General features: G+C 40.5%; 23 protein-coding genes, 1 long non-coding RNA gene and 1 other non-coding gene across 42 annotated transcripts; 16 read left to right on the top strand and 9 right to left on the bottom strand.

The window, feature by feature from the left end:
• Positions 1-13,498: 13,498 nt before the first annotated feature.
• Positions 13,499-24,699, top strand: LOC112574438 (sodium- and chloride-dependent glycine transporter 1-like). Of its 2 annotated transcripts, XM_025255526.1 has the most exons (16): positions 13,499-13,813; positions 15,854-15,980; positions 16,329-16,460; positions 16,733-16,930; positions 17,194-17,239; positions 17,506-17,638; positions 18,202-18,336; positions 19,584-19,687; positions 20,003-20,127; positions 20,876-20,988; positions 21,731-21,868; positions 22,202-22,301; positions 22,707-22,804; positions 23,182-23,337; positions 23,542-23,746; positions 23,792-24,699. In XM_025255526.1, the coding sequence occupies exons 1-16, from the start codon at positions 13,802-13,804 to the stop codon at positions 23,866-23,868; spliced, it is 1,899 nt and encodes a 632-aa protein (XP_025111311.1). In that variant the 5' UTR covers positions 13,499-13,801; the 3' UTR covers positions 23,869-24,699. The 2 variants fall into 2 exon arrangements, with proteins under 2 accessions (XP_025111311.1, XP_025111303.1); XM_025255518.1 differs by having other exon boundaries at positions 13,502-13,813; positions 23,542-24,699.
• Positions 24,700-25,692: 993 nt separating this feature from the next.
• LOC112556234 (leucine-rich repeat and death domain-containing protein 1-like) lies at positions 25,693-38,385 on the bottom strand. Of its 3 annotated transcripts, XM_025225069.1 has the most exons (10): positions 38,229-38,385; positions 37,327-37,571; positions 36,779-37,054; positions 35,349-35,567; positions 34,912-35,080; positions 33,078-33,346; positions 31,967-32,413; positions 30,635-30,814; positions 30,063-30,240; positions 25,693-29,687 (listed from the first exon to the last, which is right to left on the bottom strand). In XM_025225069.1, the coding sequence occupies exons 2-10, from the start codon at positions 37,564-37,566 to the stop codon at positions 29,389-29,391; spliced, it is 2,277 nt and encodes a 758-aa protein (XP_025080854.1). In that variant the 5' UTR covers positions 37,567-37,571; positions 38,229-38,385; the 3' UTR covers positions 25,693-29,388. The 3 variants fall into 3 exon arrangements, with proteins under 3 accessions (XP_025080854.1, XP_025080862.1, XP_025080861.1); XM_025225076.1 differs by lacking the exon at positions 25,693-29,687 and having other exon boundaries at positions 30,142-30,278; XM_025225077.1 differs by lacking the exons at positions 36,779-37,054; positions 37,327-37,571; positions 38,229-38,385 and adding an exon at positions 36,045-36,666.
• A 16-nt stretch (positions 38,386-38,401) lies between these two features.
• LOC112556204 (dnaJ homolog subfamily C member 13-like) lies at positions 38,402-79,490 on the top strand. Of its 2 annotated transcripts, none has more exons than XM_025224996.1 (55): positions 38,402-38,588; positions 40,037-40,110; positions 41,311-41,386; positions 41,889-42,038; positions 42,483-42,671; positions 42,844-42,897; positions 45,961-46,103; positions 46,369-46,528; positions 46,868-46,959; positions 48,189-48,286; positions 48,555-48,623; positions 48,748-48,830; positions 49,630-49,802; positions 50,191-50,290; positions 50,844-50,951; positions 51,810-51,965; positions 52,144-52,200; positions 52,946-53,067; positions 53,338-53,413; positions 54,061-54,156; positions 54,288-54,398; positions 55,173-55,298; positions 55,540-55,684; positions 56,036-56,105; positions 57,141-57,300; positions 57,518-57,682; positions 57,916-58,020; positions 58,119-58,321; positions 58,605-58,689; positions 59,012-59,212; positions 59,973-60,127; positions 60,318-60,519; positions 60,917-61,032; positions 61,223-61,301; positions 61,631-61,763; positions 62,023-62,207; positions 62,515-62,589; positions 62,894-63,010; positions 64,119-64,298; positions 64,640-64,810; positions 65,136-65,249; positions 66,081-66,197; positions 67,034-67,087; positions 67,310-67,436; positions 67,799-67,890; positions 68,363-68,462; positions 68,709-68,783; positions 69,203-69,403; positions 69,644-69,725; positions 70,671-70,887; positions 71,556-71,735; positions 71,923-72,063; positions 72,243-72,383; positions 72,643-72,742; positions 74,499-79,490. In XM_025224996.1, the coding sequence occupies exons 2-55, from the start codon at positions 40,043-40,045 to the stop codon at positions 74,594-74,596; spliced, it is 6,693 nt and encodes a 2,230-aa protein (XP_025080781.1). In that variant the 5' UTR covers positions 38,402-38,588; positions 40,037-40,042; the 3' UTR covers positions 74,597-79,490. The 2 variants fall into 2 exon arrangements, with proteins under 2 accessions (XP_025080781.1, XP_025080789.1); XM_025225004.1 differs by lacking the exon at positions 74,499-79,490 and adding an exon at positions 73,316-74,486.
• Positions 79,491-79,990: 500 nt separating this feature from the next.
• On the bottom strand, positions 79,991-109,815 carry LOC112556267 (islet cell autoantigen 1-like). Its single transcript, XM_025225109.1, is given in 15 exon segments — positions 79,991-84,672; positions 86,487-86,617; positions 86,965-87,222; positions 101,532-101,696; positions 101,985-102,067; positions 104,206-104,322; positions 104,983-105,065; positions 105,224-105,448; positions 106,521-106,719; positions 107,175-107,214; positions 107,217-107,297; positions 108,115-108,187; positions 108,502-108,679; positions 108,829-108,894; positions 109,728-109,815. Coding segments are annotated over 14 exon segments (1,707 nt in total). The 5' UTR covers positions 108,834-108,894; positions 109,728-109,815; the 3' UTR covers positions 79,991-84,603.
• LOC112556257 (tripartite motif-containing protein 3-like) lies at positions 87,255-101,508 on the top strand. 2 transcript variants are annotated; one of them, XM_025225088.1, is made up of 3 exons: positions 87,255-90,211; positions 96,372-98,375; positions 99,082-101,508. In XM_025225088.1, the coding sequence occupies exons 2-3, from the start codon at positions 96,667-96,669 to the stop codon at positions 99,272-99,274; spliced, it is 1,902 nt and encodes a 633-aa protein (XP_025080873.1). In that variant the 5' UTR covers positions 87,255-90,211; positions 96,372-96,666; the 3' UTR covers positions 99,275-101,508. The 2 variants fall into 2 exon arrangements, with proteins under 2 accessions (XP_025080873.1, XP_025080883.1); XM_025225098.1 differs by lacking the exon at positions 87,255-90,211 and having other exon boundaries at positions 95,828-98,375.
• Positions 109,816-110,980: 1,165 nt separating the features above from the next.
• On the top strand, positions 110,981-159,249 carry LOC112556216 (oxysterol-binding protein-related protein 6-like). Of its 6 annotated transcripts, none has more exons than XM_025225027.1 (24): positions 110,981-111,089; positions 117,546-117,849; positions 130,025-130,288; positions 130,640-130,693; positions 138,452-138,565; positions 142,680-142,833; positions 143,228-143,365; positions 143,948-144,042; positions 145,961-146,071; positions 147,401-147,602; positions 147,923-148,053; positions 148,176-148,313; positions 148,876-148,980; positions 150,461-150,521; positions 150,974-151,149; positions 151,370-151,444; positions 151,814-151,951; positions 152,949-153,012; positions 153,315-153,393; positions 154,392-154,527; positions 154,995-155,142; positions 155,481-155,607; positions 157,603-157,725; positions 158,088-159,249. In XM_025225027.1, exons 2-24 carry the CDS (start codon positions 117,799-117,801, stop codon positions 158,191-158,193), a joined length of 2,790 nt encoding a protein of 929 aa, XP_025080812.1. In that variant the 5' UTR covers positions 110,981-111,089; positions 117,546-117,798; the 3' UTR covers positions 158,194-159,249. The 6 variants fall into 6 exon arrangements, with proteins under 6 accessions (XP_025080812.1, XP_025080830.1, XP_025080801.1 ...); XM_025225045.1 differs by having other exon boundaries at positions 111,037-111,175; positions 148,194-148,313; XM_025225016.1 differs by having other exon boundaries at positions 111,037-111,175.
• Positions 159,250-162,025: 2,776 nt separating this feature from the next.
• On the bottom strand, positions 162,026-180,907 carry LOC112556241 (WW domain-containing adapter protein with coiled-coil-like). 2 transcript variants are annotated; one of them, XM_025225078.1, is made up of 14 exons: positions 180,750-180,907; positions 180,562-180,595; positions 179,315-179,471; positions 178,385-178,596; positions 176,546-176,673; positions 175,600-175,670; positions 173,641-174,054; positions 170,995-171,252; positions 170,657-170,722; positions 169,622-169,657; positions 168,321-168,597; positions 167,735-167,918; positions 167,316-167,443; positions 162,026-166,842 (listed from the first exon to the last, which is right to left on the bottom strand). In XM_025225078.1, the coding sequence occupies exons 1-14, from the start codon at positions 180,788-180,790 to the stop codon at positions 166,770-166,772; spliced, it is 2,079 nt and encodes a 692-aa protein (XP_025080863.1). In that variant the 5' UTR covers positions 180,791-180,907; the 3' UTR covers positions 162,026-166,769. The 2 variants fall into 2 exon arrangements, with proteins under 2 accessions (XP_025080863.1, XP_025080865.1); XM_025225080.1 differs by lacking the exon at positions 169,622-169,657.
• A 2,415-nt stretch (positions 180,908-183,322) lies between these two features.
• Positions 183,323-208,591, top strand: LOC112570483 (MAGUK p55 subfamily member 7-like). Its single transcript, XM_025248919.1, is given in 19 exon segments — positions 183,323-184,056; positions 196,293-196,447; positions 196,793-196,911; positions 197,486-197,560; positions 197,834-197,914; positions 198,580-198,711; positions 199,367-199,448; positions 200,479-200,564; positions 200,993-201,064; positions 201,330-201,526; positions 202,389-202,438; positions 202,823-202,909; positions 203,252-203,347; positions 203,698-203,739; positions 203,742-203,777; positions 203,868-203,961; positions 204,412-204,520; positions 204,946-205,083; positions 205,423-208,591. Coding segments are annotated over 18 exon segments (1,719 nt in total). The 5' UTR covers positions 183,323-184,056; positions 196,293-196,401; the 3' UTR covers positions 205,600-208,591.
• A 2,157-nt stretch (positions 208,592-210,748) lies between these two features.
• LOC112560736 (mucin-2-like) lies at positions 210,749-221,571 on the bottom strand. Its single transcript, XM_025232765.1, has 11 exons — positions 221,551-221,571; positions 221,306-221,453; positions 216,899-217,120; positions 216,450-216,638; positions 215,317-215,894; positions 214,086-214,582; positions 213,232-213,997; positions 212,642-213,041; positions 211,788-211,999; positions 211,291-211,361; positions 210,749-210,905 (listed from the first exon to the last, which is right to left on the bottom strand). Exons 1-11 carry the CDS (start codon positions 221,569-221,571, stop codon positions 210,890-210,892), a joined length of 3,120 nt encoding a protein of 1,039 aa, XP_025088550.1. The 3' UTR covers positions 210,749-210,889.
• On the top strand, positions 221,135-224,740 carry LOC112572611. The gene is made up of 6 exons (XM_025252373.1): positions 221,135-221,442; positions 222,224-222,430; positions 222,646-222,710; positions 223,245-223,405; positions 224,061-224,224; positions 224,498-224,740. Exons 2-5 carry the CDS (start codon positions 222,297-222,299, stop codon positions 224,079-224,081), a joined length of 381 nt encoding a protein of 126 aa, XP_025108158.1. The 5' UTR covers positions 221,135-221,442; positions 222,224-222,296; the 3' UTR covers positions 224,082-224,224; positions 224,498-224,740.
• A 1,504-nt stretch (positions 224,741-226,244) lies between these two features.
• LOC112572606 (chitin synthase chs-2-like) lies at positions 226,245-256,738 on the bottom strand. Its single transcript, XM_025252359.1, is given in 28 exon segments — positions 226,245-228,184; positions 229,080-229,350; positions 230,008-230,304; positions 230,503-230,799; positions 230,801-230,862; positions 230,865-230,978; positions 231,396-231,472; positions 231,595-231,923; positions 232,108-232,389; positions 232,636-232,866; positions 233,262-233,428; positions 233,636-233,836; positions 234,342-234,555; positions 234,813-234,966; positions 235,384-235,492; positions 235,817-235,896; positions 236,105-236,111; positions 236,249-236,407; positions 236,594-236,720; positions 236,722-236,734; positions 236,961-237,250; positions 237,753-238,427; positions 238,572-238,694; positions 239,123-239,329; positions 239,763-239,892; positions 240,448-240,749; positions 255,925-256,003; positions 256,660-256,738. Coding segments are annotated over 28 exon segments (5,205 nt in total). The 5' UTR covers positions 256,719-256,738; the 3' UTR covers positions 226,245-228,035.
• A 14,627-nt stretch (positions 256,739-271,365) lies between these two features.
• On the bottom strand, positions 271,366-276,243 carry LOC112560726. Its single transcript, XM_025232753.1, has 4 exons — positions 276,035-276,243; positions 273,144-273,363; positions 272,759-272,919; positions 271,366-272,421 (listed from the first exon to the last, which is right to left on the bottom strand). The coding sequence occupies exons 1-4, from the start codon at positions 276,241-276,243 to the stop codon at positions 271,953-271,955; spliced, it is 1,059 nt and encodes a 352-aa protein (XP_025088538.1). The 3' UTR covers positions 271,366-271,952.
• Positions 276,244-279,936: 3,693 nt separating this feature from the next.
• LOC112571778 (ubiquitin carboxyl-terminal hydrolase isozyme L5-like) lies at positions 279,937-290,280 on the top strand. Of its 2 annotated transcripts, XM_025251062.1 has the most exons (11): positions 279,940-280,259; positions 284,405-284,468; positions 285,273-285,378; positions 285,867-285,992; positions 286,456-286,517; positions 286,935-287,065; positions 287,357-287,423; positions 288,178-288,277; positions 288,820-288,912; positions 289,245-289,343; positions 289,529-290,280. In XM_025251062.1, exons 1-11 carry the CDS (start codon positions 280,184-280,186, stop codon positions 289,598-289,600), a joined length of 996 nt encoding a protein of 331 aa, XP_025106847.1. In that variant the 5' UTR covers positions 279,940-280,183; the 3' UTR covers positions 289,601-290,280. The 2 variants fall into 2 exon arrangements, with proteins under 2 accessions (XP_025106854.1, XP_025106847.1); XM_025251069.1 differs by lacking the exon at positions 285,867-285,992 and having other exon boundaries at positions 279,937-280,259.
• A 1,742-nt stretch (positions 290,281-292,022) lies between these two features.
• Positions 292,023-292,094, bottom strand: Trnah-gug. The gene has a single exon. It is a non-coding gene; the product is annotated as a tRNA-His (tRNA).
• A 234-nt stretch (positions 292,095-292,328) lies between these two features.
• On the top strand, positions 292,329-313,710 carry LOC112567583 (intraflagellar transport protein 140 homolog). Its single transcript, XM_025244282.1, is given in 31 exon segments — positions 292,329-292,449; positions 293,043-293,222; positions 293,596-293,755; positions 293,758-293,816; positions 294,484-294,611; positions 294,899-295,047; positions 295,737-295,912; positions 296,127-296,215; positions 296,623-296,729; positions 297,173-297,315; positions 297,513-297,716; positions 298,007-298,073; positions 298,307-298,398; positions 298,659-298,904; positions 299,352-299,509; positions 299,907-300,084; positions 301,902-302,042; positions 302,345-302,565; positions 304,127-304,304; positions 304,677-304,760; positions 305,159-305,265; positions 305,758-305,853; positions 306,051-306,183; positions 306,736-306,879; positions 307,282-307,410; positions 307,783-307,965; positions 308,305-308,517; positions 308,826-309,038; positions 309,534-309,697; positions 309,838-309,979; positions 310,283-313,710. Coding segments are annotated over 30 exon segments (4,488 nt in total). The 5' UTR covers positions 292,329-292,449; positions 293,043-293,072; the 3' UTR covers positions 310,517-313,710.
• Positions 313,711-316,310: 2,600 nt separating this feature from the next.
• LOC112572867 lies at positions 316,311-319,421 on the top strand. Its single transcript, XR_003101091.1, has 4 exons — positions 316,311-316,551; positions 317,088-317,396; positions 317,777-318,056; positions 319,242-319,421. It is a non-coding gene; the product is annotated as an uncharacterized LOC112572867 (long non-coding RNA).
• Positions 319,422-325,715: 6,294 nt separating this feature from the next.
• Positions 325,716-335,023, top strand: LOC112573703. The gene is made up of 3 exons (XM_025254285.1): positions 325,716-326,762; positions 328,213-328,963; positions 332,824-335,023. The coding sequence occupies exons 2-3, from the start codon at positions 328,468-328,470 to the stop codon at positions 332,850-332,852; spliced, it is 525 nt and encodes a 174-aa protein (XP_025110070.1). The 5' UTR covers positions 325,716-326,762; positions 328,213-328,467; the 3' UTR covers positions 332,853-335,023.
• Positions 335,024-339,319: 4,296 nt separating this feature from the next.
• Positions 339,320-342,351, top strand: LOC112573692. Its single transcript, XM_025254274.1, has 3 exons — positions 339,320-339,636; positions 339,975-340,030; positions 340,239-342,351. The coding sequence occupies exons 1-3, from the start codon at positions 339,561-339,563 to the stop codon at positions 341,550-341,552; spliced, it is 1,446 nt and encodes a 481-aa protein (XP_025110059.1). The 5' UTR covers positions 339,320-339,560; the 3' UTR covers positions 341,553-342,351.
• A 5,174-nt stretch (positions 342,352-347,525) lies between these two features.
• LOC112568991 (metabotropic glutamate receptor-like) lies at positions 347,526-354,451 on the top strand. Its single transcript, XM_025246620.1, has 7 exons — positions 347,526-347,825; positions 348,568-348,715; positions 348,946-349,153; positions 350,915-351,095; positions 351,869-352,135; positions 352,393-353,493; positions 353,787-354,451. The coding sequence occupies exons 1-7, from the start codon at positions 347,598-347,600 to the stop codon at positions 354,297-354,299; spliced, it is 2,646 nt and encodes an 881-aa protein (XP_025102405.1). The 5' UTR covers positions 347,526-347,597; the 3' UTR covers positions 354,300-354,451.
• A 3,708-nt stretch (positions 354,452-358,159) lies between these two features.
• LOC112560718 (metabotropic glutamate receptor 3-like) lies at positions 358,160-362,829 on the bottom strand. The gene is made up of 7 exons (XM_025232742.1): positions 362,664-362,829; positions 362,055-362,256; positions 361,862-361,869; positions 361,439-361,611; positions 360,857-361,123; positions 359,092-360,168; positions 358,160-358,802 (listed from the first exon to the last, which is right to left on the bottom strand). Exons 1-7 carry the CDS (start codon positions 362,827-362,829, stop codon positions 358,221-358,223), a joined length of 2,475 nt encoding a protein of 824 aa, XP_025088527.1. The 3' UTR covers positions 358,160-358,220.
• Positions 362,830-372,995: 10,166 nt separating this feature from the next.
• Positions 372,996-407,884, top strand: LOC112559481. 4 transcript variants are annotated; one of them, XM_025230796.1, is made up of 7 exons: positions 372,996-373,167; positions 373,252-373,297; positions 382,111-382,344; positions 389,120-389,329; positions 389,615-389,725; positions 391,738-395,364; positions 398,406-398,542. In XM_025230796.1, the coding sequence occupies exons 1-6, from the start codon at positions 373,111-373,113 to the stop codon at positions 395,343-395,345; spliced, it is 4,266 nt and encodes a 1,421-aa protein (XP_025086581.1). In that variant the 5' UTR covers positions 372,996-373,110; the 3' UTR covers positions 395,346-395,364; positions 398,406-398,542. The 4 variants fall into 4 exon arrangements, with proteins under 4 accessions (XP_025086581.1, XP_025086572.1, XP_025086590.1 ...); XM_025230787.1 differs by having other exon boundaries at positions 391,738-395,372; XM_025230805.1 differs by having other exon boundaries at positions 391,738-395,368; positions 398,406-398,520.
• LOC112559506 (maternal embryonic leucine zipper kinase-like) lies at positions 405,563-425,857 on the bottom strand. Its single transcript, XM_025230817.1, has 17 exons — positions 425,758-425,857; positions 424,577-424,683; positions 423,936-424,021; positions 420,390-420,506; positions 419,864-420,007; positions 419,380-419,448; positions 418,932-419,024; positions 417,401-417,499; positions 416,394-416,561; positions 415,841-415,924; positions 414,672-414,788; positions 414,139-414,511; positions 413,679-413,802; positions 412,931-413,111; positions 411,997-412,100; positions 411,586-411,771; positions 405,563-410,714 (listed from the first exon to the last, which is right to left on the bottom strand). The coding sequence occupies exons 2-16, from the start codon at positions 424,638-424,640 to the stop codon at positions 411,591-411,593; spliced, it is 2,004 nt and encodes a 667-aa protein (XP_025086602.1). The 5' UTR covers positions 424,641-424,683; positions 425,758-425,857; the 3' UTR covers positions 405,563-410,714; positions 411,586-411,590.
• A 173-nt stretch (positions 425,858-426,030) lies between these two features.
• Positions 426,031-439,835, top strand: LOC112563893 (transcriptional regulator ATRX-like). 2 transcript variants are annotated; one of them, XM_025238353.1, is made up of 7 exons: positions 426,031-426,068; positions 427,139-427,189; positions 427,527-427,637; positions 428,101-428,184; positions 429,518-429,971; positions 430,792-432,660; positions 433,271-439,835. In XM_025238353.1, exons 1-7 carry the CDS (start codon positions 426,051-426,053, stop codon positions 433,384-433,386), a joined length of 2,703 nt encoding a protein of 900 aa, XP_025094138.1. In that variant the 5' UTR covers positions 426,031-426,050; the 3' UTR covers positions 433,387-439,835. The 2 variants fall into 2 exon arrangements, with proteins under 2 accessions (XP_025094138.1, XP_025094145.1); XM_025238360.1 differs by having other exon boundaries at positions 433,095-439,835.
• Positions 439,836-442,369: 2,534 nt separating this feature from the next.
• LOC112571028 lies at positions 442,370-450,949 on the top strand. 2 transcript variants are annotated; one of them, XM_025249814.1, is made up of 6 exons: positions 442,370-443,451; positions 444,390-444,622; positions 446,339-446,469; positions 447,136-447,180; positions 449,889-450,087; positions 450,308-450,949. In XM_025249814.1, the coding sequence occupies exons 1-6, from the start codon at positions 442,801-442,803 to the stop codon at positions 450,807-450,809; spliced, it is 1,761 nt and encodes a 586-aa protein (XP_025105599.1). In that variant the 5' UTR covers positions 442,370-442,800; the 3' UTR covers positions 450,810-450,949. The 2 variants fall into 2 exon arrangements, with proteins under 2 accessions (XP_025105599.1, XP_025105606.1); XM_025249821.1 differs by lacking the exon at positions 447,136-447,180.
• LOC112560710 (G-protein coupled receptor Mth-like) lies at positions 450,875-452,516 on the top strand. The gene is made up of 3 exons (XM_025232729.1): positions 450,875-451,018; positions 451,751-452,038; positions 452,259-452,516. The coding sequence occupies exons 1-3, from the start codon at positions 450,875-450,877 to the stop codon at positions 452,514-452,516; spliced, it is 690 nt and encodes a 229-aa protein (XP_025088514.1).
• The last annotated feature ends 8,307 nt before the right edge of the window (positions 452,517-460,823 follow it).

The following is a 460,823-nucleotide window of genomic DNA, read 5'->3' as shown; positions in this document are numbered from 1 at the left end:
AATGGAACTCAACTATGTCATTCAATAAAGTGGACAATCTAATACACAAACACTAAATTAATTGGGCAAAAGCAGTTACATGAAATCAATGTGTCTACATTATTATAATCCTGAAAAGGTGACATTGCAAGTGAAATTACTAAAATACATGTGTCAAGGGTAGTTGAAGAGATGTGTTGTGGAGTGCGGGAACAGTCTTATTTCAAGAAATTTAAATATGTCATTGAATGAAAGAATCCTCAAATTTTCATCAAATGTCTAATATTAAGTTTGGTGCCACTTACCTTATGGGCCTGACCTGGACCTGGTTTTAAAAAGCTGTTTACAAACACTGTTATCGGTAAATGATGTGAAGAGCACACATTAATAAAAGCAATGGTATTTTGAGGTAACTGTAAACCCATATACAATAACATTTGAACCAATTCCTTCAATTCTAGACCACGTGTAATAGTTTTAGAGCCAACCTAGATTGATAGTATTCTGTATAGCACCAAAGAATGAAAAGAGTCAATTATTATCATGAATAGAAGGTCAGAGTTCATGAGTAACATTAAAGTAAAAGCACATGACAACCTTAGGAACTTAAGGGGAGTTAAGAGTTTACTTAGCTGTAGACTGTACGCATTACTCATTAAAGTGTGCAAATACGGTATCGACTGATCAACAATTTCTCATATTCTTTGTCTAAACCAGGCATGTAAATTCCTCCATTAATCTGGTCCAAACTGTGTGTGAGTCTCAGTGTTGTATATGCGCCGGTGTTGTGTGCCTGTGAATGTATGTGGTGGAAAGTGAATCCTTGGAGTGCAGGTAATAATTGTTCATTGCAGAAATTAAATATTCATATAATAAAGAAATACATGGTAGTTTAATCTATTTATAATTGTAAAGAACCAAAACACTGTTTCCTGACATGAAGATAATGGATAAATGTACACACACAAACACATACACCGAGGACTAGAAACCAATACAACACAAATGCATGCACCAAAGCAGGTATGTTCACTGTGCTCCGAGGACTAACACAGAGTAACAAAGTGTTAGAAGTGTGAGTGCCTATGTATTTGTTGTGTGATGCTTGCATGCTGCGCTTTGAAGTGAATGCAACAAATGCAGAAACAATTGTCATTCAACTGGAACTCAACTATGTCATTCAATAAAGTGACAATCTAAAATACACAACACTAAATCTAATTGCAAAAGCAGTTACATGAAATCAATGTGTTCTACATTATATAATCCTTGAAAGGTGACATTGCAATGTGAATTACTAAAATACATGTGTCAAGAGTTGAAGAGATGTTGTTTGTGGAGTGCGGTAACAGTTCTTATTCAAGGAAATTTTAAATATTGTCATTGAGAAAGGAACCTCAATTTTAATCAAAAGATGTCTATATAAGTTGGTGGCCACTTACCTTATGGGCTGACCTGACCTGGTTTAAGCTGTTACAAACTGTTATCTGTAAATGATGGAAGAGCACACTTAATAATAGCAAATGGGATTTTGACGGTAACTGTAAACCCATTATACAATAACATTCTGACCCAAAATTCCTTCATTCTAGACACGTTGTTAATGTTTAAGAGCAACCTAGATTGATAGTATCTGTATAGCACCAAGGAATGGAAAAGAGTTCAATTATTATCATGAAGTAGAATGGTCAGAGTTCGATGAGTAACATTAAGAAAGCACATGACAACCTAGGAATAAGGGGAGTTAAGAGTTTACTTAGCTGTAAGACTGTACGCATTACTCATTAAATGTGCAAATACGTAACTCGAAGACTGATCAACATTTATTTCTCATTATTCGTTTGTCTAAACAGGCATGTAAATGTCCCTTCCATTAAATCTTGGTTCCAAACTGATGTGTTGAGTCTCCAAGTGTTTGTATATCGCCTGTGATGGTGTGCCTGTGATCCTAGGTGTGGCAGGTAATAATTGTCATTGCAGAAAATTAAATATTTCATTAATAAAGAAATAGTTATTAAATTCTATTTATTAATTGTAAAGACAAACACTGTTTCTCCGGACATGAAGTCTTAATGGATAAATGTACCACACACAAACACATAAACCCCGAGGACAGAAAACCCAAACACACAAGCATGAACAAAGCAGGTATTGTTCACTGTCCTCCGAGGACTACACCAGAGTAACAAAGTGGTTATTCCTTGACCTATAACAATGGAATGACTAAATTCTAGCATCGTACCTTGGCTAGAAAGTTGTAGGTTTGATGTTTACAGTCGTGCGCTCTGCAACAGAAATTGACCTGGCGAAGAAGTCTTTTTCGTAGCTGCACACAGGTGAGCACGAGCTTCCTGGTCGATGGTGGATCTCGCAACCTGCGGGACTGCACGTGATTCGTTGATCATCTGGGCTAGAGCACCGTGAACCGCTGTTGTGTTGTCCATCTGTTGTTTATATGGACATCCTGGAAAAATGGCACCATTACCCTACGGGAAGATATACAAAGGGAGACCAAGAGTAGGAGAAGAAAAGAGAGAGCAGCTTTGAGAGAAGGGCGCGACGAGGCATCGCCAACCGGTTACTAAGGACAACAGTCTGGTGCTCGGAAGCTACGATTCTGTCTACGGCTGTCTCACGTTGTTGATCTCAGCTTGTTCGCTGCTAGCACTGTGTTGCCCAGCACAAGTCTGGGGGGATGTGTCAGTCAGCCTGCCAGACATGTTAGGTATTGAGTGAGTCTGACAGGCAACAGCATAAGTTGAATCTGAACAGTTGAAGACATAATATTTGCGGTGATATTTTACCTCTCTCGCAAGTCGTATATCTAGAGAAGATGAGAAAGAAAGTGAAGTCTAAATCATCTTTGACAACGGCCACTTCTATGGCGTATTGCCCCGTAGGTCTTACCATTACAGTTTCCCTCGCTACTTCGGCGGTCATTATATTCGCGGATTCACTACTTCGCGGGTTTTTTTTTGTTTTTTTTTTGAGGAAGTATCGAATATACTATCGCGCTCTACAAATGACCAGAGACTATTCAACAGGAAAAGACGAAAAGAAGCTTATTGTATTCTGCTTTGGAGGGATTAAGACTTCAACAAAAAAAACGGGAAATTTGATATGGAAGACATAATCTGTTATTGCACTGGAGAGTCCTAGACAACACAGTGCGCTTTGGAAGAAATATTTGGTTGCCTCACTCAAGTAAAATTGAAGAAATCTTTTGTTCAGCCTGATGTCAAGGGCTCCGCACTTACAGCATCTTCCCTTGATGTTTCTTCGACTTTAAAATTTGCGCAATCGTACAGAATGGACAGAAATCTGCGGACTGGAAAGCTGCCAGCTGGGAAAGAGGTTCACCCTTGTGTGCACTGAAAATATATCCAGCTGTTAGTTCACAGACTAAGTGACCTGGTCTACATTAACTTTAAGGTACCCGACCCATCCCGAGAAAAAGTCACGTGCTGAGATGTACACGAATCTGGTTGAGATGTTTAGAAAAGGATAAGTAAAAGACTGTCGCCTTTCCCCACAAAAACTTAATTCTTTGAAAACTTAGATGAAAATGGCAAAGTTAAGTGAGTCCAAGTGTGGGCATGTGTTTTGTCTATGTCAGTGTAGTTGGGGTTTGTTTGTTACAAACGGTTAGGGTGGGGTGCAGAGTGACGGCATGTTTGCATGTCTCCAATGAGATCCACGTCTATTGTAGATGGAATGAACATGTACCAGTAGTGAGCGTGTAAACATGTAGAGAATATCAAGCAACCATCATTGCTTGTTATGTATCATCCAATCAGAGTTAGATAAGAACCTACATTTTTTTGTATGACAAATTTCGATTTGACATGACCGATCTAGAAACACATATTTAGAGATACCGGAATCACTCGATGGAAAATATTCTCTGCTCGTTGTGGGGAAATGTTATTGAAGATGAAATCTACTGTGTGCTTGATCTGCCCATTCCGATAGCCTGAGGATAAAATTTATTGATCTTAAAATAATTAGAAACCCAAATGTCTTCGAGCTCATATTACTTCTGTCTAATTATTGAAGCTATTTGCAGAAAATTATGTATATTTCTTTTTTCTTTCTTATGCAGCTAAGCCTTGAAAGCGATTTCATAAACAGGAAGATTTAAAATTGTATTCAGCTTTACACAGTTTTTGTTTGTTCGCCTTGTCGCAATAAATAAATATGTCATTGTTATCTTAAACACTCCTTCAAAGGGACTCAAGACCTAGTTAAAGGAACCATCATCAGTAACCTAAACCAACGCAGGATGAAAAAAGTCCAGATGGAGTTAATGCTTTTGGACTGAACCAAGCCTACTCTCTAAATCTGTTAATTTCCCTGGGACAAGTTTCATCGCAAATATGCTTTTTTAAGAACCAAAATAGAATTGTGCACAGTACAATATATAAAAGTAAAATGTCTCACTTAATACTTTAATTCGAACATCTTATCATAACACAGCCATCATGTGGCACCAACCTTTCTATCCTCCACGTGTTTTTGCTTTCTGCCGTTGGAGCGTCGTCGCTTGTGCCAGATGCATGAGGGACAGTTGATCTCCGGGTCGGCTAACGGCGCTCTTTCTGGTGACAACGACAAAGGCAAGAAAAGCATCGAGGTAGGAATTATCTTCTCCTAATTGTGGAGCGCACGTGCATCATGCCTTCACGCCTGCCATCCGGCCGGCCAGCATGGTTTGGAGCTGACTGAGTGCCGACAGGTCTGGCACATCGATGTTGCTTGCCGCTGGACCCCTTTATCTGTTACAGTCACCGAGGATTCACTCATTCAAGGGGTCGACACTCTCTGGCCCAGCAATAGGAGACAACAACAAAATAGAAGAGAGAAGAAAAAGGAAAATCTTAACTTCCAAAGAGGTTTTCCGTAGGGATCAATCAACTTTTTTATTTTGGAGTGTTCTTAGGTGGAAATCATCAAGACTAGATAACATATGATGTTAAGCGGAGGACTTACACGTTTGTTTCCATCTATAAAAGTGATAATGACGGTTAGTAGTTGATAATCTTTGCTCTATTGATAAACCATTAATTGAGGAGTTTATAGTCCTTACTGAACCGTAATGACAATAAACCCTCATACAGATGTGGGTGCTAAACTACGCCCTTCCACAGCACACACTTCTTAGATTAAAAAAGCTGAAGAAGGATCCTGAAATGTTGAGATGCTAGTAAGAAAAGCCAAAGGGATGAAAACAAAAATTTCTAGTAAACATTATTCCTCCCACCAACACCCGCGTAGCTAAACGGACATGAGCAGTGGATGTCAGGCCTGACCGAAGAAGGTGGACGCACATGCGGGCGGTGGTGGCGAGAAGGTACGACACTTCCATTATCGTTGTGCGCCTCCAGCTCAGCAGTCGATGATGCTGTCCATCACCCAAAAGCTAACAAGCAGCAGCAACCTGCAATCGGGCATCCCTGGAGCAGCAGAGCACCTTTCGGGGTGTGGTCTGGAGGGGAAGCAGGGACGTAATATTCGGAAATATTGATGGAGTGTCCTGTCTAGACGGCGAGGATCTCGCGGCTGTCGCACACTGCAGATGAGGCAGTGAGTGCGCACTTACAAGCAGGCTAGTCACGTGACCAAATAGTAAACGTACAACCTGTCACCCTAGCGCCTAAATAAGTCTCTTGTTGTAGAAAAAGTCGTATAAGTTGCTTCACCTTCCTAATACTTTTGAGTCTTTTTTTCCACTTAATTTTTCCTCTCTCTCTCTCCCAACATGCGTGCTGGGGGGCACACACACACAAAGACATATTTTCTCTATTTCACAGTTTATATATTGCCTTCCTTTTGAGGTATGACTTTACAATCCCTCAATAACAATATTTCTCAAAAACCTTAGGACAGAAACACAGCTACTCGCAAAGCACTGATCTCTCTCCAAAGTTTTCCTTTCGAATCGAGTTATGTGTATTAACAGTTTTATTGGGAACCTCAAGTTCATAATCAATCCATTGTCAAAATACAGCTGTGCGTACTCCTGTCACCACACTACCATTTACTGGCTAAAAAAATATAATTCTTTCAAATTTCAGGAGGAAGGTTGATCTTTAAAAACTTTATGAAATATGTTTGAATCATGGAGTATTTGGCTCGTGCGTACTGCTTGATTTTTGGCGGGATGTTTGACAAATAGAAAAATACTAATTGAAGGAAATCTTTTTCCATAAATATCTTTATCTCTTTCATACTCTTTGACTTCACATGATAGATATATTTATAATTATAAGTGACCAACCAGTTCAGTAACTGAGATCTCTTGTCGGGTCTTGTGGGTATGTATATGCCAGCGCATGTCTCGGGGAAATTTTCTCACTTATCCGACTTCATTCAGTACTGAGTACACGCGCAGTCGGGAATCTGTGACGTCAGTCTCTGATGTCCCGTTCTGCTTTATGTGACCCCGGGTCAGGAAACTGTCGAGCCGTGTCTGCGGTGTGAGTCCACGTCCGGCCGGAGCCACTTGAAGGGACTTTGCGGGCGGAAACGATAAACTCTGTTTCACCTGTTGGAAACTTTCCACAAAATGTCAGAGTGCGTGGCTTTACCGCGCTACACGCGGCAAATTCCCCTCTACACTGGAACCTCATTAGAACGTCTGGCGAGTGTCCGAGAGTGAAACTTGTTTACGAGGGTGTAAAACTCGCGTTTTGGACAATCAGTAAGTGTAAAATCTTTCTGACAAGTCTACACAGTTGGACGTTATAGATGTCGACGATAGAAATGCTGCACATGTAAATTTAGAGTCTTAGAGACAGCGCATGTCCTGGCGGTATAGGTATTGTAAGTGGCACACTGTGTCAAGAGCACGCGGCAAGCTGTCGAGGGACAGAATGAGTTTTTTAGTCACTGGTCCGAGCGAGCTTTTAGTCGTACTAATCAGACTTTCAAAGGTCTGTGCAAGTTTAAGCAACAAAGAAGATAATCATGTTAAGTTAAAAGAAATGAAAACGAGAGATTAAAAAGTCTTACTAGATGTTACAGAGTGCTTCTTATTCATTTTCGGAATATTTTTAGCACAAGCAGTCGGCCATCAAATGCGCAATTGGATCTACTGAGTTCATTTCTTGGTCTCGTAAGCCTTGTAGTTTCCATGGAGAATCGTGGCATTTAGAGGAGGTTCTTGTCTACATCCCTAGCAGGCTTGAAGAGAGGGAAAACAGGTCACAACAACTGTGTCACAATCAGTAAAGCACTACGAGTGTAGATTGACCAGATGAGTTGGGAGGACCAAGAACTCCTAAAAGTCACAACTCATGGAGCCAGTCGCACACCTCAACTGGAAATACTTTTTGGTCTTAAATCAGTTGTAATTACTTTTGTAGAAACACAGTGAGAACACAATTTTAGAGCTTTCTAAACTAAAATTGTTTTTTAATAAGATAAAACATTTCAAGTCAGAAGTTTGTTCACTTTCAGCACCCAATTTTTAGTACGCGCTTTTTCAACGCATCTCGATGGCATGAATGAATTTTTATAAAAACGCTTCTAAATATTTTCTTAAGGACAATTTAAACTTTAAGAAACATGTTGTGCATCTGGACTACAAGTCAGATTAAACTGTCATTGTTGCAGGGAAAAAACATCATACAACAGACCAGTCCGTCTCGCCAGATGTCCTGTGATATGAAGGAGGACCTCTTGTGCTCAGTCTGTCCAGAATCACTGACGTGGATTCCCCATGTCCCGCTCCATCCTCTGCTACCTCCACTCAATGTTGAATGTGAAGGAGGTCCACTGTATGTGATCAGCCTCACCCTGAGAATGTAAGACGCTGTTTCCAAAATAAACCTTGTCGGTAAAAGGTTTCTGCATTTCGTGATTCACATCAAGTTAGCATCCATCCTACTAAACATCATCCAAACAGCAAACGTTCAAAATAAAATTCCAATCAATATCAAGAGTACCAGTCTGCTTTTTTCAATGAACTTTATCAGCACAGATAGTATAGTTGTTGTTGAGCGAAAAAGATCGGTAGCAGCTGCGCTTGGAAGCGACCTAGTCCCTGACGAATCCTCTTTGGATGTCTGGAATCCGTCTTACTCCACCCTTCTGCAGATCCCTTTAAATCTCTGAACCGGAAGCACCGGCGCCTGACCGAGTTCTGCTCCGTCGGGGCAAGGACTCGAGGGTCATCGTGTTGAAGACCCTGGCTGACAAAGTGTCGGCTCAATTCTCCTACTTTCACATTAGACATACAAGACCTTTGTATCCCAAGTCCATATGTAACACTCTGGGTTGTCTGTCCCGTGTGACTGTGTACAGTGGGGTGCACTGCGATCTGACTGCAGGAAGTTTTAATACTCACTGTAACAACAATCCAGCAGCACTGTAGTGTGGTTAGGCTCAGAACTGTAATTAAAAAAGAAGTTAGACCACATGCAAGATCACCTCGGTAAAGCATGGGTGGACAAGAGACAGGTCCCTCACAGAAAATCAACAATCGTTCTTTGACAATCTGCATGTTGGACACTGTTTCTAGGATTTTTACGGATTGTAAAATTAAGTCTGCTACTCATAGAATGAAGTGGATGAAAAATACCGTTTACTTTTCTTCTTATGGCAGGATGGATGAGGTGAGTGCTTGCAGTGTAGAGAAGTAACCAGGGTAGTTTGAGTTCTAGATCTCATCAGCAGGTGGGCGTCGATACTACCCAATCAGCCAATGTGTGAAACGGTGTTTCCTAATTAGACAAAGTGTTAGACTGTGCCTCCTAATTAAACAAAAAAGCGAGACGGTTCTTCAATATAGACAAAGTGTCAGACGGTGTTTTAATATAAGACAAAAGTATAAGACGATGCTTTCTAATTAGTGCACAGACACTACTCCTAGTATCAGGTTGGGTGTGGCGGCTTTTTGTGTGCACATGGTGTATCTTGCAAGTCCATGATATTCTAATCTCGTGATACCTCCATTCCTTGACGTCCAGTTATTTTCCACCAAGAAAAACTTTGTTCCAGTTATTGTCGGACGGAGTAGTCACAAAGAACATGGCGCTGAAAACGTTTTTGTCTTGGCCGACATCTTATCGCTCGACACGAGGAACCGGGGTCTGTAATCGACTAGACATTCGTCTCTGTTATCACCACGATTTTATCGTCGCTAGGAGCAGAAGTCGACACAGCTCACAGGTCAGCACGACATCAAAGACTGGAGTTTTCTCCCTTCTCACTGTCGAGGTTTTCGTGTGTGACGTCAGCAGGTTCTGCTCATTATCTAGCAGGGAGGTAACTACCTCGTGAAACAACAAACCACATCCAGTGGACTCACTGAATCAGGTAATCGCCCTTTTATTTGAATAAGAAATCATGTGTGCTTTCATTTCGACAGGTCTGGGACTGCGGTGGGTCGCCAACCTATGAAACTGGAGGCTCTGACATCAATGTCCTCAGTAAGTATAGCACTTACACTGGCTTCACTTCACTACCTTACCCAGTCTCTTACTTCGAGATCAGCCCGGCTTGAAATTGTTTGGAATGTTGTGACAGTTCTGAAATAAAACGAGAAGACTTCCCATGGATGAGAAAGCTTCCATCCAGCCTTGATGAAGGCTGAAGAAAAATAAAATCAGGTGTAATACATCATTAGAAAGTGAATGGGGATGTAAAGAGCTAGATCCCATTTTAAATGAAAGCAGCACGATGTCTTTGTGCCAGACGATGGATCATCCTGTCAGACGACATTCGCGGGCATATCGGGATCAATGAGCCACGTGCGGCGATGGCCGGTCGTCTGATGAACGTGAGGTGAGTGGTTGTGACGGGACACGAACGCCCACCGTGAGATACAGATGCTTTAAAGGTGCATGAACACCGTTTACAAAGTACCTTACATACAGTAGTACTGTGTCTTACTCTGGAGACAGTAAATGTTCTCATTATTTTTTATTCAAATTTTCATCTGCTTCCAAGCAAATATGATTGCAAACTGTTTACAAAAATGTTTCGTCTGCTGTTTTGCCTCTCGGAGAGTCTCTCATGCATGCAAATGGATGATAATAAAAGCATCAAGAAAAAAAATCTCAGACTAATTGAGTCAGTAGTCGATCTCTTGCATCCGAGCCTTGTGTCAGAGAAATTCGAAACTTTGCCTGCAGACAACCGAGAGACGGGAAAACCGCTAATACCTAGTGACCACCATGGTTTAAAATGTTTCACAATGTTTTGTGATACGCTATATTGTATTTGCGTGGAAATGGTGCATTGTATTTCGTGGGATATTAAGCATTGACTGGACTCACTGGATGGACATCTTATGTTCCATTCTGATATCTTACTGTTGTATCCCTGGTTCACAATGCCAGTATTAAACGTTTAGTTTGAATGATTTATTCCATTCATTGCTTAGCATGCCTAGATTAGACTTACTCTTACAGCTTTGTGAACTTGAATTTCTAGGTGACAATGTTGTAAGCTTGCCTGTTAAACAAAGTCTGAAGGTACCTCTGAGCTATTCTCAATATACTTTAGAGCAGCTGTATACAACATTATTCAAGTTCCTTTTGTCCTTCACGGGTAAACGGTTGTAAAACCAGATGAGCGAGGACAGCAGCTTACGTGTGGAATCTATAAATCGCTGAAGTAATCGCTGGGATGACAGAAGAAAGACCAGCTTTCAGAGAAGAAAGAGGCGTTGTTGAGCGTTTTACACAATAGCCCATCCCAGCAAAATGACCTGTCGAAGCTGGTGCCAGGTATTTCAATGTATTGACAATTCCACGTCCTGGTCATGGGCGACAATTACGGGACTTAGTGGAGAGTTTCGATGGAAATTAAAGGCAATTTCGTTATCTTACCCACATTAAGTCCTCAGAATTGTCATAGCACCAGGCAATAAATTCATCCAAGGCTACATTATTGTATCTATTCGCTCGCTATGAAGAGAGACCTCAGTGTAGTGTCATCGGAGAATATGACAAGATGTTGACCCTCATAGTTACTGCGACAGCTGTTTGTATACAGAATAAACAAGCTCAGGGATAAAATACAGCCTTGGGGTGATCTAGGGAACATCGTGAGTAAGAAAAAAGTGCCATTGTTAACCAGACAGTAAATGATCCATGACACTACTAAATCGAATATCTCAAAGCGAGTACACAAAGTGTTAAAGTAGTATCAGACAGGACCATACTGTCAACACCTGAGATGTAAATTTTATCTTCCGATTCCCTTGAGCCGATCTTTATCAGGCTTTGTAGAAAATAACAAAACTTATCTAGCTGTGACACGATAAATAAAAAAACAATTGAAGGTGAAAATAAACGAACCATAACTCCCTTAGTCACGCAACTGCAACAGGAAAGGGAGAGCATCGGCGTGGCCGGAAATTTCATCTCTCGCTGGAATGATGCGCTGCATCTTTCTGTCCCCGTCAGGGTTATGACAGGCCCTAACCCTATTACATGTCTCCAATGTCTGTGATGTTTTATTTCTGACCAGCAAAATTTTGCTTCAACGCCGACTAGATCATCACAACACGCGAGCTGAAAGCAGACAAAAATGGAAATGGATAGACGCAGATGCAGAGAGTAAACACTGGTATCAGGAAGACAGAAGAAAACAATGACGACAGACAAGAACAGAGTGAAGACAAACAAAAACATACTGAAGACAAATTTTAAAAATACCTATTCAAGTCCCCGCATGGGCAATGGGCAATGTCAAAACACTCTCCATTCACACTAAGAACACTTGTAGGGTGAAATCCATTCAGGTCTTGGCCTGTAGCCTCGCCGACATGATATTCCTGTCCTTCAGGAAGGATGGCCTGCCAATAATTCAACAACAATGTAAAAGCTAGCAATAAGCATTTTGAAATTTTGAATGCTAAGTATAAACCAAAAACAGCCTGTCAAATATTAAAAAAATGTATTGTTAAAATAGCAAAGTTCAGTTAATTTTATATTGCAATGAAAATTATGTTTTGTTAATAAAACAGCAATGTTTAGGAGAAGGAGAAGCAAAAAATAGCATGCAGCTGTATTTAGCATTACCCTGATTTTAACAAGTAAATGCTGTTGTTGCATAAGAATTAGAACAGCAGAGAACAGTCATGCTAAGTGCATAATGGTAATACATTATTTTATGAATGATTCTGCTGTTTTTCTAAACTGTTAGAAATTCAAGAGCCTGGTTTTTTGCTCTTCATTTTCAAACATTATTAATAGCAATTACCATTTCCTCATATTTTTAATTTAATAATTGTTGTTCATGAGTAAAGAAATGTTTTTATGCAATAATGAGGCAACACAATTAAGCATTAGTATCTCATTCTGAAACCATTGGGAAAATGATTTCTTTGAAAAAAAATTGATAAATCTTCATTTGGGAACCTTATATATAGGCCTATATATAATGGGCAAATGTATATATTTTTGCAGGCCGAAAATAATAGAGGAAGACAGTTATGCTGCTTTCTGTGAAGAACAAAAGTATAAGGCAAAACTACTGTCTAAACTTCCCCGATCAAAAGTACGTCTTTCTCAGGGATTAACACGTACTTTTATCGTAAGAAATGTATGTACACGTGCACATGAAGTCTGAAAATTGACAAATATATACATACCAGCAAGTCAGGATATTCCTTGATTGGTACACCTGATTCACAGGGTTTAGTTGTGTGTGTCATCTGAATCGACATGATGACTAAAATACTGGCGTTGTCGATATTGTGCCAAATGCTCGCTTAAATGATAAGCTGTACAGTAAACTGCTGCAGATAAGCGCGCGTACTTTTTAATATTTATTAAAACTGCTTATTCCTGCCACAAACTGCCGTATGTGGAGTCTTGACATCGAGCAGACGACAACCCAAAACAGTGTGATATGTGTATGTGCAAAGTTGTATGGGTTAGAGAGTAAGTCACGTGAGCTAGCGGCCAATCCGAAGGCTCGGATGAGGTCGCTATACAACAATTCTTCGGGAAAAGCAAATTCGCACCCGGGCCCCGGGACAGACCTCTCCGGGCCCCTTGTACTTGTAATCGTAAATTATTTTCCCAGTATATAATGTATGTTTACAATTCGAATCTCAATATCTACACTCAAACTCAACTTCTGCATGTGTAATGCTTGGGTGTTCTGTCCTTAGACTTTTCTTTAAAAGAAAAAGAAAAGGAGAAGAAGAAGAAAAAAAAAAAATCCAGTGACCAAGGCCGGGCCCCCTTGACAGCCGCGGGCCCGGGTACACCAGCCCCCCTGTCCCCCCTCTCGTCAGGCCTGCTGACAACAAAGTCAACTGGCGTGTTTCTTGCTGTACCTATGTCTGACTGACAGATTCCTTTCTTCTTGGTCTAAAAACCTTTCGTCAGAGAAACTGTATTCACACAACGAAGTGTAACATGGTGCAGCACACACACACACGTACGTGCAGTCAGTCGACAGCTAAAAGCTGCAAGTAAACCCAGAGAGAGGGCGGGGCGGTGCCGGCATGAGGAAGGGAAGGAGGTCTGATAGCTATCTCCCCTCACACTACAACCACTGCTTGGTATGCCAGACGCCGGCAGCGTCCTCCATCATCGGCAGCCACAACGTTCACACATGCTCTTGCGTCGATGCTGCCTTTGCCAACAACAAAATGAGGTCATCAAGGACCTCCTTGCGATACAATAATCACACAGACAATGTCAGGGACCATCTGAAAGTCGGCAGCCAATGTGCTGCACACCACCATCGTGAACAACAAATGTAGGGGTTAGACCTGATGTCAGTAACCATCTGAATGACGGCAACCACTCTGCTGCACACCACCATTGTGAACAGTAGGTGTCGGCAGTGAGGTACCATGCCCGGGAAGGTAAGTCTCATTCCCTCCTTCTCCTGTTCTCTCTCTCTCTCGGCATCAATTTAACTCAGTTATCTTATACTCTCTTCCAGTGACAAAAGCAAAAAATACTTCGATGACCAAATTATCAGGGGAAGGAAGATACATTACAAAAGAGAAAAAGTTCAGAAATTGTCCTACCTGTTTTAATTTCTATCTGTAAATTCACACAATGTAAGTAATGTGCATGAAGACAAGTCGGGCCACGAAGTGTTTTTCTCTAATAAACAGTTAAAACTGTTTTTTGTGACTTATTAAAGCAAATCCAATACAATAGGGACTTGTAGCAGTTGTATTGTGCCTCATGGACAGACTTTAATAATGAGTTAAACAGCATTTTTCTGGACCACTGAATGTTTTTAAAAGTAAACACTGACAAGGAAAAAAATTATTTTATTCTGTGTGCGGCAGCAATCCTCATGAAGTAAAGTACACAGTCATAGTAGTGTATAACTTATTATCTCTGATGTAGAATAATTTGAGTAGTACAGATTAACCTTACTGTGGAGAGTAAGGTTTAGGCTACTTGTTTCATCTCGTATTTTTTTTTTCAATTTTGCTTATTGAAATTTTGTAACTAATCAGTGGTTGGTTTACTGTGCTGTGCTTTCGTATATGTATAAATACATTCTTATCTTCCATAAAATGCACCTGTGTTCTGTATTTTTTCTTCTGCTTGTAGTACTCTATATTTTCAGTCGGAATAGTTTCAACAAATGCTTCCCATGTTGCAGGCATTGTGTGTGTAATTGCGCCATCATCTGTCAGACGAAATCTCAGTCTCCTATCACAACAAAGCACGTGTCGCACACATGAATATTTTGTACAGTTTGCCTCTCAATGCTGTGTGTGTGTGGCAACCGCATAGCCATATATCATTGCCTTGCTTTGTGCTTTTTTTAATTTAAATTCGAAATTGTGTCCGTCCATCTGCCTGCCTGCGCATGCCTTCTTAGTGTTGTACGTTTTGCTTTGAACATTGATGTTTTGCTTCGTGTTGTGGTTGGTGTGGTGGTTGTTATGTCAGCTTTGTATAGCGCATTGAGTCTGCAGAACGGTGAGGAATAGGCACTGTACTCATCTCACTCTAACTGTTGAAGGAGAAACTGATAATCGTGCACAAACTGACAGCCACGCGCACGTATTTGACATGAGGTCACACGTGTGCACACATTTCAAAACACGCATTCGTGCCAATGTAAGCATCTCACACAGCAAGGTCAACAGAATCTATTGCCAATTACTAACTGTCTGTAACGGTTTTCATCCAGCTTTGCCCTGGTTATGAATGAATGTTTTGGTGCGAAAGTAGGTTAGTGACTAAGTTCTAGAAAGTATTTTTTACCATTAGGTAGCTCAGCCCTAACCTTCTGAGTCGATTGCATATATATATATACTTAGTATATTAATTATACTTAGCAAGTGAAGTTTGAGGCTACCATGGGCTGGTCCGTGACAGTGTACATTGTCAAGGCTACAGGTAATTGGGAGAGAGGGGACCATGTCTCAGGCGCATCTGTGTACAAACGTGACGTCACCATCTAGACCTCGATGTTTCGAGTCGTGAATCTCGTAGTATGACTGGAGGAGGGGGTTAGTAGTTTACTCAGATTTGGGGAAATATCATCGTCACTGAGCTGTACCCAGCTATTAGAAATAAAAGTTCAAGCTCCAACAGTTTAAAAGTTAACCAAAGTCAAACGTCCAATTAAGTGTAACGTTGCAGACAATTAAGTTGACACACGCTGGCACCATACCTTGTCACAACATCCACATTTTGGGAGGACTGAAAAATAAGTTTTTCGCCTGTTTGCAATTCGCAGATTAGCACTCCCAGTCGTGTGATTGTCAGTTTGCACGCAGGTTAGTCTTTAATTACCGCGAAGAAGAAATATATCCCAATAGAGAATAATACTGATCTTGAGTTACATTCACGGTATCTTAAATAATTATTCTAAAACAAAGTGAGGAAAGATGTGCTCATTTACGATTTATTTCTTATATATTTTTTAGCATTTATCTACACATAAACGAGGTCAGTGGGGTCGCCAGATCGAATTTGTGCTCACACTGATTGGCTACGCTGTTGGTCTCGGCAATGTGTGGCGGTTCCCGTATCTTTGTTTCAAAAATGGCGGCGGTAAGACACTTCTCTCTATCCCGTCCTCTCGTCTTCCATCTCAGGCTCCTCTTCCGTCTTCTCCCTTTCCCTCCCCTTCTCTCTCTCCCTCTCTCTCTCTCTCTGCCACCTTTATATCTATTTTCATTCGTTTAACTCATCTGAATCTTCCTTTGTTTACTCCTGTCATTCTGTGATATTTTTCACCAATTAATATCTAAGGTCAAGATTATTTTCCTTACTTTTCCTCCTTACACTGTACATTACCTTTGTACGACATCGTTGATGAAAATCTTGCTTCAGAGTTAGTCAAATCATCCGGACACAGAGGCTATTATGTAATTTTTCAACGGCGCCATATGTCTGCAGGAGCGTTTTTAATACCATATACTTTGAGCCTGATCTTCCTCGGAATTCCGCTGTTTGCCTTGGAGGTGGCCTTTGGGCAGTTCGGAGGACGGGGTCCGCTAACCATCTGGTTCGTCAGCCCAGCCTTTAGAGGTGAGTGGTGCCACATTTTCTTGTGCCACGTGTGCTTTCTGCTTTATATTCGCTGCTCACACAGATGCCATACCACCTCTAGCATCCCTACCGCTGACAGGTGATAACAGACCAGTCACTCAGCCAATCTAAAAACAACTGTCGTCTGTCTCACATGGTCAGCAGCGGTAGGGTAAAGTATGCCAAATATTATCCTGCTGACATTTGACAACAACTGGACCATCATCTGTGTAGTGTCAGCTTTTGAGTGAAGGTCTGTGGTGTTGGTGCAGGTGTGGGTATTGCCGCTCTGCTCGTGTCCACCGTCATACAGCTGTACTATGCTGTCGTCATCGCCTGGGGCGTCTTCTACCTCTTTGCCTCCATGGACTCGGTTCTCCCCTGGACTCGCTGTGATGACTGTTCGTGCCTACTCTTCCGAAACAACGACAGCATGGAGGTCGTCCTCAACAGATCCTCCGTCAATTGCTGTAAGCGGCCTTCTCGAAATATCCACACACACACACGCATATTCACACACACGCAGGCACCCACGCACGCTCATCTCTGTCAAATAGGTTGAAACATTTCTCTTAGAGACTGTCTTCACCGTGCTGCTATGCTTTTTAATAGTTACCCTTTTCAAGAAAAAAAGGTCCGAATATTCAGAAAATTCAGCTTGTTCTAAAGTAATTAATGGTTACTCATCAATGTTTCTATGACTGTTTCAATCATTGACTTGTTCTCATAACAGCCGGATATGACGGTCCAGTACGTCCCTCCAGTGAGATCTATTTCAGGTGAGCTATTTGCCTGTCCCTGACAGGAGGTGAAAGGTGAAAGTACCTGTATGTGTGCATACGTACTAGAGGCGGTGTCCTCACTGAGGTTCTTGATTTGGTCATGTGACTCCAACCAGCAAGTTCTCTTTGACATGTCTTGCACTAGTCTGGTACCAGCGTTGGAACTCTGTGTGTGTGTCTAAGTAATACTCATTGTTAATGTTGATATCTATTACAGACTTACTGCTAGTTGCTGTCTCTAACACACTGTCACCGTGTTGCAGAGAATACGCCCTCGATAGTTCCGGAAATATAGACCGCCCTGGAAATCTCAACTGGAAAATGATGTTATGTAATCTCTTCGGATGGGTCATTGTCTTTCTAGTCCTCTGTCGTGGTATTAAATCATTAGGAAAGGTAATTATCTACAAAATAATATCAATATCAGAGCCCCATCCTCTAATAAAGAACGTAAAATGTTGAAAATACAGACTAGTGTACCATTTGCTACTGTCTGGATTTTGCAATGCGTTCTTCATTATTTGTTCGATAGTTTTTACTATCAATATAGAATCAAATGTTATTGTAACAGCAGATTTACGACGCAGTTGAACTGCTTTTGAAGAAGTAAAGTTCCCTCGGAAGTAGTCACCAGCAGAGGGGGCAAAACTACTCTTAGCAATTCTTGTAGAGTTACTTTTGCAAACTCTCTTTATTCTGATTTCTGTCTTCTCTCTCTCTCACACACACACGTGTAGCAATGCCCAGCTTGCTTCATCTAGTTTACCCAGCTACCTTATGGGTTGGGGAAGTAAATACAAAGAGGGAAAGCTCTCACTTGCCCCAAGAAAATGGCAGTTTCTAACCCCTCATTCCCTACCCACCGAAAGGCTAGACTACATTCTTTTTCTCACTCACAGCAACACGAGAAGATTACAATGAGTATTTTCTTTTTACTCCAAAATAATCTTTTGTTTCAGGTAGTCTACTTCACCACCACTGTCCCCTATATCATCATGACAATCCTGCTTATCAGGGGAGTAACGCTTGACGGGGCCTTAACCGGAATACTGTTCTACCTCACTCCAGACTTCTCGAGACTTAGTGATGCGTCTGTAGGTGATGGCTCCAACAGTACACGCACACACGTACTCACACACACACACAATACTTCCGATGCTTTTGATTGGCTGTGGTCTTGTGTTTTCTGTGTGTTGTTGGACATGTTATATACATTCAAATCATGATGTCTTCATTGTGTTTCTAGACAGGCGTGCATGTGATGTGTGTGCAGGTCATATATATTATTTTGTCTTCGCACCTTCATTCGATTTTCTATGTATTGTGTGTTTTCAGTAAATTCTGTTTCTACAATATCTGTATAATATTCTGCATAATATTACTGAACTATTGCTTTTTAGAATAAGGAGAATCATATGATGAAGCATTTTATAAAGTGTTTGGTTATAATGGATGTTGCTAGAAAAAGATGGTAGTTGGTTGTAGGTATTAGAGTGAGCGACGAAGCATAAGTCCCAGGCGTCTATGTCGTCAATGACTTGTTTCGGGTCCTTAACCTACGGTATCAGTCTCTCCAACAAACTTAGTATTTGAAGTCGGAAACATTAAAAAAACTATTTACAGTTTATACAACAGTGCCCACTTATATAGTTTAGTCCTTGTTACTCCTGGAGGAGCTTAGGGCTGCAACAACACCTCGCCAGCGGACCCGGTTTTTGAGCAACCACCTTCAGTTGGGCCCATGTGGTTCCCACGTTCTTTGCCTCGCTCTCTTCTGTTCTTTCCCAAGTCTGCTTAATTATTTCAAGAAGCTTTTAATTAAACGTTATTAAAACATTATTTTAATGGGCATAATTTACGTTTTACGAACATTTTTTGCAAACATTATTAAAACATAATGCATAAACTTTTTTAACACGTTTATAAAATGTTTCAATGCTATCTGGGTTTGGTCTCCCAACTCTCCTCCTCCCCTGAGGGTTCCAGTCAACTGCCTGCCTGGCAATGGTGTCCCCTGGTTTGCGCAGGGTGTGTCCTATCCAGCCCCATTTGCACTTTTTGATGTCTTGGCTCGTGGCATTCTGGTTGGTTCTTTTCCACAGGCTGCTTTTGGAGATCTTTTCAGGCCATCTTATTCCCAGAATTTGGCATAGGTATCGGTTGGTAAAGGTCTCCACTAGCACTCACTCTCAGCGCTTATATGTCCATAGTCATTAAGAGAAGCTGAGAAGCCTGGACTCACCTGTCTTCTTTAAAAACTTATCGCGTCATCATAGTCATAGGACTTCGTGGGGCGTGCCTTTGTCGTTGTAACATCCATGTTTTCTCTGTTTCACTGCAGGTGTGGAGTGACGCGGCTGTACAGATTTTCTTTTCTCTCAGCGCTTGTCAAGGTGGGCTCATCGCCATGTCCAGCTATAACAGATTTGACAACAACATACTCAGGTAAGCAGCATATCTCTTGCCTCAATGAAATTCACGTGCTCAGGTGAGTACAGTACACCTGTCCTAGTATAGCTCTAGCCGACGTTCACACCTGTCCTCTATACGGAATAAATATGCGCCACGTACGTACTAGCAGCATCTATTTTTCTCTTGACAACAATGCCAGCTGACCCATTTATCTCACGTGACTAATATGCATCATTACACTGAATAGTAACTTCTGTCAACTCGACTGAGGTGAGTGGTCGAAAGAACTTGGTCTAGTCGGTAGATGGTCGAATCGACCTGTGGCCAGTTTATGTCGCTCTGTTGCAGAGAAGCGTTCCTTGTGCCGATTATCAACTGTCTTACCAGCTTTTTCGCGGGTTTCATCGTCTTCTCCGTCCTCGGCCACATTGCTGTGCAAGAACGCACAACAGTGGCTAACGTTACACAAGGCGGTAAGCAAATCGTTCTGTTGTTAAATATTGTTTATTTTTATTTGTATTTATTAGTTTTAATCAAGCTTACAAACCTTAGTAACCGGCTGGAACTTACCACCACCAACAGATGACAAGAGAGGGACAACTGCTCCCCTCACCCACCTCCACTCTCTCAGACTCTGTCGAGGTCCTGTTTCACGCGAGGTCAAGGCACAGTTGCACTGGCAAATGTCCCCCGAACTATGTTTTATGTTATAGAAAACGATTTCTGTTTCTAAGAAAGTTGCAACTAAAAATGAATCAACTTTGGAAAGAGCCCCTCCACTTGAATGTAACATCGCTCTAATGATGTGATCACGTGACCAGAGCCAGAACGCTTTACTTGCTGATTCAGAAACAAACGCAATTAATATGCTTAGCACTCACTTCAGATAATACATACGTATATCTATTATGTATAATTTGAATATTTCCTACACTGGCCAGACCTACAATAACCTTTGTAACACGCGTCAAAGCAACATGGCCGTATTTATTATATCTTTAAACAAGGTTTGTAGACAGGTTCGTCAAATGTTTTCACATGTTCATTGTTTCTTGTGGTACTTGGGTAGTCTAAGTTTTTTTCTCTGTTGAAATGTATATGGCTGTAAAATACTGTGATATCCTCGTAACACTGTGGTTGTAACTTGATGTTTGCCATGTAACTAGATGTTATTCACATTGATGACTGTTGTCTTTCTCTTGTACCGTCTGTCGTGCTCAGGTCCTGGGCTGGCGTTCGTGGTGTACCCAGATGCACTGGCCACTATGCCAGCCGCCCCTCTGTGGGCCATTCTCTTCTTCTTTCTTTTCTGCATCCTTGGCTTCAGCTCTCAGGTAAGTTGCTGCTTTCTATTGTTGGCTTATCGTACGTGTTCTCGCGATATTCTGGCTTCTAGAAAAAAAGTAGAATCTCGTCCACGAAGGGTGACCTGACTTGCAGGTCCCATAGCTCCCAATACACTCCGGTACCTTTCAGTTCTGACACACGATCCTTTAAAGTTATCATATGGTAGAATGAAGTATTTTTTCTGAGCTCATTGTCCTGATATGCAGTGTTTATGGTTTGCAGCTTTAAATGATTTCTTTACATCAAAAGATCTTCAAGCTGTAATTGTTTGGCCTCGCAATTTTTAACTATGGCCTCGAGCTGCAATTGCTGTCCTGAAATATTCTCTATTTACTTTCTCCAAACCAGTGGCGTAGGAACCAGGGGGGCAGCGGGGGCAGCCGCCCCCCCAAGGAAAATACAGGGGGGGCAGGAATATCCTTTTGCCCCCCCAATATTTGAGACGTAATTCCTCACAAAGAGCAAAGAACTGAAGAAAGGTAGGGGAACGTAGAGAGGAGACGGTCATCACCGTCACAAAAGCGGGCCCTGAGGCAAGTGGAGGCTCTAACACCTCAGACGATCAGATCGTGCGTGCGTGCAGTACCCCCCCCCCCATCCTTTTTTACGAAATGTGCGAGTGCGAACGCCGTTCACTGTCAGCAGGGAGTTTGCCCCCCCAACGTCGAACATCTTCCTACGCCACTGCAAACGGATGTTCATATAATTATTATCTGTGGTTTTTTTCAGTTTTCACTGGTGGAAACTGTTATTACCTCTGTGTTTGATGAGTTTCCACATCTGTTCCAAAAACGGTGGCCCAAGTATGCGTTTCGCGCCCTGTGGTGCTTTGTGGGCTTTCTGCTGGGATTTCCCTTCTTGACACAAGTAAGTGATGTTCCTCTGAGTGTGAGGTCGTGAGACTGCTTGTCGCCTGGTTTTAAAGGAATAGTAGGGTGCAATTTGTTTCTCCAATTATTTGGGAAAGTTCACTGCCATGTATTATCTTCCCAAATATACACCTTTCCATTTTCGAGATGCACATGTACAAACATATCCAAGCATAAAAAGAATTCAAAATCAAGACTTAAAAACAGGAAAATTCATATTAGGACAACTCTCAGAAATATTAATGTAAAATGCTGTGGGACTCAACTGTGTTTCTGTGACAATGCGGTGAGTGCATTTGAAGGGCACGCTCACAATTGTTTGCTTTTTCAGGGTGGTGCCTACCTCCTTGACCTGATAGACAACTCTATACTAGGGTATCCGTCGCTCGTGGTGGGTCTGTGCGAGCTGCTGATACTGGGCTATATATACGGTGAGGTTATGAAGGTTAAGCATGAACAATAGAACAGTGTAGAGATACCACTCATTGTCATTCGTACGCGCACTGAATCATTCATTCAACTGACGGTTCTACTACTACACGTGTCCGACAGATGTCCGACTATTGTTAATAACTATATATTCAAAAATAACACGATAGTCAATCAGGTGTTCAACTTTCCTTGACGAAGTTATGTTTGCTAAAACTATCAACTCGTCTATTTTTAACGAGAAGGATATTTTCTCAAGTATCATGATAACAAATGATTGATGAAATATTATGTCGTAACAGACATACTGGTTCTACTTCAGACAACAACTTGCAACTTAGAAAAAACTTGGTTCTTAAAGGAGCCGAAAAAAAATGTCCTCATGATATGTTCTATATTTATTGCAGGTTACAAGCAAATTTCTGTTGACATTTATTCCATGACCGATATTCGACCCATCATCTTCAGTCCTTGCTGGCTAGTCATCTCGCCTGTGCTGCTGCTGGTAACTCAAATCTTTATTTCTGTGCACTTGATTATGAAAAATCCGATTTTTTACTGACTCTGATATATATAGATAGATAGAGAGACATAGATGAGCAAATATGATTCATTAAATCCAGACACTCTTTGTATGCAAACATTTATAATTAATAATTTTAAAATAAACAAACACATTACAGCACACTTCTCTGGATGTCAGTGCGTTTCACATAAAGACTTTCTGACAATCCAAAAATACTAAAGTCAAACATTAAGACGGAGAGAGGCAAGCTCTGAAGCCACAATCACTGTGCGGGGATATTCTGGACAAACAGCCAGTTGTTTAATTGTGTAGACGTGTCAGGCCGTTGTGAAGTGGACGTCCTGCTTGTGTCGCAGCTCATCATCATCGCCACGGCCGCCCAACACCAGTCGCGCCTGAGTCTCGGTGACCCCGTGTGGGCAGAAGTGCTGCACCTCCTGGTCTCTCTCGTCCCCATCTGCTGCATCCCGGCCTGGTTTTTCTACTATACGTGTCCAAGAGGTCTCTGGGCGGTAAGGAAACACTTTGTTTCATTTCATAGTTTGAATATCAGCACCTTTGAATTTTATAAAACCTTACATTCGGAAGTATTGATGTTTATTCAAAGAGCTTGATTTATAGTTGAGGTAATGAAGTAACAAATGAATGTCCGTCATAGCCCCGCATCATGTTTCGTGCTAAACAGAAGTGCGACTCGTGCTTTTGTTCTTCACCAGACCCTGCGTCATCTGACGGCCCCGAAGCCCGAGTGGATCCAGAGGCGCTTCAGCATCCGCAAGAAGGCGGCCAGAAAGCACGCTATGGCATGGCATGCCACCCCGCACTTGCAGGATCCGGAGAAATACCCTGGACAGGACGGTGTGGGACACGTGCAGGATCCGGAGAAATACCCTGGACAGGACGGTGTGGGACACGTGCAGGATCCGGAGAAATACCCTGGACAGGACGGTGTGGGACACGTGCAAGATCCGGAACTCGACGGCATGCAGCACGAGCTTAGCCCCCAGTCAGCCTCGCATCAGAACAACTCGTCAGTCAAATAGGCGCTTTACAAGTCAGGTCTTCCACACGAGCCGACAGTTGTGCCTTCTATTAAGTGCTTTGCCTGTACAACAACAACAAGAACAAAAACCCTGTTGACCTTTGCCCTATTTAGGTGCTTTTCACTTCTCGTGCATTAACTAAGATTCTCCTCTCCTTCGGCAGCTCTTTCTCTTGAGCAGCTAGCACTGCAGTCAAGGCATGCATTCCAGTCAGGTTTGTTTGTCAGCCACACGCTGTCTTAACCTGAGATCCTGATCATTCTCTGGCACCATCATGTTGTGTGTTCTGTTCCATTCAACAGTCGCTGCACTAGTCATCAAACAACTACCTGCCGCTGTAGGATCTGACAGTTCTCTCCAGGTGTGGAGAGTTCAGCTGTGCGATGAGTTTCGGTATCAAAACGGCTGCTACGGTCCATTACATCAGACCTGGTCATTGCATGGCCACCCCTCCCTGCTCCACATTTATTGTCGGACCAGTCATACAGTACAGTATTCATACTGTACAGACATCCCCCAAGCGTCTATTTCCAGCTTCGTCGTGGTGATGCCGACAAAAATGTCTGCTGATGAACAGGAAGCTGGGGGATTGCCGTATTCTGCTTATGAAGCTTTAAAATAAATTGTATTTTTGCTCATACGGAAATAACTTCTCCTAACCGCTTGTGTAAAACTTTGTAGTGTCCAGTAATCTACGACAGCTGCAACATTTGCTTGGCAAGTGTGATTTTGAACATATGCTACATCATAAGGATTTCTTCACGATATTGTCATCAAAGTTTTTTGAATTCTGTTAAATGGCTTAAATAAAATGTGTATAATACTAGCAAATTCATAGTTTTCCTGCTTTGCTGAATCATCAAGTTTGCTGACTGGTTTGCTGGTTTTTTGTTTTATTTATCTGTTGATTTATCTGTTTACCTGTTTGTCAGCTTCTCTATTAATCAGTCTCTCTTTTTATTTAGTTCGTTTTGTCTTTTTACCTTTGGTTGGCTCTGTCAGTCGGCCGAGGAAAGTCGTCCTTCTGTCTGCAAAACGAAGTTGAACATCAACCGTGTGTGACGGCATATCCTCATATCTCGGGAAGAATGAAAGTGCTTGTACATACTCCAGAGTCAGGTGTATGTGGGGTCTGTCTCCAAGTTGTGACAGCGTGTAAGCTGTACAAACATAAACATGACCGTACATACACATTATTAGTCGTTATTACTGACAATCGTCTCGCTTTGAATAGTGATATGTGAGGTTTCAGAATTAAGTTGAATTATATTGCTCATAAAAATTGAAAGTATCAAATATATGCTCGTCATGCTAAGAATTTTGTTTTATTTATTTTTGTTTGTGTCACCCGTGGCACATTTTGCTGAGCTTCCTCGCAGCTGATGCACAGCGCGCCATGGCATGAATGATAACATACTATAAGCTAACATCTGTCTATGTTGCTAACAAATTGAGGTTACACAGGTGTGGAAATTCGGTGGACAGGCTCGCCTGCACGTGTTATTCAGCTGCGTTGATCCCAGAGAAGGAATGCATGTTAAACATGAGATCATCATACCAAACAGTATCAAAACATAACTGTTTGTACTTGAGTGGTCTTTACATAACCGTCATGAGTAAACTCGCCAAATTTTATCATTCGTGTTTGTCCGGTCCGTGCAGGAATCCAAACAAGCTGATATAAAATGTTTCGAATCATCAACGTACAGAAGCAATCACACTTTTAGAAATTAAAGGTAAACGTACATACGCATATTTATACATATTTTCTAATAGGAGAAAATGCGGTCTAATAAAAACAATGGCAAAGCTCAAACGTTCTAACAGAGTTAATTTATTTTAAGTATGTCTGGATTCTTGTAAAAACTCTGCCAATTTTTAAAATCTTGTTTAGTTTATTTGCTACAGTTAATATAATTAATTGGTGAAAACGGGGTGTTTCTGTACTTCTGCAACGCAGTATATCTACATATACACACCCTCACAAGACGTTGGACAGGCGACGCTAGACACCCGTGGATCCTTTATTCATCTTTGGTATCTTGAAACCCCTAATAACTTCAAAAACAAGAGGCTTGTCCTCAAGTTTCCCATGTTGCCCAGGGGCAACGACTTGCTATTGCATAATGACTATGGCACCAGATGTCTACATCGCAGCAGACTTTGTAAGGACCTCTGGAGTTCCTGTCCAAGCGGTCGAAGAAAGAGATGAGAAAGAAAAAGAACAACGGTATCAGGTCTCCTACTGCCTATAGCCCTAGAGACATAAACCTATCCGCGTGCATTCATGATATCACGAACTAATATCCTATACACATCCGTGATGATATCACGAGTCTTTCTGGTAGCATTTGTAGAAATGTATCTTAAGAAGGGAAGGGGGTTGCTTGGGAAATTATAAATCTAATCATATCATTAGAAAAAGTGCACCTTTAAATGGTTTGGTAGACCTTTAAATGACTGACAGGAATCAGTTTGGAAGACTTTATAAATTATTATCACTCTGCTGACGCACAAGGGGTGTTTGTGTTCTATTTGTGGAGGAGGGGACAAGAGTAAAAGTGATGAGAAAAAAGGAGAAAAAGAAGATGATATAATCATTGTCTGTTATGCACATTTCAAATCCTGTCACTCACACATTTTGACATTTTACAGACTAGTCATCATGTCACAGTCCAGAAAGCAACTTTCCCATCATAATACAGATCTGAGAGTAACCTGCTATCATTTTACAAACTTAATAGTAATTTCCCAGTTTCATCTAACTGTATAGCTGTTAAAGCTGAGTCTTCAGCAACAATATGTCATGTATTATGCACATAATTACGTTTAAAGTAAGCCACAAACAACTGCATTATATAAATGTTTGTAGACATATATTTTGTATATAAAAATAAGATTTTTCTACACATAAATGTATGGCTAGTAGAAAAATAACTTTTGTAACAGTGAAAGGCCACTTAAGAAACAACATATGCATATATGTATATATAAAACTGCAAAAGAAATATGCAGTACAGTAGTGGATAAAAATATGCAGATCACATTCCTTGTACTGTACAAATACTTTCCCCAAAGGTGATGCCCTCACCTCCCATTTCCCTAGTTGGTATTGTTTATGCTGTTTCAATACATGAGAGTATGCTTTCGTTGGTTGATTGGTTGGACATTAAGGCATTTGGTGTACTATTTGTGCACGCGTCCATGTGTGTGTAAACACTTTATAAGCTCCATGAGCTCCTCCATTAGGAGCAGATATAATTGTACTAAATATTAATTATTACTACTACTATTAGCAATGGTCTTGCAACAGCTCGACATTATCACAGATAGGATGATAATATCTACAGTAAAAAAATAATAATAATGTGCTACTCGACCATGGTTAGGGAAATGACTTGACCCCTAATGTTGCAAGTTGCTCCTCAAGTCTACTATACTGTGGATCTGATCATTTTAGAAACATTAGCTACATGCTTAATATTATCAGTAAGTCCAATAGCCCAGCAAGACCTGCAAGTCCAGCAAGTCCTGCAAGACCAGCCAGTGCCATTCATCACATTCTCTCGAAGCACGCTACCAACACTATTGTTCATTTTTTCTTTCTCGGCTTGATTACTGCAACTCCTTGCTTTACCGGCAAGTACAGAACTCGGCTGTATGCATTATGCTTAGAGCTAGGAAACGGGACCATATCACTCCTCTCCTTTGTTTTCTGCACTAGCTAACCATCTGTTCTTGCATCCAGTACAAACTGTCTGTGCTGATTTAATTTCTTTGCTGCCTCCTGCCTATAACTATTTCTATGAATTTCTCTTTCCTTGCATCCCAGTCAGACAACTATGCTCTTTGTCTGACGTCTGTCTCCCGACTATTCCTGTCACCAGAAAAAAATATGGTCACAGGATTTTTAGTTACTGTGCAGTAAAACAATGGAACTCTCTCCCTTTCCATATCAGCCTCTTACCCACTATTGAATTCTTTAAATGTGTATTGAAGACACACCTCTTACTTAATCCTTACTTGTAACACCAGTTTCCACAATGCTAGTCTTTTTCACCCTTCCCACCATTTCCGCTTATTGCTATTTTACTGCTCATCTTCCCTTTGCAAAATCACGATACTCTCAGTCCTTGTTACTTGGTTCCTCTTTGCGTCTTCTGTATTTGGCTTTTATTCATCATCAGTACTATTGTCTATTCTTCCATAGTTTATATATTGTTTGCTTGTTCTTCTGTTCCTGGTATGTAGCCTATGTCTTGTTCTTGTTCCTAAGCATAAAAGCGCATACTCCTTAGAAGTGTATGTGCTTTACAAATTTTACATTTTATTATTATTGTTCTTTTTAAGACCTGCAAGCCCAGCAAGACCTACAAGCTGTCAATTAAGGAAATTATCACACAGTTGACACTGCAAGACACTGAAATGTACACCTTGTTAAGTTCAGTTAATGCTTGTGGCCAGGTGACATGTCAGGTCAGGTGCTTACTGCAAGGTCTGTTGCACAGCTCACATCATACAATGCAACTGAAAACTCAAAATCATCAGCTTCCCCTACCATCTACAGCAAACCTTACATTCCACCAGTTATTCATTAGCCTCACCTGTGGGGAGGCTGTTAAAAAAAGGTTCAACTTTTGACTGAAATAAAAGATTGCTACATGTGCACAGCATGTGTGTGTGTCACGCTCACACACATGCATGCACAAATCTGAATAGAGCACATATCTTGATATCACGTATAAGCAATTACTAACAACTATTTACATGGACTAGATTTACCTATGTCATAGTACAGACAAAATTTCATGTCCTTTCTTAATTCTGATCCTTTTTCTTTTTAATAAAGGTATACCGCTTGCCTGCAAGAATCTGCAAGAGAGCACTTTGGCTGCAAAACTCAAATTCTAAATTAAGATCTGTAAGATACATGTTAAATCCATATTAAAATCTGTCTTACTCAATCCCTGATGTACAGAAGACTGTCCTCATTGAAAGTTTTTTTTTTCAAAACATATAATTAGTTAATTGAAAATGACATGATCCAATCAACTAGAAGTAAAATTTGGAAGTGTGAGGGGGTGGGGATTGGTACTGTACACCAAGCCAACTAAGGCTATATCACAGCAAGGCAGCCAGCCTTGTAAACATATGCCAGCATGCCCAAGATGAGAGCTGAGCCCAGGGCAGCCAGCCTTCACTTATTGGTGACAGGCACTAATCATTGCACCACCAGACCGCCCTAAGAAGAAATATGGAAAACTGAGACAGTCTAATTAATGAATATAGATATAGGTTAGGCTTTTTCAGACAGTTGTAACAGAAGCTTTTGCAAGTCTTGCAAACCTTTTGTGAACTTTGATCACATGATTTGTATTACACAAGGAATATTATTCTGGTGGTATCTAGTTGCCATATACTTGTGTATAAAGAAAGGCCCCAACACATGTGGAATGAAATAAAATATTCCAGTGTTCCTCATTAAATTGCTTTGATGTAGGGAGGATGGAGCAGTGATTGCTATAGCCTTAGCCTCTGTGACATGATCTTCATGTTCCATAATTGTTTAGACAGCTGTTCATAGCCAACAATATGCAGCACTCTAATCAGTTCATCGGAAGTTGCTTTTTCACTGTAAGATTCTTTCCAAAACAACATTGCTGCCATCACACGATCAGGGAGTCGATCTTTACCATGGTACATTTGTTCTAATTCCACGATTTTTTCATTTGGAAATTTTAACTTCTTCATTAGATATCTCAATTCATTTTTGCTTAGAGCTGGTTTCATTGCCTCAAACATCCTTGTTATCAGCAGATCTGGAATACAAACCAACAGACTTTGAAGTGCAACTATCACAACATTCACTAATACATAAATCTTTGTTTTAAAAAGAATCTTTGCATAATGTATTAATTTCTAAAAAAAAGCTATTGCTGATATTATTGATACTAATTTCAATAAACTATTCATGAACAAGCAGAAGTTCTTCAGGCAAGCTGGTTCTTGAGTGCTGTAGAAAATGATCATTTATTTTCCTGACAGAAAATGTGGCTTAGCATATAATACATAAGTAATAAACAGACTTTCAAAATGATTTGTAAAAGGTTTGATAACTATGGGTGGGTGTGGGGATGTGTGTGAGATTATATGCACACACACAAGTATGCACACACCCATTTGTTTAAGTGTACCTTCTCTCTCCAAGGCTCTACGAATGAAACATCCAATGGGCTGGAGAACACCTGACACACACACATCCATTGGCGGAGTTCGCAAAGGGTTGTTGTGGAGACGTAAGTCACGAAGACCCTTCAACTGATCGAAGTCTACCGGTAAAGTTGTGAGATGATTGTTATCCAAGTGCAGGACCTCCAGTAGAAAATGTGAGACTTTTGATAACACTAATGCTGAATGAGTCAAAGACACAAAATTTTAACTAATCTATACAAATAAAGAATACATGAATCAATAAACTGACTCTGAAAACTGTACTTCTTCAAAAGTTTGTAGTTAATTTTTTTCCTTTAAAATTTAACGCTGTTTTTCCATAAGTGTATCAAATATTTACCTTTACTAAAAAAAAGTGTTAACTAGTTGTTGATAAGCCAAAACGTTAAAATAATATCATAAACTGTTAAATAATGAAGCACGATGCACATTCACAATCCTATATTAACTCACTGTTCAAGCTGTGCACAATGTAGCAATTTTAAAGATTAATCTGGTATAATTACAATCAATAATTGAATATAAGCTTATTTACCTGTAACCTTTTCATATAGCACAATGTATCTGGAAGTGATGATATCTCATTGTGAGAAGCAATCAAATCTGTCAGGCATCTCATAGCATTAAGAGTGCGAGGCAGTGTACGTAGAGTGTTGTGTGACACATTCAGATACCATACAGATGAAAACTCTATTTCATCTGGTAATGAAGGCACCTGGATGATGACAAACAGCATTTTAAAGAATGAAAAACATTCTATATCTTCTCAGACACAAATCTTTTTTCTAAAACTGCTCCTCTACACTCTTAGAAATTCTACTTGTCTGAAGTTTACACACTTGTGTACTCATGGAATGCTGCTTAAATATAACCAAATTATTTACATTATGAACACATTCTGAAGTCCATTCATCTACTAATGATACAAATATTTTTCTGAACTCATAAGGTCTAATTTTCCATTGATACTTCATGAAAGATCTTGTTTATAAAAGTCATATGATGTTTACTTGGTCCAAACTGAAATGCATGCAAATTGAGTGAAGGTTTGTAGACTCTAGTATTGTACTTTGTCTTTCTTTGTAGAGGGTAGGGATCGAACAGCTCCGAGGACTGTCCCTTGTGTACTGAGTTATGTCTTTGTTTGTAGATGATAGGGGTTGGACTGTCCCTTTCTCACCCCGTCTGTGTGCACAATAGCCAGCCTTGAACTGCCCACCCGCGGCTACTGGCGACTGGACCTATTGTTACGAAGTTGTCTCAGCCACTTTCCATAAGCTTGGGAGACCATGACCAGACAGGAGGGATGGGGGTGACACGGGGGCTGGGAAAGGTCATGACGAGACCATGGGAAAAGGGGTGGATGGTTCTGGAACGTTCGAAGAAGATAGAATAAGTAGTGTAGCTTTACAGCTGAGAGACTTTTTGATTTTGGAAGTGAGAGTGGAGAAATGGCAGGCCAGCCACCGAGTGAGACTCTGAATAAAATTTAAGGTTATGTGGCAATTTTGATCTTTAATTGTTGTGTTCTTGTACGATTAGCCCACCCCTATGTAGCCATCAGGGACTAACGTGCTGGTTATAGGTTAATAAAAAAAAAAAAAGAGAGATGTTTTCCACTAGCACATAAATACTCACGCTAAATTATTCTCCAACAAATAGAAGTAAATGCTACATTTAAATAAATGAAGGTGAAAATAGATGAAAAGCACAGCTATATCCTGATAATTTATGTCATGATAAATTCCACAAATTTGTGTCAGAAATATTCCATAAGAAACAAAATTGATCAAGATCTTTTATTGAAAGCGCAAAGCTGCTTTCAGGATCTTGTTACTGCATGTCATTAAAAACAAACAACACTTACCTTGGTTCCTCTCTGTTGGCTGAAATCCAGCTTTTGCAGACTAGGAATAGAACATACTATTTTGGGAAATTCAAAGAAATGATTATTTGACAGGTTCAGATCTTCAAGGCATGCCATCAATCCTACTTCTTCTGGTAGGTCTTTGAGCATATTGTCAGAAATGTCCAGCATCTGCAGCTTAATCAATGAACATAGTTCAACAGGAAACACTCCAACTTCATTCTTCTTCATGTTGAAAAACAATAAGTTAGTCAGCTGAGAAATCTCTCCTGGGATAGATATAATTACATTGTTGCTCAGATCCAATGTAACCAAAGAGACCATATTACAAACTGCTTGTGGAAAGTCTCTGAATCGATTATTATTCAGAGTAAGATGTTGCATCTTCTTCAAAGCACCAAGTTCTTCAGGAATACTGATGAGAGAGTTTCCATCTAAATGCAATATCTGAAGAATAAACAATCTCTTGAAAGTCTAATACTGTTTTGTTAAAAACGTATGTACATAAAAAATAAACATGTTCTGCTTCTGATCTCATTGTAAAGACTAGTATTTCCCAAAGAAATGTAAAAACTACTTTCTTTTGGTGTCCACTTGTATTGATATTTTTACTTTCACTTTTAAAAATAAATTATTATATACTAATCATAATAAATCACATCATCACCAAAAAATCTCCTATTTACTACCAGTATTCCCCTCCCTTCTAAAAAGGCAAAAAGAAACATGGTGAGGTTAAGACTTTGACCATTTCATAACCACTTTGGAAAGAATTAATATAGTCAGACCATGCAAATATTATATCAGCTAAAACCTTTTCAAACAAAAACTGACTAATAAAAAATTTCTGTTTAATAAAACATCCCTTAAAAAGTACAATTACTCTATGATAGCAAAACGTTTGCAGAGTTCAAATGAGTTCAAATGCTAACTTATGCAATGTGTTCTGTGTGATTGCTTTAAAAGCCAAATCCATGAATATGTGCTACAAGCCTGGGACATAAAACAGATGGGAGTTCTAACAAAGGGATTCAAGAATTTGCAATCTTATCTTTTCAAACATTAGCAGTTATTTCTTACTAAATGTTTATTTCAGCATAATCTACTTTACCTCCAACTCTTCAAGAGCACAAAAGGCAGCAGGAACATACAGAAATTCATTTTCTGACAGAATAAGCATAGTCAGCTTCTTTAAGTTTTCAAATTCAACAGGTAACCTCTCCAGAGAATTCTTGGGCAGGCTCAAAATCTGCAAGTTAGAGCACCAGCAAAGCCCTTCTGGAATCTCACTCAACTTGTTGGAACCAGCATAAACCTCTTGCAATTCAAATAGCTCTGCAATGTCAGCAGGCATGGCTTCCAACAGGTTATTCTGAAGACCTGAAATCAGTTACACAGAAGTCAATTCTTTGATAATGTAAACAGAAAAGCCCTCAAAAAGTAAGGAGATTTAAGAAAAGGTACTCATCTAGCCTTTCAGTCATGGGGAGTGAGGTGCTAGAGATGGTACTTTTCTGGTGGCCAACATCTTATTACCATTACCTCTTCACTGCATTTTCTTCCACAACACTCTACAGCAGTGGTTCTTAACCTGGGTTCGATCGAACCCTAGGGGTTTGGTGAGTCGGTCTCAGGGGTTCGGCGGAGCTCTCCGCCACGGAGGTCAAGACACACCTGCAATTCGTGATGACATTAAAGAAGGGTTCGGTGAATGTGCATATGAAACTTGTGGGTTTGGTACCTCAAAAATGGTTAAGAACCACTGCTCTACAGGTACCAATTCAACAGCTAGATCAAATGGGGAAAAAATGTGCTGTGCTTTATATTACAGAGCCAGCTAGTGTGTGTGTGTGTGTTTTAGGTCTCAGGTGACAGTGCTCTAACTACTCAGCTACCACCTCTCACAAGGAAGGCAGGAAAGGTGTGTGGTGAAGGGGGAGATAATGAGAAGGAATAAAGATGCCCAGAGTTCATAAATTTATAAAATACATTCAATAATGAAATGTGTTTAAAATCTTAATTTCATTCTTGTGATGTTGATGAAGTACTAAAGGAATGGAGCCAGGAATTTCAAAGTTGTTACAATTCGGCAGAGAGGATCAACAAAAGCAGTGAGAAGAAACTCTGTTGGTATGAAAGAACTCAACAGTTACGACAGATAAGCCAAAGCATGGCTGTGAAGCTAGCAGTGACAGAATAACACTTTCTGGTTAATATGAGTTCAAAGTGATGTGCAGTTCCTGGAAAAGTGATGTAACCTGATTAGTCGTAAGTGGTGACAACATACATTAGAAACAATAAACCTGATGCAAAACACATGACAAGAATTGAAAATATTGCATGAGGTGTTATTCAGAGACCAACTTTGCTTCACTAATAATATGTGACATGATGTCTAAGGGTTAAGAGGGGGTTCTCTGACAGTCATGAAAAACTGCTTTGGTTTTAAGACCACTAGTAGTTTTGTTTTTTTCTTTAGCAAGTAACTGGTAATATTTTGTAATCTAAGATATTGTCTGTCAAATGCAAAACTGGAAAAGGCTTCAGATAGTCTGGGAAGGTTTTAAAGTATGCAACAACATTACTCAGATAAATTATTTGAGGGATGTCCAAAGACCCCTGGTCCATGATAGTCCAGTAAAAAAAAACAAAGGGATACATCCAGGCCAGCATCAACCTCAAGATCACTGCATAATTCTAATAGCATTAATGTCAGCTTTTTGCAAGAAACAAAACTTGGGGAAAAACACAATTGCAAAATTGTATGGACACAACTATGAAATAATTCCACATATTTTAAATGTGGTAGCCTTGATCACACTAACTTACTTATAAAGTAAGGCACATCATTACTGTATAACACCCACTCCTGACCCCACTTCCCCCAAACACTCTCTTGCATTATCATTTCTAAAGAAACCTTCATAAAAGAAAAACAAAATTACCAAGAATTTTGAGATGCTTTAGCTGAGAGATCTCTGGTGGTAGAACTGTCAATCTGTTATTGTTCAGACCGAGGATCCGTAATTCTTTGAGCAGTCCTATTTCTGCCTGAATGGCTGTCAGATGATTGCCGGACATGGCAAGTTCTCGTAAGTTTATCAGCCAAAACACCTGCATGAATCAATAAAGTTTAAAGATATTCTTTGCTCTTTAAAAAGTAGTGATTATATGCTATTTGATGAAAAACAAACATTTTTCATCTGAGGTTGTGGGGAATAAGCTATATCACTCATAATTGATAATCTCCTCATGTATCTCTCTATGGACCTTAAACTAATTTAAATGTGAGCAAGATAATAGGTTTGAGTACATTTGCTCAGCAAGCACATGGGTGCTTGCACTACCCCTCTATGAACATGTGAAAGATTTGCAAACACACCTGGATAGGCACAAATTCAAACTCATTGTCATCTAGCAGCAGCTGTTCTAAAGAGATCAGGTTCTCCACTTCCCGAGGCAGGCTAGTTATCTGATTGCCTGACAGACCCAGGCGCTTTAGCCCTTCAATTGTGCAAAGTGCAGGATTAAAAAACTCAAGACAATTCCTCTCAAGTCCAAGAATTTCAAGGTTTTCCAGCTGACCAAGAGTATCTGGTATCTGTCATTACAATGATGCAACAAAACAAAATAATATTTTAAAAGCATGCAATATAAGAACTAATATATTTTAAGTACGTCCATTCTCAATGCACTATACCATCTATAAAAGTGCATCCATTTTCAGTGCATTGTCTTGCCACCACTTGTATGACACACAAACTTTTGGCAAGAAAAAAGAATGGTAAACTTTTGCTGCAGTTAGTGCAAGTAAAAATGTACTACACGTGCAATAAAAGCTCTCTGCACTTTAGAACTCTTGACATTTAAGATGAAATCAGGCATATTTCTCTCGTTCATTTCAACAAAGAAATCAAAAACATAAACTGAACATAAAGTTTGTTTAAAAACTGATACTAATTGTCTGCTTTCGACAGTATGCTGTTCTTAAAGAACTATGTCAGTGTGTCAGTAGCTGCAAGTGTTTCACAGAGTGTCAGCCAATACAACTGTTGTTGCCAAAGATGTCCCTCCTCACCATCTTTATTGCTGCTACCATCAGCTATTGATTTGCATCTGTTAGCAGGAGCAGTCATCATCTGCCATAAGGTTGTGGACAAGAAGTCCATTATCAGGCATTCGTACATTCAGGTCATTTGCAATTCTGATGGTTTGCTATTGTTTACCCAAGGTTCATGCATCATATAGTCAAAACTGTAACCTTCAGCTGCAACTGTAAGGGTATGTAAAACTATACAGGGAATGTCAGATTTTAAATGTGCCAAGGGTGAAAGCTGAGTCTTTTCATGGAAAATAATATTGGAGGAAATCTATTCAGACACCTGTGGAGAGAGGCAAAGCTGGCAAAATATTATATTATGTTTTCTTTTTAACTAACCACAGCGTAAAGAAAGCTTTCCTAAAGTAGTCATGTCTTGCGTTCATCCCACATACAATACAATACAGAAACATGTCATTAGTACCTGTACATCTGGGTGCAACAATTACTGACACAGAAACATGTCACTATAGTACATGTTAAATATATGTCTGGGTGCAACATTTATCAAATGTGTCTTCCTTGACAACTACCACAACCTTAAAAATGCTCCATTATGATAAACTATATAAGATTAAAAAGAAAATAAACCTGTTGCATTCTCCTGTGTCCAAGTATAATTAATATTTACCTATTAATAATATAAGCTTGCTTCTTTCTTGCATTTTTCAATATTCTATGTCACCATTTGTTACTCCCCAATGTCTATATACCTCATGAAGCCTATTTTCATTCAAGCCAAGAATCCTCAGTTCTTTCATGAATCCAATAGAAGCAGGAATCTCTCTGAGCTTGTTCCCATTAATGACAAGCTGTTTCAGTTTGTGGAGCCCAGATACCTCTGATGACAGGCTCTCTATGTCATTGTTTGACAGGTCCAGAATTTGTAGGTTTGGAAGACGAAAGACTGATCTGTTGACCGTTGTCAGACTGTTTTCTGACAGAATCAACATCTCCAAATTTTCTAGATGACTGATTTCATCTGGTATCTAATTGGGGAAAAGACACATACATAAATGTTTTTATATAAAGAAGTATTTTGTAGAAGCAGTGCTAATCGTCATCACCATCGATAAACTTTTAAAGGAATAACTTGTATATTTCTGAGAGGTTGCAAATAGAATACATGTTGCACATTCACCATGTTACTAACCATGTTACTATTGTTACATTTAACTATAAAACATATTGCCCTCAATTTGTGCTGTATATATTTCTTAATTAATGAAACTTATCTTACTGTACTTAAATATAAACCAACCTCATTGATTTTATTGTTGCCAAGAAACAGACAACTCAGACATTGTGTATCAAATATGCCCTCTGGTATTTGAGTGAACTGCAATCCAGAGAGATCTGAGCACACCTTGCTACCTTTTGCATAAAGGGTCAACTTCACATCAAAGTTTCCATTTACAATATTATCTTCAGGATCTACAAAGACACTTGTATCTGGGACTTCATGGTCATCTGTCTCAACTGATGTTTTTCCATCCTCCATGACTACTGTATATGGGACAGAAATCAAATATTTTAGTGTACCAGTCTGCATACTAGGAAAAAATCTGACAGCTTGTACAAATAAGAATAAGCTTGTAACAAAAGATGGGATGAGCAACAGCAGGGCACCAGGAACATATGCCTGCTTTTACTCAATCTTTGTTGATGCATTATAGTCCATCTGTTTGCCGAGGATGACTACTGTATGTGAAATTCCTAATACCTTAATTGGTACATTTCTGATCTCCATAATGAAAAACGTGATCTTCTTTGAGTTTCTGGTTACTTAGAACTCTTTTGCAACACAATGAAAGTTTCAAGCATGTACTTTGCAAAGACAATTCCAGCAATGATAGATATTATAACGATGCAAACAATGATAGAGATAAACCTAAAAGAACACATGAGCACAAAACGTATATATGCTGATCCAAAATAATGATAAACAAGGCTGACTGTATATATGCACCCAACACTGACACCAATTTCTCTCTCTCTCTCTCTGTTTTAATGCTGCATAGCAATCTTAACCAGCTAAGGGTGCATTTAATGAGCTCGATAGCTCTAAATTTACAATTGTTGATTCCTGTAATCCATCAAAATTTCCCGCGTGAAGTCATAAAATATAGCAAAAACGCACGACTTGTAGGAATAACTGCTTACTGGTGTGTTAGCACTCCTGATCCTGTTGCTGCTGACTGGGAACAACGTCTAATCCGAAGATGTTGGCAAAGACATCCCCAAGCAGCTGCTGACCACAAGCGTTTCACCTGTTGCCAGGAGAAGAAGTCTCGACCAAGGTAGACAACCAGCGTGACGACACGAGAAGTGGGAGGGAGCATCATTAGACGGAAGTGATACAACATGGCGGCCTCCAGACGATAGGAGGCAGTTGAGTTTGCACTTTTTAGATTTTATTTTTTAATCTCCCGACGAATGTTTCTCCATGACCCTTGACATGCTGAAGGAAACAAAATAACGTTACTATTTCACGTGATCATACAGTTGGACCACAAGTTACAGGTAAGAACCATACTAATGGGGGCGGTTTTGTGTGTTAAAACCAAAAGTTCGTCTTGCAACAGTAAACGTCACATGACTCTAGTGACACTGTGACAGACCTAAATGACAGGAGCATCTATCATGTACGTAATAAGGGGAGAGCTTACGATAGTGTAGTTTCCGTTTTTATTGGAGTTTTTCAATCTGTGTCGTGTTGTTATTTTCTATATAATAGCGTTATTGTTTATGTTACTCGTTTCCTCAATTAAGAGTAAGTTACAAAAAGGTAAAACTGTATGTAATAACAATGATTGAATTAAGAAATCAGCTTCACTTCACCCAGAAATGCCGTAACATACAGTATTAAAGACAGAGTGTTCTTGACTTGGATACTTCTTTGGGCTTTTAGTTTGCTTTCAGGCCAATGTTACTCACCCATTTATTTTTGCCTGACAGTATGTTCTGTCTGCCCATATCTATAAGGAAATTTACTGTTTTCAAGCCTCCGAACTTTTTTATTTTAATCATTCAAAATTGTTATTGTAGCCATGTAGATCAGACCAGAGATTTTTCCTTACAAATAGTATGGGCATATTTTGACTAGTACAACTTTTTAAAATTAAGTTCAAAGTTGCAGGCAAATCAACAAAAGAGAATTGACATTAGTTTGTCACAAGAAAGTGTTTTGCTTATTATACACCTGCTCAAGGTAAAATTGATCGAGCATGGATTTAGCTAAATTTTTTAATGTTTCTATAATAGTAGCTTACTTTCTTGATGCTATGAGAAATTATATTTGGCACAAAAGCAGTATATAGGATATAAGATGGTGTGACATGACAGGAGCTGTCCAGTTAGAGAGACTTCAATATTGAAAGAATTAATTATTTAGGTTTGCGATTGGGATAGGTTTTAGGTTTAGTATTTAGTTTTAGGGGGAGGATTAAGGTATCAACTGGATAAAGCAGATGGTGTGACATTATGCCTTCAGCTCTATGTAATGGCTGTGACAACACATTTGTGCTTTATGTTTTGCAGCTGCACGTGAAGCACTTTACATACATAGAGCTGTGTGAGCACACTGTTTTAGGACGGGCATCAAATCCGCCTGCATAAACATGCAGAAAATGCACAGTAAAATATAAATAAAATTAACTAAGGGAGCACTTTACCCTCCATCAAAGGTAGGCTCAAAGAGCCCCACAAAAAAGACATAAAAATCATAAACACTGGTCTCAAAACAAAGAGACCACTTCGTGCACCTGTAGTGCGGCCACTCATTATGGTGCTGTCCATATAAAACATATTTACAATCAGTTAAATACCAAGTGAAATTCATTATTAGATCATAGATAACAAAAAAGATATCACTTAAAAAAAATCAAAATGACTTGAGACTAATAAATGAGAACACACTGACAGATATGTGTCATTGTGTGCACATGAATGCATATGTACTTGTGTTTCAGACAAAAATGGGATCCTTAAAAGAAAATATGGATGTGGCTTGCTACTTCATTACCAAGCATTCATGGAAAGGAAAGTACGTAGAAAAAGTGTTACTCATTCCTGACTGCATATATTTATGTGCTTGGCAGTGATATCAATTTGTTATCAGTTCTAATCATTATTTTAATTTATATCATTTTGAGGGAAAAAGACATAGCTGTATAGTAATTCCTGCACACATCAAGATAAGTGCATGGTGCCAAACATGCAAACCACACCATTTAATAGAAAGCAAAATCTGTCCTAAGAAATAAGGGGATAATATGAACAAGTGATAGCAATGTACAATATTTTAATATATAGAACTGCCATGGCTATCAGTCAACTTTATCACGAGTGCATTGTATAAACTATCATAAATTAACAGGATGGTAAAGTTTTATTTTTGGAAATACCTCGGTTCTCGAACGCCTTGACTTTCGACCAAATCGGTATTCGACCAGGAAATTCGAGAAAATTTGTCTTGGATTATTGGACAATCAATTCGCAAATAATAACATCAGTGGTAGCAAATAGGCAGTTAACATTTTAATGATGTTATGTCCATTTCGCAAAGGAGAAAAAAACAGCACAATTAAAGAAATCAGACAAGCAACTGCGAGCGAATTCTGATTCTCTCAGCAAAGATACAGAGAACGAACACCCGAAGAGCAGTTACCCTCTGTTTTTATTGAAGAGGATCCCCTTAACGCATAAAGTTTGGTACATACAGTAAATGAAACACAATTTACTGTATTGTAAAGTACATTTATTTCTATTTCTTTATTTTTGTTGAGACTCATGTTTTTCTAATATTATATAAAATTAGGCAGTAAATAGGCTTTTCTGGGGCTTATGGGTTTCATGCTTCGGTTCTCGAGGTTCTCTTATCACTGTACTTATTGAAATTATAAATAGGTTCCAAGGTTACGAGTTTATGAAGACCTCTCAGCTCTTGGTTATGGGTCGAGTTTTTCCAAGGTATAATACAAATAGAAGACAGAATTGTACCTTTAGCAAAGCTTCTTTAAGTTGTAAAATATTTGAATTGTACATTTTCAGACAAAAGTGATTCAGTACTTGAGATTTTGCTATTTCCTGTCTTTTTATATAAAAGTAAGTTCTTTTGCTTTCTACTCCAGCCACTCCACCCTCGTGTTGTTCTTTATTTATGCGTTTGTCTGTAAGAGTTTTTATTCATGTGTGTATGCACGAATATATTGTTCTGATATTCAGCTCTTTTTTTATTATACAGATATAAAAGAATATTTTCTGTTGGGACACATGGTATTACAACATACAATCCTAACAACATGGAAATCACCAACCAGGTTTGTGATTACATGAATAAAAATTTGTTCTTGCTCCCAGTTTTACATAAGTGGCAATTTATCTTTTGGTACCAAAACAGCAGATTTCACTTAAAAGAAGATAAAAATTCTTAACATATCTAGATAGCTCTGTATTATCCGTTTACTCCATGTACGTAGAAACTGACCCCCCATCTCCTACCTTCAGTCTGTTCTAATTCTGTGAGTGACCATTAGATTTAAATTATACAAAGATGTGATTAAAAATATATATCATCATGATGACTAAGATTATTCTTATTATTAGGATTTCATTTGTATTTATCCTGTCCTTAAAAATTTTGGGGAGTCCACTGTGCCAAACTTTAAACTTTTTTGTCTTATCTTTTCCCTTTCATATTTAAAGTCATTGCAGCTTTATCATGATGGCTTCAGCATTGCTGTTGCTTGATCCATTACAATTGCTGCTTTTCTATTGTAGTGCTTTACAGCAGATGACATGATGCCATGGTTATATTTACAGTGGCCCTACAGTGAGTTTGTCAGCATAGTTCCCAATGTGAAGGCCCCAGCTAATAATGAGTTCATCATCACCATGAAAAAGGGTATTAAAAAAACAGACTCCATGAAATTTTCCACAGATCATCGTGCTGACCTTCTCACAGAAGCTCTAGTATGTTTTGAATTAGATGTTCTTGATAATTTTTTGTTTATTTTGCTTTTAAAGAAGGAAGACATAGTTGAAAAACAAACTGCCCATGGAAATGCATGCACACATTAACATTTATATCTGCACAGACAAAATGTTATTGATACTTGTGAAAATCACACACTACCAAAGCTTATCAATAATAAAAGACACATATATCACAATCACAAATCAAATGCTAACAAACCTGTTACCCAACCATATCAGCCAGTTATTTTTCCACCTAGCAGACAACAACTAATATCAACCAGTTACTCGTCCATTCATCAGACAACAAGTAATACAGGCGTAGAATATAAAGGTAATATGCTTCATGGCTTAACAGCTGCTTTGTAGACCACAAATGCATAATTAAAGCACCACGTTTTTAAAGAGCAGCCATGCCATTTATTGATTCATACCTTCCAGAAATTTCGCAACTACTTTGCGGAAGCCAACCGTTCAGTGCGACGGTTCAACGCTTACAAGTATCACTGGTCTGAGAAGCGTGTGCCAGTGATACTGGAGGTCAGTCAGGGGTCTCTAGACCAGATTGATGCCACCACAAGTCGGGTCTTGTGTTCTTATGACTACAAGGACATAGAAGGGATGAGACAGGTAAATTAAAAAAAAAACACATATACAAAAATGATGGTGTAAGTGGATAGTTGCAGATTATTCTTATGAAACAATACACCACTCTGATTAAATGCTTGAACTTTTAGAACGTTTTGTAAAATTGTGTTTAAACTAAACAAACCACATTGCAGTTGTGTTCCTTTCATGCCAGGTGTCAGATGTGCCAGGTGGTATTGCCATTATTCATGGTGGCTTCGGCAGACTGGTGAGTCTTGATACCATTTAGCAAAGTATTTACAGAGTTAAGATTGGAAGCTATATTGGGAAAATAAATGGTCATGCTAGCATAAAACATGGGCTCTCTGTGGGGAAATGGTAAAAAGTGTGTAAGCAGATTCATACTCACATTAACATTTAATTAAAAATTGCTATCATTCTGCATAGCAACATTTATAATTAAAATACCTAAATCTTGAAAGATCATGCTTCTCTCATAAATGCAAAGGATTCTTTAGTGGAAAACATTATTCTCTTCTTATGGACGCAGTGAAAGAGTGTGTGTGTGTGTGCATGCATGCATTTGCCTCTGTTTAAAGGCCAACAGAATTGAATGGTATCGCTTATGTGAGGGAAGTTATAATACACGCGATGCTGACTACTAGTGTCCAGTAGTCTCCAATTACTACCCGGACAATAGGCAGGGTACAGATCACAGGCACTGCTGACTAGCCTGATAATAAAAAGTCTTGCTCACCCGACCAGTCCTTGCTGTAGGGTAAGAGAGCTGAGGTGAAACGACTTCTATCTGAACATACTGTCATGGTTGGGACTGAATATTCTCCACAAACAAACAAAAATAGAATATATAAAAGAAAGAAGGATTGAACATAAAGACAACTGAATTTTCAAACTTTATTTTTATTGCTTTTTTATCTTTCTCTATATGTCTTATCTCTCTTTCCTCATAAGCGAGGATATCAATATTCGGCTTGTAGTCTGTGCCTATATCTACGGTCTATGTGTGTATCCCACCTAAGTTTTGAGTTCGACTTGCATGCACGCTAGTGTATGCTAGTGTCCAAGCTATAATAGTAGTATTTTATTTTCTAGTTGTTATGTATGCTTTGTTTCTTGCACCCTGAATCTGGGAAGTGATAATCTGTATCCACCTAATGAATTTGGTGCCCTTTCTACTAGACCATTTTCTTACCACTATCTGCACTTCCATGACAGCTACTAATCATACAGTTCTGGGAAATAATCTGTAAAAGCACAATAAAATTCAAGGCTGGAAGCAAGAGGGCAAAGCTTACATATACACCGCTGTTAGTTTGGCTCTGTTGTGGTTTGTTTCGCTTGGACAACTGAATGAAAAAAGAGAAAGGGAGGGAAAAAAGAGCAACAGCAAAATATAGTTTGCAACTGAAATTGGTTTTATTTCTTTTTACAGTTTCAAAAATACCTTCCCCCTTCATCTCATGATTTAGCTTACATTACAAGGAATTCAACGTTTCTTATTGGCAGGTGAAGTACAGGTATGCAAACAAAATCAGTGGCTGGAGGCACTGTCATACACATTGATATATAACAAAGCAAAATCACCAGTATAACAATGGAAGCACAAAATTAACACTACTACTGATCCTACAATTGATATCACTTGTTTTATTATAATTTGAAGTAGAATCTCTATCAACATGTTCATTCCAGTCTAAAACAGCACGACCCATGCGCATCTCATAGTGTCTCGTGTGTTTTTGATATGGACACGGTAAGGCAGAAAGATCAGGCACACTGTTACAAATTTCAGCATAAAATGTGTCCCTGGACAGCACGTAGTTGGATGTTTATACAGGACATGGCCATGAGAAAGTCGCTCAGAAGCTTGACAGCAGCAGGATCAGTTAGCACTATTAGAGTTGGTAAATATAGCTATTGCCTTCATGGTGAGGCTTGGTTACACTTGTCATGGATGTTTTGGAAGTGTGTAATGCATCCATCCAATAAGTGTCTTAGTCTCACAGGGTTGCCATCGCAATGTTCAATACACCAGTAAATATGATCCCTGATCACCACTGTCTTGTCACTGAGCTGAGGGTGCCACGTCTTGCCGAGGTCCGCTTTACTACCTTGCACCAGTTTTTTCCTCCCAACTTTTATACTTTTAACAACGTGCCACCCCTCATTAATGTTTCTAATATCTTTATTTCTCGCTAACTTATTAATTGCCATGTTACGGTCATGAACATTCTCTTCAGTGATGACATCTGAGGCATTCATACTTTCATACATCCTCTCGCACTCACTGCCTCGTGCCGCTGGGTGCACCCGTCATCCTCTTTGAACCTTTTGAGTCGATCCTGCCAAAGCAACATCATCAGTATGATATGAAGTTTTTTCGACATGGGTACCTTGCATCTGACATCTTGCTAATCCCGTCGGTTCAAGGAGACTGTTCTGCATGAAGTGAAAATGTGACAGACTGGTGCTTTAAGAAGTCAACAACTGTAGATCCATGGCAGCCATTTTCTCAAAAATGTATCATTTACATATCCCAAATTGGCACACTTAGCAAATTTGTTATATTTGAATGGGGATCACCCCAGATGTACTGCAAGGTACATTCTTTCACTTACATAATAACTGTCACCTAATGGAGACTAGTTCCAGACAATATTATGTTTATTAGGACAACCAAAGATGATCAGCACATGCCCATCCATTTTTGATATCTTCACTTCGAGTGAAAAGGTGCATGAGACTGAATGTGTATGAATGTGATCTACAATGTTCTTCAACTTGTGCTCACCAACAGACAAACATGGACCATGAGGCTGGTTTTGTAGATAGTGAATGAGGCACTGTATTAAAGGTGGGAATTGTTGCCCATTTGTAAAGGTACGAACAATGCACCCAAACGCTGATGTACTTTATGTCAGTCACCAGGGGAATAAACTGAAAATGTTGAATATTATTATCCCTTATGAGTAAAGAATAAAGTTTTAAAATCCAATTGTTTCTGTATTTGTGTCATTTCCACTGTTTGTCTTTTTCTCCTACACCACCTTAGCTTTCTGAACGCCAACAGCAAGTACTTAGATAAGAAAGAGGTTTTATTGCTAGGGTAGTTGACACCACCTGTGATTTCCACCCTACTTAAGGGTCGGGGTAGCAATTAGGGAAAACTGACCTCTTGTAAAAGTCAGCACTGTGTACTCCTACCTTCCTTCACACGGGTGAAACCATTTTAAAAAATGCCCACAAGAAGCTCTGCCTTTAAGTAATGTTTTTTTTTATTTTTTTTTTTTTTTACTTTTTCTGAATGCAGCACCTGTTTGCATTGGAACAGCGAGATGATCTTGTGAAGAGTATAATGGAAGCAGGAGCAGAGTATGTCGGAGTTGCCATTAGACTAAGAAAAGAACCAATTACATATGAGCAATTTCAAGCAAACCGCATGGGCAAGTACAGGTAGGAATAAATATTTTAAGCCAAATAACTTTAAAATCCTGATTTGTTTATGAAACATTTTTAACTGAAAATGTTCAGTCCTTATTTTGAAATGTTCAGGTCCAGAAATTAGGATTTCATTTCAAGTGGATTTAATTTTCAGCTGTGTTAATTTCAATAATGATCTCAGGAGGGGTGCAAAGCAAGCTTTACTGCTCTGAAATTTATCATAGGGTGTATTATTACACTACATTACACTACATTATTACTTTCTTTTTCTTCCTAGCACGGATGAAGCATTAACATCCTATGCAGAGTTCACTGTGCAAAAAATTTCTGTGAGGCATCCAGACACCATGCGTCGCACACTTTGCCTCACTGAAACATGCCTGGTGGAACGAGATCCGGCCACTTATAACACAGTCACAGCAAGACCTCTATCTGATGTGAGTGATGGCCACTAATTTATTTACCATTCCTAATAGGGTGGGCCTTTCGTGGGTTATGGCGACCTTGTGTCATGGAAAGAAAATGTGGTGGATGTGGCTTAAAATGGCTAAATTCAAATCAAGACTTGTCAGAATGATTTGATTAATTTGGAAACTTTAAATAAAAATTTATTGTTTAATTTTGGATTTGTAGGAAACATACATGAAGTGATCATGAGAGTAAAATCAGACTTGAAAACTCAAGTTTGGTCACTTAGATTCTTTGTTTTTCAGCATGTTGAAATTGTCTTCTATTGAGCATTTTTCAGTGTCTTGCATTCTGATATAATCTTTCAGGTATTTGCAATTAACAGAGATCCTGAGAATCCTCAGAAGTTCACAGTGGAATATGTTAAAGGTGCCATTCGCACCTACTTGTCTACAGACAGGTAAAGATACTAGCAAACATCTAGTGAGAGAGAGTGCTATAACATTTTTGAAAGAATGAGATGGAAAAACTTCAGTGCTCATAGCCAAAATATGCTTAATATGAATAATTCCAAATACAGTGAAACCTTCCTATTAAGATTCATTAAAATCCACCAAAATCATTATGTTAAGCTCTTAAAACCATATCATAATGTCATTTTCATTTCCACTTGGTCATGATTATTGTCATTGTTGACCCTGACTGAAGATTTATAGGAAAACTAACTTTCCAGGTATGAGCAGTCAATCAATACACCTATGTTAAGGTAGACATATAAAATACACTTTTTAGATTTTGCCTGGCTATATCAATCTCCCGCCTGAGTCAAATCCACCCTGCCATGACCATGCTGTCCCACATAATACCACATCATCCGAACACCAAAAATTAAATTGACAAGGCCCATTGACAAACAAGCAGTAACACCTGTCTCATATTAACAAGATGTCTATATATATATGTGTGTGTGTGTGTAAAGAACCTCCAAACTAAAGAATAATGACAACAAAGGCTTGTAAAAAATTTATTCGAGAAAATCACATTTTATGTGCCAATGTGAAATTTTGTGTCACTTCACAATTTGTTCTCTGAATGTGTATTGCCAAGCAGCAACTTTTGTTTAGTAAAATGGTGGCTGAACTTGTTTAAACAACCCATTGCTTTATTGGTAATGTTTGACGCTAATAGTTACTCCTGTCATTGGAGATCTTTTCTTCTTTTGTGTCTGGATTGATTTGACTTTCAATGTTGGGATGATTAATCATTATTATTCAAATTATATGGGTGGTAGATATGACTGAAAGGATATGTGGTTTTGGTTAGTGGTAAAAATAGTAAAATTAAAGACATTTAATGATCACATGACTCCCCACTTGACCCCCGCCTCCCCTGCAGAGCTAAGACTGAAAAGTTGAGCCATCAAGTGTGCATGCAGTAGATGCATGGAGCTCTTTGTTTGGTTAGCGCTCATTTCAGTAGGTGGCATTGGAAAGTGGGCAGCTGGAATGAAAGTGGCAATTAGGAGGATCTCCATATATTTCAGGTTGCCTGGCATCTAAAAGAAAGGAATATTACTACCAAAAAAATGGTATGATAATGAACTTTGACAATTGTCTTTTACCGTATCTGAAATTAATTTCCATAAATCAATTGTCAGATTGTTAGTTCCATGGGTTTGCATTTCACTAGGGATTCCTTAATTGCATCAATCCTGGATGGTGTGAGGGCCTCAGGCAATAGGGATGTTTGTGTCAAGATGAGTTCGACATACAGAGGGTATCGACTTGGTGAGTAGAATGTTATCAACTTACCATTTTGTTTTTAAGGTGCAAGAAGGAAGTCACTACATATTTGTTATTTGCCACTTAATCAGTATAATGAGGCAGGAACATTTTAAGTTTCTGCCTTGACAAAGAAGCAGTTCCTGTTTTCAGCTTTGGGTGTTTTTTTGCACCCCTTAAGTAATGTTGTTTTACCTAAATGTTCTGTGGCTCTAAACTCCTAATTTGGGAAGTAGAGGAATAATTATTCATATGCATATTGATCATGTCACAGGTCCATTCACAGTGCCTGTAGATGAGGAGGTGGAGACACAGCACATGAAATTCATCCAGGCACCACCACGTAAGTGTCATTCACAGACACCACCATGTCATTCATAGGGAGGGTCAAAAAGTGGCATGAATTAGAGTGCATTGACTGTTGAGTATGTCAGAGAGTAATTTCAAATTTTGTTATACTTTTACAGCTGGAATGAGTTTTGAGGAAGCTGTAAACAGATTCAATGCCAACATTTCATATAGTGGTCTGCTTCATGCTGTTACTGCTGATGTGAGTATTCGGGTTTTTTTTTTTTTTTTTTTTTTTTGATTATGCCTAAAGCTGAGTTTTGTACTTTCTAATGATTGGGAAAGAGGTGTGCAAGGCATCCAGAGAACAAGTAATTACAGTAATCAATCGTTAAGAGGCTGAATCCATAGGATAGAGAGTCAGCAGATTGTCATGACAGGTGGCACTAGTCTTACGGAGCTTATAGTAAGCAGATAGATAAATAGCTGCAACTTGCTCATCAGGGGTTGTGTCAGCAGTGACAATGAAACAAAATTTCATCCAACAATACAAAGGCCTCACCAGCACTGATGATTTTACGCCAAGGCAGCAACTAAGGCTATGTCATGGCAAAGAAGCCAGCCCTTTAAACAGATGTCACATGCAGAGAAAGAACAGCAAGCCCAAATAAGATCTGAACCCAGTGCAGTCAACCTTCACCGTTTTGATGACATGCACTTACCATTGTGCCACCAGACCGCCAGGATGTGACAGATGACCATCAACAAACATACAGTCCTGTCAGTCTGATGGGAAATCAAACCGAACCACTGTGATGCCGACAGAAACACTGTTGAGGGCAGACAGAATGTCAGGGGTTACTTTGATGAGTGCAGTCTCATTACTTTGAAAAAGATGATACATTGACTCATTAGCAAGGTTGAGATACCACATCACCTGATAAATGTTAAAAAAATATTTTATTACAAGAATACTTTGCCTTTGGAGTGATTTAAAGACTTTTCTTTAAGGTTTTGGTGGTTTAGGTCTCATTCTCTAAACATGTACTTTGATTTTTCAGGGACTCTTTGCACAGAATAAAGAAAAACTGATTAACTCTACCTTGGCAGCACTCATTGAACAAGAAGGAGACCAGATTTCCATTTCCAACATAGCACTAGAGTCACAGTTTCATGCATTGCGCAGACTTGTTGCATCCAAAGCAGGCTTTCAGGCATTCACCGACTTGTCCAAGTGAGCTTCAGCAGCTGCATGCAGATTAAGCCATTTGTTCAGTTTTCTTCACTAACTTTGCCAGATGGCCTCTGAGATAGTTGCTAGTGCAACCCTTGATCAAAAAAACAAAAGAAACTGCTTGTGGTGTCATAATGACACAAAGGCTTGCAGAATGATGACAGCACTGCAGTGCCTTTTGAATTTCACTTAAAATTTCTGAATTCTATGTTTTGACTTTAGGTTAGTGCAAAAACTATTTTCAGACAAGAAGTGATGATTGTCATTTATAATTTATGAAGTTTGTAACAAAATTGTATGTTTTTTATCTCTTAATTTACAGATTTCTTTTTTTTATTTTATTTATTTATTTATTTTTGGTGCCTTTATCTTTCTTTTGTATGTGAAGAATGCGAGAAAAAGTGGGAATTAAGGTTGTGAAAGCACTCAAACGGAATGACGTAGGTGTATCGCATGCTGCCATCGACATGCTGTGTGCACTCATGCAGGTCAGTTGCCATGTTGGTCTACAGTAGTTAGGTCATTACTTTGTTGATTTACAGTAGTTAGTTCATTGCCTTGCTGATCTACAATAGTAAGGTCGTTGCCATGCTAATCTACAAGACTGCTTTAACTGTGACCACTTTATGTGTAGAAGTATCCAGTTAATCATCAGGCTATAATTATTGCAATACATGATTTAAATTATAACGGTAATTTTGACAAGTATAATCTCAGATGTAGGATTATAGATATTTATTTTGCTGATAGAACTAATTTCTTTTAAGCAATAAGTCAACAACTAAAAGCTTATTTTTAACTTTAAGTTGTTAAATGATTTTTCATGGATCAAAAAATTGTTGTTGGGCATTTGCTACCTGTTGTGTGTCTGCTTCTATTGATGTCAAATTAGTTGAGAGTTTTGGGGTTAGTTGAGAGTTTTGGGGGTATTTTTTATTATTACCAAATAAACACTCCCTAGAGAGCAGACTGTGTGCCCGAAAACTTTTATAACCAGGGGAGGCAGCACTAGTTGTTGATATCTTCCATTTTCAATTCCAGCCAATGCATGATAACTACGACTTACGTCAAGAGCAGTTAAACAAGACATCACTGTTGTCTTCCCGAAAGTTTCTGGAGACACTCCTGGAAATGTTCAACCACCATGTGGTGAGGTTTTCTGTTAGTCATATTTGTTAATAAGGTCAAGTAATAAGCTGGTACATGCTTGACTATTTGTGTCTGTGTGTGAGGGAGAGCAAACACATCTTAATGCAAAATAAGTTTGTATAAGACATGAGCAATGCTTTTGCTTAAGAAGATGTGCACTAATCATGCATAGGCAGTTCTTCAGATTAAGGTGACCCTATAATTGTGAGATATCTCTAGAGGCATAGCAAATAACCAGGGTATTACAACTAACAGAAAATTTTGTTAATATACCACAAAACTTTAAGCTTTGTGCATTTGCTAATAAGATATTGCACAATCAACAAGCCTCTATTTTGTCATTTCACAGGAAATGAAGCTTTTACCTCTTTTCCTTTTGAAAAATGCAATTAAACCTAACTACAAAACTATTTTTAATTTATTAAAATCAGTCAGAACAACACAGCTCTTTTCATGAGGTTCATGATGTCATGACCTCATTTTCTTTAACATTACTAAAGAAGGATGGCTGATTGATTGGGAGTGCTTTATTACTATATGCTCAAGGTTTTGCATTGACTACAGCATTCATTGATGTCAGTACTTAAAATTTTTTCAATCTATATTTGCTTCTGTATAAAAAATTACAAAGTAACTGCAATTTATTAACAAACTAGTGATAGCACCATGCTCTGCTAACTTTCCAGCAACTCTGAGCTTTAATTTCATGTTTCCTTCATGTTTGACATGGGTTAGCCTTCAAGACCGGGTTTACAGACGAAACAGTTACATTCCTGTTACGATATACATTTGAAAAAGGAAAAAAAGAAAAGGTGTGAAGGAAAACATAAAGTAGAAAAGTGATATTATCTGCCTCAGGTTCATGAGTCTGGGGCGCTAGTCATTTCTGCCATGCTGGATTTCCTGACCTTTGCCCTGTGTGCACCATACAGTGAGACAACGGATGGCACTCAGTTTGATATGCTGCTGGAGATGGCAGCAGCCAACGGACGCATTATTTTCAAACTTTTTCAGGTGTGCCATTATTCATTGCTGACTTTTGTTGTGGAGAAATTGTTTAATTTTAAACTATACTGAAAACTGTTTTATATAGTGCATATTTATCGTTTAATTATTCTGGATATTCATGGTTATGAAATTTTGCTAGATGTTCCCAGTATTATTGTAATTGAAAAAATTTTGTTGGTCATAGCATCCATCTATGGCAATCATCAAAGGAGCAGGCATGGTGATGAAAGCAATCATTGAGGTGAGATTATTTTTTCTTTGAAATTACGAAATGACAATCAGAGGTTAGGGGTTGTGATTACTCTTTAACCCTCAAAAATTGACTCCCTGACAGTGAGCTAGCAAATGCCTGGTCAATTGAGCAACTGCCCTTAGACAGTTATAAAAGCAACAGCAAACCCAATACAACAGTATTTTCAAACAACACTCCACATAAAAGTTGGGAGGGCATCAGTGTCATGTGGTAAGTCTTGAAGAAAGAGAATTTACAATGAAAATTTTGTTTCTTTCATGTCGGGGAGACAACTTTCACTTGTTAAGAAACAATTGAAACCCTTTATATCCTATTGTAATGTCATCTTAGAAGTCTAAAAAAAAGAGAATTTACAAAAAAAAGTTTCTCCTTTGTTTTTTTTCTCAGCCTGGCTACCCATGGTCTTAAGTTATGTGGTTATCCTCTGGTGCTTGCTTACAATCTAATATTTTTGCAAAGGACTTGCCAGTAGTTGTTGGGCAGTCCAGTGGCAGAGTAGTTATCACCTGTCATCAATACAGTGAAGATTGGCTGTCCTGAGTTCAGCTCTCATGTTGAACATGCTGTTCTTTCTCTGCATCTGGCATCTGTTCAGATGGCTGACTGCCTTGTTGTGATATAGCCTTAGTTGCTGGCTTGGCATCAAACACCAATTTCAGTTACCTAAAATGAAATTAGCTTTGCTGTACATGTGTGTGTGTGTATCCATAAGTTTATTTATGCTGCCAACCAGGAAGGAGATGCTGAAATTGCAGCCAAGATGCAGGATCTGGCTCTTGCAGAAGGAGCACTGCCACGGCACCTGCACACTGCCATGTTCACACAAAGCACTGACAGTCGCATGCTGACCAACAGGTCTGGATGACTGCATTCTTCTGTTCCATGTAAACCAAATGGACTCTTCTTAAATTCTAACAAGAAGGGACAACAAAAGTCTCATTTTCTAGCTTCTAAGCTCAATAGTCATCTCTGAAAAGTCACAGAACCATCACTAGCTAACTGAACTGGGAATCATGAAGAGAGCCAAATAAATATTGATCTCAGTAGCTGGTTTCCAATTCTCCTTAGCCAGCACCATTGAAGTGTTGAAGGGTATGTGTGACAAAAATTATTCTGATTTTACAGACAGCTGAGTCGTCATCTTGTGGGTCTGTGGGTTACAGGACATCCCACAGCCATGGGTCTTCTCAAACGAATCTTGGTATGTCTCTTTTTCAGTTTTAGGCTATGCTACTTACCTAAATTTAGTTAAATATCACCATTTTCATTTGAAAATGCTATCACTGCAATACTGTGTGAGTGTGGTTATAATGTGTGTGAGAGAGAGAAAAAAAGAGTTGATGAATGAAGGATGAGAACTATGATGGTGAATGAATTTGTAAGACACATTTGATGCCTACTGATAGTGTGTGCTCCTGTGACTTTATGTATGCAACACACTTTGAACCAGCTTTCAATAGCTGTAAGGTGCTGTATAAATATTATTGTTCTATAATTCAGGCATCACATATTCCTTCTTATCATATAATATAAGATGTACAGTGTACTGGTCAGGTTTACTTAACTTAGTTGTACTGGTATGAAGTTGTCTTCTGATAGTCTTTGCATAACTGACATGCACTTTCTCCATTATATTAGGCATTATAAGCCAGAAGGAGATTGATAGAGACATGTAGAAGAATTCTAACATAATTATGTCACCCTAATTACCTCAATGATGATTATGGAGTCCATTCTTACTTGAGTAAATTCCTAAATTCATGTAAAAAGGCACTGAATATGCACTATGATAAAAATTCCACAACTTGCTGGCATGAGTTCTGAATGACCGATGGCTGTTTGTTTTAGCCAAGTGGCCTGTTGGCATATCTGGACTCTACAGACCAGGTTCCATTGCACGAGTCAGACAGGCTGCATGTGCGAGACAATGTACAGATTGCTCAGGTGAGGCCTGCTTTCCAGCCTTTGAAATACAAATGCTTTTATTTATTATTTTGTATTACTGTTTTACCATTATTTATTTTAAGAATCTTAAGATTAAAAAATAATTTTTTCAAAACATTGATACTTTTCAGGAACACTTTAAGAAAAACAAAAAGAATCTGCAGCTGGTGATAATTGAGAAAAAGATTGATGATATTCTGCAGCACTGGAGAGCACGCATTGGTTTAGAGAAGAAACAGACGGTGAGTATGTTCTGTTTAAGATGGGTTCATCTAGATGTTGGCTTGCTTGTATGGTTCATTGTGAGCTATCTTCTCCCAGTTTATCAGTCACTGCATCTGATAACTTTCCATTGTTACAGACAGAAATAAGTTGGTAGATTTTTCTGTAAAAATCATATGCAAGTCCTCAGATAGGAAGCTAATCATGGGCCAAGCATTCACCTTAGGAGCAGAAATCATCTGGTTCTGAGTTTGCTCAGTCTTTGGACTCACCCTGCTCACCCAACAGAAATGGGTACATGATGGATCAGAAGAGTGTTGAGCATCTCTTTCTACATGTTGTATCTGATTTATCAGAATAGGGTTAGCCATATCTCTCTACATCTTGTCGCTGATTAATTATAAGAGGATCAAGCATTTCTTTCTAAATGTTGTGTCTAAGACATGGTGAGCTGCTTAGATCATAGCTGTCATCGTCATTAGGATTTTTATTAATGGATAAGGGTATGAGGACATGTTGTCTTCTTGTACATGAAGGGAAAAGAAAAAAACTTGGATCATATAATCAACCCTCTTAAGCAATTTCTAAGCCTTTAAAACTAACAATAGTAGTTTCCTAGTCAGCTAGTTGGATGGGTCTCAATCTTTTGTGTTAAAAAATGGGTCATATTCAGAAAGCCTTGGAGTTTTGTGGCATTACTTTAACTACAAAGAATGGAGATAATCTCAGGAGCCTTTGCCTACTTTGTTTGGTTGATACTGTTAATATTATTCTGATGTTTGCATGTTTTGCAGCAAAATGACAAACCTGTAGTGCTACGCAAACGGCGGCAGCGAATCAAAAGTGAAGCTAACTGGCCTTTGTTCTACTACCATTTCAACCATGACCATGCAAAACCCAATCTTTTGTGGAATTACAAAGTGAGTGAATTGGAGATTTTGTTGTTTGAAACTTTTTTTTTTAAAGTAACTTGCTAGATGATAACTTTTCTGATATATCTGATTATTTCAGACTGACAGTATTTCGCTTTTGTTGCACCTCAAAGCTGATTTTAGTCATCTTCTCAGGTAGTCATGAAGTTCTTTTAGCTGTATAAAATCTTTATTTATCAGATAAAATCCCTTAATTAACCTCTTCAGTTGGTTGGATTCTTTTTCTAAGACACGCGAAGAACTGAGAGAGGCATTTGAAAATGAAATGCGTGCCTTCAGTGTTGATCGAGAACTTGGATCCAACTGTATTATTGCATGGAATCACCAAGAGTTTGAAGTGCCCTACCATTGTCTTTCTGAAGAAATTAAGATTGGTGAGCCAGTTTCTTCTCAGTCTTCTTTCCCCATTACAATTCTTTCTTTTTTTCTTGGACTCTTGAACATTTGTTTGAAAAATTTGTTTTCACTACAGTACCTATGCTGAATGCCCAAAGTCTTGAGCGTGATATTCAAAGATTTAATTTGGGCACAAAGACACAAATCATTCACAGGATCGAGCAGCTCTTTTTGACACCAATAGCCTAGATGCTGATACATTCAGTATATGTAGTTTCTTGTAAGGCATCATCTATCTTAGAAATACTTTACTGTAATATCTTTGATCATGGCTCCTTTAATGATAACATGATGGATGATAACATTCCTCATCACTAACTTATCTCAAGGTGATTACTACTTGCGCCTTTTGCTGGAAGAAGATGAAGAATCAGAGGAAACCAGTGCCATCAAGAAGTCGTGAGTGAACTTTATATTCTGGTGCTCTTCTCTTAAATCATGTCTGACATGGATTTATCTCTTTGTTACAATCATGTAAATGAGCAGAAGTGTTCTTAACCAATGCATTTTATGAGCAAGTTATAGCTTCCTATTCAATCACTGATATGTGAAGAATATTGACAAATGAAATATGCTTAACCAAAAATAATATTTTGCAGGTCTGTACATTATGCTTATATTGCCTAAATGATTTCAGTTTATGAATATGAATACAAAGACAAATAGTTTATTTGTTAGGCCTTTGGGCCCATTCATAAAGATTAGAATACAACATACTACAGGGAAAATATATATTACTCATTAGATGAAGAATATGACGCATAGGCATGTCTTTCTTATATTATGGTCAGAATATCTTAAGGTGTGTGACATAATGCCTAAAATTCCAAATCAAAGCTGCACCAAGGCATTTCTAGTGAATCTGTTAACATCTAAACTGAAAAACATTTCCCTGTGTGGTACAGACCAAGTTCTAAATCTGTCACTGCTGTTGGTAATATAATTCCATTCTTGGCAGTGACAATCAATAATCCTTTGCTTAAAACATTTAATACAACTGCTAACTGCTTTCACACCTTGATTTAGCCAGACATGTCCAAAAACTGATTTCTGTAGGAAAACAGAGACTGAATTTCCACATTTTTTGTTTTAATTTTCACACTTTTATAAACATGGGTGCTTAATTATTTATCATGGGTGCTTATTTAATTCTTAAATGATACAAAGTTAAATCCAAACTCTGTCCTTATATTAAATCATTATTTATAAAAATCAAAAAGTTTTTTGTGGTATGTGTATTAATATGGCTAATTTATGATTTTAAAAGCAATTTTGAATACCTAACAAGAATAAGTAAAAGGCATGGATTTTAAAGTCTGGAGTTTTTTTTGCACAGCATGTTGCTAGCAATATAGCCAACATTAGCAGTCAGACAAAATAATTTTATTAGTCATCTAGTTAGCACCCATCAGATATCTCCGGCATGTGTTACAGGTATGAATTTTTCAATGATCTGTACCATCGATTCCTGCTGACACCTAAGGTGCCTATGAAATGCATGTGTCTTCAAGCTATGACTGTGGTGTATGGGCGTTGTCATGAAGAGATCGGAGCCTTCAATGACACTCGCTACATTGTTGGTATGCTGGAAAGGGTATGTATTTTTCTTGGCACTTAGTAGCAGCATTCTTTTCTATGCCAATTGTTTTAAAATACAAATTTCCTAAAAACAGTGAAATGTTGAATATTTTAACAAGCTTTCTCTCATAGTAGGAGCAGTACTTAATCATGGATTGGATTTTTGTTGTTGTTGTTACCAGAGAATTACAATAAATATAAAATTTTTTTTAAATCTTACATTGTTTTTCCAGTGCACAGACAGATTAGAGCGTGATCGACTAGTTGGCTTTCTCAACAAGTTAATTCTTCATCAACGAAATGTTAAAGAAATGATGGACTCCTATGGAATTAAAGTACTAGTTGACCTCCTGACCCTAGCTCATTTACATACATCAAGAGCCACAGTCCCATTACAGGTTTGTGATAAACCATAGTCATGTAGCTTAAACTCAGTTTTTCACTGTCTTGCTCCAACTTTCAGTAGGAATAATGTATTCATTTCTACCTATTGTGGCAGAAAAGATGCACAAAATAACTTCAAAATATATTCTTTAAAAGATGATCACCATATGGTCTCAACACAAACTATGTGAGATCTAGATAATTTGAAGATTTCATTCTTTGAAGGGTTTTTTTTTTTTTAATTCAGAGCAATGTTATTGAGGCATCTCCAGACATGCGTCGTGAAAGTGAGAAGGAGTGGTACTTTGGAAATGCAGAGAAGGAACGTCTAGGACCATACAACTTTGATGAGGTTTGTTCTTGCATGGAAACTGATAATCTATATCATATATAGTAATGAGTCTTCAACTAATACAAAGATGGCGAATCTCCGTATTTATTATTTTATAGATGCGCGAGTTCTGGGACCAAGGTGTTATCAATGGAAAGACACGCTGCTGGGCTCAAGGGATGGATGGTTGGCGTCCCTTGCATACGGTACCTCAGCTGAAGTGGACACTGATGGCCACAGGGCAAGCAGCAATGAATGAAAGCGACCTTGCCACACTCATCCTGAATATGTTGATAAAGATGGCTGAGTACTACCCCAGCAGGTCAGCAATACTTTCAGTGTTTGTCCTCGACATTTGCAATTTATGTCGGCATTTATATACTTTGTGCAGCTATTAAAAGGATTCTTATGATGTCATTGTTGTGTATTTATATATATGTTGTATCTGTTACCATCACTGTTTTTGGTAGTAAATATAGCATGCTAACTTAAAAAAGAATGTTTACGATGTTCTCCTAGTTCAGGTCTCTGAAGGTCTTGCTATATAGCTTAGGAATTTCTCAGACAGCATCTTGATCATGTCACTTTTACTCCGTCTTTGGCAGAGATACTGATGGTGCCATTGTCCGTCCACTGCCACGCATAAAGCGTGTCTTATCAGATGCCACTTGTTTACCACACATTGTACAGGTGAGAACAGCATTTGATTAATGGATGTATATAAAGCCTATCTTATCAGATGCCACTTATTTAGCACACATTATTTAGATGAGAACAGCATTTGATGAATGGATGCAAGTTTGTTACTAGCCTTTTCAATGTTTCTCAATAATCTGAAAATTATTCTGTATTCCATTATTCTAGGTTTTTTCCCAGAGGAATATAAACCAACTATTTTATTGTTATCTTTATCTTTCAAAGGGTCACATGCTGTTTAGTAGGTTTTTTTTTTTTTAGTGTGAGATTCCCTGTTAGCAGAAAGCTTCATAAAAAACCCTGGTGTCATTTTCAGTTGTTGTTAACCTTTGACCCTGTTCTGGTGGAGAAGGTTGCAACCTTGCTGTATTTGATCATGCAAGACAACCCAGGCATATCAAAGCTCTACCTTTCTGGAGCCTTCTTCTTCATCATGATGTATACTGGCTCCAATGTCCTGCCTGTTGCTCGCTTCCTGAAGTATACACATCTCAAGCAAGCCTTCCGCTCTGATGAGGTAGGGGGAGGTATAGGGTGTTAGTGGTTAGACAAGAGAGTGTCATCACAATCGTTTCTCAGTACTTTATCTACCTTGTTCCTTCTTGTCTATTTTCCAGCCCACCCTTCTTCATGTCCCACACTTTTACTGTCTATACATTTTTCTGTACTTTTTTTTTTCACTTCTCTTCCCCTCCGTGTTCTCCTAAAACCATTTATTTTCTGCTCCTTCACCTGGATTTTAACAATAGTTTCACTTCTGTGTGTGATTTTTTTCATGGTTTTCACAACCCACATTTCCTTTGAATTCATGAAATATTTAGAACCATGACCACAAGATTTGTCATGCATAATCTGGTGTTTGGAGTTAGTACAAACAGAGAAGCTGATACAGAGAGATTGGAGCACAAACATCCAGGGTCAGAGGTGCACAGGCTAGAAGTTTGATAATGTGTAGTGCAGCAGAGTTGCTATAGTGGACCCGGCTGTTTTGACCCCATAAAAAGTTGGAGAGGGAAAGGAAATGGGTACTACTCTCTTTGAAATGTTGGCCTCAAAATAAATGCACCTCACTCCCAAAGATTAAAAGTTAATAGAAATACTTATCTTTTTCAACTTTAGTAGATGACATGACCATAGAAATTACACTACCTTTTTAACACTGTCACCCATAGACCTTCTTGCTGTAATGGTTAAACCAGAAGGCAATGTAAACCATCTGTGGACTTTTCAGGTAACTAAAGGGTTTATTCAATGTAATTCTTAAAATTCTGTGACAGAACAAGTCTTCAGACATCATGATCCGTAGTGTGTTGGGTCATATTCTTCCTGAAGCTATGGTGTGTTATCTGGAGAATTACTCAGCAGAGAAATTTGCAGAAATATTCCTGGGAGAGTTTGATACACCAGAGGCCATCTGGAACTCTGAAATGAGGTGAGAGTGTTGAAATAATGTGGCTGTTTCAAAGGCTAGAAAGAACACAAGACATGCCTCTTAAAACAGACATTATCATAAAACTGCAAGATTAACACATCACCTTGATGTAAGAAAGAAGAGATTGTTTTATAAACTGTTCTGATAGTTTCATGTTCTTTTTAACATGACAATGTTACGTCTGATGCAGGCGCATGATGATTGAGAAGATTGCTTCACATCTTGCGGACTTCTCACCCAGATTACAAAGCAACACACGGGCCCTCTACCAGTACTGTCCCATCCCCATCGTCAACTATCCACAGCTGGAGAATGAGCTGTTCTGTAATATATACTACCTCAAACACCTATGTGATACCACCCGGTTTCCAGACTGGCCAGTCAGGGATCCTGTGAGTTGTCCCTGTACACACTCTGTTAGAAGACTGTGCAGCTTATTATAATCATGGGTCTAATGGGGCAAGGGAAAGTTGAAGGAGCTTTATCCTTCATGGTACTGTACATCTGCCTGATATTTTACCTGCAAAGGCTTAAAGCATACATAACTACAAATATAGTGCAAAGCACATAAAAGACATACACTTGTGGCAGTACTCTGGTAAAGCAAACTTTAGGTAAAAGCCTTGCTGAAATGGTGTCTGAAGCTGCTGGTTGAAGATTGAGTGGAGAGGGGGAGGTGGGCTGAAAAAAGAATGAAGGTATTAACGTTCTCTGGCAACATCCAGTGTCAGCAGTTTTTACAAGAAGTTTGATTTAAGTATAGGATGTCTTAAACTTTGATCTTTGCAGGTGCGTTTACTAAAGGATATTCTCGAAGCATGGAAGAAGGAAGTGGAGAAAAAACCACCCACCATGTCAGTTGAAGAAGCCTATGCAGTTCTAAACATGTCTATAAGTGCTGGCGGGTATGTTTTATTTTAGAAGTTCCTGAAAGCAAAATGAGTGCCATAAGCTTTAAGTGTATTTTGTAATGCAAGCAAGAACTAGCAGACAAAATGCCAAAAGTAAGATGTTCTCCTTCATTAAAACAAGAGTTTGAAGATGTTTATGACAGAGATACGTGCAGTTTATTAACCCCATATATTTAATATGCAGGTATGATGAGTCCAAGATTCGAAAAGCCTACTTTAAGCTTGCTCAGAAATACCATCCTGACAAAAATCCTGAAGGACGGGTAAGTTTCTGCTTTCCAGAATTATCTACAGTTTGAAAATCTTTCCAAAACTGTTTGTTGTCTAAGAAATCTTGTCCATTGTCTTGTGTGAATATCACCGAGAGATAAAGTTATTGATGCAGACCTAAGAAAAAGATTTAAAAACAAGAGGTTAATCTGTTCATAAATAAGATAAAAGTTTTAGCTGTTAAAACATTCGCATAGATTTGAATAACATGACAACACCTTGGATTGATAGTGAAAAGAATGTTTGAGTAACCTGATGTCAGGCAGTAAAATGTTGAATGATAGGCTGCGTGCTTGACTGTCTTGTCTCTTGCTTTTGTCAGGAAATGTTTGAGCAAGTCAACAAGGCATACGAGTTCCTCTGCAGCAAATCAAAGGTCAAAGATGGTCCAGATCCTCACAACATTGTGTTGATCCTTCGTGCTCAGTCTATTCTTTTCTCCAGATATCAGACAGGTAAGTGTGATGGCAAGACCAGCAAGGGTTCTTGCCACAGGAGTAGGTTACTGGCTATTTTGAAATTAGTCCAAGTAAGCAAGGGATGCAGATAGTTATTTGGGAGGATGGGGTAATAATTTATCCCCCTGGGTTCACAGTGTCAGAATGCACAAAAGAGTATTAGATATTTGGCAAGTTGAAAGAGCACTAATAAGAAACCACAAAATCATTGCTGAAAGCCTTGAACAGCAAATATAGTGTGGATGCTTGTTTGCAGAGCTAGAGCCTTATAAGTATGCTGGATATCCAATGCTGATAAAGACAATCCGCATGGAAACTAATGATGAGCAGCTCTTTTCCAAGTCTGCACCACTGCTGTCAGCAGCTGCCGAGCTGGCCTACCATACAGTCAGGTGCTCCGCTCTTAATGCAGAAGAGCTCCGTCGAGAAAATGGCATTCAGGTCTGTTGCCTTTATGGCTTGATAGTGGCTGTAGTTTTGTTTCATTTGCTGTTCCAGAAAGAGTTTTGCTATCATACAAAAGCAGACCTCATTAATTACTGTGCTTTTGTGCAAAGCATATTGTAAATGTGCCAGAAACTGCTTTAAATATACCAATGTTCTTAATGAAGTTTTGCAGCAGCCATGACTGTTGCATTCAAAGCAGTCTGTGCTAATCTTAATGAAATATTTTCAAACAATCTTTTACTTGATTAATAATGTGTGTATGCATGCTGTACATGCATACTTATTCTTTCATATTTGATAGGTACTCCATGATGCCTTTACCAGATGTGTCAGTGTACTCAGTCAGTCCAGCAAACCAGATGATCTGGCTGTACAGGTGAGGAGCCTTTACTCCATTTGTAATATGGGATCAAATGAGCATCTTTGTCATAAAGCTTTGTCGTAAGTGCTAGACAAAGGTCAAGAGTTTGTTAAAAAAAAAAACCTTTTAAGTTTACTAAATAAAGAATGAAATCAAATACAGAAAACACAAAGAGGAACCAAAGAACAAGAGCTGAGAGTAACATATTGCAAAAGGAAGGTTGTTGTGAAAAAGGACTAGCATTATGGGAAAGGTGAACTTTATTATTATTATTATTGTTGTTGTGATAATTGATCATTTACTTTTGACTTTTGCACAGGTGTGCATAAATGTAGCACAGTGCTACACAGTGGCTGCACAGTTTGAGGGTTGTCGGGAGAAGATCCAAGAGTGCTCAGCCATCATTCGTGATCTTTGTCGAATTCTCTATTTCAAGGTAAACTGTTTGAAACTTGCTTTATTTTGTGGAGTTTGCACTTATAACAAAACAAACATAATGTATTATTATTATTATGTGCAGTTTATATTGTGCAGAATAACATTCATGTAAGAGCATGCACTTGATGTTTGACACAAAATCTAGATTATTATGCAGTAAATGAAGGAACAGAAAGATGGGCAATGATAAAAAAAAGTACCTAAGACAGAGAAGGAACATGTAACAGACAGTAATGACGAAGAGTTAGCTAAAAAGAACAGATAGTAGCAGTAAGAGGACTTTATTTAGGAGTGGTGCTTATGGAGAAGCTGTGTTTTCAATGCACATTTAAAAGACTCCATGATGGGTAAGTGGCAGATATATTAAAAAAAGGGAAGGGAGTGCCAGTGTTTTGTTGCACTTTAGCTAACGAGCAAATGAATGTACATCATTGTTTTGATGACAGGAGTAGACAGTGTACACATTTTAAGACCAACGCCTTCTGGTTGGAATGTAGGGAAAGACAAGTTACATGTGGAAAGAGAATGAAGGAGTGACATGATCCATTTCCTTGCTAGACATGCAGCAAAGTTCTGTACTTTGTGAAGTGTGCAAGTAAGGTACACAGGGCAACCAGAGAAAAAAGAATGACAGTGGTCAAGCACACAAACAAGAACATTAGCAGTTTGTCCAGAGAGAACATGTCCGACAGCATTAATCATACAGAGCTTAATAAGCAGAGTGACAGCTGTTTGTCAAGGGTCATATCAGCAGTGACAGCAAACATTCTGACAGATGACACAAAGGGAATCGTTGATAATTTTGGGTAATCAAATAGTTTGGGGTCAATTTTGTCATGCAGAAGAGCTTCTGTTTTTTCATCATTTGGGTTCAACTTTTTTATATCACTTATGCAATCATCTACAGTGTTGATGGCAGAGTAAGTCGCATACAGTGGTCTGAGACAGTAGACTTGCATGTTGTCAGCATAGGACCGATGACAGAATAATGCATCGTGCAGGATGACAGCAGTTTTGTGCATATGCATATGCAATAGAGGTGTATATATATGTGTGTATGTAGATCAAAACTGATCTCTGTATTCTGTTGCTGTTTCTGTCTGCAGCATCTAGCCCAGTTATGTACTGTGGTGACAGACTGTGTCAGTGCCTTCTGTATAGACTTCTGGCTGCAAACCAATCTCTTCCAGTCAGGAGTGTTGTGGCACCTGCTGCCCAATCTCTTCCAGTATGACTTCACATTGGATGAAGGTGGTGTGGAGAGGAGTCATGAAACAAACCAGCAGGTATGTTCAGTATTGCTTCTGTCCCAGTGTCAGGCTTTTATTCTTTTCATCTCACATCTCTATCCTAGTCCCAGGCTTTTTCTCACTTCATCTCACGTCTCTGTTCAACTGCACCTCTTATCTCTTTCGTACAAAAATGTATAGGTCAATAACATCCCTTGGACCAAGCAGAGTTTAGGACAGGGCATCCTGATAATATCATTTTGTGCTGATTCAGTTTTTTAAAATATGAAATGACATTAAATGAGTATTTTTTACATTTCACAAGTGTTTTTATATCCTTACTGCTGAGAAATGATGTTAATAGTGCTGTTTTTGACTTTACACTTGTTTGCATTCAGGAGAAAGCCAATCTGCTGGCTAAACAAAGTGTAATAGCCTGTGCTCGACTTGGTGGTTATCATGACAACCAGGAAAATGCTCCACCAGACAACCCCACAATTAAGAAATCACTGATGTCTTTATTGACACCTTACCTTGCTCGTAAGCTGGCCAATCCCAACACTTCTGAGGTAAGCTGCCTTTTTTTCTTAACCACCGTCTCATGATTTGATCTCATCTGAGGTCACGTATTTCTGTTCCAAGTTTTCATGGTGGTATGGCTTTCTCAAGTGGTTTTTAGGAACTTTTTCAAGAAGGTCCAAAGTGCAAAGCCACCACTTAAGCTTTCTTCACAGCTTTTATAGCATTGTCCTCAGCTGTTACTTTTACTTGCTTAAGAGCCCAGTGAGATGTGCTTTTATCAACACACCAAACTTTGTTGAAATTCTTTAATTTTTCTGTATCTATGTGCATGTCTTTGTGGATTGTGATTTGAAACCTTTAGGGTATTTGCAGCTATTGAAGATTCTCAACAGTAACACTGAAAATCCCTACCTGATCTGGGACAATGCCACACGAGCACAACTAGTTGAGTATCTGGAAGACAACCAAACACGCATGATCCGAAATGTAAGCAGTACTGGGGCTTTATTATTATTATTATTTATAGCCATAAGATGCTTCTGATAATCTCCCACAAATGAGATTTTGCATGTTTCATTAGTAAGTCTGTTAGAGACTACCATGCACAGCTGCATCTACTCTGAGGAAAGTCTTGTAGAACTAATCTGACATATGGCAACAAAATCTGAGTGACATAAATGATTAACTTTAGTCCTAAGTGACCTTGTTTCAAGAGCTATTCATGGCCATGTGCTAAGTGCTTAAAAGCTATCACTTCTCATTGAAGAATGTTTGACAGTTAAGAAAGAGTGACCAGACTGTTATCATCAGGACTTTAGTCAAGCTTTTAATTTTTTTTAATTCATTAACTTAAAAAATATTTTTTTTTATAACTTTAAATTACTTTAAATGTAAAATTGTGTAGTTTGAGCATGCATAAATCTTTATTCAACTGTATCAGTTTTTATTCATGCTTTATACAGCAGAAACTGACTTAACTCTAAACAATTGGAATTTAAAATGGGCAAGGTTTGAGCAAGAACTTTTTTATGATTATTATAAATAATCTAAACAGCAAATAAACTATTAATGTGTCAAGTTCTGTTTGCAGAGATAGTTAAAAAATGTATTCATCTTTAAAAGACCTTCATTTAAAAAAATAAGTTTTTTTGGTGGTGTTCATATTCAAAGACAAAAGAAAATTGATAGTTCGGGTACCAAAACATTCTGCCAGGTAATCATCGAGAGAGAGAAGAGAGCAATGGGAAAAAAAAATGCTAAAGCCTATGCAGTATATAAAATATATGCAGGATACAACAAGCTGATTGTATTTTGCAGGGTGAATGTGACCAGACCTTTGGGGCAACTTTTGAATTTGAGGCTCATGCCAAAGAATTGATTGTGGGTGAGATCTTTGTACGTGTCTACAATGAGCAGCCTACGTTTCCTCTGGAGGTAACACCCTTATACATTGACAAGTATTTTCTCGATCAGTGGTTCTCAAGGTGTGGTCTGTGGACGACTTGTAGGCCGCACGCATAAGTCAGGGAGTCTGCGGCTGGCAGTCATCATATGTCAGCAAAAGGATGTTTGAATCACCAGATACACTAATTAGTCGAGTATTGATTTCCCAAGCGTTTTAATTTTATCAATGCCCAACTGCTTGTTCAGATAAAACGGTCGCTTACCAACTAAGTCTTTATGTTACAGCGCAAGCATTAACTTCATCATCCGTTACCCTTAGTAACGCAGTGTACTTTCTTATTTTTAATTTTTATGTGTACTTTGTGAAGTATGTAATTTTATGTAAGCTTATTTCTATATTACTGTCACAAAATACATTTAGTTTTCAATTGTAATGAGATGAATGTGGCAATTTAAATTTGAAATTCACGGTACATGGGATTTTAAGCCTTGGTGGTCCACTATATTTTTTTACTTTAGTAACATGGTCCGCAGTCCAAAATACTTTGAGAACCACTAACCTGAATGAGGTTTACTGACATTATTGTTGATAGTTTATTCCATATTTTGACACTCTTTCTAAATTAAATTTTTGCTGTTGTCTGTCATCAAGTTTTACAAGTTAAATCTAACATTTTCTTTCTGCCAACATTAGCTGTTTTACATTCTTTTTATTCCCCAAGTTTGTTAGACACATTTTTAATAGTTCTTACAAGCCCAAATAATTTCTTGATTGCATTGTATATGTTATTTAGTGTTCATGTATATCATAAATATTTGTAGCATTTTAAAAATCCAATATGCAATTTTTTTCCTGTATTTTACAGAATGCCAAAGGCTTTACTATTGATCTTCTAGACTTTCTTGGTTCCCAAGCCCAGGTAACTCTGCATTAGCATACTTAATAACAGTCATCCTATACCCCATTTAGAAAAACTTTATATGTTAAGTTCAGATATTTTCTTTTTTTGAATGGTATGTCCCTCTTAGGAAAGCATCTTTTTCATATTACATTTCCCATCCCTATTGTGCATGATTAAACTGCAACCATGTCTATATTTTTGTCAGTTAATCTGTCAGCCATACTGTGCTTCTCTCTCCAGTACCTTCATTCCCTGATGATGCTGCAGCAGCAGTCCCAGCCCACAGCCAATATGGATCAGTCACAGCGACTTGCAAGGATTGAAATGGCCTTGGAAGGGCTGCGCAATGTCATCAGAAACAATCCAGGTAAGGTTTAAGAAAAAAATTCTGGGTCAGTCTTGATATCAATGGATGGTTGTGCTGTAAAGAGAATCGGTAGAATAACTATTGTGTATTTTTACAATTTCTTTTAGCACACGCCACAAACAGTCTTTGGTGGTTGAAGTCATTTTGTTCATAACAGCTACCTTGTTTACCTTTTTTCATCATCTTTGGTATCAGTATTATTATGCTTTATGTTGCTATTTGTTAATTTTTTTGGTGTGTTTGTGCTTGTATAAATATTTATTTTATTTGTTTAATATTTTTGAAAGTATATTTTGAATGAGTAATGTAGTCTGTTTATTTTATAGTCTGAGTTGTACAGTGTGCGCTGTCATGTGTGACAGGTGTAGAGATTCAGTGTATCGGCCATTTTAAACTGCTGTTTTCTCTGCTGAGACTTGAGAACTGTGCAAACATGCAGCAGTTCACTTTAGAGGTGAGGCTACTCTGTTTATGTTGGCTCAGAAATACTGCTAGTATATTTGCAGTACAGATACATCTAGGCAAAAACACGGCTGTACAAAATCTCTGAGTTTGTTTGAATTGTGTTTGTTCATCATTGTGAAAACTCATTGACATCCACAAGTATTCCCTTGCCATCTCTCTGCCTTTCATTCATGAATGCACACATGTATACACACACTCTCTCTGTGTCACTGACACCCTCACATGGCCACACATTTATTCAAGCTACAGCTTAGTGTACCTTCTGAACAAAGGTACATGGCACACTATGCCTTCAAAAACTGAGCATCTGTACAGAGAAAATTTAGATCTTATTAGATTTTGCAGACTGCATTATTCACTTTAGTCTGATCATGGCTTAACGTGTCTGTGATCATGGCTTAACATGTCTCATTATGGTTTGACATGTCTGTGATCTGTCGGTAATGACGTGTATTTGTCAGGTCCTGAACTGTGTCACAACCAACCAGGAATGTGTGAAGGACATAGGTGCCGCAGAGGTTCTGGGGTACCTCCTGTTTGCTCTTCAGAGCTTACAACAGTGTAAGTTTCTGCTTCATGCTTTTTTTTCCTCAAACTGGGAAAGGAGGGTGTTTTCTGTGAGGGTTGTGTGTGTTTGTTGGTGCCTGCATGTTCACTGTAGCTATTTCCATGTGTACGGGCACATGTTTGCTGTATTTCCATGCAGCCGTGTGTTTACTGTAGGCATTTCTGTGTGCATTTCCATGTGTGTGTTTTCATTGTAGGTATTACCATGTAGACACATGTTCATTATATTTCCATTTGCAGGTCAGCTGCTGGCACTAGAAACACTCTTTGCACTCATGTCCAACACCAAGATTGTTAAAGAGTCCTTGGTCAAAGGTGAGGTCAATAAGCAACATGGCAGTGCTAGACAAGACAAACATGAGCTTAGCTAAGTGTTTCCAGAACAGTTACAATGTCAGGAAGCAACCTTGCAATGATGTGGGAGAGACACTTTGAGCTTCCTGTCTTTGCTATAGTCGCTCACTTAGGTGAAGAAAGACTATTGTAGATTAACAGCTGTGGTCATTCATTGTGGGGAAGAAACACAATGGTAGAGTAACAGCAATAAATCTCTCTCTTCCTCACCTCCATTTGTTTCTTTTTTTTTCTGAGATTGTCTCCCCTTCTATCATTTCTTCCCTCTACCTTTGCATCTCACACTTTTCTGTCTCCCTGCCTCTTATTCCGTGTTAGTTAAAAGCATTCTTACCAAATCACTCAAACAGAATAAAAACATGTAAAATGTTTACCTGCAGGAGGCCTAATATACTTGTTAGACTTGTTCTGCAATTCTTCCAACCCTAATGTGCGTGAGAAAACTGCTGAGCTGCTGGGAAAGATGCAGTCTGATAAACTGGTTGGTCCCAAGGTGCGAATCCTGCTGACAAAGTTTCTTCCAGGCATCTTCATGGATGCTATGCGGGACTCGCCTGAAGCCAGCGTGCACATGTTTGAAGGTGGGTCCATATTCTTAAAATCAGGATGGAAGAGATGTGCCATCTGACACACACACACACAAAAAGGAAAATGAAACCAAGGATTAAGGATGGAGAGAAATATCTGATGTGGCAAATAAAGATTTCAAAACTTAGAAAGGGTGGCTTTTGAGATGATAGCTTGCACCTTTTAATGCTGACTGTTGAGTTGGACTTTTGTTGTGATAACTCACATTTCTCAGAGCTGGCTTTTATTTATAGGCACTCATGAGAACCCAGAGCTGATCTGGAATGATGATGCCAGAGAAAAAGTCTGTGGTACTGTTAAAAAGCACATGAAAAGGTGAGTTACAAGCGCTGTAAAATACTGTAAATTCTGTTCTTGATTATCAGTGGACCAAACAGTTTGGTTTCTGAAGCCTTCGGCTTGTGTTTCCATTAACTTCATGATTGGCCATTGAAACATGACAGGTGCCTTAAATATGTTTGTGGTACTGAACATAAAGATCTAAAATTATGAAAGAACAAATGAAAAATACTTTAATTCAGTTATGACATTGTATAGGAAATAAATTTAAAGTAATGTAACTCTATAGAGAATTTATTTCACTTTTGAATGGAGCAGTTCCTTTCCTAGAAAAGCAGAAAGTTCTTGAGGAAACAATTTTCAGAATAACTGTTGGTCAGCAGCAAAAGCTCAGGCCTTACTGAAATTGAAATTTCAGTGCATCAGGATTAATTAGAGTATTGAAGATTGCACAGAGCTATTAGGGTCATGAACTTTCACTGCTCAATATGACGCAGACATTCTCAAAAGTGAAATGTGTGATGATAGGGAGAGTTTGGTCAGCTCCCACTGATTCTGTGTCTGCATACATGACCACCTATTGAGACTGTCCTTTGTTGTTTCGGCTGTGCAACTTCTGTATGCTGCATTATGTGAATAAATGGTGATTATATGCAGGTCTGAACTGTGTTTGGGGATCTGGTGGGCAGATATGAATGTGTTGTTATTGTTGATTGTTGTTGTGGTTCTAACCTTTGCTGCTACTAATTGCCCTCTGAGACAAATTTTTATCTTATGTGATCTAACTTTCGTGCTAAACTTTTAAATACATTTCAAGCCTCTTTGTCACACATCATGCATATGCTTGCAAACAAAAAACAGATTGACAGATGAAGACAGGCCTGCAATTATAGAGTTGCACAAATGTCAAATACCATTGATCATGCTAGATGCTACTGCGCATGTCAGCCAGACATCTGGAGCTCATTGTTCTTTTTACAGCCACCTCCACAAGCAGAGAGAGAACACGGATGCCAAGTGGTCGATACCAGAAGATTTTGAGGTGATTTACTCTGACGCACAAGGAGAGCTGGTGGTTGGGGGTGTGTTTCTACGCCTGTTTGTCAAAAACCCAGCATGGGTACTACGGCGTCCTAGGGAATTCTTAACAGAACTTCTGGAGAAGTGGTCGCAGCTGGTCAGCATGACAAATCCAGATGTAAGTATATTTGAGGAATGAGAGATGTGCAAAACTAAGCATATGTTTTTATCAGCTACATGTATCTGGAGATATGATGTTGATACATGTGGATGTTCTGCATTTTTGTAGGCCACTTAAGGTAAACTGAACATTGTTTATAGTGATTAAGTAAGCATCTTAAACATTGAAAAATCCCACAACAAGACATCTTACCACCAAAAAAGGTCATCATCACTGCCTTTTGCTTTGTCAAATCTTTGCACTGCCTCTCCTTTTATGTGTATCTCTTTCTGTTTTTTCATACGTTCTCATTCTCTGCTTTAAGTGCGTGCGTGCATGCATGCACACTAGACCATATATTTTTAAGTACATTTATCTTACAAAGAAAAGCACGCATATTCTAGAGAATAATGTGTCATCATCATATCTCATCGAGCAGGGAGTTGTTTGTTTTTTTAACATGTTACACCAGACTAAATATTGTCAGGTCGATATTTTAAGGTGCCATGTACCTTTTCATTCCATCTGTATATGGTTTTGTGTACAATTTATCTGCACAATGAATATTCATGCAGTCTAAGTTATGGTAGCTTTTCAAATACCACAAGAAGACTGGGAAGTGGAGTGAGAAGGTGGACATTCTCACTGCATGCCTGCATCTGATGAAGTAGCCTTGCTGTCTACAGGGGGAGACACTGGAGACAGTAACAACTGCTGTCATCTGCCTGTGTGTTTCTCAGCCATCACTGCTGGATCACTTACCTCAGCTAGGCTACATCAACAAAATCTTTAGCGTCATGAGTGTCGACAACAATGCCATCCCCAAAGCTGCCATACAGATAGCTCACCAGCTGTCATCTAATGAGGTACAGTGCTGCATTGGAGTGTTGCTGTCAAGTATTTGTAAAGCAATTGTCTGTATATGGGTTGTGAAGTAAAATGGAGATATTAGCATACTTATAGTCCTCAACCAAGTTCCACTGTTTTCATGAACATTAAAAAGTTACAGACGTTGCATCTTTATAAATTTTTGTTTTTTGTTTTTTTGGCAAGCTATGTGTGCGGAGTATGGGGACATTTGACTGCATTGGACCCCTCAAATCAGGAATGAAGTCTCGGAGGGATATGATATCCCTAGTTGCTGAAACTCTTGCAAGGATGTTTGAGAAGGGGGAAGAGGACCTTGTTGGTCAGGTTAGTCTTTCTGTGAATGTTAAAAGAAAGCTCCAGTGTTTTAAAAGAAATTAAGAAGCATTCTCCCAAGAATCTTCTTGCTAATAAACACTCCAAGCATTTTGAAAGTATTGCAAAAATTTGAGATCATCTCAACTTTAATCACCTGATCAGTAAATGGTCTGAGTTGTCTATAACAGGCCTTGAAGTCAGATTTGCTGCCTTTCCTTCTTCGTCTCTTGGAAGGGGGTTTGGAGGCTGTGGAAAATCCTGCCTCCACCAAAGCTCAGATAGTGAAAGCCCTGAAGGCTATGCAGCGCAGTTTACAGTACGGTGAACAGGTAATTGAAAATTGGAAATCCTTTACAGTAGACAAGTCATTGAAAACTACATGTAATAATCTCATTGGTTGGCTAATTCTGTATATCTGACCATCATTATTTTTTTATGGCAAGACAAAAATAATTTGTTACTGCTGCACTCAAAACTATTTTAATATTAGTATGTATATTTTATATTCTGATAAAAAGGGGCTCTGCTATTCATTTTATTGATTTTTGTGACAGCTGTCTGAGGCAAATGCTGTGCGTGTGTTTACAGATAACTCAAATCTTGGACAAGTCGCCTGTGTGGAAGGAGTTCCGTGACCAACGTCATGACCTGTTCATCACAGACTCCACCATTGCTGGCTACCTGACAGGTATGTACAAATGGAGGATGCCTTGTACAGGGCCTCCCATGATTTCTTATTTATTGTGTGTGTGCTAGGGAAGAGATGTTGTCTTAATGACAGTGTATTCAGCTGCAAGCAAGGTGCCAAGGTAAACAGTTTTTATGCTTGTCGTCTGACTTGTAAATTGTAATTAATTTCTTCACAAATTAACACCATAAATGGCGGATGTTTATTGACTTCAGTAATAGATAAAATATGTTCTGATAGTTTTTCCATAATCTTGGTGGACCTTTTGACTTATGGTCTGATGTTTTTAACGTCACAAATTATGCCTTTAGTCTGATAATAATGATTTCCCATTTGTGTCAAACATGAGGTATTGATTTTGGTGTCCATGGGCAGACACAAGAAGAGTTTTGGACTTGACTATCAATCAAAAAAATATTTAGGTGTCAAATTTTGCCTACTGTCCTGTCAACTCTAAGGACATGCAGACAGAAACTTTTTAACATGGCTAGATATGATATTTTATTTATGTTGCATCCTTTTTGTATGCCTGCAAGAAACTGACAGGTCTTGGCTACTATTTTGTTTCTGTAGATTTCTCTTCAGAAGCAGGTAATGCAGCATGGTCCCTGCTGTGTCTTCCATGTTGCAACTTAACCAACATACTAATATTTTATTGACAATCTAACTTATCTAACAATCTGCTAGTGTTGTACATACGTGAGAAAGAGTAAGAAAGTGCGTATACATGTGTGTATATATTTTTGTGAGCTAAAGCAATAATAGTGAGAGGATTTTGCTTTATTATCAGGCTTCATGACATGGCATTAGAAAAGAAGCAGTTGTATACCTTGTGGTCCTATAATTAGCTCTGTCCTAGTACCAGTGCACAGACAGTAAAGTTTGTTTTCTGTCTTGGGGTGTATAAAGTTCATTTGTTGGTAAGATAACTAAAATTAATGTTCTGAGCAGCCCTGGAAATGATTAGGAATAGTTTCCAATAAATAAAATTTGTGATCTTAGCCTTTAGGGTCATGAGGAGGCTTGAGGCAAAACTTAGGTCTTGAATGTGCCATTTTCAGGTTTTCACAAACCCTAATATATTTGCCTGGCTTGTATTGGTAATAAGTTGAAGTTTGTATAGAATGCCTTTTATTAACTCAGTTGATATTAAAAGGACCTTTTTTGCTTCCTAGTCAAGTTCTTGTGCAGCAGTGGGCAAGAGTGTTGGAGGCATGTGCTTGTATACATGTACAGGAATGTACATGGGGAAAATATTTAAATATTAAAAGTCTTTCCTATGACTTTTATCTTTTTAAATCCAGCCTTTTGGATGTCATTACCGATGCACACAGTTAAACAATATTTTAATCTCATTTTTAAGAAGCAGAATATTTTTTTTATATGACATTAGTATTGTGATTGACGTTTGGTTTTGTTGTAGAGCAGATAAAGGATTTGCACATTAAGGCCAGGCCTTTCATATACCATCCTTGTTTTTTCAAATGAGAAATAAAAAGTGCTTTTAGAAAGGCGACACTTTTGGTGGTCTTATTGGACTTTCAATTGTGTCAAGGATCTTTTGTAAGGCAAGGTAGAAACTTTTTGTTATCAGAGTTGATTAGAGGATTTTCTTTGATGGCGTTTTGGATATTAAATATATTCTAGGTCTCAATACAAAACATGTAAATTTATGTTTCTCTCAGTTACTAGGAATTTATCAACATTATGCACTGTCATCGATGGCTGTCATTATGTCTGGTGTTATTCCATGCAGGAGGCCCGAACATCGCTGGCTATCTCACCTCAGGAAACATGCGTCCTAACCTGCCTGATGCCCCGCCCCCGCTGGAAGCTGATGCACATCATGAGTGAGGCATCTGTCAGTCAATGCACTGGAGAGATTCTGAGGCAAGGCTGTGCCTATGAAAACCAAGTAAATGACTGGTTAACATTCACCAGAGCCAGAAACCCGTAGCTGCTACAGTGTTGGTTGCCATGGCATCAGTGGCAGGCAAATATCAAAGGTGGCATTCTGTGGAGCAGATGTCGAACATTTTTGGTGAGAGAGGACGAAACACCAAAGGCTTGGCCTGCTGTGTAACTCTGTAACAAGACGCATTGTGATCTTGTTCCTGTGAGTACACTCGGACACTCCAAATGCTGTTTACTGTTGGTCTTTGCTGAAAGTTGATATGCCAAAAGACTTTTGAGAGGAGGGTGATTGACAGATACAGAATGCTGTATTCCCAAGTGCTGTGTTAATTTTTCCATTTGTAGATATAACTTGTTGTGGATGGTTATGACTGTTTCATCATCTTGTTATCAAAAAATAAAATGAATTCAGCGAAAGGAGAGCCTCCAGCACAATTGTCATTTGAATACTGGAGACTACACTGCAGAGGATCCCATCTGCATGAGTAGCTGTGTGCTGTGCTGACCTTATGTACAAAAAGTACAGCCAAGTTGAGATTCCTGTCACTAAGAATTGGGGTATCTTCAAATGCTTTAAAAACTGAACATTATTTCACGTCTTGCTTGGAGACAATAGAACTGATGACTTGTGACTCATGCAACAGGTCAAAATCTGTTATTAGCTCAACAATTCACCATAACAGGTCAAGGTCTGCCATTAGTTATTCCTAAAATCGTTGTGGTTTAAGTCTACTACTAGGTATTACATGTGAAAGTGCTATGTATATTATTACCTACATAGAAGTTTCAAGTACACAGGATGCAAGTGACTGCTTCTGAACCACTTTTAATAATAATAATAGGATTTATACAGCGCATTTCTCCACATGGAGATAAGCTCAATATACTTTACAAGATGATTTTTCATCAGCCTTCACCTCTTTAACTAGTAATGGTGACTTCCAGGTTCAGTCACCATGTGTGGTGCATGGAAATTTATGTGATTATAATAAATAATCAAATGCATTTTCATGCACCATGAAATATACACTTTCTGGGTACAACTAGCTGTCACCTTGCCTATTTGTGTTTGAATGTATGAAATTTTTTTTTTATTTTTCGTCAGGTTTGCACTAATCTGATAAATAATGTTGGAACAGAATGTTTTATTACAGCATATGAATAGTCCTGTAAATTTAAAATTGCAGCACAAAGGCTATCAAAGCAGAATCCTCCCAGTGTCGATTTCCTACAGGCCATAGCAGCACAGTAACAGCGAATTCATCTTAATTTAATTTGTTGAATACTTTGCTTATGTTTACTAAGTGTGTGTCCTTTTATTTTCCGTTTTGCTCAGTTCATACAGACAGTTCTCTTAAATGATATGTAGGTGTTGAAACAAGATTTGACTTGGTTGAGAAGAATGGCTTGGGTTGGAGTTGCAGAGGAATCACCAGCTACAGAACATTAAGTGAATATTATCCATTCACCAGAGCTGTTATATAACACCTGGGACACAAGTTTCCTATTCTGCTAGATTTTTATTACAGCTGTGATTGCGGCAACAATGCCTTTCAGTTCACAAGAAATCAGTTTGATATCTGTTCATATATATTGAATAAGTTTGTTTACATGTGCATCTGTGCAAAAGCAGTAGCTGTGTTAGAACAGAATTTTTTGGGGCAGCAGTCTAGCTATTTCATTGCACAATGTGATGGACAGTACTGAAGCTGGAGGAGCATGCTAGAACTACTCAGTTGGAAGCATAGGGAAACTGCTATCTGTCTCTTAATAGCAGATGTCTTCAGGTATCAATGTCTCAATCCTTTGATTGTGTGACTAACAGTTTTGCAAATCATTTGTGTTTTTGAGTGGCTGCAAGTAGGTGTGTGCCATTCCACTTTGTACAGCAAAAACAGTTTAGCATATCTGAAAATGCAACCAACATACAACTTATTTTGGGTAGCAAAATTCTTTATCATGTCCCATTCATCTTGACCAAAAAGCAACCATCATGAAAATTGCATCAGTATAAAACATATTATTAGAGAAGATCTCAAAACATTTGTTTTTCTCATAGGGATCTTTAGTTATAAATGTCAAAGTGCTGTTTTGGTTCCATTTAGTAATACAAGTTTTGAAAAGGGGCTTTAAGAATGAAGAGTTAGGGGGATGCATCTGTGAACAGAACCTTGTCTTGCTCAGCCCTTTAGTCAAAGCTGTTATGTGTCTAGAGGCTTAGTACAGTGCATTATTTCAGGTGTGCACAGCTCCTATGCTTAGCCTCCTTCCCCTACATCTGCCAGTTTCTTGTGAGTGAGCTCCACTTCTGTTATTGCCATCCTTTGTATATACAGTATCTTGCTATTACAATGATATTTTTGGGTGTAATAATTTGGTCCACCATACAGTGCAAATATGTAACACGCAATTATTGTAGCAACACGCAATAAGTTTTCTTCAAAGTTATCAAGTTTTTTTTTATTGGTTTCTTTGAAGGTGACATACCTATTAAAGATGATTTGTTTTTAAAGGATCATGGATTGAGTGAATGTATGTATTCACATGTGAAGCACATATCCTTTTTTTATGCATGATTATATAGCACGACTTTTTGTTACAAATGTACTTAAAATAGTTATGATTACAAGGTTTTCTGAAAAGTAGTACAAGTTAATCAGTGGGTATGTTAACTCAATTTGTTTACTATTCACCTCTTTATGAAGAGCTTATTTCTAGGAATATTCCAGATTATGCTTGTTATGTGCATGGACATCCCTGAACTTTGATCCTAGTCAGTTTTTGTTTTGCCTTGTATTTTAATTGATTGCTGAAATCCATTGTTCCATGGAAAGGAACGAGGCATCATTTTAATGAATGAATGTGACCGAGTACAATGGCTGGATTGTGCAAATATTGGTGTCATCTTTCCTAGTGCAAAAATGCCAAATGTTAGTAAAATGGTCCTTTGGCAAGATTTATATACAGAAAAAAGCAATTATGAATGGTAGTTTTTATGTATTGGAACAGCAATTATGAAAGATTGTGCACTCCACTCCTCCAGGAGCAAATTTAAAGTTCAGCTGAAGTCTGAAAATATTATGGTGGGTCTTGAAGGTAAAGAGTGATGGCCACCATCAGAAATATGCCACAGGAGTTTGTAGCATCATCAAAGACCACTAGCAGGATCTATTATTCTTAACTTGAGACTACTGTTTGGACTGCTGGGTAATAGACAAGTGGACTTTTACACACTTTAATGCAGTACCACACTCTAAAGCATATTAATCCACAAATACAGCATGCATTGCATTGTCCACTAACACTATTTTTTTTAAAGTGTTGTTAGTATCCAAATTGTGTGAAATAAGTCAGAAGATGGCATGGTAAGGTCCCCATGTGCTCATTCTGCATGTGATTAATTCTTCAGGAAACTGTCATCTGTTGTTTTCCAGTTCTTACATCTGATATATAGAATTAACCTTTTAAGATGCTTCTTTATTTTCTGTTTTACTGAGATTGGGAGGTTGCATATTTGTAGGTCTACATGTGTAAGTGTATAATTTGTACCTGGTCCTTCTTGAGGTACCATTTACTCTCTGTATGCAATTTTTAAAAGAACAAAGGACCATAATTTTGTGGTATGTTGAAACAAGAAACCATGAAATGTGTGTGTGAAGAATAGAAGGCAAGCATGAAAAAAAGGCCTCGGAGAAACAAAGCACATGGCAGTGCTACCCAGCTACATGGGAAACTTTTTTTTTTTTTTTTAAGTTGAACCACAGTTTTGAAATAGCTCTACTTGATCTGGCTTCATGCCCTTTTCATTGGCAGTCTTCATGTTTCTGTACGTTCATTTTGTCATCAGTCTGTATAAGCTCTCTAATATCATTGTTATTGATTGGTGAACAGAAGCCTGCATTGTAACTCTCTAAATAAATGGTACTCAGCATTTCATTTGCGCACAAACTGAAACACATTATTTGGCTACAGTTCGCCCTTCTGACCACACCCTGTGGCTGAATATTGTTACTGTCTGCTTACAGGATAATTAAAACAAAGTTTTCACACAACAATAAAGCAATGTAGAGTGGCAATATTTTAACTTCTTACAAAGTTTATTTTTACTTGCATGACTAAATACACATTAATCCAGTAACGGGAAGGTTTGATACAGTTCTGTTCTGTAGTGACAGCAACAGCACATTAATATTCAGCTGTACATTAAGCTAAGACCCCTGGAAACTACACCAGTCATTAACCCATTTATGCCAGAGGTTGACATTTTTGAATTTATGCATGAAATTCATGTATGTGGCCTACAGAGATATTCAATGAACAAGAATTTGAAGTTTAAAAAAAAATCTGTTCCAATAACAGAACATGAGACATAATGGATTAATGAGATGCACTGAAAAATCACTAGCACTTTACTAACGATGCCTTTAATATATTATCAGTTAAGTGTGACTAAAACTTACACTTGTTTCCTTTCTTTAAAAATAAGTGTTTACTGAAACTAAACACCGACTGCTCAGTGTTCATTTCCATAGGCCGTCGGATGTACACCACAGTATTTCATCCTCCATCTGTTTCATGTTCTTATGTACTATGTATTCATTTACTTCTGCAACTACTGTTTTTTTTTAAATATAAATTATATTTTTGCACACTGATGCCCAAAGGATGCCAGTTTCAGAAAAGACTGACCAGTTGAGATGTTTTGTTTTTTAAATTACAGAAAATCCCAATACCAGGAAAATGTCTTTGTTGAAGAATTAAGCTGTCTGAAAATGTTTACAATAAAATTCTGTGCCAAGTTAAAATCACTGATTAAATACTTGCATCATTGAAACGTTTTGTGTTTAAAGAGACGCTATGATGATGAGAGACATTTGCTCATTACAATGTCTGTTTATCTGTCAGCCTTTGCCAAACAAAACAAAAACGGTGCAGATGTATGCCCTTAACTAGGCTCTATTGCCTGTATAATGACCTAAAACTGGTGAAAATAATCATGATTCATGTCTACCAGTAAACTGACAAATAATTGTATTAACATACAGCACCTCAGCATGGTGGTTTATTAAAGGACTTCAATCTTTTTCAATAGCAAGCATTTCATGCTGTCATCACCAGCATTATCCTTTCTTACTTTCATGGAGACATGCGATAAGGTCCAAAATTGACTCCAATGAAGCACAAACATGCTTCCTCCTTTCTTGTCAGTTTTTTTGGGTCAGTCCATGAAAACTCAGTGAATTAGCTAGCTCTCAGGCTCAAGTGCTCAAAAGTAGCTCTTGCACACATATGCATTCATATTTCGCTTGTAATTTTTATCAACAAACACAAAAAGAATGAACAGTATTCTTTATGCATCATCCCATTTGACCTTAGTGGATAGGGCAAAAAGTTGTATATTGCAAATAATATATGCTCATATAACCAAAGTCATATACACATAACTTTATATCCCCATGCAGCTCTCCAGGTAAAAAATAAACATTAGTACATAAAAAGTGGCAGTTGGGTTTAGATGCTGAACGCACTGAATGGCAAAGTTATTGAAAAAAATGTATGTGAGACTTAGAGGAAAGGATGCAAATGTGTATACTTGAAAAATAAATTGAGAGACTATCCACATGTAACATTCATTTTCTCCATAACCTGCCTCTCCTAAATAGAAAGTCACAACAGTTTACGGCAGTTGCTGATAAAATTCAATTAACACTTGACTCTCCATTGTTTCTCATGTTCACAGGGCTGTCTGCTTTGCCATGATGTAGCAAGCTGCTGGTTCAGCGTACAACACCAATTTCTCTCATCCCCCTCCATTATTCTCATTATGAGCTTTGTGAAGTGTTCTTACAGCACAGCCAATAGCACTGGCATTACTGATTTTACACTCCACCACACTCTGCAGTATTTATAATGAACAATCCTGCAAATAAAATGGTATGAGCAAAAAGGTGGCCAGATTATTCCTAGTGGCACGAACGGTGGATAGGCTACATCTTGGGATATACAACCTAAATGACATACAGTACTGCCCAGATAACTCAGAAGGAAGCAGCCAATAACTGAGATGGATTTTAAACAAACATTAGCATGAGAAGTATGCTAAAGTTAAAGATTGGGGGAAGACATGTGAGGGCCAAATGCACTGAATGATATATTGTCTTCATAATACCACTCAGGATCTGAAGATACTTGTTGCAAGATCAAATGCAGGGAGAAAAAAGAACAGTGTGTAAAATATGCAACAGTACTGTTGCCACGTGGCACATAAAAATTCAACAATCAACAGAATGCATGACAGAAATTAATACAGCTGTCAAGAGATCATAAAGCAAGGAAAAAGTGAGCAGGGTGAGTCAAAGTTTCCAAAATAAAAATTGTATCATAGTATATAACAAAAAACATTACTGGTTTCACCAACAACTGGAATGAGTGTATTTTAAAAACACCAAAAAAATTCCAAGTAGTCATAAAATGGAGGGAGCAGATCTACCTTTTTTGTATAACTTAAAACATTTCTAAAAACAAAGGTACTGACGGGGCTGTAAAAGGAAACGCATATGGCTGTTCAAATGAGCATTCTTTCAAAGACAACAACTCATGTAGAACAATTCTTGTGCTTTGCACATGAAAGGACGTACAATGAAACAACAAAAGATATCCTAGTAACAATAATGCCAAACAAGGAAATAATAGACACAATTCTGTGACTGTGACTAAGTATCAAATTAAGCTACAACTTTCATTTGCGATGGCACAGGACACCATGACACTTTGTACAAAGGAGTAAAGGGGACAGAAATCAGGGTCATGATGTTTTTACTACCTTTAGGATGTACACCATAGCATCTATCAACACCTGTCATGGCGTTGAAAGCCCTCGTTAACAAAAGCTGTTCCCAGATTAACAACATATATTTAACCTTGTGAACAAAATCAGCATAAGGAAATAAACTGATTTTCATTTATTAAGAAATTATTAATTTAAATTAAAGAAACTACATAAACAGGACACATAATCTTTTGTGAACCAGCAAAATGTTGATAGTATGTATTACTTGAACAAAGCATGCAGTTTCATGGACCAATTATGTAGATGGTGTGTAAGTTTAAGGCTGGGCAGGTTATTCGAACAAGTCATAAATAATCAGATAGTAATTTTTCACTTGTGATACAAGATTATTATTTGTATCTGAGCAAATAAAACTGGCTCTCCATGTATTCAAGATGCTCTACAATAATCTTGGGATGGGACAGGGGCAAAGTGTATGTTCAGGAGATTGAACACACAAAACAATGGAGACTCACTTTGACAGCAAAGCAGTAAAATAAAAGTTGATGTTATTACAGTTAGCACGTCCATTCATAGCATGTCCACCAAAACCACCAAGCATGCTGCATCCCTATTATTGGTGACTGAACATTCCAGCCAGTGTTCAAGCCACTCCTGATTAAGCTTCTAGAATTTACTAATAATGAACACAAATTTGATGCACTTAAGATGAAACTGGTTGCAAGGTGAATGGAAGGTTTATTAATAACTAGAGTTTTAAACTACTAATTTTCAAATCATACAATTTATATTCTGCAAACAATAACCAAATCCTATTCCCTTTTTTTCTCTCTGAATTAAGTACAGCCCAGTCACAAACAGCACTACATCTATTAAGCAGTAGTTTAAACTAAGTAATCAAACTTGTTTAGTGACAGTTTCATTCATGTACCTGAACACAAACTGTAGGTGCATGCCTGCTGCAGCCACAGATGCATGTATGTGCACACACACATATATGCACAACAAGTTTGAGTCTGTGATTGTTTCATTGCACTTGATAAACAGAACTGGTTGCTGTCTCAGCTGCTGAGTCACCATTTATACAGTATGCACCTTCAAAATACTGTTTAGTACCATTTTCTTTGTGAAAAATATACTTAAAGGAATGCAAATAAAAGCACACTAAATTCATCACGCAGATTTTACTGGTGATCTGATCTAAGCCTGCTTGACTGGAACAACATGCTCACAAGGAATTTTTCATTGTCAGAGATATTCAGATTTTCAAGTTATTGGTCAGTAGTTTTTGCACAGCATAAAAATGGAAAAGGTTTTATAATCATGTGCAGAAAAAAGAAAACTGTTTGATTATAAAGAAATGCACATTTGTCCCTGAAATATTTAAAGGTTTTGCTATGACAGCTGGTAATGATTAAAAACGGTGTCACATTAGTGTATTAGTTTTGGTGGTTTTATGATGCCCTCAAGATTAATACATGACTAATAGGTTTTTGTAATTTGTCATCAGATAACCAACACTATGCAGTGACGCACAAGGGAAGAGTTTCAGCATTAGCTTAAAGGCAGTGTCTGATGAAGACTTGCAGTCACATGATGTGCTAATAGCCATTCAGTGCTGAGGTTGCCACAGTCAGGTCATCCATACTCATGCAATTCCTTGAAGATAAACATTTAGTAAGGGCAGTACAGTTACATTCAGGACAAAATTAAATTAAATCAATTTAAATTTAAATCAATCAATTAAAACTGTTCTTTTCATGGAGTAGTTAAAAACTAACAGGTCAAAGACATGACAGCAAGCAAATATACACATCCTAAAGCCAAAGTTACCATAGTGATTTTTATTTAGAAAAAAGGGGAAAGAGTATGAATTTTAAAGCTGCAACCTAAGAAAAAATTCCATCTAATCCATGAGTGACAACTTTCACAAAGCCACTAACACCACTCAACTTGTAACTGCATGTAACAGCATCTCAAAGTAAATTCAACTTCAGTCATTCATATACACATAACAATTTTTATGCAACACAGAGAGGAAATTTTCCTCTTTCAAATTTTTTTTCTCTTGTTACCATTTAAAACTGGACCCACAACTTTGTGCCTTCTTACAAATAGACTAAGAATGAAAAACAAACATTATCAATCATAAAGCTATCTTCCCAGATGGAATGTAAACAGATCTGTAAAAAAATGGATTAAATGCAGAAAAAAAATGAAGAAAAAAAAAGGTCCTTCACAGATCACAGATGTACATGAAACTAAACTTGAGACTGCAATGTCAGACACGACTGCCTCTTAGTCAAGGCATACAGTAAAAATAACAGAACAACATCCAGTAAAAAGTTAGACCTTGGATAAGCATACTTTGGATAGACAGTTTCTGATGCTAGCTTCAAACCACCATCAGTGATCCATTCCATAGCTTATCTCTTACTGCTGAAATACTAGAAATGTACTTGAGTTCCTCTCAAGGCCATGGGGTGTCCCAGCAGTCATGTTCTCCCAATATCTTCTTGTGTTCCCTTACTCTATGAACTTGAGCTTCACTCCTCATGTGATATCTCAAGAAAGGCAGCAAAGACTGTAACAGCACAACCTCAGGTCTTGGGTTTTTTTCTTTTACGAGAACAGTTACTGTTGCTGGCCTACTGTTTGCTAAACCTAATTCATCAACGACACCTACAATCTATGTTTCCTCTATGTGTTTTAATACTTAAATGATACCTTGCCATTCTACATACAAACTTGTTGAGATCCCAAAATTACAACTCACTGATTCATATGTACATTCATCTGTATTTTAGAGAAAGATACATGTATTGTGCTTTAATGGCAGGTCTATGTTGAATTACAAGAAATATTACTTCTATACTTGATGTGTTTAAGAAATGTACCTAGGAAAAACAAAAGACAAAGTTAACCTATCTGAAGAATCTTGAGACCATATCAGCTGAACATATTGCCACTTCGTATGTATTACCATATAGGACAGTTGATGCTATGGCTTAAATTTTGTTTAACTAAATCCAACACCAAGTATTGTACATAAAACAAAAACTTGATGAAAACTAATCAAATTAAACATGCTCAAGTCTTGAGTAGTCAGGTCAAGCATTATGCATCGGAAATGTCTTCTGTTTTCCGACCAATGGCATCAGGATTTGACAAAGGGTCGAAGGTCAGCAAAGAGATTGAACCAAGCAGACATGTCACCTTTTTGACCCTGTAACAATCACAACAGGATAACATTCAGTCTTTAAAATCGGAAACCAAGAAAATAAAACTAAATACAAAATGAACATCCAATAAACATTTTAGTAAGGACCCCATGACTCACAGTAAATCAGTTTGCTATTTGTTGGGAATAAGATTTTCTGTAAACTGCATGCTTTATTACATGAACAAAGTCATCTTACAATACACTACAACTTTATTAATTCACAAGGGCAATTACAGGTAAGATTTATAGATACTCATGTGCTAGCAATATACAGATGAATTCATGTACATCTTGACTACAGTGAATAAAGTGTATACTCTCTCTATACATATGTACACTTAGGCTAACACAACACCCCATCAAGTAGAATTTATAAAGCATATGGCATGTGGAGAAAATGAGTTGATATAATGATTCGTTCTGCTTACAGACATTATCTGTGGCCAGCACACGAGAATGAGAATTCACATGCCAACACATGATCAAGAATAGTGAGGATACAGGATTTGCTGATTGCTTACGACTGCTAAGTCCCTCTGCTTTATCTTGGAACAGATATTAACAAGGAAGACAAGACTGTTCCTGTTCCCTAGAGAGAAGTTGTGGAACCGAGAGATGAAAGAAAAAGTGATGGGACTTCAATGAAGAACTGATAGAACAATGGAAATGACAGAACTGACAGAAAAAGACCTGAGTTTCTGTAGAAGGTACAGATGCTGCTGGCCCTTATTGAAGATCATGTCATTGTTGATGTCCCATTTAAGGTGATCATCGAAGATAGTACCTAAATATTTATAAGAGTTGACTTTCGACAAATAATATCCCACTTTTCATTCATCTTTAATTGAAACATTACTAAGAGCTGATCATTTCTGTTGCCCATTTCTAAAGAGTTGCCAAGTAGGTCCTTTCATTGCATGTGTTTAGATCTCTGTATGTTGTACAAGACTTCATATTAAAGCATACAATATTCCTTTTCTTGCATCTCAGCATTTAAAATTCCTTGCCATGGTTCTTTTGATATATGTGTCTCAGTATGGTTGGTATTCATACAAATTCTTCCCTAAATATCTTACAAAACTGACAGCCTCTCGCCACTTTCCCTCTATCAGCGTAGAGGGGACAAGCAGTTATTTAAGTGTTCACCCCGATAGTTTAGTTTATTCCTTATTTTAGTTTAAGGATAAGTGATCTGTTCACAAGGGGTCTGAAAATTTGTGTTGGGTTATCCAGTCTGGCCATGCTGCAGATGACATTCTAAACAATGCATGTCTTCATCTTCATTCTTTCCCCATTGTTCGCATGCAGTTATCTCCAGTTTGAATGAATGGCTGAAATCATCAAATCGTGTTATGTTTTTTTTAGAACACATAGTGTGAGAAATGGATGATAAGGACAACAGGCAAGCCCCAGCCTTGTTTAGGTAGTGCTCAGGTAGTGAACCTGCATATGTTATTTCTACCAAGTCTGAGCCTGCTATGTTGACAATATTTTATGTTCATCACTCACATCATGGCATGATCAGTGTGATTAGTGTTTAGGTTGGATTTACTGTAATTTCTTATTTGATGCTGACAAAATATGTGATCCTCAAAAGAAACTTCACATCCCTGTCTGACATATTTTACACCTACAGCTGACTATTCTTTGTCTGACAATATATTTTCCTGACCTGCTGCAGTGGACAAAAAGCTGCAACAGATGATGTTGGCACTGGACTGTCATAATTACAATTTTGCATGTCAAAGGATAAATTAACTGGCTGAAGATGCAGCAGCACTGCATTAGGGCTTCAAGAGCCTCAGACTGTCTTTTACCTTTTTTGGTTGCTGTTGTTGTTTGGATTTGGCAACTGCTGCTTGCTGTCTTGGCCCTTGTTCTTGCTGAGGACCTGAAGGAACTGGCATCATCCCCATGGCTCCAAGTGGTGGTGGAAGGATGCCTCCTCCTGCAGCAGTGAGATCACACTGTTTCACTTAAAAGACTTTCTCCAAACTCACAGCTAAAAAAATCTTTAAAAACTCTTAACAAAAAACATAAAAGATATCACCTGAAGTATGTGTCAATTACTTTCAAAATTTTTGCTTACAAAATTGTTGGTAGACAATACAAACAACTGAGAGGGAAATATACTGGTGATGGCTTATCTTTTCAACCTGTTATACCACAGAAGACTTTTTACTTTCAACTTTGGTTCTTTTCTCTATTTAGTGTAAAACAGATGTGTGAGTAATGTGAGCCACTCATATGTCCAAGATTGAGTAAAGTCAGAGGTAAGTGTAGTGGACCACTGACCTGGCCCAAGACTAAGGCCGGCCAGCTGTGAGTCCAGGAGACTGGAGGGCATGAACTCTGCCTGCTGTCTTGAGGAGTCTCGCTCAGCTGGAACGGTGTCAGGTGTGATGTTTAAGGAACCACCAAATACAGCTTGCCATTCTTGAGTGAATTCATCTTCTCCAGTAGATGGGGCATTGAGTATTTCATTCAAAAGGGAAAGATCATCTTTTTCAATATCTTCTGGCTCTAAAGGGCCAGTCAGAAGATCTTTGTTACCTGCAAACATTTAAGACAATTATTTCACAGGTGGAATAATGATTTTGTACTGGTTAGCATCATTTTATCCCATAAAATACATACACTCATGAACACACAACCTCCTAAAACACACAGAGATGTACTGGAACTGTTGGTGCTAAGCTGACTAAGCCCAATTCCACGATTAATGGACAGGACTGCCTCAGAAAACAAGCTGGAGGGAACCTCATTGTGCCCTGTGATATTTTATTGACAGCAGAGGCTGAAAGAGGTCAGCTGGGTGAAAAGGTTCATGATGATTCCAGGAGCCTTCTGTTTGACTGAGAACAGAGAAGCAACAGACTGAAAATCACAGCCAGTAGTCCTGGATAATATATTTGAGCTACTACTTTTTCTGAGCAGTTGTACCAGACAATGAAAGAGAAACAAAGGATGCTGTCAATCCCAGAATGATAGAAACAAGCCATGCCCTTGGCCTTGCTAAAGTTTCACAGAATTCTTATCAAGTGCAGTCACTGCTGTCACTTCTCTATGAAATGATGTGGTCACATTCCAACTCAGGTCATTAGAGACACTTATTCCAGGAAATTTGAAGAATGTGATCTGATTGACACTCACCAGAAGAGGAACTTTCCTTTGCCTAAAATCAATCATTCACTTCCTTTGATGTTTGTTGTTGTTGCTACACATTTAGATTGAAGTTACTACTAACACACTTGTCTACACTCTGGACTTCACTCCTTTAAGTCAATTCATCAGTTACAGAAATGATGTCTCTAATAGTTGTGTCATCAGAGAATTTGTCAACCTGAACAGAACAGACAGATTCACCAATGTGCCCTCATTAGTAAACAAAGTAAAGAGAAGACAGAATAGAACAAACCTGAGCACCAGCATTCAGTACTCTGGAGGCAGACACCTTACCACTGGGCATGACAATCTGAGGACAGTCTAACAGAAACTCAAGTACCTAATGACAGATGGGCTGATCCATCTTTTAAGACTAGTTTCTCATATAGCTTGTGCGGGATAAGGGTATTGAAAGCACTAAAAAATCTATACACAGCACTCAAGCATATGTATGTGGAGTGTCCAGATGCTGCAGCATGAAGTCCAAGGGTGGCTGCATCCTCCACTGACCTGTTGGCATGGTATGCAAACTGGAGTGGGTCAGACAACCAAATGGCACGTAACTGCCTTCAAGCGGTGCAAAACCAACCGATCGAAGAACCAACCGATCAAAACCTTCATAATACAGTACCAATGTGTGACCAATGGTTACTTGTGGGCGAATGAGAATGGCATACAGACCAGGGCAGAAGTGACTACAGTAACTGTTAATTATCCAGGATTAACATCAACATCATATTCATCTGACACCCATTTCCCTTACGCCCTCTAGCCAAGTTTAAGGCTGTCGGGTCCAGTCGCTGTCAGTTCTCCTATAATCAGAAAAGGTACCGCTGGAGGGAGGGGGATTAAACAAGACGCCTCCCTCCTCGCGCACACCCCTATAACAGTGGGAATTCGATACTAAATGACCGGGTACTCAAGCAACTACACCCGCTATCAGCTGGCCGCTCGCAACAGGACAGGCAATATCCGCCCCCTTCCCCAATCCCTCCCATTGCTGCAACGCGCTGAATACTCAAGTATGGCCATGTGCGCAGTCGGCCAAAAGTCAAATTCTGACACAATACTGACTTGCTAAGAACCCTTTGTGACAAAAGTCTGGCGCTGCTGCCGACCCCGATAGTGTCACGTGACCAGAATGCTGCACGGCAAGGTATGACCTCTCACCTGCTGCCGTCTATTAGTCCTACATACTGTCATGTCCACGCTCTTAATTCCGTTATTTCATGATAACTGGGGATTGGTGACAAATTACAGTGGGCGTATCACATGCATCGTCTCAATCATTACAACCGTGTAATACTGGATATAACATCGCCGCCTGCAACAGGTAGCCTTGGACTGGCTGAAATGGCCGGTGCTGCGGTTTATAGGGGAAAGGTCTGTATATAACAATAGTTTAGTTGCTCAGTACAAATCGAAGCTTGTGGGTTTATATCACTAATGGCATTCAATGGTGCTTCAGTATTTTCACTAAGAAAGGTGCACTTTTAAAACATTAGGCCTGAAGTGCATCAAGAACAGGCACTCACGCAGTGACAGACAGAACTGTCTTTGTGTGTACACCTGAGTAAAGACATTTTCACCGCAGTTTCATAATCTCTTGCCAAACATTACCCAATCTAGCAGCTGTGTTAGTGAATGTTCTCTGAACTCTTTCATATTACTGTATGAAAGCCGTACACATGTACCCACGCAAACCTCTCTCCTACCTGAGCAATAATTTCAATGGCCATTGCTACACAGGAATCGACCTATACAATAGTGATCACACACACTACTGAAAATATGTATATCCTCAGCTGGCTGATCTCAATGTTCTCGCGGTGACCGATGGAGGAAGGATGACAAGGCCGAGAAAACTGCAGTACGCGGAGGACGGACTGACAAACAGCTCAGGGAAGCAGGTGTCACACACAGTTCCACACACACTGTCAAGCTAGGCATAGGATCCTCAAGTGTCTGGGTGACGAACGCTTGACCACTACACTAGCTGACGAGTGAGTGCAGTTAGCAACAGGCACCAAGTCAGGTGGTTGATGATTGTTCTCCTCTCTGTGCCTGGCGACCAGCCAACCAACGCCAGGCTGCCGACGACAGCAGCAACGGTCTGACGACAAGCTCCTCCTGCTACGGTTCCACGCCCCCTCACCGACACGACCAGTGGCACTACAACCTGAGGTCTGCCACCCAGACATTAGAGGTTCGGATCTGAGCACGTCTCTCTCTCTCGGTGACACCTTTTATAGGGCTATACTACTAGTTCGTGGAGCTAGAGCCGAGTAGCCAAGAGCCAAGCTAAACAACCAACCCACCCGACGGGGCCTCTGGAGTCTGCCTTATACACTTCTTTTTTGTGCAACCAGACAAGCGCGTAAGTTGTGTTCTTACAACTCATTTCTCATATTGTGCCTATGGTGAAATGTCAGATGTACTTATTTTCTGTCGCATTTTTATTATATGACGACATGTCGAAAATACGATGGACTCTGCTCCCAGCAAAGAATGAAAATGTAAACGTGATACTACAGGTGACGGTGCGCGGTCCTGTAGTGCAAGTCCAACTGGGGCCCAGACGCCCTCCACATCAAAAATTGTTTTACCTGTCTCACACCTGTCTGTGGCAAGCCCTCATGGATGTCTTTATTACTGTACTTATAGCTTTGTATGAGTCCCATGTTTAAAACAAAGTCATCGTCAAACCACTAAACCTTCGTGTCGTTTTTCCTCCGAGCAGCACGCGACAAGCTGTTTGTAGCACTGTTGTTTCTGTCACTCACTTGTTGTTATACACACGACATCAAACGAATGAGCTGAGCTCACGACCTTCTCTTACCTAAAGCTTGCGACCACTAAATAACCATTTCGGTACCATTCCATGGTCACATGACGTAGCAATGACACCGACATCGTTACAAAACTGGTAAATCAGAAATGCCAAATCTTGATAGGAATGTCAGCTAAAAACCCTGAGAAATTTGTTAAAGACACAATCATCAGGCTAGACGATAACATGGTGACGCCAAAACGTCCTCACCACTGCGTGAAAGAGTTTCACACCACATTTCTAAACATCCAGATAGCTTTGAAAAAGCTAACTCCTCTATCCACGTCGGGTAAAATGTTTCTTTGAAAAAGGTTTTACCAACTATAGCATAGTAGAGCGCTTTCTGATGTTAAAATATACAACTAGTCCCCTACTTACGAACGTTCGAGTTACGAACTTTGGTACATACGAACAAAAGTTGTCTTCGAGCTCAAAAGTAGTTCGTAAGGATTGTCTTCACGTTTAATTATTGGACAGACAGTTCTGTGGCGGCAGCAGGAGGGAGCGTATGTATTATTTATATCGGTACGTCCGAGAGTAAAGCTGGCTGTACATGTTATCACAACGTCTGTCCCAGTACCGACTTACGAACAAACGTACATACAAACAGCCTCCTGGAACGGAACCTGTTCGTTAAGTTGTGGACTCACTGTACACGAGGATCGTTAATAGCAGACTGTCAGCCTGACAGGAGCAGACCGCCCCCACTTGCCGGCCCCAATGGTGTGTACACTCATGTCAAGAGTCGCAACACTGTAGCTGGGCGGCGACACACCCAAACACCTGCTTCAAAGGAAAGGTGAAGAGGGCCGTTGAGGTTGTCGCTGGCAGCACAGGCACGTGGACCCATTCTTATCAGGACTCGTGGATTCTCCACAACAGCCGGGGTTCGCGACTGTCGGCTCTTGTACTGCAAACGACGTGAGTTGCGGAGAAATCCACAGCTCAGCGTCTCTGTCAGTTACTATGCTTCGGCATTAACATCGAAAGCCAGACAAATAAAGTGCATGGGAAATATCAATGAATGAAATGGAGGCAAGGGCTTGAAGTGAACAGGTAGATATTAGTATTTGATCGTCTTCCGTTCACGCTTTCCTGCTACGTGGGACTCACTATCGCATATACCTTTCAAAAGAAATGGTTATAGACTCTTCTCTAGGTATGTTTGGTAGAAAGACATTTTTATGACGAAGATGCCTCCATACCACTGCAAAATGCTTTCTCTCTAGCTCTTACATCCAATCCATTCTCTCACTCGCACGTCCCCAACCAACCAGGCATTGCTCCCTGGTGAATTAATATCCCTCAAATGACGCCAGCAATACAAAGACTCGGGGTAGAATGCACCGTGAAAAAAAAAAATCCTCTTTTCATTGCCTCCGTGCTTCCCACTCATTTATCAGTCGCTGAATTCAACCTGCCACCCGAAAGAGCCTGGTCGAAGCGTGCTGCACACAGCAGATTTCCCCTACTCCCACCCGCTACCCTCCGCCACACGTGGACGCGCGGAAAGGAAACTTTCCAGCAGCCAGAAATGTCAAGAATCAAGAACGTGTCGGCCGTTTGAAAAGTGCCGCTACTTTCGATTAAGCGAACACTTCAACTTTTCAGTCGCCGCTCTCCATTGAGCACTGGAGCTCACATCGAGTCCTCACGTGCACGTGCTGCTTGTCACCACCTTGCCCTTGGCAGCTTATCTATACCCGGGTTACCCTCCCCTTCACAGCCTCTACAGCAACGTGCAGGCGCTGATATCGGCCGGCACTCGAGAGGGTGTTAAGCCTCCGGCCGTACCCAGACCGCCGCCTGAGCCCTACCCGTCCATCACGCTGTCAGCCAAGTCCCAGGGCACACCCACAGTCAACGCCAAGTAATCATAGCTAGTGCTGGAACGATGCAAGGCGACTCCTAAAATTACAATGGCCTTCTCTGGACATCACGCAAACGATGATTTGCTTTCCATCCATTGCTGTGGACTGTGATGAGTGCTATAAACTAAAATAATGTCACAATTGTAACACCCACATCCAGGCCCGGTTCTACCTATTAGGCGAACTAGGCAGTCGCCTAGGGCGCAGCGACCGAGGGGGGCGGAAAAAATGGCTGCTTTTTTTTTTTTTTTTTTAATGAATAATTTTAGGGAAAAATGTCATTTTCACAAAATGATATTAGCAGGATACCTTTCCTCTGCTTGTAGACTGACCACCACGCTAGTTTCTCAGTACATGTATGACAGGAAAACCCCATTATCGCATTATCCCAGGGCGCACCTGCAGTGACCACAGCTAACCGGCAGGCAAGTAGAGGGCGGGAGAGGGGCGGGGAAGGGCGGCGTTGGTGGAAGGCACCTTTTCCTCAGCTTGTAGGTTGACTTCACCACCGAGTTTCTCAGTTCATGTAGTGATGTAGTACAGGAAAACCCATTATTACAGGGCGCACTTGAAGTGACCAGCTAACCAGCGGGGAAGGAGAGGGCGGAGAATAGACAGCGGAGGGGCGGGTTGGTGGATGGAGCTTGGTCAGTGCGGACCCCTAGGATGGAGTGGACCGCATTCCACTAATACCAAGCTCACCTTTCTTTCCTCTATGTTACTATTGAAGAGGTTCCACACTTATGCATTGAAAACACTGCAGCTGATATCAGGGACAACAACACTGACTGGAGTTTGCTACGCGAGTTTCTCTGTGGTTATGACAACTGTTTTATGCTCAGTATTGTTTACACTTACGAACTTTCAACCCGAAGGAACTTACCTAATGTCACCAACGCGTTCTTAGTTAATAAGAGTATTAAAGTCTTTCGCAGACGAACATCAAGGCAGAGCCATTTGAAGTTTATAGCATATCTATTTACTGACACTGATGACCTATAGTCTTGTACTTACTGTTGTGACTCATGGTCGTGAATATTTAACTTTCTTATTAATTATGAAATTTCTGTTCGATTGGTGCATTACGCTTTAGTTGTCAAATTGTAATGTTTATTTTTATTATCTAAGAGTGCATCTGTTTGTCTACAGTTTGAATGGCTAGCTTGTTGTTATGCTCCATTGACAGAATATTTGAAATTGGTTATTAAGAGATAATGCGTACTAAGACCTACAGTCTATATACTTCTCTTGTTTTCAACAAACCCTATGCTGGACACCACGCAGTGTTGATCACTGGACTGTGTTTGGGGAGCTGCCCTGACACCATGATTTACAACTTTGTATTGTTAGTGTCCAGAAAACTCTCTCTTGACAGACTCTCTCATTGCCCGCCCACCTGTGAGGTGTGACTTTGGATGGGAACAAAGTAGCTGCTATCAGGGTGGTCTAGATGCTGGAAGCTGTGATCAGCTTGAGTTTTACACCACACAGCAAAATAAGACCAGAGCAAGGTGCTACACATTTCTTGTCTCCATCAGTGTGCACTCCATAAAACCTTTTACACGAGTGTTTGAAATCCCCTACTCATAAGTGTAGGTCTGATTTGGGAGGCATGCAAGCATCCATGTGTGTATGATGCACGCCTGCAATTGAAAAACAGACGTACTTTTTCTTGACAAAAAGTAGTTCTTACTTATAAGTTATTAATCAAATCTGCAGCAAATTCTCGAAAAAGATTTAATTTTAGTAAGCCATTCTTTGACACTTCTGGGTTCTAATGCCTCTGGTCGTAATGAGTTCTTGTAGAAAACCACTTTTCTACTATTTTTAAGCAGCAAACATGTAGACAGTTCGGTTTTACTTGTTAGTTCATCTGTAAGATGAGAAAGAAGAGAACCATTGAAAGGACTTGCCGATGGAGGTGCTATAGGTGGACAGGCCCACAGGTAGCGATAAATCTGTCACAGTTAATGACCAGTCGGATCAGATTAGAAGACTGGACAAAGAAGGTGGTGCGATGTTACTTGATAGTTGTCCGTGAGATGAGAAAGAGAGATGAGAGAAAGATTGAAAGGACCTCAGTGGGGTGGCTTAGTGGAGAAGGGTAGAGATAAATCTCTACCACTTTAAAGAAAGTCAGATCACATTACCAGGGCTGGACAGCCAGAAACTGGGGAAGAGGTAGTTGTAACTTTGACCCACAGGACGATGTAAAAACCTCACTTTTCTGAGCGGCTGCAGACATCTCCTGCTGCTGTTTGAATTTACTTTGTAATCGTCTGTTCGGGTGCTTGGAGCGATCATCCTTCCACAGCTGAGTCAGTAAAGGTTGTGAACTGCATTTAGCCGTGCCAGACTGAACAGTGCTACTGTCTACAGCCACTTCATGAGAGTTTGTACAGATAAGTTCGCATGAATTTTATACACTGTGACATAGCTGTTTATAGTTTATTAACACGATTTATGTCTTTCTTTACATTAATTTCATTTCCTTATTTCTTATAGTGCTTATTTTGATTGTGTGGATGCAACGGGTTGCGATGGCGGTGGTGTAACTTTTTGCAAAACTGTTCATTGCACAAACGGGTCCGTGACAGTCTGGTGGTCTTTATCACATCACAATCGCCTTGAGTTCTGAGACAGACCGCCGCAAGCATTACTGGTGATATTTCAGCCTAGCTTTCAATTGTTTGAACTGCGTCCATTGAAGACAGATTTAAACAGATTCAGGAGCACAGTGCATTATTTGGATTTCTTTATGATATCCAAAGCATTTCTGAAAAACCAACGAAGGACATTCTACTATCATGCGAGGTCTTGGCAAAGGCACTAATGCACAGAGACAGCAAAGACATTGACGCGGAGGAACTCTGTTCTGAATTTCAGGTTGTGGCTAGAAGACTTCCCAAGCCTAAAATGAAACCCAAAGAAGTCTTAACATTCATAATCCAACATAAGCTATTTGATATTGTGCCGAATGTTGTAGTGTCTCTCAGAATTTTATTGATCCTTCCAATTTCTGTTGCCAGTGCAGAACGGAGTTTCTCAAAGTTAAAATTAATTAAAAACTATATGAGATCCACAATGTTGCAAGAGAGACTGACTGGGCTGGCCACCATATCTATTGAGCATGACTTGGCAAATGCACTCAATCTGAAGGAACTGATAACTCGCTTTGCACAGCAAAAAGCAAGAAAAGTGAGGTTTTAAGCATCAATTTCATGAATAGGACTAAATAAATTGCAAAATAAATGATATAACATAGTTCACTTTTTGTGAGGTGGGGGGGGGGGAAGGGGGCGCAGAAATTTTCTTTCGCCTAGGGCGCAACACAGCCTAGCGCCGGCCCTGCCCACATCCATAAAATCCCAGCAGCCTTCTGAAACAATTGTTAGTATAGCGCAGGAGACATCATCTCGATGGTCTGTCTGCAATGTTTGTCAGTCCTTTGACAACCGGCTCTCCTCCTGTCGACACTCACACTTTACGACTTCACATAAGACCCCACAGAAAATTTCCACAACTGGAGTACGGGTCGATGAAGTAAACAGTTTAGTACTTAGAAGCCACCCTCTCCAAAGACGGCTGCTCCATGACAGCTACATCAGGATTGTCACAGCAAGAACGGCAATGGCTGGACAGAATAGGGTGTGCTCAGTCCTCATCCATCCCCCCAACAACTCATACCAGTTAAGGAACAAATTACTGACTTCATTTTCTCAACATTGTTTGTTAAAGTACTTTTTGAATTTTTCTGAAAAGATAAAAAAAACTTTATTTTTCATATATTTGTGTACATTAGCCAATGTGCTCACATGAATACTACTCTTTTTCAGATCATTTTGCCTGCAGAATGCTAACTACTCAAAGACTCAAAACAAAGACTTTAAATTTTGTGGGTAACAGATTTCCAAGGATGTTGAAAACATGGGCACATGTCTCATTGTAATCAACAAATAAAAAAAGGCATTTTTAAACTAAAGGAGCTTAGGAACAATCTGTCAGAGAGGCACCATAAAAAAAAATAAAAATGACAGAAAAGAAACAATTAACTGCAGCTGAACTTATTGAAACCAGCTTCCTGAGCTGCACTCACTGCCACCAGCAGTTCATTGCCCCCACACTGCTGCCATGCCTGCATGTTTTTTGCTCAAAGTGCATTCAGCAGTTGCTGCAGGCAGACACCAACAATGGCCAGCTAAAGTCATCAAGAAGCTTTCAGTGCCCTCTGTGCCAAGAAATTGTGACGATGACGAGTGCCAGCCCCTACACTTCATGGTGACCTTATGTCAACTGCAGACTTACAAGCACCAGGCAGAGCGCACCTGCAGCTACTGTGAATTTGAAGGGCGGACAAAGAAGGCCACCTTTCTGTGCCTGCAGTGTACTGACGATCTGTGTGAGCAGTGTGCAATGGCCCACCGCAAGACGCGCCTCACACGCACCCACGTGCTGGCCCCTTATGAACAAATCAAGCAAGGGCTTTACGACCATGACATTCGCGAGGCCCAGAATTTCCTCTGCTCTCTGCATTCACTTCCGCTGGCTGACTTCTGTGAAGATTGCATGCAACTCGTATGCAAAAGCTGCCGGTCTGGAGAACACAATGACCACCGCTGTGAGTCATCTGAAGCAGCTGTATCAAAGTTTAAGCTACAAGCCAGCAGCTTTGTGCAGGGACTGCAGCGACAGAGCTTGGCCCTTGGTGAACATCAGGCCTTCCTGCACTCTCAGCTGCAGATGGTGAAGGAAAGAGAGGTAACCCTGCGAGATACAGTCCTGCAGCAAGCAGAAGCCATACATGCTCTTGTCACAGCACACTGCAGCACCATGCTGGAACTAATTGAAGCGACCTTCAGGAAGGAGCAAGATGCCATCCAACGTCATAGTGATGACCTGCAGGTGGCCACGCAGTCCCTGAACAACAACGCAGACTTTCTTCAGCACCTGCTGGCACTAGGCTCACCTTGTGAGGTGCTGCAGCTGTCCAATGCCATCATGATCCGTCTCAAGCATCTCTTGCGTATGGAGCCCATGACCAGGACTCAGAACTTTACAGCACACTTCCACCCAGGGCCCACTACACAACAGAACATGCAGATTATGTTCGGAGACCTGAATTTCTACCATGTGCCTCTGAATCAAGAAGAGGTGGAGTCCAGTGGCCATCTGACAATAGCAACGCTGCTGCCAGAGCCACTGAATCCTGCTCAGCTGGTAGACTGTATAGAGGCCAAGCTGGATGATGATGCCAAGGAAGTGTGGCCATCTGGGCTGTGTGTTTACAGAGATCTTATGGTGCTAGTTGACAGAGACAACAAGAAAATAAAGATCTTTGACCACAACTCCAAGGTCCCTAAGCTTAAGTTCCAGTTCTCAGGCATGGCTGAACATAAGCTGGTCAATCCATTTGATGCAGTTTTGTTAAAAAATGGTGTAGTGGTAGTGACAGACTATGGTGCTGAGAAAGTTAAGGTATTTGATGTGACAGGCCGCTGGATTGGGGACATCTGCGGTGATTTCCGGCACCCTAGAGGTATTGCTGTGACTGGCAAAGGCCAGCTTGTAGTGGTTGACAGTTTGCTTCTCCAAGTGACACTGCATGATATGGACAGTGGTCAGCTATTGAGGACCATCCCTGCCACTGACCAGAGTGGCAACAAGTTGCTGGTTGATCCATTTTATGTTACTGTTATGGATGATGACAAGATTATTGTTACAGACCATGCTGCACCAAACATAAAGGTGTTCAGCGTGGAGGGTAAGCATCTGGCCACATATGGGCATTATGGCACCAGTGCAAGCCAAGTCCTAAAACCATTTGGAATTTGTGTTGACAGGTAAGATATGGTGTCTCCAGTACCTGCTTCTACAGGCACTATAAGTACAACCCACCGACAGATTTTAGGTCTTGCTGAAAGAGAGAGATAATTCAGCAAGCTATATTAAATCTATGAAAATCTACTCAAATTAAAAACCCTGAGTGCAGAGCAAGAATACTTCCACAACTTCATAATATTCTGCATACTGCATTGTACTGAAACTACATTAACCTACAAGATTAGATGCAAAACTATAACTGCCCGAAAGACCATTTCCTGTGCAAACTGCAAACAAAAATAACATTCTGGGGACATCTTGAAAGTGTCATAACATCAAGCAAATTAGTCTGAATCTACACAACAGCAAAAGCGATTTCTTCCCATTTCAATAACGCTTTACTCCAGTGGTCTCATACAGTCAAACTTCTGTAAGTCGAAATTCTCCCGAACTTGAATTTTAAACATCAATTGGTTGGTTTCCCAGTAAAGCAATGCATTTTTGCTGGGAACAATGATGCGTGAGCACATGCAGAAATAAAGATAAGTCCACAAAGTGGAAAAATGTTCTTTTTTTCAACGAACTTCCTTAACTTAAACATTCCATAACTCAATTTCGTTTTCAATGGTCCCTTGAAGCTTTGACTGACAGAAGTTCGACTGTACTATAAATCCCCTTTACAAATTGTGGACAAGCAAGGAAAGTTTACCACCACTCCTGTTTCAGGTATGGACAACTACTACTAGCTGACAGTGATAACCATCGAGTTCATCTGCTACTCCCCAATGGCAAGTTCTCCCGTTTTCTTCTGACCCATCGAGACAAAGTGGCCCACCCAGTGACACTAGCAATTGACAGTAATGGGTACCTGGTGGTTGGTGAGGCACTTGGCAAAATAAAAATCTTCAAGTATCTCTAGTAAGATGTCTTTGCTTAGCTTGAAAGTGAAATTTGACAGTTCAAACAGAGAAAACAATATCAATGAAATCTAGGCCAAATTACATGTGAGGTGAATTCTCATTTCAATGCAGTTAAGCAATATTTTTTTTTAAATGTGAACCAGTTCAGACAGTTTAGCATAGGGACTATTCATATTCTTTTAGCTGTTCGGTGTCCATACAATTGTTTCTTCTAAAGTTTCTTTTTATCTTCCATAATACTTCATTTGTGTAACAGAATGGGGACAAGGTAAAGTGCTAAGTTGAGATGTTTATACAGTAAAAACCTCACTATTAAGACTTGCTGACATTCACCAACATTGGGATGTAACTGAGCAGGATCAGCAGGAAAATCTACCAGCCTGCTTTTGTTTCATAAACCATGACTATAAATTCATATTCATTTATTTAAATGTTGAAAATAATCCTCTTAAAACCATATCATTTTGGGATTTTTTTACTACTGTTGTTTCGCTTTTGCTCAGTCACACTTTCTTATTCACCCATTGAGGCATCTGATTGAAGATTTATAGGGGAACTAAGCCAGGTAAAAGCAGTCAATTCATGTACCATGGCAGACAAAGATGCTACTCTCTTAAAATACACTATAGATATTTTTTTTTTAAAATGATTTCAGCGCTCCCAACACCAAATGTTGAATCAACCTGAGGCCAGGCTAAGTGAATGCCCAATCAGCAATAATTGTTCAATGTTAACTGAACGTCTGTATATATATATTTAACACAAACCTCCAAACTAAATAATAAATAATGGTGCAGGCTTCTCTTCTTTCAAATTTGATTGTAAGAGCAAATTACGTTTAAATGCCATTGTGAGATTTGTTCTCTGAATATGCATTACCAAAGCAGTATTTTATGTTTAGTAAAATGGTGGCTAAACTTGCTTAAACAATGGCTTTGTTGTTAACATTTGACATTAATAGCTACTACAGAAGATCAGTGATCGATTCATCTTTTAGGCCTTGACCAATTTTTAATTTTTGGTGTTGGGATGATATAGTCTTATGTGGGATGATACAGTCATGGTGGGGTGGATTCAAGAGATTTAGATGGTTGATATTGTTGGCACAAAATGAGATCAGACAAACAAGCAGACTCTTTCACAATGTATTTATTTTTTTATATTATTTCTGCAGAAATTCATAGTAGGGGTTAACCTTTTGGCCAGAAGCAGTCTATTTTAAAATGTACTGGTTTTTTTTCAACACACGACTTCTGCAAAAAAGTTGTAATGGAGCACAATCTCATGCTTGTAAGTTGCACTGGGAGGTAACTGTAATAGAGATGTTTATGTAACAAAATATGTCCATAAAAAATTGTGGTTATATCCAAGAGAGGTTTGCAATGTGGAAGGAATTCATGAGGTTTCACTGTACTGCAAAAATTACAAATTCCTCCTGGCTTCCAAATAAAAAAACAAAACCTATGCAATTCCTATAATGAGATCTAGTTACTTATCTTTTTTCTGTGAGTGAAAATGTGTGCACATGTGTATAAGTGTTGGTGTGTATGTGTTGTGTATATGTGTAGAGAAGACCTGGGCAAGGGGCGGCCCCTCATGCTGCCCCTTGGGAAAATTAATTGCCCACCCCTGGTGTAGAGGAAGGATTTATTTCTACAGATACACTGTCAGAATCAGACAGAGGAGAGAGAGAACTGTGTATATACATGTTGTATGTGTGTGGAGATAGGATTTATTTCTTGAGATATACTATGCCAGTGAGTCACCAAGAAATAGTATTGTGTATGATGTGTGTGGAGGAAAGATGTATTTCTTGATTTACTATATCAGAGAAGTTGATGTCTCATGACAATGTAAGTAAAGCTAATTATATTTACAATCAAGTTTTAAGCCTCATATACTTTTTATTAGTTAGCATAAGAAGACTACAAGCTCTTTCTTTGAACCTGGCAGGTACATGCCAAAAAGAAAAGTGTGTACCAAAGAGCAAAACAACTCACAATTATAGAAGTACTCAGTTCACTTCACAAGCCACCAAAGATAATACACATGTAGTATGAACTTAACAAAGAAGCTATGATTTAACAAATATTTTTTTTACCTTTAAAACTGTAAATGAATGGGCTTTTATATATATACAGAACATCTGAATCGAACGATGAAGAAATTTCTGAAATGTAGATTATCTGCTAATGCGTTTGATCAACAGCAAATAACAACACCATAATCTGCATTTCCAACAATTCTTCAACATACCTGAAGCAGTTTTCTGTTGCTCTGTTGCTGTGGTTTTCACACTGCCCATCAGTTTCTCTGCTTTCTCCAGCTCCTCCTCCAGCTCTTTCATGGCTGCCTCATCATCATGGAAATCCATGAAAGGTTCAGCTTCTTCTTTACCACCTTCATCTACACTTTTCTCAACTGTTCCAAACAAACAACACCCAGTGATATGGGGGCTTGTTACTGACACAGGAGAACCAACTGGTGAGTTGTCATAGGCAATTAAATGTGACTTGCTGTTTACACAGGAAAACTAACTGTTGAGTTTAGAGAGTTTTTTAATTAGGACCAAGGTATGTGCTCCCCTGTCACAATAAAGAATCCCATAGATGATGCAAAATGTGCAGATCGCAACATTTACTTAAAGACATGACTGAAGAACTTCAGACAGACCAACCACCAATACCTTTAGTCTGCAATGATACTGACCCAGTGTGTCATTAGTGGTAGTCTGTTTTGGAGAAGAGTCTTCTAACTTAGTTGCCTTCTCTTCTCCATCCAGAGACAACAGCCTATGCACAGATGAACACCTTTTCATAAAACATGCCAACTTATTCACTCTCTGGTTGATTGTAAACAGCTATTGATTTTAAACTAAACAATCTAAGGATGACATGCTAATATCTCACACACACATACACAGTGCTGAAGTGCATAGACATTTTCATAGGTACAGGTTCAGTTGTGTTTTTTTTTCCACTATCCGTGAGATTTTCATAACTACAAACCATTCCATTTGTAAAATATCACAATTTCTATGGTTTAAAAATGCAATCCCCACTCTTCCTCTTATTTCAATAACTCTGGAATTTACACAAATTCTAATAACACCTTTCTTTCTCTCAATCGCATACCCCAATCCACACACCCCTCATACATCCCCCTCCCCCCAACACACACATGCACAGAGGTACATGCTTACCTATACAAATTTTAAAGCAAGACTTAGACAAAAGCAACCCATACTTGCTTTCATCATGCTGGTGGTATGAGAGCAGCATATACACACTTTAAGAATGCAAGATTTAAAACAGTACAAGGTGTCCTTCCTCCCAATACTTTCAAATAATTTCTATAATGGCAAGGCAGTAGTGCTCCATCATGCATAAGTGCTCCATTTTAGCTTACTCTCATGCTTACATCACCTTTACCTTTGCCATGCAAATCATTAAAAGGAAATGGAAATAGGTTTATGAAGCATAATCTGTGAATATTGGCATGCATATTATTGTTAGCATTCTCTACCAGATGGCCATCAGCTAATCAATGTTCAATCCTTTTTATCAAGCAGACCTTTTCCTGCCTATTATTTGACCACTTAATAAGAATAAAGAGCCTATTCTGGTGTTAGGCTGAACAATCCTTTCTCCCTTCAAATCTGTGCCTAGCCAACAGTTCTTTCACACTATGCAAATTTAAAATGATTTAACTCATATGTATTACAAACAAAATGTGCAAAAGTGGTAAGATACCAAAGTTGTTAAATTTGGACTTGGTATCAGTTGCTGCCACACTGCCTACAGCTGTTTTCACTTTATCCTCCAACAGAACACCTCATTTTTCCCTACAGACTTGAAATATTTGGCCTGGTCATCTGTTAAGATGAAATACTCGCAAGTACAATATGTCAGTGGTCCACAAATAGAGTGCCATTAAAACAGGACCAGGGATGGACTCAAACTTGTAGGGAAATTTTATTATCTGCATTACCTCTTGAAAATACTCTAATAATTGTATCCTTGTAATAGGAAAGTAACATGTCATGAATAGTGCTAAACATTTGTGCACATTATTTATTCACTATGAATAACACCGTCGTCTAAAAGATGCCGCAAGCAAAATTAAGAGAATTGCTAGAAGACAAAAATAAAAGAAGGATGTGATCTCCAAGGAAAAAATGCTTCAGTGACAAAAACAAATCTGTGACTGAATGAACATATGAAGTCTAGCAAAAACTTTGATCTCCACAAAGAACTGAAAGCTTAGGAGGCTAAGATCAACACTGCTTAAAGACACATGGTGGCAGAAAGAATGGTGTATTGACTGTATTCAGTCAAAATGTGCAGTGTATCTAGTAGGTCTCCCAGTCCTTCCCTGGTAAAAGCAATGCTTTTCAACAGCATTCCAAACATTGATTCAGTGTTGCATTGGTAAGGTGCAGCTATGAAGACAATGACAATTTTTTATTAACGAGAAGTAAAATGCTTTTTTTCCATTTAGCCCTTGCCCATTACGGAGAAAAAAATAAACGAAGTAAACGAAGTAATTAAGTACTATGAGAATAATTTCCATGACTGATGGAGAGCTCTGGTGTATGGTAAAGAATTGAAAACCCTACACATTATCAATCAACTTTCAGCATTGTCTTTATTACCTTTATAAAATAAAATTAAACAAATACCTATCTACACAGTGAATACATTATTTGCCATCAAAACAAAGGTAATTTGGAAATGAAACATTTATGAGAGCAAAGGCAAAGGCCACCCACATTCAATATAAATAGGTGCTTGTGTGAAAGAAAATAAAGCAGATACTCCATTCTGTGCATAAAAAAAGATATTCATATTCTACAGTAACGACCCACAGAAAAGTAAGAAAATCTTGAGAGAGGTTATTAGGGATATAAGGACAGGCAGGGTTATAATACCTATCCAGTTCTGACAGGTGAGAATTGCTATTGTGGTGTTTCCTGTCCTGACAACCCCTGCTGCATTCATCTGCCTCTTCATCACTTCCAATCAGTTCATCATCGCTCATCTCTCCCCTTTGTTTGTTGTCCAGGGCACAATAATGATGACAATGTTTACTACAGTTTACATAACAGTTTTAAGCAGACTGCTCTCATTTAAACTTGAGTGCTCCTCCTAAAACACGTTTTATATTTTGAAATCTATCACAAAACCAGGAGGGAAAAAAGGCTCAACAGCAGTGTATACTAGACTACAAAATGGAAGAATGAGATGGTCTTGGTAAGCTCTAGAGAAGTGCTACCTACTCTAGTAAGGATCTTCATAGGTTTTCGTCAAAATCTGATGACACAAAATTCTTGCCACTGCCTTGGAAAATTAGATACAAGTTTGTAATAAGTGAAGACTACATAACACCAGGCTCAAATGCTTTATATCTACATGTCATTGAATTTACCTGTATTACTGATTATTTTGATTTGACATCATTAACAGAATATCCTCACACATTAGCATACACACTGATATGCTTATTGTCAAGGTGCAAAACCCAAAATAGATTAAGAAAAGGTGAAGTGAAAGTTTTCATATTATTCAAAACCAAGATAGCACAACTAGCTGACTTGAAATATAATGTCAGTATTCTGTGGGACTCGTGGTCAAGGAGAACTTTCAAATACCATATCTGAAAACTACACTATAGATGCATGCAAATGACAATCTTAGTACAAACTTACGTTTCTGAATCCCCTGACTCCTTTTCTGCAGGAGTTTTACTACCCGTCTCCTCTGCTAGCTTCCTGCTTGTGTCTGACAGTTCCTACAACAAGAACAAATACTATTACACTGGCAGAATACCTCCTTTTTCCTACTTTCTATGTATAGATTTTTACCATAATTATACACACAAGATAAAAATAATATAAGCAGATGGGGAGATAAATATTTGTTACTTTTGCGCAGGCAATCTGCAATCACCTTCAGCATGTTGAACTCATAGTACTGATAGCCCTTGAAGCTCTCTGCTACAGCAGCCATTGTGCGAGAAGTTTTCTCCCAGAAATGTAGAAGAGTTGATTGGTAATTAGCAAGTACATGGGAGAACATGTTGCAGCGGCTGGCAGCAAGCAAGTCAACCTTCTGCATGACATCAAGCTTCAGTTTGTCAAACCGCTGCTTTGTCTTTCGAACTTGTGCCTGCACCTGCACAAGAAAGGAGCGTTCTAGATCAGCTCCTAATAAAATTCAAACCAAAAAAGTAATGCTACATGCTGTGTATCATCACAGATTTGGAATTATATAAAGGAGTCAGTTCATACTTCTAAATGATTCCACAAAATACAACATATGATTTTATAAAGATGTTGATACATTGCATAATGAGGGACAAGCCAACATTTATTCTGTACAGCAGACTGTGACTGCAAGCAGGATAAGAAGTGGTTTTCCACAAACATTAAAACAAATCAAATCCAGCTTATTATATGTTGGGTTGCAATATCTGGGGATGCATAATAAAAAAATTATGGGGAACTGCCAGTAAATATTTGCTGTGTTATATAATCTTCAGCAGCATGATAATAAAGTTCCCTTAAAGATAGTGTCTGATAGATCCCTTTATCTAAAGTTCACTGCATTTTACACTTCACAGAATCCACACCCAAGAGGAGTCCTTAATATGGATCAATCAAAGTAATAAAATAAATACAAACATGAAGATTCATTACTGACATCATAAATAAAAATACAGTAACATCACACAAATAGGACAGCTTGCAATCCTTAGCCTGTCTGGCAAAGGGACATAGTTCTCATCTACAGACAATGAGGACAAAATTGGGTAAATGGAAGATATTTTGACAAGAGTTCATTTGCTATTTGTTTCTTCTATTTAACAATTATAAACAACAGAAAATCAGGTTCTTGGCTACTATTTTTATCCAAGATATAATAGACACTTAGGAAACACCTTCAAGACCAAGAGTGTGTTTCAGTCTGCTTGTCATGTGAAGTATACTTCTATATGTCCCCTTTTGTAACATGGTGCATATCTACTGATACTCTTTTTTGACATGGTACACACATACTGTTACAATAACTTTTGTGACATGTGCACTTGTACTGTTAATAAACTTTGCAAAACAAATATAATAAATGAAATTTTGTCATCATGCTTAGTAGAGCCTTGTTGTGTGGCAAGGGAAGAGAACTCTATACTCATTTACTCTCCATCAGCATAACTATCCATATGTTCCGCTTAAAAAGACAAATTTACCTTCCGAAATTTTTCCAGCTGTTTGTAAGTATCAGGATCCAGCTCATCAGAAACATTCTTCATCCACAAGAGAGCACCTCTGTATTCTGTTCGTGCACCTTCCATCCGATTGACTGTCACAAGTGTGTCTGAGATTGCACGGTATCTGAATGTCTCTACTTCTTGGTACAAACGAACAAGAGGAACTCGAAGAGCTAACCTAGAAACACAATGAACAAACATAAATATATAAAATCAAAGCACTAGCATTCTCCTTGTCAACATCTTTATAACTGTCCATTAAAAATGCCTCAGCAAGAAAAACCAGAAAATAACATATTCTTGTGATTTCTCAGCAAAAGAAACTCATGTTTTTTACCATAAATTTTAATTAGATTAAGTAGGCTTGTAAATTATGTCAGAAATAAATCAGTAATGACAAAAATCCGTAAAATAAACAAACGTATATAAATATATATCCATGCAAACTGTGTGAAAGGATAAAGCCTGTAAGATACCAATAATAAAAATATTGTCACCAAGACATTTTGACAATATGTGACTAGATAAGACAGCTTATCAAGATATCTCCATCCCGAGTGTTTTATCAAATACAGTCTTCTTAATTATAAGTTGAAGAAAACTTCAATGTTAGCAATAAGTAAATCAGCTGACCTTTGCTGGGCTGAAAAACTCTGAGACTTTCCACTGCCACCATCATTTTGCCAGCACGAGTCTTATCATGACTACTATGTGTCTTGAGAAAGCGTCCCATTGCATTTTCTTCTTGTGCAACAACTATAACAATAGATCGATCACATCTGAGACACTTGAAAATGACAAAAGACAAAAGCACTTTTTTTTTCTCACAAATATATATGCAAATGAGTGCAAACACGCATGGTGGCTAAAAAAGCCAGTCACTATGACATTGAGAATAGGCTCTGACTGACACAAATTCACCTCTCTCTCTTGATGTTATACCTATGATGGTTTTCTCAGGTACTTGATTTCAACTTTCTGTGTATACAGGTGTGTGTGACTGAGACAGAGAAAGATTTTGTAAGGCACATTGATTAAATAAGTGTGCTCTTACACATACTCTCTGTATGTTTGCATGTTAATGTCAAGCACTTCAAGTCTCCTATTTTGGTAAAGAATAAACAACACTGACATATTTGTAGCCACACGTGTGAAGACATACTTTCATAGCTACACAAATAAATGACAACACCTTTGTAAGTGTGTGAAAACATGTGCATATAACTCTTATTCTACTCCGTATATCTTCAGCCTACAGAGGCAGTATTTTCTACCATACACTGGCTCTTTTACTAAGCCATTTTATAAGTTACACAACTATTTCAGAGAGTAAAAGCACTCATTTCTATAACATCAATTACAGACTAATTTGAATTACTTCAGTTACAGGGTCTTTTGTGTAGCCTCAATTACAGACATTTGTGTAACCTCAGGAGCAGGCCCATTTGAATTCTGCTATATTTCTTTGTGTCTAATGTCTTGTTTGTCTCGTCTTAACAAATATACTTACAAATAAATACAATCTACTTATGAATTTAGCATTTATTACCTTGCAAAAGAAAAATTTTCTTACCACATAACCTGTCTTGATATTTTTCAATGACTCTAAGAAGCTCCATGCTAGATCTTTGAATTGCCTTAAAAACCTGTGAAATATAAAATCATATTAAAACAAGGCATAGTCAAAGAATAGATTTCATTAAAACGCGTGCCCGTGATAACAATTAATTAACCATCATACCAGCATTAATACAAAAATAGTAATATTTGTGAGAAAAGAATGAGTAATTAAATAATAATTATATAAACATTGAGAAGGGCAAAACAAATCAGACTGATTATATTTTCAAGATATTGTGCTGTCTTCCTTAGCAACTGGCATTTTTCTTGATGATGATAAAAAAATGATTGCTTTGTTAACTACAGTGCCAATCAGTAAGTAAATTTTCTGCACAATGACCTCTAATTTTGCATCTAGTTCAGCATCAGAAGCAACCACATGCTCGTCTTCCTTCTTTCCAAGTTTCTGCATGACAACTTGTTTTGTAGTCCAGTATGTCTCTTTCATTTTGTGCAAAGTTGATGTGTTTGTGTTTTCCACAAAACGGTCATAACTTGATCCATAGTAGCCTTGAGCACTGAAATAATTATTTCAGTATACCAGTACTTTTTAATTAATACAATAACGATGCAGATATTTACTGGGTTATCAAATTACAACAAATTTCTTGAAAATATGTTTTGCATAGAAACTAGAAACAATAAAAATGAAAATAAAAGAACTTACGACATTTTAATGTTTTTAAAGAGACCCCAGACTCCAAGTGACAAACAGGTCAGCTGCTTCAATGTGCTGAAATATAAAACACAGTTCTTGTTCTTCTTATACAAACTATTAGAATTTTATGCTGAATAAAGTAGGAGATCAACAGAAATCAACTACCCATTATGACCTTGAGACTTGAGACTACTACTGTCTTCCCACTACATAAACCTTCACTCTGTGACATCTTCCATTAATGTTATGTGTATTATACACACAAAAATTCAAAATCATTATGTCCCAAGAAAAGCAAAAGCATTTACAGAGAACTCAGAATGTTGAGTGTGAGATATCTCACATTGTGTAACGGACATCTTTAAGCCACTGTTTATTTCAGTGTATGTTACTTAAATGACATTTGTTTTTAATTTCCCATTCCATCGTGTGCCTCTTGATTTTTTTAATTATTTGTGGAATCATTAATACAAATAGAGCTAATAGAGTGTTTTCAGTTTAAGATCGATAAATTCAAGTTTGTCGTATTATATTTGTTTTGAGCTTTACATAAAACTAAAAACAAAATTTTATCGATGTTACTAGTAAGCCTTTAAGTAATGACAATTTTTTTAACGGCACTTGTCTCTAAATTTTACATGTGGACAGATACAGGAAGATCTCTGATTCATGTCCTGCGAGACAGTCCATTCATCGGTAATGCACAACTGCTTTTTATCAGTTTGAAGGTGCACATTTATCAAGACAGCAAGTGTCTGCGACACTGCATTGTTTGCGTATATTTGATGAAGGATAATTACAAGCCTAAACAGAGCTTTCGTAACGTATTTCAGTGACTATAATGGCATTTAAGATGCTAATTAAATAATGAACATTTTATCTAAAATATACTAGAACGTGCATAATACCTCTTCAACACCTGTTTAGTTGTCACTCGTCATCCATTTTGACGTCGGAAGCAGCCGATTTGCATCGGTAATGACCGGAAGTAAGCAAGGGACGGTACTCATTGGCAACAATGAGAAATAAAGGCTACACAATCTTTCATGACGTCATGTATGATCGTTTGTATATTATTCATCCTTTGTTTAGAGATTTGTAATTTGTTTTGTATTATTTTAGTATTTTTCAATTATGTTTCTCTAATATCAAAGGCCTGTTCTATCGCAGAGAATTCATGACCATGAACTTCATTGTATTATCTGGTTTAAAAATGAAAAAAAAAAAAAAGAAAATCAGGTAAAGCTAGTCGTCTGGCCTGTAACCAATTTTCATTTCGTTTGGGGTTTTCTCGAGGCCAGCCTTACGTGAGGGGGCACATCCCCTCTCCCTCGCTGCTTCATATATAGTTCAACCTGCAGACTTTGACAGAGAGACGTCAAAACTGTGTTTAAAAAAACCTCTAATCGTCTATATACCCGCCTTTTCAATCAGAGACTATAATATATTAATATACACGCGGCCCACCCACGTGTCGAATCCTACAGATATAATTAGCAAGATCGAGTCCCAGCTTATGCAGTTTTTTTACAGATGTATGAGACCACTTGCTTTAGACACGTGAGTGTTGGTGTGAACGAATGTGTACGCATTATACCAATAAATCCTTTCGAGGCGCAAATTTAAATATATATATTTCACGTTTTGTGATCAACGGTAAATACGCTGGGAAGCATTATAATTATATATACAGATATAAATGTTCGATCTCATATATGGTTTTATACATAACTGTTATATAATTTCCTCATCTGGGAAAACGCTTATAATTAATTACCATGCAGTCATTCGGTTATTTTCACCTTTTTTTATTGTCTAGTTAACGGATGAGTTTTGAAAGATGAAATTTACAGGTTAGTTTTATTTTGCCTATATTTACGGATATCTGTTTTTTTTTTAAAAAAAACGCAAACCACTCAGGTTGGTCTTTAAGATCATTTTACAAAACATTTTCTAAATCATTAAAAGTTTTGTTCGAATCGATGAGGTAATCTACGCTCAGCTCGGTGCTTGTTCTTAGCTTTTGGATGCAGCGTTTAAGGCTACAGTTCATAAGTGCAAAAACTAGCATTTAGTGCCCTTTGAAAAACGATTAAGTTACATTTAAGCATTACAGATTCTTTTCAATGCTCGAGGATATGAAGCTTTGGGCATGGCTCGCGAGGCTTTGGAGACACGTCACCTATTTAAGTGTACCTCACTGCGGCGAGAGGGGACAGGCTTCCGTCACTTCCGGTAGTCTGGATGGCGGCTGCTCATTGAGAACAAGGGTGTGTCATTATTGTTTTATCAACCGAAACCCGTCACTGCGCTAAATATATTTGATTTAAATTAAAACTTTCTGGTGAAAGCCCAAGTAAGTGTTGCAACTTAATTTAATTATATATTTTGCTTTCGACTTGATATGTCAATCTGGAATGGGGCATCTTGATTTTGAACCATTCACTAGTATAAATCAAGTATATGATGCCATGAACAGGTGTAACAATATTCTAGTAAAGGTTGCACGTTCAGCGTCTTAACGGCTTACAAGTAATATATCATTATTATTTGCTACACTATGTAAATTATTTCCACGCAGTTGCTTGATGGGGTGGGAATGGGGGTCTGACGAAATCACTTCGGTATCAAATTATCTGATAACGGAGTACGTTGTTCTAGAATGTGGGCGTGGCTCATAAATCCCGATAAATGCACATATGCAACCAACAGTGAACTACGGAATTGTTGATTGTTAAAGTACAATTTTAACTTGCACACACGAAACTAACACGAAGAGGAAAAGCCATTTGAAAGTTGACCAAAAGTGATTACAAAGTGGAAGACCTTATGTTTCACGTATACACTGTGCATAATTTCAAATTTCCCTCATCCGATAGGGTGCATAAAAACATTTGATCAAAGGATATATTTGAAAAAAAATATTTTCCTTTGATGTTAGTGCCTGACATAAATTAACAAATGTCATTTACTGGTTATGTTTCATTATTTGTTGCATGCATATGCTTTAATAGCTACATTTGATTATTAGTGTATGTTTTAGTTTAAAATGTTGTACAGAGGGTTTTTTAGTTCATTGATTTTGACATTACTAATATATAAATATTCTGCAGATGGTGAGATAATTTTGAAACTTTCTTTTTTTAGCAATGCAAAATCAAAATGAATAAAAATGACTATTGGTGGACTAAATTCGATACATTTGTAGAGAAATTATGCATTTGTTTCATATCAAAGTTTGATTGGGCAGCTGGTCAACTTATTCATTTGTCACTTTTTTCACCACCCTGGAGAGTCATTCACATCACTATAAATCAGTAAATCATAATAGATTCCTGAACATACCTGTAGTATTGTGGATTAAGACTAGATGGATAGCCTATGTTTGCTATAATTTAGCATCTGAACAAGAATTCATTTACTAATGCTGATACAATGCTACTAACTGCAGGTTGTGAATATTAAAAAATTGGCAGTGGTCTTAAAAGATGTGTCTCAATTTATACATGATGTATCTGTTCATGACTATGCAGTCTACTTCGTAGCTATTGATTTTATGCAGCTTCTGATCTTCTGTTAGATCTGTTAAAATAAGACATTTTGGCTGTTGCACAAAATAACTTCTTAACGATGAAGCTTATTTACCATTTTGATTATTGATACAACATTTTTGCTAAGGGGATTTCATTTTACTGACATATTCTGTTTAGAATAATGACATGTCAGATAGTGCCTGTGCACTCTGTTGTAGGGCTATTGCATAAAATATTAGGCTTTCTGGTTATTTAAGTACCACTTTCATAATCGTATGATACTCGCTTCCTAAAATGCAAGAATTAGTCTTGCAAATAGGAGAACAGTGTCATTTCTGATGATGCTGCAGAAAATCAACCTAAAAACTTTTTTTCCCAGCACTCCAGTTATCATTTTTTTGACTAATGACAAATAATTTTGAAAAGTGTTATCTTTGATCATTCTTAGTATAGAAATGGGGAGAGGGGGTATGAAAATACCAGCACATACTGGTTTTAAGCTGGAATCGCTTTACTAGTCAGTCTGCCAGCAAAACTTGATTGCTGAAACAATTACCTTTTAGATCCCTTTATTGATCTCATGGCTATAACCAGGGAGACTGACACAACCCTTGGGCAGGGTCTAATTTCCTTGGAAAGGGGAGACTGCATGTAGATGGCACCATTGAGGAATCTTTACAGTCTCACTGGTATTTGCACTGTACTTCAGCAAGCAGAAAAGTTAACTTTTCAGCATGCAACCTTTATTCAAAATGTTGCTTTATTTCCATGTGTCCTACTGTTTGTAGAGCCAGTACTCTACTGATCCTGTATGGTTCATTATATGTAGAAGGCAGAGTACAACTCACTTCTTCCACTGGTTTTACCTTTCTTGACAAATCAGTAACTATCTCAGTAAGTAGTAATATTCTTGTATTCAAGAGAGATTGCATTCGCAATAGAGCCAGTGTTTCTATAAGGGTGCTTATTTCTGATAAAGGTAACTAATGCTTTACAATAAATCTGGATTTTAAGAAAGGAGTAAATTTTATACACTGCAGGTGCTACTTTCAGAGGTGTAAATTTATAAATTAGAAAAAATTGCATGCTTTTCATATCTTTTCTTTTCTGTTTTATTCCTTGAAACATATTCCACAATGAAAAATGCAGTTGAACACATTTCACCATCCATTATCTTGCCAATCCCTCATGTGGCTGCACTTTGTGGCTGAACTGATTCCCCCCACAGTGGCCCCTAATTGTGGATCATGTACCTTCCTTATACTGCACTCCACTGCACTGTCACTCAACATTTGCTGGATAGATAGGATTACAAGTTAAGACTGCAGTCAGAGTTTTGTTTATATTAGAATAGACAGCCTATTCACCTTGTGGACTGAACATCCAAAGTATGGTGTCAGTGTTCTTTTGTATGGTTTGGACATCAGATAATTATTCTGAAAAGTGGTTCATATAAGTAGCTTCCTGGATTTCTGTTTGAGGACATATATGTTTGCAATTATATCTCGTGTTCATGATCTAACTGATCAAAGTTATGCATAAAAAAAATAAACATTTCTATTTTCTTGCAAATACTTTCATTTAGTTTCAGGAGCAAGTAGATAGTGTGCTCTCAGAAAACAGGAATTGCCATGTCATATGCAGAAACATCAAAGATAATGACTAGCATCCTGCCCTATGAACAAATAGGTGTAAGAGAACGTGTTGCATTGTAGGTAATTCATAATCTATCCAGTAAGTAGTTCAACTATGCTATTACAGGGACCATTATTATCATCATCCTTCTTGTCTCTGATCACAGCATTCAACAAATGATTGTGTCAACATTTAGTGCAACTATTTCTGCACATTATGAGTTTTATGATTCAGGTTTTAGGTTTGCTTTCTCCAATCTGACCATAGTAATCTGGCAATCACAAAAGTTTAAGTGGTCTGTCTTATTGTCTTTTTGTCCCTAGTTGCCATTTCAAAGAGAACCAGACACTGGATCTTTCAAGCAGCTTTTTTTTTTTTTTAAATCTTAGAATACCAGATAGTACTACTGATATATTTGGGCAAAATGTTACCATGATGACTGTAGCTTGTATCATTACAATTGTATTGATCATTCTGTTTGTATTCTTTATGCAATTTTCATTCAGCATAAAAATCTACTGCAAGATAGCTTTCCTGATGTGTATAATACCATTGGATAGTTACAGATTGTTTGAGTGGAAAATTTTCCAGGAAATTTATACCGATTGCCATAAAGTCTCATTTCCTGGTGGCAGATGCCCTCTGACCCTGCCTACAAAATAATGAAAGTACTTACACAAGCAAATGCAAGAATGGATAGCAGAGATTAGGACATGTTATAATCTCTTGAATTTCACTCATCTCTTTTTTCCTTTAGTGTAAGGACGATGCTATTTTCATTTGTTTGGACATTCACATCAGCCTGTTGTGAACACCTAATACAGCAACGTATTTCACAGTTTGGTCTATCAGATTTGTACAGCGCTTACTTGTATGGAACATTAGCAAATATAAAATAAGGGAAATACAAAGCCTGTAACAATAATCTGCAGAATTTCCATGTATCCATATGGGATGGCAGAAACATAATGGCATCAGAACTATTGGTTTGCTTGGATTTTGTATGCAGCAGATAGTATTCAAATGATGCAGCCAGTCAGACACTGCTACAGCGCCAGACCAAACTATGGCAACATTGACACTTCGAGCTAGGATCCACATTAGGGCTGATGCAAGCTGATAAAATGAGTACCCTGCATAATTTCAATAATGCATATCTCTCACTAGTTTTTATGGACAAAGTGTGCAGATTAGTTGGGGCCAGTGTTTTGTGATTGTTTGTTTTGAGATTTTGATGAGTTTCTGCATTTCACAAGCCTGAGGTCATGCTGTTCACTGGCATATAAACAGAGGTACTATGGGTGTCAGCTTTTACCTTGCATGTAAATTGCATAGTCATAGATTTGATATGCTCCCAAAGTAGCCGTAAGTGTTAGTAATGCTGTATGCATGTTCATCCAGGTCCTCACTTTAAAGGTGTTCACCGGGTCTTGTTGAATGACACCTGTAGATGTGTCACAAGACAGAGCGTTTAGCTCTATGGGGTGATGGTGGTAAAATGTGAACTAATATCTTTCCTGGATCGTGATCTGCACATCAAATGGATAACTATGACCAGAGAATATCAATGCAATCATGTAGAATATTGCATAACTTTCAACTCTTTCTTTCTTGCCCAAGCACCAAGCTGGTCCGCACGGAGAGACGACAGTACAGCACGGAGACTATAGGGACATGATAGGAGCAGGATATGACAGGGACATGATAGGAACGATGACAGGGGCAGCAAGTGGATGATGTCAGGTGGTCTGGCGTCATCGGGAACGTCGTGTAATGGTCTATAACAAGGGGCTGTCACCGCCATGATCTGTTGCTTTCAGGGATCGATGTATCGAAAATCAATGTAAATATGTGCAAAGAACGTTACGCCTGCTACTTTGACCTTGCGGCGAGTGTCTACAGTAGAATATACAGTTACCTTAACATTTGTCGCCATGAATGTACAGGTGGGCAACGCTTAACGACAAAGATAAATATGCTTCGATCGCTTAGCTTATATTATCATAAGTATTATGTATTCTACATAACTGTATGTGGTATACTTTTTGGAAAGCGACACAGTTTCCACCGCCGCAACAGGTAGCGTCACCAAAGATATCTATATTCTAGAAAGTCTTGGCAGCACTTGCAAAGCTCGGGTACAGGCATTTACCAGCAGCACGCTATAGCCCGTAATTTTTATATCCCACGGCGCACTCGGACGCCGTTTTCGCACGCCCCTGCCACTCCCTTCATTTTTTTCATCGCCGCTGGCTGTCCGCCTACGCAACCTCATTTTCCTCGTCGACTCCCCCTCCCCCCTTTCCGTATAATTGTATAGCACATACACTCCTAAGAAGCATGCTTTTAGGGCTTAAGAGCAAGAACGAGACATGGGCAATATAAGGGACAGAAGAACAAACAACATATGAACTTCGGAAGGATAAACAACAGTACCGATGATGAATAAAAAAACAAATACAGAAAACGCAAAGAGGAATCAAGTAACAAGGACTGAGAGTATCGTTATTTTGCAAAAGAAAGACGAGCAGGGAAGTACATGTAGCAATACGCGGAAAAGGAGAGAAGGGTGTGACAAAGGACTAGCATTGTGTGGACTGTTGTTGAGGGTAATAGTCTAGCACGCACATAGTGCGCACAATCATTGAAGCTACAGATTTTGGGGGCGAGGGGAAGGTACCGGAAAGTAGAAAATCCTAGTTAAATTGTGTGTGTCTTTTAACTGGAATTGAAAATATGATTCATTACAAATGGGTTTATAGACGTCAAGTGAAAGGGGCTGGCTCTGAAGATCGCTGGGGCGTGGATTTGGTCTTGAACGTCGTCAGTGATACGGAAAAAGGCTTGATTAACTTTAACAAGGTCTTGATGTAATCTGTAAGAATTATTTACACTGCCTCTTTACTGTATATTAATGCTACTTTTGTCTACTTGGGCACAATTAACTTTCACTGAAATTGTTCTGTTAAAATTTCACAAAGGTATCGTGCTGTTGGTGCTCATTGGTGGCCAGCTGTACACCTTGCACATTCTTGCTTGACATATATGCCAAACTAGAGAAAAAACGTGTTTTTTTACGGCTGCCAAAGTACGTAAATATTCATTTTAAAAGTTTTATTCTCTGGGATCAGTTTCTCTGGCATATGAGCATAGCGCAGCGTGGGAAAAAGATTTTTTTTTCCAATGATATTGAGAATGAACATAATCACACGGTTGGGATGGTGAGATCTACAAACGTCTCGTATTGATTACATTGCTTGCTGTTACTGACATTTCCTCACATGCGGCTGAAAGTACAGCTTGCTTATGAATTTAGGAAGTCTTTGGTGTCGAGATGTTCATGCGTTTCTCCTTGCTGGTTGCTTCTGCCTGCATGGGTACAGCACTGAAAACGTTTGGGTATGACATCTTGGGCAGTAAGCCAAGTGTGCTGAAAAGTGTTGTAAAGTAGTAACGTCTAGGCATTGGTTGTAAACCTAGAAGCAGATAATTCAGGTGGTGATGTATGGGCGGTCAAACACGCAGGCCAACTCACGTGCGGTGTTCGCTTGATTTCAGAAGTGCCCGGTGCTGCGCAGTGCCTATGGATCGGAGCGTCCCAGTCAGGCAGCCTGCACCCAGGGCCCCTACCATCTTCTCGAGCCTGTGATCGCCAGCATCGCCCTGCCTCCACTTACTGCACACACGCGCCGCTGCTTCACTCCGCGTCCTACAGCCGCCGCCGCCGCTGCCGCTGCTGCTGGTGTTGCGGCAGCGTCGTCGCGTCGCGGCACAGCCGTGACTTGGCGTGGTGTCGGGATAAGCTGCAGGCATGGCTGACGAGCGCCATCAGTTTCGACACAGTGACACGGCGTCAGACTCGGTGAGTGTGCTGCCTGGTGCGGGCGATGTTACAAGGTGTGTGGGTGGGTGAGTGGGATGGGGTGTGGGTGTGATCATGTTCTTATGTGTTATGACTGTTCATCTTTACTCTCTTACCTTTCCAACGTTTTCGCGCGCACACACACACCTATCTACCACGATGTTATGTCTAAATAACAAATTAATGTCATCTTTTGCAAGTAGTGGGATCATTATATTTGTCCAAAAGGATGTTCATTGGGAAAAAAAACCCCTAAGATTTAATTCCAAAGGAAAACATTTTGACTTCTTCGGAAATAGCGTTTACCATTCAATCAGTTCATCTGTAAGTTCTGTACTCATCTTGCAACATGAAAGAAGTGTGAGAATCTAGTAATAACAATAGTCGAAACGCATTCACATCAGTGGCTGCAGGAGCTGACTAGTGACGACAGAGGGCGCATTGTATTGTATTGAGCCTCTCGGATCATTTACTCAGCTGCTTCGGCTCCTTGAAGTGACGACCGGCGCGGTGGGCGTGGCGCTGGACCGGTGCTGCTACCTGGCAGGGCCCCGGATGTGGCGGCCACTCGTGTGTCAGCCTCCTTTACGTCAGGGTCACGCTGCGGACACTTGACGCTAATTAGGTTTCAGCTCTGGCGGGTCCCTTTGCAAGGACGGTCGATAGGTGTAAGGTCAGCAAGGCGCATCGGAGCCATCGCCCAAGGTTTATCCGAAACGTTGGTTATTGCATCGACCGCTGTCCTTGCCGCCGTCTTTGTTGTGTGATTGGAGAGTGCTTGTATGGTAATGATTTATGAGCAAGACCGCCGCTCACTACATGAACACGACAGACATAAATCACACAGATCACGGATGTATACGAAAACCGAGTTACAGACGTGTAAATCCGCACTACCAACCTTTCTGTTCAAATGTCAGGTCACGTGGCACAAGCGTGCCAGTTAGTGGGCGTTGGCCCAGCTGAGCACAAGGTCATTATCACGCCCGAATGTCACAGAATGAAGGTGCTCCTGTCAATACCTACTACATTCGCTTCCTTGCGTTTCACCAGATGTGGGAGATGGCTTGCAGGTGAGTGCAGACACCCATCTATGTGCAGCTTGGCTGCAGACGTCCGCGCACTTTACTGATACTTCCTGGGTTTCAGCGGGATGCTGATGGAGGTGTCCGAGCAAAAGAGGAATGAACTGAGGGGAAAATTAAATGAGCTTCACGAAGTAATCGGACACCGATAGAGAGTCGCCAATAATAGTACAGTGGAACCTCGGTTAGCGAAAATATTCGGTTAACGAACAAAAATTTCGTTAAAGTTTGTCTCGGATAGCGAACAAAATTTCGGATAACGAACAGCCACGGAACCCCGTGACCAGCATGCAATTCATTCGCGCCCGAGACACAGTTACGATCAGTCGTCTATCTGTGCTCATTCTTCTTATTTAGTGATTTTTGTGCTTTATTTTTATAAGAGCTCCAAAGAAGATCAGTGAATTGAAAAAATAAAATATGAAGGTGGCATGCGTCTGTCGGATATGTGATGTCGTATTACTTTACAAAAAAGCAGAAGGAACAGACACTGGACAAGTTTTTTCCTTTAACCTCAAAGCTACAGAAAAAGGAAGTCACCCCCGATTTTTATAATGTCACGTGTTCATGGAGGAATCAAGAGTAATTCCACCTATTCCTTCCCTCACTTTCTTCCAACCACGCCGTCAAAACGGCAAGTTTTCTGTTTAAATGCCTTCGTTAATGTTTTTATGTTTATGTAACTCCATTTATATTGCATTATAACTCTTCTCATTAAAATACTATATATATATGCCTGTAACTTTCAAATATTAGCGAGTCAACAGGGGTGGAACCAATTAAATCTATTCCTTATTTCTTATGGAAAAAATTGTTTCGGATAACGAACAGCTTTCCAGAACGGATTAAGTTCGTTAACCGAGGTTCCACTGTACGTTAAAAGAGTGCAGAGCGACTTGGGGCGTGGTACTCCCGGTTGGGAGTCAGTCAGGTACTTCATCAACTGCCATATATTTCAGGATGGGTATTGTGGTGTACCTTTCAGGGACTGTTGCACTAATTACCAGAAAGAAGAAAGACGGAAGATTTTGCAGACAGTCGTTAACCGCTGTATTCGAGCTAAGAAATTCTGTGTCTGCCATTTCATACAATCTCTAGATAAACGTGATGTTGAGAAAGCCAGCACCAGACCAGGATTTAACACTGATGCTGTGAAGACCATGACGTGGACCGGCTTTGGTTCTGGGTGGCGGGTGGTCGCTCTCGGGCTCCCCACAATTCACACTCCAAAACATGGTCACAGCCAACACATTTATAACAGCAATCACTCATCCACCTGAGGCGAGCGACAATGTCAATCGATTCCCAGTGAACAAGAGCACATACGTCTCAACAAAATAAAATTGTTTAAAAAGAAGACAGAGTGGAAACAATTGCTCACATTTAAGCAACACACCACACAGACCCGATACACAGACGCCAAATACAATTAACTGCATTAAACCAAATCGTTTCCACTGCCCAACCCTGCACCCCTTCCCCCTCACTCTTAGTCCCTATGGTCTGGCTGACACTTCACTGCTCGGGATGCCCGCCAAGAGGCAATCTTTCGAACATAAACATCAGGGGAAATAAACAAACTTAAGACTCAGCTTGACTCCTCCGACGACTTGTCCTGTCGCACACGATACACAGTCTTACACGAACAATGTCAGTCCTGCACTGTCCAGCGTCACCCCCCGCCACCCCTACACACAAACCCCGAGCGATGACAGACGTTGCGCTAAGGCGACTCGCACTCCAATGGACGAATTCCTGTTAACGCGTAGAGCAGAGCGTAAGGTATGTGGAAGATGGGGAAGAGGAAGGAGAAGGAAATCTGAATACCCAGAGCCCCCCCGACCCTTCCGACGCCCAGCCCTGCGAACAGGTGTCACATACAGAGAGTGTTCCATGACGAGATCTGAACCTAGAGCCCCTCACTGCCAGGCTGGTAGGGCAAGAGACAAGCTGCTTCGATAATTGGTGTGAAGCCATGAGCAACACGATAACAAAGTATAACCTTAAAAAGTATAAGCAATTCAAATTCTTAGTGGTGACCACAGCGCGTCGTCGAAGGTCTCGCAATCTACATAATTTCATGACAAAAACTTCCCCGCACCTCAACCATCGGAGTGGACAACGTGATAATCACGAAACCGCCCTTTACAATTTGTTGCTTTAACCTGTCCCCTACGTCTATCCCCTAATTTTGACCCGTTGTTACAGCACTATCGCCCTATCTACGTATCAAAGCCTGCGAGACTGGGTACGAAATGCTTCCCCTCCCCCCAACACTCCTCTAAACCTTAAACAGATTGTCAACACGCGAAACTGGGAGTGATGCGGCGTGTTTGAGTTGCAACCAGACGACGACATTAAAGAACAATTACCATTGGTGTTAATGGAGTGTTTCACAAAAGTTGATGGCCCTCAGAGACACTGGCGTGTACATGTCAGGGATGAGGGAGACAGAGTGACGACCTGTGACGACGTGATAGCGATATCTACAGTGAAGCTTGCGCGATCAGTAAAGGTGTCTGCCCATAATACCTATAATACTCTCCTTTAGACGCCGATGGTGTGAGGATGGGGTGAGGTGGATCAAGATGATCGCTGCACTATGGAGAATGATAAAGTTCTGTCAAGTCTGCAACATTTGCCCGGCCCGTAATGATTTTCTCAGTGGAAATTGTTTGCCCTTGTACGAATAAAGGAGCATGTTAGCCAATCGAAAAGCGTTTAAAGATTAGGGGAAAAATAGAGAATGAAATGGTATAGTGTTTTGATGAGCTTCGGTGAAGTTGCTATAGTGCAGTGGTCAGAGAGGTGATCATCATCAAGAGAAGTTGTTTGTTCAATTCTTGTAAGGTCCCCCCTCCCCGCCAATTTTTATACGTGATTTTTAAGCTTTCTACCTGTTGCTTGAGTTAGCGTTGGGTTTGGGCTTAGGTCCAAGTAAGGTCTATGATTAGGTTTTGCGTTCACAGAAAAACGGGTATAAATAAATCTTTTATAATATGTAAAGACACACAAGCTCATGTACTTTCTTCTTATCTAAGCTAGCACGGTGGTGCTATGAGCTGAGCGTTTTCTTGTCATGATGTACTCCCCGCATCTTTTAAGATTTATTGTGATAAAAAAAAGTCTGCCTCTCACTGGGGTTGGGTTGAGAGAACCTTGCATGACAGAGCACATTTACCATGCAATCTGATTGGCTGAAACTTGTCCCTATTCAAAGGTGGGGAAAATATTTCTGCTTCCCCGTGGTCAGGCCCGGTTCTACCTATTAGGCGAACTAGGCAGTCGCCTAGGGCGCAGCGACCGAGGGGCGGAAAAAATGGCCTGCTTTTTTTTTTTTTTTTAATGAATAATTTTAGGGAAAAATGTCATTTTCACAAAATGATATTAGCAGGATACCTTTCCTCTGCTTGTAGACTGACCACCACGCTAGTTTCTCAGTACATGATGACAGGAAACCCCATTATCGCATTATCCCAGGGCGCACCTGCAGTGACCACAGCTAAACGGCAGCAAGTAGAGGGCGGGAGGGCGGGAAGGGCGCGTTGGTGGAAGGCACCTTTTCCTCAGCTTGTAGGTTGACTTCACCACCGGTTTCTCAGTTCATGTAGTGATGTAGTACAGGAAAACCCATTATTACAGGGCGCACTTGAGTGACCAGCTAACCAGCGGGGAAGGAGAGGCGGAGAATATTGGTGGATGAGCTCGGTCAGTGCACCCCTAGGATGGAGTGGACCGCATTCCACTAATACCAAGCTCACCTTCTTTCCTCTATGTTACTATTGAAGTTCCACACTTATGCATTGAAAACACTGCAGCTGATATCAGACAACAACACTGACTGGAGTTTGCTACGCGAGTTCTCTGTGGTTATGACAACTGTTTTAGCTCAGTATTGTTACACTTACGAACTTTCAACCCGAAGAACTTACCTAATGTCACCAACGCGTTCTTAGTTAATAAGAGTATTTAAAGTCTTTCGCAGACCATCATCATATCTATTTACTGACACTGATACCTATAGTCTTGTACTTACTGTTGTGACTATGGCGTAAATTTAACTTTCTTATTAATTATGAAATTCTGTTCGATTGGCGCTTTCACCGTTTGTCTACAGTTTGAATGGCTTTTGTTGTTATGCTCCATGACTACTCACCGAAATTTTGTTATTAAGTATTACTAAGATAAGCGTAAGTATATAACCTCAGTCTATATACTTCTCTTGTTTTCAACAAACCTTTGCCACCACGCAGTGGATCACTGGACTGTGTTTGGAGCTGCACCTGACACCATGCAGACAGCACTTGTATTTTAGTGTCAGAAACCACTCTCTCTTGACAGACTCTCATTGCCACCTTGAGTGACTTGATGAACAAGTAGCTGCTATCACTAGATGCTGGAAGCTGTGATCAGCTGAGTTTACACCACACAGCAAAATAAGACCCAGGCAAGGTGCTACCATTTCTTGTCCATCAGTGTGCACTCCATAAAACCTTACACGAGTGTTTGAAATCCTACTCATAAGGTAGGTCTGATTTGGGAGGCATGCAAGCATCCATGTGTTATGATGCACGCCTGCAATTGAAAAAGACGTCTTTTTCTTGACAAAAAGTATTTCTTACTTATAATTAAATCAAATCTGCAGCAAATTCTCGAAAAGATTTAATTTTAGTAGCTTCTTTGACACTTCTGGGTTCTAATGCCTCTGGTCGTAATGAGTTCTTGTAGAAACCACTTCTACTATTTAAGCAGCAAACATGTAGACAGTCGGTTTTACTTGTTAGTTCATCTGTAAGATGAGAAAGAAGAAACCATTGAAAGACTTGCGATGGAGGTGCTATAGGTGGACAGGCCACATAGCGATAAATCTGTCACAGTTAAGACCAGTCGATCAGATTAGAGAACTGGACAAAGAAGGTGGTGCATGTAGATAGTGTCCGTGAGATGAAAAGAGAGATGAGAGAAAGATTGAAAGGACCTCAGTGGGCTAGTGGAGAAGGGTAGAGATAATCTTTAAAGAAAGTCAGACTCACATTACCAGGCTGGACAGCCTGGAAGAGTCTTTGACCACAGGACGAAGTAAAAAGTTGACCTCACTTTTCTGAGCGGATGAGTGCTGCAGACAGATCTGCTGCTAATTTACTTTGTAATCGAGAGACAGCTGATCAGTAAGGTTGTGAACTGATTTTAGCAGACTAGAACAGTGCTACTGACTACAGCCACTTCATGAGAGTTTGTACAGATAAGTTCGCATGATTTTATACACTGTGACATAGCTGTTATAGTTATTAACACGATTTATGTCTTTCTTTACATTAATTTCATTCCTTATTTCTTATAGTCTTATTTTGATTGTGTGGATGCAACGGGTTGCGATGGCGGTGGTGTACTTTTTGCAAAACTGTTCATTGCACAAACGGGTCCGTGACAGTCCCTTTATCACATCACAATGCTTGAGTTCTGAGACAGACCGCCGAAGCATTACTGGTGATATTTCAGCCTAGCTTTCAATTGTTTGAACTGCGTCATTGAAGGACAGATTTAAACAAGATTCAGACACAGTGCATTATTTGGATTTCTTTATGATATCAAAGCATTTCTGAAAAACCAACTTCTACTATCATGCGAGGTCTTTGGCAAAGCACTAATGACAGACAGCAAAGACATGACGCGGAGGAACTCTGTTCTGATTCAGGTGTGGCTAGAAGACTGCCTAAAATGAAACCCAAAGCTTAACATTCATAATCAACATAAGCTATTTGATATTGTGCGAATGTGTAGTGTCTTCAGAATTTTATTGATCCTTCCAATTTCTGTGCCGTGCAGGAACGGACGTTTCTCAAAGTTAAAATTAATTAAAACTATATGAGATCACAATGTTGCAAGAGAAGACTGACTTACTATTGAGCATGACTTGCAACTGCACTCAATCTGAAGGAACTGATAACTCGCTTGCACAGCAAAAAGCAAGAAAGTGAGGTTTTTAGCATCAATTTCATTGAATAGGACTAAATAAATTGCAAAATAAATGAATAACATAGTTCACTTTTTGTGAGTGGGAGGGGAGGGGGGAGGGGGGCGCAGAAATTTTCTTCGCCTAGGCGCAACACAGCCTAGAACAAATTCTAGCTGCAGATGGTCGTTTCGTTCCCGAGGCGCAGCTATGTAGCTATCTTGCCTGCTGTTTTAATAAGCTGGTCTCGCACAGCCCTGATACAAACGCTGAACTTTACAAAACAAGCCCCGAGCTTTTACCAGACGACAGTAACTGAAAAGTTGAGCTTAAAGAGTAATATGTACGCAAGATTGATTCATATCAGCCGACAAAATGAAGTCCGATAATCGTCTGTGGTCAGGTTGAGCATATTCCGCGCACGCACATCGCATATAGTGATTTATTGCACATTATTGCTTATTCACATGTAATAACAGTGTCGTCTGCACGCAGTAAACTAGGCCTTGACATAAGCTTGTCGCGGTTACTGAAACACTGATGGTAGTGACGATGAATAACAGTTCCACGGCTGTCATAAACTAGTTGTCATGACATGATTGTCATTATAACGACAACGCAAGCATTGCCTAAGGTCTTCTGAAGAAGTCGATTAAGGCATGGAGAAAGAAGAGACGCAGAAGTAAGAGGGATGGCCACTGCATTCTATGATGGCGTGAGGCCGCACTTTAATCTCGTTGGTCTCACTGTCGATTCATTCTGGGCGCCCAATTATTTTGCCATCCATGTTTCTCATCTTTGTGTCGGGCCTCCCCCCACTTTCCCCCATTCCTCACCGAAGGCCGTTGCCTTATAGAAGACTAATTAGTTTACCTCAACAGGCGCTGCTGGCATCCAGTGGATGGCGATGTAAGCTGAAGCCAGGTGAGCTGGGCAAGTTTTTGTTTAAAATGATGTCTTAAATACACGATCAGTTGCAGTGGTGTATAAAATTTATTTCCCGTATCCTGTGGTTAGCAGTATCGCCCAGTGGGTGTGGCGAATGGGAAGCTAAAATGTGTTTATGGCCATCTGGCTTGCTCGTGCACTGACACGTGAGAAGGTGGTGCACAGCTGTTATGACAGCGGAGACCTGCAATGAAGGAGGACGAAGCCGCTGTCGCGTCCCACGCACGGTCTGGTAGCAAAGTGGCAGGCAAGAAGAGAAATCCCGTAATCTTCTCGCCCAGTGCAGGGCCCTTAAGGCTAGTTTATGTTGATGTCACATATTTTAGTTTGCGTGCAGGCTTGCATCTCTCACTCTCTCCCCCTCTCACTCCCAGGCGGTCCGGTGGCGCAACAGTTAACGCCTGTCACCAGTATAGAGAGGATTGGATTTTGGGGTTCAGCTCTCGTCTCGGGCACGCTGTTCTTTCTCTGCACGTGGCATCTGTTTATAGGGCTGGGCTGCCTTTGCCATGATATAGCCTTAGTGGTTGGCTTGGTGTTAAACACCAGTTCCCCACCCCACCCCCCTCTCTCACTCTTTCTTACCCTTTAAGCCAGTGATGCCCAACTTTTTTCGGCCTGCGGGCCATATCCATTTCTGACAGCCGTGTCGCGGGCCACTTCACCGCAAAAATACACAAAGGAAAAAAAATAGAGCAGATACCATTTTTTTAATTAGAAACAAGTTGTACTTACCATTAATTATGTAGTAATTAGTGGGATATTTGAAGTTGTTTTCCCGAAACCAACTTCTGAATGTCCGGCCTCATCGTAGAGACACCAAGTCGGAGCACTGAATCGAAATGTTTGTCCATCGAAAAAAAGATTGGGAAACGCCCCTACGTGGTGATAAATACTTCTTCTTCCTTTTTTTCGTTTTTTAAGATCTTTTTTTATTACTAACATGCCGATTTCTTGCACTGTGGGCAGAAGTTTCGCGGGCCGGATATGGCCCGCGGGCCGTAGGTTGTGCATCCCTGCTTTAAGCATTATTCGTAGAAAACAACAGAAGTGGGCTTGCTAACCGTTGGCTTTATGTATATATTACCATATCTGTGACATTATATTTGGTGTTTACTTTTTATTGACGTATATGTAAATACACACACCAGTAACACAAGGCAAATACAGATCTCAGATGTTCATACATCAAAATATCTCCCAAACGCTAGTCTTTCCATTTACAGTACCTTTGTAAATGAATAAGGCAGCAAAATCCAGCAGGACCTACCACGTGTCCAGGAACTATTTAAACTCGATGTGTCGAGCGGAAGGAGCTAGAGGAGTTAATTCGCGATGACGTGTTTGAACTCTGTCATAAGTCTCGCATTTTGCCGACAGCCTGGGGCCAGATTCACAGCATGTCGCTAGGCAGCGGCAGCTGGATGGCTAACCGGTAGCAGACTGCTGCTATTTCATGTATCTGGCCCACAGTACATCTAGCAGAAGCAGCGGGACGTTGGTTGCATGCTCCGGAGGCTGAGCAGATCCCCATGCACTGTGTGGTGGTGTTGGTGGTGTTGAACTCGTCACACACTCCGTCGCAGTGTCGGCAGGTCGCAAGGCCGCGCGTTGCTGGTGCATGTGTGCGTGACCTTGTCCGTCAGGCTGTGCGTCAGCTCTCGTCAGGCGCACCGCGCTGTTGACAGGATATTTGGAGAAAGGCTGCGGCGTCAACCTCATCGCCACGCAAGTAATGAATAGCTGGGGGACCCGAGACAAGCGCGACTTGGTGAGTTTAGGACAAAACAAGAACACTTGTAGACTCCTCCGCCAACTTGACTTGCCTGCTTCTCTTGTTCACCGCCGTCACATGCTGGCTCGCGTGGACAGGGTCTTCCTCTTATTTCTACCGTTATTTGTGACGCTTACTTGCAGTCTGTTCACCTAACGACTTTTTAAACACCCAAGTACACAGGTAAACAGTTATTTTAAACCAAATAGAAACGTGCATATCACAGCATATGGCACACACACACAAAACTGAAGAAACTCTTCTGTAGTCTGTACGTCCATATGCCTGCCCGTATGTTGTACGGCGCGTGATCCCAGCCCGTTGTACGAGATTAAGAAGAAGTTCAAATGCAAAATGCGGATGTGAGCAAACTTCCCTCAGTCACGGAAGGAAGAGAACTCGGATGATCTGCTTATATAGCAATCTATTGCAGTTTCCTCGCACATCTTACTTTACTCGTCGTGTGTATGTATTCGCGCGCGCTCGCGTGTTGCATGTGCATGTCACATGGAGCTTACAGGTGGTTATACTCGCATGTACCTTTTAGTTGTTATCGCGCATTCAGAAGTCTTGAAAAGTTTTCAGAAAACTTAACATATGTTAATATATATTTCTTTATATAATTCTTTATGTATTTAATGTTTGTTTTTATTAATAGATAATTAGTTGTGTGGACAGTACAGAGTTTCCACTTGTTAAAGTAAATTTGACAAAATGCTGATTTAGGTGTTTTTAGTACAAAGCTGTATACGTGTCGTACAATATAGGATTCATCCTAGCGCTCTGTCACAATCATAAGCCTCCTAAATGCCGAAAGGGTAGCTGATTAAGAAGCACGAAAGAGACAGTTAATTTATATAGCATCCCTCCACACACGCACACTATCGTAAACCTGCTTTCAAGTGACGCGTTCTCATCATCACATATTATTACTCTGACAGTATGTGTCGGTAGTATATAGGGAATATTTTTTATCAACATTAAATCATACAGTGCACTGATTTAAAAAAAAAAAAAAATTGCTTGATGTTGCTGTTCGTTCTCCAGTTTTGTCGTTGGGGACGAGAAATGCTCGTTGGCATCTTCCTCCCGGTAACCTAGCCTTTAGGCCTTATTACTTCTCTGATCTATCCTTGTAAAATTAATACTTTGTGAAGAATGGATGTTGGTTTTGGCAAATTACAGCGTGGACTTGCATGTAACTGTCTCCGTGTCAAGGTCGTTCAGGAAGTAAATGTGAATTGTCATCACAAAACTTTTAAAGACCAACCAGAATGGTTTGCGTTTTTTTGCAGCTGTATCAGTAGATATAGGCGATATAAAACTAAACCAAAATTTAAAACTACATTTCAGCTTCCAAAAACCATCCGTTAATTAATTATCCACTAGCAAAGTACGCGATTCACACATGCGATCAACGAGCGCCGTCAACACCAATCACAGCGACAGTTCGGGTTATTCGGACGTTGAGTCTGCATTTCTCGTGCTGAAGTAGCAGTTTTCAGAACCACGAGAAATGCAGACTGTCAGCGTCCGAATAACCCGAACTGTCCGCTCATTCTCTCTCTCTGACTGGCGTTGACTGCAGGCAATGTGGTGAATGGTGCACTAAGATGACGTATTACCCTGTTATCAGCGCTCGTTGATCGCAGGTTCAAATCGCGTACCTAGCTAGCCGGCAATTAATTAACGGATGGTTTTTGGAGGTTGAAATTTACAGGTTGTATATCGCCCATGTCTACTGATAACTGAAGAAAACGCAAACCATTCAGGTTGGTCTTTAAGTGAAACAGCGAACATTTCTTTTTTTAAAAGATTATGTTTAAAATCTATAGGTGTTGACCTTTCTTTGATACTAAGTTTGCTTTTCTAGTCCCAGAACTGACTGGGTTATACAGGTTTGAACATACAGAGATGGAAGAAAAGTGTTACTGCATTCTAATCAGCATGCACACTCACAGAAACAACAAATATCTACAAGTGTTTATTTTCATCATCGTCGAAAAATAAACAGAAAATAACAAAATCCTCCTTCCAAAAGATGAACTTAAGCGAGTTTGTTGTCAGAATCTTTGTCAGTGAGATCACTACTCTCTGAACAATGTTCATCATATTCAGACTCATTGAGGTCGTTCGCTAACTCATCTGCAGAGGTTTTTTTCCGAAATATTCTGTAGTTAGGGGACGACCTTTAGTTTTAAGCTTTTTTTTAAAGCTTAATGACCATGTAATCACTTTTGAAAGGAAAGTGAAACCGCACAAAGTTGACCTTAATCATCACATTGGACGCATTTTGTGGTGGCAGAACACAAATACACAGGTCGAGACAATGCAATCAAATTAAGTAGATTGTTGTTATTTTCTGTGATTGTGACGAGACTTGACAAGTGATCACATGGACCTGCATGCTTTCAGGAGGGCAGTGACGACAGCTTGTCGCAATCAAGCTCGCACGTGGAGGGTCACAACAGCACGTTGGTCAGCACCCCGGCCCCGGCCCCGTCCACTACTACCACCGCCAGCAAGTCACCCAAGGGCCGGCGCAAGTTGCGCAAGTCTCGCCGCGAGTGGGAGATTCTCGAGGGACTGCGTGATGGTCAGAAGTGCGAGGACAAGCCCGACAAGTACCAAGGCTACCTGATGAAGCGCCGCAAGTGGCCCATGAAGGGCTGGCACAAGGTGAGGCTAGTCCATCGCTAAGCGCTAGCAGGCATTTTAGAGGACTGCTTCTCTCGGGTCATCCGGCTAGACCCATTGATTGGGTATTAAGACTATGACTGATAGATTATGTCATTATACAGACTATGGCTAGTAGATTACAATAAAAAACTGACAGATCATAGACTGCGATAGCACAGACGTATATCTCCGTTGGACTGTTTGCCGACGAATTTTCCGCGCTAACCTAGAATGAGGCCAAAGCACATATTCGCTTTAACTTCATAACAAGTAAATTCTTGGAATACCAGACTGTAAACGGATCAGCAATGGAAGGACATATATATGAAATGGTTTTTAATTTTCTTGCAGCGGTTCTTCGTTTTGGAGAAAGGGATACTGACCTATGCGAAGTCCCCGAGTGATGTAAGTCGGTTGTTAATTTTTTCCTTCTTCTTTTAGCAGGCCTCTTAGTTTGGTTTTCTGTCCAGCAGCTGATCAGTGAAAAGGAAAAGGCACTGGGTGTCATGTGTTACAACGTCATTCATGTTCTAAAGCTCATTACTGTCCCGCTGCTGTTTTTCTCAAATTATACCTCTGACTTCTTCACCCAAAGAACAATTAGATAGCGGAAACTAGGTCGCCTTATATATGTATATGTACTGTGTAAGTTCTTTCTTATCACACACACACACATGCTTTTGCTTCCTCTCATACGCGCCCACAACTCACACTGAGGATCGGTTCATTTGGCAAATGTGTATTGTGTGAGCTCCCCTGACGAATTCCATTACTTCCACAGACAGCATGTTTCCTACACTCCAGGCTGGGCTTTCACAATCAGAATCGATTGCTGGCATCTCACACGAGAAGAGGTGAAATAGGGAAGGAAATTCCCAGGGCGTCTGAGTTTATAAGCTTGTAATGGAGTGGAAATAATTCTAATTCTGTGTGTCCGGCAATGCCATTTATCGATGATCGTTATTGTGATATCGTCGGCATATCTGCAAGTCGACAAGATGTCTCTCCGTTTGTCACTGGCACACGTCAGGGCGCTCGTTGGCGTGACGTCACTAGGTAAACATCAAGGCGTTTGTTGATGTGACGTCACTGGCACCTATTAGGGCGCTCGTTGGCGTGACATCGCCGAACACATCGGGGCGCTGACGTTTCGTCGAGGGCGCAGTCGCACGTCGACGCTCCGTCACTGGCGCAGACCAGGGTACGATACTCGCCATTGCATTTCAGGAAGTTGAGTCTGGTAAGTCCAGACGTGTCCGAAGTGCCAACAGAAAATGCCGTGTTGAAGAAGTTGGGTTACACTTGCTGTTCCTTAGTTTTGAAATATCACACTGCTGTGAAAATCCTTTTTGTTAGTTTGCACTACAGATGCGGTTTACTCGAACGCAGCAGAGAGGCGGTTTATACATGTGGATACAAAGTTTAAGATGTCGGATAATGTCCTAGTCTGTTGATCATTTCTTGCAAAGACTGAAGAATTACAGACGAATCATCGTCTTTATTCACCTGGCCAGAGTATTTTTTCTACATCGCTGATCATGAGTGCCGCAATAACGATTTGTAGAACCGCAAGCTTACACGCTAATGAATAGGGGTCCGGAGTATGCGCGTTTTGTTTGCGTTACGTTTTGCTTCACACGCTTGGTCCTAATGGAAAAACACAGGAGCACAGAGAGCAACACAAGATCGATACTCGGTTGCACCTCAGTACCTTTGGTGGTGAGCACCGCTCAACAGTCTCAGTCAGGTTACCGTTTTTGTCCAGTTCCAAGTTTAAAACGCTTTCAAAACAAAATCATTTAGGTACACACCAGTGTCTCTTAGCGGTACAGTTTTTGTAAACATTTGTAAAATTTGTAAACTTTGTAAACATTTGGAAATTCCTAAGCCAAGAGAGATAATTATTTTATGACAGTTTAAAAAGTTTCCTTCAGCAGGCCGGCTCGTTCTTTGAGCACAGCCTTGGTTGTGACAGTAGAAGCATGTTGGTGAAGCACCTGCCTATAGCACCTGTGTGAAGGGCTGGTGTCCATCGATCAGAAACACGCAGCACCTGCAGGGCGCCGTCCAGTGCACACAACAAAAGCTAACCGAACAGTGACCACGTGAATGGTTGCAATCTTTGGTGGTACTCTAATACCAAAGAAGAAGAACAGTCACAAGTGTGACAACTATCGAACGATTTCTCTGATCTGTCATGCGAGCAAAGTAATGCTGAAGGTGCTCCAGCGCCGCCTCTCGGCAGCAGCTGAGGAGATCTTGGCTGAAGAACAGGTCGGATTTCGGGCCGGCCTGCCATAGCACGATCGAACACACCATCAGCACAAGGTTGATGATCGAAAAGCACCTTCTGCGTGGTAAAGCTCTTTACCACCACTTTGTGGATTTCAAGAAAGCGTTTGATAGGTTGTGGCACGAAGGACTGTGGAACGTTTTGCGATCATTCATGGTGGAGGAAGGCCTGATCCTAACCATCAAAGCTCTATATGATGGTTCCAGGAGCTCTGTCGTGTTCAACAACCGAGTGGGGGAGTCGTTCCCCACCACGGTCAGTGTCCGCCTTGGCTGTCTGCTCTTCCCTGTACTATTCAATATCCTTCTCGAGAAAATCATGCGTAACACGTTAGCCGACCAGCAAACCTCCGTCTCGGTCGGAGGGAGACCGATAAGTAACCTCTGCTTTGCTGACGACATAGCTCTCATGGCCGGCAGCAACAGCGAGTTACAGTCGCTAACGGAGGCTCGACGCATGCTCGAAGGCGTATGGGATGGAGATAAGTACGGAGAAGAGCAAGGTCATGGTGAACACCATCGGCTCGTTGAGCAGAGAGAAACTGGAAGAGGTTCAGTCCTTCACATACCTCAGGTCGATGCTAACCATCAATGGGCTGAGACCGACAGGTACGTTCGGTCGCGCATCGCAGCCGCAACAGCAGCAATGATGAGACTCGACACAACTTGGAACAGCAAACTGATCTCGTTTGCGACCAAATTCACGCTGTTGAAGTCTCTTGTTGTATCTGTCTTGCTGTACGGCAGTGAAGCTTGGGCACTGCACGGCACTTATGATCAGTACCTGGCTGCGCTGAAGATGCGGTGCTATAGGAAAATGCTTCAGATCTTCTACAGGCAGGAGAAGACCAATGGATTCGTGCGAAACCTGATTCGCAGTCTGCTAGGTCCCTAGGTGCCCCTCTTGACGGTTATAAAGCGGTGGGAAATGAAGTGGTTTTGGTCGAGCGCGGGAGAAACGGTGACGCCCGGAGGACTCAGGCTATTCCACGCAGGAAAATATGCCAAGCAAAACCGGTGCGTCGGATTCCTGGTGATCGAAAGAATAGCTCGGGCGGTAATAAGCTGGACACCGATCTGACCGTCTCGCGACCATCCATGTAGCTGCTAAGCCATAGAACCTTGCAATGGTTCAAGTTCATGCATCGAAACCTAGGGCAACGAGGTGAAAGCGTTTTATGAAGAGGTGGCGAACACGGTTTAGGACATCTCCATGAATGATTTGGTCACCATAGTAGGTGATTTTAAAGCAAAAGTCGGCCCAGACGCATTCGAGCAATGGGCCGGCACCGCGGGGCACTTTGGCCTAGGAGAGACGTGTCTGCTTGTTGGAGCTGGCCAACAACTTCGGCTTTGTAATCGCGAACACCTTATTCCCGCATAAAGTTTATCGCCTGGTGGCCTGGACCTCGCCCAACTGCAAGATCCAGAACCAGGTCGATTTTGTTCTGATACCTCACCGCTTCAGATGAAGCATTCTCCAGGCGGGAACATGAGTGTTCCCCGGTGCGGATATCGGGAGCGATCACAAGCTCGTGTTCCTAGCACTGCGCTTGAGGCTTTCAACGAAGCGAGCTAGGATGCAGAACGCCCGACCTAGGTAAACTTGGAAAGTCTCAACCACCCTGGAGTCGCGGCTGCCTTTCGCGTCGAAGTAGGCGGCAGGTTCTCTGCCGTAAACTTACTCGACAGCGACTTCTACGTGGACACCCTCTCGGGTCACGTCAAAGAGGTACTTACATCCTCAGCAGACGAAGTGCTGGGGAGAAAGAAGCCCTCAAAAGTACCGTGGATCACAAAGAAAGCTCTCGATCTTTGTGAGCTCCGCAGGAAACTGAGGCTTCAAAGGCAAGTGACTGCTAAGGCAGACAAGACTTACAGGAAGGGGTTCACGTGTTCATGTTGTCGTAGTGTTTACTGTTCACATTTTAAATCATTGCCGCATACAATTGAAGCATTCTGATCAGTGAAGCACACACCATCATCATACCCAAACAGCTAACCAAACAGTGACCACCACTACTTTGTGGATTTCAAGAAAGCGTTTGATAGGTTGTGGCACGAAGGACTGTGGAACGTTTTGCGATCATTCATGGTGGAGGAAGGTCTGATCCTAACCATCAAAGCTGTATATGATGGTTCCAGGAGCTCTGTCGTGTTCAGCAACCGAGTGGGGGAGTCGTTCCCCACCACGGTCAGTGTCCGCCGTGGCTGTCTGCTCTTGTCTGTACTATTCGAATATCCTTCTCGAGAAAATCATGCGTAACACGTTAGCCGACCAGCAAACCTCCGTCTCGATCGGGGGAGACCGATAAGTAACCTCCGCTTTGCTGACGACATAGCTCTCATGGCCGGCAGCAACAGGAGTTACAGTCGCTGACGGAGGCTCGACGCATGCTCGAAGGCGTATGGGATGGAGATGAGTACGGAGAAGAGCAAGGTCATGGTGAACACCATCGGCCCGGGAAAGGCCGATGTCCAGTTGAGCGGAGAGAAACTGGAAGAGGTTCAGTCCTTCACATACCTCAGGTCGATGCTAACCATCAAAGGGCTGAGACCGACAGGTACGTTCTGTCGCGCATCGCAGCCGCAACAGCAGCAATGATGAGACTCGACACAACTTGGAACAGCAAACTGATCTCGTTTGCGACCAAATTCACGCTGTTGAAGTCTCTTGTTGTATCTGTCTTGCTGTACGGCAGTGAAAGCTTGGGCACTGCACAGGCACTTATGATCAGTACCTGGCTGCACTGAAGATGCGGTGGTATAGGAAAATGCTTCAGATCTTCTACAGGCAGGAGAAGACCAATGGATTCGTGCGAAACCTGATGACGCTTCTTTGGGTCACTGTTGCAAGGACTTTACGGAAGCCCAGGAGGCACATGAACTATACTCTTCTATCTGCACTCGAACATTTTACCAGCGAGCATGGTAGAAAACAGACTTATCGCCTACTTCTAATTGGCTGTGCTTACTCCAACCATAAAATTAGATTTTTCTCTTCTTGTCAAGTGGGCTACGAGAGGGTAGCTGCTCTTGTGGAGACAATGTATTACTTTGATCCCTCACGCTGAGGCATTTAGACATTTTGACAGGTTACGTCGTCTTCATAGTTCTTCTGTTGTGGACCACTTGTTACTGTTATAGAAGTTGTGTCATAACTCATGATGACACTTGAGCAATGTAGTTCCCTTTGCGCCACATCTCCGTGCTTCACAGTTTCGAAATTTATATAGCTTTTGCTGTGTTGACCTTCCGTAAGTCGACATTCTCACTAACTCGAATTGTAAAAATCAGTTGGTTTGCTTCCCATTAAAGCAATGCATATTCAACTTCCATAGCTCAAATTGGCCTAGCCAAAAACTTCCACAACTTGAATAATTTTAAGCTGGTCAGCATGTTGAAACCATTTTAAAATACTTAGGAAAGTGTAAAAATTATGCGCTCCTTCCAACCCTGAAGGAGGCAAGAACCATGCTGAATGACATTCATTCGTTGATCAAGTTATGTGAAGATGTACCCATGAACATTTGTTACTGTCATCGACTCATTGATTTTAAAAGAAATGAAGAGAAGTTGTCATCAGACTTCCATAACAGACTTTTTTCTGGGAACAATGATACGTGAGCACATGCAGGAATAAAGGTAAGTCCACAGTAAAATAATGGGGTTTTGTCTGTGAACTTCCTTAACTCGAACCATATGTAACTTGATTTTTGTTCGGCTTATAGAAGTTTGACGGTATTTTGAGATAAGGCTTTGTTAAGATTTCACTGCTGAAGTGCCTCTGTCAGCTTTGAGGACTTAAAACACACAATTAAGCACAGTGTTTAACATTTGACACATGATCTGTTGTGCTCTGGAAGTACAAATATTGTTTCCACTCAAAATGTGTGTCTCCAGCATTATGCTAATTTGCTATCAAATGCTGACAGTGGGGCCACATTTTTGCAAGCCTTACCCAGATGGAAAAAGATTTGCATCAGTTTCCTTGATCCGCAAATAAATATAATACATTCCTACTTAGTAAACAACAATAAAAGTAATAAGTGGTATACTTATAATACGCTTCATAGCAGAACTATTGATTCAAATCAGTGAACATCATTTAATGTTATCTTAATGTTGATAAAGTATTTGTCTCCAAACAAATTATAAAACGCACCACCAACTTTTTGATTGGAAACAATAAAGGTACTGTTAATATGGTTTCTTGTGGCTGCTACCTTCCACAAAATGTGCAAAACAAAGAACTGTTGTGTTTAAACAAACTTCTTTAACACCAATCTTATCTGCACCTTCCAAACATTTCACACAGTCTAACCTGCTGGACATTGAGAGGAAGAAATCTTCCATCTACAATCATGCCACCACTGGTCTGACAGGAGTTGTGAACTCAGTGGGGTTTTCTTTTTTACCAGTTTTGCTCATCTTTTCAGTGTCAACATGCTGTTTGGCGTATAAGTTGCAAACAAATCTCCATACACAAACAGAGCCTCTGTGTCAAACTAGCTTCAGCAAACCCCAGAATAGTTAGATGATTTCAGAAAAATAATGGTTTCAAATTCTTTATTTACCATGACTTCATCCCCATGGATCCATCTGCATTAAGAACTTGCCAATGTGACAGTACCACACGGGCTATTTGGCTTTTGTATGTGGTGGCACTTCTGGAGTCCAAATAAGCCATGCTGCCAAAAAAGTTTGAACTAGGTGGTTTCACTTTGATCTTAAATGTAATAATAAATGATGAAACAAATGTTTCTCAAGGCAGTTTTCAGGAGGAAACATGAAACCGGGCAGTTACAACTTTTAGATTTGCTGTTTACTCTCTGAAAGCTTACAATAATGTGTAAATAAATGTTAACATTACCATATGTCCCTTAAATAGTATGCATTTATTAAATACTTGTTATTCTTAAATAATTGTTAATACTCCATATATTGTCATCCTAGGTATTTTAATATCACTTAACAAACAGGCCTGCCACACACTCAAACAGAGCAGTCCGGTGGCGCAACGGTTAGCGCAACGGTTAGCGCCTTCACCAAATAAAGGCCTGAAGGCACGCTGTTCTTTCTCGCACATCTGTTTACAGGGCTCAAACCCATACAAACCATGTTTTTGTCTTCCCAAATTCATCAAGTTCAATGCCTTTAACATTTTTTAAAAGAAATGAGAGCCAGCCTGGACACCATATTATATCTGTTATCAGTTTGTACAGAATGGCATACCGCATTCACTGTACAATTTGACTTTTTTGTGAAGCTGTCAGGTATTCTTCCTTGTAACCATGAGGTGGATGAGGCCCCAATATGGAAAGCTGGAAGAGCTGTACGTGAATAAAGTATTTCAGTCAGGTCCAGGAGACTTTTATGAACACGCATTCCTCATCGTATACCCACTGATACAAGGATTTGGCTTATAAAATAATAGCACTGACAAAAAGAATCTGACCATCCAACATTGCTTTGATCAAATCGTTTATGCTGTGCTAGGGAAATTTATAGCCTGTTAAGGCTGCTTTCACAAATCTGCTCAGCATCTTTAGCTGCATGTAATTGATATATGTCTACCTATTTGATGCTTTTGCACCTTATTCAACTAGGTAATGTCAGCCTGAAAAGATCTTATTTGATTTCCTTTCTCTGTGATCATGTATTATCCTGAAATCAAACTGAATTTAAATATTTAATGGTTCCCAATAGGGATAACTGTTAAAAAATGTTAACCGTTGTTTTGTCATTCACTGTCAACATTGAGTCCCCTCCCCCTCCCCCAAAGCCTAGCATCTTCCTATGCTACTATGGTGTGTAAAGATTTTGTGGAAGTAGGCTAGTATGAAGGTTGCTATGGTTGCACTGCTTCAGATCCAAAAGGGAAAGTATCATGGAATGATAGACATTGGGCTGGCAGTCATCACCTACAAGTCAGGTGGCTTCCACATGGATATTGATGCAGAGGAACAGGTCTATCATGTCAAGGTATTTACTACATTTAAAAGGATAGATGACACTCATTAAGCTGATTTTACATTTTACTGGTTACAATAATAGTAATCAAGTTTCAAACATTAGACAATATCTTAATTTTTTGGTAAGGAAAACTAAATAGTGAAACTGTTTCTTAACAAATTAAAGGCAAGTTACTTAAAGCTGAGCTGTGTCAACAAAATGTGTTCAACTCTAGTCTTTGTTGCCAGCTCTGTATATCAAAGATCCCTGAGTCTTAATGGTGGCCAGAACAGCCTGGTTATCTAGTTCCCTAGACCATAAAAACTTGGGGCATAAAGTGGGCCTGGTGTTTTTAATGAATGTCTTACAACATGCTGTACATAGATAGATCTGCAGTGGAAGATAGATATTTACACCCACCCACAGTCACATTTGTAATCCTGCTTAAAAAATTTAAATTGGTGGTGGTTTGTACAACATGTTCTCAAGGAGAAGAAAATTGGTGGTGGTTTATACAACATTTCATCATGGAGAAGAATTACAAGCAATGATCAGGATACCTTCTGCCTGACCTTCAGTCTAGCTACAAGGCAGGAGAGATGGTATTCTTGGTATCTCTGATCTTGAAAAAAATCAGAGGGACTGATTGCAGTAGTAAATAGGTCATAGGATTTCAAACTTCAGTCCCAGTCAGATATATATTTTTTGCTCAAGGTAAAAAGCATGTGAGACGTATGAGATCAAATGTTGCTAGTGTTTATTATTTGCATGTGAAAAGGATGGGTTGTGTCTTGCTTTCACAAATTATGTCTGAGAGATTTTGTGTGTGTCTGTGCCTCCGAGTCTTCAAAGTTTTTGTTATATGTACTTTGAACAAGTTCAAGTTCATCTGTGTTCATGTGTATTTTAGCTGTTAGTTTTGTAAAGTACATTGAGCCTCATGCACAGGAAGTAAATAAGCTCAATGAGAATTCTTTACTCTCTACTTCAATGTAGATGCACCATTCAAGCATGATATCCATATGTATAAATGTATGAAATGTTTGAATTTATAAGAAGTGCTATTTTGGTGAGGTAAATAGTGTTTCAAAGATAGCAAAGTATTATTAAAGTGTTAGTGTAGCCTTTACTCTTGCTTGGGCAGCTTAGATTATACGTGTGAGTACATAGAAGACTGCACACATTCAAACACGGACATAAAGCAAACAACACATTATCGTAATTGACTCTTTAGACTGCTCCCAAAAAACATACCTGGAAAAAGGTTTTCAATGCCCTATCCCTTCTCCTGCTATGTTAACTCAAACTTGCTATAAGTTCATCCTATATTTTTATGTTTAAAAGTAGGACTCAGTAGTTGCTGGCTACTCGTAACTCATTTTGACCGAACTTTTATGTCATTATTATTTCCTGTTGCTTGTTGACCAATAATTATGTAACAATTATTTTATACTTGTGGGTGATGTTTCACCCAGAGCATTCCTTCTCGCAGAACACCAGAGATATACAAGGTAATTTCACCTTTATTTCTTGACACATTGTTTTCTCACACACAGACATGTTTTATACAAGTAAAATAAAGGATCATTCAATGTTCTGGTGTTTTAGCTTAAGCAAATCAAAGAAATATTAGCAGTTTAATATATTGTAGTCTTGAGAATATTTCATGAAGTTCTGAAGGATTTTTTTTTTTTTTGAAGGCTTTGTAATTAATAGAGTCAGTCCGGTGGCGCAATGGTTAGCGCCTGTCACCAATACAGTGAAGGTTGGCTGTCCTGGGTTCAACTCTCGTCTCAGGCACGCTGTTCTTTCTCTGCAAGTGACATGTTTACAGGGCTGGCTGGCTTGCCGTGATATAGCCTTAGTTGCTGGCATGGCATAAAAGACTAATCCCAATCTGTAATTAATAAAACACTGTCATTTTTTACACAGACTTTTTTTCTTGGTGCCCAGTCATGTATTTCAATTGTTGTCTAGATTTTCATGATCTGAAAATAAAATAGGTGAAAAATATTTTGCTATTTTTAATCACTAAGTTCTCCTTAGAAGTAAAGATTTAGAAACAACTGAAAATAAGTGTTGTTCAGTGTTACCAAGAGTCCCTGGCTTCGGATGTTTTGTTGGTGGTTCCAGCACTCGTCAGCCTTGTTCACTTTTCACAGATGAAGCATCAGCACAAAGCAGAGCTCTTGTGTATAATTCTTGCTTTGAGCAGCCAGTTGATCAGCTCTTAGTTTGGTGATAAACACACACTTTTTGTTGAGTTTGTGACATTTAGATATTAATCCAGGGGGCAGTTATAGTTGGACCATGATGAACACGATATGTGTTAGAAGTGTGATGTCATGAGCATCATGTATCCTAGTGTTCCCTATCTTTTCACTCTCATCCCTCTTTTTTGTACTTTACGGTATACCTCCCTTTTTAGTACACTTCTCTGTTTCTCTCTCACACTTGTATGTGTGTGAAATACTGTATTGTTAATTTACTGATTTTTCTGAGGAAGGGTATCTTCAGTCGCTGAACTTGTGACATTGTAATAAGTGAATTTTTTATGACAATTGTAATGAAACAAAATATTATCAAAAGATAACATGAAATTCATAGACAATTATATATTTATAATAATACTAAATGAGTGGTTTATATACTGCATAATAACACTTATGAGCAGCATGCTCTCAGCACTTGAGACAAGTAGGAGACACACAATACAAACGACCAAGCAGACAAGTAACATAAGATGTACATAGAAGATGTTGGCTTTGATTTGTATTTTACTGTATGTGCACTTACACATAACCATTCTGTGCATGCATGTATGTGTTTATATATGAGTACATGTTTTGCACAACTCCATCTAAATAGCTTAGTATAGCTGCAGCATGGCCTTTGGAAAAGACAAATCAGTGCCCACAAGTTTCAGAGGTCTTCAATTCAGCTTGTTTTTTAGGCATCATGTAAACAGTTTTCATATTCTTGTAAAAATTATTAAGCGGACTCATAGTGATGATGGCACTCAGAAAAATGTTATCTTTCTTGGCTCCTTCCTAAATTACATTTATCTAGTTGTTAAAGTTGTTGTGTGGAACCCGAGGCATTCAATAATTAAGAGATCAGAATTTTGTTTATCATACCACATTTTCTGGTCTTCTGGATATTTTGTGAAAAATTATTTTACCTGCAGCTCATTGTGTCATATTAGCATGCTGTGGCCACACACATCAGTGACAAATTTTGAAGTCAGTGAAGCATGCTGAACACAGCTCATAAAATGCACTTGTTCTGCTAAAGAAGACATTTTGTTGCTGTCCCTTAATGTGCATGTACATTGGTGTCAAAATGTGCTATATCTTAGCAGGACAGTATATGCCAGTCTAAATGTTTTTTATCTACTGGTTTGTTTACGCATATTTTTTTCATCCATGTAATGAGATCGTTTTTTGTGTAAACTGTAATGTTATTTTTAAAAGGCATTGTTCTGACCCCACTCATAAAAGAAATAATGTCAGATGTGCTACTTCTTTCCATCTTCTGAGTGTCATTACCCTCTCAGCTCCAATCTTCCAAAACAACAGTGAGAATCATCGACCATTATGTAACTGAATGGTGCCATTCTTAGAGCATTTTGCACTGAAAAAGTATGTCATACCGTGAACAGTTGTTGCATTTGTACTATTCTAAAGGTATTAGAATGTTCATCTGGATACACATGAAGTAAAGACAGTTTTAGCTTGGAGCATTGATGAGTAGCATGGCTGTGACTGACCATTAATTTTGCAAATATATGCCTGATATAAATAGGTCTGTATTAACAGGCAATCACACAGTCATGTTGTGCTATATGAGAGAACAAGCATTATTTATTTTCTATATTGACTGTGTACTTTTTTTGGTGACATGATGGCTACAACTTTAGGGGTTTTTTTTAAACTAAAATACTACAATCTTTCATTTCTTCAAACCATCTTTTTGTTCTGTTGAAGGTAGCACATCTTGAAAAAAAAAAGCAGGAATAATGAAGGAGATTGTATTGGTTTCATACAATTTGTCTTTTATTGTTTATTTGTTTGGGTTTTTTTAAAGAGTACAGTTTACTGAGTTATTGTATTCCCTGAATAGTCCTACCCCGATTGTTTTACAGGTAAAAGGGAAGAATGCATTTGAGGAGTGGTTGACTCGTCTTCGACATCACCGATTGTATCGTCAGCATGAGATTGCCTATGGCACAAAGGAAACACCTCGGCTCACTGAAGTCACTTCACCTGCAGAAGATGCACCACTCCCTCCTCTTGCATGTAATTTTATGAAATGAAAGAATTTGGTGACTATGTCAGTACAGAAGTATGAAGATAATGTTTGCATGCACAAATTAAGAAAGAGGTAAAATTTAAGATAATGGTAATGGCAGTGTTTGATCTTGACGGAGCTGCCCTGACAGTCAGTTAATGGCCTTATACAGCAACCAGAATTCTATAAGCAGGACTCTTTGAAAACTTCAGCCTGACTAACAAACTAACATACTCATTTCCATTTCTGTTGATCAGTAAACTAAGATGTAAATGCTAGTGAAAGAAGTTGGAGAAAGTAATTGCTTGCCATGTAGGAGCTGAGTGTATGGGAGTAAAGTGTAAAGTGAAGTGCCTGGTTTCATTAGTGTAATCTACAGCTGCTAACTTGTATAATCTACAGCTGCTAACTTGCCAGAGCTGGCCCTTAAAGAGCATCTCAAGCGGGACATCATACGGCAATCCAGCATCAAAACCAGCAGTCAGGGTAGAGTGGCTGCCTGGGTGTTGGATACTGCTGGCTTTGAACATTGCAATAAAAGTGAGTTCTTTTTAGTTGCAAGATGTTTAGGAGTCATCAGCTGATTTTTATGCACCTTTTTTGTGCTGTTGACTCTTTCTGGAAGGTCTTTTTTTATATATTTTTAAAGTGCATGATATTCTAACCAATTTTTATATATTTGCTAAGTGTTCTAGAAAAAACATATAAAACCATTCAAGAAGTGAACAACAATCTTTGTAGTCACCCAAAGATAGGACCAGTTATCTCTAAGCTTAAAGTTTTGTATGTCTACGATGTTTGTCATCCTTGGCGTAACATAAAAATAACTTCTGAAAATACCACAAACTTGAGTAAACTCTCTCCCCCACCCACTCCCTCAAAACAACCTCCTTTTTCACTTTTCTTGTGAGGATAATTATGATGATTAGGAGGCAAAGACAATGCTTACATGATGAGATGAGGGAAAAATATATATATTTATAATTTACTTTTTACTGTATTTTTTTTTCCAAACCATAACCTTGTAAAACAGCGTGTGGTAATCTAATCCAACAGTTAAGAGGAAAACATTGTGCATGTCTGGATAAAGACAGAATTATGTATAAATTGTTGTGTCTGCAGGTCTTGGAGAGGCACAGAACCAGATCTGTCAACTGCATGAAATCCTGGAGCAAATACGCAACCTGCCAATAGTCACAGATCCCACCATCATTGAGGTAGGTCTTCTAGTTTGGGTTTGGTATATATATATATGTAACTTAAGCACATTCATCATGCATGTTTCCTTGGTAACTGAAAACTGTTAAGGGCATAAATCACTATTTGAGAGTGGTGTGCCATTGCGCGTTTGCTCTCTATAGTTTGTAAAGAGCGAAAGGGACTTGATCTATTCATCTAAAGAAAAGAATTAAAGTTAAATGATCGTGCCCAGTGACCTGTTGCCCAGTACAGAACTACTGTGTTTTCTGTTACATTCTGTTCTTCCATACAGTTACAGTTTACATTAAATTATACACTGCTAGAAATAATATTTACCAATATTTTAAATTTCAAACATTTGTCACTTCCTAGTAATAAATACTCGCTGTAAAGAGTGTTATACATTTGTGAGTATATTTTATGTATTGTACTTAAGTTGAAGATTGTATTTACATGCAGTTAGATGTTTCATTCTTTTACAATTCTTTTATACTTGATTTCTGTGCTTTATTGTCTACAATTGTTAGGCCAGATAAAAGTCTGGTTATAATTATGCTTAGCAAGGTTTCTCTGCTTACAGCATACTAATTTCATCAGAAATTTATTTAATTTTGCTTACCTCTGTTCTCTTCCCATAGATTAATAAGTTTATTGCAACTGCCTTTTTTTTAATTACTTTCAAGCTTCATGCTGTAAGCAGTGTCATATTAATTCCTTGTGAGTTTATCTCAAGATGATTTGCATTGAACACACAATCACTTAGCTCTTAGTTGCTGATGAGGCAGTTACATGCTAAAAGTTCCAGTGTGCACTACTTTTTATCTTGAGTGTAAATTCTGTAAAGCCCTCTACCTTTGAGACATTACAATGTTACTGTAATTATGTCTTATCAATTTTTATCCCAGCTTATATTATAAAAAAACTGTAAGCTATCTATTACAGCTGTTTCTATTTTTTTTTTAAAAGAAAGGAGAAACAAAATGAATTTCTCAAAATTAAATAAATATACTTTTATGCCTTCTTAACAACAGGATTGTAATGATGGTTTGGAACTTGAGGCATATTGTTTTCCCAGTCATTTACAGTGAGCTTTGTTGTTCTTTAAGAAGACTTATTGTTACAGTCATAAGATTTTTTATACTAATGACATACCACAGAATGACAAAAGTTGCCACCTATTAATCCTATACAAAATGTGTAAGTATATGTAAAAACTGGTTCTAAAAAAGGCCTGTGGCAAAAGGAATGTGTGCGCATGTATTCACATTCATATGTCTATGCATGCACTTGATTCATGTCTGTGTTTGAAAAGCAACATAAAGCTATTTCTGGTGAAACAAAGAATCTATCAGAAGATGAAAGACTGCCATCATTCTATCCCGGCTGCTGCATATTTTTTTTTTATTGTACTGCAGGATACCTTTGATCTGTTTTCATTGTGTTGCATTGCCATGGTCGCTTGAGAGTTGAGTCTGTATTCCTGTTTTTGCATTTAAGACTAATACTAACCTTCTTTTCTAGTTGCTGGTCTTGCAGAGAAATACAGAGGCAGCATAAATAAGAAAGAAAAAAATTAACATCTATAATCTTCTCTTTTTAAAATAGACTCTCTTAATAGTTTTAACATTTTTAAAATAAAATATTTCGCAAACATTAGGTCATAGACATATTGAAACACTGAGTAAGAAAACATTTGACACTTTTGAGAGTCCACCTCATAAAGTAGTCAATAGTTTTATAAACCATGCTCTTCTAGCTGAAGAATTCCTTGACACATAAGCCATCCATGCAGAGATATTAAAAGAATAGGTTAGGGCCATTGCAGTTTCAGACTTTTGAAAATGGACCTGTATTTCTTTGGAACCAGGCTTTTATTATGACATTCTTGCCTGTCTGCAGTGCAACAGTTTTCTTCCTCTTTCTCTGTGTGTGTAGCGCCCTGCCAGCCACTGTGTAGAGAGTAGCGAGCGAAAGAAACGCGGGCTTGGTCTCCGCTCCAGTAAACACAAAGATAGGAAAAATAGCTCATCTAGTATCAGGGACAGTGTAAGTTGTCATTTTTTCAGGTTTGTTTGATCTGTAAATAATTTGCACTTAAGCGTATAGATTACCTGAAACATGCAGAAATTGTTAATTTTTGTTTCAGGTAAGGAGCTCTTTGAGTTATTATCTTGTTTAATGTTCTGTTCTTCTAAGAAACAATTTAGAAATAATGATTATTTTGGGGGTTTATAGTTGTACTCCCATTGCATGAATATTGGTCCTGAAGGCCCTGTACTCACCCCTATGTAATGTTAGTACAGCACCCATTCTACATCTTAAAACATTCATTTTTTTTTTTTTTATTTATATTTGAAAGTTGTATCCAGCAGTTCTTTACTAACAGTGTAAGTTTTTTTTTTTTTTGTTAAACCATATGCATCTTCATACTAAAGCTTGCAAATTTGTGAATTTGCTTTTACAGCTTGTGTATACTTTCAGAAATGCTCATTGTTTTCAGCTTTATTTCCTTTTACAACTTTGATTCTCACATTTACGTTTTTCTTAGTTTCTTCCACACTGTTTGAATTTGTTTTGATTTTTAGATTAATAGGGATTAGTGAACATAGCTCTTTACCTAAGAGTTTATAAGCCCTTTACAAAATTCAATTAATGAATTAAATAATTAATAAAATTACATTTACTCTCAAAATACAGAAGTGATTAGAGCATCATAGTTGAAAATAGCACATATTCTTTGAAAAGAAATTGTGTAAGTATGGAGGAGGTCTGTGTATGCTGGAGGAGGGAGGAGGATAGATGCATGGATGTATGAATACATAACTGCATAAAAGAGATAAAAAGTTCTGGGTGACTACAAGTGTGTCTGAGAAGTCATTCTGTTAAGGTACAGCTTTAGAAGTAAACTAAATTACCTAACAGTTTAGTACTTACTATGTAACCTCTAGACCACAGTAATCATTTCTTTCATGCATATACCCTGTAAAGCAGAAATAAGACTTTTGAACTCTGCTATGGGTAAAGCAGTCTTTAATGAACCTGAAAAACAGAAAAATTATAATTAAAAAAAACAAATCTAGGTGTTTTGCAGGCTTTGGATAAACTAGTCATGGTAGACAAAATGTTTTACAGGACTTTCTCAGTCTCCATAAGCCAATTTTGTCTGGTAATCTCCCACTGTGTACTGTTAATTCTGGTGCTCTTTTATAAATTATTCGTATTCATGCCATGATGAAAACTAATCTTATGAATAACAAAGATAATGCTGATAATTTATTCTGTATTTTTTTCTTTTATTTACATTTTTGGGGCTATCAGAATTTTTATTTGTTACAAAGTAGTAATTCCTAGTAATCTTGGGTCTACTGTCTTAAGGACAACAACAACAGCAGCAGCAGCAATTCCTTAGGGCTGCCTATGGATCGAATCCATGCAAGTGCATCAAATCCAAACCTTGTCCATTCAACTACTACTGACAGCAGTGCCTCCAAGTCAGACTGTCCTTCAACAGCAGCTCATGAGATACGGATACAGGAAATTCGGCTAAGGGAAAACTTTATTGGCACTGCTGAGAATGGTTGGTACAATGCACAACAGAAGTGGCATCTTTACCGAGACCTTGATCTTCATGCTATTATATGAAGAGATTTAAGATATGGGTGAATGGATAGGGTACATGCAAGTGTCATTAGAAATAATAACAACAATTTTTTTGCTATGAATTATGTTGATTGTTAGCTAAATTTTCAGAGCTTACTCAAATGCTGGTATTAAGTGCATGTTAAGATTTTCTTAAAATTTCCATTAGTACCTTTTGATCCACAAAAAGAATTGTGAGAAGTTTTCTTTAGACCAAAATGTAACTGCAGCAAACTTATGTTTTCCACTCTTGTACAGTCCACAAGCAGCTGAAAGGGCTCCAGCGAATGATGTTCACAGAGCGAGAACGCCTTAAGAGGTCACTGGAACTTGATTCGAGCATTACTTCAAGTCATGCTGCAAATGCTCTTCGACAAGCATTAACAGAAGTCAGTAGCTTTGCCTCCTCCTTTTAAAAATTCTGGTATTAATTAAGTAATGCATTGGGCACACACCATTGAATTTCTTATGACTTCAAACACTTGAGGACAGCTTTTAATGCTTTTTGCAGAGTGACATTTCTTTTCAGGCCCAGCGTCAGAACCAAGACTTTCGTTCAAGGTTGGCAAAAATACATGCAGACTCTGCTATGCCTGACCTACCACCTGTGACTATCACATCACCAGTTACTTCCCCACAGATTGACAGAGTGAGGACTGGGAACTTATTTGAAAATATCATTTAAAAAATAATTTTTTTCCTTTATATGCCAGTTTCTGAGCATATCTGATAATGATTTATTTTAATCTGCCATATAACATCAAAATGGAACACAATGGCAATGAACGAATAAATAAAGGGGATTTTATATATACTGAAAGGAATTAGCCAAATGGATGTTTGCATTAGAGATGTCAACAGTAGCCAACAGTGCCAATGATGAAAGAATACAGGATGTACAGAAAACTGTACGGTTAATGCAGATTAATGTCAATCCAGATTGTATAATTGTGAAAATTTATGACATGCTTAGGAATATAATTTGCGAGGGAAAAAATATATCAATTTAACGTCATTGCAGCCAAATGTACCAGTCATGCCAGCAGAATACTGAACATGTTCAATGACCAGCTAATAATCTAGGATGTCTTGCTATATCACTTCCTTATTATGGTACAGCAGCAGAATTTTCTGCTTGCTTTTTATGTTTTTGTTTCAGAAAGTTCAATTTTATGTGAACAGAGATTTTGAAAAATGTGCTTTTCTTACAGGAGCGGGTAACTCTAGCTCAGTCAATTTCAGGAGAGAGCTTCTCTTTGTCAGAGTACTACGATGCTGAGGAAAACATAGAAACCATCAGTGATTCCTCTTCAGAGGTCAGTCTTCCCCTATTCCCATATCCCTGTTTCACTTCTATCTATTCACATATTAAGTAGCCATGTGACTGTGAGCATGTGAGGTTTTCTTCTTGATATGCTACATATACTTGTTAAAGTTGAGGTGGTTTCCTGTGTTTCCTGTGTTTCCTGTGTTATGACTTTTGCCATATTCTTACGCATGGATAGAAGATGCAGAGCTTAAGAGGGTACAGATTTTGCATTTTTTTTCTTTCTCTGTAGCACCTGTTTTTTTCTGGGCTGAAAAATCTTTGCTGTGGACTTGTCCTTAGATTTCAAATGTCCTAAAGGCTTGAAACTGGAACAGTTTCAGAATATGCTAGTTACTTGAAAATGAGGCTTGAGAGTGTATCACTTTTCACGACTTTCACCAAAACTTAAGTGAGTGATGGTAATTTTTTAGAACAGCAAATGTCTTGTGTCCACCAAGCAGTTGATAGTGAAAAAAAAAAAACGAAATCTTTAGCTTACAAATTAAAATTTTTAGCTTGGAAATGAAGAGGTTGTAATGAACTTTTATCTTCAATGGTATCCCTTATTTATTCAATCTTTGACATAGTCATGAGACTTCATATTATCGAGATCATGGTAATTTGCTCATTTAGGATTACATTGCCCTAAGTTGCACAACAGCACATCTTCAGGGCAGATAAAAAGAATATGCTCTGTCACCAGCATCAGGCAGTTTTGCTGCTGCATGCTACTGCTGTATGGAGGAACTTATTACACACCAGAAACCAGCATCACAACAGCATGACATTGACTCCCTTATAGGATGGCTTTTATGTCCTACATTTTTATGGTCAATATTTCCACCTGCCCTTTAGTGTAGGCACCTAGCAGTGTGCATAGAAGTGTCAAGAGCTGTGTGTCATAAGTGTCATAAGCTCACTTTCCTGCCATACTGCTGACCTTTTGGCCAGTAATCATGACATGAACTAGTACTTACCTGCCTGGTTGATGTTTACTAGAACTTACCTGCCTGGTTGTTTACTGGGAAAATCTGCAGAAAATCGTTACTTTTATGGAGATACCCACTAAGAGACATGATAAATCTCAGCTGAACAAGCCTTTCATCAATTCATGACTTTCCAGTATTCTAGGCAGAAGTAAAAGAAATTGCTAAAATTACCAGTCATTGAGGGCCATGTTAGGTGTAGGTTCTTGTGGACTTTTTGTGTGTCTGAGAGAGAGTGAGATGTCAAGCTGTTTATGGCAAACCGCATTGAGCTCGCTGCCAGCAGGAAAATGTACTATGAGATGTATTTATTGTTATTATTATTAAAATATATAGCTTTGCTCACATTACCTAATCATTGAGAACCAGGTAGTTGGACATCATTAATATATGGGACTGAAAGCAAATTGAGATAAACTGTGATTGAATTTGCACATGTGACTTACAAACTGTGAGAGAAATTATTGACATCCATTGACCATCTTCCATATCTTTTTACAGCCCTCTGATGATGAGATCTCTAGTGAAATCTCAGACGAAGCCAACGATGTGGCTGTCAGTGGTAAGTGTTTGCTGTTCTTCAGCTATCACAGTCACCTGCATATTTTCAGCTTAGTTTCATAGTCTCATAACTGCCTTCATTCATTCATTTTGGTTCTTCTGAATTTCTTTGCTTTTAAAAACCTAGGTAGAACTCATGCACAGCAAGAGATTTAATGCTGGTTGTGAAAATTCTTCCTTTATTCTCTGTGGTGTCCTTTCATTGTCATTTATGAAGTCATTATAAGGCACTGTGGAAGTGGTAAAAATGTATCAGTCCGTGACTGCCTAAACTTCATTCTCTTGCTTTGTGTGTGGTTTTGGGAAACCATTTTTGTAGCAAATCCTTTATTTACTTTTCAGTCAACAACTTTCTAACAGCTGGTCTTGCTGCTTTATTCCATGCTTTAGTGATATTGCCTACTTAATCATATTTGTACTGCAGGATGTAGATAGTATGACTGTTTCATATAGTGACTGATGAGCCAGGCCATGTTATGTGCGCCACTGGACGACGCTCTAAACTACCAGTGCCACGCCCACAAATGCCAGACATCAGTCTCTGGAACTTGCTGTATCGAAACATTGGCAAAGACCTGACCAAAATCTCCATGCCTGTCACACTAAATGAGCCACTGAGCATGCTGCAGGTATGTACTGTGGTGTAATCAATACCTTTACTTTGCACAGTTTTCGACAGCTGCTATATATTAATTAAAGCCAATGGTTCTTTATAATGCAATGCTAGATGACATGACTTTGGAGATTACCGTATGTCTAATGGGATAACTTTGACCAGTGACCAGTGACCAGGAAGTTTATCCTTTGTTTAGTATTGATGGTTGCAGTGATTGGTGTTGTCTGTGACAGCGGTTGTGTGAGGAGCTGGAGTATAGCGAGCTGCTGGACAAAGCTGCAGACTACGACGACCCCTATGAACGCATGGTGAGCTGGTGGCATCTTTGCTGGCAGGTTTTTAAGAGAACACTTGTGTTAGTGACAGCATCAAGTTGGCACACATTATCCTGAGATTTCTTTTTCTTTATTGAAATTTTCAAGATGTACACATGGACCATGATTCAATACTGAGACTACAGTTGGTCATCACAACTTCCATAATGAGTTAGCATTTACAAATTTCTTTTTAAAGGTAAATTCATTGATGTATATAAAGACAGTGTGTATGCACAGACACATTTAAATGTCAAAAACATTTAATTAAAAACAAAACTTTGCTAAGAATAACTGTATAATTAGGTCACCTTCCATGACTACAGTTTGATCTTTAGTGCACTCCATGAATCACATTTGCAGATCTATATTGCTGCATTTGCTGTCAGTAGCTATGCCAGCTCTTACTATCGTGAAGGACACAAACCATTCAACCCTATCCTGGGAGAAACGTTCGAGTGCATTCGTGAAGACAAGGGCTGGAGGTTCATGGCTGAGCAGGTTGGTGTATGGTCTGACCACCAGATTTGATCCAGTCATACTGCTTGTACAGCCTGTAGCTCATAGCTACTCGCACAGCCTACATCTAGGTACTCATACGGTCTATAGCTGGGTACTCATATGGCCTATAGTTAGGTACTCCTATAACCCATACTAGTGTGGTGGAGGTTGGCCTAGATACCAGCTGAGGGGTGATTGGTCAGCCGTGCTGTTTGGCATGCATATTTGTTTGGGTCCAGAATGGATGAAGGTGGCCATGGTGACCACACTAAATCTGCTAGGGGGACAAGAGCAGGTACAAACAGTACTGTCTTCTGATGCAACCAACCACCCATTTCACAAGACTTCATGCAGGTATGAAAGGAGGGGTGAAAGGTCAGTGGGAGGAAGATGGCAGTTGGAGAGAGGAGTGTGGAGAAGATGTCAGCTCTGTAGTCACAAGTCACAGCACAGTCTGGGTTTTCCAGCCACAAGTCTCAACACAGTCAGCATAATGTCAGCTCTCAAGTCACAACACAGCCAGCACACAAACCCTTGCCACCTTCACCAGCACCCTGTCTGCAGACAAAGAAAACCAGTGAATGGTACTCAGCATCCAGATTACCAAGTCAGTTTTGCTAGGGGCTGTTGTTTCAGAAAGTAGCCACCATATTAAAATTTTGACAACCAGTGTTTTGAGCATTGTCTTGACTGTGTGCAAGCATCTGCTGTTTGGTAGGTTACCTGGTGACACTTGATAGCTCTTAGCATGGTACTCAAACAGCCTCTAACTTGGTGGTAAACTTGCTACAATGTTACTAGCTGCATACAAATTATCCACAAAATAACACTTTCCTGCTGCTTTCTACTTGGTTTTTATATATCAGTTGACAGTTAATTAGAAGCTGTTAAGTGCCGTACACTGGTATGTGACTGTAGTTATACTTTTAAATGCTGCTGTTCACTGATAGTAGAATGTCCGTCTTACTGAATATCCTACTAAGATTTTTGTCTACAGGTTAGCCATCATCCACCCATCTCAGCCTGCTACTGTGACTCCCGCAATTTCCGCTTCTGGCAAGGTGGGTGTGTGGAGCTGAAGACTGAAGGGTTGCCTTGACCCCCACTCTCATGGCGTCTTTAGTGGCTTCCATTATTCATTACTGTGGTAACTTGGTATTTTCTTGTGATGCATATGTTTTATCGCATCATGTCTATTTGATGAGTTGCATGTAAAATCAAAATGATAGACAGATGTTATAAAAGATCTCAGATCAAAGCTAACACGTGAAAAGAAAACAGTGCAAGTCCTATAGTCTGATATTATCTTATGCAAGTCAAGTTATTGGGAGCCCATGTAGCATGTGTATGTCTGTGTGCACAGATGTCCGGATTAAGACCAAGTTTTGGGGAAAGTCTATGGAAATCCAACCTCTGGGCCATGTTCATGTTGTTTTGCCGAAGTAAGTGATCTCTTTACCTTTTCAAACAAATAATAACAACGTTAATTTATAAAGAGCTTTACCCTATTGCCAATTGCTAGCTTAAAGTGTTTGACAAAAAATTTACACATACAATACAGACATAATATAATATTGGTTTGAAACAGAGTTCCTTATGTTCATGGTTAGTGTAGCTACACATATTGAGAAGAAGATGAAAGATGCAGTCATTTGAGCTCAGTGCCACTATCAAAATATCCCTTTCTAACCTCTTTTTCTCTGACAGTCTTTTATCTTGTCTGTGATTTGTAGTTGTAGTAGTATCAGTGGTAATAGTAGTGGTGGTGGCGGTGATGTCAGCAGTAACAGCAATATATAATTGTTCATTTTTGACACGCACATGGAGTCATGGAGTGGTAGTGAAGAAAGAGGCAGGACTGTAGACAGTAGATCAGACTGTCAAGTCCATGCTCACTGACTCACATAGATCCAGAAACTAAATGTTGCAAGAAAAAATGGAGTGTTGAGCAGAAAGTGTAGGCAAGTGGAGAATTCAGCAAATGAAAAAACAGAGTCAAGATGGTACAAATATGGCATTTAAGACAACAATGGGACACAGTCTAGCACCATGGCAGGCAAATGGAACTAAAAGCACAAATCAACAGTATTCAGCAGACACTAAACAAGATGAAAACAAGGGCACTACAAGAAAAAAGAACAGGAAGAGCTAGTCCCGTCAAGCGGGTAAGGTGAAGGGACATCACTCTCATGTAGTTCCACGTCCAACTTGTGAAATAAGTACTGATGCTCTGTATTTATTGGTTGCATTAGACATCATAAAGTTCAAAAAATTAAATCATTGACATAGATATTAGGGGCTAGGTGACGAGTCTCCACAGGATAATCAGTATTCTTGTTTCTGAAAGATTGTACTGTTTACATTTAGAATTCTGTAAGACTGATGAAGAACAAACATTTTAGCATCATAACACACTGCCTGAATGTGTTGTTATGGCTAGGTATCGGGACCACTACAAGTGGAACAAAGTGACAACATGCATTCACAATCTGCTGGGTGGCCAGCGGTGGGTTGACCAGTATGGGGAAATGACCATCACTAATGGCAACATCGTCTGCAAACTCACTTTCACTAAGGTATCAGTCGCAAACACAACCATCTTTCTGGAGTTGTGCATGTTATTTAAGAATAGGTTGAAACATGTATTTTTTTCATTTTCATTACTCACTTGATTATTTCATAATTTCTGTTTTCTTGTGCCTACAATTTTGAGTGTATATGAGGTGTTTGATATGTATATGAGATGTTTGATGAAAACCAAGAGCAGTATGGAATACATATTGCCTATTATTTTGTTTCAGAGAATATGACCTTATTAACATAGTTGATCGGCAGCTATGGACTGTAAAGGCATGTGCAGAATAAAACGGAATATCAACCAGTACAAAATTTGAACATTTAAGTAAAACTCGGGGAGGTAGAGAAGTGTCCATTTGTGCCCATGTATTCATGATATCATTATTTTTTTATTCATGTATCCATCTTTGAATTTGATTTTATTCATGTATGTATGCTTTTATCATTGTGCTTGTGTTTCTGTCAGGGTGCCAACAGCTACTCATCAAAACGCTACGAAGTTTATGGTAGTATAATGTCATCAGACGGAAAGATTGTCCACAATTTGTTTGGCAAATGGAATGAAGCCCTATTCTGTGGACATGCAACCTCAGCCAGGTGCATCTGGCGGCCTGGTTAGTAGAAACAATAAGATAAAGCATTTATATTTGTGCTATCTGTTAACTGCACTTCACATTGGCATAATTTAAGTGAGCTTTGATATGCAGGAATAACTTCGTATGTATGAAGTTTATCTCAAAAGATTCCTTAGAGCGTTGTAGTTCATCCTAACGTAAAAGAACTGGAGAAAAATTCCAGCCTATACAAGCCTATTTAGTGTATGTCTGAATGCAAGTTCAATGTTTTCATTTAGTTTATGAACATACAGAGGGTGAGGGAGGAGAGTGTTTGTGTCTGCACCCTTAGAACTGTTAATTAACACAACATTGGTTAATGAATAACTGGTTTACAGGTGCCATGCCTGCAGATCATGAGTTGTACTATGGGTTTACCAGATTTGCAATTGAATTAAATGAGCTTGACATGGAACAAGCTCGATTTCTTCCACCAACAGACTCTCGTTTTAGGCCAGACCAGAGGTGAGTGAGCATTTTTATAGGCTGAGATTGATCAAATATTTACCTCTAAATCATGCATGATTGCATTTGTGGATGTGTTTCAAATGTGAAAGTAATACTTATTTTGTTTTATTATGTGGGTTTGAATATGTGTCTGTGTTTGTAGATATATACATTATGCATGAAATGTTTGGAGGCTTGTGGAAATGTCAGTACATGATGAGAGTCCACGATTCATACTTACCAAGTACTTTCACATCTGTATAAGTTATTGACTTTATCTTCGTGGTCCCTTCTATCTATACTATTTTAAATTAACAAAAGCTTACCAGAAACATTGTAAATCCAGTAAATTAAATACTTGACTGCTACTGAGATGCTATTTTTGAACTGTTTTGTCCTTGTCAGAACCACCTCACGAGAGTCCACACACAGACTAAACACAGGTACTGACACTCAACAAAACACAAAGATCTGCCGGTGGGCGTCCCATTAGTCTATTGAAAGGTTGCCCTAAGAATTTTCTTGCTGGCTTAACTTCACTTTTTCTCTTTTAAATCTGCTTTGCTTATTCTTGTGTTGTGATATAACCTAGTTGCTGGCACAGCATTAAACACAAACAAACAATTGCTTATTCTTGTATATTATCATTTCTTCTTTCAAACCAGGATCTTAACAATAGCAAACATATCCACACACTTTATCTAACAGATTAATATAAGTATATAGGCAGTATTCAAAATACACAACACCTCTATACAAACGTAACAGGGTAGATCGGGTTGCTTCCCCAATCTCACCACAAGAACCAAGCACAACACTTTCATGGGTTCCAAGTCCTTTTATTTAACGCCAGTCGATGGTTCTGGCTAAGGCGAAACCTCCACAATGAACACTCATGCTCTCAATCAGTCATAGCTCTTACCTCTGTGCTGTCCCCTCACGTTCTGACCCCTGCCCTCTTCACCCGACTTTCACGCCTGACTCCCCTCCAAAACATCCCTGCGCCTCCATCCTTATGCGTGCCATATACTACTATACATGTATGTACACTTTTAAATTCAATTTTCTCTCTCTTTCTCTCTCTCTCTCTCTGCCATTACACATTTCTCATGCAAGTACACTTCCCTGGGTTCACAATATAAAGTTTAGTTTCTTCATAAACCAAGTAATCAAATGTCTTTCAAATATCCCTAACGACTAACAAGGTAATGCGGGTGAACAACAAGCAAGAAGCCCCACTCCAACTACATTATAGAGACTCAGCGTTTCACTTACCTTGGCAGTATTGGCAGCATTGTCAGTAAAGATAGAGGTGCAGATGAAGATGTAAGAAGCCGAATAAATAAAGCCAGGCTTGCATTTCACACCATGCGACCTATCTGAAACTTCAAGGCTTTACCTCTACACACCAAGATCCGCATCTTTAACACAAATGTAAAGTCAGTCCTTCTGTATGGATCTGAGACATGGCGTGTGACAAACACTATCACCAACAAGATTCAGACATTTGTCAACAAATGCCTGCACCACATCCTCAACATCAGATGGCCTGAGAAGATCTCCAATACTGACCTGTGGGAGAGAACCAACCAAAAACCTGCCAGCCATGACATCAAGAAGCGGAAGTGGGGCTGGATCGGTCACACCTTGGGAAAGCCGGCTGATAATTTAACAAGACAAGCTCTAGGCTGGAACCCACAGGGGAGGCGCAGGGTTGGGAGACCCAGACAAGGAGGAGATCGGTCCACAGAGAGGTGGAGAAAAGCTGGCATGACATGGACCCAACTGGAAAGGGACGCCCAGAACCGGTTCCAATGGAGTGGTGTAGTTGCAGCTCTTTGCTCCACTGGGGGAGATAAAGAACAAGAAGAACAATATTTTTTGTGCTGGTTCATGTTATATTTTATGTATGAATGTACGATATAATGGTGTGATTTAATAGTTTACTAGTGACCATTCTGCAAGAGCTTGTTGAGAAAGAAGGGCCTTTTTCTCAACATTTGACTGATGCAGGTTAATGGAGGAGGGCAAGATCCAAGAAGCAGAAATTGAGAAAAATCGACTTGAGAATCTCCAACGGGAGCGCCGGAAAAAGGCTGAAGAAATGGGGCATGACCAGCAGTCTCGATGGTTCAAGTAAGGCATATAAAGTTTTCACATAGTAACGTAACAGTATATAAAAGCTGTGTGAAACAGGTTAAAGAGTTGCGACTCCATTTTTCTTGCTGTTCTGGTATATATTTTTAAAAAAGTTTTTGATTGGTTAAAGGATACATCACCTCTCTTCCTTACCCCTTTCAGCTGTTCTCCCTTGCGTACCATGTCTTCGACAACCCTCTTCCTTACCCACCAGAGTGCAAAACACCTATAGATTGCTTAACCCTGCAAATGAAGCAATAAGATCCATTCAGCTCATTTACCCAGGTCTCTATCATATATAATTTTTTTTTCTTTCATTGTGATTTTGATTAACCTTGTGTTGGCATTTGTGACTACAGGAAGACAATGCAAGATGGAAAGGAGATGTACGAGTTCACAGGAAAATACTGGGAAGCTCGAAAGGATCCTGGCTTCACTAAAATGTCTTTTGTCAAGATCTTTTGATAAGGTGTCCAAGTTGGAAAAAGTTGCTGTGTGTTTACAAGAAAGCACTCACCTCCTTTGCTAGGTAATGCCATCTGTAGCACTAGTGAAGACTAATACATTTACCATGACATTAAGCCTTGGGCATGAAAATTGCTTGATGCCCCAGACAAGATGCAAGTATTATTGAATAGCGTCGTGATGAAATGTCTTCCGCATACAAGTAGGGCTTGTGAGATGCACCATCATTCAGAGGAGGTAATGCTGACCAGCCAGTTCCCATGTGTATGTCTGGGTAGATATTTACCCATCCTCTACAGAAAAATTTCACTGAAACATGCAGCAAAAAGCAACAGCAGTATCCTTCAGCTTGAGCAGCCTTGTGGGACTGATGCTAATAATACAGTTTTGGGGGACGGGTGACATGCATTATGCATGCTGGTTTGTTTTGTTATTTTAAACCACGAACTATGGAATAGTAGTACCATTTAAATGCTTTATAGAGTGGGCTTTTAGAAATGTTACAGAAACTGGTATTTTAGATGGGGATTGTTTAGGATTGTGCGTGTGCACATGCATGCATCCCATGTCTCTGCATTAGCATATTTGCTGTTGACAGTCCTGTTTCCAGATTTTCTCATGTCTACTTTTATCTCCCCTGGCATATCTCTAGTTCCCCCCCCCCAAAAAAAAAAGAGAGGATCCACACAATTTATTCACTTTTTTTGGTTTATCTTTCAGGCAAAATCTAATGGGATTGCTTTTCAGATTTGGTCAAAGATACTGTTTAATAAATGTTTTTAGTACTTAGCTAGCTTAGTTTGACACAAAGATTCAGCGAGAAAAGTAAAAACATTATCTGCAGTTTTTGACATGTCCAGCAGAAATGGTTTGCTCCAAGGCAGTTGTGTGAGATGTGCTTTGCTGTTTACTCTTCTGGTTTATTAAATGAGACTAAGAAGGCTGATGAAAAGTTGCTCATCTTGAGCACTTTATAGATTGTACGATCAGTACAAGTCTTGTCCAGTCTCAGAAACTGTGCCATGAAAGTGGCTTGGCCACTTTAGACAGCACAGAGATGGATATAAGTAGAAATTTAAGTCCCAATAAGAAACAACACTAAGGAATATATCTTTTTTCTTTCTCATTAATCAGCCCTATTTGATCCCCGTTTTGTTTTTTGTTTCTTTGTTTTTTTTTTTAAACAGATACCAGAACATCTTCAAGCTCTGTGATAATGTCAGGAAGATCGAGACTGTGGGCACATGCTCACATTGTGGCCACAGTTTGTTACTGTGATACTTTCCACACACAGTTTGTTACTGTGATACTTTCCACAAAATTTTCTGAACTTTTTGCATTTTTTATAGCTTTTGCTTGCATGACTTTTTTTGACATATTCTCTGGTACCAGCTTTTCTAGCCCATTTGTAGTTTTCATCTTGCAGTATGGGCTGGTTCGGTTGATGCAAGTGAATAACCGGCATATTGATTTTCTCCATTTGAACCCTTCCTCAGCAGCATATGATGTAAACTTGAATCTGTTATAGAACACAAACAATTATATCACACAAAACATGTGCCAAAGATTGCTACACAGCATTTTTTTTTGTCATTGGGTAAGACAATGTGAATAAAGTTGTCATTATTTGAAAGGTGAGTGTTAGAATGCAATGACATAGGCAGTTTTAATTTTGTACCAAGCAGTACTAAATGTATTCATGGATGCTAATGCTTCTGGCATAATGTGCTGTTATTTCTCATTGCATTATAGAGTGCTGGCAGCAAATAATTGCCGTTTCCTCACAAATTTGTGCAGCCTGCATTTTGATAAGCATTTCCTCTCTTGAAACAGTTGTCTTCATGATTCTTACCAGGACATGTGCACGTGTATCATGCACATTTTCTCCTTCAAAAATCTGAATGAAATAACAAAACTTGAAGGGAAATAATCTACATATCAAGTCCCATTCTTTGGTACAGTTCTTGATGTGGAGGATATCCACATTATGTACAGCATCAGTGTGTAGAGATAATGTTTGCAACATAAAAGGAAATCTGCTCTGCTTGACTTTTTCTACATCTGTACTTTGGTATACATCTTAATCTTGACAAGGCCTTTAGCAGTGGATTGTGCCAGATGCTGGGAGACCTTGGCAGTCTAGAATGTTAGGAGCAAGCAGCAAAGCCTGTCTTCCCAGCCTTCTGAGGATTGAGTTCACCATGCTCGCTACATTACACGAGTCAGTCTTGATTCTGTGGGTCCTACCACAAAAAATTGACATGCATGGGCATTGTGTGCAGCCATTAATAGAGGGGTCTGTTGTTTGTGTTTGTATATCAGTGAAGGTAGTAAGTTGCTGCCACAAAAAATGTTTGTTGCAGCAAGACATTTTCTCTATACAAATTCAAATTTTCTACACCATCATTTTGGGACAGCATAAGAAATTGATGAAACTAATCCACCTTGTGGAGAAAATATATATTTCAGCTAGTGATCATAGTTCACAATGTAACAGGATTTTTTTTTCAGAGGTTGCTGCTTTTATTATTAATTTCCCATGGAATATATTGTACAGTACTCAGCAAAAAGAGGCTGCAACTGGATTTCTTACCTTGCCAGTAGAAGCACTAAACACTGCCCGTTTCATGAGCATTTATTTTTAAAGGGGGATGGGGTAGGTGTGAACATCATGCATTGAGATTTACTGAATTTTTTCTTAAGATATAGCTTTTTCCGAACAGATTTTTAACGTTTTGCCATATCACAATGTTTTATATCTCAGCATATTTCTTTTTGCTAGATTTTAAAAAATAATAATGATAAATGTTTATTTGTATGTAGAACACTTTATCCCACCAACAGAGATAAACTCAAGGTTCTTACATGAAGTTACACAAGCACATGTATTTCAGTAGGCATTAAATGCATCTTACAAATTCACTATCATTCAAATCAGAACTATTCTGGCGCACATGTACAGGATGGGAGAAACTGATGGTCAATCCTGTAAACAGGTTTTAAATTCTGACACAGGATCCAAGATAGGAACTCAGAATGCCTTATTCTGTGGTGGCAACAGGTACTTTAGTCGCTGCACCACCTATAGCCCCAGTGAGCCTGGAACAAGATTATAAGGTGTTCTAGGTATCTGCTTGTGAACCCATTTCAGAAAATATTAGTAACTTGAAAGTTACACTTTCTTGCTGACTTTACTAGTTGGCTTAGGATAAAGCTATTCATCCTCCATACCAAAGTCCCATCTATTTCTATTTCAGATGGTAAAGGGTTTTATTATGTGAAGTCTTTACTAATGTTGATTGTAGATTTGAAGATTTCTTGCAAGCCTTAGTACCTTGGAGAAAATCTCTGATGAGAGGAACATAAAAAGCACTGCACAATTCTAGTCTTGTTTTTGCAACATATCACGTGATTTCATTATGTATAGAAAGTTCTAACAAAAGCAGATGCCTGAAATGGAGGGATGCCTGGCTTATTTTTAGGCATCCCTAGTTTGTTGGGGAGGGTGGGGTTGTACACCTATGCCGAGTTCTTGTCTCCACAACCACAAGTAGGATATTGTTGCATGCTATTAAAGTTTGAAATTTAGAGTATGCAACATAAAAAGACTTGCAACTTCTCTCGAATGGTGTTACTGGCAGTTTTTACACATTGCTAGTAGTATTCCCCCTTCCCAAGCTCTGAACTGGCTTTATTTTGTTTTGTTTTTTTTGGCAAGTATACAGCTTGTTCGAATAAATCTTATTTCTAGATGTATTTGGTCATGGACTGCATGTGTGAAGTGTTGAATCTGTGTTCACCATGCAAACATCCACAAATGACACAAATGAAATTACACCTGAAAACAGTCTTTAATTCATAGCTAACATGTACATGGAGCCTTAAGCCAAAAAAGGGCTTCCCCCAAACAACAGAACAAGTTCCTATAGTTTACATACATCTCAAGCAGACCAGCAAACAAGTGGCCAAGACCTTCATACAGCAGTGATTACCAGATGCACACAAATTCCAACACTGCCCCTACACTGCTGTTAGAGGCTTGCTTCTCAGAGGTGAGGCCAGGGATGAAAAGCAGTCATTCCAGGAAGAACATGCTTGAAAGAAACGTTAAAATTGTAGAGTCAATTTAATGGGAATTCCCCCACCCACATACACTTGACACTGGGGATTATCTAAACTTCTGGGAATCTTCATGAAAAGGTCGTTATGAAAAGGTAATTTCTTCAGTAATGCTAGTCTATCACTAATGCATTTCTTTCCCAAATCAATGCAACATAAATAAGTGGAAAGTGTTTTCCGACGTAGCTCACCTAAGGGATTTTTTTTTCTTCCCTAAGTAGAAATGCAAAGTGAATAAAGTTTGCAACTACCCCGTTTCTGATGCACCTTGAGGTTACACTGTTCTGTAGATCAGTTGAAGCTTTCAACTATGCAGATTGACATGCTTTCCTTGTACTAGCCCCAACGACTGCAATGACTACTTGAAGTACTGTAATTTCCAAAAGTATGTGATAAAGTAAAAAATAGTTTTACATTCTGTGGCAGGCACAAGAATGGTGGTACATGACTGCCACATTTTTATAGCAAAAAATATGTTATAGAAAGGGAGGGGGGTAAAAAGAGGGGAGAGAAGAGAGAGAAAAAAATGCTATTCTGTTAGATCCTACACATACACAGCTCTGTTCCTCCAAGTGAATGTCCCTGCAATAGCTAAAGAATCCCTGAAGTCTTGACTAAAATAACCCAAGTGTAGCAGTTAAAAGAAAAAATTGATGGGGGAGGGGGGATGTTAGAGACTTCACTTTTAGAGTGGTGCCCATCTCGTCTTCGCTGCCTTACCTTCCACAACCCTCTAAGGCAGACCTGGGCAAAGGCCGGCCTGCCTCCTGTCTCTGACCGGCCCGCCCGCTATCCCGCCCGCCAGTATATATACTATATATACAGTATTGGGTAAAACTGAGTTAACTATATTAGTCCGGCCCTCTAAAACCATCCCAATTTCTCATGTGGCCCCTTGGGAAAATTAATTGCCCAACACCAACCTGCAGACTGGGCTCACAGGCACATACACTTTACGATTATAGGAAATAAGCCCTTTACGCTGCACAGACTATCTAGAGACATTAAAACCATTCCCAAAATTTACTTTAACATCTCTAATACAAATAGGACTGTAGCATGACCCTGTTATTTCAAAATAACATTTGGAAGAGACCCGGAGGAGCTATGACATCTGACATCCATAGCTAAAGTGAAGTCAAACTTGAATCTACACCACCCCCCACTCCCAAAAGTAAAAGAAACAAAAACATTTTTGGGGTTTTAGAAGATTAAAAGAGTAGCAAGGTAAAAGCAACTATAAAATGTTACACAAGTTTCAGCTACCCACTCCTCATACATAAGAAATATTTGAACTCCAAGAAATTTATTCCTGCTTTAAAGGAAACTAGAAAATAAAAGAAATTAACATATGTAATGAAACCAGCTGGACAACAAACACCTACAACAAGCCATTGTAAGAGAACAATATTGAATTACCCTCACAAGTATTCCTTCTTGGATCTATAAGTATCATTTACATTGTACTTCATTACTGTTTCTTTTCACAAATAACTCTCTAGAGGAGAGATTTTTTTCTTTTTAATGGAACCCACTGAAACTCTTGTTCTGTATCACCACAGATCCAAGTCTGACAAAAAGTGGACTACCACCATTCATTATCTGTCAATTTTCTTATTGCAGGATGGGTTCTTATTAAAGGATGGACAAAAGCTGTTCTTTATCTGTCAGATGGCTAACTCTGATATAGTGCACAAGGTTTAAAAACCATGACACATCACTTATCTCAAGCACATAAGAGCAGAAACAGTAGTTACATAAATCTATATCTAATTCGTGAACATTAACATCTGATCTTTGGCATACACTGATGCAAAGTTAGCTTTGTTTACTACATAAGACAGAAATATTCAACTTCGAAATGAGATGACTGAACTAAGAAAAATTTAACAAAAAAGACAGCAATATGAACTTGGTCTGGAGTACCTTGCCGTGTTTTAATAAAGCCTGAAATGTCAGCTGCAAAGGAACAATGGAAATGTTCAGCATCTGGCAAGTCCGCTATAAAACTATTAGCCAAGAGAACAGAAATTGGGGTGTGCACATAAACTCCATGGTAGATCCCAACTTCCAGAAGGAAGTCTACTTTTCCCCTTCCAAATATAATTCAATCCCACATTTTTCTGACATAGTTCAAAGGTATAGGATAAAACTGAGGGAGGGGAGGCATTGGTATTTTATGATGAGCCAACAACTAAGGCTGTATCACGGCAAGGCAACCAGCCCTGTAAACAGATGCCACACACAAACAGCAAGCCCATGATGACAGCTGAACCCAGGACAGCCAACCTTTTCTGTACTGGTGACAGGCACTAATTATTGTGCCACCAGACTGCCTTGAGAGGGAGTGAAAGCTCCAATCTTGAATGAGAAAACAATATTCAACTGAGTCTGCTTCTGCCACATAAAAGATCTAATTATGCCATATCAATGTGAAAACAAAGGTACTGAAGTATAACAGTGACAAAATCCAAAGAATGTACTGTTAACCATCTTAACTATACAGAATCTACAAAGACAGCTAGGGGCAAATGTTGACATCACACATGCAAACACCAAAGCCCTGGTTTTGCAAAGGGCTTGTGTATACATATATTTAAAAAAAAACAAAAAAGCCTGTACAATTTCCTCAAAGTTTATGCAAAATGCACCGTTTATCTGCTGCATTCCATTCATGAAAACAGGCTCTCCAACACTTAAATAGGAAAAAAAGCTCAACTGAGGCCATGCTACAGCCCCAAGACCTGACAAACATTGTGTATAATCCACTGGAGGTAGCAGGCTCTTTGCCTGTTTGAAATTTGTGCCCATCCTCACTGACCCTCCTCTCCTTTGGAGAGAAAATGAAGCAAGCTTGTTTACTAGTCACCTGACACTCTCTCAAACCTTACAATGCCACCATCAACATGTCTCCCAGCCAGTGACTGTTCACGGTTCTACAGAGATACCTAATATGTTTTGCTAATCATGCACACAGTATGAAGGAATGGCATCAACTGTGAAGATCAGATCTGGCCAACATTACTGAAATGTAAAATAATTGTGGTCTCCATTACAAGCACAGTTAATGCAAACTTAAAGCCACAAGAGTCCCAACTGCCTCAACAACTTAATACATAGCATATTATATAATTTTGCCTTCTTCAATGTGATCTATTATTTTGCAAAATCTTGTGTGGCGGATGGCATTCACGTTTCCATTTCAAAAAAGATAAATTTAGAGAATCAGGAAAAACCAGAATATGGCTCTGACACAGCACATGGTGATACCATCATAATGACCAATTCCTCTATACAGCAACGTGGGTGTGTTTCCGCTTTATGAGAAACTGTGCTCATCAGACAACATTAACTTCACAGGAGTGCAGCACTGCCATGACACCAGCATACTCTAGTAAGCCACTATAAGCATCTTGTGGTGGTGGTGACACGTAGGGGCCAAAATGTCACCAAGTTCCTCCTCAGTTAGACATATGCCACAAGAAGTGTGTGTCTTTTTTTATGTACCCAGAGATTATTTTCCACTGTTTACATCTCCATCCAAGATTCTGTGAAATACTCCTAAATCCCGCAACTTCTGCACAATAAGGGTTTAGGAGGAATTATACTCTTAACATATTTTTCTCAATAATGTGAATAAGGAGCAACACAAGCTGAATACTGGATAAATCATCAAACTTGTTCATATTATTAAAAATAGGATTATTTCTTTTTTTTTTTTTGCACAAGTATGCTATACCACAATCACTTGAAGGGTGTCTGGCAGTAAAATGGATAAATAAAAATTCAATCGATGTACAATCATGATGGCAGTTAAAACAGTCGACATACAATAAAAGGTTGTACTGTTCAGAAAGACTGAAATAGTGTCAGTGAAATAGGTGGAAATCTATTTTATTATGGTAAGAAAGGAGTGAATGATATGGAACGGATAGACATTTGTGGAGTGGAACCATCGACTGGAAAACCAACTACCACAAATACATATCTGCCCAGGGCCACAGCTTGCATGTGACAAGGCTTCAACATTCAAGAAAAAACCACCACAGCTGACAAACTTTTTGGGAGGTTTTTTTTTGGCAGCTGAAAACAGAAAGTGATTTATCCAGACTTGTATGCTGAGCAGGTCACACAGTCCTCCAGACGTCTCCTCCCTTGGTGTGCACCTGTCTAAACAGGGTTTAAGGACTGCTGACATCTAGCACGAGTTAAGTGCATGATGCCCAACACACTAGCATAAGCACTTGTTTGGGCTTTGGTCGGGCACTGATTGCTGGTCCGGTCCCGTTGTTCCTGTGGCTCTCCCAGATGAAGTCATGCAGTGCTTTGGTCAATACCCTGGCTGCTGACTAACAAAGGCATTCTGGGCAGCTCATCACCATGGAAGATTCAGGCAGCCTGTGTGAAGTATGTCTGGGGAACATTTGACATCCATCACTGCAGTGAAGTCACAGCTGTCAGGATGGCAGTAACGAAGTATGTGGTTTTAGATTTTCAATTTCAGCTCTTTGTTGTTGCAACACCATGATTCTGCCCAAAGAACATGTCAACTTAATGTTACTACAGATCCTGTCTATTCACAGCAAACAGAGGTCAATGTCAATTAGTCAAGCTCAAGTATGAATTCAGATCGCATTAATGTTTTGAAGAAATATACTGACAAACACTTTGTGTATGGACACTGCAGAACTTTGTGAGGTGAAAAGTTAGTGCACCCTGAATGCTAGAAACTTTGTAGCGTGAACAGAATTCCCGTCAAACGTGATGCAACCTCGACTGGCTTTTTTTTTTTTCATCAGCAAACTACACAGTTTACACATTCAAAAAAAAAAAAAAAAAAAAAACACACAGAAGGCCAGTATTATATGTATCTCCTGAAACCTTCATTCATGCAGTTTCAGGTTCAACCAAGAAAAAATAAAGATGTAAGCAATCTAAATCCGGCTGCAAGTCAGAGGCGAACTTTTGTCGTAAGCTCATATCTCAATGTCATTTGTTTATACCTTTGTTCGTATATAGTTGACTGTATCTCTGCAATGCGCACAAGGGATCGAGCTCGTTTCAACTCCACAGACACACGGCTACAATGCAGACTGCCTAATGCCAATGCCTCTTGTCGAAGACGTTCAGCCTGTCATAGATGACACCATTTTTATGACAAACCACCTGACCCTACCTCGGGTATTACAAATATGGTGAGATGCAGTTATTTAATCCCATGCAAAATATCAGAAAAAGTAATTCAACCTTGTGAACATTATGGGTTTTCTGAAGAATGCTTTAGGTACGTTATTAATGGGAAAATAATTGCAGTCTTCAGAAAATTTTTTGGGTTATTCTACTTGTTCATGAAATCTTAAATTTTAAGAACTCTTATGGACATTTTATGAAAAAACAAAATGACTAAGAGCAAATGTACTACCTGTCTCTCAAGCTGATCTGCCTGCCAGCCCAGCACATGTCCAATAAGCTTCTCATTATAGTAGTTACTAAGGGAAGGTGTGAGATTGACTGACTGCTGTGATTTCAGAGCTGCAGCTGACAAAGCACTTGTACCAAGAGTTGGTGCACTTTGTGAGCTCCCTGTGCTTGGTGTTGGACTGCGGCTGAAATACAGCAAACATGTTGAAGCACAAGTTTAGTCGGCAAAAATATGTCAAGGCAGTCTTTCATTAGTAGCACCAAAAACTCATCTATTGGTAACAGAACCAAGTCCAACACATTTTTCACAAAAAGGGAAGTGCAGGAAAAGAAAGGGCTGTGTTCTCACACTTCAGTCAGCAAGACTGAAATAACCTTTTGGGAAATTTTGTCTTAAACCCTAACCTTGCAGTCTTGTCTGGTGATGCTCATTCTTAGATTAATTTTAAGAAAAAATTACTTTGTAAACTAGCATATTCTTGGTAAATTTAGAACCAGGCAGCATTTCCACAAAAAGTAATTAAAATATTATCGTACTGACACATGCATGTACACAACTATATTAAGTGTGAAGCAGGAAGACTCACCATGATGATCTTGGGCTCATGTCGGACAATGGACTCTCATTGCCATCTCTTTCCCTTTCATGTCCCAATCCAACATCTGGCAAGTGAGATAATGCAGCCACAGCTGTGTGCGAAGAATGATGAGGGGGTGTTTGCTGTTGGGGAGGCCCATGGTGCTGCAAATGTTGATGCTGTTGTTGCTGCAGCTGTGAGGTGAGGTTGTGCTGAAGGTGAGTAAGCTGGGACTGCAACTGAGCCGATGTTGTGCCAGAACTTGTTGCAGATGACTGTGCATTACCTGGAACACCTAATGCTGTCAACCTCAAGGTAGATATCATGCAACTTGAATGACTAAGATCTCAAGATTAAAAGCTCAAGTTAAACATGAAATTAAGCTGGCACAATATAGCACTGTCATTAACTACCAAAATTAACAAATGAACCCTTCTATGAAAAAGCACAGATGGAGACATAAATTTGTACTTCTGAAATCACTAAAGGTCGCAGCTTATGTGCATATCTTATGTGTATATATTAATGAGATGTTGTCCAATCAGTGGAGTGTTTGTGATTGTGCAGGAAATGAGGTTTTGGTCTCTTTCCAAATCCTGGGTGAGAACTACAATGTTCAAATAGGAATCTCTCATAAATGGAACTGAATTTTTTTTTCACTTGGATTTTGGGAATACATACAGTAAAACCTTGCTAAAAGTCCTCCACCTTAATCCGTTTCCCTTCCATGTACCATAATTTTAAATACCTATAAATTCAAGTTCATTTATTTAAATGTTGAAAATAAAGCTCTTAAAACCATATAAGACATTTGTTGTTTTTTTGCTTTCACTTGGTCATGTTTACTTGGTTTTGCCTCTCTTGCTCTAGGTTGAAGATTTAGAGAACTAACTCTCCAGTAAGAGAAATCAGTCTATGTATTGAAGCAAAAAAAAAGATGCTCTTTTAACTCTCCCCTTCTCAACCAGTGCCTGTTTTGTGCACTGTAATATGAACCATATAGTGTCACAAAACACACCACACTGTAAATAAATTTGGGAAGAAACTGTTGGTACCTTTAGGAATTATCCTATGAATTACTTCCCTTAGGGAGTTAAAAATGTCAGCTAATCACATATATTGAAAGTAGGCAATAAGTCAGTTGATCAATAGCCATGTTCGAGACGAATGCAGGTTTCTTAATTTTAAATGTGTACTCCAACAACTAAAAATGATAACAGTAGTATTTGAAGTCTAAATATATACCTTAATATTTTATTGTTTGGCAAACTATGTTTGTACATGTAAATAACTTCTCTCTCGTGACTCACTTTCATGATGAGCTCTTCTTTCCACACAGTTACTATCTAGCACAAGAAAACAAAAACTATATTTCTTTACAAATCACATCATATAAATATTTGCTCTTTAAAACAATCTGTCACTGATGGTTATTTTATTGTAGGTTAATAGGCATAAATCTCGGAACACATTGTGCTTCGCGTTACCTCTCCTATTTTAATTGATGAATCGTTTTGCTTTTTGACAGTAAGGGGAGAGTTAAAATGAATGTGCATATTTTTATAGAGCACGAACTGTTGGTCACAAGACTCTTTTCATTAATAAATCAGCTAATGTTCTGGTAAGCAAAGTTTTATGTTTCTTCCTTGTTAATCCTCGAGAATAGTGCAGCAACACCTGGTTTTGAGCAGCTCCCCTCAGTCGGGCCCATGTAGTTCTGACATCCTTTGCCTTGCTCTCTATTTTTTTCCAAGCTAGCAAAGAGATTCCTTCCCCTAACCCTTGATTTCTTCAACTGTTATTGATAAAAAAGTGGAGGCACAAATGGAAACAAATAGCTATGCCAGGCAGTAACTGACAAACACTGTCATGGAATATTAATATTATTTGTCCCTCAGGTTCAAACAATCTTTTATGAAAATCAGTTTTAGGTTTCACAGTGTTGACTTTCTGATTTTTAATTTAAGAGAACAAAAGTTAAAAAAATAAGGTACACCTATGTTACATTCTAAACTGCATCTGTATTTTGTTATTGGAATTACAGCTTTTGTACAATGCCTAAAAAAAATGGCATCAACTAGCAGCTGACTACCATTCAAATCTGGCATCTTGACTATGTGAATGAACTGAACCCATTCATATGAAAATAATTTTATTCTCAGGTCTGACTTACATTTAAGCTAAACTTACTAAAATTTATTAATGAACACTGTGCTTTCTTTATGATACAGACACTAATTATTTACACAAAAATGACAAAATGATTTTAATGTCTTTATGGAGAATTCAGCTCCAGTTTTAAAATGTAAGCTCACACATAAGTTATTTCAAGGATTTTTAATTACCCCTGCTCTGCTGTGCTTTGATGTGCAAGGTGAGTGCCTTTTGGAGTTCTTGTAGGGTCTGAATTGCTGAAAGGAAAAGGATATGCCACATTTATTCTGTAAATATTGTTTTTATCATGACTTCACAAAAATATACACATTCTAATGACACAGGGTATAAACAGTAGAAAATATTTCCTTGAATCACACATGCTTTTAATATAAGGTCCATTGTAACTAGCTCAGTCACTTCCTCTACATTCCTGTGCTCAGCTACCAAAGATGGTGCACATACACCCAACACCAGGTGCCCGCAAATAACTAATTGAATCCTTAGATTAGATTTAAACTCAACTTACCTCTGCGATTGAGATCCAAATCAGAGGTATGTTGTGTATTACTGATGTTGGATATAACCGAGGCTCCTGTGGTAGGCAAGTTCTGAACTGTATGGATTGCTGATGATGGAGAAGTGTGAGGATAGGAGTTGCCACTAGTAGTGGTGGCACCACTTAAAGTGGCAATAGCAGCAGCTTGAGGAGTTCCTGCACAAGAGGAGAGGCGGGAGCTTGTGGGTGTACTACCTGGTGAGATTTCCATGTCATCTGGATGACCTTCTGCACACAATAAATATTGGCAAAATAAAATGCACACCAATACCTGCACAACTTGCAACAGGACATGACTAGTGCTATTAATTGTAACCTGGATTATGTAGCATTATGGCTCTTTACACTAAAATCATCATTATACCGAGTTATTATATACAATGCCCACTTCCTTATTAATATCAACATGAGCTAGTGCCATTGGTTAAGATGTTGCTTAAAAATTTGCAACATATGTACTGTGACAAAAGGAAGCAGCCTTTCAATGGGCTTTCTACAGTATTTTTCATGCGATCATGCATCTTCCTCAACTATAGTAAAGTATGCAATACCTCATTAACATAAATGAGGCACCCACCTCCCAAAACCTAGCAGAATCAAAGGATCAAAATGGCAAGTTCTGTGTTGGCTTTGCTAGGAGACTGGAATTTGATGTGAACTGATGCTTTAATTTTTTTAAAGCAGATACACTTAAGAATGAAAAAAATCAACAAATGCCAGAGACCATGTTATCACTGTGTGTTCCTGATACCAGCTTCATCACTGCACATAATGGTGAAAAGCTTTTAAGCTGAAAACTGTGATGCCCCCCATTTTTTGACAGTGGTAATTAAGACTTCAGAAAACCACCACAATGTCATATTTTCCATTTTGTGTAATGAGTGTTTCTTCTTCAAACTGAAGCACCCTCAGTTTTCAAAACTTTATTGCAGTGCTTTATCTGCATTTTTATGTGCATGCATAGTAGATTCATAATCATGTTTGGGTGGAGTAGGGGCTACTATAAACTTAGTGTGCAAAAGGATCAAATATTAAATACATTTTAACTTATGCAGACACACTGAAGAGTATTTTAAAAAATTCACAAGTGTGTTGGTGCTCAAGATGCTAGATGGGGCATAATAAACACTGGATATTAAGCTGATGAGTTTTCATTGAAAAAGTGTGAGCGCAGTATCCAGATCAGTCATGAATAATGGATACAAAACTTGTGAAGCTTTTCTACTGTTATCCTATTGTTAAATACCACTACAATAACTGCTCATATCATGGTCTACAGAGAGTTAAAGGTTAGTAAAATACAAACTGTATGGTATGTCATATAATTTATCTATATAGACTAAAAAGTGGTGATGCTTTAAAATCTCATTATCCTATGGCACATCAACATACAGAGCTAGGAGTTTTACAGAAGAATATCTAACACAGCAAAATCTCATCAAATCAAGAGGTGATTTTTTTTTACCCCACCATGTGTGCTTACATTAGAGTTTTATGCCACATAGGCAATCCTTCCTCCTTTGAACTTGGTTCAGCCAGCTAAAAACTACAAACTGGTTTTCAAGATGATCAGCGATCATTAACACTGATCTAGGTTGCCCTAGTTCATGCATCCGAAATAGCTAATCCTACACATGAAATGTTGAAAACAGCTTTGGCACGAGCCTTATTTCATATTCAAGTAGTAAACCTACATATCTTTTAATGGTAGATCTTAAGAGCCCCACCAATTTTAACTGAAATTTTCTGAAATCTCACTGTATTGGACAAGAAACATTCAACACAATTACGGGAATTTTGGCAAAGCAAATATGTGAAGAATAATCGTTCAGCCTTCACACTGGACTGTAGCAGGTTTTTTATTTTTACTACTGTCTGTCATATTATCAGAGTTTCCCATTGCATTGAAATGTGTGTAAAAATCTATACAAAAGCTCCAAATCACATAAATAAAATGTGCCAAAGAGGGTAAAAAAAAAAAAGAAAGGAAAAAAGTGTGAATTCGACATCAAGAGTCTGAAAAAAATAAAAGAGTTTCAGGAAAAGGTCTCATCACATAAGCCATTTTTGTATGAAACCAGACATGACACTTGCTATTTTGTCACTAATTTTAGCAGTGATAGTTCTGTGTTCATTCTACATCCAATAACAAAATTAATTAGTTTTTTGCCAAAAGAGATCATCATCATGATAACAGGTATATTAATAGTAACTATAGGTGAAGTCTTAACAAGTCTTAAACTCCAGTCTCAAGTTCAAGTCCACTTTGCAAGGTATGGTTTGAATAGCTGGTTTGCCACTTGAGACCAGTCATGTAGGACTCATTTCCAAGACCACATGCACACCAGCCAATGGCAATTTTGGGAAGTTAAGCCAAAAAAATCTGACAAGACCTCGGATGCACCCCAGCCCCTTGCACAGAAAGAGGTCAAAATAGTGATGCCACAATCTGGATAATTAACATAAATTCAAGTCTTTCTCACTGAGGCTTCCACAATATGAATGTATCCATGCACTATCATTATGTCTGTGTTGCTTGTCTCTTTATACATAAAATGCACGTTTTCAGCATGTTCTCTCAAGAATGAAAGGAAAGGGAGAAGATTCACTTCTTACCTTCAGTGCGATGAGATAAATGACCTGCTAATGACCGACTGCTTTCACTTTCATGTCTGTTTCGTTTTTTGGCTTGGTCACTTGTGACTGATCCATAACCATACACATTGTTCCGTTTGAGTTCTGGATGGCTAGTTGATCCAATGTGGCTTGAATGTCCTGTATGATTGTGCGCATGGGCAGTGTCTGTTGTAGAGTTACTCCGCTGTATGGCACTACTACGAACAGAGTTTGATCCAGGTGTACTAACGTGGACTGTGGAAGAACTGCCAGCATCCAAGGACTGAGATTTTGGTCGTTCTGACAGTTTTTGAGGATGCTTTTCTGCCCCAGCAGACTCAGTGTGACAGGGTCGACAACGTCCATCATGTCTCTCACCCGAGTTGGAATGTCTTGGTCGCTCTTCTCCACCTGCTGAATTATAGAAAATACTCCAGCCAGTCATAATGTTTTATCCTGAAAGCTTAGATAGTACAAGAAAAACTACATTTACTTTAAAACAAGTCTGATAAATATCATTCTAATCAAATATGAAACGAAAACATTAAATTTCAAGGTCAGGAATATTCTCCAAAAATTAAATGTTTTGAATAATTTGAAGGATCTTTTTAAACATAGAATGTTAAAACACCACAAAAATAGCATAAACATTTTAAAGTACCTATTATTGTGAGTTTTTCTAATGGTTTTATTCAAAAAATGTACAAGTATTTAAGCACAGGTACACAATATTATCAGTCATATATCCAAACTCTGGGTCTTTATGTAAACATGAGACAATGATCTAAAGGACTGAGCAATAACTTTTGATATCTCAAGAGGACTAGGAGATTTAAGTAATCAAACATGGTGTTCACCCATTAATTTGGCAAATGGAACCTTTCTTTTCCTTTAAGTATCCATCTCAGCCAAATATGATGTTCATACCAGAATATATTTGTGTTTATGCATTTCTAAATAAAACTGTTGCACAAGCCTATTTTGACATTTTAGTTTTTGCATTTAAGCCCTGGCAATCAAGAGTTAATTGAAGAAATTCAAGTTTAGAAATTCAAGATGCATATAACTTGTGGCAGATCACTTAAAAAAAAATATGTATGGTAATTTTTTTATGTGGACCTATGCTCCTCGAGAGGGGAGGCAGCTGGCATGGCATGGTCCCAACTGGAGAGGGACGCCCAGAACCGGATCCAATGGATTGGTGTAGTTGCAGCCCTATGCTCCACTGGGGGTGAACAGGAAGAAAAATGCTCCTCGAGGAGTAACAATAACCTAAACTAATATTTTTAAGCTCATGGTGCAAACCAACTGGATCATATCGTTGAAAATCTTTAACCAGAAACTAACAAAGCCAATTACTACGAATGATTCACACAAAGGTGACATGGACAATGTAAAAATAGCTTCAAAACTATTATTAATATAGCTTAGGCTTTTTCACTCATATAGCAAGGTCAGGCACAGTATACTAATTCCAACATGTGCTTCACATGGTCATCATGTGCACAACCAAGGCCATTTACAGTATCAGAGTGAGATTTTGAAAAGAAAATTGGTGAGTGGAGGTGTGAAAAATGAAGTTAGCATCAAAACACATGCTTATCTTATGTATTTTTGAATATATTATATTTGATGTTATCTCAAATTTGACCAGGTCACCCCTCAACAACTATTTCTGGAGTCGCTCCTTACTTTAAAGCAGCAACTATGACTGCATAACTACAGTCTGAGACCACAACAAGACGATTACATATAAATATTTTGCTTTCTAGTCAAATCCCAAAGCAATTTTGTTTTTGATGTCTACTGACTTCTGTAGGAGGTGGAAAAAATAAAGCTGACTTTAAGATGAGATCAGCATGTGAACTAATAAAACTTATTTTGTGCTCCAAAATCCCGAGTCAATTGTTCTATAGTAAAGAAAACCTGCAACAGAATCTATTCAAACATGAAACATACTTCTTGGATGAGTAGATGATGGGACTGGTCTTGGTCCACGCCCATCTTTGGATTTGTCAGGTGTCTTGCCTCTGTCAAATAACATCAAAAGTGCTTTTTATTTATCAAGCAGCCATACTTTTTATATTATTTTTTTTTATAAAGCACACATTTCTGCTACAGCAATTCATGGTACACACTTGAAAGAATACATACACAAGCATGAAAACACCCCACCCACCCACTTATGAGAGAACAAAAAGGTAAGACATTTCTTGATGAATACTTTCCATTTTTTCAACATATTATTACACTGACAAAGACATAAACAAGATTTGAGAATAATATAACTCCTGCGCACAATAAACAGATTAAGCCAAAGCTTTCACTGAAGCAAAGTTTCTAGCAGCTTTTAAAAAATTCTACATTTAAGACAATTTAAATAATCCTAATATACACATTACTCTTTTTACTAAATAAAAGAATTGTTTTTCCCTCAAGTTTATTTGTCCTTTCCAGTTCAGCCATGCAACCTTTATCCATAAGGTTTATATGCTTCTTTCTCAAAACAGAAAATTCTATACTTTGCCAAATGCATTAACACTAAGTCCATTAAGGACGTCAAAAAGTTTGCTTTTAAATTTTGAAATAATTATGTAAATATGGAGTAGTCCATATATTTATAAATTACATATACTAGGAATTGGTTTCTATAATTTTCTGTGTTTTTATACAATATTGATTATATTGTTCTTGTAATTTGTAACCCCTTCTGGACTGTGGATCTTGAATAAACACCATCATTTCGGTTTGGGCTCTATAAAAATTGTAAAGCATAAATAGTAGCACTTCAATTTGCAGTTACAAAGCACCAGAAACATTAAAAATATTCTTAAGTTAATAAAAAAAAAAACAACTAAGGAACCACAATTTTTCTAATACAGCAATCATCAACAAACACACTCACCCATCATGCCATTCTTTGGGCTTTTCCCACTGCGATACTTCAGTCTTGCAGTTATAATAGTAACGTTTGCCTGAGCTGCTGATGTGTTCAGACCAGTCTCCACACACCCGTACAGCTGATTTCTGCACCTGCGTATATGCTGCATGCTGTCAGTTCTCTTCAGATGGATCTTCCTAATGCATGTGGGGCATTACAAAATTCTGCATTCATAAGCTAGGACAAAGTGGAGTTACCACTCTAATATTTTTAAATCTCCTGTCCTTCTGCAATGATGATAAAGAGCACTTGATAAAGCATATTTTTCCCACTGAACAAGTAGTTCATATAACTATCAGAGAAACAAATTCCTGACTTTTCCAGAGATAAACTTCCTTCTTCCAGTCTGCCCTTGTCCATGACCTCAGTGAAATAACAAGTCTTTTGCGCTTCTTTAGTGATTGGTGAATTTGAAAATGTAACAATTTTTGTCAATTACAATTTGTATTCAATATACAGCAGAATACAGTGTAAAAACTTAAAGCATTTAAAGCTCCTGCCTCACCACATTCCCTTCCTGTTCCCCCCCCCCTCTTTCTTTTTAAATCTTTAAGGATGGTGATAAGTCACAGTAGCAAATGCAAGTACTTCCTCCCCAAAACTTATAACTGCTTGGCGGAGAACAGCTGATCGATTCAATAGCCACTCAACTGTAATCATTTAAGATGGTCTTTTGAATGTTAGTTTGAAGGCTATAAACCATTAGTTTTTAAGTTTCACACTATCTAAATGCATGCTCCTGAACTTTGCACCCTCCCTTGAGAAATTTTGTAATTCCATCAGATCTTAGAATATTCTCTGCTTTTTAATTTTCAGCATGCCTGAACATTGAATCAATACCTATATTTGATTCCCTCCTTGCTGTAAAGGGTATTTCAAATTTATCATTCTGCACATCAGCAATTGGTGGAAGACTGATTTGCAGCATATGCTTTGCAGAAGACATTGATCTATTAGCAGGCACCAACAGAGAAATGCAAGACCTTACCAATGGACTGAAAGAAATTTCAAACACATATGGAATGGAGACCAGCACTGACAAGAGCAAAATCACAGTCATTGTCATTGACAAAGTAGATATCTACGTGAACAGAATATGTCTTGAAGTCAACCGCTTAAAGTACTTGGGAGCCACTCTCTCTAAAGACAGCAGGTTCCCAATATATCCACATCAAGATTGCAACAGCAGCAATGGATTGTTTGGACACGATCTGGTCATTGGGTTTACTATAAAGCACAATCTGTCAAAGTCCCTCATAGTACAGATCCTGCTTTACAGATGTGAAATGTGGAGCTGGTTGCCGATACAGAGAGAAGAATCTGGGCACTGGAGGATAAGTACCTGAGAAGGTTGCTCCGGATCTCCTACAGAGAATATAAAGCCAATGACTGTATGAAGCATGGTTACCACACCTGCAGAACACCAGGAACCCCTTCCTGCAACAGTCAAGCGATGTGAACTACTATAATTTGGCCATGTGACCCAGCACAACACTTTGTTGAAGTCTGTCCTTCAAAATACCTTGGAGGTATAAAGACATCGCTGCGGCCACAGGAAGAACTGGCTTATGATAAAAGAGTGCAATGGTCCTCCCATGAAAGAACTACTTACTATTGTTCAAGACAGTAATGAATGGCAAACCATGGTAGCTGCCACATCTCCCAAGTGCTGCCCCCAGTAAAATGGAAAAATGAGGGTGGAACTATTTTGTGGAATCTAAGAAAGAACCAAGGCTGAATGATTTACTCTTGCCTTGTATTTTGATATAATAAATTAATCATTTGACAGGAACACAAGCTAACCTCTGCTCTATGGTCTCTCTCTTTCCCATCTTTGTGGTCTTTCTTTGATCCTTTCTCGTGGCTGTGGTGACTGTTGTCATTGTTCCCCTCCTGGCGATGTTGTTTTTCTCTATCTCTGTGATCTCTGCTTGCATGGGCATCAGGTGCATTTTGTCCAATACTGCCTGTTGCCAAGTACTGATTGACTTTCGTCTCTGCCAGACTGAGTGATCCTAAACAAACATTACTTAGGTTACAACTATGGTAATAAGAGAAAAGACATCTGTAGCATGCATGAATATTAAGAAATATTTGTGAAATTAGGTCTTAGTAGATCCTATTTACAGATGATAAGTTGATAAGCTAAGACAACTAATTTTTGAAATGTTTAATTATATCTAAAGAAAAACAATCAATTGAAAAAAAAAGAAGAAAACTGAAGGTTAATAAAATAACTTATTACTTTCAAAAAGTCATTTCTGCACAACACTTTCAAATCTTAAATGCTTTCAGTGAACAAAATCTCATCATGCATTGTAAAGGCACATGTCTATAAAATAAGGTTCAAATACACTATCAAGGTTTGAAAAACAATCAAATATTTTTCTTCATAATAAGTGCTTATAATAATTAACTATAGTTTATTAAGTGTACATGAAAATTGTTTAATCCAGATAAGCAATGCCTATAGAAATGAAAGAGGACTTATATCATTCAATTACAAGTTCAAATTACAGTGAAAAATGTTTTTTCATATAACACAGTTGTAATAACACTTAAAATTGTTTACTGAATGTATATATTCTCTACAGATTTACTATTTCATGCTACAAATGTGTGCCAATTATTAAAACTTTAACTTTTGATGCTCCAAAAAGGCAGGAAATGAAAATGGATAATCCTTGAATAATTTGATTACAGATCCCATGATAATGAGCTATTATTAATTACCTCGCTTCTCTTTAGGTCTTTCAAGATAAGGAGGCTTGTTGTAATATCTGGGACTCTGGCGGCTACCAGGGCTGTCACTGTGGGGACCATGGCTTCGTTCTGCTGGGGACCCATCTCCAAATATTCCACTATACCCTTTTGGCTGGTGCTGCATGCTCTGGTGATCATGAGACCCCAAAATTTTAAAACTGCATGTTGAAAATAAAGGCTGAAATATTTAAGCAATATCTTGTGCAACATAAAGCACAGCAGAATTTTAATTTTGAAAAACTGATTGACCACTTAGCAACATGCTTGATGAAGGAGTGTAAAATGGCATTGTATTATCATCTTTCTTGCTTTCAAAATAACCCTTCAAAACTACATCCCATTAAAAACTAATATAAAAGACTAGCAACTTGTATATGCATATAACATAGAGGAGGGTGTACTGTGCACACCAATGGTTATACAATTGCATGTATCACACTCAGTAGCTGTGAGTTCTGCTAAGTCTATCAAATGGCCATAAAAGAAAACCAGAATCATTCAACATGCATATTTTCATCAGCTCAGCTTATGTGTCACCTGGCAAAAAGTATATTTTCTACTTTTTTCCTCATTTATATCCGTGATTTGCTGCATCTTATTCCCATTCCCTGTCACAAAGTACAAGATACATGTCCACCTCTATTACAGACTGAATTAGAGTTATATTTGATTTTAACAAAGCATGTCCTTGTTTTAGCTACTATCAAAATGAAGTAACTCTCTCACTTCATCTAATTATTAGTCTTACTGCTTAAGAATCTGATTTTAAAAAAGAGCAATGCCACCAGTTCTTCCTTTAAAAGCCAACAGCCTAACCACACTTGCTTCTCTTCATTCCTCTCATTTCTACATGCACTTTTGGCTTGAGAGAATGAATGCAAACTACTGCTCTCAGATTACAGCAAACACCATTATGCTTATGCAGTAATTGCATGTCTCTATCAAAAATGAGTCCGGCATATTTTTTGCACTCAATAATCATCCATTAAGCTGCAGTAATAACTTGAAGACAGTCGTCTAAAAAGCTGCACAATAATGGCAACGCGAATAGAAGAATTTTTAATTAAACCCTCATTATGAAACACAAGACCTCATAATGTAACTTTTTGACTAAATCGGTGTTCAATTCCCTCGATTTTAGGCGCTTAGGCGACTCTGACATCCAGCGTAGTCCCACTTGATTACCACACGATATAGTGGTAATATCTGTTTATTACCTGATGCAGATGGGCGTCTTTTCTTTCAGCGTACCTGAAAAAAGAAAGTGCAAAGTGTGATTTTAGGAACAAGTAACTGCAGTTTTCAGACGAGCGTTAGTTTGCATTTTCTTCTTAAATTTAACAACAAAGATGGCGGACACTGCCTCTTCAGTGGATTAGCATGAATCAAGTCTCTGTATCTTTACCCATCATGAACTCTTGGTTGTTTCCTTGCATGCATCACCATTAATGCTATCGAAAATGAGCAAATTGCAATGCACAGAAACGTCTTGTGCAAGGATCAGGGCCGGTTTAGTACGACTCTACGCATCTGCATTTGACATATTCGACGCCATATTACATCCGGGGCAGAGTATATTTTTTAACGCAGACGACAAGAACACAACATTGAAAAACGCATTTGAACATATTTTTTTATCAATCTTTCACTCATAAAATATTAATTTATTTTAAACTTTATATTTTTATGTCTAAGCTTCAAAATATTTTCTTTGCAAGTGCATAGGTCAAGGATATGCCAATGTCGAAATAGGGTTTTATTATGTAGTTGTTACAAATGGTAAGATCTTCGCGTGTTTTGTTTTCTGGTTTTTCCGACGCCCATGACGTTTCATTATATATCTTTTAAAGCAGTTTCCTTTAGTTTGATCCATCTATTAGGCGTATTATAATAAGGAGTGAAATTTATTGTTCATTTCGGCAGTTTAGGACGAATACAAAATTAAAGTTAATGCTCTTGTGTCACATAGCTTTCTATTGTTTGTACAGCAGATAATCCAAGACATTATTGTAGTGCTGCTAGCAAGCACAGCAAACATTTCAATGAACTGTAACATATTTACAAAAGATGATGTTTAAATGTGAACATTGTTTATGTTCATTTATTGACCGTTAGCAATGTATATTATTATTCATGGCAGTGGTTTCGTCAGAACGGTAATTTGCCTTTTTGAAGTTCTATAAAGTTCACGAGAAGAAAAAAAAAATGTGAGAATAAAGTTGATAACTGTCAACAAGTGGATTGATTATGATGATACAAACATTTATAAGGCGCCTATTCAACACGTATTAGGCGCTCTTTTTCAGTCGTGTGCATGGTGCACCATTTAGAAAACCTGACAAGTAATCCACCATTTAGGCATGCAAAACTGTACTCAGGCAATACGCAAACATATCCTGTCAGATAAAATGAGACAGAATGAAGACAAATTCAAGTAACATTATGAACAAGTACATTTTAATGTGAGATCCGAAGACTGAGGAAGTGTAAATATTTTTCTAGATTTTAAGACTAACTTTTATGTAAAACTAGCCCTTAAACCACAAATTTCAATGCAAGCATACTAAATGTCTGTTATACTACATGTACATTAAATTATGAAAAAAAAGTGAGGTTTTGAATGCATTATTTTCTTTAAAACTTCACACAAAAGCTCAGCAGCTGATTGATTTAGATATTGTACCAGAAGACATCTTAATTACAATATTGGTTGTGTGAATAAATTATTATTCATAAGTGCTTACTAGTCTCTATAAAATAAGACCGCCCACGAAGGAGGAAAAGAAAATTTAATGAATTTCGTAAACATTATAGGCAAAACAAGACTAGACATAAATGCACATATATGCTTGTGTTATTTTGTGGCTCTACATGACTTGTCTTCAAAGTCTATTACATTAGTTAAAAAAGACAAACTTTAATGTACTGATAAATATTTTGTGAGGGCAGAGAAAAAAATCTTTTTATTACATCTTCCTTCACGAAATTGTCCAGCATTTTATAGCTGATAAACCCTTATGGTATACAACAGACAGTAGTGCTATACCATAGAGACACAATCACACTCTTCTTTAGGCCTTGAGGAGAGAAAATCAGTAGTTGTAGAGTTTGTTAAATCAGTGTGAATGCTGTTAAACAGAACTTTCAATACTACCTCCTGTTAAAAATAAGTATATATGTCATGCTTCACTGGCTCATCTTTTCATGGAAACACTATTTTGTGCTTTAAGTGAAATCAAGTTATAAAGTCTTGTGCATATATGACCTACTCAGAGATCTTTGAACAGCATTTTTCGCTATCATCGCATTGCTATGGTCAGCCGCTTCTGAACACATTGACAAATGTTATGCCAATCTCAACACAGTTCTTTCCCTTACTTTGGGTATTGCATGGTCTTGCTCTGCTTTAAGGGACTTTCTCCGGATCCTATTCAAGACACTGTCAGTCCTCATTTGCCTAGCACACAAAGATCAATACTTGGCTTTTGGAACACCAGATCAATAGCTGTTATTCAGCAGCTTGTGATGTACAACAGTCTCCCAAAAGAATTAAGATATGCATCAAATGTGAATGTTGATTTTTTTTTTCAAAAGACACAATCAAGTTTATTGGTTTTTTTAAGACTTGAAAATGTTCCGGGTCTTGCAAAGATTTCCTCATTGTTATTAAATAGAAATTTGAGGTGGACACAAGGAAAGGAGAATTCGAAGCCAGTAAATTTTAAAGATAACATTCAAAGAAAATGATATTTGTGAGCATGGTGCATTAAAAGCCTATCTATTTTTATTTCATACATCTTTAACAGTTCTGTTCAGCTTATTTTTATCTCATTTATTAGCATATAAGGAACTGAAATAATTTTGTTTTTTTTATGCCAATCCAACCTATGTCCTTGTACTAAAAGTTATTCCATCTTTAGACTTATTTATTTTTAATTGTCAACCTCCCCCACCTTGATGCAAAGCAGCACTGCAGAAATTGTTTGAGCATGTAGGAATGGATCATTCTGTTAAAGGGAAGACAGCTTCTCCTATGCCATCCTGGAGAAGGTAATGGACTATTCCAGTTGTCTGCACTGGCAGGTTATTGGACTGTGGGCTGAAGGGTGGTATGGAATGCCAATATAAATAGGACTGCAGAGCCTATACACCCTGCTGGACAGCCGGTGTGTGGCACTAGAGAGTGACAGTTAATCCTAAGCAGGATTACATGGGAGAAATGGTTTCATTTCACATTAAGCTACTAAGAATCAGAGGTTTCAGCTAAGTAAAGTGTATCAGATTCAACAGATGTGATGGAGATAATGTTATGTTATCTTCATGCATAGATGTAGCTTTTACTGTTGTAGACCTGAGCAGTATTGTGAACTGATAAAGGCATCATCTGAAAATTCTTTCTTTGTTGATGAAAGCTGTAATAGCTTCTATATGCTCTGCATAGGCTAGAGATTTAAATTCCTTTACCTAGGAAATATTTTCAGTTTTCAAGATAGCCAGTCACAAGGCACTATTTTAAAATTATAAGCTTACAGCTGACGTTATCTTCAGAGAGTGTCATAACTCTCTGATTCTCACTGTGATAAGTTATACATTGTGATACAAGCAGAACACTAAGGCTCGGATCATCCTTTTCCTGCTGACTGCTCATCTACAATTTATAAACTAAAATGCTGAGGGCTATGCCATGGAGAAATTGCCATGACCAAGACGCAGTGAGTCACTTCATGCTTGAGCATATATATGTATTTTCTGTTGCTTCCTCTGGCAGGGGATTCTCAAGATATTACTGCATATAGTACTTAAACTTTTTTTTGTTTGTTTTAATGAGGTAATGAGATTTTTAAAATGCATAAGTAACCTTTCAGAGTTATTTGCTGAGCCACAAAGTGGACATGGTTTTTCAGCTCTTTGACTAAACTATATAAAGAATTTAATTTTTTTTTTTTGTAGTAGCCTATTGTATACAAGTCCTAACACAATTTTTTTTAAATACAATGGATTTGTCTCGCAAGTAGCGTAATATTTACAGCTGTAATATTTTTAGTTTCAATATGCTAAAAAGATAAACAGTATCACAGTTCTGAAACAATTCAGGGTTTTAAGGAAATAATTTTATTGCCTGTCAGAAATGTGCTTTATGCAGTTCATTTGCTCTTATTTCTACAGTACATGCTTTTAAAAGGTGAATTAGATTTGCATTGCAAAAATGATCAACTCTGATAAAGGCTGCACCATGTTTTTATTTTTAGATTATAAGTTTATGAGGTAATGTTTGCAGAAACGTCAGTAAAAGGTTAGAAAGACAAAATTTTTGTATCCTTGGCCAAAGGGACAGTGGACTCGAGGTACCTGACTATGTGTAGGGTATGAAATGTGAAAGACAGTGCCAAACCCTTTCTTTACATGGTCATTAGATACCCATTTGATCCCTCGTGGGCAGAGGGAGTTTTCCGGTTACTGACTTTAAAGCAAACAAAGAATAGGCTCTGCAGCTGACTTCACAGCTGCGCTGACCACTTCTAGCGAAGTGTTGAGGAAGATTGAAAAAGTAGTAGTATTACCTGCTCCGTTAGTAATAACACAGTTCAGGCTATAATCACTAAGTATTATGGATGCCCTTAGAATATATGCATACACAAGTTGTGTGTATATACACACACTTGATGCATCAGACAAAAAAAATGTTTTAAGTAGAAAAAAAACAAGGTGCAACAGTTTATTTTATCACCAATAAATGTGACATAATAATATAATGTACAATAAATAATAAGCTCATTCATTAATAGATCCTCGATTGAATGGTATTTTAAAGTTTATTTCTTATTCAGCTTAACCAGTGTCTCTAAGTAAGAATTTACTGATGGTACCAGGGGAAGAAAAATGTTTCATATTAGAATGCCGGTATACCTCGACTATGCAAATGTGCATCTTGAGAATGATCGCACTTATGCCGTGGCTGTTGGATCTTGGAAAGAAAATGTGCTTCCAACTGCATGAAAAGAGGTGATGATGTGTGATATCAAAAAAATGCAGGTAGAAGAGGTAGGTGGTTATCCGGCATGTCACTTGCAGCTAGAGTAGAGCACCGAGGTCATTCTCTACCGGTGCGGCAAAGCAAAAGGCGGGTTTTTTTTTTTCCTGCTCTATGTGCTGGTATTTTTGCACTCTCTTCTGCACACGTTATTATTACTGGACACGAAAAAATAATACGATTCGAAATATCCTTGAAACTAAATGACGTTGGAGCAACAGATATTCAGTGAAAAACAACCGCTTTTTTTTTTAAAGAACCATAAGCCATGGACGCTTAAAGACAAGACAGTTATCATAGCAAGATCACAGACGGATGTCTTCTAAGCACACACATATTTATTTTCAGTCGAAGTAAGGGCTCGAGCCTTCTTTACCGTGTCCTTGTCTGTCACATGACAACTATATAAGGGGTGGAACATGGGTGGATGGGGGGAGTATATGGACATTGCATACCAAAGCTGCGTACATCAGTTTATTTTTAGAATAAACTTCTGAAGCTTTTAGAAAACATCACTAGCGATAATTTTCACTGAACGGAGTATAGTGAATGTCTCTTGATACTCTTCTGGAAGATGGACAAATTTAACGATGTCCCAAGGGCAAGAAATCTGTAGAAGGGAAAGCCAGTCCAGAACATATTCACCGTCTCTGTCCACACAAGCAACACCGCAGTCTGGAACACGTGACACAATGCGCGGGGTCAGTGTAGCGAACTAGAGTAACACTTGTACTCTTGATGACTATAAAATCTGCAGTGGTGCCAACACTCACGCTTTCTCCCACCCCTCTCTCCTTCCGCGTCTCTTGCTCGTTCTCCATTGCCGCACCCCCTTCTTGTCTGTCTCTGTATGACTGTCTTCCCTCCCGCCCTTCTCTCTCTCTCAGTGGATCGCAGCAGGATACTCGATCTCAAATTATGTTGTCAAAATTTTCTCTTATGTTTGTCGAGATTTCTTTTGCGTAAAATTGTTCTTTTTGTTCTGTTGAAATTATAATGAAGAAAATAAGCACACTCAGGAGCGATACTCACAGCCTATACGACCTTCCAGTAGATGACAAGAATAATCCTGCTAAATTTGGTGAGGATAGGAGAAACAGCAGATTTTTGCATAATTCTCAACCCTAAGTACACACATCGCTACACTCTGCATTATGAAAATTATACAAGACTGATGTAAACCCATACAAATATCCATAGAATATGCTGCTTCTTTTCAAGAAGAATCGAAGTGTCCATTGCCGCACAGTGGAATACTGCTGGTCTTGTTTGGTGAAAATCTGGTAAGTGTAATCTGAAACATCATTTATTCATCACCGAATGTTGTAGTCTTGGCCGCCGTCTTTATTTGATTCATTTTGATGTTACCAGAAATAATGTATCGATCTTCTTGGCATCTGCTGTCTGTAACTGGGGATGAACTACTCGCCTGCCGGGGGCCATGTTTCGCAGTGTCACTGTGTTTCACGACACACGTTTTGGAAGCACACGTGTGCTGCTGTGAAGCATGTCGGGATCCTGCGAGTAACCGAAGAGACGCTAAGTGTAATGTTACTGTCACATGATGGCTCCAGGATAATGCAGTGTGGTGATAATTAATATGATAATCAATATACATCACTCGCATCTCTGTGTCTCTAGTGGTCATTAGTCTGATCGTTATATTCACCGTGTTTTCTGTGCTATTGTTGACCTTTCATCTTCATGGTACAGAAATTCAGAGAAAGTCCAAGTGCTGTGCTGTATTCACTTCAGAGATGAACAACTTCATTGAGTTTTTCTTTTCACGCTGTTCTACTTGCTAGAAGATCGACAGGCAATTCACTTCAGCACAAACTTTCAGGCTCACAGATTATTGTTTCAGATTCAGTTTTATGTTTCAGTTATTATTTTACTAAGCAGTTGCCCATATCTTTAACACTTTCTGATTTCTTTGCCGTGTTCAGTAGACCGCACTTTGAATTAATTAGACTGAAGGAAAATCCCAAACAAATCGGGGAGATGTTTGTGACCCTTTAGATTAACCTGAAGTAGAGCGTAAAAGAGGAAAAAGCAGAGAAACTGTTTAGACTTTAGAGGAAATTACCAGGACTTGCTCACATTTAGGTTCTGCTGCTTGCTTTCTGCATTCCGAATGTTCCTATATCCGTTCACTATAGACTTGAAACGTCCACGTTTCTCAATTCTGTGTTTCAGTTTATCGGAACCAGCTCGGTGACCTGTTTACATTGGGCTTCTTTATAAACTGTTGCTTAACAGCCACTTAATTAGTCTGCATTGTGGGAATTTCTGTTGAGAGGAGGGGAGTGAAATAGTGGAGAAGGATGTTTTCTTCTTTTTTGAAACTTTTCTTTTCTGTTTTCTATCACTGTGTGATAATTTTCTATCACTGTGTGATAAGATAGTGCAAAGCAATGGAAATTATTTAAACACCGATTAACACATTGATAAAGACATTTCTTTACAAACGCATATATACTTCACACGTGAGCACTACAGCCTGTCCACTCAAGCACCGTACAGCAGTTAACGAGTTTTCGCGACAAGACAACATCGAGTCCAGTCCGCACCTCAGACCACAGAACAGGAGGCAGAGCTTTACAGTTCCACCAGACAGACAGACGCCCTCGCGTGCTGAGGCTGTAGTACTAAGTACTGGTCTGACCATCCAACCACAGACCTCGCATCACTGAACCACTGATCGATCTCACTGTCTCACTCCATCAACAGAAGCTGCAGTGGTATGACGTGCACACCACGAGCTGACATTGCCAGCTTCCTTCCCCCGTCTGTTCCTATTCTGTCACGTGACGGCAGAAAACAGTCATTTATTGGCACTGAATGTGGCTCAGGACTGTCTCTGTGTTTACAAGTCTTCAACGATTTGTCTTGGTTTTAATGTCTGTAGAATTTAAAGCACAACATGAGATTGCTAATCAGCTCACGACGGTTATTACTCTATTCAATAAAGCCAATTACTGATTAATTAGTTGATCAAACTGTAGATGACAAACTGGCTTATAGATTGGTTGGCTTACTTAAATCTTAAACTGCTCGGGTGTTTAGGTGGGGTGGACTATGGATTCTTTTGCTTTGAATACCTTTCGCTGACGTCGAAAATAACAGAAAAAAAAACAGTTCTCATTAATTTCAGATTATTGCTTAATTTTATAGACGAATGTGCATGAAATGACACCAGATGTTTCGTTGATACGAGAGTTGATGCGTGGAATGATAATGTTTAGAATTTCCATTCAAAAACAATGGCTGTTTGCTTGTTATGCACTGATGTTGGCTATATGTCGGCTACATCTGCATGTTGACGCCAATAGAAGTCCGTGCTGAATGTACCCAGACGGAATATTCATATTTGCTTTCTCGTCCTTTCTATTACATTCTTTCGTTCCCCTGACAATATTTCTATTATCGTCCAGACAGGAAATATATTGACGCGGGAAGAATGGACAGTGCTGGTCAAGTGGTATACATGACATTTTCACACGCATCCTATGGAGACGTTAATTAGCTAGCAGCGAATCCGGTGTCATTTTATCATTATGAACGTGAGAGGCTAGGTTTCTTTACAAAAGGCAAAGTTTCGCTACAAGTCAGAGGAGGTGACATACTACGGCAAAACTCCAGAAATTCCAGGAAGTATGCAAGATGAGAATGTGTCTGAAAATGATTCGGAAAAGGATATCATTTGGACTTAGTAACATCTCCAGATGTTTGTAGACGCGTACCGACTTCGCTTGTTTTTTCTTGTCGCCATTTTTCACAGAGAAAAAGAACTGAGCGCCTTTAACGACATGACAGTAGACGGTCAACGGGCATATATTACAACCTCAGTCGTCCGCTTTAACCCCCTACCCCTTGAAAACCTCTGAAAACAACTTTCTCCAACCTCACCTTCATCCCTCTCCTACTGAAGTCTTGTTGCTTACGCATCTCTGAATCCTCCGCTGAAACATTGCGGAGGGAAGAGGAGACAGCGAGGGTGGCCGCACGATTGCCCGTCGTCTCCGCTGGCCTGCAACAAATTGTATTGATCCGCCATGGGACGGAATCTTTCTCTGTCCAAGTGATGCATGGCGGTTCCAGCAGCAGCGTCTGAGTGTCGGCAATCCTTGCATGATAATCCACATATCAAAAATAAAACAAACAGATACGTTCTGTCGCTCGATAAACACACACACACGAAGAGAAAGAGAGAGAGAGAAAGAGAGAGTTTGTGGCAACATGAGAGGTGGGATGGGTCTGATTGGGTCGTATTCAGAAAATGCAGGCAAGTCTTTTATGCACATGCATTGACAACGACGCCATCTAAAATAAATTAGATCGAGGGCATTCGGTCTATTGATTGATCATTTGGGCGGAGGTGGGTGGGTTCACTGGGTTGGGATGCTTTTTAAGAAAGAGTGAGCTTGCCTGCTAAAATAGTAAGATAAAAGCACACACATTTTTTAGGGTTGGTAATTAATTCTAATTTGTCAGTGCATCTCACATGTGTAGTGTAGTGCTTTCAAAGAGATGGCCATGTTGCGAGTGGTCTTTGGCTTTCCACAGCTTACTGCTGGATGGTCTGCTGCACCCATTAGATGATGCTCAGCGACTGAAGAAGCTCGGTGGCTCTGTTCCGGATTTCTACAGGACTGGACTAGCTAGCCCTCTGTGATATAACCCGTTCCTACTGCCTGGCGAAACAACACTAACATCAAGCCAATTATCGATTTCCAATGAAACAGATGTAAAAAATCAGCGCTTTGAACTTTTTATCCATCACGGTGCTTTTGTTTGCAACGCAGTGATATTATCTTGTGGCCTCTAAATGGCCTTTTGGACATTTGTTTTGTAGGTTTTACTGATTCTGTTTAAAACCTGGAGGGAAATTTAAAAATTCGAGGTAGTATTTTTTTTTAAGATTGGGTAATTTAACAAAAGAACTTGTCTAAGTTTTCTGTTTGATTTTCTGCGTTGTTTAGATTTTCTGAATGATTATCTACATGTCTGTTTTCTGGCTATTTGATTCTTCATGTTGTCTATGCTTTCTGACTATTTGTTTCTCGTTGTTGTTTATGTTTAGTGCCTGTTGGACTCTCAGAATCCCTTCTGCAGAGAAATAGGTACAGAGAAGTCTGCAAAGAAGCGAAGAGTGCAAGTAAATGAGCGAGCGATGAAACGAATGAAAAGGCGAGTGTAGCACGCATCATTATCCGCGTTCCAGCTTCAAAGGTTTCGAACATTTTTGCAGTCAGAGAAAGATTTCAGTGCACGACAGATATCGTGGTCCTTCGGTTAAGCAGTATATCTTTGGGCTGCTGTGCTATTAAAAGAAACATATTGACACATATTACACGCGAATGGAATTTGTAGAGAAACGAAAATCATAACAGCGATTGAAAATCTGGGATGTTTTATATATAGGCTGCTTGATAAAATCGTGAAACATTTCTAGTTTGTGTGTGTGTGTGTCCACGCGTAGGTGTGTCTGTATGTTTTGGAGTGTAAGTCATGGGAGGGGGATGAATGACAGAGAGGTGGGGTGGGAATGGTTTATGACAGTAAGATGTTTATAAACCTTTCCACGTAGCCTTTCCAAGTTCAAGTTCTATTTAATTCCTTTTGGATATCCATGGTGTGGTGAAATCTCTAGCAGCTATTCTTTGATGTCGAAAGTTCTATTTGCAATCATCGTTGCCGTCATGGGAAATAGATGAGGTTGTTTAAAACGGAAAACAAAATTTTTGGCTTGTTGCATAACAATTTCTGCCGCCTTAATGAAAGAGAGAAAAAAAGAAAAAAGAGAAAGACGCATTTTAAAGAAGCAAACATCTCGCAAGTCTGCGATCATGCTTCGTTTGGTGGAAGTCGCATCGGGTGAGGGGTTACTGATGACATGGATAGAGGCTCAACTTGTCCAAAGCGACGAAGACAGCAGAAATACAGCAGAAGATCGAATACGATAGTTTTTATTTGTGACAGAGCTGTAGTTAGTATAACCATCCTTGTATTCCAACTTTGTCATTAGCATTAGGAAAAGAAAAGTTCCCGTCGTCACTTCATCTTTCTCACATCTTTAGACTCTGTCACAGCCTTGCTGCTGGTAAAAGTGGACCAAGAATTTTAAAACACTGTTTAGGATAGTGTTTTGGTAAATATCGACGTAGCTGTAGAAAATTTGAAAGTGACATTAAACATCTTTTTATGGAGATGCTGTGAGATTACTGATGATCGTATTATTCGATGTCATGTAGTTTGCATGCAGAGCGAAGTCCCAGACAAAGTCTCAGTGCAGAGGTTGAGCTGTTGCCGCTGGGACAGGATGCAAAGCAATCTGATGGGATCGAATCCGTCTTAGAAATGTATTCACTGCATTAGTGGGAGATAAAATCAATCCTGTCCTGCCTGACATCCGACTAGTCTGGCGTCTCGATGTCATACTCTTTGCTTTTTCCCCTCATACACCTTCTGTTTGCGACTGGCATCGCGGGCTTAATAGCTCAATCTTTTACCGAATTAGTCTTAGCATTATGTAGAATGTTTACCGGGAAAAGCAGATCTTTATATTTGTACAGGACTCGACCTAGCAGTGTACAAATCATCATCGTGCGGAACATTTGAAAGAGTACGTATATTGCATAACATTCACAACTTGTGGAAAGACTTTGTACAGAGTGCTTTATAGTGTGTGGTAGCAGTATAGACAGATTTTACACCTTGTGAATTGTTGCAGGGAAAAGGGTCAGTTATGGTTTTGCTTATGTAAGTTGCGCAGAATATGGGATTTGTGTGTTAAGGCCAACTGCTTGTGCAGGATCATGAGTGGTCTCTCTGTATTGCCCACTTCCAAAAGGTAAAGGCCACATAGAGAGGAACAGCGCAGTTACCGTCTGGTGGATCAGGTTGGGTCATCACCCGACCAGTGGTGGAACCCTGCTAGATGTTATTGGTGGCTTAAAAACAATAACAACAAAGAACAAACTCCGCATAGTAGATTATGCAAACAGCTAGCGTAATTAAAGAGGTTTTACTATGGGAGGAACGTTGTGCCTTCGTGGTGGAAAATGAGATATCAACATCAACAAATTAGGAACAAAAGACACCTGGATTACAGCGAGGATATCATGGCTTGGCTGAACATGGAAGTGGTAAACCGATAGTTGACTATAAAAATACAGTTAGAAGAGATCGAAGAAAAAATCAACGCGACCGATGCTGGGTACCCTATCAAGCACTTGAAAATGGCTGTTCGTCCATTTTCGCTTGGTACACACAGAAAGAAGAATAAATTCCGTCGAGACAGAGAGATAATCGTGGTGCAGATGAGCGTTGACAGCCCCATGACCTCTGTAGACTAGATTATGGATCGCCCTACTCTAGCTTACCCCCATCCTCAGTCTACCCCTCCTTTCTTGTGCACTCCAGATAGGCTGCATGGGGCAAATCTCTTTTTTAGGATGTTTGCTATGATGATTATTACGCATCATCTGTTAAAGTGTGTCTCTATTATACTTGCGAGAATTATAGATTTCTTTTGTATTAATTATCATCGCTATCGTCAGCGTCATCATCCTCCTCCTCCACACCAAATCATCATTATCATTTCATTCCTTCTATCTTTCTAGTCCTACAGACTAACCTGTATATCTTACAAAATATTCAAGCCAGATTTCAGAACTGTTTGCGTAGGTTTCGTCACCCCCTCCTGAAGTTGTATGACCACTGCATGCAAGCAACGTATTTGCCAGTCTTCACTCCTTCTCAAGCCCCTGCAGCCTCCAGTTTCCCAAGGCACGCTATAACATTTTGAATCTTCACAACAGTGCAGACCATTGCACTTTATATTCTTGATCGAAGGGGTTAATCATCGGTAAAAGGTTTCTATCATAGCTCGAATTAGATGCCATAAAAAATCCTTCATCTGGGGTCGCCGACACCTCAGCGAAGGTCGGGGTGTCCCTCGGGCAAGAGGGGGTGATGGAGTGATGGTTCCGAGGACAGCAGGTGCCCTTAGCAGCGGAAAACAAACGGCAATGGGAATAAAGGACAAATTACAAGAGACGGCACACGCGAGACAAAGACAAATAATTTTTTTTTTGCTGTCAGAAGACTTTGGGGCAAATGACTCGTTTGCTTGACGGCTCGTCTTCTTCTCCTTCAGCTGAATCAGCTTCAGCTGGTAATGATGAGCATGATGTATAGTCTAAGTTTTTGTGTTTAATGTACTTGTTGAATTCAGCCATCTCTATGATGCACGACGTTACTTTCTTAAAAGGGTCAGACTCCACCGCAAGTCACAAGGTGACAATTAGTCTCCTGGGCTAGTCCTGCGAATTCCTTTCGGGAAGCTGGGCAAAAGGAGAAGAATAGTATTGCTAGCGCCCCTGATGACATTCTATCATTCGTCGTCGTCTACGCAATACAAAATTATTGCCATGCCATTTTGATAAGATTTCTTCTGTGATCATTCGACAGGAGAATTGATTTTAGTCCATTTGTGAAAGGATGACAGCCTTTTTTTTTAAAGTAGGCCAACCGACAACACTCCGAGCCATTGAAGAGAAATACATCTGAGGGTAGCAGTCGTCTTATTCATCCTTTCCAGAGCGTTTGTCAAATCAGAAATATGGTGTACATTTCACTCTGTATTCTTTTACATACCCGTCAAGTAATCTCTTGACCTCTGCTGGTCGGAGTCGGGGAAGTAGGAGTAAGAGGATACATGAATGGGTGAGCAGAGCTATGCAGGTGCAGAATTTGTACAGTCTATTCCTCTGTCTTCACCAGCGAGACTGCATTCGATGTTGTTGTGTGCTTCATCACAGAGTCTACGTCTCGCAGCCTTAAAGCTGGATAACTGAGATATTTGTACATTCTATACTTGCCAGCAAATCCCATGGTGTTGTTGTACTTAATCCTTTTCAGTCTGGCTAGTGCTGCTGTCGCTGTTGTAACCTTGACTGGATCACGAATGTCTACCACAGACGTCCCGCTTTGTCTGGTCATGGAGATTGTGGTGGTGATGAGCGGTTCCTTTTTCATACGATGTTTTCCAAGAAAATGCTATACCATACACGAGATGGAGCCTCCTTTTACGGTGTATAGAGATCGCATACGTAGTTTTCATGCAGAACGTACACCATTATGAAGTTAGTCTGATCGACTGCTGCATTACCCAGTGAACGAAATAATAAATATTTTTAATTCTGTCACTGAAACCTCAAATGAGGACTGACCTTGGTATGGACTTAACAGAACTTTCTAGAAATCATAGAAGTTTGTATCAAGTACTTAATTGTTGCTAGTGCTTGCACTGCTTGCTTATATATATAGTGCAGCTCTAGTTCTTGAGGATATTTGTTTTCTTTCACAAGAAATGCTTTGGCTATTTTCCAAAGCTTCATATTTTGCTTTAGAATCACACTTGTTTGGCATAGTCTTTTTAGCCCTAATGTGACCAACTGTGGAGAGACAATGCGAGAACGCGGGTCATTTTCAGTAACGGATTTTATATTTTGATGATAGCACCTTTATACCTTTGGCTCCAGCGTCTTCCTCTAGACAGCTGCAACTAATAGTGTCTGCAGGAGGGAGGAATTTGAAAAACTCTGTTATCTCGCCTGCCATACTGAGCCACTCTTCATGAAACTCCATCAATGCCGGCTAGTATTTTTAAACATCAAGTGGTAAAGGGCTTTGGAAAAATAATCACATATTACCATTGATGAGATTCGCTATGCTGTGGCCGAAATAATGTAATTTTGGTGTTAGCCAGGGTTTTCTGCCCGTACCTCACTATATCTCCCCTTCCCCACCCTATTACCTTGCAGGACCAGCGATCAATCGGAAGGATGATGAGGGTCTATGTGCTTTTATCACTTCGTCGTTGCTTGGATGTTTAGTGACACCTTCTGGCAGGCAGCCATAATTCGTGGTGGAAGGAGGTGCATAGAGAGAACAAATAATATATAGTGCTTCGCCTTACCCTCTACGGACACGTGTACCTGCGGATGTTCGGAGATTTATACTATAGCGAACCTGTGGTTTTGTGACGCTGAATTGTGTCTCACTCTTTTCTATCAGTTAGATTTTTAATGAAGCTAGCGGTAAATTTTACGAAGAGTAGTTAATATGAATTTTGTATCTGAGTTTTTATGAAACATATTATTTATGTTTGTATAACTGTATGTCTTGTCAAAAGTCAGACTACACCCGACAACGATAATTATAAGGTCCTTAACGCTGGATAAAGATTTGACAACTATATGAACGTGACCACGGAAATATAGATGTGTGCCAGCGCTGCTTGCGCTGCATTTTAAGTCAGGAATCGATGGGAGAATAAATCCCACAGTTCCAGCCCTACAGTCCCTCTCGACTTTGGACGGTCTTTGCCCTGGCCTAGCGGACCGGAAGTCTCCTGAGAGTTCCCTCGCTTTGGTGTCTGGAACCAGCACGCAATGGTGACAAGTGCACGACTGTACGTCGTATACCACGGACAAGTTCAAATGGAGCCATAATCCCGCGGACGTGTATAGTACAAGTTCGTGATAATCCTTGTGAAACTGTAGATTATAGCCAAGCGGTATATATAGCCGGTTCCGTGAAGAGTTTTCCCCATGTATGTTCCTGAGCCTGCACTTTAGACGTCTGTATCTGTGTTTCTGGAAACTTCACAGATTCGATGTCGTTGCCTACTTGTGTGAGACATGTCTATCGCAACCTGGTACGTTTTATTTTTAGAGACTATATGTCCTTCAGTGATCCCAGAGTATAGGGATAGAAGAGGACATAATATATATTCGTAAATTGAATCTCACATTTTTCAGAATCTTCTGCACAGTTATTCTGAATAGCACCCATTTCTTTCGCAATGTGAAATGCACAGATCGACATTTCTGTTCTCTGTATTTTCAGGTGATTACTGGTGCCTGAGTGGCGGGTTGGCTATGGAGGGCGAGGACTGTGGGATGCTTGTGGGGGGTATTGTCGCTGCTGCTACAGATGTGATATCTTTCTTCGTAAGATGCCAGTTACGCTACCGCTCACTTCGAATGTCCGTATTGACACAGGTTAGTACGTGCTAAAGGGCAATTACTGGAGGCTTTGTCAAAGAATAGCGTAAAAGAAATATTTGTTGATCAAAGTATTAAACGCTTTACAAAAGTTTATATTAAAAAAAATGAGTTCAATAATGAGCAGATCTTTGTATAAGTAAAATATACTGTGTGTTATGATTTGTTTTTTTATGTTTTCAATTAATTTTATCCCCATTTAATTAAAAAATATTCATAATGTATATTTGTAACAGCAGCTTATATATCTACAAAATGTATTGGGATTTGCTACTGTTACCTAGTATGCATAACAAATATTTTAAGTAAATGGAACAAAATAAAATGTCAAACTTTTCACAGATACCCAGAAGCTGTTGGTGGCACTCCCTTCCCTTGAGTCCAGGCTGCCAAACAAAGAACCTGAAATTGCTTTTTTGCGCCGCTTTTTACGGAACCGGTATCTTCATCTTATGATACATGTAAATCATTTCTTCTTATATAGATTCCTTCTTCTAAGACTTTAACTGGTCTTTGATTTTACAAATATTTTACCAGCTGGTGTTGACTACAACCGTAGAACACTGTTCATTTCTTTTGTTTCAAAATAACTTTTGGTTATCTTTCTCATTTCTCTCTGTCTTTATTTCTGTCTATCTCTTAAGGATCGTGCTATTTCTTGAGAATACTTCTTGCTACAAAAGGAAGGGACTACACTCAGTCATGCAGTGAATCAGCCAGTTGCTTAGACAGCAATTTAGAAGTTATCCTGTGTTTACAACTGCAATTCCAGTCTGTCTTTCACAGTCACTCTTTTTTTTCTTTTTTTTTTTTTGGCTGTTCTTTTTCTTTTTTAGATGCTACATTATTAAATCAAATAAAGCAAGTTTAGAAAAGAGTTCTTGAATAAAATGATGAATATCATTCTTCTCTTACAATCTGTAATTCAAGTGTCAAGATATATTATTTAGCACAATCACTATAATCTGCTTGCATTCAAGTAATTTGGCAATAATACTTTGTGATAAAACTTACCACTTTGTGTTTCAATTTTAGATGTACCACAAGTTGAGAGGAAGAGATGGGCGGTTTGAGCCAGTCTCTGATTTTGCTGTTGCACAAGCTGCTGATGTAAGTATCTAACATTTTATTTCAATTTTGAAATCAAAACATTTTATGTCAGATCTGAGTTCACAATAGTTATCATTTTACATCAGTTTTGAATTCACTGCAACACATTGTATTCTATAAAAAAGTTAATTGTTTGCATGATTTTTACAACAGAGCCTGACATTTTGCATGCTTTTGAAATACTCTACAAAAAGTGTTGAATGTGCATGCACACAGACCTCCAAAGAAGTTCATCTGCTTACAAGTCAGAGATAAATTGTTTGGGATGTGTAGGTCTATTGCTCGATTCGCTATAAAACAGAGGAAGCAGCTGTGAGGGAGATGTTGATGTTGTTATCCAAGCCTCACTTTCAGGTAATTGAAAAACTTTTCTTTTCTCTGTCTTTGAATATAGTGTGCTCTTCGAAAGACAGTATGAAAAAGCTGCAGTTGATATATTTAAAAGATTTATGTCTAGACAAATTCATTAGCCTCGCATATCTGTATCTTTTGAGAGTAATGTTACATCTTTCTCTAAAGTTTATTAGGTCACTGTAATACAGTGGTGCCCAATCTTATTGGGTACAAATAAACTTCTGATAATATTCAACCAAGCTTAAGTGTAAAAGAAAGTGTTTAATACTACACAAAAACAGACTTTATAGCTTTGGGGTTACTATACCCAGTTTTTCACCAGTCAGTGAAGAAAAATGGTTGTAGAAAATAAGCATAAGAAAACTAGAAAATGTTAGGTATAAGTTTGACAACCAGAGCATTAAAATTATACAAACAGTAAGTAGGATATTAACAGGATGGAAGCCATGTTCAGTGTGTTTTAATAGATGATTCAGATTACTATGACATCTGTGTGTTTTTAAAGTTGCAAAAAAGTGAATGACCCTTATTATGAGTTTTGCATTAAAAGATGATGAACAGTTCCTAAAGGCTGTTTATCATGCACACTAGAATATGTTGTTAAATCACAATTTTGCTGCCTAGAACACTAGAACGTGTTATTACATCCCAGTTTTGTTTTGCAGGCAATCCTGTACACTCACGACAAAATAGCATGTGCTGATTATGAGCCTCATATTGACCCCATTCCTGTGGAGGAGGATGAAGAGTCAGCAGTAAAGATTGTTAGCATCATTAAGAAGCATAATGAACCACTGGTATGCTACAAACTTATTTTTACATTTTCTTTTTCAGTAGGCTAAAATGTTTTTATAAACTCTATTTTTTTAATGATGATTTATGTAATGCCTTTCCCCAGCATCAAGGTGGGCTGAAAGTGCTTTACAAATCACACATAGTTCACTTTTTGGTACACTCATAGATGATGGATATCACATAAAGACAATAGCAGCAAAGAAATAAGAACAGAAGGCAGAGATCAAGAGATCAGATGGTCAGCTATGCTTGTTGGGTCACTTAGATTAATTTAAGTGGGGAAAAGAGCAGAAAGCATGAACACCTGTAGGGAAGAGGAGAGAATTAATCCAGCAAACATAAAAACTAGTCAGATGTGACTTCTGAGACCATTATAACAAAGGAAACAAAGATATAGTGACATAGGAAAACATAATGGTGGCAGGCAAAGTCTTAATTCAGGATAAAGTGTAGCGAAATTATAAGTTCACATTGGAAGTAATCCATCGTAAGGCTCTTTAAAATAGGCTTTTAGTTATGTCTTGGAATGCTGAAAGGTTTGCAGGTCTGTGACAGAGGACTGACGAATCCTTTTTGGTAGCTCAGAATTGTAAGACTTCTAGAAATGCTGAAAGATTGTACTGACTTTTTGTGAGATAAATGGGAATACATTTGCAGGGCGCTACAATTCAGATCAATGGGGAGACAGGCTGCATGGAGATCGCTCGTGTTCTGCATGGGGGAGCAGCAGACCGCAGTGGTATGCAGATAGATGAAATTAGTTGGATGACAGATTTGTTGATAAATATACTTCACTGTTCTTTTCTGTGATCAAGAGACTGTAAATAGTTCAGAAAATTAGTTTGAAGGGAAAGATCCATGAATGCATCTTTCCAGTCTAGCAGAGTTTTTTCCCTTTCTTATAGGCATGCCTTTTCAGCCATTCAACCTCTGGTACATTGTCTTGCCTGCAGTTCTGTCATCACATTAAGCATCCATGAAAGGACATTGACAACTTATACACAGGTTATACAAAATCTATAAATGATAAAAGTTAAAGGAAATATACAATGACCTACAGTGTGTAGATAAACTGCAAACTGCTTGCCAAGTCCTACTTCTGTCTCAAAGCCCCTGAATCTTTGTCCTGGTTGATAGCTTGCTGCTATTAGCAACAATACTCCCCCCACCCCACTTAATGGCATCATCTGTCACACAATGTTTCGAGCACTGTTTTTATTTGCTATATTTTGTGCTATGCTACTTTATTGTTGGAGTTTATAATGCTACAGCTGCCAATTCATGAACTGACTAAGAACGGAAATGCTAATGTAAGTTGGTTGAACTGTCAGCTTGAGGCAAGTTCATCATCATCTGTACTGACATTTTGCAAAAAATACTCACTTAGCTTCTTTTTTGGATGGAAGATAAAAAAAAAAGACATTGCTGGATATGCATCTTTGGAATTCATGTATGCTGCCTTGTCAAGACTTTTTATTTAGCATTACATTTTTGCACCAAACAGCATGAACTCCACTTAGGAAGCCACTTTCATTATAAAACTTTCAGAAGTGAGTGTCATGATCTGTCTTTATTTTTTATGATCTTGTATCTGTAGATTTTAATTGCAAACACTGTATATGAGTGGATATTTTGTTTTATTATTACTAAAGGAGAGATAGGGCAATTATAAGTATTTTTTGGAAGGTTTATGCAATCCATGCCTGAATAAGTGTGTTGATGTCTTTGTGTATATCTGTGTAGACTGATGTCTACTTATATTGTTGCAGGCCTTATTTCAGCAGGTGATGAACTGCATGAGATCAATGGAGTTGGAATATTTGGAATGTTACCAGATGAAGTGGTAGATATGTTAGTAAGTAAAATGTTTGGCTTGAGTTGTTAGGTGTAAAATAAAGAGATGTATATAATATTACACTTCCCAAACTGTATGATGCATGTTTCACTTAAAAATAATTTATGAGTCACTTTACTGGATAATGCATTTATTATATAATCAAGTGTGAAGATATATGCTAGATAACAGCAAAATACAAAATGATGATTGCAGATATGTACATCTTTTTTTATTATTAATTAGAGATGCATACTCACATTCACATTCATCCAAACACATACCAATTAATAGACCTATAGATAGTTATTTTTTATCCACCTTTGTAGATTCCTACACACATGCCGAATGCCACATGTGTGCTTGTGCATGTACACACACACTGAAGGATCTATCTTTGTCACAGAAACTGTCAATGCTCCTGATCAAATATCTTAATAAACTTTCAGTCTAAGGCATCTGGGTCTGTCACTCTAAAGCTTGTCCCAAGTCACAAGACTTCAGCAGGAAGGAAAGTTGAGGTAACTGCTTGTACTGTCACACTTTTCTGAACTTTTTTTGCTGATCCAAACTTTTGTTTTGTAGAAGACAGGATCAGAAACTTACACATTAAATACTTTGCCATAGTGATTATCCTTTTAAATGCACTGACATTATGTTTTGCATGCTTTCAATATAAACATTATTTTAATAGAATAGAAAGTCTGTCAAACAGATCTGCTTGAAGGACATTTTTATGTAAGTCTTTGATGGTTATTTTGTTCTAAGTTCACATTCTGTTTTCAGATGATAGTTCGAGCCTTGTTTGACTTTGACCCCTCAGCTGATGATAATATTCCGTGCCCAGAAGCAGGCCTTTCTTTTCAAAAAGGTGACATTCTTCACATTGTTAATCAGGAGGACGCCATTTGGTGGCAGGCCTACAAACACGAAGATGGTAGCAAGCGAGCTGGCCTCATACCCAGTAGGCATTACCATGAGAGGTGAACCTGCTGTGTACAGGGTGTAGTCTTAATGGTGGCACTGGAGCTCAGGGATGTATTATTGCTAAGGACTCATACATTTTTATGAGTTTTATGTAGCTAGCATGCCGCAAAACTAGTAGACATTGCAGAGCTAGTGTTAAATACTTAATATCCAATTGTCAGCTAGTCAGTCAGAATCAATGGGTACTTGAAAATGGGTAAATGAGTAATTTGTCGTAGATGCTTATTAACCACCCTCCATTTTTGTGTTTTGGCTAGAGGATTGCAGACAAAGAGAGAGAGAGAGAGTGTGAGAGAGAGAGAGAAGTAACCTGCATTCCAAAAGACATTCTGGGATATTATGCTGCAAAGACTGCATAGTATCGTCAGTTAAAATTAATGATGCCACAAAGTTTGAGAGGATATTCAGTTCTGTGTCACTGTTGTAGACAAGATTTAATTATGATGCAGACTACAGATGATGATAACAATAATGGAGTTTATTATTATTATTGTTGGTTTCCCTTGATAAATGTGATTAAATTATTTAGTGTATTAGACTGCTTGTGTGTGGGGAAAAGCATTTGGTGAAGTTTGTTAAAAAAATCAGTTTTGCTTGTTTGGGTTGACCGGAAAACAGACTTTGGATGCAATGCTAAACAAAGTGTGCGCCAGTTAGAAACTTTTAAAAAATTTTTAAATAGTCATTGTTTACAGTACAAGTATGAGCTAAATGTGAGCTGACTGCTTTCAGCCAACATGAGAAGTAGTTCTCATTTTGCTGTAACTTTTGATGCTACCTTCTTCTGAATTTCTTAGCCTTGAACCCTTCCAGAATCAAATCAGTATTTTGATTTAATAAAATGGCTTTCATTTCCAGACAAGAAGTTATACATAGGGCCAGATCAAGAGAAGGGAAACACATGACACGTAAGCCCTTTTTGGAATTTCTGTTTCTGTCATTTCTAAAGAATGTTCTTTCTCATTTAGATACCTTTCTTTCTTCAAGTTAGAGTTATTGATCCCATTTCCTTAACTCTGATTGTTCAAATTAAAGAATTTGCATTGTGTGTATGAAATGTTGATTGAGAATGAAGATGGTCATTAATATTTTATTTACTGAGTATCATTCCTAAAGATGTTTGTAAACATTATAAATGAGGGGAACTGGTTTTAAATGGATAATTTTCCTCAAGACCATGAAAGATTGTTATTTAATATGTTTTATAAAATAGAGTTTTACTGCATATTATTTTGTCTTAATTTTTATCCATTAGAAATTTGACTGTTTTCTGAAAATGTTTTTTAACTCAGGATCCATTAGTCCATGCCGCTACAGCCCAAAGGTACCTCGCAAAAAGCGCTTGAAGAAAACAATGTATCATATTGTCCAGAATGGTGGTAAGTTAAGATCTGAGTCTGTGCTGAGCTTACTTGTAGGAGGGTCAAATTTTTCTCAGGCTTATTTATTATGAATTGAAAAAGTATACTTACCGTTTGTTGTTTTTTTGTTCACAAACAGTTTATTGTACATCATCTGAAGCAAATATGTGTCTTTTATGAGGGATGTTATCTTCAGGGGTGAAGTTTAAGATAGAGAAGTTTATTGGTGTTAATGTAAGAAATGAGGAATAGATCAACCTATGCAATAAATTTCTAAATAAGCAGGCATAACCTAAACAGTTGCCAAGATTTTAACTTCAGTAAATTGCATGCATGCATTATGTTTTGTGTGTATTTTAGTTTTTTCAGATTATGACACGGATGAGATTCCAGCTTATGAGGAAGTGGAACTCTACATACCAAAGCCAAGACAATTCCGCCCCATAGTTCTAATTGGTGAGTTGACAAGTTCTGAGTTCTTTCTTGTAGTCTGAGCACACAGCTTCCTAAGATAGTTAAGATATTTTCTTGCATTACAAGTTTATGAGAATAATAAGAAGCAAAATCGCCATACACATATGAAATCTTCATCATCACCATCTGTTCCATATCATATTTTGTGCTGTAAGTTAGCCCTGAAAGATAGTGGCATATATAATAATGATCTCTTATGGCAAGAGTAATGATGCTGTCTTTAGATAGCCTAGGCAAAAGTTTAGTAGTTTATATGATCAGAGGATAGTGATCTCATAAATATGAAGGCTGCAAGCAAATCTCAGCCATTTTCCCCAATATGTGGGTCTCAGGTGCATCAGGTGTTGGCAGGAACGAGCTGAAAAGGCGACTCAAAGCAGCAACCCAGGACACTTTCAAGAGGTTGTGCCATGTGAGTTAAGCACTGGTTTTAAGTGTTGGCAATAGTACTTAGCTACATCACTTTGCTGTCAGATTGTCATTGTTTGTAATTTGATTTCAGACACTACACGCGAAAAAAGGCCATTTGAAGAAGAAGGGAAAGAATACCACTTTTTGACTCGAGATGAAATGGAGGAACAGATTATCCAGCAAAGGTCAGTGGGATAACATTTCTCATGTCTTCATAGGGGCTGTGATTGTGGCTATGATTGCGGTGACTTTGTTTCGCCTTTGAAGTACAGTATGTGTACTTCATTGCTATGTCCTTTCATGTTCATGTTTCATTAATGTAATAGAAATTCAATTGTTTTCATGTTCATGTCATTATTCATATATCACTATCAGGTCGTACTTTTCCTTGTCATCACATTTCAATTGTAAATGGCTAATCATTATTAGTGCTGTCTTTATATTCATGTCATAACTGGTATATCAGTCTTGTCCTTTTCCCTTTTCACATTTCAATACTGGTATAGCAGAGTTGTACACTTTCTTCTTTAAAGTTACTACAACACTTAAGACTTGTTTGGCTGTATATCTTGTATGGTAATCCTTTGAAAGCAAAAGAGAGTTTTTTTTATTTGAGACTTTGACTGTATGATCAGGTTTGTGGAGTATGGAGAATATCGAGGGCATCTCTATGGTACCAGCCTTGACTCCATTAAAAATGTTATTTCTTCTGGCAAAGTGTGCCTTCTCACCCCTCACACTCAGGTAAAAATATAATTTGAACTTATATACTGTACTGTTTTGCAATTACAAATACTACCAAAACATGAGAACTTGCAAATTTGCTTAGACATTTGTCATGACACTGTCAGAAGTGCTTCTTTATTGAAGTAAACATTAATTATAAATGCTTAGAAAATGCAGTTTAATCTAGCAGGTAAAGAATTTTACAAATAAATACCTTGCTTAAATTTGTTTACTACAGATATTACGCTTTTCTAAGAGTCGGTCATATTCCCTATCATACTAGATACACCAGTCATCATTTTCAGCTAATTGTTACAAAGAATTTTTTTTCAAAACGAAGGAGAATTGTTATTTAGGTCATTTAACCAAAAGTTGCTACAAATGGATATTTGGTTTTGCCATGGATCCTAGTCATCGAATTGGGATATTTTTTTTTCCCAAAGGCACTCAAATTCCTTCGTACTTACGAGATTAAGCCATACATCATTTTCATCAAAGCACCTCCACTTGAAAATCTGAAGGAGAGCCGTATGCCTGCAAGGGCTCGAGCTACAGAAGCTGATGCTATCCGTCCTTTTAGTGTGAGTGGATATTTAATGGCCATTTTGGTTTAGTCAAGCTTTTATGTTGCATTTCTCCAAAGGATGTAATCTAGTCTTTTTTTAAGATGTTAATATTTATAAAGTATTTGAAATGTAGAAGATCACAGGTCTAGAAACAGGTAGAAATCAACTTATCAGACAGTACTCTTCAAAATCTTTAAAGATGTAGCAACAGAAATCATCTAATCAGACAGTATTCTCCAAACACTTTAAAAAGTCATTTTTCTTCGAGGTCTTTTCCATAAATCATTGTAAACATTTGACTCTTTATTTTGTTTTGTTAGTATTATCTCATCTGTATTTTGTTTCACATGTCAGATTGGGGAACTGGAGGAAATTGCAGAAGCCTCAGCAAAAATTGAAGAGCGATATGGTCACATTTTTGATCATGTCATTGTTAATGATAGTTTGACAGATGCCATGACAGATCTGCTCAGGGTAGCAGCAAAGATTGAGAAAGAGCCTCAGTGGGTGCCTGTTGGCTGGGGGCAATAGTTTTACTTAATTTTTCTGACAGCAAAAATGTGTAATCTAGTCATTTGCTGCACTGTGGCAATTATTACGTGTTCTTCTAAGCATGGTAAAGGAAAAAGATATTCAAGTTGGTGCTAATTAGGGCATCAGAGACTTTTGAACAAAGAGAGGCATTGGCTTTTCACATATCACTGATGACAGGGGCAGTTTGCTAAATTAAGAACCTTCTCTTCTTTATGCTGCATACACTTGATAGCTTACATGATTATATGCAGCTGGCCATCCTATCAATTTGAGTTTTCTGATGATAGAAAGTCAATCTTGATGCTTTGGGAGCGTGGCTGTATAGACTCTGGGGCAATGGCAATGGTTAGCGCCTGTCACCCATACAGTGAGGGTTGGCTGTCTTCAGGCTCAGCTCTCGTCACGGGCACTCTGTTCTCTCTCTTCTTGTAGCATCTGTTTACATGATATAGCCTTAGTTGCTGGCTCAGCATAAAACAAATCCTCTTCCCCACCCTCCACAACCCCTGTATGGACTAGTTCTTAAAGAGCTCAGCTGTACGGACACTAGCTCTTGCTCACCTTCCTTTAGGTCAACTACATCATGTTTTTAAGCGGTGGGCATAAGGAAAATTCAAGCTCCTCATTTTTCCACATTTGCAGAGGCCTTTCTACTTACCTTTTTGCACAAAGTTAGGCTGTAAAATGTGTCCAGAATCATTGTTATTTTGTGATCAGATGCATTGTGGTCTATGCTGACACCTGATGACAGTCTTCAAGTGTAAAAAAATGAGTGTTCTAAATGTCGAGTTGTGGAGCTTTTTCACGATTGAAGTATGTAGGCAGTTGGTAACAAATGTTTTGTAGTTTTGTTGTAGAATGGTTATAGAATGATGATAGCAGATCCATGGCGCTGCAAAGTTGAACTAATCCTTCCTTTTGTATGTAAGCAGTGGCAATGATGATGGATGATGAGTTTTGGGAATTGATGTGTGTGGGTGTGTGTAGTCATATATTCTCATGTGTATGTATACATGGATGTGAGACTCAGAAGACATCATCCTCTTTATGTGACTACAGCATGTGAAGACTTGCTAATATGCACAAGAAAAGGAGGCAATCCTGTGTCTCTCAAGCATATAATTTTAAAAGAAATTATGTATGTTAATGTATTTCCTGGAATTCATCAAATTCAGTCAGAGATGACTATAGGCATAGTTTTATGAGCATCTAGATTTATTCCTCATTAAAGATTCCTCTGTCATTAGGAATATCTGTTCATTGTGTACATGTATGTAACATAATAACCCTTCATGCCAAGCAATATTCACTGCCTTGGCACTGGATGGCACTTTGCTCACAAGAAATGCTTAATTTCTGACAGATTTTAGAAGAAACATATCAAATTGTCACTCACTAATCAATATTTTAATTGATTTGTAAAACAGTGGCTGTTAGTTACGCTTGAGTAATGTATTTCAAAAACTTAATTATTGCATTTTTGTGTTCACACCTTATCAGTAAAATGTGGACATTGTTGCTGGTGCCATACTTCTTTCTGTTGAGATTTAGGCAGTTCTGTAACCTAACAGCAACAGTTGGTTCCCCATTTTTTTAAACTTCTTGAACGTGGCCACCCATCTGTTTGTATAGATAAAAGCAAACAGGATCAATTCAATGAGAGGTTCCAATCGGGCAAATGTTTCAGGCTATTGCATGCTGAGACCCATCTTTTTGACCTATTCTGATATTACCCTCATGCTGCCAGCACTTACCTGCTGTACATAGCTAAGCAAGGCCTTTAACTGGTGGGCCACAATCATACTGTTTTGTAGACCAGCTGATTCTGGTCAGTGCACAACAGGCAGCACTCTGTTGGGTTCTAGCTCATGCTGGATTCTCAGGGAAAGAGGCAGCAGAAATACTGGCACAGCTTAGAGCTATATACAACGAGCGTATTAAGTGAGATTCATACAGTAGTTAATGATTCCTAAAATGCTACAAGCACATCTCAAAACATCTGAACTATAACTGAGCAGTGTTAGATTTCGTGGGCATTTGTTGAGCTTTTCATATGAGACTGAACTATGTTTCATCGGATACACATCTTGCAAATGTTGATCAAACCATTAAGAGAGAATGCTCAAAATCATCTCAAAGAAATGAAAGATCAGTTACCAAATTGTTGGATATCTCAATGTTTCAGGTATAACTGTACAGTTTTACCTCAAGAAATATCTCCTTAAATAAATGACAGCTAGCATTAGTTTGATGTCTGAATGAATAGACCTATATGCTACATGCTACTTGGATCATATCAGGCTGGACAACCTTACAGTAAGTTCCAATTACTTTACAACATCTGAAACATATACATTGTATTGTCACGCCACTCATTTAAATGTGTATCAGAAAAAAGTAATTTATTTCTATATTGTTTGCTTGCCCAGGAGTGGTTTTAGAGATGACAACAAGTTCCTGAATTTGGCATTAGAGAGATTAGGATTGCTGCCACTTCAGTCACTTCCTTGGAACTCCCCTCTGTTTTCAGTCAGGCTGTCTGGGCATAGTCAAGAACATAAACCTTCAAAGTTATCCTGCAAAATATAGTTACTCAAGCACTTAAACCTTTTAAATACAGCTTTTAGCTCTATTATTACAAGGTAATCGAAAATCCGACATTTAAAATACATTTTCTCACTTGTTTTCAACGCATGCAAAAGATCGAGGAAAAGCCATTATTTTATTTGTCCTTGTTTTGGCTAATTCCTTGTTTTTTCGTTTTTCTCTCCGTGTTTACACTGCTTCAGGTTATTAATGATGCAAGAATCTGTTGTTTAGCATTTTTTTAATATTGCTAAAAATGTTTGTAGTACTTTATTTGTGCCAGCATGTTTAGTGAATAGTGACCAGAGAAAAATGGTTTTGTATTGCTGGTTTTTTGTCTGTTGTGCAAACTGTTGTTTGAGTATGTGATGGCCAGAGGAATAAAGAGTTGCCAAAATGTTTATTCCAACACTTATTCGACTGTGCACGTGCAGCCTCTGAAGTCCAGTCTTAGCTTGTACATAGATCATTGGTCTGCCCGTAAGATGAAAAACTCCATCACAGAACCAAGGCTAATGCCTGACAGCTGCACGGTTGCTGTTCTTTGTTAATAATCATTTAATCTGCTTCAACGCATTAGCCATCCAGTCGGCGGTGGAATATTTACCCAGCCCCAACTATTTGCTTCCTAACGTGCACCACAGAATTATAGGAGCTTATTAATCAAAGAAATGTGCGAAATGCATTTCTCTTGAGTCGCACAAGAAAACATGAATGGATAAGATGCATTACATTTGTTTTCACGAGTTCAGCGGCTTGTGGGTGATATTCATTCATTGCGCAATTATTTAACCTCGTATTAATTTCTGGTAGTCTCTGTAAGATAAAGATAAGCTCAAGACCCTGTGCTCTCTTTGTCCTAGATGACCATGGGAATGTTACGGCGAATGGCAGTGACACGCTACAGTGCTGGGTGCGACTGTAGGTCTTTAACTTTGACCTTTGGTCATAACAACAGTGATCAGTGATATTTTAGTAAATAAGGAGGATTTGCTTCCGTGAGGTGATAGCATTTTATTTGTCGTGTGATATTGCAGTTTGTGTGGGTGAGAGACAGTTCGCGAGTGTGTGTACAATATCAAACTCGATTTTTTCCACATTTTATTCCGGAACAATTGTGCATTGGCAACCCAAGGCTCCCGTAAGAAAAGCAGTGGCGGTATGGTACAGCTGTATAAGCGCGTGTGTCTCTGGGGCTCATGAACAAATACGTGATTATAACATGTCAGCAGTCATCAGCAACTGGCAACGCGAAAACCTTCTGATAATTATTATTTATATCTACAATAACAGTACAGTTTGTCTTTCAAGTGTGTCTCGACAGCTTGAAGTGCGCCTGTCGGCAGCTTCGTGTCCTCATCATCTGTGTCGTTTTCGAACGATCCGCGAGAGGCCGACGACAAAGACTGAAGGTGTCGAACTACGGTGTCGGGTAGTTTCCACCCGTCAGGTCGATGGCGGCAAAAATCCCGCCTTGTGACGAGCAGGGCCGGCCGACGGAGAATCCCACTAGAACCTTCTCGTTTGTCTCAGGAGCGGTGCAGAAGACCCCTGCGCCCAGGTCGCCCTGTCAACACCAAGCAGTCGTCATCAACATCAGGTCACAACCAGGAGGTGACTGCTGCTGTGTCTACTCTTACAACGGCTGCCGCTAGTCAGGGATTTTTTTAAATAATGAAATAATAAAGTTTTACGGTCAGGACGTCGAGCAAAACTCATGACATATAGGTAAAGATAACCTTTTAGACAAGTAGCTTAATTAAAATAATTAAAAAGATCAAAAGCGATCAGAAAGGTATATCTAAATATTCCCGGTAAAAAAACATGTAATCTTACTAACAAAGCAGACAGCCAGCTAGTACCGCCTACTAAACCTGTCTAGCATGGGAAATCGCCTGTCAGTGTAAGCACTTTTCCCCAGTACAGTATCAAACCTAAATTTTTGTGGGGTGAGGGAAATGGTGGCACTGGGGAGAACAGGTGTAATAACAGTTGGTATCAACAGTAATAAGAGCCACTAACACCACACGGCCCGCCCTGGGCTCGCAGACACACGGCGTTGGTCTTCGCTGCGTCGGTGATGCCCACGGTGGAGTCGCTCTGGAACTGACTGGAATCCAGGATGGCATCGCAGCAGCTTTTGCTGAAGGTGTTGACGATCGTCGAAGAGGTCAGATCGCTGGTGTACTCGACTGGACACATGGATTACTTCAAATATATCTACAGATAAACTGAAAGTATTGCGTGCTGTGTTAGACTAACTGTATTACACCTATTGGGACTATTAGACCGTATTTGACTACCTGCATTTATACACTTGCTCTACTTCCTTCTTTTTCTCTTTTGCCAGTGTACAAATGAAGTGAAAGTTGTTTCTGGCGCCTGAAGGGAAAATTTGTTAGTGGAATCTGTATATTTTAATGGACGTCTTCTCAAGAAGGCAGGTAGACATGTTCTGACCGAAAAGATGTGTCACCAATGAGGATCTACTTAATAAAATGGGATCGATCTTCCGGCATTAAAAAAAAGCAAAGAAGGGGACTCACAGGTCTGCGACTCGCGATCACCGTAGCCGGCCACCGTACAGGAGCTGAAGTTCACCTTGCTGGCCATGGTGTTCTGGTCGTACAGACACACTTGCACGCTGCACGTGGAGCTGTCGATGTTCACGGCTACCGGCAGCTGGATGGTGTAGGTGCCATCACCATTGTCCACAGCTGCACACATCGCAGGGAGAACGTGGGGGGGGGGGATGTTATTTAAGGACAGATTCACTGGGTCTGAAGATAAGAGAGTCTTTCCTCCCTCTCTCTCTCACTGTCATGTTGAAATGCGTTTATGCTTCATTCTCTCTCTCACACACACACATACATACGCATTAGCACGGTGTCTTATGATGTAATACATAAATTAGAAAAATAGTGTTAATATAAGCAATGATTATAGGAAATAATGAGTATAGCTACAGTAGAGAAATGCTTCCACACTGAAGTGGTACTAACAACGAGGTACTTGACGCACAGATATCAGTTCATAGAGAGTGGAAAGTTCCTGACAAGGGGAAGCTGGTTTGAGGAGGAGACGCAAACATAATTTGCCTACCCTGGTAGTTGGATGAACTGAGGACGATGTTTTGTGTTCCTCCTGCCACGTGCACGGTGTACGAGGCGTCCCTGTGTACACACACACACGCGCACGCACACACACACACACGCGCACACACATGTACAAGTGGATCCGTGAAGCAAGAATTCAAGAAGCCAGCACAGTGATCATAAAAGATCTTAAAGCTGATAACGTGAATCTGATGAAACTAAAATTTAAACTTTCGCAAAATAGAAAGAAAACGCATAGAAACATTTTGTTAAAACATACTCAACAGTAAACTAATTGACAAGTTTTACAACACAGTCGGAGGAAGTTTCCTTGTTATTGAGGAGACGCAGCTCACACACATCTCACTGATGGCGAATTTGCTCCCCTTCGTCACCTCCTTCCTACTCCCACTCACTTTGTCTCTCTTTTGGTGTGTAAGTGGGTTTGATGTTTTGTGAGAGGATTATTATAGTTTTGTTAAAGCAAGAGAGAGAGAGACATACGGGAATGCATCCAGAGCATAGCTGTAGTACTGATGACACACTTCCGGCACCATGACCTGTGGTGGATGACACCAGAACGCCAGTGCAGAAGATGCTCCCTGTAGGATTCTCCTCAATGGCAACGAGTCCTGGGTAGTCACAGGCGGTGCTGATGGTGCCATCGACCACTCTCCTCCACAGGCTTCTCCGCGTCACCGACGAAGCTGGACACACTACAAGACAAGAGAGGAGGTAGACTACACGAGCGTGACACACTACAAGACAAGAGAGGAGGTAGACTACACGATCGTGACACACTACAAGACAAGAGAGAAGGTAGACTACACGACCGTGACACACTACAAGACAAGAGAGAGGTAGACTACACGACACTGACACACTACACGACCGTGACACAATACGAAGCATGCGAAAACTTACAGTACACACGTGACACACTACCCACGGCAGCTGTAAACTGTGAGTAAGACACAGACAAGAGAAAGGAGAATGCGATCCGGCCACATTAAAGATGAAGGACACATCACGGGGAGCATCCGGGTAAGGCGCGGGGTGAAGGCAACTCTATGATTCGGCACATTTCAGAGACAGTCATGGTCCAGTCACACTTCAAAGGTAATGGAAAGCTCATCACACCAACACACCATAAAAATATCTCCCTTCCTCCACACCCCCATCGAAAAAAAACAACAAACAAACAAACAAAAAAAATGCCGACAATGCATGACGCAGGCACCACAGACCTGATATAAATATGAGAAGATTTTTGAGCTTGGCAAAGAATACAACGACTAAACTACCATAAGACATTTACAAAATGTTTTGCAGGCTGACATCACCCTCACACCACTCACATAAGGCTGGCGTTGTGCTCTCTGTAATCGTTGTTGTCATCTCAGTCGTAGCTGTTGTTGTTTCCTCTGTAGTTGTGGTAAGTGTTTCTGTGGTGGAAGTTGGCGCCTCTGTGGTGGTTGTAGGTGCCTCTGTGGTGGAAATTTGTACCTCTGTGGTGGTTGTAGGTGCCTCTGTGGTGGATGTTGGTACCTCTGTGGTGGTTGTAGGTGCCTCTGTGGTGGATGTTGGTACCTCTGTGGTGGTTGTAGGTGCCTCTGTGGTGGAAGTTGGCAACTCTGTGGTGGTTGTAGGTGCCTCTGTGGTGGATGTTGGTATCTCTGTGGTGGTTGTAGGTACCTCTGTGGTGGATGTTGGTACCTCTGTGGTGGAAGTTGGTACCTCTGTGGTGGTTGTAGGTGCCTCTGTGGTGGATGTTGCCTCTGTGGTGGATGTTGGTCAACTCTGTGGTGGTTGTAGGTGTCTCTGTGGTGGATGTTGGTACCTCTGTGGTGGATGTTGGTACCTCTGTGGTGGTGTGGTGGTTGTACTCTGTGGTGGTTCTGTACCTCTGTGGTGGATGTTGGGTGGCCTCTGTGGTGGATGTTGGTACCTCTGTGGTGGAAGTTGGCAACTCTGTGGTGGTTGTAGGTGCCTCTGTGGTGGATGTTGGTACCTCTGTGGTGGAAGTTGGCAACTCTGTGGTGGTTGTAGGTGCCTCTGTGGTGGTAATTGTTGTGGTCTCTATAGTTGTTGAAGGTGCCTCTGTGGTTGTTGTGGCTTCGGTGGTGGTTGTACCCTCTGCCTCTGTGGTTGTTGAAGCCTCTGTGGTTGTTGTTGTGGCTTCTGCAGTGGTTGTGGCCTCTGTTGAGGTTGGACCTTCTGCAAATATGGTGGTTGGAGTCGCTATGGTTGTGGTTGGGACTTCTGTGGTGGTTGGAGCCTCTGTGGTTGTTGGTGGGGCCTCTGTGGTGGATGTTGGTACCTCTGTGGTGGATGTTGGCACCTCTGTGGTGGTTGTAGGTGCCTCTGTGGTGGATGTTGGTACCTCTGTGGTGGATGTTGGCAACTCTGTGGTGGAAGTTGGCACCTCTGTGGTGGTTGTAGGTACCTCTGTGGTGGATGTTGGTGCCTCTGTGGTGGAAGTAGGCACCTCTGTGGTGGTTGTTAGCGCCTCTGTGGTGCTTGTAGGTGCCTCTGTGGTGGTAATTGTTGTGGTCTCTATAGTTGTTGAAGGTGCCTCTGGGGTTGTTGTGGCTTCGGTGGTGGTTGTACCCTCTGCCTCTGTGGTTGTTGAAGCCTCTGTGGTTGTTGTTGTGGCCTCTGGTGGTTGTTGGCCTCTGTAGTTGTTTTGTGCCTCTGTAGTGGTAATGGGTCCTCTGTAGTTGTTGAAGGTGCTCTGTGGTGTTGTGCCTCTGTGGTGGTGTTGTTGTGGACCTCTGTGGTTGTTGGCCTCTGTGGTTGTACTCTGTGGTGGTTGGGCCTCTGTGGTTGTTGCTCCTCTGGGTTGTTGTGGTCTGTGGTGGTTGTCCCTCTACCTCTGTAGTGGTTGAAGCCTCTGTGGTTGTTGTTGGGGCCTCTGTGGTTGTTGTTAGTGCCTCTGTAGTGGATGTTGGCACCTCTGTGGTGGTTGTTTGTGCCTCTGTAGTGGTAATTGTTGTGGTCTCTGTAGCTGTTGTTGCCTGTGTGGTTGTTGCTGTTGCCTCTGTGGTTGTTGTGGCCTCTGCGGTGGTTGTGGCCTCTGTTGAGGTTGGGCCCTCTGCAAATGTGGTTGTTGGTGCCTCTGTGGTTGTTGTTGTGGCCTCTGCGGTTGTTGTGGCCTCTGTGGGGGTTGTGCCCTCTACCTCTGTAGTGGTTGTGGCCTCTGTGGTTGTTGTTGTGGCCTCTGCGGTGGTTGTGGCCTCTGTGGGGGTTGGGCTCTCTGCCTGTATGGTGGTTGGAGTCTCTATGGTTGTTGTTGGGGTCTCTGTAGTGGTAATTGTTGTGGTCTCTGTAGTTGTTGAAGGTGCCTCTGTGGTTGTTGTTGGGGCCTCTGTGGTTGTTGTTGGGGCCTCTGTGGTGGTTGTGGCCTCTGTGGTTGTTGTTGTGGCCTCTGCGGTGGTTGTGGCCTCTGTGGTTGTTGTTGTGGCCTCTGCGGTGGTTGTGGCCTCTGTGGTTGTTGTTGTGGCCTCTGCGGTGGTTGTGGCCTCTGTGGGGTTGTTGTGGTCTCTGTGGTTGTGCCTCTGTGGTTGTTGTTGTGGCCTCTGCGGTGGTTGTGGCCTCTGTGGTTGTTGTTGGCCTCTGTGGTTGTTGTTGTGGCCTCTGTGGTTGTTGGCCTCTGTGGTTGTTGTTGTGGCCTCTGCGGTGGTTGTGGCCTCTGTGGTTGTTGTTGTGGCCTCTGCGTGGTTGTTCTGTGGTTGTTGTTGTGGCCTCTGCGGTGGTTGTGGCCTCTGTGGTTGTTGTTGTGGCCTCTGCGGTGGTTGTGGCCTCTGTGGTTGTTGTTGTGGCCTCTGCAGTGGTTGTTGTGGCCTCTGCGGTGGTTGTTCTGTGGTTGTTGTTGTGGCCTCTGCGTGGTTGTGTGGTCTCTGTGGAGGTTGAAGGTGCCTCTGTGGTTGTTGTTGGGGCCTCTGTGGTTGATGTTGTGGCCTCTGCGGTGGTTGTCGCCTCTGTGGGTTGTTGTGGCTCTCTGCTGGTTGTCCTCTGTGGTTGTTGTTGTGGCCTCTGTAGTTGTTTGTGCCTCTGTAGTGGTAATTGTTGTGGTCTCTGTAGTTGTTGAAGGTGCCTCTGTGGTTGTTGTTGGGGCCTCTGTGGTTGTTGTTGTGGCCTCTGCGGTGGTTGTGGCCTCTGTAGAGGTTGGGCCCTCTACCTCTGTAGTGGTTGTGGCCTCTGCGGTTGTTGTTGTTGCCTCTGTGGTGGTTGTTGTTGCCTCTGCTTCTGTGGTTGTAGTGGCCTCTGTGGTGGTTGTTGGTGCCTCTGTGGTGATGGTTGTGGTAGTTGCCTCTGTGGTGGTTGTAAGTGCTTCTGTAGTGGTTGTTGGTGTCTCTGTGGTGGGTGTAAGTGCTTCTGTGGTGGTGGTTGTAGGTACTTTTGTGGTTGTGGCTGCCTCTGTGGTTGTTGTTGTTGCCTCTGTGGTGGTTGTAAATGCTTCTGTGGAGGTTGTGGCCGCCTGTGTGGTTGTTGTTGTTGCCTCTGTGGCAGTTGTAATTGTTTCTGTGGTGGTGGTTGTTGGTGCCTCTGTGGTTGTAGGTGCCTTCTGTAGTAGTTGTAGTAGATGCAGAGTTAAGGCAAGTGACCCCGCTTAACGATGACCTCGCTCTGACATTGACAGTCAACGCCGTTAACTGAAAGACAGTTTACTCATTATTTTGACACCATACCTCAGTACTGTTGACAGAAAGCAATACACTGATGGCTTTTTCATATCATCACTCAGTGCTGATCAAGTCAATGCAGTCAATAGAAACATCATCACTCCATCGACTCGTCTTTAATCTCGTGTCTATAAGCTGCTTGTAACCTAGCAACCACGAGTTGGTCTTTGTGAACGACCCTAATGTCAAAGACATTCATTTGTTTTATTTATAACATCACAGGAAATGCTCCAACTGCTTGTAATTCATACAGATAATAAAATATCTCAGTCACTTTCATACACTGTAATATTTACACATTATTTATGTCGTTTACAGTGCATACCACCTACTACGTCACATTACTAAGCACATATATTCTTAGAAACTGTTATGTGACAATTATAAGCGTAGAGGCTCAGATGTGATAATAGTAAGCGATTGTCACGTGAGAATATAGATATCATAGGTACGAGTTTGGGAACCGTGTTGCAGGTCTCACCTAATATGCAGCCAGCAAGCTGGCCAGCCAGGGAATAGGTTGGATCGTCCACATCACAGCAGGCTGGGTTCCACTTGGACTCTGGCTCTGGTGCTGGTGCTGGTTCTGTTGTTAATGTCTCCGCTGGTTTCTCACAAGACACTCCATCGAATGGCACCATGTACTGGCACCAGCACTCTCCGGTGACGTCTGTCATCAAAATATTTTTCAATAGTTACTTCACGTCTCGAATTCTTCGAGAACAGAAACAAGTAGTATATTTATCCACGTTTGTTTCTCTACTCATTGAAAACGTAAGTGGATTGCAACAAGCCTCGTAATTACCAGCTATTATTACACAATCCCCAGCAATCAACAATCTCTCAAAACTGCCACCCAAACAGGGGAATGCATCATCGAGAGCAGACCCTGGACAGGAACGTGTTGTGCTAGAGAAATAGGATTCTTACCCCAGATAGAGCAGCTGGAGAACAACATGGAGAGGTAGAATGGCGAATCGTACGACAGGTCCAGGTCGCAGCAAACACTGTTGGCCTTGTAGGCCCCGGGGGCATAGGCAGCCTCGGTGGTGATGACTGGAGGTGTTGTCTCCGGGGCAACGGCTGGAGCCGGGCACAGCGAAGCGTCGTAGTCCATGATGCCATCCTGACAGATGCACGAGCTGGGGGCGTCTGCAACACAATCCGTTGTCTGGAGATGACGACAGTATGGCCGCCACCCTCAGCAAGACCTTCCCCTTTATTTTTGTTTTCTTTATCGTCATAGAAAGCACATCTTCAAGCATCTCTTAACCGGGCAAAGTCGCCGAACATTGGACCAAGTTTGGCAAAGGGGTGCTTGAAAGGTACATTGGACATTGGACCTTTAGTCAGTATACTGAGTTAGGTACAGAAAAGTCTGCCGATACATTTACCAATACTCTGGGACTTTGCGGAACTTGGACGGTTTGAAGTTTTGGCCCGGTTAAGAACGAAATTTAATCTGCATAAGCAACACTTTGTAGTCTGCGTAGACAACGCTTTGTAGTTTGTATAGACAGCGCTTCTAATAGACAAAGCTTCGCAGTCGGCATACAAGTCTTGTAGTCTGCATACAGCGCTTGCTATTGTCTGAACATTATCAGAAATTCCGACTCGTAGAATGTACATCACGTACGATATTATTGCCTGTATAAGACTACCGCAAAATGCGAGAAACGCCAAAAATAAAATACACAAAATCCCTTAAAAAGTCTTTCATCAAAAAAAGATAAAATTACAGTTCCTCATAAAAGAGTTAAAGAAAAAAGCTACAAAGGCAAAGCCCATGATGAAGCAAAGAGAAGCATGCCATCTTATCTATCCCAGAGTGTTTCAGTCTCTCACTCCACTGCGACCTCTCCTATAGCACCAGCCTGCCATCTAATCCGACTATCTCAGAGTTTGCCCCTCACTCTGCTCCAAACTATCTATAGCACTATTCCAAAAATACATCGTCATCCCTTCTACTGAAAACACTGTATCATCCTACTTAGTTTTAGACACTCTGCACACACCCCGAACTGTGACGGGTTTTCCAGGGCTGAATCCATAACTTCAGATTTTTAAATAAAAAAAAAAAAAAAAAAAAAAAAAAAAAAATTTCGAAGGTGACGGCAATCTAAACAAAATGTGTGACGACTTACCATCTGGTATGTAGCAACCGAAAAGAACTTGTTCGAAAGAGCCTGAGGTACAGAGAGTGGCTGGACACTCCGCACCCAGGGTGGCGGCAGGCAGGGCCGACAGGAGGAGGAGAAGTGCGAGTGTCGACATGCTGCCCGTGTCTCTGGTGTCGTTTGCTCTCTCAGTCTGTGTCTGTCCGACTTGAAGGCTCCGTCTCTCGAGATGTAACGACAGGGGAACCTTGTCTCCTCATCAATGGACCCTTGCCTATTAAGAGAGAGGGATATGTATCACGTGGTTTTCATAACCACCAATAAAAATTCGTAACTGCGAGAGCTGGTAGCCAATGGAAGGCGTGAAACTGTGTGACGCTTATAGACCTTTGGCGGTTATATAATGGGAAATCTGTTTTTTAAGAGTTTTAGCTCCAGAAGCCGCTGAAATCTTTTGACTGTGGCTAAAACGAAAAGCAACATTTTATTTTTTTTAAAGGTCCAACTTGTTTCATTTCCTAAGGTCCAGCAGAGCGTGGATTCACTTAAATATATTTTACAAGGATTATTCTGCACTGAGTATTATTCTGTCTTGTTATTTTGTTGTTCCTTCACGCCATGTTTGAATGTATGCACGTATGTGAGTATTTACACATGTACAGGATGTATATATGTATGACCCCAGAGGCTTAAATGCCTTGCCTCACGCACAGTGAACACCAATGAAGCTTTCCAGGCTCTTTCTAAAGACTTCCAGTAGTTGGTTGGTTGGCTCCTCTTTGTCTCATCATCTTTCCCTCCTCCTCCCCCCTTTTTGTGTTTGTAGTCTTACAACTGTGTTGCTGTACCACTGTATGCCACTCATGCTTCTGTACCATTATATATCTCTCCTGTTGCTGTACCACTGTATGTCTCTTGTGGTGTACCGCTACGTTTGTCGTGCTGGTCTATGTGTGAGCGCATCGTGTTCATTGCCAAGCGGGGAAATGAGTTATAAGAACAGGAAGAGAGATTAACTGTTGCTGTTGTCATTATTGTTTTTAATTCACACTTTACACCAAGTCATCAAATCTAATGGAGCTGAAGAGAGAGACAAAGCAAGGAAGAAAGAAGGAAAGAAAGAAAGGAAGACCAAGAAGAGTCAGGGCAAAGACAGACTCACACGTCTCGTGTAAGACTGGTGGAATGTTTTTATATCTAACATTATGTCCACTGATTTGTCTGTACTACTTGGTGCATTGTCGGCCCATTTGCTATCGAGATGGTGAGCGGGAAGCAGAAAAATAGAGAACTGTCGTACTCGTCCCTCTATCCATCCTCACCACTTTCTCTTCAGTCTCTTCAGTCATGGTCAACGTAAAGCTAATGCAAGGGAAGGTTCACACAATCTTTTCTGAACTGTTACAGAAATTTCTCCAAATAACCACATTCAACAACGCAAATATATTCAACACCAACGTCATCAAATCGTCTGCAAACTTGATAATAAGTTTCAGTGATCTCCACAAATATTTGACTTTTGTAAGGAACGTTCATTTTTCTCGATTTATAAGATATATGTGTGTGTGTGTGTGTGTGGAGGGGCGGGGAGGGCACTGTGCATTTTTATCACCTTCTGTCGCTCTCATCCGCATCTGTGCACAAACATGTTTGGGAGGATGGTCGACCCCTCACCTGGTGGACCAACAGGTGCTGCCTGACGCAGAAGCACGGAAGGAGTGTCAACACTCGTCCTCTGGGTGCGTGCCGCGTCTCCGGTCGTCTCGGCCGCCCTCCTGTAGACACTTGTCGGAGTGAACAACTGTGACGACCACAACTTCACTTGAGGCATGCCGACTGAAAAGACGAAAGAGAAGATGTCGATGCGAACGACCAGGTGACGCGATCGAAAATCTATCAAAGAAACACAGGCAAAGGCCGACCTCGGCCTGGATGGCAGACATTCCCTTGGGTGAGAAACACTTGGTCTAACTGTCACGACAAAGTAACAGTAATATTGTGCACACGTGTCTTTGTGTGTGTGTGTGTGTTTCGATAACATCTCATTTGTTGTTGTTGTTGTTGTTGTTGTTGTTGTTGTTGTTGTTGTTGTTGTTGTTGCTAAGAACCCATTTACATCAATCCTGAAATTTATTGTTGTGAGTTGGAAGTCATAAATAATTAACATATGGTACATATTCATAACTTGGAAGCTTTAGTTTTTTTGTTTGTTTGTTTTTTGTCGGGTTTTTGTTCACAAGAGCTCTGCAAAATCTCTGACTTGATATTTATGTGTGTGATGAGACTCTCGAACGCAAACAACTGTCAGGACTCACTTGCAGCTCTCAGCAGCTGTTGTTTTCTTTTTGACTGAAGTTCTTCTTCTTTCTCCCCTTACCCCTCCTCGCCACCACCACCACCACCACCACCACCACACCACCACCAAAAATCCCTCAGCAGCTTAGAGAGAGATTGCTCGTACAAGCAAACATACATCGTAATCAGTCTTTTTGATGGTGACGAATAATTACTGGGTGATATGTGGATATGTGTGTGAGTAATTGTGTGCGCGTTTATGTGTTATATATGTGTGTATAGTGTACTTGGTGTATATCTCTGTGTGTGTGTGTGTGTTTATGAATAGCAACTATAAACTCCGATATTTCTTTTTCAAGGTGAGCAAATACGATACCGTGTGGTTGCCGCTCAATCTGTTCGTCGAGTTTCAACTGAAATTACAGTGAGTCTCGACATTGTCCTTTGTCCTACAGCATAGACAAGTCATCGGTCACTTTTCTACGATCATAACTCCTCCAGCAACTTTGTTCTTCTAGTCTTAACAAATTATTTCCATTCAACACACGTTCATACCCATCCTTTACTCAGAACTTCTGTATACTCGGACCTGGTCTTTATTCAAACTTGGTGTAAGTCTTTGAGTGAAATGTGTGCCAGCATGTCAGACATACCTGCTCCTCCCCTGCCCCCACGTCTTCTACGGGCTGGCGACTACTTGCCAGCAATCGACCAACACAGGAAGTTCGAGTCACGTGACCTGTCTCGTTTAAAAGGCGGATGCTGGCGCCAGGTGGCAGTGTTTTTGCGTCAGAAAGCCAAGCTTCTCAATAAGTCTGTTTCAGAAGTCAGTCAGAACACGAGCTGGTGTAAGAGTGAGACTCAGGACTCCAGTCCAAAGGAGCGTTGACCAGCGTTGACCAGCGTTGACCATGGCGCCACTCACCTGCCATCTGCTGGTGGCCGCCACCCTGGCCATGCTGACCGCGGCCATTCCATCCTTCAACTTCGACAGGCCGTCCTTTGATGCCAGGCAGCTTTCCTTCGACAAATTCCTCGCTCGTCGATGCAGAGATGAGAATGGTAAGCACACACTGATGACACAGGAGTGGTAGTCACAGCTCAATATGGCTTTATTCCATGGCTGAGCTGCCGATGACTAATGTCTACAATGTTATTTCAGTAAAGTACCAATATGTAGGCCATTAGCATATCGCTAGAAGGGGATTCATAGTCATCTTCTTTACTTTGTTTTTGTCTTCTTTTCTACTTTTTTTCACGGTGATCCTCATGTTGTTTCGCCCTTTGCACAGTCGTAGGCACTACAAAGTTCGTCACGTTATAAACAACGGTTGTTTCAAGAAGGTAAAATATATATATATATAAAAACATTCAAGGTGTGAAAATGCTAGACTAAAAATGTACATTGTTGTTCTCAACGGAATGTGTTTTTGAATATACATTAAACGTTCTTACTTCCCTTCATTAGACGGACACATTGCCAGAAAAAGTAGGGCATGATTTTCACACACACAGAAGACACTGAAGACTGAAATACAGTTGATGATATTGTAACTCCTTGTTTTAACTGAACTGTAACTCTTGTTCTGATGTACCTGTAGCTCTGTTCTGTTAGGACGCACAACTAAAATTATAAACTTTCGACATAATTTAATTCAACCACGAGCTTCTCTGCGTTACAGTCTGTCCATGAATATGTGCGTGAGCATGTGCGCATGCGCCTATTCCAATTGTCTAATTTGAGAAGACACCCACAAATCTACCCACACCCACTACCCCCCTGATCCAACTTGCCCTCCGTTCTCCCTGCCTCCGTCACCTACTCAGTCACTCCTGCTTGCAGGCTGTCGTCGTAGTCGCTCGGTGGAACGCCGTCTGGCAGGCGGCACCCCCGTCAGCGCCTGCGACTACCCGGGATGGTGGCCTTCACAGCCTACTCCGTCAAGCTGGTGGTGTGTGAAGGGGTGTACACGGGCTCCCTGAAGGTGGTCGTCACCACCGACTGCTACAACCAGCTCCTCTCCCTCAACAAGGGCTCCCTGTCCAAGGAGTGAGTGGCGCTTCATGATGTTAACCTAATCTAGGGGTGATTGTTAACCCTTCCCTCCTGAACCCCGGTCGAGTGATTTTAAAATACGGGTGTCGTTGGTTTTCGACCAGTAGTTGTTTTCCTGTGATCTGGACATCTAGACTGATGACATCAATGGTATCTGTGATAAAGTGTCCATGCAATGTCAAGATGATTGTGTGCCTGTGTTCTTTCAGGACTTTAACCCTTGTTGGCGGCAATGGTGGCGCCACCGTCACCATCAAAGGTGGAACTCTGAAAGGTGAATAGAAAACTATTAAGTATTTAGATAAGAATACGTTGTGAGTATTTTTTTTCATGTTCTTAGCACACATCATTTCTCTACAGACTATTATCAATTTGCACTCTGACTATTTGTGATGTTTGTGTATGACATCTGTCAAGGAAATGACGATTTCACTTTTTTCTTTTCACTCTGGAATGGTTACAGGGAAAACACTGGACATCAGTAACACCTGCGATAGGGGTGAATGGCCATGTTTTCCCTGTAATCATCCCAGAGTAAAAAAGAAAATAATTATAGCGATATGTACCTGTCATGAAAGCTGGAAGATAGTGACTTATTGACTATTATAGATGGATGTCAACAAAAATATATGAAAATGGTATAATCTCGCCGAACTGACTATTATGGGATTTTACTTGTTCCTCGCTGCCTTGATATCAAATCAAACAAGGTTTTACTAATACATAAACGAACTGTAGACGATGATGTGAAGATTTAGTAAACCACAAATCGTGTTTCATCACAAGAACTTAACGATGACTTTCGTAGGCACCAGCAGCGGCAGCGGTACAACAACTATAACTCTGCCCTCCGACCTCAGCCTGACCTCGTGTCCAGGGGGGTCAGCAGGTACTCTCTATTCCAGCAATCGAACATCGACACCAGCACCTGCGCGTTTGTCAGCTATGGAGGAGATACAACAGGCCTGCGTAAGTCAGACATCTTGGTATACAGGCCAACACAGGCATCAAGATAGATATGTGTGTGTTGTGTGTTTGTGTTGATACGAGAGAGAGATGAGAGAACTAGAGTTAAAAGATAAACTGTCGCTATTTCTCTTCTGCGGTCCCAGTTTTGGCCTGCCTCCGTCTCTCCGTATCCATGCCTTCCGATCTGACTTCAAGAATGTCTCTTTCGACAATACCTACTGTAACTCCTCCAGCCAGTTGTCCTTCTTGCCCGACACTCCTGTCTCTGGACTCTTATATGTTGTTTAATTGATAACTGGTGTATGTTTGTGTGAGTTGTGTTTTTACTCCATTGTGGCGACTACATCACACGACCTACCTACCGCCCTTGTCTCCTGTGAAACAGCATTGAACTTGCCTCCGTTTGGGGTATTAATAATAATTATTATAATAATAATAATTATTAATTATAATAATAATAATTATTATATTAATAATTAATTATTATTAAGAATTAATTAATAATTCGTTCACTGGGATTTTCGATGGAAGGAGTGTCGGAGAGATTTACATTTGGATTTGAATGACTTTAGAACTGCTTACTGACGACAACATCTGCTCTTGACTCAGCTTCTGTGTTTGCAAGGCTTTGTCTTCTGTATTCTTGTACTGACAGCGGTATATACCAAGAACCTGACGTCACTTCCGTTGACGACTTCATCCTTACAAACGTCTTGCTGCAAGGAACTGTCTGACATCCTGGGTAGCAGCAGCAGCCTGGGCAACTATGACCCCTCCTACGAGTACACCTGCACCAGCACCGGTGGAGCTGTCTGTGGTGTAAGTAGAGGTCGACGATGTCGTTGTAAATTAAGAGGATGTCACTGGTCACCGGTCTGGTGCGAAAGTTCTGACAGTATAGTCACGTGCTACATTATCAGGAGCACTGTAGGTTTACTAGGACTGATATTTGCCATGGACTGCGAGCGAAGGTGAACACCGTTTAGATTGAAGTGTCGGATACATTCGTAAGCTCGTCAAAATAATCTGTAAAATCAAGTAAATATGTTTGCCGATCACGTGTTTCCTGTTCACTGCACTCTCTATCGTTAGGGGGACCTTGGAGCTCCTGTCTACTGTAAAGACAAAACTACCAACAAGCAGGTAGTAGTCGGCATGGCAACCAATTACGGGTGCGTAGTGGGAGAAACCTTCTTGGCCCTCGACCTCACCGGTGGAAACCTCGCAGGCTTCTCCTCATAGTCGTCTGCTGTGTCACGCTGGATCCTCCATGTCCCGTGCTTCGCACTCCTCCGTTTCTTCTACCTTTTCTCAGAGTAAAACAGATGAAAACTTGGGTTTCTTAGTGTGTTTGTGTGTGTGTGTTTTAAAACATCTCTTAACTGGACATGTCAATACTACATCTCACCATCAGAACAGATTTAATTCATTTAATTGTCCACATAATTAGTTTCACTCCTCCTTCCAGCCAATCAGAAACTGCGCCAAGTTCCGTACTCAGGTGTTTTAATCAGGTGACCTTTAAACTTGTAGTGAAAGACGCAAGTATCATGACTAAGAATCCCCGATAAATATTGTGGTTACATGTACAATAAAGGGGAAACATCCAGATGTCTTTTCGTAAAAGAAGACTCATTGAATAGCATTCTTGGAAATGTAATATGTGAGCAAGACCTAGAACATTTAATAATCTACACAGAAATTGTCATTTACACATCATAAACGGGCTTAGAGAGACATTTTTAATTGTTAAATGAAGACGGAGACTAGATGCAGGACTTGTGGTAAGTAAGCGATAAATATATAAAATAAGCAAAAAGGAGAATTTTAGACATAAATATATACAAAGACCTTGACTTTTACATAAAGTACAAACAGATTTAATTAACGATCAGAGTTCATGTTAATTGACCATTTTCAAAACATACGAAAGTCTTCTTGGTCTTACGGAACACACTAACATATTGAAACAACTAATCAGAAGTTTCGTGGTAAGAGAAGAGATGTATAACAATAGATGCTGGAAGTTCCAGACATTTCACTCCATGAAACCAGAGAGACTTTCTCATAAAACAGATTAATTCTCTAATTTTTCACATAATTTTTACCAAAAAAACGACTTAGTGAAACATACAATCTTAATTGTCTATCACAAATTTGAGATAACCTACACGATGATAGGCCTGATTATTCTTTCTTTTGTTCTGTGGCTTTTTTTCATCATCAAGTCGAATTCCTAGTGTAATGTCACTTGGCTAATAAACAAAATTTTTATCTTCGTATGTTATCTTATTAGACGATTATGTACACAAGAGGAATAGAGGATGTCTGGGAGGCAAGAAGAAGACATGTTTGTAATCGTAATTATAGATAAGACAGTTGTTAGAAGATGGCAGTGCAGTTTATTTCCTAGAGCCAACACGCAAAGGTTAGCAGTGTCATTCTAAACATTTGGATATACAAAATGGCTTACATCACAAAGCACAGTCACTCATGCATTTTAATATTTAAGATGGTTTATATCACAAAGCATAGTCTAAACATTTTTATCTGTAAGATAGCTTAAATCACAAAACACAATCACTCTAAGCATTTTTATATTTAAGATGGCTGATATAATGAAACACAATCAACCTAAACATTTTTGGTATGTAAGATGGCTGATATCACGAAACATTATCTAAACATTTTGATTCAGTCTACATATTTACGCAAAGCGCTCTGAGCAAATCTTTGGAATAGCGCTATATTATTATTATTATTATTATTATTATTATTATTATTATTATTATTATTATTATTATTATTATATTATTATTATAGTAGTAGTAGTCTTAGATCACAAAATATACTCTGAACATTTTGATATGTATTTTGATACTTTGATATAAGCTTATATCACAAAATTTTTATTCTAAGCGATGTACAAGTACACACACTTCATCTGCCATTCACACAGAAATTCACGCCACGTTGTAACGGCCATGCCTGTCCCACCTGCACATGATGACGTATTGTGCTGCACCTGCAGTCATACAGGTGCTTGGTAAGACAGTGCAAAGGAAAGAAAGCCGTGGTACACGTACCTATGGCGAGAAAAGAATAAATACGGCAATGTGACTAGACAGGTTCTGCAAATGTCAAGCTCCGGCTGTAAATTTATCCACAAAGGCGACCTCCTGACTGAATGTAAGAGAGTACAAAGCATAAGACGATTATGAAAAACATAAAATGTGTTTTATCACGTTTTTAAAATGTTTCAAGTAAAAATAAAACGCAGAGCAAAAACTGTGCTACGAACATCTCAAAAAATTACAAATGACTTCTTGTCAACTGTCCTTGTTTACAAGTCACTTCTGTATCAACTGTCCTTGTTTACAAGTCACTTCTGTATCAACTGTCCTTGTTTACAAATTATTACCCGATCTAGAGACTGGACATCATACAATTTGACGGGTGGGTGACTGCGTGTTGAACTCTCCTGAACCTAGTCGTTCAACGTTAAGTGCAACTATAGACTGGTCGGTTTAAAATCCTGTCGTCTGCACATATGGAGCATCAAGACAGCACGTGTGTGGAGTTTCAAAGTTAAGTTAATGTAAGTAACCTGGTAAACACTGAAAGGTGTTGAAACATAAGTATGCTATCAGCAAAACTGTGGATTTGGAGTTCAGGCGAGAGACGAGCTGTCAGATCATGAGAGAGTCAAAGGTGAGCTGATGCCACGTGTACATTATGACAAAACATTATTAAAGCATTGCAATATGGATGAACAGATAAACTAAAGGATGGCTCATTAGTTTGCAGACCAGTTTTCTGATTGTGGGTACACGGTTGATTGTCCGTTGCTTCTCTGGTTTAGAAATTAATTAATTAATTAAAACAAACTTTAAACAGATTGTTTTAAGATAAATCAACAAAAAGAACAATATATTATTAATGTTAAGAGAGCAACACAGGAACACAAAACAATGCTGATCATAATACATCACACATACCCATAATGAGCACTTACATCAGATCATTTGTATGTGAGATTAATTATACGTCTTGTCCAAATGTGATTTGTGGATAACTACGTAAGTGAGCAACAATCATTCTCATTTTTTTGGCAAAGTGGCGATTTCTTAATTAATCATTTGTCAATTTGTATTTTCTAAATAGTACAACAGCGGCCTTAACTGAGACAACATTATGTCACAGGTTTCAAGGTATCACAGGTCGGGTGTCCAGCACATGACTACGGCAGAACTTGACGGTTGGAGGTGGATAGCTTTGCAATTCCCACCTTTAATGTTCACTGTGCATATTATGATTTCATCAGAATCTGGAGGTCTGAGACTGGTAGTCCTGTCCCGGTGATTGCCCTTCTCCCTCACTAACGGCAAACGGGGAGAAACCTTCGCTTTGTACGGACAGAATGGTTGTGACGGTGGAAGGAGCGATGGAGAAGGCATCCTCCTCCCTGAAGCCGGGTGTCTCTGAGTCTGGCTCGTTGTCGTCGGGTTCTCTGAAGGCCACCTCCTTCTCGCCGTTGCGCTTGCTCATCGGGCAACTTCGTGCATCTCGATCCTGTCGAAGGCGCCGGTGGTGGGCGACTGCGCCGGCGTCACGACCTCCTTGACCTCACTCAGCACGTTGAGCGAGATCGAAGCCCGGCGAAGCTGGCGCGGAAGGCAGGCCGTCCGTCCTTGTGTTCGGACCTGTTCAACATGGACACCAGGTCACCGCTTGACCCCCACGTGGACTTCCGCTTGGGCATCTGGCCGGAGTGGCGACCTGCAAATACGACTGACATGTGACTAGTTGCTAACCAATCGTCTTGAGTACTTTACTCAGGTGTTTGCAGTTAACAAAAGACTCACCAGAACCTGATTGTTTCATTGACTCCCAACTGACCTGCTCAAAGGGACTTTACGTTTGTTTATTCACAGTTTAGCCAAGTTTCAACGCTGTTTGACTACATGTGCTTTACTTCCCAAACTGAGATGTGAAAAAAGTGTCATAGTGTGTAAAAATAACGACACAGTTGACAGGTTGTCTGAACGAAATGCTTCCACAACGTTTACAGTAGGATTTATTCCTACAATCCAAATTTTCAGACTATTTTACTTTCTTACACAAAGCTTAACATACTTACACATCACTAAGTACTCTTTTAACGTCTTGTCAAAATTAATAAGGATCCCCATTCTTTACAATTAAATACCATCCCCAAGCTTTATTGCTGATTACCAGTAAAACCGTCGACCCGAATCATGGTATAAAGCGAAGACTGAACACTGACAAAGAATAAACATTCATGGACATTTCATGCTCTCTTTATTTCTCTGCCAAAATCTGCTCTTCTCCTGTTTGTGCCTTTTTCTAATGCTGTTTGTCCCCTCTTCCGTTTGTTCCTTCATCTGATCTCGATCGTGCCCGCTTTGTCTGCTGTTCACGCGTCCGTGTTGACAATTTCAAGTAAGGATGGGTGGTTTTTCGTATGCGTTCTCTTATTCTCAATCTATCTAGCCTGTATGTCAAATAAAATCTTTCGCGGAAGGCTGTTAAGTAATAAATTATATGATGTTATAAAGATATATATATATATAATTATATATGATGTCGTTTTATCTATAGATAGATTGCTCGAGATCCCTTTCAAAGAAGTGTGAGACTGAGCAAAACTCACCCTCCTCCTCGCTGATGGTGTTGAGAGAGGTTCGAGACTGCGAGAACACGCCATTGACCAGCGAGACCCAGGGATCCTTGCGCAAGGTGTCCACGTTGGCGGCGTTGCCGTGCCCCTGGCCTGTGCGCGCGCGGTGCAGACTCTGCCACTTGTGGGCCTTGAGCAGGACCGAGGTCTTGTCCGACTTCTCGATGGCCTCGATGGCGCGCTGCCGCTTGCGCAACTTGCGCGAGCTGTTACGCTTGCGATTGTTCCGCTCGCCCGCACGTTCCTGCAACAGTCAGTCGTACATGTAGGCTGACATATGTGCATGTAGTCTAAGACTTTTATTTGTATTTTGGCTTCCCAATGTTGTGGATTTAAATCTGACGAGGGAAGCCGTCGTCAGGCCCTTACTGTCTGAATTCTCCTTTCTGAAACTGAATTTTTCTTTCCACGAAAGAAGTGAGTGCCGTGCCATTTGTCTGCTGCCTTCCTTAAACAACATCTTAAATATTTATTTGTTTGTTTATTTATTTACTTCTGAATTTTGTCTACATATGTCTCAAATTATTATACAAGCAAGCAGCAGTATTCATGAATAAGAAGACAGTGCTGTTGTCTATACGACGTCCTGCGTACTTTTTGCATTTCGCGTGTAAAGGAGAGCACTGCATATTATTATATTGACATACATAGATTCATCCCCTTTCAGCTACGTGAAGGTGGCTAGACGAAATCAGTCAAACAACTTTGTATAGAGCGATATATTCTAGATAAAGAATAATCCTCCAGTCTCATTCCCTCCCACCTCAAGTCCAGAAGTAAAAGCTGGATGCTAGCAGTTTCCCCCTAAAAAAAGGACAAAGGAGTGAAGAAAAGCATCCCAGAATAATGCCACGAAAAAAAAAAGAAAGAAAAGAAATTGTCAAAAGGAAAAGTCACGTGCCTGTCGGAGGTCGCGCGCAAACTTGAGGTATCGCTCCATGAAGCGACTTGCCAGGTTGGAGTGTTTCTGCTCCGCCTGCCGCCCACGCTTCCGCGTCAGCCGCAGCACCGTCTTGCGGCGCCCGAGCTTGGGGGACTCATCCGTTGTGCTGCTGCTGTCGTCCAGGGAGGTGCTGGTGATATCCGAGCGTGTGTCGTCGTCGTCGTCGCCGAAGGTCTGCATCTGCTTGACGAGCTCCAGCTTGTCGGAGACGTCCATGGCCGCCATTTCCTGCTGGTTGAGCTTCATGCAGTTCACCTGAAACAGCGACACGTCTTACTTAGATTCTTTTCACTTAAATAAACATCATCGGACTGAAACATTGTGCACTGATATCTTATTAAAGTCTCTACTGGCTTTGGTCCTATCTTTCGTCTTTCGAGTAAAGTTTCTTTATTTCGAGTTGGAGTGTACGAATACGCTGTGAAAAAGGGACGGCAACAGTTCAAGTCTCACCTCTGTGGAGGAGATGATGTGCAAGAAGGTTCCCATACGATGGAAGAACATGGCCAGGAACTGTATGACCAAGGCGATGCCGAAAGTGGCCATGAAAAGGAGCGAGATGGGTTCAAGGGTCAAACTCTGACCTTCGTCGTTCTTGCAAGGCAGCGGTATGGCCAGACCATTGCCATCGTTGGCGGCGTTGGTGTACTGCAGAGCGGAGATGACGACGATAAAAAGCGCATTGAGGAGGAAGAACAGGAGACTCATCTTGTTGCGGAGCTCCTTCAAGTCCTGCTCCATTTTCTTTTTCTTGACGGGGTCGTCCGGCAAGTGGGTGTAGGTAGCGCGCGACCACCTCGCGCCAGAATCGGCTTCCTCCGTGCCCAGGTAGCGCACTTTGCCGCTGCCTAAGTCCGAGTCCAAGATCCAGTTGGGGGAGTACTCCGCCTCGTACTCGCTAGCTATCATGTCCGGATACATTAGGACTTCTACGTTAACAGACCAGAAAATATATAATTTGACTTGTCTACATCAACACACCAGAAAACAAACTATTTGATTTGTCTATAGTTAATTTAATTTTGGTAGCAGAATTCCAGTAGTTAATCTCCGAAAATGGCGGATATTTTTGACAATCGGTGCAACAAGCATGAGAATATAATGATTCCAGATGGCATCGTAAAATGGCGGCCAACATAAAAGTCACAACACGCAGTGACATCAAACGTGTGACAAGAAAAAGTCGCTAAACAACGGACAACCGTCAGTAAACATTATTTTCAGATCCTTTTTTTTGAACTTGCATATAGCGATGTGGACATTGTGGAAGACTAGTGTTTGAGAATACACAAGGCAACGGAGCTTTCAAATGTATATGTCAGGAAGTAAAAATCTTCATCACTCACTTTTAATGTTTTCCTCCTGTCCAGTGATACCATCTTTTGCCTCCAGTTGGTTTTTGTCAAGGTTGTCTTTATCCTTCCTAAAATGCAACAAAATATTAAGTGTAAGTAAAGTTATAATGGAAAGTGTTTATCTTTTCACAGACATCAGGGTGACAGTTCACAAGAAAACACCAAATGTCTGTGCACAGTGTGTACTTACATTTCTGCACTCGAGTCTTCAGATACAGACGGAATTCCGGAAACACTGTCCTTATTTCCACTTTTTATTTCAACCATAGCTTTTTCTAGACGGTCAAGTTTTTCCAAGATGGCTGACGTTTCCAGTTTGCTTTTGTCCTCCGCAGGTTTTGGGCAGCATAAGCATTTGAAGAGGTTGCCGCAGCTGAAGCCATAGTCACTGTCCTCCTCTGTCTGTCCTCCTGACTTTCCCATCGAGAAGACGTTGAGAAGGTTCTGGAAGCGCGTTTTAGAGTTGTTTGCTGCCTTTCGTGCCTGTTGGCTGTCAGGTGGAGGCGCAGCCGTGAGAACCTGCAACATTGAACACGAAAGTCCCGTTGACAAATGAGCCATCTTGGTTTTGTCCACCTTCCCACACGTCATCTTATCTTTCTTCCTGTGTCGCTTTCCTTTCTGTCTAAATGTATGCATTCTAATGATGGGTAGATTATGTGTCTACTCGCCTATACATTCTCTCTTTTGATCTCTTACTGACCTCTCGTGTGCCCCAGGACACGACGTTGAGGTTAGTGATGGAGTAGATCATCAGCAGCATGGACATGGCGGGGATGGCCATCAGATACAGGAGGCCATGAAACAGGCAGCTGAACTCCAGCGGATGCATGATGGCCGAGATGATGAAGACGCCGACGACGAAAATCATGAAAATTGTGGTCGGGGCGCAGATGCCGTCCTTCTTCATCTCCAGGATGAGGCCCACGATGACGATCATCATCACCAGTGCGTAGGCGATGGACAAGATGCCTGCCAGCCCAAGCTGAAATGACCAGAGTGAACAGAACATTATATCAGACACTGCCAATAAATAATATATATGTGTGTGAGAGAGAGAGAGGGTGCTACTCTCTCATCCAACGAACAAAATTTTGCATTCCATGACTAGGTTGATAACTTCCATCGGAACCAACCAAGCATCCAGCAATCTAACCGTACGAAAATATTAAAATGTAGAATCTGGTTCTCCACAAGACAACTTATATTTGTGTGGATGGCGTCGGCCTACCTGGATTTTGCTCCTGCATGTGAGGCAGACGATAAGGAAGATGACGACCGGGGCGAGGTTGATGAAGAGCGACTGCATCAGACTGATTTCGCGGAACGCCGTGCTGATGGCGCCGACCACGAGCAGGAAGACAGTGGCTGGAGTCAGCATGGAGGATGCGAACAACAGCAGCTGGTACACCATGTACAGAACCGACATGTTCTCGTTCACCTTGATCAGGTGGCGCCAGCTCTGTCAGGTCATCAAACCAGGCCGGGGTCAAGGCCAAAGTACAGAACATTTAATTTTTCATCCGTTGATAAGATATTACTGTTTATCACTTGTGAAGAAACACGCGGACTATGGATTGACGATGTAAATGGTTACCATATAACCAACCATATTTTTTAGATTTTACTATTATTTTTTTCGGAAAACCGATTACACAGAAATTGTAAGTTTTTTGTTTGTTCCGTAAAAAGTCACAGCTTCTAGGTTGAAAGATATATTTCATGTGAAACTTTTCTGTTGAAAATCTTCATCAAATCCGTTCTTCATTCTTGTTTTATATCGTTACTATTCGCGGTCCACCCATATCTGCCCAATGCCGAGGGACTTAGGAGTTGTTGTCTGGGGCATGCTCTCACCTGCAGCAGATCCATGATGTTGGCCATGGTAGAGGGCGACCACCGCCTCCTCTGGTTGAAGAATTCTTCGAATCCCTCCGGGCAGTAGGTGAGGGCGTCGGCGGCGGCGCAGTACTCCACTCGGTAACCTTGCTGCAGCAGCAGCGTACACAGCCAGCGGTCCTCGCCTGCAGACAAACGCCACGTCACAATGCTTCAACTTTTGACCCTTGACCTTAAAATAATTATAGTTAGTATACGACATGGCAACAACTGAGATACAGCTAAAGTCCTGACAATCTGACCATAAAAAGATCTTTATAAACCCAATGAAACAATAAAATATTTTGTTTGGAGAAAATACTACTAGCCACGTAGAACTGAGTTACTCTCACCTTGATCGTACTGAACGTAGTGGCGGGCTTGACCCGAGACGGTGGCGTACTTCCTCATCACGTTGTCGTCCATTAAAGCCGAGGCGCGGAACAGCGAGAAACATCCGGGACTGCACAGCACGCAGCCAATCATGTGCTCCGTTGCTTTCTGTAGCCAGTGAGAGACGGCGTACTCAAACTTCTGATACCAGACCATTGGACCTGTCACAAAGTCAAAACCTCAATCATTCTGAACAAGGCTTAATGTTGTTTACCATTGTTTGCATCTTTTGCAACTTTCCTATGAAAATGTCAGTGTACACATTTTATCGTCTGTTCGTTTGTTTTAAGCCATGAGGATAGATTGAAAAGGTCGACTTATTTTTTTTTAAAAACAAAGAATCGGAAATGCGTACTACATTTTTTCATTATAAAACCTAAAATGTATATTGTATTTTCCATTTTCGTCTTCACTGTCCGAAGATGTGGACATTCTATGGCGCTAATTTAATTCGAGAGTGGTGGTTAAGCTAGTAAAAAACTAATTCGTGTCTTCTGGCAGATAAGTGGGTTTGATTGTATGATGACAATGTTCAAAAGATGACATGGCTCTCTCTGTGACATAACACGTGTATAACTAGTCAACGCAGTGTACGCCATGAAACCTATCGAAGGGAACAGATGTCAAAGAACATAAAAGAATATCAAAATAAGGTGGGTTTTGAACCTGTTCCGATGGGATGAATGCGGCCACAGGCGGCTCCGACCTTCTCATTCTTCTTCATCCGATCGACGAGCAGCTGCACGGCGGAGGGCTGGAAGTCAACGTCGCCGTCCAAGGTAAGAAGGAAGGTGTTATCGGCGATGATCTGCTTGCGACGAGCATCTGGCAGCTTCTGGGCCACCAGGCGATGACCCAGCAGGTAGTACATGTACATCACCTGGTTGCATACAGTATGGGTATCCATTACCTAGTAGCTTATAATGCAAGTGCATCTCTAGTTACACACACCACAAGTACAAACACCTCATTACCAACTGCAGCACGTAACATTACCCTATGTAAAGTAATTCATTACCGTAATGTATAGATCATAGACAATCAAACTGAAGAACCAGAAGGTAGAGACATTACTGTGCACCTCCCCGGTAACCAATAACACTCTGTACTTTAATGACATCATCTGTAGTCACCCACCTGGCTCCAGCGCTTCTTATGCCTGATCTTAGCTTTGTCTTTGAGGTGGACGATCAGCTTATTCTGTCCAGGCAGTGTCCACTCCAGTCTTCCTCCATAAGGAGTAGGATATTTTGACGGAGGGTCAATCTTCATCTGAGTTCGATGGACAGCTCTGCAAGGAATATACGAGAAATACCTCTCTCTCTCTATATACGTTTCCATATCTTGAAGACTTGAGAAAACAGTTTCTTGACAGTCGTACATCAGATTAAAGAGTTTAAAACAACGCCGTTTGATAGTTTAAGTGATAACAGTTTATGTTAAGAGCAGAAAACACATTTGAATTTAATTCTGAAGTTCTTGTGTGGACTTTTTTTTACAATTACAAGTATATCTGGAAGGCCTGTATAATGTATACCACTAATTTCAGAAGTAAGAATATCGACTCCCGTGTGTATTAACGAGGGTAGAACATTTTGCATGTTACGCATTTCTCTAGTAAGTTGTACAAAGAGCCTTTTTCTGTACTTTTATCAACAAGTGAGTCGCCAAACTGTTCCCCACCCAGTGGCTAGTGAATACTACTCACGAGGCAGACCGATCGATGACCCGGATGATCTGCTTCACAAAGTCGTTGGCGTGATAATCGTTGTCGTCGTCGTCGTGCGGCTCGAAGGCGTCGTCAAAGAAGAAGTGAGCTGCAAGTGGAATGATAGATGGGTCAGTCAGTGCATCAAACACCGTGTATACATCGGTCACAACACAAAGAACATATATCGCTTCGATGGGATCACTTGTTCTCTTGGGGTAGGACTGGACTGTCAGACTCAAAACTGCCATCGACAGTTGAAAGCTAGGGTTCACAGTGATAGATGATGAGGATGTGGCTCGGAGTATGACTTGCTAAAGTTGTGTTTTGAACTACTTGGCGCATCCTGTTGAAAGACGACAGTAGTAAACACACTGGAGTACAGGCTACCTCAGAATTAGATACAAACAGCAACGAGACTAACGCTGGATACCTTCGAACTCGTAGTAGTCTGGATCCACGACGTCGAAGAAAAGGTAGGCGTGCTTTCTGGTGCACTGGTCAAGGTCCAGCCTGGAAACAATCGTAGCCTGTTTATGTGTTTCCAAAATTTGACGGGAAGAAGGAGCAAGTCACAAGTCAAACATTTTGATAATTATGGCGCCTAATAACAAAGCACAAATCCACAGAGAGAGAGAATGCGAACTTGAAGGTTTTTATTGACATCTTGCCAGTAGAGAAAGCTTCAATATCAGGCTCCTACACTTGAAGGCTCCTACACTTGAAGGCTCCTACACTTACAGGCTCCTACACTTATCATTATGTTGCGCAGAACGATGAGAGTGTGGATAGTTTCCCACATAAATCTCAGAAAGTTCAAGAAGACGGAAGCAGGTGCGGGGTACAGATCAGTCAGTACCTGAACAGGACTTGAGCACCTGGTTCATCTCCTTCTCTGTCTCGTGCCACAAGGTGGCGCACACGTAGATCATCGGCGTGACGTCAGTGCGCAGCGAGCCCGAGGCTTGAACCCCGCCTCCTCCGCGAGGTCATTCTCTCGCTGGAAAAACTCCAGCGCCGTTCTCTACAGCAAGACACGAACAGAGTGAGCAGTTTAATAATCCATAAAATCTTTTTTAAGAGGCGAGTTTAAGAATGTTTGGTGTGAACAGTTCATGAAATCTCATTTAAAAGACAAGACTGAAACAGTTTGTGAATGAGTGTGAAATTGTTGATCAAGGAGGAACTAAAGACAGATGGCGACACAGGCAAAGTTTGAAGAGAGCTGAAGTCAAAGACAAGGTCTGAACCTTTTCAGTCTTGGCTTCCCTGTCGCGGTCGTCCCGCCGTCGGTTGAGAATGAGGGATTGCTCCAGAAAGATGCTACAATACAGAGGGCTGCACAAAAAGCCTGCAAAACACAAGCAAAACAATGTCATGAGAGCGAAATGGTGTGTTTACATGTCATAAACTTGTATTAGTGTAGCGCTCAGTATTAGTCAAGTCTTGCAAACGTCAAGAAAAGAACAACATTGTAAGAGTTCGGGAGGACAAAAATACAATTTAGAAAAATGAAAGCTGCAGCAAAATGTATTAATTAAAGATGAGTGCAGGCAAAAAGCCCACAACCCGCTGACCTTTCTGTCTGCACCAGACGTTCCACGCGCGGGAACCAAATGTGGGCGGCGACCCAGATGAAGGAGAGCCACCAAAAGACGGCGATAGGCACGTAGAACTGCGTCAAAAGTGCGGAGAGGAAGTTGGAGGACGCACCGTTGACGTCACATGTCCAGTACAGGTAGGAGGGCATGCCAAAGAGCGCGGTGGTCGTCCCGTTTCCGTTGCCATTCCACGTCTCGCATTCGCTGATGAAGGCTCCCACCAGAAGCGGCAAGGAGATGGTGAGAGGGAGAGCAAAGCTGCCCACCTACGTACATAGAAAGAGCAACAGTTGTCATCAACACTGCTTTAGCGATTGATACTTCATGTGTAACTGCTGTGGGCATGATTGTGTGAGTAACCAACGACGAATTTTGCAAGAGAAAGCATAATCACTTAGTTAGTCAGTTAGCAAGTTCCCAGGTTACTGCAGGAAATAAAGATGGTCAGTGTAGACACCACCAGATCCCACCCGACATTAAAGTCGAGACAGACCTGTGAGACCTTTGCACTGAGTAAATTCCATGAACCTAAAAGTGGCTGACTTCACAAAGAATTTGCTCAAAAACATTTTATTAAAAAGATAACTGCAAGGGAAACTAATTTCAGGTATACTATTGATAACATTTCCGAATATCAAAGGCGATTTTGTCTGTCGCTGAAACGATAGTCTTTTTTCAGATACACTAAATCGGTTTCATGCATAAAGCATTTAATACATCACGATTTAATAACTTAAAAACAAACTGAAACAAAGAATAAGCATTTACCTGAAGCAAGACTTTACACGCTGTCTTGGCGAAGCTGTAGCAGAGAAGACAGGAAACCACCTGCAGCAGCATCACCCAGAATGCATCCTCGAAGTATTCTTGCGCTTCAACGTTGGAGACACCTAGCGGGTAGTTGAGGTGCGGGCACTCTGTCGCCCCGTTATTGCCGCCAAAATACAACACATTCAGGCACTGAAGGTTGAGGTCACTGATGATGGCGGACATGAGGGCCAAGGTCAGCACAATTTTCCAGATGCTGACGCCGATGTAGATTTTCACGCGCATGCGCCGAGTAAGTTTCTTGAGCTCGCGCAGCTTGCTGCCTAACGGTCCCAGCACCGTGTACTTGTTGACGTAATTTTCCCAGTAGCCGCAAGAGATTAAAATTAAGGAGACTGGAATCGACCAGGTCTCCTGGGTCACCTCACCTAAAACCGCGTCTTTGATTGGCCACAGCAGCAAGACGGATGCTTGGACGAGGATGGCGAGCACGTCGACCCAGTACGTAAAACAGTTGCGACCATCGATATTTTCTTTGTCAAACAGTTTTAGGATGGAAGGAAGGAAGGCTACCCCCATGGTCAGCACCAGTCCACGTATGGTGTCCATGGCGGCAGCAACTTGGAATGCAAAAAGGCTAACTCCAATGGTGTTGAGTGTTTCAGAGACTAGCACCTGCAAAATCAAAAGCGAGTTTTATTCCAAGATGGACTAGATGATGTGTAATGTCTTATTATTAGAATGAAAGATGTGTGGAAGTTTGTAAACGGAAGACATGTATAAAGTTTGTAAGAGAAAAGAAAAAAAGAAGTAGATTACAGTGAAAACTGCAGGGAAGGTCGGAGTGCGAGTTTTCTTGAAGCAGGCTCGCCACGTGCACTTGCCGAAGGTCATGAGGTAAGGGGCGACGATGACCAGTAGCAGCGCCCATATCCACCGCACCTGAGGATCACAAGAGGGGTTAACGTTCGTCAAACCACCCAAGGAGTACATGATGGGTTAACTTCTGACCAACTGTCTTGATAATATGATGTGGGAGAGAGTTAATGGCTGACACTTGGGACGTTACGATCCCCCAGAAGTAGGTACAGGATGTGACGTTCAGTTATCAGCTGTTAGAGACGTCACTGTGAGCGTTTAAGCCAAGGGTAGAGCGAAAAGGATGGTTACAGTCAAGACTGAAGCTTTGGTCTAAGGTAATAAAAACCTTTTATTGTCTTCTGAACAGTTACAAGAACACTTCGGCTAACTTCCGCTCACATTTCATTCGATGAGAAAGTTCTTAATGAAAAATAACATGATGGATATGTAACCTTTAAACACCTTGCCAGCCCCTAACGACATGTAAAATTGTTCAGAAACCTGGCTACCTGCACATTCTGCGACAGTTTATAGACGTTTCCCGTGACTTTCTCAGGGGGCATGCGCGAGCAGGAGAGAAACTCACGGCCGCTGGGAAGCTCGATGCAGTAGAGCGTGGCGTTCTTGTATATGGATGACGTAATCAGCAACAGCGCGCTCTTGCTGACGAACGCCGATACCAGCACCAGCAGCGTCAGGAAAATGCCGACAACCACCTGATAACCCACGTGATCAAAGAAGGAGAAATCAATCAATCAATCAATCAAGCAGCTTCCTGCATGGCCTCTAGGACAAAGAAGGTTAAGAATGGAACAACATCTAAAAATTATAGCTGGACTGTAAATAGACTAAACCTTCATAAATTCCTAGTTCGAGTTCTGCCTTGAGATGCTATTAATGAAGCAATTTCATTTTTCGTCAGTCTACCCACTTCTGCCCATCTTTCAAACGCCATTATCTTCTGGCATTGTGGTCGTCGAGAAGCAAAATTTGTGGATGAAAGAAATGCATTTAATCTCCAGAAAGCAATTATTTTTAGTTTACTGCGGCTTCTCGAAAGTATTTTCACGACAGAAGCCAAGAACTATAAGGGCGTTCAAGGTGTGCCGAGGTGACTGACCCGCCCAGTACGTGGAGTGTGGGACTGACCTTGGTCATCTTGCGGAACTTGTTGATCGTCTGGTCGTCCAGGCCTTCGTCCTTATGACGCTTGAACGTCCGGAATACGTCCCAGCTCTTCCATGGAGACCGACTGTCTGCACTGCTCATTGACGTCAGACTGCCCACAAGATTGGAGAGTGTACTCACCAGGGGCGCACGGCAACATCATGCAAGAACTTCGTGACCTCAGCGCCACGTGAACAAGCTAATTCCTACTCTCAGCTACAGGTTTTTGTTTGTTTTTGTTTTTTTGTTTGTTTGTTTGTTTGTTTGTTTGTTGTTTTTTTTTTTTTTTTTTTTGTACATATCTGTTTCCGACAATGAACAAGAGAGGACATCTCACTTGTGTCGAGATATTATCAGGTAGCATTTGCATGCTTTAGAAATTAAGACTAAATACAATATATGACCGAAAGGATGCAGATCTGCCTCTCTGGTTATGATGAATACTTTGTGTCAGTGTTGCAAAGTGCGCCTAGGCACCACGTAGCCTGAAGCTTATGTATAAAATTTTTCTATCAGCTTCTATTCAGGAATGATGGCTGTTTCCTCCTTTGTTTATGAACTGCGAGAGACAAAAGTAATAGAAAACAGAAACAGTAAGCGCGCACCGCCCTTCTCCACTCTTCATCCCAAACTGATTTCCGGTCTCCCTGACCCCGCCGTGACCCACCTGTTCATGCTGTCCCTGACGCCGTCTCGTGAGCGCCCGGGAACGGTGCGACGCCGGAAGTCTTCCAGGTCGCCGTTGTGGTCCAAGTCCTCGCGGTCGCTGTTCTTGAAGTTCTCCACGCTGCTGGTGTCACTGATGGCGCCGTCGTGCATGTGCGACGCTATTTCGAAACCGGGGTTGATGATGCCGTTAGGGACGCTGCTGCGTCTTGGGAGGAGCTCGTCCTCCATCTTGGGCAGAGTGAGTGTAATCTGGCGGTGAATCAGAGGCCCCGACACGGACTTGACAGACACGTCGCTATCCTGAAAACACAAGCTTCAAGTACAATAGTGTGTGTGTGTGAGAGAGAGAGAGAGAAACATACACACAGAGACAGAGGGGGAGAGAGACTATGCAAAGCAAATTTAAAATAAAATGTTTGTAACTAAGGACTGATTAGTTAACTGTTGCATAGTTTGCTCTAGTGGTCATAAAAACGTATCTTGCAAATAATACAAGACCTAGCTGACACAATCCCCGCAAAGTTTCTATGTAGATGTATTCCCCGTAGAGACAGGTGCAGGGGTGTAATGAGATGCCCCTGACCAAAGTACTTACATGCTGTAACAGACAATCACACGAATGTAATGGGACACCTTTGACAAAAATCACTTACTATGCCGTAAATTCTTCTCAGACGTTCCGGAGTCCTCATAGTTGTTTGGTGGTGCAAAACATTCTCACTTATAACTTTCTTTTTTCACACACAGCTATCACCAACCTCTTTGCTCCATGTCGTTATCTCATAAAATGCTAGAGTAGTCTCAATAATTGGTTTATACTTGGTTTATAAACCAGAACCTTCCAAAAACATTGAAAAATACCAACGCTTCAACAATTCTTGTCGGAATTAAAAACTTCTTTTGCAGGATACCTAAAACAAATCCTGACAGCTGTAATAACAAGAGAGACAGGTGAGACGGTCCTATACCTAGTTTTCCACCTGCATGTATTAAATCTTCACCTAACTAACCGTCCTACAGGCATCTTCATCTCGTCAGACTAGTTGAGGTCTGCCTCCAGCCTCAGGCCAGAGGACGATTACCGGTGTTGACACGGGAAGCCAGCGAGGCTATCAATCCATCGTGGAAAGAGGAGGATGGGCTCGGGTGAGATGACCTCACACCTCAGATAACTGACACCATGGTCACGTGCCGGTCACACCCAAGGCTTTTAGTGATGTTGTGCAGCGCGTGCACCTCGTCCTACCCTGGATGCTCCGCGCGTTTGCCATTTGCTCAGCCAACTCGCGGTCTCTGGGGTTGTTCAAATGCCACCTGATGTTCCCTACAGGTTATCCCCCCTTTAATGCTCGATGAAAGGAAGGCTGGAGAGGAGAGCTGTGAACTTCGTGAACCGCTGCTGCGTGCTAATGTTAGTTAACCTGTTAACTAAATGATCTCAACAATGCATCATTTTGTCTGTACGGTGTCACATCCGGACAGATCGAGGTTTTTGAACACAGAAAGATACCGTGGAAGAACCTTCTATGCGCGCTGGGGAAGATGTAAAACCAGGACAGCCAATCCTCGCTGACTGGCGACAGGCACTAACCGTTACTCCACCGGAACGCCCCTATGCGCGAGCTTTACTTGTGTGTGTGTGTGTTTGTGAGAGAGATTCTACGCGCAATTCGTTGCTGATTCCAAACTTTGTGTAAGGATGATAATAATAAAAGTAATTAAACTTTATTAAACAATTAAAACCCCATTTTTAAAAAAAATGGACATGCAACAAACTCGACATATTCTATTTATAGTTTCAACCTAATCAAAGGCTTTCAAGTTATTTATTGTTTGAATAAATACTCTAAATGCGCTAAGTTAATAAAGTTTTAAAATTTTCATAAAGAAAGAAAGATTAAAATGAGAAATAGCGAATCCAAAAATGTACATTCTCTTATTAAGCACGTCTGCTCAGAACAAGTAAACTAAAAGTCGAATTCCTTCTCCGTCCACCAGATGGAGGTGCAACAGAAATGCAAGTCAGTCCTTATTTTTAAATTTGTGTTCAGAAGCCGTCAACCAGGAGGTAAAATCCTTCATCGCCCAACAGCCGAAGCTGCAGCAGGAGCTGGGGTGAAATGATGTCACATCGCTGTGAGATAAGCAGATAACATCCTTCTTCTGAAAATAGCTCGCGACTCGATTGTGCGTGATATCAGTCGAGCTATTCTTAATTCGTGTTCTTTGGAGATCCTGGACAGAGGCAACATCAAGAAAGTGAAATGTTGTCAAAAGGGTGTAGCATCATCCTCCCGAGTGTGCGTGTAAATGCCCAGGGACCGACATATTTCTTTGGGCGAACAATCTGTCCTGACTTCCTGGATCCAAACAACAATTTAAAATTAGTCGCAAATCTTGGATATACCGTCTTCCTTGTGATGTCTTCTTCTCATGTTTCTTTATCCTCCCCAAAGTAATCATTTCAGGTTGTTTGCATGTTCGCATTAGTGTGTATGTGTGTGCTCGCGCTCACGAATCACAAAAAGTAAAAGTAAAACCACTTCTTGTGATCATCATTCTCCACGCACGACATGGAGGCTGGAACAGATGACCGAACAAACAGAGAAAGGAGCGCATAGTTGGTCATTGCAGTCACAAAGAATGAATATCTTTGGGGGTGGAGGATGCAGGTCATAATGAAAATACACCAGTATGCAGACGAATGATTGACTCAAGCTACTTTTTGTGCAGACCTACTGTGACCTTTCAACCACATGAAGGCGTGCAGGCCAGAAACAGAACTGAGGCCAATTGAGCACGAGTATACTGTAGACTTTTAGTCACTTTCCTAGCAGAAAAGATAAGATATTTAGCCACAGTAGGTGCAAGACTTCAACGGACTTTAGGTACAAACCTACAACGGACACTCACTTTATTTTAAATTAAATAAATTATTTAAAGGAAATTTGGACATTGTGCAGAGTCTGTTTTCCATCTGTTTAACAACACTACGTTTGACGACTGTCAAACCTTACCTGTTATAGAAGTTATGTTTATGTGTAGTTTTACCTACATACATAATACACAAACTCGCTAAAAATGATTTTAAGTAACAGTAACGCTTCCAACGACTTCAAGTGGTCAGGTTTCATTCAGGTCTCACAGTGATAAGCGGAAGTGTCGTCACTCATGTGCAATGACCAGAGGACCTGAGGCCTCCTTTACCGAGTGTTGATTGTCTCGTCAAACACTCGCCTTGAGCTCCATCTCGTGAGATGACAGAGCAAACAGTGCAATCTGCGCCTAATTGCTCTTAGCGCTCACAGGATGATGGGGTGCAGGATGCAGGTATGATGAAAAGAGACCTTCAGTTCACCCGAGGGTAAAAGGAAGGTCCAGCCGAAGTTCTTAGAAAAAGTAAGAGCAGTCTATTCGAGAAAACACTAGAGTCAACGTGTTTAACACGACGAAGATGTTAATAATCGTCACACGTTTGTTAATATTGTGAATCAGAGTGTTGACAGGAAGACTAATAAAAAGACAGACAAGCAGACAGGTAGACAGACTGTTTCTGATCAGTGGCTAGATGAGGACCAGTGCAGCCTTGTCACCTGTCAACTGCGCAATGTCAACATCAGCGGCGTCAACGTCCACAACGACAATAATGAGCAGCCAGGGAAGCTCCTCACAGTTGCTGTCAGCTCTACTGTGGAGCTGAAGGATCGAAGCCAGGTCGGGTACTTAGTCGAAAACGATAAACCCCATGACTACCAGGCAGAAATAAATATCTGAAAGGAAAGGGGGCGGAAGAAAAGAGTAGGACTCCGCCTAATAAGTCAGCCACTTACAGTTCCTCGCTCCCTCTCCCCTCGGTCCCCAAGATAAAATTCTTCATCTTTAAACGCAGTAGCATCGCCCACGCAAGTTGAGGTACAAATGACATCAGAAGCAGAACCCAATCACAAGCATCCGACAAAACAGGCATCAGTTGCAAAATTCCCAAAACATAGATACGCTGGAACTTCGCCCCATATTTTGAGATACCTATCTGCCTACCACGGGTATATCGAGCTGATACAGAGGACAGAGAGGAAAGAGAACCGTTGGATGTTTGTACATTTTAGTGAGAGGCAGGGTGGATGGGTTGAGGCTGCTTATCACATGCGCAATGACTGTTGTTGGTGATGGACATTCCAACGTATCGCGAGGGTCAGTCAGGGAAATGCAGACAGCGTAAAAAATGGACGCAAACTTATCCTAAAACTCGGATGCCTTTATCGTAAATATTTATCAAGGAGGCATTCCTTATGTTGAGCAATCAATAGCAGCTAAAAAATGTTAAAAGAAGTGACAACCGCTCCTTGGAGCCTTAAATTTGTGGAGACAAAAACTAGGTTCTTCGACCTCTCGTAACCTTTCAGACAAGTAGGTTGATGAAATAGTTTTGGTCCAGTACACAATTTCCATGACTTAAGTAGTTAATTTAGACAGATTTTAAAAAGACTAGATTTGCACCTGAATATCGTCAAGGTAGAAACAAATGGCCAAGACTGGCATTGCTGCTTCTCGAGGTTGTCATGACGATTCCTTGGTCACAATAATGTCAGAATGTATCACTGGCACACCAAACAGTCAGCCGCTACAGTGAAACTAAATTTGCTACCCAACACAAGCGAAGACAAACAAAAGTGAACATAGATAATCGCCAGAATGGTCTAAATATTTCAGAGAAATTTTATTCCTTCCTGCCAGGACAAATGGAACCATGTGTGTTTTAGAAATACGTCTATATGTCATTTCTGACTTGACAAGGTTATGATCTCTGTTATAGTCACTTGGCTGCCACCTTCAATGACTTTACAAGTTAGACTTTAGGTCTTACTTACTTCGAAGTAAAACTAAACTGAAACTAAATAAATTAATCACAACGTATTGAGGATGATGTTCTTTCAACATGTCAGCAATTCTTGGCTTAATTTAATGTTAGACTGGAACCAGCCTCCACTTCTAGATATGTTGAAAGAAGAAAGAAGGGCGAGATAAGATGCCATAAGTATAACCATGCCTGACCATGAGGCAATAATGAGGATCAATGACAACAAAGGAATGAATATGAATGGCGGCAGGTAGGGAGGAAAGTAAAGAAATACGTGAACGGACAACTGTTACATGGGTTTGGGCCACCGCCACGCAGACATGAGAGAGAAAGAAAGTGAGAGAAAGCGAGAGAAATGGAGGAACAATAGGAGATGATGGAAGTTGATAGGAAGGACCGCAGACACAGCGGCGCAAGTGCAAATAAGACGACGGCTTAAAACTCCCCATGGAAATGAAGATGCAAATGAGTTTCAAACAAAGGGATTCAGACAAGCTAAATCAAACATGGCGTACATGGTTACCCCTCTAGCCCCCAAAAGAGGTTTCATGGTTTGTAAATTGAGGTTTTTGCAAGCACAGTAACATGCTCATGTGTGTGCGTGCGTGTGTGTGTATTTGAATACAAGCAAGCACACACAAAGGTAGAGAATGATTCGATCAGGGTTCACACCGGTCTGATCACACTGAAAATAAGGACCTTCTAATGAACTTTAGAAACTCATTCGGGGTCACATCGAATCCCGTGATACTTGACTAGTAGTCTGTTAATATTTATACCTAGTAGCTCTGACTAATTGTTTTCTGTGAGACGGTAGGAGCTTAGGCTTTAAAAGCACCACTAGTTATGTTCCCTGTGGTCAGACAGGACTATATTATTGTGTTTGTGAACTGTGGTGACAAGAAGAATTACATGAATACATTTTACACAAACATTTCTAATAAACACATCTCTTTTCTTTTTAAGGACATATTCGCTAAAAGTAAGCAATTCTAAGCCTTATTTTGTCCACACACAAATCTACAAACTTAAAGCACACAGTACGCACACTATGGAGAGACAAAAAGAGAGAAAGCAAGAAGTGAGGACTGGAAGTTTTTTTCTGGAAGTGTTGTTGGCGACCAAGTCCAGTATGAGCGTTAGAAGTGTGTATGTGTTGTAAACGCCAGTGTTTTAATTGTGATTGCTGTGTGTTCTGTGTGTTTTAGGTGTGTATGTGTTGTATTGTAAGCATTTAAATTATTTGAGTGTGTATACATTGTATATAATTGTTGTATGTGTTGTGTATTCAATGTGTATGTGAGTTTATATAATTATAAAAGAAGTAAGTGTTGTCTGATGAATGTGTTGTAAGCGTTAAGCGTGTGATTGTAGCAGAATATTCACAGTAAATAAAACTTTCGATTGTTGTTGTTAGACATTTGAGGAGTGTAAGAGATTTGTAAGAGATTCCTTTATATGCATACTCATTTGTTCTTGCTCAAAGGAAAGACACCATCTATAAATAACCATTTTTAACCCACCCACCCCCCACTAAAAAAAAAAGCTTTCACTTTTGAAAAGAAAGTCTGTTGAAACCCTGTAGTTTATTAAGAATAATTTTACCGCTCGTACAAACACATCAGCTGCGCTCCATTCCAGGATCCTATCCACGATTATTTCACGTACTCAGAAAATGGCCGCCACAGATGAAAGAGATTTGATCTCGATTGAACTTCAGTCATCGGTAGAAAAAGGGCAAAGCTTTTAGGATTTGTATTATTCGAAGGCCAACAAATATAATAGGAAAATGATCGCAGTTTCTTAACTCGCATGTGTGAAAAACTTTCTGCTCTACGGTTCATCACATTGCAACATCTTCCCCACTGCTCGAGATTCTGGATCTACGTGAGGTCACAAGATGACCTTATCCTCCCTCCTTCACTGCCACTGAGGGGATGACAGTCATGTGTGCGCCAAAAATGGATAAATACATGCCGTTGCTGCCACCAGCATCACTGCTACTGTTACCTTTGTACTTTACAACTACAAATCACACCTGCAAGTCATAAGACTGTCTGAGAAGAAGAGAAGACTACAGCGCTCAAGACTGCAGCTTTCACCTTCTCAAGGCAGTAGCTACACTAATCGTGAACACAATGAATTCCTAGTTTTGATGGCCATTATTATTATTATTATTTTGTTTATGTTTATGGTTATATTTTGCGTCAAGCGCTTTGATGTGGGGTAAATTAAATATTTTTTTTTCTTTAAAGAAATGTTCAGGTTGGATAGTACATTGGTCCTGTATGCATGACTGCACATATTAGAAGTATGTTTGTATTGGTTTGTTTGCTTTCTTGCCAGCGTGTTTGTTTTTTCCTTGTTCGTGTGTTTGATGGGGTTTTTTTTTTTTTTTATAAAAAAAAATCAGAAAGACATGGTGAAATAAGATGATTATGATTAGTGGGTTATTGTTTACTAGTGTTATTGTCTACACATTGGTGGATTTCCGTCGAAATGTAATGATTTTTTAGTTTGTATATGATCAATGTGGTCTTGTTTACACGTAGTGAGAGACAGAGTGTAGTCAACTAAATATTAAATACTAAATATTTCTTTGCTGGCACCTGCCCTGATTATTTCTCTGAACTACTCTTCCCTTATATCCCAGCTAAACAACTCCTGCTCCTCGACTGATGATAGTCTCCTTATTCTTCCTGTCACCAAAACAACAGCATATGGTCACAGGATTTTTAGTTACTGTGCAGCGAAAACAATGGAAATTTCTCCTTTTCCATATTCCGCCACATACTATTGAATCCTTTAAATGTACACTGAAAACACCTCTTACGTAAACATTACTCCTGACAACCTTTCCCATAATACTAACCCTAACCCTTCCTTTTGCATATTGATATTTGGTTCCTCTTTGTGTTTTCTGTATTTGATTTTATTCTTTGCTTAGTAAGGTTGTTTATTCTTTTATAGCTCCTATGTTGTTTGTTTTCCTGTCCCTCATATGCTGTCCATGTTTCGTTATAGTTCTTAAGCGCCAGGAGCATAATCTTTAGGAGTGTGAGTTTGCGATTTAAAAATTTTGTATAAATTATTAGTATAAATTATTATTATTATTATTATTATTACAGTGTGACTGTGCATAGACTGATGTTGAAATGTAGATGTCCTCACAGGTGTTGTCTCTAGACAATGATGATGATGATGATGGAATTAATAAAGCATAATATCTCAGCTAAAGGCGGACTCACTGCGCTAAATATGTAGTGAAAATATCGTGTTTGCATGGTTAAAATGTTAGTCCTGCGTAAGTACTAAAAATATTAGTTTCCATGCATATTGTGTCACATATTTGTGTATATTTTCTAGATATAATGTCTACTCTATTTATTTTTATCTATGGAAAAAGGCTCCTAGGTGCAAGGAAGCGTTCTGAGATTTGATCATGCCTCTTCGCTGCATGACCTTATTAAATCACACCACCCTATCACAAAACAGCCGAAAATAAAGCTGTATGCCTCATAGCTGCGAAAAATGTGAGAAACCCGTGAAAACGCCAGCAAATCAAGTATTCTCGTAGAAATATAGACAGAACATAAACAAGATATTATCTATTTATTTTGGTCATTCTATTTGTGCATGTTGTAGATGACTTACCTTAACGAAGCGCTAGCCAGACATCTAATACTTATGACGACTGCACGGGAATCATCGGCGACGGACTAGTGCCGCCGAGCCTGCACCCGAGATACGGCGAGATATGACGGGGAGGCTGCTGCTGGATGACCTAACCGACAATTTCGGGTAGCGAGTTCAGCACTCCCACAAAACAAGGCAAGGCGCGGGGGGAGAGGTGGGAGAGGGCGAGGGAGGAAAGGTGTTTGCAGCACATTACCGGCGACATTGGTCTGTCACTAGGGCCATGTCGCCATACGCCCTGTTACGTCGACGAGTTTTCACATCGCCACTGGGCATGCCCGCCAACGGAAACTCGCCACCTGTGGACTTGCATCCTGCGTTCAGAAGGTGATGGAGGACAAAGAGCACACCTGGGCAGCCACACGGCAATCGGAAGCCACTTTCTCCCACGACGGTCTGGCACTGACCTGGTTTACGGTTGGCTGAACATGCCAACCCAGTTGCTGATCAAACCTCGTCTTCGATCGAATGTTTTCTCTGTTCAAGTCGTCTGGCAAAATACAGCCCTACACTTAAGCCCTACTCCACATCCTATCTCTACCCCAGATCCTAACCTTAAGCTAAACACCAGAGCATCTCTTGTTCACACTTGTTGAGTTTGAAAGTTAAAACACATACGTAGGCACGCGTGCACGCGCACAGAGTGAGAGCTTCATCAACATGAAAAAAGTGAAAATTAAACAAATATAACAAAAATGGAAAAAGTATCCGAAAGAAAAATCGAACCCGCAGCCTACGCTTTGAAGAGAGAGAGAAAAAAAAAGACACTAAAAGACGATCTGTGCGAAGTGGTCAGGGAAAAAACAGTCGCAACCGGAAAACTTGTCAACAATAGAGAGAGAGCTGATTACCAAGGGCGGCGTCATTCTCTTTTGTCCTTTTGTGTCGCTAACCCAGCACTTCCGCACACACAAACAAACACAGCACCTATACATACACACCTACATACGTACATACACACTCTGAAACTGTTTTTGACATGTTTGTGTTGTTTCTTCTGCCGCTACCACCTGGATGCCGCTGTACGGAGCTGTATCTCAGGCACGAGACATGTTTATCTCGATACCACGTCACGCTTTTCTTGTTTATTAAATGGATTAGTATTTTGTAGTGTAATGATCATTGCTTCCGAATGCAAGAAATGTGACCAGCAACTCTGTTTGTATCCGTTGATGGGTGTTGTGCAAGCACTCTTACAAACTACCCATGTTGAGGCGAAGGCCCAGGTATGTGGGAGGAAGAAAGAGGGAGACTGGTGACAGACGTGGCCATGGTCACATTCCGCAGCATGGAGGGTGCGTGAGAGGACTGCAGGATGAAGATGAGGAAAATCCGGATACACAGAGGTTGGGGAAAGTGCATTACACACTGCGCTACTACAGACTAATGGATGCCTTGTGTACAATTCCAATAGAGTGTTTATCAAAGTAAACTCAAAATAGGGAATTACAGGAGAAAGTATCGGGAGGAAGCTATAATATCGATGAAAATAAAATATTATGATAAGGTCAAAGGGCTCAAAGTGAGAGCAGGATAAATGAGGCGAGGGTTAGCAGTGTTCTAACAATTAAGGTATTATCTAAAAGCAAATATTACTTTAAATGCAATTGAAAGTTCGTCTCTAACTACAAATATATCTAATATGTGTGTGTGTGTGTGTGCGTGCGTGCTCGTAGAAGCTAAAATAAAAATAAAGATGACAAATAACTAGTTCCTTACAGCTCCAGCTCTACTGATTCACACACGCACTCTCTCTTTCATCTTTTCAATGGTCATGATGGGTACAAGATGCCACAAACTTTTTCTTAGATCATCTTGAAGTATAAAAGAAGACCACCATACTTACTCAGCTGCCGGCAGCATCCAGATCGTAAAGTTCCCGGATGTATGGCATCTCACGTGCCACAATTAGTCTTGAATGAAAATGTCACCTGCTTCCTCCCCTGATCTCGTTTTCTTAGTATTGTCTTCCTCTTCTGGCAAGAATTTCACATCTATAAACTCATCACCAGGTATTATTTCCGCTCTCTAGGCCTAAGCTGCCGGTCCTGCTCCAAGTAAACAGCTTGAAAAGTCGAGAAACTTCCACAGACACACGACAAGTCCTGTAGTCACAGCCGTGAAACTCCTGATGTCTGTGGTAAGTAAGGAGGATAGTAGCAACGTGTTGCCAGGTGGAACAATCTTGGACTGAAGTTTACCAAGGTTCAGTAAGCACTGTCGTACACTCTCTTCTTGTCCATGTTTACACAAGGCACAGAGGGGGGTGGGACCACTCCTCAATGTCCACATGTTGGGGTACTTACGTGGGGTCCTCCCCCGCTGCAGTGCAGCTGCCAATGAGAACTGTGAATACTCACAGTTAGGGATGGCGCTCTCCCCCATTCCAGTCATCACATTCATGTTCACCTACACCAGCGTTCCGCCCATCAGCAAATATCAATTCATCTTCATGTGGGTCGTCAGATATGAACATGTTGGGTATGTCGGGGTTGCCTGCGCAGACTCGCTTTTCAATTGTCACAATTGCTTTGAAAATTTTACTTGCAGATGATATTTTATTCCTCTTCCAGATAAAACAAAATTATGAAAATTATGCTTCTTTCTCCGAGTTATCATCGCGCTTAAATGTGTGTATGTGTGTGTATGATTGTGTTTCCTCGAGCTCATACCGGTACAGTAGGTACGACTGCTGTAGCCTTCTATGCTCGACCTGAACTAGAAGACTTTGCAAAGTCACACGAGCGTCAAAGCAGAAATTGCAAGACTGTGCAAAGTGAAGGCTGAGAGTACCCAAAGCCACTCTAATTACTGTCAATAAAAACACCTCTAGCCTGGGCTAACCTGACTATTTATCTCATTGTCTTTCACATGCTTACCTCACATCAACGATTAATAAGAAAACCAAAGACTTTGACTTCCTCACTAAGTGTTGTCCAGTGCATACTCAATAAAATAATCCATCCATCCATCTATCAATTCCTACTTATATATTGGATGGATACACAAAAGCCACAATGTACATGAAGTACATCTCTACCTAACGTGTACCCTGCACTGAGCACGAATCCCAGGACTGTTTGCCCTTGGTAAATACCCGGCTGTTAGTCCGCAGCATCAGCTTGCCATGTTAATGTTAGTGCACCCGGCGACTGCAGCACTGACTGCAGCGTGTTGTCAACAAACAGTGACGAAGTGCAGCGTCCCTCCTAGGGAAGCAGGTCAGCATCAAAAGATGAGCGGCGCAAGACGAGGGAGGAGGAGGCTGAGCACCGCGTGACCTGTGTACACGTCTTAACCTGTGACGTCATAGCTCCAATGCACACTTCACACGTCACACGTCACTCGAGTCCTACCGAAACTCCGACAGCAACCGACGAGACAGATATAAAAAAGGTCAAAAGTCAGGTCACATGTTTTGTACAATGCTCGCGCATTGTAACTAGTAATTTGCCTTTGTTCTCATCGCCGTCTAACATAATGAGGTGTTTGATACAAAAGTAGTGCTGTGTTTTGGAGGCCTCTTTCTTTTATTTTCGTTTGGAAGGTGAGATCTTAGAACAAAAAGTCAAGCTTTATCATTCCCTGATTTTGGGAAATATAGGTTTATTCAAAACGTCTAGATTAGCCGTACAAAGCTTAAGTAAGCCATGACTAATACAGTCAGGCTGGTTCAGATGTTAGGATTTATTCTGACCAGTCTGACCATAAACTGAAACATTTCACCCGTCTAACAGCTAGACTAATTTGTTCTTTTCCAAGAGATGCAGTAGTGGGACAGCTTATGCATCACATTCTTAAAATAACATCAAGAACTTTTTCGTGTCACGCGAAGGTTGCCGCCAAATTCCTGCAAGGCCCGCGTGAAGTATGTGTTTAGCATCCACACCCAAGAGGCCGTGCAAATAACGTGTGGCTACAGCCCCACAGGTGACTAAATGTTCCTTTTAAATCATCACCAGATGGGTGTGCTGCTGTTGTGCTCTGCTCCACTCAACATTCAACCTCTTGTGGATGCCACACAGCACGTTGGACTGACACACAGACAGACGAACAGCCAAGAGTTTAATGTCTACTCTATATGGTACCTACATAGACTGGACACAACAGCGGCCGGCCCGAAATTCCTTTGCTGAGCTCTTATTGTAAAGAGTTGCCGAATCCTCCCCTCACTGGGGTAAGCGAACAGAACTTTCCCCGTTGACCGCACGTGGACAATAAATATGTCGGCAGATTAAAGGTTTAAAGAGCAATAATCCCACATTTTCACCCAATACAAGTTTCATCTTTCGCTCTAGTAAACTTCCCAATAAATTAATTTATTTTTACAGTTCGTGATTTCACGAAAGTGACTTGTTAGTAATGAACTCCTGAGGCTCTTCAAACTCTCTTGTCTGCCTGCTTCCTTGAGACAATCGTCATCTCATCTTGTCTCAGGCCTGACAGGACCACGGGTCCTAGAGCCTGTCAGGCAAGTCGGACAGGGTCAACTCATCCCAACTTTGTCAAACTACCACAAGTATTTTCTAGTCGGGTTAAATTATCCCACTCGCAATTTCTGTAACTCTGATGATTTGTAGTGAAAAAAGCCTGATGGGGGTAAACAGATTTGGGTTATAGGGCAATCGGACAGGGTTAACTCATCCCAACCTGTGTGGGACGCGAGCGGGTACAGGCCAGTGGCACAGGGTGTCATCCCATCCCTGCACTAGCTGCCTCTCACAAAAGCAGTGTTTGTATAGATGCGTGCAGTGGCTCAGCGGAAAAGTATGTTTGCACTTCTTTGTGGCTGCCGCATGAGCATGCTTGCCTAAGCGAGTGCATCTTAGGAAGATGCAAAAAGAAAAAAAATCTGTGAACTTGATTGGTTGCACGTACGAGGAAGACGCGCGAACAAAGACATCAGTGATGAGGAGAACCAGGTGTACAGGAAGTGGCAGTTACACGGCATAGGGAGCTTGGAGACAGAGAGAGAGAAGATGAGAAGACTGTAAAAGAAAACTGTTATAGAAGTGACGAAGGTTGACGATCACGACAATGATGATGTTGAAGAGAACGGGACGAGAGAGATAGGAATATATGTAAGAAAAATCATAAACATTAAGCAAATAAATAAGGGTGATTATCATGTTAGTGGGGAAGTTGCTGAAACAATAACAAAATAAAACTTTAAACCCTAACCCTATATTACGCACTTTGTCGAGTTAACAAGTTTAAATATAAACTTACGCACGCATGCGCGCGCATACACACACACAGGTATCCATAACAATAAAAAGTAATATCAAAACGCTTATTCAAAAAATAATAAAAAAAGTATCCGTAAACAAAATCCGAACCCTTAACATTCGCATTCAACAGCAAACTCTTTACCCACTAGGTTTGAGCAGCTGTGGCCATCCCTACAGGCAGTTAAAGCTTATTTGAAGTAATACATCTTAATTGTAGACCATAAAAGTAAATTAAAAGACGGTCTGCGCGTGACTGGCAGAACCTCGTGGTAAGAATATAGTCACCCCTCAGGACACATATAGGAACTGGGGATAGCAAAAATACTGAGTTAACACGGTATAAGCAATTGATAGCAATCACACGGGAATCGTCGAAAGATCTAGAACGACATCTTGATTTTTAAATGTACTTTTTATATGTGGGAATTTTAAAAACCACTGGCTTGTTCAATTCTTAATAATAGCTTCTTAGTAATAAATGACAAACAACTGGAAATTGAATTGAGACTGAGTAATCGAAAACCTTGTTAATCCTTGCTTTGCATTTACTAATGGTACGACCCGAACACAGAATGAAAATAACTGAAGAATTTTTTTTTAAAAAAGGAACATGAATAAAGTGAAAGAAAGTGTATTGAGACAGACAGACAGTCAAACACTCTTTTCTCCCACGTCTGTGTTCAACCGGTTGGACTAGCCTACCCGCCAACTACTGTTTTAGCTAAGCGCACCCAAAGTTTGAGAACCTAGTGTTGACAGTTTGCTTAAGAGGGTGGGTAGGTTTTCCTCGGCATCCGTCGTTAGTGAATCACAAGGGGCTAACCCCGGAAAACACCCGTCACGTCACGTCACACGTCATCGCCTGGGTGCACGCACAGGCGCGAGAACTCACGTCGTCGACCACGTGATCGTCTTGTTTGTTGTTAGTGCGATTGCAACTGCGGGTCGAACCTAATTCTTTCTCACGTCAGACATCGTAATATCACGGAGATAGAAGCATACCACGGGTGGCTATTTATAGTGACTGGCCACCCTTCTATGGTGACAGCTGTCCAGTGACTCACTCCACCTTCCTCTCATAAAGCAACTAAGCAATTAACTGATTAGAAAGTCAGCAAATCGATCAATCAATCTGCATATTCAATGGCCCCCTAGTTATAATTATGCTCAAGTTATGTGTAGGACTTTCTTATGAGTCTTCTTATGATTAATATTATGCACAGGAATATTGTTATTATCATAACTATGGCGCATTCTAACGTGGAAATCACATAAAAAGTGTGGGTAATAGAACCACATACGAGACAACACGTGTCCTGTTTACATCCTTTGACAGACTGTGATAATACAGAGATGTCACGCGGATTTCTTTGTTCTGAAAATAATGGGTAATTAAAAAACTTTGGATACGATATGTTTTATCCGCTGTATCTAGTGACTGATTGCACTTGTATTTTATACATTGGTATTTTGGTTCAGATACTGTTATATTGCTATATTTTGTGCTGCTGGCATTTGTATTTGCGTATTACAGTTTTTCGGAAGTTTTGTACAACTGTCTATATCTAAAGTGAAGGTAGAGAAACTGAATGCGCTGACATAAGGCAGACAAGCATTCAGACACAAGGACAGACGCACAGAGAGAGAGAGACGAGGAGAGGAAGACACATCCTCGTGGTGTAGGGCTCACCGACTCAAACTGCAAGATGTCATAGTCAGTCTGGGTGTCACTGACATCGTACACGTGTCTCAGGCCCCTGACATTAAAGCTGTAACGACACGAAAACAAAATGGTGGCAAGCAAAGGACATTGTGTGTACAGTCATGCTCATTATCAGTACCTAACAACAAAGGTCAAAGCCATAGATTTAACTAACAGCACTAACAGCAGCCAGCACTAACTGCATTTGAATCAAATTATAAACATCAGCAAGAGGGGCTAGATCATGAGGAAGCTACACGTCCATGATGACCAAGACTATCACTTGCTACATGTAGCAGCTTCATCGTGTGCTTTGGGATAAAATAACTGGCGGAGCAAACTGAACCCGTCTATTCATTAAGAATACAAAATCATTTTGACACCCGACAAGCCACGATCTGAACCACCTCAGACACAGTCACCACTTGGTTTTCTGTAATGTGTCATGATTATTTATCCATCATCCTGGTCTGTTATTCATGGCTCCCGCTGGTGCTTCAGATACCATACGTACCAACACCAGTCTTTAATGACTGGAATTCTTTGTGTCCATCTGCGCACAGTCTTGTTGAAACTAAGAAAAGGTTGTTTGACTCTTCCGGTCACGACTGGGAGTGGTGAGATGGAACTTGGGCTTGACACAAGCAACATTAAAGGCGTATTACATTCCTTTTTCACTATGCAAATAAGCATTTGCAGAATTTTGATGACTTCAGGGCCTACCTTTTTCTATACTTTCCATGGTTAAGGACATCATATGAATAATCTGCCTCACTGTCCATTGTATGTAGGTAGCTGCACGTCCCCTTGTAATTTCTCTAGGATACAAGAAAATAAACATTATTGAATGTTGTGGAACAGTTCTTTATCCTGATAACACAGGCGCTCACAAACTCACTACAAGATCCCATACTGAGCTTACTTTACACACAACTCAGTCAAATTCATTAAATGTAACCATTCTGAGTTGTCTCGTGACACCTTGAGTGAACATGACTATTTTTATGTAATGAAAACTTTTTGTCAGAAACTGCAAAATTTGTCAGGGATGTCTTCACTCTTTATTTTAATTACTAGTGTGGTTTTTTTCTCTATTCATTTTAAGCGGTTATAGGGCCTCAGCCTTTGTATAAGGCTAACTGTTACATCTCTCGAGATGTATTTGTCGCCGCAATCTCTGTTTACCAGAAGACGGTGTGAAAGCGAGAGTCCTTAGATTGGAAGGTATTCAATGGTTGCCCGCGATTAACTCAGGCTGGGCAGTACAGAAACCAACTATCCCAGTTAAATGTGTAACCTGTGTATTTATATTAAAGCAAACAAAGGACATGCAATAAACTACAACAAAACGCGGAATCACCTCACTCCCTCACATAGTTACATCTCACACACTCATAGATACACCTCACAAACCTCATACACTCACACAGTTACACCTCAAACTCAACCACCCATCGAGGAGGAAGAGGTGCAAACCGTTTGTTACATCGTGAGATCATGGAAACCGCTTTGCTACTTTGTGTTACCAACCTGCAAGTCCTGACAAAGTTACATTTCTTCTACTACTTCTTCTTCATCTTCTTCACCACATCGTTTTATGTGGCTGACAAGTCCGAAATAATACGCTTTGAGTAAAAGGCCGACAGTTATAACCACTCATGCATGCAAGCAAGCAAGCAGGCAAGCAAGTAGGCAAGCAAGCAAATAGAGAGATGCATGGCTGACAACAGGTCAGGTCACGGAATTGTTTTGGGCGACAAGATTTTCAAAGCCTCTCTTGCTGAATTCAAACAGGAAAGCCTTCTATAGAGTGTTTCCATCCGTTCGTAATGTGTGTTTGTTTATGATCGTAATATTTGCCAGCCGTGGCAACTGTCTCCGACTTTCAAGTGGCTCACATGGCCCCTGCAGTACGGGTAACGGATGAACCGGGTGCTTGGGTTGCTGAGATAACGTCGGGAGATGGCGAGCCTTCAATGCGATATCGGGGAGTTAAAAATGGAAATAAATGTGGGCGACTTGGGCGCCACACCCTTTATAGGATCACATCCACGTCTGAAACATGAGGCTGTACTAGCGCCTCTCATACACTTCTGTAGCTGCGTCTTCATGATGTAAGAATGACATTGCATTCATTGAAATCATAAAATGTTATACCATCCTTCACTTGTTTTATGGGCAAATATGGAAATTGATGTAGCTACACGGCCTGTGCCACTCAAAGTTATCAGAGACTAATAAAATGACCAATTACGCTACTACTACTACTACTACTACTACTACTACTACTACTACTACTACTACTACTAGTAGTAGTAGTGCTACTACTAGTACTACTACTGCTGCTACTACTACTAATAATAATGATCAAAGGGATCAGTGCTAGTTACGAATAGAAAAGCAAATACATAGGTAATGATACACAGAACTCATATCACACACAGACGGACAGACTAGACCACGTCAGCAAACAAAAGGACACACCAACAGACCAACACAAGACAGAAACCTGTATACAAAGCCTGTCATGGCAGCTCAGCATAACAGAAGGCAGTGGGACGTGTCAGAGATTTGCTATTAATTAACTAGGTGATCAATTTGTGTAGTTTTCTGTCAAAAACGACTTAGATGTTAAGGTAAAATGTAGAAAAACATTTTGATTTAAAATGCACATTTATTTGCACATTTATATTAAACATAAATATTTATATCTATATTGATATGGAATATATTTATAGTATGTATTTATATTATAGTCCGCCACGTTTTTATAACCCATCGATGGTTCCACGGGGTTTCTTGGCGATTTACAACTCAGAGTGTTAATAAACTATTCCAGATGTAAGAGTATGCAAGAAATAGTGATTATTCAGAATATGAGATTGTATTTAAGATTCTAGAGAACATTATAACGATGGCTGATGAGAGAGAGAGAGGGAGAGAGGAGGGGTGAGGTAAAAGAAACCGCTGAACTTTGACAGACGGACACTGCGTAAATGACTGAATTAGTCCTCTTTGAAACTATTTTAATGATTATCAAAGTGTAGAGAAGATAAATAATAAAACAATCTCTAGGAAAAATAATGGGGAAAAAAAGTCTGAACTCCGCTAGCTGCGAAAATAAGAAACGTGTTCAATACTCACCCCACCCTTTGGCTACTGTCGTTGACACCTTGCTCCTCGCCTTCCTAGTCAGGGCCTGCACAGTCTCGACCCCTTATCTCCACCACCTTTTTTATTGCTGATCTACCCTTTGTTACTAGTACCCTATTTGCATCTGCGTGGTCTCTGTGACCATATCCTGTTCACCCAGTATGTAAAATATGAGATGCCGTTATGTTGCATAGACTGACGTCAGAGAGACTCAAACACGGTTTGTGAAGTAGCGTGCATTAATGAAATTAGCGATATCTGTTTGCAAAACAGTCGAAGAGTTGCTAATATTCTTCAATGCTATAGATGAGCCGGGCGTAACTAGGAAGCCGCTTGATATCAAACAAAATAACACCCGCATTACAAATTCGTCTTTCAGGAAGAAGAAAGAGTTTGATCAAGCTAAGTATTGTCAACTGTATATACCAGCGCCAGGTGGCTGTACACCATAACGGTGGCCAGCAAAGAAGTTTTGTACTGATACGTAATTGGCTTCTAGCAAAAGAGATTGGAAAGATAAATGACTCATCTTCAGATGAGCAGATACTGGTCTATAATGTTGAAGACTTTCTCAAAGTCCAACAAAAAACTGATTGTAATTAATGTTTCTTAGCCATTTCCCCCCATGTATGTTAACGCAAGAGCAAATATGTCGAAATCCAGAGTGGTTAATGTGGAGAAGCAAGTATTTTACTAGGTTTCCGGCTTGTGAGTGTGTTATTTGATGAGTTTTGATGGAGGAGTAGTTTGTAGGGTCGCCTGGATGACCTGATACGTAAATTGAGATAATTTGTGCTAAATGTGTTGGATATCAGGATTTGTCAGTATACATGTAGTGTAAATTTCCCTGTAACAAGAACTGAGGGTATCGTGATTCTGCAGAGGAAGACGAGTAAGAAAGTAGCCAATAAGCGAAAAAGAAGGGAGGAGTTTGAAGATGGACTAGCACTGTGTGGACTGTTATTAGGAGTAATGCTCAAGGAAGAGGTTTAATTCAGTGTAATTTAAAGGGTTCAATGGTGGGTAGGTGGCGGATATGAAAGGGCAGAAAGTTCCGTTGTTTTAATGCACGATAACTAAAAATTCGGTGACTGTTGTTCTGGCGACAGAAATAATGAAGATACGGTCATCAGCCACACCCTGTTTTTCCCTTTTCTTTATTTCTCCTTTTTCTTTGACGTGCCGAGTACGAAACACCCCCAGCCGAACAACCCTGAGCCTCCCGCCCTTCCACAAATTTCCTTTTCCCAAAGGAAAATTCCAAAGGAACCATATTGGAGCTTTGTGATTAATCATCTGGCTCAGTGACTTTCTCTCGTATCCAGATAGAATTCCTTCCTACTACTGATGAGCGACTGCTACTCTTCCATAAAGTTTGTCGTCGCATACAGCATATTGTGGCATAATAACAGCTTGCATAAAAATTATAAACAATATCCTTTTTAAAATATCCATCGAAAAACAGTAGCTTTATTTTCAGGCTACCAGAGCCTGCTCTAAGGGGATGAGGAGGGGAGCAGGAGCCCCGCGCTAACGAGTGCTTGTGTTGTACCGGCTTCCGAAGGCCCCGCATCTCCCTATAGCGCCGTCTCTGAGGCTACAACATGTAAACATGAACAGTAATGTACGACAGGGTTAACGATCAATAAGAAGCATCTTGAAAGATCTTTAACGCCATCTTTAAAGCGCTTTACTATTTCTAAGTATTACTACAACAGCCTGAGTTAAAGTACATTTGCGCGATCTCAGAAAGCCACAGCTGCAAGCACAACCCTTTTATAAACCAAAGCTTTCGAAGATTACATTTGAAAATGACATTGTTAACTAAGACTGTACCGATATTAAGGAGCATCTTGACTTTTCTGGTATTTCCGATTTCATGGGCTTACTTTGTGTCCAGAATCAACATTAATGTTAGGCTTTAGGATTAGGAATAATAATTGCTAATCGCAGGGTAAAACTTTTAACTAAGAAGATTTAGAAAATACTTTTATGTGACACAATTTTTTTACACAAACCAGTATTATTGTCTTAGTCAAGTATTACTTTTATTCGGCAAAAATCTGTATGATCAGAAATATACATAAGTGTGGTCCTAAAGGTATCAAAACAGAAATTTAATTCTTTTTTCCTAATTGTTTCAGAATGACAGACTGATGCTTTGTGATGTAGAGTCATTTCACAAAGCCATGTCTTAATCATTTTTTTAATGTATTGACGCCCTTAGCATTGCTGTTGTCATTCTAATGCAACAACAGTATCTAGTGGCACTGTTAAAGCAAGGGTGATGCAAGCAGGGCCGTGCTTAGGGGCAGGCGGACGAGGCATCTGCCTAGGGCCCCGCGCTTCAAGGGGCCCCGCGCTTTTGATTGATATGGTAACTAGGCTAATGTAACCTATTGACGAACGTTACAAATAAATTAATCGTAGGCTTATGTTGTAATGTGTATGCAGCGTGCTGTCAATGATAAAAGACGAGATAACCCTGAGGAAAAAAGTGACTTTAGATCCCAACTAAAACCGTGTGATCGTGGCGTGAGGGCCCCGCACATGCCCTTTGCCTCGGGCCCCGCGGGGGCTAAGAACGGGCCTGGATGCAAGTATGGCTTTTTGCTGGCTATCGTACATTGTTAAATTATTAACAGGCTATTCCTCTAGAAGGACAGGAGTACCACATCACACATTCATCAGTAATTGAAGACAAGTTCAAATGTAAAATAAGATTGCTCTTCGCTATTGCAGAGAATGAGAGCTTGGCTCGACTAGCGCGCGCACACGTTTTAGCTTCTTAAGGGAAGTAATTCATAGTACAATAATTTCTGAAGGAGCCAACAGTTTCGTCCCATATTTATTCACTAGAACATCACAATGTGTTCTGTGATACTACCCAGTCAGCACTTAAGTGTGCGAAATAGCCATTGGGCTTATCAAGAAACTTGCTTGTGCACGGGGTAACTAAAGAAAGTGTAAAACCTGAATTCATTAAGTAATTGATTAATTCAGAAAAGAAGAGATGGGGTTCCACGAAAAGCATGAACTTATAGGGTGTGGTCAACCTCACCCCATCCCCCAACCAGAAAAAAAGTTTTTTCCACATAAGCGGTTACTTAAGTAATAATTTTAACAAAAGCACACATCCGAAGTCAGTACGGTATTATTCCCTATCTGTTATATGTATGTCAATTCTTCAGTGTTCTGTACGCTTAACTTTGAGGCAGGCCTGACGAGAGGGGGGGACAGGGGGTCTGGTGTACCCGGGCCCGCGGCTGTCAAGGGGGCCCGGCCTTGGTCAGTGGATTTTTTTTTCTTCTTCTCCTTTTCTTTTCTTTTAAAGAAAGGTCTAAGGACAGAACACCCAAGCATTACACATGCAGAAGTTGAGTTTGAGTGTAGATATTGAGATTCGAATTGTAAACATACATTATATACTGGGAAAATAATTTACGATTACAAGTACAAGGGCCCGGAGAGGTCTGTCCGGGGCCCGGGTGGCTCTCGGCGGCCCTGCTTACAGTCTAAAATAACAGGCTGACAGTTGGCTCTCCATGGAATACTGTACTTCTTGGAAGTAAAATCTAGTGTAACATCGTCTTCAGTGTCATTTACATGAGCAGTCTCTTTTCTTCCATGCAGCTACTGTAGAATAGTGCACAAAGGAACTAACACCCATCAAGGTAGATAATATAGGGATAATCTATCATCCCAGGAATATTACTGTTTACAGGAAGACGAAATAAAGTACAGCATTATTGCAGGGTCAGAAAATGAACACGAAGCTGAAGTGTCCTGCTCCATTGGGATTTCTGGTTTGTTTTCTTATTGTCCACGTGGTGCAAGGTGTGACCTCAGGCAATGTGACTGGTACTGAGTGCACTGTACAGGAGTCGTGAGTATCCAGATGTGTTTTATTGTCAGCATTTCAAACGCACGTGGCCTAATGAAAGCTCTTGTCAAATTTCGTGATAAATTTGATATTTAAAAAAAAAAATCAGATTTCTTGCCTCCTTTCATTCTACTCGCTTCTGAAATATTTTTCTTGATATTTTAATACACAGTTTATGTCAAGGTTTACACATACATATCTCACGGCCGTTGCCCTAGCCTAAAGGTTTAGTCGAGTGCATGATAGTCAAACTGTAATATAATAAAGCAAATGGTATTTTGTGAAATGTGCCTTCGTGGGAAATAACATTTTTTAGATTAGATGTCCCAGTCTGTTGTTTCTGTGTAACGGCTTCTTTAAACTCCCACCGAATACCTGGCGCACACAGGCACGTGAGCTGTGTCTAAGTATTTGTGTGTAACTGTTTTTCTAAACTCTCACAGGTACCTGATGTACAAAACTGTTGTGACTCAGCACGCGCACGAAGTCTGCACTAACACGTGGTGTTGGCATTTTCCTCCGCGATGTAGGAGATGCAGGTGAGCAAAAGAACAACACGTGTGAGTATGATGACGTGTGGCCTGCGTGACGTGTGGGACCTGTAACATAACGCGTGCGACTTGTGACGTGTGGGTCCTGTAACATAACGCGTGCGACGTGTGACGTGTGGGACCTGTAACATAACGCATGTGACATGTGACGTGTGACGTGTGGGACCTGTAACATAACGCATGTGACATGTGACGTGTGGGACCTGTAACATAACGCGTGCGACTTGTGACGTGTGGGTCCTGTACCATAACGCATGTGACATGTGACGTGTGGGACCTGTAACATAACGCATGTGACATGTGACGTGTGGGACCTGTAACATAACGCGTTCCTGTGTAAGAATTATGGTGTGTGGCATGTGACAGACTTGCGATGTATGAAATGTATGAGACAAGTACTGTGTAAGGTTCAGCCTCATCTTCATTAAACACGTCATCTTCAACATACACCTGTCTGTCATCAATAGAGCAATGGTGTCAGTTTTGAAATGATCGAGAAGTCTGCTATCCCAGTCTTGCATTTTTCCATCTCTGTTTAGTCCAGTCAAATGGGTTTGGTTTCGCTGATCATTGGAAAATAAATCTTCTAAGCCACCATGTTCACTATCTTGATGTGCACTTTCTTTCAGCACTGAAGCAAAATAAAGCAATACAAGTGTAGAAAAAAAATTGAAACAAAAGTAACATATTTTATCCTCTCTCTAATTTCTCATGGTCATGCAAGTCTTGTTTTGACCAAAACATCAATAGAAATAAAATGGATAATAATTTCCCCATACGGAATTCAAATGGAATCGTTGTTAACGAGCATCGCTTGCTGTAGGCCTAGTGTCTTTTCTCAAACGATGGGCAAAAATCGGAAAAAGACTCACAACGGTCTCTCGGCAGCGCTGTACACCGGCAACGGCTGAAGGGATTCGGGAGGGTCTGGTGCCTAGGGAGGGCCTGAACGGCTCGCGCCCGGTTAGAAATTTGGAGGGGGGCGTGGCACAAGGCAGGGATGGTTAGGGTTGGCGCTATATACATGGGGAGCAGGCGTCCCGAAAGGTTTACGTGCTTGGCTGATAAGTCAATGGTGCGAGGCTACCATCTGAGGGATTATGACTGAACGCCTCTAAGTCAGAATCCCGCCCGAATATGTAACGATACTTTCAGTGCCGCTGCGATACACGCCGCGGTGTCACAGCCGTGGCGGTGGTGAAGCCACAGGAAGGGGTCATCAGCCGCTCGCGCCGAGCAGTGCGCGGCGGGGACCAGGACGATTTTCACCCCATGCGACGTGGAGATGCCAAATCATTCGTAGACGACCTAGTTCTCGGTCGGGGTGTCGTACTTAGTAGAGCAGCCACCTCACTGCGATCTATTGAGACTGAGCCTTGGACCAGGAGATTTGTCCGCATTCGCAGACAGACGCATCTCCGACGATGGGCTCGAGTCCCCCTCCTCAGTACAAAGGGGGAAAGGTGGTGATGCAGCTACCGGGTGCACCGGTAAAGCAGCACACCACTTTTCTCTCTTTTACTACTTCGCTTTTTTCTTTTTTTTTTCTTCAAAAAAACACAGGGGCAGGGCCTGGTGCAAAACTTTTGAAAATATTCCAGTTCGATGGGAGGGTCTAGTGCAGATAGGAGGGTCTGGTCAAAGACTTTGAAAAAACTTTACTCGTCATTAACTTCGCTTTGGTATTAGAAATTTAGGGGTACCTCGATTCCTTCAAGTATACTAAAATGGAGGGCCTGGTGCTATGGGAGGGTCTGGTGCATACAGGAGGGTCTGGTGCAGAGGAGGGTCTGGTGCGTGAGGGCCTGGTTTAAAAAAAAAAAGGAAAGTAATAGGGGAAAAATTGAGCAAATGTTGTCCATAGCAGCAACGCTTTCTCCTTTCGCCGGTTGATCGCATTCCGAACAACGTTGTGTCTCTGTACACCGACAAAAACCGATCACAACAATACCCAGCCCGATAACCGTACCAAATGAGAATTCACCCATCATCTTGGAAGTTTCAGTTCAATAGGAGGGTCTGGTGCCGGTAGAGTTAGGGTCAGGTGCCCGGAGGGCCTGGTGCCTAGGGAGGGTCAGGTGCCCGGAGGGTCTGGTGCTTAGGGAGGGTCAGGTGCCCGGAGGGCCTGGTGCCTAGCGAGGGTCAGGTGCCCGGAGGGTCTGGTGCCTGGAGGGTTGATGCCTAAGGAGGGTCAGGTACCCGGAGGGCCTGGTGCCTAGGGAGGGTCAGGTGCCCGGAGGGCCTGATGCAATGGGAGGCGTGGCACAAGGCAGGTATGGTTAAGGTCGGCGCTATATACATGGGAAGCAGGCGTCCTAAAAGGTGCGCGAAAGGGACCGTGGCTATAAAGGTTTCTATATATGAAATGCTCACCCAGTTTTGTATTTTTCATCTGCAAATGAGTGAGTGAGTGAGTGAGTGAGTGCGAAGCCCTCGGTCGAAAGCGATCGTTGTCTGCGTTCCGTCATCTGGCGAGCCGGTTTCGAAGCGGACCGAAGAAGGTCTGGTACGGGTTGGCTTGGTGGTGATTCGCGGCTTTCGCTGCCGCGTTTCTCACGGCTCAGGCGCGCGCTGGTTGAGCAGAGAGGGGTTCGTCGTGGCTCCTTTCGGCCAGCCGCGTCGGCGCATCGAATAACAATTGACTGTGTCTGGCGGAGGGTCTGGTGCGGAGGGCATGGTGCCAAACTTGTAAAATGTACGTTCGAGAGGAGGGTCAGGTGCGGAGGGTCTGGTGCGGAGGGCCTGGTGCAAAAATTGGAAAATGTACGTTCGAGAGGAGGGTCAGGTGCGGAGGGCCTGGTGCAAAACTTGGAAAATGTACGTTCGAGGGGAGGGTCCGGTGAGGAGGGTCTGGTGCGGAGGGCCTGGTGCCAAACTTGTAAAATGTTCGTTCGAGCGGAGGGTCTGGTGCAAAGCGGATGGTCTGGTGCAACACATTGAAAACACACTTCTAGTCATTAGTAACTTCATTTTGGTACTGGAAGCTTAGGGGAACCTCGTTTCCTTCAAGTTTACCGAACAGGAGGGTCTGGTGCGGAGGGTCTGGTGCGGAGGGTCTGGTGCGGAGGGCCTGGTGCAAGGGGAGGCGTGGCACAAGGCAGGGAAGGGAAAAGTCGGCGCTATATATATGGGGAGCAGGTGTGCCGAAAGGCGCGAGAAAGTGAACATGGCGATAGAGAAAGGTTACTATTAGCCATGTAGTGCTCACCCAGTTTTTGATTTTGTGTTGGCAAATGAGCGCTCGCTCGGCGTGCGACGCCCTCGGTCGAAAGTGATCGTTGTCTGCGTCCCGTCCTGCTGCGAGCCGGTTTCGAAGCGGACCGAAGAAGGTGTGGTACGGGTTGGCTCGCTGGCGATTCGCGCGGCTTTCGCTGTCGCGTTTCCCACGGCTCAGGCGTGGGCTGGTTGAGCAGAGAGAGGGGTTCGTCGTAGTGCTCCTTTCGGCCAGCCGCGTCGGCGTATCGAATAACGCTTGACTGTGTCTCGAGTGAAAGAGCGCGCCCGTGTCGATCGGGTAAACGCTCCGCACGTTGAAAATTTGAACCGATGATTCGGTTGCAAGAGCGAAAAGCACCCGCGAATGCAGGACCCGCGCTCCAGCGGCGACTGCTTCGTGGGAGTCGGTTACGTGTACACCCAACAGCATTCTGGTTGATCCTACCAGTAGTCATATGCTTGTTCTCAAAAATTAAGCCATGCCTCGTACGGTGAAACCGCGAAAGGCTCATGAAATCAGTCGAGGTTCCTTAGATGATCCATTTCTACTTGGATAACTGTGGCAATTCTAGAGCTAATACATGCAAACCAACTCCGACCCGTCAAAGCCGGGAAAGAGCGCTTTTATTAGTTCAAAATCAGTCGGGGTCTCGGCCCCGTCCCTTTTAATGACTCTGGATAACTTTGTGCCGATCGCATGGCCTCGAGCGGGCGAGGCATCTTTCAAATGTCTGCCTTATCAACTGTCGATGGTACGTGATAGACCTACCATGTTGACAACGGGTAACGGGGAATCAGGGTGTGATTCCGGAGAGGGAGCATGAGAAACGGATACCACATCCAAGGAAGGCAGCAGGCGCGCAACTTACCCACTCCCGGCTAGGGGAGGTAGTGACGAAAAATAACAATACGGAACTCTTTTGAGGCTCCGCAATTGGAATGAGTACACTTTAAACCCTTTAACGAGGATCTATTGGAGGGCACGTCTGGTGCCAGCAGCCGTGGTAATTTCAGCTCCAATAGCGTATATTAAAGTCGTTGTGCTTAAAAAGCTCGTAGTTGCATCTGAGGCATGGTCGTGCGGTCCGTCTCGCGACGGTCACTGCGCGAAGCCTGAGCGTGCGCGGCTCTTCGCAGGGTCGTCTTCGCAAGACGAACAACTGCGAAAGCATTTGCCAAGCATATTTTCATTAGTCAAGAACTAGTCAGAGGTTCGAAGACGATTAAATACTGTCATTGTTCTGACCATAAACGATGCCAACTAGCGTTGTGCAAGTGTCGCTTCATCGACTCTGAAACCAAACTTTTCGGGTTCCAGGGGAAGTATGGTTGCAAAGCTGAAACTTAAAGGAATTGACGGAAGGTCACCACCAGGAGTGGAGCCTGCGGCTTAATTTGATTCAACACGGTAAAACACACCCAGTCCGCACACTGTAAGCATTGACAGATTGATATCTTTTTCTTGATTCGGTGGGTGCTGGCGCATGGCCGTTCTTAGGTGGTGGAGCGATTTGTCTGATTAATTCCGATAACGGGCGAGTCTCTAGCCTGTTAAATAGTTCACCGATTCTTCACGCATCGGTGCTAACTTCTAGAGGGAGAAGTGGCGTTTAGCCACAAGAGATTGAGCAATAACAGGTCTGGCTGCCTTTAGAAGGAATCAAGGTGGATGTGACCATGCTTTGAAAACAGTGCGAACCCCTTCAACGTCCTTCGTGATAGGGATTGGGGGCTTGAAATTCTTCTTATCAACGAGGAATTCCCAGTAATTACATCGGTGCCCTTTCTACACACCGCCTGTCACTACTACCGAGTGAACGGTTTAGTGAGGGGTAGCTGGCCTCCGCGTCGAGTCTGAAAAAGTCTATCAAACCGGAGGGAAAGCTTTTGCCGAGTCAGGCTCTCAGTAACGCCCCGGACTCTCGCCTCGGGGGTGGCATCGGCGAAAATGTAAAGAGAGACACATTCTCGCGTGGCTGTTCCCTAGCTTTACAATTTTTTTCATTCATTTCGCATTTTGTTGAAACCTTTCAAATATCGTTGCAAAGCAGATGAAAAGAAATGCAACAACTTTAGACGGTGGGATCACTCGACTCGCACGTCGATGAAGAACGCAGCCAGTTGCGTGAATTAATGTGAATTGCAGAACACTCTAACCCTAACCATTTTCAAAAAAAACAAAAAACAAAACAAAAGCAAACAAACCCGGGGGAGGGCCTAGTGCAAAACTTTTTTTTATCAAAAGTTCCAGGTCGATAGGAGGGTCTGGTGCACAGGGAGGGCCTGGTGCAAAACAAAAAAATTTGATTCATCAGTTTCTTCGCTTTGGCATTAGAAGACTAAAAAAAAGTTCCACTTCGATGGGAGGGTCTGGTGCAGAGAGGAGGGTCTGGTGCAAAGGGAGGGCCTGGTGCAAAACTTTGAGAAAAAAATTTGATTCATCACTTTCTTCGCTTTGGCATTAGAAGCTTAGGGGTACCTCGTTTCCTTCAAGTATACGAAAAGGGAGGGCCTGGTCTGAGTGAGGACCTGGTGCATATAGGAAGGTCTGGTGGTAAGTGTGAATGTGAGTGTATGCGTTTGTGTATGCGAATGTGGTTCGTGACCTATAATTTCACAGTTGTCATGCTCGCACTTGTTTTGTAAGACTTCTGTAACTAAAAATATGTGTATGCTCCTTAGCCAAAGGAATAGGAAAAGATTAACATCTTAGAAGTAGTCGTATGATACGCCATTTTTGTCTCGTCTTTCTATTTTTTCGTATGCATGTATCTCGAGTTAAACAACATTTGCTGCTTACAGAACAGAGCTGAGGTCAACGTACAAGGTGGTCACGGAGCTCGCCTATCGCAGGAAGAATGTTTGCTGCGCAGGGTACACTGAAGATGGTGATACATGTATCCGTAAGTCCTCCAACTCTTCTGACCTCGTGATTCTGGGTTGCCCTCTGCATAACTTTGTTTGGATGGTTGATTAGGCGTATCCATCCACATCCGCGCACCTGCATCCTGTCGCTAGTGGACCCCCTCACACCTTCCCTCTGTCACGTGGCTGTCACCCGGCCAGCGGGGTGCTACAAGTCTGATCCTTTAACATCATTTGTCCTCATTTACTAACCACTCGCATGTAAACAACTTTATGTTCAAGTAGTGATGTAGATCCTAGTGCACTTGTCCTACTGTTTGCAGTCTATATTTCGTTACTGAATGAAGTGTAGATATTGTGATTCGAATTGTAAACATACATTATATACTGGGAAAATAATTTACGATTACAAGTACAAGGGGCCCGGAGAGTTCGTCTGTCCCGGGGCCCGGGCTGGCTCTCGGCGGCCCTGTTTTGAGGTCAGTGGGGTACTGTTAACTGTTTATGCCAGGGCAGGTAAAGTCCATTGGCTTCCGTATGCTTTCCATTGGCTGCCAGTGGTCCATCTGCAAATGTTCTTTTCCCAAAGAAAAATTATAGAGACCCTGTTTGAGCTTTCTTGTCGGCCATCTAAATTGATATCTTTTATAATGTTCATGAAAGGTGTTTATTATGCCACAAAATGCTTTATATGACATCTTCAACTTGAGCAGACGACAACCTTTATTGAAGCGTAGCAGGCGACGACCATCAGCAACAATTCTATGTGAATACGAGATTAAACATCACTGTGGTGTGGAGCGGTTCTCAACTAGGATAGTGTCGTACAACAAATCGCGCTGAATACAAAAGGGAAACAACTACTGATGCATTCAAGATTTGTTTTAGTATGGATTATTTCCCTTTAACAGTTTAAAAAAAATTCGACCAATCAGTAAGTTCCAATAAGGTCCCTGCATACTTTCCTTTGCGAAAAAGGAAATTCATCCTACTACCCCCTAGGGGCCCGCACTTTTTTTTTTTTTTGGGGGGGGGGGGGGTTCTAGATAAGGCAGAAGTAAAAGGGTGATGTGACTTGGCATAACGAAGCTGGAAACTACAAGATTTGGAGAAGTTTTGTTAGTAGGTCCAGATTAGGACATACATATATTGTTGATGCTGAATCAACAAGTAGAGGCAGCGTTGCGGGCAGACATTACGTCCTGAGCGAGATATGCCGACTGTGTACACGTGACCAGGCCTGTTTTCAGCGACACTCTCTTTGCCTGTCTGGACAGATCACCAGAATGTAACAGACATCGCCACGCATGCATTAAAAAGAAAGTATGAGGGAAGTAAAATGTCCCCGCTGCTTTCGGGTGTAACACACAGTTTGTGTTGATACAGATACTATACAGTATAATAGGTGAACAGCCAAGACAAAACTTTGCATCAAAACAAAGATGACACATGTCGGGTAGTTATTCTTAGAAGTTCAAAGAAAATACATGCAGTGTGCAAATATGAGTGCTTGCTTGCTTGTTTGAAACACAATTACTGATAAGCTTGTAATGTAAAGTCAAACCATGACTGATATACTTGTAGTGTATGATCTCACTTTAACAATGTCTGGGATATTCTGAAGGTCCTGCAGTATATTTACCATTAATTGAAGGGTTTGGACTAACCTGACAACAGAACGTGGTCCCTACTTTACTATCGAAACAATGTCATTCATACACGTACACCTCTCAAAACGACAAAGACGAAAATGCTTTGGAATTGGTTCAACACTCTACCATCTTTTTAATCCTGATGTTGACTAATAAATCCGGATGTTAACTAATAAAACTTTGGGGAAAATATTACAACTTCTCAAAGGCATAATAGTCTGGAAATCTCCATGGTTGGAAAAGATCATACGTGTCAGTCACTGGGAAGATGTCACGTGTCAGTGACCGGAAAGCATCATACATGTGTCAGTCACTGGAAAACATAAATATTTCAGTCAGTGGAAAGAATCAAACACATTTCAGTCAATGGAAAGCACGTGTATGTTTCAGTATGTGGAAAGTATCAAAGCTTCACACTGACCAGTAAGTATAATAACTTTTCCAGGATTATCACAGATGCTTTACTTATAAATCAGCCTCATTGTACAATGCAGATAACAGTACTTCCTTTCTCTGGCGCTGAGTGACCAAACACAAGAAACTTCATTTGCTGTACCACTTCAGAGGAGGTGGAAGAGAAACACGATTCCACGCCATCACTCTAGAGTTATGTGTTCATATCGTCCAGTCTCGTAGTATGTGAGTGAAAGAGGGTGTGTGTGTTGTCGGCACCAGTGGCGAAGTGGGCATCTTCAGCTAGGGCAAGATGGAGATGTGTGTGGATGGCGGTGTCACGTGTCGGCCGCGTGCCGGGTGCAGTCTGCGCACGATGTCCCTGACGGTGGCGGTGCGCGGCAGCCCGCTGACCAGCGGCACGTTCCTACGCAGCAGCACCTCGTCCACGTGCGCGGGCGTGCGGGGACACCGCTGCGCCTTATGCGCGAAGGTCGGGGCGCTGACCCTCTCCACGATCTCCTCCAGCTCTTCGGGGGGAACCAGTCTGTCGTCATCGTACTCGTACTCAAAGGGGACCAGCGTGTTTTTCCGCTGCAGCTCCTGGCGGTCGGCACACAGCACGCAGTCACCCAGTGTCTTGGCCCTGGACGCTGTGGTCGGGCGGGACAGCTGCTGGAAGGCTTTGATGCGCTCGTCACCGGGGACCGATTTGGGCCGGATGAGCTTCTCCAGTGGAACTGCCGAGTCATCGGGAGGTATAAAGTCGTATCTGGCAGAATATCCAACAATCAAAGCGAGTTTTGGTAATCAAAATCCAGTCAAAATATCAGTAACATGCACCACTGACTTCCTACAATATTGACGCTGTAAAAACTTTGCTGTCTAAAATGCAATAATAAAATGTAATAATTAAAACGTCTGCAGTCACTCATGACGACTGACCGTAAACTAGGTCAAGTCAATAATATGTGTATTCAGCTTTGAGTTTAGTTCAGTATGTCTGAGCCTAAACACTTTACAACCAGACAATGAGAAAGGTTTGTGAGGAGGGCATATCCTGTCTGTACACAGCTGATGAGGACATGTCCTGCCTGGACGCCACTGACCTGGACGCTTCGTAGCTGACAGTCGTTCTTGTCAGACGACGGACGACTCGCTGCAGTTCTCTGTCTGACAGCCGTCGGTCAGAATGTGCTGGAGGAGCGGATCCAGCTCGCTGCCGCGGCAAGATGTAGGAGGTCGTCTTGCTCGGGATCTGTAGAGGAGGCTATAGTTACCTTGACCCTGTCACAGAAACACAATGTGCGCGACGTCTTTGAACTTTGTCTCCTCCTTCCTTCACTTATGTGATGCGCATGAACGCTACGTGAACAGTACAGCGTTCACCTTTTTTTTCCTCTCGTCTTTCCCGCGTCAAACAACTCGTACCTATGTTCTCTCCAACAACTACTTACAGTTGAGAACTCCGTCGTGTCTTAGTACAAAACCTACCTGTGTTTCGATGTTCCGTTGGCTGTTGTATGTAGGGCGACTCACTCGTTCTATGATGCCCGTCAGCTCAGAGGGACTGACTTTACGGAAGCCATAGTTCTCGACCTTCTCTACTGCCCGGGGGCGCGGTAGTAGTAGAAACTCATGTCGTTTGGGGCAGTGCACCCAGGCCTGGACCAAGGGCAAGGTGAGATCACAGCCTCGTCTGCTGAGTGTATTGCTAGGAGTAAAACAAAAGTTTTAAGGACTCGGTAGATGTAAATCTTTCTCTTTTGATGTTCAAGAACTATGCATCGACACCTAGACAAAAAAATAATAGCTTCATGATCGTTTCTTTTTTTCTGCGAGTAAAGGCGTGAATAAGTTGATGATGGGATGGAAAGCCGAGATGTAGCGAAGAAGCACTTTTAGACCAGGAGAGATTCCTGTTCGCAGCTAAAATGTTTAAACATACTGCAGTAGAATTTCATTTCTTGTAATTATCTACAAAGATTTTATGTTGATGTTCGCAGACCAAGACCTCTTCCTGTATGAGCGTCTATTGTTTCTAATCAATATATTTCCGAACTCTACATGTCCCTACAGGCACATCAATGTCCTGAGTTGACTGAACGACTTACCAAGGCTGCGACACTTAATGGAACACACATGCCACAGATGTTATGCTTGAATGAAACAGTTGCCTTGGACAGATTTGTTTAACGATTATGTTTCTTTCTTGGTGATCTTTACAAGCTATCAATTTATGCCAAAGAGATAAGTTACAAGTTTTAATGGCCTACAATCACTAGTATAATCACACCATGTCTTGGAAATGCCGGCTTGTTACAGGCGTGCAAATGACAGCAATAATAAACACATTCCTCCTCTTCAGCTTTAAAAATCATCCCCCACATCCCGTAAAAAAGGCATTAGCAAGTTCGCTCTGTTTACTCTCAAAAAATACGATATGAAAAGTTTCGAAGACATGGAATACAATGCAAAGGACGTCAGTCTGGACAACGTGTATCGTCAGACTGTCATGTCGGGCATGTCTTTCTTTTGTCGCTATGCTTATGTCTGTGTGTGTATACACACGCTTAGTTTCGTGCGCGTGTGTGCGTGTGTGCGTGTGTGTGTGTGTGTGTGTTGTGTGTGTGTGTGTGTGTGTGTGTGTACGATTAGTTTCCATGTTGTGTGTGTGTAAATATGTAGGAGGTTATCAGAAAAATGGCGAGAATTTTTTTTAGTATTATTTACTTATTTAAAAAAATTACAATTTAATGTTATCGCCTTCAAAATATCATCTATATGAATGTACATAACACTCCCACTGCCTATGTCGTAGTTGCAAGCAGTGACTAAACTTGTCAACTGTTAGGATATTCAGTCTCGGCTGCGGTTCTATGGATGTAGTTTACTGTGCTGAAATGCCAGTCTTTCAGATGTGTTTCTTGTGAAAAAAAGATCTCACACGGAACACAGTCGGGTGGATGTAGAAGGAAATATTTTTGGCAGCTAAAACTTCTCTTACAGTCTACAAAGTAGCTGGCACTGTTTCTGTGACGAGGAACATCCACAAGGTTTTGCAAAAATAAATGTTTGGGTACTGTGAATGCTATGATGTAACTAAAACAGGTCCAACCGTTTTTCTGAGATCCAATTTTTATTGACCACCATGCAAGCTCTACGGAGCGCGGGGATTTCATTCTCATTACTTTCCGGACAAACCTCATTTATAATTTTCTGAAACTAAGTGGATTTACAAACAAAAATCCTTCAATAGTTACCAATGTCAGTATTGTGATTTGTAAGTAATTATTCAGTCCATAAAAAAAGTCAACGGAAAATCGGGCATTTTTGCATAATGAAAAATAAAAAACCACATGTGGAATAGGTTCTTCATTTGAGTACCCGTTGCCTGGCAAGCTGTAAAATACAGACCTAAGAAAGTCTTCCTATCCAAGGATCATAAACTGTTCTTGGACAGGCGCACTGCATCCTGTCGTTCGCAGAACTCCCCCAATAAACACTCACCACTTTCTTGGCAACAAATTTATGGTCGCAAATGATTCGCTTCGGCTGCTGGTTGCCAGCTCCCTCTAATAAATTACTTCGTGTAATAAATACCTTTCATGTATACAAAGGGGCTTTAACGAGTCGTGCATACATGAAATTACCTGGTTTTTATGTGGTCACACACTAGGTTCTCAAAGATGCAAAGGGGTTTACTTGACGATGTTTTGCTCTCAGAGAGAGAGAGAAAACAAGAGAGAGACCTTCCGATCCTACAAGACAACAATGAGATAATTGTACCAAAGTGCGTGCAAACGGCATGCTACTGCAACACGATCTAACAGCAAAGCAGGTGACACACAAATGCCCAATGTGTCAACGACACCTACCGATCTCAAACCGTCGTTTCACAAAAAACAAAAACAAAAAATTGCGTTGTACTTTGGTAACTGGTGTATATTTACCTTTCATTTTCACTTTTGTGTGAGCATGATTTCATAGTTAAAGGTCATGTATCCAATCAGTTCTTGTTATGACCTGAGTTACATAAGCAGCCGTTTCATGCTGCCTGTACATTTTAGCAGGGAGCAAGCCGTACAGAACTTATTAACAGAGACTGAACAATCCTAAATTCAGTCCTTGTTCTGTAAGATTGGTGTTTGCATCTTTTGAAGACCAGACGTTTGTCGACATTTTTTAATGAAAATTACGATTTGTGCGTGGCCGTGCGTAGTACGTAACATACGTAACAGGCATAACATTAATTCCTTGGTTGGCGGTGGGGATCCTGCTGTCACAAATAAGCTCTCACCTGTCAAATGTTTTTCAGATGCGTGTATGTGTCTCGGTACCAATGCAGGAGAACCATGGGTCTGTCATCGTGGCCGCGTGGCTACATCCAGTCGCTGAACGAGCTGCACTGGGGCCCTAGGCGTTCGTACACATCTCCATTCTCGCACCGGAAACCGTCTGCTCGTGTTCTGCCACTGGCGTCCAGACTTAGTCGCGCAGCAAGCGCTTGGTTGCTAGTAGCAACGACCACACGGATTGTCCGTGACAGTGAGTGGGAGTGCAAACAGTTTTTTTCTGGGTCAATGACAGCCATACAGACGTCCCCATGGAAGTGTCATTGCAAAGCTGTTGGCTGTCACCGTCTATAGATAGCCGACCACCTGCACGGTGACACCCTGTAACTTGATCGAGCGAGTGTACTACAGCTATACTGGCGAGTATGAAAGGCGTCTACACGAACACCAATAATGGTGCAACAAAGTAGAAAACACTTCAAACACACGGCACCTTGTAGCTGAAGGAACTTATGGTCAAAACATGTAGTTCGATCGCTGATTATTATTCCCGTGGTCAATGTATCGTGCTGCGTCCCTACAGCCGACTGACACTAGACTGTTGTAGTTTGACGAAACAGTAATTTATTAAACATGAACAAAATGGCGCTACCGGCCAGTTCAAAACGCTGACAGGGAACTGACTGCCCACAACCCCGGATGTGCCCTCACTGGATAACTCTTTCCTTTCCTTTGAGATTAATCATTATTTTATCTTTGCTAAATAAAGTTCAAGTCATTGTCATCAGTCTTTATAACGAGCGGGCGGGGAGATAATTCTGTATCTGGCATTAGTATCAGAACCACCGACACTGGATGTCGACTCTGGACATTGTCTAGGAACACTGATATGAAGCGGTGCCCCGGGCTCGCATAGTGGATCACTGAGACTGGTATCAACCTGTGGTTCACTTAATTGTCACTTGGACTTGAGAAGTAGGAAAGGAAAAGTCGCTTAGAACAGGACAGGGTTTGGGGTGGATTGCTTCGAGTCGATGTTTCTTTACCTTCTTAGATGACCTCTGTTGCATCGGAATATGTACAGGTGAGAAGTACTGGGGAAGTCCATCAGTCATTCAGCAGTAGGTGCTTGGCGGACATTTATTATACAAAACCAAGAGACAACTTGCACTGACCTTATGGCTGTGTACAGTCCAAACAGCAAAATAAGACTAGAGAAAGGTGCTGCAGATTTCTTGTCTGCATCAGGGTGCAATCGACTGACGGACAGCAAATTTTTCTAAAAAAGTTTTACTTTAATAAGCCCTTCTTTGACACTTCTGGTCGTAAATTCGTAATGAGCTCTTGTGGAAAACCACTTTTCTACTATTTTTAGCAGCAAACGTAGTCAGCGAGGTTTTACTTATTGGTTCTTCTGTAAGATGAGAAAGTGAGAAGACAACGATTAAAAGTACTTGCCGAGGTGCTAGGTGGAAAGGGTAGCGAAACATCTATCACAGTTAATGACCAGTCGGATCAGATTAGCGACAAAGAAGCCGCAGAAAACCAGTTGACACTTGGTAGTTGTCCGTTAAATGAGAGAGAAAGAGAGATGAGAAAGACTGAAAGGACGTGAAGTCGGGTAAATTCAACAGTGGATGCACGTCCATGGTCCTACAACCATGGCATCATGAGAGTTTGTAAAGATAAGTCGGCATGATTTTTATACACTCTCATATAACTGTACATATTTATTAATACGATTTCTTTTTGCCTTAATTATATTTCATTATTACTTATATCACATTTGTTTGCTTATTTCGATGCAAGTGGTTGAGATAGTGATGTTGTAAAGCTTAACAAAACATTCATTACGCGAGCGGATCCGTTACAGTTCTGTCTCTAGTGAGTCTAGTCTTTATCATGTCATAGTCAGGCTTGGTGAGGTCTGAGGGATGGCAACGGGGAAAAAACCTGAATGGATAAGCTTGTGTGGACGGAAGGAATGTTACACGTGATGAACATTCAGCTAGATTATAATGTTTGAACATTCATCACAATTGTCTCAGAACTTGTCGAATGGACTGCTAAATGTTTTGACTGCATGTGTGCTTGCGAATGCAACTCTGCTGAGTTCTGAGACAGAACACGACAATCATGCATAGTAATATGTAAGCCCATGTTTATTGCTGAAATTTTGAGTTAAGCCTAAATGTATAATTATTCCTATATTTTCTTGATAATAGATTCTATTTTGGGAGGTGATAGGGAGGGGTTGCAGTATTTGTCTCTCGCCTTGGGCGCAGCACATCCTTGCGCCGACTTGGTTCGAACCCGACAGGTTTGCTTACAAGGCCATTTTGTGGTGTAGGCAGGCCGCTGTTTTTGCGAACACCTGCTCAAAGGGAACAAACCACCAGTCTTTCAGTTCTTGTGCTTTAGTGATGACCTCCCTTCCCCGTGACAGATACACTTTTGTTCTTGTATATCTCTTCTTTTTTTCAGCCCAACCCCCTTTATCTAGATAAACCGCAAGAAATTCTGCAATAGACAAAACTGCATCCAAGGTTGCCCATCACGGTACTATAATCAGCATGCAAACAAACGAGTGATGATTATTTTCCATCAACTTACATCAGCTTACATTGGCATACTTTGAGAAATTGACTAATAACACGAATCTTCTATACACATGGTAAAAGAGGTGATCTGCAATAAGCTGATTTAGTGGCCACTTTGTGCTATTCCATGATTTCCACTCAAAATTGCTTTGTCGCTGGTCTGTGACAAGCGGTGTGCTCGTCACAGTGTGATCTAGCAGTTCAATCGGTGACACTACACTTTTATTTTGAAATTTTCTTACCAGCAGACCAGCTTAAAAGTCAAAAGAAATTTCAATTTTGTTTTCTTTCTTTTTCTTCTGAGCAAAAGAAAGAGCTAATATTACTAGACAACAAACCCAAGCTGGCAACTGCGCGAACCGCGTTGTTCTGTACCATATCCTTTCTGGTCTGTGGGTTTAATTCGCTTGGCGGTGCCCATCTCCTCTCCAAATATGAAGCAACCACTTGCGAGCGTCCAGCACTAATTAACAGCAGCCAGACAACCTGCAGTAACAAGTTATAAGTATCTACACCTAGGGAAGAAAAGGAGGGGGGAAAAAGGTATATAACGGTCTGCCGCGCAGGCCTGTCACGTCAGGCTCCGTGGACAGAAGGGAAGAAAAGAATAGAGGAAGGGGCAATCCTTGCGGCAACCACCGTGCAAACACTAATAATTTTATGCTCGAAATTTCGGGCGCTAAGTCGCCAGCTCAGTCGTCATCTGCCTTGTGACCAGCCAGGGTACAAGGGTGGGAAGGAATGGAGGGATGAGGGAAAAAGTACTATACTGACTACATCATCGGCACTCACGCTAAAATTTAGTTACTTCCCCTTACTCAAATAAAAAGTGGTATTACGTAATAAACGTCTTACTAAACAAATTATCATCATGGTATAATATTCTTATTATCAAGTAATTATTCATTTTTGTCCATGACTTTCGTCACTTACAAACTTTTTTTGTGTGTCTTCGATATATGTATTTCTTCCCCCAACCACGACCACAGATCACGTGAGGGGAAAAGCACCTCCACCCACATACCCACGCGCGCACAGACCGAATGACAATATGATAATGCAAAAAATCAATTTCATATTTGGTTCACAAATTTTTACTTCTCAATTTCTGTTTCTTAATTTTAAGCACAAAAACATTTGCATAAAACGTTTACACGACTTACACGTAGGCTGAACATTTCCGTTATAAACACGTTGTCGGTTGTATTGAACGAAAAGCGGTAGAATATTCTTGACGGCTTTTTTTAATTGGAATGTCAAATATGAGACTTAAAAATGCTATTAAAATTAAATTTATAAAAATGTAATCTACTAATGAAATTATAATTATTTTGGAGAATACTGGCGCTGTCTACATTTTACATCGCGGCAGGTTTTTGCTAGGGGCGGCTACTCCTAATCATTAATTTCCTTAGCCGGTGCTAGTCATTTCAAAAGCACCCTACTGATTTGTTCTGTTTTATATTGCTCTTTCGTTGTCAGTATTTTCTACGTTTCATTAAGCGTCGTTACTATGGTAATGCAAACTATTAAAAGAATATTTTATTTGTGTTTTGTTTAATTGTTAAATAAAAGCCCATTTAGTTCAGAATAATCGAAGACTTATCTCTAGTCGCGTCACCGCAGTGCATTTAACAGCATGGCTAACACGGCTGGGGACTGGTGTCTGATCGAGAGCGATCCTGGTGTTTTCACAGAATTAATCAAAGGATTTGGTAAGTTGTCATATAAAGCCTTTTTTCTCTGATTCATAATGCGACATTCTTGGATTTTCGTATATTTCTGTAAAAACAGAAAATGAAATTGCCTGTTACACTTGAACTGTGTTCGCTTGTACACGAGTCTGTAAAGTTGAAAGTCAGACATGATTTCTTGTAAACGTGTTAGGTACTGTTATACCAAAGAATAAAATCATCATTATGTGATTTTCAAAATAATCATATTTTGTGAGCGACAAAATAACGAATCGATTTGAATTTCTTACTGCTTTTTTTAACTGGTGACACAACTTAGTATTCGTGTCATTGCATGACAATGGATTTCGTATATTTTAGGCTTTTAGCCCTCTTTCTGTACAATTATATTCAATGCTGGTCTGCATGTAAATCACGACAGAATAGTTTTTCGTCTTCATGGGAATTTGTGCTCACAGTATAATTACAGATATTTTCTTTTAATTTTTGCTACCATTACAAGCAGTCATATTTTCACTTTGCAGTCAACACTGTTACTGGGACTGTTTCTTTTTAACTTTAAAGCCATTCCTACTTTGTCAGTGGTTACTAGCAACACATGCTCAAATCTGAAAGTAAATTTATAAGAAACAGACACTACATTACATTTATTGATTATGTGATACTTATGCACAACATAGAAGCTGAGTTGTGTTTTTAGTTCATAACATTTGAGATATTTGTATAAAGTTCGAAGAACAATATAAGAGATATAACCTGTATTTAGACTATTATTTGGAGAATATTGATCCCTACTAAAAATTTTGTCTAGAAAGTTACTTTTGTCTGTGTGTGTAAGAGAGAAGTTGGGTGTGTGTTAATGTAAGGAAGTGTACCATGAGTAAGGTAGAGAGAAACAGAATAAGGGAGGAGAATATCACTGCTTATTTAGGGAAAATGTTCAGACTGAAAAATCTGAAATATAAATGATAAATTTATTTCATTTTGTAAATCCATTTAGCTAAAATAATATAAAGCTATAAAGTTTTAAATATTAAATGATCATATTTGTTTAAGATATGTTAACTGTCTCAACATACATTTGATAGCTTAAAAGGAAATGTAATAAATTATCCTATGGCAAACATAAATCATAAACTTTTTTCACCACAGAAAACTAGAAAACGATAAAATTAAGTATTCAGATACATACATAACCTTAAAATATACATGAACTGTTTGTCAGAAAAATGGACTAGTTCTGAAGGAAAACAACAAAGAATTACAGTAGAAAGATAGAGAAATTCAGTCTGTTGCCCCTTGACCAGCATATGTCCTTTGGGGGAGAGGGTGAGCACATGGAGAGATATAGCAGCTGTCAGGGCCCACCACTCTTGCCTATTTCGGGTGATAGTGAATAGATCCCGTACAGTTCTTTCTCTGGCTGCTGTGGCTTTGATTACCCTCCAAGGTGCCTTGAAGGATGGTCTTCAACAAGATGTCATGCCTGGTCACATTACCAAAGAAGACCATCTTGAGTCTTTTGACTGTTGAAAGTAAAGGTTCCTGGTGTTCCACATGTGTGGCAATCTTGTTGTTTTGTACGAAGTCGTTGGTTCTATGTTCTCTGTATGAGATCCAGAGCACCCACTTGTTCTTGAATGCCTGGATTCTCTTTTCCATTTTGCGAGAAGAGTCCATGTGTTACATCTGAAGAGCAGGATCAGTACTACCAGGGATTTATACAGCTTGTAGTGATAGTGAACCTAATCTTATGGCTATGCCAGATCCTATCTAGCTTAACCATCAATGCTGTTGCTGTTGCAATCCTGATTCAGATATCTTGCATTGAGTTGGTATCCTTGGAGAACACTTGAAATTGCTTACCTTTTCAAGCTGTAACCCCATTCATATTGCTGTTGCCATTGATCATAACTTTGCTCTTTTCAGTGCTGGTTTCCATTCCATATGCATTTGAACTATCTGTTAGTCTGTTGGTAAGATCTTGCAGTTCTTTGTTAGTGCCCTGCTAACAGATCTGTAGCTCTTCATACCAGACTCTGTCAAATGCCTAGAGCGGTCCAGTGGCGCAACAGTTAGCGCCTGTCACCAGTACAGTGATGGTTGGCTGCCCAGAGTTCATTTCTCGCCTTGGGCACGCTGTTCTTTCTCTGCACATGGCTTCTGTTTGCAGGGCTGGCTGCCTTGCTGTAATATAGCCTCAGTTGCTGGCATGGCGTAAAACACCAATTCCCCCCTCCCTCGTCAAATGCCTTTTTAAAGTCAATGAAGTTATAGCAGAGGTCCTACTGATGTTGAAGATGCTTTTCTATAAGGATGCAACAGTTGAAGATCTGTTAAACTGTGCTTCTATGTGCTCCAACTGTGGCCTTGAAGACTTCTGCAACATTTGATTCTTGCAGCTTCTTCAAATCAAAGCGAATTCAGGAGCAATACTTTATTAATTATGAGGACATGAAAAGCACGATTAGTTCCTGTGTCAAAATAACTACATAACTTATTTATAAAAACCTAGATTTTTTTAACTATCATTGAAGTTTGAGCCATCACAAAACTCATTTATTGCATGGTATAAAAGTAAAACTTTTCTATACATCTCTCCAACTTTTCTTATACCTCTCTCTCTTACACACATACATATTTGCATACATGGCCACATAATACATAGGATTACCTTATTTTTTAGTATGTCTGTCTGTTTGCATGCCTGTTTAGCCATATCTCTTTCAATTCATTTTATAACACTAAGTTTTGGTCTAAGCTCTTATTGCTGTTTATGACAGTGGATGGGTGGTGTCTGATTTGTTTTTACTTTTTGTGCATTCAGATAATTTTTCATGGCATCTGTATTTTATCATGCTTCCAGACTAGCATGCCACATTCAGACATACACCATTTAGCTGCTAGTTTATCTTAGACCTGGGGAAATTGTTGGCAATTTGTGTAGAGTTAGGAGAGCTGATTTTTGTGTCTTGTAAAACCATTGGGAGTTTTTGTTGAAGTTTTATCATGACATTTACTTCTTTGTTGTAGTTGTATTCATCATATTCTACTTCATTTGCCAAGCAATCTTTTATGCTTGTACTAAAACAGCATAACATCGGAAGTGATTAGTCAGATTAGGAAATGCACTTTACGAAATGAATGTGTGCAGAGGCACAGACGTCTTGGTTTTCTGTCTTTGCGTCTTTGCCTATTTCTAATTCTCTTCCTCCTTGTGTCAGATACGGTTAATCAAATGCTCGTGTATACACAAACATACCTGAGTTGTTATACATACATTTTTCATGAGTAGACTGTCTTTTTGTGTGTGTGTGTTCACACATTTGTGCAGACACGGCAAGCAGGCACACAAGCAAGCATATACAGATGCATGTAATGTTAATATACTGAAGAGTTGCACACAATGAATAAATTTTGAAAATACATATTTTAAAGAAATGCAATAATGGCCTGCAAATTTTAGTTTATATATAATTTGATGGACCACACTAGGATAATTGCACTCAGGATAATGCATATTCATTTTTGACATGTATTCTATGTAATAGATTAAAAGGTGATTCCTGCTTTTTTTAAAAAAAACATTTTTGTACTGGCATGTTCAGAAAGGATATTTGTGAAGGGCTGTAAAGATATTTTGAAACATCTTTACCTTTACTAGCTACTTTACTTTACAAAAAAAGAAAAGAAATCAGATTTAAAATGTTTATTTTAACATCACCATCTATACAGAACCAGAAGAAAGTAGTTTACATTTCAGATAAATCTTATCAGTGATGCATGCTAAGAAAAGTAACACTTTGATAGGATTAACAATATTGTTTTTGGAAGCTATAAAAAGATGGTGCTTTGTAGATGAACAGCAAGTGCGAATGTCCAGTGCAAGGTTTTGTGTATGTGTCTTTTGCTCATTTTCTCAATTCTTTTTCATGGTCTGAGAACAATTATTCTTGATCAGAAATATTTAATTTTTAATGTGTTTGTCACAGCAATGCATTTTAATGGGGAATAAGAATTAGTATTTGGTCTAATTTATCTGTTCGTTTATGGAAGTGGGGTATTTGAATTTTTGTGAGCTTTGTGTTAAAGTTTATAACAACATAGAGACTTTATATAGAGATTTCATTCATTTGTTCTTTTTATTCATTCATTTTTATTTAAAGGATGCTCAGGAGTTCAAGTGGAGGAAATATGGAGTCTTGACAAGGAAAGCTTTGAGCAACTTAAGTAAGCTGATAAGCTGTCAGAGTGTAGAATTATGTTTGTCTATTACATGGCCACATATGATAATTACCTATAACTTTTAAAAATTTAGTTTTTCTCCTTGGAAATAAATAAGATTTTGGAATATTAAAGAATATTAGTGGGGTTTTTTTCACAGTTTTGTCAAAGATCTGCAGTTCTAAAAACTTAATTCCTGAGATCCTTATTTGTCACAAGTGGACAGAAATAAAAATCAAAATTTTAACTCAATTCATGATTAATAGTGTTGAATGTAAAACAAAACTTCTAAAAATTGTAGTTGACTTAGGGCTCTGACTAAATCATGAACTTGTATTACTGGACTGCTTGTAGACGATTTTTTTCAGTTAACCAAAATGAGGCTCCTGTAGACAAAGCTGTAGCTTAACTATGGTGTATCTAAGCTTACAGTTGCTAGCCAAAACTTAACAGCGGAGAACTTTGCAAGAGGCTAAGCATTGGTCAGACAACAGTCCACCTATACATGTCCATGACTTAAAAAAAACAACTCATTGATAGTACTCTATATGGTATGCAGCTGCCTTATGATAGGCTGCAATGTACTTCCTATCAGACATTTTGCATTAATTACAGTACTTTTAAAAAAATAATTGAAGAGCTAAGCTGTCTTCTTTCTTAACATTTTTGTAGCTTTGTGCAACATGCAGACAAAAATAGTGTACTTGAACTTGAAAGGCAAACTTGCTTCTTTTTATGCACATAATCATTTGAAGTAAAAATTGCTTCTAAAATTACTTTATGAATCACTGCATACTTTTGATTGTCAAGGCCAGTGCATGGGCTTATCTTCCTGTTCAAATGGGTGCCAGACAAAGAACCTGATGGATCAGTGGTTCAGGACAGCCGACTGGAGAAAATTTTCTTCGCCAAACAGGTACTTTTGTTCATAATACTAGCAGCAGTATATTAATAACTTGCAGCTTTTTTTATGAATTACCTAAGAGTGTTCCTCTTCTGCATTCAGTAGGTGCTGGCGACAATGATGTATGTGTGAGTGCACACAGGTATACAGGTGAGTCTCAGTGTATGATCATGTGTGTCTTCATAGGTGGATCAGAGTGTGTGTGCATGTGTGAATGAGAAAAAGGTGTGGAACTAAGAGAGTTTTTGTTGGGAAAGATTTATTTGTGTAAAGCTAAATGCATAATAGTTTTTGGCTGTCCTTTATCCTTTTATGTGTATGTTGTCAAGCCCTGACTGATTTGGAGAATGCAACATTTTCAATTTACATTGAAAACATCCAAGACCTGCAAAATTTACTCAGAGTATGTTCTTTCATAGTTATGCATACCTAATATAATAATGTCAGTGGTTGATTGCACCAGCCTGTCCATACAGTCATTGTTGTGGCATGTCTTTCAGGTGATAAACAATGCTTGTGCCACACAAGCTATTCTCAGCATTCTCCTCAATTGCTCACATCAGGACTTGACCCTTGGGGAAACTCTGACAAGTTTTAAAGACTTTGCACAGAACTTTGATCCTGCAGTAAGAAGTTATAGCCAGTTTATTTGGTATAGAATTTTTGAGTAACAGTTAATAAATTAGGTCCCATCATGTTTGTAGTTTTCAATAATCAAAATTTCAGTATAATGTGCTAAACAAAGGCAAGAGTTGTGTAATTAAATGTCCAAGTTTTGATATTTATTTGTTAACAGGGTATTCTTTGAGATTTGGGGGCATTATTTATCTGATAGCTCTTAAAGTTGGAGTGTAATTGTCAAGTGTGTATTTTAGGAAGCTTTTTAAAGAAAGTAGATCTACATATGCTTTGTTTCATAGTGCATTTGTACTTGAAGATGACAGAGGCCTACTCTACAAACAGTACAATATTTAGACTTGTACAGATAAAAACATAATATTACTTAGGAACAGTGGCCCATTTTTCAATAGCTTGTGCCAGTATTGCTGTGGCAGGCAGCACATTAAAAACAATCAATCTGTGTTCCAGTTACGCGGTTTGAGTCTTAGCAATTCAGACTTAATCAGACAAGTCCACAACAGTTTTTCTCGGTCAGTGTGTACTTTATTATTCTATATGTGCATTTTTTTATGTCAAGGGCATGATTTTAGTGCTTCCATGTTACTAAGCACAAGAAGTTTCTTTTAGTGCTTCTCACAAAATGCTAGTTCTTCATCTGAAAGGCATAGTTTGTGGTATTTCAAAGGTTTCTTTCTTTCTCTTCCTAGCTCTTGCAAACTGAAGGTGTCTTTATGTCACTCCCTGTTTTTTTATGAAAAGGTGTCATATCTTAATGTGATGTTTCTTTTTGAGTTCAAAGTAAACAATTTTTTTAAAAGAATTTGAAGACTCGTGATGTTTTAAATGTCCTTTGGAGATTTATTTTGTGTGAGACAATTTGAAACATATTTTTTTATCAGCTTAATTTGGGGCAGAGAGAAAGGAGTTTATGTCTCTGTATTCTGCAGACAACAGATGTTTGAGTTTGATGAGAAGCTGGGAAAGAAGGATGATGATGTATTCCATTTTGTTGGCTACATCCCATTTGAAGGTCGTCTGTATGAACTTGATGGGCTGAAAGAAGGACCTGTTGACTTGGGTAAAAATCCTACATTGTTACATACAAGTAAACATCGATGAATATATTTTTATGTAGAATCATGTACATTCCTATTCGATGAGAATTCGTATTTCCAAACTGTGTACTTGTTACAGTGTATTGGCACAGTTGTGTGTGATCTTTAAAATGCTATATCCAAATAACTATCACCAAAATAATTTAGGAGTATTTAGTGTATCAGGTTTTTTTGTGTTTTTTCTTTTGTTTTTGCTTTTTTTTCATGAATATTTCGATGGTAAGTGCCAGTGTTCAGTTTTGGTATTCTAACAGGACCAATATCCACTGATGTAGAGTGGACGGATGTTGTAAGACCCGTCATTGAGAAGCGTATGCAAAAGTAAGTCACTTTAGCTGTCTGGGTTGTCAAGTAAAAATGTGTTTAGAACTGTTTTTTTTTCTCTTGTCAGATGCTGATCATAGAATTCTTTGTTATTTGCAGCCAATTTTCATATGGTGAAACACTTTACTCTTCCATTTTTTTTTTTTTAATTTAAAAAAATGCTTTATTTGTACACACTTGGCTTTTTTGTAGATTAGAGTAATATAGTAGAAGCTATCATTACTGGAGAAGATGTCCTGGGGGTTTTTGGTTTGGCTTTATGGAGATAAATGGTGCAGATACTCTTTTTAATTTTCATAAACAAAATTTGCCAAATGTAGTCACATAGTCAAGAGTATGTGTTCATTTAAGAATGTCAGACACTAAAAGGAGAATTAGACAATTACTAAAATAGTGGCTTTTATAAGTTTGTACATATATTACAGACCAAGATACCCAATCAGACCCTGCATTCAGCAATTTTTTATTGTGGAATTATGAAAACATCACATTTCTATGCGAAAGGTCTTGATTAACCAAACCAAATTGTTAAAAAGATTTTTTTAAACATCTTAATCATAATAAGGAAATTTATGTAGGTATTAGGATATGTAAAATTATTCATGCATAGAAATCAAAGCACTGATCTTTTAATACATAGGAGTAGGTGTCTACTATATTTTACTTTTGTCCTTAACTGTAGGTTGTTAACTTGTTTGTCAGTATAGTCTGAAAATGTTTGCTCATAGCCATAGGATTTATATTGCTGCAGGTACAGTGCAAATGAAATCCACTTCAACCTTATGGCAGTTGTGTCAGACCGCAAAATGTCCTATGAAAAGAGACTTTCAGAACTGCAAAGTCAGCTTGATGTAAGAGTTAACTTAAAGATTAGTCAACATATCCAAAAACCTGTGTCCTTTTTAAAGTCTACTAGAAAGAAATTCTTGCATAAAAATTGTTTGTTCCATCTGTTTTATTTGTTTGTTTCCCTGTCCCACATATGCTGTATCATTCTTGTTCTTAAGCTCTAAGAGTATACTCTTTTACTTTAGGAGTGTGTGTATGTGCTTTAAAAATTTTGAATCATTATTATTTCTCTCTCTTAAATTTTTGCCCTTATTTAATTGGGGGGGGGGGTATATTTATGATGATTTTATTTACATTTTGACTTGGAGAATAACTTATATGTGTAATTGCCATATGTATTCGGAGATTTTGTTCCAGCCATAGATTTGTCACCTACATCTGTACAAAATTTGTCCCCTTTTGCAAATGCTTTGACATGAGAGTTAATCATAGTTTAGTCTACATTAAACTTCAAATGTTAAAATGTCTGTGAAGATAGTAAACTTCCTAAAGTCATCTGAATGATGTATTCCTTTTATGCAAATTGAGGTCTTAATGGTTTCAGCAAGGTGCTATGGATACAGATGACCTTCAGTCAGAAATCAGCAGATTAAGCTACCTTATTCAAGAAGAGGAATGCAAAAGACAGCGATACAAGGTAGAGGTGCTTTCTTCTTCTTGTTTTGCCCTAAGATATTAAAATTTAAGATTGTACTTACAGTGTATTTATAATACTAAATACAAACATCAGTTACCCCACATGCAGAAATCTACAGTTTTGGGTTGTTTTTAATTGTTGGTTTTTTTTTTTCATCATAGCATGATACATTTTCTTCTGAATTTTGTCATAAATATTCCTTTTTCTTGAAGGCTGTTTTTAGATAAAATATCTTTTTGTTTGTGATTAAGATGTAGTTGTGGAAGAATAAAAATTGCAGTAGTATTTATTTATGCCTGTGTTCTGTTTTGATACGTTAATAATGGTTTCAGATAGAAAATATTCGACGAAGACACAATTACCTCCCTTTCATAATGGAGCTGCTGAAGATTCTAGCATCAGAGAAGAAATTGGTCCCATTGATAGAAAAGGTATGTAGTGACATGCTTAAAGAAACTTAGTTTCTTTTAACAGTTAATTTTGCAGCATCTCATCTTTTACCTGCTAATAATTTTGAGAACATCGTTTATGATTAGTATGTTTCTTTAACTGCAGATCTGTACTGTTTTGCAGTGGTTAATGAGAATTTGATTGAAGATATTTCATTTTTTTCCAGGCAAAGGAAATAGCTGCACAGAAAAGGAATGAAAAAGAAAAGGCGAAACAGTGTGTGCCGTCTCAGGTATAAGCCGTTACAGAGATTTTCTTCTCTTAAAAACTTTAAAAGGGTGGTTGTCATCTGATGGAAAGTTGCTACAGAATGAAGTGCATTCATACAGGCTTTGACTGCTTGATCTACTGTTGCATCAAGTCTCTTTATTTCTCACTACTGTTATTTGCTCTTCATGCACCAGCAACTTTTAAATAATTACTTCTAGAATTCTTTCTCTGTAATGAGAAATAGTTTATGCTGTTAAAAATAATTCACAGAATAAAAAGATTTGATGTACTTACTGCGTGTGGATGTGCATATCTGTGTTAATGTGTTCACAAGCATACTCTTTTGTGTGTGCAAGAATGGGTGCATCAGCATTTAAAAGAGAGAGTGTGTATGTTTGTGTGTGCATATATTCATATGTGTGCATGCACATCGGTTCTGGATACAAAAAGTGACACAGAAGAGGCATTAATGCTTTGACACTCACAATATTCTCTTTAAACTATACACCTATTTAACAAAAAAAAGTCCGTAGTTAAAGACCAACACCAGTTTTGTCATCATCATTTTCCTTATCAGCTTCTATTTCTGGTGTTTTTCCGAAGGGTTTATAGATGGTTATACACTACTTCTTACAGCTATTTTATTGCCTTTGTTATTCACCTGTGGTCATTTTAAATAAATTTATGTTCACTTAGAAGTGCATCAAACTTGTGCGTCTTGAATGTTTTTTAAATGTGGATGTGCAAATATGTATGTGTGTGAAGTAGACATGAATTCTAATTTAATGTTCAAATGGTTTAGCTCAAGAATGTATAGTACACTACTGTTTAGTACATACTTTTCAAGTTCCTGGATAAATTGAGCACCTGGTTGTAGGGTTAGATACTGTACACTAAACTAATTTGTTTTCTTAGAAACTGTATGTCTGTTGCAAGAAGAGGAGCTGGTGTCCAAAAGTCATCACACGCCACTTAGTTAGATGAACATGTACAAATTGAAGATGACAAAGTAGGTTATTCCAACAGCCTTGGATATTTATCCCTAATAGGTCTTCATTTTTGGTTTGAAAAGTCATTGTCTGACATGAAACTTGAGGTAGTCGTTAGGTGAAGGGCAGGGGGAAAGGTAAGAAGAGATGTAGATATATGAAGGGAGGTCACTGTGATGGGATGGGGATATGTAACGTGTGAGGCAAGTCTTGCAACCCTGCCAGGTCCACAGTTTCCCAAGTTAGTATTTTCATCATGAGACATTGTCTTGATTGATAATGTAGGTGTCAAACCACAAACCACTTATATATTCACAGTTATATTAATTCTTCTCTTGTTCCTATTTGCCCCCAATGGACCTATGTTTACGGTTTCTGTAGCATTTTATTTTTTTACAGGGTGGGGTTGCTTTCCCCACACCCAACCCTCCTCCTGAATCCGGGCTTGGGACCGGCAGGTTACTCGAGTGGTTTCCAGGTGGAGTTGCCTTATTAACAGCTACCTGGCCAAAATCTAGCTCATTGTGCTTAAACACAAAAATACAAAAGAAAGACAAATGAACTTATTTTTGCACACCCTTTTGAACTTTAATAACAACAAAATAGTAATTCATCTGATGATCATTATATTTATAACTACAAATTTAGTGATGGAAGGGTTTATGGTTGTCTTTCCTTAGCTGAGCATGTTATATTAAAGATAAAAATCAAGTGCCAGACTTTTGAACAGAAAAGAATAAACTTTTTGGTTTATTTTGGAGAACCTAGATGAGCAAGGGGATCCAGGGACTCACTTATGTACATGTATTTTAGAAACGTTTTTGTCTAAAACTAACAGGACAAGTATAAAATGAAAATTTGTTTTCATCATAAAAAGTACTTGTAATACCTTATCCTACATTTGATCAACTACCCAAAATATTTAAGTTTTCTGGTGCAGGAAAGTGGATTTGTATGGTAGGAGCATGATATATGGGACAGGCACAACAGAATTTAGGGGAGTGCCTAAAAATCACCCTTCACAGCAAGAGGATACAATCCAGTGTTAAAATCCATTAAATCAACAGCATACAATATGAAAATTAAATGGTTGTGGGTGTAGAGGATGTACCTCCTAGATGAGCTACGACACACCCATCAGCTTTCTTTGTGAGCAGCTCATAAATCATTGCTCAGAAGGCCTCACTAGCAAAGACAAGCTGGTGAAGGACAAAGCTGCTTTTGCTAAAATATTTCATGTTTCACAGTGAGATTCCCCATATAAAGCTATAATATCAAGTGTAATAATGTTCTCCATGAATGCACAAGATGCATTCCAACATTAAAACACTTTACATCCTTAAATGTAGCCAAATTAACAAAATATGACAACGGTTAGTGTAACAACTAATAAATAATGCCATAGTAACTTTCACTGGGACCTGTAAAATACCTAAAGAGTGAAAAAATAGATATCTTCCTTGCCGTGACCCGGATTCGAACCGGGGTTATCGCGGCCACAACGCGAGGTCCTAACCACTAGACTATCACGGCTCACAGCCATATTGTTTTTCCTATTTTACTTATAGACATTGCTTTTTTCTGTATGTGCAATTATTAATATTTCTATTATTTTTTAATAGAGTTGTCATGTTTGCTCATATTTTTAGCCAAAAAATTAAGTAGTGATAAAAAAATTTTCTACACTGTCGGCGGAAATTACCGAAGATAGCCGATATTCAATGTTTACATTGACAGCGGTCATTCCCAGTATTCTTTTCAGTTCCGGGTTGCAAATAGTTTCAACATGGTCGCCGCCATAGGAAAAGTAACAGACTAACCCGCTTCATAGTTACCGTGGTAACACAAAATCGAAAGCGCAGTAGAACAGTCTTTGTGTTATTTTCAGGTAGATATCTCCGTTGTAAAATCGTTTTAGTTACTTAAAACATATAAAATGTTTTAGCTGTTTTGTTTCTTCAGTTTGAAATACTCGTACATGGTATTTTTCCTCAGTAGCTTTGCATGAAAATGTGTATCATATAATCGTAGAAACTTCAACTGAGTAAGACCTATAACTACTTTTATGTTCTTTACCTTAAAATATTCACCCTCTATCAGTCTTTAGATCTAGCTTTTAAACGTATTTATTAAGAAAGTACTTCTTGTAACCGTGGCATCTTTGGTATCTATACGTTGTTGGGGTGTTTATAATATCTGTAGATTATATAAATGATAGTCGTTAATATTATTATGAATAATAGTGTCATATTTTTCTTACTGTGAGTAGACTTATCAGTGTACAATATGACTGGCATAATAAGCTAGAGGAAACATTTTAGCATTCATAAACATAACCTTACTGAAGATACTTCAATAGTTGATGCTTAGAACCACGTCTTATTTCTGAGATAGCTTGCAGAGAGTTTATTTCATAATCATTTTAAGAACATTAAATGTCTCTGTTCTTATGACACCACACCTTTTATTATATTCTTTAAGATTTAAAAAAAATCTGGAAGAGAGTGGGCTATGGCAGTGTACTTTGACCATCGTCTAGACAGTGCTGGGCCATCTGACATCAATCGAGATTTTGCTTGGAGCCAAGGGACCACTGCCCTGCTTGCAGTGGCGTCAGAAAGTAATGGAGGTGGTGGGACTGTCAACATTTTTAATGAAGAGGTTTGTACATTTTCTTTTTGTTTCCACCCACACTCGATCAACCATCTCTTCCATCCTATCCACACATTTAGGTGGGTTTTTTGGTTGTTTTTTGGTTTGTTCCTAGCCCCTGCCCTTTCTCCTCACCTGTTTGTGCAAATGCAGATTATGATATTTATTTCATTTATATTTGTTTCTATATGCTGTACTTTTATGGCTTTTTTAATCTCACATATGACCATTTCTAAATATACATGGGCTATTGGCCCATCAAACAAAGCAGTTCCTTCCCCTTTATTGTAGCACTACAGTAACAGCATATGCAACCTGTTAAATAATCTGCAAAGGGAAAATAGATTTTTAAAAAAATTTATAAGATGTTTGTCAAATGCAGGGTGAAAAAATTCAGCACAGACCTATTATCAACCAAGCCCAGGTGTGCAACTTAGCATGGCATCTAACACGCAAGATACTGGCAGTTGGATGGCAGACAGGGGAAATCATGATTTGGAATGAAGGCGAGCAGGAGCTGTTTGAAGCCCCTCACTTACACAAGAGGAGATTGCTGTTCTGCACTGGAATGCCAGTGGCACACACCTAGTTTCAGGTGACAAGGTACAGTGAGTTGTTTATTTACAAACTATACATTCAAGCATAAAGTGTGAATTCTAAATAAATAATGCTTGTCACATTCTTTGCTATGCTCCATACATTTTTGCTGAGGTTGAAAGAGTGTTTATTTATGTACAGTCTATTTGCCAATGTCTGGCTTGTATCTTCTATTATTTTCAGGTTCTTAAGATAGATTTCTTGATGTTTTACTTACATGATTAAATCGCACCGATGACACATTTAAGCAATCAGCATTGTGATTGTGATCATCTGTGTCACCTGCTCTGATCAAAACTCAAGCAGTACTAAGTGAACTTATGAATATTAACATGGCAGGGATTTCTGCAGTTTGTGTATGTACCATAGTCCTCAGTTAAATGTTTAACACTTTTGAACATTGCGCCATATTTATTATTTCTAATGGTAAAGAAAGCATTACATTCCCTGTAATATTCTTGTGGCATCTGCAATATTTCTGGAAACTAGACTGTAGAATTGACTGGAAGTCTGTTGGTGCATCCACAGAATGCTGTCACAAGATTTCCTTTTGATGCTCAGGAAACAATAACAACAATTTATTAGACGACCGTATCAAAAGAGAATTTCTTTCATTCTCTGTCTTAAGTGCAGACTTAAGTGTGTCTCTCTGAATCTTCTTTCTTTGCTTCAGTCTGGCTTGCTTTTGGTGTGGCGAACAAATATCCGAGGCAATTTGGGTCCTGAACCAGCACAGCACCATCTGCAGGAGCCGCTGGCTGTACTTGTCTTCAGACCTTCTCCTCCTCAAGACCCAGCATTGTGAGAGAGTGCTTTGGTGTTTCATGATTTGGTGCCATTGACCTTCCCATTCTCATCAGCTTGATGCTAATTTAGTCTGTGTTTCATCTTTCTAATACTTTGCTTCTCTTCACCCCTTCCCTTTTTCTTGGGGATAATACAGGAAGATATCCTGGGAAATATGCAAATATGCCTGCACAAATGAAAAAAACATCAGGTTTCTCCCACATTTGGCCATTTATTTATTTTGCAGATTTAGAACTTTCAGCAAGCAAGTGTCTGTTTTATTTTTAAAACTTGATTTCTAGAGACATAGCTAGTCTGGCACGGGCTGCTGTCAGTGGAGATGAAAGTGCTTTGGACATGTTCAACTGGAAGCGAAGCAGTAAGGGGACAAAAGTGTCAACATCTTTTGCTAACCAGGAATCACTGTCTTTCTTTGTTGGAGGCAGCACAGGTGAGAGACTGTTTATTGACTTTACTGTGCATTAATAAAAATTAAATATAGTAAATATACTTAAAAGATTGTATATTTACTATTTTATCTTAAAGCTAATCATAAATCAATATCTTCTTGTAAAAGTTCATCATAATTATTAATTTTTTTACCCTAGTGTGTCATTAGTACCATAGGAGTAGGGTCTAGCAGCTTGATCATAAATTGCTTGTCACCACGAAATCTAGAACTGTATTACAAGGGCTCACATCTCATGTCAGACATGATTTCTCTCTGGACGTGGATTCTTTTTTACATTCCTGGCCACTAAGAGTGGCATTGGGTGCTTAGATCTTCTTTCCCTCTTTCCCTTCCCTTAACAAGTTGAAGTCATGAACCTGAAACACAGTCCCTCTCCAGATATTGTAACCACCACAGTCATTTTGCACATGGCCATAGATATTAAGAGCATGAAATATTATGTAAATGAGAGTCACACATTGTAAAGAGACGTCGAAAGATTTTCCTTTTACGATCTGATAGTCAAAATTTTTTTTAATTTAAAGAGGCCTTCTGCTCAGAAAACAATGCTTAGATTTCCCCATGTGCATCTTATAAACTCTTATTGTGTTCATGCAAACTCTTTATCATGAGAGACTTTGATATGCATGTTTGCGCTAGTCCCAAAAGTTGTTTATCTCATGGTGCAGGTGGAGTCTATTATGTGAATGAAAGTGCACATTGCACACAGTGCTTTGGCCTGGACTACTCCATTATTAAGTTGCTGTACTATGAGGAAAAAAACATACTTGTGACAGTGACAGAAAATCTTCTTCTCACACAGCACACTGTCTTGCCTGAGGGTGAGACAAAAGAAATTCTTAAGGTAAGTTTTTCTAGAGTATTTGTGGATATTGTGAAGTTCTAACTTGGAAACAGGACTGCTATGTTTAATCTTGAGTAATGAATAATTGAGCACAAATCACAGAAAGGGCTATTTTATCCAAGAACTTTTGTGGAGTTGTTCATGATGTTAATACATACTATATTTACTGTTTAAAACTCATGGTTGATAAACACCACTGTCATGGACTGTAAAGGTCAAAATGAGTGGACGCACAGAAGAGCCATCCATTGGTTGGGCAGGAAAAGGAATACTAGCCACAGCAACTGGTGAACAGCTCATTAGGTCAGTAACTTTATGACTGAGTGAACCTTTTCAAACTTGTTATGTTTACTTACAGGAAATTAAAGAAATTAGTTCCTGGCTAGGACTGTATCTTTTCTGTTTGTTTTGTTATTTTGTTTTTTATCCCTCTGGGGTAAATAAACTGTTTGTTATCTTCTCTATTTTGCTCTGACAGCCTGAATGGTTTTAACCCTTCATAATTCTTAAAATCCTTTTTACATTTGCAGTTTTGCTGTTATGTTTCAACATTTACTTTTCTTCTCTTTGATATGCTATTTGTGTGGACTGGTCATTTGCTTATATGATTTCTTATTGAATTGTTATTTTGGCACACAAAAACTTCAAAGACAGCAGTGTTCCTATACTCATTAATATTTGTTTACATGTTTTCGTGTTTTTGCTTGCAGGATGTGGGACTTTGAGCAAAATGACAACTATGTTCTAAATCTTGATGGCCATAGCAGCTATGACGCTAGCGAGACTCTTCTGTGTGTTAGCTATAATCCTGAGAAAGGTTTGTAGGCAACTAGGCATTGCTCAATTTATTTTTTATTTTAGTTGAAATTTAGTTAACAGAATGTGTACCATCTTCATTTCATTTATTTTTGTCTTAGGCTAATTTTAATTCTAGTCTGACATTACACAATCTTCGATGAAGGTGCAGTTCCTATGGTCTGGTGGCTATTAAGGAAGATGAACTGTTGGTGGTTTCTTATGTCAAGAGCATAGCAAGTGGAAGGCAGAACCTATCCTTCTTGGTGTCCCTCACGTTTAACTTATTTCCAAAATATTTTCCTTTCAGTATTCTGGAATATAAATAAAAGGCTTTCAGTTTAATTAGGTGAAAAAGACAGTAATAAACCTGTTTAATTTACTGAACTGTTTGAACCTGTTGACTCAAGCAAAACTAGAAGTTTTATTTCTAAATAATTCAGTGACTAGCATTGGAACTTGCAGGTATCCTTGCCAGTGGCACAAATATGGGTAATATTGCACTGTGGAAGTTCATGTCGCCTGCAAGGGGACATAAAGCTGAAGGAGCGGAACAGTGGATTCTTATGGCACCGGCAACTGTCGAGGGCCCTGTGAGGCAAATAGAGGTAAAGATGCTGTTGTATACAGGTACCTAACTGTTTGCATACAGATACCTAACTGCCTGCTTGTGTTGGTGGATGTGAGGTGATAGAGAAAGAGCATTTAGGTTTCTCAGATATTTTCCCATTCGTGGATTATTCCAGCTGTGCACTTTATTTGCTTAACTACATTATAACAAAAGGAAGTTTTTTTGCTTTGGCAGTGGTGCACGCATAAGGGTCTGATGGCAGTGAACACCATCGCTAATGTCTTCATCCTCAGTGAGCATGTCATGAGTGCGAGTTTTCACTCTCAAACTGCTGTTGTGCAGTATGCTCCCAGCTCATTATCCATTGAGTTATTTCAGTCTGGTAGTTACCATGATCTCAAGACAGATGTCCAAGTCAAGGGTGTCTACACTACTAAGGTGAGATGCAATACTTTATGCCCTTTTTTCTAGAAATCTGCGTGACATGGAAATTGGTTAATAGATTTTTCATCTAGCTGCCATCTAATGAAATATGTCTAATAATACAGCTATAGCTTCTTAGTAAGATTAACTGGTCAGTGAAGCAATCAAACAGGTTTATTAATGCACATCCGTCCATTCTAGCTAATGAAATACGCAAGTATGTACAGTTAAGTAGGAGCCATATCCAGCAGATCTGAAGAATATATTACAGAGTACCAGTTTCAGCTCATGCATTTTATTTTCAGGATGCCCTGGCTGTGTGGAATGGCAGAAGAGTCATAGTGTATGAGTATACTGCTCTTAAGATCATGGGTAATTATCACTTTTATGCTGGGTGTTTCAAAGTATTTTTATAAATATAATAAAGTTTCTTTTGTTTCCTCATAAAGTTGGCTGATTTACTATTTGTTGATAGGCATCATACTGTCTTCCTCGACATATTGAAAAAAAAGGTATTAAAAATTTAATACAGTCTGTAAAAATTGAGAGAAGAGGGCAAAAATGCCAGATAAATAGTAAACCAGTTTTTTTTTTCCCTTCAACAGGTTCCTTCCTCACAGAAGCCACAGTTATAGCCATTTATGAACAAAATATATACACTATTGAGCAAAACAAAGTTCAGGTCCGAACATTTCAGGTATGGCTAGCTGACTTTTTGTTTATTATCATTTTATTGTAGTTGTAGTTTAGTTGCTGCAGCTGAAATGAAATCATTTTAATGCAGTTAAGCATTGAAAAAGAACAACAGTTTTGTAGTCACACAAGCATTTTGCATTTTTGACTTCACCTGCATCTTGTACCAGCATTCACTCATTTTGTTGATTCTTTTATGCTTTTTCACTTTCCTGCACACAGTTTATTTTTAAAAAATTAAGCTGTAAATTTTCTGTTGCATAGGGAACAGTAAAACAGCTGTTGACATTTGCTGAGACAGAAGGTCACCCTGTTAGTCTTGATATTTGTGGCCAGTATATGGTTGTGGCCACCAATGTTGGAATTATCCGTATATATGATCTATCACGTCGAGAAGCCAAAGCTCATGCAACTCCTAAGAACATGGCAGATGTTATTCCTGCATTTGGAACTGTTATTAGTGCCAAGGTTAACTGCAATGGCAGTCGCATCAGCATGCTTGTTAAGTGTGTAAGTGTTTTCTTTGTATCTTTCTTTCTTCAGGGACGCATTGTATGCATATTTAAATATTTTACTTAGGAGAGTTGTTTTGTTTTTTTATCTGTAAGCTGTCTAACTATCATTCTGTCTCATTGAATAAAAAATTTTTTCATGTTATGTTAGCATCATTAATAGGTCAAGCTTTTAGACATTCTTATTTAGTTTTGTGATGAAAGCCTACATGAAGAAAACTTTTTCATCTTTTTCTCTTATTTCTCACCCTCTTTACATAGTGGTGCAGTGGGGTTGGTGTTAGTGAATGATTGAAAGAGAGTCATTGTTCAAAAAGCTTTTATAATTGCAGTGATTGTTATATTTTTCCACAAAATGTACAGTCTTTTAATAAGGCTTTTCTTTGTCATTGCTAATCTGTTGTGAGGCATGCTGATGATTTGTTCACTTTCTCTTCCTTAACAGGGGGATGGAACAGACAGTGCCAAATTGTGGATCTGGGATATTGAGCTTGACACTGTGCAGTACTTCAACTTTTTGAGTGGGCGTGGAGAGCAGGATGACTTTCCTTCACAGTCTACAGCAGAGGGAGAAGAGGACAAGGATACAAATGATGCTGAGAGGTGAGTTTGTGACTGAATGTTTATCAGATTACTAATGATGGTAAGATAACTTTCTCACTTCAGTATACCATTTATTAACTCCAGATGTTAGAAATGTTTTTATGTGATTAGTGATAAGTATCCTCCTCATCACCAACTTGTGTTTATTAAAAAATTTCATCTTTTTTTTGTTTTAAGTTTTAGTTATAAAATAAAATTGTGTTTTATTTCTGAGCAATATTTGTTCATTTATTTTTCTTAACTCTTGAGACTTTTTTTCCATCAGAAGCATATCAAACTGTTTTGTGACCAAAGCTAATCAAACATCATAATCAGATATTCCTCCAATGCACTCTGCTTCCAAATTTAGGTCATAGGTCATACAGTAAATGGTGAGGATGAAGCTGATTATTTTCAGGGGAAAGAATCAAGCAGCTAGGGACATAGCAGGCCGATTTCCTATCTCTCACCACTGGGACCCAGAGGAGCCCAAGCTGCTGGTGTGTGAAGCCAAATGTCTGCCTCATCAGTCATGTCAGGATGATAAGGATTTGAAGAAAAAACCATCGCTGACAAAGACAATGGATGAGGGCCCGGTGAGTCAACATAAGTCAACAACACAGACATCGAGATTGTACATAGATATGTTTCCTTGTCAAGGCTTCTGCCGATGGGAGAGTGGGAACATGTTAATCTGTTGTTTGCAATCACACATATGGTACACAAAATTGCAACAAGGACCCGTCTGTCATCTTGCTACCCTAGTGGTGCTTCCATAGAAGTTTGGATGTTTCTGTTATTCAGGTTCGAAACAGTCAACAATCACAGCAACCATATCTTTGCTGTTTTCTTTGAAACACTGACAGTTTCAGAGGTTTTCTGACAGCCACTTTAACACAACGAAAAGACAACCAAGCCATAGCACTCTAGTAGTTTATTGTTATGTCTTTGTTTGTAGAGGGTAGAGGTCAAACTGCTCCCAGGACTCTCCCTGGTGTACAGAGTTATGTAAAGGGTTGGGGTCAAACAGCTCCCAGGACTGTCCCTTTCTCACGCCCTCTGCATGCGTAATAGCCAGCCTTAAACTGTCCATCCGTGGCTACTGGCTACTGGGCCTATTGTTACACTAGAATTTACAAAGTTGCCTAAGCCACTTGGGGAGACCATGACCAGACAGGGCGGGGTCGGTGTGTCCACTGGCGTCACAGGGATGCTGGGAAAAGTCGGGACGAGACCATGGGAAAAGGGGGTGGATGATTCTGGAGCGTTCCACAGGGAGAGAATAAGTAGAGTAGCTTTAGAGTTAAGAGAGGCTTTTGATTTTGGAAGTGAGAGTGGAGAGACGGCAGGCCAGCTGCCGAGTGAGACTCTGAATAACATCTAGGGTTATGCGGCAATTTCCATCTTTCTTGTATTATTGTACAACTAGCCCACCCCTATGTAGCCATCAGGGACTGATGTGTTGGTTACACATTGTACCATTCTAAATACAAGGTTTATTAATAACAAAGAAGTAAGAAGTCCTGTATAGGATTTAGATTCATCTTTAGCATACATTTATCTTTCATAAATGGAAAGATATCATATTATGTCTGCTCTCATGCATGATTTCATCTCATATTTGTCCAGTCAAATCTGTCTGAACATCCTGACTATCTAAACATGGAATAACTTTGTCCTGTCAAGTCTTTCTAAATATACTTATTATCTAAACAGGAATTATCTTTGCTCCTGTATTTAATGTCTTTACACTTTCTTTGCATTCACTTGACTATCTAACATTAATTTCACATATGTTTCCTTCTTGCTTTGTTTCATTGCTGCTTAGGTTTTTCTTGCTGGCAGCATGTTTTATAGGGACATTTATAGGTATTACCTAATTTACCTTGGGTACCAGTCTTTAGAAATCTTGGTATCTGAGCTAGCATTTGATCCTTCATGAAGATGAAAAGTGGGAAATCATGAAGAGCATTTTGGAAATAAACATGGACAGGTTTTCTTGGACAACACAACAACACAATTTACAAATTACATCTTTATTGGTCTGATCCTTTTACAACAAGACCAGCATAGACACAAAATAGATGACTGATAAGGACAGAGAGGATATAGGACTTCTCATGATCTTGCTGTGTGTAGAGCTTATCTGTCATACTGGGCATTCATGATGCTACATCTGTTTGTGAAACTGCAAGCTGCAAACAAAGCAATAAAGGCAGCAAAGGACTTTCAAAAAGCCAAACATTGCCTATTTGCCACTATTTTTGATGTTAAGAATAAGTTTGAACACAAAATATTATTTGTGACATTGCAAAATTACAGTTTATTTCCATTATTGCACAACATGACAGCAGCTATATTTTGAATTTTCAGTCTTTTTATGATGGAAGAACTTTTTTGGATTGTTCTGCAGGTGGAGACAATGGTTGTGTCTCTTTTTTGTACTTCTGAGAATGGGGTGCTAATTCAAGACAGTTTTCCAATGTCACCACAGTACAACACACTATTGGGCATTGAGGTTCCATATCTTACTTTGTCAAAAAGGTCAGTAAATGTGATAGCTTACAAACAATTGAAAACTGCTTTTTTTTAAGTCAGTTGGCTTTGAGCAGACCATTAATGTGACATACATTTTTGTCTACTTTCCAGTTCTTGTTCATAAATGTCTGGTCTGACTGAGTTGAATTAGATTTGATCAAACTTAGCTCATTGTTTAGGCAACATTTTGAATTTTTAAAAGTCGTGTTTCCTTTTTATCCCCCTTATGATTAAGATGTTGATACAAATTAATGTTATAGTAAAAAAAATGTGAGTTTGTTACTTGTGTCTTGTCATAAATACCAGACAGAAAACAAGTCGTCTGATGATGATGGTGGTGATACTTCCAACAACCAGTTTGTTAACCCAGAGACAGGAGCAGTCACTTACCACAAGCTTGTTGCTCGTAAAATTATGCGTGACTTTGTTGGACTGGAATCAAGTGACCGTGTCACCCGAGATGCAATGATGAATTTCAGTTTCCATCTTACAACAGGCAACATGGATGAGGCTTTTAAATCCATCAAACTGATCAAAAGGTTGGCTTCTATTGATTTAACTTTTAGGCCCTGCAAGATTCTTGTAGGCCTTCTGAGTATGCATGTTCAGTAAAGAAAAAGTGATGAAATGACAGAGGACATGCAGAACTGCCAAAAATTAGGCCGTTGTTACCAAAATGCATTGTATACATCCTGTGCAGTTTAGACTTAAATGGTTTGCACACCAAAAATTAATCTCAGAATTTGGTGCAACCTTCTATAGATGGAAGGAATTCTACTTCATGTCAGAATTCAGCTAAGCCAAATAAAGGTTCTGTGACATCTTTTCAAACTTTACAGTTCATTTTACAAATGGTAAGAACCTCCAGTTTGTTATGACTTATGACTGTTAATTTAAATTAAGGCATAATAAAATTCACTTTGGGTCAACTTTTGCCTGCTATCAGTTTTGAGACAGACATAGTCAGGTTTTCTTTTAATGTGATATAAGTTCAGTTCTGATCCATTTACATATTGCCTTTTATTTATGTTTTTTTTTTAAAGATTATGCATTTGAAGTGGGTAGTCCTATGAACAATGCACTCCACCTTGGAACTCTTGTAAGAAACAAAAAACATCTGATAACAAGACAAAACTATAAGTGTAGATTTTGTTAACAGAAATCTCTCACATTGCATTCATGGTCACCCGTTCTCAGTCATTTCATGTCATCTTTTGAGTCAAGGGAAAAGGAAGGAAAACCAGATTCTTGGAGTCCATTGTCCATAGGACAATTAATACTTGTTCTCCAACAATTTTGATAACGTTTGGATTTTTCACTTTTTTGTATTATGTGAGGTGGTAAGAGCTTTGTTTTTGATGATTCAGAACTATTTCTGTGCAGTGGCTAGGTCTAGTTAAAAGTTAAAACTGTGATATCACAGTATGCCTGATAAACGATTCCTGCCACCTCATTGCCTGACGCATTTACAACATAATTATATAAATATATCCATGTGCTTTCCTGCCTCTTTCTGTGTATGGTGATGTTTGTAGGTATTTATTTCGAGACTGAAATGGAGAATATTCATCCGGATTTGGGGAAATACTGAGCCTTACCCAGTCATTAGAAAAACAAATTTCACCCCGCTAGTTCGTTAACTCATTAGACACTAGTGGTTTACTGTCATTCTGACTGCTATTATTGTGGAGTGACCAAATAATGGCAGTAGTCACACAGTGTGTTAAATCCTGGTCAATATTGGGCATTAGTGCCATGTAGCAATTTTTAATTTAAAAGTTAATGTCCAGTATTGATACTCATTGAGATATATCTTTAAGATATATTGATCTTCCTAAAACCAGGGATTTGAAAATAATTTGGTATTAACAAAATCAGGATGCTACTCTGTGTCTAGACCAGAGATTCAGTTAATTTTTGGAACAGGGATGATTAAAGATGTTACAGAGTGGCAAAGTCTGGATGAGGTATAGTTATTATGGTTTTTTTGGGTTTTTTTTTTCATCAGTAGCTCTTTCAAGATGAACCAGAATGTTTAGGTACAATTTCTTAAGCAAACAGCGGATAAAACTTCAGATATGAAATGCTTAACTTTTACAGTGAATCTGTCTGGGAGAATATGGCAAAAATGTGTGTTAAGAGTCGTCGACTTGATGTGGCAAGCGTCTGTCTTGGCAACATGGGTCATGCACGAGGAGCCAAGGCACTTCGAGAGGCAATGAAAGAGCCTGAACTGGATGCCAGAGTTGCAGTTCTGGCCATTCAACTTGGACTTTATGCAAGTCATTTCTTGCCAAGCTGATATAGTCTTGTTTTTGATTTTAAACCTGAGATCTTCACTAGCAAGAAGCCATTTGTGGTCATGTTCAACTTCTTCCTAATGTTGAAGATTTTTTTTTTTATTTAGTTTGTTAAATATGCCTGAGATAATTATTCCTCTTGTTGGTTGCTTGATTAGCTTAAGATAAGGCTGCAGCTATGACACTTCTTTCAGAAGAGTAGGCTCTCCTGTTGTAGGAAATTGCAGTCATATCATAGTTTTTGTTAGTTCAGCTTATAAATGTATCATAGGAGATGGATCTGGTTGATAGTTTCTAAACTGTTAAAACAAATATGAAGAGTAATGCAGGGTCTTATTTATCATATGCAGGAAGATGCAGAACGGCTGCTAAAAAACTGCAAGCGCTATGACCTTTTGAATGAGTTCTACCAGGATCAAGGCCAGTGGGGAAAGGTAAGAAGGAGTTGACATGATTAGTTTCCTGTGTCATTTTTGTTGGTCAACAGTCACTTTTTTTATATTAAAGAGTTATACCAAATATATCATGAAAAATTTACATCTTCTAAAACAGAAGAATGCTGAAACAAAGCAGCAATATCTATTTGGCTGTTTGAACAAAAAATAATGGAGACATGACACATTTTCCCTGTTATTCTTATGAATTATTTGCAACACAAACGTGGCTTTGTTTAGTTTCCTGAAAATTACATGGAATAATAAATGAACTGTTTGGAGTTCTTGTTGCATTTCCTTGTAAGTTTTAGTACATTTGTTTGCTAGTATTGTCTGTTGTGTTTCTGGTGGATCTACCTAATATATCAGGACGTCTTGTTTATGTTTGTCATATTCAGGCTTTAGAAACAGCAGAGATGTATGACCGTATTCACTTGCGCACCACCTACTACAACTATGCACGCCATCTGGAGGATCATGGAAACACTATTGGAGCCATTCCAAAGTGAGAGAGGGATCAGGTTTATTTGCAGTAGTCATAATATCAACCTAAATCGGAGTTAAGATGGATTGACTATTTAATATTAAATTTCTTTTTAACTAATGTGTTATGATAATTTATGTCAGATGGTACCATTTATAGTTTTAACAAAATACAAACACTATAAACACATGTTTATTTTTTATTAATTTCTTGTCATTTGAAGTCCATGTTGAATGTTAACTCAGAAAGACTTATTCAAAGAAAATTTTTAGGATCTCATGAACACTTTATTGAACCTAAAACCAAATATTTCAGAAAGAACATTTGCTGTGACTTGAATATTAGGTTGACTTTAACAGAAGATGGAAACACTACAGAAAATGTAGAAGTTTTATGACAGTTGAGCAGTTCTAAATCTAACACTGTGGCATTTTTTTAATTTGAGAAAATAAATTTTATCCTGCTTAGCTACTTGGCTTATATGTCAGATTTTTGTCTCTGTGTGCCTAATAGCTACGAAAAGTCTGAGACTCACAGGTTTGAAGTGCCACGCATGTTGGTGGATGACTCTGATCAGCTTGAACAGTACATCAGTAAAAGCAAAGACAAGTGAGGAAACTATTAGTCCACTAAGGTTTTTCTTGTATAAAGTAAAGCTGCAATAGAGCAAGGCATCAAAATATCATGATATTGTCATGGTAATAATATGAACCACCTTTGTGGCCTTTGAATCATGGATGTAGTTTGCATTAGTGATTGTGATGGCTGTAGAGAAGGGAAAGCACAATAGTAGTATATGTTTCTAGGAAACTGCGACAGTGGTGGGCACAGTTTATGGAGAGCACAGGAGACATGGACACAGCCATTCAGTATTATGAGACTGCCCAGGACTACTTCTCTCTAGTTCGTGTATACTGCTACTGTGGTAACATGGAGAAGGTGAACTGTGTTTTTTTTTAAGTTAAGCAGCATATCTCACATTATTTATTTATTATTCTTTTTAATTAGAAACAGTTTGTCTTTATTAATCTGTTATATTTTCATTGATCATTCCCCATGCTTTCTGGTGAGACCATTATCATGAAAATTTATTATCCTACTGGATGTTGTTTCATGTGGTATCTTCAGCACTCTCTTAATCCCAAAGCATTTTGTAGAGCTGAATGGTTATTTGCTACTCAAAAGAATATGTTTTATTAAATAGGTGAACTTCTGTTAGCCTTGTTTGTTTTTGTTTTGGTGAAGAGGGCTTTACTATTCACTTTGAATATTCAGGAACAGAACATGACAGTTTATGTTATTAAATTTTGTGGGATGTAAAAGAGTATTGATTTAAGATTAGAAGCTACTCAGAACCAGTCAGTAGTGTTTTTGAAGTTGAGCTTATATGAGTCATTCACCTTAAAATATTAAACAATTCATTTTTACTTGTTTATCACAGGTGCATCCACTGTATGATTTATGAGTTAAATTCATGTTTTATGTGTGCAGGCATCTAAAGTGTGCAATGACACAGGTGACAAAGCAGCTTGTTACTATTTGGCTCGTCAGTATGAAAACCAAGATCAGATAAAAGAGGCAATACATTTCTTCACAAGAGCACAGGCTTATGGCAGTGCCATCAGACTGTGCAAGGTATTGTGACTGCTTGATTTTTGTACCTTGCTATAATTTTTAATTTGGATTGGTGAGGTGTCTGGCATTATAGCGCAGAACTTTCTGCATCTTTCTGTCATCGGTTTCATAAATTCCTGAACTGATGATATAGTGAACTGCAGGAATGTGAAAATTGTTATTTTCAATCACTATCATGTGCATAATGAATCATGCTAGAACACCGTGGTCCATTTGTCTCTAGAACAAGTAGTTGTTTTTGTTATCAACAGAAGAACTTCATAGCCTACAGTTGCAAAATTTACCATCTTATTAACTTTGAAAGTCTTTTAAAAAAATGCTTTGTCTGGACTAAGCTTGCAAGAACATTGAATTAAATTAAGAAATAGTGTGGAGGTTATCTTCTTGTTATAATTATCTCAGGAAAACAACTTTGAAGATCAGCTAATAAACTTGGCTCTTATGGGACGACCAGAGGACATGATGGAGGCAGCGCGGTATTTTGAACAGCGCCCTAACACAGTGGACAAAGCAGTTATGTTGTATCATAAAGTATGTATGCTCCTGCAGGCAGCTAGGAGTTGGTATTAGTAAGTTAATGTGCTCATGTAGGCAGCTAGGAGTGTATGGGCTCTGGACTCATTCTCACAATTTTACAATTACCATGCAGGTAACTTGATAGTAAGTGAACTGGATAGTAAGATGGTTGATTCAACTGTATCTTATAATTGCTGATTTCATTATTGCTTTGGTTACAATATATCCTTGATACCATGGGTAAGTTTTTGGCAGAAGAAGATTGATAGATGTTTTCTGGTAAGCCAGATACATGGTAACTTTTAAGAAGTGAGTATTCATGTTTTCACATGTATTTATCATTTATACTTCATCTGGTATAAAAGCTTTATTGTTTTGTGCAAACAGGCAGGTAATTTTTCCAAAGCATTGGACCTGGCTTTTACAGCAAAGCAGTTTGGAGCATTGCAGATGATCTCCAGTGATCTTGATGAGCGTGCTGATCCGGAACTCCTTCAGAGATGTGCAAACTTCTTTCTAGACAATGGCCAGTATGACAAGGCAGTGGACCTCCTAGCTATGGGCAAAAAGGTGGTTTCTTTTATGTTTATTTTGCTTTCAAATTGTTTTCCTGCAGTAAATATGTTGGTTTACTCACAAAGCCATTAAAACCCATGTCTTAAAAGCAAACCATCAATAACTGAAGGCTAACAGATAACATAATAACAGAAAGACCATTGCAACACACAACTACTGGACTTATCCACTGAGCCTCACACTTTGTAGCCAGCCACTCTAAAGGGGAGCAGACTTATTACCCTCATCCATGGTAGCTTTCCCTTCTTGTTGCAACTAGGGCATGTCTTGTTGCCGTGGCTTTACTTCAAGGTTGAGAGTTTTTAACTTTGTGGATTGCCTTTTGGTTTCCAGTACTGGGAAGCAGTAAAGATCTGCATGGACCAACATGTGGAGATCACGGAGGACCTAGCTGAGAAGCTGACTCCAGGCAGACAGGATGGGGCAGGGGAGGGGGATGACATGGAACGGCTGAAGCTGCTGGAGGCTGTTGCAGAGGTGTGCATGCTGCAGGGCCAGTACCACCTGGCCACCAAGAAGTTCACGCAAGCAGGCAATAAGGTCAAGGTGAGTGCTAGTCCATGTCATGACTGCTAGCTTGGGAGCATGTCATGGCCAGTCCTAGAGATTATTACTTATAGTAAAGTAGAAGTAGAAACAAACCACACCTATGATGCAAATGCAAAGCAGACTTCATGAGGGCAATTGTTCAGTGGCATTAAATGCAACAGATTGTACCCCAAAATTCTGTTTGCTTCATCTGGGTATAGTTAGAAAATAGAACATGTCACTATTCTTAAATAAAGTAAAATTATTTTTTATTACAGACATTAGTTTTAATTACCATGAAATCTAGAATGACATTGTGTCTGCAGGCAATGAAAGCCCTCCTGAAATCTGGAGACACAGAGAAGATTGTGTTCTTTGCTGGAGTCTCCCGACAGAAGGAGATTTATGTCATGGCCGCCAACTACCTGCAGTCTGTGGACTGGCGAAAAGACCCAGAGATCATGAAGAATATTATAGCTTTTTACACTAAAGGGAGAGCACTGGACTCTCTGGCCTCTTTTTATGAAGCCTGTGCACAGGTTTGGCATTATTTGGTGTTAACAGATCATAGATTTTTGCTGTCAAGACATTGGAATTAAAAGAAATGATAAAATATTCTTGTTGGAAATAGTCTAATATTATTACCATTATCAGCAAGAACTTTTCCTGTGCTGCTCCTCATCTGTTCAAGAAAGACTCACCAGCTTCTTTTCACAACTTTGTTTCTTGCTCATTGTGCTAGAGCATTTCTTCATGGTGTTTGATTACCAACACTTCATGCGGGTGTTACTTTTACTTTGTTTAAATTTGTTTTCTTGGTGAAGGATAATGATCCTAACTTTGGCTGGGGTATTGCACTCAGCAATCTTTTAATTAGTATTATTGTTATTGGTAGTATGTTATTATTCCTTTTGTCTGTTTAAATATGGGCTTTGGATTTACCCAGTAACGATGACATCTAAAACAAGACTTAATATTGTTTCTAACAACGACTTTAATTGGGTTATTTTTCTGTGGGACCTTTATTATCACAGGTTGAAATTGATGAGTACCAGAATTACGACAAAGCACTTGGGGCTCTTGGGGAAGCATACAAGTGCCTGAGTAAAGCCCAGGGTGAGGAAGGAGTGAAAGAAGATCAACTTGGCCAGCTCAAACATAAGATGACGCTCATCAAAAGATTTGTATCTGCACGAAGGTATGTACGCATTCACAATAAAAGTTGCAAAAGTATTTGCTATGAATTTTTAATAGTAAGATATTTATATGTTATTTACATTTTTTTCATTATTTTTGTGTAGCATGAAGTGTAAAAGTCTTTCCTGATATTTTTTTCAGACTGTATGATGAAAATGCAGAGGAGGCGGCCAAGCAGTGTCAAGTACTTCTGGAAGAAGCTGATGTGGACACTGCTGTTCGTATCGGTGACGTTTATGGCTTCTTGATTGAGCATTATGCCCGCAAGGAGCGTTGGAAGGCTGTGAGTTTTTAGCATAGTTCTTTAATCACTTTGGTTAATGGTATATTGATGATAAATGATAAATGGTGGTGTTATGTTAATGATATCAAATGCTATTGATGAAGGAAGAGTAGAACAGCATGCTTGAAATGTGCACATCATGTATGTTTAAGATGAATTGCACATATGATATTTGTTGCAGAAGAGTCATTTGTATAGTAGACAAGATACTGCATATGTGTTGTTGTTTATTCATATAATAGACAGTTGTTCACTTTGTGCTGTAAGTGTTTAGCTAATGTACTGTATGCTGACTGATGGCAGGCCTATGCTAGTCTGGAGGAGATGTGTGGCAAGATGCCAAGCTCTCAGCTGGCATACTATGTGAACATGAAGACCATCAAAGCTATACACCAGGCACTGAACATCCCAATGAAGAACTATGGCTCAAGCAATCGCATTAATGGCTTCAGCCGTGAGGGAGAAGATGAAGAAGAAGGTGGCTTTGTCGAAGAAGAGGTGATAGATGATGTATATTCTGCAGGTGACAATGTTTGACAAATAAGGAGGTGAGTTTCTCAGGATACAGCTTTCTAGGAAAGAGGCCGGTGCTTACAGAGATGACACTCATATGGAAGAGAAGTTCGATTTCCAGGATATCTGCCAGTCATTTGGCTATGGATTGTATGTATTCCGCTATGCACTTTTCCCCATGAGAGCAGGAATCTCATCTGATCTAATAGATCTGATCCCTTGTTCTGCCATGGAGAGAAAAGTTATTTTGGGAGTTGCCTTACTTTCTTTATAGAAAATTGGTTACAGATTATTAAAATGAGTATAACAATTATACTTGTTCGTGGGGAAAAAAGAGATCAGCTTCTGTTATATGTATCATTTACAGTTTGATGAAGTCAAAGTGTTGGAAAGTAGTTTATTTGATCTTTTGGGTATTATGCTATATGCTTCATAAAATATATTACAATGCAAACATTCTTTTGTGCTTGTACAATTGTTGAAATGATAAAAATATTTAGGGAGGATGACAATTGTATGTAGCCCTACATTAGAAAGCAGCTAACAGAACAGAATCAGCATATCTATCTTTATAATAGCATCACAAGGGCAAAACTAAAAGTGATTATTATATTTATGGCAGATATTGTGCAAGAGAATGAAATTTATTTAGGTCATGGTGGTTTGCTTTAAAACTAGAGCAAGCAGAGAAAATGCTAGAAGACGTGTGCTTAAATTTAGTGGGTAATCTTACAGTGGTAGGGGTTTTTTTTTCCCTCTTTATGAAGCAGATAAATGTATATGATGTTCAGTTATAAGTGTTCTCATGCGAACATATCACAGACACATAAGGACTTGAGCCTTCTCATGCTGGTCGTACAAACACATCAGTGACATATTAATGTTTATATTTTTACTGAGTTTGTAATCTGTTGGAATTCTTCAAAACTTTGACTGAATGTCCATTTGTCCAATGTTTCTGATGTATGCTGTTTTTAGAATGATACATTCATGTGCTGGATACCTGCAACTGCCCGTCCAGTTCTAAGTTTGTCTACATCCCTGGTGTTTTAAATTATCCGTTCCAGTCATTGGATTTTCACCCTGTGTTAAAGATATCAAAGAAAACTAATTTTTCAAGTATGCTTGTGCAGATGTAAGCATGTTTTTAATACACATTCTGGTTACATGCACATCTTCAGAGTGCTTTTTATTTTCTAATAAAGGGTATCATGGGGATCTTTTAGTTTTCTTTAACAGACTGAACATTTTGTACCTAGGGGGTGTGTGTGGGAGGGCATGCATGCATTTGTGTGTACACACAAGTATTGGTTTTGGAGGAGACTGGCCTACACACACATTCAAGAAAATGCATAAAATAATGCTGAGAGTTGAAGGTATTAAGTATTCTATGTTTAGCCCAGAAATTGTACTGCATGACTTTTTCATATCAATAAGTAATTAGTATATCTACATCAGTTTCAGATTAACCCATGCATTTCAAAACAAAAACATATTTTATTACAATTATGCTTTGATTTATAAAATATTCTGTCAAACTAAATATATTATTCCAGTATGATATGATTTTTACATCGTTATTTAAATTTGTCATAGTTTACCATATTTTTCTAAGATAAATTAAAAATGCTTTTTTTTCTTGTGGGGAGGAATGGGCTGTGAGAAAGAAGAAGTTACTGTGGGTTAATATGAGGTTTGTACTATGAGCTTATCTTACACTTTGATGTGTCAGAAAGGTATGACAGGCAGCCATTAATTTAACATTGATGTCAGAATGTGCTGTGTTGGACTTACCTGTAAAACAAAATGAAAGCAGCAACCAGCATTTCATATCAATTAACATTAAACATTTGCATGAGGTTAAATATAGATTGATAGAATGACAACCAGCACTTCATATCAACATGAAACATTACTTGCATTAGATTGAGTGAAACCCTATACTTCATATCAATGAACACTGAAAATTATTAACATGTTAAGTATAGATTGATAGTGGGAGTGACAATCAGAGCTACACATTAGCACTGTTATTTTTCTATTATTGGTACCAAATTGATTGATATGAGTGAAATATTTCAGATATGTTTGATCAAGTGTCTGTGTAAGTATGCATGCAGTTGTGCTCTGACAGTCTGTATACACTGATTAAGTCATTTATAGTGGCTCTGCTGTATGATCCAGGGTGGATTGTATAAGCTTTCATATTGCCCTCTTTTCCATAACACAGTGCCATCAGCCAACACTTTCTTTCACTCTCAAAAGTTAGGATCACTTTCTACAAACAGCTGACACCAGTCCTCATGCTGCCTGGCCAGAAAGGTTAAACGCTACTACATGTGTGTGTTTATATGTGTGTGTATGTGAGAGAGATTGTGTAAAATAATCTGTATTTGTGGGTGTGGATATATAGAGAAAAAAGAGTTTAAAACATATCAAAGTTTAAGCTGACATATATTATCTACAAATGCTTTTGAAAGCTTCTCACCTATGCTTCACTAGAAAAGAGTTACTGCTGTTAACTGTGATAATATTGTATTGCCCAAGAACTCATATTCAGGGTGTTCGGCCACTCCACAGTCCTCATAAAGTACCATTCTAGTTTGTCAATAATGCTGAGAAAAATGGATTTCTCAAAAAAAATGTTTCTCCAAATAGACTTTTCTTTTGTTAAAAATGTTTAGTAAGCGCTTATTTTTCTGGGAAAAGAGGATAATGTGGCTCTGAATAGAGAACTACAGAGACAATTAAGTCATTGGTTTAGGTTGTGCTTTTGCATAGGTGGTTCTCCCTTAACATACATTAGTCTGTTGTCATCTGTTGGTGTCAGCAACTGGATCTAGAACTTATTATTTAATGTCTTGTGTATCTTGCAGCTAACTTCCTATAATGAATTTTCTTGCTAGGAAATAACATTTTTTGTGAAATGCATGCTTTTGGCTATTTAACCATTAAAGAAATACTGAAATCAGGTGGTTTTGATTAAACTTTGTTTTTAAATTTAAATCTTTACAAAGATTGCAGAAATGTTCTCACATTTGTTTCTCATGCACTGTGTATAATTTGTTGGCAAAAATAAATTGTTTGAAGAGGTCAACTGCTTTATCGTCCAACATCTGAAAAATGTCACATATTTCATGCATGTTTCCATCCTTCCACCAAAACTGCTGTAGTAATTTCTTTGTGTTTTAGAAAATAAACATAATTCTTACCTTGGAGTCATTGGACATTTTCCTTTGCTAGTTACACAAATGCATCTGTCTAGGTGTTCTTCTGGTACATGTAAGTGTACATTCCACATCATGCTTGTGCGTTATCTTAAAACAATGTACGCTGTCAACATGACCATCTTTCCCTGAGGTAATTATCCTGACGGACGGTGCTGGTGCATGCATACAAGGGCTGTCAGCCTCATTCTGGTGCTCGTACATTCATCCAGCATGCAGTAGAATGGGGTGGAAGGACAGATGACCTATGTCAGATTGGTCTCATTTCTGAAATGTTCACTGCTGCTTTGTTTCAGATATTGTCTTACAATTCTGTTGAAGTTCTTGGCCCAATCTGTGAATGTTTTCTTACATCAGTTTTAGCTATGCCTGTTGCTGCTGTGGAACAATAGATACGACTGTGTATTAATGTTGTCCTGTTCAGAAAATAGCATGTTTAAATAGAGCAACAGGGGTACATTGCAGTTCTTTGATAGTAGTGAGGAGGAAATTTTATGGGTGACCTATATGATAGGACAATAGTTGGAAAGGCTAGCAATCATGTGGTTGGCATTGTGGTTTGATAACAGTTTAAAAGTTACCATGACGGTGTGCAAGCATGTGTGTGCACTTGGCACATGCAGTGTAGGCCTCTTTCCTAATTTTGCCGACGGTACTGTGCATCTGCTACCCAAGTAAATGTTGGAAGTAGCTGGCATACTGTAGACCCATAGTCTCAATTATAAATTCTATTGGCATGAATGCGCGCACAGGCACCCACACCATTGTTTTCTCTAAAATGTTTCCTTTCATTCCTAAATCCGCTTTGAATAATAACACCCATAGAGACCAGTGGTGAATGTAGTGTGATATACCATTCATGACAGTGAAACTGTAGTCGCATGCCTCTTGTTCTACTAACAAACGGTTTGTTCCTTCAACGGTCTTTGTGGACTGATGATATCAAGCACGCACAATACTATTCACTCAACAGTGACCTCTGCGTTGGAACTGTATTCTGGAGCCTGTTAACAATTGTTGGTCCATAAAACAAAGGTGCGCAATGTGAGGGATGTTTGTTGGAGAAGGGACTGATCGAACTGGCGTGCGTGCTTATGTGAGTGATTGCACAGGAGGTAGAAAGTTACCCTGCCTTTAATGGATAGGAAGCTGTAAAGAGAGAGTAACAAAAATGTAAATGCGCTGACAGTTTACATTGTCGTCACTTCCTGCAAAGATGTAGGCTTCTTGTTGCCTGTGTGGGCCTTTCTCACATCACCGTCGTCAAGAACATCGGCAAGACACCGTCCAGAGACACGCCAAAGTGTCTGTCATGTGTCGTCCAGCTCCCAGGATGCATCTGTAAACAAAACCGGGCATGAGAAATGGACTGAAAAAATATACCTCCCTCCCCATCATTGTGTGAGAGAGAGATGTGGGGAGAGAGACACGAGGACACTGCATGCACGCAAATATTTCGGATAAGCGCGCCTTAGCTCCATTAAATATTCTTACTGAGTGCTAATCATTCATAGCTATGTATGGGTCTATTTATTGACCCTGCTAACTGAGCATAGCAATCTATTTCTTATCCTTTTCGAGCAGGGTACCTCGAGGGTTACCCCAGATCGATCGACGGTCTAAGTTATAACAGCTAACCTCAGAAAGCACCCTGGACCATTCACATGAAACTTCACTTTCAGTTCACAACGCTACAACGTCAGGTGTAAAAGGTGGGCAGCTGTGTGGGTGACGGATGTAAAAAACTGAAGTTTAATATCTGATTTATTAATTAGCCCTTTTTTTTCTTTCTTCATCTGCTCGCTCTGTTGCTCATATATTTACTAAATTTCTACGTCGATTCGATGTTTTTGTTCATTTTAAGCTCTGATTGTGCACATACACTCAGCTGGTTACTGAAGTTTGCACCCATGGAGACCCACATAATTATCATGTGGTTGATAGCAAAGCCTGAGCTGAAAAGATGGAGAGCGAAAAAAAAAATCTTCGCACATTTGCAGCAGAAAAAGGAGATAGAAAAGAAAAGGGTGGTTGTGGTGGATTAGAAGACCCAGAGCTATAGCTTTCTCCACTATGGCAAAGCTGGGCATGGTGCTCATATTAACTGTTGTTGCTGGTCGAATAAAAGGCGATTAATATTCTCTCTTGCACACACATCTGGCTGTAAAAGAAAGATATTAATGCTCACGGCTTTGTGTTTCGATCTATAGCTGAGGAAAAGTTCTCAATCAACCCATTGCATCACCACCAGGAGCTGCAAGTCATTCAGGAGGAGCGTACCTTACCTCTATAGATAATGATCGACATTGAGACCCATAGAGTCCCAGGTCCGTTAGGTAAGCGTGTATTTATTGATAAGTATTGTATGGCTGGTGTGTTGAGGTGTGTTTACCTGTCGCCATGCCCACCTGCGATGGCGGCGACTCGGTCGGCGGCGTGGTAATCGGGGCGAGACAAAAAGGAGGCGCGCGACAGTCTCCTGCGAACCGCGAGGTGGCTAAAAGTTCAAGAGGTTCGAGCCAGCCTCGAGCTCGTCACGGGGCCAACAGCGACAGGAGCGCGTGCGGATCACCCAGGGAGACAAGGTGAGTATCCGGACAAACAAGGCCGAGGGCTGGGCTGTAGGGGCTGTAACTATTGATCTCGGACAGCGCTGGCTGTGGCAGACTGCAGGCTGTGTGGCAGGACGTGTGGATGTGTACTGTAACAAACACACCTTTGGCGTGGAGACCGACGCCAGGTGAGGGCGTGCGGCAGAAAACCATTCCCTCCATGTGACACTGGTAACAGACAACCAACAACAAACTCCACAACGCGTCCAGGGACGTTCAGGTGAGATAACTAGATAACTAGCTCGAGCGCCTGGCCTTCTATCCTTCTGTTTGTCTGTGTGTCTGTGTGAATGAGAGAGAGGTCGGAGCGCAAAAGGGAGAAGGAGGGATCCGAGAGAGTTTGTTATTTAACCTTAGCGGCCGTAGCTTGCTTTCTCGTGAAAAAGGATGTGAATTCTGTGTCAGGTAAACCGTGATATAACTCTGGTCTCGAGCATATGTAGGTGTGCTAGTATCCTAACAAATAACAAACACCTGGCCCACCTCACTGGCGTAGGCTTTAACAGTTAGAATTTCAGGCAAGCACAAATATATACGAGCATAGAGTCCTGTTTTAGTCAGGTATTTGTAAGGTTTGTGTGTGACTGGTTTCAGTACAAGCTGTTCAAATTTACATTAGCTTCGTCCCTCAGTCATTCAATGTGACGTCAGCGGGTGTCATTCTCACAAAGACCTTTCTCCTTCATAACTCACCGGACTGGCAGGTAACAGCCGCACTGGTTGCCTCATTGCTGAAGCCTTTGTTAAATGTTCCAGAGCACGACAGACTGCGAACGATTGATGGTCTTCAGCTAGCTCCAGAAACTGGAGACACGTGACCAGAAGCAGTATGCAGGCGCTGCTGTCCAAGGCGCGGCAGCAGGATGTGCTAGCGTTGTTGTCGCCCTGCCTGCTGGTCTTTGCCGTGCCGCTGCTTCTGCCGGGGGTCACCATCACCACCGTGGGCCTGCTCGACAACCCAGGATTCCCCAAGTATGGCGCGCTTCACGTCGTCGGCATGATACTCCTCGCCTTCTCCATCGTCCTCATCGGGCAGGCATCGCCGTGGGTTGCGCCCTGGGCAAGGTATAGGCCGACTCCGAGAGTAGGTACTACAGTAGGTTACAGTTGTAGCTGGCACGGTGGGGATAGGACAAGAACAAATGATGATGATGATGATGATGATGATGTCATCTGTTAAATTACATCAATACTATTGACAATTCGTGTTTACATTTATACTACATTGTGTTAAGAGCATTCTTGAAGTCGGGGATAGGTGTAACCAGAGTGGATTGTTGGATCACCATGATGTCGACCGAGTTAATCCTTTATTTACTGACAGAAATAAATAATTTCCTTGTTTTGTGTGCTTGTCCATCAAATCAGCTGCTTGCTATAACCCATGCCTATCGAATGTACGTGACATCGAAGATGATTAATCCCATTTTGCGCTGGTTGTGCAGAGAGGGGGCCATCGAGTGAAGCCTATGGAGGAGGAGGAGGCGGCCCACACGTACAACACACACGCTGCCTCCGACAAGGACGGACTTAAACTGGGGCTGCAGCACTCGTCCGACACTCGCCCTGATGTGCAGCACTCGTCCGACACTCGCTCCTGATGTGCAGCACGTGCCCCCAGTCGCCCGCCCCAGGGCGGAGCACGACCGTCACGGCACGAAGCGACCTCCCCTGCCGTACCACCACCGGCGACTGCGCTGGCCGTTCACGACAAGTCCGGACTCGGTCAGTATTCTGTGAACTATTGCAGCTTTCAGAACGAGGTGGAACTCGGTCAGTGCTCTGTGGACGATAGCAGCGATGAAAACGAGGGCAAGTTAACCTCGTGTGACCTGACGCCCAAGGACGCTATATCACGGGCGCCTGTACTGCTGCTGACGTCCGGAATATCTTCTGGTAGCTTCGAAGTACCCGTGACAAGTGCAGCTGGGTGGCAGGAAGCTCAAGAGCAGCTGCCAGAAAGTAGTGACGTAGCCAAATCAGCAGTTACGCCCTTGGCTCGCAGTGGACCGAGAATGATGAGAAAGATGGTCGACACCACAAGCGCAGGCTGCCCAGGGCACTCTCCATGGATGCACCACGTGTTAGGGCTGATGGGGCACGGAACCCGGGGCCGAGCACTCGGAGGACAAAAGTAGATGTAGTCATGCTGCCAGGTCCGGCAACTCTTTCTCACCCTCCCTCCTCTCTCTCCCTCTCTACATCTTTGTCTCGGTGTGTGTTGTTGTGGTGGTGGTGGTGGGAGGGGGGGATGAGGGCTTGACCCCAGCCTACACGGGTTCTGTACGTTGAACAGCCTGATCAGACTGAAAACAAAGTGATTCAGTGATAAACTGGGTGTCGGCCTGTCGCCATGTCAAAGTAAATGTAGATCTGTGTCTGACAGACAGGCCATTGTTCCCTAACATCTGCCGCCCATACACAGACCCTCTTTTCATTTGTCCTTTTATGGTGTTTAATGAAAATGCAGCATTTTTTTGTGACTGCTTGTGTTGAAGTTGCTGTAGGGTGGTGGTTGAAATGAAGCTGTTTTAGTGTGGACTTTGTAGATTCCATTTTTAATGAATTTTTTCCCCTTTCGTAAACATATCTTCCCTTTTACTTATTATTGTTTTTGGAAGCACGATGCGGGGAGGGTGGGGCTGTGTATTTAACTGGTTAGCTCGACTTATATGCGATAATCATGGGCCTACATTGAATGATAATTTAATATATTATCGTGGTGATAGCATCATAACTGGGAACCGCGTGTTTGGCTATTGGCGCATGCATAGAACCGTGGTAGAAGAGAGTAGAGACGAAAATGTGTGTGTATTTACTGTATGACGTACCTGTATATATTTATACATACCTGTATCATATACCTATATCATATAATATGTATTGCATAGTTGCCTCTTACGTTTCCAGAGACACCTGTGACCTCCAGCCAGCCTCACCACACGACAGCAGCACCTCAGCAAGTGTAGCTGATACTCCTGTTCAAGGTCCACCCCACTGGAGGTCCTCTGTCCACGGACTTGCCATCACCCGGCTCCCAGTCTCTTCCCGTCGCGACGAGGCCTTGACCTCCGTGATTAACTCCAGTCTTCCTGCAGGTCACCGAGGAAAGGCGTCCATAGCGGACACTCACGATTCCTCGGAAGCCAAGGCCAGCTTGACATCAAGGGAGCTTGCAGTTGTTGATGTAACACTCGCCTTGCACTTGAGGCCCGGCGAGGAATTAGCGCGCGAGGAGGAGGAGGTTTCTACAGACCTCGCTTTCGCGCTTCCAGTCTCCCTCTTCTGCGTCCGTAGTCGGCAAAGAGTCCCAAGAGAAGATGTCAGCGCCCAGGTTGTGGAGCACGAGCTGTGACTTACAATGTGACGACACTCCAGCAGACATGACGGAGGCACCGCTCGCCTATCTCGAGGAGGAACCTCCCAGGCGCGATGCGAACCTGTCCCGTGCACTTGCTGACGACAGCACCACCCTGGCTCGCGCACATGCAAACCTCGACGACGGCGATCTAAGTATATTCGAAGAATTTTCGGGAATAAAAACTCAAAGCAGTCGCAAGCACAAGAATTGGGATGTCTCCTTAGTTTCGCTCGCCCAGAAAGACATGTTTCTTAGTTCGCCAGCAGCCACCGGACCAAGCGAACTGTGCGAGAAGTATTCTTCCGAGCAGGTGGAGCTTATCGAACTATTCTCCTAAAGATCAATCACTTTCAATTATTTCATTAGAATATCCAAGTGATCTTAATGAATGTCGAGAGACGGACTCCAATGCGCGTGATGCCACGTCACCACTGTCCTCGGCTCACCTTGTCGCCTTTGACCTCGTAGAGACGCTGACACCGCAGACAAACCACACCCAGCGTCCAGAACAATCTTCTCAAAGTCGAGAGACAAAGACAGCAAAGAAGAAGAAAAATAAACAAAAGAAATCAAGAAAAGGTCAAGGTAAGACTGTTGACCTTAAACAAATGCCGCAGGTAGCTGACGGTGAGACTCCAGTGCTATCTTGGCCTCTTCCACAAACTGCGATTCTGTGATGCATGTACATCTACTGTAAATATTATGTTTACCACTTTCTCGTACTATCAAGGAAGTGTCACTGCAAATACTTTTTCCAGTCTGAACCACATTATGAACGAACATAAATACATTTCATATTTTCTAAGTGTCAATACATCAGTACTCCTACTTTTCTATATTTCTTGCACGGTGAAGACATGATGACGAACACTGTCAGTGTGAGGTTGTGAGTGTATAGGGTGTGTGGACATTATAGGGTGTATGGATATGCAAGCAAGTGTTTTGTGAGTGACAGACGTGCAAGGTCTTATGAGATGGTTGTCTTCAGGTGGTAAATGGCAATATTCAGTGAGTGACAGACTAACTTCTTCTGATGAAAGTTTCATGCGGTCAAAGAGTGACAACAAAACCTTCATCTTGGAAAGCAACTCCAAGCATAGCTTGGCGATCGCCACGGAAAACTGTGATAGCATGGAAACATGTGTTGCAAATGTGACACAAACAACAGGGATCATTTGAGACTAAACATATACTGGGAAGAACAAAGGCGAGAAATCCCTCCATGTGTTCTGATACGATTGGTGTACCACAGGTGATAAACATGTTATCATGATCAGCTGTTGTGTCCGGAGCACGAGGTCATGGTGTCAACACGAGCTGCAATAGTCATGAAGGGCAGCTCACTGGCTCTCATTACACGAGATGCAGATGATGAAGGACAAGATCTCTGAACCAATTGTAGCCATCTGACAGGTTCAGATGGGGCAACGTGGACTCATGCAATGTTTCTCTCTTCTTCCACTGTTCTCTGACGAGTTAGAGCTGAAGTGAAACAATGGAAGTAGGCGAAAAGGATGTGGGCATGGGTAAGGGTTGGGGACTGAGGGCACCAAAAATACTCACAAACAATACATTAGACACGCCCAACTCGAGACTGCAAACACTTGTGAGAGAATAAATTCAGCGGAATTTGTTTTCGTTTGTGGTAAGTAGACTTACAGATGTGAATGTGGTAAACTGTACAGCTGGACATTCAGAGCAAGGAAGCAGGTGATGAAACATCTCATTCCCATAATCTGCCTCCGTGCCTGTTGTCTACCACACACAGGTACTTCATAAACAATAAACAGCCACAGTACAGCGACAATATAGTACAATACATCTGTATTTATGTATGCACGAATGAAGAGCTGCGCGCGGGCGTGTGCGTGAGTGTGAGAGAACGTGAGAGAGAAAGGAAGTGAGAGAGAAACAGGGGTGGTCCCATATTAGGCCCACAAAATAATGTACCAGAAATTGCTCAATACTTTGTGATTGTTAGTATGATTGTTATTGTAATGTTTTGGGTGTAAGAAATTGCGAACCATTTATAACTAGTCTGTGGTCTTTTCTTGCAATAAACTAGTTCACCCATTCTCAAGGTTTGAAGTTGACAGTTTTCATACTCATCATGTGCTGTACTCTCGCCTGTCCCCTCCCTCACTGGCCTGAGCAAACTTGGCGACAGGCTGGTCATGACATGTGCAGGAGATTGTGTTATGAACAATGACAAGTATAATAATTATTCATTATATCATTCATACATAATACAGAAACAGCAAGCTTTGGAGGAGTAATGGATGACTTTTATTCATTCTATTTCCAGAAGTACGCAGCCTTTCCGATTTATATGCAGTTTACTTTTCAACGACAGCACAAACACATTTCTGTTCTATAACGCCCTTATTTGTGATTTCATTTTTTTTAAATGTAGTCTGCCAGCGGACTACACCGCTTCGGTATCAGGTGAACAGTCAACGTGTGGGGAGTGGTCAGTCCTTAGATAAATCCTATCCCTGAGACCCTGTGACCTGTAAGTCACGCCAAGGTCTCACATTGTCTTGTATACATCCATCGTCATATACATGAATTTGTTTATCAAAACTAAATTCACTAAGTTCACACTTAAATAAACAGCATCTCCAGACAGCACCGGCGCCAGTGGGATGCGGGGCCTGCAAACAGAATTGTGGGGCCTTTCCACACCGGCATAACATAGCCAATAATACATGGCATTGTGCTGTAATACTGTAAATCGTGGAACGGCTTCCGAATAATGAGAGGGCGACCTCGCCCATGTAAGCCATGTCGCCACCACTGGTGATGTCTTCAAAGGATCATCTCATCATCTCTGGCAACAGTCTGATGTGAGGGAAGTCGGCTTACAAGTAATGAGCAAACGGAATTTACTTTTATTTTATTGAAAAGGGAGGCGATTTGACTTCTTGGAATTTCAGAGATTATGGAAACGACAGATTATCTCCAACTCCTGGGATACCAGGTGGGGCAGGGCTCTGCTCGCCAACCACTGACACCGGCCTTGCTCCACAGCGCTCAGCGGTCACACAAAGCTTCCCACTTTCAAGTCAGTTTTTTTTTTTTTTTCTTCCTTCAATTTATACATAGCTTCTATTTACTGTCTACAAAATTCACTCTGCGGTCTTTTCGTAGGGGGTTAAAAGAAATATCACACACACACACACACGTATTCATGCAGAGCGGGGCCCAGATGTCGTATCGTTTTGACAAACTTCTGGCGAGGATTCACTTGCCTCCCTTAGTCGTCATTACTGATCGATGTGATGTTTGTGATGTCTTCAGGCCCGGTGGCAGCAGACACGATGGCGTTGCCAGAACTACAGGAAGCGTGTGGAGGAGGTGAAGTTTGTAGGGGAGGGTGGTTTATCGGACTGATGCACGTGTCCGTTGGCGCTCATAGCAGATCCATCAGTGGGAGTTGCTTCCACTTGTCCCTGGTCTTGCGTGAGTAGTGTTTATTCTTGCACTCCGAAGACTTCTTGTCTTCCGCAGGATATGATTATCTCCCGTCTATCCATTTAGCGTTAGTGGTCTGCCACTCAATATCTCCATTTTTCGCCGTTGATCCTTCTCCCTGTTGGCCTCAGCTCTCTGGCGGTTGGGGCGAGCGCTTGTCCATCACTGAATCCCGTGGATTGATGAGATTGATTGGGGACACCACGCACCCGCCACGCTCCTCCAACAATTAATTCTTCTCATTGACACTAATACAATCGACACTATAGCACGGACCGAACATCCCAACATGCCATCAAGCTCTTATGCATTTTGATTTACTTGTCACAGTCTTCGGCAAAGTGAATCTTCAATGTTCATATTTACACTTATTTATACAGTATCTTCACGGTGCTTACGTGGACAGTTGCAAATATATTTATAGAGACCTCCTTTAATACCTACCTGGCAATCCAACAACTTCAAAAGGATTTCCACACTGCTTAGTCATTGTGAACAGGGGGGAAGTGCGGGAGGTATTGTCCAGTCAGCAGCAGACGACGTATGGTCAGTCGAATAGTGAACATGTAACAGGCTCTGAAGTAGAACAGGGAGCGGGGACATGATGACAGGACGATGAAAAAGACTTTCTAAACATTCACCATAGGCTTCTGCGTTTTTCTTGCAGGCTTTTCTGTATTTTTGCCGTTTTCTTGTGTTGGCTACTGTTCTGTGATTGTGGCGGCTCTCGACTACTGCACTCGATGGTGGTTTCAGTATCGTCCGCGCTGGACGTCAGCGAGGTGTGACGACGAGAAGGGACGAGACTTCTGATCGTACCGGACTGTATGAGACGCCAACGGGTGAGTCAGGCTGAGTGCCACCATCTTTTTAAAATAACATTTACACTTAGTCCCCTGTTTATGCTAATCCTTGTTTAGCCTCTTCAGGGATGCATACTTTTCTGGTGCTCGGTGCTCAACGGTCCATGACGAATGGTTGACTACTGAGGGCATAGGGGCTGGGAGTGAGGGGGAGAGAGACAGGGAGCGTGTATATGATTTGGCTTTTGAATCGTTTGTTAATGAAACTTTGTGTTTGTATTGTCAACACGTGTATGTCCTTTTGTCTACTGAGGAACGGCCTGCATTGTTGCTCGTCGCGGACGATCGAGTGAACGCTGAGTGTGTGGTGTGAGCGCGCTTGTGAGTGTGCATCGGTGAGCGCCCAAAGGCCGCGGCACTCGACAATGTATATATATATATCGAGCTGACACGCATCAGCTGTTCAGAACAAAAGCAAACAAAAACAAAGTGTGTAATACCAAAGACAAATAAAAGATCTATAAAACAAAACTCGAACATCCAATGCTCGCACTGAAAACCACACGCTTTGCCCGCTACATCGTCGATAAAACCACTGACGAGGTTAGATAATACTACACTGAAGTACTGTACTTCCACTGGACACCAAGACATGCCTCAATGACCACATGCCCATGCGTCGAAGTCAACTAACAAATAAATGTAAAAAATCGAATCCAACCTCTCAACAGGTGTTAAGTATCGATCACACGTCCTCCACCTATCCGGCGGCAGATGAATTACCTGTCCTTGACGTTGATTGCCAACTACACTGAAGTACAGGTGTGTGAATGTGTGTTTAGCGGACTCTCGTCTTGCTCTTTCACCTGCAACTTAGTGAGGTAAGGTAAGGTACTGTGCGGTCAGGTGAGGTGAAGAGTGTCGGTGGGCATTTGTTTTTTGTCAAATCGTGTGTCGCAGTGGCTGGTAGCCTCACCTGGCCGTTAGTACCAGCACGAACAGCACGCCGACACGTCACTGCCGCACGAGCTGGTGTTGGTGTGCTGACGTCATCAGTCACAGCCGCCGACCGCAAGGTGCGTGCAACAGTCTACCTCAGTCTGTCCGTCTGCTGCTGTTTGGTGGCGGCTTCAAGAGGCTTTTCCCCAGGCTCTGGTGATTGATGTCAGATTGGCGAGGGACTTAGAGCTCACATGCGGAAAGAACACCTCACCCCACCTCCACCCTCACACCCCTCCCCTGTGATCTGTGGGTGCGGCAGACGCCACGGAGCACCGTGACCAACGCTTCTCCCGGACATTTGCGCGCGTTGCCGTGACAACGGAAAGTGACTCCCAGAGAGTTACCTGAAGGTATGTCCGTAAGCCACCTACAAACGGTGCGTCCGCACCTGCATAAAAACATGACTACATTATTTATGTACCAACCTCAGCTGCCCCACTGTGTGTGGCGGGTTCTTCCGCTCACTGGCTGATTCTCTTTATTTGAAAGAAAAGTTCTTCTACTAGTGAACAAAAGGACTTGAGGGGAATAAAGTACCCAGAGAATCCTGAACTCTTCCTGATATCTTGCTTTCCTACCCACCCGCCTTGAAAAAATTTGCCAGTCCTCGTGACAGTCCTAAGCGACATCAACTGCACGCCCAGTCCCAGTCTCAGCGCCTTATTTCTCGACACTGTCTACTGAAACGTCTTTTTTATTTCTCCTCTCCTTCCTTTTTGGCGTTATTTCCTCTTGTGTTGGGGGGAGTACGGGAGGGGAAAAGCAGGAACGTAACAAGATGAGTGCTGCATCCACAGTACGCAATGTATGTGCACGTGCATGTAAGTGCGTGCGTGAATCTATGCAGGTATAATATTGACTAATTTGTTCCACTATTGTGGTTGATGTTGTTGCTGCTGCTGCTACCACTGCTACTGCTGAAGATGTAGGTGAATAATTGTAGCCTACATCTGGTTTTTGTCGCATATTCTTGAGAATTGCGGTCATTGGGACCCCCGTCTGTGATAAAAACGCTGCGCGACGATCCTCCTACTTTCGGTCTAAACGGTGTGGTATCACGTGACACAATTCGCCAACTCTTATTGGATCCCACAACGTCCACGATTACCCAACGTCATTGTTCCGGTATGTGGCATGGCATGTTCCCTACGTCATCCACCCTGCGCTTTTTTGTGTTTTCTTTTTTTTTTTCCTATACCGAAACGAGTGAAAGGGATACGTTGCACGTGCAAGCGACGCCATCAGCAGCCGACTACAGGGAGGCCATAAACACCTTTGGACCGCTGGAAAAAAAAAAACAAAACAAGGACAGACGTGTCCCACAGCTCCTCGGGCTGGGAGCCAGTCTCGCCGGAACACCACGTGACCACGTGATGCCGTGACGTGACTTCGCGCCGCACGAGCCTGGGCCGACTCCAGCAGGTTGGTCTGTCAAAACACTCCGTTGAACGCGGTCCTCGGTGGCTGGTGATCTGGCGTAACGCCGGGTGCTCACCACAGACAAGCCGCTGGCTCACCAGGCCCTGCGAGTCTGGCACTACCCCGCACCTCCACACAGCCACACAGCCATGATGCTCCCCCGTCAGCCAACCCACTGCTGGCTCGGCGTAAAACCTCAACAACCACCTACCCGTCAGTAGACTCACATCTACAAACAGTTCGTCGACGGGACCTTTGAAGACTTCTCTTCCTCGCACTAGTGACGAAGTGGTGAGACCAGGACAGAGAGGGGGAGAGAGCGGCGCTGGGGGAGAACACCGCACTAAACCTGTTTCCTAGGAGAAAACGCAGGTAACCTTGTGTCTCTGACACCTACACAAATCTCTGACACCTACACAAATGAGTGTTTCTTGCTCGCCTGCCTCTTGTTTACAAAATGTCCGGCGCGGTAAAGATAAATCGCGATACAGAGCCGCTCTGCGGACTTTTTATCTCTTGACTGCTGGCGGTCTGCCGAGACCAACGCTGAGCTTTTCGCGAGGTTGTAGTCTGTCAGGTCTCGGCAAATCAGTTAGCAGTTTCATAGCGGTGAAATTATTTTGTCAACAATATTCTTTCAATGTTTTTACTTCCTTGTGTATGTGTTTAGTGTGATTGGCTGCAAGGCAAAACAATTTCGACTTCACTTCTTAAGCCTTAAAGCCATGAACTGAAAACACAACAGACCACAAAACTTGAGTTTTGTACCTTCGTCAACACAAGGGCTAGTATTGCCTGCTCTTCTTCTTTGTGTTGATAATTAAATCGAAACGAATTCGGCGAACTGGCCTCGTTCTAGGATATGATGAGGGGAACTCACCGGCAATCAGTCTAAAGATATACATCATTCGTCTTTCTCTTGAACTTGTGCCTCCTCTCCTTGATGAGACATTTTTCTTGACTAGCAAGTACTTTCCCTTCTAGATCGAACGTTCTTGCCTGCCGGTTGACAAAATAAAGGCATAAAGACATGCGCAGATAGCTCTTCCTGTTCTTTTCCTTTCCGGCCGGATGGGCAGCCGTCCAGGGGTGGGGCTGTCGTTTTGAACATTTCAACATCAACAATGATCTTCTCATGGTTCAGTCGATTCAAACAGAGGTTTAAGTTCCAGGCCAGTGCCAGTGTCAGTGTCGGTGTCGGTGTCAGTGTCAGTGTCGGTGTCAGTGTCAGCTATCAGTGACATTCTACGTATCCGGCTGCCAGAGGCCACACGTGTAGAAATTGTCTGAAAGGCGATTGTGGTCCTTCCAGCAACAACTGGTCGATCAAAGAGATTCGAACCGACTGGATTCCACTGTGTTTAGCCAAATGCCGGCACACGCAAGCGTTCGTGCACAAAGCCAATCAAACATCTCGCTTTATGATAACTGATAATATCATCGTGTACAAAGTATTTCTCTCCTGTGTGTGTGTGTGCGCGCGCGCGCTGGGCTGGACTGGAATGGCAACGATGTGCATCAGTCTATTTTCTTGGTGATGATGTTGGTGGTGGTGCTCTTTTCACAAGCAGTCTCAGAGTAATGACAACTTAATGTCTGACGAAGAAAACCTCGTTAGTAATATCTAACAACCTTAACATCTAGAATTCTTGACATTCTTAGAGTATTAACATCTAACAATCTTAATATCTTGCGAAGTACAGCCTCAAAGTATTAATGGATACAGCATACATAGTCATTTCCTTGGCAGGATAACTCATGCTCATATGTACATTTTAAGTATACTAGAATACCCGGAAAAAAAGATCACTTTCTATTTCAGGTTGGAAAAGTGTTGGCGACGATGCCAGCAGCTGAGGTTGCTGCTGTCGAGGGCTGTGTGTGTACAGGTAACGCCGCTGGTGTGCATTGACAGTTCGTGAACATGTGTTCTGTAATGAACGTGCTGTCACGGATGATTACCTCCACTAGTCTTACCGTCTGTGAGAGCATCTCTGAAGTCTGATGCTGGAAGCCCCTATTCTAAGGTCGATTTGAAAGTTTAAAGTTTGGAACCCCATCATCTGACGCCTTCAAGATGGCGACGGAGGAGTACGTCAGACAGCAGCAGCAGGTGACGTGCATGTCTTTTGCCCGTCAGCACGTCAAGCGCGAGCTGTGGTCGTACTTTGCACTGGCAGGGCTCTTCTTCATCTACCTGGGCGCCATCATCATCGTCTACGCCGTCAAAGGAGTCTTTTCTGCCCATGCCGCCATGACGTTCTGCGGAGTGTTCCTGGCGGGGGCAGGGGCCGTGAACCTCATCGCCTCCTGCGTCTTCTATCGTCACCATCGACACCACCACCAGTCCCTCAGCTGCCTTAGCGACAAGGACGAGGAGGCGAAGGCCTCTTCCAAGTCGCCGGCGCCCAGAGAGAGGAGTCGGCTTCAGGGACCCAACCTCCCGGTCTTCCTGACCCCGAGTTTGCGAAGTACGCGGAGTTTGCTACCAGAGATACTCGAGACGAGGCCAAGAAATATCGCATGCTGCAGCTGTATGAGCCCACACGCATCACAATCAGCTTCGCCCACGGGTAAGACTATTAACCGACGCCTACAGGTAAGACTATTGACTGAAGCTGGCTAAACACGGGACACAACAGGTAACACTATTACACGACAAATATCATAGCCGGCTTTTACCGCAGGTAAGGACTAGAAACCGACAGAGATCACAGTCGGCTTTTGTTACAGGTAAGACTATTAGCGTCCCAGGTGAGCTGCTCTAGGGTGGGGAAGAAACAACAAAGGCTCTTACTGTGCCAGAGACCCTGGGAGTTCAAAGAACAAGAGCCTTCTCTATGAAAGTTGATGAAGTTGTGGAAGACATCTCGTTGGTGTTGTTGATTTTCGCTCTATGACAGTTGAAAGTGTTTTCGGCTGTGCCCTTCCTTATCTAAAGCCAGAATAATCTTCTGCTAGCAGTTCCTCGGTGGTGGTGTAGATATATTTCTGGATTATTTTCAGCATCACTCTGCTTGGGTAGCAATTTGGCTTATGACTTGATAGTCTTGGCACTGCCTGCTGTAGGAGTTTTGGGGAAGGATCTGGTTAGTGATTATATTACATCTATCCTTTTAGCCATTCCTTACAGCGAGGGCCTTTGTTGTTTCTTCCTCACCCTGCTTGAGCACCTCACCGGGGACGTTGTGGACGCCAGGCGACTTGCCTCCCTTCAGACGGCGTTTAGCTCCCTCGACCTCTTCCGGTAGTGACAGGTGTGCAGGCTACAGAGCCGAGGTTTGGTTACTTTGAAGGATGAGGGCGTCTGTCCTCAGCTGGTGGTTGTACAGGCCATCGTGATATTGTCTGTCAATTTATTACAGCAGTGTTTTCTGTGAGGTGGTCGCCATAGCTGTCTTCCATGACTAAAGTCTTGTGCGTCCCTCTGGTGGTGAGGATCTTCAGTAACTGGTAGTCCTTCCGCTCTCACATCGTGCTGTTCTCTTCTTTGTGGTCTGACATTGGCTCTTGACCCAGTTCTCTTTAACTGATTTCATCCCTTCCTAATGACACAACTAATGGCTTTGTACTTGAAAGCTGCTTCCGGATTGCTTTCCCCCTTTTTTCAGGACCTTACTTTGGTGGCATCCCCGTCACAAAAGCAAGAAAAATTAGTTTGGCAGACATGTCTTCTAACGTTCGCTCTCATGAGTGAAATCACACCACTCACTGTTGATTTTTGATGCCATTGATGACTGCTGATTGACTTTCTCTCAGAGAAGCGCTTGTAAACACAGCGATTTGAGGTGAGGTGACCCCACAGTGTCAGTGTGACAGACACACATGCACAATGCCAGTCAGTGCTGTGCCACACTCTCAGACACAAGAATTTACATTTCTACAGGACTGCTGACTCTGGTCACGTGATCCAGCATGTCCCGTCCCTGACGTGAGGTAACAGGTATATCCGATTTCGCGTTTAGGTCTCCTCAAGATCCGGCCAATTCTAAACAAACACTAGATGCTTATGTTCAAGAATGTGTGTTTACAATTAAAATTCAATATACTCTGGGGAAAACAGACTCTGTGCATGCGTGCACACAAACGGATGAGCCTGCTACTTTTGACCAACCATGAAGCACTTGTAATCGTTGAACAGAGAGTGAGAGAGAGGTAAAGTAAAGTGAGAGGGAGATGAAGTGAACGGGCATGGGGAGAGAGAGAAAAAAATTGATATGAGAAACATCAGCCAGTAAAACTCCTCGTTAATGCGGAATGTTTGCTTTATCGTCCTGCAGTCTTGCACAAAGCTAGGTGGCGCCATCACGCGGAGTGCAGAGACAAAGCTGTTGCACAACTTTAGCTTCGCTCAGAGAAACTTAGGGCAAGGTGTGAACGACTTAAACCTGGGGATCAAGATCTCTACCTGACTAAGTAACTCATTTTCTTGATGCTGATTTCTTATGCTGTTTGTCTACATGACTGCAAACTTCTATTTCTTGAAATTATTTTCTACCGAGAGATGTAAGTTTCTGACGAGTGACGTAGGAACAAAGAAAATAAAAAGCAGGGTATTGCAAGGGCCACGGCTGCCATCCCTTTTCCGAAGAGGTGGGATCCTGAGTGCGGAGGGAAATCCACCCGCTTTGGGCGCAATTTAGGGCTAGGGCACCCCTTCTGCAAAGCCGCTCGACGCGCCCTCTGTCCCGCCTTTTTGTGGGGAGGAAACCCGGCTGCTGCTGCTGCTGCTGCTGCTGCTGTTTGCTTGCTTTGCTAAGCGAGACCATCTTGTTCACGGGGAAGGGAGAGGCAGATGGGGAAAGGGTGGAAGAAAGCGAAGTGGTTTCAGAAAACAAAGCAAAAGATTGACAGCGAAGTAGAGAAGGAAGATGGGAATAGTCAGAGAAAGTGTCAAAGATGTCAAAAGGATTTTTGAGAACTGCAAAGATGATTTGGATTTCGGAAGCAATTAACAGACAAACCCCAGAGTGGACACTAAGTATTTTACCTCTCGCGTGATTCCCTTTTCCAGGAAACAAGTTAAAAAAATTATTTCGATTATAACTTTACCAGTGATGATCAAAACGATCATAGCAACATGAGGGAGGATAATGTCCTCCATGAGAGCAACAAGGGGCAGCTAACTACAGACAAAGACCGAGGGGAGAGAATAATGAAGTAAGAATGATTAATCAACTCGAATAGATGACAACTTATGGGATATTGAAGGAAAATTAAAGGACTTTTTGTTAAGGAACAGATTATCTATTATTAATTGATGTATATTTTTAGTGACAGAGAGGAGGAAATGTCTTCTGTTGTGGAAGGGCTCGTGTCGCGGACGTTTGACCAGATTTTTCAGACTTGTTTGCGAAGGTCACAGGAACCCAGTGGTATGAGGGAGTCCAACATTTAGGGCATTGGGACCTTAATAATACATGACGGACTGTGGGTATTTGGGGCACTTTGGAGGTTAGAGGTACTTTGCCCAGTGAAGAGCGGCATTGACAGGTGGTCAGGTACACGTCACACTAGAGTTGGAGCTGGACATGTGGACATGGTGGTGTCACCTAGCAAGGCGCTGGGGCAATTGCATGTGCTGAGGTACAAGCAGGAGGCAGAAGTTATGACAGAGTTGAGGGGAAACATAAAGCCGCTGCCTGCCGTTCCGGTCAGTAGTGATGACGTCATCAAGCTGATGGCTGCCGGAGCGGAGGACCACAAACGTGTATCACCGTAACGCTTGTCAGTGCTATACAGGCTGTGGAAGCAGTGTGGCTGTGTGTGCGAGAACATCTCGTCTATCATACGCTCCACCCCCCTCGCTCACCCTCCCCCTGCCCCCGAGAAACACGTGCAACACGTCATCACGCTCGCGCTCCTGTGTCTGATATTTCTGGAGGCCTGCCATTCCCCGCAGTAGATTACATCTGCAGGTTGCTTCGGATTGTCTTCTAGTAGTCGCATTTATTTTAGACATAGGAACTTACAGAACCACTTATAATAAAGTAAGATATTCATCATCATCATGGTCGCTGTCGTCGTCGTCTCTGCCTTTTGCGCCCTCTTCCTTTGAGCACAGGTTGTTGGATTATAACAAGACATTGCTAGTAATTAGCTGCTTCTGCATTATTGTCTCTGGTCATTAACAGTTTTCTACATTTTCTGCTTATTAATAGTGTTCTACTTGTGTCTCCTCATTATTAGTGTTCTATACATGCATCTGGCCATTTATAGCTAGTGTTCCGGTAGAAGTGTAATCATATAAAGCAGAGATCGCTTGCAGTAAAATTATCAGTAATTATGAGTAATCTTGATGCTGTTATTTGTAGATCCTTAACAACTCATCTTCACACAACTGCAGTATTACACGTAATAGAGGAAGTGTGCGAGACTGTGGGTTCTGACCATAAATATGTAGGAAATTAAATTTGTTTCTCGTGTGCTTCAGGTACTGGACGGACCAGCAGAAGTCAGTAGTCAGTCCCACCTCCCAGAATCCGTCACTGGTTCACCCCCTGCCTCCCAGCATCCCCGGGCTCTCCTTCCCTTCACCTCCGGCAGGCGCGAGGCTGGACCAGCACGTGTCGACACTTCGGGAGCTTCTAATGACATCTCCGTGGTGTGGAGTCCGGGCAAAGTGGTCCAAAGTTCCGGCACGGCCGCCAAGCAGGAACACAAGGACAACTCGCAGTCCCTAGGGAGTCCAGGCAAGATAATCCAGGGAGCATTCGGTGCACAGAATATTGGCGAGAAAAACAATGAGATGGGTGCACGGAAATTTGAACAGGTGATCAGCGAGACAAGTGTACGTGTTTCTGGACAAGCAAACAGCATCCATCATAGACAGACCAATGATCTGTCCAAGTCCTCAACCTCAGGTGACAAGGTCAAGGGGTCAGTGGCGACAGGTTCTGGACAAATGAACATCGGGGCGAGTAAGCAACAGAGTGGAGCAGGTGTGCGGAGTTCTGAGCAGGCAAACAAAAGAGCGAGTATTCGTAGTACAGAGCAAACAAGCAATAGAGCGAATGCTCACAGTTCAGAGCAAGCGCGCAAACGAGCGAGTGTTCGAAGTTCAGAGCAATCAAGCAACAAGGCGAGCATTCGAAGTACAGAAACACAAGAGTCTCGAGGTTCCAGAAGGACAAGCCAAAATCAGCTTCATAGACAAACATCCAAAAATAGTGACCGCTCGTGAGTTCCAGTGAGTTCCAGTGAGTTGTAGACTAATGACAACTGCCCCTGGTGTGTGTAAAGTCTTCTCAAACTCGTTTAGAATTTTAGAGAATGAGCTGAGTGTTGTGATTGTCGTACCCAACATCCCGACACTTTGGCAGTTGAAGTCGAAGCATTGCAACGCGTGATTCCAAGTACAGAAAGCAACAGTCTTGGGGCTGTTTGGATAAAGTGAGAGTTGAGTCGTTACCCATGGGAAAGATGGCGAATGAAGGAAACAGTATCGTAACGACTCACTGTACAGACCGCAGATATCGCTTGATGCTACTTTATCCTAAAGGCTCTTTGCCACTGACCTCTCCAGGGCTAATGAATGTAACATCCATGTATGTGTGAGAGAGAGAGTATGAGAGAGAGAGAGGGTTGTATTGTGTGGTGAAGTATAAATTAGTTCGCGCATTCATCGCAGAAGAAGGAAAGAAGGGGCAGATGGCGAATGTAAATGTTGATGTGATGTATATCAGCTGTTCGGTGGTACATGTGAATGTTGAGATGATGTGATGTATATCAGATGCTTGGTAGAGGGACTTAAATGTGTTGAGATGGTGTAACAGATATCAATTAGTTTGAAGATTGTCGAAGTGGTCGATGTGAAAGTGTTGATTTAGACTTACTGGTGTGAATATTACCTCGAGCTGAATGTCTCCTTGAAGGGCTTTCTTAACTAGACACACATTGTGAAACATGGCGGTGATATAAAAACAAAGATCGCAAACAGAGTGACACATTGGACAGCATGAGCCCCGATAAGTCCTTTAGGTCCTGGCTTGTGGGGAACACCACTGCCATCCATTCCCCTCACCCTACCCCATCTCAGCCGTTTCCTTCACACAGTATGCGGACCTGTTGATGGAACAGACTCCTGGCCAGCGAACCAACAACAAACTGAGTGAGCAGAACTCGACCGGTGAGATTGACCTCAGCAAGTGGAAACAACCTGCCAACCATGTGGCCAGACAAATGGATAACTAAAACTGACAGTTGTGGACGCTGAGAGACCGGTGGCTGATACCCTGGAGCCGCGAAAGCCATTCGAGCTTTTGGTGGACAATGTTTACAACCTTGACCCTGTCAAACTTGAATCCTCCTTGTGGACTGTCCTGAGATGTTTCTGCCAGTGATCGTATCCCAGCGTGTTGCTGTTCCTGCGTGGTGTTGTACGGAGAAACATTTTCCCATTTCCGTTGTAGACTCTGCTTTCTTGGCGAATGTCTCCTTCTGAGACTTGTTAGCTCAACATATTTTTCTTTCTGTTGTTCTTTGTAAACATTGCTAGTCAGGAAACAAGGAGAAAAGCGGGGGAAAGTTCAGAAGAGGATCTGTCGCCCGAATTCTTTTTTAATGCCATTGATATCCTACTGTTATCTCCATTGAAAAAAAAAAATAAAAAGCAGGGAGGAACAGAGTGAGAATTTCTAAAGTTTTGTTCTGTTTTGAGCCCAGTGTGCTGTACACGTGACTGATGTCTCAGGTGTTTGATGGACTGTGGATGTTGGATGATGTAGGATTTAATATTTTGTGGATGTTAGTTTGTATGTGTTTGTGGTTAGAGTTACATGTGTTGCTGATGTTAGAATTATATGTGTTGATGTTAGTGCGACATGTTTTGTGGATGTGAGTGTCATATGTATTGATGATGTTAATATTTACTGTTGTTTCTCCACGTTTTAAATGTAAATCCTGCCATCTTCTCATTCCATTCTTTTCAAATAAGAAGTTTCATATATAATTGAACCCAAAGTTTGTGTGAGGCGGACTTTTATTTTTAGTTGGGCTTCGGTGCTGTGTGTTTGTGCTGCTGCTTGTGGACATCGACAGCTCCACACTTCCTTTGCACTGCAGTAGTCTTCCCCTGTCCAGAGCCACTCACAGTCACTACAGTTATGCCGTCTGATGGCGCCAGCAGTGAGCAGCTGCTGCAACTCATATTATTCGACTACCCGGTGTAGTCACTGGCTATACTTATTGACAAACCTGTTCTTGGTGCTGCTCTTGTGGAGTGTCATCGTCTGGATGGTCATCTAAAGACAGGCCTGATCTTGGTCAGTGATGAGTCTGGCCAGCATCTGAACAGTTCATGTTGATCGGATTTCAATGATAATCACGCCAAGATACATCTTGAGAATCGAGTATAAAGTGCAGGCAGGTCATAAATATGAGACAAAAGTACAACTCTGTACAGCAAGCTGAACAAGCTCACTGTTAGCAAAGAAGGTGCGGTCACATAAGTGTAAACAATGACTGTATTGTCACTATGTGTAGACAAAGACTGGTCCTCAGCGTGGCACGAAGTGGAGTCATGAATGCGGAGGCCAATGACCGTCAGAAAAGCCTGAAGGCAATAAAAGGAATGTAATTAAAGCCAGTGCAATGTGTGTCAGTGAGTCATCGGAGGTAAAAAAAAAAGTTGCTTCTCCTCTCCCATTAGTCTAAAAGTATTTTCTAAAATTGATGCTATGAATCTGAAATCAGCTGCTAGGGAAGATATTGCGGAAGAATGGAGGTCATGAAAGTATAAAGGAGGTACACATTAGAGATTGTTCCGTGAGCAAGTAAAGACGACGGGACGGCAGGGCCATATGTCGAGGGGGGAAAATGGAAATGAGAAAAGGAAAAACCAGCCAAAACGAATGTGTGTGTGTGCGGGAGGGAGGGGAATGGTTGGGTGGATGAATGTGAGAGAGGGAGAGAAAGAGAGAGCAGACGAGAATGAGCGACAGCGACGGAGCAAAACCCACATCTACAAGAAGAAACAATTTGAAAGCGTTAACTTTTTGCTACTTGTGCCCTAAACAATGGGCCGACATGTTGATGTTGTTTAGACGTCGAAACACCAGCAATACAGCAAAACAAACAAATAATTGTCTATCCTGCACTCGGGCTGCAGACTAGAAGCACAGTGTTGCAGGACTGCGCCTGTGCACGCGGTGACCCAGTAGCCTACTAACGAGAGTGCGAGGGTGCCGGTGCAAGTCACCGCCTCCTCCCCTCCCGGTCTGTTGCCGCTTACCTGTGTTCATCCTCTCTGTGCTTGTTTCCTAATCTGTACAATTATTTGGAAGACGTCCAAGGAAGACAGCTCTTCAAGCAGGGCTGCTATCTTCACTTACCTCCTGGTGTATTTTAGGGGCAGGCTTTACACTTTGGGCAGTCTCCACACCTAGCGGAGTCTTACCAGCCACACATCGCCAGCAACTCAGTATTACGTGGTGTGACTACGTTCTAAACACGTTGTTGTAGCCACATCAAGGTCTGGTCTCCTGGCAGACAATACATTACACATCTGGCTGTACGGTCCTCGTTACCAAACAATGGGCCGTTGAGTGCAGACTGTGTGTGTTCTATTGTTCAATGTGAAGATTGGGAAAAGGAAAGAAAAAAAAGCATTCCTTTTAAACGAAGCCAATAAAACTGATCCAATAACAAATGAAACTGAAGTGTTCTCACAAGCACTACAAGTTTGCTTTTTCTATACCGAGTACAGGTCTAGGGAGGTGCCCAGGGCATGATAGTTGAAATAAACTACAGGTATTGCCTCCACACACCTGCTCTGTGAAGGTGTCGGTGCTCAGCCCGTCACTGGAGCTTGACAGTCACCTCCATATCTTTCCACATCAGTTTGTCCTCAGACCAGACGTTCTCTGTGTTACTGTTGTTGGCGATAAACTGAATGTCTGTTGTTTATTTCACAGCTTCTTTCTTTCTGTGATCTGAGGGATTTGTATTTCTTTCTTTTTCCTGCACTGTATACTGTTGACGTTCTTTGCTCGTTTCCCAGTCTATAGTGCTGACGTGAATAGATGTTTACCTGCTTAGTTTTGTTTATGTTTGTTTTTCCCGCTCTATAATGTTGACATTACTAGTTGCTTGTCTAATTATTTTTGTATATGTATGTCTTTTGTGTCTTTTTGTTTGTGCTTTGTTTTCGTGAAGATGACCGGTCAAAAATCCATGGAAAACGAAAAAACAACATTCTGGTTCTACTATTCGATAGATGTGTTGTGTTGTCGGCATCCTCGTGCAGCTTGTTAAACACTGTATTTTCTCCGCCCTTCCTCCATTCTGACCACCGTCTGACATCAACTGTCTTTACTCTCCACCTCTGTGACTTCAGTTGCAGGTCAAAGGTCTCTATTGCTCATCTCAACTACAACTGAAGACCAGCAGTCTCCACTTTCCTTCACCTTCATCTGCGTGGGTTGTCACAGTGTTATGTGTCTGTAATTCGTGGGACGTATGCTGGGGTAAATGTGCATCATGTTAATATGACTGCAATTTATCTGTCTGTCAGGCTGTCTGTCGAATATGAATAAGGCTTATGATCGTAAGATAATGAGGCAATATATATGGCACGTCTCTCTTTTTCAGAGAAGCTGTGGTAGGTAAAAACTCGGTTGGCATGTCATCATCATATGCAGCAATAAAGATGTCGCATGTCAGCAGACTGTTTTCATACGCACACCAGTTGCAAGCTTCCAGAAAAAAATGAAGATATGGCATTTCGCCGGTCCTCACACATAGTTCACGCAGCCATGGGGTTCTTAAAGCTGGCGGCGTTTCTAGGTTGGTGTAAGGTAAGACAGAAAGAAATGAAAAGAAAAAAATGCACCCTGATAAAAAGGGAAACAACCTCGAAATTTCAAATTTGCTTTTCTCATTACTTCCCTTGAAGACGGAACTTGTCAGTTTTCGTAATCTACTAATGTTTTATCGCTCAAAATATTTTGCATGACATGCCCAGCTTAAACATCGTCATTTCTTTGTATTTTTTTAAGCACACCTCATCCATTGTAGAGGAGAGGTAGGATGGCGGGAGATTTACCGCCTATGCTGTATGCTAATTGTGCTCCTAATGTCGCGCGCCGCGAGCACGTGACAGCGCGAGACGTTTATGGTGATGGCGGTGCAGTGGTGTAGGTCGTCGTGTGTCTGCTCTCACACAATATGTCAACGTGCGGTCGTCGGCTTATGATTGTCTTGTGGCTGCGCACGTCTCTCCATGATAGATGTCTATGAATGTGGCCTGCATCACCTCCTGACCCCTCTAACCTCTGAACCCACGTCACCACCTGCCTCATCGTCCTGCGCAATGTCCGACTTCGCTGAGTCCACTCAATCTTTGCAAGCTTTGCCCAGTTAAGCAGGAGTGATCTTTGGGTTATGAGGGATTCACCAGCATCGCTGCCCATGGTAGACATCAGAACAGGAACCAAATCACGAGAAACTTATTTCACTGTTTATGGTGTTTGGTTTTTCTGTTGTTTTTTTGTGCACTGAGTACTTATCAGTATGTTAGTGGTCATGAATGTCCTCGTCCCAAAGAAGTTTCCAGGTGACTAGAAAACCATCTACGTGGGGTGTATATTTGTTTCTGAGTCTGAACCTGTAGAGATAGAGGGGGATATGGGGGAGTAGGGATACTTACCTAATGCATAAACAATAGAATCCATTATCTCTCTGATACAAAATGAAACTTCAGGACTTTATAAAGTATGAACATGATTTATAAAGCAAGTTAATACCTCAGCGAAAAACAAACAAACAAAAAAAAACCGAAAAAAATACAATGATTGTCTTAAACACCTCTAGTTGAGAGCGTGCTATGGCATTAATCACAGTTAAGCACTAAAAGGAAACGGTTGTTTGGACGTTTCCTGGTTTTTTTTTTGTTTTTTTTTTTTTAGTTTTTTAAATTTGTGAGTGAACATTTATGAGGTTTGGTTTTTGAGAGCTCTATCTCTTTCTCCTTCTTACTTTTTAAATAAGCTGTATGCGTTATAAAATGCTGCATGTTGGTGAGAGTACAACACTTCGCCGCAACACGATTCACTGTCACGTGTTCTCACCTCGCCTACACTGCCATCAACAGCTCCATTGTTTGAGAAGTACATCCGCCTGAAGCAAGAGTGCTGAACTCGTTGCAAGCGTTTACCTGCACTACATGGAGGGATGAGGCCCAGGTGCAGACACCTGACGTGGGCAGTTGTGCTGCTGATGCTGACTGTGGTGTACTATCTGGACAAGGGTGAGTCTCACTGACAGCAACGAGGCTGGTGGGTGCAGTGATTCGCGAGCTGGAACGAAAAGAGCATCCTTTATTTTGAAGAAAGGTTAGCCGACTATAGAGTGAGCAGAACATGTATGAGGTCAGCTACTAGGCATTTAAATAGTGGAATTTCTCCCCTGCCAGCCTCCTCCCATCCACTCTTTTAAAGGGACATTAAGAGACACCCATGTATATTATTCGTAACAAAAATCCAACAGTCCATCTAACCCTTTCTTGCATTTCTTTGAAGTCTGATGACTAACGGACAATTAAACATCTAAGAAATCGTTAAACTTAAATTTCCTCTAATGTCACAGGAAAGTCTAACTCTTCAGCCACCTTCAGACGAACTTCGAACTGCTTCTTTAAAGAGGTAAGGTCACGTGCTTTTTCATTTTCCTACTTCTTATGATTTGCAACTTTGCAATATTTCTGCATGCAAATACTTAGAATAAAACTTCTCAATGTACAAAAAAAAAAATCTGTGAAAAGTTTGTACTTTGACAATATCGTCTTCTTGATGATGAGGATGATGAGGATGGGCTCGTTACGGGAGTGATGATGACTCGTTTTATCTTCAGACCAAGGCCGTTACAAGACAAGAAACAACCTTGATGACTGGCCAGCCCAGCGTGTTCAGCTGGTGGAGCGAGGTCCCGAGAAATCCTGCGTTTACCTCTTCCGCCTCCGAGACGTGTGCGAGATTTTCCGACGTTGCCACGCATCGCACGTGCGTTGAGCGCCAAGAGAGGGTCAGAGCTTACTGTGTCGAGAGGTTCCGTGACCAGCTCAACGACAAAGCTGGCAACAACGACACCGACGACACTGAACGATACCTAGCGGCTGGCGATGCTCTTGATGACGATACTTATCGCTCCGTCGACGTCCTCTCGTATGAGGCGGGCTCCACGCTGCTTCTGTTCTGCAGCGTCCACAAGGTTGCCTCCACCTACTGGCTGCGAGTCTTTCGCTTCCTGCACAACGACACGAACGGACGTGAGGTCAGGACCCCCCAGTCCATCAGCAAGCACGAGACTCACCTGGCACCCTTCACCTCTTCCCGCGCCCTCGCCTTGGATTACGTCACGCGAAGGCTCCATCCAGGTCTTCAGGACTTCCGGTGTATGTTCGTGCGCGAACCTTACCACCGCTTGTGGGCTGTGTACGTGGACAAGTTCGTCTTGCCCGACAACTTCTTCTGGTCCCATCACGCCTGGCAGATTAAGAAAATGTTCGGGTTTCCGGTCATGGCCAAAGCAACTACTCCAGGGACTTCACCTTGCTTCAACGTCTCCTTCGAAGAATTTGTCCGCTACGCTGTGAAGACATCGCCCCGCTGGCCGGGTCCTAACGACGATCACGTGACACCAGCTGCGCGTCTCTGTGACCCCTGCACCCTGAAACCTCACTTCATCGGACATTTTGAAACATTGGCCCATGATGCTCACCAACTTCTTCAGCAGTTCTCACTCACAGACCTTGACCCTGAGAGTGACTTTAAGCTGCACGTGCTGAACAACATGCACACCGTGACGCAGTTCGTCTATGAGACGGTAGTAGAGCAACGTCACTTCCGCCACTGCGTCACTGACTTCGACCTTCAGGACCGTCTCTTGCGAGCATTCATCCTCAACGGTTATCTCCCACCGCATGCTGCGGAAGTCCGCCACTTGGCGGCGCTGCGGTCGGTCGGTGAGCTGGTAGCCATGATGCAAGAACTGTTCACATCGTTCAACCGCACGGAGGCTGAGGTGAGGGCACAGAGAGACTCGCACCTGCGACAGTCCTACAGAGCGTTACCTGTAGACCTGCTGCATGCAGTCCGCACCTACTACAGGGACGACTTTCAGGCTTTTGGCTACGACCCACAGCCAGCCGACATATTTCAGCCTTGATTATTTATCTTACAATCGTGAAGCCAATGGTCGAACTGAAGACTTCTAATGGTGCTCGTGCTGGTGCTGGTGCTGGTGTCGTGAACTTTGTCTTTTTATGTTAGATAATGTTCAGTAACATGAAGGTAAATATTTTAGACAGCTGCACCTCCTGATCAGATCACGTGATGTTTGCTATGTGTGGTGATACTCTAAAATTTGCAATCGCTTCTTGCTCTTGTTTCTTCTTTTTCTGCTTGTTTGTTTCTTTATTTTTACCTTTACCATCTCTGGTCTTTCATAACTTACTTTTAAGATAAATTTCTGCTGTTAGATTTCATAGTTTCTTACTGTTCGGAATTCAGAAATGGTTTATTTTTTCTATAACAAAGGTTTGCTGTATATCTAATATATTATGCATTTATTTCATTTTACAGCAGTACCTATGTTGCCTTTCCAGTAAATAAATGTCTCATGCTTTTGTGAAATGTTGATATCAACAAAATCGGGAAAAATCCGCTTCCTTCATAAAACTGATTTCGGAACTTCAGTGTGTAGAATTGGATGTCAGCTTCTTGCTGCTTACATGACTTGGTCCTTTTTTCTGTCCTTTCTCTTCAGTTTCCATCTTCATTTTGTTGATGGTCATCTCCATTTTTTCATTCTGAAGGTAATAGGGAAGTGTCGATTATCTTCTAAAATGTGAGTTCGATTGCCGCAGAGAAAAAAATCCTGTACAACTCGTCCCACGTCATGGTAGTGCTAGCAAACTGCGCAATACGAACATGGAGATGTTAAAGGGCGAAGCACTTATTTAATAAATAAATAGCAAACATGAATTGATGTCGTTTGGAATATATCTATCTACCTACCTAACGGTTGATCGATCATCGGCTCTCTCTCCCTCTCTCTTTATGTTTGCCTTGTACTCAGAAACCTATTCTCTTTTTGTCTCATTTCCGTCGATGTCTGTCATTTCATTCATTCAACATAAGTAATATAATGTTGGCGCTTCCAATTTTCAGCAATCGTATCGGTTACAATACGAGCTCTTTATTTTATCCCGTTCCTTTACTTTGTCTTCATTTGTAAGATCCATTTCCCCAGCCTGTCATCACAAAAAGCTTCGAGTAAAAGATATTTTTCCTGTTTTTATTTCGCTGATTGGCCTGATATTAGTATTTTTGAAACGGCATGAAACTGGAGGCAGATGGTATACTTCTTCGGAAAATATTAATTCCTTAAATCTGAGAGACACACAAAAAAGATACAAGCCTTTCATATATATATATATTGAGCATCACTTAACCGACCCTGTATATTACTAATAGTCTAGGTGTCGACATCTGACTTTTCCTCCAGCTCTTCATCAATTTATGTGGCACAGAACTGAGCTCCATCCTGACAACCCGGACTGACCTGGAGAATAGAGAGTTTGAGGTTCGTGACACGTAGGAAGCTTGTACGGCAACGGCAAAGGCGCCCTCTAGGACTACCCGTTGTAAGAAGGTGATTAAGATATTAAGTGAGGGGATCGTAACAGGATTCAGGACTGATGTCTTCAAAAATGAACTTGTTCTTGTTTTTCTTTAAATCTCAATCGCTTTCTCACAACGAGTAAGTATAGAGGAGGACATATAGTCGAGGGCGAACATCTCTTAATCACAGCACTCACTGAAACTTTCGGAAGTGTTTGTCAATCAAAGGTAAGCAGCAGTGTGTTACAGATATTTGCACCTGGCATTGGTAAGCCCGCTACATCGACTACACCGACAGGCAGCTCCGTGTCACACACGTTTGTCAATACAGTCGTTGTGCAAGATGCCCGCGCGCCATCGTAAATCAGTGTGACGAAAGCAAGGGACCGACGGGAAGACTTCTTGGGACACACTCGGATGATGGCGTGTGTAACAGGCTCCCACACCAAAGAGTCTCCTTAGTCATCGCAAGTGCTTTTTAAAATCAGTTTCCCTTTTCAAAAGACGTGTTGGCATCATTCCCCGCTCTTAGAAGCAAAGGGAGGTAACTAGGACACATCATAGAGTCTACTTTAAACAGAAATTGTGCAATACAACTATAGATCATCTAGTACCGGTGTGACAATATTTCCCATATAAAAGAACGACATTGGAAGGTCGTTTCAGTCAAAAATGGAATGGTCGACGATACCCGTTAGCTGAATGATACCCGGCCATTGCACCATACCAAAGCAGTTTAGTGATAGTCTGAAGGTTCACACTATCATGCTTGCCAAAGTAGACATTTCTAGAAGTGAAGACAAGTAGCATCGGGTTATTTAGGACACGGTTATCTATTGAACAGAGTCAGCAGCTCATAGCGACGATGACTTGGCTTTTGGTGGTTGTCTGGCAATTAAAGGACAACACGAGGGCAACATCGTTTTCCTTACGATCGGGTTAAGTTCATTTTACAATGATAATCCTCCAAATATGAGCACATAATGAAGAAACATCGCTCAGATTGTCGTGTTCAAGAAACGATTTTTTCCCAGAAAATAAACCATCTGAATATTGGAATACAGCCTACACATTTAAACTTTATCTAGAAGCTTCGACAGAAGTGTAAAAAAAGGTCCAGACGGAATTTACTTGACAGACTGGGAAGTAAATCTTCTTATTGAGCTGTTTGGAGCAGGCACACCAATGGGGTCCTCACACTGTCAGTTGTTTTTAGCATTATGCTGGGTAAGGATACGACTGATGATGTGTTTGTGTGTCATGATGTTACTTGTAGACAAGAACAGTGTAGTACAAGTACATGATGGGTGTAGACATCGTCCATGTTGTATATCTGGTGCTTGATCTTTGTTTTAGCTTTTTACCAACAGCTCCGTAGTTGCTTTTAACAGCTCGTGCTTTTGTAGGAAGAAGATCTGATCTTCGTTTTACTGAAAGTCCAAGACTTGCCTGCACTATATCAGTGAATAGGCAACGACAGTTTTTGAAATGTTTTGAGCAAAGTCTTGAGTGCCATGTGGGAACGAAGTTTGTAAGGCATGTTTCCAACGAAGCAGTGATCTATAATTATACTGTACATATGTCTGGACAAAGTTAAAACACTGGCGTCTGTAGCCACTATCTTTAGGAACTAACTCCATCTGAGTGTCGAAGAGAACATTCAGCAATCGCACATCGTGTGCTGGTCTGTTTACTTTTACCAATGATTGCATCTTTTCTCCGAGTCCAACTCATTCAGAATATGCTATTATTAGAAGTACTTCCTGTTTTTCAGATAAATCCTGGTGTAATTAAGAGAAAAACACTAATATGATATTTCTCGTGCCTCATCGTCATAAAATACCACCGAAGTATGTTTATGCGATACACTATTCTTTCTTTCCAGCGATTTCGCTGAGCGCTCGAGCTGCCCTTTAAGTACACACTAGCAAACACATCGACCAGCAAGCAGGCTGGCTGAGCGACCCAAACCTGTCACGTGACAATGCATGGAAACGCAGCGAAATCTGTTTTTTCTTCTCTCTAACCGAAGACTTTGAAGACCTGGTGTATCGAGCTGACGAAGACTATATATTAATAAACTACTCAGTGGGCTCAGGTTGGTTATCGACGAGGACACTTTATCAAATGGCTTGCAGTCCTGTCACACAGAGAAGTATTATCCAGAATTACCAGCCTGTTAGTCGCTCAATTGACATACTTTCCTTTAGCAACCTATTTAGCAACAGCACTTGCATCGCAAACTCCAGATGTCACAGCAAAGTAAAAAAAAAAAAAAAAACCTTGTAGTTTATCAATTATACGATAATCGATTATGCATCCCATCCTAGTCTACAGTACACTAATGTCGACTGCTCTGTCAAAGGCAATAGTTTGTGTTTCACTTTTGATATCTTGATATTTTGTTCATGTAAGTATTGTGAGAGAGAGAGAGAGAGAGAAAGAGTTCATGCACTCGTTTAGTTATGAGTCTTGTGTGCGGTCTTGACAAGCCTGACCCTGTGAAACTCATGTTTGTTTGTTAAGTTTGTGTCTAAGGTACTTACTCTGGGCACTGATTAAAGCCTTTGATGACTAGTCTTTGTTCCTCGTCTCATCTTCTCTATCACGCACTTTTCATACCATCCTATCTACATTTTTCTCTCAATTTTCTTTAATTCATAACCTGCAATTTACATAAATAAATCTACTGGCATCTCATCACAATGTTTTGATTTTCTTGATGTATAATTATTCATTCTGTTTGAATTATATTTGTTGTTTTCCTTGCCGACCACGCCATAAAGTTGTTTATTTACACTAGACCAGTGTCAAAAATAACAAATTACATTTTTTTTTAACCCAGACATGTGCTGGCAGGTGAGTTCTCACTCTTGTGGTCTGACCGCAGATACTCGATACCTGTGTGTGGAACGAATCGTCATTGTAGCTCATTCATTCCGGGTGCCATACACGTGATCAGTTCTACTGGGGTAATGATGTGTCCACCTGAGATGACCTCATGCACTGTACTAACTGTACCTACTCGATCTTGTTTTCTCTGTGTGTGTGTGTGTGCGCGCGCGTGTGTGTGTGTGTGTGCATGCACTCAGCTGTATATTGCTAGCACACGAGCGCTATAAATCTTATCTATTATTATCCTTGGGGATAAATAAAGTTGTTATTGTAAAACAAAATAAAAGGGTTGATGCTGGTTTAGCGAAGTAAGGTCAAATGCCAGCAGACATGACTGACGGACGCCACGCCCACAGATGTCAGTTCCACGTTTCAATGTCTCGCCAAGCCCCGCCCAGTGTCAGTTTCACATCGTTGATGCATTTCGGAAATCGAGCAACTGGCTTCACGAACCTAGACTTAAAAAAGAAAAATTCCCGAATAGCTTGTTGCTGTGAGCAAATATATAGCGAATGAGGCGAGACTGGTGCCGGGTACAGACACCCGGATGAACACAAGCTTGTCGTCTGCGCGGTGCGGAGGGTTTACATGGCAACAGTCCTGGGTGCCATCGACGACAGGTGCGGATACTGAGACCTGAACCACGTCTACACAACAGTTCTGTCGCCTGAGGCTTGCGTCTTGAAAAGGTAAGTTAGAGTAGACCACACCATCAATATATATATATTGTTATCTTCCGCCTTCACCAAAACCATTTCGTCCTGATTCTCGGAAGGGAAAGAAGGAGAGTATCAGCAAAAGTACTGAAGTGCCTGCTGTGAGTGTAGCGAGTTACGAATAATAAATATACCAAACATAACATCCCAAAACCAAGTTTCTGTCTGAGGAAGAATTGGAACATCCAAAACCCATTCTGATGGATCGAGGCAGTGTGTTTTCATGAATCAGCGTCTATCTTACCATCATTTAAAAATGGTTAAACAGGGATTCTGATAGGAGGTAGAAAATTGAGCTCCTCTCACCCTCCGTCTGTGTGTGTGTGTGTACTGTGTTACCCCATTCACCGCGCACACGGAGCAGATCAAAGGGGAGCGTGACACACCACCGACTATTTCTCAGTGAAGGGAAACGATACAGTGCAGTCCCCAGACAAAAGGAGCATATAAATCAGGAACATCCTGTCTCTTCCTCCCCCCGCACTATCTCTTTCTCTCTCTCTCTCCACACACACACATCACTAAGGTACCTTACAAGAAGATGTTAATGTGGTATTTGTTATTATTTGTAGAGCATCTCATAACAGGTCAAACCAATCAAACATTGTGTGCGGACACTTGCTACTGGGAGTTTGAAAGGTGTGGAGACAACTTTCCATCAGCCACAACCGTGAGTGAAAGACAAGACTCCTTTACTGCTGCAACTGTTTCACATTCACAATTACAATCAAAAACAAGTGAGCGTTGATTTTGTTAACGTGGACTGAAAAATTTAAGACTTTGTTATAACAAGTTTTTTTTTTCATATTTCCTTCTTAGTGTGCCTGACCCACCCTCAGACGTCTCACGTGCGAGCCCACAAACTGGAGTCTTCAGTCTTCACAGGAATACGTTCCTCGGCCTGATTGTCCGTACAGGAAGTACACGAGAGTCGTCGTCCTTTGAAGTACAGTCATCGACAGGACTAGACACTGGCAATGTTCACACTTGATGCAGTCCTGCTGGCATTCACATTGAGCTTCATTGTGGATCTTCAATCTCGCCTCCTTGCCTCGTGCTTCGTGGTGTCGGGACTACCTGAGAAGAAATTCGCACACCTGGGTGACGTCAACATTGGACTTCTCATGCCTCTCTCCCACTACAACAGCGCCGAGATGGCTTGTAGCCACCAGATGTTGGACCCTTCCTATGTCCACTTGTCACAGGTAAAATCCATCGATCAAAAAACATGAAGACATTTATTTTGTTAGAACCTATCTTTCGTAAACCAATTCTACACAAGAGCTGGGCGGAGAAAGATGTATACGTAATTAAATTGGAATTGTAAAGATTGCTAATGATCTTTGGGTAAAACTTAAAAAATTGTATGTTAGACAAATGTACAAATGCCCCAAAGATAACTATCAGTGAACATCTTGTCCTATTTGGATGCAGTAATAACTTTGAGACAGATGTTGTACTTGATTTAATTTTACTGCTCGCAAAAACATACATATATATATATATTTTTGTAGACTTAAAAAAGCCATCCCCCAGGTATAACCCTTTATTCAAATATTGAAACACAGATATACCATTAAAAAATTTAATGCATGTTTAGAAATAAACGAAGAGAAGTTTGCTAAACATTTTCTACATTATAAACAACTTGTTAACTACACATAAATACTGATTTATATATCATCATCTTATATTGTACTGACTCCCAGTGCTGTTCATATTGCATATTACACGTGTTCGTGTGTTGTTCATATGAAGCATATGCGTGAAGCGTATTTCCCTGTGAACTCTGCTCTACGTGGCTACGTGCATGCGCAGTACGTCTCACGTAGTCTCTTGTCTTGTTCACGTGTGTTTGAAGTCTTGTCTGCTCTTTTAATGTCGTGTTTGTTGTGAATCCAAGTTTTCATATAGTTATTTCACGGCGCTGCTTGTTTGGCCAAACAGATCGTGGAGTACGCAGTCGGGGTGTGGAACTCGCGGGGCCTGCTGCCCAACAACCTGACCTTTGGCTTTGTTGTCCTCGACGACTGTGGCGATGTCAACATCGCTGCTGCGCAGGCCCTCACCTTCGTGCCGCAAACCTCCTGTCGCAGTGAGATGAAACAGATGTCGGCCCGTCCTCACTCGTCTTTTCCCTGTCTTCTTTCATCAGTTCTCGTCATTTCCTGTCTTTCTCGTGTCTTGTCTCGTCACTTCCTGTAAAAATTCAAAAGTTATTCTGGAAATGCTGACTTTTTCTTCTTTTTCTTACTTTTTCTTCTGTTCGCCATACTTAGAAAACTCTGTGTACACCCTTGCACACTTTCTTGTTTCTGTTTACAGCTGCGGCCAATGGCGAGGTCAGTAGTGACGTCACGGAGTCCTATGACGTAGTGGCGGTCATCGGGTCAGCCACCAGTTCACAGAGCAAAGCCGTGTCGCATCTGCTGGGCCCTGCACGAGTACCTCAAGTCAGCTTCTTCTCCACCAGTGACGAGCTCAGCGACAAAGCTCTGTTCCCCTACTTTGTGAGGACCGTCCCACCTGACAGGTGAGTTGACTATTTACCGCGATGGGTGGTAGCACAAGGTGGGTTAATACGGGCTTCCTGTAAACACTAACTTCTGTGGCATACTCTACAGTGTGAGTCACAGCAAAATAAAATTATTTACTTTTGGGACAATGGATAAAATGTGCTTATTCTGATAAGGACGCATTTAGAATGCCTTCAAACCATGAATTAAACTCATATTCGTTTACATACCAGCGCTGGAAATGGATCGTGTGAAAATATGTATCTCCTTGTGCTCCAACAAAACATAAATCTTAACAGCATTACGGAAATATGAAAAACGATTGAACATTGTTCATGTGTTTGAAGTACTTATCTGACGACAAGAAACACGATATATCAATGATACACACACATATATATATATAAAACACACCACTGTATAGTTAGTGTTTACCAATCCCTGGCTGCGAGCATCTTTAAAAGACCTACACCAAATGGAAGCAGACCTTAAAGCTTCACCACCCAGACAGATGACTAGACTAATTGGCTGGTAAACAGGGAGAGGAAATGTCGTAAGCAGACAGCAGGTCTTGAGAGGAGGAAGAAAGGATGGGTCGTATCCCACGATAGGTAGGGTAGAATCAAGGGCGGTGCACTCACACTTCTCTCAACTCTCAACACAGGTCAGACTGACCTTGATGCCCTGTCTGAGAACAGAGCCAACGGTAATGACAGGGTAACTACAAGAAAATTACATGGCAGTCTTCGACCACGGATAGACAGGCAAGCTCGACAACAGACAAGACAGCAGAACCGACAGCAGACAGGACCGAGAACATACAAGACCATCGGCAGACGGATAGCAAGAATAGGAATCAAAAGAAAGGACAGGTAACTGGTGTACTTCTGCATGAAATTCGATGGCTGACGAGTAAGCAGCGTTGTGCATGCAACAGGCGTGTGGACCAGTCTGTTGGCGTTGATTCCGTGCGATGACAGGCACTTGGCGCACTTTCACGACCTGCGAATCACAATCACCAGCCGCACAACGCAGGTGTTCCAACAGCCAGGTGCTTCACAGCAATGAAGGACCTCAAACTCAGACGCTGCTTGTGTTCAGATTTACAAGATGTCAGGCTGTTATTCCTCTTCTGAAAGCTGTTTGACAAAGTTGCTGCGCGTGAAGCGTTAGTCGGCGTATTGATGAAGACGCTCGTCGAAGTCAGGTCTCGTTGTACAGGCCGCTCCCGACACTCAGAATGGATTTTGTTTATTGTACTCAAGTTCCCGGCTCTAAGTTATGTTCTTACAAGCGGTTGTTGACGTCATAACACGCCATATTGACCTGTGACCCATCCAGCATCCAGCATCCAGCATCCACACTTACAGAAACATTTGTGGTCTAACACAATACACCTCCCAGTCAGTGGTTAGCCTCCTTTAAGGACGTTCTTGTGCGTTGGTGTGCTGTTCTTGTGGAACTGTACATGTGTGTGCTGCTTTGCACAGTTGTACCTAGGTGTTCTGCTGTTGTCGAACTGTACTTTGCTCACTGATATTGCAGCACAAAGCCCGACATTGCTCCTGCTATCAAGCTTCTCTCGCATCCGCTCCATGATGTAATGGTCATGTAGTAGGTGTCAGACTTTGTCTGTCTTTGTCTTGTCTTTCATGCCAGCAACCACGGCAGATCTTAAAACCTTAGATATGATATGGTCTGTCTAAGTAGTCTATGTCTATGCTCTAAGTAAAATTATTAAGAACTCGATAGTGGCCTTAACATTATTGTTTCTTCAGATTTCAGTTTCAAGCCATATTCAGGCTGATGCAGCAGTTCGGGTGGAGCTACGTGTCTGTCGTGTACACAGAGGGCAGTTACGGTGAAAACGGCTTCCGACAGCTGCAAAACCTGTTTGAGAAACATGGAATTTGCCTTGGGGCGGCCATGAAGATTGCAATGGTCATGACCGACCTCCAGGTAGACATATGAACACGTGACTATTGATGTACGCATGTGCTGAGCTATCATTTAAATCATTTAGCTTATGGGATGTTGTGGACCTACGATTGCTTTGGATGGTGTGTAACTTTGATGAGCTACTTCACACGAGAACATGGCGCCGCTGAAACAAAAATTTGTATTTGAACTGGTACAAGAAAAATAGTCATGAATCAATAAATACAATAAAGTTTTAATTCAGAAAAGTACTTGCAGATTAATAGGCAAGACACATTACATTTATCAGGATCCAGGTCTACCCTCTTGGTCTACAGTACACGTCCACAATTTCTTGTCTTTTTAATGACTCCGCGCCATCTCTAGGATGCCTTTGGTCTCCTGCCAGAGGTTGCTCATTCCCTCCCGTCTGTCGCCGTCTTGTAGATTGATTTCCCTTGGCACTTCCTCCTGCTATTTACAGTTCACTGCAAGCTGACACACTCTCGCTATAAACCTTCTTTTCTGTACCGCATTGCTCGAGTCGAAAACCTCCTTCAATCATCATTTGGTTCTTGCAGGAAACCAAACAGTCAACAAGTATCTGAAAGCCAAGAATCGTGACAAGTTCTAAAATTTTCCCCCTGAAATTGTTCTGGTTGCCCTTCTGGACAGTGACTTAAGGAAACAAATTTAGCGAAGATATATTTTTTTTAGGATAAGGATTATAAAATTTGTAAATAATAACCTTAAGTCTTGAAATACCCATTTTCTTGTCCTATGAAGTTGTTGTAATTCAGCGCTGATGTCGTCAGGCTCAGGAGGTGGCGTTGAAGCTGGTGGAGAACAGGAACGCCCGCGTGGTGGTGCTCATCACGTCCAGGGAGCACGCGCACAGCATCATCGCCGCCACCTCTGACCTGGAGGCTGCGGGTCACTTCATCTGGGTGGCCAGCGACGCCTGGGCCAGTGCGGCGACCGCCATGGGGGACCTGGGCCCGGCGATGTGGGGAACCGTCACTGTTAGTCCTTTTGGGTCGAGTGTCCCTGAGTATCACGAGTACTTCCTGAACCTTACTCCGGTATGCTTTGCTGTCTCCTTCTTTCACTCAAGTGTCTCTCTTTCTCTCTCTCAACGCACGCACATAAATCTTTCTCTCTCAGTTAACATACAATACATAATCATTTTGGTGTTTATACGGCTTTTATGTCATGTAAACGTTCACATTAAAACTCTTCTATGTGTTGCAAATGTTCGCCATGTCGAAATCTACGTAAAGGTTCGACTTGTCAGAAACCTTGTATGTCAGCTTCCGTTATTTCTGTCATCTGCTCTCAGAAGGACACGCGCAACCCCTGGTTTGAGGAGTTCTGGGAAGGGTTCTTCAACTGCTCGCTGCACAACGGAACGTGCAGTGCCAACCAAACATTGCACGCTCGAAAGGGCGAACTGTCCTACAGCCGCATCCTCGGTTACGTCGTTGACACCATCGCCGTCATCGCTAATGCCACGGCGCGGGTGCTGATGTCCCCGGCATGTGCCGGACTCGCGGGGCGCCAGGCGCGCACGTGTGTTACGGGAACGAGGCTGTTGTCAGAGGTGAAAGTCACGCACGAGCAGGGCCTGACGGGGTGGTTGGAGCTGGAGGACAACGGCGACCGTCTGGGATCGTACGTCGTCAGCCAGGTCCTGCCACTCCACGCCGCGGTGCCTGGCGCGCTCACGTCAAAGGTCGTCAGCACGTTTGACGCGCACTCCAAGACCTTCACGGAAGTGAGCGATGTGGACTGGCGGTACCACACTCGCCTACAGGAGGAATCGAACCGTCTTAACTGGAGTCTTTTCCCTCCCGAGTCTCGCTGCAGCTGGCCGTGCAGCATCGGGGAGGCTCGCATACCGCAGGAGGTGACCTGCTGCTGGTTGTGCAGGCCGTGTCGCCCCAACGAGCATCTCGTTCTCAACGGCACCATGTGTCAGACATGTCCCACCTTCACCTGGCCTGACCCGGCCACCGGCTACAGCACGTGCTACGACATCTCGCCAGACACGCCCACCTTCGCCAGCCTGAGGGGAGTGCTGCAGACGCTGGCGGCACTGGCGTGCTGCGCGCTTTGCCTCGCCGTCCTCGTCTTCTTCGTCCGTCACTGGAACTGCCGCATCATCAAGGCGTGCTCGCGCGAGCTGTCCCTCCTCATGCTGCTGGCCATCGGCCTGGGCTACGTCACCATGGTCACGCTGCTGGCCCCTCCCAGCGAGGTGTCGTGTCGCATCAACTACCTGCTCTTCTGCCTCAGTTTCGCCGTTATCTACGGCTCGCTGCTCGTGCGCGCTCAGCGCATTTATCGCATTTTTGACGCAGGTCAAAGGTCGACACAAAGACCTCGTCTGATTGGTTCCAGCCACCAGCTGCTCTTCGCGGCAGGTCTTATTCTGGTACAGGTCAGTTTTCATTCGTGTTGTAGAGATAAGCAACGATTTCATCTTCTCGTATACAGTCATTGTGTCTGTCTTTGTAAATGTAATGCTCACAATTTCTGGTTGCCTGCCTTCCTGACTGGCTGACTGACTGGCTGGCCGTCAGCAATATTGCCTTTATTTCTTCTTCTCTACTCAATACTTTCTACAGTGTCTGTCTATCCGTTCGGGATTACCGTTAAACAGGTAAGGACTACTTTGACTATCGATAAACAACTGACTGGTGTGATATCAAGAGGTTGCCATGTTACTTTCAGGTGTTGATCTGCAGTCTGATAATGAGTGAGTACGGCCCCTGGCACCGGCGGTTTATGGCGGTTGCCATGGAAGCGTACGTGGAGGTGAGTTGCGAGGTGCCGGCGGTGGGCCTGTACTCCTTCCTGGTGTACAACCTGCTGCAGGTGGCCGTCTGCTCGCTGCTGGCCTTCAAGACGCGGCGCCTGCCCGACAACTTCAACGAGTCTCGCTTCATCTCCATGTGCGTGTCCACCACGCTGGTCATCTGGCTGGCCTTCGTGCCCGCTTACATGGTGTCCGGCCGCGAACACCTGCGGCTGCTGATGCTGGCCCTGGCCCTGGCTCTCAACCACAGCGTGGCGCTCGTCTTTCTCTTCCTGCCCAAAGTCTACGCCGTCCTCTACCTGCAGGACGCCGCTGACGTCACGGCCACTGCCATGACAAGAGCAGGTGTGACGATGACGTTGGCACGTCACGCGCAGCACCTGAGCTCCGTCACCGCAGTCGTGAGGCGCACAGTGACGACCACGTGATCAGAAGCGGACAGGTGAGCTGTGGCCTCTCCTCATCCTGGTGAATGCCGGACTGTGACTGATGTTAGGGTCAGCCACGTTTTTCAAGCACATCAGACCTCAGCCCTGCCTGACACTCTTACTTGTCTGTAGGAGGAAGACGGCAGTGATCAGCATCAAAATTCTTTGATTTGTGTGAACGATATTCTTTTGTATGTCTATGTATATTTTGTTTATTCGTTTTACATGGTTTGTATGCCAATGCTAGCTCGTGTTTATATGTTGTATTTTCTAAACTTGGATAGCTACGGGCTGCTATCTTCAAATACAAATTAAAATGTGTGGCGCAAACTATTTTATCCCTTAGACCTGGAAGACAGGTGCGCGAGCTGTACATTGGAGGTATCCAGGCCTGAAACCGAGTTTGTGATGTTGGTAGAAACCATCCCTACGCTCGCGCGCACACCCACACACGCACACCCACACACGCGCGCACACACACACACACACACGCGCGCAAACACATACACGCGCGCACACACAGAATGAGACAGAGAGACGCACACAACCATACAGTCAAACAAGGAGACAGAACTTTCTACTCACACGCTGAGCCAGCGTGCACACATCTGTACAGTCCAAAAATCACATTTTTAAAATATAAGCTGATGTTTAATAAGAATGTTCTATGACTATCCAATAAGTGCGGCTAGTGACAGTACGTGTGACTTATAATTGCAGTACAAATAACTAGCGACAGTGTGACTAGTGACAGTACAGTATTTATTGGTGACAGTACTAATGTCATAAGTGACAGCACACTACATATGATCATCAATATTATCACATTTCAAGTGTCGTATGTGAAGTGCGTCCCACCGTAGTTTTGACAACACATGCTCAAAAACATTTCATCTGTAGTCCAACAGGACCAAAACCTAGCATCTGAAAGACTATGACTTGAGATGTCTGGCGGCTACACAGGTTTGACACGGACCGATGAAGGGTGACTATTACAGGCGACACGAAACAGTGACCTTATGTGTTTTTCTCTATGTTGCTGTGGGCGACGCCGGGTGAAGACTGAAGTATGATTTTCCTCATTTGAATTAAACGAACTGAAATGGATTGATGTTCCCCCGTTGTACGACACCACCGCCATGGCGGACGCGGCAGTGATGACGTGTCCCGTGTAGCTGAGCACAGCGCCACCAGCTAAGGTCAACGCCGAAGACATTTCCTAAAGACTAGGGATGCAATTTTTCTAATGATGAAGTGTCGATACTATTCCCCCAGATCCCCTGCTTCCATCCTCGGGTACACGCCATCAATGTCACTACACCACACATGTAACTATTGCAAGACATCAGCGCAAGAACAATGAACACGCTCAATAAGTGAGAAAGCTCAGAACAGGATCAAACCTTTGGTGGCCCGTGAAAAGACTTCACTTTGAGAAGCTTTAGAGTGGATATCGAACGGTAGAAGGAGGAATATAATGGAGGCTGCGAACCAGACCAAGGAGCGGCAAGACAACTGGCCATGTACAGAGAAAACTGAAGTGGAAGCGCGTAGCTGCTGCCCTAGACACCAGGGGATGTTAAAGGACGATGAGGATGGACATAGTCGGGGTCGAGGGAACGGAACGAGAATGCATGGAAAATATAGAACATATAGGGATGGGATCGAGAGACACGCGTCAAAGGGAGAGAACAAATGGACGGGAGGTAATCTCAATAGCTGCAGTGTGGACATCATCATCACCGGACAGAGAAGCAGACTGACCTGCGGTCTATGAACATGAGGTCGGGTTTCTGAAGGTGGACACTTGACATGTGTACTTATGTACAATGTACACAAACACACGAGTCTATAGCAGTACAATTGTGGAAGCCGCTGTACATAAATATTCAAGCATATGCGAGTGCAAGGCTAACAGTCGGGTATGTAAACACACAAATGTCTGACAGTACAGTGCTGCGAGGACGAGAAATAGACTTCAGTAAGTGTAAGAGGGAAGAGTTATGTAAGTACACTGTAAAGAGGGACGTATTAAGTACAGTGGGGGACATATTAGGCAAGTACACTGTAACAACGTTGGGGAGTACTGGATCAGTACACTGTAACAACTGACGAATTACAACTGACGTATTACATTAGTACACTGTAACAACTGACATATTACACTAGTACACTATAACAACTGACGTATTACATTAGTACACTGTAACAACTGACTTATTACATTGTTACTCTGTAAGACGCAATGTGTCATCACACAGTAGTCAGGAAGCGGAGTGCATAGCGAACCACGTGACTGGTAGCGGATGCTGTGAGACAGGACTCGAGGGTTTGTCGTGCGGTGTTGTACATTCTCAGACTGTACACTCATACAGCATGTCTCACTCCCACTACACAAGAAGACGTGGAGATGTAGAAGTAGTTTCTTCAGCATGCTAAAGTTTGGCAAGACGAGGTGGATCACAGCTGTTTCGAGCAGCTTTAGAGTCAATATCGAACGGTAGAAGGAGGAATATAATGGAGGCTGTGAACCAGACCAAGGAGCGGCAAGACAAGTGGCCATGTACACAGCATTTTGTTTGATAACAGTGGTCAGCATCGCTAAATATGGCAAACTATGGCAAACAATTAAATATACTTGGATCACAGCGCTCAGTAAAATTGTTAGCACCGCTAAATATGGCAAACTATGGCAAACAACTCAATATATTTGGATCACAGCGCTAATTAAAATTAACATCACCGCAAAATAAATAAAACCATTCCTAGTCTTGAAACAGTGCTGTGTGACCACAGTGTCATACGGACGCACGCTGCAAACATTGATGAATTGTTGTGGTGTACATTATTTATGATAACTGAAGTGTCACGAGTGCAATCTCGTCGTGCATTTATTATAAGCTACAGCAGAAGTTGTCTTCTATTGTCTTTGTGTAAATATATTTTATTAGTCTGGATTATTGCTACGTTTCAATTATTGTTTAACATCTCGGTAAAAAAAAAAAAAAAAGGCAGTGAGTGTTATGATGAGGATGAGGATGATGATGAGGAGGAGGAGGAGGAGGAGGGGGAGGAGGAGGACACACAACACATGACACCGTATCATGACACATAACATGACACTGTGGTGCCAACGATCGCACGCTGACGTCAGTCGTGACACAAGGGGAGATCAATGCTCCCCGAGTTGCAGCATCGTGATGTCGCAGTTTGCCTTGGGGGAGGAGGAAGGGGAGGGGCAATTAGTTGAGGCGGTTGGATCCCGAAAGACCAGTTAAAACACTGAGTGCGTGAGGGCAAACTGAGTTACAGAAAACTCAAAAGATTAGTCTACATTAAATAAATGAATTCTTGAAATATGTTTGTTTAGTGCTAGGGTTTGAATCCAATTCCAGATCATTAAAAAGAATTCATGATTCTGTGCTAAGTACACACACTGACTGTGTGGGATCGTGCTGTGATGTGGGAGGTGTGAGGAGTTTACTTATCACCTTCTCTAAATACCGACATGACGATGGTGTGATCATGTATAACAGTTTACAGTTATTGAATACAATGTCCTACTCTCCTGACACTCAACTGTAGCAATCGGTAATATCCGACAAAAAGCTTTTCCAAACGCGGTATGTTTGAGACAGAAATGGGAAAATAAAGTTTATGCATTCGCAACGATTGGATTATTAACTTATAAAGTAAGGAACTATTGCAATGGGCAAAGGTTTAGCAATATTTGACTGAAACAAGAATGTTTTCATTTCAGCATTAATGTATGCAATAATCATGCTGCTGCATACACAAAGATCAGACTTAATGTTTTATAAAGTCCAGCATGTAAGCCATGCTCAGATAGTCTGTTGACATTTATTGTCGCGTTCATGAGTTGTGTTCATGTTTACAGATCGCCCTCACAAACATTCATTCTCACGGCGCAGGACCAACTTGAAGAAAGTTCGGTCCTGTGGATACGTTCCCAACACTTCCGCCGAAGGTTCCGCTACAGACGTCACTTCCGGCAATATTATTTCCGTTACACCGGTGGATGGCGCTGACTGTTCCTGGGCTGGCTCGCGTTCTGGGTACCCGGGTATTGGCTGTGCTGACGTCAGCGGCGTCCTGCAGGTAGAGGACGGCGTAGACTTTGGGCAGGAAGAGAAAGACGAGCGCCACGCTGTGGTTGAGAGCCAGGGCCAGGGCCAGCATCAGCAGCCGCAGGTGCTCGCGGCCCGACACCATGTAAGCGGGCACGAAGGCCAGCCAGATGACCAGCGTGGTGGACACGCACATGGAGATGAAGCGAGACTCGTTGAAGTTGTCGGGCAGGCGCCGCGTCTTGAAGGCCAGCAGCGAGCAGACGGCCACCTGCAGCAGGTTGTACACCAGGAAGGAGTACAGGCCCACCGCCGGCACCTCGCAACTCACCTCCACGTACGCTTCCATGGCAACCGCCATAAAACGCCGGTGCCAGGGGCCGTACTCACTCATTATCAGACTGCAGATCAACACCTGAAAGTAACATGGCAACCTCTTGATATCACACCAGTCAGTTGTTTATCCATAGTCAAAGTAGTCCTTACCTGTTTAACGGTAATCCCGAACGGATAGACAGACACTGTAGAAAGTATTGAGTAGGTTAGAAGAAATAAAGGCAATATTGCTGACGGCCAGCCAGTCAGTCAGCCAGTCAGTCAGGCAACCAGAAATGGTGAGCATTACATTTACAAAGACAGACACAATGACTGTCTATGAGAAGATGAAATAGTTGCTTATCTATACAACATTAAAGACAACTGACCTGTACCAGAATAAGACCTGCCGCGAGGAGCAGCTGGTGGCTGGAACCAATCAGACGAGGTCTTTGTGTCGACCTTTGACCTGCGTCAAAAATGCGATAAATGCGCTGAGCGCGGACGAGCAGCGAGCCGTAGATAACGGCGAAGCTGAGGCAGAAGAGCAGGTAGTTGATGCGACACGACACCTCGCTGGGAGGGGCCAGCAGCGTGACCATGGTGACGTAGCCCAGGCCGATGGCCAGCAGCATGAGGAGGGACAGCTCGCGCGAGCACGCCTTGATGATGCGGCAGTTCCAGTGACGGACGAAGAAGACGAGGACGGCGAGGCAAAGCGCGCAGCACGCCAGTGCCGCCAGCGTCTGCAGCACTCCCCTCAGGCTGGCGAAGGTGGGCGTGTCTGGCGAGATGTCGTAGCACGTGCTGTAGCCGGTGGCCGGGTCAGGCCAGGTGAAGGTGGGACATGTCTGACACATGGTGCCGTTGAGAACGAGTTGCTCGTTGGGGCGACACGGCCTGCACAACCAGCAGCAGGTCACCTCCTGCGGTATGCGAGCCTCCCCGATGCTGCACGGCCAGCTGCAGCGAGACTCGGGAATATCCGGGTTCTGGGCGTCTTCTGCAATCTGGAAGTGCACCCAGCTGAAGTTGCGCAGATGCGAAAACTCGCCGAGCCGTGCATCAAACCTGGCCACCAACATCTCTGTGAGGGCGCCACCATCCCCAGGCAGCAGCTGTCGGATCTCGTACCGCCCCAGACGGTCGCCGTCGTTGTCCAGCTCAAGCCACCCCGTGTATCCCTCCTGTTGTGTGAGCTTGATCTCCTCCAGCAGCCGCGGCCCCGTCACGCATGCACGCGCTTGGCTGCCGGTGCGACCTGCACAGTGAGTGGAGCGGAGCACCCGGGCTGTGGCGTTGGCAATCATGTGCACGGTGTCGGCAATGTACGCCGTGTAAGCTTGTGCCACGTATCCGTCGCCGTGCGCGCTGATGGTCAGATTCTCTGGGCAGGTCCCGTTGCTGAGGGAGCACCGGAAGTATTCCTCCCAGAAGTCGCGCAGCCAGGGATCGTCAGACCGAGCCTGCGGACCAGACAACTCTCAGCCTTTCATCTAGAGCAGGGGTGGGCAATTAATTTTCTCAAGGGGCCGCATGAGAAATTGGAAAGGTTTTAGAGGGCCGGACTAATATAGTTAACTCAGTTTTACCCAATACTGTATATAAAGTATATATACTGGCGGGCGGGCCGGTCAGAGACAGGAGGTGGAGCGGATGCGGCCCGCGGGCCGCCCTTGCCCAGGTCTGATCTAGTGCGTGCACGCGCACACGGTGACAAAGCGACCATGTTACTTAGGACAGATCTACTCCACTTTTGTCAGAGAAATAATTATAATTTTTTTCCAACAAACCTCACAGAGAGAAAGAGATTAGAGAGAAGGAGGAATAAATGAACTAGTTAATTAAGGTTTCACTTTATCACAACTAGCTTCATAACCGGCAAGTGCAAACTAATCATTCAAATGTTTTCAATATTTAACGGTTAAAAAGAAAACTTATGTGACAAACACCAAACAACCACTTAGTTCTTTAGGGAGAAAATGTAAAGGAAAGACGAGAGAAAGGCAGCTGAGAGAGACTCAGATTCCGCTCTCTAACAATGTGGCTGACAGATGATGTTACAATTCTGAGGTCTAATACTTCAACACGGGGACGGTGGAGGTGACAGTCATTGGTCACGTGGCCGACATGTGCCAGCGGAGAGAGTCTTACGAGCGTTTGGTGCTGAAAGTAGTCGTCGTAGGCCTTCACATACGCCATGTAGGGGCTGAGAAACATGCTGCCCCACAGCAGCCGCCCGAGGGACGCCATGGTGGGGATGTCGGTGTACCAGCTGTCAGAACCTATCCAGATGAACGTACCCGGCGACGTCAGGCGCGCGGTGGCCGTCAGGATTTTGCGCGTGTTGATTGGACCCGTGATCATGATGACCACCCGCGCCTTCTTGTGCTTGACCAGGCTCTGGGCGATGACATCCGCCTTCAGGGACAGGGACAAGGAATCGACAGTAGGTGTTATTCAAACATACGAGCATTTTGTAATGTATTGAACCCAGTCTTCATTTTCATCAGCATCGTCGTCGTCATCGTCGTCGTCGTCGTCGTCGTCAATCATCATCAATAATCGTTACCTTTATGCAGGATTTGAAGGCTTCGAACGTCGACACACTTCAAAGTGGCAGACAATTCCGAACAGTCGTGTGAGAAGTACTGTTTGTGATGAATTCCAGTTTGTCTTGAAGAACTTTACGTTACATCGCCATTTACATTAAAAGACTCATCAGCCCCCATTTACCTCGTTGTCACTGATGGCGATTGAAACCTTGTGCGTGGCGGCGAAGCACAGATCATGTATGTCAAACAGGTTCCTGAGTTGTGTGTAACCATTCTCTCCGTAACTGCCTTCCAAGTAAACCACGGACACGTAGCTCCACTCGTATAGACGAATGAGAGAAAAGATGGCAAGAACTGGTACCTTCCGCGGGAAAAAGAAAGCGCTATATTTGAAACAAAATCACGAATCGTTTTTTTTTCGGAAAGAGAAAGAAATGTGTGACAAGTATGTTTGCTTCTATGTTCATGGGATCTGTTCATATGTTCATTTTCATGCTCTTACTTGTCTTCTTCGTTAACTTAAATTTACGTTTATGCAACTCCTAATGACAAGCGTTACATTAAATTAGAGGGAGGAGGAAGAGACAGAGGGGAAAAAAAAAACCTGTCAGCCTTTAGGTACAGAGTGAAACCCCAGGGGACACGATTTCAATTTCTGGGACACGATGCATGTAACTATATTGTTAATAGTAATAAAAGGTATAAAGGAACGAACTCCAGTCCACAGCCATAGTTGATTTGTGGAAGGAGTGATGGAAATCTACCTGTGCGTACAACCTGTGCTTGGCGCACGTTACCTGTCAGGTGGGACAATCCTCAGGAAGAAGGGAAACTGAGATTTGTCGCTGAGCTCGTCGCTGGTGGAGAAGACGCTGATGAGCGGCACCTTGGCCGGGCCCAGCACGTGCGACACGGCCTTGCTCTGCGTGCTGTGACTCGCGCCTATCACCGCGATGACGTCATACGGCACGACAGCGTCCTGGCTGGCTGGGCTCGTGTCTGTCCTCGCGTTCAACAGACAGGTAGACAGGACAAGTTGGAAATAAAATCATTGTGCCGTTATAAGTGAGCTACTACTGTGAGCCGTTGGGGAAAGATGGCGACCTTATTTTAAAATATGGAGCTCATCGAAAAATTAATCGGAATCTGAAAAATCCTCAAAATCAGCCACATAGTTGTTTAAAGTTGGGGAAAAAAATCTCGGTTTATATCCGAAATTTACGATAATAAAAAAATAGAAGGCTTTTGCTAAAACTTAGATCATAAATAATTATTTCATGACTTTCCAACAAAAGATAAATTATGATAGTGTTATTTTGAAGAGCTCGGCGTGAATAAAGTCCATGACTTTGTGGATGTGAACCTGTTTGGCCAGCGTGCACAGCAAGCACCTGACGACATCCTACCTGGGCAGTTCACCTGCGGCATGAAGGCGAGGGCTTGTGCAACCGCGGCGTTGTCCGTGACACAGTCACTGAGCACAGCGAACCCTAGGGTCACGTTGGACGGCAGCAGCCCCTCGCGGTTCACCTGCCTCACAGCATACTCCAGGGCCTGTGTGTCCGACACCATGAGCACTTAAACCCTCCTTCTCTCCACACACCTCTCTCTCTCTCCACACACACAAGTAAACAGGAAGAGTAACGTACACACTAACCAAAAATACATGTTGAACTGGTTTCTTTGGGACTTTTGTGCAACATTGCATCGTTAAAACTATTTATTATTTACGGCATGAATGGCAATTTATTACCTGAGAATAATGGACTGACCAGAGGGATTCCGGCTGGTCTGAGCACAAAAGAGAACTGTCGTAGGCGGACAAAGGCAGGAGAGCTCCAATATTAATGTCTGCCAGCTTCAAGAACCTCTTTCTGGGCAAGTTGGGTATGACGAAATTTGCACTGGCTAGCCTCCAACGGCAATTCGTCATGGAAGAAAGTTGCACGACAAAAAGAAAGAGAGCTGAGGGATAAGACACCATAGCTGCTTGCAACCGGTCTGAAAGACAAAAATGTTGACATGGTTACCACAGGCAACGTGTAGCGAGACAGAGACCAAGAGGGACGTGAAACTGTGAATAAATTGTTCTTTTTAATACCACAGTTACAGAGTACATTTCAAATGCTCACTTACACAGTTTGGTATCGCTTCTCTTAACAGGTTTTTAATTTGTTTTCGTAAATCGCCGGTGGTAGGTTTAATAACAGCAGTAGTAGTACCAGCAACAACAGCAGAAAGCAATGAGAAAAGAAAAGGAGAATTGTAAATGAAGTATTAAAGATTCACGAATGTGTCAAGATAAACATTCAAACATATCAAGCAAACGTTTGAAACGGAAGTAACATGCTAACTGGTGTCATGGAAGTAACATGCTAACTGGTGTCACGGGAGTAACATGCTAACTGGTGTCATGGAATAACATGCTAACTGGTGTCACGGGAGTAACATGCTAACTGTGTTATGGACAGTTGGTGTCACGGGAGTAACATGCTAACCATGCTAACTGCATAACATGCTAACTGTCATGGTAGTAACATGCTAACTGGTGTCATGGAAGTAACATGCTAACTGGTGTCACGGGAGTAACATGCTAACTGGTGTTATGGAAGTAACATGCTAACTGGTGTCACGGGAGTAACATGCTAACTGGTGTCACGGGAGTAACATGCTAACTGTGTCATGGTAGTAACATGCTAACTGGTATCACGGGAGTAACATGCTAACTGTGTCATGGTAGTAACATGCTAACTGGTGTCACGGGAGTAACATGCTAACTGGTGTTATGGAAGTAACATGCTAACTGGTGTCACGGGAGTAACATGCTAACTGTGTCATGGTAGTAACATGCTAACTGTGTCATGGTAGTAACATGCTAACTGGTGTCACGGGAGTAACATGCTAACTGGTGTCACGGGAGTAACATGCTAACTGGTGTCATGGCGAGGCTACACAGACGACCAAGGCTCAAGTGCGCAAGCATGTCCAACATTACTCTTCGATTTTTTAAAATTATTTTATATTCTCTCCACAAATCCATCACGACGTAGAACACAAAAATCAATGGTTCTTACTAACGACATTTTGATGTTTGAAAAAAGCGCAAATCTGTTCAAAGACTCACAAATAGTGATGGTCAATGGTTTTCAACAAAATGGTAGCTGTGCTAAGCTTTCTTTTGGCATACTCTGTCGATCTTTAATTTCTTATTCCCAAGATATTTTTTTTCTACACCAGGCCTTTCATTTTCTTAAGAGGATTCCAGCTCGTGGGCCCAAGGCAACGAATTGGTCTATAATTTAAATAACTACACAACTGCCATCAGCAAGCGGGGACCAGTTGACATCTTCTGTACACACAAGGCAGCCACCAGTTCATCAATGTCTTTTCATCTTTCGTTTGAAGCATTTTTATTCAAATACTCGATTGTTATAGCAAACCGTTGATAGATTTGTGTTGAAGTACTTTCTCATCCTCAGAAGAATCAAGTGTGAACTCGTCATTGAAATCCTCATAATAAAGGACTGTTCCCTTGATGGGCTTTGTGCATATCTGGTAAAGTTCTCTGTAGTCCTCATTCAAATGTCTGCTTCTCCTTTGATGTTTTGATGTAAGTGTAGAGTTTTACTTTTTAACCTACATGTAGCTATCCTGCGTTAGTCGGACTGCTGAATTGAACACACATTTGTCAGGTACAAATCTGTTTTTCTAATGCCATAAAGGCTGAGCTGCAGGTAAGATGTATTTTATCGGTGGTTTCCTGACTATGACGGCGGTAAATGTGTAATCAATATAACAGACATTTTTATTGTGATGACAGCCCGCTGCTGCTGAGTGGCCGGAGCTCCTCAGTTATGACAATAATGTCTGTGCCGTTAATCGCCTTCTTTCATCCACTCGAAAGTGGTAATAAGGCACTTTACACATGATAACCTTTACAGATGATCCCCTTTACACATGATAACCTTTACAGATGATAACCTGCTCAATACATGTATGCACGAATACACGCATACCTATATGGACACAAGTAAACACAAGTACACATAAGTACACACATTCACACACAAACACACTCTCTTGACTTCTCTGTTTGTGATGTTGCCTCGTTCTCACCTTGCTTTGCACTGTGATGCCAGTTCCGACGACGGCCGCTAACTTTTCTAATATCACTACATGCTAAATGCTTTCACATTTTCTCTTATTGTTTTTACATTTGTTGTATTATTGATGCTGCTTCCAACGTGTAATGTTTTTACTGCCAGGCTGCTGCAGCGGATGATGATGATGGTGGTGGCGTTGACTGTGTCTCAAGATGTGCGGCGTTCAAATGTTCGACCACTGTTCTGTCCATCAAGACATGGCTTGCTCTCCCTCGCTCTCTCGCTCTGAGTGTGTGTGTGAGAGAGAGAGATCGTCATCGTCAACTGCTAGTCATCGTCTGGTCTCCTTGTCGAGGTTGACATTTAAGGCTACGCTCACTCACGTTGGGTTGGGTGGGCGATTTGTTGACTCTTTGTTTTATTTCTGCTCATATTTGTTATCTGACAGATTTAACAGATTTTCTCAATTGAACCACAGTTATCGTATATTGTTGGTATAAAAAAAATCCTTTTTTGAAAGGTCAACTGTCCACCAAATACATAAAGTTCAAAGCTCATCCACTAACTTAAATATTCACTCGCTCATTTTTATTCTCTAAACTCGCATTTTAGTTTAAAGCTGAGGCTCTAAATCCTTTCCAAACGATTGCCTTCTTGCCAAATGAATATTCAAAAAAAGTGTTACTTGTCACGGCTTTAAATGTTAACATTGCATGTGCCTCCTCTTCCCCCCTCCAAACAAAAGAAGATGAATGGCGAAAATATCATTTTGCAATACTTTAACACTTTTTTGATTTCCTACGTCAGACACTATATTCAAACATTGGCAAAAAACTTACCACTCAGCTCGTGGCAGTGTCGCGGTCAGTGAAAACTGTCCTGTCCCCCAGTCACTCGGTGTTACTAGGTAGTATCACAGTGATTTCTGTTGTACTATGTAGTATCACAGTGATTCCTAAACTGTCTTGTAGCTGACCGCTGTGAACACTACACAGACCTCCTGCCTCCCGATGTCAGCGAGTCACACACCACCTCTCGCCACACACGAACAGATTGTTTAAAAGGTCATCGACATCTGGTCAGCCTTCCTCTGACGACAGCAGCAAGGATGCTCCTTAAATTACTTTTTCATAAAGAAAAAAAAAAGAACATGAACAAGGATGCCTTTGAAACTGGAAGGTAGCCGTGGTCAGGTGTCTCAGGACAAGGAAGGTTCCATCACCAGATGTCACCAGGTAGAGCCTCCCCGGGCATGCCTCGCTGTCATTATGCGAATGAGAAAGTCTTGGAGGCAGCCGGGCCGTTACCTACTGCGCCGATCGCTAAATCAAAGCGCCAAGATACCTGTCTCCCCCGGCAGCTGCGGGAGGCGAAGTTCCCGTGCCAGGGCGGATGCAACAGGCCTTCGGAATTAAGTCCTGACATTTTCAAGCATGTGATTTAGCAGCCAGGCAAGCTTCACAGAGGACAAAGACCTTCTTCTTTCACTTTTTGCACAACAAAGGACGAAGTAAGGATGAATATCTTTCAAGATCTTGATCAATCGCCGTCTGCTACCTCGCCCCCATCCGTTCACACCCCTCGTCCTCCAGCAAAGCTTGATGCACCTGGGGTAGCTGCGTAGAGACAGAGACTCGGTAGAGGATAATAAATCATCCTGTAGACAACTGTCAGTTTTGTCCGCTAGTTGTAAAGTTCAAAACATCCACATCATTATTTTAGACAGTGTCATTGCGGTGAAACTAGACTTCTGCTGTGTTGTCGGCTGCCGCGGCAAGTTTTTTTATTCCTCTGTCATTCGTGTCTTTATTTCTTATATTTACAGCAGAGAAAGCGACGAACGTATCCTACAATGACAAAACTGTCTTCACCCACATATTTGCCATCGTCGTGCCTAAAGGCGTTTGAACCTCCTGGTTTCACCATTGGTCTATTACGGGATTTGTACAGAACTACCTAAATAGTGTACACACAAACGTTAATAAACGCCCTTCCTACACACATTATAGACACTGACATATTTAACACATCGAGTTAACAATGTTACATGTCTGTAAAATCACATATGACATCGTCATGCTTCAGACACATCACCAATCACACTGATATACTCCGGTATGCACATCCAAAAATTATTTTATTCACATACCCGGCTTTGGCAAGTGAGTTTTTTTTCTGATAACTGATCTGTAGCGCTGTGTTCGTACAGATTCCACCCCACCCCACCCATCTCTCAGCTTCCCCCTGTTTTATCGACAGCAGCTGTATAGAAAGTGTGGGAGGTGACTGTGTACCCGGTGTCTTTGTGGACCCACCCGAGAATGGCGTGGCACGGTCTTTCGCCGGTGTCACCTGTCCTGTCCGCTCCTCCTGAAAGTGGGTGAGCGACATCCAAGTTTCGAGGCGAGTCGAAGCCTTTTCACAGTATAATTGCTTCTATCGCCAGGCGGACCCTGCATGTCGCCATTGTTTCATGACTACACGCAGCCTGTCATCAATGTTTCAGGGCCAGACAGACAGCTGCTTGTTTTATCCAAGACAGCTAGGCTTCGTGATATCAGGAATGTCATGTGGTTGTAGAAAGTTGGAACTAGACTATTCATTTGTGAGTTGTTCTTTATGTCCAAAAACCAGATTAGAACAGATTTTCACATCAGCAACCACAGTGTTCTTACATTCATAGATGTTTGTCAAAGTAGCAAAATCTACAAAAATAACAGCCTTCCGAAGCTGGCTCACCACGAGCTACCCTATGCAAATGTTTGAGAGTAACATAGCCTAATCTTAGAAGGTTTGCAATGCACTTCCTGCTGCCTAAATCAAACATTTTATCTTCTCGAAACCCACACTGAATATAGATATAGAATTTGTAAGATAAACATTCGCATGAGAGAAGAAGACGGGGTCTGCTTTGCATCTAATTCGCTAATTAACTGCCAGTCACTGGTTCGATTGCTTCTAACAACAAACACTATTTTCTTCATTTCTGCCCTCTTGCACTTTCTTTGTTCACTCCACGTGGTCGATACAATTTGTTTGATCGAAGAGTATCACCCACACACTTTCTTTGGGTGCATCATTTCGGGTGTGTTACTTAAGTGAACTTGGTTAGTGATTATAGTATATCCCACACGTACCGTTCATGCTGAAGTGGAACTGAAGACTACAGCAAGTTCTGTCAATAGTACTATTACAGTAGTGCTGTAGTATTATTGTTAAAGTCGTGCTGTGGTATAATATTGTTACAATAATACTGTAGTAGTACAGCAAGTTTTCTCAAGGGCCAACTGGCTAACATCATATTGCAACACACTAAAGTCACTAGTGCTAAAGTCACAGCTGGAAGGCTGTTGGCTGTTTATTATAACTAAAACTGTTGTTTGTGATATACATGATGCAGATGCAGAAGCACGACAGTAGTAAGCAATTATGATAATATTTATCATTTCTCCTTATGACACGGCCTTTCTGTCTACTCCTATAGTCTCATGGTGCAGCTCTCCTACAGTCGAACTAACATTCCAAGACTTTCATGTCGAGGAATGTTAGTCAAAGAAACACATTTTTTTTTACTACTGTGCTAGCCCTCTTTACCTACCCTGTATAAAGGCCTATTTTTAACATATGTTATTGTTGTTATTGTTGTTATTGTCGATGAGGTGTGCGTTACAAGCCTGTTGGTACACGTGTTGGTGAGAACAGCATGCTGGTGTGGGCGCCGTATGCTTGTCTGTACGAAGGTGCGTGCATGCCACTGTAATAACAATGAATGACAAGGCAATGTGTAGCGGAGGTCCTGAAATAACAAAACAAAGTTCAACAGAGGTACTGACATGACACGGCGATGAGCAGTGGATGTCCTTACATGAGACATCGATACCGCGATGCAGGGAGACAGCTATTCCAAGACTTGATTGTGATAAGATGGCGGCCGTAGTTACGAAGCGATCTGAAACGTTGCCCCGGGGCAGAGTGAGGACAATCAGGGCAAGCATCCTGTCTCCAAACATAGGAAGCAGTGTGCATGCCCTGCAAACATTGCTTTCTCTTACTTTACCCGAGGGCATCTTTATCACCTTATAGCTACAGCTCCAGGGGTTAAGCTATATCAGACTACGTGGTTTTCTTAACTGGACGCATACTTTCAAAAATCAAATAATTAGCGGTCACCTCCTCAACGAGAGCAGTATACTATTCTTCTATGACCGTTAAATCAAAACTTTGCCATAGTCACATAGACCTGAGATATCTGTATGAATGAAATTAATTTTTTCTTCTGTGCATCTCTCTCTCTCTCTCTCTGAATGTAATTGAAGATAATTTTATTTTTCACATTCCGCACTCCTGTCTATGACGATGATACTGATGAAAATATAAAATGTTATGGTTGTTGTTCTGTTTCTGGCCTATTCAATAAAGGTCTGTGTGTGTGTGTGTGAGTGATCTTGACACTCAGGTCGGGGTTAGTTATTAAAACAATTATCTTTGTCGACGATCGAATCTACTGTCTCTTCTCGTTTCCCTCCCTCTTGTCCCCAGGTATTTTTTTTTTTAACTTAATCGTTTGTTGAACAAGTCTGCAAACCTTTGGTCTATTTATTTTGTTCTCTTTCCCCAACATTTTGAAGCAGTTTCTCTGACCCTGATGTTAAAAACTTTGTTGGAGAGATGCCATCTTTGAGTTTAGGGGCTAAAGGTTTCAGCGGCTTCATTATCTAGAAAAAATTAGGCATTGATTAACGAGGCTGGAAAGACGGGGGTGTGTCAGACACATGCCTTGTGTAATGTTACTACTTGCATGACGGACAGTGGAGAGTAACAACGATTCGACCTTTCATTATGGTGTTCGCCAAGACATGCATCAATTCCTGTGATGACGACCTGACATTTTGACAACGACAACGACGCTACGATGACTATACTGATTAGTTGGCTGTCTTCGTACAGGATAATTCTGTATCCATGGCAACCCGGCCGCTGATTTAAAAGGACATGGCGCTTGTTTTGCTTGTCTGCGTATCACAATACTGAACGAATAACCTTGGGAATTAATAAAAACCACATCTTGAGGTAAAAACTGGAGATCGGCAACTGTAACTGTAACAGAAATAGTAGAAGTTAGGATAAGTTTGTGGAAAATTACAGAAGCTTAGCAAATCTGTGGGAACCTATTTTAAAGTGAGAATAGCAGAACTACATCTTCGAGCGAGAATTCCAGAACTTCAGCTGGCCTGTAAGAGACAATATCTGAGTACGACCTCTTTCTGTTGACGGTGATGTTTGTACGCGTGTGTGTCGAGAACAAAAGCTCACCCAGACTGGAGAAGATATTGCAATGTGCTTTACACACTTTTTTTGAAAGAAATGCACTCCTCTAGAACTTTAAAATGTTGGTTGTTATGTCTGCAGTCCATTTGCACGACGGTCATTGCTCGAGCGAGGTGCTGTGGCCAGGTGAGCGACCCTACCCCAGGACGCCGCAACTCTGCTGTCAGTCATTGCGCGTGAGGTACAGACGCCTCCGACTGTTTGCTCGTCGTGTGCCCTCCTGTCGACAAACCTCTGATGCCAGCTTCCCCCTCGCTTATTGCTGACCTTTACGCTACATCGCAGCTATCGATGTCCCTGGGTAGCTTGTGCAGTGGCAGCGTGGTCGTCGTTATTGTGGAGAAATCGCGAGGGACCCCAGCCCAGCGTTTTCGTCTCCCCCTTATCCAGCCGCGCCTTCAATGGAGAGAAATCACGCCCTTGAGCTCAATGATGCGGAAAGTAGATATACTTTCAGGTCATTGCTTGAGCACTCTCCCCCTCCTCCACTGCTACGGACGGATACATGGATTGTCATCGTGTTCGCTGCATCCAAAAATGTAGTGGGTGGAGTTGGGTAGAGGGAACATCCAAGCTGTCTGAAAGAGCCTGCCTCAGTGAAATAAAGTACAAAGCATCATGATTTTAAAGTGCATGAATGTCATAATCGTATCTTGAAAAAAACGGGGTGGGGGAGCAAGTTTCTTTGTGTACGCAGTTATTGCGGTGGCTCCTATTCGACATTGTTATTTTCTGCATTCAGGAACTGTTCTCGACTTCGGTTTGTTCTGCCGCCCGATTGTGATAGGCCCGTGATGACATCATAGTCTCGTTACTGTTACAGTCAAATCTCGGGACGCGAGCAAAAGTGGCACAGTAGCGAGAGTGGCATAATAACGAGGGTTCGTAAAAACGGCTTTATTTGCTCAAGTTACCCGTCAGTCCAAAGTTCTCAAGAATCGTCGGTTGGCACATGTTCTTTCGGCGGATCTCGTACATCTCGTTGTCTAGTCGATCGCACGCTTGCATCCGCGCACCTGCATATCCTGTCGCTAGTCGACCCCCTCCCGCCTTCCTCTCTCACGGAGCTGTCACCCGGCCAGCGACCACCCCCATCGCCAGCCTCCACCCTCCCTGTGTGCGTGCTATGTTTGTTTAGTTTATTACTCATGGGAGCTCCAAACAAGAGAAAGTTTCTCTGCTGTGAACAGAAGTAGACAATAATTATACATATTGTCATCTCATCGTTGTTTTAATTAGCAGCTGTATAAAGCCTCGAGCCTGCTAGTTATCTCCTAGTTAGTGCTGATGGCTTTCTCTATTACTCTGAAAATTTTGTTACATGCATTTATACTAAGTCTAACTGGTTTTACTGCAGATTGTGTCTAAAATATTTGCTTCAAAACAAACTGGCGTTTCCTAAACATAAAGATTTAGTAGCTGTGGGTTAAATACATTACCAAAATTAACCTTGCTTGGGCCACATCAACATTAGAGAGGCAAGACTGGGTGATCGGGTTATTTCTTCTAAAAACACTGTTGAAACATAGTCTTATTCAGCAATAGCCGTTTCGTCTCTTTCAGATGGTCAAGATAGGTCATGCAAGGGAGACGACTTTGTACTTATGTCCTTTTCAAGTCTAGTATTTATTATCTCCCTTTTCCGTCTCCACCACTACTACTACAACAACTACTATTTGGAGCGTTTGATGTTCAAATTCTCGCAAAATCGCAGCTGTGTGTCGAATTTACGGTGCTAGAGCGTATGTAAATGATTAACTGAAGATTCACATAGTGATATTGATTAGTGGTGAAATTTCCGAAACAGCTGGCCTAATCCAAACTTTTATGTTCGAATCACTTTTATTTCAAAAAAGACCACTTGACCATATAGGCATATAAAATTTACAACAGCCTGCAGTGACCGCGAGCATATTACACCTCGAAATCCAAATGTTTTAGAACTGAAAGTGGGCGCATGGTGTAGGTGTATGATCAATAATTTCCCTTCATAATTTTCTCTTAAGTCTTTAAATTTATTTCGTATCTGAGAACACCTTCTGGTCTCTGTATAGGCGCAAAAGGGTGAAAATAAATATTAGTAACTAGGGAAAGGAAAGTGTTCAAAAACACCCAAGTGCGAGGTCGGATGAGTTTTATCGCGTATGCATCATTGTATGAGTAAGAATAGATGAGTAAGAATGGCCCATCCTTTAGTATTTGCAAGTTCTTCGTTTGCTGATAAATGCGCACCAGTTGTACCTACCAGTTGGAGTTTTGTAACAAAGGAATAAAAAAGCCGCCACCAGTGAGGAGCCAGAGGGGCGCGCCATCTAAGAGCAAGGAATTTCTCACTTTCCAGTCCTAGTGAGTTTGCATACAGAACTGACCAATCACAGCCTTCGTTTGATTTGCAACAATCTTCAGTGAACATGGGACCATCATGGCTGATACGGCGACAGTAGTGGAGGGTAAAATCAAATATCGCGAAGGAAAGAAGGTAAATAATCTACTGAACGTAACATCGAGCTGCTAGGGAGCGGATCGCCATGCAGTTTGTTGACTTTCTGCTTTCTACTTGCAGTGGAAGTCACGATGGTGTGTTCTGAAGAAGCCGTCGCCCGTGGCTGGTAAGTTCAGACACTTTTGGAATCTCACTGGCTCACCTCGCAGCCTGTTCTGCGAGCTAAGTGTTCGCTATTGCTCCTTGGGGTGCACGCATTTTATCAGTCCATTCACGTCACGGCCACATACTTACCAGTACCGCGTTCTCGTGTCTTGGTACTTACAACAGCACCTGCATTGTAATACGAGCAAGGGCGTTCACAACGATCAGCATTTTGTGTTTTGCTAACTTTGACAAAGTTTTGTGATGGCTCATCTCTGGGTGGGCCCAACATTTCCTGTCACGTGCAGTTAGAATAAACATTTTTTTGTGTACAGGACTAGTGAAAACAATTGTCGTGACATGTCACAAATGAAGGATGCCATGTCGTAATGGAGTGATTCACGTATTCAGATTATCCCATCGAATGAGTGGCATCCATTAATAGACTGTCTTGCCTTTTTAAGGTTTGAATTAGACTCGGACATACCACATTAGGCTGCCTTTGGGAGATATAAAGTCTAAGGGTTTAAAAAAATGTGCTTTTGTAGCCTGATCAATGATTCATCTTATGTGAGAAGACACCGTTAAAACCTATGCTAGTGACAAATGTACAAGTTTACTGATGATGACCCAAATTAGGTTAATTTCCATATCAAGGAAACAGTCACTGTAATTTTAAGATATTTTCAAAGAAAATAAAAGTTTGTTTTACAAAAGAGTATTTTAATTTAACTGGTAGCCTCATAACAGTAATTGTGTACTGTGTGTAGGGAAATGCACTATACCAATCCTATTATTAATTTTACAGTTTCGTTTACAGTGTCCTTTCTGCTATTTGCTACAAAGACTAAAAGTTACATTTGCTTATACTTTAAGCAGCTTTTTTTCTTGTTGCTTATTTAAGCCCTAGATATCTGGCATGTTAGAGTATAGTACTTGGGAAATGCAGAATAATTTTAATAATCTGACATTGGCATTACTTTATAAAGCTTTCAAGAAAGGACCAACATTGTATAATATAATATTGGACACACCTAATCTCAAAATTACTTAAACGTTTTTGGCAACGTGCTATTACTGTCTTGTTACTATAAATTACTATCTTAGAATGCATTTTTTTTTTACCTGCATACACAGTGTCAGCAGTCACCCAATCATTAGAAAAATAAAACACAGGTCTTCTGAAAATCATATCTTCGTTCAGCTAGAACTATTGTCAGATGGAGACAATATATTTTATTATATTTGGGTTTTTTTTTAAGCTTATCTTGCTCTCAGGGGCCTTTTTATTCGTCTGCCCAAAATCTTTGCACCCATAAAGCACAGAAACCAGATCAAAACTTCACTAAACGTTATTTTTGGTAGTGGTTACAATTAGAGTTGTGAGGGTAGTAAAGATTTGAGCTAAATTCTTTTGCCAAAACATGTGTGCTTATTGGTTACATGTTTAATTTCAGTTTTTGCACAGCTATTCTGCTTAATTTTAGTTCTATAGGAAGAAAATTCATAAAATCCTTAGCATTGGGAAACCAGAAGAAGTGCAATAATCTGTGCTGGGAGGGAGTAGTACTTGTGCCTCTAACCCTCTAGTAGAGGAGGGTAGAAAAAAGGTTTGAAAAACTGGAGAGTAGATGTACTGTGAACTAAAGAATGCTTATATTTGCGGGAAGACGGTTGTCTGACAAACAGGGACATAGAATGGGTATCAGACCATCCTGCATCATTAAAACATTGCAGTTCATATTATCCCAATGTTGTGAAAGGATAGCCATCCTGCAATGACTAGGGGAAACAACCAGTCCACCATAGCAAAAGATTTATATTACAGGTAACCAACTGTTACACAAAAGAAAGTTGGCATCAGTCCTGGGTCGTCCAGGATTGATTGGTTTTTGTCTGCAGGGAGCTATGCTGGATGTATTGATCGATGTGAGACATTACTTTTTTTATGATGTGATTGTCAAATGTCGCTTGCTCATCACCTTTGCTCCTGTCGATTCAAATCATAAATTTCTCGTCGCTAGTCCCAGCGCATTTGATTTATAAATGTATGCCCCTTGCAGACGTTACATTTAGTCGTTTGGTGCGATCGATTCATAGTTTAGTTTTTGTTGTCTCGGCCCAGGGGAGGTGGAGAGAAACCATAAAAGAAGTAGTCATTTCTACTATATGCTGAGTTGTGCATGTGGTCTTGGCAACAACAAAAAAGTTTAGCGCCTTTTTTGAATTGCACAACATGAAGCTGCTTTCCTCGCTAGTTTGCAGGAGTTGATAAAGGCCTGCGCATGAGGTACTACACAGTTCATATAATCCTGTATTGTGGTGTTGTCAGCAGGATATGCACCGAACCATATTTACAATGTACTGTAAGCGCCGATAATAGTCGGGTGTGGACCGTGTATCTGCAGGCTGGGCGCTGCACGGGGTTGGAGGTGGGTGGGGCAGTAGGTGTGTTTCCGTAAGGAAATCTTCCACTCCCGCAGCGGCCGGAAACTTCTAGAGCGTGTTCCAGATTCTTCTGGGAGTCGGTGCTAACCAAATGGCTGGAGAACCACACCTAAGAGACAATCACCCCGCCACCCTCTCTATACTTCCGGCCCCGCTGACGCTGCTTTTGGCCCTCACTACCCCTCCCCTATCGCTGTCCCTCCCTTCTCCCCTTAACTCATTCTGCTCGTGCGCGCGTGCACGTACTCCTTCCTTTCATCTCACCGTTCCTTGAGCCTGAGCGCGTTATAGTCGGACAGAGACACGTCCGACAGGAGCGCGTCAGTCTTGCAGCGGGGACAGACATTAGTGGTCTGAGATAATGGGGTTGTCTGACAGACACTCCTTACGAGACACTAGTAGTCGGGTACGCAAATTAAGTCTGACAGAAACGGGTGATTGTAAAGTGCCATGAGCTTGCTTATTTTGCTTATTTTAAAGTTAACTGACACTAACACATAGCATTTACTATATTGGTATATAAAACAAATCATGTTTTGATAGGAAAATGATAAATACTCTCAAAAATCTCAACAGTGAGAACTGAACAAAACTCTCCCTGCATAGGGACGGCGTCGACCGTATATAAACGGTGTACATGTATGCTGTTGCTGATTGGTCTGTCGAATATTTCTCCTTTCTGTCTATACATGGCATGCAGCTTCAGTGCTGAGTAGCGAGTTCTTTCTTGCCGAGGGATGCGCGTTTCGCAGACCTTCCTGTTCCTCAACCACTATCACCCTTCCCCCCAGATCGCACTCTTCCTATACCTCCTCCTCCTCTCCCCTTTATCTCTTTGTGTCGTGTGCGCGTGACGCGAGGGATTGAGGGTGGGGTGGGGCATAGACTAGTGCTGGTGCAATTTTGCTGGAGATCTGTTGTGTCCTCAGTAGAGCAGCCAATAAAACAAATGTCAGACACGTGAGGTCATAATACTAAGACCATCTTGGAGCGTTGCTGTGTAGGAACATCCTCACACGTGTCCTGTCATAGACCATCCCTCCCGTGCTACATAAGTTTGTCTTGGTGCCTTTCGTTAGTTTGGGTTAACATCTCTCAGTTTTAACACGGCAGTTTCCGGTCTGCTGGAGTGGGGAAGGAAGGACGCCTGTTTGCAGGTCGTGAGCAGTAGGCTTTGTTGAAACTGTGTTAACGACCCAGGCTACTTTGTGAGCTCTAAACTCTGAACGCTGGCAGATCACAGATAAAAGAGATACATGCCTCTTCTGTAATGCAGATAGGAATAAACAGTTAACTGCTAGGTCAGAGTATGACTGACAGACAAGACGTTTCATCTGCCATAGTTCATAAGCGGTTTTTTTTTTTTAATTTCTTTCCTCCCATGTTTAATGGTGGGGTAGGGGAAACTCGAGGGTGGAGACGGGATAGATCCTAGTTAGGATAGCGTCGCGTAGCTAATTAGTTTTATCACTGATGTCTGCGGTGCTGGTCAATTAGCTGAAATGAAACGCGGCGCCGTGTTAGGAGATGAGAAACTTGTAGAGCTTGGGTGCTTTGTGTGTGATGGTGCGCATAAGTGGAAGCTGGTCTAGTGGAAGTAGAAGAGGGGTCGTGCTGTATATAGGCTGGCAGGTGTTTGTCGACTGAATCACTCAACACTAAAAGCTGTGCCAAGTCTAGTGTCAATGTAATTTGCATTACCTACTGTCGATGTGGAGCGTTGGGTGTCTAGTGGGGGCCATATTCTGGACTGTGAGTTTGGGGCTGCTAGGTCAGTCGTCAAAGCAAAAATCACTGAAAGTAGATTGAGTTGTATCTGTAAATTTTCCAGGTTCGCATATGTGTCTGGTTAGGGTGGGGTAAGGGCGAGTGTGATTATTCCGCTTATTATTTTTTACCTGAGGCCGTAGTTATGAAGTAAGAGTAAGTCGTTTCCCAAGAACAAAATGTAGAACTCATGGAGAAGTGCCTTGCATCCGATGATGTAAAGCGGTGCCCAGACTGGGCTGACTCTGCTTCGTGTTTCTTTATCCTAGGACACCCTTGCCGCCGCTTTATAAATACAACTCCAAGGCTAAAACATCATCTGCGGGCACCACTGTCGAACTTCGGAATCAAGACACTTGTTCTTGAGTTTCCCCATGTAGCCCCAGGGCAACGGCTTACTCTCGTTTCAGAAGTGCGGCCCCTGGCTGCCAGTTTCTTTAGCTTCCAGTTAAAAAAAAAGATTCTCTCACCCCGGGCTTGTGATGCAGGCAAAGATTGGTGCTAATTGATCTTTGTTTTCTTTTGCTGGCCAGTGGCATTGCAGATGTAAAGATTGTGTACGTGTGTGTGAGAGAGAGCTATGTGATAGTGTGTTAGTAAGGGGTCTTGATGTGTGAGTGGATGTAGTTCTAGGTACTGTATTTCAGAATGCAGTGTGTATAATTATGTATAGAGCTTTTTGTACAGATGCACATAGAACGAATTTAACAGATGTTTTTACAGCTGGGTTATGCTTAGAGCGGTTTTCTGATGTATAATGAATTGATTTTTAATCTGATGCTTACACCCCTTGCTAAAGCAGACCAAGCTCTAGTGGCATTTTCAACCCATCAATCGAGCACCCCGAACTTGACACATAACGGGCCCGTGGCGCAACAGTTGGCGCCTGTCACCCATACAGTCCTGGGTTCAGGTCTCGTCTCGGCTGTCTTTTCTCTGCATGTGGCATCTGTTTACAGGACAGCGTTGCCGGTATATATCCTTAGCTGCTGGCTCGGCATAGAACACCAGCCCTCCTTTCTCCCTGCACAATACCTTCCATTTATTTCTACAGTAATATTTACCACGACTGTCATAAACATGGCGTGTTGTGTGATTTGTTATAAGCTGGGCATAAACATTGTTACAAAGATGTACAAATATGCCGAAATTCGCTACAGAAAGACCACGAACTAATATCCCTGGACTGCTTACAGCCGATGTTTTTTTTTTTTTTTCAGTCAATTACTAGAACGAGGCTGGTCGGTACAAAGCTTCCGGTTTAGCCACCATTTAGCGAATGACTTCAATGGCTATGTCAGCAAAGTCTGCAAGAGTAACAACAATAAAGAAACACACAAAAGGTGGTTTATACTGCTGCATGGTAAAAGGCAACTGTGCAAGAATCACATCTGTCGGCGAAAGTTTTTTTCACTTCCGCGGGCAGGCATATCATGGACGTGAGTGGGCATATCGAAAGAGCAAGACAAGTGGCGAGCGACTCTCATTCATGCTAGAGGCCGTTCAGACAAAAGTTTTAATCCATTGAGAGTCAAGATTTATTCAAGAAGAGTGCATTAAAAAAAGATAATGATCTTATTGTCGGCTCACTTAACCTCTTACCCTCCTCTTTGCTGTACATTTAGTTCGCGACTTTAAGGCTTCGACAGTTTTCACACAGCTGAAGATATGGCCTTAAAAACAAATTGAGTTATTAACAGTCACGTCATTCATCACATTACTCGAGAAGTGTATTGATTAAATATTCTTATTGTTTAAAAACTCGTATGTGAATAGGTCCAAGATCACCAATGCTTTCAGTTTACACGGCAAGTGTCTACAGTGGACACGAGTGGCCCCAGGCGTGTATACAAGAGTTGGTGATGCTCCAGGGGGATACTACCGTGCGTGTTGTAGGCGAGGAAGAGAGGATTCTTCGGGACCGCAAGAACAGAGAAAACGAGGGAGAGAACGCTCTGAACAGCTCTCTTCATGCCCCACCCAATCCTCACTACCCCGCTTTATGTTGGGTTGAGTCCAGATGCCGGTGTCGCCACTGCCTCGCAACACCTGTTGTGTGGGTTAAACACTTGCTTGTCACCACTGCAGAGACCTGTGATGCGCTCGCCTCCCCAGCGCTACTGACACATACTAATAGAGAGTTCGAGACCCACGACATGGGGGTGGGGAGACTATACGAGTATGCTATCAACTGCAGGTAGCGGTGGGGGTCATGCATGAGATCGAGCAGCAGCGTTCTTGAGCACGGAAAGTAACTGTGCTGCAAAAATATTTGTCGGAGATGCTTTTAGTAGAAAATTCGATGGCAACTACTCGATTAGTTGTAGATGACGATTATAACAAGGATAACGAGCACTTCAGTAAATGTAGCATACCGAATCATCAAAAGTTCGGAATTCGTAAAAAGACGCGAAAATAATTGTGCAACAATTGTGGTTTTCTGCGTGACTATTTAGCTCGACGCCTGAAAACTGAAGTGGGAGCAGCATGTCTGCTAGTTTCCGACATGTGTATACGTATGTGTGCATGATGTCCTCTTGCATCACTATGGCCTCCGTAGCTTGCCAGCATCAGTTTCTCGCAGGAAAAAAACGATTATCATCCTTGCTGCGGTTGAAAATTGGTGCTTCCTGCCTTCTTTTTTTTATTTTTTTTATTTTTGCGTTTTTAAAAAGTTTTTGTTGGGAATGCATCATCACAGCGAACTGTCCATAAGTATTACTGCAGAAACGACAGTCTCTACAGCGCAGGTTTATACCTAGAACAGCACGGGGCATCTGACAAAGCTATTACAGTGTCAGCATTTGTAAGCGTCAGCTCGACACACCAGACCAAGTCATCTGCACGTTTGGACTCTCCCAGAATGCACAAGAGTGCGCAGCGTTTCGCTCGCACATGCACGCACACTGTCTCTCCTTTCTCTCCCCCCAACCCCGCTCACCCCGCATAATTAGCTGTCGACTTCGCTTCACGGTTGTTAATATGGGGGATGCATCAGCAGCAGCAGGTGTGTAAACTGCGCTTTATTTGCTGTCGCCTTCAGTTTCCATCAAAGAAAGTAGTATGTGCCCTTGTTTCCTGGCACGTGTTGTTATTGTTGTTATGTCGAGAGCGACCATTTAAATAAAGAGCTGACTAAGTAAAATCGTGAAATGGCATCTGAGAGGGTTGCCAGTGATGTGTTATTCTTTCTGATGTGAACTTGAGGGAAAAAACACATCGACGGAACTTTTGTAATGTTAGCTTAGGACTTGCTAGCTTATTTATTATTAGGGTCTTTTTCAAACCTAAACGTAGCCTTCAGCAGTCGGCGCTAGGTGGTCTGCAAGTCAGGCACTGTGAATGGGCAACGGTACGTGGCGCTGCCCTTGACACTCTAGTGTGATTGGTGGGTGGGAGGTGAAAAGTGTGATCACACAGTGTGATTGCTGTGTGGCTGTGGTCCCCTCTTCACCTCCTACCCACCCACCAATAATGGCGGGGGTGCTGGCTTATGAACGTTGACACTTTGAGGGGTGGCGCTGTGTTAATGTAAAATTCTGATTACAGGAAATGGCGATGGCCTCTTTTTTTTTTTTTTTTTTTTTTTAGCGTTCGGTGAATTGCGAGCTTCTTAAAGGGTTTGTAAAGGCAACATGAAACTGCTTAGAATCTCGTAAAGAGTAAGATCAATTAGAATCTCGTGCATTTTCGTGTCTGTTCATGTGGAAAAAGTTGATAATACATATATACCCTCTCTGATCTCGCTCTGTCATGTGAACAAGACTGCTTACCAAGTGAGACAGACTGTTTTCTATAATTTTTACAAAACTAGGCTTTGAAAATTTATTTTAAAACCTAAATTAACGAGATACCACCGATCACGAGTTCAAATCCTAGCAGTGATCACCGACTTTTCCTGTCTTGGTCCTACGTCACAAGCAAGTTCGTCTACAAAGTATCTCGGGAAGATATCGTGGTTACTCGGCAAAAGGACACAACGGTCAATTTTACTGGACTTTTTCGATTTTATAAACATCAGTAACTGAAATAGTGCTAAATAAGTGGTAATAAAGTGAGAAGCAAATCATTTATTTATTTCATTGTTCGTGAACTGCAATCGTAACTAAATATAATTTTTGAACTTTGAACGTTTTGACCGTCACCACAGCCTTGAGTATACCTTTAAATTTAACTTCTTCCTCGTTCTTTCTCTCTCTCTCACACACACACATTCGCCATTCATTCACGCACAAGCAGAACACTTTCTGTTATCAAAAACTTATCTCAGGTGCACAGTGACCCATTATTCGCTGAGAGTGTCGGAAGCAGATTTTACACTCGCTGAGCTGCGGGCTACAGCTCTTCTTCTTCCCGCCCTCCCCCTCCCCCTCAACCTCCGACAAAATGGAAATTTGAGAACTTGAACAAACCGAACAAAGTCAGACCCTCACCTGACAATGAAAGTTTTGTGGATAACCGGCGTGACTATTGAGTATACAATATATAACTACGGGAGATAGGCCTACCTACAGGAGTGTTATTTGACACACCATATAGTGACAAGATTTAGCTATAGGAGTTTTATGTGCAGTTTAACTGTCAGCCTTTACAGAATTTAAAAAAAAATTTTCCTTTCAGACTGTCTGCAGCTGCTGTTGTACAAGGATGTGCACGAGTCTCTGCGGGCCGGGGGGCGGGTCAAGACCTCTCTCATGCTGGAGGGTTACTACGGCCTGGAGTCTGGCTTCTCCTTCGACAAGGAGGTCAACGTCCTTGCCATCATCTGCCAGAAGCACATCGCAGTCATGGCCTTCGACAACAGAGAAAACCTCATTTTGTTTGAGGTTAAGATCAGGCGCAGTCTGGGTCAAGGTGAGTGACCTATCAGTTAGCGAGAACTAGAAAGGCAAATAAGATACATGGCGTATTCGTCTGAGGCACGCAAAATGCTGACGATGCTAGTGTAATAACAAAATAGCGTCTCGCATCTCTTGTGAAAACAGGAGACTAGTGTAACAGTAATCACGTCTGCACAACTTGACCCTCGCGTACCCGGTCAGAGTAAGCCCCTTGCTTTCTTTCTCTTGCACACACGCACATAAAGTCATGCGAACGTGCCTTCTCAGATTGGAAACTCAGATCATCAGGGAAAGCTGAAGCTTTTCTGCCGTAAAACTTGTTTTGAAAGGGGCGTTTCTTAGGAGAAGGGAGATAAGCCCCAAGGTGCAGCCATGATGAGAACAGGGATGCTTGACCAAACTTGCATATCAAATTTCTTTGGAGTCAAACCAGACCTTTATTGTATAACTTGCCTGCCAGTGGATAGCCATCTGTGGACGTAGGTTAATCAGAGCCATTGTGGCCAATGGTAGTATCAGTACTTATGTGTAGTTAGTATCAAGTGTGTATGTACGCCATGCCTTGAGACAGCCCGTTTGGTGATCACCAGATAACGAATGTGAAGATGACGGGCCCACAGCACAGCAGCGTCGAGTGTCTCACCAGCTGCAGCCCATTACCTCTCTTTTCCCGCGCCCTTCCGCGAAAACCAGCACTCGAGGTGGCTGTTACCCCCCAACTAGCCCTGCCCCTCGGCACTCCCCTTCCCACGGAGATAGTCGAAATGGGAGTTGTTGAGGGATTTGGGGGGTGGCAAGTTCTTTCCCAGCAATCTCCTCCCCCAGGCCTGACCGTGTGCACGCGCACTCATTCATGTTCCTTGCGTTCTCACCGTACCCTGTTCTGTCTGAATGAACCACTGCTGTGTGTTCAGAAACTGTAGTGGTTGCCACTTGAATGTGTCGGAAACAGATTTTTCTCTTCATACCGTCCCTCTACACAAACACTGCTCCCTTTGTACCAGCGCAAGGCGTTGTAGAAAGCTAGGATCTTTTTTTACCCGACACAAACTACCAGACATCAACATAACCAAACACTACAAGACATCCATTTGCATGCACATCAAGGAACCGAATAGATGCACACCTGTCTTACAATGCAGCTGTAGGTGTCAGTACCAAAGTGCAGGTCCTTGATGACTTAAGTGGAGGGAGATCAGCAACTGAGAGTGGCAGAAAGCGGGGCGCAGGTCTGGTGTTGACAGATTTGCCAGGATTTTTGTGGCTACATTTTTAAAAAGTAGGAAAGATTTTCTCGCTCGTTTTATTGGAGGAATCTCTTCGTTATGAGAAGGGGATGAGGGAGGTGGGGATGAAAGAATGAACGGCAGAGGCGCGAAGAAAGTCAACAGTTCGGCGACGTCAACAACACGGCCTGGCCATGAACCCTGTCAGGCGAATCGGAGACGTGGGTCACGGTACCAGTCGCACCAAGATGAAGAGATGTAGACTGTAAGGAGTCGGTAATCGGGGCCTGTTTGTGTGCGGTGCATGGGAGCAGGACTGTGGGGATCTGGCATTTCTGGTCAGAATGAGCACAGCTCACAGCGGAGAACAGCGTCGCGCCTTTGATAAACGGCCTTCACAGAAGGCCACCTCTAAACTGCCTCCGCCTAGACCAGTGGCTTTGTGGAGCCTTGTCACTTCTTGACGCCTCCTTGTGCATTGACTGACAGCTTTCATATGACTGTCTTGTGCATTCAGTAACAACTGTTATAAGGTACTCTGCAAGTCTGTCATATGCATTCGCCGGCAGCTGTCATAAGGAACTCTAAACTTTTATCTCGTGCATTCACTGGCACATGTCGTATGGCACTGACATTTGTAATTTTTTTCCGATTGGGCTTTTTTTTTTTTTTTTTTTTAGCCCGGTCGAGAAACTTTTTAACCCTTGAACTTCTCAGGCAGGAATTTGTCTCGAATTTGTGTCGCAGCTTGTAAAACTTTCTCGAAATTGTCTCACAGCTAGTCGTCAGTCTCCTCTTGACCGGCATACCTGTCGTTGGGGGGATCACCTGGAGAGACGCGGCAGGTGACAGGCCGCCACTTGCCTACTGTGGGCGAGTCAGCAGGTCGTGTACAGGACGACCAGTCCAATTTTGACGTTCGTAAGTCGGTTCTTCCTCTGACCACCGCGATGTCGACTTCCCTCCATGATGCCTTGAAGGACAGTCTTTGACAAGGTGTCGTGCCGGGTCATGTGGCCAAAAAAGACCAATTTGTACTGATCTGTCTTAGTGAGGGTCCTTAGTAGTTGGTAGCCTTTTTTGCTGTTACCTCATGCCGTTCCATCCTTGTGTTCCGGCATTGACTCTCAGTCCTAGCTCTCCCTAGCTAACTTCATCCCTTTCTTGATGGCACAATTCACTTCTTCGGTTTTGCTTTTCTTTTCTCTCTTCAATGTCCTTCTTTGGTCACAGCGATCTAGGATGTCACAGCTTGTCAAACTTGTCGCGAAATAGTCTCACTTCTTTCAGAATGTGAGGGTGTCGCTCAGCGCAGTTGTGAATTTTAGCAGACAGAAGTGGAGTCACCACACTTTGTTTAAATCACACCCGACTGTTTCCTGAGGGCAGGGACGGCTCGTGGCGGCCCTGGGCAGAAAATCTGTGGCCCTTACGCCCGCCAATGTCATTAAAACCAAGTGGCGGCCATTACGGAAGAACTATATAATATTACATATAGCTTACTGCTACGACTCTAGCAACATTAATAAACACAGCATATTAATTAACAAAAAAACTATGTTTGTCGTAGTTTTCGTTCTGTTTTATATTCAATATAAATTGGTGTGGCAGCTCTGTACAGGTGCACAGTTTGCACATGTCTAAGGCCGCCCCTGCTGAGGGATGAGAACGGTCCTACTGGAGCCATAGTTAATAATCTGCTTTTATCACAGATTAATGACGACTATAGGTCTGAACTGCGAGGTGTGGAACTCTAGCTCCTAAACATCTTAATCTGTGACTAGATTCTGCAATAGTGCATTTGATATTTTTGACTATTATGATCAGTTGAATTGGTGCTCTTGACTGCTGCAGTAGAAATCTGTCATCCGTGATATTTTTTCCAGAAGATTATTGCAGCGTTTCAATAGTTCACAGAGCACCACACCACTTTTTTCACGGAAACAAGATTTGTCCTAGAGTTTCCCATGTTGCCCCAGGGCAACTGCTTACCTCGCTTTGTAAGTACGGCCCCAGTTTCGTCTCCCACCGTTGTACTGAATCCCCAGCTCCTTGTGGGGTCGGTCCCCGCAACCTTGACTGAGTTTGAGCAGTACACTGTGGTTTGTTCAGCTATGGCCACGGAGATAAAAGTGCGCTTTAAAAAAACCAGACTTGTGGATTAGCTGACAAAGCAAATATTATTGTTTCTGTAGTTACAACATTGCTGTGCTAGAAGCTAACAAAGTCTAATCCACTTGGCGCGGTGCAGTGTCGCTGTTCATTATGAGCACGAGACGGCAAATAACCTGACGATAAGTTGTCCGCGGTTAGCGATATCGTCATCGTGTTTCACGTCTGTTGGCGCACAGCCAGTTGATGCATTGTTTTGGTTGTTTTGTCTGCCTCTGTCTCTCTTTCTCGTGTACTTGAACGCGTGCTCGAGTGTGCGCGTAAGAATCACTTCCCCGCTTTATCCCAGCGTATGGCTGTCTGCCTGCCTACACTGGTCAGCCCTCTCCTGTCGCGTGTTTGGCGACGAGGACGCGAGGCTCTTGTTGCGTGGAAGCGGGCTGAAGGCCTCCACCTCCCTCCTCCCCTTGTGTTGTCCTGGGTTCTGGCGCTGGAGGTCACAGCTAGCCTGTTGTTGTCTGTCGTTCGTTGAGCTCACCTGATGAGCAGATGCGACCCTTTGCCTGTAGCCTTTATCACCGGCATCTCGTGGGATCTGGCATCAGCAGGTTCGCTTGCTTCATTAAAGACAACATGGCGCTCATTGCTCAACTGGATCTCTACATACAGCTGTGGGGGCGAGGGAGGAAGCTTTACTTTTTTTATATGCAAAGTTCTTGAAGAATCGAATGAAGCAGTGATCTTACATAGAAACAGCACATTGTTATAGCTTTTTTTTTTTCAATTAATGAGGGCATGGTCGGCAAAGAATTAGTGGCTTTTATTATGAAGGCTAACCTCTTGCTATAGAAAAATGAAGGAGCACCTAAAAATTGTGCAGATGGAAACAATGCATAATGATGAGGATTTATATAGTGCCTTTCCAAAAATGTTTGTTCAGAGTGCTTTACATAAATCATATATAGACTAAATCATTAACAACCATGCACATATATATATTTGCATATAACAGATATGCTCACTTCTACAACATACACTGCTCATACACAATGTAAATTACAGACACACGTTATGCACTCTTAGTGTCAAGACAGAGTCACAGTGAAGTCTGGTTCTAAAAAATGGTCTTAAGTTTAGACTTAAAGGTAGTAAGAGAATCAGAGTGGCGAAGGCTGATGGGTAATCTGTTCGAAGTTGATGGGGCTTGGTAGGAGAATGACCTCTGGAAAGTTTGTAAGCTATACAATCCACAACTGGCAGCCAATGGAGAGAGCATATGATAGGTAATATATGTTCAAAAACATGTTTATAGTGCAAGGGCTTTTTCCAGAGACATTCAGTCTTGGGATTGAGATAGGAATCTTAGCAGTTAATGTCCCTTAGTTACATCAAAGACTTTATATAATATACTATTTTGATTACATTTTCACTGACAGCAAGTAGGAGAGGGAGGCGCTTGTGTGAAATGAAGGAATGCAGGAACAGAGAGCAGAAAGTCTTAACCTAGCCAGCCACAGCAGAGGGTTGAGAGGTTGAGAGGTGGTGTTCCAATTATAAATAAACCTGGATGATGGCAAGAAGTTGGCTCACTATTGGAAATGTGTTGAAAAATTGCAGGCTTACAAATAATATCCCTCCAGCTTTAGCAGAGCATTGTAGGACAGTCAACTATTATTTTATTTGCAAATGGCTGGCTGCCTGGTGCACACTGAGTGCAGTAAAACACTTGTACACTTTATAACCTTGCCCACACACCCCACCTTCATCAGTTCCCTTGTCTCTGCCTGCCTGAAGACTACAGGTAGAATTCATTATCAATAGTTGCCTATCACAGTTTGTCCTTGAGTTCATCTAGTCTCCTGAAGATTATACCACACAGCCCACGAGTTCAGAGGTTTAAAAAGAAAATGGGAAGTATTGCATTCATGACTGTTACTGAAAAGATACCACAGCCACTAGAGCTGCATTAAATAAAATTTATGTGACTTTTAAAAGTGCTGTTACAATTCATGTAAGAACTACCGTGTAGTTTAGAATTGAAAGTTTTTCTCTTTTTTTTTTGCTGTGCTTATAGCATCTAAGGTTTTCTGTTACAGTGCTGATTCTAAGTATAAGTGCAGAAACGTTTATGATACTGCTTGATGCCTTGTTTAATACTTTTTATTTGGCAGGAGAGGTCATCTAATTGTGGAAAAGCCAGGAGAGCAAGCATTGAGCATTTCATTCTGTAGATGTTATGACACTGCATTCAGGGTGCAGATTATTTTGACAACATTATTTTGAGTCTGCAGATGTCAGGGTTTTTATAATTTATTTTTGATGCAAGGGATCCCAGAGATGTAGTAACACATTAGCTTGTAAATGGCATATAACATTTGTTTGATTAATCATTTTTGAGTACTTATCAGAATTTATTTTAAAATGTAATTTATTTCATTTTTTAATCAAAAATAAGAGTTCTGTGAGACTTACAGCCCACATAGGCATTGTGTGTACATCATATGTACTAACACTGTACACATTTATATAAAGTGTCAATTTTGGGTTTGAGAGGAAGGGACTCCATAAAGATAACATTTGTGACAAAATGTGTATGGATGAAGTAGGGATGACAGGAGTGTCAGTGTTTATATCTTCAGGTTCAAAACATTGTGCAGGTAAAACCTTTCAATCTCTGCATATTGTGATTTGACAGAGCTAGTAAGCCATGAAAATTTTTATTGTTAAAGCAGCCACATGCCAACATAATGGTTTGGCTGTGTGATTCTTTAGCAACCTGCTGAATTTACCTGCAGCATAACCATGGCTAACTGCAAGCTACCAGCTGCCTAAGCAAGATTCTAATATTGTCAAAATATCACTGCACCCAGTTTTCCTGGCTGGAATTGTTCCAAAATTAGACTGTTATATTCATATAATTTATAAAACCATCCTATAATTTTACAAAATTGAACATTTTCAACTGTTTAATAATGAGGGACTTACATTTTTCATTTTGTAGATTTAATATTATTGCATATTTTTTATAAATAATAATACCTAATAAATAATGTCAGTAAGAAAAGATATCTTTATAGCATTTAGGTCAAGTGTAGATATCTGAGCATCATAGATAAACTGACCACCAGATTGGAGGTGTCTGTCAGCCATCATGGCAGCTCCTTTGAAAGTTAACAGGTGACCTTTGATTACTCGCTCATGCACATCAAGCCTTTAGTAATTTTTTTAGAAATCTTTCAAGTTCTGAGCAGCTTGTCTTGCTCATCACGTAGGGAATTAAGATGATGATTCTCTTACTTTGCTCTGACAGGTTTATGCTTAGCTTTGCCTGTACTTGTCTTATTGTAGTCACTGCATGCATCATGTTTGAAGTTGTCTTAATTACATCTTTCATTAGACAGTTTTCAGTAGTATTTGAAAGTGGCTTTTTGGTCTTTATTGGTCTGGCAGAATTCCAGTTTCCAGTGCAGCTTGTAAAAGTTCCCTCTGGCAGCCGGCTATCTGTGGAAGGTGTTCGTCTTCTTATACATGGCCTTCAGTTCTGTCTGACAGCACATGTCCCACCCCGCATTCTCCATTCTTGGAATGTGACAGACCTGCGTCGTTTTGGTACAGTGGATGGGAAGTTTTGCTTTGAGGGTGGATCACGGTGCGGCAAAGGTCAGAAATATCTTTGATTGTAAAGGTCTGTTTTTATCAAGAGTGTTCAGCTCTTTCCTGGCGATGACTTGCATTTGTCATTCAACATAGCATTATGATAATCACCTGATTAATGATAAAATTTTCATGAAGCTTTAAATGCGTCTTCCATGTTTGTGCTGTAGGTGAAAGATTTAAAAAATAATATTAAATTGTTGCAACTTGATTTGAGCAGTGTTTGTTGATGCCATTTAGGACAAGCAGGGGCTTGCTAATGGATTTGAACTTAGGTGTGGGTCTTCACAGGGACAGGGGCACATGCTCTTCAGACAGACCAAGCAGAGGAGATCACAGAAATCCTACGTTTGAACAGTCTGGGCAGTTCCTCGGCCTCTTTCAAGCCATCAAATAATCGAAGTAAGTCTTTTTTCCTCTTTTGCCAGGGATCTTAGAGCTTTGAACTACAAATTCCATTGAGTTTTGTTTTCTGTTATTCCTTATGTTTTCCCCACTCCCCAGTGGGTGGGGGATGGGTGACAAGAGAGCATATTTAGAGTATTTACAAAGTCATAGTCACTTCTGTGAGAGGTGGCAGTTTTTAGTTTGTACCTGTAAGAATGAGAATTGATCTTCACCCCCATCTTTCCCCATCCTGCCTCCTTGTCATCATGTTTTTTGGTGTTTTTTTTTTTTTACATCAGCCAGGTTATAGGTTTCATCAACTTTGAGATTATGAGCTTGCAGTTGATTCCTTTTGCTTCAAGCAAGTAGGATTATAACGCATTGCTGATAGAAAATAATGACATAGCAGCAGTGAGTGCTTGTCTTTGATCTTCATCATCATGTCATGGTCCAGTTTTTCCGGTCTTAATGCTGAGCAATTACTGGCTTACTGATCATGGTGTTTGCTTTGATTCTAGTAATTTTCAAGTTGATTATACTCTCAATTCACAGCACAAGTTCGTGTATAATTTTATCCTTGTTTACTCTTTAAGGCTGCTTGATCAGCATGCTTGTTGTTTTTTGCTTCACACTTTGCTTTTGGTCTTATTAAGAGCCATTCTTTGTCGATCTTGTCAGAATATTCCTTTTTTATTATTACTCATGTTATTTTATCAATCATAATTTGTTTCTCAGCTTATGAGTCCTGCTTGCTTGTCTCCCTTTTATTTTATTTCAGAACAAAGAAACAAAGCAATAATTTTAATATCTATAATGATAGTCCTTCAAGTGATCATTTTTTAAAATCCATCATGCTTTTAAAGAAAGGATAAAATACTTTCAGAATTTGTGTAGAAATATTCCTTTAAAAGTAAAAATGTTTACTTTAGAATGTAGAAATATGTGTGTGAGGAGGGAGGGTGGTGGTGTTGAAATAAAGACCATCCTGTTCCATAAACTCTTACTCTATTTATAGATTCTCTTGACAAATGTTTTGCATATCATGCACGTACCTTTCTCTTGTCTTGCACATGTGCACACACATTCATACTCTGTGTGTAGGCAATATTTGCATACACATGTGCACTCACATTATAGATACAAGGGTGAATCTGTAATTATCCACAATACAGTTACAAACTATATTTCGTTTTTAAAATATTTTTTTAGTGTAATGACATCATTTTCCAACATCATCCCCTTGCTTTTCAATGCCCTTCTATTGTTGCACAAGCTGCTTTATGTGGACAGAAGAAAACATTTTTGGCTGATCAGCAAGCTGCTCATACACTGCTTCCTTCAGTTCTTGGTCTGAAGTGAACCGGCAACCCCTTAATGCCTCCTTGAGTGGATCAGTCAGATAATAGTCTGTAGGGGCAAGATCAGGACTATATGGAGGGTGGGCTAATACTTTGGACTTGAATTTCTAGAGGGTTTCAGATATAGGGCAGCAGTATGTGGATAGTTTTCAGTACTAGGTCGCTAGTGCTGCTAGCAGAAACACAAATACAGCTCTATTGTGGATAAATATTGACACCCTGTGTGAGGGTTTGTGTTGAGAGAGCATGCATGCACACACATACAATGTTAACCCAAGGTTTTGAATCTTGCACAGCCACAGAATTTGGTTAGGCATTGAATCACAGATATTTTAAACAGTCATTTACATCCGCTTTGACACAAATACTTTGTAATTTCTTTGCTCATCAGGGGAAGCTCCAGCTTATTGTTTTGGCTGAATTAAATAGCTTTAATTTCTTTTGGTGATTTAGTTTCTCTTTCAAAATCATGTGATATGTTGTAAATCTGCTGGCTTACCATCACCCTTGTGCACTGGGTCAGATTACAATAATCCTTAAGTTGAAGAAAGTTAAGTTGAGAAACTTTTATAATTTTTTTTTTAATGTGAGGTAATGTAAAATACATAGGAAAGGAAAGATGTTGGAAGTTGCAGCAAGAAGTGACGGCCCTTTGTCTTTCCACGGCAGGCTCACAGCTGTTGGACTACAGCCTTGCCTCACCAGAAGCCTTGTGGCCCCCGCCTGGTGCTCATAGTCCAGGACCAGATCGCACAGGCATGCTTGCCTGTTGCCATGGTGTTGCCTCTGCAGAAGATGAGTTTGGATGCCGCAAGAGGCATTCTGTCAGCGTAACAGACTTCCATCGATCGGGTGCTGCTTCATTTCAAGACAAGCTTCGCTTGATGAGCATCGAGAATTTAGAGCGTCAGCGGTTGATGGCCATTTATGATGTGCCACCAAAATATCCACGCAAATTGGTTGAATCCAGTCATTCCTCAAAACCTGATTCTGAGAGTGCACTGGAGTCTAGCAATGATGCAGCATCAAGTGACCCTGCATGGAAATCATCTGTTCAGCAGCATAGTGCAGTGGTTGGGTCGGATCAGTGCCATGTCAACAAGCATACAGGTCACCTCCAAGGGAACACTGTGCCCATCAGAACAGCCCGAGTGATTACCTCTCCGAATGGTCGAGAGTACTGCATTCCTCGAAGTCTCAACACCACAGTGTTTGACTCCATCGTCAATGCACAAGTGGATAGTACCAAGAGAACCGAAGCTCTTCAGAAGTTACAAAAGCAGGAGTCACATCTTCATCAGGAGATAATTCTCTTGGACCAGATGTTGCAGGGCTGCCACCCAGAAGGTGATGCAGAAACATTATCGATTAACACATGTGGTTCCCTTACATTGAAGAAAGACTTGGCAGAGAGTGAAATTCATTCCATGGAACATTCTTCATGCAGTAGCACCCCAGCTCAAATTACTCAAAAGGCAGCAAGCCTCCCACCCAAAATTGGTGCAAGCATAAGGAAAGAAACATATTATTCTACAGGCCAGGCAGGTCATTTGAACAGCCTGTCAGACAATTGCATGCTCCCACTCAAAGAGCAAGATCGTAATGGAGATCTCTGTGGGTCACCACTGAGTCCCCATTTACGTTCTAAGCTGGAGAAGATTCCATTGAACTCTCACCTTAATACACCTCTGCCTTATGTCAACCTTGCCAAGTATGATCAAGAAATGGATAGTGGTCATGTTTATCTCCCAGGAAATGGCAGTTCTGATGGTAGTCATGTTGCTTTAGGACATAGGCTACATAGGAACTTGGTTGGAGGCAGTCTGGCGAATCTGGGTGCCAGCAGGGGCAGAGTGGGCATCACTCCAAGCAGATGTTTTAGTGAAACTCACATTGGCCCAGGTCCATTGGATCAGAAAAGAGTTTCTTCTGTCCATCCTTCCTCCAAAAATAATGCTGCAGCTGCTGCTGAAGAATTTAAACTTTCTGGGAATATACTGCAAGAAATGGATGACATACCTCCACCAACGACTTATGCCCCACCTGTTCCATATCCCCGCCCTCACACTGCAACTGTAACAGCAGCCTTTAGTTTGGATTTAGATTCCCCGCCTTCCACACAAGCTCCTCCTGTACCTTCTTCACCCTCCCTAATTGTCTCTTTTCCTCAGCGTGAGCCGATATACGCCAATGAGCCAGTGTCATCACCACCTGTCCCACCTCCTAGGAAAAGGTCTAGTACTCCACCCCTTGAACTTCCCCCAGAGCTTCCACCAAAAGGTCCAGTACTACTTCGCAAGACAAAGCAACGCAGTCAAGGATTTGCAAATATAAATAATGATTTTACTCCTCCGGTCCCAGCCAGAAGTCGTAGTCGATCAGTGGGTTCTCAGGGCAAGTTCTATGGCCATGATAATTCTCCAGTGCCCAATTCTCCAACTTCAAGTGTGTCTGATGCTGGTTCAGTTCAAATGGAAGAAAATTATCTTTCCATGGGAAGTCCCAAAAGCCAGCCACGATCAAAAGCAAAGGAATGCTTACAGTCCAATGGGAAGGAGACAGAAACAGTACTGATACCTGCCACTGTTTTCATAACCAATAGTCCAAAGACAAGATGCAGGGGTGTTTCTGCTGCTGTGTCCAGAGGAAATGCAGATGTACTCAGTGGATATATGGATATGGCTAACATGTTTGTAGAAGAAACAAAGACAGACAGTATCTCCAACAGGCCTAAATTAGAACCACCTCAACCTAAAGAGTTGCATAATTCTGAAGAGGTTGATTCTTCCCAGGTCAATGCCTTTGGAGAAAGCAACTATATGGAAATGTCCACCTTCTCTCCACACCCTCCACACCCTCCCCAGCGTAAAAGTGTTGTTCTGAAAAACCTTGAAGTCCTGCAGACTTATGTCAGCACAACTCCTGCTGGGGAATTCACTAGAACCTCCTATAACCAGGTCTTCAGCACCAGTAACTTGAGTACAGAACATGACAACATCCCAATCTATGGGGCCCGTCCTGCCATCCCTTTCACTAACCTAAAGAGTTTTGAACAAAAACAAAACAAGTCTTATGTGAACACATTCATTCCCAGCAGAGAATACAATGTTCCTCTGCCAGAGCCTCCCAAAAAAGAAGAGGGTTTCTTTGCTCGCCTGATGCGTCGAAATTCCAAAGACAAAGGCACAACACATAGTCAGGAAAATCTTAATGCCACCAAAAACCGCACAAGTGTTTTTGAGCGAAGCCTTTCTGAACAGGGAGATCAGGAAGAGAAAACCAACTATAAGCTTAAGCTTGGCCGCAGGCGATCAGCCAGTTTTCCCAACAGGCTTAGCTTTCAAGAAACATCTCCTACTGCAACGGCTCCCAGTAAACGAGATGCACCGCCTCCTTTACCACCATCTCTACCAAAGCCCACCACACCTGTAGGTGCATCACAGTCTTTGTGCATACATGCAGAAGAATCTTCTAATCAATCTAATGCTTCCACCAGTAGAGGAGCTGCACATCAAAGCAACCCAACTGACACTTCCTCTGTTCATGATTTATCAGATGACTCAGACTTGGCACCACTTTTAAAGGCAAATGTCAGTAAAAGTGAACTGCAAGTGTTAACTGTCCTGCATATGCAGCAGGACATTGCAGTCCCTCTTGCACGAACTTGCAGTGATCTGACTGCATACAAAATCACTCATTCCTCTTTATCCAGTTCAGAATCATCCAAGACTGATGATGAGAAACTGCAGGACCTCAAGCGACAGTCATTGGTAACAGACATTGCTGAAATCAAAGCCAAGATGACACTACCTTTGGGGAAACCAATGCTTTCGGCTAAAGAGGAGGCCAAAGCTATAGCACTCCATGTTGCCTCCATTCCACCTTTCATACCTCCTAAAATGAAAAAGACTCAGCTGTCCCCTGTGACGGAGGTGGGTAGCCCAGTAGGCCATACACAGTCCCCTCCCCTTCTTTCTAGCAGTTCACACCCTCATCCATTGCTGCCCTCAGCGCCTAACCAGGATGAAGCTATTTATGTAGACATGAAGGAACTACTGCCCCAGCGTGGCCCTGCCTTGCCTGCTGCTGCATCCCTCCACCCCTACAACTGTCCCAGGGAGCAAAAGCAGAGGGCACGGGCCACCCTTCGCATCACCCCTGCAGTCCAAGATGAAGACGGCAACATCTGGGTGCCCCGACACGACCCCGATCCTGGAGGTACGTCACTGACCTTCCCGCCTAGATCCCGGGTGTCTGGCCTTGACTCGGATGTGTGACCCTGACCTTGCTGTCTAGGTTGGTAGGTAGGTGACCTTGCCATTGCTCATGGTGGCATGTCGTCTTGACCTTGCGATTTGTGGCAAGGGATTGGCACGTTGATATTGTTCTTCAGTATTCAGTGCATGCCATAGATGAGATCTAAGTGGTCTTGTTCCAACATCTGTTTTGATAATTTTGTCCATTCTGTACGCTATGACACAGAACAAGCCTGCAAGTTTGTAGCAAAATTCTGAGCAGCTTCACATTGGTCTTCCTTGATTAAGCCTTGTCTTATTCCATATTCCATCCCTAGATCAGTCCTGAAACTGTTGTATAGATGTTAGTAGACCTTGTTGTTGAGCATGATTGTTTTGTCCTGCTGTTTAGCTTCCATGTAAAGTCTGCCAAATTGAATGGGAATGTGTGCTCGTAAGGAACCTGAATGTTTGCATGTATAGGCTCTACCAGACTCTGCATATTATTGGCTTTTTGTTTTATTTAGGAAACACTGCCGGAATGAATTCTCTTATTAAACCTGCAGTATTTTATTACTTGTAAGGATACTAGAAGGAAGCAGTAATAGCTAATGCTTTATCTGTCATTTTCTTATTAGATCTCCAGTCCTTTTATTAATCTTCATGTGTTACGATGCTAGAAAGCATAGAGCTAGGATAGCTAGAGTTTCATATTTCATCTTTCCCTTTCTTGCACTGAAGGACATCTTTGTGATATGCATTGCCATGAATAACGGGCTACAATCAAGCTTGCATCTCTATAGTATAATGAGCACATGATTCTTAACTATAAAACCTGCTGCTGGACATTAACTCTTCTGTTCTTATTCTAATGCACTAATACTTCTTTTCAGTTTCTTTATCCCTTTGGCTTATTGTTTTTGAATGAAAAGTTGTGCTAAATTTCTTTTTTGATAGATTTTCTGTAAGAACAGTTTTTAAAAGAAATACCCTTAGACCCATGATCAGTGCAGATGGGTGTTCAAAAGTTGATTTCTAAATTTAGTTGCAGTGAGACGAACACAGTACTCTAACTAGAACACTTCTATGAACATTCTTTTTAGCAGATGCTTACGTCTACACAATCCTCATGCTCTGAACCATGTCAGAAAGTCTTTTCAGTGAGAGTAAATACAATTGCTACTCTCTTGCTATGAGGAAAGCAAAAAAGTAAGCTGCTTTAAAGCAATTTGCTTGTACCAGTCACATAATGTGCCATGTGTATCTGCTACCTTTGGTGATCTAGAAAATTACAAATAATGATCCTGGAAACACAAGCAAACGAAGAGGAGTTCATTATCAGTGTGTGCAGTGCATATCAACAGAAGGAAAGTATTTTTACATCACTTTCCAGAAAACAATAAAGAATATTATCTAAAGAAAAAGGGTACAATCTTTTATGGTACCTGGTTTTCAAATAACTTGTATGTAGCTGCCTTTGCAGTTAACATTTGCTCAGTAAGAAAGGTCCAAAGAGACTTTACATCACTTTGCCCTTATTTCCAAACAAAGAATTGAAAACAACCCCGCTACTTTTTTTTAAAAAAAGAAGTATTTTAACTAGTAACTTTGAGTAGCATTAAAATGGTTCCATCTATCCAAACACTCTATGTCCAAATAATTATTTATTTAGTGTATGCTATATATTCTGATTTATTGTCTGGTAAAGAGTAGCTGTTACTAGTGCTACTCCAACAGTCATAAGAATTTTTTTTATCACTAAGATGATCAAGTCACCAAAAAAAAAGTAAAAAGTACTTATGATAATCAAGTCATCCAAATTTATTGTCTGCAACATTAGAAAGTAATCATAATCATCATTGCAGACAATTCCTAAAGATTTAACTGTCATATCTATTTTGATTTAATCTAGGATGGGGCTTTTGTTTTTTTTTTTGTTCCCTTACCCCCCAACACACACACCATTACTGCATCAGAAGCCACATGCTATCAGCTCTGTTGTCACTATCTCAGTTGTACCTGTTCTTTATTAACAAATAATTTTCATTTTCAGGTTTAGTAATCTTGAAAATAGCTGCAGTAGCAGAGCTACATACAAAGTTTAATGGAAGTAAAGCACAGTTCCAATAAAATATGCCTGTTTTCGTGTTTCAATAATTCATGTTTAATAACTAGATGTTTCAATCATTATAGATATTGCTTAAAATGTTAAACTCTTTGATGACATTAAGGTTTCTATAAATTATAACCATAATTTTTTTCTTTGTCTCATTTATACACATGAATGCATGCATACAAACATCAATACTTTGGTTTGCTCCTTGACCTGCAGGCAGGCTAGATGCATGTGTTGTTGAACTTTTGATTGTTCTAACTGCTTACCTGTCTTATTATTGTAAAGCCTAGTCCACATTTTATTTTCTTTTTTCATTGGTCATGTGAGAACTTGAACCCCATTTCTGTAATACCTTTCAGAAGTTTTGTCTGATCCTTGATTTTGCATCAATACTTCTGACAGTTTTCAAGCATTTGTGCACTCTTTCTGGTAATGTGTGGTTTCATTAACATAACTGCACCTTCAATTTCTCAGTCTTTTGTATGTTAGTAAAGCTTTAGGCCACATAAATTATAACATATAAAGCAAAACCAAATCTTCAGGCATATCTTCATATATTGTTTATTACAAGCTAGTGTTCATGGATGCATTACAAAGATATATATATATAGACTAGGCATCTTGTATTAGAAACAGCAGATCTGCTTTTTTTTTTATGTCTTATTGTAGAGAGTATCCATCATCACTTGGTTGTTTTGCTCCTGTAGTCAGGATTGATGTGACAGATAGTGATAATATCCATTTGCCTTGCTTTTCTTGAACACAATGAACATAAGGACGAGTATCTTTCTAGTTATGCTGGTGTGAAAGAATTATATGGTTTATCTTGCAGTTGTTTGGAGTTGTTTACTTGTTAATAAAATGTAACCTGAGTTATATTTTAATAATCTTTTACTTCTCTGGTCTTGTTCCTCTAACATATTCATTAAGACTTTCCTGACATGACGTACTATGTTTATCAACCTGTTATCTCCTTTTGTTGCCAGAAATCCGACCACTGCCACTTATACTGGCAGATCCACCACCTCCTTTACCAGGCATCTCACCAAAGTTACCCTTTTCTCTTTCTTCACCATCTTCACCACGACTGGGAGATGTGGCAAGCAATCTGCTTGAACTGCGGTATTCAACTCCCTTGGTTGTTTCTATGGACCCCCTTGAGGATGCTGAGGAGGGACTGGCAGACTGTCTGTCCATCTCCTCTGATGGCAGTTCTACCTGTTTTGAGGACACACCCATCAGATCAAGCCCAGCAGCCACAGTGTTGCGGCCACGTTCAGGGCGGGACTACCAGGTGATAGAGCGGCGATGCAAAGTTTCTGGCAGCGTTTCGTCTAGTCCTGTTGTTCAGTCGCCCACCGTTAGCAATGTGTTCATTTATGAGGGCTCCTTCCCAGCGCCTACATCACCAAGGTCCCCTAGTATATCATCCAGGCTGAGTCAAGAGCGGGAATTGTCTCCAACATACAAATCAGGTCTTGTTAAGCACTCTCTTGGCACAACCTCATCATTGACTAGAAATCAAAATACTGTTTTGTCATGGTGTAATGAGTCCTCACAGTTCCATGATGGAAGCAGTGTCCACAAAGTGTCACGAACTTGTCATCTGGCTCAGTCAGAACCATGCTCAAGTCAGGTGGAATCTCCAGCATAACTGTCCCATGTGTCAAATCCTCTTCCCCCATTTCTGTGCAAGCACCAAGTCCTTCATCCCCTGAAGTGCAGGAGCCGATGCTGAACTATGCAGAGATTGACCTGAGTGGTGCTTCCTCCCCTCCTCCTCTAGAAATCTCTCTCTCCAAGCGAGCCAAGAGGACACCCAAGCCTGCTGTGATTTCTTACACTGAGATAGACCATAGAGCTACCACTGCACTGCAGGCAGCTGGCCGCGAGCATGCTCTGTCACGGGAAGACACATTACGGCGTACCTCCGGATTTACCCGCAAAGCTTCAGTTCCTTCCACTCCAAAAGATAGGAAAGGATCATCAAACTCTTTTAGAGACAGAAAACTCAGTACTTGTTCATCGGACTCCGTATAGGAATGATTATCATTCCTGCGTTAGTGCACGTCTTCACTCAAAATTCCAGCATCTGAATTTTTAAATCTAAATTTTCACCATCAGATTTTGTGCTGTGGTGGCAGTTTCTTTTACTTATTTTTGCCTGGTTTTTAAAGCTGTGTACCAAAACAGTTTTTATTATTATTTTTGTTTTAAGTTGACTAATTTGAATTTTGCTCCAACAATGCTTTTATGTGAATGGTTACCATTTATGTCTAAATATTAAGAATCAACAACATATGTACTTTCACAGGGAAAAGTTTATAATTGAAAACAAAATTCTCCGTGGTACACAGTTTAAAATTGAAAGTACTGTTAAGTCAGAGAACAAGTTAAAGGATCTTTTATCCTCTTAGATATGTCTGTTACATCATTTTTTTTGTTCCTGTTTTCACCATCAGCAAGTCATTTACAACTCCATTTGAAAAGCTAGTTGCTAGTTGAAGAGAATTGCTGTTTAAGAATGCATCTTATTTTGTCTCCATGAGTTTGGCATATATAATCTCAGTGAGTCGTGAGCCAGCAAGTATTGTCAGTCCTTCTTTCGTTGTTTTCCCATCCCAGCATGTTGCGGTGTATGTCAGTGTCTTTAGTTGTTTTGTTATTCTAAGTTATTTATTGCAGTTCGATGTTATGTGGGTTGCACGTAATGGTATGAAGGGTGTTGAAAAGTTTGTTAAATATGCTGATCTCATTTTCCTGTCTCATAGTTTGTTTGTTTTTTTTTCACTGGGTACTTGAGTAATGGCCACCTTTAAAGTGATAAGTGTAAAGATTCAGATGATTTTTAAGAAAGAAAAAGGGTTTTTGGGGTTTTTTTTTTTTTTGCACTCATTGCTGATAGCTGCTGCAATAGGAATCCAGTTATTGCTGTTATTGCAGTCAATTGCAGTCAAAAACCACTTTGGCTAGCAGGCTAACATGTGCCATCAAGCAGCTGCCCCATTTCATTTATTAACACTGTTCCCAGCAGCTGGTCAGCCTTAGTAAGTTTACTTAAAACATACATAAGCAATCCCTGAAGCTGTAGTCATTTATCTGATCTGCAGTTTAAAACGTTTTATAAACAGGAGTGTGTGTATGTGTTTGAGAGAAAGAAAGAAGCAGATAACTGTGGTGTTTGTCCTAGTGATGCTCCAAAGTTCTAAGACAGTCAGTATGGCATGATCTAGTAACCTGAACATTTAAAGGGTTGAAATAAGGTAACTTTCAGGTGCAAGTTTCAAAACTACCAGTGTAAAATTGTTTGTTGGTTTGATTGAGAAGTTTGAGGCCCCTTTGTTGTTTGTTAAGAAAGAGAAAGTGAGTGATTGTCAAGATGGTTTTTAGAAGCTTGTGTAAAGTTGTTAAAATGGGTTTGAATGTTGACCCAGATTCTCAGGGGATTTTGATGCAGTCATTGGTCTTCCCATTTTTTACCATCAGTGAAGGTTAAATATCATGATCATGACAAAATAGCATGATGACCAGATGTGCAGACTGTACATTGGGTTTTTAAAAGTTATGTGCTATAAACTTTCTTTGAACTGGTACAAGTTTGATGAATACTGACCGGTGTTGAGTGAAGTAATTGACTACCACTGCTACTCAAATGAATCAGAAGAATACATTATGTTGTTTATTTCTGAGCACATGATGACTTTACTACCAATTTGTACTATTAACGACATACAAATTGCCTGTCAGTATTAAATTTTTGTTATGATTATTGGTTATAGCTGTTCACATCTTTACAAACCAGTAACACAGGGTGTCATATACGCCAGTTTTTAAATATGTTTTGTAATTGGCAAGGTTACAAAGAAGGGGAAAATGTGGGATGATGCCATCTGCTAGAAAACTTCCTTCTCCACAAGACAGTTGGCCTCTGTCTTTCATGCTGTAGACACTGTGAACTGCTGACAGTTCACAACACCAAAGCTAGGAAAATCTTTACTTTTTATATCAACAGAAACAGGAAAGAGGAGGCCAGAGCAGTTTCACAACTGTTGTAATGACAAACCTGATTTGTTGCCAGGATTTGTTTCAGTAAATAAGTTGTACCCCTATCCTTCCATGAGGTTTTTAATGTCTGGTTCATGTTTGAAAAGATTTTGATGTGTTGTTCATAGGCATTTATTGAGACTATTTATTATACTTTAATTATGAGAATATTTAAGAACTTTGCATATAACCCACACAATTATGAAAAAATGGAAGTCAGTAAGCTTTGGTGAACATGCTGAAATCAGGTATGTTGCAGAATTATTAGCTGAAAGTTATAGCACTTGACAAATAGGATCACAATTTTATTTATTTACATGAAGAGTTTGTAGTGTTTTGGGTCTTCCACGTGCATAGAAGTGTGAAATATTTCAGCGATATTTGCTTGTTTGAAGCTTCCTTTAATTTTAGCCCTGAACTTACTGTGTATTTATGTAAATTTCACCTTTTTATCTACCTTATGAAAAATTTGTGTGTCTTGAATCAGCACTTTCAATTTTGAATTTTCTGAAAAGTTTTGCTGTATAAAGATATGCTAATTTCTTAATCTTAGCATATTTTCATGGTTTTGTGACAGGTTTTAGCACTTGTTAAAATTTTATCAGCATTTGTTAAGCTACTAGCAGCTTGTTAACCTCACCTTTACATGACCTAACATGGGACTCCTGAACTGTTACAAAGTGCTTGATACCTTAATCTCTACAGTATGCCGCATTTTTTTGAGTCAGTGGGGAATATGCTGCAACAGTGGTTGAAATGGATTATATTTTCATTATGGAGGTCTGTTTAATTTTATTGGAGCCTAAAATAAAAAAGTAGCTTGCAAATATTTAGCCATGAAAGTTTAAAACAATATGATTGCCTAAAATAATTGGGGTATTCTTCAGTCAGCACATACACAGTGCACAGATCAGTGCTTAAAATGAAAGTGGGGTTCACTTTGTTAGCCACTCAGCTGCATTTACCCACACATGCAAACTTGAATATAAATAGGTGGGAAAGATCACTGTTGTGTTATAAACTGTTGCAATGGTAAATTAAATAAGAAAAGGCAGAATAAAAGTTAGTATTATCTGCTTTCTCACTGATAAATGCCTAAAATCTCAAACGAAAAAAAGTGTAGTTGCAAGTGATATGAAGAGAGAACTTTGTTCTTACAGCAAACTCAGCAGTATGGGGTCGACATTTTTTATCAGGATTTCAGATATATGACCCATGCTCAGTCAGCTAGATCCTAATATTACAACAAGAAAATCAAGTATAAGCAGTGTAAGCTCAAATATCTTTGTCAGACTTGGAGAAAAGTATCTTCCTGTTGCAGCATCAGACATCGATTTTGAAATGTTCGGCAAAAAAGAGCATTATAAGTGTGAAAATTAGCACTGTTGCAAAATATGCCTTAATAAATATCCACACAACTGTTATACAATAAATATTTCTTTGATTACAGAAACAAACATTTTCAGAGACAGAGAAATGTGCAGAGTGTTTTGCTTATTGCCTTTAAATTTTGATGTGTGATGCTTGCCAAATTATCAAGTATTGAGCAACAGATAACAATGTTTATGACCAACCCTCGGGCAAGCAGGCACACTGAGAAAAAGGGGAAAGTTTTCTTAGCATCTAGTATGTCAGTATGTTATGTAAGTATATTTAAGTACATAAACTATATTGCAAAAACAAAGAAGTCAGCTAATAATTGTTGCTTTAAATAAGTTTTTTAAAAGTCCTGCAATTATTAAATTAGGCTTTTGGTTGTGCTTATTGAGATTAATAAGTTACTGTACATCTACAATTCAAATGAGTAAAAACAGCTTTATTCTCTCAAAATGCTTCTCCCCTCCTGTCTAGTTCCCCTCTGGAAGAAAAGTGTTGACTATAGTAACAGCCAACAAATGTTCTTTCTGCCAGTGCACAAAAAGGTGGAAGAGTCAGACACAGGCAAACCATTCTGGTCCAGTGACGCAACAGTTCGCGCCTGTCACCTATATAGTGAGGGTTGGCTGTCCTGTGTTCAGCTCTCGTCTCGGGCACACTGTTCTTTCTCTGCATGTGACATCTGTTTACAGGATTGGTTGCCTTGCTGTGGTACAGCCTTAGTTGTTGGATTGGCATTAAACACCAATTTCCTCCCCTTCCCTTGATAAAAAAATTACTTCAGCAACTGTAAAAGCAGCTTTGTCAGACTCAGAACTTATTTTTGATTCAAATTACTTTTTATCTGTATCAGTGAATCTTGTAGAAAATGCTCACAGTGCACCTAAGAAAACTGCTTAATACAGATTGGATGTTGCAACAGGACACCAGTCGAAATGAAAGACCCTTATTGCGAATTGGTGTGCTGGACTTTCTGTACTTTCACACTTGTTTTCTCTCTCACACACACACAACCTGCATGTGCGAATCCAAAAGGAATTTTGTAATCTTGCTATTTTTATTTATGATGGGGCGCTGTACATTTTTAATGTCCCATTCTTGTGAATCTGTGGAAATCTTATTTTGGCTGTTATTTTCTTTTTGTTTTTTTAATGGTGCTACTGCAGTGTCAGGGTGCATATTCTGTAAATAAGACAAGTCCTTATGAATATAATTAGGTGACTTTTATTGATGCGTTGAGACAACACATCTTGCAGACATATGGTCACATTTTAGCTTTCTCTTTTTTTTTTTTTTTATTTGAAGCAGTTGTCTTCACCGGAGGCAGTTAACTGGCAAAATTGAAGTCATTGTCATAGTGAAAGAGTATGTGTTTATTTTCTACTTTTTCCTCTGATCATTTAATAAATTGGATTTTATAGGGGATTTTTTTTTATGAATTTGCCAAGGTGTTTTTGATGGGCGCCAATATTTCACAAAAAACAAGTAATTACCCACTAATTTTTCATTGGAAAGGGGATGCCAAGATTCCACAAAGAAGAACTCCAGAGCCTGCAGACTCTGCATTAGTACATTTTGCTTAATTACCATGTTTTACAAGTAGCAAGAGGCTATCTTTATAGAGTTAAAAGAATACCTGAATACTAGAAGGGAGTTGAGAACCATTTTTCTGTTTAAAAATTTATCATTATCAGTTTTGAAATGATCCTGATCAGTTGCTTTGGTTATGATGACTTACATGCTTTGAGTTGGTTTGCCGCACTTTTATTACTTAGCAGCTATTTTGGTTGTGGATCTTTTCTGTTCTTGGGTTGGTTTTTTTTTTGGGGGGGGGGGGGTTGGGTTTTTTTTTTGTTTAGAGGGATGTTTCTCTAAAATCTTCTTTGACATGATGTGATAAATAACATCACAGACATTTACAGCTTACTGTTGAAGTACAGAGCATTCTTTTTAAAAAAATTATTAAGATTACAAATTGAAAACTATTTTAGTTTTACGGTTGTGTTGATGGATATGTAAACAGTAGTTTATGGAGTTTTGTGGTTGTATAAACATTTATTTCATCTTTGTGGTTGTGTTCATGATAGTATGAATTGGTGCTCTTTATTTTGTGGTTGTGTTCATAGTTGCATGAACAAGGATTATTTTGATGTTCATGGTTGTGTGAATCAAGATTTAGTTGTGTCTGATTGTATAAACATCAACTATTCATTTGAGGTTTTATTTGCAAAAAATTTAATCTTGGACCTCAGAGTGGATCCCTAAACTTAAGAAGTGAACATAGAGCTTTGTTTTTAGCATACAACAAAAGATACACTGCGCTTATGTAGTTTGTGTTCTTGCAGAAAGGGGCTGATTTGGATGGCCATTAAAATGAATTATTGTAAAAAAGTATAAAGCAATGTGCAAAAATAAGGAAAAAAATGCTAATTGCCTTTAGCATTTAGTATTTTGTTGCCTATTGATGTCTCATAATACTTCACCATAAAGGATGTTTGTTGTGCCTTTTGCAATAAGCTTGTATATTTTTTATGTTCTCTACTCATATTTTTGTGCTGACAGAAGATAGCATGCCATTTTTAAACGATACAAATATTTCACAAAATTCCTAGTGACCAGCTCTTACTTTCCTCAGTATGGGTAACCTGTATGGCTGTGTTATGTAAATGTATAGATATAATCAACTTGAACTTTCTGCATTTTTGGAAGCCAAGTGGTTTGGGTTTTTTTGTTTTTTGTGCTTGTATATGTATATCTGTTTTTGTTGACCATACCGCTGATGTCCTGCTGTATGTATGTAAACCCTTAGCACTCTTCAATAACACAACATATATATATAAACAGCATTTTGTCTTTTTTATTCGGTGTCATTTAGAAGTGAAGATACATAAGGCGGTAACTTTTGCTCTGCATGAATTGAAGTCAAGGATACCTATGACAAGCTGAATTTTTTCCCAGTTAAGTGATGATGCTGACACTAGTGTGAACTGTCAAAATGAATATAACATTCTCAGAAGCCTTATATAAAGATGGAGTGTCAAGACCTAACAGAGATGCAAAAGGTCTTAGTGGGTTTGCTCTTCTTTTTTGTTTTTGGTGGGGGGTGGAGTGTCACTGACAGCTAGAAATGATCAATTTTCAGTGGTGGGAAAATTATGGGCTGCATGAAGAGAGAGTAGATTACGGAGAAGCACACCAATTTCATTCTTGTAAGGTGCTGTATTTTAGACATCTTTTATATTCTGAAGTATTCTCTTTACAAAGAGAAATCCAAGCTGTGAAATCCTTTGACTAGATTTGTTGCTACTTTTCTTCTTTGGACAACAATGGCATATTGTCTTAAGGCTCTTATGGAGGAATTTTTGACCAAGTTTTTAAATGGCACTTATAGAACAGCTTTGCTAGACTTGGTCAAATGTTCTGCCATTTTTGTCCAGTTAAGGGCTTTTAGGGTGGAAGGAAAAAACATACTTTTGCTTTTGTTTGGGTGCTTCCTGCTGTACCTGTGCTTTTTACTTCTCTCTACATTAGCAAAACACTGAGCTACATGAAAACATGGAACAGGTTTCAGAGAACCACTCAAGATCATAGAACTCAGGAGAGTCATGTGATTTATATGTAATCAAGGCATATGGTCAGTATACAATCAGAAGGTAAATTCTTATAAATCTGCAACTAATCATTCTGTTCTTATGGATTTGAGGGAACAGAAGTTTATAAAATGTGTATTAATTTGAGCACTGTTAGGAATGGCTTTACTTGGTTATTTTAAATTTTGGTTATATTTGCCAGTTTGGAATCATTGAATTTAAATGTGTGAAATACATTACATGCTAATTGACTGTTTAATCATGCCTATTGTCCAAGCAAGGTTGTTTTGAGCAGATGATTCATGTTGTGCATTCAGTGTATAGAGTTGCAAACAGTTATATATTTATATAATCTCTATGTTATTTATATCAATGAAAACCTAGGGAATCAAAGTTGGTCATCAACGTAAAAATTATAAGTTCTGTGTAATGGTTCTATACAGGCTATCGCAGCTGGCAAGTCTCTTTAGATTATGGTTGTAGCCTCTATCACTACTTTGAGGAAGGAGGTGCTGTAGCATCAGCTATATTGTCCTTAGCTGAAGCATGCATTTTCCCTTATAAATTTCATATCTGCTTTCAGAAATGGTTTTTAATGTAATACTTGCTGTTTCTATACATTGAGCATAAATGAAGCTGCATTTTTCACACCTTCAACTTATGTAAGACTTGGTTTTAGCCCCACATAAATTTGAAAATGGTAGATAAAAAGTGCAATACCATTTTTTTCCAAAAGGTTCCTGTGCCTTGTCTCTTTCAATCTTTCACACATTTAGACATTCAGGCAATGTGCTAGTGCCTTTTCTGTCATCACTGCATAACTCAGTCACTTGATGAGAATTTAAATACTCTGAAAGATGCAAGAATGAATTGTTTTGATGAATATGCAAGAATCATCAGAGCCAGTTTCTTACATAAACTCTGGACATGCAGATGCAATTTTTGAGTGTTTTGGTATAGAACAAAGATTTTTTTTTTATTGTGTACAAATGCCATGCGACACACAAATCTCATTATATTTAGATGAGAAACTTGCTGCCCTTTGAATGAAACAGGACAAGTGCTGTGTGGACAAATGAGCAACAAGCAACATAGCTCACACACTTGCTATCATTTCGCTAAAAACTCAGGTGAACAACCAGAAAGAAAACCCACTAGTGATATTGCCATATTCCAATATCAGCTTATTTACTATTTAAAAACAAAACTTGATCATGTATATATTTCATTTGTAAGCTCCATTTTAAGTTTATTTTTGTAATATCTCCATCAGTTGGCATACACAGTACTGTGTATGCCAGTTCTGCCATTTCTCAAAGTGCTCCTCTTTCTATTACTTTCTTCATATAAACATCAGTTTACTCAATGTTCCTTTCAGTGATTAAGTGTAGCTTATCAAGGCCACAATATTTACATGCATAATACTTGACAATAAAACTTTTTCCAATCTTTAACCAGTGTTTGTATTTTTAAGTGATGAAAGTATCATGGTGTGCATATGAAAGGTGAAGCATAGTAACATGCTTTTCACAAGCAACATAAAACTTAAAACAAAACTGATGTTATTTTACCAGATGGTTTCAAATATTTGATGCAAAAATACAAGTACTAAAGAACAATCAAAATATTAACATAGAACCCAAAATACAACTGCAAATTTACAAATATAAATTCATGAGTTTTAAGTTTTGAAATGTTAGCAAAAAATGATACAGTAGCATAAGTTTAGTGGGTAAGCAAAATAGTCTAAATGGCACAATGCTATCACCTAAAAAGCAGTAACTAACTAGGAGTGCTTATTGTAAATTCATGATCTTTCAAAAGCAGTGTTAATTATTATGCTATCTATGCTTCTGTTTCATGTTAGATGCATGGGGACTGCAAAATATTGTTAACCACCAAAGCTCATCTTTACATCCAGCGAAACTGACTTGTTGCAGCTCAGCCAACAGCTCAAAGCTTTTTCTTAATGCCACATCATCTGAGGCCATCCATTAAGTGTTTTAGTTATGTCTGTGGTCTTGAGGGTGCTATCTATGTTTTGATAATTCTTAACCTTTCTCATTTAAGATGAAAGTTAAAAGATGTGAAATAAGAGGAAGCATAAATTTTGCTTAATCCATGTTTACATGCTTACATCCGAGCCCTTGATCACATTGAGGTGGACAAATACACTCAATGAAATATCCATGGCACATTAATACCTGAATAATAATAATAATAGAACACATTTATATAGTGCATTTTCCAAGCAACAAAGCCAGGTTTAAAGCACTTTGCAGTTGCATGAGCACAGGTTCTGAGGGTAGGCATCAAATGCACCTTTCTACATGAACACACCCCAACTGGAAAGGGACAACCAGAACTGAGTCTGATGGCGGGGTGTAGTTACGGCCCTATGATCCACATAGGGCGAATAGGATCAAGAGAGACACGAATAAACACATACAAGGAGAGTGGGGAAGACACCCTAGTAGAAAACCAGCAGTCTACCCTGTAAGCAAGTGTCACATCCAGAGGGATGTATGTCAGAGATTCAAACTGACACCCAGTTATCACCATCATGGCTTAAGGTGTTTTAACCACTGCACCAGCAACTGCCTCAATAACACATAAACACCTTTAACCATCTTGAATACACCGAGTTTTATAAGAATCTCTAATGCATTATCACGACAAAACAGAATAGAGTTATGTACCTATATTATATGAAGAACAACTCAGTGCCTTATTTTTCCTTCTTAAATGTGCCGGTAACAAAAATGGGGAAAACAAAACAACAAAAAAAAAACCATCTTATGTTGTTAGCTGAACTGTTGTGAAAGTAGATAAAGTGAATTATCAGGCTGCCATAATTAAACATATTCTAAAGGGTGCTTGTACCATTTCTTTCCAATACAAATGCAAAAAAAAGAAAAAAACCACTATCTACATTTCATAAAATCTCTTAACTTTTTTGATGTTTTAGCATGCGCATTGTTAAAGGCACTGACCCAAAAAAAGAAAAAAACACTCCAAAACAAAAATCACAATCAAGTTTTAATTTCTTCTTAATATATTCTCATTCTGATAAGCCAATATTTCATATTTGTTTCAGGAAAACAACAATTATGAACACCCACTTGCACATGAGTGTGCACATGCATGTACACATACACTCTTCTGCTGGCCTCTCAAAAAGCAGCTAGCTACAAAATACTTAAATAACATAGTGCAAAGAACTTTCACAATGATTTCCCATACTTTGTTTAATTCCAGTTCACTGTAAATGAGATATTACACACCAAGTACCTGAATACTGGAAAAGACCTCAGATTTTTAAAAGGAAACAGGAAATTCTAGATGTTTTAAAATCTTTTGAGGCTGGTAGCCTTACAAATTGTAGTAGCAGTCTATTGTGCCTTTTTAAGTGTGTGTCCTTCAAAGCTCATGCATTCTGAATGAAACTGACCAACTTGTTCTTTTAGCATTTACAATAGTAGATCTCACTGACTTAAGCCCATGATATTTACCTTCTATTGATACTTTTTTGCTTCAATATCAATCCTGACTGTAAAATTCGTTCACTTTCTCTGTTCAGCTATGAATTTCAAAGAATGAACATTTCACCATCAATGTCAGCTAAACTGGTCTTCCATCAAATATTGAGACATAAATGGATTTTTTTAAAATTAACTATGCACTGATGACTGTCAGAACAAAATAAAGGATTATATTATCTGAAAATACAAATAAAATGCTAGAGAAGGACTGTACTTTTCACACACCCCAGCACCATCTGGCAAGTGAGAGAAGAGATTGGGAGAAAAACCTGTCGTCACATGCCAGTTTGCTTGCCAGTTTGTGCATAATTTTGATTATAGACATGGCCAAAGCCTATCTATTATTTCAGCGGACATAGATAAAGCACCATTGTTTCTGTGTTAAAATATATACAATCTGTTTTACAAGGTATTGCATACAAAAATAATAGAACTTCTTGGTCAAAAGTTTTGACATGCATACAATTCTTTGTGTTATTTCTTCCCTGCTCTTAAAATAGTTAACAAAAGGCATATTTAAAAGCAAATGTTTAAAAAAGGGAAAAAGAAGAGTGGAAGACCTCATGTAAAGGCTGCTCACAGTCCTAGCTTTAATGAAATTTCACCACACCAACCTCTGAACACTGAGTTCGCTTGATGAGCACAACCTTTCCAACAGCCAAAAACGCACTTCAAGGCAGCTAACACAGGAATGGCTCAGGCGTCACAGAAGATTTAACAGACAGGCATCCTTATGCTTAATCTGGAAGTTAGCAAAACAACAGTGATGAAATTCATCATTACCAACCATCTTCAAAAAGGATTTTTAAAAAAAAATCCTGAAATGTCCCAAAAGAAATCTTGTGTAATTCTCAGCATGACTGACAAAACAATCCTTAAGGAACTCTAGCAAAAACTTACACTTTTTATCTACACCCAGTGAATTAGAGCAGTGGTTCTCAAAGTATTTCGGACCGCGGACCACTTTACTTAAGTAAAAGTTATGGCGGACCACCAAGGCCTAAAAGTAACTCTGTACTATAAATTTCAAATTCAAATTGCCTCATTTGTTTCATTACAATTCAAAACTAAATGTCCTTCTGTGACAGTAGTATAGTAATAAGTTGACATAAAACTACGTACCTCGTTCTTTGTAATTAAAATGTTAATGCGAGGAATGCATCACTTTAAACATCACTTTGCTGACATATGATGACTGTCAGCCGCGGACCACCTGACTTATGCCCGCGGACCACCTGACTTATGCCCACCGACCCTAGTGGTCCGTGGACAACACTTTGAGAACCACTGAATTAGAGAACACACAATTTAGGGTTATCTCCCAGGCCTTGTAATGGTCCATCAATTCATGTCCAGCCTGTAAGGATTCCGTCTTAAAAAAGTAGAAAATCTAACTGACAAGGACTGAATAACTGCAAATTCAAATCACTGTCACAAACAGAATTACATCAAACATACAAACAAGGTTTCTTTTCTCATCATTAGAAGAAAAAAAATCTGGGCAGAACTGTTTTTAGAGAGGTGGAAAATTACAAACCCTGATCTCCACAAATCAATTCTGGCAGAAAATAATCTGTCTAGTTGCAAAAGCTATGTTCCAAAACAGTACTGACCTTGCTCAGCAAATGTTTGATGACATGACGATGTCCTTGCACAGTTTCTTATAATGCCATGTGTCACCCTTAACTCGCTTGCGACAGACTCCTATGCAAGAAGTCTTTGGCATGGTACACACCTCAAGATCAAAGGCAAGGCGTACACGACCCCAATCATCCATAACGGTACAGCGCAATGTGTAACTGCAACAATATTGCAGATATGACAGAATAAACACAGTGAACAATCCTGTCTACTGATGTGCCTTAAGTAGTGAAAAGCAGCCCATTTTTTAAGTCTATAATTAAAAGTCGAACTGTTACAACAGCATCAATCAAAAATGAACTTGAACAATTTTTATTACCATCAATAAGAGTGCAATAAGCACTGCAAGAAGGCAATAAGAACGTGATTGCCAAAGCACTTACTCGCTCTGTTTGTAAGGAATGCACATGTCCTCCATAGTGTGCTTCAAGATACTCAGCACATAATCTGCATTGTGCTCCATGGTCCTGAACACGTTGTGTAAAGCCTGTGGACATTTAAAAAGACAATGGTGTATAACACTGAATAAAGTCAAGTCTAATACAAGGACTAACTGCCTGTGTTAGGAAAAAAGAAGAGTACTCCAGAAAAATAATAAGTGATCAAAGCTAAAAGCTAGAATCTGACACATCTGAACAAAAACAACCAGGCAAACACTTCCCTCTAGCAAGCATGTTTAAGGTCCTTGAACATCCTTCATCAGCCTTTATACCAAGTGAGTCATCGGGATCTCATGACTATCCAAGTAACTACTACTTGCAGTCTTCAATGTTCACAAGCAACTACAACATATTCTTTTAATATAAGGTTTCCTTTTATCTCCTTGGCCAGTTGATTGTGCTAATCCTTCTTCACTTTACAATGTCTTTCTTGTCCTTGTTCAGCATGGGCAGCTACAAATACTACTTAAGTTCCATTGTCACCAATTCTCTGATAATTTCTCTATAGTTTGAGCTTACATCATTGTATTTAAGTTATATTGTCACTAATTTTCTGAGTTGCATACTCCTGCCCATTGTCTGGTACCACTCCAAATTCAATGAACAGGTGGGTTTCACATTTAACAGTCTCACCTACTCAGGAAGATGAAAATTTACCCATTGGCCAGTTTATCCCTACTTGAGTGTGTACTATACACAATGGTAAACTTACAAGTCTACATTTTCAAAACAAGAACAATTTCTGTGACAGACATTTTTTAAAATAAATCTAATTGCTGTTCAGTAAAACAAAACTGCTAAAATTTTCAATTTGTCACAAATGTCTTATTCAGCATATATATAGCTAAAATTAACCAGCCAGACTCTGGTAACTGACCTTAACTTTACGAGGACCGTCACATGAGGAGCCTCGTTGTTTCTTGGGAGTAAGCATGTTGATCATGCGCTCAATGCTGCCAAAGACTGTCCCCTTAGAGGTCTTCCTGGTTTTATTGCAGCTGCCAGGAGTTGACCAGTGTGCTTGGTACAGTGCATCATCTACTGATCGTGAAGCCTCTCTGTATAATGCAACATGACATAATCAATGTGGCAAATATTTTAGTAGTATCTTCAAAAATTCACTAAAGATATTTATCACTGTAAAATAGAATTACTTCATGAAAAAACAATAAAGTTGTTACTTAAGCAGTGGTGGAAAAAAGTGTTCACTGACATCATAAAACACAAAATATTAAAAAAGAAAAGAATTCTAGTCTGCCCTCAATCAAGTGTTACTGAGTCACCACAAGGCACAATGCACTTAATGTCTGGTGTAGTAATAATCTTATCTGCCTAAGGGAAAGGGGTGATTGATATTTTGTGGGTTTTTCTGTTTTCACTTTACAGATAACCGAAATTTTACGAAAATGTAACAATATACTTACTTCTTAAAAGACCAAAAGGTACAAAATAATCACTTTACTTCTAATTCTGACTGGAATCCAAACCCCAGCCTAGTGTTCAGGTAGATATACTGCTGTCATGGAATTTTCTTAAGCAGGCCTTCTCTTGACCTGATGCTTCTTGCTTTCATACTGAGTTTGCATTTTGTAAGATGTGAACATGGCAAATAATGCAGCACTTACCTGTAAACATCTTTTATAGGTGTAACCTGTGCGGCAAGAGCATGGAGTTGAGAGTCATAAGACCGTGATGGAGATAGCGTTGTGTTTCTGTAGCACTCCTCCATTTGTTGCTGTGGTGTGCATGCTGCAAAAGAGGTCCAACCAAATGTCCCTTTTTTAATACAGCTGACACAGAATCATACTACATCATTCTGAAATCATGATTCCCACATAAGAGCTTAACATTGCACAGTCTTGATTCCATATTGTTGTTATTGTTAACATGCAAACTTTTTACTATCCTAAGCAAGGTGAAAAATGTGTACGTTAACTGTCCATGAGATGCATACTTTTCAGTTTCTTTCAATTAAATGGTGATAAAGGGTTTTAAGTCATTTCCCATCAGTAACTACAGCTTCTTTGTGCTAAAAGGAAATCCTGGTGGGCTGTTACTAAGAACAGGTAAAATATGACAACTAACAAGAATCATCCACAGTTATTCGCTGTTGAAGTTGCCTGCCCATGAGCGGTGATTTAGACCTGGAGCGACCGTGAATCTTGTGAACTGATGTTTTTGCTGGTGTTTTAGGTTTCACGGGTGACCTGGGGACGGCAAAGTTCTCTTTATCTTGCTCTTTCTTCCTAGCCCTTGCTGGCTCCTCATCAAAAACCAGCCTTTCTCTTGCTTGACCTTTTGTACGTTCCTGCTTCCTGGGAGAAGAGGGTTTGTTGCTGGGTGTATAGCCAAGGCCATCTATAGACTCTATAATATTGTGGTTCTGGGTTGTCAGAATGACTGGAGACTGGGGTACCTCTTCATTTACACTCGTTGACTCCTGGCTTTCACAGCAAACCTGTAACAGTTAATATGTAACAATAAATGCTAAAAACATAAGTATCTTGATTGTTTCTATTACGATAAACATATATAACGAATGCAAGCATATGCATACATGTCCAACAAAGTTGAAACAGAAAGTGCAAGCTAATTATACACCATAGAACCTGACTGACCTTAGGATTAGGAGTGCTCCTGCTGACAATAGGCCTGTGTAGCAGTCGTACTGGTCTTCCTGACATTTTTTTCTCCAGCAACAGGAAGTAGGTGGCAGTCAAATAGTCATAATTCCACTGCCAGAGATTTACTTTTATTAGCAAAATTCACAAGAAAAAAAATCCCTGCCAGATGTTAAATATACATGAGCAGAATTTAAAAAAAATACAGAGATCTGCAGAGAAAATCATTCTGAATAACTAGACCATTTGAAAGCCCTCAGAAAGTTTAGGTTATTAGATTTTTAAAATGTGATGTTTGTCTAAATTTACACTTATCAATTGGAATTAGCAAGGCAATGCAGCTGCCCACTTCCTATTCTGCTTCACAGCTATCTCAAGTGTTTTGTGACTATTTTGCTAACAAGATTTCGGACATTCGATCATCCTTGGACTCGATATCATTGCCTGACAGCATTTCCTGTGATATTCTTCTGGGATGCTCTCTGACCAAATTTCGACCAATCTCTGATGCTGATATAAAAGCGATTATTCTCAAAGCCAAGCCAACAGCTTGCCAGTTAGACCCAATACCCACAAGTCTTCTTCTTGAGTGCTTAGATATTTTACTTCCTTCCATTACAAACATTGTAAATGTCAGCTTGTGATTAAGTGTTTTCCCATCTTTGTTTAAAAATGCCCTGGTGAAGCCACTTCTTAATAAATCCACGCATTATGTCAATGTGTTGAACAATTATTGCCCAGTTTCCAACTTGTCTTTCCTCTCAAAGATCATAGAGAAAGTAGTTTTGACACAGCTCTGGGCCTACTTACAAGAGCACCAGCTCATCCCAGCTTATTTGGTTCCGCTTTGTGTTTTCTGGATTTGATTTTATTCTTCATTTATTATGGTTGTTTATTCTTTTATAGTTCACATGTTTTTGTTTGTTTTCCTGTCCCTCATATGCTGTCCATGTTTCGTTCTTGTTCTTAAACGCTAAGAGTGTGAGTATGAGCTTTACAAATTTTGCATTTATTATTATTATCACTAACTCCCTAAAGATTGGGCTGTTTGAAACTCTGAAAGTTTGAAGCCTGTTTAAGAATCTAAACAGCTTCAATCTGTGCATTTTTTAAAATAATATATAGCCTGCATGACAAAATAGCTTACCAATACATTGGCATCTTACCTTTGAAATCATCAGTTCCATCTGAGTGCGTCCCTTTCCATAGTGCACTGCTAGCTCTGTCAAGCAGTCATCATCTATTATTCTCTGGAATCCAAACAAGGTCCCCTACTTGAAAGTCATTTTAAAAAAAAACAACAAAAAAAAAAACCCAACAACAAATAAAAAAACAACTACAGACTTAATGGAGACCATGGAAAAAAAATTTGAAGACTAAAGAACATTTAGGGGAAATGAAACTTACGAATAACCCTAAACAAAATGTCTAATGACATCATCCATAAACTTCAGTTTTGAAGTGAACTCTTTCTGGATATATGTAAATGTTATCTGTTCAGATACAAGCCATTTGATACTATGACCTTCATCATTAGTCTCTACGCCTATATCTTCAGGTCTATTAAGACTGTAAACTTTAGTGCAACAAGTCACTAGCAACAACTGGTCTCAGAAAATAAGGCAAAAGATCAATTATATCTTGTTTTCCCTCTCAAGGAAAATTGCACAGAAATTCACAAAGCTCACAGCAAAAGCAGCAGTTGTTCTCTATTTTTACCTTGTACTTGCTGGCCCATTCAACAGGCACATTGACACTATGATTGACCCACGGATGCTTTAGAAGCCCAGCCACTGTAATACGCTGCTTGGGATCTATCTGTAGCATCTGAGACAACAACTCTTTCGTCTCTTCTGTCAGCCATTCAGGAGTCTCATACTTGCCACTCTGTAACATAAACCCTCTGACGTTTGCTTTTACATATGTAGGACTAGTTCAAAAGGAATGTTTATTTCAAAACTGAATCCCCTATATCTACCAAAACTTAAAGATGCATTCCCTAAAGACAACCCTAAAAATATCCCTGTGCAAGAATCAGGCAAAAAGCAATTTCAAGACAGTCCATGGACACACCTAAAGAACAAAATAATGTATGGTGCTAACTCTTGCTGGATGTAGCCTTGAAAATGTGTGTCCATGTAAATTCATGTGACATCAATTTTTTTCTAAGCTCTCTTTATGTGCATAATGATGCTCACAAAAATGCATCAGATTTTTCAAAATAGTATCTTGTGTTCAATAAAATGAAAATATCTCACAGTCCTTAAAAATTCTATTTATATAAGATTCTATAAAATGCATAGTTCCATTTATAACAGAACAAACAGAAAGTCCAAACCAACAAAAAAGAGTCCAGATTGCTCTGCATCATACTAAAGTATGCCCTTGCAAATACACTTGAATTGTATAAATCAGGGGTGGTTTCCTCCAAGGGTCATTTGGATATTTATAATTTTATTATCCAGTAACAAAATTATCAACTTAATAATTAGCCTGCTATATTTGATGAAGCCAAAGTTTCCCCATATTATGTTAACACTTTTGTATGTGTACACTCTCAACCTGTCTGGCACTGGCTGTCCTACAAGTCACTGCAATACAAGTCACAGGCAGATGACGAGAAGCATATGTATCTGTCCCATCATGTACTAATGTTTCCTGTCTATTTCAAGAAGTCTCTGACCTATTCCACAAAATCTTCTGTAAGCAAGACAAGTTGACCTTACCTGAATTTTTCTGTATAAATGAGACAGTTTCTCGTCATCAAATGGTAAATACCCACACAGCAAAGCATACAGAAGGACACCCATGCTCCATATATCTGCCTGTAAAGAATTAAAAATCTCTTAAGTCAATTTTTGCATAGTTTCTCTCCCATTATGTGCATTGTGTATGGCTGCTACACTTGTACATGCTATTCATAAAGCATTATATAAAATAAATATGATTGAATACTAAACTAAACTGAGAACATTTAAACTATCTAATGTGCATTAAAGGTCATTTATGATTTACTTACAGTAAATTTATGTCAGGCAGATTTGAAAAGTGCAGATAAAGCCATGATACAAACAATTGAAGCAAAAAGCCTTCTTACTGTAACAACAGAAAAGAATGGATTGTATAAGATAAAAGTATCACATTTAAATTATACTTACTTTTATACTTTTGCCTTTTACTGATTTTATTGTTCTAGCTTTTGTTATGCTAATTAATGGTCAAGAGAGAATACTCAAGCAGAAGAATAATCTTCAAGTCATCTGAAGAAAAGGGATATCTGATTTGGGTAGAAGACTGGCACCTGAACCCAAAGGCATGATGGTTTAATACCCACATGGTTCAGTGAACTTTTCCCAGTCAACCCAGCTGTACCTGACTCCACAGAGGGTTGGGGAAGGTAAAGTAGCGAGAGGGAAAGCAGACAAGCACTGCCCTTACAAAAAAGCTGGCATCAAAAAAAGTTTGGCCCTCACTACCTCACTCCCTAAATGACCTAAAAAAAAGTTAGGGAACAAACTTAACTTTTCATTGAGACAAAGCCACTATGATTGGTGCAGATCTAGCATAAAGCTCTGTAAAACACATGAAGGGTGCAGACAGATAAGCGGCCAAATGCAGGCAGTGTTAAAGCACCAATGTTTATCTCATGTCCTGTAGTATACACACATACAGATGCACGAAGTGTGGTTTTAGTAGTTAATTTTGTAGTTTTGATGATTACCTCACTAGATTCTATTATGCATGATATCTTGGGATCTGTATACAAAAACAAACTGTTCTACATGCATCATCTGCTAAAATTTGCAGACTACTTCACTACCAGATGGGGCAAAACCCCCTATAAAGTAGTTTGAGATAAAAAGATCATTTGCTGAATACAGTACTTGCTTTTAATCATCCTTAGTATGTCAACTGATCTTATACAAATGTGTTACCAAAATTCCAACTGCAAACTTGTCAGTCTCCTGTAAGATTTCAATGTTAAAATACTCTCAAGGCTTATAATGGTAGCAAGTCAAAAATTACACTCTTCTAAAACTTTTTAAGGGATGTGTGTCAAAAAGGTTCTGCTTAACTGTGAAGCCTCAGATGCATATTATCATCTCTGCAGCAAATGTATGATGAGCATCACAGCATGCTATACTGCATGACAGTGAACATATAAGCATGCTAGACTGCGGCATCAACATCACAGCATGCTAGAATGTGTGACATGATGAGCATCACAGCAAGAATGTGTGGCACCATGGGACTTACCTCAGACCCTAGATATTCTTTGCCAGAAATAAGCTCTGGTGCAGCATAAGCTGGACTTCCACAACAAGTGTACAGATGGTTCTCCATCCCTCCCTGTCACAGTAGCATGCACCATTTTTATCATTAACATTTTGTGTACTGCATGCAAATAATCTAGAACCACAGTCTCCAACAATGCTATCTTGAAACTGCAGATAAAAGACACTTATTGTTTGAAACAAAAGGTGCTGAGCTCACAGCCTATTATTTATAGTCTTTCTTGGGTAAACTTTATATAAACATATAGGTGTGTAAATGGTACACACACATTTGTTTGTTGTTAGGATAAACATACACTGCCTTGATGGACTGGTGCAATCAACACTATTTTACTTTTCTCCTAACTGTAAATGTCTAGACAATAAAACCAAAACGTTCCCTATTGCTCCTAAAGATCATATGTACACACCTTTGGCTTGGCACACAGACCAAAGTCAATCAGTTTCAGATTCTGATACTCATCCAGTAACAAATTCTCCTGCAACATATAGAAAAAAAAAACTAACATTATTTGCTTATCAAGAGATGATCTATAAGATGAAGTGTTACACTATGCTCAAATTCAGTCAGACAACATTTGTCGGTTTCTACAGCATTACTAAACCATTTTCAGGAATGTACATTCAGGACTATACTAATGAAGCTTCCCAACTGTAACTTTGTTGTGACATTCAAATGACATCAGTTTTTTCCATCTTAGTGAAGTTTAAGCAAAGTTCTACAAATACTGATGCATTGCTGAAGTCTATAATTTACAGGTAATACACTCCTTTCATGATTTTATGCAACTGAAAGTTGATACTGTACAGCAGATATAAAGACACCATGCTTTCTAGTAGTCAACATCTTGTCCAGGTTTGCTAATTATGTAATATTTCATATTAAATTCTCACTGGTTTGAGATCCCGATGTGCATATCCAGCACTATGGATGTAAGCCACAGCTGAGACAATTTGCCGGAAAAACATTCGAGCTTCCAACTCATCCAGGCGATCTTTAGATACAATGTAGTCAAAAAGCTCTCCTTCTGGGCAATACTGAAAAAGTTTTAACGTATACTTTATGTGGTTAAAATAGCTGATTAAATGCTTTAGGTTCTACAAAATGTCATCAAGTACTTATTAAATATTGACCAGTTCTAGAAATCTGCCTGTGGCGAAGAATCAGCCAGAAGCTAAAACAATCAAATTATGTTCCTTTAACATTCTGTGCACTTTGTAAGCTGGACTCAGGAACCCATATTAGAAATGACTGCAAGTTGTACCACAGATAAGCTTATCATTCTAGTTTAAACATTAGTAGTTTCTACAGTAACAAAACCAATTCTATATTGAAACATCAAGTGTTGCACCAACAAAGACAATTAGACAGCCACCAAATTTAAGCATGATTACACTTCCGAATGACCCAGATCCTCACCTCCAAAATCATATAAAATCTCTCATCTGTCTCAATAACCTGATAGAGTTTACAAATGTGTTGATGGCACAGTTCTTGCATGGCTGCAATCTCTGTTTTTACTCGAGGAAGGTCTTCCTGAAAAATACATGCTTACTGAACAATTCTTTTGCATACATTTTAATTTCACTTTTTGACCTATGTAATGACTGCTGCATAGTCTCCACAGACATCTTTCTCTTTGACAAAATGTACAATTTCAGACCACACAACCTTTTTTTCCACAAGAATTTTACTAACAAAGAAATAACAGGTGGGGGTTGGGGTGGGTATTGAAGTCATTTCATTTTCTTGCATTTGATCTTTCAAAGAAAGTAATGTGGTTCATGTGTCTGGTCGAGCACCATTGCAATGTGCCTCATTTGTCAGGCCCTGACTACTTTTTGCAGGACTACTTTCATCTGTGCAAAGGCTGTAGACTACCATTTGTGTATTTTGCTCATGTTTATTTTACCCCTTACAAAATGCTACTGGCTAAGCAGAGCAAATTTTGACATTCCAGCTATTGTCACACTTATATTTATAGGGTGAGCTGAACTAAGCTTCATACTCACTAATCCATTTACACTCCACTCACTGCACTTGCACGAGCCTGTATGCACTCTGTGCCCAAGTTACAGCATGGACACAAAAACAGTCCAACATGTATATTAACACCAGTATACATGGGCAAAAGGTAGTGATCATACTGCACAATATAAGTTTGATTTCCAATCTTTTTTACATTTAGGCTTATGCCAAGGTAGTTTTCTTGTTCTTCCTGTGTTTTGCATGACAAAACTTGGACAAGATACTGTTGTTCAGTGTGTGAGGTGAATGTGTTTTAAGAAAACTGAGAATACCAACAATGATGTCATGGCTATCTCCCCTTCACTAAAAATGGTTGACACCATATTGCACTGTCCTTTGATCTGCTATTCAAGCACACTGATCTTTAGTTAGTTTATTCCTTGTTACTCCTTGAGGAGCATAGGGCCGCAACACCTTGCCAGCAGACCCGGTTTTGGGCAGCCCCAACTCAGTTGGGCCCATGTGGTTCTGTCATCCTTTGCCTCGCTCTCTACTGTTTCCAAGTCTGCTTTGGTCTCCCAACTCTCCTCTTCCCCTGAAGGTTCTAGTCAACTGCCTGCTTGGCAATGGTGTCAGCTGGTTTGCGCAAGGTGTGTCCTATCCAGACCCATTTGCGCTTTTTGATGTCTTGGCTAGTGGCATTCTGGTTGGTTCTTTTCCACAGGCTGCTGTTAGAGATCTTTTCAGACCATCTTATTCCTAGAATATGGCGTAGCCATCGGTTGGTAAAGGTCTGGAGCTTGCTGTTGATGGTGTTTGTCACTCTCCAGGTTTCAGAACCATACAGTAGGACAGCTTTCACATTGGTGCTGAAGATGCGAATCTTACTGCAGAAGGATAATGTTCAGGAGTTCCAGACGTTGAAAGCATGCCTGGCCTTGTCGATGCGGCTTTAGATGTCATTGTCTGCTCCACCATCCTTGTTAACAAAGCTCCCCAGATACACAAAGTGATCTGTTTCCAGGATGTTCTCTCCTTGAAGTTGGATTGGGAGTTCATGCTTCTTGTTGATTCTCATCCCTTCGGTCTTCTTTCTGTTGACCTTTAAGCCAGTCTTCTCCGCTTCCTCTGCTAGCTTACTTACTAGCTTACTTACTTTGGTTTGTGCATGTTGCTGCCGATAAGATAGGAGATTAATGTCATCTGCAGAGTCCAGGTCTTCTAGCTGTTTGGTGAAGGTCCGCTGGATACAGGTGTTGTTGTTATGGGTTGTCTTGCACATAATCCAGTCTATGACCATCAGAAAGATTGTTGGTGATAGTATGCCAACCTGTCATATGCTGGTCTTCATTATGAAAGATTCAGTGAGTTTGCCATTGTGAATAACTTGGCAGGACTAGTTTTTGTACAACCTTTGAATAATGTTTATGAGCTTAGGTGGAATACCATAGTGGATCATCAGCCTCCAGATAATGTCCCTGTCTACACTGTGGAATGCCTTCTTGAAGTCCACAAAAGTTATATAGAGGGAGGACTGCCATTCAATAGACTGCTCAATGATAAGGAGGGTGGCAATGTGGTCAGTGCATGACATATCCTGGCGAAACCCTGCTTGTTCTGGTCTCAGTCTCTTGTCTAGTGCCTTCTTTAGTCTCTCTAGAATTACCCTTCTCAGGACTTTTCTGGGGATGGACAGCAGCATGATCCCCCGCCAGTTGTTGGATTGAGAGAGGTCTCCTTTCTTTGGTAACTTGACCAGGTGGCCTAGCTTTCAGTCTGTTGGTACTAGCTCTTGTTCCCAGATCTTGTGTAGGAGGGGCTGTAAAATGTTTGCTGTTGTTTCTAGGTCTGCCTTTAGTGCTTCTGGCGGTATGCCATCCTGGCCTGCTGCTTTGCCACTTTTCATACTTTTGATAGCTATGATTTCTGTCTTAGTGGGAGGGCTATTGTTGGCGTGAATTTGTTCAGTTGCCAGTGGTGTGTCAAAAAAAGATGGTGGATGAGGTCAATTCAGGATCTCTTCAAAGTGTTCCATCCAGCGGTCTCTTTGTCCTGCATCACTTGTTATGGTCTTGTCGTCTTTGTCTTTCCCCGGCTTGTTTGGTTAATGTTCCTGCTGACAGAGTTTGTGTTATTTTGTATAGTTGCTTCTTGTCTCCCTGTATAGCTGCTGTCTCTGCTTCCTCTGTCAGTTCATGAGTAAAGCGTCTCTTGTCCTCCCTGACAGACCTCTTCACTTGACAGTTGGCTTCCCAATATTCAGCTTCTCTTGCTAGTCTTGACACTGGCTAAGCTTCTGTTTCCTTCCCTTTCTCAATTCAATCTTTGCCCAAGTCTCTGGAGTGATCCATTCCTTGTGTTTTCTTTCCCTCTTCCCTAGAACATCGGTACAGGTTGTCTTCCAAATGCTCTTGAGTGTTGACCAGTGTTCTTCCACTGATTCTTCTGTCAGTCCTGAAAGGTATTATACTTATTCTTCACTTCACAGTTATAAATTTCCTTTGTTTCCTTGTTCTTGAGGTATTGAGTATTGAACTTGTGGTGTGGTCTGCCTGCTGTATCAATGAAGGACTTCAGCTTAATGTTGAAGACTGCCACTAGGAGATGGTCTGAAGCAACATCTGCACCTCTTCTCCCTCAGACATCTTGGATACTTCTCCACTTTCGAGCAACTGTTATATGGTCAATCTGATTTTTCATCTGGCCAGCAGTTGTCTTGTGTCACTGATCTTTAAGACTCTGGAATATTCTAGCATGTAGGCATGTGAATGATATTGCTATCATAGTCTACAGTGTCTTTTGCATGGGTTTGCATGCACAAATGGATGCATAGAGCTATAAACCTCATTATGTATGGCTGAATGATGTCACCTGGACAACATCAGATACCCCTGCTGGTTAGGGATAAGGGTTAGCTAGTGCAAACAGAACCTCTTACTTCTATTAAAGTAGCTTTGGCATAGAAACATCATTCGAAAACCATAAAGATCAACTTACACCCAAAGATTTTTTTTCCATGATTTTTACTGCCACTTTTTCCCCAGTAAGAGCATGGTATGCAAGCTTTACTTTCGCAAAACCACCTGTAACAGTTCAGTTACCAAGTGGTAAAATGTAAGCAAAACATCTATTAAAAGAGTACAGTTAGTAAAATAGATCCTTTCCATTCACAAATTAAAATCCTTATACCTTATTGAAAATGTTTAAACATTACCAACATTTAAAAATTCAACTATTATTGAAAAGCGAGATCTTAAATGCACATTAGACAATTATTTATTGCATAAAATTATACACCTGAAGTAACCATCAAGCATAAAATTTTCACAGTATATTCCTTAAGACCTATTTGATTCCAATGTTACATTTTCCTTATCCTCGGCAAAATGAACTTCCCTTCCAAAGTAGCGAAATGTGTATTACACTTATTTTTTATTTTCTCTGCATTTTTAGTCTCTTATAACTATTGTAAGAAAGTTTACTAGCTGTATAAGTATGCATACACATCAGTTGCTGAACATGCTATATGGTTTAATATATGGCTTGAGAACTATTTATAATTTCCTCTGCTTTTCTTGCCAAAGATGTTGAACATGAAACATGGAACATGCTCTACAGATCTGCTAATTTGTAGTTACCTGATCCAATGGTTTCACGAAGATGATAATATCCCTTAAGTTCTGGATACTGAGAACTCATCATGAATGAATTACAATGGCATCAATGATGTAAGACTATGTAGCAGCTGAAAAAAAAATTATGCTTATAATATTTTATCTTGCTGTCCATGCAGATCATAACCCAGTTGCAGCAGAGAATCTAGGTTTATTTAATTAAAGTAACAACTTTAATGGCTGCTTATTGTTTTTCTTTTGTCAGGTGTCATGTTTCCAGTTATCTACCCATGTTGCTAAGGTGTCATTCAATATAGTTAGCGATGGTTACTTATACATCATCCTTTAATCAATATAATATAAATCTGCAAATAAACTTTTAACACAAATTAACAAAACAAAATTTCTATGGTAGTTTAAGTTAAATTAAATAGCCACATGTCATTTTACTATATCATCATGCTCTATTCGAAAACCAATGCCAACATGCCAATATAAACAAACATTTCACACTTTTCAATGGAAACCGTTGTTTTCATGGCATGAAGAATGCTATTTTATATCACTTTACATAAATATGATGTCTTTCTCTGTCTCACACACATATTTTATAGGAACTTTACAATACTTGGCATTCACATATTTCACATGGTGGAATATCTTTACTACCACCCTACACCTACGTGCTTTCTCATTTAGAGTTTACGAAGTGTAAAACATCACTATGCTTCTGTATTGTGTTGTGATGATGAGGAGGAGGATGATACTGTTGAAGATAATCTTGTAGATTTTTTTAAAAATATGTTTTCAAACCCTTATATGCAGCCTTCTGAAAATCATATAGGCAGATGCTCTTCAAAACCATACGAAGATTCTTATCCTGATGTTCTGCTATTCTGATGATTAGACATTTGGTTATACCAAGTCTATCGGTTTTGTGTATCTCAACAGCGGACTGTGAGTGATGTTTGAGTGTCACATGTTGTAATCACTGCCAAATACGAAATCATTTCATTACTCTTTAGACCAAGTAGTTTTGTAAACAATGAATAGTCCGATCATTCAACATCTATGGAGTGGTCTTCAATCGCTGATCGATACTAACATGAAAGCAAATACAGACGCCCAAAGTATAAAACTGTCTGAGCACACAGCCTTTATGCACTGCACCCTGAAAAAATGTCTATTTCTTTTTCTAAAAGTACCTCGGATGTCCGAAGAAAGTCGCTAGTTTTTGTAGCTTCACCAAGCAATCCAGCACCTGCGGCAAGTTTATACGATATGTTTGAAATTGCCTCGTCACAGTCAGCCAATCGAAACAGTCAAAAACAACATCTTCATGTCTTAAGCACTGTGAAATAAACAATATTCAACAAACAATATTTTTAGTACAAAAGCTTGATATTTATTCGAGAATAATTTCTTTTCAATGCATTATAAAGTTTAGTACCTTTATGCATAGTGTTGCAGACGTTTACTGCGGAGTGTTGAAGGAAACATGGCGTCAGATGAGGAGGTAAGAGGCTTTCAGAAATTTTTGAATTAATACATCTGTCGTAATGTTTTCGTGCTTTCGTAAAAACGTTTCCCTGTTCGCTGCATTCTTGACTTACCTTTTTTAGATTTATTTGCTGCTTGTTTGCTAACCCTTTGGTCTTTTATTTAGTGTACACACCGTCAGAACGTGTTACCCATGTTGATAAATTGTAAATACTGTAAGGCATATTGATATTTATAATTCAGACGTGAATCAGTGTTGATTTATCGTTTTTTTTAAAGATTGCTTAATATAACATTTCTCTAGTTAGTGGAATCGCTAATAATAAGGGATGTTTTCGTATGCGAGACTCAGTGTTATCTAATTCATTGATCAGTGTCATCGATAGTGTATACTAACATAATGTAACAAATGCCAGTTTTCTATGTGACATGGTTTGTGGCTTCTAACTTTTAATCCTTAGCGTGATCCAATACCAATGACAGTCGCTGAATCGCGGACAGGGTACAAAGTTAAAATATTTCTTTTGGAGGCAAAAATTTTAATATGCGTATATATAACACATTAGTAGGAACTGAGAAATAGGCCAAAAAATGCGGAGCAAGAGGGCTGTAAGCATATCACTACATTGTTATATTATGTTTATATATATAAAGAGAATAGCTTTAAAGATTTCAATATTGGATTATCTTCTCCTATTTTCAATTAACTACTGCTGCTAAATCTCCAACTCTGAACATGAGACTGAAAACTTTTGCCCTCTGCTTCAACAACAATTCCGTGCACAAAACACCTGAAAATATGAGGAATCCCTATATTTGATATGCTTTCCACAGGAGTTTGCTTCTCTATTTCTTCATGGGCAAAAAAAGTTGAGGTGATCCTTGACATACACTAACTTAAAAATGTCTTTGACAGTGTTGACCTATATACAGCCCAGAGCAGGTTGTATGTGCATTTCAAGCTGTGCTTCTTCGATGTCAAGACTGCTTTATTGAAGATTTGCTTGTTTCTTGCTTGGCTCAAAAGCCTGTCCACGAAAGATTATGGCCAGTCAGGCAAAATGATCAGTGTACAATTCATTTCAGGATGATGAGCTGGAGGCCCTTAGGCAAGCTGCACTTGCTACTTTGAAAAAGGTAATGTTTGATTTTTACATTTGTACATTCTTGAGTCCTCGGTTATAATTAAACAGAAATTGTGTTAAAAATTAACCAAAGAAAAATCCATAAAAAAGTAATGAAAGTTCACAGTAGAAAGAGGGAATGTAAAAACTACACTAACACTGCAAAGTAAGTGTTGGTAGAATTGCAACAAACTTTCCCTAGTCAGCATACTTGATCAGTACAGTTTAAGAATGTGTACAAGCTGTCTTTTGTGAAGAGGGGAGGAGAGTTTAAAGCATGGCCAACAGTAATATAGTATCATGGATAGAGCTTTCTAGTATATGATACGCAAATTTTGATCAATTTGCAGAGAACCGTATCAGCTGAACTTGAAGATGCTCAGCCCATTCCACAGATAACAGGGTCAGGTCACTCTCTTACTGGGGCAGGTGCCCAGTGGGTCGAAGATTTTCCAGCAAATGTAGGTTTGATCTCAATTTATTTTGTTATTGTGTTCTGTGTGCTAAATGTTCAGCATCAATCCTCTACCTCCTCTATTACCTTTATTAACACACTAGACCTAGGCTGTTTTAGCATCATTCTGACAGCTGTTGAGTTGTGGGCAGTTGCATCATAACTGTAGTTGATAACTGGAGCCCGCGTGTTAAAATTTCTCCTGTATAAAAATATTCACAATAATGAAAGATAGCCAACATAGTTAATTTGTCCAGGAAAAAGATTTTTTAACAAGTCATGTTTTTTAATGCATAATTTGTTCCTTAATGTGGTCACTGAAGGCCAGAGAGAGGGAAAGTGATGCTACACTTTATTGTGGTTTGTCCTCTGCAGGGCATATCAGGATTTCAGTTGTATGGGTCTCCTTATTAATGTTTTGTGTGGACTATATCAGGGAACATTGAACATTTTGTAACATCTTTTTGCAGTTATCACAAAGTCCTTTTGGGAGCAATCAGCCTGCCTCAGCATTCCAAGATGGAGTTTGGAACCAACCTTTTCATCCAAACAAGGTTAGAAAATAGGGTTGGATAATAAAAATTTTATAGTAAATTTTAAAAAGGACTGATTTGGTGTTATTCACAGGGTTCGCATGGTCCTTACCTATCCTTGCAAGTCTGTACGTAGAGGATTTTCGCCGTAAGGCCTTTTAAGTCCTTATATTTTCTATGCGATCCTTACAATTCCTCACACACATCCTTACATTTTCTCTGTGACCCTTACAAGTCTTTATATCGATAAAATATTACCACAGATTTATTTTTCATGCATCTTATAAATCCAGAAAGTTATTTTCGGAGTCGACTTTTGGTGCAAAATACAGACGATTCTTTGCCTCACTGCTATTTTAATCACACAACTGCCAAGTCTTGTTCGAGACAAGAACTTGTGTTTCGCAAGATTTTAGTCTTGATGGATGACCACGTTTCTTTTGTCTTCTTGACAACTCAAAAAATGTCGGGGAAGTGTTCTTTTCAGGAGAACTGGCTAAAGGAAGAGAAATATAAAGACTGGTTGATAAAAGACTCTAAAGATGCTTGTGGAATATCCTTGAATCTTTCGTCAATGGGCGAAAGTGTTTTGAAGAAGTACATGCTTACTGATGGACACAAGAAGCGCATGAATGTATTTCTGGAAGATACACGCATTTGTGTTACGGTTTAGCATTAGGATCACAGTCTTTTCATTCCTTTTCTGATCCTGCAAGCCTTTGCATTCCTTGTAGTCACCTTAATTAAAAAAGACGTTTGGTCTACACATCTGTACTACACTAGTTGCCTCTCCGTATTCGCAAAAAACACTCTCTTCTTTCAAAAGGTCTCTGGAAACTTATCTCTTTCTTGAACCAGAGCCTTGATTTTCTAGTACTATGAATAGCTCTATTTCTCTGTCTCTCCTTTTGAGTGTGTGTGAGAGAGAAACGTGAACTGACTTTTGTATTACACCAAAGAATGGCTTTCAGGTCTTGCAATTATTATCACTTAGATTTCTAGAAAACTTGGAACATTAACGGTGTATGTTATCAGTGTGCTAAAGAGACTTATCCAAATATAGCAGATATGCATCAAAATAAATTCTTTGATTATTTATTGCTAGAATAGTAATACATGTATTTCAGAACATAGAGAAGACCAAAGATTCATAAATAATACCTCTTTCTGACCATAAATGAGAAAAACTTAAGCATTGATGACTGTCACTTATATCGGTCCTTACTTGGCACCATCCCTGATCCCTGGGAACCCTGTAAGCATCATTTACAACAAAATTTAGTGTGTAAAATTATTATCTCTGTAAGCATTTTTTGGTTTTTCAGATGTTTTAATATATTTATGTGTATTTCAGTTTCATCAAACATCTCCTAAAAGGTTTGGCCAGAACAACTGGAGGGTTGGACGGGGCTTATATCCTAAACAGACTGCTCGAGGTCGAGGGGTCAGTTTGCGAAGAGGGCAGCCTTTTCATCCCAAAGGTGCTGCATTTCCCCATCCAACAAGAGTGCCATATGTGCAGAGTGCACCTGCACCAAATAGAGGCAGTAATCTTATAGTTATAAATACAGTGCCTGAAGATGAAGGAGGTGCTGTACAGGAATGTGCTGAAGTAGTTCCAGTTGCCCCTCAGAGGGCTGGACTGAGGACTGGTACCTCTGTCGCTGCTGGGAAGAACAGTAGTACCATTCTGCCTCTTGAAAACTCTTCTAAACCATTTCTTATCCGACCTCAGGACAAGTACTGCTCCACTTCAGACAGACCGATTAGGGTGCAAGAGAGTACCACATCACGCAAAAAGAAGAAAGGTACTCATGCATGTCACTGATTTAACGGGACACTTTTGTTGTATTTCATGACCTTTTGTCTCAAGCGATAGTGTGTTATCACTCTGTTATTTGCTATTAAGTTCATACAAATGGCTGTGTAGTCAGGATTTTCAGAGACCTGTGTTCAGATTATGATTAAGACAGACTTAGTTTGTGCTTATTTAGGAAGAAAGTCCTTCTAAAGGTGGTGCATAATATGGACAAATGTTCTACCATGTTTGGCAAATTTTATATATAAATGTCATGTAAAAACTTGTTTAAACGTTCCTTCATGTTTGCCTGATTAAGAAAAGCTTCACTCTCTCATATGCACAGACTGGTTCACATGGGCACATGCTATCTTCTGAGTGGTTCTCACCTCCCTTCCTAATGATCCAGTAAAATTGCTTTTCAAAAAATAAGCATTCGGTCATCTTCATTATCTTTGTAAAATGAAACCAACTCTTTCCTGGTTGAAGTGGGCAGGGACAGATCATGTCAAAAAGTTACTATAGCACATGCACAGTTTGTATCTCAAAAAAAAAAATATGTATATAGATTTAGTCACTCTGAAGGACACTTATTTTTGCAAGTTTTTCTTGCATGCGCACACACACATATAAGCAAACAGGCTTACAGGTGATGATATACTCTTTTATGATGTTCCCACCTCACTTCCCAGTGAGTGCTTTATGAAAATATGGTTCTCGTTTAATTTTATGTTTTTTGTATACAAGTTAGGTTCCCACCTTAAAACATGATAATGAAAAGAACATTTATTAAGTCACATTTGGTCCTTTTTGTATGTGTTTATTTGCAGATAAGTTTAGTCGCTTTGATTCAAGTGGCAGTGACAGTGATGATGAATCAGAGAGTGATGATGAAAATGCCAGGGGTGAGGATGTATCATCCCAGTCCTGTTCTCCATCAACAGCTGATATCATCTTGGATGAAAGCAAAGATATAAGCAGCATTCTGGAGGAGAGTGGGACAAATGTCCTAGACACTGTCGACTCCAGTTTGTCCATCGCTGTTGCCAGTGAAACACAGTCTGATAATATGCCTGAAATGGACGTGTCACCCAGTGTTGAGAGAAAGTGTGATTCAGATACTGATGAGCATGGTGAGGAGAAATTACTTTTATCACCAATCACAGAATCTGTTACGTCTCCAGAACTCCATCAGAGTGCTGCTGCAGTGCCAGCAGATATTGACTCTGATGATGACAATAACAAATCCCCACTGCCTTTTGTGAGTGTTCTTGAACCCAGTGATGAATGTGCCAGTTCTGCTAGCAAACTGGAGGAAGTAAAAAGTGATCATGACAATAACTCTAGTAGTGCCGAGGAGTCCTCCTCACTTTCTGATGAGGAAGCTGATTCAGAAAGTGAAAGTGCTGCTACAGGCAGTGAAAGTGTGGCTTCAGGCAGTGAAAGCATTTCAGAACTTTCAGATGAAGGAGATTCTGATGGAGATGACCAGGACAGTTCTGTCTCTGAAGAACAGACATCTGAGAGCAGTAGTAGTTCTGAGAGTGAGAAAGAGATAGAAAGGCAGAAGACTGTTAAAAGGCCACCAGACATTAGTGTCAAGGTTGCAGCTTCCCAGAGTAACACACATGCAACAAGGAAAAAAGAACCAGAATCAAATTTGAGCCCTGTTGAAAGGGCTAAACTGGAGGCTCGTAAGAGGAAATTTGCCAGTAGAGAAGAAGTGCACGTTTCAACAAATAAAACTATCTCTCTTAAGGGCATAGTAGCTAAACCCAAAAAGGTAAGGGTAGTGGGGGAAGTTGCACATACAAAATCTCTGACAGTTGTCAAGGCAGCACAGCCAGAAACCAGAAAAGCAAATCAGGAACTTTCACAGAAGTCTTTTGCAGATGCTCACAGAAAACACTCTCGAAGAAAAATCTTGCTTGATCCCAAATTGGATGGGAGTAGTCCTCAGGATGATGCCAGAGATGTCAGTGATACTGATGAAGATGAGGAGGAGGAAGAAGATAAAAGAGACAGGTCATGGAAGAGAGAGGCCAGCAGTAAGACTGGGTGGCACAAGTCTTCACGGTCACTCAACCATACTCTGCCTAATGACAATTTTGCAAGGTCACAAGGTCATTCATTTCGTGACAATGCTCGCAGAGAGTTCGGTCGAAATGGCAGTCAGCAGAGAGCATATAATAGTAGAAACAAACAGGCAGGTGTACGAACTTATCACCATGGTAGTCCCACAGGAGGAGACTATTGCTCCTCTGATGAGGAGAAAGATGAAAATGGCCGTAAACTAATCAGTGTTGTGGTCTCAAGGTCCACAACAAATCAGCAATTGCAGAATTCTGGACAAAACCTAGTAACATCTCAGGAGAGAACTTTTAAAGGACCCAGGAGACCCATTGTTCCCAGAAAAAGAGAGGCATCTTCTAGTGCTTCTGTTGTGAACCCAGGAAATAATGGTGATGGGAGATTAGTTTTACACTCCAAACTGTTCCAAGGTTCTGACTCTTTAACTTATAAGGAATCAGGGACCACTGGCATTGTGAGTTCAGAAGACGCTCCATTAGAAAAGCGGTCACGTGTTAAGGCTGACAGAAAACCTGTGCATCAGCGACTCGGGTGGAAAGATGTAGAAGGAAGAAGTTCAAGGTCTACTGTCCATTCGCATAAAAGGAATGAGACAAATTCCGATAGTGGTTAGTATTGTGGGTGTTTGCATCTAGATAATATGGATGTCCAGTCTAAGCTCAGGGTGCAAATATGTAGTATCAGCATTTTCTGTAAGTAAATATTGGGCAGTTAATCTTTGCAATCATGCATTTGTTTCTCTTTGAGGAGTAGAGAAGAGCAAACTGGGTTCCCTACCTAATATAGCTTTCCTTTATATTATTTATGCAAAAATTGAGTTTCTCGCTTATCTGCAAAATTGTTTGGTTTTGTGGCATTGTGATTTTGCAGGTTATGTGTGTGTATTGGGAAGGGGTATATGGATGTATGCATGCGTTTGTGAATGAGACTAAAGCATGTGTCATAATCTTGCCAGAAACTGTGTAAATGCTACAAGCAGCACTCCCTCCTCACATGTGCCTTTGTATGGTGTAATATATATAAATATTTCTTTGTTGTTAAGCTCTGCAGGCAGTCCCAAGCCAGCATTGTCACCACCCACATGGGGTATTCTAAGCCGTCAAAGATACTGCTCAAAAAGCGCTTTGGGGTACAGATTTCCTTGGCTACACTCATCCATCTGTCTTCAGTGTTCACAAGCCCATTTCTTGCATACCATGGCTTTCTCCCTGTTTGCAGATGATGATTCCAACCACAGACAACTTGATCATCGTATTCAGCTAATCAAGAAACAGAATGCTGCCATTCTTCGTCGCCAGGAAGAAGTTCGACAAGATCGCGAGCTGTATGGCTAGATTAACCAGTCGTTGACTGTTGACATTTGATTGACATCATAGTAATTTTGTTGGTGAAATTTTGTGAGTGTGTGTGCCGAGTACAATCGCAGTGATAGAATATATTTTGGTAGGCTGTCATAACTAGATGTATGTAGCATGTGGTGCAAAGAGATATTTGGGCTTTGAGATAAGAGCTTTTATAAGTCTTTCCCAAAAAGTAGATGCATGCAATTGACAAAGACGCTTTAAACACATTTCTAGGAGAAAGCTGATGTATAAAAAAACAAGATCAACTAAGTAGTATTGACCAATAATTTGTTTTCTACATGGTCACAAATGCATTATTTAAAAAAAAATGTGTCCAATTAATGGTGAGAATACATTATCCAAAATAATTGAAACAATAGGAATTTTAAAAAATATATATTTGGTATTTTTAGAATTATATCAAAATGAAGTAAATGCTAAATGTTACTATTGTTAGAAATGTCATAATTACTATTTCATTTAAATTTTGTTTACTTCACTACTACTGAGTTTTGGTTTTTAAAATCCCCTTTATATCTGCAGAAGACTATACACCAAACACTGATATAGAAAGAGAAAATGGCAATGTCATAGAATGTGCAAATGCCTACTTCTAGTGATTTCATTGACAGTAGCCTTAACATTGTAATGGATATCCATGTACTAATGATATAAAAGTTTTGCTTTGTCTTGCAAAGAAGAGGGTTAAGGTTGTCAACCCATATTTTATACATTAGAATCTAGTAAAACTAAACCCCTTTGAAAAGCGTTCTGCACAAAATTAAACCATAAAATGATGCACAGGCAAAGGTCACATTCCCTGATATCATTATTGTACAGAGATATATTTAAATGCTTTAGGCTACAGTCGGTGGGAGAGCAGAACCTTATGGTATCCATAAACGTTCATGACATTGACCACTTTCTTTGTATAGTGATGTTTGTAAGCTGCGATCTTGAGAACAGGGAGGAGGAATAATAATTATAGAGCACTTTTATCATGCAACATCAAAACCAAGCCAGTTGCAATCTCTGTGCTGACCAACAATGATAAAAAATTAAAAAAAACATGAAAAACTGTGGCTAAAAATTGACATTTTATTAAACACAAAACTTTCTCTGCCACAGTTATGAAACTTAAAGTACGATGTTCACTTGGAGTTTAGTAAAAAGTTTCTTATATGAAGTTCTGCCTAGTTCTAAGAAAAAAAAGCTCTCTGGCAGTACTTTAAAGTTCTTTTTTGTGTGAAATTACAACTGTAGTTTATATCAGGCATGCAAGGTTTTTTTTTTTCTTTTTGGCTTTAGTACACACTTGCCAAAGAAAAGGTTTTCGCATTGCTTGTACTACCTTGCTCTTGTTTTCAATATTTTGTTTAAGATTTAATCTCTGCTAGTTCAGCTTATACCAAAACAGGATGAAAATGTGTTGGAAAGACGCATGTTCTTATATCCATGTATTGTAACCTATTTCAGCTTCTGACATGAACAAAATTGTGTTTACATTTCACAGCACTCTCAAATAAGACAGAATGAACAGTAGTTTTTAGTGAAAACAGATTTTGCATGTGTATGGTTAAAAACAATAGGTCTGTCCAGCAATATTTGTTCTAGCAGAGCACTTATACTGCATGCAGCCATTTTCGTGGGTTTGCTTTATACAGAAGTAATTAAAATGTGTGTTAACTAAAAGCAGTAGTCAGTGAAAGAAGGTTTACAATTTACAAGTAGTGTGTTAAAAATTTGATTTAAGACTTGTTTATTCTTAGACCCACAAATTTTGAAGCATACAAAAAGCTGTGTAGAAATATTTCTGGTTGTAATATTTCCTACGATTTAGTCACTAATTAAAAACCTACCTAGATTAAGCCACACCACACAGTTTGCATTGCCATTGAATTATTAGACAACTGCATTCTGTCTTGATTGTTACTATTTTGTGATTTTTAAAGTTGATTTTGACTTTGAGATCAGCATTAAGAGGTTGGGCAAGGAAAATGTTTGAAGAAAAAGACCTGTTAACTCTAAAAAGAACATCTGGACACTGAATGCAGTTTCTGTGGCAAGGTCAGCTTTTTAACAGCATTTGTTCTATAGCTTTCACTTTGGACTTAATGCCACTAATATTCTCAATTTGAAGTGGACAGTTACTTCTCAGAACAGATCTAATGAGGTTTGAACTTTTGTGCATTCCTTGCACAGATTTTCATTATGGTATGTGTTCCCTATCGATATTTTGTGTTAGAAACAGTCTTTTTGGAACATTTCTAATTCAATATACAATGAGACTAGGACATGAGGGTTGAGCACTCTCCATCGGTTTTTTGCCATTATTCCTGGTGTCATTTTTTTTTCAGCCTTTATGTTATGTTTATTCAAATTAAATAACGGTGTTTAATGGAGTAATTAATGAAAGCAACTGAAGTTGCCCAAAATTTAGATGAAATATTTCTTTGAAAATGTGATAGGAATCTCTGGAGGCCCTTACTTTTCTTTCAAAAACTACCTTTCTTAAACATTTACGGCTAGTAATGAAGGCTGCAGGAAACAAATGTATCATGAAGCACTGTCAGTGTTGCATTTAGATCTCTTCAGACTATCCTAAATGACCAAATATTTTCTTTAAGTTTTGTTTATCCAACGTTAATGGTTACACTACCTTTTCTTTTATTTTGCACTTGTTTTGCAGCACAATAAGAGGAAACAGTTTGTAAATGTCAGATGAAATTACCAATCGTAATCGTTTTTTCCCATTTGTAAAATGGCATTCTGCTAGCTTTTTCAGTAGTTAAGTTCCAGTCTGGGGATTATGGTATGTGCCTTATTTTACTCTTCTTCCACACCCTTTTTTCTTTCTATTATTAGTTGCAATAATATAATGCTAATTTTGTGTGATTCTTAATACTTTTTTGGTTAATGATTGTTCTCTTCGAATTTTGAAGTATTGGGTCACAGCTTGACAGTGATAAATTACCGTGAATGTTGTACATTACACTTTGTACATTTAAAACCTGACTACATAACATTGATATCAGTCTTTAGACAAATCTAAATTTGGATTAGAGCATGTGTTGCTCAACTATTGGGGTGGTGGAGAATGATAGAAAATAGGTGCCTTTGAACCTTAGGCTGGTTGACCTGGCTATTTGACACTGCCTTGAACCTTAAGCTGGTTGACCTGGCTATTTGACACTGTGCAGGGCTTTAAAGGGGAGTGAGAAGGACAGAAATAAAATAATGTCAGCCTAGGAAATGGTAGGTGTACACAAAGAATAGCACAAGAAAGGGAGCAGTAAGTGTGTCAAGAAAAACTGTGGTCACACATGTTACTGTACATATTAAAAAACATTCTGTTTGTTTAAGAACAATAGATTAAGAGCTGCTTTTAAGTTTCAAAAAAGTATTGATATTTTGCTTAGAAAAAAGGGAGATACGGTGTGCAGTGTTGACACTTTTGGATGGTCATCAAACAGCAAATCAGAATCTAGTGATTGTCTTGTGTATTATTCATGATGTCATCATTTTGTTTGCATGGGTGTGGCAAAATAATTGTCTTTTATTGCAGCAGTGTGAATTTCAGAGCAGATGCTATCAAAATTTATTGTGCAGATAAGTTGTGATTGGCTGTTTTAAGTTTATATATATATTGGGTTAGGCCTTCTCCAGAGTGATGTAAAATATTGTAAGCTCTATTGTGGACTGATTAGTGGATACATCTCATTTAAAATATTCACAAGTGAATTATGTATTTGTTTTCCATAGAATTAAAGACATCTGAAATAAAATTGCTTTTACTTATAAAGTTAGTATTGAAAGTTGTTTCCATTGTTTTCTTTGTGGCACAGCTCCAAAGTGTTTACTGTCCTTCCTTTCAGTGACCATTTGCTCAATTGTACTGTCAAGATTTTCACAAAAAGTTCCCGTGTTGTACACCATAATTGTTGCTGACTATTAGAGCAGCAGAAAATCATTTGTCCTGTAGCCCATTTTAATGCATGCAGTAGTGTCACTACCTGGAGAGTCAACCACTGAGATGCTGAACGTTTTTTTGATAATTTGATGAATGTCTTTGCATCTCACTAAGTCTGAATAGTTGAAATGAGTTGAAAATGATATTTTAGAGCACAAAAAGCTGTAGCCTGCATCCGTCATGAAATGGCAATAAATGGAAAAATTATTTAGTGGATGAAAGAAGCATTTTTCCCCATGAAGAATGTTACCATTTGTGTAACTGGTTTTTTTATGTAAACCACTTGAGCTGATATTTTATTATATAAATGTTTATGAGCTTGATTTTATTAGACTGACAGGAAGATTGTTTTAGCTTATTTAGCAATAAAGCTTCTCTGTAGATGGAAATAGCAGAACAAATTGTAGTGAACTCTGCATTAAAATGGGCATAGGCAAAGTTGAATTAGCTAGGATCCAGGACAAAATGACAGTAGACACTTTGTAGAATGGCCATTGTGAGTTGTCTGAAAAGTATTGTGAGACTGTTTATAGAGCACTTATAAAAGCAAGTGACAGAAACAGTAAAGGGGGAGGTGGTTGCATTCTGTTGCCCATTATTTTGCTTTGTGTAAAAAACACTGTCATGATTTTGTTAACAAAACTGAAACTGAGGATTCTTGAAGCAGAAGATTTAATAAAGAATGCCATGCAATATTTTACAGGTTTTACTTAGTACTGTAGTACTTGAACAAAATATTCAAACAAGCTTATCAATCTTATGTGGATGTTCTTATATATCTAAAGTGATGTCTATAATGTTTTTGTGTTAGTTGTTAGTAGTAGACAGGATAGCAATATCTGATATTCCGAATTGTGATATAAGAGTTTTATGATTGTTCTCAAAATAGGTGGTCAGTAAGCAGTTGGAATCAATATTCGATTCTCTAGCTCTGTTAGTGGTTAAAATTGAAAAGTTTATTTTGACACTGGAAGATGGTGCTTGTCCAAGATGCATTGTCTTTTTATTTTGTTGTTGCTGTTGTTGTTGTTTGCAATGTAGCGACTTTAATGAAAAGTGATTTAAACACTGCTTTCATGCTATTACTGTGTGTATCGTAATAAGGTGATTTATTAATTCCTAACTAAAAGTGAGTTACAAGATGAAATGTCTTTGTCAGTCAGATTTGCAGGAAGCATTTTGACTAATGTGTCTGCTGGTAGTGTGGTGGCCTTTTTGAGTAGGATTTGTTTCAACTTTGAGAGTTGTATTTGTATAGAGAGATAATGATTCTTTGGTACGGAGCATCTGAAAGTTTAAAAATTATATAAAATATAAAAAAGATTTTATTTATATAAAAATTTTAAATGAAGTGCTTTTAAAACAAACAGGATTCAACAAAATTTTGCTGAGAATATTTACTAGCTTGCATCTTTTGAAGAATCTAAAAATTTCCACTTTCACAGAAAAGTGTTTGTATACACTGTTTAAAATAGTAAGGGGGCACTATGTATCAGGGGTGATTTGTGCATCATACATGTTGATGATGGCTAGGAACTTATGTACTATGCTACAATTAAATGGAAATTCTTGTGTGGATGCTGTATGTTTGAAAAGAATTGCAGTCATTTGCTTTCCTTTCAACTGCAAAAATGGTGCATAGTAAGTGATAAAAATAAAGTACCTACCTCCACTTTTTGCAAATGTATGGATCACAGGAAATGTTTTTTAAATATATCTCAGTCTGATTTCTGCAACCGCAGAAATTGTAGTCTAATTACAAAATATGAGAGCAGCTAAGTTAATCTTCTATGATCTATTGGGTCAAATTTACGGATCGTTGTGGGATAAAAGGGTAATGATTGTGATAGGCAGTGCGTATGATATGTGTGTATGAATGACTTTCTCATGAACGTGCACGCGCATATATCTGTGTGTGTGGGTTGTTTTTTTTTTTTTAAATGGGCTCGTTAATCATCTATTTCCTTGTCATTCGTTCGGCTGTTACAAATATTTCTCCTACCTATTTTTAAACAACGGGAAGTGTGCAATTTCATTTTGTATTTATTCCCAATGCATTTCACTATGTTTGAATTTTAGAATACTTACTGAGTACAGATTTAAGTTTGCTCTTTCAAACTTGAAGATTCGTAACTGGATTGTAAGTGTAAAGGCTAGTAAATCGCTTACAAACATTGGCAGCAATTTCAGTAACCTTAGGCAGCATCAGACGTGTTCTGTATAAAAGTTAGATATGAGGACGTGGTTGTGTGCTTTTCATTTAGCCCGTCGTGTCGTTTTTGTGGGAGTTGAGTGGTATTTTGCAGGTGCCGCAGGATAGCAGGGTTAGGTCGAGGAATCTGACCCACCGAAAACGTTGTGTAAGTTGGCAGGTGCGTGTGTGCTTGTAAGAGTGGAAGACAACCTTCAGCGAAGCAGCAATCGTCACAAGTTCCAGAGGATATTTTTTTAAATAAAAAGATACATGTAACCATAAGACTTCTGTTGTCTCGTGTATGTATGAGAGAGAGAGAGCTGAGTGGTATTACGAGGTCGCAGAACGTAAAAACCCCTTGTGGAGGGTGCATGTGAAATAGTAATAAATTTTTTTTTTTTTAAAACGAAGTAATGCTTTAATTTGTAAGTCGTCTTACTGACCTATAGTTTTTCAGCCGAACACATTTTATAGGCAAGTGGATGAAAACCCGTTTGGGGATCAAAGCTTTTCCAGTTCACTTTTCTCTCTCTATATATATATGAATTCATTTAATTGCCGCATATTCAATTTAAGACAACATAAACTAAAGAAATGACAGATTAGCGCTACAGACGTGAGAGCCACTTTTTCTAACCTCAAATTCTCTTTGTAAATATTCTATAGGTCACATAAACCTTTGCTGTTTGTATTTCGCTTACGTCTCATCTCAAGCCTGATAAGAACTTCTAGAAAACAGTAAAGCCGGTTCACCAGCACTTGCATGAAATGTCTCCTAATGCCATTGTCTGAAACAGTCAACTAGGGGACATAGTTATACAGCGATGGTAAGTCTTTGCCTTGGAGCAGCATGGAGAGGACAAGCATCTTGTTATAAAGCGGTGGCACGGGTGTCCTAGGGTAAAGAAACACGAAGTATCTGCGAGGCGCACCCGGTAGTGTAGTGGTTAACACACTCGCTCTCGCTTGTCACCACTGCAGTGAGAAACTCAGGGTTCAGATCCCGTCTCAAGACACTCTCTATATGTGACTCCTGTCAGCAGGGATGGGCGTTGGGAGTTTTCTCAGGGTACTCTGGTGCCATAGTGCAAAATCACCTCAAGGTGGAAGCCCTTTCCTGCTAAATCAACCAATCAAGTATCAGCTTTTTCTTGAGCTCTCTATTTTTACCTGGGGAAACGACATTCTCACTTCATAATTACAGCCCAGATCCATCTTTCTGTGCTTCATGGGTTGTTGCAGATGCAGCAAGGGGGTTGTGGGGGAGAGAGGCAAATAAACCAGCGTTTCTCACTGTCTCGTGCTGTTACCACCCTGCCATCCTTCATAACCGAGTTGGATTTGCACGCATACTACTGCCTCGATCGTGCCTTGGGCTCTTGTGTCAGGCTGTTTGAACTGGGCATAGATACTATCTGCAATATACACGTTGTAACCAAAAGGTTCCAGTGATGATGAGGCTCGTCGTGAAATATTCTCTCGCTCGCTGTCAGACGCTAGCAACAAATGCAAATAAGACAATAAATATTGTGACGATGGGAAAACTCAAACTGCCAGCGGCATAAATGAATGCATTAGATTGTCCTTTTTGCAAACAATTTGTTTATAATCGCTGGCTCTGAAAGCAGCCCCTATTTCTCTCAAAGCCGAGTTAATGTGTATAGTTGCACCCGAGGGTGCTTGGCAGCAATGTAGGACATTTTCGTTTGTCACCACTACAACGTACAGCGAGTCCAGATACATCTTGTTTGGAGGCACGCTCACTCTCGGGATGTGCCATCTGGCTGTCAATATTTCTCTGTCTGGATTCCTCCCATATAGTTCGCACTTTCCCATCAGATAAACAAACAACTATGCATGACTTTAACGTGACTATTGTTATCCCTTTGATATCAAATTCTTACCAAGAACTAATCTGATTGCACAGAACAAAGATTGTATCTCTTCTTCTGCAACTTATCTCCGCTGAGAATGTAACGAACATTATTGTCAGTAGAAGAAGATTTTTGACAATTTGAATCGCATTTAGTGTTACTGTTGCTGCAAATGGTTGTATAAATGTTTTTATCACATGTCAGTCGCGAGAGCTTTTCGTTTTGCCTCAAGGCATCAGGCTGAACAACAATTTTAATGCTTCAATTATCCGAAAACTTGACTTGACGAGCTCTTCATTCTCGCAATCTTAATTTATTCTGGTAATTTATGCATCATCTTCTTCCTGCTTCTTGATGGAATTTTGCTCGAAGCAGACGTAGGAGTTCATCAAATATTAGACTTTAGTATAACAGTAGTGACAAATCCACGAGAACAGGAAATAATCGTAATACATGTACTAGCTTACTGTGCTCACGATACGTTGCTTCAGTGCTTGACTTGTTTACAATGGTACGAAAATATTTTCCTGGTGACTTCAAGTTTTATTATAAGATTACTTTAAAAAAATAAAGGCATTTCATCTTACTTGTAGCCATTACATAAAACTGTCGGGGAACCCCCATAAACAACATTTAATAAATTTTATGAAAGACTTTCCACTTACATACATTTGCCACCTGAGGAACGTAGACACCAGGACGAATATAAACGGTTCCCTTCGGTCACAATCACACACACGCACGCGCACACGCACTCACACACACGCACGCACACACACATCTTTAGATCCAAATGGCGCGTGCCGCAGTCCCCGCTGACGTGTAGAGAGTCACGACCTACGCATCCGTCGTCTACTGTTTTAGTGACTCCTGAGGATGCACGAGCCGTGTGCGCGTCATGAGCCGCGTGGAAAAGGCGCACGCGGCAGACGCTGCAGCTGCAACTGAGTGTGACTGGGCGCTGTCAGCCAGGGGTGTACACGCGTTTTGACCGCCCTACCACTCACCACTCACCATCTGCTAATGTTGCCCGACGTGGCAACAGTGGATGTCCGCAAGGCCGCTCACAAGTGGGATGCGGAAACTTCTTGTTACAAAATCGAAAGAGGATTTGCGTGGTCCAGATGTAAGCTGTAGATTTCTGGTAAAGGGGACTGGGATATAGCAACATCAATGAAACGGACATCTAGAACAACGGAGGGGAATTGGTGACTATTCTTTAAAACTGCGAGGACGAGGACCGTGGGCAATGGGAACGAGTCACTTTTCTCAGATGGCATTCTGCACACGCCCGTCTTTACAGAGGACGTTGTCGAATAGGTTCTCAAGGTAAAGAAACGATTCATCTATTTTTCTCTGGACTTAAAATGACACCGTGGCTTGTTTTCACTATGTTAGTGCTTCTTGCTACTCAGTACATTTCTTCAAAACCTGCTAGTCCTGAGCCTAGCTATGAGACCAGCACCCTACCCCCGTTCGACTGTGACCTCAAGTGGACTTGCAGGGACTATAGTGGCAACAGCATATACAGAAGGTCATACTTTGTGGTCAAGGGTTGTGCCTGCGATGACTTGTGTCCCTTTTTCTCGGATTGCTGCCCAGACTACGGTCGCGTGTTCCTTAACGAAAGCGCCGGCCATACCAACGCTGTCGACGACGACGACAAGCCAGGTGTCGATGTCAATGATAACAGTTCTCCGTCGCACCAGGCACTCGGCGAGGACAGCGTTGGGTCGCCAGACGAAGACCCGACTACCGAACACCAGAGCACAGACCGGGCAGAGCTGCTCCGTCAGTATGGTCTGACCAAAGACATGTTCACGTGCATTTACGACACGGCACTCAGCTCAGTCGACCGCGTGTCGGTGGTCAGCAGGTGTCCGGAGTCGTGGCGGGACCGAGCGCTGGCTGATCTTTGTTTGACGTCTTCCAGCGACGACCTTCTGGCGCGCCTGCCCGTTTCCGGGGACATCACTCTTGTGGTTTATCGCAACATGTTCTGTGCAATTTGCCATAAGGTGAGTTGTCATGAGACAAGTATCAATGATCCTATCTCTTCAAAGTATCGCACTGAAAAAAAATTAAAAATTGTTGTTGGGCTTGATATCTCGTAAACTTCTAGCGTGATCCCAGAAATGAGATCTGCATGTCTTATTGGACGCTGTATGTAAAGCCTGTAATGAGACAATTATGTGACATTTTATACGAAAGACTTTCCGGTAGCCTCTGACCTCTATGACTTCTCCATCATTCTCTTTTCTGGGTCTTGTGTCAGTGTCTAAATCTCATAGATGTAGGAAGTTGAAGTTCAAGAAACGCACTAGTCTGATTTTATACTGAAAAAAATATTGTCATTCTAGATGCCCTTTAATAAGTTATCTTAGACGAACTATGATAGTTATTTCAAGACATTAATCCCATTTTAACTACTCACCAGACAATCTTGAAAAAAATGGCAAATATATTTCCTTTATCAACATGGACAGATTTTTTAAAGCGTTAGGAGGACATAACATATGTCATGCCAACAATAGCAAACAAGGTGAGAAAGATAGGGGAGATAAAACATGCCATACCAACGACAGCAAAGAAGGTGGGAAATAGGGAAATAGGGTACGGGAAAATAATGCGTGCCACACCAAACACAATTGAAAGGGTGGTAGGGGGAGACAAAACATGCCATACCATAAACGCAACTGGGTTATGATCGGGGCTGGGTAGAAGCAGTAATAGTAATAGCAGTGCAGTTAAAAGCAGAAAGTTTGCTAGTCTGAATCATGTAGCTATACAATAGTTATTACTTGTACATGGAATAAAGAAATAAGTGACCATGTGACAGAACGATTTTTCGCACAAAAAACGATTTTTTGGACGATGTTTCCTGTTTCAAACCATTTCCTCTTATCCTTAACCTTGTACGACATAGACACAATTTCCTAAGTCGTTGTGACTGCAGGAACCCTTCAGGTACTGGCGACCCAGTGTCAACTGCTCATCAAGAGAACAACTGCCCTTCAACCATACTACTGATCTGACAGACGTCTTCACCAGCGGCGCTAACTGCACCATGCACTTCATGCCTCCAGCACTTCACTTCCACTTGCGGCCCTGCTTTGAGGCAGAAATCATTAGCAACTGCAGCCAGACTTATTCTCTCAACTCAACTGAAAACCGCAAAATCGCTTCAAGGTGAGAGTAAACACCTGACTGGAATGCAGGAAGCATCCACTCTCACGAAAATGTCCAAAATTGTCATTACCTTGTCATTACGTGCGAAACCTTCTGTTGTCGCACAAAATTTTGAATTATATATATATATAAAACATTAAATAACTGCAAACAACGCTTAATCACAACTAGCTTTGGATAAAATATTTGGCGCTAATAAAATATTTTCCACGCTAGGCGAAAGACATTTGCTGCGACTCTCATCCCTTACCAACACCCCAAACCAACCGCATTGTAGCGCGTGCAACATTTTCACTATCATCCTTTTTTTTTCCAAACATTTAATATTTTTCAGACAGTGACGTCACAGTTTGATACATAGCAGTGCACTTATGCAGCTAAATGCAAGCCCCACAGATTAATTTACACACCACTATTAGACGCAGGGCTAAGCAATGCAAGAGACATTACAAGACTATATTTTGCAAGTGAAACATCATATATTTTATACATAGCACATCTCATGCAGAAAATAAAAAATGTAATTTATAAAAACTATAACCATTATACATAATTACAAGGATTATATTATAGTTTATATATTTATATATCAAAGGTAACTTTATTGAGATCATCAAATGTTTCACTGCCTTTAACATCTCAAAGGTTACTGAGCTCAGTATGGCTGCCCAGTCCAAAGCGGTCCTGATTTCCTTGTTGACATACTAAGCCTAAGACATATTATAGACATACTAAGCCTAAGATATTGTGCCAAAATAAATCTCGGAAGGTCAGTGGAACGAGTCAACACTACTGGTGGTTAATCGGTGGACAGTCATCTGCTTGACACAAGACTCTGCAGTGTGCGCGTGCAGATACGATAGCCAATCTGATCATGCCAGAAAATGATAGTTCAAGTTTTCAACCTAAATTTAAAGAAAACAATTTAAATTGAAAGCGTTGAGCGAAGATGTGCATGGTTACAGCTGGAATAGGACGTAAAGTTGGTCGCATCAGCCAAAGCGCACTCAAGACGGAAACGCACGTGGTAGGTCTCTCGCGCCAATGCTGACACTTTCTGGATCACGTGATGTAAATCAACAATCCATTAAAGGCTTTGTTAACAACAGGTTGTCGATGCGATGGTATTTTATTTTTCTATTTTTCATAAAAGTTTCCAATCATTAAATATGCGTCAGAAAGAAAACTTCCATGAAATTTGCGGGAGAAGGGGTTCGTGTGTGTGTGACCAGCAGGAAGAAGGTAGAGGTCTGCAGGTCACATCACATCCGTCACGACCTTGCCGACACGCGAGGATTTGCATATGAATATGACCGCATCCGCGCACATACATCAGTCTTACAAAGACCTTCAGCTCTGCGCTCACCTTTTAGCCAAATTACCTTCTTAGATGCGACTCCAGATTATTGGTGCGCACTTGTTTTTCCATGCTATGTCAGGTGAGAGGGGGTTAATAACAAGAACGACATTATGTAATTGCATATCTGTCTGTCCGTCTTTCTTTCTTGCTTCGATTTGCTTTCGACACAGGTTACTTAACTAGAGACATATCGTGTAATATGCCACTGTGTCAAACACAAACACAAAGTCATGAATTTGTCGACGAGTGTCTTTAATTAGCATCCGTCTGAGGCAAGATCAGTAATGGTTTGACTTTAGTCACCATACCATTGGAGATTGCTATTGCTGTCCTAACTCTACCTGCTGGTGTTTCAGGTGCATGGACGATGGATCTGACTACACCATGGTGTACAGCTACACTCAAGCGTATCGCAACAAGTTCTGTGCCTTTTGCAACAACGTGTCTACCCAGGACCTTTCCTGCGATCTGTTTGTTGCGGCGACAGGTGATCTATCTAGCTGTATATCTACCTGTATGTAAGGTCTATATTATTGTCATTGAGTCGGTGTTTGTAAGGTCTATATTATTGTCATAATGTTGATTTTGTTGATAACGGGAAAAAGAAGTAATTCCACGAAATGCAATTTGGCGTTGAAGTGGCATGGGAACCTTGTTTAGCACACCGTAACGCTTTCCTTTCTGTTTATTCTGTTTACTTGTGTACTGTGTACTCATGCTCTGTTTGGAGCCCAGTCTCCAAGGTTGCAAGAGACTGCTATGGATTCACTTTATTCACAGCCAAACACAACATACACCAAGCTTGAATTCTCATTCCAGCTACTTGGGGTTGATTAGATATTCGGTTTGGTTTAAAAAAAAAGTATCGCTAGGTTGGTCTTTTATTGGTTTCCTAATTCCTTTACCTTTCTGTTAGTATTGCTCTTCTCATATTATTTTATTGTTTCATCATGGTTATTCTTTCTGTTGGTGAACTAGGGGAGTTGACAGGGTTTGTATTTCTGCTTTATCACCTGTCTTGCTAGTTTATAAATCTCTTTCATTTCCTTTTATTCCATGAATAATTATTTTGCCAATTTCTTTGCTAATCTCACTTATGAGAGGCAGTTTGTTTTTATGCCATGTCTATTCTGTTAGACGATTGGTTTTGCAGGACCTGGAGTGCAGAGAACGATTTGGATATCACAAAATACTACCGGTATGTCAGTGTCCTTAACTTTTGTATTCTTATGTTTTTAGGAAGAGCTGTATGTACGGCAATCAGCTCGGCTGTGAAGATGGAAGCATGTGTTGGATGGCTATATAGTCATGTTGTCTGGTAGAAACTCCTAGTCTTGACTTGTGTGTTAAAGAGACATGCTATTCATATATATATATAAATGAACACTCTTCGTACATAGGGCTTACTATCAACCTTCTTGGATTTTATACAGTTCTATGGTTTTGAGTTTATTTGGGTTCTCTGTTTAACTTACTTTTTTTCTTCTTTTACCTTTCGTAGGAGAGATGTGTCATCTACAAATTGTTTAACATCTCTGGTACTTTTGGGGAGGTATGCAATCATTCTGTTAAACAATATGAAACCGAGAACACTTCTTCGTGGAACTCCGCTGTTGAGACTTATCCATCTGGAAGTTTGGTCTTCGACTGTTACTAATATTTTCCCATTTGACAAGAAAGCATTAACTGAACTAATTTATTTGGAACTTCCGTTTGGTAGAGTTTGGGGTAGACAGTAGACTGTAATAGTAGAGCATGTTATAAGCCTTCTCACTGTCCAAGAAGATTCCACATAAGTTCATTTTTTCTGTACATTCGTTAATAGTTTTCTTCTGTAGGTCACTTTTTTTTCTAAAACAACGGGATGAGGGAAGATGTAGAAGTAGTTTTGGGGTTGGGGTTTTGTTTTGTTATGTTTTGTTTTGTTTTGTTTTGTTTTTTGTTTTTGCCTAGTGGTGAAGGAAATGTTGTTGGTCTGTAATTAGTCAGAGTTGTGTTTACTTTCCCTGTAATCGCGCCAACACCGGTGAAAAGAGCAACAGGCGGGGATGTTGAGCGACATAATGTGTCGTTTCTGATGACTCGTCAGTGACAAAACAGCACAATGTATGTAACCAAGGGCACTGTGACTAGAGAAATTTCACAGGCAATCACAATCTGGCAGGAGTTTGTGTTAGAAGATTTTTTTTAAATTGTATCTCGCTCCAAAATGCGACAGAGAGAGTGAAGTGCTCAGCGACTGCTTGTTTAGTATGTCATCAGATGGCGCAGGAAGGGTGGGGTCTACAAAATGCACATGACAGAACTTAAAGGGCATACTTTATCCAAAATAAGATCGCCTTTTAGTTAAAAATCTTTCTTTCTAGTTGTAGAGATTTTTAAAAACGATACCAGTCAGAATTTGTGTTGGTTATTAGGTTGCTACTACCACTTCAACTGTTTTAAACATCAGCTGTCAGCAGAAACAGCAGACACTCCATCGCATTGTGATGTCCGCTGTTGTAATGATGGTTGTATTGTTAGTACATGTAGCCCTATCAGCGGAAGCAGTAGCAAAATCTGTCAGAAAAAGGATGCAAAGGGATCTACAAAGCACATTTCGTGAAGCACGTATGTCAGACACTCAGTACACGAAAAGAAGTCAGTGAAAGACACTGAGACCACCTCGATCAGAAAGACACTCGCTCGGCTGTGACTTAGACTTCCATGCTGAAAGTACTTGAACAATTCGTGGGCCATGTTGAGATGCAGACACCACCTACACTTTTATGCAGAAAAACACGAGAAAAGCTCCATAAGTAACAACACGAGGATTCAAATTTGCAGTATATTTTGCAGTATATTTTGTATATTCGAGGATATTGTGTGTTTGTTTGCGAGGTTACAGCCATTACAGAATATATGAAAAAGTATTGTTGACATCTAGTTGAACATTAAGTTTTACAAAACTAACTGCGCGGAAAGTGTAAAGACCAACTTTGCAAGGCTCCTTCATTTACTCATTGTAAATTATCATTACCTTCGTGCTGTAAATCCTCCGCGCAGTGTTTACAAAAATGTCCGGGAGGATAAACATCCTGCGGAAGGGAAATGTAAACAGCTTCTTCCGCTTAAAACAGCAATCTCAAAGTCAGTTCCTGCCCACCTGGTGCGACTAAAACATGGCATCATCTTTAGAACAACTAAAAGTACTGCTGTATTCAAACGTATAAATAGGAAAACACTTCAAAGACTTCCTCCGTTTTTGGTCGGAACATCTCCCCATCCGCAACCCCCTGTGCAAAATGAGTCTTGTTAAATGTTTTGCCCAGATTGTCAGGCTGGTTTTGCTTTTGTTTTGGAGGGATTTTTGTTATTTTTTATCTTATTTTTCTTTATTCAATCGAGCTGTGTGGAGACAAACACAACAATGTTCAACTTTTCTCAAAATTTATTAAAACCATTCAAGTTTGTCAATCCCTTATAATAGTAACTCGTTAATGTTACATAACAGGTGTAGTTTCCAGTATAGCTCTTACCCTGTTTATGGATCCTATTTAAGTATTATCAAGTATCAAGTCGCCAATGCAGACACAGATAGCAAACATATAGTCATATATGGTGTACTTATTAAGATCAGTCAAGTCTTTACTTAAAAACAAGAAAGAACGAGAAACTTTTATGAACACGAACAGCTAGATAATTCTATTTGTCATTCCTTCCCCATAACTATTTCCTCATTCTCTCTCATCCATTCTACCCGATTTTCCGCAATAGAATATAGATGTAAATCGTTTTGCCACTATTTTTTAAACATATATGTATTAGGTTTCCTTCAGAAGAGTCACTCGGCTATCTCTAATCACTAGTAGCTTGTACGGGTCTCTTTAACTCCTCTGTCTTTTGTTTGATTATTCTGACCTACAGAAGTCAAAGACCCCCGAAGTAGGCTTCCTTATTCTTTCTCCATCCTCCTTGACATCAACATCCATAAAAAATCGACGACTGTTGGCATCGAATATACTCAGCTCACCGACGAGAGAGACGAGTCATTCGCCTGTGAGACGGGCCAGGTGTTCGATCCTTTTAGAAGTGTTTGTCGGGAAGTGGCTTGTGCTGAGAACATGTGAGTATCTCAATCACTCAAAACCTTAGGTTGTTGCAGTCACGGTGTTGTCAGCATGTCGCTAGAAAAAATAAATAAACAAACAAATACAAAACAAACCCACAAATCAAGAAAACAATGACGGCTGTGATGGTGAACAATATTTTTGAAAACTGACTGACAAACTGTTACGGATGTAGCCTCTCTTATTACATACAGGTGAAGGTGAACTTCTGTACAGGTATTTCCGGGACAACCAATGCGTCCAAGCTGTAGGCAGCACATCGGATTATGGCGCGAGCAACTCATCATATGTCACTAGAGTGCCATCACCTCTGTCACCTTTGATGGACTGTCTGCCCATTCTCCTCAACGATACTGAGTTCCAGATTGACGAGAACGGCTCCCTGCAGCTTCTCGACACGGGACTTGTTTATGACAAGACTCAGTACTACATCACAGAATCTGGAACCTTCCTGTGCGTGAACTACACCCAGAACTACACTCGCACCGTCATCCGACATGTCCGCGTCGCGTCCTTCACCTTCTCGGTGACCGAGGGGCTGGTCAGCGCCTGCGGCCTGGGTGTGTCCCTGCTGGCCTGGCTGTCACCTTCGTCATCTACGCCTGCCTGCGGCCTCTGCGGAACATTCCGGGCCGCAATCTGCTGTCTCTTCTGGCCGCTCTTTTTCTGGCTGAAGCCCTGCTGCTGGCGGCGAACTCTGCCGAAAGCCACCAAGTAGCCTGCCAGGTGGTTGCCGGGGCCATGCACTACTTCTTCTTGGCCTCCTTCTTCTGGATGAACGTCATGGCGGTGGATGTGTGGTTCACCTTCTCGCAGGCCTTCGTGCGGGCTGGTGACAGGGGCAAGTCGTCCAAGCGTTTCCGCATCTACAGCGCCTACTCCTGGCTCGCTCCTCTCCTGTTTGTCTTACCTGCCGTCTTCATCCAGGTGAGAACTCTGCCGCTCATTAGCACAGCTGTTCTCTGCTCCATAGCGCTTCATCGAAATGAAAGAGAGAAACCAGCGAGAGAGAGAGAGAAGAAGAAAAAAGAATAGAAGGGTGAAAAACCTTCTTATAAAAATACAACTTAAGACAGTGTAGGCTGCTGGTCCATGACTAGAGGAGATGAGCATATGTGATCAAGGTTTCTTGCATAAATCTCTACTTGTGCTTGAAAATATTTATGTACTCATATATACATATAATAACAATATGCATATATTTTAGCTTCCAAATATCTCACCATAGTGTTAATAGTGTGTGGGGTGTAGAAATGTGTCTCGACTTTGTTTATGCATTTACCTTACTTTATTACCATACTTCTACCACCATCACTATTATAAAACCAGAAAAAAAAACAACAAAAGTCCTCAAAACATTCGTTGAAACGGAAAACATTCGCAGAAAGCTGTGATAACTATTGAAGCTGAAAGACTTTCAGACAAATTGTCATCGAGTAGTGTCTGACCTTCCGCAGGACTGTGAAGCAGCGATTATGGACCGCTGCAAAGGTCAAGATTGCTATCAGTGAAAGAGGATTAAATTAGACTTAAAGAGATGCATCTGTGATCTGTGCAGGGTTAGCTCTCATCAGCTTGTATGTGTCTCCTAATAAACATCGAGAAAATTACAAAACTCAATGACGATTATTTTTTTTTTTTAAATTTTCCTTCATACAGATCCTTGACGATGACTCGCCAGTTAACCCTCGCTATGGCGAGGAAATCTGCTGGGTGGCCAACCTTTATGCCCTCCTAATATTCTTCGCTGCTCCTGTTCTGCTTCTGCTGATATTCAACGTTGTCTTCTTCTCCATTTCCGTTCGAAATATTGCGCATGCCCGCGCCACAACTGCCCGGATGCTAGGCAAAGAGGACAAACAAAAGATGGGGATTTATGTCAGGCTCACCGTGGTGATGGGACTGACATGGACGCTGGGATTTGTGGAAGCGATCATTCCGCATGAGGTGACTACAGTACCTTTTCTTGAATTGCCAGTGTGCGCTTGCAACATAAAGACAACCACTTTTAAAAACAAAATGACTTGAACAGTTTAGGTAAAGAACGAAACGAAAAAAAAAAGCTGAAAAGAAGCTTCTATTTTTCTTTCTCTCTCTCTCTCTCTCGATCTTTCATTCCCTTTTTTGTCTTTTTTTCCTTTCTTTTTCCTTTATGTGTTTTTTAAAGCTGCTGCCTGCCTTTTACATTCATTGTCCTTGTCTTTCAGATCTGCGCTACAGCTTTGTATTGATGAATACCTTACAAGGCCTCTTCATGTGCATCTCCTTCGTCTGCACCAAGAAGGTGATCCAACTCCTCAAAGACAAAGTTCGTGGAAAGAGTCTCAAGATCAGTAAATCAAGAAGCACGGACCTCACGACTGTGTCCAAGTCTGCAAGTTTAGGAATTCAGGCACTCTCCTTTTCTTCCACACAGCCAACTTGATCACGTGCTCGCAGGACCACGTGACTTCGGCGTGTTAGGCAATGACTGGTATGTTCTTGCATCAAGGAGCATTGACGCCCATGAATTTATGACAGACATTCACCCAGTTAAGATGCCCACAAGTTGCGTGACTACTTCTTGTCTGGAAACAAACATGGAGACTCGATTGTTCCACAGACGGTCGTCTGCTTGGGACTGTTTCAAACTCGGTCTTGTGATAGCTTGATGATGGTGCCGGGAGGCACCTTCGTCCTCAGGTGGGACACAGAGTGTCTTCGATGGTTCTTCGTTGTGGTTTCTGCGTGCAATTGAAGTGGTGTTCATGAGTTTTCGCTTTTCGCTTAGTGATTTCTTCTCCTGAAATATTCTTGAAAGCATGATGTAGCGAAGTGCCTCGCGTGTTGTGTTTCGTAAAATGTGAAGTGATACCAATTGTTTTTATTTATTTCTTAAAAGCTTAACTGAGGCATACACTTCGTGCTTTCGTTGAAGTAGATTTTAGGCAAGTCAGTCACATGTTTCACAAGCAGAGATGAGTTTCAGCTTATGTAAGTACACAATCCACTTACAAAGAGTTTGACACATTCTGCCTTTCGACTTTCACTAAATGAATGTAATAATAGATGTAAATTTTTGCTGAAAGCTTTATGATATGCCTAAACTGTGAATCTTGTGATAATTTTGATGGAAAGGTTTCAATCCATTCTAGATAATCTGGTACTGTTCGATATAGTCTGAAATAGTCCAATTTTGGTCACTAACCTTTCCCATATTCTCCACAGTACAGAAAATCCCTGAGCAGAAGCCTCATAGTTATTTGTAGTTATTTGTGCTCAATAAAATATTTATAGTTTTATATCTGAAAACTGATACGAAGTCAAGAAAACGGTTCTTTGAAAGGTCTTTAAATAATGTTCGTTAACAATGACCAGAGTTTTCTACCTAGACATTTCAAATCATCTCAACCCAGACATGCCCCACAAGTTCCTATTCTTTCTGCCGGACATTCCAGAATTTATCTGCTTGGGATTTCAGGGCACCACCTTACATCTGGAGCTGGTTTAGAATGAGTAGATGAATACTCTACGAGATTCCCAAGAGATGCCCGACATGTTCGACAGCTCTTCTTGTGATAACTGCCATTAATATGATAATAGCCCTCCATTGCCAAGTGGTGGAAGTTGATATTGTTACTCTCAGCCCCCAGCGGACACATTATATGATGTTTGAGGAGCCGACTGTCGAGATCTTAACAAACGTCGGTGTCGCGGGAAGTCGGGAGATGTCCACAGATGAGCCATATACTCGTGCCACGCAGACTTCACCTGTCATGTGACAATGTGAACGGATGTTGTAAAACGGCCATTTGACACTCCATCACGAAGTCTATAAAACAGAACAAAAGTAGAAAATTATCACGTTCCCGTCCCGTGCACACTCTCTTATTTCCCTTCACGAAATCTCTCTCCGTGTTGTTGTTGTTGTTGTTGTTGTTGTTGTTGTTGTTGTTGTTGTTGATTTAATCAATCAATTCATTCTTTTTAAAACCTAAATACTTAGAAATTTGAAGGCTTTGTTTGCGTAACCTTTTTGCAAGATATTATAGACCATTCTTTATCGGGCTATCACTTATCTATTTGCAGAATTTAACAGATATTATTCAAATTTTTACTCAACTTATGCAAATTAGGAGTAGTTTTCTTCATCCAATTTAACCACCTTCCATCTCTCTCACTATGCGGCTAACTGTGCGGTTATATGTGTGCGAGCGCGAGGCTTCTCTCTTCTTGCTTACTTTGTTTATTTGAATGATATCGTTAATGTTTGCTGATCATGTGGTTTGAGAAGGCGACCTGATCGCAGATGACAGTTCCGCAGCTCCAGCCTTTCATCGCCGAATGAACAAGACAGTGTCAAACTGACATTAAACGAGAAAACAAGGTGGTCAAAAATAAGGAAGCTTAAAGCACGGCAAATAGTCGTCAGGAGATAATTATCAGTGGTAGTTGTCAGGCCAATCCCTTCAACAAACCAGGAAGCAAGAAACTAGCAGCTGCGGCGAGAGCGGAAGTCCAGTGAAAGGTAGTACATGTGTACCAACAGAAAGGAAAACTTGTTGCACTGAAGGCACTAGACACTTCATGCTGGAAATCAGAGCTTTAACAGGATACTTATGTGGCTGCGAAAAAACGGTGTCCGAACCGGCAGTGCAGACAAAGTTCAGCTGTGGCCCCCGTCACCTGGGTTTGTGCAGGCATCCCGAAGGAACCGTTTTAGTGCACTGAGGAGAAGAGGAGGGTCGCGGTCAGGGCCGCCGAGAGCCAGCCCGGGCCACGGGACAGACGACCTCTCCGGGCCCCTAGTACTTGTAATCGTAAATTATTTTCCCAGTATATAATGTATGTTTACAATTCGAATCTCAATATCTACACTCAAACTCAACTTCTGCATGTGTAATGGTTGGGTGTTCTGTCCTTAGACCTTTCTTTAAAAGAAAAAGAAAAGGAGAAGAAGAAGAAAAAAATCCACTGACCAAGGCCGGGCCCCTTTGACAGCCGCGGGCCCGGGTACACCAGACCCCTGTCCCCCCCTCTCGTCAGGCCTGGTCGCGGTTCAGTCAGTGTATGCGTGTGTGTGTTTCTTTACGGGGAACCAAGAAACTGAATAGGAAAATAGAGTTAGGACTAATCAGGTAGTGTAGTGATGGGACTGGGTTGTGGTTAAAGGCCTTCACTCAGCGTACTTGTGGGGCCAGATGAAAACAAAGACTGACCGCGTGTAGTAGTCAGTATCGCGTGTGCTCCTACCTTCCCTCGCCCTTTAAGAACGAGGAGGAGAGGGTGTTTACCCTCAGCAACTAAAGGGCCTAAGATCTAAGATTCATTTGCGTTTAGTGAGAACTGAAAAGTTGATGTATTGATACCGAAACTGTTAATTTGGGAACCGAGTTCCCCTGATGACCCGGTGACCTCTTCTCAGTGACGTGTGTAATTACCAGTTTACACATGTATAGGTCTTAGGTTACCCGTAAAGGACTGTTAGTTTGTTCGTCCGTGAGCCAGTCAATTAGTCATCGTTACCGTGTCCAAAGTCGTCGTCGTTTTTATCATCATCTGCTGTCTATGAGCTACAGTGAGCACATAAGGCATTGCGGCTAATTAACGAGTCCACATCAGGAGCACGATTCAGCCTCACGACCTGCTTATAGGCACTGCCACTTGAAAATCATGCGCCTTAATTAGCGTTATTTTTCTCCTACTTTTCTTATTTTCGTGTTATTTTTTTATTACATTTTAAAGGGTTTAACCCATTTGTTTTCAATTTCGTTTGCGTTCATGTAATTGTATCTACGACACATCACAGTTTCATTTTCGTATTGCGTTCTTCCTTCAGAAATCAATAAACAATAAATGATTTATCGTTGATGGCTTGACTGATGATCAGCAATGGAAGCTATGTAAAGTCAATAAATAAAATCCCTGACATTAAACTCAATATAGCTACTTCGTTTTATGCGTTTTTTCTGGATTTTCTACCTGCATCCAACCCCTCTTTTGGACTACTAATAGGACTCTCGAAATCTCTTACTTTAGACTGAATTAATGTCTGTTGCTTCAAGCAAATGTTTAGATACTTTTCCTTTCTGTATTTTCTTCAGTTATTTTTTTCTTCTATTTTTCTTTCATACATTTTTTCTCACTAATCTTTATTTGGTAGTTATCATCGAATCGTTCACCACAGAAATATGTCTTTCTGGAGTTGTTAGCACCTCAATTCTTTAAATTTGGAGCTTCACTGATGATCGTAATGACTGCGTATATATCTAATGCCTCCCTCTGCAAGGCAGTCACTGAATGATTCAGACAGAAGGTTACAAATACTGCCGAGACAAACAGAATGCCAAGAGGAAATTGTACTTATTCATTAGTGTCTAACAGAACGAGGTCCGGCTTAAGAGGGGCCGTGGACAGTTTTAGGATGATTTGTAATACGTATTGTACATTGTGTAATACATATTACAAAATTAGGAGATGTTTTCGAGATACAGTATGACTGTCTACGGAACAATAATTCGTAATATGCCTTTCCCAAATAACAGTCATTCATTTCCTTAATCCTTTTTTTAAGATAAGATATGGTAGTGGTACAATTTTTTTGTTTGTTTTTTAATGACTCATGTTTCCGCACAAACTATGTCATGTAGTATGTATACGAGTCCGAATGTGCACGTAGGCAGACAATTTATTGTGTCCTTTGTGCATTGACAGCCACAGCATTCCGTTGTCATGCATCAGCTGCGTGTGATGGAGTGAGTGTGGGCATGAGAAAGAATGAAACGACAGGCATCTGGGCACCATCAACCCGCGCTCCCTTCGTTTCCTTCGAGGTTTAAGTACAGGAACATGCAGGCCTAGTCACTCAGTTCATGAGAACTAAAGCTCCTATTTGTAGTTTCGTTTAACAACGTTGCCTAAAACAAAGAGAATGTATAAGCTTATTGTTAAGTGTGCTTCCCAGATTATTGCCATAACCTACCATCTGCCTTTAACACAATAATGATCAAGATTGTCTTAATCCTACAACCAACTGTATTTCAAGTCCTTAGGTCTAGAAGGGGTTTCAGAACTCTGTCGGAACCTGTCGTTTTGGGCAATGATTTTCTTGCCTAGGCAACCGGTAATTGAGCCTGCCGAATGCTTAGCACGTATGCTACTAAATAATTGTTGCCAGTGTAACCAGGTGTATACGCGCTGCAACACGTGCCTCAGCTTTTGTGTATGTCAAGTGGAGCCTTGTTTATCGCCCGACACCTGATTATCTCAGTCAGTACCTGCCAGACGGCTGGTCACGCCTTTCAAGATGACAGCAGTGATGCTGAAAGACATGCACTAATCGAGGTCACACCTGAACAAACTAAACGAAGTAACAAAGTCGTTTTAAAATACCCTAAAAAGCAGGTGGGTGTGGCGAACTTTTCATGTGCAGGCCCCAGAAGAGGACAGGCTTCTGTTTACCTCATTTTAGTACTTACTTAGCATGTCATATGAATATTATTATAATGTCCCAACCAATTTCTCATTTTAGAAGTATGAATAACGATTTTTGTCGTAGATGTATTTAAGGCGGAACTTTATTATACTTTTAAATAAGTTAAATATCCTGGTGAGATACTGTCTTCGGTTGGAGCATGTATATGCGCTATAGTGTGTGTACAAAGTAGCAGCTAAGCAGCAAAGAGACTGATTAATTTTGTACAGTACAAGCCAGGTATTTTCGCACAGACATGTTGCAACCAGCGGTGGCGATGGAGTAAAAGGTTTATGATATTTAAGCTGCTAGGTGTGCTTAAAATGTATTTATTTTTTCTGTTTTTATTCTGTATCCTGTTTCGAAAATGGATTATACCAGAGAACCGGTTTTTGAATGCTGCATAACATCTTTTGTTTAAAAAAAAATTTCATGTACATTTTTTGCTTAACAAACAGGCTGACATGTCTGAAAAGTGAAAAATATTCTTCCTCACTGAGGCAGTCTACTTCTCCCTCCAGCACGAGGCAGTCCTACTTAAAACTGAAACATTCATCAGCGGTTGCTTACACAAAGAATGATTCTTCAAGAATTTTGGCTTTTTGGTATATTATAAAAACGAAGATCAAAGGCATCAAGCCAGGAGTGGACTAGGAGTGGACCAACAGTCTCACAATGAACTTGAAAGGTTGTGCTGGTCCAGATTCTAAACCATTTCTCCAGCCGCAGTCTACTTGATCGCCTGCTCGACTGAAGAACAGGGCACCTCACAACTTGGTTCTTCGGCCTCTTTTGTTCATTGTGTGCATACTAATTAGTTGATTTAGTTCCACCATCCGCCTCTGGGGTCTTCAGTAGATCATATGTATGCTGATGACAATCAGTTGATAGCGTCTGTTCTCGCTTTTCAGCTCCAGCAGGTCTGCACCACCACATCGTCAACAGTAGATTCTGAGAAAGCCTAGATGTCCGTCAACTTAAAAAAAATAAAAATAAAATTTAAAAAAAAATGAAGAAAAGACAAAAACCAAAGTCCTTCCAATCGCCTCTGCAAATAAACTGTAATGTGTGTCATCCTTCAGTACCTTTACTTTCTATGAGGTTAATATCTCTTTCTCTCTCTCCCGTCCCCTTCCAGAATCTTGGTGTTACCATAGACGTATCATTAACTCTTACATACTCGTTAATATTTCATACATAAATTGGTTCCAGATCTTTTTGTTGATCAAAATGTTAATGAACTTTTCATTTTAGAGCGTATGAATGAAACGCATGGACATGCGGACACCGACTAAAGCTCGATTTGTCGAGCACGACCGTCCACAGAGGGAAACAAGATTCTTTTGTTGACTGGGAAAGTGCTTCCATCTAGCGGCAATTTCTCACAGGTGAGAGGCAATCAAAATACCCGACTAGACCCGTTCAGTCAGCTCTGTGGAAAAGTGCCATCATTTACTGCGGAAGTAGAACATCCACATGAGATCACACTCAACGACCTTTTAACAACCGCTTTGCCATCGAGTTAATGGATCGCCCCTCTGCCCATGAGTTGTTACATTCTGTTTCATGCGCAATACGTCACTCAAAAATATGTCACCCTCTTTTATTACAGAGTGCCCCTGACATTTCGGCCTGGCTCTTAGACTGAACTATAGGCCAGTGTTTCCAGAGGTACCGTCCCTGGCTGATGCGATAAACAACTCACACATTAAGATGTCGCATGCCCACCCGGAAACAGGAGCGCAACTCAAAACTGCCGCTAATGATTATTCACGGCTCTTCCTGGTGTAAACCTTCAGCGAAGTCGTGCATCAGCCAGTGGCTTTCTCACCGCAGTAGGATGTTAATATAGGCTAGTCTGTAGAAACCAAAGCAATAAACAACGATCATTTCTCCAAATATTTTTACGCTTCGGCCCTTCAAGTGCACAGGTGTTCCAGCTTTGTTTGAAAGGCACTTGAAAAGTAGGAGGAAGGTAGGATAATTTTTCTGGTTTGTCTGTCATGCTATCTTCCTCTCAAGCAGAAGACACTGACTGGAAATAACTCAATGGCTTTTTAGACAAGACAAGACAAGTTTATTATAATCCTCAGCGGAAATACATGTGTCCACGTCAGGGGCATAAAATACTTCAACATTCCCATACTACCACACAACACACTTACTCAGTCCCACACATCCCACAACAGGTCATACTGCTGTTAAAAAGTCTGACAGCAGCCGGAATGAACGAACGACGAAATCGCTCTGTTCTACACCTCGGCATAGAAAACCTTCCACTACGTTGCATGCGTAGTTCAGACAGTGTGCCGTGGAGTGGGTGATCTGGATCGAGCAAAATAACTCTCGCCTTCCTGGCCAGCCTTCTCTCAACAGGGGTTCAAATAGCTCCAGGCTCAGACCTACAACAGAGCTCGCTTTCTTATCAGCTTGTCCAGCCTGCCAGTGTCCCGCACAGAAGCATCCCTCCCCAGCACACCGCTGCAAACTCTACACACTACACCCATGATCTGATAAAACATATACAGCATCTTGTTGCAAACCTGAAAAGATCTCAGTTTGCGCAGAAAAGAACAATCTTGTCTGTGTTTTTTAAAAAACAGCATCCACATGGTCAGACCAGGTTAATTTACTATCTAACAATACTCCCAAGTACTTATACCCTATAACCATCTCAATAGCTTCATCCTTGATATAAACAGGATGACAATCCCTTTTTTCTTTCTAAAATCAATATCATTTCTTTGGTCTTGCTGGCGTTCAAAACAAGAAAGTTAGAATCGCACCATGTCACAAACTCATCTATGTGCTTTCTGTACAAGTTCTCATTGTCATTAAATATACATCGATAGCAGAATCATCTGAGTATTTCTGAAGATGGCATAACTCTTCTTTAATCTTAAAATCAGAAGTATATAGTGTAAACAAAAACGGGGATAAAACAGTGCCTTGGGGCGCTCCAGTGAATGTGTTGATCATACTGGATGTAAAAGTACCATTCCAGCGTACATACTGAGGTCTATCCGATAAATAGTCTAATACCCAATTCACTGTGCATGGATGCAACGACATACTATGCAGTTTCTGAGCAAGGAGTTGTGGCTGAATGGTTTGGAACGCAGAAGAAAAATCAAAAAACATTACTCGTACACAAGCAGAGCTCTTCTCAAGATGAGAGTACACAGAGTGTAACATGTACAATAGGATAAGCGGAACAAACCTTTCAAAGTGTACATGTGAAGGTGTTCACTGTGTGGGAATTCCCGACAGTGGCGTAGG

The sequence above is a fragment of the Pomacea canaliculata genome, linkage group LG1 (assembly GCF_003073045.1).
Source record: "Pomacea canaliculata isolate SZHN2017 linkage group LG1, ASM307304v1, whole genome shotgun sequence".
In the NCBI taxonomy this organism is placed as follows: Eukaryota; Metazoa; Mollusca; class Gastropoda; order Architaenioglossa; family Ampullariidae; genus Pomacea; species Pomacea canaliculata.
This window is presented reverse-complemented; position numbering and strand designations above follow the sequence as displayed.

Coding starts and splice junctions, on each gene's coding strand:
- LOC112574438 (XM_025255518.1), top strand. Junction 17,240..17,505: donor TCCAGTGAGATCTATTTCAG/GTGAGCTATTTG, acceptor ACCGTGTTGCAG/AGAATACGCCCTCGATAGTT. Junction 23,338..23,541: donor GTCCAAGAGGTCTCTGGGCG/GTAAGGAAACAC, acceptor GTTCTTCACCAG/ACCCTGCGTCATCTGACGGC.
- LOC112556234 (XM_025225069.1), bottom strand. CDS start 37,566: ATGGAGGATGGAAAAACATCAGTTGAGACAGATGACCATGAAGTCCCA. Junction 37,055..37,326: donor GCAACAATAAAATCAATGAG/GTTGGTTTATAT, acceptor TTCCCCAATTAG/ATACCAGATGAAATCAGTCA. Junction 32,414..33,077: donor GTGCTCTTGAAGAGTTGGAG/GTAAAGTAGATT, acceptor TTTATTCTTCAG/ATATTGCATTTAGATGGAAA.
- LOC112556204 (XM_025224996.1), top strand. CDS start 40,043: ATGGGATCCTTAAAAGAAAATATGGATGTGGCTTGCTACTTCATTACC. Junction 52,201..52,945: donor TGATGAAAGCAATCATTGAG/GTGAGATTATTT, acceptor GCTGCCAACCAG/GAAGGAGATGCTGAAATTGC. Junction 72,384..72,642: donor GTTTACAGTACGGTGAACAG/GTAATTGAAAAT, acceptor GTGTGTTTACAG/ATAACTCAAATCTTGGACAA.
- LOC112556257 (XM_025225088.1), top strand. CDS start 96,667: ATGCCTGCATGTTTTTTGCTCAAAGTGCATTCAGCAGTTGCTGCAGGC. Junction 98,376..99,081: donor TTTGGAATTTGTGTTGACAG/GTAAGATATGGT, acceptor CTCCTGTTTCAG/GTATGGACAACTACTACTAG.
- LOC112556216 (XM_025225027.1), top strand. CDS start 117,799: ATGGCTGACGAGCGCCATCAGTTTCGACACAGTGACACGGCGTCAGAC. Junction 130,694..138,451: donor ATGCGAAGTCCCCGAGTGAT/GTAAGTCGGTTG, acceptor GCACTGCTTCAG/ATCCAAAAGGGAAAGTATCA. Junction 157,726..158,087: donor CAGCAGTCTCGATGGTTCAA/GTAAGGCATATA, acceptor TTGTGACTACAG/GAAGACAATGCAAGATGGAA.
- LOC112556241 (XM_025225078.1), bottom strand. CDS start 180,790: ATGGTGATGCATGCAAGGAAACAACCAAGAGTTCATGATGG. Junction 178,597..179,314: donor AAGACCTAAAGAGAAGCGAG/GTAATTAATAAT, acceptor ATGTTTGTTTAG/GATCACTCAGTCTGGCAGAG. Junction 170,723..170,994: donor TTTGGATCTCAATCGCAGAG/GTAAGTTGAGTT, acceptor TTTTCCTTTCAG/CAATTCAGACCCTACAAGAA.
- LOC112560736 (XM_025232765.1), bottom strand. CDS start 221,571: ATGCTAATGGCCTACATATTG. Junction 213,042..213,231: donor TGCCAACTTCCACCACAGAG/GTACCAACATCC, acceptor TCCACCACAGAG/GCACCTACAACCACCACAGA. Junction 212,000..212,641: donor GAGCACAACGCCAGCCTTAT/GTGAGTGGTGTG, acceptor CTTGTCTTGTAG/TGTGTCCAGCTTCGTCGGTG.
- LOC112572611 (XM_025252373.1), top strand. CDS start 222,297: ATGGTGGCCTTCACAGCCTACTCCGTCAAGCTGGTGGTGTGTGAAGGG. Junction 222,431..222,645: donor AAGGGCTCCCTGTCCAAGGA/GTGAGTGGCGCT, acceptor GTGTTCTTTCAG/GACTTTAACCCTTGTTGGCG. Junction 222,711..223,244: donor CAAAGGTGGAACTCTGAAAG/GTGAATAGAAAA, acceptor TGACTTTCGTAG/GCACCAGCAGCGGCAGCGGT.
- LOC112560726 (XM_025232753.1), bottom strand. CDS start 276,243: ATGGCTGTCATTGACCCAGAAAAAAACTGTTTGCACTCCCACTCACTG. Junction 272,920..273,143: donor AACGGAACATCGAAACACAG/GTAGGTTTTGTA, acceptor AGGTAACTATAG/CCTCCTCTACAGATCCCGAG. Junction 272,422..272,758: donor GTCAGCTACGAAGCGTCCAG/GTCAGTGGCGTC, acceptor ATATTCTGCCAG/ATACGACTTTATACCTCCCG.
- LOC112571778 (XM_025251062.1), top strand. CDS start 280,184: ATGGCTAACACGGCTGGGGACTGGTGTCTGATCGAGAGCGATCCTGGT. Junction 284,469..285,272: donor GAAAGCTTTGAGCAACTTAA/GTAAGCTGATAA, acceptor TTGATTGTCAAG/GCCAGTGCATGGGCTTATCT. Junction 288,913..289,244: donor GCAAAAGACAGCGATACAAG/GTAGAGGTGCTT, acceptor TAATGGTTTCAG/ATAGAAAATATTCGACGAAG.
- LOC112573703 (XM_025254285.1), top strand. CDS start 328,468: ATGGCGACGGAGGAGTACGTCAGACAGCAGCAGCAGGTGACGTGCATG. Junction 328,964..332,823: donor ACAATCAGCTTCGCCCACGG/GTAAGACTATTA, acceptor CGTGTGCTTCAG/GTACTGGACGGACCAGCAGA.
- LOC112573692 (XM_025254274.1), top strand. CDS start 339,561: ATGAGGCCCAGGTGCAGACACCTGACGTGGGCAGTTGTGCTGCTGATG. Junction 339,637..339,974: donor GGTGTACTATCTGGACAAGG/GTGAGTCTCACT, acceptor CTAATGTCACAG/GAAAGTCTAACTCTTCAGCC. Junction 340,031..340,238: donor CGAACTGCTTCTTTAAAGAG/GTAAGGTCACGT, acceptor TTTTATCTTCAG/ACCAAGGCCGTTACAAGACA.
- LOC112568991 (XM_025246620.1), top strand. CDS start 347,598: ATGTTCACACTTGATGCAGTCCTGCTGGCATTCACATTGAGCTTCATT. Junction 348,716..348,945: donor GCCGCAAACCTCCTGTCGCA/GTGAGATGAAAC, acceptor TTCTGTTTACAG/CTGCGGCCAATGGCGAGGTC. Junction 349,154..350,914: donor AGGACCGTCCCACCTGACAG/GTGAGTTGACTA, acceptor TTGTTTCTTCAG/ATTTCAGTTTCAAGCCATAT.
- LOC112560718 (XM_025232742.1), bottom strand. CDS start 362,829: ATGGTGTCGGACACACAGGCCCTGGAGTATGCTGTGAGGCAGGTGAAC. Junction 362,257..362,663: donor GCCGCAGGTGAACTGCCCAG/GTAGGATGTCGT, acceptor ACGCGAGGACAG/ACACGAGCCCAGCCAGCCAG. Junction 360,169..360,856: donor ACTTTCAGCACCAAACGCTC/GTAAGACTCTCT, acceptor TCTGGTCCGCAG/GCTCGGTCTGACGATCCCTG.
- LOC112559481 (XM_025230779.1), top strand. CDS start 373,111: ATGGCTGATACGGCGACAGTAGTGGAGGGTAAAATCAAATATCGCGAA. Junction 373,298..382,110: donor GAAGCCGTCGCCCGTGGCTG/GTAAGTTCAGAC, acceptor TTTTCCTTTCAG/ACTGTCTGCAGCTGCTGTTG. Junction 389,330..389,614: donor TGGATCACGGTGCGGCAAAG/GTCAGAAATATC, acceptor GGGTCTTCACAG/GGACAGGGGCACATGCTCTT.
- LOC112559506 (XM_025230817.1), bottom strand. CDS start 424,640: ATGATGAGTTCTCAGTATCCAGAACTTAAGGGATATTATCATCTTCGT. Junction 414,512..414,671: donor GGAGCACTCCTAATCCTAAG/GTCAGTCAGGTT, acceptor TAACTGTTACAG/GTTTGCTGTGAAAGCCAGGA. Junction 411,772..411,996: donor ATTCCTTACAAACAGAGCGA/GTAAGTGCTTTG, acceptor ATATTGTTGCAG/TTACACATTGCGCTGTACCG.
- LOC112563893 (XM_025238353.1), top strand. Junction 427,190..427,526: donor CACTTGCTACTTTGAAAAAG/GTAATGTTTGAT, acceptor ATCAATTTGCAG/AGAACCGTATCAGCTGAACT. Junction 432,661..433,270: donor TGAGACAAATTCCGATAGTG/GTTAGTATTGTG, acceptor CCCTGTTTGCAG/ATGATGATTCCAACCACAGA.
- LOC112571028 (XM_025249814.1), top strand. CDS start 442,801: ATGACACCGTGGCTTGTTTTCACTATGTTAGTGCTTCTTGCTACTCAG. Junction 444,623..446,338: donor AACCGCAAAATCGCTTCAAG/GTGAGAGTAAAC, acceptor CTGGTGTTTCAG/GTGCATGGACGATGGATCTG. Junction 450,088..450,307: donor GTGGCTTGTGCTGAGAACAT/GTGAGTATCTCA, acceptor ACTTCTGTACAG/GTATTTCCGGGACAACCAAT.
- LOC112560710 (XM_025232729.1), top strand. CDS start 450,875: ATGGCGGTGGATGTGTGGTTCACCTTCTCGCAGGCCTTCGTGCGGGCT. Junction 451,019..451,750: donor TACCTGCCGTCTTCATCCAG/GTGAGAACTCTG, acceptor TCCTTCATACAG/ATCCTTGACGATGACTCGCC. Junction 452,039..452,258: donor AAGCGATCATTCCGCATGAG/GTGACTACAGTA, acceptor TGTTTTTTAAAG/CTGCTGCCTGCCTTTTACAT.